General features: G+C 37.7%; 10 protein-coding genes, 2 long non-coding RNA genes and 1 pseudogene across 60 annotated transcripts; 5 read left to right on the top strand and 8 right to left on the bottom strand.

Moving 5' to 3' along the window:
• Positions 1 to 15,329: 15,329 nt before the first annotated feature.
• Positions 15,330 to 60,000, bottom strand: ECD (ecdysoneless cell cycle regulator). 9 transcript variants are annotated; one of them, XR_015724824.1, is made up of 18 exons: positions 59,393 to 59,564; positions 57,712 to 57,929; positions 54,441 to 54,558; positions 51,383 to 51,470; positions 51,088 to 51,266; positions 49,393 to 49,585; positions 48,702 to 48,830; positions 46,475 to 46,603; positions 45,844 to 45,929; positions 38,597 to 38,703; positions 38,279 to 38,462; positions 36,636 to 36,703; positions 34,749 to 34,963; positions 32,833 to 33,043; positions 28,661 to 30,313; positions 20,490 to 20,683; positions 19,027 to 19,103; positions 15,330 to 17,493 (listed from the first exon to the last, which is right to left on the bottom strand). XR_015724824.1 is itself a non-coding variant. In XM_087863041.1 (15 exons), exons 2-15 carry the CDS (start codon positions 57,914 to 57,916, stop codon positions 28,185 to 28,187), a joined length of 1,968 nt encoding a protein of 655 aa, XP_087719167.1. In that variant the 5' UTR covers positions 57,917 to 57,929; positions 59,393 to 59,564; the 3' UTR covers positions 28,170 to 28,184. The 9 variants fall into 9 exon arrangements, 3 of the variants coding, with proteins under 3 accessions (XP_087719167.1, XP_045639463.2, XP_045639464.1); XR_015724825.1 differs by lacking the exon at positions 15,330 to 17,493 and having other exon boundaries at positions 18,098 to 19,103; positions 28,661 to 28,790; positions 30,079 to 30,313; XR_015724826.1 differs by lacking the exon at positions 19,027 to 19,103.
• On the top strand, positions 15,904 to 36,773 carry NUDT13 (nudix hydrolase 13). 5 transcript variants are annotated; one of them, XM_045783514.2, is made up of 10 exons: positions 15,911 to 16,036; positions 20,156 to 20,262; positions 21,646 to 21,737; positions 24,842 to 24,981; positions 26,211 to 26,345; positions 27,165 to 27,271; positions 28,047 to 28,172; positions 28,336 to 28,447; positions 29,165 to 29,319; positions 30,248 to 36,773. In XM_045783514.2, coding segments are annotated over exons 1-10 (1,170 nt in total). In that variant the 5' UTR covers positions 15,911 to 16,035; the 3' UTR covers positions 30,443 to 36,773. The 5 variants fall into 5 exon arrangements, with proteins under 5 accessions (XP_045639471.1, XP_045639470.1, XP_045639473.1 ...); XM_045783515.2 differs by lacking the exon at positions 20,156 to 20,262 and having other exon boundaries at positions 15,904 to 16,036; positions 30,248 to 31,354; XM_045783517.2 differs by lacking the exons at positions 20,156 to 20,262; positions 21,646 to 21,737 and adding an exon at positions 25,293 to 25,462 and having other exon boundaries at positions 15,917 to 16,036; positions 30,248 to 31,354.
• Positions 59,674 to 135,700, top strand: FAM149B1 (family with sequence similarity 149 member B1). 7 transcript variants are annotated; one of them, XM_087863038.1, is made up of 15 exons: positions 59,679 to 59,889; positions 63,816 to 63,920; positions 64,992 to 65,121; positions 84,321 to 84,463; positions 85,267 to 85,383; positions 93,594 to 93,761; positions 98,328 to 98,515; positions 101,782 to 101,937; positions 121,903 to 122,027; positions 124,290 to 124,396; positions 126,813 to 127,037; positions 128,968 to 129,088; positions 129,336 to 129,461; positions 132,037 to 132,115; positions 133,800 to 135,700. In XM_087863038.1, the coding sequence occupies exons 1-15, from the start codon at positions 59,843 to 59,845 to the stop codon at positions 133,871 to 133,873; spliced, it is 1,911 nt and encodes a 636-aa protein (XP_087719164.1). In that variant the 5' UTR covers positions 59,679 to 59,842; the 3' UTR covers positions 133,874 to 135,700. The 7 variants fall into 7 exon arrangements, 6 of the variants coding, with proteins under 6 accessions (XP_087719165.1, XP_087719163.1, XP_087719164.1 ...); XR_015724823.1 differs by lacking the exon at positions 133,800 to 135,700 and adding an exon at positions 131,235 to 131,320 and having other exon boundaries at positions 59,680 to 59,889; positions 132,037 to 132,085; XM_087863039.1 differs by lacking the exon at positions 133,800 to 135,700 and having other exon boundaries at positions 59,674 to 59,889; positions 63,785 to 63,920; positions 64,992 to 65,119; positions 132,037 to 133,721.
• Positions 132,036 to 142,353, bottom strand: DNAJC9 (DnaJ heat shock protein family (Hsp40) member C9). Its single transcript, XM_045783520.2, has 5 exons — positions 140,049 to 142,353; positions 139,736 to 139,876; positions 138,924 to 139,178; positions 136,700 to 136,786; positions 132,036 to 136,334 (listed from the first exon to the last, which is right to left on the bottom strand). Exons 1-5 carry the CDS (start codon positions 140,226 to 140,228, stop codon positions 136,218 to 136,220), a joined length of 780 nt encoding a protein of 259 aa, XP_045639476.2. The 5' UTR covers positions 140,229 to 142,353; the 3' UTR covers positions 132,036 to 136,217.
• A 155-nt stretch (positions 142,354 to 142,508) lies between these two features.
• MRPS16 (mitochondrial ribosomal protein S16) lies at positions 142,509 to 144,132 on the bottom strand. Its single transcript, XM_045783521.2, has 3 exons — positions 143,926 to 144,132; positions 143,232 to 143,492; positions 142,509 to 142,749 (listed from the first exon to the last, which is right to left on the bottom strand). Exons 1-3 carry the CDS (start codon positions 143,936 to 143,938, stop codon positions 142,616 to 142,618), a joined length of 408 nt encoding a protein of 135 aa, XP_045639477.2. The 5' UTR covers positions 143,939 to 144,132; the 3' UTR covers positions 142,509 to 142,615.
• Positions 144,133 to 145,251: 1,119 nt separating this feature from the next.
• Positions 145,252 to 244,322, bottom strand: CFAP70 (cilia and flagella associated protein 70). The gene is made up of 27 exons (XM_045783586.2): positions 244,235 to 244,322; positions 243,072 to 243,258; positions 227,015 to 227,113; positions 226,766 to 226,845; positions 220,775 to 220,954; positions 218,038 to 218,220; positions 215,533 to 215,627; positions 211,959 to 212,058; positions 210,222 to 210,356; positions 205,988 to 206,158; positions 205,723 to 205,803; positions 203,864 to 203,955; positions 196,601 to 196,661; positions 196,078 to 196,272; positions 194,454 to 194,585; positions 189,118 to 189,243; positions 176,366 to 176,499; positions 176,133 to 176,248; positions 175,708 to 175,935; positions 172,551 to 172,709; positions 171,879 to 172,000; positions 170,243 to 170,395; positions 169,559 to 169,720; positions 167,435 to 167,524; positions 162,896 to 162,997; positions 147,583 to 147,630; positions 145,252 to 145,587 (listed from the first exon to the last, which is right to left on the bottom strand). Exons 1-27 carry the CDS (start codon positions 244,295 to 244,297, stop codon positions 145,507 to 145,509), a joined length of 3,375 nt encoding a protein of 1,124 aa, XP_045639542.1. The 5' UTR covers positions 244,298 to 244,322; the 3' UTR covers positions 145,252 to 145,506.
• Positions 244,323 to 252,616: 8,294 nt separating this feature from the next.
• Positions 252,617 to 277,449, bottom strand: ANXA7 (annexin A7). 3 transcript variants are annotated; one of them, XM_045783195.2, is made up of 14 exons: positions 277,310 to 277,449; positions 271,428 to 271,482; positions 269,453 to 269,654; positions 268,578 to 268,688; positions 267,933 to 267,997; positions 267,454 to 267,519; positions 263,245 to 263,347; positions 262,932 to 263,026; positions 259,321 to 259,434; positions 258,705 to 258,875; positions 256,430 to 256,600; positions 256,275 to 256,350; positions 254,854 to 254,966; positions 252,617 to 253,075 (listed from the first exon to the last, which is right to left on the bottom strand). In XM_045783195.2, exons 2-14 carry the CDS (start codon positions 271,479 to 271,481, stop codon positions 252,953 to 252,955), a joined length of 1,464 nt encoding a protein of 487 aa, XP_045639151.1. In that variant the 5' UTR covers position 271,482; positions 277,310 to 277,449; the 3' UTR covers positions 252,617 to 252,952. The 3 variants fall into 3 exon arrangements, with proteins under 3 accessions (XP_045639151.1, XP_045639152.1, XP_045639153.1); XM_045783196.2 differs by having other exon boundaries at positions 277,315 to 277,413; XM_045783197.2 differs by lacking the exon at positions 267,454 to 267,519.
• On the top strand, positions 276,319 to 324,039 carry LOC148109806 (uncharacterized). The gene is made up of 3 exons (XR_015724820.1): positions 276,319 to 277,261; positions 280,720 to 280,830; positions 323,762 to 324,039. It is a non-coding gene; the product is annotated as an uncharacterized LOC148109806 (long non-coding RNA).
• On the bottom strand, positions 281,245 to 292,550 carry MSS51 (MSS51 mitochondrial translational activator). Of its 5 annotated transcripts, none has more exons than XM_045783202.2 (7): positions 290,507 to 290,632; positions 290,223 to 290,348; positions 284,949 to 285,104; positions 283,788 to 283,912; positions 283,022 to 283,588; positions 282,602 to 282,695; positions 281,247 to 282,243 (listed from the first exon to the last, which is right to left on the bottom strand). In XM_045783202.2, exons 2-7 carry the CDS (start codon positions 290,252 to 290,254, stop codon positions 282,024 to 282,026), a joined length of 1,194 nt encoding a protein of 397 aa, XP_045639158.1. In that variant the 5' UTR covers positions 290,255 to 290,348; positions 290,507 to 290,632; the 3' UTR covers positions 281,247 to 282,023. The 5 variants fall into 5 exon arrangements, with proteins under 5 accessions (XP_087719161.1, XP_045639158.1, XP_045639157.1 ...); XM_087863034.1 differs by adding an exon at positions 285,385 to 285,628 and having other exon boundaries at positions 281,249 to 282,243; positions 290,223 to 290,631; XM_045783198.2 differs by lacking the exon at positions 290,223 to 290,348 and adding an exon at positions 285,385 to 285,628 and having other exon boundaries at positions 281,250 to 282,243.
• PPP3CB (protein phosphatase 3 catalytic subunit beta) lies at positions 293,147 to 343,426 on the bottom strand. Of its 12 annotated transcripts, none has more exons than XM_045783185.2 (15): positions 343,288 to 343,425; positions 329,554 to 329,754; positions 328,746 to 328,870; positions 325,502 to 325,613; positions 323,047 to 323,192; positions 322,639 to 322,778; positions 322,457 to 322,534; positions 322,255 to 322,349; positions 319,162 to 319,287; positions 308,448 to 308,525; positions 303,936 to 303,962; positions 301,785 to 301,869; positions 300,951 to 301,048; positions 296,193 to 296,222; positions 293,147 to 294,753 (listed from the first exon to the last, which is right to left on the bottom strand). In XM_045783185.2, exons 1-15 carry the CDS (start codon positions 343,370 to 343,372, stop codon positions 294,575 to 294,577), a joined length of 1,605 nt encoding a protein of 534 aa, XP_045639141.1. In that variant the 5' UTR covers positions 343,373 to 343,425; the 3' UTR covers positions 293,147 to 294,574. The 12 variants fall into 12 exon arrangements, with proteins under 12 accessions (XP_045639141.1, XP_045639150.1, XP_045639139.1 ...); XM_045783194.2 differs by lacking the exon at positions 343,288 to 343,425 and adding an exon at positions 343,044 to 343,201; XM_045783183.2 differs by lacking the exon at positions 343,288 to 343,425 and adding an exon at positions 333,972 to 334,331 and having other exon boundaries at positions 301,785 to 301,866.
• Positions 343,427 to 345,244: 1,818 nt separating this feature from the next.
• Positions 345,245 to 479,411, bottom strand: USP54 (ubiquitin specific peptidase 54). 13 transcript variants are annotated; one of them, XM_045783169.2, is made up of 23 exons: positions 479,057 to 479,411; positions 404,186 to 404,760; positions 400,389 to 400,481; positions 382,276 to 382,410; positions 380,591 to 380,704; positions 380,379 to 380,461; positions 379,844 to 379,949; positions 379,585 to 379,731; positions 378,015 to 378,164; positions 376,248 to 376,416; positions 374,715 to 374,885; positions 371,383 to 371,514; positions 370,847 to 371,227; positions 370,384 to 370,615; positions 368,578 to 368,711; positions 366,364 to 366,531; positions 363,758 to 363,877; positions 362,641 to 362,836; positions 359,249 to 360,645; positions 352,529 to 352,647; positions 352,070 to 352,210; positions 348,354 to 348,540; positions 345,245 to 346,573 (listed from the first exon to the last, which is right to left on the bottom strand). In XM_045783169.2, exons 2-23 carry the CDS (start codon positions 404,330 to 404,332, stop codon positions 346,014 to 346,016), a joined length of 5,082 nt encoding a protein of 1,693 aa, XP_045639125.2. In that variant the 5' UTR covers positions 404,333 to 404,760; positions 479,057 to 479,411; the 3' UTR covers positions 345,245 to 346,013. The 13 variants fall into 13 exon arrangements, with proteins under 13 accessions (XP_045639125.2, XP_045639123.2, XP_045639126.2 ...); XM_045783167.2 differs by lacking the exon at positions 479,057 to 479,411 and adding an exon at positions 478,703 to 478,943; XM_045783170.2 differs by lacking the exon at positions 479,057 to 479,411 and adding an exon at positions 425,075 to 428,545.
• Positions 363,868 to 388,657, top strand: LOC123782832 (uncharacterized). Of its 2 annotated transcripts, none has more exons than XR_015724822.1 (6): positions 363,868 to 364,875; positions 365,224 to 365,327; positions 368,356 to 368,508; positions 369,215 to 369,412; positions 369,668 to 369,793; positions 384,615 to 388,657. It is a non-coding gene; the product is annotated as an uncharacterized LOC123782832 (long non-coding RNA). The 2 variants fall into 2 exon arrangements; XR_015724821.1 differs by having other exon boundaries at positions 384,612 to 388,657.
• Positions 437,019 to 437,307, top strand: LOC123783083 (small ribosomal subunit protein eS27-like pseudogene; annotated as a pseudogene).
• Positions 479,412 to 483,412: the final 4,001 nt, after the last annotated feature.

The following is a 483,412-nucleotide window of genomic DNA, read 5'->3' as shown; positions in this document are numbered from 1 at the left end:
CATGACATTATCAGCAATGAGTTGTGAAACTGAAAGAAATGTCTAACTCGTCCCTATCAGTATCATTCGGTTGCCCAAAAAGGACATTTCATGTCAAATTTATATATGACTACTCAACCTGATTATCCCTGCTTGGTTAGAATGAAAATGAGAGATACCTTAGCAGAAAAAGAATGACACGACTCCCCTTTGAAAGACCAAACATTAGAACAGAACTGTTGTATCCTCCAACTGTTCTATAAACCTCCAATCTCTTCTTGCATCTGAAAAAGTTGAATGGGTTCATCAGTTAATAAATATTTCTTAAACAAAATATTAAAAGTCCCATATTTATAGGAAAAGATTATTATATAACTATGGTAACAACTAATGAACAGAAGTAATTTTTAAACTTAATTTAACAGATCAATGGTGGTAACTCAACCTTGTGAACAAGCCTCTAAAAAACCAGCCTGTCAGTGACAGCTTCCCACTTTTTAAAGTTAGCCAAACAGCAACAGCCTTACTCTTGTGAACACATCTCTGAAAATCAGCCAATTGTAAAGTCTCTGCATGAGAATAATTATGCTTTCATAACTGATGTCAACCCAACCCCCTCCCATCTTTGAAAGTCAGTCAATCCCTGAACTCCACCTTTCACAAAAGTAAGGAGGGCACATATTGCATGGTGCACTGGTGTTATATGCAACTAACGAATCATCGAACTTTACATCAGAAACCAGGGATGTACTGTATGGTGACTAACATAATATAATAAAAAAACATTAAAAAAAATAAAATATAAAAATAAAAGGTATGTTAAATAACAACAACAAAAAAAAGGTCAGCAGAGAGACTAGACCAAACAGGTATAGTGCTTCTATACATAGAAAATAATAAATCAGCTTTTTATTTCACATTTTGTATGATGGTTTCTTCCAAGAAAGGGGGAAGCCGAAATAGAAAATGTAGACTTATTGAAGGCAGTTTTAATCAAATTGTATTCACACATATGAAACGATTAGAAATCATTTGAGAGAGTAGATAAGTACTGAACTGTGAGGATTATAAAATACTACATACTTCAGTTGAGAGAAGAAATAATAAAGTTGAATTTGATAAAATAGGTAATAGTGGATAAGTTTTTCAGCAGGGGATTAAGATAATGGAAGCAATGTTTTAGAATTTTATGCTATGTGAACTAGAAGAGAAAGTGGAGTCTAGATTAGTAGTCCAAGATTCATTGAATAAATATTTATGGAACGCCTACCAACAGTGTCCAAGACATTGCCTGCTGGGCTGTGGAAGATCAAACTTTAATTAGACAGTCTCTTAAAGAGTTTATAATCTTATTGGATAGAGTGATGCATGATTCCTGCTGTCATATAACTTGGAGTCCTTTGAAGGAAACCAAAAATACAATAAATAAATATTAATTAAAATAAAAGAAAAAAAGCTGCAATGGAAAAGAATAACAGTAGGGACTTACTAATTTAAATAGATAACACAGGAAAAGTGTCGCTGAAGAAGTGACATATAAACTGAGACTGGAGTTGGCCAAATGAAGTGTGTGAACAAGAGCATTCTAAAGAGAGAGAATAGCACATGTGAGGAGCATGTGACAGGAAAAGCTTGATCCATTTGAGAAGCTAAAAGAAACAGTGTATTTGTAGTTCCATAAGCAAGGAAGAAACCAGGATGATCAGTATGCAGAGGCTGGATTATGCAGGGCCTGTTTGGTACTGTAACAAGTGCAATGGGAAGGCATTGAAGTATTTGAAATGAGGCAATATCATGTTATTTACCAGCCACAAAAGAAAATGCAGTGTTAGAATATGAGTTTTGCACGTCACTGGGCATGGGAATGAGCCTTGGGACTAGGAGCGATAGGGACTTTCTGTTTAATCATGAGTAGGAACATAAAAGTCAAGAGATGAATGCAGCTGAAACTGGTAACCATTCCAGTTACTAACATCCTATCACTGTGGCATCAAGGAAAGTGGCTGCAATGGGGTAGCCAGACCATCTATGTCATGTGAGCTCAATAGGGATGCTGTGGCAAGCAGAATAATGGCTCCTCAAAGATGTTCACATCCTACTCCCTTGTACCTGTGAGTATGTTACTTTACCTGGCAAAAGAACTTTGCAGATATAATTAAGGACCTTTAGATGGAGAGATTAGTCTGGGTTATCCAGGTGGGCCCAATTTAATTAAATGATTCTTTACAGCTGAAAACCTTTCCCAGCTGTGATCAGGGAAAGAGCTGTGAGGATGGAAGCAAAGTGAGATATTTGCTACACTGCTGATTTAAAGATGGAAAAAGGGGACTGGGAACCAAGGAATGTGGGAGGCCTCTAGAACCTGGAAAAGGCAAAGAAATGGATTCTTCCCTAGAACAATTCAGAAAGGGACACAGCCCTGCCGATACCTTTGATTTTAACCCAATGAGACCCATGGCAAACTTCTGACTTACAGAACTGTAAGATAATAAATTTGTATTGTTTGAGCCATCAGGTTGGTGATAACTTATCATAGAAGCAATAAAAAACTAATACACTCATCACTTATATGATTATGACTGAAACAATATTTGAAGGCAATGACATTTCCCAATAATCTGAGTAAATTTTCTAACGTTCTGTCCTAGAAGTGAATGTAGTAATTAGGACTGACCCCTTACAAAGGATACACATTCTTGAAATCATGAGAATTCACTGAGGAAGAGGACTCTAGAGAGGAAGAAAGAACTCTCAGTAAGCAGGACCGAAGCATTAAGACCTTTAATTTAAATAGCAAAAGGCATATGACCTCATATTGTACCCTCAAGCTGGTAAAGCAGAACATATTAGTTACACACAAAAAAGTGCCGTGGCCTCCAGTTTGGAAAGCAGGCCAGAATGACAGTGTCAATAACCAAATAAAGAAGTTGGGAGGGGCGCGTGGGTGGCACAGCGGTTAAGCGCCTGCCTTCGGATCCCGGCGTTCTGGGATCGAGCCCCACATCAGGCTCCTCCGCTATGAGCCTGCTTCTTCCTCTCCCACTCCCCCTGCTGGCTAACTCTGTCAAGTAAATAAATAAAATCTTAAAAAAAAAAAAAAAAAGAAGTTGGGAAAGTGAGCAGAATTTGCAGAGCATTTGAATAGTTTGATTTTGAATCTTATTAGATTTGAAATGACAGAGGTCATCACCAGTTCCAAAGTTACTCTGCCAGTGAATAGTCAGTTTGTCAATATTAAGCAGATTCTCATATCACAATGAAACCTTGTATACAAACTAAACTTCTATCTACTTGCAGCTTTAATTTAAAATTAATCCGTGGTTTCTTTAGATTTAATTCTGCTAAACTTGAGTCAGCCGCACATTAACTGCACATGTCTTTGCTGGTTGGCAAGGCAAGGCTACCTCCCCATGGTATTTATTAGTACTGTTCACCAAATATTTCTAGGACTTTTCCCAGACAGGATGGTCTGCTCTTCTCCACCTTCTCTTTTTAAGATTTTTTAAAATTTATTCATTTGAGAGAGAAAAAACAAGCAAGGGGAGAGGCAGGGGGAGAAGCAGACTCCCCTCCAAGCTGGGAGCCCAACGCCAGGCTTGACATGGGGCTTGATCCCAGGATCTATAGATCATGACCTGAGCCGAAGGCAGACTCTCAACCATCTGAGCCACCCAGGCACCCCTCTTCTCCACCTTCTTTAAAGTTAGTTTTAACCAACTAATTTGCTTTGGCCTTTGGAAGTGACACGTTTGAAAGTCAAAATGTGTTTCATCACAGTCCCTTCTAAGTATTGCAGTTACCATGGAAGCCCATATCAAGATGAAGCCTTTATCAGTCCAGATCTCTGGGTTCCTACGAGGAACAAAGATTCAAACTCTGCACTGCCTTCACAATCTCTGCTGGGTATGTAGCTTGAGTGAAAAGCAAACTTCTATCATGTTAACTCACTAAAACTTAAGAGTGATCTATAACTTCAGCATTACCTAGTCTATCTTAACCTATGTACTGTCTATACAAAGTCAAACTTTTCCTTTATAAAACTTATTACCAGAATTGTATTTATTGATTATGTTTGTACCTGAAATGGACACTGTGTGCTGCCTACCTAGAATTCATCCCCCACTTTGCCAACCTTATTAAGACTTTCCAAACTGCCCAGCATTTCAGTGTAGGTGTGACTTCTACTTCTGCCTGGGATGTAAAAAAAGTGCAAAGAATTTTGCTCCCACAATGACAAAAAAAGCCAGATAATCTGCAAAATCATACATTTTCTTGAGTACACCAGACAGCTGAGGTTGCAAGGCAACCAAGTAACTTGAGTTCCAAGGAGAAACGGGCCACACAGTTTAGACTTTGGCAGAGTAAGAGATAACTCAACAAAAAGTTTAATGAATTGCTAAAGGTCATGTGTAGGCTAGTATGTCAGTTTGGAGCCTCAGACACAAAGGGAAATTGCACTTGCAAGTTTTTCCCACAAGCTCAGTGGAACTCAGATGAATGATTAGGGGCAGGGCAGGAGATCATAGAGAACCCCAAATATTGCAGACATAAAGGAGGTAATTGGCAGCTGCTAGGAATTGGGCATAAAACCTCCCAGACCCTTATTCCTCAGACTCTTCTATCCTAGGAAGCAAAAGCCATAAGCCACTGGATAAGGGGTAGCAAACACATTGGCCCCCAGGGCACAGAAAAAGATCCCTTGTGGATAGGGGAAGCATAGAAGGAAAGCCCTTTATCTTTCCGGGGGGGGTGGGGAGGCAGGAAATTCGCTTAGACCCTCGATCTTACACTGATCACAAGCTGAGATGCACTATTGCTGAGGGAGGAGCAGGAAACTCTTGCCCAAGACCAAGCGTAGATAAAAGGCTGAGTTGGCTTCCACAGAGAGGAGACTGAAGAAGTCCCACCTCCCAAGGCCCAGGCAAACAGAACCTCCCTAAGACTGAGACTGGACTAGGACACAGAAAATCTCTATCACAAACACTGAGTGTGGAGAGAGAGACCCCCTCTGTGCCATAAGAACACGGGGGCAATTGAAAGTGCAGGGGCACAGCAGGAACACTGAGAGAAACTCTCTGGCACAGCAGCCCCCATGCTAAAAGGAAACAGCATCTTCCTGATAAATGAATTTGTACAAAGCCCCAGCCCAGCTCCACTCCTAACTAGATTGATCCAACCCCCAACGTTAACAACCTGACAGAAGAAGAGGTGTGTTCATTGTCAGGTGTGGACACTGCTTACCAGAAAATAGTACTGTTCTACACATAATGTCCAGCATTCATTAGAAAACCATGAGACACACAAAAATCCCATTGTCAAGAGACAACGTAGCCAACAGAAATGGACTCAGAGATGAGCCCGATGTTGGAACTATCAGATAAGGACTTCAAACTAACTGGTGAAAAAAAGTGGACAAAATGCATGAACAGACTGGGAATTTCAGTAGATAGATGAAAATTATAAGAAAGAGTCAAAGGCAAGTACTGGGGGAAAATCCCATTATTCAGAGATGAATAATTCTTTGAATGGACTTATCAGTGTACTCAACACAGCTGAGAAAAGAAGAACAAGTTATCCAAACCAATACAGGTTTCACCATTTATCGAAAGTACAGAATTTCTATGAACCTTCCCTAAGTTGAAACAGCAAAAAGTGAAGAAGCAATAGCCATTAACTTATGTGGAAAATTTTTTTTAGCATTTCCAGACCCCAAAAATAACCTCTCTAAGGCTTTTCTGATACCCTAGGACACATCTTGCTAACAGATGCACAAAATAAATCAAGATAAAGCACAGATGCTCACAGACACAGTGCAAAGGTATGGTAGCTTGGTGCTGAGATGATGAGTGTAGTTCTTGGGGAATGAGCTTGGCAGTGCCACTCTCTCTGCCTGGGGTGCATACTGCCCCTATAATAGCTCACTGCAAAACTAACACTGAACACTATTTTTGCTTTTTCTCTTTTTTGGTAATCCTCTTCTGATTTCTTTCAGTTAGCAAAAAGAGGTACTGATGTAGGTCTTTCATAAAAGCAAAGTGGTGTTATGCAAACTTTTGATAAGCATGGGATGCCAGTAACCAAAGAGGAAAAAAAAGTGAAAAACAAATAGAACAACAATAAAATAAGCTGTGGGACAGTATCAAAAATCCTACATATGTGTGGTCGGAGTTCCAGGAAGGGAAGAGAAAGGAAATGGGCCTTTAGAAATATCTGCAGAGATAATGAGAAAGTACATTCCAAAAATAATAAAATCAAATCCATATCCAAGAAATTTATCTGCTCCAAAATCAGGGGAGGCCCCTCATTCTGATAAGCCTGATTCACATCAGTAAAGTGACAATTTGTCTTGCCACAGCAGTTAGGGATGGTCACTTAACCCAGGTCACAAACAATTCATGATGTTTCTTTGACCCCAGGAATTGTTTGGTTAGGGGTTCAGAAAGTGGGGATTGTAGTCTAAATTGATCCAAATAGAGTGAAGACCAATATTCTTGTTTCATGGCTGAGGGTAGACATACTCTCTAGAGAGTAAAAAAAAGGAAATAGCCCTAAGATCTTGTGGCAGCCCTTTGTCTACCATGATAAAAGACAACTTGAGGACAAGCCAATACATGAAATAGGTCAGAGCTGAGAGAGACTGAGTAAAACCTTAATCAAATAGTATGTGAGGCCCAAACTACAGTTGGATGTTTTAGCTATGCAAGTTCATATATAAATTCACTTATTGTTTAAGCAAATTAAATTTGAATTTTCTCAAATCTCATTTGCAAGTAACCAAACACATCTTAACTGATGTAGTACCCTAGCACTAGTATTAAGAGTTGTTTTAGAGAAGGCTCCAATTCAGCTCTCAGCTGTTTTCTTGTTTTGAACCAAATTTCTAATTCCCACAGGAGGTGTACTTGTTTTCCAAAAGGAAAACAATCGTGTCAGGAGACTACTACATTTTACCAAACAACTTTTGCCTTCACTCTATTTGGATCAATTTATGTAATAAGAGCCTATTTTAGTTATTCACTCATTCATTCATTCATTCATTCATTCAATAAATATTTATTGAGCACTTACAATATTCCAGGCATTATATCTAGCATTGGAAATAACATTTGTGAATAAGATACATTTATTTATTAATTTTGGTTGTGAAAAATTTATGAATAGCATGACAACTGTATCAGACTCCAGTTACTCCTTTATCATTTTCTGATATCCTTCCTTAGCAATGTATCACTCTTTGAATATAAATAACTTGAGTCCTAAGTATGACATTTTCAAGTGCTATAGCTTGTAGGGGAATGTCCAACAGCTATTCTGTCAAGCATAGGAAATGTTTACAAATTTTAAAAAATATTTTTATTGAAAACAATTAAGTTACATTTCAGAAGAATGCTTTGTTCATAAACAAACAGCATCTGACTTAGCTGTTTGAAAGATTTGCAGAGCTTGGCTACTCCATGCATTCTTCCACCCAAATGAACTTGTCAAGAGCTCAAACAAACCAGGCGAGAATGCCAGAAATCTCAACTTTTTTTGGTGAAGCAAGATTCAGAGTTTAGGACCTGGAATGCATTCAGTCACGGAATCACAGGATTTGGTAGGGAGAAAAGCTTTGATCTAGAAGGAGCACTGGTAGAATCAGTAAGTGCAGGTTTTAGTCCATCATTAACAGTATAGAAGGGTGCCCTAAGCGAATTGTTTTAACTTTTATGCTTCATCCACCAAATGGCCATAATAATATTTCCTCCATCAACCACATAAAAACATTATGAGAATCAACTGAAATAGTTGTTTTGAAAATTCTTGGAAAAGCATGAAGTACTATATTAATAGGAGTAATCATCATCAGATGCATATAGTATTGAATGTGTGAGGTTTTGTTTTGTTGTTATTTAATCATAAAGCCAAATTTTGTGAGTTTTAGATCTGTTTCAATGACTTTCATAAAATAATGAAATGAGTGATTAGTTCTAATCTTAATGGGTTCAAGGGGGTAAAGAGAAAGATGCTTATTTATAGCATCTGTAATTGTCTATGGTTAATGTTAGTTCTTAAGTCAATCCTAAAGTTAAAGAACACTGTTTAATATCCCATACCAGTTTAAGGAATACTTTTAATAGAGCTACTGTGTTAGATTGGTTGCACCAATAGTCATAATTCTTCCCTGCTTCCTGTATTCACCCTTATGTCTTAAAAAAAAAATGTACCTTGCCCAAAATGAGGTCTGGTTTCTGCCCTTGGTTTCTGAGAGGTAATCTCATACCTGATAGGAGTGTCTTTGTTTACCTGGGGGTCTTAGAGCACACTGGGTAATATAACAATGTGATTTAGGGTGGGGATTGGATATATCCAATAGCTTTAGAATAGGGATTGTCCACACCAAAAAGCCCAACAATGTGATTTACAGTGGGAGCTTTGGATGATGGAGCCCCAGTAGAAACTCCAATGCTCAAGTGAGTTTCCCTGGTCGGCAGCATCCTGTATGTGTTGTCACTCACTGATACTGGGAAAGTAATGCATCCTGAGTGTGTGGGAGAGAACAATGGGAACTCCACTTTTGGTACTCCCCCAGATCCTACCTTATGTGCTTCTCCCCTTGGCTGATTTTAATCTGTATCCTTTCCCTCTAATAAGCCATAACCATGAGTGTAATAGCTTTCGGTCAGTTCTGTGAGTCCTATCAAAACTGAGGATGGTTTGGGAACCCTCAAAACTTGTAGTTGGTGTCATGGTGACTTGCATTTCCAAGTGTGCTTTTACCATCTGCCATTAAAATCAAAAGAATGTGTCCATGCTAGACCCAACATACCCCCATTGTCCTAGCCAAGACCATTTTAGAATATCTAACAGTGTACCACCCCTAGGCATATAAATGAGCCTAACCAAGATCAGCAGAATCACCTAGACAACCACTCCAGGTGTGTGGGTAATAAACACTTGTTGTAAGCTTCTATGATTTTGTGATTGTTTGTTATGAAGCATTATTGTTACAATAGATAACCGATAACAGCTATCTCCCAAGCTTCCATTGTAATGTAGGAATAAAGAGAGTATGGATCATGCAAATCAGGAGGAAATTTCTAAATTCTTTTCATACAACATCGAAAACATAATGATCATGTATCTGAATAATACTTATGTTATAAAATATTAGAGATTTAGGGATATCTCCAACTGAGGTTTAAAGAAGTAAAATAATCACCAGATTAAGTAATGAAAAATTACATTTGCTTTGGGAATATAACAACACACAATATATACTTTTTCTAATACTCAGAACCTCTTTAGATATTGGGGTAAAGGTGTAACTGTACAAAACACTAGAGAAGTGAAAGTTATTTAACTATGGTCATAACTCATTATTGAAAGCCTTTTGCCAGATCTTTTAACTGATAATGAAACTGATGATTTTTTATTAACTTCAGCCAATTTTTTGATGAAACTGCTACTGACTACAGTGAAATGGTTCACAATCATTTGAAAAAGGGGATTGGGGAGCAAAAGCAAAGGGAGTAAGAGTTCAATTAACAGGAAATAGAAACCCAGTCAGTCTAGCGACTGCCTTATGCTAACAAAATCATGTATTCAAATTAATTTTTAACTTGGTATACCATAACTGTTCTGTTTTATCTTGTCTTCCAGCTGAGTATGGTCTTGGTTCCATTCACTGCTATGTGTTAAGCATCATTCCATATTTGAGAAGATAGAGAAGGAAACCTATTGTACTTTGCTCCTGAAGAGTAGCGTAAGGCCCTCCCAGTGTTTATGGCACCACTGGCTATGCAGATAGGGATCTTTGAAAGTGGCTTATCATTTAAGGGACCTTCATGTAAACCCCTTCCCACCTGTTTGCTTAGATCTTTTTCTTGCCCCACATGTAATGAGACACTATCCAACCATAAGTCTGCCAGCAGAATGAAGTTATAATTTCTCTCCAAGTTTGTTCAGGTATACCCTACATCCTATGTCCATTCCCATAAGTGGCCAAAGACTGAGTAAATGAGCTGTTGTCTCACATGCTTGCGTGCTAACTCACTCTCTCTCTCTCACACACACGTCATATGCACATATACATGTATAATTAATATTTGATGGCAGAGGCAGTATGTTATTCACCTTCGTAACCTCAGTTCTAGCATGATGCCTGTTATATGACAGGTTTTCAATAAATGTCTGTTCGGGGATGCCTGGGTGGCTCAGCTGATGAAGCATCTGCCTTCAGCTCAGGTCATAATCCCAGGGTCCTAGAATGGAGCCCTGCATTGGGCTCCTTGCTCAGCAGGGAGCCTGCATCCCCTTCTGCTGCCTCTCCCCCTGCTCGTGCTCATGCTCTCTCTCTGACAAATAAATAAATAAAATCTTTTAAAATAAATAAACATCTGTTCAATGAATTAATAAACGCATATCTTTAAATACCTTGTTATTTTCAGAGTGCCTAGGCGGCGAGTTGGTTAAGCATGTAACTCGGTTTTGGCTCAGGTCATGATCTTGGGGTCATGGGATTGAGCCCTGCGTGGCGTTCCACGCTCAGCTCTGAGTCTGCTTGAGATTTTCTCTCTTCTTCTCCCTTTGCCCCTCCCCCTGCTCATGTGCAAGTGTTTGAGCTCTCTCTCTCAAATAAATAAATAAATCTTTTGGGACGCCTAGGTGGCTCAGTCGTTTGAGCGTCTTCCTTCAGCTCAGGTCATGATCCTGGGGTCCTGCGATTGAGTCCCGAGTCAGGCTCCTTGCTCAGAGGGGAGCCTGCTTCTCCCTCTGCCTGCTGCTCCCCCTGCTTATGCACTCTTTCCTTTTCTGACAAATAAATAAATAAAATCTTTAAAAAAAAATAAATCTTTTTAAAAAATAAATAAATACATTGTTACTTTCACCACCAAAAACTAGACTGGGATTCAACCACTTGAGGCTCAATTTTTGCTCTTAAAACAGTAGTCAATTTATTACATGGTTAAACATTGCCATTGGTTTAAACTTAAGCATGTCTGAGGAAAGATAATTTTTACGTTATCATGACCTAAAAACATTATGAGAATTATAGTTGATATCATATTTGTTGTATTTACTAACCATGCATTGTGATTGTTTAATACAATTAATGATTTGATTGAATATTTTAATAGCTTTATTGAGCTATAATTCAAATAACATATAACTTACCCACTTAAAGTGTGCAATTCCATTGAGTGATCTGTAGTTCTTAGGGTCACAGAACTGTGCAGCCATCACCACAATCAATTTTACATTTTCATCACTCAAGACAAAATCCCAAACCTCTGTTCCCACAGCACTCACTCCTCATTCTCCTTTTCTAATGTTTCTAACCCTCTGTTTTTTCATCCATAAAGTGCAAATAATAATACATATCTCATAGGATATGAAGATTAATGATATTATATGAAACACTTTGCATGGTACCTGGACCATAGTAAATGCCTAGTTAATCTTCTCTATTTGTCTTAGTCCCTTTGGTCTGCTATAACAAAATTCCACAGACTGGCTAGCTTATAAACAACAGAAATTTATTTCTTACAATTCTGGAGCCTGGAAGTCCAAGATCGGGGTGTCAGCATGGTCGGGTTCTGGTGAAGGCCCTCCTCCAGGCTGCAGACTGCTGACTTCTCTCCAAATCCTTACATGGTCAAAACAGCAAGGGAGTACTCCTGGGCCTCTTTTGTAAGGGCATTAATCTCATTCATGAGAGCTCCACCCTTGTGACCTAATCACCTCCCAAAGGCCTCACCTCCTAGTAGTATCACCTTGGGTATTATTATTTCAACATATGAATTTTGAGGGAACATAAAGACTCAGACCATAGAATTATTTTTATTATATAGCACTTAACACTTAATTGCTCAAAAATATAGTTATTTTGATTTTTTAAAAAATTATTAGAGGTCTAACTTTCCCTAAGCACGTTTCCCCATCTCTTAGGAATTTATTGACTTTATAATCTTGTATGTCTTGAATTTTCTGTGCCTTCCTTGAGGACAATGAATCAATCTGATAAAATGCTTGCGTTCATGTGTTAATGGAAAGGTCCAAAAGAAATGGCTGGTCAATCAGAGTTACTATTCTTCCTTCCCATGTAACCGAGTTACATATTAATAATAACATTCAGGATTTAATAACCGGTATCCCCTGTAGTCTAACACACAGAGTAATTCCTTACAATGTAAGTCAAATCATCTCATTCTCCTGCTCAAATTCTTCTGTAACATCCCATCCATCTCAGAGTAAAAACCAAAAGGATTACAATGAATGGCTCTATAAGAATTATAAGATTTGTGAATTGTAAGATATCTGATCTGATACTTGGCTACTCTTCGACCTCATCTCTGACCATCATGCTTTGTCCTCGGCTTTCCTCAGACCTGCCTGTTATACTTCCTCACCAGGACCTTTGTATCTGCTGATTTTCTCCTATCTACAAATCTCTTCTCATAGATTTCCATTTGGTTTCCTTCCTCTATTCTTTCACTGTCTTTGCTCAAATATCACCTTTACAATGAGGCTACAATCCTCCCTCCTCTTACCTTGCTTTATTTTTCTCCTCAGCACTTATAATCAGATACATTGTATATTTACTTGTTTGCTTGTTTTTTCCTTTGGGATGTAAGTTGCATGAAGACGAAAATTTTCATGTTTTTTTCCCTACTGTACCTGGTGTCTATTAATAGACCCAGGTACATTTGGTACTCACTAAATACACGTTGAATGAAGGGCCTTCAAAACTGTCCTCTCCTATAAGCAAGCAACTTTATAGTAAGAAAAGAGCAGAACCAACCCCATCAAAAAGGAGAATTACAGACCGATATCCCTGATGAATATGGAGCCAAAATTCTCAACAAGATCCTAGCTAATAGGATCCAACAGTACATTAAAAGGATTATCCATCACGACCAGTGGGATTCATCCCTGAGATGCAAGCGTGGTTCAACATTTGCAAATCAATCAGTGTGATAGAACACATTAATAAGAGAAGAGACAAGAATCATATGGTCCTCTCAATTGATGCAGAAAAGCATTTGACAAAATACAGCATCCTTTCCCGATTAAAACCCTTCCGAGTGTAGGGATAAAGGGTACATTCCTCAATTTCATAAAAACCATCCATGAAAAGCCCACAGAGAATATCATTCTCAATGGGGAAAAGCTGAAAGCCTTTCCCTTAAGATCAGGAACACGACAAGGATGCCCACTCTTGCCATTATTGTTCAACATAGGACTAGAAGTCTTTGCAACAGCAATCAGACAACAAAAAGAAATAAAATGTATTCAAATTGGCAAAGAAGTCAAACCATCTCTCTTCGCAGATGATATGATACTTTATGTGGAAAACCCAAAACACTCCATCCCGAATTATTAGAACTCATACAGCAATTCAGTAATGTGGCAGGATACAAAATCAACGCACAGAAATCAGTTGCATTTCTATACACTAACAATGAGACTGAAGAAAGAGAAATTAGGGAATCAATTCCATTTACAATAGCACCAAAAACTGTAAGATATCTCAGAATAAACCTAATCAAAGAGGTAAATGATCTATACTCTAGAAACTACAGAACACTGATGAAAGACATTGAAGAAGACACAAAAAGATGGAAAAACATTCCATGCTTATGGATCGGATGAATAAACATAATTTAAATGTCTATGCTACCCAGAGCAATCTATACTTCCAAAGCCATCCCAATCAAAATACCAATGCCATTTTCCAAAGTGCTGGAACAAACAATCCTAAAGTTCGTGTGGAACCAGAAAAGACCCCAAATCGCCAAGGAAATGTTGAAAAGGAAAAACAAAGCTGGGGGCATCACGTTGCCTGACTTCAAGCTACACTACAAAGCTGTGATCATCAAGACAGCATGGTACTGGCACAAAAACAGATACATAGACCAATGGCACAGAATATAGACTCAGAAATGGACCCTCAACTCTATGGTCGACTAATCTTCGACAAAGCAGGAAAAAACATCCAGTGGAAAAAAGACAGTCTTTTCAATAAATGGTGCTGGGAAAATTGGACAGCTATATACAGAAGAATGAAACTCGACTATTCTCTCACAGCACAAAGATAAACTCTAAATGGATGAAAGACCTCAATGTGAGACAGGAATCCATCAAAATCATAGAGTGAGAAAATAGGCAGTAACCTCTTTGACATCGGCCACAGCAACCTCTTTCATGACATGTCTCCAAAGGCAAGGGGAACTAAAGCAAAAATGAACTTTTGGGACTTCACCAAGATAAAAAGCTTCTGCACAGCAAAGGAAACATTCAACAAAACAAAGAGGCAACCCATGGAATGGGAGAAGATATTTGCAATGACACTTCAGATAGAGGGCTAGTATCTAAGATCTATAAAGAACTTCTCAAACTCAACACCCAAAAACCAAATAATCAAATAAAAAAATGGGCAGAAGATATGAACAGACACTTTTCCAATGAAGACATACAAATGGCTAACAGACACATGAAAAAATGTTCAACATCATTAGCCATCAGGGAAATTCAAATCAAAACCACATTGAGATACCACCTTACGCCAGTTAGAATGGCAAAAATTGACAAGGCAAGAAACAACAAATGTTGGAGAGGATGTGGAGAAAGGGGAACCCTCTTACACTGTTGGTGGGAATGCAAGTTGGTACAGCCACTTTGGAAAACAGTGTGAAGTTTCCTCAAAAAGTTAAAAATAGAGCTACCCTATGACCCAGAAATTGCACTACTGGGTATTTACCCCAAAGATACAGATACAGTGAAAAGAAGGGCCATATGCACCCCAATGTTCATAGCAGCAATGTCCACAATAGCCAAACTGTGGAAAGAGCCAAGATGCCCTTCAACAGATGAATGGATAAAGAAGATGTGGTCCATATAGACAAAAGAATATTACTCAGTCATCAGAAAGGATGATTATACAACATTTGCATCAACCTGGATGGAACTGGAGGAGATTATACTAAGTGAAATAAGTCAAGCAGAGAAAGACAATTATCATATGGTCTCACTTACCTGTGGAACATAAGGAATAGCAGGGAGATCATTAGAAGGAAGGCAAAAATGAAGTGGGGAATAACAGAGGGGCAGATGAACCATGAGAGTCTGTGGACTCTGGGAAACAAACTGAGGGTTTTAGAGAGGAGGGGGGTGGGGGGATGGCCTAGCCCAGTGAAGGGCATTAAGGAGGGCACCTATTGCATGGAGCGCGGGGTGTTAAACACAAACAATGAATCGTGGAACACTACATTAAAAGCTAATGATGACTATGGTGACTAACATATCATCATCATCATCATCATCATCATAAAAAGGAATAGCAGAAAATAAAGACATTCACAAAAGAAAAGAAAAAAAAAAAAGCAGAACCAAAGTAGTTTTGCTGGGAAACTACTTTCAGTCCCATGGAATCCTGCCCTGGTTGATCCAGGGATGCATTCTAACATAAGCTCACACACATTTAGGCACAGCCAGGTCCTTTTAAATTGGCAGAATTTCACGAAATGTTAGAACTAGTTCTAAAATGGGCAGACAGAGACAGAAAGTTTGAAAGTTACCTGAGTTCCTGCCCCAACACTTCTTTCCTCTCCCACAAAATATGCCTTCTGTGTACTACGATGGGTTTAATAACTATCTTTTTGTTATTCAAAAGTGAATCTACTGCTTCTCCAAAGACAAGGTCGGTAGTTTTCTGGTGATGGATTCAGAAGCTCTTAGATTATGCTTTTGACACTCACGGTTAACTTTGCTGTTGGAGGAGATAGCAGCGCGCCTCTGGATTAAACTACAACTCCCAGAGTGCATCTCTAGGTGAGTTCTGGGAAGTGCGGCAAAAGCATGATTACAATCATGGTTAACTTTGGAGGACTTAAGCGCAAGCATGAATACAGAACTACATTTCCCACAATGAATCTCTAGGGGATTGTGGGAAGTGTGGCAGAGACAGCAATGGTCCCTCTTCAGAAGGGAAGCCCTACTTCCCAGTAACGTTTGGAGTTCCCTGGTTTCTGCTGATTCTTGAGGCCAAGGAAGGCACCCTCCCCCAACAGAATTCAGAGTGAGTACAGCGGAGCAGAAAACTGCTGAGGTTCTAAGCGCAGGAGGGATTTTATGGGAAGGCATAATCAAAACTTGAAAAAAACTCTCGGTCACAGCATTTTGTGATTTTCACTTAGTATTTTCCTTCTTTCAGAAACCAGGGAATGGCCAGAGTTTTGCATAATAACTTATGGAATTATCCTTTTAACTAAAGCTAATATTTTTCTGGTACTTTCTTGGAGAGTCATTTAAAAATGGAATTTGCTTACTTTTTGCATTGTGCCTGCATTATTTTTTAATTAAGCGAGGTAACATTTTTTTAGAAAGCAAACCATGAAGCTTCTTAGTGAGACCTTGAAATCTGTATCCCATGGCTCCTCAGTTTTGCGTATTTCCTCATTCCATTGAGGTCCACAGTAATGAATAGACAGACTGAGAAGGGCTCTCTCAAGCACTACCAAACTTCTTGGTAGAAATAACCGCAGAGATTCGAGATGGGCCTTTTCTTCATGCTGTAGTACTTCCAAAGTAATCTTTCTTCTGTTAAGATGAACAGGATGAGAAATGTGGGAATTATTTATTACAGGGGCTTAAGAGATATTGTTAATCTTAACAGCCTTGCCTCCTCATCGAATAGTTTTTGGTAAAAATAATATTATCTTTCATCTCTATCAGTGTTTGTACTTTTCAAAGATATAAATTGTAAATGAATGTTGAAAAATGCTTTCCCATGTATTTCTCATCAAAACATGAATTTTGGAGCGAGATACCCATGGCTATCTGAAACTGCCTCTGTCTAAACTGTGATTTCAGATTAGTTAAAGCTTTATCTTCCTCACTTGTAAAATGGGATAAATTCATTCATTCATCTATCTATATTGTGTTTTACATTGTGATAGAGACAGTGCTAGGTGCTATAGATAGGGGAAGATACAGTCCCAACCCTTAAGGATATTACAGTCTAACAGATCTGAGAATCAGGTATGTGAAAACCTGACATGGTTGTAATACACTTTAGATCCATTTTCTCTCCTTCCTTCCCCTGTGAGAAGTGAGACAGAAACCAAGCTCCGACGAGTTAGGTGACGGCTCCAGATCACAAATTCCGTCAGTGGGAGAGCCCAGAATAAAAGTCCGGAGTCACTTCAGTGCTTCGTTCCCTGTTCCTTCCTCGGTTTGGAGATACACAGAGACACCATAAACAAAACAGAAGGCAGGTCTAAGCTTGTCATCTAACGTAAAATAACGGTGCTAGTATTTTCTTCCAAAATTTATTTCGTGAATAGTGAACTTTTATCCCCAGCATGCCGTTTCAGGAATAAAATACCATAGGAGTTGCCAATTCAAACAAAAACAATTCTGTTTGTAATGTGGATTTGAGTATCATGGCAGGTTTACCAGTTGTTTTCCAACACGTTTGCTGAAGGTGAGCCCTTGAGCCAATACACTTTGAATAAGACATTGCACTGAAGACCCCTAAAAGAGTAAAAAATCACAAACCATTTAGAAAACAGTAACAAATTTTCCCTGCATTAGATTTCTAAATAGTATGGAGTTATAAGAAATTATAGTTTCTTTTTTTTCAAAGATTTTATTTACTTATTTGACAGAGAGAGACAGCCAGCGAGAGAGGGAACACAAGCAGGGGGAGTGGGAGAAGAAGAAGCAGGCTCCCAGCAGAGCAGGGAGCCCGATGCAGGGCTCTATCCCAGGACCCTGGGATCACGCCCTGAGCCAAAGGCAGACGCTTAACGACTGAACCACCCAGGCGCCCCAAGAAATTATATTTTCATTCTAAAAGTAATTTCACCTATCTTCCTCATTGTTAAAAGAGTCTTTTTTTTTCCATAGTGACGTACACAAAGAAAAGCAACACATACAGCAGTTGGTTCCTATAATGTGTTTCTATGATCATATTATGGAAAATGCTGGAAATGTACTATAATATTCTAAAATCTAGGATGGTCAAAACCACGGTAAATAAATGAGCACAGGACATCAAATAGTTTGCAGAAGGGGAACTAGAAATATTAAGTCTCAAAACACTTTCTGTAGTTACCAAAGAAATATAAAATGAAAGTTCTTCTTTTTTTTTTTTTTTAAACCAAACACTACTGAATAAGTGTGGCAATGTGTAGAAAGAGCCATATGATTTTAAACTAAATTTTGTCCCAGTAATTCTACTTTGGGAAACTTAAAGAAAATATCAGCACACAGGTACTTAGTGGTATCTTATTTCTGGTAATTTAAAATCAGAGCAACCTAAATGTCTAAAATCAGGGGAATGTTTAGCAAAATAAGGATGAGTCTACCTGAATGTAGTATTTTGCAGCTAAAAAAATTATATAGCTTATACAAAAACATAGAAGACTGCTTGTGATGTGTTTTATGAAAGCAAGTTGACAAAAATGTGTCCTCTGATTACAACTATAGAGAAGTTGTATATGTGTACAAAGATTAGAAAATACATATTTATGTAACCATATTATGGCTGCCCTCACCATTCTCTTTTCGAGATGTCCTGTAACATAGTTATGTTAATTTTATAATTTAATCTATTTAAAAGAGAAAAATACAGTTAAAACTGATTTTTAAGGAAATCATTTTCTCTTCTTTGACTTTTCAATAATTTCTACACTGTTTTTATATAAGATATGTATAAAAAATATAAAAGGGACCATTTAGAAAAGGAATTAGACTTAATCTTTATCTACTAGGTTTATGACTGTACCAATAAAGGTACAATTCTCAGTTGAAATAAATCTCTTTTCCTCTTGATTGTTAATATTTTTTCAAAGTTACATTAAGAACTTGACTATGTTTTTTACAAGCTCTGTGACCACCATCCCATGAGTCAGTAGACCATGATAATCCACAACTGGCTAAGATTAATTTAGTAACAGAAACTAGGCAAAACATCAGGCAGCCAAGTACAGTGGGCCACACAGATTAGTTGGTAGGTACAGCTCAACCAAACAGCTCTTGGCTCTCAGGATTCAAGGAACTCACCAAAATAATTCCTTTTGGCTCCCTGGGAAAGTAGTGAGGTACTCCTGTTAATGATTTGGTATGTGTACTTCCAGTCACTTTAAAAATACAAATAAATACATATTTAATTTATGTTTACTGATATGTATATGTCCTTTTGTTTTCCTTTTCTTTCTTTCTTTCCTTTTCTTTCTTTCTTTTTTTCTTTTTTTTTTAAGAGAGGGAGAGAAGCCAGGGCAGGCAGAGACAGAGGGAGAGGGGGAGAGAGAATCTTAAGCAGACTCCACGCCCAGTACAGAGACCACTGCGGGGCTCGATGCCACAACCCTGAGGTCATGACCTGAGCCAAAATCAAGAGTTGGATGCTTAATCAGCTAAGCCACCAGGCACCCCATGTCCTTTCCTTTATAAATTAATTAGCTTAACTGACTGAGCCACCCAGGTGCCCCTCTTCTATTCATTTTTAAGAGCTGTATATTATTCCCCTTTATCATACTTTCCAGTTAACATTCCAATACATATCCTTTCCTTCTTAGGATAAATTCCTAGAAGTAGAGTTGCTAGGTGAAAGGGATGTTTATTGTAACATTTTGATAGATATTCCCAAATTGCCCCCTCAAAATATTGTACCAATTTACATTCTCAGAGTTTGTACATGAGACATATACATATGACTTATCCATATAGAAGAAATGTAAATACATTTCTTCCAGTATATCACACATCTTTGGGTTATTAAACTAGGAATTATGCTTTTAATACTCTCCTAGAATGCTCTGTAGCCCACATATCACATGTTGCCTTCTGGAAAAGCTATGTTTGTTTTCTCTCTCCTGCTAGATTCCCTTGACGGTAGGTTTTTCATCCAGTACATTTCTGTGTTCCTTAAAGGACCTTGCATAAAGTCAGTTTTCAATAAACACTTTTTGTTGAATGTCGTTTGCTAAATATATTTTACCCTTGGCTAGGACATAGATTGTAGCCAAAACTGTCCAAGGATTAGTCATCAGTGATTCATAATTATGCAACCAAGAAGTAAGCCTAAACTTTAGATGTTCCTCAGTGATTTGTTTAGTGTCAAAGCTTGCTTCCTTTGGGCACAGTTAAAAGGGTGGTTGGTTATTTAACTGTACTCATTTTCTCGTTTCAGTGGAACTTCTTGACTTTTATTGCCAATGTGAAAATGTACTTTTCATGGGGAACAAAATACTTATTGATATACAATTTAAAAGGAATCACCTTCTGCAGAATGGATTCGTAAGATACAGAACTTTTTTTCTCTCACAATGAGATACACAAAATAGAAAATATCTTAGATTCATGGAGATTTGCACAGGTGCCTTTTGAAATATTTTCTTAATGGCCATGATTTTTATATTTTTCTTATCTATAGAATTCCTCTTAATTTGTTCTCAGAAGGATGTTGGCTTTCATATATTCTGAGAAACTTAGCTCCTTTACTCTGGAGACATTCCTAGTCTTACCTGGTCTTAGAGTAATGCTAGCTGCTGTAACAAACTTCAAAAGTTCAGTTGCTTAATATTGTGGAAGTTTATTTCTCACTCATAAATCCTCCAACGTGGTGGGGGGGTCCTTTGGTTGGCAGGTGGCTTTTGTCCATGTTGTGATTCAAGGATCCAGGCTTTTCCATCTAATGACTCTGCCATTCCAGAGTCTTCTAAGCAGAAGGAGGAAAGAGGACGAAGTCATACCCACTTCTTTTTTTTTAATTTAATTTTAATTTTTTTAAAAAGATTTTATTTATTTATTTGACAGAGATAGAGACAGCCAGCGAGAGAGGGAACACAAGCAGGGGTAGTGGGAGAGGAAGAAGCAGGCTCATAGCAGAGGAGCCTGATGTGGGGCTCGATCCCATAACTCCGGGATCATGCCCTGAGCCGAAGGCAGACACTTAACCACTGTGCCACCCAGGCGCCCCTCTTTTTTTTTTTATTATTTTAAAATTTTTATTTAAAGATTTATTTATTTATTTTAGAGAGAGAGTGTGTGCACACGTGTGCGAATGGGGGGAAGGGCAGAGAGAGAGAGGGAGAGGGAGAATCTCAAGCAGACTCCAAGCCAATGGCAGAGCCCGGTGAGGGGCTTGATCCCACCACCCTGAGATCAGGACCTGAGATGAAACCAAGAGTTGGATGCTGAACCAACTGAGTGACCCAGGCACCCCCTAAGCATACCCATTTCTTAGCTGCTTCTGCCTAGAAGAGATATACATCACTTCCACTCACATTCCATTGTTAAGACCTACTTTTGACCCCGCTTAGATATAAGAGAGGAGAGAAATGTAAACTGTGGCTTAGGAGCTACCTTCTAGCAACAAGTCTACAATACGGAAGGAAGAACATATTTTTTGTGGATAGTAGAGTCTCACAATAACCTATTAGGTAGGCGGAACAGGTTTCAATTTTGTAGATTAGAAAAGAGGTACTGAAAAGTTGAAATCCCACAGCTAGTTAGTAGCACAAATGCAATTTAGAAGCCAGCTCATCTAACTCCTATTTAGTTTCTTTCCTTAATATTAAAAAGTAGTCCTATCCTGGCTTAAAGTATAACCCTCTTGGTGATTCATTACTTTAAATTGTATACTATAACTTTTTCTTTTTAACTCCTCTTTTCTCTAAGGACCTGACAATGTCCCTGTATTGTGGAATTGCTTGCAGGAGAAAATCTTTTTGGTGCTTTAGGCTGCTGTCAACTTATGTCACTAAGACCCGGTGAGTTGTGACCAAACTGAGCTCTGATTATTCTCTTTTGGGCTATTAAATTATAAAATATAAACATCTCAAAATCCTATATTGAGGATTAAGGATACATGATTAAGATCTACATATAAGGATAATCATTGCAAATTATTTATAATTGGAAAAATTCTAAATAAACTAAATTTCCAATAATACCTAAAATATCTGACATACTTAAATATTAAGTTCTATTAAGATAAGAACTTTGTCCTTCCCACTCTGGTAACCCTCATGCATAAAACAATACCCGGGGCATAATAGGCACTGAAGGATTGCTGAATGGATGAATGAACAAGAAGAGAGAAATTAATTAAATGACACCCCTATGACAGAATTAAAAACTATACTGAATAATAATAATTCATGAAGTTTCCTGAAAACAAGGTAGATAATTCTAATTCCCTCACCCCCTCAGAAAGAACTAAACTACCAGTTAAATGTAGAACAGAAAAAAACCAAAACAAACAAAAAACTAACCTACACCAGTACAGGAGGATGGTAAAGGACTTCTTTGTCATGGCCTGGGCAAATTTGAAATCTGTGAATTTGAAATCACTACCCTGTTCTCATAGTTTTGGGGTTTAAATTTGCACCATCTGTATTATGGTCCCCAAACCCCAACCTAAGAAAAGAATGTAAGTAGTAGTCGTAGACTTATGAGACCCCTGGGCACTTTGCAGAAGCAAAGGTAAAACCCCTCTGAAGAGATACACTCACAACCAGGGGCTTCCTACATGAAAAGCTCTGCCAAACATGAGTGCCCAGTCCAGAATTTAAAGGCACACAAGCATACAATATTACATGAACAAAAGAAAACTGAAGTAGTTATATTATTGTAGGTTATTTGAAGTTCTCAGGCTGAGACTCTGAGAATAATAAATGAATTATTGAGCAATTATTGAATGGTCTAAAAATGACCATGTTAAAATGATTTTAAAACAAGTAAAAAAATCATGAGAGAATGAAATTCTACCAATAAAGAACATAACATTAAAAGAATGTTAAAGTGGGGCGCCTGGGTGGCACAGCGGTTAAGCGTCTGCCTTTGGCTCAGGGCGTGATCCCAGGGTCCTGGGATCGAGCCCCACATCAGGCTTCTCCGCTGGGAGCCTGCTTCTTCCTCTCCCACTCCCCCTGTCTGTGTTCCCTCTCTCGCTGGCTGTCTCTCTCTCTGTCAAATAAATAAATAAAAATCTTAAAAAAAAAAAAAAAAGAATGTTAAAGAGGGCGCCTGGATGGCTCAGTTGGTTAAGCGACTGCCTCGGCTCAGGTCATGATCCTGAGTCCCAGGATCAAGTCCCACATTGGGCTCCCTGCTCAGCAGGGGGTCTGCTTCTCCCTCTGACCCTTCCTCCCTCATGCTTTCTCTCTCTCAAATAAACAAAATCTTAAAAAAAAAATTTAAAAAAAAATGTTAAAGAAAAAAAAGGATACAAATTAAAGGATACAAATTCTGAATAAACCTATCTATGTAGTTACACAATAGTTCGAAGAATTCCCAGGTATAAACAGTTATCATCTTTGAATGGTGAGATTCTTGATGATTTCCCTTTTTTGAACAAATTGCTAACTGTATTTTCTGATTTTTATGGGATGACTTTTTATTTTTATAAACAGGAAAATAACAGTTTATGTCTAATAATCTTAGTGTTGTTTCCATGCTATTATAACTAAAGGGGGAAAATGAATTTTTTAAATTAGTGTTCCTGAACAAGAAGGAAAATGTAAAGAACTTTTTGGATCTCAGTTCCAGTTCCTGTGAGGCCCCGGATTTAAGACCTTAACCTGGGTGTTTTTGTAGGTGTTTTGCTTTTTAGGGTCATTAGGGCAAAGCACAGGTTGTACCACTCTTACTGTCCTTTTAGGAAGGCAGCGGTGTTTGTTCTATCATTTATATTTGGTAACTTCTGAGTGGCACATGTCTCTCCTTTGATATGCATTAAGTTTTTGCCCCAGGAAGCGGCAGTGACTTACAGTAAGTTTAAAAATACCATGAGTATTAAAATCTCAGGTTTCTTTGGTCTTGTGTTTATAAAGAGTTCATTGTAACCCCTTTTATCATATAGTCAAAAATAGGTTCTTAAAGATGCCACTGGGGCACATTTATCATTTTGCTTTGTAGTTTCATGTTGCGCTAACTCTGTTAGTGTTACAAAAGCTCCCAGATCCTACAGGAAATATCCATAAATTGTGTTGCCTACTTCAGTGACAAAATCTGCTACAAATCCGAGTCTGTTTGGGGCTTTTAATGAGCAAAAATGGTTATCCCTAAGGCTCCAGAAGGAGAATCTACATTCAGTACCCCCTGAATCATGTGGACCCTGATCTGATTTCCAAAACTCTTGAGGGGATGAACTTAGGTAATCTTTACGAAGGTGCTAGAAAAATCTAGATCTGGATCCAGTACTATTTCTTTTAGAGAAACTAATGATAGGAAGTTGTCTTTTCCACATTTGTATTTTGGCTATTGAAGATATTACACTTATTAAGTAAGTATAGATCAAGTATAGGCTATGCTTTCCCATCAGTGGTCTCTTTGGTAGAGATAAGGAGCTAATGGTGTCCACGTGGGGGACTAGGTGTTGGAAGCATGAATGCATTGAAGATAACATCTGCTCTTTATCATCCCTAGATTGAAAAAGAGTTACTTAAGGTATGGTGTTTGCTCTTTGTCTACAATAATAAAGCCTGCTTCCATCCCTAGGTATTCTGTGGTTGATGTTTTATCACTGTACTTGTTTTCCTTTCACTCCACTGCATGTAAATTCTTGCTTCACAACGTAATATTGGCAAAGTACCTTGAAGTTCAATTCAGTAAATATTTATTACCCTTGAAGTTCAATTCAATAAATATTTATTGAATTGAGCCATTCAATATGCTAATTACTGGAGATATAGAACTAAGGCTGACCCTGCCCTTAAGGAGATCATAGTCTTTCAGGGGAAAGAGCAATTTAGGATATAAATAAAAGGAAATAACTGTGATAAGAGAGGGATGCAAGGACCAAATTCTGACAGATGAATGCTATACAAGTAACTGAGTATGGTTTTAATAATGCTTCGTTTCCAATATACAGGTATTTATTTGAACTGAAGGAAGATGATGATGCGTGTAAAAAAGCTCAGCAGACAGGAGCATTTTATCTCTTTCACAGCCTGGCTCCTTTGCTTCAGAAATCGGGACACCAATACCAGGCCCCCCGGCATAGCCTACTAGGTAAGCCCAAAGAGGACCAGTAGAGTAGACCAGCCTGTGGCATTTAAGCAGAATTTCATCCATATCAAATCCCTGAGAAGGATCCTTCAATTTCAGAGTCCTGATTTTTCAAACTATTTCTACCAATTAATTATTTAGTGTATAAACCTGAATTGCCCAAATATTAGTGATGGTATGAACCACTGTTGCCTTAAACTAGGGGTCAGTGAAACTGCTGTCCAAATTGGAACCCACCGCTTATTTTGTAAATATTGGAACACAGCCACGCTCAATTCACTTACGTATTGTCTGTGGCTGTTTTCGCACTACAGTGGCAGAGCAGAGTGGTTGTGACAGAGAGCCACATGGCTCACAAAGCCGAAAATATTTTGCCAAACCCTGCTTAAACCAGTGATTTCCAGCCTCTGTGGAATTGTACACTGTTCTACTATTAAAGGTTTGCATCATGACTTCATTTCTTCTAGAAGGGTCAAAATTAAAAGTGAGTTAAAATTAATTTGTTTTGGGAACTCTTTTAGGGTATGTAAATAGAGATATCTAAACCCGTGGGATTTGGCATTCAAAGTACTAACTTTCAGTTTCATAGGGTGTCACTATACAATGACTTACTTCTAAATACAAAGCCAGTGAATTTCCTCCATGGGTCAGATATTGAGTACTTGGATAGATCATTTCCAGCAGTGCAGAACAATATCAGGATGCCATCAGAAGGCAATGTTATGTTGTATTATGAACAAATAAATGTCCTTCACGCACAGGACAGATTTTCTCCCTATACAGCACTTGTATTATACAGACTGGGATCTTGGATGAATAGTCTACCCTACCCCACACACGCAACATAATCTGGAGACTAAATTATATGTAACTGATTTGGCTCTAGCATTTTAAGCATGACACTTTTTTTTTCAGCGCCATAATATATTAACTACCATGTATGTTTTGAACTAGGGGATATGCTCCTTTCATGATACAATCTTAGAATACAGTGGTACACAGCAAGAATTCCTTCTTTAGTCTGAACACTTCAGATTGCTGATGGGAAGATGGAGGCCAAGAGACGCTAAGTGATTAGACCAAGATTACATAGCTAATTAGCTGCAGGGCAGTGGCTAGAAGCAGGTATACCTCCTTCAAGCTGAAGTAGATGATTTTCTAGAAGGTTAATATGGCTGTAGTGATTTAATGAAAACCTTTGTTTTCTTCCCTTCTCCTTTTCTGTTTCTTAGAGTTGGAAAGGCTCCTGGCAAAGTTTGGACAGGACACACAAAGAATAGAAGACTCTGTGCTGATTGGATGCTCTGAACAGCATGAAGCATGGTTTGCTCTGGATCTAGTTCTAAATAGCTCCTCTTCCATAAATGGTATAGAATATTATTTCTAATGGGTACTTCCCAGTAGTGCTCAGACTTTGGGATTTCATGTAATCATAAACTTTCAAAGAAAATTTTGTGAATACCAAAGGTTATCAACCTTGTATTTTTTTTTTAAGTTAGGACATTTAAAAAAATACTACCCATCTACTGTCATCATCGTTTAAAAGAAGATACAGAACATTTTAATATTTTCTAAGCGAGGTGTTAGGTACACAGATGTTTATTGTTTTATTCTCTGTACCTTTTATATTTCCTAAATATTTCATAAATGTTTTAAAATTCATGACATCATGCTTATCTCAAATGAATAAACATGTTACCATGTGGTAGCTCAGGGTCTTCAGACCTGCATTTGGGAACCAGTTTGGTGTAAGGCTCATGGTTCCTAATAGGCTTTCCTTCTCTCTTTCCAGGTCTAGTTGTAAATGTAATGATGCTGGAATACAGTGCAGATAGGAGCTTAGAGGTCCCATTTTACCTCTTTTCCAGGGATAGTGTGTGGCTAGTGCAAATATTCTTATTACTCTGAAAAGGATCTTGAGAAATACTATGCTCTGATGTTTCTCATATTTGCCTAAATATAAGAAATCACCAGTGGTTGTTAAAAAATAAAGATTTCTGGGCCCCACTCACCTGCTAGTCAGAATTTCCAGGTAGGGGCTTGAGAGCCTGTATATTTTTTATTTTCCCCAGCTGAGTATTATCAGGCAAGTTTGGGAAACACTGCTCTAACAGGCATACTTGAGAGGGGGCCCCAAGGCAAAGTTTGGTGTTTGTTTCATTTTATCTTCTGCTCTCATTTTCTAGCTTCCTTACAGAAATCAGAAATGGAGACAGAGCTCAAGGGCTCTTTCACTAAGCTGCGGAAGGCTCTCTTTCAGCTGAATACAAAGGATGCCTCCTTGCTGACCACGGTAGATTCTGACCTCTTAGTTCTGCAGGAAACGTAGTAAAGCAGTCTTTATGGGAGAATGCATGCATGCATGCACAAGGCTAGAATGGCACTGCATTTCCTCTGGAGCAGTTGGATCAGTCCTTCCTACAAACCTTGGCAGGAAATGTGCTTAGGGAGATTGCTTATTCTTCTTTCTTTTGCCCTTATTTTTGGCAGGACTGTTTTCTCCTAAGGACGTGCGGATCTATCAGCCTCATGATATTTTTAATGACCCAGAGCATAACATACATCATTATGTTACTTCTATGAGAAATTACTTTGTATTGCTTTAATGACTTATCCTCACAGCTTTAGACTTCACTTGTTAAAGTGCTTTTGTTTGTTCATTTAACTTAAAAAGACATCTCTAAAAATTTTTATTTGCAAAAGAATTCCACCTTTATTGGGGAGGAGTACCTGTTGGGGTGTTACACTACGCTGGAAATATCTTATTTTTAAGTGGGGTCATAAGTACCTGAGGCATTCATTAGAATAGTTTATATATTATATGTATCTTAAATGAATCATAATACATATGAAATATTCTTTCTCTTATTCATATTTCAGATGCTAGAGGAGTATGTCCAGATAATTTCCTTACTTTAAAGTTCAAACAGTTAATAACCATTTAAAGTAGGTGAGCTGGAAAGGGATTGGCATTTCCCTTTGAGTTGCTCTAAATACTAGGCCCAGCACTATTATAGATGAGCTCCACATTCTCTCCAAATGAAATCAGCCTATCTTTGTACTTCTAGGCTCAGGCCCTTCTCCGTTGGCATGATGCTCATCAGTTCTGTAGCAGAAGTGGGCAGCCCACCAAGAAGAATATGGCTGGCAGCAAGCGTGTGTGCCCTTCCAATAAGATCATCTATTATCCACAGGTAAGCACTCCTTTAAAAGGACAGTAATCCAAGAAGACTGTGCGCTAGCCTGTCCTGGGGATAGAAGCCTATACAGTTAAAAGGCTTTCCTTAGTTATCCATTCCTTCATCCCATTAACAGGCCCCAAACCCTAATGTCTAATTTTCCATCCCCTTTTCCTAGATGGCTCCTGTGGTGATCACTCTGGTGTCAGATGGGACTCGATGCCTGCTTGCCCGTCAGAGTTCCTTTCCCAAGGGAATGTATTCTGCCTTGGCAGGTTTTTGTGATATAGGTAAGAAGTTTAGGGCATGTACAGATGACTAGGGGACACAAAAGCTTAACAACAGTAGGTATTTCTTTGTCTTACTGCTGTTGTACTTGGAGTCTCAAGCACACTGTTCCCTGACAAATCAAGAAAACTGCCTTCTAGAATTATAATTTTCCAATATTAGGCAAGTTTTCAAATATATCGCACACCTGAAAGAATTATACAGTTAATACTCACCCATACACTTACCACCTAGATCCTACAATTGTTTTCTTCATTTACTTTATCACATATCTATCCATTCTATCCATCCATCAATCCATTTTATTCTTTGATGCATAGTTTGCAGACATTAGTACACTTCTCCCTAAATATTTCAGTGTGCATTGTATTAATTAGAATTCAATAGATATTTACAGGTTATTTTTTTCTCAGTCTACTGGGGTGAAATTTGCAAAAGGTAAAACATGGCATTAGAATTTTATTAAAGTTGAGGTCAACAGTAGCCTAGTTGTCACTCTCATTTTGCACTCTCAGTAACTAAGTAACTGGTATAAGTATTGTAGTTCAGCACCCAACTCCAGACTTGAGTCCTGCTGTTATAGACACTCAGGGATTTAGGGCTCTCCCAAGAATACTTCATTGAAACTTTGGAGCCAGTTTTGTGCTCCTTTCACAAATAGGCATCTGTATCACCCTTCCTGCTGCAGGGCTGTCCTGAATTAATCTGAGTGCTTATAGGTGAAAGTATGGAAGAGGCTGTCCGGAGAGAAGTTGCAGAAGAGGTGGGCTTGGAGGTGGAAACACTGCAGTACTCTGCATCCCAGCACTGGCCCTTTCCTAACAGCTCACTCATGATTGCTTGTCATGCAACTGTGAAACCAGGGCAGACAGAGGTAAGTTCTGATGCTTCCCTTATGCTGTGATATTTCATTTGCTTCACCCACGTTGGTCAGTAGGCACCTGTCTAGTCCAGCACTGTCTACATTATACAAAGATGTGTAATGTAGGATTTGTTCCCTTAACGAATTTGCAATTTTTAAAGGAAACAATCTCCATGAAAATTCAGAGCGCCCACAAAACTACCATTCTCCTTTGTATGTATCTCAGTCATGTGACAATTTATTTTTCAGCGGGACTTAACAGAGCGTCTTGAAAAGAGTAGGCACACAATAAATATATCAAATTAAATGACTGATTTCAGGATTGGTCTTATCGCGCAAGTCTGTTAGGATGCTGGGGACCGATTATATAAAATCATAGGAACTTCCGGTTGAAAGGGATTTAGACGTTGTCTTATCCAACCTCATCTTGCTTTTGTGTAGCATCCGTGATAGATGGCATTGTGGTCCCTACCTGCCAAAGTCTATTGTGTTTTGGTTTGCATAGAATTAATCATTTCTCATCTGTCTCAGCTTCCTATGGATGCAATGTGCATTGCAAAGATACTATGCCTTTGATAATCATTAATTATCCCTTATCTTTTAGAGAAGAATAACTTTCTTTTCTTTTTAAATTGAAAGTTAATCAAGAATTATTTATATATTACACCTTACTGTTAACCACTCTTTAGTATTTCAGTATTTGTGCTTCCAGGATTTTTAAAAATGCACTTTTTTCTTTTACACTATTTAAAATATATATTTAACTCTCACCTTTTAATTATGCCTCTTTTGCTTCTGCGCAGTATCTAAAACTGATTATCTCCCAGCCTGTAGATCCCAGGTATTGCTCAGTTCTGGGAACATCTTCTCACCTTTGGCCAGAGTATTCTAAATTTTGTAGCTCCTAACCTTACATTCTGTTTTTCTTTATGTCTTTTAGATCCAGGTGAACTTGAAAGAACTAGAGGCAGCTGGCTGGTTCAGTCATGATGAGGTGGCCACAGCCCTGAGGAAAAACAATCCATATACTCAGCAACAGAATGGGACATTCTGGTTGCCCCCCAAGTTAGCCATTGCCCACCAACTGATTAAGGAGTGGGTGGAAAAGCCGTCCTGCTCTCCCCTGCCCGCTTAGCTGAGCTTGAGCCACCTAGATCCCCTCTCAGTATCCTGGAAGGGCATAAGAGTGATCAGTTGATAAAGGGGAGGTGACCAAAGGCATCTCCAGGCCAATTTCGTACTAAGGCAGAGTGGGAGGTGACTCTACAGCAGGATGCCTCTAATAGCAGTGTTAAGGAAGTTCCTATTCATAGGCGATCGAAATGCCAAACTGATAATGATCATTGTCAAAATCAGAGGGAATTTTGAAGCATTAGTTTGGACATAGGCCCCCGTACACCCATTTTCACTGAGGTCTTGGAAGCAAACATCTTTTGGCATGTATCTTGTTAATGCAAAGTTTACACTAACTGCCAGAATGTGCCTGGTATAATTTTAATTTTATCTTAGTATTGAAGATATGTAGCAAATCTCAACCCACTCCTGAGTTACTTTTCATCCTCACGGAATTAAGAAAAGTTGCACAGTGTAACATTAAAAAATTCGTGTACAGGTAGTTATTTTGTACATGGTATTTAAATAAAAGTCATATTTCTTTAAGTCATCTGAAGGGATGAAGAAAGTGGGAGCCAAGGTCTTCCTCAGGGTATCTGTAATCAATCAGAGGCAGTGATGTTCTGCTGAGGTAACTGCATCCCAGCAGGGCTTAAGACAACTAAGTCCTTTGTCGTTACTTGCTCAGCTTGTGACCCAAGGAAAAGATGATCACTTTGCCATCTCTGATTTCCTAAATATAAAATGGTCACTGCCATTTGCATACTGTTAAGTGTTGTAACTTCAGCTGAGGGATTAGTGAGGGTGAACCGTTTCTTGTTTTATGGGATAAACTAAATTTAGGATTGCTCATCATTCATATATGTCATTCTATACCTTCCTTGTCATAGGGGAGAATTTATCTGGAGGAAATAAACTAAATTTCCATACCTTTGTTCAGAAGTATTTTTCTGTCTTATGAAGTGAGGAAATTGTACAAAGAATCTGGGGCAGGGGGTAGAGAGGAAGAAAAGGAATCTATTTTTATGATAAACATTTAAGTCCAGGTTCCAAGTGTGGAACAACTGAAGCGACGTGCAGAAGAAATATTGTTAGAAGTCTATTTAAAAAGAGGAATGGCTGGGAAAGAGTTGTATCTTCGGATGATTTCAGGCACTAATTTGTGATAAAAGACACAAATGCCAGAGATCCTAAGATTATTCACACGTTAGTCTACAGGACTAAGCAAAAGAGATTCTAGAACTAGGCAAGATGAAGTGCTGAATTTGCCTTTGATCCCAAAAGGTCACTGCTTTTGCCATTACCGGCATATCATCAGTGCTTTGGGGAAATCAAAGTGCCTTCATCAGGAAATGTTGAGGGATAGTATGTGATGGGACTTGATTGTCCTGTTAGGTTGGCAGCTTGCCCTGGCCTGAACTGAACCCAGCACGTAGAAGGGAAAAGCACTCTCGAAAGAGAGGTCCTGAGATTTCTTCATATCTTGCAGTTAGAAGAAAACAGTTCAGGGTCCATGTGTATTACCATCTCCCAATCTTTTCTATCTCTCTGTGGGTGTGTTTGTGAGCACATGTGTACACATCCCCAATCTGAAAATACTGATAGAAAGGGGAGTGTGCAGGATTCCTGGTTATGAGTTTCTCAAACTTACCATGGAGTAACTGTTTGCTTTTGGATTAATGTGTTGTTTTGTAAAAGAAAAGATGAGAGAGGCTAATAGAGGAGCTGTGACATTGAACTTTGTTTCCTGGCAGTGAGTGGGAAGAGGGCTTTGCTTCTTAGAACTCCAAGGACATCTGAAAGCTGAGGCAAAAGAGGGCAGGGTTGAGGTACTGAAAATAACAGATAATAAAAGGAACTTTGGTACAGGGCCTACCTAGCTGGACAATATTCATGTGGGAATGAGTGATGAAGGTGCTAAGGATAAAAAGAGCCCACTCGGTCCATGAAGCAGAAGGGCAAAAACAGGTAAAACATTAAAACAAATGTATTTGTCACCAGAGTGAGCCTGGCTAAAGGTCAATTCTGGTAAATGGAATAAAAAAGCAACTCATTCATTTCTCATTTTTGCCTATCACCCTCCTTTTTCTTCCTTTAATCCTCAATAAAGATAAACTTTATGTTCTAAACATGGGAGTGTGTAAATCTCCTCTCAGGGGCTGCCCAGGGGCTTGATTTTTCTCTCTTCTGCTGACTTCAAAACCCTGTATGTACCTCAGCTGAGATCACCAAGACTTATGCAGAATGGACATTTGGGGCTCACAGAGGAGAAGTTAGCCTGTGAAACTTGTACTGAAGAAACATTTTTACTAAATGAGTCATTTAAACTAGACAAGAGCACAGTGAGACTCAATATTTATTTAAGAAGAAAAAGAGAGGCTAGGTGTGCTGGCTAATCTTGCGTCGGCTTACTTGTGGGTCTGTGATCAGTGTTATCAGGCAGCTGTACTCCCATGCTTTGTAAAAGGTTAGACGCAGGTCCTGCCAGTCCAGCTTGGGAACTATAGGATTCCAGTATATTTGAAACCAGGTTCAGGTCTACATCCACTGGTGTCATAACGGATCCTCCTGCACCAGAATCTTCCTCATCTGAACTAATATTGGTAGTCTGGGATAGAGGTTCCTTATTGGAGAGAAAAAATCATGGGATAATAGGCCATTAGGTTAGACGGTAGTTACAATAAAAACTAATACCAATGTAAAACTCTATTCTAAATTAAAAAGGAAATTTCTTATCCTTAATGATAAAAAATAAAAAGTCTAATAAACTTCACAATTTAACACACGTATTAGAATTTGGTTCCGAAGATTTTAACACACTTCTTTCTAGGAAAAGTTTCCTATAAATTGGGTTTCTTCCCTATTTTGAAACAGCCCAAGGGAGATAACCAAGATTAAGGCGATATATTTATAGCTTGCCTAAGAGTTTTAAAAGAGATATACAAATATGAACATTATAAAAAAAAAGAGAATCTAATTTTTTCTCTAAGTAAAAAAATTTCCTTTTTTTCCCCCCAATGAAAAAACAAAGTAAAAACCCGAGGCTCTGTGGAGTCCAACTACAAAGATTCCGAACTATTACTTGAACCTCTCTGGTTTCACAGGTTGAGGAAAGGATTTGAAAGACTATAGCTTGACTTATAGGCCTTAGTATCTTTGCCATTTAAAGTACAGTCCATGAGTCAGCAGCATGCTGATCCCGGCACTGCTTGCGAGCCTGTTAGACATGTAAGATCTCAGGCTTCACCCTAGACCAACTTAACCACAATCTACATTTTATTTTCTATGTATTTTTTTTTAACTTCACTTTTTTTTTTTTTAAAGATTTTATTTATTTGAGAGACAGAGCAGCAGGGGAGGGGGAAAGGGAGAAGCAGACTCCCTGCTGAGCAGGGAGCGCGATGCGGGGCTTGATTCGGGGCCCGATTCAGGGCCCAGGGATCACGGACCGAGCCGAAGGCAGATGCTTAATGGACTGAACCACCCAGGCGCCCCTTTACTTCACTTTTACTTAGATCTTTAGATGGCTCATATACATATTAATATTTTAGAAACACTGCTTTAGATAAATTTAACATATGGTTTCTTGGTTTCTATTAGGTTTGGGCAATACTGGAAATGATTATAGTTTAAATGTGGTTTAGATGATCAAAGCAAGGTGAATAATACTCATTAAGGGCCTTATTATGGATTTCACTGTTGTCTCACTTAGTTCTCGTATTAATTCTACAACATAAGGATTACTGGTTAATGGATATATATTCATAGTGGATGGCTGAGCTGGATTTCAAACCCTAATCCCCAAGACTTCAGGGTCCACTCTCTTTCACAATGTCTCTTAGGTCCAGGTTAGACACTGCTGGTATAAAAACTAGGATAAAAAAATAAGTGGAAGATGAATTCTTAATTTGGTTTTAAATTAAGAAAACACAGAACAAACACTATTAAGACTTGAAAATTATTTGGATATTTAAGATCTTTCTGTTTTTAAAGTCCGTGTAAGCTGTTAGTAGTAGAATGTAACCACAAACTAGTCTGACCACATCGCGTGACTTTTTATTTTAAATCCTAAGGGATGGCGTAGAATAAGTAACATAATTCACCTTATATTTAGGAGAACAAAGCTAATTATCCTTTATCCTATTAGTTACGGAAACATTAGCAATCTTACATTATTTCAAATAAAAAAAATCAAATTCATCACCAGAAAGGATAACAAATCAAAACGAGAAAAAAAAAAAAAGAAAAACAAAGATAAAATATAGTTTTAGCTCTCCTTCATAGTATTAGGATATCCAGATGGGGGAAAAGGTTAAGCACACACGTACCATTTGCTTCTGGGTGGTGAAACTTTTGCCAATGCTGGTATGTGCCAATTCCTGGTCCATCTGGGCCATGTATGACTTGAGATTATGAAGAGTTCCTTTTACAGATGCCTCTTCCCCAGACTCCTGTGTTTTAAGATCCAAGTCATCATCACTGTCTAAATATTCAAAGTCTTCCTCGTCCAGATCATCGGAGTCTGATTCATGAGGACTTGGCCCTACACAGACCCCAACAGAGAAAAAGCCACATGGTAATTTTTTCTTGAGTGATTATACCTCTCAAAAGAGTTAAATATTACCTGCAGAAAAGGACCAATATACAGGGGTAAATTACTTCATAAGAATCCCTTCCGGAAAATGGTACTGCGGGCAGATATTTGCAGAAAAGTACACAGGTCAAGCTGAAAAATGTAGCTTTTTTTTTTATTATGAATTTGATCACTAAAATTTTTTTTAAAGATTTTATGTATTTATTTGACGGAGAGAGAGAGACAGCCAGCGAGAGAGGGAACATAGACAGGGGGAGTGGGAGAGGAAGAAGCAGGCTCCCAGCGGAGGAGCCCGATGTGGGGCTCAATCCCAGAATGATGGGATCATGCCCTGAGCCAAAGGCAGACGCTTAACAACTGAGCCACCCAGGCGCCCCATGATTACTAAAATTTTTTACTTAAAAAATTTAAAAGCTACAGTATACATGAATATATTTTGATATAAATATTCAAGCCATAAGAAGTTATTATTGTCTCACATCTCACTCTCTTCCCAGAGTTAAGCATCTTTTAACAGTTTGGTGGGTACCTAAGCCTTTATGCAGTTCTGTACATATGTATAAAAACATAAGCGTTTTTTTTTAAAGATTTTATTTATTTATTTGAGAGAGAAAGAGAGCAAGTGAGAATACAAGCTTGGGGGGAGGAGTGGCAGAGGGAGAGGCAGACTCCCCACGGAGCAGGGAGCCCGACGTGGGGCTTGATCCCAAGACCCTGGACCATGACCTGAGCTGAAGGCAGACACTTAACTGACTGAACTACCCAGTCACCCCAAGGGTGTTTTTTAAATATATAAATACATATTGAACCATGGTTTGCTCTTCCACTTATTTATATGTCTTGGAAGTCCTTCTTTGTGAAAAACATATAGATGGACCTCATTCTTTCTTAAGATTGCACAATATTTCATAATATGGTTGTACTATAATTTATTTAACCATTTCCTTCTCCATGGACATTTAGGACATTCCAATTTTTTGCTACTACAATGCTGTAATCACCATCTTGGCACATATGTGTCTTTTTCGAAGAGAAGATTCCTGGAAATGAAATTATAAGTCAAAGGTTATGAACTTTCTAGAGTACCAAACCACCCTGTGAAAGACAACTTACATTTCCACGCTCATGGTTTGACAGTACCCATTTCTTCAACCCATGAGAAAACTGGGTATTGTCAATCTTTTAAGTCTTTGCCAATACAGTAGGCAAAAAAATAAAGTTCTTATTTTGTATTGTGTATTTACTTACTAGAAACAGTTAAGTATTTTCAAATATTTGTCTATATTTCTTCTTCAAGGCATTGCCTGTTTATATCCTTTGTTGATTTTTTAAATTGGGCTATTTGTCTTTTTATTACTAGTGTTAAGTACAGTAAGTCTAAAAAAGAAAAAACAGTATAACATGGAAGCCAAGGTAAAACTGTATCTAGCCATACAGCACTCACTCATTCAACAAATATTCAATGAGCAGTGACTATCTTAGGCACTGAGCTAAGAAGCAATTCAAAATCATTAAGAGAAAGCAAATACTTTGACTTCCAAGAGACCCAATGCTCTAGTACTCTAGCAATAGCCTTGCTACTTAGTTTCAAAATGAAAATAAACATCATACTGTAACTTACCTAAAATCTTGTCAAAATAATTAAGAAAAGAATCTGCATCAAAAGTGATTGGAGCTTCAGAAGGTTCTCTGTAAGATTAAAGGAAAAAGACCATTTATCTTGAACACAACTCTCTGGAACTTTTTTTTTTTTTTTAAAGCAGTGCCATTCTTAGGAATACTACTAGGGATATGATCTCAAAAGAAGTGCTATAGCAAGAAAAACTGTAGTTTAAATGGTCTTGCAGGGCAAAAGAAATGGGAAAGACTGATGAAATAAAAGTAAAGGGCACCTGGGTGGCTCAGTTGGTTAAGCGTCTGCCTTCAGCTCAGGCCATGATCCCACCATCCTGGGATCAGGTCCCGAGTCTGGCTCCCTGCTCAGCAGGGAGTCTGCTTCTCCCACTCCTCTCCCCCACCTCTTGTGCTCACGATCTCTCCCTCTCTCTCTCTCTCTTTTTTAAAAGATTTTATTTATTATTTATTTGACAGAGAGAGAGACAGCCAGCGAGAGAGGAAACACAAGCAAGGGGAGTGGGAGAGGGAGAAGCAGACTTCCTGCTGAGCAGGGAGCCCAATGTGGGGCTTGATACCAGGACTCTGGGATCATGACCTGAGCCGAAGGCAGATGCTTAATGGCTGAGCCACCCAGGCGCCCCTCCTTCTCTCTCGCGCGCGCAAAAATAAATAAAATCTTAAAAAAAAAAATAAAAGTAAAAATTTCACTTTGTTTATGCACATTTAACTTAGGCTGATTTAGGGAACTACCCACCCTGCACCTCCCATAAGACAGTGTGTGTGTGTGTGTGTGTATATATATATATATATATATACACATACAGCATTAGCAGAAGAAATCACGTCTCTGAGTTAATTTTTAAAAAGTCTATTTCTTTAGGAACTAAACTTTCAAAAGTAAGAACATATTTTCTCTTATCTCTGCTTTTTTTTTTTTTTTTTAAAGCTGGCTCCGCGCTCAGTGTGGAGCACAACATGGGGCTTAAACTCACAATCCTGAGATCAAGACCTAAGCTGAGATAAAGAGTCAGACGCTTAACTGACTGAGCCACCCAGATGCCCCCTCCATCTCTGCTTTCCTAAAAGAATACTGAACATAAATTTTAATCTTCTCATGAGGCTCAAGAGCATCAACACAAATAAAGATGTATTTGCTGTACAGGTGACAATTCCATCTACCTTATTTTCCTATTACTTGCCAAATGTAACTTCCCATTTCTTCTGTTATTATTTCTTCCTCTGACGAACTCTTTTATCCCCCTCTTTTGAATGTGAAGCATCCAATTGGCTTGTGGGGTGGGAGACTGACTGGAAGTGTGGGTTTGCTGAGAGCTAGATATTAAGAGTCCATAAGGTTCTGAGTAAAAGTTTAAAGAGTAAAATACACGATTTCCTTCCATAGCTCTGGGATGGACACTTTTAGATCTGCTGAGTAGTCTCTCTGACTTACTTTAAAAATCACAAAGAATCAGGCTATTAGAAATATAACTCCAGGTAAGTCTTCATGGTACTAGACACCAAAAGAGGGAAACACAGCAGTACAAATCATTTACTGAAAAGAAAAACAAGAGTGGAAATGGCAATGACTAGAAGACTTCAATACCTGCATTCTAGCTACTTAGATATTTATACTCTAACACAAATTACCGAGGCAGCTCTGCTCCTTTGTGGGTTGAGACTTTGGAAATGAAAGCTTTCATGCTTTCTGAGACTTGACTTAAGTCATAGTTCTGTTCCTCCTTCTTGGAAATGGGCTCTGCTTCTTTTTTGCCAGCAGCTTCCTGCAGTAGCTGGTCCAGCTGATCTGGTGAGAGATCTAACCACTGGTCGTCTGAAAAGAAGAAAACATGATACCACCATATCACACTGAACATGGCAGGTACTCTCAGAGAAGGGCCCTGTGAGACTCAATGGCATATTTTCATTTTTCCTAACTCTTCTGCTCTATCCTGGTCCATCACTTACCATCTTCTGGGGGAAGATCAGCTTCTTCCTTCTTAAGCTCTTCTATATCAAATGGTAAGGTCTGTAATAAGGTTAAGATTTCTTCACCTGGGCTCATAGCAAGAGAGCTATAAAAAAATAAAAGACATGGGGATTTTTTCATAAGACAGCTCAGAATAATAATCACAAAAAATAGTATTTTAAAGCTGGGAGGAATAATCTAATTTGTTTTTAAACAACTGTTTTAGGCTATAGACCCCTTTTTCTCAAATAAAATTTTACCAGGAACTCTAAAATATAAAAGAGCTTGAAGAGAAACTGATTTGTACAGCAAAGGAAACCATCAACAAACTGAAAAGGCAACCTACTGAATGGGAGAAAATATTTGCAAAAATCATATATCTGATAAAGAGTTAATATCCAAAATATATAAAGAACTAATAAAACTCGATAGTAAAAAAACAATCTGATTTATTTTTTTAATTTAAATTCAATTAGCCAACATATACTACATCATTAGTTTCTGATGTAGTGTTCAATGATTCATCAGTTAAAAACAATCTGATTTAAAAATGGGCAAAGGACCTGAATAACATTTCTCCAAAGATGTACAAATGGCCAACAGGTACATGAAAAGGTGCTCGACATCACTCTTCATCAGGAAAATGCAGATCAAAATCACCATGAGATACCACCTCACACCAGTCAGAATGGCTATTACCAAAAAGACAAGAGAGTTGCTAAGGATGTGGAGAAAAGGGAACCCTTGTGCACTGTTACTGGGGATGTAAATTGGTGCAACCACTATGAAAAACAGTATGGAGATTCCTCAAAAAATTAAAAACAGAACTACCGTATAATCCATCAACTCTACTTCTGGGTATATATGTAAAGGAAATGAAAACAGGACAATTCCCTTCACTGCAGCATTACTCACAATAGCTAACACATGGGAACCACCTAAGTATCCACCAATGGATGACTAGATAAAGGAGATGTGCTATATTAATACAATTATATCACAAATATATTACAAATTTTATTACAATTATATTACAAATATATGTAATAAATATATACAAAACATTATTCAGAGAAATATATATGAGAAAGAAGGAAATACTGTTATTTGTGAAATGGACTGAACTTGAGGGCATAATGCTAATGGAATAAACCAGACAGAGAATGACAAACACCGCATGGTATCACACATATGTGGAATCTCAAAAATAAATAAATAAAGCTCATAGAAACACAGAGTAGAAAAGTAGTTGCCAGGGACTAGGGAGTGAGGGAAATAAGGAGAGGTTGGTAAAAGGATACAAAATTTCTCTATACCCTCTAAGGATCTAATGGAAAACATGGTGACTATAAGACTGTATCATATAACTGAAATCTGCTGAGAGAGTAGATCTTAAATGTTCTTCTCACTGTCCCACCAAAAAGATAAATATGTGAGGTGACGGAACTGTCAATTAATTAGATCCCTTCACATGTACCGATATCAAATCACCATAATGTACACTTTAAATATCTTACGATTTTGTTCCTCAATTACTTCTCAATAAAGCTGAAAAAGAAAAACTGCTTTGACTGAAATGGAGTTTGGAAGCTCAGAGATGTGTCCATGTCACCTCTGCCTGTGGTTCTGCGGCAGGATGCATGGAACACTATGAAGCTGCTGACTTAGTACGACTCTTTCAACTTATATATAGCATATATATGAGGAAAAGAAAACCCAGAGGAAAGTATGAACTAAAATTAATCTTGTATGTATGATATGCTAGGCTAGCACTTTAAATACATTTTCTTATTTATTCCTCTAATTACTATTATGAGGTAATAATCCTGTTTTATAGATGAGAAAACCAGAGCTCAGTGAAGTTCTGTAACTTTTGCAAGGTCACTGAGTTAGAGCAAAGTCTTGAAATCAAGTCCTCTGATACTATCTTATGATCTTCCTACAATAAACTGATGAGGAAAAATGCACAGAGATATTATCTGTACAATGAACATGTTATTTTATGGTGGCAATGTGACCTGTTTACATAAACGGATGGAACCCTGTCTCACGTATTTAGAATGGAGCAAATCAAGTTATAGAATGGACTTACATTCATGTAAATAAAGATTTGCATACCTTGCTAAATCATGTAGGTAACAGGAAATTGTCTCTATTACATATTATGCAAATATTACTAGGAGAGAAAAAGAAATACACAAGTAATCATAATAAATTACGCAATATAAAACCATATTTATTGATTTGAGAGAGAGAAAGAGAAAGAGTGTGTGAACAGGGGGAGGGGCAGAGGGAAAGAGAGAGAGAGAATCTCAAGCAGACTAGCTGATGTGCGCAGGGCTCAATCTCGACCCTGAAATCATGACCTGAGCCAAAATCAAGAATTGGAACAAATGCTATGAAGAGTCACAGGAGAAGGTAATTAATTACATTAACTACAGAAAAGTTAAAAAGAAATGATAAAGACAATGGAAGTAGTTGAGTTAGGCCTTATAGAATGGGGTGGGGGGCCTGGGTGGCTCAGTTGGTTAAGTGTCCAACTCTTGATTTCAGCTGAGGTCATGATCTCAGGGTTGCGAGGTTGAGCCCTGCACTTAGTGGGGAGTCTGCTCAAGATTCTCTCTCTCCCTCTCCTCAGTCCCTCCCTCTGCTCTCACATGCTCTCTTTAGAAAATAAATAAATCTTTAAAAAAATGGGGAAGATGTTTTCTTAAGATTTTATTTAAGAGAAAGAGAGAGAAAGAGAGAGTGCATGAGTGGGGGGAAGGGCAGAGGGAGAGGGAGAAGCAGCCTCCCACTGAGAAGGGAGCCCAACGTGAGGCTCGATCCCAGGACCCTGGGATCATGACCTGAGTCCAAGGCTGACACTTAACCAACTGAGCCACCCAGGCACCCAGAATGGAAAGATTCTGACAAGTACGATAGGGTAGAGGAACTTATGGCAAAGGGGAAAATGAGCATTTGTATAAAGGCAAAGAAGTGAGAAACATGTTCACAAAGCAAACGGTGTTCAGTTTGGCAAAAGCGTGGAAGATGAAGCTGAACAGATGGACTGGGATGAGAGCACCGTGAGCCTGAAGTGGCTAAGTTTGGACTCAATGAAATAAGCTGTGGGTGATCACTGATGGCTTCTTTTTTATTTTTAATTTTTGTTTTAAGAAATTTAAATAATATAGACAAGTCCAAAAGATACAGCATTAAAAAAAAGATGATATAACAAATGTCCATATCCTACCACCTAGAATTATAATATTGTTATACTTACTTCCAGTCTAAAGATATGATTGATTACCCTTAACATAAAAAATTAAACAAGTAATATACACATGTACTTTAAAAATTTATAGTTAAAGCTAGTATTTTTCCTTTGATGACCAACACTATCAGTTTCAATCTCTTTCGTTATTACCCAGAGGTGACTGCTGTCACAAATAATCCTTCTGGTCCATTGAGAGTGTGTGCGCCCACACGCACATATATTTGTTGCACTTGCTGTTTGTTCTCTTTCCCTGGAATTTTATTCCCCCCAAATACCTGTATGCCTCATTCCCTCACTTCATTTAGGTCTCTTCTCAAAAACAGAACCTCCTCAGAAAGGCCTCCTTGACCAACCTATTTAGAAAGCAGCCGAGGGGCGCCTGGCTGGCTCAGTTGGGTGAGCCACCGACTCTTGGTCTCAGCTCAGATCGTGATCTCAGGATCATGACACAGGAGCCCTATGTCAGGCTCCATGCTCAGCACAGAGTATGCCTGGGATTCTCTCTCTCCTTTGCCCCATCCCCCTACTCATGCAATCAATCAACCAATCAATCAATCAATAAAATCTTTAGAAAAGCAGCCTGTACCTCTCTCTCCTCATATACTGTTTTCTCTTCAAAGCACTTACCACCATCTAATATCATATAGTGGTTATATTGTCTTTCTCCTACAGTAGCATGTAAGCTCCATAAGGACAGGGAGACTTTAGTTCTTTTGTTTTATCCCCAGTACCTGGAATTGGGCTTGGCACACAGGAGATACTCAATAAGTATTTGTTGAACTAATGAATATTTAGGTATCTATAAATGATACATGGCATTTTGTGTACTAAACATTTTTATATGTATAGCATCCACACTCTACATATTTACAACTTGCCTTTTTCACTCCACATCATTTTCAAAATCTATTTATTTAGATGAGTGGTTTTCAACTGGGGATAATTATGCCCCCAGAGGATATCTGGCAATGTCTGGTGATATTTTTGGTTGTCAAAACTGGGGGTGGGGTGGAGAGCTATTGGCATTTACTGGGTAGAGGCCAGGGATGGTGCTAAACATCCTATAATACACAGAGCAGTCCTCCACAACAGAGAATTATCTGGTCCAAAATGTCAACAGTGCCGAGGCTTAGAAATCCTGGATTAGACTTACGTACATTTAGCTGATCTCTGGTTAACTAATAGATAGTAGTCCATCATACGAATACACTGCAATTCATTTATCTACTATTGGTGGACACTTACACTGTTCAATTTTTCACTATTACAATCCTTAATAATTTTTGGGAGAGGAATTAAACATGATTGAAGATATATTTCAGGCAGATTCTCCTGGCTCTAATGGTTGCATTGGAGTTGCTAGCCATTGGGAAACAAGTTTAGGTACTGCCATAGCTTAAGAAATAAGTAAGAAAAAAAAAAGAAACAAGTAATTAGAGTAGGTAGGCAGTAAAAAAGAAAAAAGCAAGACACAAGATAATAATAAAAAGGATCAAGACTGGATCCAAGGAAAGCCAGGAAGTCTAGGTGATAAGGAGGATGGTGGTACTCTTAAAAAAGAGAGTGGGAAATGGCCTGTAATATTAATCCAGGTATTAAACAAAACAAAACAAAACACTGGAAATGCAAGAACAGGTCTGGAGGGAGATGTGAGTTTGGTTTTAAACTGCTTAGAAGTTACCCTGGTTTGGGGAATGGGAGTCTCTTTTGCAACACTATTTAAAATGTTGGACATGCAGGGGCGCCTAGGTGGCTCAGCTGGTTAAGCATATGCCTTCAGCTCAGGTCATGATCCCGGGGTCCTGGAATCAAGCCCTGCCTCAGACTCCCTGCTCAGAGGGAAGCCTGCTTCTCCCTCTCCCTCTGCTTATGCTTTCTCTCTTTCTCTAATAAATAAAATCTTAAGAAAACAAATAAATAAATAAAATAAAATGTTGGACATGTAAGCTACTTATAATTCTTTCTCCAGTAGTAAAAATGTGGTAAGTTATGGCACATCCATTTGCTGAAATGTTATGCAGCTCTTTAAAATTACGCTTATAAAGACTTTTTAACGTCATGGGAAAAAGTAAGATTATAATGAGTAAAAATTATGGACAGGATACAAAATTTTTTAGTAGTATGAAAATGTTTTAAAAATAACTAGATGGATATAGGGGGGAAAATCCTGGAAGGCAGTAGATGAAAATGATAACAGTAGTTGACTCTGGTATACATTTTTTCCTTATTACATCTTTCTGTATTTGCTATGAGTGAATGTCATTTTATAACAACAATGAACTTATTCTAAGATTTTTGAGAGAGAGAGAGCGAGAGCGAGTGAACGAAAGAGAATGAGCTCAGGGTGGGGGGGGGAGGAGAGGGAGAAGCAGGCTCCCCACCAAGCAGGAAGCCCAACATGGGGCTTGATCCCCGGACCCTGAAATCATGACCTGAGCCAAAGGCACTTACCTGACTCTCTTTCCTAAGTTTTTTGAAATGATACCCTAAGAAGGAATCCTCTTACCACCAATTATTGCCATAAAACTGATGGGAGGGGGCGCCTGGGTGGCACAGCGGTTAAGCATCTGCCTTTGGCTCAGGGCGTGATCCCGGCATTATGGGATCGAGCCCCACATCAGGCTCCTCTGCTGTGAGCCTGCTTCTTCCTCTGCCACTCCCCCTGCTTGTGTTCCCTTTCTCTCGCTGGCTGTCTCTATCTCTGTCGAAACTGATGGGAGTAGGACAAAGGCACACACAGACACCTCTGAGAGTAAGGACTGCTGTAAAGTCATTATTACCTCACAGACAACCGACGTTAGAGTTCTCTCAGCATCAACTTCGCTTCACCAGTCCTCAAAGAACAGTCTATTACACAAATAAGTGATGTTTGCTATGTAAGCAAAATGACTGGAGTTCAAAACCAGTACATTTTATTTGAAAAAAGAAAAAGTTCAACAACAAAATGAAAAACACACACAACTTGGGACCTTTTAACCATAATATATACAAAGCTATTCTTCCATGTTATTTAACAGCTTTGAGTATCTCAAATTCAATTTTGCAAACATAAATTGAATTTTTTCCAACACTCAAAATCTGATCTTTGATTCCTGAGCTCAGTAAGACTGAGGCTTTCTGCTAGAACTCTATTTTTTCCTTGGTGCTGCACTGACTAGGAAGTGACCTCAGGGGACAACTCAGACAATGTGGACCACACATATTGTGATCTTCTTTTAAGGGTCCTATTTCCTTCGATTTTTGTCTTATTTTGTTGTTCTACTGTGTCTTCAAATAATTATTTCTTATATTCTGTCCAGAGGTTATAATTACAATTGGCAGGGGGTTAGTTGGATATGTTACTCCACCATTACAAAACCACTGTTTTATTAAATTTTAAAGGGGTGCCATTTCCTTCCAACTTTGTGCCCATTTCTTTCTTCCCCCAGGAAACGTATGGCAGGTCAGAATGAGATTTGATTTGAAAGATGAATATCTGCTTTACCCTGTGTTTCAGGTCCGCCTAAAAGTAGCTAGACACAGCCAAGGGTTCCTACAGGAATTAAGCACATGCTCAGTTTCAGACCGCCTGAGTTCAAATCCTTTTATCTGTCACTTATTAGCTGTGTGACCTTTGGCAAACTACTTAATCTCTCTTGGCCTCAGCTTCTCTGCTGTAAATAGGGAATAATAATCATCATAACAGGATTGTAAGAGAGATTTAACAAATGCAAGTGGCCTACACTTTATAATTACCAATAAAACTTAGCCATTAGAAGAAGAAGATGATGATGATGATGATGATGATGATGACAAGTGCCAGATCCAGTGATCTTCTGTAGCAAAACCTCTTCTCCCCCACTTCAGCCCCTTCAGTATTCATGATCCTTGCCATTAACTCTTTAAATATGGCAACTCCAACTTCTGCAACTATCTCAAGAGTGAGGAACTCCTTAACCTCTGGCAGGTTACCACTTTGCTGCCATGGTTAGGTAGTGATAAACTCACCTTTCTGGTCGGTTTACTGAGAGTTGGAAGTAGTTCTTTGCCATTTCTAGCCTTGCCTGGTACTGAGCAGAATCTTCTATCAGTCCCTTAAAAAAAAAAAAGGCCTATCAGAACATTATTTACATGGTATCATTAAAATAACATTAGCAAATATGCAATGTTATGGCACGTATAGGAATATTAACTTCCCCACACCTTCAACAGCACTAAATATCACACAGATCCTTTTTCATATATGTGAAAAAGTATTACTGTGTTCATATGTATATCCTTACTACTTGTAAGAGTGAATATTTTAAGAAAAATTTGTTAGTTGTCTTTTTGTAATTTTTTCAATCCATGTCTTTGTTCATTTTTCTATTTGGTGTCTTCGTGTTTACCTTATGATTTGCCCAAGTTGTTCTTCTGATACAAATGATAACTTTCAGCATTCTATATAAATGTTAGTAATTTTTCTAAAATACTAGGAACAGTTCATAGTTACCCTCTCATTAACACTGAACTAGAATGGTCCCTTTTAACTCTAGCTTCTATAATAATGTTACACATTAAATATGGACCATAGGACTCTAATTCACTAGCTTGATTTTCCCTGGATTGTACAATTTTACAAACGCATTGCAAGTCCTACCTTAAAGTAATCATTCTTTTTCAGACTTTCAAGAAAGCCAGCCCAGAGGGGGGAGGTAGTCATGAAGGATTTCTTGGAGTCAGAAAAATGTGGGCTGCATTTGGAGCATAAGATCTCAAATCCGTGAGCCTAGATGGAATACACAGAATTTTCATTATTAAGTTACTTTCTTTCCACTTAGCCACACTTAAGACCTAGGTGACTGGACATAAGGGCATATGGACATTTTTAACACTTTGAATTTTATTTTTAAAATGTATTATTATTATTATTATTATTATTATTATTTTAAAGATTTTATTTGTCAGAGAGAGAGAGAGAGAGAGCACAAGCAGGAGGAGCAGGAGAGGGAGAAGCAGGCTCCCCTCAGAACAAGGAGCCCAACGTGGGACTCGATCCCAGGCCCCTTGGATCATGACCTGAGCCGAAGGCGGACGCTTAACCTACTGAGTTACCCAGGAGTTCCAACACTTTGAATTTTATGAAAAATCTGACTATTTCCAAGTTTTTCAATTTCTATAGATTACTAAAAATTATAAAGGGAAAGCGAATAATACAAAGATCCTTGTTCTCTTCAAAGAGATTTCTTTTCTTGCTGATTACAAAACCAGAAATTTAAAACTTATTTCTTGTTTGCTTTAAAAAAAAGCTTGTAAAAAGTTTCTTGTCTGACAGAAATTATAAATGAATTCAGCATGGTCTTAGACATAGGGAAGGGAGGGAATCACTTCATTTTAAGTGTCCTATGACTAAAAAATATAATGAATGAGCATGGCAAAGTAAGTCAGACAGGGAACTTTCCTGATCACTCTAGAGAAAACTACCATTACCAATTTCTTGCATATCCTTTCAGAAGTAATGTATGCACTCAAGCAAATGTGTGGTCTGTGTCTGTATACCCTACTGCATCCCTTTGGTCATTAAATGGCAATATATACACTGTACAAAACCTTGCTTTTTCACTAAGTTATATGCCTTGCAGATCATTTGATATGATCATACACATTTATCCATTTCACTGCATAGGCAGGCCATAATTTATCTAACTATTCCCCTACTAATAGGCATTTAGGTAGTTTCCAATCTTTTGCTACTACAGATAATGCTGTCATGAGTATCCTCATACATCTTTGTGCACATATAAAATATATGGAAGATAAATATCTAGAAGTGAGAATGCTGAGCAGAAGGGTTTGTGCATTTATGTATTGATGGATATTGACAAATTGTTGTAAGAGATTGAATTAACTTACATTCCCATGGATGATGTTTTAGAGTATCTCTCTCTATATATATTTTTACTAATCCAATATATATTATCAATCTTTTTGATATTTGCCAAATGGTAGAAAACATTATTTTATAGCTTTAAGTTGCATTACTTTTATTCTGAGCAAGGGCCAACATTTTTCTTATGTTTAAATTAAAAATCATTTGTATTTCCTTTCCTGGGGATTGTCTGTTCATAGCTTCTGAACATTTTTTATTAATTAGTATTATTTTTCATATTGACTTGTAGGAACTCTGTATATATTAAAGAAATTAGCTCTTTTCAATTTAAATTGCAAATATAATACTGTCTTCAGGTTTACTGTCTTTTGACTTAAGTTATGGGGTTTTTCTTTCCCATACAGAAATGCTTAATTTTTTTTTAGGGGGTGGAGCAGAGGGAGAGGGAAAGAGAGAATCTCATGTGGTGTGATCTCACATGATCTCACATGATCTCAGACCTGAGACCTGAGACCTGAGACCTCAGGTCTGAGATCATGACCTGAGCTAAAATTAAGAGTTGGATGCTTAACTGACTGAGCCACCCAGGTGCACCAGAAATGCTTAATCTTTAATAATCAAATTTATCAGTCTTTTTTTTTAATAGCTTCTGGTTTCAAGTTCTGCTTAGAAAGACCTTTCCTACTCAAATTATCAAAAATTCTCCTGTGTTTTCTTTCAGATTTTATGGTTTCAATGTTTCCTTTTAAATATTTGGTCCACCTGGAATTTATTTTGGGATAGGTGTGAGGGAATCAACCTTAACTTCTTAGATGCCTTCACAGTTGTTCTATTATCATTAACTGAATAACCCATTTTTCCTTCTTGTTTGAGATGCCACATTTTACTACATTCTCACATAAGTAAGGTCTATTTCTAGACTTTCTATGCTGTACCATTATTCTATTAAGAGCCCTTTTACCTAAAGGAAGGAATATAAAATTTTATGGTTCATTACCAACTTCATGCCCAATTCATGGGCTCGATATTGGGGATGAGATGGAGGAGGCATCTTGTATCCACTCCGCCGGTCTGGCACAAACCTTTGTTGTGCCAACTGTGCATACAGACATTTGGTGAAAGTCACCTGGACATTGGAACACAAAATACATGAGTCTTCCTGAAAGTAAAAATTTGACTATCATTTCACAGTTTATAATTCCATTTATGAGCTTCGTATTCATATGAAATGCCAAGAAGATCCAACCTATTCACTACCAACATTTTTTTAGTAACAGCTTTATTGAGATATAATTCACATACCACAAAATTGACCTCACTGTCTACTTTTTAGTTATCACTAATGGAATTCTTCTCATTAGTTACATTATACTGCAATTTGGGTGGGTAGAAGATAAAGAATAATTCTTAAGTCTCTGGAAGAAATGAAATGTTTTACTCTTAAGAAGAAAATATAATAGGAAAAATATGGTCAGAAAATATCTAAGAAACATTTTGATATAAAATAGGAAGTGAAGTCTCTTGAAATCTTCCTCCACGGATGGGAGAAAAGAAAATTAAGAAAAAAAAGTACATTAGCTTGCCATGACGAAACAGAATATTTCCAGTTTTTTTCTAGTGCACAATTACAATGATGTTCAACTTTCTTTCCAGTGACAGAAACTAAATGACCAAGAGAGCTATCTTACCGATGTCATTATTCGTGTTTCAGGCAAGAAAGTCTTGAAAACACGACAGGCTCTCAGGTCAATGGGGTCCCGTAGGTAAAATGCCTGGACTCCTGCAGCCACCAATCTGGGCCGCTGCTTTAACACTGCTACGATGCCAGCTGGAAGGAAGCAGTGCGCACGATGAAGGGAGGCTTGGATTTTTTCTGGGTATCTGTGACAGGTAACATAATTATTTTTATTTTATGATAAACAAACATCTAGAATTCTTCTACTATTTACTTCCTCTTATATTGTCTCGGTTCATTAAGAGTAAGCTGTAGAATGACAAGGAAGGTGAAGATAAAGCTACCATACGCACTAAAAACTGCAGAAGAGAGGGAAAGAGTAAAAGTAGGAAAAAATAGAAAATAAAGAAAAGGAATTAAGGTAGTTCAGTAGGGGCGCCTGGGTGGCTCAGTGGGTTAAGCATCTGCTTTTGGCTCAGGTCATGATCCCAGGGCCCTGGGATTGAGCCCCACATCAGGCTCCCTATCAGCAGGGAGTCTGCTTCTCCCTCTCCCATTGCCCCTCCTCCCTCCCCCACTCATGCTCTGTCTGAAATAAATAAATTTTTTTTTAAAAAAGGTAGTTCAATAAAGACAAAACAAGAACCCTACATTCTTTGGAACAAGGATAGAATCAGAGTCTATTCTTATAAAACAATGGTACAAAGTATATTGAACAAAGTTAAAAGAGATTTTATATTGTTAAAACTTGAATGGTGCTGGGGCACCTGGGTGGCTCAGTTGTTAAGAGGCTGCCTTTGGCCCAGGGCATGATCCCAGAGTCCTGGGATCGAGCCCTGCATCGGGCTCCCTGCTCCACTGGGAGCTTGCTTCGTCCTCTCTCACTCCCCCTGCTTGTGTTCCCTCTCTTGCTGGCTGTGTCTCTGTCTGTCAAATAAATAAATAAATAAATAAATAAATAAATCTTTAAAACAAACAAACAAACAAATAAAAAAAAAACAAAACAAAACTTGAATTGTGCTAAACACCGAAAAGGTACTCAAATTTGAAAGGCCGAACTACTATGTTACTAGGTGAAGGCTGTCTCTTCTGAATAGAGCCTAAAGTGATCCATAAAGGTCAAAGAATTCCATCCAGAGCCCTAGAACCACAGAGTACACTGTGGTCCCTTAGGTTTCCATTCCTATTGGTCTCAAAATTTTTATCAATGGATATAGATAATACTTAGCTACAGTACCTAAGTAAATAAATGAAAAAATATTGGGAGTGGAATATTAACACCTATGAATGGGAATTAAAAGATGTATCTATTCCTTAATTTTAAAACATGTAAGTTTATTTATTTATTTATTAAAAAATATTTTATTTATTTACTTATTTGATAGAGAGAGAGAGAGCGCGCGCACGCAAGCAGGGAGAGGGAGAGGGCAAGGAAGAAGCAGGCTCCCCGCTGAGCAGGGAGCCCGATGTGGGGCTCCACCCCAGGACCCTGAGATCATGACCTGAGCTGGAGGCAGATGCTTTATCGACTGAGGCACCCAGGTGCCCCAAAACATGTAAGTTTCATTTGTTAGCCAATTTCATGGAGGAGGAAGACAGAATGAAAATGAGCATTAATCTAGGTGAAAGAAATTCTTCATGCAATGAAAGACTTGAACTGCACTAAATCAAAAGGCTCCTTCACTAGCAATGAAAATTTTTTTCTTACCCTCTGATGCGCCTGTTCACAGCAGCTCGTATAGATTCTGAAGCCAAAATTTCTTCTGGGTGTGTTGAGATTATATTCAATGCTTGTGGGATTGTTGGGGGTGTGGTGGGTAACCAGGACACTGCTCCAGGTTTCCTTGGTGCAGGAATAATGCACAATTCTCCATGGTGGAAAAACACCTACAAAACGATACATTTTAATTTTCATTCTGGGCACTGACAAACTCTAGGTACATATGAAAAATGTTACAACATGATTTCATCTCTGTAAATTTTCCAAATTTGGGTATATTTACCCTATTGGCACTATTATCAGGATCCAACCATTTAGGGAGAAAGTCAGCAGCTTCTATTAACAAGAATTCACCATCATTGTCTTCAATCCTAATGCAAAAGAAATTCCAATTATGCATTTAAAAAGCATATATATGCTATTAATTAAAACACATTTATTCTAATATTTTTTCTTTCATTCTAGCAAATATCTGAGAATACGCTATGTGTAGATTATTATAATAAAGCAAATAATACTTAAGACACCATGAAGTACTGAAGGAGATTCTAAAACCGAAGGAGGATTTGGAAGAGATGATAAGGAGAAAAAGTAAGTACATAAATAAATAACACCAGACAAAAATATGAAAAATATACAATAGGGTGTCAAAAGAAGAAAAAAATCACCTAGAGCCAAGATTAGGAAAGCACTTATGGAAGTCACTTAAACCTTGAGAGAGAATTTTATTTTGCCTCATTTCTATCACTTTCTTTAAATTTAAATTTTTTTAAAGAATTTAATTTTTTTAAAGATTTGTTTATTTATTTTAGAGAGAGAGCACGAGCAAGCATGTGAGCAGGGAGAGGGGCAGAAGGAGAGAAAATCCTGAAGCAGGCTCCCTGCTGAGCACAGAGCCTGACACAGGGCTCAATCCCAGAACCCTGAGATCACGACCTGAGCCAAAATCAAGAGCTGGCTGCTTAACTAACTGAGCCACTCAGCTGCCTCTAAATTTAAATTTTTGAATAGGTAAGACAGTCACATGATTAAACTTTTAAAAAAATACATAAAAAGTTATACAATGAAAAAGTTTCCTTCCTACTTTTGTCCCTATATGCCCCCTTCCTACCCTCCAACCATTGTTATTTCTTGTTTATCCTTCTAGTGGTTGCTTATGCATAATCTAGCTAATAGGAATAAAAATTCTTATTTTCTCCTCTCGTCACACAAAAGGTAGCACATTTTAGACACTGTTCTAGATTTTTTTCACTTTTAATGTGTGGATATAAGGAGAAAAGGAGAGATGTTCTTGGGAGAGGGATTAGCATAAGCAAAAACATGGAGGTGGCTATTTAAGGTGAATATTTGGAGAATGACAATTAGCAAAAAACAAGACTAGAAAAGCACAGCTATGGGGCACCTCGGTGGCACAGTCGGTTGAGCATCTGACTCTTGGTTTTGGCTCAGGTAGTGATCGCAGGGTCGTGAGACTGAGCCCTGAGTCGGGCTCAGCACTAAGCACACAGTTTGCTTGAGATTCTGTCTCTCTCCTCCTCTGCCCCTCCTGCTTGTGCTCTCACTCTCTAAAATAAATAAATAAATCTTTTTTAAAAAGCAGTTATATCATTTTGTGAAGAGCTTTAAATGTTAGCAGAGTTGGGGCATCTGCCTTCAACTCAGGTCATGATCTCAGGGGTCTGGGATCGAGCCCCACATCAGGCTCCTTGCTCAGTGGAGAGTCGGCTTCTCCCTTTCTCTCACCCTCTGCTTCTCTCCCTGCTTGTGCTCTCTCTCAAACAAATAAAATCTTTAAAAATTTTTAAAAAAATGTTACCAGAGTCAATGAGAATGAGCTTAGTTTTATACACAAAAGGAATGAAAGGTTTCAAGGCAGGTAGAAAAATGGTTAGAGCTCTTCCTTAGGAAGATTAATCTGGCGGAGACAGAGAGGAAGTTCTTTTTCTAATTTTTTTTAAAAAACTGTAAGACAGTAGATGCCTACTATTTAAAGAGCTTTATAGGCATGGTGTAGGTATGAGCCATCATTAAATAAAGATCAGAATCTGGGGCTCCTTGGTGGCTTAGTCAGTTGGGCGGCTGCCTTCAGCTCAGGTCATGATCCTGGAGTCCCAGGATCGAGCCCCATGTCAGGTTCCCTGCTCGGTGGGGAGTCTGCTTCTCCCTCTCCCTCTGCTCCTCCCCCCCGCTCACTATCGCTCTGTGTGTGTGTCTCCCTCTCAAGTAAATAAATAAGATCTTTAAAAAAAAGAAAAATAAAGATTAGAATCCATACACAAAAGGCATTGCCCTCTCCCTATTATCCTTGTAAAGATAGAAATGAATATCTTTGTGTTTGTTCACTTAAAATTCTATCATTTATTAAGAAATTATTGCTAATTACTTTTAGGTATGGTAACAGTAATGTTTAAAGTAAGTTATCTCTTACATTTACATGTTAAATTATTTAAAGATCAAATGGCATATTGTTGGTGATCTGTTTTAAAAAAATCTTGCTATGTAATGGGGGAGTATGGGAAAGGTATAGATAAAGTAAGAATGTCCATGAATTGATCATTGTTGAAGCTGGGGGAGAAGTACATATGGGTTCATTCTCTCTACTTTCATGTTTGAAATTTTGATTTCATAGTAAGTTTTCGGAGTTGTTTTCTTTTTGTTCTGCTGGGGAAAAGGTTGGGGGGATAGATTAGAATTTGGGGGCTGACAGGAAAATTAGAATAACACGTGCAAATGGGTGAAACGCCCTCTGCTGACAAAACTTGGTAATTACAGAGAACAATCAGTTCCTATTTTAAAGAGCTTTAGAATGCACCGTTACCTACTTTCCTTTCAATACAATTGTTCCCTGATTTTTCTTTAAATTTTTCTGTACATGAGTTCTCAAAAAAAAAATATATATATATATATAGAGAGAGAGCGCTAAAGTATAACAGAGGAAGACATAGTAAAGAAATCTGTAAAATATGTATATGTACATACAAATGGATTTTTTTTCCCCTAAGATTTTTTTAAACAGTAGTACACCCTTTGGTATTGTTTGGATTTTGTTTACCATCTGTATTTAGTCTTTCATAATGAGAATTACTAAAAAACAAAACAAAACAAAAACTAGAATAGACAGGTTTTGTTTAAAAATTTTGGAAGTTAAGCTCTCCAACGTACTTTAATTTTTCCTCAAGAAAAGGAAGTCACGAGAGAAAAGGAAGAAAACACAGTCACTTTCAAAATCTATGTCTCAAATTTGTACAGTCTCCACCAGACTGAAAAAAATTTACTAAAAGGATAAAAATGTAGTCAGTCTCAACAAGAGAATTCCTTTAGATTATTAAAATAACTAATACCTTGCTACTAATTCTGGAAATTCCTTTGTAATTTGCTTTACTACATAAACAATAAACCATTCATCCTCAATGTTATCCCCAAACTTTGTCATGCCAAACATATGAGCAGGAACATCTCCTAAAAACAAGAGAAAAGCAATCATATAACCAAATAAATTTGTCAGTGCACATAAAAATACAAGTAATCATTCAAATAAACAAACATTCATTGACTGACCATGCTGTAGGTACTATATGGGGAGCTGGGGTTGCAAGAAGCCTACTTGTGGGGGCGCCTGGGTGGCACAGCGGTTAAGCGTCTGCCTTCGGCTCAGGGCGTGATCCCGGCGTTCTGGGATCGAGCCCCACATCAGGCTCTTCCGCTATGAGCCTGCTTCTCCCTCTCCCACTCCCCCTGCTTGTGTTCTCTCTCGCTGGCTGTCTCTATCTCTGTTGAATAAATACATAAAAATCTAAAAAAAAAAAAAAAAAAAAGAAGCCTACTTATGAGGACCCAAGGGTCTAGACAACAGGAGATGGACCAGCATGCCATCTCAAAACAAAATGATGAACAGACATATGCACTGAAGGGGATGTGAGTATAAAGAATGTGATATCTGAGCTATGCTCATTTGGAGGAATGACAGGAGAAAGAGAATAGCATGTGCAAAGGCATATAAGCATGGCAGACACTACAGTGTTTCAGGAATACCAGGAAGCTAGATTTAGATGGAGCAGAAATTTTTTCAAAGAAGTGCAGTATTCTTTTTTTTTTTTAATATTTCTATTTATTTATTTGACACAGAGAGAGAAATAGCGAGAGAGAGCACAAGCAGGGGGAGGTGCAGGCAGACGGAGAGAGAGAAGCAGACTCCCCGCTGAGCAGGGAGCCCGACTCGGGACTCTATCCAGGACCCTGGGATCATGACCTGAGCTGAAAGCAGACACTTAACTGACTGAGCCATCCAGGCACCCAAACAAGTGCAGTATTCAAAAATATGTAGAACTTAATACATTCATTTTTTTTTACCTTAATAACACTCTTAAACAGCTCAATGGGTCAAAGAAGAAATCACAAAGGAAATCAGAAAACACCTTGACACAAATGAAAACAGACATGTAAAAGCAGTGCTAAGAAGTTTATAGTTATAAAAGATCTCAGATAAACAACCTAACTTTACACCTGAAGGAAACAGAACAAGAAAAGCTAACCCAAAGCTAGCAGAAGGAAGGAAATAATGAAGATTAGAACAGAGATTAATGAAACAGAGAATAGAAAAATAGAAAAAAATAAAGTGATTTGGTTTTTGAAACACTACAAAATTGACAAAATCTCAGATTAGTAAGAAAAAAAGAGACGCAAGTAACTAAAATCAGAAATGAAAGTGGAGCTATTACAACCTATACTACAGAAATAAAAAGGACTATAAGAGAACACTACGAACAACTGTACACCAACCAACTGGATAACTTGGAAGAAATGAGTACATTCTTAGAAACACACAACCTATCAAGACTGGATCACAAAGAAATAGAGAATCTGAACAGACAGGTTACTAGTAAAGGACACTGAGTCAGTAATCAAAAACTTCCCAGAAAAGAAAAGCTCACTAGAGAATTTTACCAACATTTAAAGAAGAATTAACATCAATCCTCTTCAAACTCTTAAAAACAACTGAAGAGGAGGGAACACTCCCAAACGCATTTTATGAGGCCAGCATTACCCTCATACTAAAGCCAGACCAAGACAATACAGGAAGACTATGACCAATATCCCTGGAACACTGATGCAGATATCCTCAACAAAATACTAGCAAACTGAATTCAACACATTGAATTTATTCCTGGAATGCAATGTAATGCATATGAAAATCAATCAATGTAATCTACCAATATTAACAGACAAAAGGTCAAACAAGCACATTGTGAAGTGTCTCAAGGGCTGCCATGGCAAAAAAAAAGGTAGGAAGAACAGCCCAACCAACTCTTCTTCCCACCCCAGATCTCTCAAATTCCTTCAACTAGAGAAGCTCCAATTAGACTACTTTTATCTACCTTATATATTAAACTTCAATTTGAACTCTATCCAGAAGCAATGGGCAACTGGTGAAGGATGTTAGGCCAAAGACTGACATGATCAAATTTGTGTTTGACAAAGGTAACTGGCAACAGTGTGAGGAACTGGAGATACTGGAACCAGAGAGGTTAGTTAGGTGGCTGCTGTGGTCTTCCAGATGAAGAGATAAAGAGGGTCTAGATTGTAGACAAACAAATGTAGAGAAGGGGTCGTATTTTAGGAGTAACCACACAGGATCTAGTGCCTGACTGAACATGGTCAAGTGAGGAGCTGAGTATAATTTTGAATTATTAACAAGCTGAACAACTAGGTGGATAACAACGCCATTAAGCAAGACAAGAAAACATTGGGTAAAAATGATTTTCTAGGAAAAAGATAAGGAGTTGGTTTTGGATGTGCTGTGCTAATGTGAGGTGTTCTTGCCAATAAATATCACATGTGTTTCAGTGAATAGGGGTTCGATAAAATTAACACCAGGGAACATATTTGGCAACTGCTAGCCAAAAGATAACAGATAAACACTACATTGAGACCTAGACTGACGGTATCAAAAGATGCCAGACTCCTGATCTGAAATAAGACCCTGCATGAATAAGAGCCGTGGTCACCTATTTGTGCCTCATTTTACTAAAGCTACATGAAATGATAAGAAAAAGTGCCACATTTGGTCCGAGGTCAGATCTCAAGCACCAACAACACAGAGAAGCAGTGAAGCAACCTCAAAATGCTTCTGAGTAGCAAACAATGGCCGTAAGCCCAATTATTTCTCTTTATACGCCAGGCAAAGCCACATAGTTTCACAACTATGTCAAACAAGGCAGCCTACTAAACACATGACTGAGAATGAGGAATATAGAGTAACCACTAAAGGAAGCTACAGTTAAGGAAGCCAGATGCCTGAACCTGTTTACTATAGGTACCGAGATACATTATAGCACAGAAAAGTGAAGTTCCAAGAACACCCACAGTTTAATACTGTTGAGTATATATTAGTTCTCAAGGTAATTACTATTAGAAAGCTTTCATCAAATGAATTAAAAAAATTTTTTTTGGTAAGTCTAAGGACCTAACCAAATATAGGCAAGCATCACTAATCAAAAAAGCTCAGGTTATAAAACTCCTCACAACACTGAATGATCTATGGACTACTACAGATCACTGTTGTCAGAATTAGAAGTCACACATATCACATCAAAGTAAGTAAAAGAGCCTTACCTTTTCCAGGTTTATATTTGAGATTGAAAGGCTGATTCTGCCAGATATAGGGGACCAGCAGAGGTGCAAACTGAGTCATTATCCTCTCAATATACTTTTGAAGAATCTCTTTGTGTTTTTCTGGGTCCCTCGGTTCATCTGGTATCAGGAATAGGTGATACTCCACAGTGTCTTCCACTGTAGCAAGCTTCATATTTTCCTCCATTCTTCTCTGAAAGCTACATTTGAACATAAAGCACACAGAATAATGTGTAAGTAAAATCCAATTCTCTGAACTATTCGACATGATTCCACTGTTTTCCAAAATTCAGTTATCCACATGCTATCATTTAACTTTTTGCCTTGATCAAGTATGAATAATAACACCTATTTAATATTCTTTCAATGATGTTTTTATAATTGAAATTATGTTTTTCATACTTGAAATTATATTAAAGGAACTTTTGATATAATACAGTAAGTGAAAATTGAGTATCACATTCTCAAATTAACTAATAGTATGCAAGAATAAAATAAAAAACGTTTGGAAAAAAATAAATTTAAAAAAAGTTTGCCCTCATACTAGCACTAGCGTATGTAACACACTTTGAGAAGCACTGTAATAACATCTTGTTTAAATACTATCAAAAATCCCAGTTCTGCCACTAATTAGTTCTGTCACTTTGAGCACCTCAATTTCTCTTTCTGGGGCTTTTTCCTTAACTGTAGAATGAGAATGTTACTCCTTCACTTCTAAATTTCTCCCCCAAATTGTTATTATTTAAAAGCTCTTTAGGGCAATCTTCCTCACTCTGTAGAATTTAAATCTCCTTTTATGAAGATTGAACAGCATATGAGGAATTCAAAACCACAAAACATTCATGTCCTATCATCTCACACCAAAATAATTTGCCCTTGGTTCTTGATCCTACAGTTGTCCTAAAACTGACCCTTTTTCAGGTCTCAGGGGGGATAGCTCCGGTATGTTAAGAGCAGGTAGATATCTCTATTTTCTTTTCTTTCTTTCTTTTTTTTTTTTGTTAAAGATTTTACTTATTTATTTGACAGAGAGAGAGACAGCCAGCGAGAGAGGGAACACAAGCAGGGGGAGCGGGAGAGGAAGAAGCAGGCTCATAGCGGAGGAGCCTGATGTGGGGCTCGATTCCATAACGCTGGGATCACGCCCTGAGCAGAAGGCAGACGCTTAACCGCTGTGCCACCCAGGCGCCCCAGATATCTCTATTTTCTAAGGGTTTTCCTTACAAACTGAAGTACGAGCTTACTATTGCTGCCAGATGAGGCTTGGTCAAGAGAGGCACTGCACTGGATAGTCCACTGTAAGGCACAATTCGATTTTTATTCTTAACTCGGTTTTCTCACGGGCTAATAAAACGAGGTCGAGAGGAACTTGCATCTTCTACCCAGTGTGTCCAAATCATTATTTGGCTTCTCAACCCAGAAGGGCAGATAATTCCGTCCAACCACCTCATAATGCCAAGCACACATTTTTATGAAAAATTTAGTGTTAGAACTGGAAGGGACTTTGAGATCCCTCAGGCGAACTCCTTTCTGTACAAGTAAGAAAACTGGCACACAGAAAGAGAAGGGACCACGCAGCAGAGGGCTGAGCTGGAGTCTAGCTCTCTTTACCCACACTAAGCTTCCTCCCTCCATTCAACAAAAGGAAACCAATTCCGCTTACGATTCTCGGGCCTCCCCCACGCGTCTCCCGCAGCGGTACCTCTCCTCGACCGCCCCTCCCACCGCGTGAGCCGGTCGGGAGCTGCCAGTAGCAGCCAAAGCCTGGCCCAAGGTCAGTCCAGATGCCTCCCGGGCACCTGAAGCCAGCGGAAGCTCTGAAAGACCCGCTAGGCCCCGGAACCCCCGGTGGCGTCACTACTGCGCGCCCGCGGGAGCATTACGCCGGTGCCCCTGTGTTTTCGTCACTTCCGCCCCCGCCAGGAAACAAGGAGGGCGGAGGATGGAGGTGTGGGGACTCAGGGAGTGGTGGCAGTCCGGAGTCTAGGCGACGGGGCGTGACGGGGCCGGAAGGTGGCGGGAGGGGGCCGGGCCGGAGCCGGCGGGAGGGCCAGGCCCGGAGGCCCCCACCCTGGCGTGCCCGCCCCCTCCGCGGCACAGGAGGAAGAGGAGGATGATCTCCAGATACACGCGGAAGGCGGTGCCACAGAGCCTGGAGCTGTGAGTGGACTGCTTAGACATCCTAGTCCGGGCCGGGGGAGGCTGAGGCGGGCCGCGAGCGCTCTGGACCCTTCCCAACCAGGGCTTCTCACCTTTCCGTTTCCAGGGCGGGGGAAGGAAAATGTTCTTCGGAATTCTCTCCTCCCAGACTTGTCAGAAGCTGCCCGGTCTGCCTCCATCTCCAGCTAAGGGCATGTTACTTGTGCTGCCCTAGGCCTTGGCCTTCCTGGGCTGCTCTTTCTGAACGGAGGGACTGGGTCTCCTATGGCATTTGTAGTTTCCTCAGTGCTTCATACCTGTCAATGGCCATTGACAAATCGGGAAGTTACTAATAGCTAACTGAGTGCTGCAGAAAAGTTGAATATACCTAGTGCCAGGCACCGTACAAAGCCGATTACGTGCATTAGCTCACTTAATCCTGTCCGCAAGGATACAGAATAGGGAATATTATTTGCACATTCTACAAATAAAGGTCTCAGATTTAAGAATGTAGCATGCCAAAGGTTATACAGGCAGAAAGTGGTGGAGCACACAAACCTGGTGTCAGTCTGACCCTGAAGCGTTGGTCATAATCATTACACATACTGCTTCCCCATCTCTGCGTTAAACATCAGAATCCTTAAGGATAGGTTTTGCTCTAGAGAGCAAATATTTAAGCTTAACAACCCACCTCCCACCCCTGGTGAAGTGTTGTAATTTAGCAAGTAATGATAATGTACATTTGTTAATGCTTTATACTTTCAAAAAGACTTTCACATCTTGATCCTTGCAACAGCTCTGTAAGATGGGTATGATTATCTTTCAGTTTTTCAGAACATGAACTATGGGAAAGTTTACACATCCTAAGATTATATAAACAATAGGTTTTGAGCTTGGGCTTTTTATCCTCAAATCCCAGCTTTTTTCCTCCATAGAGCTATGTAATTTTAGCAACCATACATTTAAAAATTAAATACTAACTATACATGGTAATAACAAGCATGGAATCTTCAGTCAGTCTGGGTTTCTGGCTAGGTTCTTTTCTAGTTGTGTGACTTTTCAGCAGATTACTAAATATTCGAGTATTCATTTCTTTAATATAGGACTAAGACTTTCTCTAAAAGCCTATCTGAAGTGATGGCACAGGGCTTGACACATAGTAGAGCCTCAGTAATTGGTAATTTCTTGTCCTTTCCCACCTTTACTTGGTACAGTAGCCATACAAAGAAAATCTGTGATCTCTCCTTGCTTTCAGAAGCTTATTATCTACTAAGTAACAGGATATCTACACAGTAGCAATTCAGATAATAAGCTTTTTAGGAAGTAGAAAGAAGAAAGTAATTTTCCAATAAAGGGAACAGGACTTAGCTAAAAGTCTGCTTTTATAATTAATTCTGACCATTCTGAGAGTAAAAAAATAAATCATTTGTGGAAAAATTGTTGGTAGGCATTTTATGGGTGAGAATTACTCCAGTACAGTTACGTTACTTGTTCTGTATTGTTGATTGGATTGAACTCTCTAACGGCAACTCTCTCCAAAGACGGTTCTCTAGAGGAGTCAGGATGATATGAATAATGAAGATAATGAGGATTATATGTATCTAAATGACAGTAAAATAAAAACGATTTTTACTTTAGGTGTTAGAATGATAATTTGCTTTGAAGAAGTAACTCTAGCTTTCTCCCTAAAAGTTCCAAATTACAGATATTGAAAAGAGTTTTTTAAAAAAGTCATATTCAACATACAGCTTAACACTTAAAAAGTTATAAATTTCAAACATACATGTATAGTGAATAATATAATGAACCACCTATCACCCACATTCGACAATTATCAAGAATTTGATATATTTGCTTCATCTATCTTCTTTATCTTTTTTCAGCCTCTCTGTCCATCATCTGTAAATCAGAAAGCAAAACCCCAGACAATTATCATTTCACCCCTGTATACCTCAGTCTGCATCTCTAAAAATTATAGGTATTTTCTTCTTTTTTTTTTTTTTAGATTTTATTTATTTATTTGAGAGAGAGAGAGAGAGAGAGAGCAAGCATGAGCAGGGGGAGGGGCAGAAGGAGAGGAAGAAGCGACTTTCCAGTGAGCAGGGAGCCTGATGTGGGGCTTGATGCAGGGCTAGATCCCAGGACCCCAGGATGACAACCTGAGCCAAAGGCAGACAGACGCCCAACTGACTGAGCCACCCAGGCGCCCCTAGGTTATTTTCTTACGTAAAAATAATGCTATGATCAAATTTAACATTTCTCTGGTATTATCATTTCATAGTCAGATTTCTTTGACAGATTAAAAAATGTCTTATGTTTCTGTTTTGTAGCTGGAATCTACATTTCTGTTCACTACCACTGTCTCAAAGACAAGCTTTTTGTTGTAGGATTGTTGAATGAGAGAAGTACAAATAGCTCTGCCACAAATCCATCCCCATCATTTGAGAAATAATTTCAAGTACAAGCTCTGCTAACTGGGCCCTTAACTTTATCTTTATATACAAAAATGTTAATATTTTTGTATCTCAAATTATTCATTTGCTCTGAGAAGCCTCAGAGCCAGACTACTTGGATTTGAATCCTGGCTCCATCACTTTGTTGACATATGACCTTAAGCAGGTTACTTAGTCTCTCTGTGCTTCACCCTCCTTGCCAATGAAGTAAGAGTATTAGAGATTTATAATATACATTTGCAAATTAAAGACCCTAAAGAGAACTTTTATAAAGAAACCTATGTACTTTGTTTAGCTTATCATGTTTCCTAAACTAATTTATTGCAGAATTCTGTGTTGGAGGAAAGTCTACTATAGATGATTAAGACTGGAACATATAATTGATCCCTTAGTTTAATGTACATGTTGAACTCTCTAGAGCAGCTCTGTCCAATAGAAATAAATATACAGCCACATGTGGAATTTTAAATTTTCAGGTAGTCATGTTAAAAAATAGTAGTAACAGATGAAATTAGTGTTTTGACTTTTTATTTTGAAATAATTATAAACTCACTGTTACAAAAATCATACATAGAATACCATGAACTCTTCACCCATCTTCCCCCAATGATGACAATTTATGTAACTAGTATAATGTCAAAGCCAGGAAACCAACATTGGTACACGTTTTATTAGAAACCATGAGACTGGGGCTCCATGGTTTCTCAGTCAGTTAAGTTTCAGCTCAGATCATAATCTCAGGGTCCTGGGATCAAGCCCCACATCGAGCTCCATCTTGGGCTCCGTGCTCAGTGCAGACCCTGCTTGTCCCTCTCCCTCTGCTCCTCCCCATGCTCTCTCTCTTTCCCTCTCATAAATAAATCTTTTTTTAAAAATCTTAAAAAAAAAAAAAAACTGTGAGACTATTCCAGAGTGGCTGTACCTTTTTACATTTCTGTCAGCAGTGTATGAGACATCTGGTTTCTACACATCGTCGCTTGCATTTGGTGTTATTACTGTATTTTGTGTTAGCTGTTCTAAAAGGTGTGTGGTTATAACTTACTATAATTTAAATTTGCAGTGAGACTAACTTTAAGAATATATTTTTTAACCCAGCATATCCAAAATACTACCATTTTAACAGGTAATCAAGATAAAATTATTGGTGATCTATTGCACATTCTTGTACTTAGACTCAAAATCCCATGTTTTATACTTAAAACACATCTCATTTCTAACCATGTTTTTTAAAGTTTTTATTTAAATTCCAGTTAAAATACAGTGTAATATTAGTTTCAGGTGTACAGTATAGTGATTCAACACTTCCATACATCACCTGGTGCTCATCACACCGACTAACCACATTTTAACTGCTAGTTGCTAAGGGCTACCATACAGGAGGACAGTGCAGTCCCAGAGCAGCAGAAAGTAGGTAACTAACCTGTAGTCAAGTTATTGAAAAGTATATATTTTTTTCTTTACAGGAAATATAACTTTTTAAAAAATCTTTCACAGGAAAGGAATAACAAAACATGCTATTAATCATCATCCTCTTCCAGAGCAGCTGGATGAAATTTCTTCTACCAATGACAGCCATGAAAAAGACACAAGTTCCCAAAGGTAATAAGACAAAGTGTACTCGTTTGCTTATTACACTTAATACACTTAATAATGGCAAAAGTGGTTTTTGGCTTAGGCTTGATATCTAGTCTTGTACTAATGAAACAAAACAAAACTTTTGTCACATTTTCAGTACTATTCAGTTTTCATTCTGGAACAGCTAATGGAAACATCATACTTATAACCCCTGAAAAATAGTATTATGACATAGTTAAAAGCCAAGACTCAGAAGGAGTTTAACATCTGATTTTTAATCCTGGTTCTGACACTTACTAGCTGAGTAACAGTGGGCAAGTTACTTACCAGATAATAGTATCTCTTAAAGGATGTTGTAAATATAAATGAGGTAAAGTACGTAAAACTTGGCACAATGATTGGCATATGGTAAATGAGTAAGTGTTAGCTGTGGTTATCATTTTAAGAAACAGCGTACTGTAATTTCAAAGAGGGTTCTGAGAAGCAGTGTGGTATCATAGAAAATTTATAGTCATAAAACCTAATTTCAAAACCTAGAACTCAATCTCAGATTGTCTTTAAAATGGCATTAATTGGGGTGCTTGACCTGCTCAGTTGGAAGAGCACGCAACTCTTGATTTTGGGGTCATGAGTTTGAGACCCACATTGGGTGAAGAGATTACTTAAATAAATATAACTTAAAATTTTTTTAAATGGGGTTAATTGAGTTCTACATCATCAGGTTGTTGTGAGGATAAAATGGAATTATATCTATAAAAGTGCTTGGTAAACTGTAAAAGTGCCATACAAGTTCAGACATTACTATTCATATTTCTGAAATGACTTTAGTTTTCACGGGTAGATGTTGTAAATGGAATGTTATAGTATTTGTTGTAAACTATGGCTTGAATTATTTAGAATCACTGTCATCAATTTTGTAGGAATTAGGACTTTTCCATGATGCTTAAGTGTTAAGTTCTTCATTTATTTTTGCTTCTGTAGATATATTTGTATGCATGCTTGTCGCCTAGTAAATTGCTGAGTAGTTACTGCTACAGAAACTTGAAGTATAAGAATTTTTCTGTTTTCTCTCTTCCTTCCAAATTGTGCATTTAGTGAGTCTGACATCACACAAGAATCACCTTTTACATCAGCTGACACTGGGCATTCAAGATCTGCTTTTCCAAGCTATACAGGCACAGGGATCTCTACAGAAGGCAGCTCGGACTTCTCCTGGGGCTATGGTGTGAGTTGTATGTTACTGGTCTGATGGAGTGCTTGGGAGACTATTCTGGGAGTTAGGATTTGTCAGTTTTGTCAGTACATTTCAGTCCTTTACTCTATGAAGATTGGTTCTTTACGTTTTAATACTTATCAGATTTTACCCTCTTTCAGTATTTGCTTTGTTTTATGGATACAGTAGTTGATCCTTACAAATGCTTAGTGTTTGACTTAACAGTTGCAGGTTAGTATGGATCTGGGTCCTGGGTCTACTTTTGCTTTGTGTAGTCCACTAATGTGTCTCTCTACCACTAATGTTACTTGTTGTTTAAGTTGTTCTTGGAACTTGATTATTAAGCCACTATAGACTGGGAAAATGATTGTGATATATGATTAAATGAAAAAAAGCAGATTAAAAATAGTATGTATGGATAGTGTGGTTCTATTTTAAATTTACATGTATTTTTGCTTATGTACATATTAGAAAAAAGGACTAAAGATATCTACCCAAAATGCTATTTAGTCATTATTTATTAGGTGTTGAGATGAGATTGACATACTTATTTATTTATTTACGGCTATCTCCCATTATAGAATATTATTTTTAAAAGATCAAAACCTTAAAAGAAAATTTTAAAGTCACATTTTATGCATGTTTATTGCCTTGATGCAATAGGTATTTTTATTTCTGTCTTCTTTCACTCTGTATTTAATTTGACCTAGCTGTAATCATGGTGTACATACAATGTTATGCTCTGTTTTTTCACTTAATATTATTTTGTAAGGACTTTTCCACAGTACTGACTTTATTATACCATATTGTTGTCAGCAACTTGTTTTCTTTACAGAAGTATGCCAGTTGTTATAATTTATGATTATCACCATGAATTATTTTCCAGTAATTTGAATTTGGTTGTATATACACTTTCCTTACTTAGTTGTATATGTGCATCCTATTTTGTGGTCTGCTTTTCCATTCACCATTATTCCATATAAATATTTCTTTTACTACTTCCATACCTGTCAATTTGAATAGTTATATATAGTTACATAATATTCCTAATATCATAATTGAGCTTTCCTTTACTATCTGATGCTTGAGTTTTCAGTTTTCTTCATTCATTCAATAGGTATTTATTGAGTACATCTGTTGTTAGACATTGTACTGAGGAATATGGGGTGAGTGAGACTCACACAATTGAATAGTCTAATGAGGGCGAGTGACAAGAGTAAATAAAATACAAAAGATGAGAAGTGCTCTAAGGAAGATGACAGGGTACTGAAACAGGACATAGGGGGGATTTACTTTAGATAGGATTATCAGATTGGGTAGATGTGAGACTTACAGATTAAAGAGTTAACCATGTGAAGAGTGAGGAAAGGACTTTCCTGACAGTTAACCAGCAGCATGTGCAAAAGCCCTAAGGATGAAAAGAACTTCATGTTTCCAAGGGAAAGTGTTTGGTGTGTTCATGGAACTGAAAAAAGGTCAGTGTGGTTGCGCGATGGTATCAGGCAGAGAAAGCATAAATGAAATCAGAGAAGCAGGCAGGACTAGATGATATAAGGCCATAGTAAAGAATATAAATTTTATCCTAAGGGAATTAATTAATTTGATGGTTTATTGTGAGGTTTTTAGTGTACTAACTATATATTTCCATTAGTTGTCTCTATATTGCAGTTAGTACTTCTTTGTAAGTTATGAATGTCATACAAATGCTTCCCTTTCCTTTGCTTTCCTTTTGTTCTTTACCGTGTAGCAGATTTTTTTTAACGATCAAATATTACCATTTCACTTTTGACTTTCCGTTCTACTACTACTACTTCTTTCTACTACCTTCATTTCTATACTAGTCAGGATTTTATCTTTAGAAAGATGGACTATATTCTTAATTAGCATTTATAGAATTTTGTGTTTATCTTTTTAACTCACCCGACTTTTTAAATAATATATGGTGTGAGGTATGAATTAAGTTTTTATGCTGTGGAACCTATGTTGTTTGAACCATTTTTCTATATTTGATTTAAAATCATATAGTTTTCATTGTATTTTAAAAATATTTAGGACAAACCTACCAGTATTCATTAAACAAATTATTTAGTATTTGTGTCCCCTTTACATCTTAAGCTGAATTTTATTTTCACTTGTATCAAATTTTATAAAATATTCATCAGGGATTTAATTGGTCTAGCATTATAACTTTATATTAAATTAGGGAAGGTGTAGAGAGAATTAAAATTCATTGAGTATTTAGTAGATACCAGTGCCAAATACTTTATATACACCAATCATTTCTCATCTTTACATAGTATTCTAGCTAGAAATATAGTCCTTTTATTTAGATCTTCCTTTACTTCTGTCATTTGATTATTTACTTTGAGTAAAATCTCTTATTGTAAGTTACAACTGATACTAAAATTGAAGATAGTATTTAATTATACATTTTATTTACTTTGGAACTGTCTTGGTGTTTTTCTTCCTTTCAGTTTAATTAATGGCATACTACTTTGCTAAGTATATTTATTATTTAAAATCATTCTGGAGTTTATATTCTAGGTTTATTTCTTTTAAAATATTCTAAAATTTAAAAAATATTCTAAAATTTAAAGTTAATATAATGATGTGAAGGAAGACCTTCCTTTTCTATCCTGTATCTGTTCTATCTATATCTATTCTTTAAAATTTTATAGCCAACAGTCATAAAAGTAGCTAGCCCAATTCTGTTCTATTTTAGTTTTATATGCTTTGGGTTGATATTTTTTTAGTAATCGAGTAAGGTTTATTCTAGGAATACAAAGATGGGTCAGTACCTGCAAATGTAGTATATTTAAAGTCAATGAATTAAATGAAAAAAATATGGTCAAATCAATAGATGCTGAAAAAGTATTTGATATATTTCAAAAGCCATTCCTTATAAAAAGTCTCAATAAGATAGGAGGAAACCCTTGAGATTTGATGACTGCTTGCCAATTGAATAGGAAATATCAGTTTAAATGTCAAAACACTAAAGTTATTTCAATTAAAATAAGGAACCAGACAAGAATTCTTTATTAACAAATGTAGTTGATTCCTTTGCTAACTTTGTACATTTTAATTTTTATTTTCACATAAAGATTCTCATATACACTATTTAGTGCCAGTTGTATTTCCACTTAACAGTATATTTTGAAGAATATCTATTATTATAAGAAATTTATTTGTTCTTTAATAGCTGCATACTCATTGCTATTACCAAGAAAATGCTGCATTTATAACACTGTACATATATTATTTTACATAAATGTGAATATATCTGAGGATAAACTTTTAGAGGTGGAATTTCTGGTCAAAAGATACACACTTTTGTAATTTTGAAAGTTGTTGCCAACTTGGTCTCTGTAGAAGTTATTCCAATCTCCAGTCTCACCAGGAACATATATGGACGGGCCTATTTTCCTATACTCTTTACCGAAACAGTGAATTATCAAACTTTTTAATCTTTGCCAGACTTTTAGATTTTAAAAAAAGGTATCTGATGCTATTGGGTTGGTTAGAAAAAAAAAATTGCACAACTTACATATAGTGTGTGTGTGTGTGTGTGTGTGTGTGTGTGAGAGAGAGAGAGAGAGAGAAATGGTACCCAGATAAGATAGGCAATCAGGGGTGCCTGGGTGGCACAGCGGTTAAGCGTCTGCCTTCGGCTCAGGGCGTGATCCCGGCGTTATGGGATCAAGCCCCACATCAGGCTCCTCCGCTATGAGCCTGCTTCTTCCTCTCCCACTCCCCCTGCTTGTGTTCCCTCTCTCGCTGGCTGTCTGTCAAATAAATAAATAAAATCTTTAAGAAAAAAAAAAAAAGATATAGGCAATCAACACGCTACAAGGCTCCTACATGCCTTCTCTCAACCCCAAAGATAAAACTTCTTTTTTGACCTTTCTCACTAGTTTTTTTAATTTTTGCCCTTCATTTAAATGAAATCATACAATATGTATTCTTTGTATCTGGCTTCTTATGCTCAGCATTATGTTTGGAGAGTTCATACATGATGTTGTTGCCCATATTTGTAGTCTGTGACTTACCTGTTTATATTTCATATCCATTTATTTTTATTTTTTTATTTTCATATTAATTAATAGTTCTTTATCTTTTAGATTAGGAGTCGTTGTACTTTTTTGATAAAGTAGAAATATTTTAGACTTTGCAGGTCCCATCAGGACCCTCAACGTTCACTGTAGTCTAGAGAAGGCAGCCATAGATAGTGGGTAAATAAATGGGTGTGACTGTTCCAATGAAACTTTATTTACAAAACAGAATGTGGGCCAGATTTGGCCCACTAGTCATAACTTGCTGACCCCTGTTCTAGATGTTTATAACAGAGACTGTCAGATACCTACTTTATATCCACTCTCCCTATAGAATTTCAGGTATTTGTACCAGTTGAAAATTTATTTCTCAGCCTCTGTTACAGGTAGTGGTAGCTAATGAATTGTACACAAAAGTCAGGAGATGGAGCTTTCTGGAATGCCTTTTTTCCCCATTTTACCCCTTTTCTCCTAATTCCTGCCTGGAACATGGAACTATATGGCTAAAGGTACAGCAGACATCTTGGACGATGAAGTGTCACTGAGAATGGAAACGATAGAAGAAACTGAGTCCTTGATGTCCATGGAGCCACTATATCAGCTTTTTAATGCCTATCCCTAGACTAATTTTTTTATGAGAAAAATGAACTTTTACTTTGTATAAGCCACTGTTATTGCTTTTGTTAGTAGTAGCAATTGTACACTCATCCTTTGTTAAATATATTACAAATATCTTTTCCCAGTATGTGGCTTTTATAACTCTCACAATTTTCACATTTAAGTCTATAATCCACCTGGAATTGTTTTTTGTGTATGATATACAGCAGGAACATAATTTTTCCATATGGATAATGAATTTTTTTAGCACCATTTACTAACTAGTTCAGGATTTCTGACCAGGGGCATTTTTGGCATTTTGGGTGTGGCTATTGTACAGAAATGTCTCATGCCTAGCAGGATGTTTAATATTTATGATCCCTTCATATTAAATACCTGGAGCACCCCCTAGTCACTGTGATCACTAAAAATGCACATATAACTTTTTCAACTCTTCCATGAAGGTGGTATCATTTCCCAGAGAATCGTTGCATCCTCCCCACTGCTCTGCTATGCTGCCTCTATTATAGATTAATTTTTTAAAATATGAAAGTGTCTGTTCGGTCCTAAACTCATACAGCTGGTTTTAATTAAACCGTAACTTTATAATAATCCAAAATATCTGGTAGGGAACTCTTACTGCATTGTTCGTAATTGTCATGGCCAATCCTTGTCAGTATGTTAGAGTCAGATTGTCAAATTGCATAGGTCAATTTGGGGACGACTGCCATCTTAATGATACTGAGTTCTCCTTCTCATGAATTTGATATATAAATCTTTTCATTTTTAAAAATTTATTATCTATTTATTTATTTAAGTAATCTCTACATTCAACATTGGGCTTGAACTCACAACCCTGAGATCAAGAGTCACATGCTCTTCTGACTGAGCCAGCTGGGCTCCTCATAAATATTTTAATTTAATATCAATTTCTTTAATATCTTTTAATAAATTGTTTAAATTTTGTCCATAAATGTCCATTTGTTGAAAATTTATTCCTAGGTACCTTATATGGTACAATATTAAAAATTACATTTTTAATCTATTTATTGCTGTTATATAGGTGTACAGTACCTATTTTTTAAGGGAAATGAGTTCTGGGATAATATTGGCCTCTGGCAAAAATTTATATTCTTTGTCATGTTTTTAAAACTTCTAATATTTTACTTATATGTTAATAGATTTCTCATCTATTTAGTACTAGGTTAAATTTTCACTGGTTTTTTTTTTTTTACTGTGATAGTCACATAATATAGAATTCACTCTTTTAAAGTGAACACTGAAGTGGTTTTTAGTATATTCACAAAGTTGTGCAACCATCACTACTGACTAATTTCGGGACATTTTTATCACCCCCAAGAGAAGTCCCATACACATTAGCTGTCACTCCTCAACCCTCTAGTCCCTCAGCTCCCTGGGAACCACCAATCTGCTTTCTGCCTGTGTGGATTTGCCTATTCTGACGTTTCATATAAATGAATCATACAATATGTGACCTTTTGTGTCTGGCTTATTTCACCTCACATATTTTCAAGATTTAGCTGTGTTTTAGCACGTGTCAGTACTTCTTTTTTATTGATGAATATAATTCCAAAACTACCAAAATTTTGTTCATCTTTTCATCAGTTGATGGACATTTGGGTTGTTTTGTTTTTTGGCTGTTATGAATAATGCTGTTATGAATATTTGTGTACAAATTCTTCTGTAGACATATGTTTTGAATATTCTTAGGTATATAACTAGGAGTGGAATTGCTGGATCATATGAAAACTATTTTAATTTTTTGAAGAATACATTTATCATTGACCTTTATTGCTATGATTATGTTTTTTAAGGTTTCTAGTTACTATATAGATAATGTTGGTATTTTCCTTGTATTACACAAACATTTCATGCAGGTATCACATGTATGTCAGAGTAGGTAATTCCTTTGAAATCCATTATTTTGTTTTTAAGGTTGTGTCTTAATGAATGAAATCCAAGTTTTGAGATCAGAGTTGCAAATGCTACATAGGGTTATTTTCTTAAAAACTTGAAACAACCTCAAATTTACAGGAAAGTTACAAGTACAGTACAAAGAAGTATTTTTCATGAATAATTTGAGAGTAAGTTACTGACATGATACCTCCTCGTACCAAATATTTTTATGTATTTCCTTCAAACAAGGATACTACATGATTACATTACCTTGATGCACTACAAGGACACATGCTTACATGTGTAAGCTTCAAATTCTGGAAACTAACAGTGAAACGTGGCTACCATCTAATCTCTAGACCCCATTAAAATTTCACTAGTTGTACCAATAATATCCTTTATAGCAAAAGTTCACTTAACATTTTATGTCTCTTTAGTCTCCATCTGGAATAGTTCCTCAATTTGTGATATCACAGATATGAGCTTGTTTTTCTCATTGCATTCTGTCTGGTGGCACATGGTTCCATTTGTCCCATTATTGATAATGTTCACTTTGATCACTTAATTAAGGTGTGGTATCTTACACCTTAATTTTTTTTTCTGTTGTTTCAAAGTATGTTGTGGAGGGGTTCTGAGTGGCTTGGTCGGTTGAGCGTCTGCCTTTGGCTCCAGGACATGATCCCAGTCAGGTTCCCGGCTTAGCGGGGAGTCTGCTTCTTCCTCTCCCTTTGCCCCTCCCCCTGCTCGTGCTCTCCCTCTCTCTCTCAAATAAATAAAAAAAGCTTTAAAAAAAAAAAGTATTTTGTGGAGAGGTAACTTTGAAATTATGTAGCTACTATCCTATTCATCAGACTTTCGATTTTGGAATTTACTTACATCAGTGTAGACTCATGGATTCCTATTTTATTCAGTGAGTTGTAATATATCATTATCATTATTTGTTTTGAAGTTCACACTGTTCCAGCTTTTAGCCAGTAGAATTCCCTTCATACTGGCTTCTGTGCCATTTTGACATGTTCTCATCTTTCTTTGAGCGCTTACTTTCTGGCACAAGATACTCCAGGCTTATTTTGTACCTTCTTTGGCCCAACACTGGAATCAGCCACTTCTCTAAGGAGCCCTGGTTCCTTTTAGTGCCATATTTAGAAACAAATATTTGGGTGCTAAGTGTGCCCATTGCTTTTCATTTGTCCCTGAAGACCCTCTCAGTGGACCGAACTAGGGAATATATGTATTCCTTCTATTCCATTCTGACATGACATAGTTCATTCTAGTTTTTTCCTTTTTCATATTTGTAACTTCCTTCTTTGACAATAAGAAACCTGGGTTCCATTATCTTTATTATATTTACTTATTTGATAAATCCCCCTAAATGTAACCAGTTTCCTACCAATGCCACTGCCTCCTAACCTCTGCAAATATCCTTCTCACTTCATAAATGTTTCAACACCCTATACTGGGTCACTACCCCCTGCACCCTTTCACCCATTGGATATTCTTTTCACCCTGCTCAGAGCCAGACACGCAGTGTAGTTCTGACTTCCATACTGGCACCTTCTTCACCCTGCTTGGGCTGTCATCCTGTGTGAGGCTGCCTACTCCTCACATAGTAGCCTTCTTCTCTCTATTCTGGTACCAACATTACAAGCTGGCTGCCTTCCCATATGGACATCCTCTTCATCTAACTTGTGCTCCAACAACCTGCTCCCCAACCTGAAAACACCTACTGTGGCGCTGTATTTTCAAACATCATGCCAGTATATATCCCATTTTACGTGCTCTTCTTACAAGATATTGATACTCCTCCATTGAGAGTTTTTTTCCTCTTGAACCTGAATGGACTCTTTGCCTCAGTCAGTAGCATGCAGTGAATGTGATGCTACATGATTTTCTAGGTTAGAAGGTAACACAGCTTCTGCCTGCCTCTCTTTCTCTCTCTCTGGATACTTGACCTTGGAATCCAGCCACCTTGTTGTGAGGAAGTTCAGACCCGACCACATGGAAAAACCCATGTGGAGATGAATTGAAGCTCCCAGCTGAAAGTCAGCATCAACTACGAGATATTTGAGTGAATGGGCATTCAAATGAATTCAGGTCCAAGCCTTCAAGTTTTTCAACTGATATCTCAGAAGATGCAGAGAAGAGATAAGCTTTTCCTGCTACTCTATAAAAATTCCTGACCTATGTAAACCTGGGGAGATAATACATGATTGTTGCTATTTTAAGTCATTAAGTTTTAGAGTAATTTGTTATACTGCCAAAGTAACTAGAACACCCCTCTTGCACTGCTCAGGGTCAGGAAAACTGCTTAGATGTTTTCTTCACTCCTCTTGGTTTCCTACTATACAACAGGCCATCTTCCTACACAGACACCCTTATTACTGTGCTTGGGTTCCAGTTTCATATACCAGGGTGCCCTCCCAGGTTGATGCTTTTCTTATTCTGTTCTGGCTTTGAAATCCCGTGTTGGGTGTCTCTTGAGGCACTGGATAACAGGAAGCACATATCTACAGTCCCTGAGAGAAAGGAAACCCATAAGGTGAGAGCCCCTGTTTACCGTGGTTCCTGAGTGGGGATAATTGTCTATGGATTTGTAAGCCAGAGTCCAAACAAGGCATGGTGATTAAATTGTGCTGAGGAACAGAGATCAGAGTTCATGGAAGATGAAGCAGCTGGAATATGCAGGGCAGGGGGATATAAAGAGCACCAGAAATTGTAAATAAGTGGGGAAATATAAAAGTCTGTATTTTTGTGTGTGTGATTTCTTATTTATGCAAGATGGAATTTATATGTGTAGAAGTTAAAGATTAGGCAAAGACAGCTGAAAGGATGGGTGACTGTAAATGAAATTATACTATTTTAAGGTTATTACATTTATGAAGTGTCAAGTATCAAGAGAGAAATGGGAAGTATGAAGAAAGAGGTATGAAGTGGTAAAATATTGACTCTAACTAGACTTTTTTGATAGGTTATGAATGCATATTATTAGTTCTAGAGCAAGCATTAAAATTATAAGAAGAATAAGCTAAGATGCCAATTGGGGAAATAAAATGCAATACTAACAGATACTTGATTTGTTAATCAAATAAGTCAGGAAAGGAACAAGAGAGGACCAAAAAATAGAAGGGACAGATGGAAAAGAAACAGCAAGATGGTAGATTTCAACTCAACCATGTCAACAATTAAAACAAATGTAAATGGATTAAACACTCCAATTAAAAGCAGAGATTGTCAGAATGGATAAAAAAGCAAGACTCAACTGTATATGTAGAAATGCACTATAAATATATAGGCACAAATAGGTTGAAATTTAAAAGATAGAGAAAGATATATCATGAACACAGTAGGCTGTGTAATATAATGTTAATATGAGACAAAGTAAACTTGAAAACACGGAGTTCGTCCTAAGAAAGAATATTTCCTAGTGATAAGAGGCAATTTGTCTTAGATCGGGCTGCCGTAACAAGATACCACAGACTATGTGCTTAAACACCAGACACTTACTTTCTCACAGTTTTGGAGGCTAGAAATCCAAAAGCAAGGTGCCATCCAGACTGGTTTGTGGTGAGTCCTCTCCTCCTAGAATCTGTATCCTCACATGGCCTTTCTTCTAGGTATGTGTACAGATGGAGAGATCTCTGGTATCTCTTCCTCTTCTTACAAGAACATCAGTCCTATCAGATTAGGGCCTCACCCTTATGACCTCATTTTTTTTTCTTCAAATTTTTATTTAAATTCCAGTTAGTTAACATACAGTGTACTATTAGTTTCAGGTGTGGAATTTAATGATTCAGCACTTACATACAGCACCCCATGCTGATCACAGCAAGTGCACTCCTTAATCACCATCACCTATTTAACCCACCTTCCCTCTGGTAACCATCAGTTTGTTCTCTACAGTTAAGAGCTTATGACCTCATTTAACCTTAATTTCCTCTTAAAAAGTTCTGTTTCTAAATACAGCCACATTGTGGGTTAGGCTTCAGTGTAGGAATTCACATAGGAATTCATCGTAGGAGGACACAATTCAGTCTATAACACAGTTTACCAGGAAGACATAACAATTCTAAATAAGTACACATCTAACACAGTTTCAATATGGATGAAGAAAACGGATGGAGGGATCAGTGAATTCACAATTATTGTTAAAGATTCTAGTGACTAATAGAACAATTAGAAAATCAGGAAAAATATAAAAGATCTGATGCTACACCCAACAAATACAGAGTAAATATTCTTCTGAAGCACACATGTAATGTTCACAAGGACAGACTATATGGTGGACTATAAAATGTCTCGATATTGTTCAAAAGACTAAATCTCACAGAGTATATTCTTTGATCACAACAGAATTAAATTAGAAATCAGTAACAATAAGATACCTAGAAAAAACTCAAATATTTGGAAATTAACATGCTTCCAAATATCAAATTACAAGGAAAATTAGAGGGTATTTTGAACTGCATGATAACAAAAACACAAAATGTCAAAATATGTAGATGCTGCTGATGTCGTTTTTACAAGGAAGTTTGTAGCTTTAAACACCTATTTTAGGAAAGAATACAGCTTTGAATAAGTTTTTATCTTAAGATGCTGGGAAAGATTAAACCCAAAGAATAATGAAAGAAATAATGAACAGCAAAAATCACTGAAATAGAAAACAGATAAATAAAAGAGAAAATGAACAAATCCAAGAGTTGATCCTTTGAAAAGATTAATAATTGATAAGCCCTCTGGTGATACTGGTCAAGAAAAGCAAGGAAACACAAATTATAAATACCATGAATGAAAGAGGAAAGATCAGCTCAAATCCTACAGACATTAAAAGAATATTAATAGTAGGAACAATTTTATGCCACTAAATTCTGCAGCTTAGATAAAATGGACAAATTCTTTAAAAAATCTGAATAGTTGTAAAATTCATAAAGAAACTGAATCAAACAACTTTCTTAGACAAAGCTTTAGGCCTAGGTGGTTTCAGTACTGAATCTATCATGCATTTTTTGTGGAAGAAACAAGTCACACAAACTTTTCCCCAAAAATAGGAGCACTTTTAATTCATGTTATGAGGCCAGCATAACACTGAGGCCTAAAACCTGACAAAAACATATAAGAAAATTATGAGGTGGGACTTCTAGTATGGCAGAATGAATAGCCTGACAAGTTCTCTTCCCCCAAAGCAGCAATAAAACTGGATAAAATGGTCAAAGCAACTATTTCAGGACCCTGAAATTAATCAAAGTTACTTAAAACAGCAAAGCAGTTATTCATGAAAATCAGTAGAACCATATGTTAAGAACAATGAGAGCCTGTTCTACAAAGGGACAAGCTATGATAACTAGCAGCTTAACCACCAGAGAGGAGTGGAACTTGGACAAACTCTATACCCAATGCCATCATCAATAACAGTAGCAAACTCAGTGGCATACAGACGAGGTAAAATAGTGGCTCAGATAGTCTGTGGATTTATTCAAGGCTAGGCAAAAAAATGAATTGGCAGACTATCCAGAAATTTATCAAGGAGATCTGGGAAATAAGATAGTCATAGTGCTGGGACACCTGGGTGGTTCAGTCAGGTAAGCGTCTGCCTTTGGCTGAGGTCATGATCCCAGGGTTCTGGGATCAAGTTCTGCATCAGGCTCCTTGCTCGTCGGGGAGCCTGCTTCTCCCTCTGCCTGCAGCAGCCCTCTCTTTCTCTCTGACAAATAAATTAATTAAATCTTAAAAAAAAAAAAGATAGTCATAGCGCTCTAATAAACTCTCCACATATCCAAGCAGCACGCAAATATAGAGGAGATCATGAAAGGGCACAGAAATTAAAAGCCAAGGCAGACAAAATAAACAGAATACTACTAGAAACAAAAAGACAATTCATAATGTTAAAAAGGCCAATTCATTAGGGGGGAAAAAAGCAATTACAAATATATACATATCTAAGAATCAAGCCTTAAAGTACATGAAGTAAAATTTGGCAATTACAGCAAGAGATTTCAATACCCTACTCCCAATACTTGACAGAACTACTAGACAGAAAATCAGCAAGCTAACTGAAGACTGAAACAACACTATTAACCAACTTGACTTAACAGTCTATCCAAAGACAACATAGTATATATTCTGTATATATAAAACAAGTCTTATAACTCTATGAGGACTAAAACTATACTAGGTATGTTCCCCAACCACACTGGAATTAAGTTAAAAAAATCTACACCTAGAGGGGCACCTGGGTGGCTCAGTCATTAAGCGTCTGCCTTGGGCATTCTGGGATCAAGCCCCGCATCAGGCTCCTCTGCTGGGAGTCCGCTTCTTCCTCTCCCACTCCCCCTGCTTGTGTTCCCTCTCTCGCTGGCTTCCTCTCTCTGTGTCAAATAAATAAATAAAATCTTAAAAAAAAAAAATCAACACCGAGAAATTTGGGATATCCCCAATTAAGCAGTTCTCTTTTAATTAACTGATGGGTTGAAGAAATCTACAAGGGAAATTATAAAATATTTTTAATTGAATGAAAAGGGAAAAACAATATAAATCTGTAGGATGTAGCTCAAGTGGTGCTTAGAAGAAAATTAATAGCTTTAAATCCTATGGGGGAAAGAAATCAAGCTCACAGATGCAAAGAACAGATTGATGTTGGCCAGAGATGGGAGTTGGGGAATGGGCAAAATGGGTGAAGGGAGTCAATATTTAAAAGCTTCTAGTTATAAAATAAATCAATAATGGGAATGTAATGTATAGCATGGTGACTACAGTTAATAATACTGTATTGCATATTTGAAAGTTGCTTAAAAGTTCAAGAAAAAAAATTCTGTAACTATGTATGGTGACATTTTAACTAGATTTATTGTGATCATTTCACAATATATCATTTCACAATATATACAAACATTGACTCATGTTGTACCCCTGAAACTAATATAATGTATAATAAAATTTTAAAAATAGAAAAAAATGTCTACAGAAAAAAGGAGGGTCAATAACATGAGCTTCTACTTTTAGAAACTAAAAAAGTAAATAAAAAGCAAGCAAAAGGAAGGAAACAATACAGATTAGAGTAGAAATTAACAAAATACAAAACAAAAAACAGAGAAAATCAATAAAGTCAAAAGTTGGTTCTTTGAAGAAATTCAACAAAATTGACAAGTCTTTAGGTAGTCTGAGCAAGAAAAAAGACACAAATTAACAAGATTAGAAGTGAATGAGGGGGACATAATTATTGACTCTTCAAAAATGAAAAGGACTAAGGGAATGTAATAAGGAACTACATGCCAAGAAATTAGATAATTCTGACAAATTTCTAGAAAGACACAATTGCCAAACTGACTCAAAAAGAAATAAAAAATCCATACAGATCTATAATAATTAAATAAATTAGTAATTAAAAATCTTCCTACAAAGAAAAACTCAGGCATAAATGGCTTTCTTGGCAAATTCTACCAAGTATTTAAAAGAATAAATAATGACTATCTTTCATAAACTTGTTCAGAAAATAGGGGAAGGAATACTTCCCAACTCATCCCATGAAGCCAGTATTACCTTGCTACCAAAGCCAGACAAAGACATCACAAGAAAAGAATTCTGTGTGCAAAAAATTCGATAGAATCCATAAAACAAACAAAACTATTAGAACTAATAGAGTTCAACAAGGCCACAAGATAAAAGGTCAATATAAAAAACCAATTGTATTTCTACAATTGATTTACATATTTAAAGAAGAAACATTACCAGTCTTTCAGAAAAATGGGAACAGTTCCTAATTCATTCTATGAGGCCATTATTAGCCTGAAACCCAACTCAAAGACATCACAAGAAAACTACAAATTAATATCCTTCTTAAAATCAGACACAAAAACTTTAAATTATTAGCAAACCAAATCTAGCAACATAAAGGGATTATTTACCCTGACCAAGTGGGATTTATTCCAGGAATTCACAGCTCGTTAAACATGAGAAAATTAATTTAATACATCGTAGTAATGAAGGACAAAAAATGACATCATCTCAGTAGCATTTGACAAAATCCAACATCCATTCATGATACTCAAAAAACTAGAAATAAAAAGGAACTTCACCAACCTGACAAAGGACATCTAAAAAAACTTAGAGCTAACATTGTATGTAATGAGGAAAGACTGAATATTTTCCTCTTAAGATCAGGAACAAGGTAAGGATATCTACATACTACTTTTTAAATTTAATTTAATTTATTTTTATTTTTGTTCCAGTAGAGTTAACATACAGTGTTATATTAGTTTCAAGTGTACAATATAGTGATTCAGCAATTCTATACATTACTCAGTGCTCATCATAACTGTACTCTTAATCTGCTTCACCTATTTCACCCTTGCTCCCACCCACTTTCCCTCTGATAACCATCAATTTGTTCTCCATAGTTAAGGGTCTGTTTCTTGATTTGTTCTTTTTCTTTCTTTGTTTTGTTTCTTAAATTCCACATATGAGTGAAATCATATGGTATTTGTCTTTCTCTTATTTCACTTAGTATTCTATTCTCTAGATCCATCCACGGATCCATCCATTCTTGCAAATGGCAAGATTTTGTTCCTTTTCATGGCTGAGTAATATTCGCGCGTGTGGACACGCACTTAAGATATATATATACCATATCTTCTTTATCCATTCATCTATAGATGGACACATGGGTTGCTTCCATATCTTGGCTATTGTAAATAATGCTGCAGTAAACATAGGAGTGCATATATCTTTTTGAATTAGTGTTTTCCTATTCTTTGGGTAAATATCCAGTTCCAGTTGTCACTTTTATTCAGCATTGTACTGGAGGTTCTAGTCACTGCAATAAGCTAATATAAGAAAATGAAAGGCATCCACATTGGAAAGGACTAAATAAAACTATCTTCATTTGCAGATGACATGATGTAGAAAATTCTGAAGAGTTCACACCCTTTCTGCCCCCACAAAATCTGCCAGAACAAAGAAATAACTTTAGGAAGATCACAGTATATCAGATCAATTTACAAAAATCAGTTATAAATGTGGCATGTTTACATAATAGAATATTATCCAGCCATAAAAAGAAAAGAAGTCCTAATACATGCTATACTATGGATGAACCTTCGAAACAGGCTCAGTGAAAGAAGCCAGACACAAAAGGCTATATATTATATGATTCCATGTATATAAATGTCCAGAAGAGCAAATCCAGAGACAAAAAGTAGGTTAGTTGTGGCCAGAGACTGGGTAGAAAGAGAAATGGAGACAGGGTTTCTTTTCAAGGTGATGAAATTTTCTGGGATTAGATACTGGTGATGGCTGCACAATTGTGAATATACTACAAACCACTGGAAATAATACCCCAAACCGCTAACTTGCACACCTTAAAAAGATGAATTTCATGGGATATGAATTGTGTCTAAATTTAAAAATCTTTCTATACATTAGTACATGAACAACTCTGAAAATGAAAATAAAAAATAAATTTAATTCACAATAGAACAAAAGGGATAAACTTAACAAAAGAAGCACAAACTTGTACAAAAGAGGAAAGTTAGAAGACTTACACTATCATATTTCAAAACTTAATAAAATGATGCTATAATCAAAACAGTGTGGTATTAACATAAGGATAGGCATAATGATCAATGGAACAGAACTGATAACCCAGAAATAAACACTTACATTTAGAGTCAATTGATTTTTGATAAAGATGCCAAGGTAATTCAACGGGGAAAGTATTTTTCCCCATAAATAATTGCTGAGACAATTGGATATCCATATGCAAAAAGATGAAATTAGATTCTTAACTTACATCATATAGAAAATTTACTCAAAATTATAAATTTAAATGTAAGAGCAAAAACTGTCAATTTTTTAGAAAAAAATATGAGAAAGCCTGCAAGACAACAGTACACAGATATGACACACCAAAGCACAAACTTGAAAAAGGACTGGTAAGAGTGTTTCCTGAGAAGTCCCAAGTGTTTACCTCTCCTACTTCAAAGATACCTGATACTAAGTCTGAAATTAGGTCAAAATAAAAAGTTAAACAAAAAAAAAGATATGGTACTGATTGGTTACCTAGTATAAAGACCACTGAGATCTTCTCAGTTAAGGAGATCTTATTTGATGAATGCTCACTATTATTACTAGCATCATCCTTTCTATCATCCAGCATAGAGGCTCAGATTCATCTTCGTTAACCATCTCTCTTATCAAATCAGTCATCAAATTCTGTGGATTCTATCCTCACACAACATGGCTCATATCTTTGTTCTCCCTTTTCCCCCTATTTTAAAAAATTGAGATATAACTGATATGACTTTATATTAGTTTTAGATGTACAGTATAATGATTTGATATAAGTATATATTATAAAATGATCAAAGTTCTTGCTTTGTTTCAGTGGAGGACAGAAATGCTAAAAAAATTAGACTTTGTTAGAAAAATAAAGGAGTATGGATGCTAAAATTTTAAGTATAACTACTAACAAATATAAACATAATGAATAACTTCCAAATTAATAGGGGGAATAAAGAAAACTAACAGAAGGAAAAGAGAATAAAAAACACAAGAAAAAGAAGGATAAATACAAACACAAAACAAATGGTAGAAATAAATCCAAATATTGCACATTATAATAAGTAAAAGTAGATCAAGTTTACCTATTAATAAAAGACAGAGACTCTGAAATTGGATTTTAAAATTCCAGCTACATGCTATTTAAATAAACATGTCAAAGACAGAATGACACGCAAATGTTGAAAATAAAGGAATGGGAAAAGTTGTAACAAGCAAATACCAACAAGAAGAAGAACAGTATTTAAGTAAATAAATATTTAATAGAAAAAAATAACAAATTAGTAAAGAAACAGGCTCTTAACTATTGAGAATAAACATGGTTACCAAAGGGGAGATGGCTGGGGGATGGGTGAAAGAGTAATGGAGATCAAGGACTACACTTGTCATGATGAGCACAGGGTGATGTATGGAATTGTTGAATCACTGTATTGTATGCCTGAAACTAATATAGCACTGTTGATGACTATACTGGAGTTAAATATTTCTTAAAAAATGCATGCAACGCAAAAAAAAAAAAAAAAGATATCTTGCTAGGAGATTGTGCTTAGTCACTTCTTTCTCAACATTATCCCATTCTCATCTCTAATAAGAACTTTGACCCTCCTTAAAAAAAAAAATAAGAAATTTCACTGAGACTAGTAAAGTCCCATTGTACCCCCCCCCCAGGAGCTTGAAAACGGTAAGAAATTTTTAAGAATATTATTTGTGTTGAGTCTTGTGAAAATAAATAAAAGAAATATCATTAAACATTAAATAAACACTACCACCCTCCATAAGAAGCCATAACTCACATTCCCCAACAGGAAGAAGCTTACTTTATATACCCTAACAGAAGGAAGGAAGGAAGAACTTCTTCCTACCCAGCAACAGCCCAGCCACTACCCTCAGCCAATGAGAAGCCATAACAGCCCCTTCTAGCTTCCTCCTTTCACCAGAAAAGCAAGCCCCTCTCCTCTTTTCTAGCCTTGCCTGTGGTTTGCCATCAGTTAGCTTGTCCCCAGTTCCACTTCTCTGCTATTCCCAAATAAGCTCATTTTGCTTGTAAAATAGCTCACTTTTGTTTTTTTTTTTTTAAGGTCAACAGTCTTTAAAGTTAACCTTCATATGTATTTAGCAAACCTTTTCTAATTGGGTAGAAGCTGATTTTCATTCTTGGAGTGAAAATACAGATTTCTTATCTTATACTTTTTAAAAAGGTTTAACTTTTCTTCCACCAGAATATAAAAAGGTGCATAAATACAGGTGAAGTAGAGGGTAAGCAGAGAATCAGGTAACATGATCAGATTTACATTTTATAGCCGTCTGTCCGTATGGCTGCTGCTAAAGAATCACAGAGGGCGGGGACAACCGAAACTGTCAACTGAAAAACACAGACTACAAAGCAATACATACACACTTGGCCCTTGAACAGTACAGGTTTGAACAGTGTGGGTCCACTTTCATGTGGATTTTTTCAATACAGTACAGTACAGTAAATGTATTTTCTCTTATGATTTTCTTAACCTTTTCTTTAGCTTACTTTATTATAAGAATACAGTTTGTAATACATATATAAAATATGGGATATTGGTAAAGCTTCCAATCACTGGTAGACTATTAGCAGTTAGGTTTTTGGAGACTCGAATGTTATATATGGATTTTTGACTGTGCGTGTGGGGGGGAGGTGGTGGTCAGCACCCCTAAGCCCCATGTTGTTCAAGAGTCAAATGTATAGGACTATCTATCTTCAGCTCTAAAAAAATACTGGAACCAAGCAACTATACTAAAATTAGCAGTCATTATATTTGGTAGAATTATTGGTAATTTCAATTTTTTCTTCATACTTTTCTGGATCTTTCAAAATGATTACAATAAACATAGTATTTTTATGATGAAGAAAATGTTACTTTAAAAAAGTAGACATTTCTATAAATTTTCTTTAAATAGGAATAGAAAGGAATCTGAATATTTTAAGATACAAAAATTCACTAACTATTCTTTCATGGAAATTCAACAGTATTTCAAATGGATTAAGTACTGAAAACAAAATTTGATTGCTTTCAACCTTTATGATTTTAAAAGCTCACCTAAATATTCTGGTGTGTTATTTTCTTCTAGGAACTTGATCAAAATGCCACTGAAAAAGTCCAGGCAATGTTCACAGCCATTGACGAGCTCCTGTATGAGCAGAAGTTGAGTGTGCATACTAAGAGTCTACAAGAAGAGTGCCAACAATGGACATGTAGCTTTCCTCACCTCAGGTATTGAAGCCCTACAGTTGGCCTGTATTCATGGCTAACACTAAAACCTGAAAAGTAGATATCCAAAAAAGCTTCTGTTCTAAAATCTTTATGGGCTTGGTTTTAATGAATGTAAATAAGGCCATCTGGTGTACAGACTCAGTTGAGAGGAAATTCAAGTTGAAGGAAGTCTCTTGGAGTTTTCATAACTACCACTACGTTGTCCTAATTGAGTAAAATAATTTCTATACCAGTAGCTGAGATCTGTGTATTATGGCTGTCCAAACAGCTCTTCTTTTGAGCAAGAGGGTCAGAAAATGTGTTTGTTTACACTGTTTACAAGAAAATTCTTATGTATACCTGAAAACAGACATAAGCTGTTAGGAAACTTTTCTCAGAAACCCCATTACTGTACTTATGACTTAAAATTTATACTTAAAACTTATAAAGCCTCATGTTCTTAAGAATATAATTCATAGTTTTCACTAATTTGGACTGGCTTTCATCCATTTTGGCAGATTTTATGAAGATTATTGTAGAGGATGGAGGGAAAATTACAAATGTTTGCTCAGTTTCCTTGGATTTTTTCAACAGTGGGAGGCTATAGCTTTATCTTTTCCATCTCCATTCTTTGGAAGAGAGCTATACCTCTAATAAGACTCTGGATTCATATTTTCTCTCAAGAATTATTCTTAATCAGTTTCAGACTAAGTATGTACTGGACTTTTATGTAGAGCCAGAGGATTTGCTCCAAAAATATCTACATTTTGTATGAATGACAGGTGAGGATGCTTAATTGTCTCTTTATGTTGTTCATTTTGAAGGATTCTGGGTAGGCAGATAATCACTCCAAGTGAAGGTTATGGGCTGTATCCTAGATCCCCTTCCATTGTTTCAGCTTCACATGAGGCAACACTTTCTCAAGAAAGAGATTCTACTATGTAAGTATTTCTAATATGTAAGTATTTATGTATTCAAATGTGCAAGTGTTATATTCTGCCAGTTATACTAGGGGATTAAAAAACTTTTTACTTGTTGGTATTTAATAAAGCACAGAAAATTCTGTTAAGATTGACTATAGTTTTTGTGCATATAAGAATTTTATTATATAATTTTTTTTGTCTGAAAAGACAGACATTCCCTAGGGTTTAAGGATATTTTTGTTATTTAGATCCACCTCTAGGTCTGTATTTATATATATCTGTAAATACGGGCACTTCCTTCTTGAAATAAAGTGTAGATAGACTGGGTTAAAAAAATTTAGGGGTCTGAGAAACACACTTTAAAATTTTTTTGAGGGACGCCCAGGTGGCTCTGTTGGTTAAGCGTCTGCCTTCAGCTCAGGTCATGATACCAGAGTCCTGGAATTGAGTCCTGCATCAGGCTCCTTGCTCTGCAGGGAGCCTGCTTCTCCCTCTGCCTGCTGCTCCCTCTGCTTGTGCTCATGCTCTCTCTCTCTCTCTGACAAATAAATAAATAAAATCTTTTTTAAAAAAGATTTTTTGAAAAAATTTTGAAAAAGTGTTTTTTCTTAAACATGTAATATTAATTACAACTTAATTTCTTTACAGAAATTAAACTATTAGTTTATTAGCTTAAATTGTGTGATTAGTATATTATTCAGAATAGCTAATTCTTTTGAATACCTCAGACTCTTTAAACAACAGCAAAATAAACCTAAATAGGATTATTCCGTTTTCTTACACCATACACAAAAATAAATTCAAAACAGATTAAAGGGGGCACCTGGTTGGCTCATCAGTTGAGCATCTGCCTTTGCCTCTGGTCCATATCCCGGAGTCCTGGGATCAAGCCCCAGGTTGGGTCCTTGCTCAGTGGGGGTCTGCTTCCCCTTTCTCCCTCTGCCATTCCCCCCACTTGTCTACACTCTGTCTCTCAAATAAATAAATAAAATCTTTTTAAAAAATAGATTAAAGACCTAAATGTGAGATCTGAAACCATAAAAATCCTAGAAGAGAACCCAGGCAATAACCTCTTTGACCTCGGCTGTAGCAACTTCTTTCTAGATATATCTCCTGAGGCAAGGGAAACAAAAGCAAAAATAAACCATTGGGACTTCATCACAAAAAAATCTTCTGCACAGCGAACAATCAACAAAACTAAAAGGCAACCTATGGAATGGGAGAAGATATTTGCAAATGGCATATCTGATAAAGGGTTAGTATCCAAAATATATAATTTATAAAACTCAACACCCCCAAAATTAATAATCCAATTTAAAAATGGGCAGAAGACATGAACACAAATTTTTCCAAAGAAGACATACAAATGGCCAACAGACACCTGAAAAGATGCTCAACATTACTGGTCATCAGGGAAATACAAATCAAAACTACAATGAACTATTCCCTCACAACTATCAGAATGGGTAAAATCAACAATACAAGAAACAATGGGTGTTGACAAGCAATATGAAGAAAGGGAACCCTCTTTTTTTAAAGATTTTATTTATTTGAGAGAGAAAGATAGAGCAAGCATGACTGGGGGGGGAGGTGCAAAGGGAGAGGGAGAAGCAGGCTCCCCACTGAGCAGGAACCCTGACAAGGGGCTCCATCCCAGGACCCTGGGATCACGATCTGAGCCGAAGGCAGATGCTTAACCAAATGAGCCCCCCAGGCGCCCTAAGGGAAACCCTCCTGCACTATTGGTGGGAATGCAAACTAGAGCAGCCACCCTGGAAAACAGTATGCAGGTTCCTTAAAAAGTTAAAAATAGAACTATCCTGTGATCCAGCAATCATACTACGAGATATTTACCCAAAGAATACAAAAATACTAATTCAAAGGGGTACATGCACCCCGATGTTTATAGCGGCATTATCTTCAATAGCCAAATTATGGAAACAGCCCAAGTGCCCATCAACTAATGAACGGATAAGGAAGATGTGGTGTATATATACACAATGGAATATTACTCAGCCATAAAAAAGAATGAAATCTTGCCATGGATGGATCTAGAGAGTATAATATTGAGTGAACTAAGAGAAAGACGAATACCATATGATTTTACTCATATGTGGAATTTAAGAAACAAAACAAAACAAAGAGAAACAGTCTCTTAACTATAAAGAACAAACTGATGGTTACCAAAGTGGAGTTATGTAAGGGGGTGAAATAGGTGATGGGGATTAAGGAGTGAATTTGTGATGAGCACTGGGAGATGTATGCAAGTGTTGAATCACTATACTGTACACCTGAAACTAATATCACACTGTATATTAACTAACTGGAATTTAAATAAAACATTTTTTAAAAACCTAAATAGGATTATTTTAAAACCTATGTTTACCCTTAAATCTATTGTAAAATATCATAGTTTTAATTCTTTTGTTGTTGTTGTTATTCCTAATTTTGTCCCCAAGACTGTAGTTTTACTTATTTGAATCACCTGCTAAGAGTTTTAGTAGAAGTAGTTTTGATGCCTTTTTGGACTTGTAGTAATTTCAAAAGACCACAAAGTAAAACATTACTGCATTAGACCAGTTTATGGTTATAGGACCTGGGTTATCAACTAAATTAGAGAATGGGATTTGTTTACTTTTCTCAAAGGATTTAAATTCAAGTTTCTTGTCACTAGGCTGAGCTTTCTTTTTAAATTTAAACCTCATGTATTACATCAATAAGCCTTTTTAAGTTTACTCTCTTTATATAACTTCCAGATTTTTACAAACTAATGTCTTCCACAGAAATGATGTATTCTTTAATTCTCACTGACCAGAATTACATAACTCATGTCATGTCATTACTATATTTACCTGATGTTAGTATAAAATTTATATATGCCTTATTGTTTTATAAGCAGTAGGTCCATTTAGACACTCATCTCCAAGGAAATAAGTAATCAAGCCTGAGCAATTAGCCCCTCTTTTTTTAGGATATCTGACTAAATCACTCTGCAACATTGCAAACTTCCTTTCTACTTGCTACCCCACTGCTGATTAGCCCTTCTTATTTTTGGATTTGCTCTTCTGGACTATTTGCTTACAGTTTTTAATTATTACTTTCATTTATGATACAGATAAACACCTATCTGTACTTCATACACAGACATATACCTAGATGAAACAAATTACCCAGCTTTGTTAACATACCACTTCTTATGGAAAGCAATAACAAACATAATCCATCATATTTACTTTCATGTAACCACTACTTTGTCCATACTTGTTATTTTCTTGAGTACCATTATGAACTCAGAGCATTTAAAAACATTTATATATTTTAATTAATCATAATTATTATTGATGCTCAAATTGTTACAACTTGGCCATCAAGCTAGTTCCTTTGTTTTTGTCTTGACTGTATCCTTGTGTTGTGGTTACAGTAGGATGTTCCAGGCCCATCTTTAATTTTTTTCTTCAAGACATAGAATCAGCTGAAATTTAAGGAGAACTACTTCTGTTGAGAGGCTAATAGTATTTGAGAACAAAATTTGGGTAGTGAAGGTCTGTAATTTGGTGCTGTCGCTATTTTACCACTTTTTGCTGTAGAAACTATGGAGGTATGATTTTTTTCAGTTTAACAAATAATCTGCCATAAAATGAGGCTTATAAATGAGACTTTCTACAAAAATAATATTTCAAATTATATCCATTCTTGCCACCCAACATTATATCAGATTTTCCTTTTAAAATTAAGGGTTGATCCTTTCTGTCTCCCACTTAAAAATCTTCAATAGCTTCCCACTGAATTTAAGATAAAAATGTAAAATTATATCATAAGCTGACTTAAGCCTACATCTCTATCATTGTCTTCTGTCATTCTCTCTCTCATTCATTAAACCTCCCACAGTGGCTTTCTTTAATGTCAGATGTACTAAATGTACTAAACAAGGTGTTTGGTCCAGTTTCTATTCTTGAGTTCTTGGGCCAGAGAAAAGTGGTACAATAAAAAAGACAAAAGTACAGTATTTTCTTCTTTGTATTTCTTAACACCTAGCACGAGTGATTACAACATGGTTAGCATTCAACGTTGTTTTTTTTTTTTTTTTACTAAATTAAAGCATAATGTACTTATATGATACCAAGTGATATGAACATGAATTTATGTATACATTGATATTATTATTGCAAAACAATGTTAGTGTCTAGGTCAAAATGGAATTCCAGGAGCATAACAGAAGACGGTGGCAGCATAAGGAGAAAACATAGGCAAAAAAGGACCATGAGAATATGAGTTTAAGGACATTTTCACTTGAAAAAAATTATGCACTTTACTGTTTCAAGTTAGCATAAGGAGCTGTCTACCTTTAGTTTAAATACATACCTCAGCAAAAATTAGCTAACTATAATACCTACTAAGATATTAAAGTGTATGACTATATGCAGAATTATAATCCTTGAAAACCACTAAAAGAATAGAGAACACAGAATAGAAAAACCTTTGTGTAAATGGCCAAATGACTTTCAACAACTGTGTCAAGACTACACAATGGGGAAAGGACACTCTTCACCAAATGGTGCTGGGAAAACTAGGTACCCAGATGCAAAAGAATGAATTTGGAACCTTACCTTGCACCATATATAGAAATTAACCATAAGCAGATTAAAGACCTAAATACAAGACCTAAGACTATACAACTCCTAGGATAAAACATAGGGGAAAAGCTTCAGGACAGTGGACGTGGCAATGATTTATTGGATATGACACTAAAAGCATAGGCAACAAAAGCAAAAATAAACAAATGGGACTATATCAAACTTAAAAATTTCTAAGCATCAAAAGAAACAGTCGATACACTGAAAAGGCAGCCTGTAGAATGGAGGAGAATATTTGCAAATCACATATCTGATAAGGGGTTAACATCCAGGATATAAGAGAACTTCTGCAACCCAACAACAACAAAATAACCCAATTAAGAAATGAACAAAGGGGCGCCTGGGTGGCTCAGTCATTAAGCGTCTGCCTTCAGCTCAGGGCATGATCCCAGGGTCCTGGATCGAGCCCCACATCGGGCTCCTCCGATGGGAGCCTGCTTCTTCCTCTCCCACTCCCCCTGCCTGTGTTCCCTCTCTCTCTGTCTCTCTCTCTCTTTCTCTGTCAAATAAATAAATAAAATCTTAAAAAAAAAATGAACAAAGGACTAGAATACACAATTCTCCAAAGAAGATACATACATGGTCAACAAGCGTATGAAAAGATGCTCAGCATCACTAATCATAAGAAAAACGCAAATCAGAACCACAATAAGATCAACTCACACCCATCAGCATGGCCACCATCAATAGAACAGAAAATAAGAAGTATTGGCAAGGATGCAGAGAAATTGGAACCTTTGTGCACTTTTAGTAGAAATGTAAAATGATGCGGCCACTGTGAAAAACAGTATGGAGGTTGCTTAAAATATTAAAAATAGAGTTATCATATGATCCAGCAATCCCACTCCCAGCTATATGTATCCAAAAAAACAACAACAACAAAATGAAAGCAAGATCTGAAAAAGGTATTTGCACAACCATGTTCACTGCAGCATTATTCACAATAGACAAGATATCCGGAAACAACCCAAATGTCTATCAACAGATGAATGGCTAAAGAAAATGTGATAGTATTTGCAATAAAATGTTACATAGCTGTAAAAGGAAGGAAATCCTGTTACATGCTACAATATGGATGAATCTCAAAGACATTGTGCTAAGTGAAATAAGCCAATCACAAAAGGAAAAATACAGTATGATTCCACTCACATCACATATCTAGAGTAGTCAAAATCATAGATAGTAGAAAGGTGATTGCCAGGAGGGGGAGGGGATTAGTATTTAATAGGTATTAGTGTCAGATTTTCAAGATAAAAAAAGTTCTTGAAATCTGCTACTCAATAATAATGTGAATATACTTTACACTACTGAAATGTACAGTTTAAAATGGTTATGATGGAAAATTTAATTTACAAAAATCATTAAGGTGGTATGGTATGGCTGCTGTTTGTCCTAAGCCTACCTCCCTTGTATGACACATTATAAATTAAAGCCTTTGTTTTCATTTTCTTTGATTTCTTTTTTACAACTCTCTTAAATGCAAGGGCCAGTTAAGCTCATTACAAATCAGTTTTTTTTTTAAGGTATAAAGAGTTTTCCGAAGCTCTCCAAAGCCATGGAGGTATTTCAGTTCTACTGGCAAGTTCATCCAGTCTTATTTCCTTTCTGGTATACTAAGTTATGTTTTCTTCCTTTTGGCATCATGAAATCACATCTTCACGTAAATTTCCTCTAGTTCAGTCCTTTCTAGAGGTCTACTGGATAATAAGGTTGGTCTGAAATGGAGCTGATAGTGGCTAATTGTACTTTCCAGATCCTGGTCAGTTAAGGAGCTCTTGGCCACTTGTTCCTCTCAACCACTTTTGAGGGTCTTGCAGTGATTACCTCCATGAAGACTTCCACCTAGATGGACTGGCTCCAAATTAAACTCTTTGTTTAAAAACCTAGCAAAGTCATTTTATCCTCCATGCATGTGGGAGAAGAATAAAGTGCCATGACCTTTTTCCTCTCACAAGAAAACGACTCAAATTAAATATTACTACCAGAGCAATACATGATTAGGCAAAATACGTACAATCCCACATTGGATGTAGAGATTGCTTAAAAAATAAAACCTTTTTAAATTCTTTTTTTTTCCATTAAAAAATACCTAAGGTACAAAAAAGTGTGAAGAATAACACAAAATATACAATAAATCTAATATTTGGTTAAACAGAGCCATTTTAAAAAACTATTGCTCAGGTTTGACTGGCTTTCTCCAAAGTAAGTCCTACCCTTAAGGAATATGCATTTTGACTATGATGGAGTTACTGAAATAAGCATATAACCTCCTGAGGTAACTGAAAGTTGTAATTCTTAATAAATATTCTTAATTTTTTCATTAACTTTTTATTGTGGGGGAGTTGAATATAAAATATTAGTTTCAGGCGTACAACATAGTGATTTGACAATTACATACATTACAAAATGCTTACCATGGTAAGTGTAGTTACTATCTGCCACCAAAGCTATCACAATATTATTGACTATATTCCCTATGCCATGCTTATCAACCTCATGACTTATTTATTGCATAATTGTCAGTCTGTACCTCTTAATACCTTTTACCTATTTTGGCCAATCCCATTCCCTTGAGCAACCATGAGTTTGTCCTCTGTATTTATGTCTGTTTCTGTTCTGTTTGTTCATTTGTCTTGGTTTTTAGATTCCACATTTAAGTGAAATCATATGGTATCTGTCTTTTCCTGCCTGACTTATTTCATTTAGCATTATACCCTCTAGATCCATCCATGTTGTAGCAAGTGGCAAGTTTCAGTCTTTTTGTGGCTGAGTAATATTCTATTGTGTATGTATACCACATCTGCTTTATCCATTCATCTATCTGTGGATACTTAGGTTGCTTCCATATCTTGGCTATTGTAAATAATACTACAGTAAACATAGGAGTGCATATATCTTTTCAAATTAATGTTTTCATTTTCCTCTGGTAAATACTCAGTGGTAGAATTACTGGGTCATGTAATATTTCTAATTTCTTGAGGAACCTCTGTACTGTTTTCCATAGTGGTTGCACCAATTTATATTCCCACCAAGAGTGCACAAGGATTCCCTTTTCTCCACCTCCTTGCCAACACTAGTTTTTGGTTTTTTTTTTAATTTTATTTATTTATCAGAGAGAGAGAGAGAACACAGGCAGGGGGAGCAGCAGGCAGAGGGAGAAGCAGGCTCCCCACTGAGCAAGAAGCCCAATGCGGGGCTTGATCCCAGGACCCTGGGATCGTGACCTGAGCGGAAGGTAGACGCTTAACCGACTGAGCCACACAGGCGTCCCAACACTAGTTGTTTCTTGTCTTTTTGATACTAGCCGTTCTGACTGGTTATTCTTAGATTTTTTTTAAACTTACCTTATAGCCCTAGCTGTTGCATCTGAAAAGATAGCAAGCAGTATTTAATACTGCATAATACATCTAGGCAGAGTAGGTTTATGGTTAGCGTTTTTTCTTTCTGTTTTGAGAAATACTAGGTATTAAGGCTTAGAGTAGTTCAGGAAGGTGTCAGCAGGACAATGGATTTTGAGCTGAAACTTGTATGACTGAGTTGCTCTAAGAACTGCTGATGTTATACATAATTAATATTTGCTTTTTCCTCTCACAGATTTGGTATTAGGGGAAAGAAGTTACATTTTTCATCTTCTTATGCTCATAAAGCATCTTCCATTGCCAAATCTGCTAGCTTGTATTCTATGGACAGAGAAGAAGAAGACTGTGTAATCTTCTCTGAAGGAATAATAGAGGAATACTTAGCATTCGACCACACTGATATGTGAGTATTATGTCTTTTAAGCTTTTTACTCCCCTCCTATTTTTTTTATTTTTTTTTTAAAGATTTTATTTATTTATTTGACAGAGAGATAGGCAGCCAGCGAGAGAAGGAACACAAGCAGGGGGAGTGGGAGACGAAGAAGCAGGCTCCCAGCAGAGGAGCCTGATGTGGGGCTCGATCCCAGGACTCTGGGATCACGCCCTGGGCTGAAGGCAGATGCTTAACAACTGAGCCACCCAGGCGCCCCGATGTTTGTTAATATCTATTTTTTCTAAAGTATACTGCCAATATTACCTATAATTAGATTTATGTCACTTGGTTATTTATTTCCTATTACTTCTCAGGTATCTTGAGTTCACGTGCTTAGTTGATACAAATTCCTATTGCTTCCACATACCAGACTTCCTTACGTATTTTTTTCTGGCACCTGTCATTTGCCTCTTCCTGAGATTAAACATCTTAAATTGAGTTAATTTTTTTCTTCACGTAATTTGATATTACCTTTTGTAAATCATCACCAGTTAACTCATAAAAACTCTGAAACTCTTCAAAAGAACCTAGTTCTAGAGGTGTGAACTTTGTTTACATAAATCCTGTTTGAAAGGTATATACAGTTTATATAAAACCTTATACTTAGCACAGACTTTACAACTAATAATGCTTGTTTATATCCTTTCTTATTGTATTCTGACAATAGTTCTGTGACATAGATATTATTTATAGGATAGATGAGAATCAGAGTGGCTAAATGATTTGTCTGAGGTAAAGCTAAAACCTAAAACCTTATTTATCTTATACTAAATCCAGTGCTCTCTTCATTATTCTATGCTTCCTTTCTGAAATAGTAACTAACCTCTTAAGCTATTCCTCTAAGCCTTCAAAAGTTCCAGAATTGATAGTCATAGCAACACATATGGAAGTGAGAATTTCATTTTAGGCAATGAGGCCTAGTTAGGTCTAGTTAATATTGTGTCACATGATTCTGGAGTTCCTACCATGTTTCCTACTGAGCCGTGCTTACTCACGTGCTCAGTGTAAACAGTCCTAGGGTCAGCTAAACATAACCCAGATTTCTATACATAACACCACTGAGTTAGCTCATTGTTGCAAGAGAATCCTAAGTATGTACTTCTGGTTTTCTAGAGACTGTCCCCTTCCTCTTCGCTTCATCTGGCCTAGGTCAAATTATCTCTAATGTCTCTTCCTTTTCCTCAAATCAAAGGTCTTCTCCCTTGGTTTAACTTATAAAAAATAAAGTTGATTTAACTAATTTAAAATGTGATTTAAATGCATCATAGGTATCCTAAAGGCATTTCTTTCCCTTTTCCTGATAAATACAAGTTAATTTTCAGGTGACAAAGGAAGATCTTTTTTTAAAGATTTTATTTATTTTAGAGAGAGAGAAAGAGTGGTGAGGGGCAGAGGGAGAGAATCTCAAGCAGACTCTGTGCTGAGCTTAGAACCCAATGCAGGACTCAATCCCACAACCCTGAAATCATGACCTGAGCCAAAACGAGGAGTCAGATGCTTAGCCAATTGAGCCATCCAGGCACCCCAACATAGGAAGATTTTTAGAAAGGCAGCCTTCCCTTTAGAATTACCACTGAGATATTGATTTAAAAATGACAGAGTAGTTGAACCTTTAGAATGTTTCTAATGGGGGCGCCTGGGTGGCGCAGTGGTTAAGCGTCTGCCTTCGGCTCAGGGCGTGATCCCAGAGTCCTGCGATCGAGCCCCACGTCAGGCTCTTCCACTGGAAGCCTGCTTCTTCCTCTCCCACTTCTCCTGCTTGTGTTCCCTCTCTCGCTGGCTGTCTCTGTCAAATAAAGAAATAAAATATTAAAAAAAAAAAAAAAAAAAAGAATGTTTCTAATGGAAAAGATCAAGGGCCCAGAAATAAACCAAAACACCTGTACGAAATCAGGATATATGGTAATGTCAGCAAATGATTTTGATGCAACATGGAAAAACCATCTAAAAAAATAAGGTTCCTAACTTATCTTTACATAAAATAAATTGCACACATATAAAAAATTTAAATGTGACAAATGAAATCATATAAATTTAGAAGAAAATAAAATATGAAAGATTGTTTTTTAAAAAAATAATTTGGGAATAGGGAAGGCCTTTCTAACTAACCATAGCTCAAAATCTATAAGTCATTTAAGAAATTCTTAAAAACTACATAAAATAAAATTTCTACATAAAAGCCTCATAAATTCAAAAGACAAATGACAAACTGGCAAAATACTTGCAGTTTATACATACACAAAGACTTAATTTCCTTAATATGTGCACCAACAAGAAAAATAACAAGGACAAAACAGGCAAAGAACATGAATGGTTCACATAAAAAGAAAATGGATTTTATTTTTTTTAAGATTTTATCTGAGAGAGAGAGAGCGTGCAAGCAGGGGTAGGAGCAGAGGGAGAGGGACAAGCAGACTCTGCACTGAGGATGGAGTCCTACATGGGGTTCAATTCAACAATCCTGAGATCATGACCTGATCTGAAACCAGGAGTTGGACACTCAACTGACTGAGCCACCCAGGCACCCCAAGAAAATGGATTTTATTATTATTATTTTAAAGATTTTATTTATTTATTTGAGAGAGAAAAAAAAAAGTGTGTGCGAGACAGCACGAGTGGGGAGGAGGGGCAGAGGGAGAGGCAGGCTCCTCACTGAGCAGAGAGCCTGATGAGGAGCTCAATCCCAGGACCCTGGGATCATGACCTGAGCTGAAGGCAGACGCTTTATTGACTGAGCCATCCAAGCACCCCAAGAAAATGGATTTTAAATAAAGGAAATAAAATTCAATCTCATTCACGGTTAGTGATGCAGATTAAAACTATAATGAGATACTATTTTATCTGTCAGACTGGCAGAGAAAAAGATAAAGAAGTTTGATAATTCCTTGAATGGGAAAAAAAGGCATATTTTTTCAACACTGGAGATTTTTCCTCTTTAGAGGAAAGTGGGCAATATCTTTCCAATTGGAATGCATGCACCCTTTTACTCAATAATTGTTTATAGGAATGTATCCTACAGATATAATGCCCATGTAGCCAACGAACTACGTATAAGGATATTAAATGTAGTACTGACTATAAGAACAAAAGGTTGGTTGATCAGTAACTGGCCAGTTAGATATGCTATGGTATATCCAATGGAATATTCTGCAGCTGTTTTTTAAGAGGCATATTGATCTGTATTAAAACGGATCAAGGACCAGTTGCATTGTTAAGTAAAAGACCAAGGTGCAGCATGTGTATAATCTAACTATTTCTATGGACCAAAGTGTAATGTTGGCTTCTGGGAATGGTGACTGGGGGACAGAGATATAAACTTACTTTTCACTACATACATACATTTCCTTCTGTGTAATTTGAATTTTTTCATCATATGAAAGTGTTGTCTCCTATAATAAGAAACATAAATTTAAATACAATTAACACTAATCAGCCTTCTCTCCCACTTAATGCCCAGCCAACTCTTCCTGGGGGAAAGGAGAAGAGGAGAAAGTCTTTAGTTGCCCTGTATAAATATCTTAGCATCCTTCTTTCCTGCTTACAGCTTCCCATTTAATTCTTGAGACCTCTGCTACCCTAGGGATAATTTTCATTGTAGAGGCCTTAAAATATTTCTTCGTAGCCCGAGTGTTCTAGAATTTGCTTTGTCTTAATTTATAATCATAGTAAGTACATCTGTCAGCTAGAGGTGTTTTTTTTAAGATTTTATTTATTTATTCGACAGAGATAGAGACAGCCAGTGAGAGAGGGAACACAAGCAGGGGGAGTGGGAGAGGAAGAAGCAGGCTCTCAGAGGAGGAGCCTGATGTGGGGCTCGATCCCATAATGCCGGGATCACGCCCTGAGCCGAAGGCAGACGCTTAACCGCTGTGGCACCCAGGCACCCCTGTCAGCTAGAGTTTTGCCCCCAAAATACTGGGGCTGTTTGTACTCCCTGACGGAGAAGAGAAGACTTGGCTAACTCAGGGTTTCTGGCCTACAGATAGATACATAGTCTCCAGAAGAGCCTCAGAGTAGCTTCTTGTGCTGTTGGGCTCCCTTCCTTTTCCTTTCCAGCCAATTACCAAACGTTTAGTTGGATTAGTAAAAGTATACTATTTTCTAATGAATCATTGCCTCAAGTAATTATGTGGCACAGTTATATGTCCATCCTTAGCTGTTACATTAATATTAACCTAAATGGTATCCAATTACAACAGAAAGATTATTTCTGTATGCTTGTCATAGCTTAGTGCTCAATTGACAATGTTCATCTGTTTAAAGCTAAAAACTTTTAATGAGTCTCAGTCTTCTTTTTCTTGTTTTTTTTTTTTTTTTGGTAGAGTAGTGGGGTGAGGTGGAAATAAACAGGGAAATTCAGTCTCCTCTGTTGAGAACTCCCTTAGGTCACAAGGCAACTCAACGCATCTGCTAACATACAGATGCTGGGCCAGGGGTGGGGAAGGGCACACAAATCACACTCTTTAAGAAGCACAAAGGACAGTGGTGAACACTCAGTAAAGAATAACCATGAAGTCTTATTTGCTTCTGTTACAGGGAAGAGGGGTTTCAAGGAAAGAAATTACAAGCAGCTCCAGAGAAACAGAAATTAGGGTACCCTCCCATTGCTCCATTTTACTGCATGAAAGAGGATGTCCTTGCTTACGTGTTTGACGACGTGTGGAGCAAGGTTCTGAGCTGTATGGAGCAGCTGACACGTAGTCATTGGGAGGGATTGGCTTCTGGTAAGGATCTTTGTGAAAACAATATAAAAAAATAATTGTTTATGATTTCCAAAGCCTAACTAACTAGTTTATCAGATTATATGCTTCATTAATATAAAAGATTCTTATTTGTATTTCCCACAGACACTAACAATATTGAGAAAATACTTGAGAATGAGTAGATGAGTAACAAGGCCCATTCTATGATGACTAGACTGTATTTTCTTTGAATATAATTATTTGTGAGAAAAAAACATGTGCAAGTGGCAAATACATTTTAAAAACTGCTTCAGTTAAGAATAATTGGTACACAATAAACCATTCATATTTAAAGTGTACAATTTGGTAAATTCACCTATGTATACAAACATGAAACCACAAAACAGTCAATATAATGAACATATCCATCACTCCCAAAAGTTCATGACTTTTGTAATCCTTCCCTTCTGCCTTTGCCTGATCCACCATCTCCAAGTGACAACAAATGTGCTTTCTGTCACTATAATTTAGTTTTTATTTTGTAGAGTTTCATATAAATGGAATCATGGTATTTACTTTTTGTCAGCTTCCTTCATTCAGCATGATCGTTTTGAGATTCTTCCATGTAATTGTGTGTCAGCAATTTATTCCTAACAACTATTCCATTGTTTCATAATCTGTTTATCCATTTACCTGTTCAAGGACATTTGGATTGTCTTCAGTTTGGGACTATTATGTATAAAGCTGGTCTGCAAGTTACTGTATTAAGAGTTTTTTGAACATACATTTCCTTTTCTCTTAGGTAAATTTCTAGGAGTGGAATGGTCTGATTATATGGTTAAATGTATATTTAGCTTTCTAAGAATTGTTTTGGTTTCCTGTGTTACACAAAAAAATTTATCGTAAACTTAGCAGTTTCAAACAACACACATTTATTATCTCACAGATTTGTGGGTCAGAAGTCCCAAGAATGGCTTAGCTAGTCCTCTACTTAGGATCTTACAAAGTTGCAATCAAGGTAATTGGCCACGGCTAGGTTCTCATGTAGAGGCTCAACTAGGAAAGGATCTACTTCCCCTTTTGTGTGTTCTTAGAAGCATCTAGTTTCTTGCAGCTGTAGGAGTCACAGCAGCTTTCCTCTTCAAAGCCGGCAAGAAAGACTGAGAGCTAGTCAGCTAGCAAAATAGAAGCTTATATAACATAATACATTCATGGGAGTGACATCTCATCACTTTTACCATCATCTGTTGGTCAAGTCACACTCAAAGGGAGCAGATTCCACAAAGGTGTGAACACCGAGAGGTAAGAATCACAGACAGGCCACTTTAGAGTTTATCCATTACAATCCTTCCACTGGCCCCCAATGATTCATGCGTTCCCGCATGCAAAATATATTCAATTCCCAAGGCTTCCAAGAAACTCATCTTATTATAGCATTGGCTCTGAAGTCCAAAATATTATCATTTAAATCAGGCCCTGATATGAACAAAGTTCCTGATGTAATACATTAAGTAAAGCTACTGGGACACAATTCCTTTCCATCTATGGACCTGTGAAATTAAAGGCAATATACACAGGTATATAAACATCTAACTATATAATCCAGCCATTCCACTCTTAGAGAAAACTTACCTTACCCCAGCATACCCAACATATAATAGTGGGCCAGGGAAAGGATCACAGACATTCCAGATAAGGGGTATACTTCAGAAATGGAAGGTAAAAAAAGGTTCATAACAATTCTGAGGTCCAGTTGGGAAAATACTGGGAGTTCCAATCCTAGAAATAATCCTCTCAGCTCTGTTCCAATCTCTGGGCTGTTGGCTTTTGTTCTTGTTTGTTTGTTTTTAAGATTTTATTTATTTGAGAGAGAGAGAGAGTGAGAGAGAGCACGACAGCAGGGTGAGGGGAGGAGAAGCAGGCTCCCTGCCAAGCAGGGAGCCCGACGCGTGACTTGATCCCGGGACTCCAGGATCATGACCCAAGCCGAAGGCAGATGTTTAACTGACTAAGCCACCCAGTTGCCCTGGGCTCTTGGTTTTACCCTCTGAGTCATCCTTCCTTTTTCGTAAAATGTAGTGCATGTGTGCAGCTAAGTAGTTTTATCAGACTGCCTCCTGCCAATAGAATTTTGAGAGTCTGATAGCCTTCTTTCATTAAACTCTTTTGCCATCTAGGGATAAAGAATTTTCAAAATCATCAAGTATTGATTTATTTATATTTAATAATTTTTCCTTCACTTTCTCTTCCTCATCTCGTGTTTTATTCTAAGTAGCAAGAAAAAAAATCAGGCCTCACCTTCAACACTTTGGAAATCTCCTCAGCTACATAACCAGAATCATCACTTAAAAGTCCTGCCATCCACTTGACCACAGAAGACCATTTCACTAAGCTTTCTTCCACTAAATAAGAAGCACCTCCTTTCTTCCAGTTTCTAATAACATGTTCCCTATTTCCTTCTAAACCCTCTCCTACAGCATCCTTCAAATCCAGATTTCTACTAAGTCTGTTCGAGGCAATTTTTGCTTTCTCTATCATACTTCTCAAAATTCTTCTAGACTCTATCAATGAATCATCAAAAATGAAATTAAGGAAACAATTCATTTATAATAGCATCAAAAAGAACAAAATACTTAGGATAAAACTTAACCAAGGGTAAGATTTTACACTGAAAACTACAAAACATTATTGTAAGAAAATAGAGAAGACCTAAAGAATTGGAAAGTCATCCTGTGTTTATGGATTGGAAGACTTACTATTGTTAAGACGGCAATATTTCCCAAATAGATTTACAGGTTGAGTGAATGTGCAAAGTAATACTAAAAAAGAACAAAATATGAGACTTCACACTTCCTGATTTTAAAACTTGATACAGAGCTACATTAACTAAAACGGTATGGTACTGGCATAAGAAGTGATATACAGATCAACAGAATAGGATCAAGAGTCCAGAAATAAACCCACACATCTGTGGCCAATTGATTTTCAACAAGGGTGCCAAGACTATTGAATGGGAGAAGAATAGTCTCTTCAACAAATGTTTAAACAACTGGATAGCCACATGGAAAAGAATGAATTTGGAACCTTATTTCACAACACATATAAAATATCAACTCAAAATGGATCACAAACATACGTTTAAGAACTGAAACTATAGAACTCTTAGAAGAAAACATAGGAGTAAATCTTAATGAGCTTGGATTTGGCAGTGGATTCTTAATGACACCAAGACCATAAATAACAACAGAAAAATTGATACACTGGATTTTTTTTTTTTTTTTTAAAGATTTTATTTATTTATTTGACAGAGATAGAGACAGCCAGTGAGAGAGGGAACACAAGCAGGAGGAGTGGGAGAGGAAGAAGCAGGCTCACAGAAGAAGAGCCTGATGCGGGACTCGATCCCGTAACGCCAGGATCACGCCCTGAGCCGAAGGCAGACGCTCAACCGCTGTGCCACCCAGGTGCCCCCGATACACTGGATTTTATCAAAATAAAAAAAAATATGTATCAAAGGGTGTTATCAAAAAAGTGAAGACAACCTACAGAATGGGAGAATATAAGTGTGAATCATACGCCTGATAAGAATCTAGCATTCACAATATATAAAGTACAATTCAACAACAAAAGGACAAACAGCCCAATTTAAAAATGGGCAAACAACTTGAATAGATATTTCTCCAAAGATTACGCACGGCCAATAAGCATATGAAAAGATGTTCAACATCATATTCTTTTGGGAAATATAAGCCAAAACCAAAATCACAATGAAATACCACTTCATACCCATTAGGATGTCTATGTTAAAAAAAAAATGACAATAACAAGTACTGGTAAGGGTGTGGAGAAATTGGAAACCTCATACATTGCTGGTGGGAAGGTAAAGTGGTGCAGCCACTGTATAAATGGTTTGGTAGTTCCTCAAAAAGTTAAACATAAAATTACCCTATGACCCAGCAATTCCATTCAAAGGTTTATAACCAAGAGAACTGAAACCATATCCACACAAAAGCCTGTGCATGAATGTTCACAACAGCATTATTTGGAATGGTCAAAAAGTAGAATCGGGGGTGCCTGGCTGGCTCAGTTGGTGGAGCATGTGACCCCTGATCTCAGTGTTGTGAGTTCGAGCCCCATATTGGGCATAGAGATTACTTAAAAATAAAATATTTGTCACATATACAATGGAATATTACTCAGCTATCAAAAAAAATGATTTCTCAACATTTGCTGCAACATGGACGGCACTGGAGGAGATAATGCTAAGTGAAATAAGTCAAGCAGAGAAAGACAATTATCATATAGTTTCTCTCATCTATGGAACATAAGAACTAGGAAGATCAGTAGGAGAAGAAAGGCATAAAGAAAGGGGGGGTAATCAGAAGGGGGAATGAAGCATGAGAGACTATGGACTCTGAGAAACAAACTGAGGGCTTCAGAGGGGAGAGGGGTGGGGGAATGGGATAGGCTGGTGATGGGTAGTAAGGAGGGCACGTATTGCATGGTGCCCTGGGTGTTATACACAACTAATGAATCATCGAACTGTACATCAAAAACGAGGGATGTACTGTATGGTGACTAACATAATATAATAAAAAAATATTATTATAAAAAAATAAAAAATAAAAAAGTAGAAACCCAAATGTCCATCAGCTTGAATGGAGAAACAAAATTCGGTATATCCAACTGTTATGGACAGAATCATGTCCTCAGAATTTATATGTTGAAGCCATAAACTCCAAGGTGACTGGAAATGGGACTTTTAGGGAGGTAATTAAGGTTAAATGAAGTCATAAGGGTGGGGCCCTAATCGTATAGAGTTGGTATCCTTATAAGAAGAGGAAGACACATCAGAGCTCCCTTTCTGTGCATGCACAGAAAAGAGGTCATGCAAGGACAAAGCGGCCTACAAGCCAGATAGCACCTTGATCTTGGACTTCTAGACTCCAGAACTGTAAGAAAATAAATTTCTGATATTTAAGCCATCCAGTCTGTGGTATTTTGTTATAGCAGGCTAAGTAATATACGATGCAATGTAATATTATTTGTTCATAAAATAAAGTAATCCTGCATGTTTCAGCATGGATGAACCTTGAAAATATTATGCTAAGTGAAAGAAGCCAGACACATACAGCCATATATTGTATGATTTCATTTGGATGAAATGTCCACATCCATAGAGAAAGAAGGTAGTTAGTGGTTGCCAAGGGATAGAGGAAGAAGGGAATTGAGAGGTACGTGGTATTTCTTTGGAGTCATAGATATTTTCCGAAATTAGATAGTGGTGCTGGTTGCACAACATTGTGAATATACTAAAAACCAATTAACTATATACTGTAAAATGGTTAAAAATGGTGAATTTTATGTTATCTCATTAAAAACATTTTTTAAAACTTTCATCCTGTATGTAAATGTCTGTTAATGGTTAATTCTTTTTTTATAGATATGAAAAAAATTTTAATTCAATGTATTTATTTATTCTAAAAACAAAAACAAAAAACCAAAAAATGTTCACCCATTTCTCCAATTCCCCACTCCCTGCCTCTAGCAACCACTTATCTTTTATCTATGAGCTTTATTTTATTTGTTATTAGATTTCATCTACAAGAAAGATCATATGGTATTTTTCTTTCTCTGATTTACTTCACTTAGCATAATGCCCTCAAGGTCACAAATGGAATGATTTCATTCTCTTTTATGACTGAAGAATATTCCATTGTATATATACACCACGATTTTTTTTTAACCATTCATCTACTGATGGACACTAAGGTTGTTTCCATATCTTGGGTGTTGTAAATGAATTCTGCAGTGAACATGGACATATATCTTTTCAAGTTAGTGTTTTTATTTTCTTCAGATAAATACTCCGAGGTGGAATTGTTGGATCATGTGGTAGCTCTATTTTAAATTTTTAAAAACACTTTATTTTTTTTAAAGATTTTATTTATTTAAGAGCAAGCGAGAGAGAGAGAGAGAAAGCACAAGCAGAGGGAGGGTGAGGGGCAGAGGAAGAAGCAGGCTCCCCACTAGCCCAGTGTGGGGCTCAATCCCAGGACCCTGGGATCATGACCCGAGCTGAAGGCAGATGCTTAACCAACTGAGCCACCCAGGTGCCCCTATTTTTAATTTTTTAAAAGACTATTTATTTATTTATTTATTTATTTATTTATTTATTTATTTATTTATTTATTTATTAGAGAGAGCAAGTGAGCACTGAGCTGGGAGGAGAGGAAGAAGCAGGTTCCCCTCGAGCAAGGAGCCCAACACAGGGCTCGATCCCAGGACCCTGGGATCATGACCTGAGCCAAAGGCGAACACTTAACCAACTAAGCCATCCAGGAGCCCCTATATTTTTAATTTTTTGAAGAACATCCATACTTTTTCCCATAGTGGCTACACCAATTTACATTCCCGTGAACAGTGCACAAGGATTCCCTTTCTCCACCTCCTTGCCAACCCTTGTTATTCCTAGACTTTTTGATAATAGCCATTCTGACTGGTATGAGGTGATACCTCATTGTGATTTTGATTCGCATTTCTCTTATGATTAATGAGGTAGAGCATCTTTTGGTGTACTTGTTGGCTATCTGTATTTCCTCTTTGGGAAAATGTCTATTCAGATCTTCTGCCCATTTTTAAATTGGATTTTTTTGGCTATGTATATATTTTCATATATTTTGGATATTAGCCCCTTATCAGATAGATGATTTTTGCAAATATTTTCTCCCATGCAATAGGTTGCTTTTTCATTTTGTTGATTTTTCTTTTTGCTATGCAGAAGCTTTTTAGTTTGATGTTTTATTTTGCTTTCCTTGGTTTTGCTTTTGGCATCAGATTCAAAAAATCATGGCCAAGACCTATGTCAAGAAGTTTACCTCATTTTTTTTTTCTAGGAGTTTTGTGGTTTCAGGTCTTATGTTCAAGTGTTTAATCTATTTTAAATTGGCTTTTGTGTATGGTGTAAGATACTGGTCCAATTTTCCAAAAACTATTTACTGAAGAGACTGTCCTTTCCCCCTTGTGTGTATGTTGTGAATTAATTGAACATACATGCATGGATTTATTTCTAAGTTCTCCATTCTGTTCTGTTGATCCATGTGTCTATTTTCATGCCAATACCATACTGTTTTAGTTGCTATAGCTATGTATATGCTATATGCTGTAGCTATGTTTGAAATATGGGAGCAAGACGTCTCCAGCTTTGTTCTTTCTCAAGATTGTTTGTCTATTTAGGGTCTTTTATGGTTTCGTGCAAATTTTAGGATTGTTTGTCCCATTTCTGTGAAAAAAGCCATTGGAAATTTGGTAGGAATCACATTGAATCTGTATTTGGGGGGGATAGTATGGACATTTTAACAGTATTTATTCTTCTAATCTATGAGCAGAGAGTATCTTTCCATTTATTTGTGTCTTCTTCAGTTTCTTTCATTAATGTCATTATACAGGTCTCACTATACAGGTCTTTTACCTCCTTGGTTAAATTTATTCCTAGTTATTTTATTCTTTTTGATGCAATTATAAGTGGGATTTTTTTAAATTTCTTTTTTCTTAATTTCTCCTTCTGATAGTCCATTATTAGTGTATAAAAATGCAACAGATTCTTGTGTATTGATTTTGTATCCTACAACTTTACCAAATTCATTTATTAGTTCTAACAGTTTTCGATAGAATCTTTGGGCTTCTATATATGTCATCTGCAAATAGAGTTTTCTTTCTTCTTTCCCAATTTGGATGCCTTTTGTTTCTTTTTCTTGCCTAACTGCTTTGGGTAGGACTTCCAATACTATGTCGAATACAAGTGGTGAAAGTGAACATCCTTGTCTTGTTTCTGATCTTAGAGGAAGCTTTCAGCTTTTCACTGTTGAGCATGATGTTCTCTGTGGGCTTGTCATATATATACTTCATTATGTTGAGGTACATTCTCTCTATGTCCACTTTTGTTGAAAGTGTTGAATTTTGTCAAATGCTTTTTCTGCATCTGGAGATTATCATATGATAGTCTTCATTTTGTTAAGGTAGTGTATCACACTGACTGCTTGATGGATGTTGAACCATCCTTGAATTCCTGGATTAATACCACTTAATCATGATGTATCATCCTTTTTAAATTTTTTTGATGTATTATCCTTTTAATGTATTGTTGAATTTGGTGTGCTAATGTTTCGTTGAGGATTTTTGCATCTATGTTCATCAGGGATATTGGCCTGTACTTTTCTTGTGGCATCTTTGGTTTTGGTTACTAGGGTAATGCTGGCCTCATTAAAAAAAAAAAAAAGAGTTTAGAAGAGTTCTTTCCTCTTCATTTTTTTGGAAGAGTATGGATTGGTATTAATCCTTCTTTGAATATTTGTTATAATTGAGCAGTGAAGCCACCTGGTCCCGAATTTTTGTTTGTTGGAAAGTTTTCTTTTCTTTTTTTTTTAAAACTCATTCAGTCTCCTTCACTAGTAACTGGTGTGTTCAGATTTTCTGTTTAATCATGATTCAGTCTTGGTAGGTTGCATGTTTTTTGAAATTTATCCATTCTACTAGGTTATCCAACTTGTTGGCATATTCATAATATTCTCTTATAATTGTTTGTATTTCTGTGGTGTTGGTTGTTATTTCTTCTCTCATTTGTGATTTTATTTGGGTCCTTTCTCTTTTCTTCTTGATACATCTAGGTAGAGGTTTAACTATTTTATTAATTTTTTCAAAGAACGACCTCCTGGTTTTATTGATCTGTTGTACTGGGTTTTTTGTTTTGTTTTGTTTTTTAGTTTCTATGTCACTTATCTCTGCTCTAATGTTTATTATTTAGTAGCATATTATCTAACCTCCATGTATTTGTGGTCTTTCCAAAGTCTTTCTTGTGTTTGACTTGTTACATAATGTTGTGGTCAGAAAAGGTGCATGGTATGATTTCAATCTTCTTGTATTTGTTGAAGCCTGTTTTGTAGCCTAGTAGATCACATTTCTATTCTGGAGAATGTTCCATGTGCACTTTTAAAAAATGTGTATTCTGCTGTTTAAGAAGGGAATGTTTTGAATATATCTGTTAAGTCCATCTGTTCCAGTGTGTCATTCAAAGCCGTTGTTTCCTTCTTGATTTTCTGTTTAGATGATCTGTCCATTGACATAAGTTAAAGTCCCCTACTATTGTTGTATTATTGATTAGTTCCTTTATGTTTGTAATTGTTTTATGTATTTAGGTGCTCTGATGTTGGATGCATAAATATTTACAATTTTTAGATCTTGTTGTATTGTCCCCTTTATTACATAGTGCTCTTGTCTCTTGTTACAGTTTTTGTTTTAAAGTCTAGTTTGTCCAATATAAATATTGCTACTCCAGCTGTCTTTTGAAACCCATTTACATGATAAATGTTTTTCTATCCCCTCACTTTCAATCTGCATTTGTCTTTATGGTCTAAAATTAGTATCTTGTAGGTAGTATATGAATGGGTCTTGCTTTTTATCCAATGACATCCTGTGTCTTTTGATTGGAGTGTTTAGTCCGTTTACATTCAAGGTAATTAATAGTTATGTATTTATTGACATTTTGTTACTTGTTTTGTGATCATTTCTGGAACTTTTCTCTGATCTTTTCTTGTCTTTCTCTCTTTCATGTTTTGCTGATTTTCCTTAGTGATATACTTGGATTTTTTTCTCTTTATTCTTTGCAAGTTTATTAGTGGCTTTTGATATATGGTTACCATCAGTTTTGTATATAACCTTTTCTGCATAACAGTCTATATTAAGCTGATGATCATTTAGGTTTGAACCCTTTCTTTTTCTCCTCTCCTCCTCACATTTTAGATATATGTTATTATATTTTATATCCTTTTTGTGAGTTTCTTGACTGATTTTACAGAACTATTCATGTTTACTGCTTTTGTTTTTCCTGCCTTTATACTGTCACTTTTGGTCTCTCCTTTCTACTCACAGAGTCCCCTTTAATATTTCTTGCGGGGCAGTTTGGTCACAAACTCCTTCAGTTATTGTTTGGGAAACTTTATCTCTCCTCTATTCTGAATGATAGCCTTGCTGGATAGAGTATTCTTGGCTGCAGATTTTTTTCCATTCAGCTTTCTGAATATATCATGCCATTTACTTCTGGCTTGCCAAGTTTCTGTTGAAATATCTGCTAGCCTTATGGGTTTTCCCTTGTAAGTTAATGATTTCTTTTGTTTTGCTGCTTTTAAGATTTTTTTGTCACTATATTTTGCTATAATTTAAATACAATATGTCTTGGTATGGGTGTGCTTTTGATGATTTTGATGATAGTTCTCTGTGCCTCCTAAATCAGGATGCCTGTTTCTTTCCCCAGATTAGGGAATTTTTCAGCTATTATTTCTTCAAATGAATTTTCTGCCCCCTTTTCTTTGTCTTTTTCTTCTGGGACTCCTATAATACAAACATTATTACATTTGATAGAGTTCCTGAGTTCCCTAAGTCTATTCTCATTATGCATAACTCTTTCTCTCTTTTGTTTAACTTCATTGCTTTCTATTATTTTGTCCCCTAGGTGATTAATTTGTTCCTCTGCTTCTTCCAGCCTGCTGTTCATTGCATCAAGTGTGTTTCTGATCTTGCTTATTGCACTATTCATCTCTGTATGATTTTTTACCTCTTATCTCTATGGTAAGAGTTTCACTAATGTCTTCCATTCTTTTCTCAAGTCCAGTGAGTATCCTTATGATTGTGGCTTTAAATTCTCCATCAGACATGTTACTTATCTCTGGCCATGACCTTATCTTGTTCTTTCATTTGGGATAAATTCCTGTCTTCTCATTTTGTCTAAGTCTCTGCCTGCTTCTGTGTGTCAGAAAAGCCAATTATGTCTCCTGTTTCTGAAAATAATGGCCTTATGAAGAAGAGGTCATGTAGTGCCCAGAGCCTGGTGCTTCAGGGAGTTGGAGAGAAAGCAGGCAAAGACTGTGTGCTGCATATGCTGTACTATTGTGTTCTGGCTCCTCTATCCTTCCAGCCAGTCATCTGCAGAGGCTCTCCTTTCCTGCTGTGGGCAGTGTTTTGTCCCTGGCCTGAATGTGGTGAGTTTTAATTAGGTATGGCCTGGTCTGCTTGTGAAGTGAGACCTGTCACTACTTCCACTGGAACTGATGCCCTGCAAAACTCTCTGGTTGGGAGATGTGGTGTGGGGAGGGATTTGTCTGGTCTTCTGGGGGAGGGGCCTGCTACACTGGGATGAGGTCAGCATGACTGAGAACAGCAGCTCCATTGGAGCACAGGGGTACAGGGCTTAGTGTAAGCAATTAGGTAGCTACTGTCTGCACTGTGCTGCTTCCTGGAGGTGGCTCTGTGTTGGGGGGGGCAGTAGGGGAGAAAATGGCACTGGCCAGCTCCTTTATTCTCAGAGATGTGTCTCTGTGAATACTGCCTCAGGGACACACTCCAAAAAGAGCAAATAATCTCCCTACTCTCTGCCCTATGTTTTCTTCAGATTGCTATTTCCACTGTATGCCCCCAGATTCTTTGCCTGCCTTCTCTCCAAGAGCAGCACATCCCTCTGGGCTCTATCCCAGCCAAGCCTGCTGAACTCTAAAATTCCAAGCCTTAAACCCCACTGGTTGCAAGAACTCATGAAATTCAGCCTCTCTCATTTTCCAAGCCAGTGGCTATGGGAAAATGTTCTCCTTGTTCATTACCCTGTGTGCTACTCTCTCTCTCACCCTTCTCCACATCCATGGCTCCCTCCCATCTGCAGCAGCTGTGATCCGTTTCTCCCCCAAGTCACATCTCCCCACTTCCTACCTTCTTTGATGTGACCATTAGTCTTCATGTCAGTTTCTGGGATATTTAGGATGATCTGATGGTTATCCAGTTGTATTCAAGGGACAAGGTGAGCCTGGGGTGCTCCTACTCCATCACCATCTTCCTATCTCTACAGGAAGATTTCTTGACTAATTTTAGGACATGTGCCAAAGAAGCAGAGATGTGTGTCAGCTTTCTCTGGGAACAGAAGTACTTTCGGGCACTATTATTCTTTTCCTTACCCAGCATAGATGGCCAGACACCTGTGGGAGACAGTTCTGACACCTCCATCTATCTTGTTGGTACTACTTCTGCCCCAGAATTGCCCTGCAGGCTCACCCCACCCAAACTGACCAACCTGGCAGTCACCTCCAAAAGCAGCTCCTACCCCACCACACCTGGTAGTCAGCCCTGGCCAGGAACAGCTCACCTACAAAACAATGCCTGCCCCAGGGTGTGAGGAAGCTAATCCCACACACTAGCATGCTGACAGTAGCTGCTGATGGGTCTCTCAGCTAGCCACTCCAGGAGCAAGCTCTGCCCAACACTGCACCTGCAGCAGTCACAGTGGGTCATTGCACAGCGGGGCTGAGGGTTAGTCCTGCTCACCATTGAGCCTACAACGACTGCAATCAGGCCTCTCAGTGAGCTGCTCAAGAGGCAAACACTGCCCACCAGTGTGCCCACAGTAGCCTTGACTCAAGCACAACAGGAGGGTGCAGGCAGCCCACACAAGGGACAACCCTGCAGCACCTGGTTCTGATGACCAGGGTGGATTGCACTACAGAGCACCACAGGATGCCTTCTACATAAGATAACTACTTTCAAAACCAGGCCTACTTAATACATAGAGAAAAACACAGCATCAGAAAAAATCAGGAGACCAAGGAATGGGTTCTAAATGAAGTAACAAGACAAAACAACAGAGAAAGAGCTAAATGAAATGGAGAGAAAGCAATCTACCTGATAAAGAATTCAAAGATACTCACTGGACTTGAGAGAAGAGTGGGGGATAGAAAGGGATAGAAAATAAAAAAACAAAAAAACAAAAAAAAAGGACCAGTCAGACCAAAAAATACCGTAACTGAAGTGAAAAATACACCGGGGTTGGGGGTGCCTGGGTGGCTCAGTTGGTTAAACACCTGACTCTTGATTTCGGCTCAGGTCATGATGTCAGGGTTCTGGGATTGAGCCCCACAAGAGCTCTGTGCTGGACATGGAATCTGCTTAAGATCCTCTCTCTCTCTCCCTCCTCTCCCTCCCTCTGGAAAAAGAAAAAAAAAAAAAAACTAGAGGGAATCAACAGCAGATTAGAGAATGTAGAAAAATGGTTCAGGGATCTGGAAGACAGGGTGATGGAAAGCAACCAAATTGAGACAGCAAATAGAAAACGAATTTTAAAAGAGGATAGGTTAAGGCACCTCAGTGATAACACTAAGTGTAATAACATTCACATTGTAGGAGTCCTAGAGAAGAGAGAAAATTTATTTGAAGAAATGATAGCTGAAAACTTCCCTAACCTTGAGAAGGAAACAGACATTCAGGCCCAGGAATCGCAGAGAACCTCAAACATGATGGACCCAAGAAAGTCCAACCGAGACATATAATAATTAAAATGACAAAAGTTAAAGACACAGAGTCTTTTTTTTTTTTAAGATTTTTATTTATTTATTTGACAGAGAGAGAGACAGCCAGTGAGAGAGGGAACACAAGCAGGGGGAGTGGGAGAGGAAGAAGCAGGCTCCCAGCAGAGCAGGGAGCCCGATGCGGGGCTCGATCCCAGGACCTTGGGATCACACTCTGAGCCAAAGGCAGACACTTAATGACTGAGCCACCCAGGCGCCCCATAAAGACAGAGAGTCTTAAAAGCAGCAAGAGAAAAGGAAACCGTTACATACAAGGAAAACCTCATAAGGCTATCAGCTGATTTTTCAGCAGAAATTTTGCAAGCCAGAAAAATGTGGCATAATATATTCAAAGTGCTGAAATGAAAAACCTACAACCAAGAATACATTACCCAGTAAAGTTATCATTCAGCATTGAAAGAGAGATAAAGAATTTCCCAAACAAAAGTTAAAGGAGTTATCACTACTAAACTGGCCTTACAAAGAATGTTAAAGGACCTTTAAGTAGAAACAAAAAGGCCATAACTAGAAGTAAGAAAATTTTGAAAGGAAAAAAAAAATTACTGTTAAAAGCAAATATACAGTAATGGTAGTAATCAATCACTTATAAAGCTACTATGAAGGTTAAACACAAAAGTAGTAACATGTATTATATCTACAAAAATTAGTCAAGATATACAAAATAAAAAGATGTAAAATATATAAAACATGGAGTAAAAATCAAGTGCTTTTAGAATGTGTTCAAACTTAAGCAACCATCAACTTAATATAGACTACTGTATATACATAGGGTGTTATATATGAACCTCATAGTAACCACATTGCAAACCTTTGATGGATCCACACACAAAAAAGAGAGAGGAATCCAAAAATAACAATAGTGGAATTCATCGAACCACAATGGAAGAGACCAATAAAAGAAAAGAACAGGGAATAATGCAAAAATAACCAGAAAACAGTTAACAAAATGACAGTAATACATACCTATCAATAATTACTTTAAATGCAAATGGGTTAAATGCTCCAATCAAAAGAAATTGGGTGAGTGAAGAAACAAACAAGACCTAATCTTTATGCTGCCTAAAAGAAACTCACTTTAGATATAAGGACACACAGAGAGTAAAGTGAAGGGTTGGGGAAAAAATTGCTTTCAAATGGAAACCGAAAGAAAGCTGGACTAGTAATACTTAGACAAAATAAACTTTAAAATAGAGACTGTAATAAGAGACAAAGAGAAGCATTACATAATAAAGGGATCAATCCAACAAAAGAATATAACAATTGTAAATATCTATGCATCCAATATAGAAGCACCTAAATATATAAAGCAAATATTAACAAACATAAAGGAACAAATCGACAGTAATACAATTATAGCAGGGACTTTAATGCCCCATGTACATTATGGATAGACCATTCAGACAGCAGATCAATAAGGAAACTGGCTTTGAATGATACATTATACAAGATGGAGTTAACAGATATATACAGAACCTTCCATCCCAAAAATGGCAGAATACACAAAGAACAAGTACAAATGGAACATTTTCCAAGATGGATCACATGTTAGGCCACAAAACAAGTCTCTATAAATTTAATATTTAAATCAGATCAGGGGCACCTGGGTGGTTAAGTCAGTTAAGCATCTGACTCTTGATTTTGGCTCAGCTTATGATCTGAGTCCTAGGATCAAACCCCACATCAGCTCCCCCCACCGCGGGTGTCTGCTTATCTCCCTCTGCCCTGCCCACACCTCATGCTCACTCCCTCCCTCTCTCACTCTCGAAAATAAACAAATAAATATTTAAATCATATCAAGTATCTTTTCCACCCACAATGGTATGAAATGAGAAATCAATTACAAGAAAAATACTAGAAGAAATACAAACACATGGAGGATAACAACATACTACCAAACAATGAAAAAAAAAATCAAAGAGGAAATCAAAAAATACCTGGAGACAAATGAAAATGGAAACAGGACAGTTCAAAATCTTTGGGACACAGCAAGGGCAGTTCTAAGAAGGAAGGTTACAGCAATACAGGGCTACCCCAAAAACCAAGAAAAGTCTTATTCTAAATTTACACATAAAGGAACTAGAAATAGTATAACAAAGCCCAGACTTAGCAGAAGGAAGGAAATAATAAAGATCAGCGTGGAAATAAATGAAATAGAGACTTAAAAAAATCATTAGAAAAGATCACTGAAACTAAGAGCTGTTTCTTTGAAAAAGTAAAATTGATACACCTTTAGCCAGACTTATCAAGAAAAAAAAAGGACTCAAAATCAGAAATGAAAGAGAACTTACAAACTACATCAGAGAAATATAAGGCTTATAAGAGACTGCTATCAAAAATTATATACCAATAAATTGGACAATTTACAAGAAATGGGTAAATTTCTGGATACACACAATTCTCTAAGACTGAGTGAGGAAGAAATAGAAAATCTAAACAGATCAATTACTAGTAACAAAATTTTGAATTGGTAATCAAAAAACTCCCAAGATGGGGTGCCTCAGTGACTCGTCGGTTAAGCATCCGATTCTTGATTTCAGCTCAGGTAATGACCTCAGGATTCTGAGATCCAGCCCCACATAGGGCTCCATGCTCAGTGGGGAGTCTGCTCCAGATTCTCTCTCTCCCTCCCCCTGCCCCTCCCCCCACTTGTGCTCTCTCTCTAAAATAAATAAATCTTAAAAAAAAAAAAACAACAATAAAGAGCATATCTCTAAAACAAAACAAAAAACTCGCAAGAAAAGTCCAGGACATGATGCTTCACAGGTGAATTTTAGCTAACATGTAAAGACAAGTTAAAACCTATCCCTATGAGGACGCCTAAGTGGCTCAGTCAGTTGAGCACCTGACTCTTGATTTTGGCTTAGGTCATGATCTCAAGGTCATGGGCTCAAACCCCACATCAAGCTCTACACTGGGCATGGAGCCCGCTTGGGATTCTCTCTCTCCCTCTTCCTCCCCCCTTCCCCGCTGCTCACTCACTCTCTCTTGTTAAAAAAAAACCAAAAACAAAAAACCCAAACCAAAACAAAACAAAAAAAACCCACAAAAAAAAAAAAAAAAAACTATCCCCCCTCAAACTACCCTGAGAAATAGAAGAGGAAGGAATCCTTCCGAGTTCATTCTATGAGATCAGGATTATCCTGATACCAAAACAAGACAATGACAGTACCCAAAAAATAAGATTACAGACTAATATCCCTGATGAACATAGATGCAAAAGTCTTCAGCATATATTAGCAAAAAGAACTTAAAATTACACTGAAAGAGGGGTGCCTGGGTGGCTCAGTTGGGTAAGCATCCAACTCTTGATTTAAGCTCAGGTCATGATCTCAAGGTCGTGAGATTGAGCCCTATGTTGGGCTCCATGCTCAGCAGGGAATCTGCTTGAGATTCTCTCCCTCTCTCTCTGCCCCTCCCCCAGCTTGTATTATCTCTCTCTCTCTCTCAAATAAATAAATAAATCTTTAAGAAAATACACTAAAAGAATCATTCACCAAGATCAAGTGGGATTTATTTCAATGATGCAAGAATGGTTCAACATCCACAAATCAATGTGGATTCTGACAAAACAAAGGATAAAAATCACATGATCATCTCAATAGATACAGAAAAAGCATTTGACAAAATCCAACATCCAGTCATAATAAAAGCTGTCAACAAAGTGGGCAGAGTAGAAACATACCTCAACAAAATAAAGACCATATACGTCAAATTCACAGCTAACATCATACTCAATGGTGAAAATATGAAAGCTTTCCCTCTAAGATCGGAAACAAGACAAGGATGTCCACTCTCACTGCTTTATTTAACATAGTACTGGAAGTCCTAGCCACAGCAATCAGACAAGGGTAAAAAAGGTATCCAAATTGGAAAGGAAGAAGGAAAACTGTTGTATCTGCAGATGACATACTACAAAAAAACCCAAAATTCGGAAACCTAAAGACTCCAGCAAAAGCCTGTTAGAATAAATGAATTTAGTAAAGTTGCAAGATACAAAATCAATATACAGAAACCTGTTACATTTCTATACACTAATAACAAAACAGCAGAATGAGAAATTAGGAAAACATTTCCATTTACATAAAAAAATAACAGGAATAAATTTAGTGATGGAGCTTATATTCTGAAAAGTATGATATTATGAAGGAAATTGAAGATGACTCACATAAATGGAAAGGTATACCATGCTCATGGATCGGAAGAATTAATTTTGTTAAAACATCCAATTATGCAAAGTAATCTTCAAATTCAGTGCAATCCCTATAAAAAAACTAGTAGCATTATTCATAGAACTAGAATGAAAATTTCTAAAATTTGCATGGAACCACAGAAAGCCCTGAATATCCCATATAATCCTGAGAAAGAAGAACAGGGTTGGAGGTGTCACAATCTCAGAATTCAAACTATACTATAAAGCTGCAGTAATCAAAACAGCATAGTACTGTCACAAAAACAGACACACAGATCGATGAAACAGAATTAAGAACCCAGAAATAAGACCATGTTTATATGGCCAATTAATTTACGACAAAGGAGACAAGAATGTACAATGTGGAAAAGACAGTCTCTTCAATAAATGGTGTTGGAAAAACTGGACAGCTATATGTGAAAGATTGAAACAGACCACTTATGGCATACACAAAAATAAACTCAAAATGGATTAAAGACTTAAGTATAAGACTGAAATCATAAAACTCCTAAAAAGAAAATATAGGCAGTAAACTCATAGACATCAGCCTTAGCAATATTTTTGGATATGTCTCCCCAAGAAGGAAAACAAAAGCAAAAATAAACAACTGGGACTCTATCAAACTAAGAAGCTTTTGCATGCACAGTGAAGGAAATGATAAAAAGGAGGAAAACAAAGGCAAAAATAAAAAACTGAAACTATATCAAACTAAGAAGCTTTTGCAGTAAAGGAAGTCATTTAAAAAAAATGAAAAGGCAACCGACTGAATGGGAGAAGGTATTAGTAAATGATATTCAGTAAGAGATTAGTATCTGAAATATATAAAGAACTCACATAACTCGACACCAAATGATGTTAAAAATGGGCAGAGGACCTGAATAAACATTTTCCCAAAGAAGACATACTAATGGCTAATAGACACATGAAAAGATGCTCAACATCACTAATCATCAGGAAAATGCAAATCAAAATCACAATGAGACCTCACACCAGTCAGATGGCTAATATCAAAAAGACAAGAACTGGGGTATTTGTCTGGCTCAGTCAGTAGAGCATGTGACTCTTGATCTTAGGGTCATGAGTTCAAGCCCCATGTTGGCCATAGAGCTTACTTAAAATAATAATTAAAAAAAAGACAAGAAATAAGATGTGTTGACAAGGATGTGGAAAAAAGGGAACCCTTATGCACTGTTGGTGAGAATGTAAATTGATGTAGTCACTATGGAAAAGAGTATGGAGTTTCCTCAAAAAATTAAAAATTGAGGGGCGCCTGGGTGGTGCAGTCATTAAGCGTCTGCCTTCGGCTCAGGGCGTGATCCCGGCGTTCTGGGATCGAGCCCCACATCAGGCTCCTCAGCTAGAAGCCTGCTTCTTCCTCTCCCACTCCCCCTGCTTGTGTTCTCTCTCGCTGGCTCTCTCTCTGTGTCAAATAAATAAATAAAATCTTTTTCAAAAAATTAAAAATTGAGTACCATATGATCCAGTCATTTTACTTCTGGAGATTTTAGTGAAAGGAAGCAAATACCTAATTTGAAAAGATATAAGAACCCCTATGTTTATTGAAGCATTATTTATTTACAACAGCCAAGACATGGAAGCAGCCTAAGTGTCCACTGATAGATGAATGGGTAAAGATGTGGTATATATGCACAATGGAGTACTACTCAGCCATAAAACATGAAATTTTGCCATTCCCAACAACACGGATGGTCCTAAGAAGTATTATGCTCAGTGAAATAAGATAGAAAAATACAAATACCATGATTTCACTTATACATGTAATCTAAAAAACAAAGGAACAAATATGAAAAACAGAAACAGACTCATACAGAACAAACTAGTTGTTGCCAGAAGGGAGTGTGGGGGGTGATAGGTGAAACAGGTGAAGGGGAATAAGAGGTACAAACTGCCAGTTATAAAATAAGTAAGTCACTTGGGTGAAAAGTATAGCATAGGGAATATAGTCAATATCATAACTCTGTATGGTCAGAGATGGTAGCTACAGTTATCGTGGCAAGCATTTTGAAATGTACATAGTTGTCAAATCATTGTGCAGTACACCTGAAACTAATGTTAAACAGGTTTCAATTTAAAAAAATGAATTCACATGTATGACCAGAACCCAGACCAAGAACAGAATATTACCAACACTTCATAAGCCCCTCTCATGCTTTCTCTCAGTCACTTCCTAAACTCCTACACCCCCAAGAGTAACCCTATCCTAACTTATAACAATGGATTCCTATAGTATATACCATTTTGCATCTGTCTTTTTAAACTCAACATTGTTAGATTCAACTGTTTTGCTTGGAATAATAGTTTCATTGTTATATCATATTCTATTGTATGACTATATCACATTTTACTGTTGATGGCTATTTGAGTAGTTTGCAGTTATGTTTGCCAGCATATGGTGTTGTCAGGAATGTTCTTGTACATGTCTTCTGGTGAACATATGTACTATATACATAAAAGTAGCACTGTTGGGTCATAAGATATGGTATTCCAACGTCAGTGGGGACTGTCAAAAAATTTCCAAGGTGGTTGCATCCATTTACGCTCTCCAGTATTGTATGAGAGTTCCAGTTGCTCCACATGTTTGCTACATTTGATACTGTCTACGTGGGTTCTTTTTTAAGCCACTCTGTTGTATGCACTTCAAGTTCTCTTTTAAAGCTGAAATTGGAGGGGTGCCTGGGTGGCTCAGTCTGTTAAGTGTCCAATTCTTGGTTTCCGCTTAGGTCATGATCTCAGGATTGTGGGATTGAGTCCCACGTGGAGCTCTGTGCTCAGTGGGGAGTCTGCTTGGGATTCTTTCTCTCCCTCTCCCTCTCCCTCCCCACCCCCCCCTCTCTCAAATAAATAAATCTTTAAAATAAATAAAGCTGGAATTGGAAAACAGAACTAACACCCTTTAAAAACTAACTGGTTTAGGGGCACCTGGGTGGCTCAGTTGGTTAAGTGGCTGCCTCCAGCTCAGTTCATGATCCCAGGGTCCTGGGATCGAGCTCCACATCAGGCTCCCTGCTCAGTGGGGAGTCTGCTTCTCCCCTTCCCTCTACCTGCCACTCCCCTGCCTGTGCTCTCTCTGTCAAATAAGTATATAAAATCTTTAAAAAAAAAAACTAACTGGTTTATATTATATGAGCTTAAACTTTTGGAAATAACAGATAAATGATAAAGTCCACGGTTATATCCAAACTACAGTAATAATAAACACTGGTGATAAAGGAACTCTTTCAATTTTCAGTATCAAGTCTGACATATCAGAGAAAACTTTCATTTCAACTTTCATAATTTACCAATGTTGGGCTGTAAATTAATAATATCCTTTTAGTTTATTTTTCTGTGCATCCATAAATTTAGGTTATTTCATTGTATTATTTGATTTTTAAAGTCTAAAAAAAAAAGATCTTGAAATGCAGCTGGAGGATCTCTAAGTGGTTTAGTGGACTGATTGTTTAGTCAGTTGACCCCCAAAAGAGGAGTCACCAAACTTTGTGTATAAAAGAGCCAGGTTGTACTGTTTCAGTCTTTGCCAGCCATCCAGTCCGTTGCAATTACTCATCTCTGCCCTTGAAAGCGGCCACAACAATATGCAAATGAGTGAATGTGATTACATACACACCTATGTGCTCAGTATATATGTTCACTAAAACATACTTTAAAATGTCCATAATAGCACCACATGCTGGAAAATATAAACTTGCAACTACCCAAATGTCCCTCAACAGTACAGTGTGATACATTCATACAAGAGAGTATTACACAGCAATGAAAATTTTAAAAGTACTGTTGCAACTTTATTTACAAAAACTAGCAATGGTAATGGGCATGAGATTTCCCTTTGGGTGATGAAAAAGTTATGGAACTAGTGGTGATGACTGCACATTATGCATGTACTTAATGCCACTGAATTGTACACTTTAAAATGGTTAAAATGGTAAATTTTATGTTACGCATGTTTTACTGCAATAAGATAAACAGGTAATGGATCATATTTGGCCCATGCATGGGCCATAGTTAGCCACCCCTGCTCTAAAATGTATCCCCGTGAGAAGTCATGTGCTCTAATGGTTAAAAGTAGTTTGTTACTAGACAACCTGGATTTGAGCTCTGGCTCTGACACTAACTTTATACCCTATGCAAGTTTCTTAAACTCACCGTGATTCAGGTTTTTTTTTACATCTATAAAACAATATAATACTAATATAGGGTTGTGTAAGGAATAAATGAGTTACATTAAATTAAAGCATAAACAGTGGTTCCTGGAATATGTAACAGTGTAATAAATGTTAGGTGTTATCATTACTTTTTAAAAATAACATCTTGAAGTATGAAGAGAGAACTCTTGGATTTTTGGCTCTGGTGTGGACCAGTTGGTTAGTCGCTCTCAGAGCCAAACTGCGGGCACTGGTACAAAGTTATCCCTACTACTAAAGCAACTTTTTCTACCCCTACATGAGAAACAAAACCACACTACACAGGAGCATGTGACAACTTGTGGTATTTTAAGGTTTGTGAACAGTAACCCAAAACTATATAAAACACTAAGAAAATATAAACATTTTTGTAACTTACTTTTATGGTCTTTAAACTTTTAATCAGGCCAGTTTTAAAATCCAAATTATGAAAGAATATTTTAAAATAAAAATTGATAATGATATAATTAATTAAAATAATTATTTTTACTATTAACCCTAATTTGCTAATGGAAAAACAAGCTTCAGTGGACATTTTTGTCAAGAAAAGATATACTTTCTCTGAATGAAAGCACAGTATACTGTAAACCAAGTGATGATAACGGAAGTGATTTAGAAATCATGAAGACCCAGAGTGCATAATAATTCTACTCAAAAACATGATTCCTCATCTTAAGTTGAGCTTTGGAACCATAATTGATGGTAAGAAGTGCTAAAATCCCTAAATCCAGTGTTTTGCCATTATGATCAATGATGCTATAAGCGATCTTAAGCGTTTCTCTCAGTGCACATGTGCAAAATCTCCTCCGGGGTATATACCAAGGAACAGAGTTGCTGGGTCATAGGGAATACACATCTTCAATTACTACATCACACCAAATTATCCAACGTGATTGTGCCAGTTCTATATGCCCACTCACAGTTCCTGTATTGATAGTCTTACCAGTATACTGATCAATGTTTGTCAATGTCTAAAAGGATGTTTCACTGTGATTTTGTCTGTTTTAAAAATTAAGATATAATTTACATACAGTAAAATTAACTTTTTAGAGTACAGTTCATATTTTTCATCTCCTTTCCTCTGCACTGAATTCAGAATTATTTCTTCACATCTTTTTCTTCCAGTTCACTGTCTCCAGCAGTAGCTAATATATTAATTTTGTTCTTAATTTTAGCAGTTTTAGGTTCTCCTTTGTAGTTTTTTTTTTTTCCTTTCCAAATCTGCTTGGCTATTTAAATTTTAATTCATTAAAATTAACTAAAATTTAAAAATCTGTTGCTCAGTAACACTAGCCAGACTTTAAGGGCTCCAGAGCCACGTGTGGCTGGAAGCCATTATATTAGTGCACGTCTAAAACATTTCCACCAACTCCAAGTGTTCTATGGATAGCTACGCTCTAGAGATCATTTTTCCTTCTGCCAGGTACCAATAGGCACCATCAGCCTGGGAAACCACTTTAAACTAACTTCTTAAGGGTTTTTGTTGTTGTTTTTAAACATGCAGATGGTATGAAACGGGGCTGCAAAAATGAGTGAAGCCTAGCTTGAGATTAGAAATTCTTGGGGAAGATTTTTTTTCACTGTTTTGCTGTGGGTCTGAAGATATCCGTGGATAATAGATTCTATTCCTTTGCTCAGATGATGAGAGTAATGTTGCAATCACCAGACCAGCTTCAGAAAGCCCCTGTGTGCTGAGTGAACCACAACCTTTGGTCTTACCTCGAGTGCCACAGTCGAAGGTGCCGTCCATCACCTCAAATCCAGTAAGCCCCACACAGGAATGTACTGAAGAACCTAGGACTGTTCTTGCCAGAAGAAGCTTGTTCAGAGTTATTTGCCTTAATTTTATTATTTATGACTCAATTTTTTTCAGTAAAGTTATGTGTTTATCATCATAATCCAGTGACTCTCTGCATTGATAAATCTAAGTTTAAAAAATTAATAGTGGGACACCTGGGTGCCTCAGTCAGTTAAGTGTCCCTCTCTTGATTTCAGCTCAGGTCATGATCTCAGGGCTGTGACATCAAGTTCCATGGCAGGTTCTGCACTGGCCGTGGAGCCTGCTTAAGATTCTCTGTGCACCTCCCCCCGCCCGACCCCTCTCCTTCCTCCAGCTTTCCCTTGCATGTACACACATGTGCTCTAAAAGAAATTTTAAAAAAATTAATAGCAAACTAGGGTTGATAATTTTCAATCAGGTCTTTTTTTTTTTTTAAACAGATGGCTTTTTTTTTTTTTTAAGATTTTATTTTTTTATCAGAGAGAGCACAAGCAGGGGGAGCAACAGGCAGAGGAAGAAGCAGGCTCACCGCTAAGCAAGGAGCCCGACGCGGGACTTGATCCCAGGACACCTGGGATCATGACCCCAGCTGAAGGCATATACTTAACTGACTGAGCCACTGAGGTGTCCCTCTTTTTTTCTTAATTTACCTATTTGAGAGAGGGAGAGCACAAGCAGGAGCAGAGGGAGAGGGAGAAGCAGGCTCCTCACTGAGCAGGGAGCCTGATGCAGGACTCCATCTCAGGACCCTGGGGTCATGACCTGAGCCGAAGGCAGACGCTTAACAGCTGAGCCACCCAGGCGCCCCTCAGTCAGCTCTTTTTCAAAGTCATCCATAAGTTATGCAATGTAGAATCAGCTATGTGGTCAGCCTCAGTCTATTCGGGGAAGAATAAAGGCTATGACAGAAAGGGGGACCAAAGGCTAGGACAGAAGGGGGGACCAATCTCAAATGTTCTGTGGCCTTAACATCCTATCCTTTCAATTTCTCCATTTGACTCCCTTTTCTTTTATCTCAGCCTACCTGGTTTTTATTTTTGATATTTGAATCTGTTGACTTTTGCCTTTGGGGTGTTTAGTACTGGTTAATAACTGAGGTGTAAAAGGCAAACCAAAGTAAGGAAGAAGTGGGCCCCATGAAGTCTGTGGACAAGCACAAACATGGCCATCTCTTGCAGAAGGCTGATGAGCCTGGTCTCATCTCTGTGTAATGATTTATCTAGTCCCGGTTTCTACATGATAGTTTCCCGGTGTTCCTTGTGGCAAAACAAACAAACAAACAGGGGGGGTAGGGGAATTCTAATTCTTGAGCCACGCTCATCAACCCTGGGTTTTACTACCAGACCTAGCATTTGCTTTGGTGGTGCGCTGGCCTGATATTGTGCTACTGGATTTACAAATGGGTCATTTAAAAATAAAATCGGCAAGGCCCATCCCTGTCTTATCACACTGGATGATTAACCAGGTGAACTAATGTTCCTTTGGTGGTAACAAAATGCTTCTAACATGCTGAAGTGGTATGACTATGGGTTAGGTAGCCTAAGTTATGAATAATTAACTTAAATGTTTCTGGCTGTTAATGACCAAAGGAAAGAGAGGCATTAATTCAAATATTCCTGAGAGAAAGTGGGAGGAAAATGCATGCTAGGCATAGGAGATGACCAGAAAGGGCACTGAACTGATGACTGACAGAGAAAATCAACAGCACTCCAAGATGGCAATGTCAGTCCACGGAAGATTAAATCCTGCTAACACTAGAACTCTTGCTAATCGTCTTCAGAATTAAGTTATGACTGATAGCTGACTGCTCCAAGGGTAGTGAAAGAGAAAGGATTAGTTTGTGCAGAGTGTAAGAGATTCTGTCAGAGTTTACTCTTATTTTTTTCTATATTTATTCCATATTTTTTCTTCTTAGGTTTTCTTTTCTAATGTTATGTAAATAATGATAGTAATGAAGTTCTTGCTCCCCTATCAGAGTGGCTGTTAACTACTTTCATGTCAGTTGATCAGGTTTCCCCTACCTGCTGTCATTTAGAAGTGAAGAGAAAGGGAGTCTGACTTGTCATCTTGACAGTGGACTTCAGGCCCCAGTTGGGCTACTGGCCAAAGACATTATAAAAGTTAAGGCATAGGAGAAAAATGTACAGATGATCTAATCTGAGAATATTAACTTTTGGCAAAGTTGGGAAACCCAGCAAGTGTCTTCACCAACCAGTAACAAGTAATATTTTCTTTTGACATACAGATGAATCTCTGTCAAGCAGCAAGTGGTCATCAGCCAAATGTGAATGGTCTCTTGGTTCATGGGATGCCTCTACAGCCAAGAAATCTCTCCCTAATGGACAAGCTACTGTAAGAAGTGTAAAATTTTAATAGACTCTAGAATTTACATAGATCACTAAGAAATGAAAACTAAATCAGTCAATCATCATGCATATATTGAGTACCTACCAATCAACCAGAGAGACATCTGGGGAGTAAAAACATCTAAGGGAAATGGTTTCCACCCTCAAGGAGCTGATAATGTAACTGGAAAGAGAAGACACACACGGGTAAAAAGAGACTTAACCATATAGGGCATTTTTGTGACTGAATGTCAAGTGTGTGGCACCCAGAATGAATGCATGACAGTCCCAAAGAAGAGAGGCATTTGGGTGGGTAACTATAGTATGAGTTTTTCCTTCAAAGATGGGAGTTCGGATAAGGAGAGAAGAGGAACAAGACTATATTCTAGGTGGGAGGAATGGTGTGGGGAAAGGTCTGGAGACAAAAAATACAAACTATTTAGAAGGGAAAGCAGGCCAATTTTGCTATAGTAAGAAAAGGAATAGGTCAGAATTTTAATGCTTCTGACCAAAAATCACCGACAATCTTCCAGAATTAAAACAGATCATGGTGTGATTAGTGGGGAGGACTATGAAATTAATTAAGGTTGGGACCAGAGTGGACAGTTTTGAATACCATGTTTTTGAGATCCATTCACGTTGTTGCTTTTGTGACCTTTTCTTTTATTGCCAAGTAATATTCTATAGTAAGAATATACCACAATTTGTTTTCTATTCTCCTGTTAAAATGAACATTTGGGGTGTTTCCAGGTTGCGGCTCTTATGCATAAAGGCACCATAAACATTCTTGCATGGGTCTTTTTTGTGGACCTTTTTTTCTTGGGTCAATATGTAGAAGGTGTCATAGGATAGATAAGTGTATGTTTGACTTTACAAGAAACTGCCATACAGTCTTCCAAAGTAATTATGCCATTTTACACTCCCACCAGTGTATGAATTCCACTTGGGGAGCATATGCATTTAAGTCAGGAATCTGAAAGATTTTACAGAACACAGACTGGATTGGAGCAGGAGGAACTGAAGGTAGAGAGTCTAATACAGGAGTTCAAGCATGAGCGGCTAAAAGTCTATGCTCAAGTTGTCGCAAAGGATAAAGCAATGGGATATTTTAGGAGATACTGTAGAAGAGATCAGTTCTATAAAAATAGAGGAAGCAAAGTCAACTCTGAGATTTCAGCAGCAAGTGGTCATCACTTGCTGAGATTTCAAAGCTCAAAGGAAGCTTGTTGTGGGGTAAAGATAAATTTGGTTTGGGGCAGTGTTGCTTTTACAATGCCAAGCCAACTCACTAGAAACATGGGAAAAGGTCAGATTTGGAGGTTGATCTAGAAGTTACCATGCTAAAGGTGATAACCGAATCTAGGATTATGAATGAGTCGTCCAGAAGACAAAATAAAGATAAGCATAGAGCAGCTAAGGCCTGAAGCTTCTGTCACAAAAAGCAGTTAGGGTAAAGAAAAGACTTGTAAGGGAGTGGTTACAGAGGCAGGAAGACCAGCACAAACCCTGTAATGCTCAAGGTTTAGCTCCATTTCTTGGTGGCTACTTTCCCTTCAAAGTCCTCCAAACAATGAAGTATATTTTGCACTACAGGACACCAAAGTGGCCTCAAAGTTTGAGGAACTTGCTGAAAGCCAAAAGAGCATGTGGCAGAGCTTAATTCTTTCACTTCTCTTCCATTTCCTTGTCCAAATACTGGCTCTCAGGTGTCTTACAATCCAAATATCTCATCTGCTAAAAAACAAAAACAAAAACCTGAATCTGTAGGGCAGTTTAAGCTACTTAGCTGTGGGCCTGGTACTCTACTTACCAGCGCACTTACAGGAAATGGTTGGAGTTCAGCTGCTCACACAGATAAGGATCTACTGTAGTCCCAGTGCCCTGGGCAGCACGAGGCTCTGGACCCTTTGCCTGCTTCCAGCTTTCCAAGGAACCCAAACCCCTACCCCTGCAGGCTCCAATGAGCTCAGCATTTTAATCTTCGAGTGGGAGCCTCACTGGTGCCACGCTGCTCCTAAGCAGTCATTACTTGTCTTTCAACTAAGTCTTTCCTTCAGCACAAAGAATGCTTCCAATATGGTAGCGATCTCAGTCCCTGAGGTGAACTTTTGGGAAGCACTCGAGAGCAGGTAATCTTCAGGTCAGCCTTCACTGTAACTGAAGAAGTAACTGTCATGGCAGGTGAATAATGGATTTGCTTTCCCAAATCTCCATTCTAGTAAATTACCTGTATGACTAAAGTGATGTCCTTCTTTTAAGAACACGTTCTCATGCCTGAGCTAGATTATGTGACTTGTATAAACTAGGTTACTTACTTTTGCTTTCTTCACCCTTGAATATATTTTATAGTCTAAGCCTTTGAGTCCTGTTTCCCTATATAGAGCAATGTTGATTTCACTGTGGTTTTCTGATTTGGTCACTAGAGATCTTGATGACAAGTTACTTATGAGACCTGGATCCAGTACCATCCTTTCAACTCGAAATTGGCCAAATCGAGTCCTGGAGCTTAGTACATCAGCTCTGTCATACACAGTGCAGTCTGCCAGGAGACGCAATCCCCCACCACGTACCCTTCATCCTATCAGCACAAGCCATTCACGCGCTGGAACGCCAAGACCTGTGGAAGAAATCCTCAGAGGAGCCCGAATGTAGGTTTCAAAAGCAGCATTTTTGGAAACTGGTAAAACTAATGAAGAAGAATTTTATATAGAGAATGAATTAAAATGTAAGGTTGAAATATATGCCTAGAAACTAATCATTATGTATTCTCATGATGGACTACACCCTGGTTTAAATCCAACAGAGAAAGAAATGTGGTTAAATCTGAATAAAATTCAGATACTGGATCTTTCTGTTAATTTAGCCAAAGATTTTTACTTCTACAATAAAATGTTGGCTAGAATACTTCAGTGACACTTATTGAAGGAATAAGATACATGTATCTTATCAAACATTTTCCTTAGTGAGTACATGCTCTGTGAAATTCATCCCAAAATAAGTTAACTCTCCTTTAATATTTTTCTGTACCACTGAGATCTTATTCCATTGACAATGATAATATTTTAACCTCAGATAAGTACTTGTCTTAATATACCAGGAAAAATATCCCTTAGCACTTCTTAGGAAATAACACTAACCATATTCTCTTTCCTTTTCCCATCTTTAATTCACTCTGACCTTTGTCAGGCAAAAAATACTTAGAAGCCTACTTTTTAAAATAAAATTCTTTCACTAGTTGTTGATTCACAAAATATCTTAGGATGTTTGATTCTAAGACTATGATCAAGGGTGTGAGATAGTATGGCTGTTTTGAATTGAATGTTTTGAATTCAGCTTCTAAATTAAGCACGTCACTATACTTCTCTCCCAACATGTTATTTCTTGACTTTGATTTTTCAATTTATTTTAATTTATCCCAATAGAGTCACTAAAAGAGCTGTCCATAATGCCCAAAAATCTTTGTCAGGACACCAGAGTTCTTTCTTCTCACCTATTCACTATTTTATTATGTTGATGTTGGTATTGATATAGTTATAGATTCACTTATTTGAGGATGAGTATTCTTGAAGTATAATTAATCTCTCACACCTTCTGATAGTTTCTTCAAAGTGGAAACAAGTTACCTTGTTTCTTCTGGGACATGGAAGTATCACTGATTGTCAGTATCACTGTCTTGAGTATGAGTAATGCTACAAACTGCTAGAAATGCCATGGAAGGAAAGTTGAGGAACTTTACCTGGGAATTATAATTACAGTAGTCCCCCCTCATCCACAGGGGATACGTTCCAAGACCCCCAGGGGATGCCTGAAACTACAGACAGTACCAAACCTTGTATATGCCATGTGTTTTTCTTATGCATACATACATACCTATGATACAGTTTAACCTTAAATTAGGTATGGTAAGAGATTAACAATAACTAATAAAGTAGAACACTTATACTAGAACAAGATTTCTGTGAATGTGGTCTCTCTCATATCTTACACTCACCTTTCTTGTGACGATGTGAGATGATAAAATGCCTACGTGCTGAGATGAAGTGAGGTTAATGACGGAGGCATTGTGATGCAGCATTAGGCTACTAGTGACCTTCTGACAATACATCAGAATGAGGATCATCTACTTCTGGACCCAAGTGACCATGGGTAACTGAAATCATGGAACACAAAACAATGGATAAGGAAGGACTACGGTTATTAGTGAAAAGCACAACCAAAAGGCCCAGAACTGCAGAGAATTCCATCAGATGTGAAATTACAAATCCATTAAAAGGTTAACACCAAAACAGTATAACACTAGATAGGGAAAACTGCTTTGGTCCAGCTCTCTGTGAGACAAAGGGTCAAATTCTGCTGTGTTCCCAGGATAAAGTTTCAACAAAAATCAGAAAATACTATGAACCTCCCAACTCTGATTTTCCAAAATCCTTTCACTGAGATTGCTTTACTTAGGAAGCTTAAAGCATTCTATGCATGACATTAAACTCATCTCCCTCATTTATTTGATTCTAATCAGTTTGCTTGTATTGTTATAATTTTATGCTTTCATATCTTGGTGTTTGCTGGTGGGATTTGCAGCCCAGTAGCCGCTGACTCGCTCTCTCCTTCACCAATGCCCCTGAGTCGAAACAATCTGCTGCCCCCTATCGGCACAGCTGAAGTGGAAAACTTGAGCACTGTGGGGCCACAAAGGCCAACGGTACGTCTTTCTCCTATTGCCTTTCCATGTGCTTATAAAACCTCATGGACAGTAATTCTGCAGGATCCATGTTCTGGAATTAATTTATATTTTGTCAAAAGTACAGACTGAATCCTAATCTTATGACAATGGAATTGGAGCTGCTTGGCCTGCAGTTACCGTATGCCTACTTGGGTTGATATAGGACATGCATAGCTCTCGCTACAAATTGTTTTAATGGTTTCTGTAATTTTTGCCTTCCCTGCAGAAAACCCACGGCGACTCCAGTCGAGCTCGAAGTGCGGTGGTGGATGAGCCTAACCATCAGCAGCCCCAGGAGAGGCTCCTTTTACCTGACTTTTTCTCCAGGCCCAACACAACTCAATCATTTTTGGTAGTGACATACTTCCTCTATGGTCTTGACAGTTGGGGAAAGAAAAAAACTAGTTTGGCAGACTTAAGATTTCACATAGTGCCTTAATCAACTCCAAGAATAAAAGCAGAGGCTCTTAACAATAAAAATAGTGTTGTAAGTACATTTTACTGAAATTCTAACTGGTCTCTGACACTCAAATAGAATAAAAAAGGTAATAAGGTAAAATGTAGAATAAGGTAAAATGCCTTATACATAAGTCACAAATTTTAAACAATTTAAATTGTTAAATATTAACTTATTAAATATTTCTGAGAATAAGCAAAAAAATGTTAAAATTCCAGTACATCAAATCAGCATAACTCATTCTCTAACCCTGCTCTTACAGAGTGACACCAAAAGTGGTATCAGATTATGATGTGGAAGGATGGATGGCAAGTCAGGACATTCATTTTTTTTAAATTGGTGTTTGAGATGCTCACATCACCTTACCATTTAATGTGCACTTACTGGCCCTTTTACTTTTAAGCAAGTAATAGAAAAAGCTTAGTTGGGAGGTTGGAGGTCATGCACTGACCTTACCCAATTGTAGGCCAGCCACTCAGCCCCACCTCATCTGCTTTGGAGCAAGAGGGTTTGAAGAGCCTGGGGAACTGGAGCCACACTCGGTGCCCAGGAGTCAGGGGCCTCAAATCCTGTACCACTTTTCGGGATGGTGATATTTGAAGCCCACTTATTCCAACTTATAACCCTTGAATTGTATGCGCCTAAAGCCCTGTACAATCCTCCACTGAAGGAGTGGGGAGAACAAATTAACGGGACAGTGTATCAGTTTCCTAGTGCTACCATAACAAATCACCACAGACTGGGTGGCTTAAAACAACAGAAATTTATTCTATCAGTTCCAGAGCCTAGAAGTCCAAAATCGAGATGTCAGCAGAACCATGTTCCCCCTCGAGGCTCCAGGGAAGAATGTTTTCTTATCTCTTCTTGGCTTCTGGTGGTTGCCAGCAATCCTTGGTACTCCTTGGTTTGCAGCCACATCACTCCAATTTCTGCCTCTGCCTTCACACAGCCTTCTTCCCTGTGTGTCTCTGTGTCCAAATTTCCCTCTTAGAAAGATACCAATCACTGAATTTATGGCTGACCCTAATCTAATATGACCTCATCTTATCTTGATTACATCTGCAAAGACTCTATTTCCAAATAAAGTCACATTCACAGGTTCTAGGTAGACATAAATTTTGGCGGGGGTAGGGGATGGGGGATGGGGGACACTATTCAACTGAATAGACCTCAAGATGCTTTATTTAGGGGGAGACTCACCAAAACAGGAGCTAAAGGGAAATGTGAGCATTTCTGATTCATACTCAATGTGAATCCTAGAAAGTATGAAAACCTCTATTAATTTTCTCAAAATTTGATTCAGAGCATTTGTTAAGCAGTGTTTGATGATTATAATCTATGGCTAGATTCTCTATAAAACATTTAATTTTTGATTGCTTTAGCAATTAAACTAAACAGATGAAGACATTTCAGTTTCTTTTTTCTTATGCTTGTAACAATAAAAGTAAGAATTTCATACCTTAGCTATTCCTCTCCCAATGTGCTGTCATGCAAAGGGAGCTGAGCTGGTAGCTCAATGTAACTAAGTGCACTAGATCTGAGTCCCTGGCTTGGCACTTGCAGACTAGCACTCCGCTCCTTGGTGTTCTCATCTAGAAGAGGGGTCAGCAAACTACTGTTATGGGCCATTCGGCTTACCACAAAAATTGCCTGTTTCTGTACATAAAGTTTTATTAGAGCTACCAAACTCGTCCGTTGATGTACCGTCTCCGACTGCTTTCCCACTACAACAGCAGAGCTGAGGAGCCGCAGCGGTACGTACCACAAAGCCTACAATATTTACTTTCCGGCCCTCTAAAGAAAAGAAGTTTGGTGACTCCAATTAAAAAAAGAAAATGGGGCTTCACCAGAAAAAAATTCCTGAAATCTCTTGATTGCAGTGCTCTGACAGGGAACGGGATGTTTTTTATTCCAGAAGTACCAGCAGGATGGCATTGACAGCTTTTTTTGATATTTGCATTTCAATATTTTAGCCCTGTCTTAAAATCTTTAAATTCCTTATAATTTTGAAATGTTTCATATTGAGAGTCACATCTCAAGTGTGGAGGTAAAGTCATGGGTATTTCAATGTTGCTGAAAAGGCTCCATTCTGTTGTTTTAAACAATCAGCAGACAGTCTAAATTAGATAAAATTGCCTTGGCAGCCAATTATAAATGCTTAGAAATATAAAACCATATGGATTATTTATAAATGCTAAGATTTTCTTAAAGGCATATTAATAAAATTTTAGAACTTAAGAAAAGAACTTAAAAATTTTTTGTAAGTTAACAAATGGCTTTTTGGGCCTCTAGCTTGGAATTTTTTACTTGAAATACAAGAGTGTACTCAGCCAACGTGTCCCTCAGATTGTCAGACAATGCCATTTGCATGGTTGTCTGATTTCAAGGTTTTCCCTTGTCAACCCACTAACATATTATCCTTTGGGAGAAGTCACATCATAAGTAGTGTGTCATCTTTTCTCTTTTGCAGCCAGATACACAGTATCATCATTCGTGTGCTGTTGAGTATCCTCATCAGGCCCGACCTGGTAGGGGATCTGCAGTGACAGGTGGGACCATGGCTCTTATTTTACTACAATGTGACTATGTTAAGACCCTGCCTTTGTTTCTATGTTTATTTTCCCTTCCTCCAGGTTTTAATAGATTTTGTTTCTCTACATCTTTGTAAATCACTTCAAGTTCCTTTTGGAAATGGGATAATAATAAAGACAGAGGAGAACTCTATTGCTCAGAGCCAAGTTCACCACTCTGGCAAAGTAAACCACTTTTTTTTTCAATCTAAAAAGTTTAAGCTAAATAAGTCATGTTTATAATATTCAAACAATGCATGGATTTTATTATGTAGACAAAATCCATACTGTTATAGGATAAACTGCTGTGGTCAGTTAACCTGCTACGCCAAGGTAAAAAAAAAGAAATTCAAGGGGCACCTGGGTGGCTCAGTTGGTTAAGCATCTGCCTTTGGCTCAGGTCATGATGCTGGGGTCCTGGGATAGAGCCCCACGTTGGGCTCCCAGCACAGTGGGGAGTCTGCGTCTCCCTCTCTCTCTGCCTGCCAGGCCCCCTGCTTGTACTCTCTCTGTCAAATAAATAAATAAAATCTTAGGGGGGAAAAAAAAGAAATTCAAAAATGTCAGGACATGCTGAGTCTGAGTCCATTCCATTAATTTTTGATTTCTAAGTCATATTCTATAGATTGTATTTTCACAGGAGGGGAGAAAATTTAAGGGCATCTTAATTCTTTCTATAATGATATATTTACCACCAATAGGGTCATTCTCATTATGGTGTAGGTGAAATTCGGAAGTGTTAGGCAGTCGAAATGTTTCCTGTTAATAAGATTAATCAACAAGTTACATTAAAAAGTAATCTGCCTCAAACCATCTTTGTCTTCCAAGTGAATTCTCTTGTTCATTTCCTATTAGCATAGTTTGGTAGTCTCTACGGATTCTTTCTTGGATAAGTCCTCACAGAGAAGCAATGCCACCTCTGAGCTAGAGTTACTATATTCAGCCTACTGATAGTCTTAACATTTAGCTAAGTCAAACAGACATACTAGTCCTTTTTAATTAGTAGCCTCTTCTCTAATGTTTCTTTTTTTTTTTTAAGATTTTATTTATTTATTTGAGAGAGAGAGAACACAAGCAGGGGGATGGGCAGAGGGAGAAGCAGACTCCCCACTGAGCAGAGAGCCCAATTTAGGGATCGATCCCAGGACCCTGGGATCATGACCTGGGCTGAAGGCAGACACTTAACCAACTGAGCCCTACCCAGGCACCCAGTGGCCTTTTCTCTAAAACCAGATTTCATATCTTAATGCAGTTTGTCTGGTTTTACATGATAAAATAATACAAATGTGGTTTTTATGGCATTGATAAACATATACTTTACTACTTAGTCCCAGTCTCCAAATTTAAGTCCAACTGATAATTGGAGCTAAAAAGCCCTTGAGGGGCGCCTGGGTGGCACAGCGGTTGAGCGTCTGCCTTCGGCTCAGGGCGTGATCCCGGCGTTATGGGATCGCGCCCCACATCAGGCTCCTCCGCTATGAGCCTGCTTCTTCCTCTCCCACTCCCCCTGCTTGTGTTCCCTCTCTCGCTGGCTGTCTCTATCTGTGTTAAATAAATAAATAAAATCTTAAAAAAAAAAAAAAAAGCCCTTGATATGAACTTGAGATTACCAAATCTAGAATGTCTACTAATGTTACTCTATGATGTCACCTTTGTCTGACAGGTCCTCAGTTACTTGGGTCTACAAAATCTCAAAACAGAGGCGGTCCAGTCTCTAGAACCAGGCAGGGACCATAGGGCAAATGAGAAGAACCTGCTTCAGGCTGCAGGGAACACGTGAGAAATATTCATGAATCAGTGTTAAGTCATCTTGTGACACAAAGCTTGTATACAAGAGACAACACCATCTTCATGAAGCATTAATCTGGTATAACTGACAGAGAAAAAAAGAGGATCCACCAAAGATTACACGGGTACTGTTTCCCTCTCCAGTTCCTGTCTTCTTTCAGCATAAGTTAACCTATTCCACTGGACTTAAAATTTGTACCCAGAGATGTAACAAATGAATAGTTATCCCCAAATCTCATGTTGTCTGTTAACAATGATCAGCTCAATTATTCTAGGATTCTGAGACTATACATACACAAAAAGCAGCAAATAATTGTCTGATAACAGTATCACCGGCTTTGAAATACTTCCGCTTGTATGAATTTCTGGAGAGTTGTACTCATTTTTAAAGGCAGTTTTAGGAGACAGAGCTGTCAAAAATCTGAGTTACTCATCAAACAGATGTCATTCCTAAAGCTTTCTCTTTAGATGTCCAATCTTACAGGCAAAGAGCTATGGAAGGGCTAAGTAACTAAAGACATAAACGTGGAGCACTGGTATAAAGTAGCTTATGTAGTAAGTCATGTCAACCTCACAAAGCCTGCTTCCTGTCAGATTATGCTTCTTTGCTTCTTAAAGGACCTTAGTGGTCATATATATATTTTTTTTCACTATTAAACTCACCAGATTTTCTCCTTAAACTCTAAGTAAACTGTAAGAATTTATAGAATCTATTAGTGAGCCAACAATACCTTAACATTTCAGAAACTCTGGTAATTAGTTTAGTATAAACATATCCTAAGAGCAGAAGTACAGAACTTCAGCATTCTTCTGATTTCACCATGGACCTTTTTTGGAGTACACTCACAAACGCAGCAGTGGTTTTAACTATGGCTTAAATTTATTTTATTTGAATTTCATCGAACTTTTATTTTGATGATCATACCAGTTTTAGATCTTATTGTAAATCTTCAGAGTAGATAAATTCAAATGATCATAAATAGGGTAATTTTTTTTATTTATCAAAGTGTTCTAATACTATCATATGAAGACAGATGCTGCAAACCACCTGCATTAAATTATATTTTAACACAATTAAAGAGTATTTTTTAACCTGTTTGTAACCACAAACTAAAAATGTGTCATGTGCTTACCTCAGATAAATTATCATACATAAAACTCAGTAACAGAAGGGTTGTTATATATTCAATACCATATGCATAAAAGTCTATAACTCAGAGACTTTATCAGTTGCCAAAAATGTCCATATATTCCAATGAGTACATACCAATTTGACTAAATATAAGTAAACATCTCTATACTATTCTCACAAATCAATACCATGAGTGCATGATAACAAACCACTGGATCAAGATGGCCTGCCTTTCAAAGTTAAGAGAATCAGAAGGAGCCCCGAAGAAGTCATTTAGCCCAACTCCCTCACCCTTTTATAGATGAGGAAACAAGTTCAAACAAGATCTGCAACCTGCCTAAGGACAGACATGCAACAGTTACAGGCAGGACAACTTCTCTTTATGCTGCTTAAATCCGGCTACCTACTACAAAGCTGACCCGGTTTACTTTTCTTCTCTTTTCTCTGAACCCCATTTATAGTGTTTCTAGATCATAGTTTAAATGATCACTGAGATCATTTAAAGGCCCCAGAACTTAATCATTTTTAACTTGTTTATTTCATCATGTGTAAGTCTTACAAAGATGCTTGAAGTAACCTCAACATCTGTTTCTCCTATACTTCAAGCAAAGAGTACAAAACCCGGCTGAGTAAAACAAAAAGCAGAGAGGATCTATTCAAGAATATTAAACCCGAAAACAAACTGGCAAATATCTGAAAGACAGAAGTCCAGCAAGTGTTCTGAGAGCATTCTAGCTAGGTAGAGTTACTCTTATTAATAAACACACACATCACTCTGAACACTCTGCGGCTGTGTGCACACTCCTGCGTGGCAAACGACAACTGCTGAAGTCAATATGGGACAGACCCACATTCTAGATAAGAATTCCTTGTACAGAAGATCCACAGAGGCAAGCGCTGCCAGGAAGTACCCCACTCTCCCCCATTCCCTCAAAAATCGCCAAATTCCTTCATGCAGGGCCTCAAAGAACGTCAGGGGATTTCTAGCATTACTAAAATTGGCTGAGAAATTCTGCTTGGTTTACAGAGTTGATTTGAATAATTTAGGCTGGAAAGACACCATTCTTAAGGGCAGGGTCCACTTTTGTCTTCAAATCTTAACTGTACCTTGCCTACAATGGCACCAATTAACACCTAAGGTCTTTTGAAGAGAAAATTCCATTATTTCTTTTCTTTCTTGAGAGGCGTTTTTTTCCCTCCTCGTTTAGGTTTGCAGTATTTTGCTTCCATTTGAGCCAGAAAACTGTCCACTTCTTTTTGCCGATCCTTTTGTCTGCTCTGTTTAAGAAGTTAAAACACAAGCTTTCAAAACACAAGGCTATCCAGAGACAAAAATACTCAGTGGTTGCCAGAGGCTGGTAGAAGGGAGAACAGGGAATGACTGCTAATGAGCAAGGGGTTGTTTTTTTTCCCTGAGGTGACGAAAATGTTCTGGAATTAGTGCTGTTCTACAACTTGATGAATATGCTAAAAGCCACTGAATTATGTACTTTAAAAGGATGAAAACATGGTACGTGACTTATGTCTTAAAAGAAGAAAACAAAACACCCACAACACTATACACTACCAAGAAAGTATTAGCAGTAGGAATCAGAACATGAAAGAAGTAGTGACAACCTTCAAAGACAATCTGCTAAGCTTACCTGAATGATCGCTTTCAAGTTATCTACCCCTTCGTCAAGGCCCAACTCCTTCCTGCTTATTTCTGCTTCTTTAGCCTCTTCCTGAGCCTAAAACAGAAACTCACGTTAGACTCCATGGCAACGTAGCACGTACTAAAAATACACCCTCTTTCCCCAAAGCAAATCTATGGTAAGAACCTTTCAATTTGAGGATTATATAGATAAAAAAGGACACAATTACACAAATATGTCATTCATTAAAGACAACACTGCAGAGAGCATGCAGTAGATCCTCTGATTCCAATAAGCATATCTGAGTTTTCCCCATTTTTACTAGCTAGGGGTAGCAAGTAGTTTAGTATTCATAAACCACATGGTGATAAGAATGAAAACAAAATGCTAGGAGAGCTAGGAAAGGTCATTTAACCAAGGATGCCTTCAAAAATGTTGCCAGGATACAATTATCTCAAATTCCGCTCCTCTGGAAATTCACTTTTTAAGAGAATAACCCTGGTTTAAAATTCCCAAGTAATAAACACTAACAAATTCAGTTTTAACCTTTCTTTACCTAATCTCAAAGCAACCGTCTTCTGCCAAATTTTGATTCCAAAATACCACAAGAATACCTTGGGAAAGGTTTAATGAGTTTGTTCTTTCTTTCAGGGCAACAACACTATAATAGGTCCCAAACCCCAGTATATTTTCTAAATAGCAATGAACACTATTAAAGCTAGGAATGCTGATACATTAGGATTTTGTTATTCCAATAAAAAGAGTTTCCATTGTCTACTTTCAGTCCTTGTATTCAATTTCTTTCTTTTAATACTGTATACCCACTCCCCAGGTTTGCTGGAGTCTCTCTAAAAACCTATGCCATCCACCTGCCCCCAACTCTAGGAAAGTTTCCCAAGCTAAAATCCTATTACTGGATATAGCTGTGCTCAGTTTCACTGGAGAAAATGATTACCAACTGCCAGAGCAGGCCTAAACAGATGTAGCCTATGAGCCAAGATGATGACTTTTTTGTTTAAAGTAGGCTCCATGCCCAACGTGCGGCTTGAACTCACAACCCTGAGATTAGGAGTCACATGCTCTACCAACTGAGTCAGCCATGCACCCCCAAAATTATAATCTTTTTTTTTTAATTTATTTGACGGAGAGAGAGACAGCCAGCGAGAGAGGGAACACAAGCAGGGGGAGTGGGAGAGGAAGAACAGGCTCCCAGCGGAGAAGTCTGACGTGGGACTCAATTCCAGAATGCCGGGATCACGCCCTAAGCCAAAGGCAGACGCTTAACGAGTAAGCCACCCAGGCGCCCCCCAAAATTATAATCTTGATACACATTCCACTTCGCTATACACACACGGCCCCCAGCTTTCCCCTGTAGGTATCTTGTAGCAAAACTGCAGACCTACCTCCACCTTCAATTGAGCCATACAAAATAAAGCACCCATCTCAGGTACCCACCAGAGATCTAAAATCTTACAGTGCTCTCCACTGAGCTCCCACAAGGAAAGCCAAGTTGAGGCAATGGTTACTTCAGTACCAGTCTGATCTTCCCCAAAAGACGAGAGAGACAGATGCTTGCTGTGACTCCACTCCCTCCTAGAACTTCAGCTGTCTGTCCTTAAGCTCCTTTTCCCTGCCATCATCCCTACCCTCACCAACTCAACAGTTTAGTAAGATACAGAAGCCACAATTCTTGATTTTTTCACAAGTGTTCCTCTCCGGGTGTGTTTGGGAAGACACTTTAATCAAAATAAACTAAATCATTTGTTTAGAAATGTATATTATGGGTCCAATTCAAGAATCAATCTGGGCAAGAACAAAAGAAAATCTGTATTAACAAGACAATAGTAAAAAAAAAAAATTTTTAGTCACCCTCTCCCCACCTCTTAACCCAGTGAGCACCACGGTCCACTCTATATATCTGGACTCCATTACTTTATTTCTTGAGGAAAGCCTTGACAAAGCTACAAGTACTGGCCCACATAAAAAATATTTCAGTGTTATTTTAAGATGATATTAAATAATCCACCTAGCAAAATCCTCTTGAGCACAACATATGAAGAAAAAAAAGTTTCTCCTGATGAGCAGGTATGCTCATTTTATTAGAAAAGAAATGAGTTAACCCTTACTCTCATCTCAGTAATCTTATACATATTTCTATTATTGTAAATACCCTCACATTCTTTTTGGAAGCAATCAAGATATAAATAATAATAAACAGCATTCAAAATCTTACCCTCCTTTTCCTTGCATTCATCTTTTGCTTCGATTCTTTGACAAAGGCATTATAGGACGGGATCTCTCCAGCATCAATGGCTTGCTGAATAATGTTCCTTATCCTGGGTTCTTCTGTGTACTGCACACACAGTACAGACTCCATGATCTGATCCATGTCACCCTTGAAATCCAAATAGGCCTGTTTAATATCCGCCAGCTCTTCTTCAGAACCTTTGTATGTCTTTTCAAAAGCCTGAATGTCTTCTAGAGATATCTGAACAAATAAGAGACATATGCTTTAACTCTGAGAATTTTAAATAAAAAGTATATTAGTAAAGCTAGATTTAGGTGTTGAAATGTTTCTTTCCAATTACAATAGTTGCTTAAGTTGAAATTGTTGCAAGGAAACACACTTTCTATGCCAAAGCTTTTCCAGAGTTTGCCCCATTCCAACCTTCACAACTACTAAACTACAGACCAGGAACATTTAAGTTTCCAGAAGAACTCAAGACTTACACGTGGATATGTAAAATGAAGCATTATCTTATAAAATATTAAACCACCCTTTTCACTACCATTGCTCTACATCAACAGGGAATTAAAGACCCATTTCAGTAAAAGTATGTGTGTATGTTTAACGGTTAAACAGAGTCATTCTTCTTCAAAGATATGTTATCTCCCGAGGAATACTTGCACGTATGTGTATTTTAAGATGAAACAGAAATTCCCCAATCCTACACAACACAAAATGCAATACCTTACAGCCATTCAATAAATGTTTGTTGAATGAATGACGGGAAGAATCACACAGAAATTTCCAGAGTCCTCTACCTTTTTAAAAAGTAACCTCCAATACGTCTCCCAGTCCCGATCTTGGTTGAGTACATCAGAATCTTCGTCCACTGTTCCCTGCTCATCGTACAATGCTCTCTGCTCTTTGTCGCTCAAAACAGAATAAACTTTCCCGAGGATCTGCGGGTTAAGAGCATCCAGAAGTCACCCCTGCATCCCTCACTGAAACCGCGCTGCGAGAAATAAAGATTAGAAAACACCAGGCCAGGTTGGGCGGACTCCGCCTGCGCGGGCCGGGCGGCCAGAACATGGACAGAAACCCAGGTGGCCAGTGGAGCTGGGGCTCGCGTACCTGGAAGCGGCGGGTGGCGTCCTCTTTGTCGTCCTCGCCGACCCGGTCCGGGTGCACCCGCAGGGACACCTTGTGGTAGCCGCGTCGGACCTCATCATCCGAGGCCTCGCGCCGCACGCCCAACACTCGGTAAAGGTCGGCGGTACCGAACACCTCCTCGCACAGCTCCAGCAACCCCATAGCCGGCAGGAATAGGGAGCGAGCGGCAAACTCCGCAAAAACTGCCCGTCCCAGCGACACCAGCTAGAGCTCAAGGCTGCCCCCTTTTCCCGCGCAAAAAAAGCCCCGGGCGACTGCGTCACAAGAAGCGCCAAATGGGCGTCGCACTTTACGGCGGCTGCAAAACGAGGGCGTGGCCAGAACTTCAGCGGAGACTGCAGCCGCCGCGGGAACTCCTTCAGTGTGCTGAGCGCAGCGCTGTGCCACGCCACCCACCCCTCGCTCAAGAAATCTGGCGCTTATCTTCTCACCAGTGTCCCAGTGCAGAAGTTCATTCAATTTATGGCACGTCCGTATTACGTCGAAACTATATATTGCTGTTTTGTTTGCCTTTTTTTTTTTTAAGTAAAAAACAGCATAACATCGGCATTTGGCGATTTGACATGGTTCAACACCGTTAAATAGATTCGTTCTTTTTCAGTGATCCTGACAAGAGTACACAAAACTTAAGATCCGATAACTTTGCAACCTACAGCTTGGGACTGCTAGGTAAGCACCTTTCCTCATTTCTGCAAGAAAAAAGTGTAAACCAAAAGCACAAAATACTGGTCTTTTAAAAACTGTTAACATTTATTACAGAATCATACCCATTCACCTTCCAGTTCCTAATCACCTTCCGCTTTGGTTAAGGTACCATGACCAAACCCTCACCTGAGTAAAAATAAAGCTGCTGAAGTAAAGGCTTTTTTTTTTTTTTTTTTTAATGCAGAGCTGTGTTTGAGCATGTTGGATTTGAGGTGATAGGGTGATAGCAACATAAGCTAATGCAATCAACTAAGAGATGGTAAGAAACTGTGTCAGGAGATCCAAAGCAAGGCTAGAGCTAGGGAAAACCGGAAATCAGGGACAGGATGCGCTCACAGGGGAAGTATGCCTACACAGACCACAGAGGAAGGATAGACCAGGGCACAAAGTGAATACTTGAATTGGCAGAAACTCAATAGCTCAAAATACCTTACCTTAACCCATTTCCCAGCAGTTCCCTTTACTGGTCAATACTTTTCATAATCATTCTTCTTTGCTCTACCAATTAAAGCTTATCCAAAGACCTTAAACTCTCCAGAGTATATTATTATCTTTAACTTCCAGAGTTCCCATGGTTTTCATAGCATTTTTCTTTCCCAGATCCATGATCAAATCCAGGTAGTCAGTTCTTCTCAGCCTGCCCTGCCTTCAAAGTCCCCTCAAAGCAAGGGAGGCCCACCAGTGACAACCCTGGGAGAGACCTGACCCCCTAAGAAGGCTGGTAATTGTTCTCAATATATAAAACCCAGAAAATAAAATAAGTTGGTACATTGATAAGGCTTTAGTATCTCCTCTATAAACTCTTATATCCTAGTCTTATGCCAGAATTTGGAATTGTATTACCCAGAGTGTGCACTAAAATCCTCTGATCCATGCTTGTGATTGACCTGCAGTTCTGGTGAGGCAGATGTGACATTTTGGGCTTGGGGCACAGCCAGTCATTTATATTACCAAACTCATGACACCTAAACCACATTCTATCACTGGCTTTTTAAGTGGACTTTTGCAAAGCCTCATCTTTGCTCATCTCACACTCACCCTGCCACACACAATATAATACGTTGGAAAGGGCTCTCCAGGTATGCATATTGGGGTCTGAATCTTAGCTCTGCCCAAATGAAAATAGATGGCGTTGGGCAAGTTTCCATATCTGAATCTCAGCCTCCCATCAATAAAATAGAGACAATCCTACCCACCCTTCATGATACCCAATAATCCTCACAAATAACCTTACTTGTAAAGGGGAAGAACGTATGTAGGTACTTTTCAGTATTACCTTTCTTCCAGTTTCTCATTCTTAAAAAGTATGTTATTATAGGCTAAAAGCTCATAAAAAAAATCTACCTTTGTAAATTTGAGATTATGTGTCAAACAAGAGAAAGTAACTCTACAATTACCTAAATAAATAAATAAATAAGCAAAACAAAGTAACTGTGTTCTTGAGCTAGTGGGATGACCATAAATGATTAAGGAAGGAATTGTGTGGATGGACCACGGATGGGCTTGCTGGGGCTTTCAAACAGGGAAGTCTTAGAAGGCAGAAGACTGTAAAATTGTCTGAGAGATCCAGGGCCCAACCCAAAAGTCCAACACACCCCAGAGCCACTGTCTTTTCCAGATGAAGGCTGAAAAAGCTAATTAGTACCTAGACCCAGCTCTATGTCAGAAAGAACAAATATCTCCAGTCCAGCTCAGGTTAGGCCAGAAGAGCATGGGTGACTCAGAAACTCCATTTATTGACCTCCAAATCTAATAAAACTAAGAGCTCTGCACAAGTGTTTATGAGGACTTTGACCTTTTCCCCAATGCTCTGCTCACTGAAGTCAGCTCGTTTTTGTTTCTGTAGCCTCTGTATCTGTTTTCTGAGATGCTAAGAGAACTTCACGTGCCCGTTTCCTTCGCAGCCTCTCAGCATTTGTGATCATCATGGGATGCAGAGGGAAAAAGCCAGAAAGACCTAAAAGCAACAGGATTTTCATTCATTATAATACAGCATAAGCCAATGTTTCCCTGGGAACTTAGCCTCACAGAGTTAAGGCCTAACGGAGACCTAACCTACAGCACGGATTTAAAACATGCTCCTCCTCTCTTGCCCAACTGTCTTATCTCTTCCCCCAACTCCCTCCCTTCCATTTACTACAAGGAGACAATGGATGTTACTTCCTAAAGCTAATGTCCTTATTTGAAAAAAGATAAATGGACAGAGAGTCATTCAAGACACACTTCCTATTTTCAGTACAAAATCCCATTCACCCAAGAAATCTCATAAAAGAGTCCACAAAAGGGGTCTCCAATCAAAATGACAATTAGATCACAACTTCAGCTTTCACTCTAGCCCTGAGCAGCCTGAGGTAATGAAAATCACTCTTAACTCTTATCGTCCTGAAACTGACCTCAACTTACAATCCCCTCAGTGAAGTAAGGCTAGAGCTGAGTTACCCAGAAGCTTCTCCACAGGCTTAGAGAGGTGGGCCCCGCAGCCCATCCAGTGCCGGATCCGGTCTAGGTTGAGAGCAACAATCTTCTCTCCGTGACTGTTGGGCAGGGGATCATAGGAGCCCAGCTGCTCCACGAAACGGCCGTCCCTGGGACGCTTGTTGTGAGCAGCCACAATGCGGTAGAAAGGCCGGTTGGTACAGCCACTCAGGGCAAGGCGGATGGTTAAATGTCCTCCACGGTAGACTCTGCACAGGACAGTGGCTGCGGAGAAGTAAGTTAACACACAAGAAGCGAGTACATAAAATGGACAAAACGAGGTAGATAAAACAAGCCCCTTCTTTAACTGAAACATCCTTCTATCCAACCAACTACTGTCAACCCGCGTTAGATAGTGTATTCTTCGTGAAACTCCTCTCATGCACTTCAGCCAGAAAGGACTACCTCCTCGACCCGCGCAACACCAGCCTGCCACGTAAGAGCTCTGTGACCACGACGGAGCCTCAGCGGCCTCATCTATAAACTGAATGCCATTTATCTCATACATTTTGAGGAAGGATTAAGCGAGCAAAACCTGAGACGGACAAACGTAAGGCAGTGCGGCTGTTTCGGGTTCGGGCTGCCTCCAGCTCGCCTAGGAGGGCTGCTTCATCGGGTCCCAGACGCCCCCCAGCCCCCGTCCCGGAAGGTCACTCACTGAGCTGGACCATGCTGAGGCCGGCGTGCGCCAAGGCACCTGCCGCGCCTCCAAGGGCACTGCCGCCCGCCACCGATCAGCTCTACGGCCTCGGGCGGGGCGAGGGACGAACGCAGAGAAGTCCACAGTGCGACACCACTGACCTCACCACTTCGCTACCCAAGCCCTAGCGCCCCTGCGCAAGAAGCGAGGACTCCGCTCGCCCCGCCCCTTCCGCTTTCCTGCCCCTACACTTCCCATAATGCAACGCCTTGAACCCTAACGTACTTTAAACCGCCTCGAGAAAGGCGCGCTGCAATTTGCTTGTATCTTGGGTGGTAGTGCGAGTAGAGTTATGTGGGTGCTCTTGACCTGCGCTGGACTGTGGGTTCCTCTAGGAGTGAGGAATATTGGGAGAATCCCTGGGAGCGGCCCGAAGTGCTAAAGTGTTCTACAGATCCATCCTTCCCGCGAACGTATTTTGAGCGCCTGTTTAGAGCCAAAGCGCGGTGCGGAGAACGCCTGGCTGAAAGGGCGCTGTCCTGCCCCCGGGAAGCTCGCAGTGGCGTGGAGAGATAGGCTGAGTTTACACCGGAGTTAGTAAAGGTGGTCCGTACACAGTACTGGCGGAGCAGAGGACAAGGCGAACCTGAAACTTCCTTGGTGCCTCAGGCTTGGAGGGCAGGAAGACTTCATAAATTTAAGAAGTAGAGTTAGAACCAAGGCTATACACGGACTATAAATGAGGGTAGGGTTTATTTTATTCTTCTGTGTTTATTAATATACCTCCCACCTCCCCTCATGTTCTCCCACATCCCTCCTATTCTCTGCACCTTCTTTAAAAAATTAAGGAAGAGGAGTCTTTTTCCTGGTTTTGCTATGCAGTGATCCAGGAGGACAGGAGTGAAGTACGGTTCCTTTGTCATCTTTAGCCCTAGAATACTGGCCTCAGTCGAGAAGAGTTTTGCATCTATTATAATAAGTTAATGGACTCGGAGTCCCTGTGATTTAGATCCATGAAGATACCCGTGGTTAGAGGTAGTCAGTACCTCCACCTTCAGCAAAGACTGCTCTGTTCAGCTATGTTCCCCATTGGATCCAAAGGGTCTGGCTACAACTAATGTGTTTGTTCTAACACAGTGACCCAGCATAGCAGTCTTCCTTTAGGTCCACCTTAGAAATTGATGCCTTAATTCTCTAGTTCCAGGAAGTGAACCTAGCCAGAGACCTTAGCAGTTGCCTTCCAGGAATGACCTGATAAGCTTTTACCAGAAATCCTAATAATGAACCTGCTTTACTTTAATTATGTAAATAAATAATTCTATTCTTACGTATATCTTAGTAGACCTTAATTAACTCCAGAACCACACTGATCAGTTTTGAATCTTTTTCACTTTTTATTGTCATCCAGTTTACTGTCAACCTGTAAAATATCCAGTAATAGCCATCCAGTAAAATAGCCAATGGAAATAAAAGAATGGGTTTCTGTTTATGGTGTTTTCCATCCCCAGACCTCATATGGTGAAATGCCCGGGGCTTAATCTCTCTGGGAAGGAAAGGAGCTCAGAGTCCCACATAGAATATTCTTCAGCTGGAAGGATGTCAGAAAGATGGATTTCCAAAGCCAAGCGTCTCCTGTACCATGTGGATCTCTGCAAGCAGAGTCTTATCTTTTAGTTTAAGCTGCATAAGAAGAAGGAAGGGGAGGATACATATCATACCTGATATACCTATGTGGAGACCCCTCATTTACTGAGCCACAGTTAAAGAATATAGTTCCTTGGCATGAAATTGGGCTCTTCCTATATTCCCTATTTCATGGCAACTCCATTAAAAGACCTCAGAACGTTGTGCTGATTACATGGACATATTCACTTTATGAAACTTCAAGTAGTATGAACATTTACAATTTGTGTATTTTTTTGTTAAACAACATTAATAAAGTATTTTTAAAAGAATTCACATTATCACCCAGTCTATCTTGACTACAATATTCCAATTTGGCAAGTTACAGGAATCAAAGACACACAAAACAAAAATAATAGATCTGAATTTATTTTTAGCCTCTAGATGTGTAGTAGAGATATCTAGTTGCCTACTGAATACCCACTCTCCTTTCTTTCAACAAAATCTTCATTTCTTTTCAGGGCAGGAATGCAGCCAGCTAAAAAGCTTGATTTCCTTCTTCCCTTAGAGCTAGGGGTAGTCTTATGACCAGTTGTGGCCAGTCCAATGTAAGCTAAAGTCATAGCTGCTGCTGCTTTTTTTTTTTTTTGAAAGTAGATACTTTTCTCTGGAGATGATTTTCTTTACCATCAAATACTATGTACATGTGAATTAAACATCTTTATTTTTTATGAGTATACTTGACACACCATGTTTTGGGTGTACACCATGTTTTGGGTGTACAACATAGTGGTTTTAAGTCTATACGTTATGCTGTGCTCACAAGTATAGCTACCATCCGTCACCACACAACACTATTACAATAACATTGACCATATTCCCTATGCTATATCTTTTATTCCCATAAAGTCATTGCTTCTTAAAGGGAGGTAAATAGCTAGCGTATCCTCTTTGTTCTTCCTCCCTTTTGTTCTTTATTGTGCCTGAAACATGGATATGGTGACTTGAGCTACAATGGCTGTCTTGCAACTATGAAGGATAGGAACTGCATGCTATGATTAGTGGAGCAGAAAGACAGAGTTTGGGTCTCTGGTGACATTGTGGAACTCTGGTACCAGCCCTGGGCTTTTCATTAGATGAGAAAAATAAAACTAATTTGTTTAAGCCACTAATTTGAACTGTAATTCATAATAGAATAGACTAGGGGTTGGCAGATTACTGCTTATGAGCCAAATCTAGCTTGCTGTTTTTGTTAAGTAAAGTTTTATTTGAAACACAACCATGCTCATTTGTTTATGTATTGTCTATGGCTCCTTTTGCACTCAAGGGCAGAGGGTAGTAGACACAATAGAGACAGTTTGGCCCACAAATCCTAAAATATTATTTTGCCCTTTACACAAAGTTTGCTGACCAATACCTTCAGTCTGTACATGAGGAAAATGAGGCTCAAAGAAAACATAGTAGATTTAGTGGCAAAACTATGACCATAATTCAGGTCTTCTGACTCCTAGGCCATCTGTCTTTCCATTAAACGAAATCTCTAAAGAGGTAGTACCAACCCCCCCCCCCCCGCCAACACTTGTGCTCTCTCTCTAGCTCTGCTCTCTCTCTCTCTCAAAATCTTTTTTAAAAAGGTGGGGGGTGCCTGGGTGGTTCGGTTGGTTGGACGTCTGCCTTTGTCTCCAGTCGTGATCCGGGGTTCCTGGGATCGAGCCCTACATGGGGCTCTCTGCTTAGCGGGGAGCCTGCTTCTCCTCCTCCCTCTGCCCCACCCCAGCTTGTACTCTCTCTGTCTCTCTCTCTCTCTCTCAAATAAATAAAATCTTAAAAAAAAAAAAAAGAGGTAGAAAAAAAATCCCTCATAGTAATATGTGGGTTATTCCAAACCCAGCAGCCCTATGATAATGGCAAAGATGATAAGAAAAGCCTCTAAAAAAAATGCACATCATGAAATGATAGAATGCCGTAAAGTCCTGAATTAAGCCAGCATCTTCTTCCCAGTTTCCCAACCTGAGTACAGTACAGAAAACAGCAGAGGCATCTGCATCATACCTTCGTCGTGTACTTATAGGCCTGCTCTGCTTCCAGTTGCCGTCCAGCCTGAAAAAAGAGCAGCAGCTGGTTATAATGATATATCATAAACATTATGGCGGGAAATCAGGTTGCCACGAACATTTCTACCAAAAGAGAGGACTCCATACCTTCTTAATTAAGAACCTCTGAATTCAAAAGGGAAGCAGGAAAATGAAAGGTGATAAGGAAAAGCAGATATTCATATATATATATATCATGTATATATATAGCTCCCATATATCTCAGATATATCTCATATATATAATACACACACACACACACACACACATACATATACTCTTTGTTTCAAAAAGCTTAAGGAAGGGCGCCTGGGCTCAGTCGGTTAAGCATCCGACTCTTGAACTTAGGTCTTGATCTCCGGGTCCTGAGTTTAAGCCCTGCATTGGGTTCCATGTTGGGCATGGAGTCTACATTAAAAAAATAATAATAATAAAAATTTAAAAATGAAAAAAAAAAGCTTAAAGATAACTTGGTTTCTCATTTTCCCCCCCTGAAATCTCAGGATTGAAGCCATTCTGTTAATAATAGCTAAAACGTATATAATGTTTACTCTGTGATTTACATTTACATTTAATTGTTTACATTGTTTTAAGTGCTTTACATACTTTCATTCCTAATCCTCAAAACAACTCAAGGAGAAAACCTGTTATTTATAATTCTATGTTTACAGATGGAAATACCTAGGCACAGAGAGGATAAATAACTTCCCAGGGTTATGAAGATAATAACTGGAGGAGTCAGCTTTTAAAACAATGCATCCTGCTCCAGAGTCCAAGTTTTTAACTACTACACTTTATCCTGTCTCTATGTATTAGAAAAAGCAGATACTGGAATTACCCGTGCAGATCTGGATATGGGATGAGAACACTAACTATTCCTCCCAGTTATTCTTTGCAGGAAGCATTCATCTAGGAGCTAAATGAGAATAATATGAATTCACTATTAGACTTAACAATTTGTGCATAACAAATTAGAGTATGCAATGTCACTTGGGAAATACATAAATAGGAACTACATCCATAATACAGAATATTAAATAAATATGAAAACTGCAGAATGTTCTGGCGAGAAGGAAACTTAGTGAATATCTAGTCCAATTTTCTGATCAGTGCTAGTTCATGGTAAATTTTTACTAGTTCACAAATGTTTCATTATTTAAAAGACTTTCCTATAATATGTACATTTCAAAGATTTCCCCACCTGAGGTTCACAGAATTTCAGTTCATTTTCTAGCACGTTTTCCTTTCCTGTCAGTATTATCTTTGTTTCACTTCTGCTGTAGGGAGGAAGAGGTCCAAATGATGCGAGGATCCAGAACAGTCAAAACAATTTTGAAAAGAGTGACAATTTCTTTTTTTGCTATTATGGAAAATGCTGCAGTAAACATTCTTATACATGTCCTCTGGTATTTTTCTTAGGAATGTATCTAGATATAAAATGGCTAAGTTGTAGATATGAATTTGGGTAAATAATACCATATTGCACTTCAAAGTAGTTGTACCAATTTATATCCATTAGCAATTATGAGAATCCTTATCAATGTTAATATCAGACTAATTTTTGCCAATCTGATGGGTGTGCATTTCTGTCACATTGTCATTTTCTTAAAAGATTTTATTTATTTGAGAGCACACCAGCAGAGGGGGAGTCAGGGGGAGAGGGAGAAACCGGCCCCCTGTTCACTGGATCCTAGGGTCCTGTGACCTCAGCTGAAGGCAGACACTTAACCAACTGAGCACCCAGGTGCCCTGTCACATTGTCATTTTAAATTGCATTTTCATGATTACAAGTAAGGCAAAACTTCTTTTCATACATCTATTAACTTTTACAATTTCTACTTCAGCAAATTGTATATTCCTATCTTGTGACCATTTTTCTTTCTTTTTTTAAAATTATTTTGACGGTGGAGCAGAGGGAGCGGGAGAGAGAGAATCCCAAGCAGGTTTCACACCCAGCGTAGAGCCCAAAGAGGAGCTCAGTCTCATGATCCTGAGATCATGACCTGAGCCAAAATCGAGACCCCAACGCTTGACTGACTGAGCCACCCTGGCAACTCTGTGACCATTTTTCAATCAGATTGTTTGTAAGGTTTTTTCCTCATTGTAGGACATATTTATATAATAGCTATATTATATAATTACATAAACTGTAATTGTTAGTTATAAATGTTGCAAATATTTATAATAAAGTCCTTAAGCTTTTATTGTCTTTTGTTATGTATGAGTTTCCAATTTTAAAGTTGTTAATCTATTGATTATTTTATTTTTGGCTAGTGCTTTTACAGTCATAAGAAAGCTTGCACACTCTGAGGTTATAGAGGTATTCTCTATATTTTCTTCTAAACAGTCTAAGGTTTTAGGATTTAGGCCTTTAAACCAGCTGGATGTGTGTGTGTGTGTGTGTGTGTGTGTGTGTGTTTGGTGTGATGTATGGAACTAAGTTTTTCCATATGGATAGCCAGTTGCTCCACCAGTATTTATTGAATAGTCCGTTTGTTCCTCATTTGGGGGGAATATATAGTCTTTAAAAATAGCTTTATTGAGGTATAATTTACATACCATGAAAGTCACTAATTTTAAGTTTCAGTTGTGCAACCATCACCACAATCCAGTTTTAGAAGATTTCTACCACTCTCAAAAAGTTCCTTCATTCCTGTTTGCAGTCAATCCCCATTCCCATTCTTGGCCGTAAGGAACTAGGGATCTATTTCTATCTCAATAGTTTCCCTAAATTCATATAAATTGAATAAAATAATATATAATCTATTGTGCCTTGCTTCTTTCATTTGGCATATGTTTTTTTTTTAAAGATTTTATTTATTTATTTGACAGAGAGAGCAGGAGAGCACAAGCAGGGGGAGCGGCAGAGGGAGAGGGAGAAGCAGGTTCTCCACTGAGCAGGGAGCCCGATGTGGGGTCGATCCAGGACCCTGGGATCATGACCTGAGCCGAAGGCAGTTGCTTAACCAACTCTGCCACCCAGGCACCCCTGGCATAATGTTTTTGAAGTTCATTCATATTGTTACATAAATCATAATTTCAGTTATTTCTTGAGTAGACTCCACGCCCAACATGGGGCTTAAACTCACAACCCTGAGATCAAGAGTCACATGCGCTACTGTCTGAGCCAGCCACGCACCCCCAAAAATCCATTTTTATTGCTAAATAGTATTTCATTGTGTACATATACAACATTTTGTTTATCAATTCACTGATGGACATTAGGAATGTTTCCAGTCTTTAACTATTATTAAATGCTGCAATGAAATAGAGAAACTTTTGTGTGGACATATGTTCACTTTTCTTGACTAGATATGGAGAAGTGGAATCACTGGGATATATGGAAAGTGTATGTTTAACTTTTAAGAATCTGCCAAACTTTTCTAAAGTGGCTGCTCAGCAACCCCACCAGCAATGTATGAGGGTCCCAGTCTCTCCATATCTTTGTCAATATTTGGTATTGTCAGTCTTTTTTATGTAAGCCATTCTAGTTATTATGTAGTGTGGTGTTAATTTGCATTATCATAATGAATTATCTTTTAATTTTTTCAACATAATTTCAGGTTAAAGAAAAGTTACATGTACAGTTCTCTGTACACATACACACTCATACAAGTATATATTTTAACTTTTCTGGAACCATTTGAGAGTAAATTGCAGAATGATGCACTTTAGACTTCATTATGTGTTTTCAAGTACAGTCTCTTACACAACCACAGTATAATTATCAAAATCGGCAGATTACTAAAATACAATACTACTATCTAATCTATATACCTCATTCTGATTTCTCCAAAGGTCCCCAAAATGTCTTTTTTAAAAAAAAGATTTATTTACTTTAGAGAGAGAGCACACGAGCAGGGAGCAGAGGGAGGGGGAGAGAGAATCCCAAGCAGACTCTGAGCTGAGCATGGAGCCTGACACAGGGCTTGATCCCACGACCCTGAGATTATGACCTGAGCCCAAACCGAGTTAGATGTTTAACCAACTGTGCCATCCAGGAGCGCCCCCCAAAATGTCTTTTATAGCAAAATAAAATCTAGCATCATGCCTTGCATTCAAAATTCATCTTCAGCCTTTCTTTTAATCTGGAACAGTTCTTGAGCCTCTGTTTCATGACATTAGCATTTCTGAAGAGTATACAGGACAGTAATTGTAAAATATTCCTCAATTTCTGTTTGTCTGATGTTTCTTCATGATTATATCAGGTTCTGAACTTTTGGCAGGAATGCCACAAAAATGAAGTTGTGTTGCATCCTATCAGGAGGCACATGTTGTTTATCCCAATACTGGTGATGGTAACTTTGATCATTTGTTTAGATTGTTATCTGCCAGATTTTTCTGTTATAACCTTACTATGTTTCCCTTTGCAATTAATAAATATCTCACGGAGAAATACTATGACTATGTAAATATCTTCTTAATCCATAAACATTAATCCATAATTTCAGCATTCATTGATGACTATTTCCTGAATTTATTATTATTATGGTGGTTTCCAAATTATGATTTTCTAATTCCCTAATTCCTTACTCATTTAATAGTCGGCCTTCCACTATAAGCCTTCTTGTCTACCATTCATTTATTTGTTCAATTATATTACTGTGGGCTGATAGATTGTCATTTATAATCCTTTACTAGGGCCATTGAGGGACTCCCCTTTATGCTAGTTCTTTTGTCTTTTCTTTTTTCCCTGTGTGTTTTTGATATGTCTCGATCTTTCTTTGAGCACTTTTTACTTTGATCCAGAAAGATATTCTAGTTTCATCTTGTACTTTCCCTATCCCAGTTCTAGAATCAGCCATTTCCAAGAAGCCTATGATTCCTTTAATTTTTTTAAACTGGGCAAATGTCCTAGTTCCTTCTAATGGACTCCAATTTTTAGATATTCAAGACCTGAGCCCTAGGTATACCCAAGCACCCCCCACTATCTATCTATAAAATCTATCAAATCATGAGCTTATATCAATATGTTCAATTCTAATCCTCCACTACAAGGTCATTCTATCTTCCTGGTTTCCCTATTGTAACTCTTCTGACAATGAGAAACTTGGCTCCCATTACCCACAGTATAATCTTATTTGGAAAATCATAGAATACTTAGTAATTTCAGAACTGCTAACTCATGACTCCACAAAAAAGCAGCTTACTAACTGGAATCCAATATTTGTATAGAGGTTTTTTTCTCTTGAGTCTGAGAATATATATTTCAAATAATTTTTCAGAAGTATATTGAATTAGTTCTCTTTTTCCTATCTTCAGGGTTATTATGTTATTCATGGGAAGTAGTTTTGTTTTGTTCTTGTTGTTATGATATTATACAATCTCCCCATTTCTTATTGAATTTATTTCTTTAAAAAAATGAAACATTAACATGGTTCCAAAAGTCAGTTCTGTACAAAGGGGTACAGAGGGCCACCCCCTCACTCTCTCCCTTCCTTCTACCCTATGTCGGTCTATGACCTATAGAACCCACTCTCATTAATCTCTGGTTTTTCCTTCCTGTTTTTTTTTCTTCCTGTTTTTTTTTCTGCAAATGAGCCACTCTTGTATGATTTCTTCTTTTTCCTTCCTTTTTATACGAAAGGTGGTATACTATGAAAATCTTGCACTTTAGGTTATTTATTTATTTATTTATATTTTACCAAACAATATATCCTGGAAATCACTCCTCATCAGTTCATAGAGATTTTCTCCATTATTTCTTTCAGCAGCATAGTACTCTATTATGTGGCTATACCATAGTTTATTCAAATATTCTCCTATGTACGTTGTTTCCAATATTTTGCAATTGCAATAATACTGTAATTAATATCTTGTGCATGTGTAGTTTTTAGTTGTTGGAGGAACAGTTTCAGGGTCCTAGGAAACCCCAATAATTTTTGAGTAATCAAAATCTAATCAAAATGTACGTTTCCATATATATATGTGGGTCTACTTCTGTCTAGCAATTATGTTCCACTTATGTATTCCTACACTAGTACCACTGAGTTTTAATTATTAGACTTAATTACAAGACTTGATAATTGGTAGAAAAACCTTCACTCCTTATTACCCTGTCCATATTGTCATTGCTACTTTTTAGCCTTTATTGGGCAAGTGAATTTTAGGGTTACTTGATCAAGTTGCTAAAAAAACTGTTTTTATTTTTATTGGAATTGCATTTAAATTAGATATTTGGGAAATTTTTTCAACTTTATGTTATTGAAACTTCCTGTCCATGAACATAGAATCTCTATTCAATGTTCTTTTATACACTTCAATAAAGTTTTACACTTTTATCCATACAGATCCTAAATAGGATTTTTTAAGTTAGACTTTCAAACTGGTCGTTCCTGATGATATTTGATTTTGTTGATGTTGATTTTTTATATTAATCTTTTATCCAGCAACCTTGCAAATCCACTTCTGTGTTAATCTTCATTGAATAGATAATACATATACATCATTAAAAAATCAAAAGGATATAATAAGATATACATTAAGAGGTCTCGCTTCTATCCTTTCTGTATCCACTCTGTTCCCCAACTTTTTCCCCCAACAGTAACCACCATTCTTTGTTTTCTTGTCTACTCTTTCAGTAGTGAAACTTGTTATTACATCTTTCAGCTTGTAGAATCCTTTTCCTCCAATTTCTTTTGCGTGTATATGTGTGTTATTGCCACAGGGTTACCTCAGAGACATTGTAGGTTTTGTTCCAGACCAGTACAATAAAGTGAGTCAAATGAATTTCTTGGTTCCCCAGTACATATACAAGTTGTGTTTACTGTATCGTACTCTATTAAGTGAGCAATAATAGATCACATTTTAAAAAACAATGTACGGGGGCGCCTGGGTGGCTCAGTTGTTAACCATCTGCCTTCAGCCCAGGGTGTGATCCCAGGGTGCTGGGATCGAGCCCCACATCGGGCTCCCTGCTCCGCTGGGAGCCTGCTTCTTCCTCTCCCACTCCCCCTGCTTGTGTTCCCTCTCTTGCTGGCTGTCTGTCAAACAAATAAATAAAATCTTTAAAATAAATAAATAAATAAATAAACAAACAAACAATGTATGCACCTTAATTTAAAAACACTTTATTGCTAAAAAATGTTAACCATCATCTGAGAGCTTTCAATGAGTTGTAATCTTTTTGCTGGTGGAGGGTCTTGCCTTAATGTTGATGGCTGCTAGCAGTTCAAGGTGAGGGTTGGTAAAGTTTGGGGTGGCTGTGGCAATTTCTTAAAATAAGATAGTGATGAAGTTTACCACATCAATTGACTCTTCCTTTCATGAATGATTTCTCTGTAGTATGCAATGCTGCTTGACAGCATTTTACCCACAGTATAACTTCTTTCAAAATTGGGATCAATCCTCTCAAACCCTGCCACTGCTTTATCAACTAAATTTATATAATATTCTAAATCCTCTGTTGTTATTTCAACTACTTTCACAGCATCTTTACCAGGAGTAGATTTCGTCTCAAGAAACCACTTCCTTTGCTCATTCATAAGAAGCAACTCCTCATCTGTGAATTTTTCATGAGATTACAGCAATTCAGTCACATCTTCAGGCTCCACTTCTAATTTTAGTTATTTCCACCAAATCTGCATTTTCTTTTTCCGGTGAAGACTTGAACTCCTCAAAATCATCCATGAGGACTGTGGTCAACTTCCAAACTTCTGCAAATGTTGATATTTTGATCTCTTCATCTGAATCACTAATGTTCTTAATGAAATCGAGAATGGTGAATCCTGGATTCCAGAAGGTTTTCAGTTTACTTCACCCAGGTCCATCAGAGGAACCACTATGTATGGCAGCTATAGCTTTAAAAAAATGAATTTCTTAAATAATAAGGCTTGAAATTCAAAGTGACTCCTTGATCTATTGGCTGCAGAATGGATGTTGTGTTAGCAGGGATAAAAAATAATCTCGTATATCTCCATTAGAGTTCTTGGGTGACCAGGTACATTGTCAATGAGCAGTAATATTTTGAAAGGAATTTTTTTTTTTCTGAGCAATAGGTCTCAACAGCGTGCTTAAAATATTCAGTAAATTGTGTTGTAAACAGATGTCATCCAGACTTCGTTGTTCCATTTGTAGAGCACAGGCAGAGTAGATATTGCATAATTTTTAAGGGCCCTGGATTTTTCAGAATGGTAAATGAACACTGGCTTCAACTTAAAATCACCAGTCACAATTATCCCCTAACAAAAAAGCCAGCCTGTCCTTTGAAGCTTTGAGGCCAGGCATTGACCTCTCTCTAGGTATGAAAGTCATAGATGGCATCTTCTTCCAATATACAGCTTTTTCATCTACACTGAAAATCTGTTCTTTAATGTAGTCACTTCCATGAATTATCTTAGCTAGTTTCCACATCAGCACTTGCTGCTTCATCTTGCACTTTTATGTTATGGAGATGGCTTCTTTCCTTAAACCTCGTGAACCAAGCTCTGGTAGCCTCAAACTTTTTTTTCTGCAGCTTCCTCCCTTCTCTCAATGTTCATAGAACTGAAGAGAGTTAGGGTCTTGATGTGGAATAGGCTTTGGCTTAAGAGAATATTGTGACTGGCTTGATCTATCCACTAAAACTTTCTCTATGTCAGATAAAAAGGCTGTTTTGCTTTCTTATCATTCATGTGTTCACAGGAGCAGCACTTTCAAAAAATTATCTGAGAGAGAGCATGAGCAGGGTGTAGGGGCAGAGGGAGAAAGAGAAGTAGACTCCATACTGAACAGGGAGCCCGAATCAAGTCTTGATCCCAGGATACTAGGATCATGACCTGAGCTGAAGGTAGACGCTTAATCAACTGAACCACCCGGGTGCCAAGGAGAAGCACTTTTAACTTCCTTCAAAAACTCTTCTGTTGCATTCATCACTTGGCTAGCTGGCACAAGAGGCCTAGCTTTTGGGCTCTCTCAGCTTTTGACATACCTTCCTCACTATCCTTAATACTTTCTAGCTTTTGATTTAAAGTGAGAGCGCACAACTCTTCCTTTCACTTGAACACTTAGAGGCTACTTTAGGGTTATCAATTGGCCTAATTTCAATACTGTTGTTTTTCATAGAATAAGGAGGCCCAAGGAAAGAGAGAGACATGGGAAACAGCCAGTCAGTAGGGCAGTCAGAACACAACAATATTTATCAAATAAGTTCACATCGTATATGTACACAGTTTGATAGTAACATCAAAGTTCATTGATCACAGGTCACCATAACAAATATAATAACGAAAAAGTTTGAAATATTTTGAGAATTATTAAAATGTGACACACAAAGACACGAACTGAGCAAATGCTGTTGGAAAAATGGTGCTGATAGACAGACTTGCTTATCACAGTGTTGTCATAAACCTTCCTACCTTTAAAAAAACAGAATGTCTATAAAGTACAATAAAATGAGGTATGTTGTAGTATTGAATAGACATGATGATAGTAGGGATCTTTGTCTTATTCCTGACTTTAAAATAAATGTTTCTAGACTTAGGAGTCCAAGATGGTAGAGGAGTAGGAGACCTTAATTTCAGCTGGTCCCAGGAATTCAGCCATCTGGAAGAAACAGATGCATTCCCAGAGACATATAAACTACCAAAACTGAAACAGGAAGAAATAGAAAACCTGAACAGACCCATAACCAGCAAGGAAATTGAAGCAGTAATCAAAAACCTCCCAACAAACAAGAGACCAGGGCCTGATGGCTTCCCAGGGGAATTCTATCAAACATTTAAAGAAGAATAAATACCTATTCTTCTGAAACTGTTCCAAAAAATAGAAAAGGAAGAAAAACTTCCAAAGTCTTTCCATGAGGCCAGCATTACCTCGATTCCAAAACCAGACAAAGACCCCACAAAAGAGGAGAATTATAGACCAATATGCCTGATGAATATGGATGCAAAAATTCTCACCAAAAGAGTAGCCGAAAGGATCCAACAGTACATTAAAAGAATTATTCACCGGGGCGCCTGGGTGGCACAGCGGTTAAGCGTCTGCCTTCGGCTCAGGGCGTGATCCCGGCGATCTGGGATCGAGCCCCACATCAGGCTCTTCTGCTATGAGCCTGCTTCTTCCTCTCCCACTCCCCCTGCTTGTGTTCCCTCTCTCGCTGGCTGTCTCTATCTCTGTCGAATAAATAAATAAAATCTTTAAAAAAAAAAAAGAATTATTCACCATGACCAAGTGGGATTTATTCTTGGGCTGCAACTGTGGTTCAATACCCGCAAATTAATCAATGCGATACATTACATAAATAAAAGAAAGGACAAGAACCATATGATCCTCTCAACAGATGCAGAAAAAAGCATCTGACAAAGTACAGCATTCTTTCTTGATTAAAACTCTTCACAGTATAGGGACAGAAGGAACTTACCTCAATATCATAAAAGCCCTATATGAAAAGCTCACAGCAAATATCATTCTTAATGGGGAAAAACAGAGCTTTTCCCCTAAGGTCAGGGACAGCAGGGATGTCCACTATCACCACTGCTGTTCAACATAGTACTAGAAGTCCTAGCCTCAGCAATCAGACAACAGAAAAAAATAAACGGCATCCAAATCAGCAAAGAAGTCAAACTCTCACTCTTTGAAGATGACATGATACTCTATGTGGAAAACCCAAGACTCCACCCCAAAATTGCTAGAACTCATACAGGAACTCAGCAAAGTGGCAGGATATAAAACCAATACACAGAAATCAGTTACATTTCTATACACTAACAATGAGATAGAAGGAAGAGAAATTAAGGGATCAATCCCATTTACAATTGCACCCAAAACCATAAGATACCTAGGAATAAACCTAATCAAAGAAGCAAAGGATCTGTACTCAGAAAACTACAGAACACTCACAAAAGAAATTGAGGCATACACAAAGAAATGGAAAAACATTCCATGCTCATGGATTGGAAGAACAAATATTGTGAAAATGTTTATGCTACCTAGAACAATCTACACATTCAATGCAATCCCCATCAAAATACCATCAACTTTCTTCACATAGCTGGAACAAATAATCCTAAAATTTGTATGGAACCAGAAAACAGAAGGGGGAATGAACCATGAGAGACTATGGACTCTGGGAAACAAACTGAGGGTTTCAGAGGGGAGGGGGGTGGGGGATTGGGCTAGGCCGGTGATGGGTATTAAGGAGGGCACGTATTGCATGGAGCACTGGGTGTTATACACAAATAATGAATCATGGAACACTACATCAAAACTAATGATGTACTGTATGGTGACTAACATAACATAATAAAAAAATTTTTTTAAAAAGCAGTTTATGATTTTGTTAATTCTATTTTGTCCTCATTTTAAGTTTCATTTACTTCTACTCTTTATTTTTTTTCTTTTCTTTTTTATTGAGATATAATTGACATATTACATTAGTTTCAGGTATATACTTCTTATTTTCTTGATTATTCCTTCTTTGGTCTTCACTAATTTCTTGATTTAAATGTTTAATTCATTGACTTTTCAACTTTCTTTTCTAATAAATGTATTTAAGGCTATATTTTAAGCTCTCCATATTGCTTTAATTATATCCCATAATTCCAAAATATAGTGATTTTGTTTTGTTTTTTCATTCCCATTTTAATTATCTACTGAAATGTAAAAGTCACCCTAAAACTTAATGGCTTAAACACAATATATTATTTCTCACAATTCTATGGGCAATCTGGGTCTTTCTTCTGCTGGTTTTTCCTGAAATCACTCATGCAGCTCTAGTCTTCTGAGAATTTGGCTAAGGCTCAAAGGTCCAAGGTGGCCTCACTCAAATAGAGAGGTTAGCTATTGGTTGGGATGCTTCGGTTCTTCTCCAGGTAGACTTTGAGCCTCCTATAGACTAAACTGGGCTTTTTCACAGCTGATGGTCCCAGCCCTTTAAGAGAACAAGAACAGTAGTTGTAGGGCCTCTACAGGCCTAGACTCAGAACTCATGCAATATCACTTCTATCATATCCCACTGGTCAAAGAAAGTCACAAGTGCAGCTCAGATTCCAAAGGGTGGAGAAATAAGGAGAATCCACCTCTTGATGGGAGGACTGGCAACACCACATTGCAAAGGGTGTGGACATAATTAAAAAGCATAATTAAATGGGGGCCATTATTATGAAAATCCACCAGGATGTATGTTGATGATTTCTCAATAAAACTGGGGGAAAAATCGGGGCACCTGGGTGGCTCAGTTGGAAGCATCTGACTTCGGCTCAGGTCATGATCCCAGAGTCCTGGGATCTAGCCCTGCATCTGGCTCTGCCTGTCTGGCTCTACACTCAGCAGGAAGTCGGCTTATCTCTCTACCTGCCCTCCCTCTGCTCCTCCCCCCACCTTGTGCGCACTCTCTTTCTTTCTCTCTCTCTCTCAAATAAACAAATAAAATCTTAAAAAAAAAACCTGGGGAAAAAATCTACTGGGAGGCCTGTATTAGTTTTATACTGCTGTGTAACTAATTACCACAAACTTAGTGGCTTAAAACAATACATATTTATCATCTCAGTTTCCATAGGTCAGAGTCTGGTATGATTCACAAGGCCAATTATCAAGGTGTCTGCAGAGCTGGGTTCTTATCTGGAATCTACTTCCAAGCACATACAGGTTACTGGCAGAATTCAATCCTTGTACTTGTGGGATAGAGGTCCCAATTTCCTTGCTGGCTGTGAGCAGGGAGTGCTTTTAGCTTCTAGAGTCCACCCACATTCCTTGATATGTGGCCCCTCTCCATCTTCAAGCCAGCAATTGTGTGTTGAATCTTTCTTGTGCTTTGAATTTTTCTGACTTTCCCATTTGCCCCCAGCCAGAAAAAAAACTCTGCTTTTTAAGATTTACCTGACTGGTACAGGCCCACCTAGATAATCTCTGTATTTTAAGGTCAACTGACTTGCAACTTTCATTACATCTGCAAAATCCCTTGACAGCAGTACCTATATTTGTATTTGATGGAATAATATTGGTGGAAGGGGGAGGGTCATCTTTAGAATTCTACCTACCACAAGAAATTGTCATATGATTTTCTCTTTGACATATGAATTAATTATAAGTATGAATTCAAGTTTATAAATGTATGTACGTCATCTGCCCTATCTTTTTTAAAAATTTTATTTATTTGAGAGAGAGAGAGAGCATGTGCGCGACCACAAGCAGGCAGAGGGGTAGAGGGAGAGGGAGAAACAGACTCACTGCTGAGCCAGGAGCCAGATGTGGGGCTCAATCCCAGAACCCTGGGATCATGCCCTGAGCCGAAGGCAGATGCTTAACCGACTGAGCCACCCAGGTGCCCCAATCTGGCCTATCTTTTCATTGTTTACTTATAATTTCACTGCAGTGTATCTATACGCATTTGTAGAATCTCTCTTTGTAGTTTAGCGTATGGTCAACTTTTATGAACACCTCATTTGCACTTGCAAAGAATACAGATTCTCTAATTGTTAAGTGTAGAGTTCTATATTGGTGTTTGAGCTCAATCTTGTTAGTTGTTTTTATTCAAATCCTACATAGCCTTAATTTTTTTCCTACTTAATCTAGCAGTTTCTATGGGAAGTGTATTAAAATCTTCCATTTGGGCGCCTGGGTGGCTCAGTCGTTAAGCGTCTGCCTTCAGCTCAGGGTGTGATCCCGGCATTCTGGGATCAAGCCCCACATCAGGCTCCTCCACTGGGAGCCTGCTTCTTCCTCTCCCACTCCCCCTGCTTGTGTTCCCTCTCTTGCTGGCTGTCTCTCTCTCTGTCAAATAAATAAATAAAATCTTTAAAAAAAAAAAAATCTTCCATTTGACTCTTCTAGTTAAAGATGAAGAAATCGAGGTCCAGCCAGTTGAAGTGACTTGCCCAGGATCCCATAGCTAGTTGTGGCAGAGTTGGGGTGAAAACTCAGATATCTCTCAAGAAATTTATTCCAAAGATAAAATGCAATAATTTTTATTTTGTTCATTTCTCTTCTAATCACAATACTCCCTGTCAGTTTGATGTTATATTGGCCATTGGAAAACTGAGAGCCACTCTCATTATTCCCCATTTGATCTTAAGCTGCTGGGCAAGTTATTTCGCCAAGTTATTTAAGTATGGGAGAGTTACTTTCCATCGGTAGAGCAGCTATCACAAACTCCCACAATACACCCTATCCAATCTCCCATATATGTCAAGGATAAGCACCCTCAGCCAGCAGTTTAACAGGAAGGAGTGTTTCAGGAAGGCTAGTAGAGCAAAAAACCAGACAATTATAAAGAAGATGCTTTGTAACAATCAGGCCCGTTTTTCAAATGATGGGCTCTCTGGGAAAAATCGCTCTAGTCTATCAGAGATTTTTGTTGAATAATCCATTTATGTTTGTTGGTCATCTATTTATGTACCTTTGTAATCCCCCTTTATTTATTTCTTAAAAGATTTATTTATTTATTTTAGAAAGAGAGGGAGCTAGTGGGGGATGGGGAGAGAGAGAGAGTATCTCGAGGAGACTCCCCACTGAGTGAGGAGCCCAACACAGGGCTAGATCTCAGGACCCTGAGATCATGACCTGAGCCAAAACCAAAAGTCAGATGCTTAACTGACTGAGCCACTGAAGCGCTCCAAGTCCACCTTTGTTTTTATCAGTGGATTCTTATATAACTTTTCTAGGTCATAAATGACTAATAAAGGGGGAAATCAGAAGTATATGTAGGAATTTTTTGTAGCTCCAGAGCATAATTTGAATGAGTATACAAGGAATGCATACCAGTGTCCCAGGCTTGAGAGCTCAGGCAGGCCAAGAGGCCTGGAGGAGGGCAGCAGGCAAACACCTCACCGCCTCCTAGTATTATCTGCCATTTCACTGCACCATCAATCACTGCCCTTGCATGACTCCCCATTTATCTTTCCTAACTCCAACCCTAGGCCAGACTCTGATTACCACATCCTTCCTCTTGAGGAAGGGGATGCTCGGGATTGGGCTTGGTTAGCATACCCTGCCTGGGGCCTGCAGAGCCGCTTAAAAGTGCCACAGGGAACCCCACATAACCCAGAACCCTGGCTGGCAATCAGCCCTGGCCTACCTTGCTCTTGCTCACCTGTGACCAATAAGTCCAAATGGCTTGGTCTCATTTTTAGAATCTCCTTTTCAGACAAACACATGTGAGTATATGATTTTTAAGCACAGTCCAAGTAGCAGCTTCTCAGACTGGGCCTCTCCTTCCTCATCAGTATAATGACCAAATCTGAAGCTCATTAAACCTCAACTATCATGCATTAATGGCCATCTACCTATTTCTTGCCTTACTTACTTCCTCACCTCTTTGCCCCGAAAGGGCACTGTGTAAGGTAATAAACACTCACTTTCAAGCTGACCAGAGCCAGATATGCCCATACTTCAGCATTGTAGTTGTTCAACGCATTGGCTTCAGAGAGCGCATCCTCAGCCTCTGTGAGCTCCTCCAGCTTGATAGAAAAAGAAAAGTGTGAGTTAAGTCAAAGCAGTTTTCCCTTAAGCCAGATGGAGTCGGTTTAGCTGAAAACATTATGTCCAAATAACATGGGTAATGTGACCTATACAAACAGTTTAGCTCAAAACTTTTTCTTCAAACAACATTTTATGTGTTAGCCCAATATATGAACCTGTTAAAAGAAGAATTGCTCAGATTAAAAAGCCAAGTAGAAAAATCTGGAGTCCTGCCTGTTAGGCTTTCAACTTACACCCCTCTCTTCCTCCTTCCCTCTATAGCAGTTCCATCAGGGCAACCATGAGCCATGGAACTTCGGATTCCAGGACTGGAAAACCAGAAGTATTCGCTACCGTGCGTGCATCGCTCAGTGATTTCCCCATACACAGTAGGCTGTCAGATACATTTGTTGTTTTTTCCTTTACATTGTGCATCCCTTTCTTAAGGTTAAAGTCCTATTAGCCTGTCAAAATACTAATATTAGTTATTAATAGCACAATCTTAAGCAATCAATACAATATTCAGGCTCTAGAATTCTAGCTCCCCGAGCTCTGGACATATGGATATCATTGTTGCTTCCTAAAAGTGAGTTTGCTTTGGAAAATCTTCCAAAAGATCACCAAAGGAAGAAATAAGGCACTCCTCTCCCCAGTATAGTAGCTCTTCATTTTTTCTGTTTGAAAAGAAAATTATGGGTTTCTAGGCCTGAAACAAAATGAAGAATGGCCTTTCAGCAATGCCATACTTTGGTCCACACTTTAAATGTCTCTAAACTATTGATTCAATATTCAATCAATGTGCTGATTCATTATTTAACCAATATCATTCAATCAATATTACTCAATCAATTATACTTGCTAAGGATTTCTTCTTTTTTTTTTTTTTAAGATTTTATTTATTTATTCGACAGAGACAGAGACAGCCAGCGAGAGAGGGAGCACAAGCAGGGGGACTGGGAGAGGAAGGAGCAGGCTCATAGTGGAAGAGCCTGATGTGGGGCTTGATCCCATAACGCCGGGATCACGCCCTGAGCCGAAGGCAGACGCTTAACCGCTGTGCCACCCAGGCGCCCCCTAAGGATTTCTTTTGTGACAGGTAGTACGTTAGGTACTTTGGATAAAAAGATAAAATACAACCTCCCAAAGAGTTCACTAACAGATATGTAAACAAATAAAACAAAATGAAAACCCAAACACATAAATAGTTCCAATACAGAATATACATTTCTATAATAAAAGCATATATAGATCTAGAGGAGGGACATAGGAAAATGGGAATAATTGTACCCTGGAATTAAAGGATAGCCTCCGAGAGGAATATTACTAAAGTGAATCCTGAAGGACAAATAGGAGTTTATTAGCTATACAAGGTGAAGAAAGGCATTCCTGGTAAAATGAATATCATATGAAGGCATGGAGGCATAAGAGAGTGTAGTGTGGTCAGGAAACTCTTAAGTATGCATGTGGGGCTGGAGAAAAGAGAGAGAGATTAGGGAAAATAAAGTGATAAAACAAAGAATTAGGCACCGGATCATATATATTTATTCAAAGGAATGTGAATTTTATTCTGAAACAAGGGGTAGCCATTAAAGAGTTTAAGTAGGGGAGTAACACATTATTTGCATATTTTAAAGACCACTTGGATAACAATGTGGGAGATGGATTGTGGTGGGACAGGAAATGGTGCTAGCAGATAAAGAAAGGATGAGGTTTGAATTGGAGCTATAAAAATAGGGATGGAGAGGAGACAATAGACTCAAGAGACATTTAGGAGACAAAATCAATAGGATATTTGATGCCTAATTAAAAGTAGCAGGAGAAATAGACTAGGGCACCTTTGAAGTTTTTGGCTTGGTTGATTAGCTTCATCACAGTCCCATTCACCAAGACAGGGACTACAGGAGAAGGTGTAGGCTTAAGGAATGTGAGAATCCTTCAGGGTTAAGTTAGGTTATATCTCAGTTATGCACATTTTAAGGGGTCTAGGGAACCAAGAAAATGGAGCTGTCCATTATACTGTTTGATATAAGGGTCAGAACTTGAAGTGTTATGCATTAAAGGTTTAGAATTCATTAGGGCACAAGTGGTATTTAAGGCCACTGGGGTCGATGTATTTTTTTCTTAGGGTGAATAAATACAGTGACAGAAGAGGGCTGACTATAGGACCTGGGTGGCCCAACAATTATGGTGGGTAAAAGAGTAGGAGCCAGCAAAAAAGGCTGAGAAAGAGGTACCAGAGAAGAAGGCATAGAAGGATGTGAATGAAGTATTGTGAAAGTCAAGGGAGGAGAGGGCTTCAGGAAGAAAGTAGTCAACAGGGTTAAGCGCCAGAAATTCATCTAAGTGTCTCTGGCATTTAGCGATTAGGATGTTAAGGGAACTTCTGTCAGAAGTGTCAGTGATGTGGTAAGGGTAAAGTGGTAAAGTAGTAAGCCTGATTGCAATGAAGTGAAAGGTAAATGGGACCAGGGATAGGAACAGATAATTCATAAGTAAAGAGATATGTGTATCACATATTTCAACCTCATTACTGATAAAAATGCAAATTAAGATACCTATCAAGTTGTCAAATGATAATGCCCATTTTTGATAAGATAACAGTGAAATGTGCTCTCATACCTCCTGGCAGAGTGTAAATCAGTATACACCCTTTCTAGAAGGCAAATTGACACTATAATTTAAAGACTTTTAAATTTTTCTCCATTCTTTAAGGAGGTATCCTAAGGAAATAAAAAGAATTAGGCACAGAGATTTATGTCCAAGAATTTTATCTCAGCTTCATCTATAATAGTATAATTGTAGAAACTAACAACATGCCCAATAATGAGTGATTGGTCAAATAAATTATGATATATCCACATATAGGTATAGTATGACTAAAACATTGATGGGAAACAGGGATTACTAGGACATCTTAGTGGTAGGGCTTAACTAAAGGTTTTGTTTTGTTTTAGTTTCTATCTCAATGAAAATATTGTTTATACTACTCAAAACAAATAGAAGCATGACTTATGTTGAATAGTCTGTATAGCTAGTATCTTGTACTTTTTTTTTTTTAAAGATTTTATTTATTCGACAGAGAGAGACAGCCAGCAAGAGAGGGAACACAAGCAGGGGGAGTGGGAGAGGAAGAAGCAGGCTCCCAGCAGAGCAGGGAGCCCAATGTGGGGCTTGATCCCAGGACCCTGGGATCATGACCTGAGCCGAAGGCAGACACTTAATGACTGAGACACCCAGGTGCCCCTAGTATCTTGTACTTTTGACGGTGCTGTCAGTTTTCTAACAGCTATAAATGTTTTATATTCTTTCTGGGAACACAGAAGCACATAGTTTATATATAAATGACCATATGTCCCAATTGGCCTGGAACAGTCCCTGTGTCCCAGTGTAATTATTAATAGCACCCTTTCCATTCTCTGAAGTGTCCTGGTTAGTATGAAATATTACACGGTCACTTCATTTACACATCCAAACCAGGGAACACAATGAAGTCAGCAGAAATCATGTTTTAGATTATTTGGTGATGCAAGAAGATATCAATGCTATACTGCTTAAGTAGAAAAAAGATTAAAAAGCAGTAAACATATTATTTACAGTTTTATACATTAAATTTGCTTTCATATATGTATGAAAAAGACTGGAGGAAAATGCATTCACATGTTAACAGTGATTATCACTGAGTGGTTGGACTATGGATCCTTTTATATCTTCTATATTCCAAATTTTCTATGATGAACATATATCACCTTTACGGTTAAAAAAAAACAGCAATAAGGAAAAGGAAGGAGACAGGGAATACAGGAAACTCATTCGGTTGTTACCACTGTTGTTTAATAAGAAGCGGGAAAGAATGGGGAAAGAACTGATTGAGAAGGAAAGGTTAAAAATGTAAATTAAAAAAAAAGACAAAATTAAGAGACTAAGGTATTAGGAGAAAATGAGAGGGTTAGCATCAAGAATACATTGAAGAAATTGGACACGAACAACACATTGCATGCCTCTTTCAAAGACTGGAAGAAAGGAGGAAAGTGTGGCTAGGGAGTTTTTAGGGGTGGGGAGCAAAAGATCTCCTAGAAGCTATAGCAGCTCCTCCTGAAAATGGAAGGGCCACAGAGCTCAACAGGTATCAATCAATTTCTTTAATTGAGTAGATTCTTCATTTATCATATCACTTTTTCCTTACAGATAACATAAAATTATGTGCTTCTGTACCAAATAACATGAAGTTTTTTATTGTATAGCTTCCTGGTTCACGTTTTTGAGAGGTTTTTAAAGAATGTTTTATTTTTCTAGTACAGATTGACTATTTAGTTTACTGAACACCTTTGAAAAGTAACTTTTCCCACCATCATTATAAACTCCCAGGATGCTTGGAAGACCAAGGAATCAAGGTCAGCTGTATTCACAGGCCTAGTCTCAAGCCTTTATCCTCTTACCCGATAACAGGCTATTCCCAGTCCTAGCCAGGTAAGGCATGAAGGCGATCTCTTACAGGCTTGCAGGTAGGTTGTCTTTGCCTTTTCGTACTGTAGAAAGAAAGCACCACTAAGCAATTGTTCTTCTGGAAGTTTCAAATGCTATATTGCTAGGATAGTCATGGGGTTCTGTAGTTGTACTCAAGACCAATCTAAGTTAAATGAGCCCCCTTTTTTTTTTAAGACGTAAGTTTTTTTTAGAGCAGTTTTAGGTTCACAGCAAAATTGAAAGGAAAGTACAGCAATTTCCCATATACCCCTTGCTGCCACACATGCATAGCCTCTCCTATTATTGACATCCCCCATCAGAGTGGTACCTCTGTTACAACTGATGAAACTACATTGATACATCATCATCACCTGAAGTCCATGGTCACATTTGGTATTACACATTCTATAGGTTTGGACAAATGTATAATGACATGTATCCATTATTAGAGTATTTTCACTGCCCTAAAAATCCTCTGTGCTCCATCTGTTCATCACTTCTCTTCCCCAACCTCTTGAAACCACTGATCTCTTTACTGTCTCCATAGTTATGCCTTTCCCAGAATGTCATACAGTTGGAATCATACAGTATGTAGCCTTCTCGGATTGGCTACTTTCACTTAGCAATATGTATTTAAGCTTCCTTTATGTTTCTTCATGGTTTGCTAGTTTATCTCTTTTTAGTGCTGAGCAATACAGGAAACGTTTAGAAAAACTCAAAAAACAAACTTCCAAAAGAATTAGACCACTTCTTATCTTGTATCTCCACTATGAGAGATGTAACTATAGGTAAGCCTCAACAAATAGCCTAAGAATTGCTTGCCTAGTGAAATTGCTTGCCGAGTGACTACTTAAGTCAGAAGCTTGGTTCAGATGCAGCTTGCAATGATGTCAGAAAGAAAACTTATTTTCTTCACTGTAGTGGATAGTGATTTTTCTCTCTTAAGCCTATACGGGCCTTCATACTTAAATTATAAGGCATTGCAACTTCTTGTTGCTGCTGTTGTTTCATTTTAGAAAGATTTTATTTATTTATTTGTCAGAGAAAGAGAGAGAGAAGGCACAAGCAGGGGGAGTGACAGGCAGAGGGAGGGGGAGTGGCAGGCAGAGGGAGAGGGAGAAGCAGGCTCCCCGCTGAGCAAGGAGTCTGATGTGGGACTCGATCCCAGGACGCTGGGATCATGACCTGAGCCAAAGGCAGACACTTAACTGACTGAGCCACCCAGGCATCCCTTTATTTTAAATAGAAAGATAATTGGGTGTTCTGGGGGTAGAAATGGAATGAAGTCAAAACAAAAGCATGAAGTCAAAAGGCAGAATGTTGATAATTGTTAATATGGGATGATGGGTCTATGTTGGTTCATTTCTACTATTCTGTCTACTTTGCATGTATTTGGGGTTTCTTGTTTTTGTTTTTTGTTTTTTAAGTAGGCTCCACACCCAGCATGGAGCCCAGTGCAGGGGTTGAACTCACAACCCTGAGATCAAGACCTGAGCTGAGATGGAGAATTAGATGCTTAACCGACTGAGCCACCCAGGTGCCCCATACTTTGTATGTATTTGAAATTTTCCATAACAGAAATTTTCTTTTAGAAAATTTTTAGAAGGTCTTGGGGTGATTCCTAAAATTTGGAGAGTAATTGCTAAAGAGTCAGGTTAGAGTTCCCTGTGGAACAGGGTTAGCCTCAACTGAATTAAATATAAACCTTTATGTTGAGGACGAAGTTTGAAGAAGTTCTTTTGACATTTTCCATTAGTTAAGTCAAGCTAAGAATGTTTCTACTACTGCTAATAAAAGAAAGTTAGTTTAAACGTTAACTACTCAGTAACATTTATTGAGTTCTACATAACTTTTTAGTATCGTAATGGTTAAAACCACAGACTCCAATATTAGACTGCCTGGGTTTGAATCCTGCTTCTATTAATTACTAGTTTATCTAATGTTGGTCGAATCACTTTACCTTTGGATATTAAAATACCAAAATCATAATACTGTGTTGCGTCCACACAGATGGATGCTAATGTTTGAACTATAGTCAGGTCCCAGACCATGACCTGATTTATTTACATGGTTACTCTCCATCCTCTGTCCCTCACCTCTTTCTCTTCCAGATAGATGTGCCCCAGTCGCAGGAAGATGAAGTGCATCTCAGAAGCATCCACTACAAAACTAACGGTTCGCTCATAGCATGCCTTGGCCTCAGCATGATTCCCACTTAGAAAATAGAGATGGCCCTTCACGCCCCAGACATTAGGGTTCTGAGAAAGTAAAGAACAAGTAGCACTTGGGATGAAGTGGTATTTAAAAGTACATTAATGATTTTTGTTTAACATTTAAAATTAGGCTAAGTCCTTTTTCTTTTTCTAATAGCACTCAGTTAGAAAGAGGGCCATTCAGTTGCACGTGGGAGGTATTTTTCTAGGTCTGCTCCCTCATTTCTTTCTTGCATTTTTCAAAACTATTTTGTCTTTGAGGCAAATATTAAGAAAAACATTCAGATATAACCAAGAGAATGTTCACAATGAGAAAACAGAAGTCCAGAGAACTTGAAATAGATCAATTATCTCCTAAAGAGCTATCCTTATCCTTTTCTCTGCCCTTTGCAAAACTCATAACTGCTTGAGAAAAACAAATGGAAGGAAATAGATGAGTTTATTGAAGGTTGATGACCTCTGCCTCTGTAACCAGAAATCTACCTGTGATATGGCATCACCACCTTTAAGAAAGCCTGCTTGCCCCTCGTCCAAACTTACTCAAGAGGTTCTAGCAAAGGTTATTACCAGGTAGTCCATCTGGGCTGCATGTTGAAGGTATTCCTCTGCCTTGGGGAAGTCCTTCTTGAGAAGGTGTGTCTGGGCCAGCACCAAGTAATACTCGCAGCTGGGGCCTCCTTGAGGGCATAACAGCTCATGAGCAAGCACTCTGTGCACATACTGTGAGGAAAAACCGGATTATAAGAAATATATAAGTAGCTGCATTGTGTCAGTTCCATAGCTCTTGCAGGTGAATATTATGTCCCCGATAATAACGAATAAGAAACATATTTAGAATGAAATGATTATCCACTTCAAAAGGTGCATTATAAAGATTCGGCACATCATTGTTCCATTACCAGCTATTCACCTAGTCACCAAATGTAGACATTTCCAAGTGAAAAATCTGCAGTACTGCGCCGTTCTGGTCTGTCTTGTCAGCATACTAGATGAGTTTTTGCCTATATTTGTTATGCAGCAGACAAAAGCACTTCACCAACCACCCCACTGACACCTGATATAACATTGTCAGGCAGCTGTAATTATTGAGGAAACTTAGTGAGGCAAAACCTCCCTTTCTAAAATTCTAGACTCGGGATCTTAGAAACATAAATTGTCTGTTTCTGACAAACTCTCATCCATGTCCGCCAGTTTTATACTTTGGGCTATTCTTTGCTTTTAATGCTATATAAGGCTTGCAAATTTAACAAAGTCAGATGTACTTGCTAAGCAGGGGGAAGCCCTGCTTTTCTTCTCCCTCCATTCCCATCTTAGCCTATACTATAGAAACTCCCATTAACATTTATACCTTCTTAGAAAAATAGTGGGAGGAAGTTATGGAGCTGTTCCCTCTACCTACATTTCTGGCTCTTTGCATGGGGAGGCAGGGATAGTGACTTATTTAATCTGGGAGACAGAAAGCCTGTTTCTCTATTGGGAAATGTTAATGTGTTCAAAGTTCCTGTTTACTGTGGCCCACTCCCAGCCAGGTCATAATTCTTGCCCTTTTTTGAGCTTGCCCGCCCTGAAGCGGAACATGCACTCTGCAGGATCAGGGCCAACTCTCCTGGTTCCCGGATCTTGCTCCCCCTCCTACTGCTTGCTTCATGGATATATTTCTTGTTTTCCATGTGATAGGTAGACCTCATAGGATACTCTTCTTCTCTGGCAGGAGGGAAAATTCTCCAGTAGTTCTACCTGTGACTGTATGAGCAAGTCAAATCTGAGGCTAGTTGCATCTCCAGCCCAGTTATACAAATAAAAAAATTTAATATTTTTATTCCCCCACATAGCACCATGTATCTGTTTTTTAATTGTTTAGAACCTAGAAAGGAAGAAAGGTATGATTAGGCTCCTGTGAACCCTCAACACTCAATAATATGAATTCTGATAATAAAGTGACATCAAGCTATGTAAGCCTTTAGAGTCCGATTTTGCTCTGCTGGTATTCTGAGGGAGCAGATTTGCAGTGAGGTGTTCTGATGCTCTCTGTAAAGAGTGGTTCATATTTGGATATTCACACCATTAGGCCTACAGTGTGTTCTCAAAAGCATATTTGATTTCTGCATCACACATATTAAAGCTTGGAAAGATACCATTATGGATTGAATAAATAGTTCACTAAAATCTTTCCATCTACTTGCCCTTTTCCAAACATCCTGACCTGAACAGCATTGACTTTCATCAAGAAACGTATGGTCTCCATGAAGATTGTGGCAGGAGTTTGGGAAACACCATGAGGGCTAGGATGCAGAACAGTTGATGAATCTTGACATTTTGATGTTTCTGAAAATATTATGTTAAAATAATAGATAATTAGATGTAAAGGGAAAAAATGTCAGAAGCTCAGACAGTGAGCTACATTACTACAAATGAGCAAGGAGAGTATTCTAATCTAATATATAAGAGAGGTTATAATCTGAAAAGCAGTAGATTCCTTTATAGCAGTGGTCCTCAAAAGTTCTCAAGGTTAGTCTACTGGTGGTTCCAAATGCAAGTTTCAACCAAATGAAATGGTTTTTAAAAGTATTCAGATCTTCCTGAATGTGAAACACAACCTGTAGATATTCTAAAAATGAAGAATCATTGTTAGAAAATTGTAAGTCTGTAGCTAGCCACTTCTCTGAGCTAAATATAAATCCTCGCTTATGGAAAGGGTTGCACTACTAAGTTCGGATTATCAGAGCCTAGCCTCATATGAAGGAACTTAGGCAATATGACAAACTAATCAACTTCAAATAAGTTAAGATCGCCATTTTGGTAATCATAAGAGTTTTCATCCTTGTCTAGTTTGTTTATGCCCTTCTTTCAAGTGGAAATCTTTATTCCTAAGTACCTTTTTTCACTGGTATCTCCTTGAGAAGTATGTTGTCTGGTTTTTGGCTGGCAGTTGGATCCTGAGATTGTGTGGATAACATGTGTTCTCGTGAGTCAGACTGTAGTTTGGAGGATTCTTCAAGAAAGTCATCTAGAATAGATGATGGAGCTCCTGGTCCTAAATAGATTAAACTTTAATGAAGAAAAAAAAAACTTCCTACATTGGATATTAAAAGGTTATTATAGGAGATAAAATATAATTATTTTCAAAGCATAAGAAACATATTTCCTAAATATTGCATGGACAGACTTGTTTTGTAGACTTTTTATATATTTTTTAAAGATTTTATTTTTAAGTAATCTCTACACCCAATATGGGGCTCAAACTTATGACTCTGAGATCAAGAGTCACATGCTCCAGTGACTGAGCCAGCCAGGTGCCCCAGACTTTTTATATTTCTGAATAATTTAAAGAGTACAAGCTAAACTGGTATAATAATTAAGAAAAAATTCTTTGAAAACTAGGAATAGAAGGGATTTTCCTTAATTCTATAAAAGTTTTTTGAAAAAGCTTATAGCGTATTTTAATTGACAAATTTTAAATTCATTCCCATTAAGATAGGAAAGAAGACACAGTTGACCACTACAACTAATATATAACATACTATTTGAGATAGTAAGAAAACATGAGTTGTATGAGGATTGGGAGGGAAAAGGTAACCCAATCATTATTGTTATTGGCAGATGATATGATAATCATGTTCTAGAAAAAAACAATAGAACTAATAACCTATTAAAATCCATAAAAGTCAAACAAGATTATCATATATAAATTCAATCTACAAAACAATAGTATACACCAAAACCTAAAATGTCAAAATCAGTAGCACACACTAAAAAATGCCAGCAATAACCAATGAGAATATGTAATTAAAATAAGATATTTTATGGTAGCAATGGTATCTATAAGGTTTTTATGAATTACTTAAACAGAGCCTCATTAGAAAAAGTGTTAAAACTTTGATAAAGGACACAGAAGATGATCTGAGGATATGGAAAGGCCTTCCACAAACTTGGATAGAATGGTTTAATAACATAAAGATGTTAATTATCCCTAAAATAATTTATAAGTTCAGTAGGGTCCAAATAAAAATTTCAACTTATGTACTTGATAAACACTATAAAATCTATATAGATAAATAAAGGTCCATGAATAGGTAAGTCTGGTATGAAAAGGCAAGTAAATGGGAGAACCTGATATACCAGATATTAAGGCATACTACAACACCACAGCAATAAAAAGAATACAATATTGTTTTAAGATCAGACAGTAAAACAGAATAAAAAGCTTAGAGACATATACCTTAAATCAAAACAGAAAAGACAGTTGTTTAATAGATCGTTTTAAGAAAATTAGATTCCTACATGGAGAAAAATAAAACTGGATGCCTACTTAGCATCACTTTCAAGAATGGAATCCAAATAAATTTAAACATAAAACTAATATTATCAAGTTAGAAAAAATGTTACTTGAGGCAAGAAGAACTATTAAAACAAAACTTCAAAGATATAAAACTACAAAGGATATGGGAGAGTTGAACATATAATCAACTAATCCAACCTAACTAAAATTCTACAGAACACTCAACAGCAGCAAAATACACATTCTTTTCAAGTGAATATGGAACATTTATCAAGATAGATCACATGATGGACCACAGAACAAGTCAAAATAAATTTAAAAGGATTCAAATCATACAAAGTGTGAAATTAAATTACAGATAAAAAACAAAGATATCTGGAAAAATCCCCATATATTTAGAAAATTAAAAGCATATAAAATTAAGTCAGGAAACAACAGATGTTGACAAGGATGCAGAGAAAGGGGAACCCTCTACTTGATTCTAGAAGTTCTAGAAAATGTTGGAAATTTTTCTAGAATTCTAAAATTTTAGACATGCGAACTCATTGATGGTGACAGAAAGATGCTTGGTGGTTGCCTGGAGAAGGGAGCCAGAGAAAGAGATTCAAATGGGCACAAGGAGAGTTTGGGAGATTTTGGATATGTTCGTTAACTTGATTGTGGTGACGTTTTCATGGGTGTGTTCATATGTCAAACATATCAAATTGTATGTGTTAAACTTGTGGAGTTTATGAAATGTCAATTATACTTCAAACTGTTAAAAATACATGCACACAAAATAACAATATATAATAACATATGAACAAAATAACATATGCAAGAAACACATAAACAAACACATATTTAACACATTAGAATGACTGATTTCCTAAAATGGTGGAAAGGAAACTGGCAATGAAGAACAGGGAAAAAAGGGAGTGTGTGTGTGAGTGTGTGTGTGTGTGTGTGTGTGTGTGTGTGTATGTTTGTAAATAAATAAATAAGCTTAAGAAACAGAAGAGAGGGGCGCCTGGGTGGCTCAGTCGTTAAGCGTCTGCCTTCGGCTCAGGGCATAGTCCCAGTGTTCTGGGATTGAGCCCCACATCAGGCTCCTCTGCTGGGAGCCTGCTTCTTCCTCTCCCACTCCCCCTGCTTGTGTTCCCTCTCTCGCTGGCTGTCTCTATCTCTCTGTCAAATAAATAAATAAAATCTTTAAAAAAGAAAGAAAGGAAAGAAAGAAAGAAAGAAAGAAAGAAACAAACAAACAAACACAAGAGAAATGGGGCCGCCTGGGTGGTGCAGCCAGTTAAGCATTGGACTGTTGATTTCAGCTGAGGTCATGATTTCAGGGTCCTGAGATCAAGCCCCACATTCAGCTCCGTGCTCACTGTGGAGTCTACTTGAGATTCTCTCTCCTTTTCTCTCTGCCCCTCCTGTTTGTGCTCTCTCTCTAAAATAAATTTAAAAATCTTAGAAAAAGAAAAAGAATCACAAGAGAGGGGTTGAGAGTGTTGGAAAAGAAAGTGAGGGGAAAATGAAAGAAATTTAGTCTGCTACAATGATACCCCTCTTTGGGAACGCAGAAACAGTAAATTCTGAGATTCAAAAACCTGAATAGCAACAATAAAAGCTTCAGACTTTCAATCATATGAATGAGGAATTATTTAGAAGGAGTCCTTTCTGGTATTCCTGAGACAACTCAAAACTCCATCTACTGACTCATTTGACCATTATTTACTACCTACTATGTGCCAGGTCCTATTCATAAGGCTACCTGCTGGGGCTTCCACCTTAATTGCTGTTGCAGAAGAAACATTAGTCATTCCCCAAGGGCCTAAACTGGATTCTTCTACTTTTCGTCCTTCTTCAATGTACTCAACAGTACCAATGCTCCTCTGCTTTGTTACTTGTGCCTGAAGCATTCGTGTCTGAAGTTGTTTGAAGGCTTCATGAAATGCCATTTCCATTCGAATATCATTGTTTTGAATTTCATAGTACAAACCTGAAGAAAGAAAGATGCTGAAATAAATGTGACTGGTTTTCCACATCATAAACTGAAGAACTGCAACATTTCACTTCTACTTGCCATATTTTTACCAAAGTTTAAGAACTATATGATGAACCATTAAAGAATGTAAAGAGAAAGGGAGAAACTTATAATGGAAGAAAACACATTCATATCACAGGACAATACCATACCAAGTAAAGTCCAAGCTACAACATTAGTTGGTTCCAAGCAAGTAGCATCCTCAAAGAAAATTTCTGCCTGCTCATAGTTCTCCATCAGGACAGCCAGGACACCACACAGCAACAAGCTGGGAAGAGACCACCAACACAATTAACAACATGGTCCCATGTCACAGTCATGGAACCAAGGCAATTTCATATAGAAGCTTATCTGCTTCTACTCATTCTTCATCTCCCAAGCATACCTCTGGATATGATTCTGGTTGAGGGAAAGAGCTTTCCGAAAACACTCCTGTGCTTTGATGTTGTCCTCAGTTAGGAGGCAGAAGGCACCATAGTCCAGCCAGTGTTCCAGGTTCTGGGGCTCACGGACCAACCTCTATCACATGAAGCATCAAGAGGACCCAGGTTATTGTAACATTATGTCATATTTCTTATGCACATAACACCATAAATACTATAAGTTGTATGAAAGGAGAAACTGTCATATTTTTATTTATCACTGAATTCTGAACGTCTAGCACAGTCACTTTTCTGGCTCATAGTATGTGGTGAATAATACTCATTGGAATAATTTTAAAATTAAATCTTCAAGTCATTACTTCTTAGTGTCAATGTTATGGTCACCATAAGCTCCTTTAATTACTTGGAAACCTAGATTCATTTTATAGTTCATTTTAAAGATTCACATATAATAATTTCTATCATGGTCTTGAGATGGCAAATATAAGTTTAAGTACAAATATGTAAGAAAAGCATCTCATAATGAGTGAAAACTATAAAACATTGCTGAAAGAAATTAAAGATGACATAAACAAATAGAAACACATCTCATGTCCATGGATTGAAAGACTTAATATTATTAAAATGTCAATACTGCCCAAAACAAGTTACAGATTCAATACAATCTCTATCAAAATCCAGTATTTTTTGCACCAATAGGAAAAAACATCCTAGAATTTACATGGATTCTCAAAGGACCCTGAATAGCCAAAACAATCTTGAAAAAGAACAAACCTGGGGGACTCATACTTTCTAGTTTCAAAACTTAAAAAGTTATAGTAATCTTTGTGGTGCTGGTATCAAGACAAATATATAGAACAATGGAATAGAATAGAGAGCCCAGAAATAAACCCTCACATATATGGTTAAATGATTTTTTACAAAGAGGCCAAGACATTCAATATGTAAGGACAGTCTTCAGCAAATGGTGCCAGGAAAACTGGATATCCACATCTGCGTGTAAAAGAATGAAGTTGGACTCTTACTTAATGCCATATACAAAAAATAACTCAAAATGGATCAAAGCCCTAAATGTAAGACCTAAAACTGTAACATTTTGAGAAGAAAACACAGTGTAGTAGCTTCATGAGTCTGGATATGGCAATGATTTCTTGGATATGATACTAAAGGCACAGTTAAAAGAAAAAATAGACAAATTGGACTTCATCAAATACCTTTAAAAAACGTTTGTACATCAAGAGACACTATCAACAGAGTAAAGAGGTAACTCACAGACTGGGAGAAGATATTTGCAAATCATATACCTGTCTCTGGTAAGAGGTTTATATTCAGAATATGTAAAGAACTACTAAAACTCAACAACAAAAAATTAAACAACCTGACTAAAAAATGGGCAAAGGACTTAAATAGACATTTCTCTGAAGATCTACAAGTGGTCAAAATGCATGGGAAAAGATGCTCAACATTACTAATCATCAGGGAATCAAACTGCAGTGAAATACCACCTCCCACCCATCAGGAGAGCCACTGTCAACAAAGCAGAAAATAACAATTGTTGAGGATGTGTAAACAGTAGGACTGTAAAATGAGGCAGTCACTTTGTAAAATGTATGGTGGTTCCTCAAAATTTAAAAATAGAATTGATACAGAAACCTTCTGTATATATACCCATAAGAATTGAAAGCAGAGTTTCAAAGACAGATTTGTACATCCATGTTCATTGAAGCATTATTCATAACAGTTAGAAAGCACAAGCAACCCAAGTGCCCACTGACAGATGAATGGATAAGCAAAATGTGGTCTATACATATGGTGGAATATTATTCAGCCTTAAAAAGGAAGAAAATGATGACACATGTTACAACATGGATGAACCTTGAGGACATATGCAAAGTGAAATAAGCTAGTCACAAAAGGACATAACATATTTATATGGACTGATGTTTTAAAATTGTTGTAGTCTAACTATTCCTCTATCAATTAATTTAGAATTTGGAACATATTTTCTTATTTAAAAAGTATAAATGTGCAAATATGTTCAAAATCACCAGTCATTAGAAAATTTCAAAATAAAATTACAATGAGATATCCCTTCACACCCATTAGAATGGTTATAATTTTAAAAAGATGTATAATAATAAGAATTAGTGAGAATATGAAAAAAAATGAAACCGTCATTTATTGCTGGTGGGAATGTAAAATAGTATAACCTTTTGGAAAACAGTTTGGCATTTCCTCAAAAAGTTAAGCATAGAATTACCATATAACCCAGCACTTCCACTCCTAAGTATACACACAAGAGAACTAAAAACACAGGTCCCTACAAAACTTAAACACTTTATATATGAATGTTCATAACAGCATTATCCATAATAGGCAAAAAGTAGAAATCAGTCAAATACCCACACCTAATGAACAAATAAACAAAATGTGCTGTATCTACACAATGGAATGTTATTAAGCCATTAAAAGGAATAAAATACTAATACATGCTATGGCATGAACGACTTTTAGAAACATTATGCTAAGTGAAAGAAGGTAGTCACAAAAGACCACATATTGTATGATTCCATTTATACATGTATGTTATACATTTATGCTGTATGTTAACATGCAGTGTTATATTCATTTTAGGTGCACAATATAATAATTCAACAATTCTATACCAGTACTCAGTACTCATCATGATCAAGTGTACTCTCCATCTGCTTTATCTATTTCACCCATCCCCCCACCCACCTCCCTTCTGGCAACCACCAGTTTGTCCTCGTTATTTAAGAGCTTTTTTTCCCCCTTTTCTCCCCTTTGTTCTTCTGTTTTGTTTCCTAAATTCCACGCATGAGTGGAATCATATGGACTTGTCTTTCTCTGTCTGACTTATTTCATTTAGCATTATACCCTCTAGGTCCATCCATATTGTTGCAAATGGCAAGAGCTCATTCTTTTCTATGGCTGAATATATATATACCACATTTTCTTTACTCAGCTACCGGTGTACACTTGGGTTGCTTTATAACTTGGCTATTATAAATAATGTTGCAATAAACATAGAGATGTATATATCTTTTCAGATTAGTGTTTTCATTTTCTTTGTGATATGTATGATTGCATTTATATAAACTGTCTACAACAGGCAAACCTATATATAAAGTAAATTAATGGTTGCCTTGGGCTAGCAGTAAAGAGGAATAAGAAGTGATTGCTAATGGGTACAAGGTTTCTTTTTGGGGTAGTGCAAATGCTCTAAAATTAGATTATAGTATTACTATGAACCTAAAACTGCTCTTTAAAAAGTCTATCAAAAATTAGGGGCACTGGCTGGCTCAGTTGAGGAGCATGTGATTCTTCATCTTGGGGTCATGAGTTCAAGCCCCATGTTGGGTATAGAGACTATTAAAAATTTTTGTAAGGGCGCCTGGGTGGTTCAGTCATTTAAGTGTCTGCCTTAGCTCGGTCATGATCCCAGGGTCCTGGGATTGAGCCCTGACAGGGTCCCCGCTCAGCGGGGAGCCTGCTTCACCCTCTGCCCATCCCCCCCTGCTCATGCTTACGCTCTCTCTCTCTCTCAAATGAACAAATAAAATATTTTAAAAACTTTTTTTTGGTAAAAATTAGATTGAGGTGATGGTTACACAATTCTATAAGTAAACTAAATACCACTGTACACTTTATATTTATTTTTTTATTGACATATAGTTGACATACAATATTGTATTTGTTTCAGATGTACAACATAGTAATTTGACAACTATATGGATCACAAAATCACAAAACTACTCATCAAGTGTAGTTACCATCTGTCACCATACAAAAATTATTATATATTCCCTAGGCTGTACTTCTCATATTTATTTATCTTGTAATTTATTTATTTTATAACTGTAAGCTTGTACCTCTTCATCCCCTTCACCTATTTTGCCCATTCCTCCACCCCCACACAACTCAACACCAAAAAACCAAATAATACAATTGAAAATGGACAGAGAGGGGTGCCTGGGTGGTTCAGTTGGTTAAACATCTGCCTTCTGCTCAGGTCATTATACCGGAGTCCTGAGATCTGCAGAGCAGAGAGCCTGCTTCTCCTTCTCCCTCTGCTCCCCTCCCCCTGCTTGTACTCTCTCTCACTCTTTCTCTCTCTCTCAAATAAATAAAATAAAATATTTAAAATCAATGGACAGAGGACCTGAATAGACATTTTTTGAAAAAAGACATACAGGTGTCCAGCAGACACGTGAATATATGCTCAACATCACTAATTATCAGGGGAAAGTAAATCAAAACCACAATGAGATACCACTTCACACCAGTCAGAATGGCTAGTACCAAAAGATGAGAAATAACAAGTGCTGGTTAGGATGTAGAGAAAAAGGAACCCTTGTCCATTGTTGGTGGGAATGTAAACTGGTGCAGTCGCTATGGAAAACAGTATGGAGTTTCCTCAGAAAATTAAAAATAGAAATACCATACAACCCAGTAATTCCACTTCTGGACATTTACTCAAAGAAAACCAAAACAGTAATTTGAAAAGATATGCACCACCATGTTTATTGAAACATCATTTACAATAGCCAAGATACAGAAGCAACCTAAGTGTCCACTGATAGATGAAGGATATAAAGAAACTGTGGTATACATATGCAATAGAATATTATTCAACCATAAAAAGAATGATATCTTGCCATTTACAACAACATGGATGGACCTGAAGGTAATACACTAAGTGAAATAAGTCAGACAGAAACAGATGAATACCATATGACTCCATTTATATGTGGAAACTAAAAAACAAAACAAATAAACAACAACAACAACAAAACCAACCCAGAAATGGACTTATAAATATAGAAAACTGGTAGTTGCCAGAGGGAGGAGTGGAAGGATGGGCAAAATAGGTGAAGGGGATTAAGACGTACAAACTGCCAGTTTTAAAATAAATAAGTCACAGGATTGAGAAGTATAGCATAGGGAATATAGTCAATAATATTGTAATAACTTGTATGGTGACAGATACTAAGTATGCTTATTGTGGTAAGCATTTCATAATGTATATAATTGTCAAATCACTATGTTGTACACATGAAACTAATACAATATGATATTATATTCAACTAAACTTTAATTAAAATAGAATGTCATAAAATGACATTATAGGGTACATAACCTTTTGACAGTGGCTTCTTTCACTCACTATAATGCCTTTGCGATTCATCCAAGTTGTATTAGTAGCTCATTTCTTCTCTTGCTGAATAGTATTTCATTATATGGATAAACCATAGCTTGTTCATTTATTCACCCTTTAAAGAACATTTGAGTTGTTTCTGGTTTGAGCAATTATGAATAAAGTTGCTATAAGAATTCATGTATATAAGATTATATTTCTTTAAGGTAAATACCCAGGAAGGTCATACGGTAAATGTGTAAGGAACTGCCGAACTATTTTCCAGAGTTCCTTTATCATTCATTTCCTCCAACAAAGTATGAGGGTTCCAGTTGCTTTGTATCCTCACCAGCACCTCATATTGTCATCATTTTTCATTTTAGTTATTCTTTTTTTTTTCCGGAGCTCATATCTGTTTATTATTTTTTATTGTGCTCAAAAACACAGAACATAAAATTTACCATCTTAACTTTTTTTTATTTTTTATTATATTATGTTAGTCACCATACAGTACATCCCCGGTTTCCGATGTAAGGCTCGATGATTCATTAGTTGTGTATAACACCCAGTGCACCATGCAATACGTGCCCTCCTTACTACCCATCACCAGCCTATCCCATTCCCCCATACCCCTCCCCTCTGAGGCCCTCAGTTTGTTTCTCATAGTCCATAGTCTCTCATGTTTCATTCCCCCTTCTGATTACCCCCCCTTTCTTTATCCCTTTCTTCCCCTACCGATCTTCCTAGTTCTTATGTTCCATAGATGAGAGAAATCATATGATAGTTGTCTTTCTCTGCTTGACTTATTTCACTTAGCATTATCTCCTCCAGTGCCGTTCATGTTGTAGCAAATGTTGAGAACTCGTTCTTTCTGATAGCTGAGTAATATTCCATTGTATATATGGACCACAACTTCTTAATCCAGTCATCTGTTGAAGGGCATCTCGGCTCCTTCCACGATTTAGCTATTGTGGACATTGCTGCTATGAACATTGGGGTGCATATGGCCCTTCTCTTCACTACATCTGTATCTTTGGGGTAAACACCCAGTAGTGCAATGGCTGGGTCATAGGGTAGCTCAATTTGTAACTTTTTAAGGGACCTCCACACTGTTTTCCAGAGTAGCTGTACCAACTTGCATTCCCACCAACAATGTAGGAGGGATCCCCTTTCTCCACATCCTCTCCAACAATTGTTTCTTGCCTTGTCTATTTTTGCCATTCTAACTGGCGTAAGGTGGTATCTCAGTGTGGTTTTGATTTGAATTTCCTTGATGGCTAATGATTTTGAACATTTTTTCATGTGTCTGTTAGCCATTTGTATGTCTTCATTGGAAAAGTGTCTGTTCATATCTTCTGCCCATTTTTTGATTTGTTTATTTGTTTCTCGTGTATTGAGTTTGAGAAGTTCTTTGTAGATCTTGGATACCAGTCCTTTATCTGTAGTGTCATTTGCAAATATATTCTCCCATTCCGTGGGCTGCCTCTTAGTTTTTCTGACTGTTTCCTTGGATGTGCAGAAACTTTTAATCTTGATGAAGTCCCATAAATTCATTTTATCTTTTGTTTCTCTTGCCTTTGGGGATGTGTCATGAAAAAGGTTGCTTTGGCCGATGTCGTAGAGGTTGCTGCCTATGTTCTCCTCTAGGATTTTGATAGATTCCTGTCTCACATCGAGGTCTTTCATCCATTTGGAGTTTATTTTTGTGTATGGTGTGAGATAGTGGTCAAGTTTCATTCTTTTGCATGTAGCTGTCCAATTTTCCCAGCACCATTTATTGAAGAGACTGTCTTTTTCCCACCGGATGTTTTTTCCTGCTTTATCAAATATTAGGTGCCCAAAGAGCCGAGGGTCCATTTCTGGGCTCTCTATTCTGTTCCATTGGTCTATGTGTCTGTTTTTGTGCCAGTACCATGCTGTCTTGGTGATCACAGCTTTGTAGTACAGCTCGAAATCCGGCATTGTGATGCCCCCAGCTTTGTTTTTCCTTTTCAACAGTTCCTTGGAGATTCGGGGCCTTTTCTGTTTCCATACAAATTTAAGGACTGTTTGTTCCAGTTCTTTGAAAAATGACCTCGGTATTTTGATCGGGATAGCATTGAAAGTGTAGATTGCTCTGGGTAGCATGGACATTTTAACTATGTTAATTCTTCCGATCCATGAGCATGGAATATCTTTCCATCTCTTTATGTCTTCCTCAATGTCTTTCAAGAGTGATTTATAGTTTCTAGAATATAGGTCCTTTACGTCTCTGGTTAAGTTAATTCCAAGGTAACGTATGGTTTTTGGTGCTATTGTAAATGGGATGGATTCCCTAATTTCTCTTTCTTCGGTCTCATTATTCGTGTATAGAAATGCAACTGATTTCCGAGCACTGATTTTGTATCCCGCCATGTTACTGAATTGCTCTATAACTTCTAATAGTTTGGGAGTGGCTTCTTTTGGGTTTTCCATATAGAGTATCATGTCATCTGCGAAGAGAGACATTTTGACTTCTTCTTTGCCGATTTGAATACCTTTGATCCCTTTTTGTCGTCTGATTGCTGTTGCAAGGACTTCTAGTACTATGTTGAATAATAGTGGCGAGAGTGGGCATCCTTGTCGAGTTCCTGATCTTAAGGGAAAGGCTTCCAGCTTTTCCCCATTGAGAATAATATTTGCAGTAGGCTTTTCATAGATGGCTTTTATGAGATTGAGAAATGTACCTTCTATTCCTACACTCTGAAGGGTTTTAATCAGGAAAGGATGCTTTATTTTGTCAAATGCTTTTTCGGCATAGATTGAGAAGATCATATGGTTCCTGAGTCTTTTCTTGTTGATATGATGTATCACGCTGATTGATTTGCGAATATTGAACCACGCTTGCATCCCAGGTATGAATCCCACTTGATCGTGATGGATAATCCTTTTAATGTACTGTTGGATTCTATTAGCAAGTATCTTGTTGAGGATTTTGGCGTCCATATTCATTAGGGAAATCGGTCTGTAATTCTCCTTTTTGAGGGGGTCTTTGCCTGGTTTGGGGATCAAGGTAATATTGGCCTCATAGAATGAGTTTGGTAGCTTTCCTTCTGTTTCTATTTTTTGAAATAGCTTTAGGAGAATAGGTATTATTTCTTCTTTGAATGCTTGGTAGAATTCCCCAGGAAAACCGTCCGGGCCTGGAGTTTTGTTATTTGGAAGGTTGTTTATCACTGACTCAATTTCTTCATAATTAATTGGCCTGTTTAAGAAATCAATTTCTTCCAGTTTCAATCTTAGTAGTTTATAGGTTTCCAGGAAGGATTCCATCTCTTCCAGATTGCTTAGTTTATTGGCATATAGCTGTTGATAAAAATTTCTAATAATCCTTCCAATTTCAATGGTGTTCATCGTGACCTCTCCTTTTTCATTCATAATTTTAATAATCTGGGTCCTTTCTCTTGTCTTTTGGATAAGTCTTGCCAGTGGTCTGTCAATTTTATTGATTCTCTCAAAGAACCAGCTTCTAGTCCTGTTGATCTGCTCTACTGTACTTCTGGTTTCTGCTTGATTGATTTCAGCTCTAATTTTGGTCAACTGCTTCCTCGTGCGTGGATTAGGCCTGTCCCTCTATTGCTGTTCCAGCTTCTTGAGGTGAGAATATAAAAACTGCATTTTAGATTTTTCTATTCTTTTGAGTGAGGCTTGGATGGCTATGTATTTTTCCCTTAGGACTGCCTTTGCCATATCCCATAGGTTTTAGACTGTTGTATTTTCATTCTCATTGGTCTCCATAAATTGTTTAATTTGATTTTTGATTTCCTGGTTTATCGAGTCATTCCTGAGCAGGATGGTTCTTAGTCTCCAAGTGTTTGAATTTCTTCCAAATTTTTCCTTGTGGTTAAGTTCCAATTTCAGAGCGTTGTGGTCTGAGAATATGCAGGGGATAATTTCAATCTTTTGGTATCGGTTGAGACCTGTTTTGTGTCCCAGAACATGGTCTATTCTTGAGAGTGTTCCATGGGCATTAGAATAGAATGAGTATTCTTTGGTTCTGGGGTGTAGTGTTCTATATATATCTATGAGGTCCAACTTGTCGAGTATGGCATTCAAAGCCTTTGATTCTTTGCTTAGTTTTTGCCAGGGTGTTCTGTCTATTTCTGATAGTGGAGTGTTGAGGTCCCCTACTATTAATGTATTTTTATTTATATGTCTCTTTATTCTGGTTAAGAGTTGGCTTGTGTATCTTGCTGCTCCCCTGTTGGGGGCATATATATTTATAATTGTCATATCCACTTGTTGAATACTTCCTTTAAGAATAATATAGTGCCCTTCTGCGTCTCTAACTATAGTCTGTAGTTTAAAATCCAATTTATCTGATATGAGAATTGCTACCCCAGCTTTCTTTTGAGGTCCATTTGCATGAAAGATGGTACTCCATCCCCTTACTCTCAGTCTGAATGCATCTTTGGGTTCGAAATGAGTCTCTTGTAGACAGCAAATGGATGGGTCATTTCTTTTTATCCAATCTGCAGCCCTGTGGCATTTACGGGAGAATTTAAGCCATTAACATTAAGACTGAGTACTGAGAGATATGATTTTAATGATGCCATGTTGCCAGTAAAGTCTTTGTTTGTATTGGCTGTGACTTTCTGTTCTGTACCACTCTTGGGGCCTTTTTACTTTTATAGAACCCCCCGTAATATCTTCTGTAGGGCTGGTTTCGTGGTTACAAAATTGGTTAGTGACTGGCGATTCTGAAATGTCTTTATTTCTCCATCAATTCTGAATGACAGCCTTGCTGGATAAAGGATCCTTGGCTGCATGTTTTTCTCTGAAAGAGCTTTAAATATGCTCCCCCAACCCTTTCTCTCATTCCAGGTCTGTGTAGACAGGTCTGATGTAATTCTGATGCCTTTGCCTTGGTACGTGAGAAATTTCTTTGCCCTGGCCGCTTTCAATACTGTGTCATTGGATCTAATATTTGCGGATTGCACTATGACGTGACGTGGCGTAGGTTTGTCGTGGTTGAGCTTGGGAGGGGTCCTCTCTGCCTCTTGGACATGAATGTTTATTTCCCTCGCTAGATTAGGGAAGTTTTCAGCTACAATTTGTTCAAATATCTCTTCTAGACCTCTGTTTTTCTCCACCCCCTCGGGGATGCCGATGATTCTAACATTGGATCGTTTCATTGAGTCAGTAATCTCCCGTAACCTACATTCGTGGGCTTGGATTTTTTTAAGAGCAGCTTCTATTTTCGTTTTTTCCTCTATTAACCCATCCTCCAATTCACTAACCCGTTCCTCTGCTTCTGTGACCCTGGCCGTCAGAGCCTCTAGTTTTGCCTGCATTTGGCTCATAGAATTTTTAATTTCTGTCAGATTCGCTCTCATTTCTGTCCTTAGGGATTCTATATTCTCAGTAACCTTTTCGTTAATAGTTTTTTCAATTCTACTCATCATTTTGACCATCGTTACTCTGAATTCCATTTCTGATACTTTGGTTACATCCATATCCATTATTTCTGTGGCAGAGGCCACAGACTCACTGTCTTTTCTTTGCTGGGGGGAGGGGCTTCTCCTTCTTGTCATTCTGATAAGGAGAGGTTGCGGGGCTGTCCAGAGCCCAAATTATTGACTGGGTCCCAGGCCGTGCCCCTTGTTTTATAGGGATCTTAGGGATGTGGGCTTCTTCTTTAAAGATTTTATTTATTTATTTATTTATGTGGCAGCCAACCAGCGAGAGAGGGAACACAGGCAGGGGAGTGGGAGAGGAAGAAGCAGGCTCCCAGCGGAGGAGCCCGATGAGGGACTCCTTTCCGGAACGCCGGGATCACGCCCTGAGCCGAAGACAGGCGCTCAATGACTGCGCCACCCAGGCGCCCGGGTTGTGGGCTTCTTGATTTTTCAGCCTGCCTTCTGTGTTCTGGGGGAGGGGCCTGCCGCGCCGATACTCAGGCAGCCCTGTTTGGGTAGAGTCTCCGTGTCCCCTGCGAGGGGGGATGGGGATGGGCACTCTCTGAGCCGGTATTTCCAGGCTTTTGTTCTCTGGCGGCTTTCCCTGGCGGTCTGCTGTGCCTCTTCTGAGAGTCAGAGCAGCAGCGGCCGAATTTCAGCCTCTGTCACAGAACAGAGGGATTGCGGCCCATTCTCTACTAATGTTCTGGCCACTTTAACTCTGTTTCTGTTGGTGCTGCTCAACCCTGCAGCGTCCCGGGATGTGCGCCCCACACCCGGCGTCCCAGCCCTCACTTCCAGGGCCGGCGTGTCTCCGTCCTTTGTGTTTCTAACGCCACCAGCCGCCCCGCGCGCGCTCCCGGATCTCCCGGTCTCAGTCTGGATCCAGTGAGCGCACCGGGATTCCGGGGTTCCGCGAGATGCCTGGTGGCCGCGCTCCCGGCTCACGGTCTCAGTCTGCTGTTTTGCGGGTGCCGTCCGCGAGCCCCGCCCGCTCTCCCGTGCAAGTGGCTGCCGCTTCCCGGTGCCCGAATGCGGCAGCTCCCTCCCCCTTCTGTTTATCTTCCGATATCTGTGCGCGGTTTCATGGCTCCCCGCTTCGTACCTCAATACTCAGCGCTGGAGATGTTCATTTGTAGAGATCCAGATGCATCTTCCTGCATCTCAGGCTGGTTCTGTGGTTGTTTAGGCTGGTCTGGTACCTATCCAGCTGGACTCAGGGGACCGGCTGAAAAAGGTGTCTCCTACTCCTCTGCCATCTTAACCGGAAGTCTCATTTTAGTTATTCTAATAAATTGCAGTGGCACCTTATTGTGGTTTGAATTTGCATTCCCTAATGGCTAATGATGTTGAACATCTTTTCATGTTCTTATTTATCATATTTATGTCCTCTTTAGTGAAATACCTGTTCAAATTTTTCACCAATTTTTATTTAGTTGTTTTTCTATTGTTGAATTTTGGGAGTTCTTAATATTCTGGATACAAATCTTCTGTCAGATATACGCTTTGCAGATATTTTTTCCTAGTCTCTACCTTTTCTTTTCTTTTTGTTAATAGTATCTTTTACAGATCACACAATTTTAATTTTGATGAAGTTCCATTTATCCTATTTTTCTTTTATGGATCATGCTTTTGTGTCATGTCCAAGAACTCTTTACCTAAACTCCAGGTCATGAAGACTTTCTTCTTTTTTTTCTTCTAAAATTTTTATAGTTTTATGTTTTACATTCAGAACCATGGTTCATTTCAAGTTGATTTTTTTTTAAGTAGGTTCCACACCCAGCCTGGAGCCCAGCATGGGTTGAATTCACAACCCTGAGATCAAGACCTGATCAAGATCAACAGTTGGATGCTCAACCAACTGAGCCACCCAGGTGTCCCTTAAGTTGATTTTTTATATGTTTGAGGTTTAGGTCAAAGTTCATTTTTTGCATATGGATGACCAATGGTTCTAATACCATTTTTTTTGAAAAGACTCTTTTCTCTATTCAATTTCCGTTACACCTCTGTCAAAAATATAATGGTCTTATTTGTGTGGACCTATTTTTAGACTCTTTTATTGATTTATGTGTCTATCCTTTCATCAGTCCTGTTGGGTCTCAAATAATTAAAAACTATTCATTATACCCATATTATACAAATAACAGTAACAACTACTATTGGGAAGACATTTAATTACCTCTTCATAATACACGGCTGCCATTTCAAAGTTCTCATTGACTTCCGCTTCAAATGCAAAGAGTCGAAGCTGTTCATTGCTTGTGTAAATGGTTGAAACAGCGCCTTGGAAATCATCTGGCATGGTCTTGTCAACATCAAGATGTTAAACAAAACAAAGCAATTACAAATAGAAATTCTTATAAGAATAAGCTAAATGTGAGACCCCAGTTATGAGGTTGAAAATGATACTGGGGTTTTACAATATATGTCTAACAAACCATTACGCTGTATGCCTTAAACTTACACAGTGATGTATGTCAATTATGTCTCAATAAAACTGGGGAAAAAGAAAACAAAATTTGAAAAGTTTTCATTGAATCTGAAAATAGGGAGGTTATTAACTTTTACATAGCAATATCAGTGAGCTAATGGAGTGGATTCAAATTATAATGAATTGTGGAGTAAATGAGTGATTAGGGAAGTAGGTGAATATAAATTCAAGAAGTTAGAAGATGAAAGGAAGGAGGGGAAAAGTAGTAGCTAGAAATTATAGAGATTTTCTTTTTAAGCTGGGGATGCCTTTCCCATGTCCAGAGGTTTGGGAAAAGGAGTCAGCAGACAGGGAGAAATTGAAAATAGAAGGAAAGAGAGAATAATTTATGGCAAGCCCAGAGTATATACAAGTGGGAAAGGATCAAAACAGAGAAGGATGTGACGCTTCTTCCTCAGACTGAAAGGAAAGAGATATAATGGATGCAGTGTGGGGTTCAGAAGTTGCAGTGTGGGGTTCATAAGTTGAGGGATTTCTGGCCTAATGATTTCCTAATGATTTCTCAAAAGAGAAATGTCAAGGGTGAAAGAGAAGCTCGGGTGTCTGAATACCAACAACCTAAGCTCACAGAAGTGAGTAAAAATTAATTTGGGCAGAACCGTTTCCCTCAACCCTCAGGGCAGTCAAAATCCCTAAGCCTCCTTTGATCTCAAATAGCTTCCTACATTTTCTCTACTGTACAGGACAAATATTATCATTCTTAGGTGCCACGACATGAAAAAGGTTGGCAAGCACTAGCTAGTCTTCAAACATCAAAACAAACAAACCAGGAGATTAAGGGTAAAGCTTCGAAAGCTGCTTCTGTACTTTTAGTGAGATATATAAGCATGTCCCACAAAGGAAACATTTTAGAAATAGCCAGAAGGTAGGAGAAAACCCAAAAAATATTATACACTATATACCCATCCAGGAAAGCAGGTCTGGAATAATAAGTAATCTCCTGGATCGGAAGCTAGTGCCAAGGAAGACCTCCCAACATTCTTTAATTAGAAGTAAAAATATTATCAGTGACATTAACAAGTAGAATTGCTGAAGGATGTAGAGAGTAAAACTAAATTTGAGTTGGGTCAAAGAGAGCTCCTGATCATGGATTAATGCCTCTGTTCTTTGTTATTTTTAATTTTGATGGTCTTGACCTCCAAATCCCTCCAGCAACACACTTCGTTGTCCAAACCAGAAATACACTACCTCTAACATCCCACTCCCAGAATCTACATAACAAGCCTTCAGTCTTTTTGTCACTTAATTCCCTGAAAACTGGTCTCTGACTTCATTTCCTTCATTTCCAATGTGCCTATCTTTCCCAGTGCGTAAGCCTGGACCTCATGACCATCCACTCATACTACTTTCTCACCAGCACACTCAGGTCCCAGGTATCCTTGTCCTTCTCCTGCACTTGGTCTGAAGACTCCCAAATTAAAACAATCCTACTGACTTCTTCATTCTTAGACAAGAGCTGCTAACAGGTCCTGAGGAAAACTGCATACACAAAGAAATACCTGAGCTGCCACTGATTCTTTGGCATTCAGCCTTAGCTGAAGGCCTTTCATATTCTCCACAACCTATGTAGTTGTCCTTGTTCGACAACATATTCCATAATGCTATGATGCACTATCTAAATTTTCTTCTCTTTCTTCAGGCTTTTTATTCAAACATTATTCCCTTCACTGTTAGTAAAGACATTACTTCACGGAGGAAACGGAAATCATTAGGCCAGAAATCCCTCAACTTATGAACCCCACACTGAAACTTCTGAACCCCACACTGCATCCATTATATCTCTTTCCTTTCAGTCTGAGGAAGAAGCGTCACATCCTTCTCTGTTTTGATCCTTTCCCACTTGTATATACTCTGGGCTTGCCATCAATTATTCTCTCTTTCCTTCTATTTTCAATTTCCCTGTCTGCTGACTCCTTTTCCCAAACCTCTGGACATGGGAAAGGCATCCCCAGCTTAAAAAGAAAATCTCTATAATTTCTAGCTACTACTTTTCCCCTCCTTCCTTTCATCTTCCAACTTCTTGAATTTATATTCACCTGCTTCCCTAATCACTCATTTACTCCACAATTCATTATAATTTGAATCCACTCCATTAGCTCACTGATATTGCTATGTAAAAGTTAATAACCTCCCTATTTTCAGATTCAATGAAAACTTTTCAAATTTTGTTTTCTTTTTCCCCAGTTTTATTGAGACATAATTGACATACATCACTGTGTAAGTTTAAGGCATACAGCATAATGGTTTGATAGACATATATTGTAAAATAATTACCACAATAAGTTTAGTTAGTATCCATCATCTCAAATGGACACAATAAAAATAAAAAGGAAAAAAAAGAAAAAATTTTTTCTTGTGATAAGAACTCTTAGGATTTACTTTTTTAACAACTTTCACATATATCATACAACAGTGTTCTCTTTAGTCATCATGCTGTACATTATATGCCTAGTACTTGTTTATTCTGCAACTCGAAGTTTATACCTTTGACCACTTTGTTCCAATTCCCTCTCCCCATGAACTCCTAGGAATATTTGACGTTGTTGACTACTTTTTCTTCTTAAAAGTCTCTTCCCTTAGCTTCCGTGATACCACTGTCTTCTGGCTCTTTTGCCTCTTTAACAATTCACTTATCTCCTCCATTAGTTCTTTTACTCATTTATCCTTTAAATGCGGGGGTTCGATAGGCTCCACTGACAGCTCACTTCTCTCTCGACTCGTGTTTTTCTCAGCAGCTTCATCTAGGACCATAGTTTAACTAGCATCTACGGGCATATCTTCTCTTATTGTGCTTCACAGATACTGTTTTTCTTGTTTTCTGTTTTTTTACAAATTGAAGGTTTGTGGCAACTCTAATAGCATTTGCTCACTTTGTGTCTCTGTGTCACATTTGTGTAATTGTTACAATAATTCAAGCTTTTTCATTGTTAATTATATTTGTTATGGTGATCTGTGATCTGTGGTTAGGACTCACTGAAAGCTCTGATGATGGTTAGCATTTTTTAGCAATACAGTATTTTTTAACTAAGGTATGTACATTGTTTTTCTAGACATAATGCTATTGCACACATAATAGACTACAGTATGGTGTAAACTTTTATATGCACTGGGAAACCAAAAAATTCATTTGACTCACTTTATTGTGATATTTGCTTTATTGTGGTGGCCTGGAACCAAACTGTCCATATCTCCAAGGTATGCCTGTATATATATACTCATGGCTCCCCAAATCTCATTTCTAGCTCAGATCTCTCTCTTGAGAAGAACCCCACAAGAACCAATGTTCAAAAGTGATTTCAACATACCTGTCTCCTACCAAATTCACTTGTGTTGTATTTCCTGTCCTGGTTAATTGTACTACCAGTTACCTAGTCATTGAGCCTTAAACTTAAGAATCTTTGACCCCTTTATTACTACATAATAACCAATTAACAAAAACCACCAGTTTCACCACATCTAACCCATCTGACATACTGTTATCAGACTGTTTTTCATAAAATGTAGATCTGATCGTATTATTCCACTTATAAAAGAATTAAATTTATTGCTTCCAAATGCTAAAAAGGGAAAAAGTCAAAACTTCTTTGTGTGGTATATAAGGCTTCCATCCACATTCTCAATCCCCCTACCAGGAACTGATCCCTGGCTTCACCTCCTACTTCTATGTCCCTTAACCACTTCAACCTCTACTCCTAAACTATATCAGTTTCTGTATATGCCATACACTTCCAAGCTTCCAAGTTTTTGTGATGGTCCCTATGACTCAAATGCTCTGAAACATCCACCTGGAGAAGTTTTTAGCCTTCAAGCTCAAGCCACAGGTCTTCTGTGAATCCTTTCCTGACAGATCTCAGGGTGAAGTTGATCACTCTTTCTTTAGGCATCCCCTAACCTTGCTCTTACCATGGACACGTCCCTATCACAGCACTTACCTCACCCTACTGCACTTATTTGTATTTCATGCCTCTCTTCTCTACTAGACAGGGATTCCTTGGGGTCATGAGGCAAAAATAATTACTATCTCATGCTCAATTCAAGGCAATTTATCCAAATCATCTGTGTCCAAGGTGGGATTGTTTCCATAATTCTAGGATATCGGACACTCCTCACCTTCCTCTTCCAGAAAGGCTGGACCAGGTGAAAAAAAAAGTGATGGTGACAGAGAAGAAAACAACAGTAAAGGAAAAAGCAAATAGAATAGAAGGCTTGAGGAAGCATGGCTGCTTAGAGACTACCAAGGGCACAAAAAGACTTTGATTTTTGTCATTGTTTTCAAATAAACCACAACTGTATACATTTAAAAATGAGCAAATGAAGACAAGATATAAGCTGTACAAATACAGATAGAAGCAGACAAATGGGAGAAGAGCAGGCTATCAGTCAAATAGAAAAGGTATGTTTGGGGGCACCTGGGTGGCTCAGTGGGTTAAGTGTCCAACTCTCGATTTGGGTTCATGTCATGATCCCAGGTTACGATCTCGAGCCCTGTGTGGGGCTCTGCAATGGGCAGGGAGCCTGCTTGGGAGTCTCTCTCTTTCTCTCCCTCTCTCCCTCTCCTTCTGTCCCTACTCACCCCCTTCTCTAAAAAGAAAAAAGAAAAGGCATGTTTGAAGTGTCACTGTCATTCAGGTATAATATCTGAAAGCTCATAATATTTCTTAGTTTTGATTGCCGATCACAGAGAGCAAACTGAGAATTGCACACATTCACAGAATAAATGAAATGATGATTTTTGTTTTATAATTTAATTAGCTGATTTTATATATTTCTTTTATCCATCACATTTATGACAGTTACGAAAGCTATTATGCCAGGGAGTCGAATTATTCTCCCCTGTTCTCCCCAAAATTAGTTTTATAATTTAGGCAGTTTCTTATTCACCTTTGTCAGAGCCTAGCACAGAGTAGACACCTCATAAGTGTTTGCTGAATGAAGGAGGAAAGGAAGCAAGGAAGGAAGGAATCATTCAGAGACCCTGATGTCCTATGGAGAAAAGGAAGGGCTCTTAGTTCTTAAACACTTACCTGGTTTAAGGCCACATGCATCTGATCCACCAAGAACACATAGAGCTCACTAATAAATGTCTGCAGTTCCTCCTGGCTTTCAAACGATGTCGTCTTCAAATACTTCTCTCTCACAATCTTTACTACAGCATGCTGGAAGAGACACAGATCATCCATTTGATTACAAAGTTCAGCACCATGCTGACAACACAGGCCTCCCTTGAGCTTCTGCTCTAAGGCTCATCAGAACTTCAGAAAGTGATTGATTTCTCCCTTGGTAACTGCTAAAATGTCAGCTCTCTGATGGACTTCTTTTCTTGACGTCATCACTAATATGGTCAATGCAGAACTCATATCATAGGAAGAGAGCCATAAAACTAAACAACACCTAAGCATTAGGTTTATGGATTACATCTCTCATGGTGACCACACGATACAAAAGGAAAAGGCTTGACTTAACAGTCTAGAGGATGGAATTCTTGTTCTAATCCTGCCACTATATAATCTCAAAAATTAAATTTACTACTACATTGTCCTCATTTGTTATATGGATGTTACTTCTGGTCTTATTATCTTACTTCAGAAGATGATTGAGAAGCCAAAGAAATATAACAGGTAGGTGGTGAAGCTTAAAATCTGTACAAATAACATACTGCTATAGCCATGACAGCTTTTCCCCCTTCAGCTAACATTACTGCCAGGTTTTGTACAAAGCACTTTCCATGCATCATATTATTTAATTCTCATAATGATCCCATGTGATAGTATTAGTATTATTCCTCATCGTTACAAAAAATTAAAGTTCAGAGAAGTAAAGTCATTTGACCATCCAGCCAGTAATGGTAGAACCAGGAATCAAACTAAGTTGTGACGATGCCACCTACTAAGAAGAGCTCCTCGCCTCCATGGGCGTCAGTTGTTTTTCACCTTGTTACTTCCATGTGCTTTCTTTGTACCTGTTAAGTGCAGCATGGGACACATAGTAAATGTGCACAGAGAGGCAATCCAGTGGAGCAGTTAAGAATGTGAATTCTGGAGCAAGAAGGCTGCCTGAATTTGAGTCCCATCTTTAACCTTTACTAGTTCTATGACTTTGGGGAAATTACTTAACCAATTAATATTGCATTTCTCCACCTGTAAAGTGAGAGACATCTCCCTCATAGGGTCGTTGTTAGGATTAAATTAGTAAAATATGAAGCATTTAAAGATTTGTCTGGCGTATAGCAAACAATGAATGTTAACCATTATTATGTAGGAAATTATTATTAAGTAAATATTTCTCAAATCTTAGTGATTCTGTGCACTATGGAAAGGTAGGTAATGGGAGACAGAAAATTAGTCATGAAATCAGTACCAGGTTCAGAGTTTCTGCCTGCTACAGCAACATGAAAACTGGCTCAAAATCTGGCCTAGCCTCAAGTAAAGCCTTAATTTCTTAAAAGCTCACACTTGGAATGAATACTGAACCATTCCAAGGCTTTGCACAAGTGGAGCTTCTCATATTCTATCAGATGGAACATAACTCTTAGTACCAATAGCAAGAATGGTGGAAGCATAGCTGAACATGACCAGAGAAAAACTAAGAATTAGGAATGTAGAGAAGATGCTTCGTAACAATCCGTTGAACAACTAAATGAATATTTACCTTGAGTTGCTCTTTGAAAGCGAAGTATTTTCCAGAGCAGTTAAGTTCATAGTTGAGCAGGCACTTCTGCTCCTCCATGGTTTCACTATCCATATCACTCCCCAGTTTGGTCACCTGTTTTCCAAACATCCGATGATACTCATCCAGAATAGCTCTAGAAATATTCTTGATCTGCATGTGGTAGTCACTCACCGCCTTGGAAAATATAAAATATCTGGTAAAGACGCCTCAAAGAGATCAAGATATATAATGGACGTCTGAAACTGGATTGGGTTTTACATTCAATAATGCTTAGGTATAAATTACCTTTTACTTTTCAGCTCAGAGACTACCAGCCAAAGATTAAACACTGTTCACTATTCATTGTATGTCACTGGTCACAAACAGAACCAGGAAGAGAAATATGTGAAGCTACAATTTTTCACCCCTTCTAGAAAATATACTGAAGAGTCCATGCCTTATTTTCAAGTGGGTGTATTCAATACCTTATCACTTATAGTTTCACCTTGGCTTTGGCACTTGCCTTCTGAGCTCCTCCTGATCGACGGGTAAGAGGTGGCCTTGGAGGAATCATTTCCTTGACCCTGTACCAGAAAAAAATGACAAACACAAACACAAACTTTATTATCTGCAGATTTATGTTCTCTTATTCCTATTTCCAAAGGGCCTGTATGGGAGAGATCTAAGTTCTGTTCCCACATCACATTTGAGCACTGCAATTCTCTCATGTAAATGCCTAGATGTGAACCATAGAATAGTATACAGCTATGGACTAGATAGGAAAGAAGCCAGGAAGCAGCTACTCAGAAAGTAGCTAAGTTGTACTTTTGGCTGATTGGAGCCCTGGTTTTACTCTTATGCATTTTTTAAAACTGCTGTTGCACTCAAGAGACTGCTTGACTCGGGAATTCGCAAGAAATGGGTGTTAGGATTTTAGATTCACTCTGTAGAGTCTCTGAAAGAATGAAGTTTTGGAAATCTAAATGGTACAGGCAAGTGAATGCTTTTCTTTCCTCTCCATCTAGGATAAAAAGTGTCCCCTTGGTACACATAACTTATGACTGCATTAAATTACAATAATGATATCAGACATAGTACACATATTTTGTTACTGCCAACCTACTTATGCCAAAACTTCTACCTTTCATTTTCAGGAGACTTTACAAAAACGAGAGGAAATTAAATTCTTAGCTCTTCCTCCTTATAGTTTCAGATTCCTGCTGAAGTATATAATACTGCCTTAAAGTTTACAATCAAATTTACAAATTCAGCTTTTCTCTAATAGGTCCTATGTAATTGTATACCTCTGCTCATTATTTCTAATTTTAGTTATATTTATTTTAATAGGTTATATATCCTCTGATTCAAAACTTATGAGGTATGAAACAATATATACTAAATTGTCTTGTTGTCCTCAACTTTGTTGACAACCTTGTAGTCCAGCCACGCAATTTCCTCTCCAGAGACAATGTTATTTATTCACTCATTCAAAATATATACTGAGTACCCATCCATCAGGCACTTTTTTAAGTGTTGGGGATAAAGCATTAAACAAATTAGACAAAAATTCTTGCCCTGATGGAGCTTATATTCTAGTGGGGAAAGAAAGACAATAATTAAGATAAATATGTTAGTGATATGTGCCATGGAGAAAAATAATGCAGGAAGGCAGACAGACTATGTTGGGGGCTAAGGTGGTGAAGTAGGGAAACACATTTCATCAAGACACTTACTGAGATGGTAACATTTGAGTAAAGACCTCAGGGTAGTGAGGAAGCAAGTTGTGTAGATATCTGGCATAAGGAAAGTACAGGCAAAGGGAACAGAAAGTGTAAAGGCCTGGCTGCAATAGCGTGCCTGGCATGTGTGAAGAACAGCAGGAAGTCAAGTATGGCTGGACAGAAAAAGTGAGAGCAAAGTGCATACACAATATTTAGGCCCTTGTAAGCCATTAAAAGGATTCTGGCCTTTCTACAGTGTGCCAGGGAGTCACTAGTAGCTTCTGAGCAGAGGAGTTAGTTACATGAGTTGACCTCCATTTTAACACAATCAGTATAGAATGCTGTATTAAGAATAAATTGTCCAAATGTCCATCAACTGAAGAATGGGGGAAAAACATGGTATACCCATAGAGTGAAATATTATTCAACAACAAAGAAATGAAGTACTGATACATGCTACGGTATGGATGAACGTTGACAGCATTATGTTAAATGAAAGAAGCCAGTCACAAAGACTACATACTGTATGATTTCATTTATATGAAATGTCCAAAGCTGGAAAATCTATACAGAGAAAAAGTAGATACATGGTTTCCTAGGGCTGGGGGATTCTGGGTGAGTGGTTGGCATGAGGGTTGGGAGGAAATGTAGAGTGACTGCTAAAATGTATGCAGTTTCTTTTAGGGGTAAGAAAAATGTTATAAAGTTGATTGTGATGAAGGCTGTACAACTCTATGAGTATACTAAAACCACTGAATTGTACAGTTTAAATGGGTGAAGTGAATGGTATGTGGACTACATCTCAATAAAGCTTTTACTTTAATAATATCTCAATAAAGCTTGTGAGAATTAAATATATGAATTCAGGAGAGAGGTCCAAGGTTGATATATAAATTTGGAAGCCATCAGCACGTAGATGGTAGTTAGAACCATGAGACTAGATGAAAAAACCAAGGGAATAAATGTAAATTGAAAAGAGGTCCAAGGACTGAGCTCTGAAAGACTCCAACATTGAGAGGCTAGAGAGATAAAGAAGGCCAGAGGAAGAGGAATAAAACCAAGAGAGTATAGTATCTTGAGAGCCTGGTAAAGAAAGTGCTTCAAGGAGGACTGAGTCATTAAACACTAATAACATGTCTCAATGACCTTGAACACAGACTACTGGATTTAATAATGCAGGAGTCACTAATGGCCTTGCTAAGAACTTCATCTGTAAAGAAGTTAACTGGAAGTGAATTACTAGGTTAAAAGACACATGCTTATGTATTTTAATAGCTAGTACGACATTGTCCTCCACAGGAATTTTACCAACTTATACTCTCACTAGTTACAATGAGAGGATCTATTTCTAATGTGCTCATCAACAACCTAATGAGTTATTAAGCTTTTTTGATCTTCTACAATTAAATAAAGGTATTTAAGGGTAGTTTTAAATTTGTATTTCTTTTATTATAAAAGTAATTGAGCTTTACTTCATGTTTAAGAATACATTAAATTTATATATGTTTATACATTGACATAGATTCAGCAATTAGGTACATATATGTCTCAGCCAGGAACCAGAGGCAAACCATCTTTTATGAATATTGGGTCTGATATTCTAACGCTGCCATTCTAATTTGCCTTTGCTCTATAATATTGTCATTTGGGCTAGCTTGGAGGAGATATCTACCTTCTACCTCCCTACAGCCAAAGAAAAACTTACAGGTAATAACCATATCTCATTAAAAAGTCTAAGAATAGGGGCACCTGGGTGGCTCAGGTCCCTATCTCAGGGTGGTGGGATGGAGCCCCGCATCAGGCTCTGGATTCAGCAGGGGGTCTACTGGAGATTCTCTCTCTCTCTCTGCCACTCCCCACTGGGCTTTCTCTCTCTCTTTCTCTCAAATAAATAAATAATTCTTTTAAAAATAAAATAAAAAAATAATACTGTACTGCATATTTGAGGGGCACCTGGCTGGCTCAGTTGGAAGAGCACGTGACTCTTGATCTCAGGGTCATGAGTTCAAGCCCCATGTTGGGTATAGAAATAACTAAAAAAAAAAAAAATACATAAAATTTAAGAAAAACAAAAAAATAATATTGTATTTGCATATTTGAAAGTTGCTAAAAGAGTAGAACTTAAAAGCTCTGTTAACAAGAAAAAAATTATTATGTAACTCTGTATGAGGACAGATATTAACTAGACTTATTGTGGTAATCATTTCACAGTGTATAAAACTATTGAATCATTATGTTGTATACCTGAAACTAATAAATGTTAAATTTCAATTATACTTCAATTAAAAAATTACAAAAAATTGCACCTACATTTGCTATAAAACTTTCATTAAGCATGCTGTTATTTTGTCATTCAGTATTCCCTATGTAAAAGTTCAAATGAGAAATCTGTTTTAGAAATTAATGCCAGGGAGATATCTGATCTCTTTTGGAACTAGCATGGGTCCTCCTTTAGGATTAGAGCTGCATAATTTATAGGACTTCCCTTTTTGTTAAACAACTAAGATTTGATGCTTACTTGTGAAATTTCTATTTAACACTTTCTTCCTCTTTGTTTCCATGGCTTGAGTTTTTAACTTTCTATTTCTGGATTATTAATTTCATTTTATTTTCAAAAGAAGACTTCCAAATGACTAATATGTGAAAACATGTTTAATCTCACTAAAACATTTATAATGTGGATTAAAATTAAAATGAGAAACTTTCTTCCCCTGTCCAAATAGCAAATATAAAAAAAGTATTGTGTTGGTGAATGTATGAAGAAAGATCAGGCTCATACATCACTTGTGGAACTGCAAGTTTTTGGAAGGCAATTTGGGGATATTTATCAAAAGCCTTAAAAATATCTGTAATAAATAATCTCCAAGATAAAAGCTATTGTTTCCTTTCATCCTGCACTGAGCATAGTGTTCCTCGCATCAAAAGGTGAAGTCTAGACATCAGCAAAATGATAGAGTATAAAACTTTAAACTCCCATCCCACCATAGAAACATTGACAATAACAACCAGAAACTGTCATAACCAACTCTGACAGAACTGTGGAAGACAGTCAAAAGTTTACAGCAACCAAATGAATACTGAACCAAGAAAAAGGCAACTATAATACTGGGCAAGATTTGTGACATTTTTACTTGCACTTGCCTCACCCCATTCCCAGCTCATTGGCAATATTGAAAATGGCAACCTGCATTTCCAGTGTGGCACACTGGGCTCTGATTCTGGAGAAGCAGAGCAGACCTTGTTCACAAGTTACTGCATTTGTTCTAATCTATCTGGGGCTACCTGAATGACTGACAGAAGGCACTCAATTCTGTTTCTCTTATCTTGAAATCCACTCACGGTAGAAAACTAGCAGGTGTGCATTACTCAAAAACATTGTAAGGTTATCAAAAACCCATAGCTCTGTGGGACAAAAGATTATGGTTAAGATACAACAAACCACCTAAGGCCTAGAAAGAAAAGCCAGACAGTTTCTTTGGGAAATTAGGGTATTCAAAAGTACTTGTACAGAAGAATTTAGAAAGCCTCACACATGCTCAGGACAGGATACATGTTCAGAAAAGACCTGAGTAGACCCTAAACTTCCACCACTGACTGATCTATAGTCCTAGTGCAAGCAGGAAGTGAAGGCTGAGGCAGAATTATAAACAGCCTAGTTAAATGTTTAAAAAAATGCTCCAGGGGCACCTGGATGGTCAGTCAGTTAAGTGTCCAATTCTGATTTTGGCTCAGGTCATGATCTCAGGGTCATGGGATTGAGCCCTTCCTCAGGCTCTCTGCTCAGCAAGGAGTCTGCTTCTCTCCCTCTCTCTGTGCTCCTCCCCCTGCTCACACATGCTCTCTCTCTCTAAAAATAAATAATCTTAAAAAAAAAAGAATGTTCCAGCATGTAGTCATCCACAAAAACAAAAACAAAAAATTTTTGTTTTATTTGTTTAGTTGTTTGATTATATTAAGATCCTGGCATTCAAGAAACTCTCAATCAAAACACTGGCTGAACACAACCTACAACTTCAACAATTAAGAACAGCAAACACTGGAGGCACCTGGGTGGCTCACTCGTTAAGTGTCTGCCTTTGGCTCAGGTCATGATTCCAGGGTCCTGGGATTGAGCCCTGCATCCGGCTCCTAGCTCAGCGGGAAGCCTGCTTCTCCCTCTCCCACTCCTACTGCTTGTGCTCCCTCTCTCGCTGCCTCTCTCTCTGTCAAATAAATGAACAAACAAAATCTTAAAAAAAAAAAAAAAAAAAAACAGCAAACACTGGGGAAGGGGAAAATCTGATTTCCAAACTTCCCACTTTATAATATCAAACTGTCCAGTTTTCAACAACAAAAAAAATCACCCAATGTATTAAAAAAAACATAAAAATATGGCTCTTTAAAAAAAAAAAATGATGGAAATTGTCCCTGAAGAAGCCCAGACACTGGACCAGCTACAAAAAGATGTGAAATAAAGCAACTTACTTGTGCTAAAAGAGTTAAAGGAAACCACAAACAAAGGATTAAGAGAAATCAGGAAAATAATATATAAACAAAATAAGAATAGAATATCAGTAAAGAGATAGAAATTTTTAAAAGAACCAAATAGAAAGTCTATAGTTGAAAAGTACAATAACTCAAATGAAAAATTTACTAGAGGGTTCAACAGATTTGGTCAGGCAAAAGAAAAAATGAGCAAACTTGAAGATAGGATAATTGAAATTACCTGGTCTGAGGAACAGAAAGAAAAACAAACAACAAAAAAGTAAACAGGGTCGAAAATCTGTGGGACACCATCAACGTACACAATTTGTATGACGAACATACAACTTATGGGAAACCCAGAAGGAGAAGAGAGAAGGAAAGGGGCAGAAAGACATGCATCTATACATCCAAGAAGCATAACAATTTCCAAGCACAATAAACTTGAAGAGATCTATACTAAGACAAATTGTAGTCAAATTGTCAGAAGTCAAAGACAAGAGAAAAACTCAAAAAGCAGTGAGAGGAGTGCCTTGTCACATAAGATAAACAGATAATTTCAATAATGTCAGTAAGACTAACACAAGCCATGGAGGCCAGAAGGTACTAGGGTAACATATTTAAAGTTTTGAAAGAAAAAAATGCCAAACAAAAATTCTACATACAGCAAATTACCCTTCAAGAATGAAGAAAAAATTAACAAAATAAACAAAAACAAAGAGTCTATTAGTAAGATCTAATCTATAAGAAATGCTAAAGGGAGCACTTCAGGCTGAAATGAAAGGACACTAGTCAGTAACTAGAAAGTAACTGAAGAAATAAGGAACACTGGTAAAGGTATATATGAAAGCCAGTATTATTGTACTTTTGGTTTGTTAACTCCTCTTTACTTGTTTTTAGAAGGTAAATGCATAAAATAGTAGTTAGAAATCTTTGCTAATGGGCACAAAATGTCTAAAAATACAATCTGTGACAGGGTCACCTGGGTGGCTCAGTTGGTTGAGCGTTTGACTCTTGATTTTGGCTCAGGTCATGATCTCAGGGTGGTGAAATCAAGCCTCCCATCTGGCTCTACAGGGACGTTACTCCCCATTTTATAGAGATAAAAAGAATAATAAGAGAATACCATGAACAATTGTAAATCAACAAATTGGATAACCTAGAAGAAATGGACAATCTTCTAGAAACACAATCAAAACACTGTGGTACAATATAAAAACCATTTTCAAAAATTACATTTATTTATATGTGACATGGGTGTGTATGTTTATGGTGTGTGTATATAATATAGAAACTTCACTTTAACTCCAGAGGATATTTACCAGTTTTTTAAAGTGGCTATCACTGGGTGAGTAGAAATCTGAGTGTTTTTATATACTTGCTGATCTCAATTTTCTCAAAATCTTCATTTTTTAAATAATAAGTATATACTGCTTATGTAATAAGAAAACAACAGTAACAAAAGAAACTTCATCTGAGAGGAAAAAACAGGAAACTGTCTGCTACTTAGCCTAGGAAAACTGTATTTATGGGGACAATCTGAATTCCTTTTTTTATACCTAAAATGTTTTTGCAAAACGAGTATAAGAACCATTGCTACACACCTTCTGGCTAGTTCCTCTGGCATTCGCTTTGGAACCAAGGCTTTGTCCAGCTGAATTTCCAACACAATGTATGTCCCTGCTTCTACATATTGCTGTAAAGATATATTTCTTTAATTTATTCTTTCAATTAAAAACAGATATTTATGAACAAATTTTAGTAACATAACATTCATAATACAAGTAAGAAAACTCCATATACAACTATATGTATACAGCATGATCTTGACTGTCAAAATATTTTTTTTTAATTTTTTAAAATATTTTTATTTATTTATTTGATAGAGATAGACAGCCAGCGAGAGAGGGAACACAAGCAGGGGGAGTGGGAGAGGAAGAAGCAGGCTCCCAGCAGAGGAGCCCGATGTGGGACTCGATCCCAGAACGCCGGGATCACGCCCTGAGCCGAAGGCAGACGCTTAACGACTGAGCCACCCAGGCGCCCCAAAATATTTTTAATATAGAAAAATAGCTGGAAAGAAAATAGTAATAGTGGTTATCTCTTGTGGAAAAGCATTTTCAATTTTATTCTTGGAAACTTCTATCTCGGCTGAAGCACTATTTAACTTGTTCAATACTTTTCTTGGAACTGTTTTAAATGAATGCTATTCTTTCTGTCTCCAGACTTTCTAAGTCCTGTGGAAATAGTCACATAATGTTCTGATATTCCCACTCACAGCATCCACATCACCACCTACCAACTGCAACCTGATGGACACTTCTACCCAGAATTTTGCCACCATCCTAAATACAACATGTCCCAAATTGAACTTATCATCTCCCTTACATTGACCTCTCTTTTGACTTTTCTCTTAATGATTTTGTCATCCTTCTAGAAGGTGAGGCTTGAAACCTGAGTTACCTTTAGCTTTTCTTCCTTAGCTCCTTCAAACTTCCTAATTCCAGATCTTGCCTTTTCAATTTTCTGACTTTCTTTACTACAACCTCTTCCCTAAATCAAACTGGCACTAACACTCATCTGTACTATAATAAAAACATATAAACTGATATTTGAAGCCCCCACCCATTCTCTCTTTTTCACATCCTTGCAAGAGTTCTGCCCTGAAATACATATAAGGTCTTATTTCCACATGACTTAAAAACCTTTCATGTGAGTCTCCAAGATGAGGCTCAAGAGTCCCTCATCACCTATATAATGAAGCCCAAACTTTTAGCAAGCCTTTCAACAACAAACCTTTCTACAACTCAGTGCAGCCTCTCTCTCCTTTCTTACTTCCTTCTAGAATCTCTCCTTTCTTTTTCATTTCTCTACTCCATACACTAAATTAATTGGTATACTCCAAATTCTGCTACCTTCTTTGTGCCTTGACTCAAGCTATTCCCTGGCCCTGAAATGCCCACCCTCTCATCTTCATCTGGCAAAGTGTTCTCTTTATTTTTCACTACTTAGTGCAGATGCCACCTCTTCCATGTAGCCTTCTGAGAATGCTCCATCCTAGGGGTGATTAATCCGTCTTCTCTGAGCCCTCACAGCCCTTTTATTTGTACCTCTAGTATAGCATTCATCAAAATTCTATATTATGGTTAGTTATGTACCCATCTGTTTCACCCACCAGACTGCTGAGTTTCCTGAACGCAGATGAGTAAATGCTGCAGATCATAAATCTTTGCATCCCTCCTAGTGCATAATATAGTAAATTAATAAAAGACATAAACTTGTAATGTTAGAAAGGACCTTAAATTTAATTTGGTACTACCTGCTCATTTTAGAGAGTCTCAGCAAGACAAAGAAGTTTACCCAAAGTCATAAACTAGTCATGGCAAATATGGGATGGTAACTAAGATAATGAGCATTTTTCACAATATCATACTTAATTTTCCAACTCTTTATGCATAGTTACCTGTCCTTCTGGATTGTGGCTTAGAGAGGGTTCAACTTCCAAAGGAGTATCTGAGCTCTGAGATTTTATACTAGGTGCTTGCTGGAAGAAAATGAACACACCTCAAAAACTGAATTCTTACATGGTCTTCACAATGTTAGGAACAATGATCATTATGTTGCAACAAAATGCAAACTAAACTGATGCAATTTGCCAGATAAGAAATCAGTTCAAGCCTCTGTAATGTAACAAAACTAGCAAAATCATCATCTTCTAAACAACCTACCAAATCCCCAGGCCTAAGCTTTCCTTCCATTTCCTTTTCTTTGACTGTTTTCTCTTCTTTCAGGTTCTTAGAAACAATAGGTTTAGACAATGGAGAATTAATTCCTCCAATTTTATTATTCTGAATCAAATGATGGCCAGTATCCCGGAACAAGCTAAATAAACATTTGGTCTGAAAATAAACAACAACAAAAAATGCAATGAATCACAAGCAAATGAGACAAATTTGAAAGAAACTCACATTATTCTTTCACATCATGTAGTTTTCTAGATAATCTCACCATTGTAGAACCAGAGGGAGATAGGGGAAATGAAAAACTTTACTGATTGCCATACTTGTTGAATAGGTAAAACCATCATAGGAAGTTAGCTGCCTGCCCTATTATTTAAATTATTATGAGGAACCCCTTCAAACGTGCCTGATTTTGGTGTTTCATAACTCTTTCTCCCAGAAAGCTTTTAATCTTTCATAACAATTTCAGATGAACTTTAAGTGGTAGAATTTATTTCTGTATAAGAAATATTATGTAATTACTACTGGCCTATCAACTATAATCAGAAAAATAAGGCAAATTTAGAGTTCAAACTAAAAACTTTGCATGAGAAAATTCAAACTTTAGGTAAATGACTGGAAAAGAATCTCATAACAAATTTTTTTTAATTAAACAACATGGATGAAATCTAAATACAATTTATGCTGAGTGAAAGAAGCCAGACCAAAAAACAAAGAGGGGAAGAGTGATCAGATTTATGAGAGGATCACAGGGTACACAAGAAAACTTTGGGGGGGGGGCAGGTAATGGATATTTACATTATCTCAATGTATCTTGATATACATTATCTTGATTACAGTGATAGTTTCACTGATATACTATAAATATTCACATACATGTCTTTGTGTAAATGCAGGTTTTCAGTTTTCTTGGGTAAGTTCCTAAACATGATTTTCTGGGTTGTATGCTGAGTTAGTGTTTAACATAGATTTTCTGTATAGTTTTTCGACCAAGTATTGAGACCGGAATATTGAAATTTCTAAATGTTACCATCAGATTATCTATTTCGCCTTTCAAATATGTTGGATTTTGCTTCAAGTACTGTGAGGTTCTGTTGTTAGGTATGTATACATTTATAATTTATATATTTATTATATACAATACTTCGTAAATTCTATCTTCCTAATTAATTGACCCTTTAATCATTCTGACATGCCACTCTATGTTGTTAGTAATACTTCCTTGAAGTCTCTTTTGTCTGATATAAATATAGCCACTCAGCTCTGTTACATTTTCCATTTGCATAGTATATCTTTTCCATCCTTTTACTATAATATAAGTGTATCTGAATCTAAGTGTGTCTGTTTTTAGACAGCATATTATTGAATCTTGATTTTTAAAAATCCGGTCTTGTAATCTCTATTCTTTCATTGGGGTGTTTAATGCTACTTACATATAAAGTTATTGTTGAAGTATTTACATGTATGTTTGCCATTTTGCTATTTGTTTTCTATATATTTTGTCTTTTTTGTTCTTCTGCTCTTCCTTTAAGTGCCTTCTTTTATGTTAAATATTTGTGATGCTCTCATTTAATTCCTTTGTTTATATATATATTTATATACACATATGTATTTGTGTATATGTATATGTACACACGATTTTCTTAGCCATCCTAACTAATCACAATCTATATCACATTGATACTAACTTAATTCTGGTATAATGTAGAAACTTTAGTGCACTGTAGTTCCATACTACTGTCCCTCCTTTCTGTTACCATTATCATATATATCAAATCTATACATGTTATAAACCCAACAATATAATTAATGCTTTATATAATGTCTTTCAAAGAAATTAAGAGTAAAAGTAAAAAAATATATTTCTAAAATCTTTTATATTAACTTAAACTTAACCATTTCTAGTGTTCTTCATTTCTTCTGGTGGACTCACGTTAGCAATTGGTGCCATTTCCTTTCAAGCTGAAGAACTTCCTTTAGTGTTTCTTGCAAGACAAGTTTGTTGAGAGAAACTTAGTCACTTGCCTGAAGTCACCCAGCTAGTGAATGGCAGGTCCAGAATTCGAACTAGAGGCTGACTGACATCAAGGCCTATAACCTTTCAATTATGATACACTGTTTCCCTCAGATTCCTAAGAATATCTTCATGTAGTAAAATTTGGATAAAATTCTACTTATTTCCTTAAAATAGATTCTTAGAAGTAGGAATACTATGGAAAAAGATTTAAGTATTCTAAGCTTCTTAATACTGACAAAAAAATTTTTTTTGTAGACAGTTTGTACTAATTTACACTTCTAGGAGTGAATGAGAGTGGTTTTACCACACCTTTGCCACCCATGGGCATTATCGTATTTTAAAGAATTGTCTAATTTTACAGATAAAATGATATTATTATTTTAATTTGCAATGCTTTGATTATAGATAAGGCCAAATGTTTCTTCTTATATTTATTCACCATTGGCATTCTTCTTTTGTGATCTGCTGTTTCATGTACTTTGCCCTTTAAAAAAAAATTGGTGTATTTTTCTTAACCAATTTGATAAAGTGCTTTATATTTTAGGAATAATAGCCATCTTTCAGATATGTATTCAAATATTCCCCCAGTTTTTCAGTTACTTTGTAATTTTGTTTATGATGATTTCGTCTACATATAGAAGCTACTCACTTTTTGGCAATCTAAATCTTTTATATCTTTCATTGCTTTCAAGCCTAGGAAATCTTCCCTAAAATTGTATCTTTTAATTAATAGCCACTTCTACTTTTATATTCACATTTAACTATTTCAATAAACTCATTTGGAATTAATTTTGATCTATGCTATATGTAACATTCTGGCATTCTTTTTTTCCATTTAACTATTTACAAAACATTAACAATTATCTTTTTTAATGGACACATATTATATCATTTTTATTTATAATAATTTACTAAGTCTTTCTCTATTATTAGACATTTAAACCTATTTTTAGTTTTTCTATTAGAGATCCCAAAAAGCTTTTATTAATATGGAGTTTCTGATCCTATTAAATTATTTCCTTAAGATACATCCCTATAAGTATGATTTCTGATTACAGGATACTTATATAGAAAGAATTTACTACTCAATTGTTTTATAAATAGATGATAGGTCTTTATGACTCTATTATTAAAAAATAGCTATCCTAATAATGATACAACAGTAATATGTTTTTGTTATTATTGTTGTATTTTACAAAGACTCACTTTCTCCTAAGAAACAACATGGTAAAACTGACTTTTTGTTTGGAGGTAAAATATATATATATATATATATACACATGTATACACATATATTTATATATATAAAATATATAAATATATGTATATACGTATATACATATATATCCTATATATATATTCCCTATTTAAGTGTAGACATATAGACATAGATGATAGATAGATAGATAGATAGATAGATAGATAGATAGATAGATAGATAAAAAGATAGATAGTTGATTTTAACATTTTAACACCTGAAAATGGAAAGAACCATATTGTAGCTCATTAATCAGCTCATTGATTTAAGTTTCTGCATACTTAACACAATAGACTTCTTTCATTATCCTAAAGATTGTGTATCTGACTTTGTTGAGTAAAACTGAAATATAATAAAGTACATATTTAAAGTATACGATTTGATTAATTTTGACACATGAATACACATGTGAAACCATGGCCACAATCAACATAACCAAAATTTCCCTCATCCCTAATTCTTTCCTCACACTCTTTTAAAATCCATCCTTCGCTCTATTCCTGTTCCCAAGCAAACACTGGTCTGCTTATGTCACTACATACTATTTTCCTAGAATTCTATTTAAATGGAATCATACATTATGTACTCTCTTTTATCTGGCTTCTTTCATTTAGCATAATGCATTTGAGATTCATCCATGTTGCATGTATCAATAGTTCATTCCTTTTTTACCACTAAGTAGTATTTCATTATATTGATATACAACAAAATCTGTTTTTCTGTTCACTTACTGATGGAGATTTAGGTTGTTTCCAGCTTTTGGTTTTTCGTTATCCTAAAGTTTTTAAGGTTCAATGACAGAATGACTGCAAGGTGCTATATTTAACATCCTAGTATACCAACTGGCTCCAAATTTCAATTGCAAAGATGTGTATGCTAAAGATGTAAATAAACACATACATAAAGGATAAATTAGGATAATACCTTCTATACAATTTTTTTCTTACCTTTTCATAGACTGTACTGTCTAGGTAAGGGTAAACATGAAAAGCTCCCCGAATCCTCTTCACACCTGGATACAGCAACGGGACCATATTAACATAAGCCACACCATGAAATGAAAGCTGACTTTCATCATCAGCCTAAAGGAATAAAACCAGAGAGCTGTTAGTGCTATAGAGCAATGTAGCATAAAGTATAGAGCTCTGACTTAGTCATTCAAAGACCTGGCTTTAGGAACTAGCTATGCTACTTAACTATTGGCTTTGGGCCAGTTACATAGATATTTTGGATCTATATTTATATTCAAAATGGGTTTAATAATACTATGATCACTGAAATAATGCATATAAACAGTGTTAACAAATAGTAAAGGCAGTAGTTAGATCAACACATACTCAAATTAATTGATAACATATGTATTCAACCAAAAAGTCCATTTTATCATGTTGTTTCTAAGGAAAAAGTGAAGCTTTGTAAAATAAAAACAACGAAAATGCAAAAGAATCAGAAGCTGTGGCTTTTAGCTTTAGCTTACAGATTTTTATGAATGAAAGGGACCTTACAAATCATCCAGACCAGTGATGACAAATTTAACTTATGCCTAAATTGTAATAAATTGGTGGGTTTGTTTCAGAGTACTGTACTGAGAAAGATTCTGTATCCTTATCTGAGTTCAGAAAGAAAGAATGTTTTGATTAATCAGTAATATCTGCCATGGATGACGAGAATGAATGATAGTCTCCTATCATGTATTTGTCATCTCTAATTTCATCTAAACTCCCATTTCAAAGATGAATTACATGTTAATTAATATAACATAATTTTTAATGGATGTATGGTTTGCCATAGAAAACTTTAATAGAGAAAAAATCAATTTAGTGAAAGAAAACACATTTAATCCCCACAAGATTTAAAGTAGTCTCTTTGATTTCACATATTATAATAGTTAGAAATTAGATTAAAAAGTCCTATGTTCATATAATATTGTGTTGTTAAGGAAAGTTAGCCAATGTACATTATATATTACAAAGAGAGAAACGGTTACTAGCAGTAGTATTTTTATTATGCAAAAAGCTCTATTTTAAAAATCAGTACAATAATTTAGGTACTTGTTAAGTATCTGCTGTATACCACCAATCATGCTAGGTGCTGTGGAGGATACAAAGCAGTTTATGACAGGATTCCTACTCTCAACGAGTTTATGAACAAGCAGAAGACCAGACATGCACAAATAAAACAATAGAGAACATGTTCTAGGCTCACAAAGCCTATCTTTTCACATATGTTTCAGAACAATGTACATCAATGAATTCTATTACTCTAATTAGCAGGCTAAAACATTATAAGTAGGATGTCTAAAAGAAATTCAGGAAGATGCATTAAGTTGAACCATATTGCCAATATTTAACTACTGTGACCGATAAAAATGGCTATTTTGTGTGGTTTTATTGATGGTAAAACTATAATAAAGAGCTAAAGGGAAATAAGATGTCCAGGAATAAAGTTTAAATAATTTTTAGTGGACATTGGGGAGCTGGGGTGACCAGTTATCCTGATTTGCCAGGGACAGGAGATTTTCAGTGCTAACACCAGGAAACTACTTGGCCAATCAGGTTAAGTTGGTCGCTCTAGCGAGCAGCCACATCAGTTCACACACTCCCTTGGTTCAGAATTAGAAGCAGAATAAAAGGTTGGGGCTAACCAGACATTTCTTATATAAATGTTTAAGTGAACAAATTAACCTTATCAAATTTTGCAGCTTTCCCTTTGGGTGCAGTAGCCAGAGGAACTCTTGTGATCTCTACAGGCCAAAATCGACAATCAGCAATTCGCTTCTGAAAACTGCAAATCAAAAATCAGTCCATTAGCATTACATACAAAAATGTGGTTAATGTAATTTAAAGGGAAGTGTTCCTCTCCTTTAAAAAGTAATGGAGGGGCACCTGGGTGGTGCAGTCAGTTAGGCAACTGACTCTTGGTTTTGGCTCAGGCCTGATCTTGGGTTTGTGGGATTGATTCCCGCCTGACTGAGCAGCTTGGGGCTCAGGGCTCAGTGTGACGCCTGCTTGGGAGACTTTCTCATCTCATTCTTCCTTCACCCCTCCCCCCCAGCCCCGCACTCTTTCTCTCCCTCTCTCTCAAAATGAATAAATAACTCTTAAAAAAATAGCAAAATATGCACACATATTTAACATTTTTATTAGGTAGGTGGGTTTTTTAAACCTTCCCAAATCTATAAAATTCCAAAAATAATTCTACTGTACTGCTAGCAAAGGCAAACTTTACATTTTTGAGAGCAATTTGGCAATATGAAGCAAAAGCCTTAAAATGGCCATAATCTTTGACCCAGAAATTGCACTTTTAGTGATTTATTCTAAAGAAATCATCAGACAAGTATTCAAATAGTATAAAATATGTTTATTTCTCCTGTGGAAAAATAAAGTAGGACTTAAACAGTGTCAACTCTGACACGTAAAGCGCTTAGAAGTTGTTGCTCCTGTTCTCAGAACAAAAACAAAAACAAAACAAAACAAAAAAGCTGGTCAGACTGAAAAATCAATGACCTTTCTAAGATCCATCTAAGAATTAAGTTCGTGGGGCAAATCACCACCCTGAAATTTGGAGATAAGGCAAGTATAGAGAATCACAGCTGAGATCAGCTTACAGGTAGGAGAAAGCAACGGAGCCAGCAACTGGAGGGAAACACTTTAATCCAACTGGAGGCTGGATTAGGCAGAGTTATAGACTCCTGGGAGCCCAGTCTTAGGGGATCCCCATAGTTTTTTGGTTTTAAATCAAGGGGCCACATCAAATATTCATGGTGAAGATATGAGAAAAATCCTCTTAGGCAGGAAGAAGGGAAAAGTAACCATTTTGAAATATGCCTGGAGTGTTATCCATAACAAATGCCTACTCTTTAGCGGAAAAGACTTTACCAGAGCCTTATCTGACCCAGGGGAAGGGCAATTAGACAACTCCAGCTCTGCCTAGCCTTCCTGTCTCACATAAGAAGTAAAAAATGCTGTTAAACACTTCCAAAGGTCACAGCCCAGGGAGTCAAACCATTAAAATACTGAGATTTAACCACAGGATTATAAAACACTTCCCGCTTCCCAACACCTTCCCACCATATCAATAGGGTTCCAGTAAAACAACAGTGGATTATAACAGAGAGGCTGCAAAACACAGACTCTACCTAAGAAAAGTTCTTAGGCAAACTGAAACACAATAGGGGAAGAGCAAAAAAGGAAACTGAACCCCCTAGCTCCTACAGATACAGCAAACATTAAACACAGCCCAGCTCCTAGCCAGATTAACAGAAAACTTCACACTAAAACCCCTAATTACCTCACTTATTACCTCATACATAATGTCCAGCTTTCAATAAAAAATTACAAGGAATACTAAAAGGCAAGAAAAAAATACAGAAGAGATACAACATAAGAACTAGATTCAGATATGACACACATTTTGAAATGATCATATAGGGAATTTAAAATAACTATGATAATATGTTAAGAACTCTAATGGAAAAAGCAGACAACCTGTAGATAATGTAATAGGGAGATGGAACCTATAGCAGACAACCTGTAGATAATGTAATAGGGAGATGGAAATGTAAAGAGAAAGATGGAAACCTTAAAGAATAAAAAAGAAGCACTAGAAATTAAAAACACAGCAACAAAAAGGAAGAATTCATTTGATGGACTTAGTGGCTGAGTAAAGGATCAGTGAGTTCAAAGATATGTCAATAAAAACTTCCCAAACTAAAATGGTAAGGAGAAAAAAATGAAAAAATCACCACACAATATTCAAGAACTGTGGAACAATTACAAAAGGTATAACAGGAATAGCAAAAGAAGAAAGAGAAAAAGGAACAAAAGAAATACATGAAGTCATAATGACTGAGAATTTTACTAAATTTATGACAGACCCCAAACCACAGATACAGGAAGATCAGAGAGCATTAAGCATCATAAATACCAAAAAAATCTACACCTAGGCATATCATATTCAAACTGCAGAAAGTCAAAGAGAAAGAGAAAATCTTTAAAGAAGACAGAGGGGGAAAAACTCACCTTACCTATAGAAAAACAAAGATAAGAATTACATTGGATTTCTCTTCAGAAACCATGCAAGTTAAGAAAAGAATGGAATGAAATATTCAAAGTTTTGAAGAAAAAAAAAAACAAACCACCAACCTAGAATTCTGTGTCCAAGGAATTATCTTTCAAAAGTGAAGGAGAAATAAAGACTTTCTCAGTCAAACAAAAATGGAGAGAATTTGTGGCCAGTAGACCTGCCTTGAAAGAAATGCTAAAAGTTTTCAGAGGAAAAGAAAATGATATGGGTTAGAAACTTGAATCTGCATTAAGAAAAGAAGAGAATCAGAGAATAAAATTAAGGTAAAATAAATTTTCAAATTTTTCTTATTTTAAACTGATCAAATAGGTAACGGTTCAAAGTAACAATAGCAACAATGTATCCTCAACAAAATTATCAGCAAGTCAAACCCAATAATGTATATTTATATTATACACAACAGTAATGTGGGGAACCAGAGGTACATAGGAATTTTCTGAAATGGCTGGTCAATTTTTCTGCAATTCTAACGCTGTTTTTAAAAATAGTCTATGAACTGAAAAAGAACACCAGAGTTCCTCATTCAAATATATTGATAATCCTCTATTTCTCATTCTCTCCCTAACCCCCAGGTCACTGTAACAGAGACTGGTAGTTACCCAAACAATATCAAGTGCCCTATTCTTCTTTAGTATCTAACTCCTGATTTAGTCTGAGTAACAATGTGTCTAACAAAAAAGAACTCCCAGCCTCTTGTGCATCTAGAGATGGCTACTGAGATATAAATTGAGGTTGCAGATTCTAGGAAGGTTCTATAAGGGGGGCTAAGACAGCCAACATGTATCCTTTTTTATCCACAAACACTTCCCCCTCTTCCAACTTTCTGCGAGGAATGTGAATGTGAAGGATGGAGCTCCAACACCCATTTTGGACTAGAGACAACCTTGTGGAAGGCACATGTTAAAGAAGGTAGAGCAAAAAGACAGATGGAGTGTGGATACCTGATAGCACTGTGGAGCTACCATACATACCAGCTCTGGACTTGTTTTATATGAAAAGAAATCAGAACCTACCTTGGTTGAGCCACCATCATTAAAAGCCTCTGTTATTAGCAAATATGGTGGAAGAGATTCTCAGATCACCTTAACTCAAATATAGAAAAAATTAACAAAAGTAGCATTTCTTTCCACCTACAGTCTTTGGTGGTTAGCCATATGCCCTTCCTCTTCCTACCTGACCACTGCAGGAGGATCAAGGTAGCAGCGACTTTCCAAGTCCCAAATAATCCTTTTCTTTATGCACTCTGCTTGGTTCCTAAATTCTCTGTCCTGCAAAACAGTAAGAGACTTTTGTTTTCTCCGTGTACCGTGGCTTCGTCCTGCTCAGTCTGTGGGGCATTCTTTTGATGGATTTGATCACAACACTTTTACTACTACTACTACTACTACTACTACTACTACTACTACTACTATAAGTATGACTGCTACTGTAACTTCAATGATCCACATCTTAAATTTTAGGGTACTTTACCATTAATAAAGTACATAATATAAATTATTTATATCCTTACATCAATGCAGTACTAAGTTCCAAATATTCACTCATATAACTTCGATCATCCAGTTCTCAACCCAGGATGCATATTAGAATTATCTGGGAGTTTTTAAAAAAATCACCACCTGGACAGTGATAATAATTTGAAAGTAAATTCTTATGTCATTGATCTCAGTTAGGGCTTGGCCATTGTTATTGTTTTAAAAGCTTTCCAGGTGATTCAAATGAGCAACCAGGGTTGAGAACGAATGATCTAAATGAAAAAATATATATAATGGATTATTATTCAGCCATCAAAAAGAATGAAATCTTGCCATTTGCAATGATGTGGAAGGAACTAAAGTGTACTATGCTAAGTGAAATAAGTCAGTCAGAGAAAGCAAATACCATATGATTTCACTCAAATGTGGAATTTAAGAAACAAAACAAATGAACATAGGGGAAAAGAAAAAAAAAAGAGAGGGGGCAAAACATAAAGGGCTCTTAACTATAGAGAACAAACTGAGGGTTGCTGGAGGGGAGGTGGGCAGGGGATGGGCTAGATGGATGATGGGAATTAAGGAGGGCTCTTGTTGTGATGAGCACTGGGTGTTTTATGGAAGTGATGAAACACTAAATTCTACTCCCGAAACTAATATTGCACTGTATGTTAACTAACTAAAATTTAAATAAAAACTTGAAACAGAAAAAAAATAAATAAACCAAAATGTAATATAAAATCCAAATATGTAAAATAAAATATCTGATCTAAATAAAAATATAAATCAAAGAACAGGATGAATTTTCACTAATCACAATGATGAGAGAAGACACTGCACAATGTTTTTCAAAAATTGCCTGACTTATTTCAACTATTAAAATAGTTAGATACTTAATTCAACCATCTTCATTTTACAAATTATTTTATTGAATGTTTCCACTAATGATTATTAACTCATTCAAGAAACATATGCAACTGTGCTTGCAGCATTTTCCCTGTTCTTGACAAGTATAGGATGTGGAAAGAAAGAGCAAAAGAAGAAATGAAGAAAGAATGAGGGGAGGAAGGAAGGAGGAGAGAGAAAAGGAAGGAAGGAGGAAGGGAGGAATAAAAAGAAAAGAATACTTTCAACAACCTAAATATCCACCAATAGGCGACTGGTTAAGTGAATTTAAGTATGTCCATATACAATGTCATACCATACAGCAAGCGCAAAGAAAGAAAGAATAAGAATAAGAATGTTCTTCAGGTAGCAATGTGGAAAAATCACCAAGATACACTAAAAAGCAAGTTGCAAAACAGTGAGTATGCCACCATTTCAGTAAAACACAAAGAAACAAACAATAGGGAAAGAATACATGTATGTATATATGTGTGTATATAAAGCAAAACTGTCATTTTTCCCTGCTTTCAATATGACTAAGCATTTTAGATACTCAGTTGAAAATAAACAAAGCTTGAAAAATAAAATAAAAATAAACAAATAAATAAACACTTTACACTCTGAGATAAATAAATAGTGTTTTCTTGATGGGTTCTGGTTCTGAAAATAACAAGATTTTGAATACTTCTATAAATCTAGACTTCCTAAAGAAAAACAGTTTATCCCTGACTTTAATGCTGATATCTGTGAGTCAGTCTTTCTGAAATCTTACTCCTTTGCACTCTTTGCAAGGAAACTTCACTCTTCTAACTGTTTTTGTTTGTGAGTCTTCCTTTTTTCCTTTGAGTATATATATTTGCTTTTATATGCATAATCTATGACCATATTACTACCCACTCAAAAATAAATAAATCTGTGGCACTGGGTGGTTCAGGTTGTTAAGTGTCTGCCTTTGGCTCAGGTCATGATCCCAGGGTCCTGGGATCCAGCCCAGAGTAGGGCTCCCTGTTCAGTGGGGAGTCTGCTTGTCCCTCTCCCTCTACCCCTCCACCTGCCCTGCTCATGCTCTCTCTCTCTCAAATAAATAAAATCTTTAACAATTTTTTAAATGAATAAATAATTTAAAATAAAGAGTAAATTTGAATTTAATAAGTTGTTTTGTTTGTTGAACTTAAGAAGTCAGGAGACATTTTCGTCAGCATTAGATAATTGTTTTATTTTAACAAGTAACAAATATATGTAAATTAGAGTGATTTTAAAAATGTTTTAGCATCTGTCGGTGCACTTAGTTTATCACCAAAAAACTGCATAATTCTCTCACCTCAGGGTGGTTGAGTTCTCCTTCTTCTTCCTCATAGGGCCCACCAATGATGAAAGTATCAGGAATGTTATTAGCTCCTGGAGCCAGAATGTTGGCAATTGGCCATTTTTTGGGCCTGGGAACAGGTTCTCTTTCCCCTCCAAGCTTCAGAGTTCCATTCTTGAACAAAATGGGATAGTCTTTCTACAGAATAAATTATCATACATCAGGAAATTTTGTAAAAGACTTCAAAATGAACAAAAAAGATTACTGAAGTATCTTTTCAATGTAATGGTGGGTGTTGTCTAACAGACCCTTCCTTCTGAGATTATCTGATTCTACGGAAGAGCCTTTGCCCTTCGTTATCTTTGTGCTATTTTATAATTATTTAATTTATAAAAAAGTGATTGTCCATAGATATGCAAATAAATTTTGTTCAGTGGAGATGTAATTGATTATTGCCCTATAGCTGATGATGAGTTTAGAATTATTAGCAAATTCATTTTAACATTCCTGATTGCTTATATATGGGTTATTTATTCAGATTATCCTTTGAACACCCCTCGGTTTAAATCCTTTTTGTTATTTTATATCTATATGAGAGTTATGATATACTTTTTAAAAATTACCTTTTTAAAAACAAATCTGACAAAGGATTAACAATATAGGCACTTTTCTACCTATAAATTTATCTAAAATATACTTGCAATAGAATTGATTAAGATATAAATAGGCAAATTATAGAAGGGGAAATTAGATAATCCACCATTTAAATAAAAACATGCTACATATCCTTAATAACAATTGCAATGAACATTAAAACAATGAGATATCATTTTTTTAAAAGATTTTATTTATTTATTTGACAGAGACAGCCAGCGAGAGAGGGAACACAAGCAGGGGGAGTGGGAGAGGAAGAAGCAGGCTCATAGCGGAGGAGCCTGATGTGGGGCTCGATCCCAGAACACTGGGGTCACGCCCTGAGCCAAAGGCAGACGCTTAACAACTGTGCCACCCAGGAGCCCCAAAACAATGAGATATCATTTTAAACGACAGATTGGCAAAATCTGTCTGAAAATAACAAGCGTTGGCAATATTGTGAAGGGAATATATTCTTATACACAGTTGATAGAAATATAAATTGGTATAACTATGGAAAGCAATTTTGCAGTCTCCAGTAAATTTAAAATTGTCATACCCTATAATTCAACAATTCTGGTTCTTTGGGTTAGCTTAAAAAAACTTTTGTGAAGGAGAGACATTTCCGGAATGGCAGAGTAAAGACCTGTGAAAATCTGCTCCTCCATAAAAACAAGAATGCTGGCAAAAACTGTCAAAATAAAGCATGCCAAGACCACTCAATGGAGAAAGGACAATCCTTTCGATAAATGGTACAGAAAACGAATGATCCACATACAAAAAAATCAAGTTGTACCCTTACCTTAAACCAGATACAAAAATTAACTCAAAATGAATCAAAGGCCTAAACATAAGAGCTAAAACTATAAAACTCTTAGAAGAAAACTCAGAGGGTAAACTTCATGGCATTGGATTAAGCAATGATTTCTTGGTTATGACACCAAAGGCACAACAAAAGAAAGAAATAGATAAATTGGACTACATTAAAATGAAAAAATTTTGTGCAGCAAAATATACTAACAACAAAGTAAAAAATGGGAGAAAATATTTGCAAATCACATATCTGATAAGGGATTAATAGCTAGACTATATAAAGTACTCTTAAAACACCAACAAAAAACAACCTGATTCAAAAATGGGCAAAGAACTTAAATAAACATTTCACCAAAGAAAATAGACAAATGGCGATATAAGGATGCAAAAAGATGCTCAACATCATCAGCCATTAGGGAAATGCCAATCTAAAACACAAGGAGATGCCACTTCACACCTATTAGAATGGGTGTTATCATAAAACAAAAAATAATAAATGTGGACAAGGATATGGAGAAATTAGAACCCTTTATACTGCTGGTGGGAATGTAAATGGTGAAGAAGAATTGGAGGGTTCCTACTGAAATGTAGATGGCAATAAAACAGATGGCAGTATTAATGAATTATACCTTTTTAGCAAGCAATTTGGAAATCTCTATCAAGAGCCTCAAAAAATCCAACACAATTATTCCACAGAAATTTTAACTAAGAGGGGCACCTGGGTGGCTCAGTCGATTGAGCTGCTGTCTCTTAATTTTGGTTCAGGTCATGATCTCAGGGTCATGGGATCCAGCAGCGCATGTCAGGCTCTGCAATCAGCAGGGACTCTGCTTGAAATTCACTCTCCATTTCCCCCTGCCCCTCTGCCCTACGCACCTGCACTCTCCCCTCCCACCAAAATAAATAAATCTGAAAAAAAAAAGAAAAATAAAGGAAATTTGGACTAAGAAAATAACCTGAAATTAACATAAAGTTTTATATAATTAAGCACACTGTACAAAATTCACAAAATATATGCATAAAAGTAGTATAGAAACACATTAAAAATAGTCAATTTTGAAATTTTTTACATATTTTCCACCATAAATATGTATTTATTGACAAAAACTATATGAAATGTATACTATTATGTATATGTAAACTATAGATATCTACATATAAAACAGAAGTAAACTTTATTTTTTAAACCTAAAAAAAAAATCTCAGCCATTAATAGAGCTTGCTTAGAATGAAATTTTAGCAGGTGAGGAAGAGATGACTATATGAGTATTTAAATCTATATAACTATCTGGCTGTAGGGCTTTACCTCTCCAACTGATGGAACTTGCAGACCAACCATGTAGTTCTGCATAGGCCCTACTGGAATGAAAGATTCAGGCACAGAGTAGGCAGCCTCCAATGTGACTTTCAGTAGATTGCCTCCTAAGATTTGCGCTGTGGTCAATAAGGGTTCTGCCACAAATACTTTAACTGCAAGACTGCACTGCTGGAAAAAAATAAAATTATGCAGCATAGTGAAAATGCCAGAGGCCTTCCCCCCTTTTTTCATTATCTTATTTGAATCTCATATCACTGTTCAAGGTAAGAAGGTCAAGTTTAATTATTTCTATATAGAGGATTCAAATAACTTCCTCTAGGTCCCATGAGTTAGAACTATAGCCGAGATGAGACTCTTATTCCTAAGCTAGAGGCCTTACCCCTCTATCATACTGAGGTAACATATGCATATGAATACATATAGAAGAGGAATTGGAAAGTTCTATACTGAAACATTAATGGTATTTTCGCATGAGTGACATTGGGTTGCTTTTTTTGCCAGTTTATATACTGTGACTATTTTTGTAATTTAAATGAAGTGCTTTTTAAAAATTAGACTCAACCAAAAAATTGCTAGAACTGATACAGGAATTCAGCAAGCTCACAGGATATAAAATCAATGCACAGAAGTCTTTTGCATTTCTATACACCAATAATGAAGCAGCAGAATGAGAAATCAAGGAATCAATCCCATTTACAATTACACCAAAACTATAAGATACCTAGGAATAAACCTACAAAGAGGTAAAAGACCTGTACTCTGAAAACTATAGAACACTTTTGAAAGAAATTAAGGAAGACACAAAGAAATGGAAAATCATTCCATGCTCATGGATCGGAAGAACACATATTGTTAAAATGCCTATACTACCCAAAGCAGTCTACACATTCAAAGCAATCCCTATCAAAATAACACCAGCATTTTTCACAGAGCTGGAAAAAACAATCCTTAAATTTGTATGGAACCAGAAAAGAACCCAAATAGCCAATTAATGTTGAAAAGGAAAACCAAAGCTGGACACATCACAGTTCTGGACTTCAAGCTGTATTATGAAGTTGTAATCATGAAGACAGTATGGCACTGGCACAAAAACAGACACACAGATCAATGGAACAGAATTGAGAACCCAGAAACGGACCCTCAACTATATGGTCAACTAATCTTTGACAAAGAAGGAAAGAATATACAATGGAAAAAAGACAGTTTTTTCAACAAATGGTGTCAGGAAAATTGGACAGCCACATGCAGAAGAATGAAACTGGACGACTTTCTTATACTATACAAAAACAAAAATTCAAAATGGATGAAAGATCTAAATGTGAGATAGGGATCCATCAAAATCCTACAGGAGAACACAGGCAGCAACCTCGTTGACCTTGGTCACAGCAACTTCTTACTAGACATGTCTTCAGAAGCAAGAAAAACAAAAGCAAAAAATGAACTATCTTCATCAAGATAAAAAGCTTCTGCACAGCAAAGGAAATAATCAACAAAACTAAAAGGCAACCTACGGAATGGGAGAAGACATTTGCAAATGACATATCAGATAAAGGGCTAGTATCCAAAATCCATAAAGATTTTATCAAACTCAAACCCAAAGAACAAATAATCTAATCAAGAAGTGGGCAGAAGACATAAACAGACATTTTTACAAAGAAGACATACAAATGGCTAAAAGACACATGAAAAAATGTTCAACATAACCCGGCATCAGGCAAATACAAATCAAAACCACAATGAGACAGATAACACCTCACACTAGTCAGAATGGCTAAAATTAACAACTCAGGAAACAACAGATGTTGGCGAGGATGCAGAGAAAGAGGAACCCTCTTATACTGTTGGTGGAAATGCAAAATGGTACAGCCACTCTGGAAAACAGTACGGAGGTTCCTCAAAAAGTTAAAAATAGAGCTACCCTATGACCCAGGAATTGCACTTCTAGGTATTTATCCAAAGGATAAAAACATAGTGATTCCAGGGGGCACCTGCAGCCCAATGTTAATAGCAGCAATGTCCAAAATATGGAAAGAGCCCAGATGTCCATCGACTGATGAATGGATAAAGAAGATGTGGTGTATATATATACAATGGAATATTACTTGGTCACCAAAAAGAATGAAATCTTGACATTTGCAGTGATGTGGCTGGAGCTAGTGTATTATGCTAAGTGAAATAAGTCAGAGAAAGACAAACACCATATGATTTCACTCACAGGTGGAATTATAAAAATGACACAGATGAACATAGGGGAAGGGAAGGAAAAATAAAATAAGATGAAAACAGAGAGGGAGGCAAACCATAAGAGACTCTTAACTGTAGGGAACAAACTGAGGGTTGCCGGAGGGGAGGTGGACGGGGGGATGGGGATGGACATTAAGGAGGTCACTTGATGTAATGAACACTGGGTATTATATGCAACTGATGAATCACTAAATTCTACCCCTGAAACTAATAATATACTATATGTTAACCTGAATTTAAATAAAATCGGAAGGAAGGAAGGAAGGAAGGAAGGAAGGAAGGAAGGAAGGAAGGAAGGAAAGAAAGGAAAGAAAGAAAGAAAGAAAGAAAGAAAGAAAGAAAGAAAGAAAGAAAGAAAGAAAGAAAGAAAGAAAGAAAGAAAGAAATTTTAGGGTTTGTTTTTTAATTAAATATTTGAGAATCATATTCTTTAATATATTTCCATTTTTCACAGATGAGAAAGTATTTCTTGGCAGCATGAACAAGCTCAAAAATGAGTTTTTTAGAAGAACTACCAAAGATTTGATTAGTTAGTGATGTATCTGAGTAGGGCTGTCAAGATAGCTTTTTTTTTTTAAATTAGAGAGGAGAAAAATAATTTGTTCATTTTTATTTTCTTAGACATCAACATTAATAAGAATAATTAATATTATTTGTTAAAGAATTACATATTCTACTGGGGCGCCTGGGTGGCTCAGTCAGTTGAGTATCTGACTCTGGGTTTCTGCTCAGATCATGATCTCAGGGTCTTGAGATTGAGCCCCACTTTGGGCTCCACACTCAGCGGGAAGTCTGCTTAAGATTCTCTCTTTCCCTCCCCCTGCTTGCACACATGCATGCTCTCTTTCTTTTTCTCTCTCTAAAATAATATTTAAGGAAAAAAAAGAATTACATATTCTACTAATGAGAAATTTCCAAGTCGTATTTCCAATAGAAGTTCTGATTTGGCACATGTGCTTTTTCTTTTTTACTTTATTTTATTTTTTTCTGGGAAAACCCCAAATCTTTAATTTTTCTCCTTGCCTGGCATGGCCCAGACTTGAGACACTTGAGCTCAGCAAACATGATACAAATATCAACCCCCGGGGCCCTTGAACCATCACGTTAAGTGCGGGCAGGGGAAGACCCTTCTTGATACCCCTCAAAGTGCATTACAGACTGGCCCCCATGCAGCCCTGAAGTTGGCCCATCAGCACCCTGACAAGTCCATGGGCTGATGGGCATGGAGCGTGGGAAATGTGCTTTTTAATAAGAAAATATTTTTTCAGATATATATGTATATACCTATATACACACACACAGATATAGGTATAGATACAGATATATAAGTATATATCTAACATTTTCACATAGGATACAATAGAAAGAAGCTTTAAAACGTGTATTGGTTAGAATGATACAAAGATTAGCATGTCTCCTGTGCAAGGATGACAAATTCATGAAAAATTCCATATAAAAAATAAAATAAAATAAAATAAAATAAAATAAAATAAAATGTGTATTGGTTGCTCATTATATGCCAGGCACTTTACCACAGCACTAGGAATATAAAGATAAAGAAGACATGGCCCCTTTTATTATGGGATTCATATTGTAATTCTATGATTTATGATAAATGCTATAATAGAGACCTGTACAAATACCCTAGTCAAGAAGCACCAAAGAGGAAGTGAATAATTAATTACTGGGGTGGGAAGAGAGATGGTGATGACTAAATTGACTTTTATAAAATGAATAAATAAAAGTTTGCAATTTAGATAAGCAGAGAAAGGAAAGAGAAAATAATTCTGAACAAAAAGAAGAGTTTATGTAAAAGAGGATTGAAACAGCATGGTGTATTTTGTTCACGTGTAGGTAGTTGAGGATTTTAGAATATGAAGTATAAGAAGCGGAGTCTGAGAGATGACAGGTTCCTATTATAAAAGCTGTTCCATGCCTGCTAAGGAATCTGGACCTTAACATGTAAGCAGTTGGGGAAGCCATGAACTACATGGTACTGAACAGGGGATGAGATGTGATCGTATTTACTTATAAGTCACCCGGCAAGCAGTGAGAAAGCGGAACAGGAGGGAGGTAAGGGCAGTTACAAGGCTTCTTGTAATGTTCCAATGAGAGGTTATAAGGAAATAAAGAGTAGGAACAAAGCTAATAAGAGAAGAGTCCACAGGCACTTAGGAGATCTAAAAGGCTGGATTTGCTGAAAGGCAGATTTGGGGATTGGTTGTATTTAGGGTCCAAGGAAGCACTCATACTGGTGACTGTTACATAATGAATAACCTCCCCCTGCAACCAGGAATATGAACACAGACTAAGAAGAAAAGATGGCCAAGGTCAGAACCTTCACACGTAAGACACAGTCAGAGGAAAGAGGTCTGGTGCAGGAACCAGAGAACATACAGTCAGTGAGCAGGAAATGAGAACACCAAAGGAAAGAAGATTTTAAGAAAGAGAGGCATTGAAGAATGTGACACCTCTGATCAACATGTCTCTGAAAAGATAAGTAAAATGTCCCTAAATTTTCTAAATTGTGTAACTCAATCAAGACAGGGAATACTTGAAACCTGTCTTTTCCAAGGACAGGTTTATGTCATTTTATTCTTGAGAATAACCAGTACAGATGCTTAAATATAAAATTAGTGAGAATTCTCAAGTGAATGAAAATTAAGTGTCATATATTTTTTCATTGAATGTGTAAAACAAGTAAACACAGGAATACTATGAGCAAACATCCTAAGGACTAATAATCCATCTGACTAATTTTTCTTCTAAAGATAATATAAGGAAAATCAACAGTTTATAAGCAGGGAGACTGGACCAATGAAGGCAGACTGAGCTCAGATCCATCCCTCTTTCTAGCACAAGTCATATGATATTATAGAAAGATACTAAATTATACCTATACATCCAATAAAAGAATAATGCTATGATATCCCTGGAAAATAAGAAATATTATCAATGGACTACATATTTATAGGAATCTTAGAAAGACATAAAGCAAATTAAATCAGATCTTAAAACAAAAAACCAAACAACCTAGAAGAAATCAATCACAGTCTAAAATAAGAGAGGGAGAGGACCACAGCAGACGCAGGAGTGGATTATGGCAGTCCAAGGTCAGAATCAACAAAGAGGCAGGAAGGGACCCACAGCAATGGCTAATTAGGGAAACTGCATTCAGAATAGTTGGGTCATTTGGACCCTTCTCTCTCTTTTACTTTTGCAAAACAGAAGGCAGCTGTAGTATCTGCTGAAAATAAGTGCACTTGCATCAGAGAGGCAAAAGTAATGCCCCAAGAAGCTACTCATCCCCAGGAAGATGGAAAAACAGCCCAGAAGACAAACCAGACTACCAGAGCCTACCAATTCAGGCTTACTGTGCCAGAAAGTGTGTTAGGTGCATTCACGTATTATTCAATTTAATCCATCAGGACATAGCTCAAGAGGCATTTCCATGGTTAAGCTTTCTCTACATGTACCCCTGGGCAAAGTAAGCAATAACTACTCTGTGCCCACATGCCCCACTCCACTATTAATACACTGATTTTAACCCATGACGTATAGATTATGGACTCTTAAAGTAGAACTCTGATTTATTTATTTTTGTTTCCCAGAACTTAGCACTCTGTGCGCCTGTGAAAAGAATATACCTGATGAACTGGACTCAACTGAATCAAATCTTTATAACAGACTTGGTAGACTGAACAGCTGAAAGTTAAGATTCATAACTCTGATTACCTTAACACCTGACCGAAGAGGTTCTAAAGGCGAGCCTGGCACAGGGTGCAAGGGGACCGTCCTTTCAAACGAACTCTCTCCTGCAAAAAGAAGGCAAATCAAGCCATAGGAAGAAGGGTTAGGCAGAGATAAATGTGCTCATCTTTTTATCAAATCCCTCAAATCCACTGAGGCTTATTTTTGCACTTCTCTGGAGCTAAATTTTATGAGCTTTCCTATATCTGCTTTTGAGCAAATAACACATCTGACCTTCCAGTAAAGGAAGAAGGTCCACCACAGCTTGACCAAGAATTAAGGTCTTCTCATCTTTCTGTTTCTTTTCCTTTGGTAAAACTTCAGTCATAGTTACTAGAAAAATCAAAACAAAGAAAATGAGAACATGTCTGGGTCATCCATCAGATAATTATGGTGCAGCAAAGAAAGAATTGTCAAAGAAATTTAAGAGAAATTAACTTGAAACCTGAGAAGGCACCATTATTAGTGACTTCTGGTGGAAAATACTGAACCACCTCAGTGACCTATTAAACTTTTTACATACATGGTACAGTAAAAAATAGACTTTACATCATAATCATGTACACACATATGTATAAAAGTAACTGATACTTATGATTAAAACAAAGTTCCATATAATATTCATACTTACTGACTGAAAGCCCTTAAGCATTTTGTATTCTATTTCATGTATTAGAAATCACTGGTCATGATCCCCTTCAATCAATTTTAGGAATGAGTAGAAAGTCGCAATCTGCAGTTTGAAAAATACTGTTCTACATCTTACCACTTTGCCTAGCATAGGACTTAGCAAACTTAGAGTGATTTACAGAGCATACACGGTATGTACCAGGTTTTTCACTGCAGCATTACTTGGTGTATGTGCTTATTTGTTGCGAAAAATTTGAAATACACAAAAAAGTAGAGAGATTGGTATACCAAATGAATATCTATATAGCCATCACCTGGATTTAACAATAGTTAACATGCTGTCATATTTACTTCATCTATTCTTGTTTGTGGAAATACTTTCAAGCAAATTACAGACATCATGACATTTTACCCCTAAATATTAAAGTATGCAAATTCAAAATATGGCATTTTCCTACATAATCACAATAACTTTATCAATCTAGCAAGTATATAATAATAAAATTAAGTATAATTACTTAATTTATCTAATGCCCAGTCTACATTTAATATTTAATTATCCCAACATTGATTTTGTAGCTTGTTTGTTCAAACTAGGATCCAAAGACTGACATGTGCTTTCTTTGGATGAGAACATCCGGTTCTCATGTTTTTACATTTCTTTTCACTTAGAACAGTCTTTTCTCCCACATACATTTTTTTTCTATGACACTAATTTGTTGAAGACATCAGGTCAGTTGTTTTATAGGCTGTCTCATTTTTTGGATATGTCGCCCCCTCCCCCACACATGTGTTTAATTTGTTTCTCAGTTCTTGTTTCCTGTAGACTTAGGCTCATCTTCAGTATTTTTGGCAAAGATAATACAATTTGATAACACACATGCCTATGTGGTATGTTATCAAGCTCTATGATCTTTGTTTTCAAAAGTAATTGCAAAATATTCTTTTTTAATGTCTTTTTTTTTATTGTGGTAACATACATATTAAATTTACCATCTTACACAATGGTATTAAACACATTCACATTTTTGGTGCAACCATCACCACCATCCATCTTTGTAACTCTTTTCATCTTCCAAAATTGAAACTCCATATCCATTAAACAATAATTCCCATTCTCCCCTCCCCCTGGCAACAACCAGGATTCTTTCTGTCCCTATGTATTTGATTATGTACCTCATACAGCATTTGTGTTTTTGTGACTGGCTTATTTCAGTTAGTATATTGAACTCAAAGTTCATTTATGTTGTAGCTTATGTCAGGCTTTCTTTCTTTCTTATGGTTGAATAATATTCATTTGTATATATACACCACAGTTTGCTCATCCATTCTGTCAACAGACATGTAGATTCCTTCCACATTTTACCTTTTGTGAATAATGCTGTTATGAACATCAGTGCAAAAATATTTCTTTGAAACCTGCTTTCAATTATTTTGGATATATTCCCATAAGTAAAATTGCTGGATCATATAATTCTATTTTTAATTTTTTGAGGAATGACCAGCTTCCACAGCGACTATACCATTTTCCATTCCTGCCAAAAGTGCATACAGATTCTGATCTGTCCACAACCTTTCCAACAGTTGTTGTTTTCTGTGTTGTTTTTTTTTTATAGAAACCATTCTAATATGTATGAGATAATATCTCATTGTAGTTTTGGTTTGCATTTCTCTAATGATTAGTGATGTTGCACATTTTTTCATGAGCTCATTGGCCGTTTGTGGATGTTTGGAGAAATGTCTATTCAAGTCCTTCGCCAATTTTTGAATCAGGTTGGCTTTTCTTGTTATATTCTAAATACTAATTCTTTATCAGATATATGATTTGCAAATATTTTTCTGCCATTCCGTGAGCTGTTTTTTACTCATAGATAGGTCTTTTGATGCACAAGATATTTAAATTTTCAATAAGTCCAATTTCTCCCTTTTTAAAAAAGATTTTATTTATTTGTTTATTTATTTATTTATTTTAGAAAGAGTGGTGTGAGCAGTGGGGGGGGGGGGAAGGGGTGGGATCTCAAGTAGACTCCATGCCAAGTGCAGAGTGCAACAGGAGGCTTGATCCCTTGACCCCAAGATCAAGACTCCGAAACCAAGAGTTGGCTGCTCAACTGAGCCACCCAGGTGCCCTTAATTTCTCTCTTTTGTTACCTGTGCCTTTAGTATCCTATCCAAGAAATCATTGCCAAAACTAATGTCATGAAGCTTTGTGCTATACATTCTTCTAAGAGTTTTATTGTTTCCAGTCTTGCATTTAGGTCCTTAATCCATCCTGAGTTAATTTTCATATATGGTGTTAGGTAATGATCCAAGTTCATTGTTCTGTATATTGGTATCCAGTTTTCCTAGCACCTATTGTTGAAAAGACTGTCATTTCCTCTTAAATGGTCTTGGCATGCTTGTCAAAAATCATTTGACCATATGTAAGGGTTATTTCTGGGCTCTCTATTCTACTCCATTGTTATATATGTCTCTTTCTGTCAATACCATACTTTTTTGATTACTCTAGTTTTGTAGTAAGTTTTGAAAACAGCAAGTGTGAGATCTCCAACTTTGCTCTTTTTCAGGATCATTTCAGCTCTTTGGGGTCTCTTGTATTCCATATGAATTTTAGGATGGATTTTTCTATTTCTGCAAAAAAAATCATTGGGATTTTGATAGGGATTTCATTGAATCTGTAAATCGCTTTGAGTAGTATTGACATTTTAACAATATTAACTTTTCCAATCCATGAATATGCGATGTGTTTCAATTTATTTGTGTCATCTTTAATTTCTTTCAGCAATGTTTTGTACTTTTCATTGTACAAGTCTTTCATCTTCTTGGGTAAGTTAATTCTTAGGTATTTTATTCCTTTTGATGGAATTGATTTATAACTTACCTTTCATGTTGCTCATGGTTACTATACAGAAATGCAACTGATATTTGTATGCTGAATATATATACTGCCTTTAAAAAAAAGATTCATTCATTCATTCATTCATTCATTCATTCATTCATTCATTTATTCACTAGGAGAGTGGAGGAGAGAGGCCGAGGGAGAGAGAAACCCAAGCAGACTCTGTGCGTGGAGCCTGACATGAGGCTCAATCTCACAACCCTGAGATCACGACCTGAGCCAAAATCAAGAGTCAGATGCTTACCTGACTGAACCACTGAGGCAACCCATATCCTGCTGTTTTACCAAAATCATTTATATAATTTATTCTGGTGTGTGAGTGTGTGTTATCTTTAAGGTTTTCTACATATAATCACATATAAAACTGATCATATAATCTGCAACAGAGATCATTTTACTGCTTCCTTTCCAATTTGGATGTCTTTTTTCTTTTTATTGCCTAACTGCTCCGGTTAGAACTTTTTTTTTTTTTTAAGATTTTATTTATTTATTCAACAGAGAGAGACAGCCAGCGAGAGAGGGAACACAGCAGGGGGAGTGGGAGAGGAAGAAGCAGGCTCATAGCGGAGGAGCCTGACGTGGGGCTCGATCCCATAATGCCGGGATCACGCCCTGAGCCAAAGGCAGACGCTCAACCGCTGTGCCACCCAGGCGCCCCACCGGTTCGAACTTTTAATATTATTTTGAAAAGAAGTGAAGGCAGGAACCCTTGCCTTGTTCCTGATATTAGAGGAAATATTTTCAGTCTTTCACCATTGAGTATAATGTTCATTGAGAAATTTTTATATATGTTTTTTATCATTTTGAGGTAGCTCCCCTCTATTCCTACTTTGCTGAATGTTTTTTTTCATGAAAGGGTGTTGAATTTTGTCAAAAGCTTTTTCTCTATTAAGCGAGATGATCATGTGGGGTTTTTTCCTTCATTCTGTTGATTTGACGTATTACATGGATGGAGTTGTATGTTGAGCCATCCTTGCATTCCAAGAATAAATTCCACTGGTCATGGTGCATAATCCTTTTAATATGCTTCTCAACTTGGTTTGCTAGTACTTTGTTGAGCATTTGTGCATCACTGTTCCTAAGAAACATTGATTTGTAGTTTCCTTATAGTGTCCTTGTCTGGCTTTACTGTCAGGATAATGCTGGCCTTATAGAATTAGTTAGGACATATTTCCTCCTCTTCAATTTTTTTGGGTAAGTTTCAGTAGTACCATATTAGTTCTTTAAGTATTTGGTAAAATTCACCAGTGAAGCCATCAGGCCCAGGACTTTTCTTTGTTGAGAGATTTTTTTTTTTAATGTTTTTTTATTATATTATGTTAGTCACCATACAGTACATCCCTGGTTTTTGATGTAAAGTTCGATGATTCATTAGTTGCATATAACACCCAGTGCACCATGCAATACGTGCCCTCCTTATTACCCATCAGAGATTTTTTTTATCACTGATTTAATCTTCTTATTAGTTATAGTTCTATTAAGATTTTCTCTCTTTGTGCTTTCATCTGGTAGTTTTGTGTCCCTAGGAACTTGTCCATTTCATCTACGTTATCCAATTTGTTGATGAACAATTTTTCATAGTACTCACTTATACTTTATATCTCTGTATAATTGGTAGTAATATCCACACTTAAATTTCTAACTTTAGTTATATGATTCTTCTCTATTTTTTCTTAGTCCATCTAGCTAGAGGTTTGTGAATTTTGTTGATCTTTTTAAAAAACTGACCTTTGAGGGCACCTGGGTGGCTCAGTCAGTTCGGCATCTGACTCTTGATTTCAGTTCGGGTCATGATCTCAGGGTCCTGGGATCCATCCCCATGTCAGACTCCCTGTTCAGTAGGGAGTCTGCTTGGGGATTCTCCCTCTCCCCCTTCCCCCACTCATGTGCACACTCTTTCTCCCTAGAATGAATAAATCTTTTTTAAAAACCTGACTTTTGGTTTCATTGACTTTCTGTGTTTTTTATTCTGTATTTTGCTTACCTCTGCTCTAGTTTTTATTATTCCCTTTCTTCTGCGGGTTTTGGAGTTTTGTTCTTCTTTTTCTTCTTTTGTTCTTCTTTCTTCTTAATACCCAATGGTATTAAGTGGTATAGATTGTTGATTTGAAATGTTCCTTGTTTTTTTAAATTTTATTTATTTATTTTTAATTCCAGTATAATTAACATACACTGTTATATTAGTTTCAGGTGTACAACATAGTGATACAACAATTCTATACATTACTCAGTGCTCATCATGATAAGCACTTTTAATCCCCTTCACCTATTTCACCCATCTTCCCACCCACTTCTCTCTGGTAACCACTAGTTCTTCTCCATAGTTAAGAGTCTGTTGTTTGGTTTGTTTCTTTTTTTTGTTTGTTTCTTAAAATCCATATAAGTGAGATCATATGGTATTTATCTTTCTCTGACTGACTTGTTCCACTTAAAATTATACCCTCTAGATCCATCCATGTTGTTGGAAATGGCAAAATTTCATTCCTTTTAATGGTTGAGTATATTCCTTTGTATCTATATACCACAATTTCTTTATCCATTCCTCTACTGATGGACACTTGGGTTGCTTCCATATTTTAGCTATTGTAAATAATGCTGCAATAAACATTGGGGTGCATATAACTTTTCGGATTAGTGTTTTCATATTCTTTAGGTAAATGTCCAATAGTGGAATTACTGGATCATATAGTAATTCTATTTTTAATTTTTTGAGGGGCCTCCATACTTCTTCCACAGTGGCTGCACCAGTTTTCATTCCCATTAACAGTGCATGAGGGTTTCTTCTTCACATCTTTGCCAACACTGTTATTTCTTGTGATTTTTTAAAAAATTTGAATGGGCTATACTTTCATGTTTCTTTGTATGCTTTATGATTTTTTTTGGACACTGGATATTGAATCTAATAATGGGATAAGTCTGGAAATTATATTCTCCCCTTTCCCAGGGTTTACTGTTTTTTGTTGTTTTTATTTTTATTTGTCATTGTTGTAAGCTGTGTCTGTGCTGAGGATCAGCCTGAGGTGTAAGATTAAGGTCTTTCCAGGTCTTTTCTTAGCCTTTCCCTGGACATGCATGGTCACTTTCTAGTTTTCCCCTTATTTGCAATTGTTTTTAAGTGTCCTAGTTGTTAATGCCTGGTTTCTGAATGGGGAGAAAGAGAAAAAGGTAAGGGGGGAAAGGATGCTGCCCTTTAAATCCCTTGGTAGTTTCAACAGGATAGGAAGGGTCTTACAACAATGGGATGGAGGGAGGTGCAACAACACCTGATGTCCTCTTTGTCTGCACCTCTGTGATCAGAAGCAGCAATCAGCAATTAGAGCACAGATCCACAATATTTGAAGGACAAGGTCCTTTTAGCTTACTCTGGCTCCAGCAAGCTGTGTGCAAGCTACTAGAGGAAAACATACATGGCTCCCTGCCACATACCTAGAGGGGGTACGGAATGAGCAGCTGCTACTGTGTTAAGATCTGAAATTAACCAAAATTAATCACAATTAGCCATCCAAACCTTCCCCTGGAAGTTGCAAGCCTTCAACAGACTCCAGAGTTCCAAAATAGTTATATCAGACAGAACGTGGCAGTGCAAGTGTTGTGTAGGTGGGAGACAGATTCTTGGTGCCTCCTACTCTCCTATCTTCCCAGAATCTTCAACAATATTCTTTTTATAAATTTAAAAATATACTTTATCGGTAGTAAAGCCCCATTTTCTTCCTAACATTGTTTGTCTTCTTGGTTTTGTTTTGGCTCAATCGTGCCAGAAGTGTGTCTATTTTGTTAGTCTTTTAAAGCAGGTTTTGTTTTGCAGCTCTTTTCTAGTGCTTCTTTTCCAATTAATTACTTTTTGCTCTTTTCTTAATTCTTTTTTTTTATATTCTCTGGGGTTCTCTATTATTTTAGTGGCTTCTTGAGCTAAATATCCAACTTGTTTGCTTTTAATCTTTTTTATGTTAAGAGAACCATTTTATTAAAGATAGATCTTAACATATACCATAATTAAACAATTTTGTGTCAATTGGGCATGTATCCATTTTTTAATACACTCAGAGCTTCAAAAACAAAATGGTCAAAGCCCTCTTTCATCTTTTTAGAAGACTTATACACTGTTAACAAACTTCCACTAGCAAAGAGGAAACTTTCTTTTATACAGCTTAACTCTTGACGAATTGGAAAGAAGAGGTTCTCTGCATGAAGTAGCCTCTCTGAAGAAAGTCCAAGGGGGAAGATGACAGACACTATATTGCAGAGGATACTCATGGTCTCCTGAAAGAATTTTTTTTTTTCTGTTTTCATCACTACCTTCACGGTTTCAGTCTAATTTGTGGGCTCTATGCAGAGGAGGAGTGGCTTTTGGTTGACTTGTTAATTTGTGTACTTTCTTTCACTCTTGAGCAGACAGTAATGTTTTATCATTATAACTCCAGTGGTGTTGAGTTTCACTACCAAAGATGCTTTTTTCCCATTTGAAGAATAGAATAAGCCAAATTAAACTTTTTACTTTGAGATAATTTCAGATTCACATACAATTGTGAGAAATAATACAGAAAGCTATCTTGTACCCGTTTTTCCCAATGGTAACATGTCGCATTAACTACAGTAAAATATCACAACCAAGATATTGACATTGATTCTGTCAAGATACAGATCATTTCATCACCACAAGGATTCTGGTTACCTTTTTAATCCACGTTATCCTTTTAAAGCCACCTCCACTATCCTCCTTCTTAACACCAGGCAACTACTAATTTGTTCTCCATTTCTATGCTTTGTCATTTCAAAAATGTAATATAAATATAATTTTACAGTATGTACCTTTTAAGATTGGCCTTCTCATTCAGCATAATTCTCTGGAGATCCAATGAAATTGGTTTGTGTCCCAGTAATTTGTTCATTTTTATCGATGAGTAGCATTTCATAGTATGGCTCTATGTTTGTTTAACCCATGTAGGGATAACGGGGTTGTTTCCAGTTTTTGACTATAAAGCACCTATAAACTACTTACTGGTTTCTGTATGAATATAAATCTTCATTTTTTCTGGGGAAAAGGACAGGAGTGTAATTGCTGGCTTATATATGGTGGTTTGCATGTTTTGTTTTTAAAGAAATTGCATACTGCCTTCTAGACTGACACTTAACATTCCCACCAGAAATTCTGACATTTGACATTTCCAGCAGGAATGTATAAGTGATCCAGGGTCTTTGCAACCTTGTTGGAATTTGGTGTTTTTCACTATTTTTAATTTTAACCATTCTGATATGTGTGTAGTGAAAGTTGTATAGTGATATCTCATTGTGGCTTTGATTTGCATTTCCCTAATGGCTAATGATGTTGAAAACTTTTTCATATGTTTATATGCCCTCTGTATTTCCTCTTTGGTAAACTGTCTCTTCATGTCTTTTGCCTATTTTCTAACTGGATTGTCTGGAGTATTTTTTACTGTTGAATCTTGTGTTCTTTATATATTTTAGATACTATTGCTCTGTCAGACTGTGATTTGCAAATATTTTCTCTCACTCTGTAGCCTGTCTTTTCATCCTCTCAACAGGGTTTTTCACAGAGCAAGAGTTTTTAATTTTTATGAAGTCAATTCATCAGTTTTTTTTTCTTTTATGGCTCATGCTTTTGGTTTTAAGAACTCTTTGCCTAACCTTAAAACCTGAAGATTTTCTCATTTTTTCCTTAATGTTTTGTGGCTTTACATTTCTCATTTAAATCTGTGATCTGTTTTGAGTTAATTTTTGTATGAGACTGAAGTCAAAGTTCATTTTTTTGTGTACAGGTACTCAATTGTTCTAACATCATTTGTTGAAAAGGCTACATCTCCTCCAATGAACTGATTCTGCACTTTTAACAAAAAATCATTAGGTGCCTGGTTGGCTCAGTCTCTGGAGTGTGTGACTCTTGATCTCAGAGTTGTGAGTATGAGCCCCATGTTGGGCGTAGAGATTACTTAAAAACAAAATCTTAAAAAAATCATTAGGCATATTTAGATGGGCCTATTTCTATTTTTTCCATTGATCTATGTGTCTATCCTTCCACCAACACCACACAATTTTGATTAATGTAGTTATATAATAAGTCATGAAATCTAGTATAATGATCCTTCCCATTTTATTCTTTTCCAAAATTGTTGTAGCTTTTCTAGTTTCTTTGCCTTTCTATATACATTTTAGAATAGTCTTGTCCATATCTGAAAAAATCTTTCTGGGATTTTGATAAGAATTACATTCAACCTTTGTATCAGTCTGGGGAGAACTGACGTCTTAACTATGTTGAATCTTCCCGTCCATGAGTACAGTGTGTCTCTCCATCTATAAAGATTTTTTAAAAATTTCATTCAACAAGGTATAGTTTCCAGCATGTAAGTGCTGTATGTTTTGTTAAATTTACACTATTTCATTTTAAAAAGCAATTGTAAACGATGTATTTTTAGTATCAGTGTCCAAGTATTTATCACTAGTTTATGGAACTATAATTGATTTTGTGCATTTACCTTGCAGCCTATGACCTCACTTTTTCTTTCTGGAAGTTTTGCATATTCTTTGAGATTTTCCACATAGACAATCATGTCATCTGCAAATAGGGACAGATTTATTTCTTCCTTTCAGATGTAGATGCCTTTTATTTCCTTTTCTTACTCTAGTGCACTGTCTAGTACTTCCAGCTCTGTGTTTATAAGAGTGGTGAGAGCAGACCTTGATTTGTTCTCAACCTTAGGGGGAAAGCATTCCATCTTTTGCCATTAAGTTTAATGTTAGCCTTTGTCAGTTTGATGAAGATCCCACTCTATATATTTTTCTGAGAGTTTCTATCATGAACTGGTGTTAAATTTTGTTAGATACTTTTGTTGTTTTGACAGTATGACTATATGCTTTTTCTTCTTTAGACTATGAACAACTATGTTCATTCCAGGGATCCAACCAACTTGGGTCCCTGGAATCAATCCCACTTCATAATCATGTATGATTCCTTTTATTTATTGAATTCTATTTGCTAGTATTTTGTTAGGATTTTTGTGTCTATATTCATGACAGATACTGGCCTCAAATTTTCCATTTGTGTACTGTCTTTGTCTTGTTTTGGTATCAGTGTAACACTAGCATCATAAAATGAAGTGTTTCCTCCTCATCTATTTGCTGGAAGATTGTGTAGAATTAGTGTTAGTTATTATTTTTAACTTTTGGTAGAATTCTTCCGTAAAACTCTCTGGTCTTGGAGATTTCAAATTATGAATTTAATTTCCTTGACAGTTACAGGGCAACTGTATTTATTCGTATAGGATGAGCTGTGATTTGTGTTTTTCAAAATACTGGTCCATTTCCTTGTCAAATTTATGTATATAGAGTTGTTCATCTCTTTATTATTCTTTTAATGTCTACTATCTGTGATAATTTGTGGTGTTTTTTCTCTCCTCCCACTCCCCGCTTTTGGCCAGTCTTCCTATAGGTTTGTCAATTTTGATGTTTTCAAATAACCAGCTATGTTACTTGTTTCATCGATTTTTCCCTGTTTTCATTTTATTGCTTTCTGCTTTTACCTTTATCATTTTCTTCTGATTTTGCTCTTCTTTTTCTAAATTCTTGAGGTGACAGCTCAGATTACTGATTTGAGACTTTTCCTCTTTTTTAATGTATGCATTTAGTGCAATAAATTTTCTCAGCAGTTCTTTAGCTATGTCCCACAAACTTTATTACCTTGTATTTTTATTTCCATTCAGTTCACTATATTTTTTTACTTCCCTTGAGGCTTCCTCTTTGACCCATGGATTATTTGGAAGTGTGTCTATTTGTTTTCAACTGTTTAGAGAGTATCCTGTTCTCTGTTACTGATTTCTAGCTTGATACTCTTGCTATCAGAGAACACATTACTTTAATTCATTTAAATGTGTTAGGTTGTTTATGGCCCAGCATATGGTTTTGGTATGTGGTTTGTGGACTTTTGAAAATAATGCATATTCTGTTATTATTGGGTGTTCAATATTGATTAGATATTGTAGGCTGATGGGTATTATTGAGTTTTCCTATATCCCTGTTGATTTTCTATCTAGTTATCCTACAAACTGAGAGATGGGTGTTTATGTCCCCAACTATAATTGTGGATTTGTCTATTCACCCTTTCAATTTAATCAGTTTTTGCTTCACATATTTCACAGCTGTTGTTTGGTGCATGTATATTTAGTATGACTATGTCTTCTTGGTGGGTTGACTCTTTTATCATTACATAATGAACTTCTCTGTCTCTGGTGATTTTCTTTGCCTAGTCTACTTTATCTGATGCTAATACAGTTACTTCCACTTTTTGATGAATGCGTGCATATACATCTTTCTCTATCCTTTTACATTTTACCTGACTATATGGTTATATTTTGAGTTTCTCATAGACAGCATATAGTTAGGTTGTGTTTTTTTAATCCACTCTGCAACGTCTGTCTCTTGATATATTTAATATAATTATTAATATATTAGGGTTTAAGTCTGCTGGGGGTTGTCCTCTCTTTTTTATTTGTTTTCTTTCTTTTCTGCTTTCCTGTGGATTGTATGAACATTCTTTAGAATTCCATTTTCATTTATCTATAGTACTTTTAAGAGTATCTATTTGCATAGGTTTTTTTAGTCATTGCTCTAGGTACTGCATACATTACTCACTACAGCTTATTACAGGTGTCATCAGTTCAGTAGTTGGAGTGAAGTACAGAAACCTTACCACTCTTTATGTCCCTTTGCCTTTCCTGTTTATAACTGCCTAAAATATTTTCTCAATATATCTTTAGAACTGCATCAGACAGTGTTATACCTTGTTTCAAGTGTCAAACACAGTTTAGAAAACTCAAAGAGAAGGAAAGCTTACTTTATTTATCCAAATTTTTGCTTAGCACATTTTTTTCTTCCTTCCCGGTGTTCCTAGGTTTTTTCTTTTATCATTTCTGTTCTGTTTAGAGAACTTCCTTTAGCCATTCTTTCAAGGTAGATCAATTGGTGACTTTGTTTTCTTTAATCTGAGAATGTCTTGATTTCCCCTTCACATCTTTTCTCTGGGTATTAGATGCTGGGTGACAGTTCTTCTATCACTTTGAAAACGCCATTCCCTTTGGGCCTCCATGGTTTCTAATGACAAACTGATGTCATTCTAATTGTTTTCCTTTGCTTTCAGATTTTGTTCCATCTTTAGTTTTCAGAAGTTTAATTATGATGTTTCTTAATATGATTTCTCTGGGTTTATCCTACTGGGGATTTGATCAGGTGTATGTCTCTTGCCAAATTTGGGGAGTTTTCAGGCTTTACTTCTTTGAATACTTTTTCAGTCCCACCCTCTTTCTCCTGTCCTTCTGAGACTCTGATGACATTATTAGATATTTGTCCTAGTCCCACAGGCCTCTGAGACTCTGTTCACATTTTTTTTTAAGTCTACTTCCTCTATATTATTCAGATTGGGTATTTCTGTTGTTCTATCTTCTAATTCACTGATTCTTTCCTCTGTCTCCTCCATTCTGCTGTTGAGCCCATTTGCTAAGCTTTTCATAAGTTATTATATTTTTCTGATCTAAAATTTCAATTAGGTTCTTCTTTATATCTTCTATTTCTAAAAACTATTTCTCTGTTGGGTCTATTTTTTTCATTTTTTCCAGCATGTTTGCAATTGCTCACTGATCCATTATCATGGCTTTTAAAAATCTTTGTCTAATAATTCTAATATATATGTTATCTTGGTGTTAGCATCTAATGATTGCTCTTAAAACTGAACACTATATCAAAAACTAACAATGTTCTATATGTTGGCTAACTGAACATTAAAAAATTAAAAAAATAAAATGCTAATACAGTCAAAAAAATAAAATTCAGTTTGAGATCTTCAGGTTCTTGGTATGACGAGTGATTTTCATGTGCTCTTTGACTTCTTGTATGTTATGAAACTCTGGACCTTAAACCATCTGTTTTAGCTGGATTTTTTATTTACATTGCTAAAAAAGAGGAAGGGGAGGGGCACTGCTCCACTGTCCCCCATTACTGCTGATGAGGGGTGAGAGTTCTGGTTCCTTACTTCTTTCCACTGATACCACGGTGGGTGTAGGCTCATTATGACTAGGTGATGTTAAGTCTCAACACTACTTTAGGCCTCCTCTGACACCACCCCAGTGGATAGCAGAATGGCATCTTGTTACTGCCAGATTGGGGCCAAAATCCAGGCTCCCTAGGTAGTCTTCATTAAAACCAGATGGTGAGAGAGAGGGCCCATGACCAGAGAGCACAGAAGCCGTGGCTTCCTATTTGGTATTCTTGAACACCACCCAGCTAGAGCACCTAATTTCAGCTTTGCAAGAGTACAAGTCTAAGTCCTCCATTCAGCTTGGGTGTGAGTGGGGCCACATTTTTTTTGTTTGTGGTGTTTGGCTAGAGCAGAGCAATTACTAAGTTTTCTGTCTTGCTAGGCTGCCCTTTACCTGGTCTTTGGTTAGAGCAGGTTTCTCCCAAGTGTTTTTTTTTTTTTTTTCCTTCTCTTTTCTCTCTCTCTCTCTCTCTTTTTTTTTTTTTTTTTGGTCTGCACTCATTCATGTTTCCACATTGCTAGCTTCTTCAGTATCAAGTCTGGGATATACAAGGCAAGAAGAAAACCCAAGCAACTCCCCACTATGTCATTCTTTATGTCTCTTTCCTCTTCTTCTCTCCACCTTTCAAACTCCCTTATGTTTGCTTTACACAGAAAGTCTGAGGTTTGCAGTCATATTTAGTGAAAGGAATAGGAGAACGCATATATATTCCAGAGGTTCTGTTTAATTATTTTAAGTAGGCACCATGCCCGGCATAGAGCCCAACATGGAACTTGAACTCACGACCCTGAGATCAAGATCTAAACTGAGATCAAGAGTCGGATGCTTAACCGACTAAGCAACCCAGGCGCCCCCAGAGGTTCTGTTTAAAATCCTTTTTGATTGCTAATGACTGCACTTGAGAGCATAAATGCATCTCTAGGTATTACTTTAGCTATATCCCACAAGTTTGATACTTGCTGTTTTACTGTTGATTGATTCTAAATGCTTTATAGTTTTTCTTATGATTTCTTCTTTGTCCCGTGAATTATACATAAGTGTGTCTTAAAATTTCCAAATGGACCTTTTTTTCTGTTTTTGTTATAGATTTCTAATTTTGTTGACTTGTATTTTGGTCAGAAAACTTAGTCTGTAAGCCACTGATTCTTTGATATATGGCAGGACTTGTTTTATTGCTTAGTATTTAGCCAGTTCCTATTGTATAAATGTTCCTTGTGTGTTTTAAGAAAATAAATATTATTTAATGATTGCCATAACCTTATGATTATTATTTATCAGGAAAGACTTTTTTCATCTATCCAATGGCTAGACACATATGATAGGGGATGGATATTTTTTTCTTATCCATTCTTTTTGAGAGTCTTGGCTTGTTGTAAAGGGGTTGGTCTCAGTCTCAACTCCCATCTACAGCAGCCCAAGTTCTCTGTTTGTCTAAGACCATTAAAACCCAAGCCCCTAGATTTTGGAGTACTGCCCTTCCCCCAACACCAGCACACAGCAATAGCAGCTGTTCAAGAGTTTCAGGTTTCAGTTCCTGCTTTGCTTCTGGAACAAAGGGCTGGCCCTTTCTTTCTCATGGATTCAATGACACGTTTAAAACAATGTTCCAGTTCTGCCTTTCCCATCTAACATGCCACGGAGGAAGGCAATTAGGACACTGACACTCTTACTTGGTGTTGGGAGTGACAGAGAAGCACAAAGCAAAGAAGAAAGAAGTAGAAGGGAGTGACCAGAGAGTGTGGATCAAATGGAGGCCTCCGTGGGTGACTGATTCCCAACTAAGCCAGATCTAGGAATCACTTTTCCGGAGCAGTGCTTCCCAGTTTTTCCCTGTTTTTACATGCAGCTTCCTAGGATCCTTCCCTGGCTATCACGAATTTAGTAGTCTAGGGTGGGACTCTGAAGACTATTTTCTCCCAGAGCCTCAGGTGACTCTTATGGAAAAAAAAGTTTAGAATGCAATGCTCTAGAATACTGTATAATTCCCAGGTCCCACTTCTCTGGGTCTGGGATCTTGGAATCTGTGGTTTTTGGCAGGTGCCACAGGCGATGTGCCACTAAAAAAATAACAAAACAAAAATTAAGAGTATAGGTTGAAACAAAAGCCTTAGACTAGTATATAGGTGTAAGAACAAAGTATGTCAGAGATAATACTATGTACTTAGAAACTGTGAACATGTGGATACAGAAGTCATATATCATATTCAATCATTCATTGAACAAACACTTTTGAGCCCTTTTATGTCTCAGATATTTTTAGGCACTAGAAATTGTGAAATAAATAAGATACAGACCTGAATTTCAAAAAAAGTATACAGAAGTACTGTATGCAGAATTACAGGTTGCCAAGTAAAATACCAGATGCCCAATTAAATTTGAATTTCACGTTAACTAATGAATAATTTTTTAGTATAAGTGTGTCCCAATTTTCTTTTCTAAATCTGGCAACCCTAAATATAGGGATATTTAGGAACAGTTCCCAACCCAGCTTAGGAGATAAGGGCTGCAAAGTTCAGTCAAATGTCAAAAGGGCTTTGATACAAACTGATAAAATTAGCAGGCCATGGAGACTGCTGCCAAAAGCAGGTAGGACTCAAGTTATGTCACGTTATTCCTAGGTGAAAAGGTAAGGTGTGTTCATTTGTCTCCCAGTTACTAAATACCTCAGAATCTCCTTATACTCAACATAATTAATACTTTTAGTACCACAAAGACTTACAGAACACAGGTTTGTGGGCAAGGTCATCTAAAGTAATTCCTCCTTCAGGATTGTATTCAAAACTGCTCGTGAAGTTGTATTTTGCAGTTCCTTCTGGAGACACCGTAACTTTTGCAGAGTCTCCCAGAACCACTTGATTGAATTCTGCACGAATAAAAGTAACTGGAGTATCTCCTTTAAAACCTTTCTGTTGACAGAAAGATACCATTTTATGATTATAATCAAATAGCGAATTTTCCTACACATCTGGCAACTCATTTTGACTTAAACTAAACAGCATTTTCCATGTTTTCTTGAAAAGCTATATCACAAACATAAAAGGGGTAGGCAGAAAGTCATTAAACAAATCTAGTTATAGCTAACTGTAACATAATATTTAAATGCCATTATGTTGGGAGTTTTTAAAAATAACTTTTGTGTTTACATGATTATAAAAGTATATTGTGAAACATTTTAAAAAGTGAGAAAAGCACACAGGAAGACAAATTACCTGTAATCTCACTCTAACATGCAAGCACTATTAATATTTTAGAATATATTTTCTAGTGCTTTCCTGTGAATATATATATGTATATATGTGTGTGTAAATTATATATATATACACATACATCTTTTATATATACCTTTTAAAACAAAGTAGAGATCATTCATTACATCCTGTTTTGGAATGAGCTATTTGACTTCATAATAGTGAATGAATATTTTGCCATTTCATTATTCTTGTAATTTTTAAGTTACCTCATATTGTAGTTTTATTATTTAAATTCACCAAATGAAATTAATCGCAAAAGAAACTCTAGAAGAATTCAGATCTTTTTCAAAAGAAAAGACCTGCTGTCTAAGAAAACAAAAGTCACTTCTTGTTTCACCTGTTAAATGTAGTATTCGAATTGCCAGGTATTTCACACACGTAGTGATGTGACCTGCTGATTACATAGTCTAACAAAAAGGAAACTGAGAAAGAAATGCCATTGCAATGTTAAGACCAGCAGGTCTGGTGTTATAGGAGGGTGCAAAAGCACTCCTCCCACTGGTGTTCCCAATACTTCTTCACGCAACCTGCGGATAGATGTTTGTCAGGGAAACCTGAACTCAGAGGCCAATACACTTTCAAGAAGAATGAATAAACTAAGAACTTCTCTAATTTCCAAAAATAACTTTACCAAGTCATATCCATCTGTCACAGTGATCTGCACAGGTCTGCCTGTTGATGACACCTGCTCCATATCGGCACTTGGGCAGTCTTCTTTGGTCTCTGTAAACATAATGAATCAACATGTCCCCTCAAGTACCATAGCTGCAGAAGTACCCACATTACATGATAACCAATACTAGGGGAGAACTTAGGAAAATGCCATAGCTAATCCAGCATTGTTTTGTGCCCTTTCCAACCTTTGCTGCCGGATAGTGCTTTATAGAGCTGGTCACAAGAAGGATTCCATCAGTTAGTGCCAACATGGTCTTTATGCAAGCACAAATCATCCCAAGACAAAGGGGGGAGGAATGCCATCTCCCTTACTTCCCAACCACCCTCATCTTTCATAGTATTCTTTGATAGACTTATTTTTTTAATGTACAAAGCTCCCCTCAAAGGTTACTTAATCTCTCACTTTTAGAAAAATATACTTTGAAAACAGAAAAGAAACAGCCACATAGAATAATGGTTAGTCCACCAGCAAAAGTTCTGACATATGTCTTATTTAGTCAGAGGTATTTTCTAATTATTTTACAACATTAAGGACACAATTTCAAAAACAAATTGGATATGTTTAAGAGAGATTTTCTGCCTCAATTCAAAGTTGAACTTAAGGCAATTCAAACATTTACTCAGGACATACTATGCTACCTGTATCTAGGACTGGTGGTACAAACAAGAAGGCAATACTTTGCTGTCCCCAGGCTTTACAATTATTCTGCCTCTTCTCAGCTACTCCCTCATTTTCAGTCATCTAAACATCTCAGAGCACTTGTTCAACACCATGTCTCCAGGCTCATTCTGGGCCTAAGTAACCCTGACAAATTTTCTTATCAAATTCACATTAGATATGACCTTTTACATTACTCTCCTTCTTTCCTTTTCAATAGTACCACATGAATTAGGCCTTAACTAGCCTGACCCTGGACAAAAGTCTAATTTCTCTGAGTCTCAGTTTCACCTTCTGTAAAAAAAGATAATATAACTTCTGATGTTTCCCATTTGTTGCAAATATCCACTAAAACAGTAAAACTGCTTAGCCTATGAAGTAGGGCACAAACGGTATTATTAATGTGCACTGCTTTTCCTGAATGCTCAATTACTCCCTTCAAGACAAGTAATCTCTCACTCATATTTATGATGCCTGGGTGCCCGACAAGATGTCTTGTCTTAGCGGCATATTTATTGTATAACGAATGCAAGAAATCTGGCTAGTTACTTATGGTCAGGGCAGTGCGGCGGGAGGGCGGGGCTCCTCTTGCCCCCAAGAGGCATCCATTTCTTGTCGTATTGCTCATAAGAAAATGCAAGGGAGGGGCACCTGGCTGGCTTAGCTGGCAGAGCATGACTCTTGCTCTCCGAGTTGTGAGTTCGAGACCCATACTGAGCGCAGAGATTACTTAAAAACAATCTTTAAAACAAAAGAAAATGCAAGGGAACAGACACATCAGACACAGGTCTGATGAAGGATATGATGGTCGGGGTGTCGTCTGGGGACAGAGGCGCAGTGTGGACCTCCTGCGGGGTATCCGGAACAAGGCGGGAAGGGGGGGTCTAAGCCCGGCTTCAGGTGGGAGGCCTGGGGTTGGGAGGAACGTCCGCGCCTAGCGGGGTCGCTGGCGTTTAGTTCCGTACCAGAGTGCCCTGTGTTGGGATGTGGCCTTGCGTTTAAGCCCGGCTGCAGCTGAAGAGAAGAGACTGAGGGAACGGGGTGTGGTCACAGCGCCACGGTGGAGAGGCCGGGAGCAGAGGGTTTTCCGAGGAGAGATTCTGACATCTTACCTCAGGCGGCCGCAAATGTGTTATTTGCAACTATAGCAACTAATTACCTCTCGCGAGAATTTAGTTCTGGGAATCACCACAAGTTTATCCCAAGACCCGCGATAAACTTTTCGGGGAGGGAAACAGGAGTTCGGGAGGCTGCTGCGCCTGCGCTCTGGGAACAGTGCGCGTGAGCGGCGGCGTCCCTGTCCCGGGTCCCTTTGTCCACAGGTGCAACTTCGCCTTGGCATAAGCCTAAAGTTTTACTACTTTCGATTTTGTTTTCTCGACCCTTTTAATATCCCCACATAAATAGGAGAAAAACCAAGAGGAATTTTACTTAAAGATAAAAGCCTTTATTACAGGGTTTTGAAAACAGGTCATTTAAATCTTTCTTCAAGAAAAATGCAGATAACAGTATTTTAAAAGTGACCCTCTATGCTAAACGAAATGAGTCAAAGATAAATACCATATGATTTCAGAGCAAACCGTAAAACAGACTCTCAACTGTAGAAGAACACACTGAAGGTTGCTGGAGGGGCGGCGGAGAGAACATGGGTTACATGGGTGATGAGTATTAAGAAGTACACATGTTGTGATGAGCGCTGCATGTTCCATGCAAGTGATGAATCACTAAATCCTACACCTGAAACTAACCTTACACTGTATGTTAACTGGAATTTAAATAAAAACTTGGAAAAAAAAATAAGTGAGCCTGTCACTGTTGGTGAAACTGCAAAACAGTCCTACTTCTAATGCAATAAACAGACTTGAAGTATATGATATGAATCCAAAAAAAATTTTTTTAAGATTTTATTTATTTGACGGAGAGAGACAGCCAGCGAGAGAGGGAACACAAGTAGGGGGAGTGAGAGAGGAAGAAGCAGGCTCCCAGCGGAAGAGCCTGACATGGGGCTCGATCCCAGAACTCCGGGATCACGCCCTGAGCCGAAGGCAGATGCTTAACAACTGAGCCACCCAGGCGCCCCATGCATCCAAAATTTTAACACATTTCAAACTCAACATTAGAGTTCTGGAATAGTAAAATACAACAGCAAAAACATGAAAACAACCCAAGTGTCCATCAACGGAAGAGTGAATAAACTGATTTATATGATATCCACGTATATATTCACAAAATAGCATATTACAAAGCAGTCTAAATGAATTAATTACAGCTACACATGGATAAATCTTAGCAATATACATACTTTCAAATGTTGCAATGTTAAGAGCCAGCTTGAAGGAGCTCCCACTGGCCAAATCAGAGGCAATTTGGGCATCAAAATAAACAATGATAATGGATTACAATCCATTGAGTAAAATAGGAATCTACAAGTTCACATTGATATAGACAAATGGAGAGAAAGGAAAACTCTAACAGTAGAATGCCAATGCAATAACACGGAGGAAATGATGGCAATAGAGGATTACCATTTGGCACCCACTATAGAGGTGGATGATTCAGGCAGAAGTCTTCAGTGAATGCCAAGGTTGGTGGGAGGCGGTTTGATGAGAAGAGGATATTGGCATGGTTTTGGAACACTAATCAATTACAAAGGAGGAATGGTGAAATGAAGAAACAAGATGATGTGATTAAGGTTAACCACCAGGGTTGGGAGGAGTCTATATCACATGCCTCCTGCTCAGACTCACTGGGAAAAGCAAAGCATCATTTTGTGGTATTCCTGCCATCAGAGGGACTCAGGTTGTAGGCCACCCTATTGAAAGTAAATGCTGTACTCTTTAAAACTTGTCAGAGACATAAAAGATGGGGAACTACTCCAAATTAAAGGACTATTAGACATGAAGATACATGACAACTAAATGCAAAATGTATTCCTGTATAGTATTTTGGACTGGAAAAAAAGAGAGACATTGTTGGGACAGTGGACAAAATTTGAATGGCCTCAATGGATTGGATGGTAGTGTACCAAAACAGATTTTCTGATATGAAAGGTTGTTTGCTTTTATGTAGGAGACTGTCTCTGTTTAGGGGAAAATACACAACGGAGTGTTTAGGAGTCATGGAGCATCATGCCTGCAGTTTGCTCTGTCAACCCTCAAAATGTCCAGAAAAAGACTAATAATAAAGAATATATGCATATGTGCACAGTGTGCAATAAAGCAATAAAATGTTAACTATATGGGAATCTGTGTGAAAGGGACATTGAAATGCTTTGCACTGTTTTGGCAACTTTTCTGTACATTTACAATTATTTCAATAGCTATACACACACACACACACACACACACACACACACGCACGCACACACCACTCTCCATAGAAACGTCTGAGAATACAGAATTACCAGAGACAAATTTTAAAAATAAATTTTATTTCTGCTATAAACATATTAAAATTATAAACATTAAGATCTTTTAAAGGTTTCAGTGTTATAAAAAAAAAATAGACCTGTGGAACTATTGAGTAAGGCATTTCTCTCAGGATTTTTTCCCAGGTGAGGGCTGTGAGTGAGTATGCACTGAGACTGCCATCCTACCTTGTGCACGAAATGCTTTTTTATGTAATAAGTGAGGGTTAGGGACAAGTCTTTCCTAGGGAACTAGATCACTCATGATGCTTAGCTACCAAAGGATATGTACAGGTGTCACTTAAACATAATTAATCGCTGTCAATAGACAATGACAGTATAGAGTGCCTGAGGGCAAACCTTTGTGTTCTAGTTCTATTATTCTCCTGGAATGCTTAGCAGTGGCCCCTCTGATGTATCTATAGTCCTTACGAGGAAAGGCATTCAAATGTTTTTTTTGATTTAAAACCTCAACTTCCTAAGAAAACATGGAAAAGACCCTCTTTAGTGCTACAGAAAATACAACAGTACTGAGAATCAGAATTAAATCATCTACATATACAAACGAATTTGGGGGCAAAAAAAAGCTATAATATCTAACAAAATTCAAACTTTTTAGTTTGGGTTTCAAAGACCTCCACTAAATGACTCACTATCCCAACAAACTCCTTTCTCATTACTCCAAAAGACGCATTTCTAATTAGCTCATCTGTTATTTCCAGTTTATTCCCGATAGCACCCGATAATATAATCAAATGTATTGCTCACCCTCAAACTGATTGAGAGTCAAGGCAATCACTATCAACATCCCAGATGGATTTTTTTTTTTTTTTTTTGCAGAAGCTTACAAGCTGATTCTAAAATTCGTATGGAAATGCAAGAGAGCCGGAATAGCAAACACAATCTTGAAAAAGAACATAGCTGGAGGACTCACACTTCCCAATTTCTAGCTTATTACAAAGCTACAGTTATCAATTAAGTACAGCTTAAACAAGGCATAAGAATAAATGTATCGACAAATGGAATGGAATTGAGGGTTCAGAAATAAAATTTTGTCTTTATAGTCAGTAATTTCTGGCAAGAGTGCCATGACGATTCAATTGGGGAAATATAGTCTTTTCAACAAATGATGGTAGGACAACCATATATCCAAATGTAAAAGAAAGAAGTTGGACACCTACCTCACCATGTATAAAAATGAACTATAAATGTCAAAGACCTAAATACAAGAGCTACCACCATAAAAATATTAGAAGACAACATATGGGTAAATCATGTTAAGCCTTCATTAGACAAAGGTTTCTTAGACATGACACTGGAAGCACAAGTAACCATAGAAAAATTGGACTTCATCAGAAATTTAAACTTTTGTGCATCAAAGGACACCATCAAGAAAGTAAAAAAGGGGCACCTGGCTGCCTCAGTTGGTAGAGCATGCAACTCTCGATCTTGGGGTTGTGAATTTGAACTCCGTGTTGGGTGTAGAGATACTTTAAAAAAGTTAAAAAAAAAAAAAAAGTAAAAAGGCAATCCATAGAATGGGAGAAAATATTTGTAAATCTATATTGAGTGGATACACAATTTTTTGTGTATTGTTTTTCTATCTTAAAAAACTTTTTTTTTTTTTAAGATTTTATTTATTTATTCGACAGAGAGAGAGACAGCCAGAGAGAGAGGGAACACAAGCAGGGGAGTGGGAGAGGATGAAGCACGCTCATAGCGGAGGAGCCTGATGTGGGGCTCGATCCCATAACGCCGGGATCACGCCCTGAGCCAAAGGCAGACGCTTAACCACTGTGCCACCCAGGCGCCCCTTAAAAAACTTTTCTGACTGGGACTGGGAAGTGACTACTTCCTCCCAGGTAAACCCATTCATTGAGATAGCAAAGGTCCCTGCAAGGAGTATACCTTTGATATGCAAACTAACCAATCCAGAGCCACACCTCCTGTATCAGACCCTCACCCCAGGAGGCAATATTCCTCTGCCTTAATTATCCCAGGGACAGGTATGAGGACATTAGAGACCACTCATGTAGCCCAAATACTACCAAAATTACTCAAACTAGCCAATAGTGAACTATTTACCCTGTCTGCTTTGCCCTTCCAGAAACCCCAATAAAGGTCATGGCCTAAGCATTCCCCTTGGCCTCCTGACCACCCTGGTGTCTTGCCCATGTGGCCCTGTGTGTGCAGTGCCTCTTGTCTCTAGGATGTTTAAGTATAAAAAATTGTTTCCTGAGCCTCTCCTGTGTCTCCTCTTGTGGCTGCATCTAAACTGACCATTTCATAAAAGAATAGAGAACAAAATCATATAAGGGTCTACTATACAAAATATATAAATAACCCTTACGATTCAACAATAAAGTGACAATCCAATTTTAAAATGGACAAAGCATTGGAAGACATTTTTCCAAAGAAGATAATGCAAATGGCCAATAAGCACAAGAAAATAGTCATTAGTCATTAGGAAAATGCACATCAAAGCCACAATGAGGTCACTTCACATCCACTAGGATGGCTATAATCAAAGAGATAATGATAGTGTTGAGTTGGGATGAAGAGAAATTGGAAGCTGGGTCCACTGGTAGTAGGATTGTAAAATGATGCAGCTGTTTTGGAAAACAGTTTGGCAGATCCTCAAAAAGTTAAACATAAAGATACTGTGTGAACCAGCAATTCCACTCCTAGTTCTGAAGCCAAGAGAACTGAAAACACATGTCCACACAAAAACTTGTACATGAATGTTCACAACAGCATTATTCATAATATTCAAAAGGTGAAAACAACCCAAATGTCCATCAATTGATGCATGGACAAAAAAAATGTACGTCCTTATGGTGGATTATTCAGCCATAAAACAGAATGAAGCATTGACTCACACTACAATACAGATGAACCTTAAAAACAGTATGCTAACTGAAAGAAGCCAGACACAGGGGCCACATATTGAATGATTCCATTCATATGAACAGCCCAAAATAGGCAAATCCACAGAAAGTAGATTAGTGATTGCCAGGGGCTGGACAGGAGGAGGGGGAATGAGGAGTGGCTAAAGTTTCTTTTTGGATGATGAAAATGTTCAAAATTAATTATGGTGATGATTGCACAAATTTGTGAATATGCTAAAAACCACTGAAGTGTACACTTTAAAAAGGTGAATGGTATAGGAATTATATCTCAATTTTCAAAAAGTTTAAAAATATATTGCTCATTTTCAAAAAGTTTAAAAATATATTGCTTATATCTTTTCTACCCTTAATACCTTACCCCCACTTCTCATATTTACCAAATTCCATCACTGTTACTTTCTCAACATCTACATCTGAACTTTTTCAATGAAACTATTTCAAAGTAATTAACATCCACCTTAACTCATTATCCTTCCACCCATGTATCTTGCCTTCACTACAGAGAGAGGTTGTATCTCTCTTAGAGTAAGGTTCTATCTTATACCACCTTACATTCCCCTTGGTATTTACACAAAACCAATGTTCACTGAACTGTAATTGATATTTACTGTTCTTCTCAATTCTTTGTACAATCATTCACCAAATCTGTATTAAATTTCTGCTTCTTGCTGGGGAGCGTCACACAAAGAACAAAGAGGGTTCTCATCCTCAGCAGAATTTATCATCTAACATTTACAATTTTTTTATCCTAATTTTTGTTTCGAACCCCCAGTATATTAATGAATCTCCTTCCTTTTTATTTCTCCTGACTACCTATTATAATGCTCAATATACTCAATAAGTAATTGCTCAGCAGTGGGGATAAACCAATGGGTTTTGTAATCATCCTGCTTTACCACTAACTGAGCTCCTGAACTACTTCTCCAAAAGAGTTAGGATCCAATTTTCCCAGAGATACTATAATCTTCATTCACTAATTGAGCACCTCCTGTATGTCAAGCTTCACTTTCTTGAATCATGATTAAATTGCAACTAATTTTTAAAGACTTTCATAAATTTTTTTCTTTTTTAAAAAAACCGAGGGCCAATAAAGATCTTTAGGAAGTTTTAGTAGACATAAAAGTAGGCTATATTTTATTCATATAAACATATAATCCCTTTTTTAAAAGTTGCTACACGCAATACTCATCCTTTTCCTATGTGGAAAGTTGAGTGTTTATAAATATAGAATACCAATTTATGTAAAATAAGATGGAAATCATTCTTCTAGTTCAAAAGAGCTGAATCTTTAAAAAAGTAATACAGTTTTGACATACTACCAACTATAATTGTCCAATAGACCTACTAGGGCTTTGGAAGGCAGAGTTTCGCAACTTTTTCTTTTATTCAGCTTTATTATGCAGAATTAGAAATTGCTGTGATTTTTATTCAATTTGGGATCCCGATTAGAATAAGAACAGTGACAATTATGCCTTACAAAACATTGCATTATTACTCCATCATTGTGATATTGCTTCACATTGATTAAATATAGAGAAAAAAATAACATTGGAATTAAGGCAATAACCACATGTGCAAACCAAGCACAATACCCTGACACAGTCCTTAGTAAAAAAGCTCTTCTGGTTAGATGATGGTTGATATTGCTGCATGCAGGTCAATCACTGAAAGACAGGCTTCATTTCTTTAAAAAAATCCCTCCTACTGGCCCACGATGGCCAGAAGCAGCTTTCGGTAATCTCCACTTGTGTCACTTGCAATCATTGTGCCCAGGGTCTTCTGATACATCTGACTGAACATCTGTTTTATTTGTACAAGATCAATCTGCATGCAAGAGATGATATTTTTGATGTTAGAAAGCAGCTGTTAAAAGAAAACTGCTATTTATTAGGATTATTCTTTAATAATGAAAAGAAGCTAATTATAATCAAAGCGGGGGGGGGGACACCAAGTGACCAATATTCGATAGCTATCATTCATACCACTGCTAGCATCACCCAGTGAAGGGAGGATTCACTGTTCTATAAAAATACTGAATAAGGGTGGTACCAGTTTCATCTATTATCCTCAAAATATTGGTCATTTAAAAACCATTAAAAAAATAAAACCACTTGATAAGATGGTTACTCTCAAAAACACAGAAAACAACAAGTGTTGGCAAGGGTATGGAGAAATTGGAACCCTTGTACAGTGCTGGTAGGAATGTGACAGTGCAGCTGCTGTAGAAAAAGGTTTGGTGATTCTTCAAAAAAATAAAACAGAACTACCCCACGATACAGCAGTTCCACTTCCAGGTCTATACACAAAAGTCAAAGCAAGGACTCAAGCAAATATTTGTACACCTGTGTTTACAATAGCCAAAAGGTGGAAGCAACCCTAGTGTCCACTGACAGATGAATAAACAGAAGAAATAATACAATGGAATATTATTCAGCCTTAAAAAGAAATTCTGACACATGCTACAACATGGATGAATCTTGAAAATGTTATGCTAAGTGAAAGAAGTCAGTCGCAAATGGGTAAATACTGTATGATTCCACTTATACAAGGTACCTAGAGTAGTCAAATTCATAGGAAGAGAAAGCAAAATGGCTGCAGGGGCTGGGGAGAAAGGAGAATGGTGAATTATTATATAAGGAGTATGAATTTTCAGTTTTACAAGGTGAAAAAGTTGTGGTGGTAATGGCTGTACAACAATGTGAATGTACTTAATTTAAGCCACTGGAATGCATACTTAAAATGGTTAAAATGTTAAGTTTGGTGTTGTGTATATTTTATTACGATTTAAAGGAGAGATCATGCTTAGAAAATTTAGGCCTAAGTACAAATACACAAAGTTTTTTAAAAACACCACATGATGGTTGTTTTTTTCAAAATGATTTACCTTCTCTACTGTAATTTAGTGGCATGTTTTCTTTCAAGTAAGAAATAAGTCCAGTAAATATACAAAGCCAAAGAAAGGAAAGCATTTAAGGTATATTTGAGGTATATTTAGGTAAAGAGAAAAAGATAAATTTTTAAAAATTATTTTATAATTAGAAGGCATGCTAAATTTCAAGAATTTTTATATCCAATAGGTTTAATCTTTCATACCATTTTTTACATTAGCAAAATAGAAACAGAAAGATAACATTTTCCAACTTGACATAAATCAGTATTCTCCACAGACTAAGTAGGAAAATCTCTTGGCACTGGCTACACTGGGACAGTGGTCTGTTTCACTAACCCAATCCTCTCTCAGGGCATGAGGAGAGTGAACACTGTGCTTTATACAGGCTCCACCAGCGGTGACAAAGGGAGCTCTTTCTTAATGTCATTCCTAATCACCAGCTGAGGAACTTTTAGGAAATCAACATTCAAAATCAAGTAAGATCAGGGGCATCTGGGTGGCGCAGTTGGTTAAGTGTCTGACTTTTAATTTCGACTCAGGTCATGATCTCAGGGTCCTGGGATAGAATCCTGCATGGGCTCACACTCAGCAGGGGGAATCTGCTCGAAGACGCTCTCCCTCTATCCCTCCCCCCTTGCATTCTCTCTCTTTCTCTCAAATAAAGAAGCCTTTAAAAAAAAAAATCAAGTAAGATCAGACAAGAAAGCCTCACCTCACTTCGAGTGACCACAATCCTAACCAGGGTGGAGTCATCTGTGCCAGCACCTTTCATAGAATAGTAGAGCCTCTCAGCAAAGAAGGCAGGGCGGTTCAGGGCACATTGCACTGCAAGTTAGAGATACTTTACACGTGATGCCTTGACAAAGGTTTCCATGCCCCAGCTTCATTTATCACTTCTAGCCTGCCTTTGATCCTCATAATCCCCTCAGAAATCTTGATTTTTCTCAACATTCATCTATCTTTCTAGCTGCATCAGGCAGGCTACCTTTAATTCTAGAAGATTCCCTCTAGCCAATAAATCCCATTTTTTCTCCATAGATGCAATAGCTTAGATCCTTTACTTTTTTCCCCTTCAAGTAAGAAAATCTGTGACAACTGTGCCCTGGTAATATCTTACTTAAAAGAAATAATGACTGAAATCTGAATTCTAGACACCAAATATATCATTTGGCTGACAGAAGGGTAGGAGATACATTCTAGTATAAAAAACAGACTTGAGCCAAAATTTGAGAATAATAAGCCTGACATTTTCTCTTAGGAAAATTAACTTAGCGAAGTCTCTTCCTGCAGATGGTAGAGATACACTAACTTTACATCATTTCTTTAGCTACAATTACTACAGTAATATCTGTAGGACACCCAATTGCTAATACCAATGTGTTCCTAATACTCTCTTTAGTCATATATTCTCCATGAGAATTAAATTTCCATTTCACTGGACATCTCAAAGAACACCGGAAACTTTTTTTTTTTCCCCAAAAGGGAAAAGGGTCTCATTAGACTGAATATTTGAAAGGTGTTTTTTGAGGGGGCTCAGTCAATGGAGCGTGTGACTCTTGACCTCGGGGTTGTAAGTTCAAAACCCATGTTGGGTAGAGAGATTATAAATAAATAAACTTAAAAAAAAAAAGGTGTTTTTGGGGTGCCTGGGTGGCTCAGTTAAGCATCTGCTTTCAGCTCAGGTCATGATCTCAGGGTCCTGGGATTGAGCCATGCATCAGGCTTCCTGCTCAGCAGGGAGTCTGCATCTCTCTCTCTCTCTCTCCCTCACTCCCCCAGCTCATGCTCTCTCAAATAAATAAAATCATTTAAAAAAAAAAAAAACCAAGCGTTTTTTGGGAGCTCAAGCTTAGGGCTTTCCCATTCATTTCAATGGAAATGCTACATCTACTGTAATTCTTGCTTAATACTCATGAAGGGCATGCAGAATAAAGACCAAATAATTTCAAACAACCCTTTTTGATCACACCACCACCATTCATAGGGAACTGTATATAAAAACGTAGGATTCGCTCGGCCTCTGCCTAAGCAGATTCCCAGGAGGCTATATTAATTATCATCACTTAATGGAAACAACTATTCAAAGCCTCTTCATCTACAAACAAAACAAAGCAAAACATAAAAGTATCTTACAGATGGTCTTTAAACCACTTTCAACATTTCCAGAAAATTCACGGGCAACACTACTTAGCAAATCTCGATTAGCCACCTGCAAACAAAAAGTATAGGGGTTAAAATATTTGCACAACTTAAAACTGAAGCCAAATCGTCAAAAGAAAAGCTCATACCCTGGAATAAGCCTCCACTGTAGCTTTCAGCTGAGGAAAGCTTCTTGTGGCAAGAATCATGTTAAAGCAAGATTCATCTGTCCCTAGTCTCCCCTCACCAGCTTGATAGAGACGTTGAGCATCTTCCTGAGCCAACTGGTGGTTAACATTCTGGTTCTCATCACGATTTCCCTGCAAAAGAGGAAGGCAGGAACTGCAAAATGTGATACAAATACTAAAAAAAATTTTTTTTAACAATCTAGTCACTTTTGGACTTAAAGGGACAATTTATTGAAGATCAATGCATAAAGTTTGACATGAATATCTTCATTTCCAAAGAAGCTATACTAGTGTAACTAGTACTTTATTATACTGCCAACTTTGGACTTAATATTTGATCATGGTTTAATGAGGTTAAAATGGGAGGTTTTCAGGGCATTGAGGACAAAGTTAAGCCAGAAAAGTTGCCATTAAAAAATTTATGTATGTATATTTATATTTATACAACTCACCCCCTCCCCCAAAAAAGGAAAAGAAAAACATCTCTACTAGGAGATATAAACTACTACTCAAGTGAAGAAATTATAATTCTCCTTAGCTGGGATTTAAGATCAATATGCGTTATACTGAGTTCCACTTTGTATTCATTCATGCAGCTAAAAGGAATAGAGCACTTGTTTTGTGTAAGGCTCTATTAGTCAGGGTTCTCCAGAGAAAGTGAACTGACAGGATGTGCTAGGTGGTAGGGACACAGGAAAGACAAGGTCCCTGCACTCAAAGGATTTAAGTCAAGGGAGGCAATATACAAAATGGAGGCTTCGTGAACCTCCTTTCCTTCAGCCAGGTGTAATCTTACATCATGTAAGTTTTATTTTGAATGTATACATACAAATGACACACGAGCTTCTTAGAAGAAGCTATAAATAACTCAAGTTCTGCTAGATTGCACCAATTTGTATACCAAACTCTTCCCTGGGAAGAAGGAGAAAGCCAGAGAGGAAGCTCCCTAAATAAAGCTTAGATGGGCATTTGGTTTCTCTCAAAAATAGAAACACAAACCCAAAATAAGGAAAGGCTGTCCTCTTGAGTCTCCGTGTCTGTCTGAGGGACAAAATGGAGAGGTGTTCCTTGAAGGGGAGATGCTGTATTCTGAAGACCACTGGGCACAAGAAATATCCAGAAACACATTCCAAATCTGAGGCTAAAGATAGCACATGAAAAGATGTTCAGGAAAAACTCCCCAGATGACTGCCTTTGGACTCAAACACACAACACCAGTCTCATTTTTCTGGGAAGCCATTCCTCTGCTCACTCCCTGAAAGAGGTCCCTTTACTTTGTAAATAGCTAGGCCTTGAGTTCTGCATAAAAAGACTCAGCATCTCATATAAAGTCATAATAATCATTCTTTAGTGTTAAATCTCTGTTCCTGCTTTTGTCTTCTTTTTGTTGTTGTTTTGATTTATTTAAATTTTTTATTATGTTATGTTAGTCACCATACAGTACATCCTGTTGTTGTTTTTAAATGCTAATCTACTCCCCTACTCTGTTATTCCATCGTAGGTAAATTCAATTTCTTTCCACCCATTTGCTTTCTTTTCTCATGTCCACATCCACTCACTCTGGTGCACTGTTTTCTGCAACTATCTCCCTTTGCTCTACTCTCACATCCCTGTGGACTATCCAGCCTTGTGTACTAGCAGGAAAGCCGTAACTCCTGATACTGCATGAGTGTTCTGGTCTTCTGCATCATCTCTTTCAAATAAACCCTCATCATCTCATTCTGTGTGTTCAGTATCATTCCAAATACTCTATTTGGAGAACTTTCTGTCACTTCTCCAGCACATTTGGGAAATCAGAATAAGGAAGGTACTAATCACAACATTTCTGTGAAGTCTGAGAAATGTTTCTGCATTTCTGGCTCTCCTCACACAGTTTTTACCCTATAGGAGTTCCATGGCAGTTCCACATATTTTCAGTTAATGGTCCAATTTAACTGACAGTACAATGCTAAGCTTAAAGTACAAGATTCATCCCCAGCCTAAAATATAGAACCTCAAGTTGATTTCTGATTCCATATAACTTTAAAGAGGTTAATTTCCAATTCCCTACAAAAGCCAGATTTGCAGAAATAAATCTCAATTGTGACTACAAAGAAATTTGTACAATGGATTCTGTGTTACTCCTCTTAAAGGTGGCAAGATCCCAAGAAGGCTAAATACTAATAGGAATAAAGAATGCTCCCTGGTCATAGAACGTGAAGAATGTTCCATCAGCATATATTTATGCTATACTCACCTGGCACATGGATACAAGTAAACGTTCAAAATGTCCTGATGTATCTGACCTAATATCCTTTTCAAGGTCTCGTCCAAATTCTGATTGATAACATCTGACAATTTCTCGGATTTCCTGATTTGTTCTTGTGCACAAAATTTCAATTAATACACGTTCCTGAGTTCCTGCTCCCTATGTGAAATGAAGAAAGGGAGAGTTATACAAAAGAAAAACAAGGGGCGCCTGGGTGGCACAGCGGTTAAGCATCTGCCTTCAGCTCAGGGCGTGATCCCGGCATTATGGGATCGAGCCCCACATCAGGCTCCTCTGCTCTGAGCCTGCTTCTTCCTCTCCCACTCCCCCTGCTTGTGTTCCCTCTCTCGCTGGCTGTCTCTATCTCTGTTGAATAAATAAATAAAATCTTAAAAAAAACAAAAACAAAAACAAAAACCACTGGAAGTAATTAAATCTTACTATTCCATCAAATACTTCTTTGGCCTCTGGATATGAAAAGGTCTATATATTCAAATAACAATGTATTGATTTAAGCTGTCACTGTAAATTCAAAACTGCCATAATTTGTGGGGTTTTACATTTGAAATAAGATAAGATATATGAAGTAAATGGCATACGATACCTTCATTGCATTCCGTAAACTCCAGGCATCATAGTATGTAGGTGGCATGAATAGGGCAAGGATCAGTTCTTCCATATTTCCACTTAACTCTGATTTAAGGTCTTTGATTAAATCCTGTTTAATTACAATACAAACTAAGTATGCATGCTCTCCAAATTTTGTTGCTTAAATTTTTTTAAGAAAAATATGGAAAAATGGAATTAAGTTGCTTTATGAAAACCTAAATTTCAAACTTGAATAGTATATACTAGAAACAAGTAAATTTATACATTTAAAATTTGTTTCACTCAAGCAAATTTTTTTTAATTTAAAAATCCATTAAGTAACATTGTGTGTTATTAGTTTCAGAGGTAGAGTTTAGTGATTCTTCAGGTGCATCTAACACCCAGTGCTCATTACATCAAGTGCCCTTCTTAATGCCCATCACCCAGTTACCCCATCCCCCTGCCCGACTCCTTCAGCAACCCTCAGTTTGTTTCCTATAGTTAAGAGTCTCTTACGGTTTGTCTCTCTCTCTGATTTCACCTTATTTTTCCTTCCCTTCTGCTCATCTATGTTGTTTTTTAAATTCCACATGTGAGTCAAATCATATATTTGTCTTTCTCTGACTGACTTACTTCGTTTAGCATAATACAACCTAGTTCCATCCATGTCGCTGCAAATGGCAAGCTGCAATCATTCTTTTTGATGGCCGAGTAATAGTCCATGGTGTATTTCCATATTTTGGCTATTATGGACATTGCTGCTATAAACATTAGGGGGCACATGCACCCCCTGGAATCCCTATGTTTGGATATCACTATATCCTCTGGATAAACATCTAGTAGTGCAATTGCCGGGTCATAGGGTAGCTGTATTTTTAACTTTTTGAGGAACTTCCATACTGTTTTCCAGAGTGGCTGTACCAGTTTGCATTCCCACCAACAGTGCAAGAGGGTTCCCCTTTCTCTGCATCCTCGCCAACATTACAAGCAGATATATTTATTTCTTTTTGAAGATTTATTTATTTGAGAGAGAGAGAGAGAATGCACATTGAGTGGGGAGAGGGGCAGAAGGAGAGGAAAGAGAATCCTCAGCAGACTTCCCTGCTGAGCAAGAAGCCTGACACAGGGCTTAATTCCTGGACCCTGAGACCATGACCTGAGCCAAAGTCAAGAGTCAGCCATTTAACTGACTGAGCCATCCAGGCGCCCCTCAAGCAGATGTATTTTATTCACTCTACCAATAAACAATAATAAATTCCTACTCTAGTTTCACCACTGTACCAGGTACAGAGACAAATACATGAAATAAAGAATAATTAAGATTAACAAAATGATAAACAGATATTTGCTTTGCATAAAAACTGTCCTTGTTCTGTACAGAAGTAGGACTCATCATCGTGTTCTTATTTGGAAAGATACACATCTAAAAAGAGATAATAGAAGGCAGCCTGTAATCCAGCATCAGAAGAGTAAATGGCACATAAATAACCAGCAGAAAAAGTTGAAACAGGGGAAGTTAAACTGGGCTAGAGAACTCAGAGAAAGCTTCTAGTCTAGATCCTGAAGGGTATGTAAACATTAGCAGGCAAAGAGGAAGCAGAAAGAGATTTCAGGCAAGAAGGAGGAACACAAATGAGAAACAGAAACATGGCTCCCAGTCTTGGCTACGCAGTAAAATTTTCGGTGGAATTTTTCTTAACACACACACACACACACACACACACACACACACACACACACACCCCACAACGACGTAGAGGACAAATACTCAGAGATTCTGCATGTGTTTTTAAATCTGAAAGGAGATTATGATGCTCAGCTAAGGTTGAGAATCACCAGTATGAGGCAAGAATGAGCAAAGCTTGTTTAATGAAGCGGTAAGATAACCAACTTTGTTGGAGGGGAATGTTCTCATAGATTAGTGAGACAAGAGCTGTAATGATATGCTTGTGTTATTACCTTGAACACCAAGCTAAAGAATGTGGATTTGATTCTGCATGCTGGAAGGAGCCACTGGAAGCTTTCAGGCAAGAAAATGGCACTGAAATGACAACCACAGGCAGTATGGACTGTGACCATAAAGAGACTTTAGAGAAGAACATTTACCTATCAGAACACTCAGGTAAGAATAAAGGCTTGGATTTCAGGGGTGGATTTGAGATAGAAGACGTATTTTAAAGGAACCCTTTTACATATTAGATCAATGAGATATTGTCAGTAACTGGATGCTAGGACAAAGCAGTGCCTAACATATAGTAGGCACTGAGTAAGTACTCACAGCCTGATTGATAAAGAAGAATGTGGAATCAAGGACAACTCCACAACAAATGCTATTTGTATTAACTAATAGGAAGCCTAGAGAAAAGGTGGCTGGGAGTAAGAAAACACAGGCTGTGAATTTAGTTTTAATTCTAAACTGATACAGAAGAAATTCAAGACAGCATAGCACAGGCTAATATGAACTAAAGAGATTCAAACCAAGGAAAATACTTGTTAGAGAAATGAATCTGATGTTGAACCCTAAGGAAATCTAGAGTTGGTGTCGCTTCATCAGCTTTAAGACTAAAGAAGTGGACCTGGGCCAGGCAGAGAGAGTAAGGCAGAGTAGAATAAGTGAAGTGGGACAAACCAGTGAACCTCTACTCTCATTCTGAGAAAAGTAAATTGGATCCAGAGAATGTTAGGAAATTTTAGGATTCCTATCTAAATGGAAAAACAATGCTATCCAGGTCTCCCCTTGATATCTAAGAAGCAACAGCGCTTTTTAGCCACAGAATCTTGCTGGATTTTGTCACTGATCATCCATTCAGGAAATACTTATTAAGTGGCTATTTGTTATTATTCCTGTACTTGGAGCTGAAGATGCCCAGATGAACAGGACATGGTTTCCCTGAGGGGAGCTCATCATTGCAGGGAATAGGCAATGAGATCAGTTATGGCAGAGGTTTTACAAAATGAGACTGGACCACAGTGAAAGAAGGAGCAAAATTCTGCCCTGAGAATGAGAGAAACCTCACAGAGTAGCTGATTCAAGCTAAATCCTGAAGAAGCTGCTTGCCATGAAGAAAAAAAAAAAAAGAGGAAAAGGTGTTCTAGGCCAAGAGAACAACGTATACCAAGCATAGAGGTATGAAAGACCATGACGTGTGCAGGGATGGCAAGAAGTTCCACGCATCATAATATAGGATATATTTAGAGGGAGGGAGGGGAGTGGAAGAGGAAGCCAAACGCCAAGAATAAGCAGGGGTTGTATAATAAGTCCTTGAATCCCACTGTAAAGAGAAGACTGAGAACCAAACTATTTCTCTATTATACTGTTTATCTATTTTATATATAAATTTATTATCAATTATGCTATTGTGGCCATAATCGGTTTTCTACTGAGCATCTCTCACATATCAGACAACATATGAGGTATGAGTAGGACTATGAGATCAAGGACTACTCCAGCATTAGAAAGGCTTTTAAGAGAAAGAGTGAACACACCGGTCCTGAGGTCTCTGAAACCTAGTTGTCTCTACTTTGCACCACCAACACTAATAAAAAGACAGTATCCAACCTGACATAAATGTAGAGTCTACAGGCCACTGTTTGTGGCCAGAAAAGAAAAAAAAAATATATATATACCTTGCCATACATGGTCTTAAAAGCTGCTTTAATTTTTTGCCTCTGATCATTGGAACGGCTGGCCACAACGTCCACAATTGCCTGCTCGTCTGTCCCTGGAAGAACCATACATGTTTAAGTAAGGATGAATTAATTCTGTACTGGGTATTCTTTGAGGACATCTCTTAGATGCTTACAAGGTGCTTGGTGCCAGATTAAATTGAGTTATGTGCACCGGTGGACACACAAACTTGATTTATAATGTAAAGTTTATTTTTACTTTAGATTCAATCACTTGAAATTGTAAATAAGATTAAAAACCTGTTTTCCTTACCAAAACCCTTCATTGCTTTCCGAAGAATTTCTGCATCTCTCATGGCATCAAAGTTGGCAGCTGGTTGGATTGTTCCTTGAGCTCCCTGAGTCACTGTGGCAGGCTGAAACAAGAGGCATAAAATCCAACTCAGTTATTGTGCTAATCGTTACATAATATAAAAATACATCAGGGGCGCCTAGGTGGCTCAGTCAGTTAAGTGCCTGCCTTTAGCTCAGGTAATGATCCCAGAGTCCCAGGATCGAGCCCCACATCAGGCTCCCTGCTCTGTGGGAAGTCTGCTTCTCCCTCTACCTCTTGCCCTGCTGTCTCTCTTGCTTTCTCTAAAATAAATAAAATTTAAAAATAAATAAAATAAAAATACGTCAAATCATCATGTTGTACCCCCAAAACTAATACGATGTTACATGTCACTTATATCTCAATAAAACTGGGGAAAAAAGAAACATGAAAAAATATTCAACTTCTTTAGTAAAAGAAATGTAAATTTTTTAAAAAGTCAGGATTCTCTGCTGACAAGAAGACAACTTAAGATTTCTCCAGTCATCACTCTTAGGCAAGGAGGCCATGTTTAAGTTTTAGGACAAAGGATATAAGAATTTTATTATGAAGGCTCATTTTGGAACAGGCAAGAAAGACCAATCCTCTTCCTGCCAAAAGACAGCTAAATGCCAAACTTTCAGGAGATAAAGTCAGGCCTGTGAAACTTGTCACAATCTTCCTATGTCTTGATTTCCGTCTTAGTAGAACAGAAGGAAAGAAAAAAAAGATTGGTTCCTAGATAGTGTGAGATGAGTAGCAGTGCTTGATTTAAAGACAATAATATAATAAGGGTTTTAGTTAGGTAGACCTTGAGCTGCCCAATGAGGTTTCAAACAAGCAATATAATATCATTTTTTTAAAAGATTTATTTGAGAGAGAAAGAGCACATAAGCAAGGGGGAGGGACAGAGGGAGAAGCAGGCTCACTGCGGAGCAGGGAGCCCAATGCGGGGCTCCATCCCAGGACCCTGGGATCATGACCCGAGCCGAAGGCAGACGCTTAACCAACTGAGCAAGCCAGGAGCCCCCTATGTACAATTTTTCTAATTTTTTTAAAGTCTGAAATTATTTCAAAATTTAAAAAATTTAAAAATACACAGCTAGAAAACAATTCAATAGTCTTCTTAAATTATTCAAATCAGGGCTTAAGAGAGATGGGATGAATGAAGTGAAATGATAATCTACCACAGTTTCTTAAAACTAAATTTTAATAATATATTTTATTTAACCCCTTATCTTTAAAATATCATTTAAAGATGCATTCAACATGATTGCAAAATATAAAATGACAATAGCTTTTTAGGCAACTGAAACTGCATTTAAAGTTATACTCTTTTTTTTTTTTTTTTAAAGATTTTATTTATTTATTTGACAGAGACAGAGACAGCCAGCGAGAGAGGGAACACAAGCAGGGGGAGTGGGAGAGGAAGAAGCAGGCTTATAGTGGAGGAGCCTGATGTGGGGCTCGATCCCAGAACGCCAGGATCACGCCCTGAGACAAAGGCAGACACTTAACCGCTGTGCCACCCAGGCGCCCCTGAAGTTATACTCTTGAATACAGCAATATGCCAGCAACTGCAGGAGCAAAGTAAATGGGAAGAAAGGGAACAGACCATATTTTAGCAAACATTTTGGGGTCAATAACTTCTCCCACTTACCTATATTCTCACACCAACATTTTCTTCTAACAACCATCCTGCACTATGAAATTATTTATTTGTTTGACAGAGAGAAAGACAGCCAGCGAGAGAGGGAACACAAGCAGGGGGAATGGGAGAGGAAGAAGCAGGCTCCCAGCAGAGCAGGGAGCCCAATACGGGGCTTGATCCCATGACCCTGGCATCACGCCCGGAGCCAAAGGCAGACACTTAACAACTGAGCCACCCAGGCGCCCCAGCACTATGAAGTTTCTAAGCCAGGAATATAAGCAGGGAACTAACAAACATTTGTATAGTAGTTTTAAGAAAAAACTAAAACCATTCTCAGCTGCAAATAGTCAAGTATAAATTTTTTTTTTCAACATAAGCCTTTACATGATGAGCCTTATGGTATCAAGAAACTGAGAAAGTTTCCTTTGCTGTAAGCACCTTCACTAAAATCCTAAGTAGGGCAAAAAGCCTTGTTTATAATACACTGGACTAGGCAGTAAGAAACTAAGCCTCAACATGTTCTATTTGATGATTCTCATTTTCTGTTATCCTCTTCTTTCTTAAAAAACAAAAACCGGGGTGCCTGGGTGATGCAGTCAGTTAAGCATCTGACTCTTGGTTTTGTCTCAGGTGGTCATCTCAGGGTTGTGAGACTGAGCACGGAGTCCACTTGAATTTCTCCCTCCCTTTCCCGCTGCCCCTATCCCTCACTGCGGGGGCTCGCTCTCTAATAAACGGGGTGCCTGGGTTGCGTGGTCGGTTAAGTGTCCAACTCTTGGTTTGACTCAGGTCGTGATCTTGGGGTCATGAGATCAAGCCCCAGGTCAGGCTCCCCGCTCAGCAGGGAATCTGCTTAAGACTCTCTTTCCCACTCCCCACTACATGTACGTGTGTGTGTGCGCGCGCGTGTGCTCTCTAAAATAAATAAATCTTAAAAAAAAAATAAGTCTTTAAAAAAATTTCCATTTTTCATCTGTAGGAAAAAATGGATTTGTTTTCTTCTATGTTGAAAGTCTACATTTGAAGTGAATCTTCATCAAAAATACTATCCTCCAGCCATTATACTGAATTAAAGGAAATCAGGGTCTATGTTCTAGAGGTCAAAACTCAAACCAGGGAAAATTTCTCAGCACAACAAAGCCCACACTATCTGCCACCAAAAGTTCCACCCGTTGACACTTATTTGATGCCAACCTTCCTGCTGAGAAACCAAAATTGGATCAGTCAGGAAAGGTCACCTGGCCCAAATAATTAAGACAGAAATTTTCATCTTCCTAAACACACACACATACCCTCTACCAGAGGGCTTCCAGTGACAGGGAGCTCTCTCTTCACAAGGTAGCCTGTTCCACTTCCATGTAAAAGATTTTCCAAAATCTACCACTCTGTAAACTTCCACCTACTGGTTTTAGACCTATCTTAGAGTAGTAACTGTTACACATGAGTTGCATGTGTATGTGTGGCTCATTTTCAGTGGTTTTTTGTTGTTGTTTTTTTTAAAGATTTATTTATTAATTTGACAGAGATAGAGACAGCCAGCGAGAGAGGGAACACAAGCAGGGGGAGTGGGAGAAGACGAAGCAGGCTCCCAGCGGAGCAGGGAGCCCGATGCGGGGCTCGATGCCAGGACTCGGGGATCACGCCCTGAGCCGAAGGCAGACGCTTAATGACTAAGCCACCCAGGCGCCCCATTTTCAGTGTTTTATGTTTGAAAATATTTTATATTCAGTCATAAAATGCTTCTAAAATATGTGCATGCTTAAGCTAAAATAAAATAAAAATTATTAAAATAGTCACAGATTTATAATATGATTAACAATCAACTTCAACAATAAAAAAAAGGATTGAAAGCAATTCTCTACGTGTTTTGGAGGAGTATCATTTATAGTATCAGCAAAGCAGCATTGAGTAACAGGGAGACCACTGGTCTGGGAGTCAGAAGAGCTAGATCTAGTCTTATCTTTGTCTTTCACTAGCAGTGTGGCCCTGGACAAGTTTCTTAATCTCTCTGGAGCTCAAATTCCTCAAATCAAAAAAGTAAGCCAGAAAACAGCCAGAGTGTTTCTCTTCCAACACTGTACTCCCTCTCCCATCCCAGCTCTAAAACAGCTTGGAAATGATAGATCTTTATGAATAAACAGTATGGAAATAAATAAGAAAATCAAGATAAAGATAAGCATGAAAATATACTGCTTGTGTTCCTGGTAACTTGCATAGGATATAAAAGAATTAACAAGGCAATTAAAAATAAAACAATATTAAAATAAAGGGCTATACAGAGATGGGGCAAAGATTTGCTATATGGGAGACCTTCCAGGGCTATTGAGAAATCAATTCAACAAACATTAATTTGCTATCACGGTTAAAGCCTTGTCAAGCACTACAGGGACATAAAGATAAAACAGATACAGTTGAGCCCTCAAGGAAGTTGTGAGAGACAAACACACGAGAAATCAGAAAGTAATGAAGGCACATATAGGGGACCTAGCAACTAGTAAACATTAGAAAACCTTACTCACTTCACTGTTATAATCCAAGGAAACAGGAGAGAAAACAGGATAGGAAGGAAAGGAGTCTGTACTGATCTGAAAAAAGAGTAGAATGTTATAAAGGTAAAAACAGAAAACAAATCCACACTTTCTCAAACACTGCCAGAAATACCAATTACTCAGTCACCCAAGTTCATAGTTTTAACTGTCAGTGAGGGAAGAAAAAGAAAACCAATGCCAAGAACCCAACTGAATCTCTATGAAACAGTTATGAGTATCATCACCTGTGAGAAGGGATCTATGCTTGTCTTATTATCAGGACACACTTAAAAGCAGATGGACCAAAGAGAGCATCAAGTCTACCAGAAGCAAAGATTAGAATCTTAAGTGACTGTCACAGACCATCTCCTCTGTTTCATGGAAATGTCTAATATCAGCAAAGGAGTGGTGCCCTACTTTGGCATTATCCAATTAAACTGGATGAAATATAAAAACAGGAGCAGAAATACCTGACTTGGATAAGGAGCTTGTCCTCCAGGATACTGAGAAGGCATCTGTCCTCCAGGAAAGCCACCTACACATTAAAAAAATATAGTAAACAGGTCTTATAAGATTTAATTTTTCAAAACAGCAGTGACTATTATGAATATGGAAACATATGAGAACATTCACACCATGTTATTCACTAGGATAAACTTTTTAATATTATAATTCACTGAAATGAAAACCAACTCTGGTCATAAGAACCTTTTAAAATATTTCATGTTCTACACAATTTAAGAAATAATACCTTTTTTCCCTTTAAACCCTCAAACAAAATTCTGATTCCATCTGGAAAGGATCTCAGGACATAGTTCTGAGGGTTCAGGAGTGGTATAGGAGTGAGCAGAGAAGCTCCTAAAGGTTTTGCTTTTTTGGCTTTGGAACAGATTTTTTTGTAATTGAAAAAGTGGGTCCTTACTTCCATCTTACTGATTAAACTTTTCCATCAAATTAGCCCATTTCATGAAACCCTGTATTTAAAATTATTCATACAAGTACTTAGAATGAAGTTTAACTGAAGGCTATCCCAAACATAAACTAAGTTTTCTCAATGCCAACTGAAAAATTTTAAATAGCACACTATTGTTTTTCTCTGGATAGTTGGTACCTACCAGGTAATGGGATCTGTGCTGGGCCACCACCATAAGACTGTGAGGGGGGCTGTGGATAGCCAGAAAAGCCTGCTCCCCCCGGTGGGGCTCCAAACCCTTGACCTGGAGGAACTAGAAATAAAAGAATAAATATAGTGACAGTTCTTATGATTGAAGAGTAAACTTTAGGAAAATATCTACTAAGAACAGTGGAAAAAATAGGCTATTAATACTATAACAGCAGTCTCTTTTGGTCTACATTCAACTTATCAATTTCTTCTCCATTACAAAATTTTTACTTCATTTGCCTGCCTAACTGACTTAGAATACAAAAGTGCTAAGCTTTTTTACCTTTGAACAAAGCCGTCTTAAAGATCACAATCATGCTAACTGAAATATCTTAATTAGTTCTTAAGATCACAATTAATCAACAGGACGCCTGGGTGGCTCAGTCAGTTAAGCGTCTGCCTTCAGCTCAGGTCATGATGCCACGGTCCTGGGATTGAGTCCTCCATCGGGCTCCTTGCTCAGCAGGGAGTCTGCTTTTCCCTCTGCCTGCCACTCCCCCTGCTTGTTCTCTCTCTCTCTCTCTCTCTCTCTCTCTCAGACAAATAAATAAATAAAATCTTAAAAAAAAAAAAAACCGAACTGTTATATATTGGTCCTTTATTACCATGAGATTTATTCTTTTTCACAACAGAATTCCCTGCTTTTATGCTCCCTAAGAACCTTTATCCTTCTATCTTGCCAGACAGGTTCTTACTGTCTTTGGTAGAGAGCAGGCTAAGAGCATCTCTGACCTCATACAAAACAAGCAAGAATGAAGAGGATTTAAAAAAAGGAAAAAGTGGTACGGCAATCCCAAATCATCACTAATGCCACAACCCATTACTCACCTCCTGGATAGGATGGAGCGGCCCCTGCTGGTGAAGCACCAGGATAGCCTCCTGGGACTGGGTAACCTCCAGGGGCAGGGTAGCCTCCAGCTCCTGGGTAGCCGCTTGGGGCTGGTGGGTAGGCACCTCCTCCCACTGGAGGAAAGCCGCTAGGATAAGGATATTGACCCGGAGGGGGAAAAGATGACTCCTGACCTGCAGGCTGAAAAACGAGAAAATTTTTCAAATTAATGTGATCACATAGAAATATGACCCACCTAAAAAAAGAAACAGATAACTGTTAAGGTCTAGATTTTCTCTTACATATTAAAAATCCCATTAAAAGTCTTGGTATCTTATACTAGTTTACCAGTATACTAGTTTGTCAGAACACTTGCTTGTCAGAACTCAGTTAAATTTAATTCTACCTGTGATGGGCAAGAGGGATCTGTTTCTCTATTTGGGAGTAAGAACTAGACTCTTTACAAACCTCAAGGCTTCAAGAAAAACTAACAAAGCTCATTAGTTCCTTTGTTTTTCTAGCACCTGGAAATATGAGAAAGATACAGCTCTCTACCCTAAAGAGAAGAATTCATAGCTCTCTTGCAACACACCTGAACCTGCTGAATAAGAAAAAAAAAAGAAAAAAGTGACCTGAGTCATACATGGGGTGTGACATTTTGGAGCCTAGTTCAGACTAGACAATGTCTAAGAGTGGCAGAGATTGTTACATGCTCACTAAACTTTCTCCTCTGGCCATAAAGCTAGACTACCTTTCCCAGGCCCCCTAGCAGTTAAGTAGAACCATATGACTGAGTACTGGTGAATGAATAAAGATAGAAGTGATGTACACCACTTCCAGCCTGGCCCCTAAAAACCTCCTGTGCAATCTTCTATACTCTCTCGTCCTCTTTTCCTTCATCTGCCAGGTGGAAGCAGAGCATCCAGTGGAGGACTCCAAGGCACTACAGGATGGTAGAGCCAACATGGAAAGAGCCTGGGAACCTGAAAGACTACAAGGAATAAAGCCTCCTTGATTCCTCCCACCCTTCCACCTTCCCGCCACTGACTTCTAGGAACTAAAGTGAGCAAGAAATGAGTCTGTATTGTGTAAAGTCACTTAGATGTTAGGGCTGTCTGTTTCAGAAATTAGCCCACACTGACAAAATGGTAGCCAGAGTCCAGTTCAGTATATAGGGGCCTGGGAACATATTCATAATTCTCAACACTCCTATGATAAATTCAGGAGAGCTATATATTCATTTTACATAGGGATACACATTATCATTAACCTGCATAGGCCTCTCTTTGTATTCTCCCAGAGTTAGAAAGACTTACACATTCATGAGTATAAAATTGAAATGGGTAATTCTTAAATGTCTCAGCTATGAGTTTAGTCCTCATAGTCCAGACATCAAAAAGGCAGAACCTAGTAGCACATTAATAAAATGAAATAAAAAAATTAATAAAATGAACTTCAAATACTAAAAGTCTCAGAACTATAAATCCAGGGACCTTTAATCCACTGCAACTTGTTATCTCAAAGTCAAGCCCTTCTTAATTATTTTAAACCTTCTAACACAAAGTTTAAAAACCAGTGAACTCATGGGATAGATTTAGCTTACATCCATGTTTTATTGGCTCATATAACACTTAACATTAAAAAAAATTAATCTCCCAATTTAAAGAAATGGGGCAATTTCACATCAAATCCACATTTCTGGCTTTACTTGAAGAAATGTATCAGCAACACTGAGTCTGCCTCCCAGCATGGCTATATCGGGCTACAGTTGAGTAGCTGCTGGCTTTCCATACGTGAGGCAAGTGCCCTCTCATTCCTCCATAATACCTGCCTTAACGCACTTATTCTACCTCTGGGCAACTGAGTTTATGACCCCTCCTCTGGCATACCTGTAAGATCTGTCATGGGCTAGCCCTATACAATGCCTGTTCCAAGTATACAAACTGTTTTACTCTTATAAGTGGCAATACTTACAGGATATCCAGGGAAAGGTGGGTAGCCTGTTGGGGGATAGCCTGGGTATGACATTCTGTAACAATAAAAAAAGTCCTTGTAATTTTTTATAAGGGTTAAGTCCTTTGAAGATATATATTGTCATAGGGTTTTATACAAAATATATCTTCTTTCAAAAGAGTCTGTCAGGCATTCAACAGTTGGATATTAGAGGTTTACAAGAAAAGTTTATAAAATGCTTCTTCATTTCACCATTCACACCAACGGAGTCAGTATAGCATAGTAAATGTTCCAACTTCATTCTCCTCATACCATACAATTTGTCATATCTGAATACTACCAGTACTATTTGTGGAATACTACCAGTACTATTATTTATGGAGTATTTATGGAGTATCTTTTAAGCCAATTAATTTTTCACTTAAATTTATTTTATGTCTACTTTATATCACTTCTCTAAATGGAAAACTTATGATAGTTTCTTGAGAAGGTAATATTAAAATGAACATGTAAATATTAAAATAAAGGCTTTTCAGGTGCCACAGATATCCCCTGATTTGGTGATGTAACATTATGGGAAACAATGGTTAAGAGTTAACATTCTGTAGTCACACATACATTTTTATAAACTTCTGATTAAGTTTCAAACTTAATCAAAAGTAAAGTTAATAGTATAAGAAACCCCACAGACTCAACACTCAGCTGCAGTAATTACTAATTCATGTCTTTTTTTTTTTTTTTATTCCAGTACTCTCATTTATTCCCTACCACACTGGATTATTCTGAAGTAAATCCCAGACATTCTAGCATTTTAACCTATACATACAGGTATACATACCTGCAAACCTAACTTTTTTTAATTAACAAGGCTGTTTTTAAAATAAAACCATATCATCAATGTGTCAGTGTTCCAATTTCTATGGTCTTTTAAGGATTTCCATTTTTATTTTGCACTTATTTATTATGGAAAATTCAAAGATTTTATTTTTATTTTTTATTTTTTAAAGATTTTATTTATTTATTTGACAGAGAGAGACAGGCAGTGAGAGAGGGAACACAAGCCAAGGGAGTGGGAGAGGAAGAAGCAGGCTCCTAGCGGAGGAGCCTGATGTGGGGCTCAATCCCAGAACGCCAGGATCACGCCCTGAGCCAAAGGCAGATGCTTAACGACTGCACCACACAGGTGCCCTGGAAAATTCTCAGATTTTAGAACAGTGTTAGATTGAACTACATGGCATTACTGAAATTCATTTGTTTTAACATGCAAATTTCTTGTGGTTCAACCTGATATAATGAATGTTCATATAACCTTCATGTTCAGTTTCAACAATTATCAAGTTACAGTTACTTCTATTTCATTTGTACCCTTCCCTAGATTATTATTTTTCAAAGATTTGAGAAAGAGAGCATGGGGGGTGGGGGTAAAGGGAGAGGGACAAGTGGATTCCCCACTGAGGGCAGAGCCCACCGTGGGTCTTGATCCCAGGACTCTGAGATCATGACCTGAGCCAAAGTCAGCCACTTAAACGACTGAGCCACCCAGGAGCCCCTTCCCTAGATCATTTTAAAACAAATACCCAGACATCATATCCCTTTACTCATAAATATGTCAATATAATATCTGTAAAAAGAGGGCTCTTTTCAGCCATAGTTATTTATCAACATTGTACCTTAATTTAATTTCCTAATATCAAATATCCAGTCAGTGTTCAAATTTTCCCAAATGTCTCAAAATAATTTTTACAGTTTGGTTGTTCAAATCAGTATACAAATAAGGTCCATATAGTCTAGTCAGTTGGCATGTCTCTTAAATCTCTTTTAAAAGCCTCACCCCTATTTTTTTCCATGCAGCTTATTTGTTGAAGGAACCAGTTTGTCCTAAAATCTCCCTCTATTTGAATTCTGCCAATTGAATCTCCATGATAATCTTTAACAGTTATATACTATAAATTTGTAGTCAGTTCTAGAAGCTTGATCAGATTACTTTTTTGGCACAAACACTCAAAAATATTGTTTCTATCAGGAAACACATAAATGATCAGCCGTCTCTTTTTGTGGCTGATAATCAATGCCTAGATCTAATTCTATCATTTTTTCTTCATTTATTATCTGGAATCTTTGAGAAATCTTTTTCAACTATATGGTTTTCCTGAAGTACAATCTATATTGAGGGGTGCCTGGGTAGTTAATTTGATTAAATATCTGACTCTTGATTTCAGCTCAGGTCATGATCTCAGGGTTGTGAGACTGAGCCCTGCATTGAGCTCTGCTTTGGGCATGGAGCCTGCTTAAGATTCTTTCTCTCCCTCTCTTAAAAAAAAAAAAGAATAATCAATTCAAAGTTATTTTCTTCAAAAGGAGCTCATTTCTATTTGGAAATGCAAACAATAACTGAATATCTGATAAGAAATTATTACATCTTTAGGTGTCACATTGGTAGTATGATTTTTGTGAAGCATCTGATCTTTTAGATACACACTAAATATATATAAAATGTTATAATGTCCGGGAATCACTTCAAAATAATATGAAAGGGTTGGGCAGGAGTACAGATGAAACTAGATCATCATGAGTTGATTATTTATGCTGGGTGACAAGTACACGGGTATTAAATACACTCTTCTGTCCACTCTTGCATGTTTAAATTTTTCCATAATAAAGTTTTTGTTTTTTTTTTGTTTTTTTTTTTTTTAAAGACAGAGCATACAAACCATAAGAGACTCTTAATCATAGGAAGGAAACAAACTAAGGATTGCTAGAGGGGAGGAGGGTGGGAGCATAGGGTAACTGGGTGATGGACATTAAGGAGGGCATGGGACAGAATGTACACTGGATGTTATGTAAGACTAATGAATCACTGAACTCTACCTCTGAAACTACTGATCTATGTTAATTAATTGAATTTAAATTAATGAATAAAAGACAGCTCATGTAAAACAAATGCAGCCAGTGTGAACCAAAACCCATAAACATATACATATATATGTATATGTGTAAATGCCTCTTGCATTTGAAGAAAACGTTACTAACCTAAAACAAATGCAAATAAACAGGCAAAAAACATTCAAAATGATACCCTTTCATAGCATTACCATATCTAAAAAACTATTGGTGATCAGATATAATCTACCTGGCAAATATATCTATATAAAGTCAAATAATCATATTTAGCACCTACCATAAAACACTGTACTAAGATTGGAAAGTAACTGGATTATCAAAGGTTTAAACTGTTTTAAAAGGTGATGGATACATTGGCAGGGAAGTTGAACATCAGCATGTGCGAGGCAAAGGTGGGATATATCATTTTAAGATGGGCAATCATCAAAAGAACGAGGAGTATATTAAGATAGAAGCCAGCTAGGAGGCCTTCAATATTGGTGTAGAATTAAATACTCATCCCTCCCCACCAGATCACTCTTAATATCCCATACCTAACCAAGAAACAGACTCTTAACTAGAGAACAAAGTGATGGTTACTGTGGCGGGGGGGGGGGGGGTGTTAAACAGGTGATGGATATTGAGGATGGCACTTGTGATGAGCACAGGGTGTTGTGATGAATCACTAAATTCTACACCTGAAACTAATATTGTAATGTATGTTGACTGGTCGGGATTTGAACAAAAACTTTGGGGGAAAAAAATCCCGTATCTGTTACTAGTACCACTCATTACCTATTGTTAAGTACAGTAAATAACCCAATGTTTCCCTTTTTCCTTTTTATAATGCCTCTCCTACTCCTCCTGTAATTTCTATTCTCATGGCTGTATCCTTAGACCAGGTTTCCATCACTTAACGCCTATTTTACTAAAATTACTTTTCTATTTATGTCCTTGCATATACTCTCACACTTACAATTTTCCTGAAATGTTCCTCTTTCAGCATACCACTCTTCAGGTCAAAACTCCTCAAAGACTGCTGCTGGAGTATCAAATGGAAATTTATAGGCCTGACATTCAGGTCTCCTTAGTACTGGCTCCAATTTATCTATTCACTTTATCTTTTACCAATAGCTAACCTCCAATGTGAAATCTCTACCACTTGAACCATTCCCAGCATGCCTTTACTTCAGCCACTGTTATTAACTGACTTGGCCCTCACACCTGGGCTCACTCACCTTCCCTGACTTACCAAGCTCAAATCTTCTCTCTCCCTTCTTTGAACAACATATTAGATAAAACAGTACTTCAACTGTAATGTGTATGTGAATCACTTGGGGATCTTGCTAAAAATGCAAACTCTGCTTCAGTAGTTCTGAGATGTGGCATGAGATTCTTCATGTCTACCTAGGCTTCCAGGTGATGCTGATGTTGCTAGTCTGAATATTTTTTTTTAACTCATATGAGCCATCTCTAACTCATATTAAGTGGGGGGAAAAAAAGGCAAGGTGAAAACTGTATAAACTGCCAACTATAAGCGTAGAAAATACATTTATCTGCTTCTATGTGTAAGAGACTATCTCTGAAAGTATTCTCAAAAAGGTAGAAACTAGTAGCTGCCTCCACAGAGGCCTCCACAGAGGCCACAGAGGCGTAATGAGAAGGAAACAATTTTCAAAGTACTTTTGGCCCTTTTAGAGTTGCGCATGTATCATCTATTCAGAAGGTAGATTTAAAAATCTTTTACAAAAAACTAAAATCCCAGGGTGACTCAACAAATTACTCATTCTGCCCAAGGAATAAAACTATACTGGTAAACAAGAGCTTTTATTTCGTTTTTAACATTCTCCATCAGCAACTACTTTTAAAAGACTAGAAATCATTCTTGCTTCTCCAAACCATCTCCACCCAGTGAGTCAGCTACTAAAAGGGGTGGGTCTCACTACAGGAGTCTCAAGATGGCAGGAAGCCCAGGAACACAAGAGGCAGCTGTTGCATATTTATGAAACAAATAGGAAACAGGAAAGGCAAATGAAGATGGCCAACAGGAGCTACTACAATTTTCCAAAACTTGCCTCTTGGTGGGGAAGTACGATTTAAATCAGTCGGCAAGAGCCAGCCATGACTTCTGGGACAGGGTAGGCAGCCATCACCAGTGAGTACTGAAAAGCAGCTTAAATTTGGAGTGGCCAAAATTCTCTCTTCTACCTGCCATCTAGTGCTTGAAACTCCTTCCCTGCCCAAGAGGTAATTCATTATGCTCTAATTAGGACAGACTATCAGATCAGCTCCCTATTAGATAGAAGATACTAGGGAGTTTAAAGGCAGTTGGCACTTTTTCATTTCTGTCACTTTTATGGTGGACATCAGCCACCTCCAGCTGTATAGGTAGTGTTCGCTCAGGACGGACGGCCTGATACCAGCACACATCTGCTGCTGTTCAGGGAACAGGAATCAAATCTGGAATGTTATTTCCTAGTTTCCAAGAACTATAAACTTGAGGCAATGTACAATTTTAGGCTTAGGCATTCTGTTCCTGGCTTAGTGAAGCACGGGACAAATTTCCCAAAATTTGCTGTGTCACCGGAAAACCTAGTCACCAGCCAGACGGCTTTCGTTGCTCCTTGCTGGTTTCCCTATTCAGCCTTCCTTGAGGTCACTTTAGCAGGGCCATCCTCTGGCCTCAGTCCCCACACCTGTGGTCCACCTGCCTGCGCGCGGGGTGTCACTGCTCCCTCGGATCTCCGGACAGCGGAGTGGCACACAGGCCGGCCGCCTCGCCTATCCTACCCCCAACGCAATGCGCCTCCGCCCGAAAAGCCCCCCCGCCGGGGACCCAGGGTCCTGAGACACACACGCCGAGACGCCCGCCGCCCCGGAGGCCCACAGGCACCTCTACCGAACCCGTACAGCGGGGACACACGCGGGGCCCAACCATCTCCTGGACCGCGCACCTCAGAGCGAGCGTGAGCGAGGTGACCCGGGGAAGGGGGGCAGAAAGGGGAGGGGGCGCCGTTTCTCACCTGACCTCGGGGAGCAGCGTCACAGCCCAACCCTGGTCGCCAGCAAGATGGAGCCGGGGGAGGACCCGGGGAGGCGGAGCGCCGGGGGCCGCCGCCCGAGCCCGTTAGGATCTTTGTGGCAGCTGGGAACGCCCCTGCAGCTGGAGGCGGGGGGGCGGCGCCCGGCTCGGCCCTGCTCTTGCTTTCGCTTAGTCCGCACCGCGCAGCTCCGCCTGCGGGAAGAGACGCTCCTTTTGGGTGGACCAGCCGGTTTTATCACTTTTCTCCGTCCCAAAGCCCATCTCCAGTGCCGCTGGGGCTCTCTCAAGTCACAGCGGTAGGAAGCCCGGAGCCCTTTCCGTGACGGGCGGTTGAGAAGGGCCGCTCACCTGGAAGGCCAGGTGCAGCCTCTCCGCCTCTGATATACCTAACTTCCTCCCTGAGATAAAGACCGTATCTTTTGTTAGATCCCTATGAAATGAATTTATACTTATTGGGATCCTAGATAGTCAGAACTCGAGATACATTATAATCAAAACCACTCCAGACGGGACGTTGGGTGAGTCTAGGCTCCCCTCACACTAGAGCCCTAACATCTGACACAAACACTAGCATTAAATATCTGAAGTAATTTCAGGGGCTTAGACCAGTATCTTAAACTCATTAAGAAAGCTTATTTCAGAGCAAAAACCAGTTAACCTTTTACAGTGGTTCTCAAAGTGTGGTCCCCATACAAGTAGCAGCAATATCACCTGGAAACATGTTAGAAATGCAAATTTGGGGCTCCACTTTAAATTTACTCTGGGGTGGAGCCCAGCAATTTGTTTAACAAGCCCTCCAGGTGGTTCACACTTGAGTTTGTGAACCATCAACTTATTACTACACATACTTTTCTACTCAAAAGCTTCCTCGAGGGTGGGCCAGGAGTTCGGATTTTATTCTGGTTCCAGTGGGAAGCTAATTGGACAAGTTGAGTCAAGGCAATGACATAGCCCAATTTAATCTCTAGAAAAATTATTCCCCCAAATGAATGGCCCGCAAAACCCAAACCAACAGTTGATCTGATGATCAAATAAGCAGAGATTTATATCCAATACTGGAGGAAAAAATGGCTCTGATAGACCTACTGAGATAAGCATGTCAGAATTCAATTTAGTACTATCCTAAGGGATTATCAATAGTTTTTTTTAAATGCAAATTTTTTTCATTTGCTATGTTAAATAGATTGTCCTTGCTTATGTCAGTCTTCCATTAAATTGGAAACACTTTAAGGTCAGAAGCCATCTTAGATTGCTCAGCAGTTAGCATGAAGGTAGGCATTTAGGATTTTACGTACTCTCAACACCACTTTACTAAGTTGGAAACTTTTGTGTCACTTGTTACTGTGTGGCTTCTGTCTCCTGATTTGATTCTGATAGATACATCACACTTCACCCATTGCAATCAGTAACCAAACCCTATAGATTTTACTTTCATGCTTTACCCATAAAATGTCACTATTTATTTGTTAGAAATTACCCTTTCCTTTCCATGCCTCCTACTATTACCTTAGCTGGCACCTGCATTATCTTGTCTGAACCATGACACATCCAATTTGTTTTTCCATCATTAAATCAATACTTACACAGTATTGCTAGCTCAATGTTTATGTTGCTGTGTAAAATCAAAGTGGTATGGATTTAACAATAGGTACCACTTATTAAGTATGAACCATGTGCTAGGCATTGCATTTAGTACTTAGCAAATATTCTCCGTTTTTACATTCTCTAAGATTCCCCCCCCCCGGGGTGGGGGGAGGGGCAGAAAGAGAAGGGAGAGAGAAATCTCAAGCAGACTCTGACCAGCATGGAGCCCAACGTGGGGCTCAATCCCACAACCCTGAGAGATCATGACCTGAGCCAAAATCAAAACTTGGACACTTAACCAACTGAGCCACCCAGGCACCCCTACATTCTCTAAGATTTAAAAAAAAAAAATTTGGTAATAGCTCTATGAAGATATAATGTAAAGTGTACAATTCAATGATTTTTCATATATTCACAGAGCTGTACCACCACCACAATCAATTTTAGAACATTTACATCACCTCCAAAATAAAACCCATACCCTTAAGCCATTACTTCAATACCCTCATCCCCCTCATCCATATGCTGCCACTAATCTACTTGTCTTCATAGATTTGCCTATTCTAGACATTTCATATAAATGTACTCATACACTATGTGGTGTTTGTGACTTCCTTCACTTAACATGAACATCAATGAACATGTTTTCAAGGTTCATCCATGTTGTAGCATGAATCAGTACTTCATTCCTTTCTAAGGCCAAGTATTTCATTACCTGGATATACTACATTTTATTTATCCATTCATAAGTTGATGGACATTTGGGTTTTTATCTTTTGGCTATTGTGAATAATGATGCTATGACCATTTGTGTACACGGTTTCATGTCTCATGGGACATACCAAGGAGCAGAACTGCTGGATCAAATGATAACTCAATGTTTAACTTCTTGAGGAACTGCCAGACTGTATTCCAAAATAGCTGCACCATTTTATATCCCCACCAAGAGTGTATGAGAGTTACAACTGCTCTACGTCACCAACACTTGTTATCTTCTGTCTAATTACCATCATCTTAGTGGATGAAGTGCTATTTCATTATGGTTTTGACTTTTATTTCTTGATGACTAAAGATGTTAAGCATCTTTTCATGTGCTTATTGATCATTTGTATATCTTCTTTGGGGAAATATCTATTCAGATAATTTGCCCATTTTATAATTGGGTTTTTTGTTCCTTTATTGTTGAGTTTTAACAGTTCTTTAATATATATTCTGGATATAAGTCCATTATCAGATATGTGATTTATGAATATTTTCTTACATTCTTTTAACTTTCTTGATGGTGTCCCTTTCAGTAGTTTTAATTTTGATAAAGTCTAATTTACCTATTTTTATTTTGGCTGCTTATAGGTTTGGTGTCATATTTAAGAAACCATTGCCCAACATAACTTCATGAAGATTTAACCCTATGTTTTCTTCTAAGAGTTGGATAGTTTTAGTGATTTAGGTCTTTGATCCATTTTGAGTTAATTTTTGTATGTTGTGTGCATGTATGTGTGTGTTGGGGGGGCCCAACTTCATTCTTTTGCATGTGTTATCTTGTTCCAGCACTATCTGTTAAAAAGTCTGTTCTTTTCCCATTGAATTGTTTTATTACTCTTGTCAAAAATCAATTGAGCATAAATGTTAAGAACTTAATTCTTGCTTCTCAATTTAATGTCACTGATCTATAGGTCTATCCTAGGCCAGAACCACACTGTCTTGATTACTATTGCTTTGTAGTAAATTTTGCAATTGGAATGTGTGAGTCCTCCAATTTTGTGAACATTTTCACTTAACTCTTTTTTTTTTTTTTTTTTTTTTTAGGTAGGCTCCACGCCCAGTGTAGAATCCAACATGGGACTCAATCCCACAACCCTGAAATCATGACCTGAGCCAAAATCAAGAGTCGGATGCTTAACCAACTGAGCCACCCAGGTAACCCAGAACACATGAATTCTTACATTACCCCTATCAGGGTGGGCAATAAGAATGTATATGTGTGTGTTAGGGTTAGGGGTGGGAGGCTGAGGTCATGGCAAAGTTGTAGGAATGAATACTTAAGGAATATCCTAATCTTGAGAATGTGATAAGAGAAGGATGGCATGAGATAGGATGTGGCAGAGTGGCAGGCCCAAACGGACAGCTAGTGTTAATCACTCCTTTGGCAAGAGAGAAACCTCCAATCTTGAGGTGTTGTGACTAGACAGTAGTACTTGCCAGTGAATAGGAAATAGGATAAAACAAGTGACTTAAGAAGCTCCAAACTGAGTTTATAATGGTATAAACTAGGTAATAACAAATAACTCCAGTATATTCAACTGAAATCCAATATACCCTGGGATATTTATTTATAATTTTTTAAAGATTTATTTATTTTAGAGAGAGCACATAAGCAGCAGGGGCAGAGGGAGAGAGAATATCAAGCAGATTCACCCTGAGCACGGAGCCCGAGGCAGGGATCAATCCCATGACCCTGAGATCATGACCAGTGCAGAAACCAAGAGTCAGAAGCTCAACAACGACTGTACACCCAGGTGCCCCTACCCTGGGCTATTTAAATACAACACAAGGCAAAAAGCTGCTCTAGGGTTAGAAGTCCCCAAGAGAAAAGAAGAAAATAAGATATTTATCTAGAAAAAGCCAGGAAATAGAACAATATGCCAGTCCTCACAACCTCTCCCATGTTCCCGACCATTTCTCTGATTTGCCCATTCTTGTACATCGAAATCATACACCTTGCCATTTTTCAACCCAAATTGCTGGATAAGAAAATCTTTTCCAGAAAAATAAGGTGCCATTCTTTTCCTTGACAGCATCTGATTCAAGTCAAAAGGTACAACTTTCTCACAAAGGAAAATGTTAAGAATTCTAGGTTCTGGAAAAACTGATACCAGGGCCTCTTGCCATGCATTAAATCTAGAATCCTGTCTCTGGAAGCTACTTGTGGCTAATCTCTTAGAAAAGTGTCACATCATATAAGAACTCCCATTTAGCTTAGAATCTTTATCTGGACAAATGGCCGAGGTTTAGGATATAGTGGATTTCAAAGTTGGCAACAACCTGACATCAGCAGAGTAATTTCATTACAACCTCCCGATTTTCTAGAAGTCCAGATCTGGCTCAGCTATTTAAACCCCACCATCTACTTTCTCTTCCAGTTGCCTCCTATCCAGCTGGCAGGAACTTCCAAGAAACATGATATAGTAGGCACTGCAGTATACTGGTTGCTTGTTGGGGTTAGAATAGACCTGTTCAGGTTTGAGGGACGCAAAAGGGTTAGCTCCATAGGCAGTGATGTGTGTATCCAGGTCCTCCAGAATCTGCAAAGAAGCTGCCAACTCCTGATGGCTATAGGAGACAGATTAAAAAAAAAAAAAAAAGAAAAGAAAAGAAAAAGAAATGCTCTGCTAATTATGAGAGACATAGGAGAGAATTTCCTCAGAACTTGATACTTCTGAACTCATTAATCCCCAAAATTACCTTAGATAGGCAAGTGTATCCCTCCCTCCCAAATGTCTCACTAAGTACCTGATTAACTAACAGGACTTGGTTCCAAGGGGATTAGAAAGCCAAGTGTGGAAAGGAAAAAAATCCTCACCAGAAAACAGAAGATGAGCGATGAGCAAGGGGGAGAGAAATGAGCTCATCTTACAGACAGAGGTATGAGTGAGTCAGGGAGGTATCACAAATAGGAAGAGGTTGAAACCTGTAAACAGTGATCAATGTAGGGATCTCATAATCACGAAGTAGCAGGAGGGTGGGCAGCCAAGCCTCCATCAAGTCTGGGGAAGCATGGAAACCTATGGGGGTAAAAAAAAAACAACAGAAATGGATATAGAGAGGGGAAAGGCTGAGGTAGACCCTAAGCAAGATACTTTTCTGATTGTGCCCACCACTCCCCTCACCTTGCTCACCTCCAATGCTCATTTACCACCATCATCCACCCCAGGTTCTGCAATGGAAAATTCTGAACCCAGGTATAGCACATATGGCTAATGATCAGCCAAGACTGTCATCATTTTATGTTTAACCTGACCAAATGAATGGGGTTCCAAATAGAGGAGATACAAGTCAGAATGGAAAATTCCCAGAAAAGCCACCCAGTATTCCCTTGAATGACTCTTACCTGGATGGAATGCCGCCACCAAATCTGGATGGGCTGTCTGTCCAGTCTCTACCTGCTCCTCCCAGAAGTCATGATAGAGGCCCCTATGGCCACTAAGCTGAACTGTGCCAGGTTCCAGGGGGGAAGTTGAGGTGCTCTGTGTAAAGCCAGCAGATACATCTATACCCACCATGATCACACGGAGGCCTAGGTGTCCAGGAAACATGTAGCCAAGCTCATCATAGTCTCCAGGGCGAGTGAGGAATGTCTCCACATGGGAAGCACCAACCACATGCACTGTGCTTCCCCCAGTCTTCCTAACATCTATCCCCAAGGCCCGAAGCCCAAGGCCCAGTGTCAAGGGCCGTGATAGGGCATCTGTCAGCAGCCGCTTCAAAGAGTCCTGCAGGACATCTGGGTCTGGCCTTGGCCGTCCTATGTTGGCCCACAGGGTGGTCATGGCATGACTACCTAGCACAACATCCAGTGTAGCATCTAGCTGTAAACGCCGCATGGAAAACCAGGTATCCCAGCCCTGTACAACTTCAGCCAGGCATGGCCAAGGTCCTGAAGGCAGGACAAAAGCACCTGCAGAAAAGAAGGGATAAGAGTGACCTAACCCTTTCCTGGCTCCAATATTCCTTCCAAATTTACTCTTCCAACTTGTGACCAGGAGTGCCCCACTCAGTTTCTCATGTTTTCCTCGTAACAACATGCTTTCATATCTTTCTCCAAGTGTAACCAACTATGACCACTGTGGCAGAGTTCTCCAACACCACCACTTCACCTGTGACTAGAAGCCATTCCATGAGACGGTCCACAGCTACCAGACGCAGCTCTTGACAAACTTTTCTGTGCTCTGGCCAGTCTGACCTCTGGCACTCTGGACCACAGTAATAGACATTTCTGCACCTGAAAGATGAGCCCCAGAAATAGATGTTCCTATACCTCAAAGGTGATTGGGGGCTATCTAGGGAAGGGAATTGATACTTCCTGCATCAAGGAAGAAAGATCACTGGGTAGGGAAGGTAGGAAGAGGAATGAGAGCTGATGCACCAAATTTGGAGATTACATGTGGCAGGGGAGGCAATGAGAGGCTAGGAATGTAATTATTCTCTTGGGTCAGAGTAACACCTCAGTCTGTAACTGGAACAACTCACTTTTTACATCCCTTACAGAAAAAATAAATAAATAACAGGAGTTTGCAGCTAACTTCTTATCACAGGTATGGCTCAACCCCAACCTCCCCAGAATAGATATGATCTTACCCCTTGAATACTCAAGAGGAAGGAGGTGGAGAAGATTATACAGTAGTCCCCCCTTCTCCACTGGGAATATGTTCCAAGACTCCCAGTGGATGCCTGAACTCATGGATGGTACCAAACCCTTTATATACTACGTTTTTTCCTGCACATACATACCTGTGATAAAGTTTACAAATTAGGCACAGTAAAAGATTAATGACAATAACATAGACAGTTATGATATACTGTAATGTTATATGAACGTGATCTTTCTCTCAAAGTATCTTATTGTACTGTACTCACCCTTCTTCTTATGATGACGTGAGATGATAAAATGCCTACATGATAAGATGAAGTGAGGTGAATGACATAGGTGCTGTGACACAACATTATGCTACTATTAACTTTTTGACAAGAGTCAGAGGAGGATCATCTGCTTCCAGACTGTGGTTGACCACGCATAACTGAAACCATAGAACGTGAAACTGCACATAAGGGGGACTACTGTACCATAGTCTGACCTCCCCATAATACCCAAAATAAGCAGGAGCCCAATCCTTTTCTAATCCTCTGTGGCCTGGATCACACAAAATGAGGAGTGGGCCTGAAGTTATTCTGAGAACTCTTAGACCTTTCCTCCTGCAATGAAGTCTTAGAATATGATCATTTCAGGATGACTCTCTTGTAAGTCACCAACTAGTCACCTCTTGCAACGCCGTAGGGCCTTGGAGTCTGAAAGGCCACTAGGAAGAGCTCTACAGTAAGCACAGAACCGGAATGTGTCCTCCATCTTCTGGAACATTTCTTGAGGGCATCGAAATCCAAAGCCTGATGCAGAATCACCCCCATCTAGCACCAACCTGCAGAAATGGCATGGAGAAGAAGTGGCAATAGGAAAAAGAGTATCTCCAGAATCATTCATGACCTATACCTTGCCTCCTATATATTTCCATCTACTCCCACTACTTCTCACATGAGCAAAGTATATTTCTTGTATAGTAATAAAACTTACAAAAGTCAGGATGAGAAACTCCCTCATTGTAAATACCCCATAATCCCCAAGTTATACTCCCTTCTTGCTTTCTGAAATCACTTCTACCAGAGATAATATATTACTCTTCCACAGAGCTAGTCACTCACTTGTATTCTTCATAGCTTTTCATGTTTAGCTTTTGAAGAATTAGCTGGGATAGGCCAGGAACATTATTCTCCAAGGAAAAGAAGCCAAGTGCATCAATGCTAGGGTCAGGTTTTGAGAGGGTCAGAGGCACAGGGGTCACAACTGTGGGTGGGGTCACAACTATGGGAGTCACCGATGAGGGGGGTTTCTTGTGCCTTCGTTGCCGGGATCTTGGAGCCATGGCTGTCCACTGATACCTGGGGACTATATGAAGAACAGATACGGAATGAAATTTTGCAAGCTAGACAAGTATAATGTGTTTTTATATGTTTGACCTTTCGATTCTCATTCCAGTCTCTCAGACTTAGGTATCAGTAAGATTTATTCAGGATCTACTGATTATTGATCACCATAGGCAGTTATAAAAAACAGGAGGGAAATAATTGTATATCAACATAATTATACATATATGTATTACGTATGAAGTTCTATATGAAATGTAAATATGTATGTAAGTTAATGCATAGAAAAATGTCTGGCAGGACTCATATAAAACCAATAACAATGATTAGCTCTGAGGAAGGATGGGGCGCCTGGGTGGCTCAGTCATTAAGCGTCTGCCTTCGGCTCAGGGCGTGATCCTGGCGTTCTGGGATCGAGCCCCACATCAGGCTCCTCCGCTGGAAGCCTGCTTCTTCCTCTCCCACTCCCCCTGCTTGTGTTCCCTCTCTCGCTGGCTGTCTCTATCTCTGTCAAATAAATAAATAAAAATCTTAAAAAAAAAAAAGTAAAAAAACTCTGAGGAAGGAAAGAAGTAATGGGATAGGAACTGGGTTAATCAAAAGGAACTGCAGACTTATCTGTAATGTTTGACTCCTGAATACTAAGAATATATTAATCTATTACTAATGCATTTAAAAAATCAACTTAAAATAAGGGAGGAAAAAGCAACAGAAATTTTGGTTGTCCAAAACTACCAACTAATTGATAAATCAGTCGATCTCACCTAGTTAGGGAAATAAAACACTCATTTTAGAAGACCTATCATCACATTTTTAAGCAGTCAACCCAGAAATAGAAATTAAATACAATACAAAATCAGCACCGCAATATTAAGATTTATGTAGTCAAAGCAAGTTACATAAATTATGAGGAAAATTTCCTAAAGAGGTGAGCTTTGAAGTAGAACTAATCCCGTGCCCACACACTACCTAGGAGGAACTCTGATATTCTCCTTCCCTGCCTTGTCTTCTCCCATTCCTTCCATGAGGAATGAGTAAACAAAAGGAACTATATTAGGAAAAATAAAAACATCCATTCATTCAATAAATATTTGTTGCTAAACATATTCATTCATAAAATATTATAATGGAAACAAATGTGAAAAATATACTTAATATCTAAATGCCTTATAGAGGGATCAAATGTAAATTATAATATAAGGCAGTATATAAATCCTATAAGTGAAACTAAAGCACTTACGAGAGATCAGAAGGAAAGAATCTCTTCAGTTGGTTAGCTGTAGGAAGACTATATAAAGCATGTCACATTCAGAGTAGACCCATTACAGATGGTAATACTTTGAATACATGGAGACAGAAAAAAGGAATTCTAAGCACAGAGAAGAGCAGGAGCATAGAAATATAGATGGGAATACTCTAGGAATTAATGACATAGAATGGTTTGAGTCTGATTATTAAGTATGACCTAAATGTAAGAAATAAAACTATAAAGTCTTAGAACACATATGGAAAAGTGTCGTAATATGGATTTGGCAATTTCTCAGATATGGCACCATAAAAAGAAATGAAGTACTGATAATATGCTACAATGTGGGCGAACCTCAAAAACATTATGCTAACTGAAAGAAGCCAGACACAAAAGATCATACATTATATGATTTCACTTATAAGAAATATTGAGAAAAGGTAAATTCAGAGACAGAAAGCAGATTCACGGTTGCCAGGGGCTGGGTGGAAGAGGTATGGGGAGTAACTGCTAAATGGTTATGGGTTTTTCTTTTGGGATGGTGAAAATGTTTTGGAACTAGATAGAGGTGGTGGTTGCATAACAATGTAAATGTGCATACCATGCTTTTTTTTTTAAATAATTTTTTATTATGTCATGTTAGTCACCACACAGTATATCCTTAGTTTTTGATGTAATGTTCCATGATTCATTGTTTGCATATAACACCCGGTGCTCCATGCAATATGTGCCCTCCTTAATACCCATCACCGGCCTATCCCAATCCCCCACCTCCCTCCCCTCTGAAACCCTCAGTTTGTTTCCCCAGAGTCCATAGTCTCTCATGGTTCCTTCCCCTTGTGTTTACCCCCCCCTTCATTCTTCCCTTCCTTCTCCTACTGATCTTCCTATTTCTTATGTTCCATAAATGAGTGAAACCATATGATAATTGTCTTTCTCTGCTTGACTTATTTCACTTAGCATGCTCACTTTAAAAGGATTATGTTATGTGAATTTCATCTCAATTAAAAAATTAAAAAAGGCATCCGTAGAGACTGAGAAGCTAAACAATTATTTTTTTTTTGAAGATTTTATTTATTTGTCAGAGAAAGAAAGAGAGAGAGGGAGAGAGCACATGCATAAGCAGGGGAAGTGGCAGGCAGAGGGAGAAGCCGGCTTCCCGCTGAGCAAGGAGCCCAATGCAGGACTCAGTCCCAGGATCCAGAGATCATGACCCTAGGGGGATGGCAGACGCTTAACCAACTGAGCCACCCACGCATCCCAGAGAAGCTAAAAAATGATTAACCCTCAGATTAACTGCCTCCAGGAACAGGGAAATGGCAGAGGATAAAAATGCTAACAGTGGTTGGTTTTATGGTAAATAAGGTAACTATTAAAGTTCAAACCAGGGATCATGTTTTGTTACAAAAATAGTCTGACATTTAATCCTTCTGAACCAGATTTGTTAGGGGAAAAAAACTCCAAAAATCATTATTCAGCTGAGGTGTAGCTGGCACAACAAACAAAGACCTCCCAGAATCATCCAGCTAAAATCTATTATCTGTACACCTGAAACTAATATTACACTGTATGTTAACTAACTGGAATTAAAAAAAACTTAAGAAAATCTATTATTTTACAATATGGCTCTTGCAAACTACTGTCCTTAGCTAATGAGGGAACTATTTTGTATTTTCCTTTGTAGTTTCTCATCCTTTCATTGCACCCCTGTAATCTCTCCCCTCATCCCACAGATAAATGGTGTTTTCAGAGTCCACAGAACAGATAGCTAAGCTCATCTGCATATCATATCTTCCACATTCTCACTAATAGACCTGAGGGTGATAGAGTATTTTAAGATTTAAGGGTCAATGTCCCTTAACTAAAGGATGCCTTTACATCTGAGTACCTGAAGAAAATAGACCTGAGGGTGATAGAGTATTTTAAGATTTAAGGGTCATGTCCCTTAACTAAAGGATGCCTTCACACCTGAGTAACCCATTTCCAACAACTGACCTGACTCTTCCCTCCACTTTTTAAAAAAATATACTTTGTTTCATTTCACTTATCTATCCTATCTACCTATCTATTTTTAAGAGAGTGTGCCTTTGAGAGCAGCAGGGGAGGGGAAAGGGAGAGGGAGAGAATTTTAAGCAGACCCCACGCTGAGTGCAGACTCCTACTTGAGGCTCAATTTCATAACCCTAAAATCATGACCTGAGCTGAAATCGAGTCGGATGCTCAACTGACTAAGACACCCAGGCACCCCTTCCTTCCATTTTTAATCACTACACATTCTCATCCAATTTCCAGAATCACTGCAACTTGAGAAGCATTCCTCTGCTCTATCTACCCAGCCTCTTCGGGCAAGAGAACACCTTCTTGAACCTTGAAAGAATGGATTCATCTTTCTTTAAAAGTATAGAGAAAACTGATTTGAGGCAAGTCAAGAGTCTCAGATCCCAGGAGTAATAAATATATATTCCTGATGTTCCACTAAAAGCCTTTGTGCTGCAATGGAAGCCAATTAAGACCAGAAATGTACTGCCTAATTCATCTGCCTTTCCAAAGAGGTCTTTCTGCAAAGGAAGATTAACTCTTGGCTCTCTGGGGGTTGGTTGAACTGGCTGGGAAGTGAAGGGATCAGTTTGGGGAGGAGTAGTGGTAATGAAATCCCTGATCGTTTCCTGTGTCTAAAAGCAGGCTCATGATACTAATGAACTAAATTTCTGGGAGAAAGGTAAGAAGCGTTTGTATCTACATGAGGCTAATGTCTGGCTTTGTGTACCCTAGGCCCACACCCAGCTTCCCTGGTTCTAACTTTCATGCAATGAGCCCCAGGATCCTCCAAGTTTGAGGAGAGGGACAGGACTGACAGAAACTAAGGCAAAAAACAGAGGGGATAAGAAAGAAGTTGGAAAGAATTTTCCAGAGATCAGTCTTCCTCACCTAGCAGGGAATCACTTTATTTTTTTAATTTTTATTTATTTATTTTGGAGAGAAAGAGTGAGTGAGAGAGATAGAGAGAGCAGGAGCAGGGGGAGGTGGAGGGAGAGGGAGAAGCAGGCTCCCCACTGAGCAGGGAGCCTGATGTGGGGCTCAATCCCAGGACCTGAGCTGAAGGCAGATGCCACCCAGACCCCCCCAGCAGGGAATCACTTTAACTTTTTTCTAGCCATCCCCAATGACTTGGGCTCTAATTTATTCCCAGCATGTAAAAGAGAGAACACCAACACCAAGGACTAAAGAGAAGAAGAGACATGGACTGCATAGTCTAGAAAAACTCTTATCTTCATTTCCAAATTCCCTCTAATATTAGCCTATTTCCAGACCAGGTCTCCCATCTTTCTCCTTCATCACCAAAAGCCTCAAGTTTCATCAAACCAGTTACCTTCTCACTATCTCCAGACCAGGAAGGCCCATTAATTTTCTCTAATTCACCAGCAAACACAAAATATCTTTGGGGAGGTAGGGCAAGGGGGGAATGATGCTAGTCATTGGGGATCCTCAAAAGGAGCTGGGAAAGAGAAAGAGAAAAGTAGGACTACGTTAGGAATATTGCTATTATTAAGCACATTCAGCTGCTTAATCAGTGATTAACACTCCCTGGGGTGATAAATGTTTTACTCAACTATAAACTAAGCAAGCAGATGGTTTGATGGAAAAGTAACTTACCCTGCTAAGCCCTCGGCTTCCTTCCTTCTCTCTTTCTTCCAAGTGAAGTGAATGCTTGATCTCGTCATATCTAGCTTGTGGCTGACTTGCAGCTGTCCCTTCATATCACTTTCCTTTGCAAACTGCTGAAATGCTGAGTCTCTGTGATTAGGTGTGTCCTGCCAACCAGACAGACAACGCTGAATTCTCCCTAATGAGGTATGGAGGGACCTGGCCCCCTGCCCATGGACTTCTCTCTTTCTGACCTTCCTTCTCTGCCAAGAAGGCTCAGAACTCTGTCAACACTCCCAAACTTACCAAAGGCCAGGCAGGCTAAGATGAAACCTATTGCTTCCTGAGCCTCTCTCACTAAGGCAGCATTTCTACTCTCAGTCCACAGAGTCAGAGGGAAAAAAAAAAAAAAAATCCTGGGATTATAGTTCAGAAGTCATTATTTGGTTGGAAAGGCAGGCACGAGCTCAGATCAAGAGAACTCCTGGAGTTCTGGATGTCAGTCTAGACCCAGGATGAGTTAACCCAAGCCCAAAGTCCCTTTTAGCATAACAAACACTGTTCAAACACAATTCAAACATAATCCCCAAGAAAGAATACAAATGGTCATTTAATGGTATAGAAGGAAATCAATTGTAGGGGAAACAAAATTAATTTGTAAAATTCACTTTCTCTGAAAGGAGAGCAAGGTAATTTCTGAGTGAATGTCATCAGGCACACTCCACTTATTTATTTCAAAAGAGGAATAAATAGAGAAATAAAGTAAGCAAAACCAAAATATTATTGGCTAAAAACACACTCTATTTCTAGGAACAGAAAATATAAAAGTATCAATTCAAACATCTTAGTCCTTCCTATAATGAATGCTGATCCAAGGAATTTAATTACACATTCCTAGCTCCTTTTCACTTATCAAGCTCCAGAGTCTACCAGAAATTATCAGGGCAGTGGTCCTAGATGACTGACTGCAAGACCTGACTTTCTGCTTACATCTGGCCCTAGCTATGTCACTTACCTGCCTCTGTGAACATCATCAAACTAGGGAACAGAACAACTTGCAGTCAATTTGAGGTCCTGGAATGTGGCAAATCAAAAATCTTATGAACAGATGCAGAGAATGGATTCTAAAGGAACCCCAAACTGTAGAAAGCAACTACACACAGGGAAGGTGAAAGTTGTGTTAAGGATGCAACAAAACATTACATATTATTCAGAATAGCTGTGGAGAAAAGAAAATCAGCAGCAATAGACAAAAATCCTGAGTAAAACAGAATTAATTTTAAGCAAAGGTTTCAGACCTATTTCAGATTTAACTAGCAGAACTTTTAAAGGGTATGAGTTCTGTTAATAATGGCTGAACTGCAGAAGGCACAAGAAGTCAGATGGACTTTTCTAACTCAGCAGTGTCATCTTTGAATATAAAGTGATATAATATATAGGAAAAATTGATATTGCCTATTTATATTTTACCATCACAACTACTAGCTCTGGTAGACATTTAAATTACAATTTAGAAAGATCTGAACTCTTCACAGTTTGCTTTCATCATAAGTTACCTTTTTAAAAAAGCCTTAAAAATGCTTCTATGGTTCATTGTGAAACCTTAAAAAATACTTCTATGGTTCATAGTTATGAAGAAAGACTAAAAAGAGGTTCTTATTCAACAGTTAGGAAGTGGTCTGTGAGGCACTGGGTGATTTTTCTACCACTCTTAATGTATAATACTTTTCTGCATTCTGTTCCTTTCTCTTACTTTCTTCTTTTTATTCTTTACCATCAACCCATAATTCTTCTAGTTTGCTAATGATGTTTCATGTTTACCCAAGATTCCCACAAACACTATCTAAACCCAGTGATGGACCTAAGGGCTACGGAAGTTCCTGGTACACGATATGCTAGTTATGCTCTTAATTTAGAGATGCATAGTTTTCATAAAACAGTAACATCCAGAAGAACATCTAAAGGTATGCAGTGCATAGTAACTTTAAGGGTAGCTCATGGACTCCTATGTATGCAAGCTGATAATACAGCAACTAAAAGCTATAATAACAATTTAAGTTCTATTTGCTACCTGGAATAAGGCAAGTGTATACAGTTCAATTTAAATTAAAGCTTTGTAATGTGTATCATTATAATTATTGTTGAAAACTGTAATTAAAGTTACTATATGGTTATATTATAAAATGCTGAGCAATATTCGAATTTCCCTCAATTTGCAAAATTTCATACTTGATTATGGCAAAGAAAGGAATATGATGGCAAGAAAATACAGTATCATGAATATCCTTTTTCTTATTGTTAAAACACCCAATAAATTCCCAATACTACTATAACAGAATTCTATGCAATAACATTTTCTTTCAATTAAAAATTAAGTGAAATAGTGATTTTAAATATAAATTTAGGAGGCCTATAACAGCACCCAAAGTACTCTAGTTTTCAGTTACTAATGCTCATTTAAGACAAATGTAACCAAAGTTAAAAAAAAAAAAGCAAAATTTATGAAGGCAAGAATTTAATTTATCAAATTACCATGAATTATCCACAAGATAATCTCTGAAGGTTATATCCCAGTTCTATTAACAGGATTTTCTGATTTGCCTGAGGTCAAATCAGACTACATTTTCCAAATAAAACCCAACACAGAGATAGGAGCAGCGGCCCATGCATGGAATTTATTGTGTGCTACTGTTTATAAAATACTCGAATAGTCCTGCACATGCATAATATTTCCAACTTAGACAGGAGACCGTACAGGGTGCACTTTCTGGCAAACAAAACAATAGATGGTTCCGCTGCCTGGAGCTCTGAGTTGTATTCCAGGGCATGAGGGAAGCAGGCCACCAAAGTAAAGGGAAATACCAAACTACAGTGGCAATCAATACAGGTCAATAATTGTGAAAAATTAGCACATGGTTCCATTTAGTTTAACCAAGCAGTTCTGTAACTATCAAAAGAAAAGGTTCAACATGCAATCTTGACTTTTATGCTTCCACTAACATCTGAATGATTGAACAGAACCATTGCTTCTATGCTGCACTGCTTAATCAAAAACACTTCCAGAACATTTTAAAATTTCCTTTGCATCAAAAACATAAAAATGATAGAAAGCCAGCAGCAAATCACCCTGGTGGCTATTTAAGCAACTTGAGTACTCACAATAAACTAAAATTTCTCATAACATCTAGGTAACCTATACATGTCGTACCTGTACATCATAGGTCTATATATTAAATATTTGCAAAATGAAAACATGCATACACAAAATACGTCAAGTTTTACAGACATGATTTGAATTAAAATTTACTTTGACAATGTACAAACTTCTTTTAAAGTACCTTAAATGAGTAATTCTGTAATTCTTCATAATTTTGAAATTTAGAGGTTTTCTTAAATCTCTGGGGTGTAAATTTCAAAAGATCTGGGCAAAAAAGATTCTAAATTAGTTTTTGGATTTGTGTTCAAGTAAGAGTCTGCCTAGAAATAGGTTATGCATTCATAATTGAAAAATACCAAGACTATATATTACAGAATTAGCCACATTTAAGAACTATAGACCTGAGGTCAGCATTTTGTATAAATGCCAACTGGGTTTCTCAGCATTTTGCCCATAATTCAAAATACAGCTTAGTAACCTCAGAAATGTATTTTAAGACCATGCTAATTCATCCTTTAAAGACATTTCATGGGGGGAAAAAAGTCTTAGGATTGCATTTGAAGTCATGGTTAAAAAACAAAATCTAATTCTACTGAGGGGAAAAAGAAATCTCATTTGTAAACTTAAATGTGTGAACCACAAGCATAAATGGAGGTGTAGTTGCCCTCCACTGGAAATTGCCCCAAGCCCCTTGCTCACTGCTCTCCACCTTGGCAGCGATGACCCAATCTTATCAGATATCACAACATGTCCCAGGGCCCTCAAGCCTCCATCCAGGAAGGGGGCTGGGGTCTCAAAAGCACAATGGTTTCTCCAGAGGGACTGTGACATTTACAGTCAGCTTGGCCGACCCCTCCAGATCCTGGGGGTGATCTGTCCATTTGGGGCCCGAGATGTGAGAGTCCCTGGGAAGCCGTGGGTCACTGGGCACTATGGTTGCCAGTCCCGTGGTTCTCAGTGGCATGTGCGGTGTTCAGAGAATTGAAACCATCTTGCTGTACAGCATCTTTCCGGGGTGGCATTCTCTCATTGATCCTATCCAAACCCTTTGCCTCTTCAAAACTGCAGATTCTATGTGGTGGAGAGAATCCTCGTATTGCTTAACAAAATGCAAATTTGATAAGTCAGTAATAGAAAAACATTTCTGAGATTTCAAAAACATAATTAATGATTTTCAAGAAGAAAGAAATTAGCTGTATGTAGCAACATTTAAATCTTACTTTAACTGAATCCTATCCCCATTCCAGACTTCCCCTTAAAATGTGAAATGTTTAAACCTAAATATAAACACAATAGCTTCATAGATGACAAGTGTTAGCATAGCCTTTAAAAAAGAACACACAAAAATAACCCTTCCCTGACCCCAAAATTAACCTACAGGCAACGGTCTCAGGGTCTCTGTCTGACTTCTACTATACCAATTATCTCCTACCTCAGACCCTAAAATCACCAGTGACTATCACAGTAAGGCAGCAACAAGAGTAGGGTCAAGTGAGGAGGCTAAACAAGGTTAACCTCGACATACAAATCTGTACCAAGAGCGTGGGAGGAGAAAGAGGCAAAGAATGTTAAAATTTAGCAGATCAGAACTATCTTGGAGGTCAAGGTATCATCACCCCATCACCACCAGAATGAAACGAAAAAGGTGGGAAATGCCTCCTGGAGTTAAATCTGTATTTGGCTGATAGAAAAAAGTATTCAGTTTCATATTTTAGGAAATGTCTTCCTTAATTCAATGGCCATTCACTGAATGTTCTTTGGAAACCCAAATCAAAATAAATGGCAATCCTCCTCCAATTGTTATAATTTCTCATTCACTTCATCTGGAATGATGCTTTTTCTACTATTAAACTGTGCATACAAAAGATTTCCGTACCACTGGTTATAATCTGGTTGCTTTAATATGTGCAATCCCTAGGACTCAGAGTCTGTGCATGTGAACCAAATAAACGGTTGGGGCGGCAAAGCATTTAGCAATGTGTAATATCAAGCCAACATAAGATATATATGAATATAATATCAGCAAACGCTAGGCCAACAGCAAAAAAATAAATAAATAAAATAAGAATCATAGTGACAGCTCCTGCACTCGCAGGTGAATTACTGAAAACGAGTAAAAACCAACTCAAACCTATACCTAGAGGGGGTTTCACTTAGGGAAAAAATGATATGAATAGCATAGAATCATGCAAAATGTAGAATAGATCTTTCTTTGCAACTTCAAATGCTATAATATACAGCATAACATGCTGCTCTCTAAAGAATTCAGAAACGGTAAATGCTGGTTGTACACAATACTAGAAAAGGGAAAAACCATATTGTCACTATGGAAATTAGTCCTTGTAATTAAAAAAAAAAGAAAGAAAGAAAGAAAGAAAAGAAAAAAAAAAGAGGAATGTGACTATTAAACTTGATGAGTCAGTGAGTCTGATTCATCTTGGGCTGTGCAAACTAGGAGTAAAACACACCCACAGGACATTCTCTGATGCCCACCCACACACCACAGATCTCTGCCCAGCGCAAGGACTCTGATCGTACCTTTTTCAGCCTCAATAGCCTCAACTGTGGCTGTACAGAAGTGAGCAGAGGCATGCAAAATGAATGAGAGAGATGAGAAGGGTCATATTGTACAGCAGAAAAGGCAATGATCACGTAAAATATCACAGTATCCCATACTACATCATTATTTACAATTTAACATAAATAGTATCCATATTAGAGAGCCCCTTCCAATCCCCCAATTCCTGACACAGCACAGTTTACACACAGCACTATGACAACATCGCTCAGAGCACAGAACACATGGACCTAATATAAACACAGACACCTTAGCACCCATGCAAATGCACTCCAGTATTAATTACCTATTGTGAATTCAGTATTTTGATGGCCTTAGAATTTTTCAACATGTTTATTATATCACATCCATCACAATCACAAGGAAATTCTCTATGGCGAAATTATGATGGCAGAATTGTAGCAGAAGAACAAACAGAAGATTCTTCCCCCGCCCCCACCATCTAGCCGAAACAATACTCATTATCAGTTGTTCCATAAGATATAAAATAGAAGGGGTAATACTTTTATTGTTGCTTCTAATTCATAACGCATAGCAAAAGCTGCAGAAGTCAGTATGGCTACAATGAAACTTAAGGGCAGTAAACTTGGTGAATTACTCCAAGTTAAAACAGTTCTGTAGCTCTGTTGTTTGTGGATAACCTAAAAGGACTCCTCTTGTCAACTAGGAACTTCTTTTCTATTCTAACATTGGTGTCTCAAGTATCTAAAGATACTAACATCTACGGCCTTTAAAAAAAAGCTAGTTATGTTCAGTTTATCACGAACTCAAATCTGCCTCAGGTACTAATAGCATGCATTCTCAAATGAAGAGAGAAAGGCCAACGTACATCTTTTCAAGCCCATCTACCAACTAGAGAGGAATCAAGATAGAAATGAGGTCTTACAGGCAATAAATCCTAATTACTCTATGATACGGACATATACATAGGTCTTAAAGTTGAGAAATGCATTCTTAGTATAGCTTGTCTCTGGCCCATTTAAAAAATCACAACATTATTCAGTCATACGTTTTGTAGTCAAACATTCTTTTGGCTCATTTCTGGGTTCAAACTGTATAAAGCACTCACATTGAAGACAAGGATCAAAGACTACAGAGGACAATATTGCCTGACAATACTGCAAATTCTCCACTTTACCCAAAGTGCACACACTCAGAATATTTATAACAATAATGCCCCATCCTTTCTATTTTGCTTCTTCTACAAGGCCAATCAGATTTAGAAATAATAAATTTTGTCCAAAGCAGTTATTAATGTGAAAGAAAACTGATTAATCTAAGGAATTAAAGTAGACTAAATTAGAAATTTGTTTATCTTAACCAGATAGTAAAGTGAGTTGGGGACCCAAAAGAAGTAGGATGAACACTGAATAAAAAAAATTAATTCTCCTTAACTGTTAAGCTATATTACAAATCCAAGCAGACATACTTATTGTAAACCCACTGTACAAATCACCATTTAAAAAAAATCTAGCTCTGTACACCTGGAATATACTCTTTGTATCTTCCCAGACAGAAAACTGGGATAAATGACCCACCTCTACTTGATCAGCCCTACAACTTCTATTCTTCAAAATATGGACTATTTTCTTTATAATTTAGACATTGAATGAAAAAAAAATAAATGCCTATCAGAATATGTTTTAAAGAGCTTATGGTAACAGAAGTGATTTTATATGAAATATTTCATAACTTATATATGGTAATAAATTAAAAATAAAACCTGATATCACTGTAAGAATTAGTATCTAAGTGAATCAGTTTAAAAGTCTATTAATAAATTTTTCAAATTATGAAATGTAACAACATACTTCTGAAACCATCCTATGGGTTTTAATTTTATATGTAAAAGCATGTTCTAGGTCAAATTATATTCTCTGCTCTTTCTAGAAGCTTCTAAATGCTCCTCATCCTTTTCAGTATACAAAATACATATCACACTCAAAATTGCATTCCGTGTCAAGCTTGAATGTTTAGAACTGAAAAAAAGGTCATTTGAAGCTTAAACATTAAACTGGAAAGAGATTTGATAATTATAAAGTTCTGTCTGAAAAGGCACTGTTTTTCCTCTACTTGTTTTCAGTTTTATAGGGCATCCCGACATGGCCTTAGTAAGTTTGTGTATAGTGCTGTCACAAACTGTGTTCCTCAATAACTACACAGGATAAATAATGAAGAAGAATTTGGCATTACTAAAAGAAATGGCCACATATTTTCCCATATATGTCCTGGTGAAGGTAGCATTATAGGGCTAGCTCCCAAACAAATTTCCATGAAGAAAATGCACATAAAATATATCAATTCCTACTCCAAAAGGGTTGTGTTTGTGAAAACACTCAAGAAATATAAATTAACTTTAAGGTTTTTGAGAAGGCAATCGGATTTATTTTCTGACAAAAGGACTAAGGTACTAGAATTTTAAAACCTTCTTTTTGCAATACTTAACTCTTAGTTACTCACATCAGGGAACATGTCTACTAAAGTAAAATATTAGAAAAAAAAATTAAATCACACAGATGCAGCTTCTGTATGAGTTTTGTTATGGGCTATCAAAATAGGTTTATCTTATTATGCTAGGAAAATTGCTCCACACTATCAAGAGCCATCACCGGCACAACTAGGGAGCTATCTAGTTTCCCAAATGAGACCCCTTGAACTCAGCACTGTCTCTATGCTGGGAATACAGTCCCTTCAGTAAAGCTATCTTTCAAACCTTCACTGCAGTTGGGGGTGAGTTCTAAGTTGGAAGACTGAGCTTCAGGCGGCATGCAAATTAAGAATGAGTAGAAATGCTGAGCTGCCAACAAAGCATGTAATTAGCAGGTACTAATTGTGAAATCTGAAAGAAAGGTTTGCTGTAGATACAATGTAAAAGTAATAATATATCCAAGGATAATGGAGATGTGACTGTAGTGGAGATTTATTAAAGTATGAGGCCTTTCAGTTTTCCTTTTCTTTTATGAACAAAAAAGAGAAAGGGTATAACATTTTTCAAACTACTAAAGTTCATCCTTTTCTATTAACACTTACTTTTGCTAGTTTTATTGAATGTTTAAGATCTTTGTTTTAGCAAAATTCTTTTTAGCTCATTTTGCTAATGTTGATAATAAGAAAAATGGGGAGCAAGGAATATAAAGAAAATCAAAGCAGTTTTTCTTTTAATAAAAAAAAAGGACACTTCATTTAGAGTGAAAATTTGAAACTATCATTTTAAAACATAGCTCTTCTTCTCACATATACCAGTGGTGGTAGCAGACAACACACTAACATATAAAATAGAACATGTACAGGCTACAAGTAGAAATTATTTGTCTACAGGAAAAATTTGCTTATTTATTTAGGCATTTATTATGAGACTAAGTGAAATGAGACTGTGAAAAGTCAATCTACTTTAAATTTATTCAAAAATTTAAATTATTTATTTTTTGCTTTAAAAAACTCACTAATTACAACACCAGGAAGAAAGTTAGCCATGACTAAGGAAAACATCAGATCTGTTGCTGCTGTTTAACAGAGCAGTGACCCTTGGAGGGCTGTCAAAAGTGGCTACAATAAAACATATAAATTAAAGCTATTCCATATCACATTTTTTGCTTTCCAGCCACAAGGGAAAGAAATCTAGACTTTGAGTTATTGTGTATACTCTAAAACATTCACATCATTCTCTTCTATTTAATCTGTAATGGGCTTTCAAAAAGTTAACCCAGTATTTACACAAATATTTACGCCAAAAAAGTAAGGTTTTTTTAATATAAAATATTCAATGAGCCAGATTACAGGAATGCTTTACGTATAATTCTTTTTATTTTCATGCAAAATAAAGGCACACTTAATAACACCCTTTCAATTTTGACTTACAGGATTTAAATTCAACCCCTTATAACAATGACTTAATATCTAATGTTACATTCATGTTCAGAATGCACAAAGTACAGCAACAAATGCAGCAAACCTCAAAACAAGGTGCTACAAAGTTGCTTCTACATCAAAAGACAGACAAGCGTCTGATAGAGTAATTTAATTTAACATACTTTTACAGACATACAGCTAACCTAAAGAAAGACAGACAGATTTAGGAAAGCAGCTACATCTGCAGAGGAAGAAAACAGCATGTTACAGACAGTCAATTATACATAGAACATTTGACAAACACCACAGAAAACAAACTTTGGCATCATTTACCAGAGTACAAAACCTTGCACAAATCTTTTGGCAAGTGAAGTGCATAAGTAATGTTTTGGGGCCCAAGCAGATTGTTAATTCTAAAATTAAGTATCTGAAAATATAAGCATAGTCTAATACAATTACATAAATTAAAAAAATAAAAAATAAGAAACTTGGAATTACATTTCCATTTTAGTAATATGGATATCCTTGAGTCACATTCTGAAACTGGGACTTTTAAAAGAAAAGGGTGCATTAGACAAAAAAATAAATATTTAAGACATTATGATATGAGCTGCTCCCATATCATTTCATTGAAAGCTGAGACTGACCATTATTTTCGATTGAAAGGACTACCCATTCTATGAATTTTCTGCCTTGGTCAGGTTATTAACCAGATACTACCTATCATATAGTATTCTGCCTGTGTCAGCTGCTGAGACAGGAACTAAAAAGCAGAAGGAATTCCCTGCATGCATTATGTGTATTGTTAGCAAAAGAGTGAGGTGTGCCCCAGTCCATCTGAGGCACAGCAAGTTGCATAACATCATTACCACTTTGCAGGGTCTGCCGTCCTCCAGCCAACACTCCACTAGGCAACATCCCTGTGGGAGTCAGGCCCTTGAGTGTCAGCACGCTTTCACTCTCCTCCCTATAGCAAAGAGATATAACAAACATGAGAGACTTCCAACAAGTACTTAGTTTAAAGGAGGAGATGGGGCCCAGAGGTAGGCCATGTATATAATTTATAACATTTCTCAATTCCAAGATAAGACATTCTTCCATATTTTGAAAATGTTTCAGATCAGAGGGTATGCCTTACAACTGAGGCATATATTTTTTCCTGAAAAGCTTTATTAAATATATGATGAGATTTATCATCAATGAGAATCATACAATTGAGAAAATATGGTATTTTCTATGCTGTAAAGTTCAAATGTCTGATATAACCAGTTTTGCAAACAAATTTTTAAGGACTGACCCATTTACATGCAACTTTAAACCTAGTCTTCCTGAATTAACCCTAAGAAGAGATAATCTGTGACTCCAACAAAAGGAACTTCCTATATGGATGAGCAAGTTCATCAGGAATACTCTAAAAGGTACCCTTTCCTTCTTATCCTGCTCTAATTTTCAAGATGTAGAACTAGTACTTTCATCACAGAAGGGTAACACATATTCAAAGTGAGCAGTAATAATCGCAAGGGTCAAAAACCCTAGTTTCAAAGGGACTTGTATTCCCTTCTTCAATATGTAAATGTACAACTAACTTCTTTATAGGAAGAATGCTACTAAATTGCTTTTAGGTGTCAAACAGGACACTGCTTACAGCAAAGTACAATAAAAGAATTTCTGTAAAGCAAATAATCAGGAAAATATATCATTACCTGAGAACAGAGAAGACCCGTGCCATCTTGCCAATTGCTCGAATTTTGTTTCTTATGATTTCTTTCCGGGCTGCAGCTGAACCTACTTTCAATGGAATAAATAGAAAAAAAGACTCAAGTTTAGGGCATCCACACTTGTACCATTCTATTAACCTATACCACGCTCATCTTAACCAACACCAAACCCTCTGCCACCAGCTCACATGGAGGAGACTAGGTGAACTCATGCCAGAAAGCCTCTCATTCCTTCAAGGTTTAGCTCAGCACTGGTCTAATACTGGGATCTGATACAGATACAAATGAAAAGTAATCCATAAACATTATGACTCACACTACTGCTAATCATTAAAACAGCAATGGGAAAGAAACTAGAACCCAACTTATACATAAACCAGAGGACAAAAAAAAAAAATGCTAACAATCCTATAGTTTTTGTTTAATTCTCATGAGGGCCTATGCATGCAGACTAACAGACAAGAATTGGTAATAACTCTGTATAGGCTTCTGTTTTACTATTATAAAAGCCTCTGACATGCAGGCTGGAAATATCCTATCTTACTATCACAGAGTAAGTTCCTTCTTCTAAGTGGGTTTGAAAACAATGGTATGAAATAACTACTTTGCAGACGACGCTGAACTGAGGACCATACCAGCATATCGACAATAATGCATATCTTAACCTCATGGACTAAATGTCCTCAAGGTCATGCAAATATATACAAGCTCTTACATCCCTAGGTGAGTATGACACAAGGACAGTGAACAATGAGAAAAGATTCCCTAAAAAACACAGCTAAAGGATCACTCATGTTTCCTCTCTAAAGGGTTAGCTGTACTATCACTGATACAGAAGAGAATATATCAAAATAACTTGATCTTCAGCTGAAGAAAAACTCGAAAGTTGTATCTTCCTTCCCTTGGCCGCCAGAAAGAACAACAACAATCTCAGTCCTGTTATCTCATATATAGCAACTAGAATCACTCTGGACTCAAGAGTGTGGCTCCTTAGAGCTGTGCTTCAGCATGATGAAAACACATATAGAAGCACCACAGTTGAGGAGAAAGTTAAGGAAAGGCTAAAGAGACTAGACTAAAAGGGGCCGTGGATATACAGAGGTCTGAAACCGCAAGTCTTCTGGGCTAGAGCAGCATCTCATTTAAAATTCAAGCAGCCCACAAATACCATATAATTAAAACTAAGATAATGACTGGACCTTACTGCATGGAAACAGAAAAGAAATCCAATTTCAAAGATGAAAACAAAAGACATACTTTAGAGAAAATAGGCTCCATGGCCACGTTTATGATGCTCTAAAGGGTACGATTATGAGCACTGAAGCTACAGCTTTTGCCAAGTTCAAAAGTGCGTAGGTACTATGGTACTACACAGCTATTTTTAAGATGCCAAAAAAATTACTAAAAGTCTCAGAATCATAGAACATTAGAATATGGAGAGACATTAGGAATATTGCAAAGTTTAATCTCCTCATTTTAGAGACAAAGAAACTAAGTTTATTAACTGTTTTGTCCAAGGACATAAGGTCTGATTTCTTTGAATGAATTAACATAAACATTGTTTTAAAACTGACAGAATTTTAAAGCTAGACTGGGGGAGAGGAGTATGGGGATGGGAGAGGATGGCTGCAATGAGGTACATTCATGTTTTCAGCCTTAATTTATAAATCTGTAAAACTGAATAATATGTAAACTATACTGATTTCCAATTTTAAAAAAATCAATGGAATATAAAAACACTATACAAATCAGGATTTTAAATCAGTCTACAAACACATCATGCATAATATTAAAGTAAATGTCCACAGTAAAATTACTCTGGGGAATAAGACAGACAATCAAACACCCCTAATCATGCAGGGAAAAGTACAAAACATTACAAATAAGCAAAAGAATGAAATTTTAAAACAAGAGGAATGAAAAAGAGGGAAAAATATTTCCATGCACAGAAAGACAGATATCTTGGAATATGACTTCTAAAAACATCAAATTCTCAGATAGCACTTACACTAAATTTGCACAAGGCCCAAAAGGACTCTGCATGAATAGCACTCAATAAATGTGCTAACTTACATGGACATGAGGATAACTTATGAAGTCATATTTCAAAACAATGTTACTCTGTCTGGTCTGTACCTTTTTTATTGCCATATATGAGCCGTTCTTCAGATGGAGAGTCCAGAAAAAAGGAAGTGAATGATGGAGAAAAGGTGGTTGAGACAAATAAAAAGATAGAGATTTAACTTGGCAGTGGTATTGAAGAATGAATGTAGAAAGAAAGGGAGAAAAATGAAGGCCCTCATATTTGAATTTGAAAAATGTAGTACTGTAGGATCTGGTGAATAAAAGAGGGATGCCACTGGGTAGAACTCTAAAGGAAAGATTTTTTAAAAGATATGTGTTCAGAAGAAATTATGGACAGAATGACTATAATATTTGATGAAAGTAGACAAATTAGGGACAGAAAAAAAACACGTGAAAACACATAAGACTGATAAAAGACTGTGCAAACAACAATCGCACATTTATATTGATACCCCTGAGGAAATGTGTCACCCATGGGAGTATGTTAAGTGAAGGGTAATGACACAAATGATATACAAGCTCATGTGGTTCTTTAAGGACACCAAGATCTGCAAAATCTATAGTATATATAGAGAAATGTAGGTAACTTTATAAACTACCTCAGTGGACAATCTTACCCACTTCGAATAACGGAAAGGCTAAGCCTCCCACACTCCATAATAACAAGAACACATAATTTCTTGAATCTGAATTGTAGAACTTTTGCACATACTCAGGATCAACAGTATGTGCTTTCTGTTCCCAATCCAATCTGGGAGCTTGAGGGACATCTTTTGCAGAAATAGCAACAGATTGTTTCAAAGCAAGTAACAGCTCTAAGAGTAGGCAGCAGAAATGTTTCATTTGAGCTTTCCGTATCTTCCATTCTAATGCAGAGATACATGATTCCATTACAGGAAATGCAAAGTTTTTGTTTAGTAAAACTGTTACACATGTGGATTATGTATTTCCTTTACCAAACTCAAGACAAAAGATAAATATCTGAAAGAAATAGTATGCATTCTAAATATCACAGAATCAGTGTTCAGAAATTCTGTTTAATGATTAAATAATACCTCCAAAAGGAATGCTATGTGCACTTATACATGCAATGTTTATGCAAATTTTTGCCTTTAAAAATAAATCCACATATATATTAAACAATGAAGAATACCAAAGATCATCACTTAAGAAGAGAGTCTTATTCCTTATCACAGCCTTAAATATGCAAAAACTATTCTTTCCTTCCTGCCACTGGGATATCTCCATTCCTGCTCTCTCCCTTTCCCCGCAGAGAAGCTAAACTCTTATTTTGCCTCCACAGCAATCCCCATGCCACCAAGTTTTCTTCCTAAGTCAGCTTTCTCCCCATGCCCAGCTCATCGGATGGTTCCACTGCTGAATAGGAAAAGGGGAAGGAGAGGACGAAAGGCATACTATCATGGTGAAAGGAAAGGAGAAAAGATGTACAGAGTTAAGGGAAAGAAGTATGGGAATGTGACTAAGGAAGGGAAATAAACCAGTTCCAGCAGCTCTTTTCCCTATCCCATCTTAGTATCTATCCTAATCTCCTCCCATTTCCTCCATTCTTCAGTGGTCTCCCCCAAACAATTCTCATTCCTCCATACAAACTCCCAGATTCATATTCTTAAAATTTTCTTGGAGTCTCTACTCCTAACACTTGGTATGGAAGGGTGAAGAAATGAGGAGTAATTACACCTGCTATGCTGGCAGTGAAAGGAGATCTATTTCTAGTATTCAAAGCTGGAACTCAGTGTATTTTCACATATAAAACTGTCATAAATGACAACTTACCAATTTTTAAAATTATTTCCTTTCTATCCTTCAATCCATGGATGAGAAGATCCTGGGAAGTTAAGTAACTTCCCCAAGATTACACAGCTAGCATAATGATAACGCAAAGATACCTAGACCACTGATCCTTTTCACTAAACTACACCACCTCTTTAATGATAGAACTTAATTCTCTGGAGTGCAAGAATGATATAACAAGTGGATAAATAAACATAATTTATCGTGGAGAGGAAAATGTTGATTAGATACATAAAATCTCATTTGGAATATAATAAATTTTACACATATTCCTGGTTGAATCCCCAAAATGATTCAGTGTCTCTCCTCATATAAGTCATAAGTACTAAACCAACTGTAATAGACTTAACAAGGAAAATTTTTTTTATAAGAGAACTAAAGCATTACCTATCACCAATCCTATTTAAAATACTATTTTAAAAAAACACTATGAATATTGATACAAATTTGTTAAAAAGAAAAAGAAATAAAGGTAAAATGTAGAAAAATAACAATATCAGCCTTATGCAAATGACATTTTTAAAAGTTAAGGAAAACAAAATAAAAATTATCATAGGAAATAATTCTGCTGATCCAAGTTGTCATAAGATAAACCCACAAATATATAATATATACCTTATACACAGAAAATATGTTAAGAGATACCAGTTGTAATAATATAAGGATATAAAATACTACAGTATTAATTTACGTTGATAATAACAGATTTTTTCAGAGGAAAAACTATGTGATTTTAAATGGAATAACTGTACATTAAATATATTAAATGCAGTAATTATTGTAAATTAACTAATTATATAGAGCAAGAGATCCTGATCTTAGTTTAGAAAACTAAGTATTAAAACTTCCTAGATGCAGATATGGATTTAATGAGATACCAATTAAAACTGCTACTTGATATTTCACAGAATTTGACATACAATAGAAAACGTTATCTGAAGAAATTAGTGAACTATGAACCAAAATTATTTCAGTCATTATATCAATACCTGTAAGATTATGAAATAGATACTATTATCTTCATTTTGAAGATAAAAAAACTGAGACTCAGAGAAACTAAGTAATTTGCCTGAGGTCATACAGCCACTATAAGAAACTAGAATCTGAACCCAGACCTAGTTTAACAAGAGAAAAGGGAAAAGGTGGCAGAATAGGGAAAAAATATTTAATTGTAACTACTTAAAAATTTTATGTAAAAGACAAATATAATGAAATATGGTAGAGTTAAAACTTCTACACAAACAAAAGGAGAATTAAAATAAAAAATAAATATTACTCATTAAAGCCTATTATCCAAACCAAAAACAAACGGATATCATTTATTTCGGTTAACAAAACTATGAGCCAGAGTAAAAGCACATCTCTGCTTGCCACCAACAGATGGCAACAGCAGACACTTGTACATGGCCACTTTGTACTTTTAACAAATGGGTTTACAACAGTGTTTAAGAATTAAACCTGTTTGTAAGCAGAGAAATTGCTAAGTAGTTTTTACTCGGACTGTACTTAAAAAGCAGTCAAATGAGATATACAGTTTATACACTTTAAAAAATAGACAGTAATTTTTTTAAATAAAAAATCATTAGAAAATCAAAGAAATGTAAATTAAACCAAGCGTAATTCACTAATTTGTAGCCAACAAGCAAAATAAGTAAAAATGACCAAAACCCAATGAGGTGGGCCTGTGGAGAAAGAGGTCAATGGATTCATCGCTAAAAGTACTTCACATTGGTCCAATTCTTCTGCGAAGTAATCTGGCAGTTCATAGCTAAAATAACGAAGCTAAAACATATATTTAACTCTGTAATTCTCTTCAAGAAATTTATCCCAAGGAAAAAACTATTGTACAAACATATGTATTGCATGCTCTTCATGATAAGGATAACTGAAAGCAACCCAAATGCCAAACAACATGAGAGTAACTATGAAAATACTGGTATATTAATATACTTAGAAATACATAGCTATTAAGTTGTACCAATATACAGACCATGTTTAATATATGGAAACAATTATATACTGATTACAACTATGAAAAGAATGCTGCAACGAAGTTCTCAGTTTTAAGTTGTTTACATTTTTGTTTCTCAGTGACTTAAATTTTTAAAAATATTTAAATTTAAAAAGTTTTAATAAAAACTTCAAGACATAAAAATAAAAGGAGTTTTGTTTTTATGGTATTAAATTACACTATAAATGCACATCAGTACATAGGCTGGTTGGCTTACATAAGAACAAACAGCCATATCTAACCTTGTTTCTACGGAAAAGATGCTTCTGAAAACCAAACTAAAACAGTAAGGGGTCTCTTAGAACACAACCACTTATAAGTTGGGAACAGCATACTTTAGTTTTTGGGAAAAAACAGTGACAACAACATTGGGGGTTCAAGTATGTTTCTGATGCACCTAGAAGGCTGTACCAATGAAACAAAAAGCATTTTTATCCTCCCTTTAAGCAGTGTCCATATTCATGAAGAACCACATTCTTTAGTATTTTCAATTTTCCTTTCCATCTGTTCTTCCAAATTTCCCTTTTCCCAAAATCCATCTTCCCCATACCAATAGAAAAAAAGCAAAATTGCTAAAAAATATCTTAAAATAAGCAGATTCTGAAAAAGTGTCTTGACCCTTATCAAATGGCATAGCCATTTGAGAACAATGACTACATTTTGCGAAAGAATATGTATTGAAGCTGGGCAATTAAAAGATACCATTTCACAATAAAAAATAGTAAAATGAATAATCATACCATCAAACTGGTCTTCACCTTCAGTCATCAGTTCATCATCAGAGCAAATACTCAGAACATTTACCAACATTTCTGTCACTATTCAAAAATGAAAAAAGAAAAAAGAACATTTACATGTTAGCGGACCAAATTCAACTGTCTATATGTATACACACCAATTGTTCATATAACGGTCAAATGATTTTTAACCCACGAAGATATACATTCTGATAGCAAGAATGAAGAAACTAAAAAATACCAAGGTTTGGGGCCCCTGGGTGACTCAAGTCGGTTAAGCGTCCAACTCTGTTTCGGCTCAGGTCATGACCTCAGGTCTTGAGACTGAGCCTTGAGTTGGGCTCCGAGCACAGCATGGAGTCCACTTGGGATTCTTTCTCTCTTCCTCTCCCTCCCTCTCTGCCCTTCCCTCTGTTTGCACATGCTCTCTCTCTCTCAAATAAATAAAATCTTAAAAAACAAACAAACACAAGGTTTTCAAAATGAAAGAAATTCAGTGGATTACAAGTCTGAGAGAAATTCTGTAAAGAATAAGTTTTCAGGTCTCTCAGGGAAAAAAAAAAAAAAAGTCCCCCAGAGATGAATAACATCTAAATGTATATATTTAAATTCTTCATTTATGGATACTGTGTTTCCTTAGACAGTAAGAAAAAACTCACAGCACAATTTCACTGTTTCAAAAAAGTCCCAGAATTTTTTTTTTAAGAGAGAGAGCGTGAGTGGGGAGGGAGAGAGGGAGAAGGAGAGAGAGAATCCTAAGCAGGCTCCACTCTTGGCGCGGAGCCGATATGGGGCTCAGATCTCACAACCCTGGGATCATGACCTAGCTGAAATCAAGAGTCAGATGCTTAACTAACTGAGCCACCCAGAAGCCCCCAGGATTCAATTTTTAAAAAACTGACTCTAGCAGGTCCCCTAAAACTTAATTCTTAAGATTACGAATGACTAACAACCTGAACCCATGGTTCTTCCTTAGGCTTACTCCTTTACCATTCTACGTATTTCTCCCTTCTCTTTTCCCTTAGATTGCAGGGTTCTATTCTTTTGGTTTTCCTACATTTCAGACTATTTCCCCCCTAAATTTAGATATTCTCAAGGCTCTCTCTGCACAATCTCTTGGTGGTTTCATATGCTCAATCTCTTGGTGATTCCATCTATAACTATACCGTTTCAAGTATCACCTTCGTGAAGATGATTCCAAGGTCTCTATCATCAGTCTTGACCTCTCCTTCAGTCTCTGATTTCCCTGATGGTTTTACTGCCAACCATCTTAAACTATTTTATATTGTCTATTTCTCCTATTAGAATGAAAGCTTCATAAATGCAGGGTGAAGTTTTGTTTACTATTATACCTCAGAGTCTAGTACAGCGATCGGTACACAACAGGCATCCAATAAATATTTGACAAATGAGTAATTTTAAAAAGAAAGGTATAAGCAAGTTTCAATTAATAAATAAAAATCTCTATTAAATATCAGTCCCTGGATGTCCTAATGATACCTAGAAATGAACACATCCAAAACAAAATTCAATACTGCTCCTATTATTCCTCCTATAAATATATTAATAGCACACCACATGCCAGGCACTGTGCTAAAGCTCGGGGAATCAGATATAAAAGGTCCAGTCTCTACCCTCTGGAAGTCTACCAACTACTAAAGGAGATATATATAAATATATATATATGCACATACATACCGCAGTAAAGTGACGAGCCCTATGCTGTAAATATGCAGAGTTATACAAAAGACCTGCAGGGGAAAGAAAGGCTTCTGGTAGAGGAATCATGCAATAGGAGTTTGTCAGGTGGAAAGGGCAGATAAGGCATTCTAGTCATAAGTTAGAAAAAGTATGAAGTAGTCATTTTAGATCAATGGAACAGAACTAAGAGTCCAGAAATAAAAACCTCACATTTAAGGTCAATTGATTTTTGACAAGGAACCAAAATAATTCAGTGTGGGAAAGAACAGTCTTTTCAACAAATGGTGCTGGGACAACTGAATATTCACATGCAAAAGAATAAAGCTGGACCCCCACTATACACAATATACAAAAATTAACTCAAAATGGATCAAAACGCAGAGCACCTTGGTGACTCAGTCAGTTAAGTGTCTGACTCTTGATTTCAGATTAGCTCAGGTCAGGATCTCAGGGTTGTGAAATTGAGCCCTGTATCAGGCTCTGCACTGGGTGTGGAGCCTGCTTGGGATTCTCTCTCTCCCTCTCATCTGCCCCTCGCTCCCCCCCCCCCGCCCCCGTCTCTCTCTTCCTCAAAAACTAAAACAAACAAACGAAAACGATCACAGTCCTAAATATAAAAGCTAAAACTATAAAAGTCTTAGAAGATATCACAGATGAAAATCATTAGTTTGGATTAGACAACAGTTTCTTAAACATGACCCCCAAAACACAAGCAACAACAAAAAAATAAACAGGAATTCATCAAAATTTAAAACTCTTGTGCTTCAAAGGACACCATCAAGAAAGTGAAAAGACAACTCAAAGAACAGGAGAAAATATTTACAAATGATATATCTCATAAAGAACTGACATCTAGAATATACAAGGAACTCTTACAACACAGTGATAAAAAGAAAACCACTTTAAAAATGAACACAAGATTTAAATGAACGTTTCTTCAAAGAAGATAAGCAAATGGCCAATATACTTCAAGGCTATGCCAATCAAACAGTATGGTACTGGCACAAAAAAGACATAGAGACCAATGAAACAGCACAGAAAGCCCAGAAATAAACCCATGCTTATACTGTCAATTAATCTATAACAAAGGAGACAAGAATACATAATAGAGAAGACTGTCTCTTCAATAAATGATGTTGGGAAAACTGGATAGCTACACGCAAAAAAAAAAAAAAAGAAAAGAAACTGGACCTCTTTCTTAAACCATACACAAAAATAAACTCAAAATGGATTAAAGACCTAAAAGTAAGACCTGAAACCATAAAACTCAACGAAAACAGGCAGCAAACTCTTAGAGATTGGCCTTAGCAATATTTTTCTGGTTCTCTCCTCAGGCAACAGAAACAAAAGCAAAAATAAACAGTTGTGACTGTATCAAACTAAAAAGCTTTTGCACAGTGAAGGAAACCATCAACAAAATGAAAAGGCAACCTACTGAATGGGAGAAGGTATTTGTAAATGATATATCCAATGAGGGGTTAATATCCAAAATATATAAAGAACTCGTACAACTCAACACCAGAAAACCCAAACATTCCCATTAAAAAATGGGCAGAGGACTTGAATAAATATTTTTTCAAAGAAGACATACAGATGGCCAATAGACACATGAAAAGATGTTCAACATCACTAACCATCAGGGAAATGCAAATCGAAACCACAATGAGATATTACCTCACACTAGTCAGAAAGGCTTGTATCAAAAAGATAAGAAACAAGTATTGGCGAAAATGTAGAGAAAAGGAAACTCTCATGCACTATTGGTAGGAATGCAAACTATTACAGCCACTATGGAAAACAGTATGGAGGTTCCTCAAAAAAATAAAACAAATACCATATGATCCAGTAATTCTACTTCTGAGGACTTGCCTGAAGAAAACAAAAACACTAATGCAAAAATATATATGCACTCCTATGTTTATTGCAGCATTATTTAAAATAGCCAAGTTATGGAAACAACCTAAGTGTCTTCTGATAGATGAATGGATAAAGAAAATGTGTTATGTATACACAGTGAAATATTACTCAGCCATAAAAAAAAAATGAAATCTTGCCATTTGCAACAACATGGATGGATGTAGGGGATATTATGCTAACTGAAATAAGTCAGACAGAAAAAGACGAATGCTATGTTATTTCACTTATGCATAGAATCTAAAAAACAAAGCAAACAAAAAACAGAAATAGACTCATAAATACAAAGAACAAACTCATGCCTGACAGAGAGGGGATGGGGAATAGGCAAAATAGGTGAAAAGGATTAAGAGGTACAAACTGCCAGTTATAAAAGAAAATACATAACAGGGATGAAAAGTACAGCATAGGGAATATAATCAAGAATAAGCATTTAATAGTGTTCATAATTGTCAAATCACTATGTTGCACACCTGAAACTAGTATATTATTGTATGTCAACTATACTTCAATTAAAAAAAATTTTTCTAATGAACATGGGATTTAAATAAACATCTCTTCAAAGAAGATAAGCAAATGGCCAATAAGCACATAAAAATATACTCAACAGCATTATTCATTAGGGAAATGCAAATCAAAACCATAATGAGATACAACTTCATATCCAATATGATGGTTATAATAAAAAAAATACACAATAACAATGTTGGCAAGAATATGAAAAAAGAATATGAACCATTATACACTGCTGGTGGGACTATACAGCTGCTCTGAAGAACAGTTTGGCAGATTCTCAAAAGGTTAAACATAGAGTTACCATGTGACTCCCAATTCTATACCTAAGGAAAAAAACACATATGTTCATACAAAAACTTGTACATGAATATTTATTTTAGCATTATTCATAATAGTTAAAAAGTGGAAACAATCAAATGTCTTGCTGCTAATAAATGGATAAACAAAATGTGGTAAACAATATCACTCATCATTAGGGAAATGCAAATCAAATCCACAATGAGATGCAACCTACTGAATGGGAGAAGATATTGCAAATGACATATCTGATAAAGGGCTAGTATCCAAAATACATAAAGAACTTATACAATTCAACACCGAAAATACCCCCAAATAATCCAATTAAAAAATGGGCAGAAGACATAAACAAACATTTCTCCAAAGAAGACATCCAGATGGCCAACAGACACATGAAAAGATGCTCAACATCACTCATGATCAGGGAAATGCAAATCAAAACTACAGAAGATACTACCTCATAACGGTCAGAAGAGCTAAAATCAAAACACAAGAAACAACACGTGTTGGTGAGGATGCAGAGAAAAAGGAACCCTCTTGTACTGTCGGTGGGAATGCAAATTGGTGCGGCCACTGTGGAAGACAGTATGGAGGTTCCTCAAAAAGTTAAAAATAGAACTACCTTACTCTACTGAGTATTTACCACCAAAATGCAAAAACACTAATACAAAGGGATACATGCAACCCATGTTTATAGCAACATTATTTACAACAGCCAAATTATGGAAGCAGCCCAAGTGTCCCCCGACAGATGAATGTATAAATAAGTATAAACACACACACACAAATATGTACAATGGATATTATTCAGTTATAAAAAAGAATGACATTTTGCCATTTGCAACAACATGGATGGATCTAGAGACTCTAATGCTAAGCGAAATAAGCCAATCAGAGAAAGACAAATATCATATGATCACGCCCTTATGTGGCGTTTAAGAAACAAAACAAATGAACAAAGGAAAAAAAGAGAGAGAAAAACCAAAACACAGACTCTTAACTATCGAAAATAAACTAATGGTTACCAGACAGAAGGTAGCTGGGGGGATGGGTAAAATAGGTGAAGGCGATTAAGAGTACACTTATCTTGATGAGCACTGAATACTATATGGAATTGTTGAATCACCAAATTGTGCATCTGAAACTAATGTAACACTGTATATTAACTACATTGGAATTAAACTTTTCTTTACCCTCCCCACCCAAAATAATTTTTTTTTAAAAAGTGGTATATCCATACAATAGATTACTATTTGGTCACAAAAAGGAATGAAGTACTAATTCATGTCACAACATGGATAAACCTTGAAAACATTATAGAAAGATGTTAGTCACAAAAGATCACAAATTATATGACTTCATTTACATGAAATGTCCAGATTAGGCAAATCTGTGGAGGTAGAAAATGGATTAATGGTTACCCAGGGCCAGCAAGGAGAGAAAGGAGGAAATGGGGAGTGACTCTTAACGGACACAGTGTTTCTTGGGGAGGATGATGAAAATGTTTCAAAAATGACAAATCACACAACTCCACGAATATACTAAAAACCACTGAACTGTAGGAGTTAAATAGGTTAACTATATGGGATGTAAATTATATCTCAGTAAAACTGTTATGAAAAAAGACAAAATACGAAGGCATGAAACTTAATTGAGCATAACATATTCAGGAATCGGTTACGCTGTGTTATAGCTAGAACACAGAGACTAAGACAAGAAGAAAAGAAATGAGGCTGAAGAGAAACCAGGGAAGGTCCAAAGACCTTGTGCGACAGGTTAAGGTTTATCTTCAAAGCTATCAGAAGTCATTTGTGAATAATAAATAGTAGCTTTTAAGCATATAGTACTTTTCATCCTCTGAAGGAAAGGCAAGAGAGTAATAGCATAGTAGTAGCCAAGGAAAGATAACAAATAGGGAAAATGTTATTTATCTTTAAAATAAAGATCAGATGGACTTGAACAATTTATAAAAGAACTTAATAGAGTTTGAAGATACAGAAGATCTACAGATGAAGCAAGTTTCCTGAAAAAGTAGAAGCACAATGGAATCCAACAAGTTAGAGGACTAGCCCTGGATAGAAGGGTCACCTCTTCAACAAGACAAGAATTCAAGATGAGTGCAGTTTATAAAGCAGGGGAATAATAAATAGAGAAAGTTCCCACTAGTGGTATATGTTTCCTCTGAGAGTGAGGGAAGTGGCTACAAAAAGAATGTTTAAGAGAAAAAAATTGAATTGAGAATATATCCTAAGAGAAAAGGAAGAAGACTAGTGACACAAAGAATTTTTGGGTACTATGAGAGCCCAGCCAATGCCAGCAATCAAAGGGTGGTACTACTTCATAAGGCTGTATAAATATCTCTAGCAATGCTCTACACCCTGGCTATGAGAATGGAGAAAATGAATGGTTGCATTTACTGGGGCTAAGATTTGTAAGATAAACGAAATAGAAAAAAAAAGTGAGAAAGGAGTTTGAAGGTGAGTTAGGACGAGAGGCGAGGAGGGATCTAAGAAGAAAATGACATGGTCAAAGGCCAAGCAATCCCAATGAAGATCAAGGGCAGCTACAACTGGAGTGAGGGGTTGCTAAAATAACAGGTTTTCATCAGAGAGTGTTAATGGCAATATCATCACCAGACTAAAAATACCCAAGTCATCTTCAACCATTCCCTCCCCTGCAACATGCAATCTTGTTAAGTCTTACAGATTTTACCTCTTTAGTTCTCCCCTGCTCTCTATTTCTAATGCTACCAGGGCTTCATTATATTTCCACTTGATTATGGATGGAGCTTCATAACAGGTCTCCCAGTTTCTACTCTTTCTTCCAGTCCATTTCACCAATTTTTCTAAATTACTATCATGGTCATATTCTGTTTCAGTTGCTTCCCACCATTTATCAAAGTTCCAAATTCTTTGTGTGGTGATCAAGATCCTTATGATCTATCCCTAACTTAACTTTTCATTCTTTTTCTACTACTGTCCTTCATACATCTTAACTGTAAATCAATCTGAACTCCTCAACATTTGTTAGTGGTCTTACGCTCCCTTGCTTTCTGACTCAGGCTTAGTAAGTTCTCTTACCTCGAATTCTCTTGCCCATATCTACCAGCACAATTCCAATTCCACCATTCTTCAAGACTTGGTTCAAATGCTACTTTGATCCCTCCGACAAATATAATCTACCCCTCCTCTCAATTCTTATAAAACTGTTTCTCTAGGAGCTCTTACCTAATATTACATTTTGTTATCATTATTTTTGTATCTTAAGTCTTCTATTAATCTGCAAAGACCTATATCTTACTTGTGTTTTTGTATCTTTAGTAACTTGAATAAAATAGGTTTTCCAAAAAAAATCTACTAAATGAATAAATCTTACATGTATGACCTTCTATGGAAGATCACACTATTTTGGACCCTCTAGAACAGAGTTCTTAAATTGGGGCCAGTAAAGCTGAGGGGAGTTACCAAATCACTTCAGATCTACAAGCATCCTGAAAATGTTATGTTTATGTACAAATGTACATATACTTGTACATGAATTTTTCTGGGGCAAAAGTCCATAACTTTCATCAGATTCTCAAAAGAGTATGTGTTAAGAAATTAATAAAAGTTTTTGTGTAGTTACTTTAACAATAAGAAAGAGTCCTTACCTTTTAGAGATTCATTCTAAAATATTTATAGCTACAAAAGAAATAGCTGAAATATGACCTAAAATAATTAAAATGTGGGGTGGGGAGTAGTGGATGGAGATATAAATGACACAACATTGGCCATGATTTGATAATTGTTGAAGCTGAGTAATTGGTACACAGCAATTTATCATATTATTCACTCTGCCTTTCTATATGTTGGAAATTTTCCAACATAGGATTTTTTTAAGAAATAAAAAGCCCCAGGGGGGCCTGGGTAGCACAGTCGTTAAGCGTCTGTCTTCTGCTCAGGGCGTGATCCCTGCGTTCTGGGATCAAGCCCCGCATCAGGCTCCTCCAGTGGGAGCCTGCTTCTTCCTCTCCCACTCCCCCTGCTTGTGTTCCCTCTCTCACTGGCTGTCTCTCTGTCAAATAAATAAAATCTTTAAAAAAATAAATAAATAAATAAAAAGCCCCAGGTGCTCCTGGGTGACTCAGTCAGTTAAGTTAAGCATCCAGCTCTTCATTTCAGCTCAGGTCATGATCTCAGGGTTATGAGATCCAGCCCCACAACAGGCTCCACACTCAGCAGTCTGCTTGAGGATTCTCTCCCTCTGCCCCTCCCCGAACTCATGCACGTGCACCCTCGTGCATGCACACTTTCTCTCAAATAAGTAAATCTTAAAAAAAAAAAAATGCAAAGCCCCTAAAAGGTTAAAACCACAGATTTCATCTAACTTTAGGATTAAATCAGCCTGAGAGGAAGCCTCGGGCTTAGGGTAGTTGCTTCTCAGAGACTATCAGAGTCAAACTGGCTTTTTCAAAGTAGAACAAATGAGATGTTACTTGCAGCTATTCACAACAAAAGGAAATTTTCATTATAATCAAGTAGTTAAGCTATCTAAACAGCTAACAGGTATTAAAATGGAAAAATATGCAGAGTTTGAAAAAAATCTTACTGTGCTCAACATTGGTTAGGATTCTATTTGCGTATAATGTTCAAATATGAGCTTCACATTTTTAGAAAGACATGAATAATTTGGAGACAATCCATAGAAAAAAAACAAAACTGGTCAAAAGGTTTGAATACTTCCTCATCTTATAAGATGATTTAGAGTGGCAAACAAAAGAACAATAGATTACTTGGTAGCAGACTTCAAATGCAGGAACAGATAGAAACCTACTGATTCTCCATCTTCACTTATGAAAGATCCACAGAAACTAGATTAAATTTTCTCATCTCTCAAAAGGAGTCAGACTACATGATTATTAAGTTCACTATTAGTTCTAAAATTCTATGGTGTCCTGATTTTTGATAGATGCATTAGTTGAGAAAAGCCATTATCTCTATTTCTTTCCTTGTTTAAACACTCATAGCACAGATATTTAGACTAGTAATAATGAAATATTTCCTTATTGTGGAGGCATTAGTGAATCAAATTAGAAACTATGAAATGTCCGTTTTCCTCCTTATCCTCCCCTTTCTTTCCACCCCCCACCCCACTTATATTACATTAAAACAGTTGAGTTGCAGTCTAGCCTGAAGGCAGGAGAATGAGCAAGATGAATTCTTAAATTCCCTTTAGCCCAATGATGCTATGATTGAACTATTTCTCATATACCAAAGATAGAAGGTTATAAGTGTAATGCATCCCTTGCACCTAAGCCCTTTACTGGCCCCCTTCTCGAATGCTACAGTGGGTAATTCTATCTCCATATTAACTTAATGTTGACCTACTGAGTAAATGATGAAGGCCAAAGTCAATCTTAAAAAATCTGTTTAACGTACACAATTTAAGTATTAACTCTGTATTTTAAAACCCAAAATTGCATTGACAGAAATAACATATCCCAAACAGAAAGGAACATTTTGTAACATAGAAGAGGTGGGAAAAAATTGAGAGGGATATAGAACAAGATGTTTTACAATCATGTCTGTATTCTCATACTCTTATTTTCCACATACGGAAACTGAGGCATTGCCTTGTGGAAAAATTAACACTAAAATGGAAAAGAATGTGATGAAGTAAGGAAATCCTAAGAATTCTATACAACTAGGAAAAAACACCAAAATTTCTTAAATAGCATTTATGTTCTCTTAAAAAGCCTATTAAGTATATACTAATATTATTATTATTGGAAATTATCAGAAAGCATTACCACTAAATTTGTATACATATTTTTTATAAAGGAGAAGAAATATTAGGTTTGAACCTGAACTTCTCTTTATCATTTTTCTCAGAGTATAGAACCGCTGTGACTAACACTGCCCAAAACTAGGGCTATTAAATTCTCCCATAAATTACTCTGACATCACCCAAAAGTGGTGTTAAAATGTGCAAAAGTGTCCATCCCAAACCAAAGCTATCCCTCCATTCCTTCATAGAAGATTTAAGCTAAAGAAAAACAGAGAGAAAACCCAACAGCTGAAGACAACATCAGGCTATTTATAAGTCTTCTCCCAGTCCCCCAGACACCCTCACACGGGGGCTATAAACAGCTAACCAAAATATCTTTGAGGCTCTCATATCCACACCCACTGACACAAGTAGAGCTGAACCCACAGTGAAACTAGACTTCAGTTTCCTTTGGCAAGTATTTGCCTCCAATAGTAAACTGGAGTAAATGTGACAGTAATAAAACATTAAAAAAAAATCATACCTTTTTCTCCAACAAATGGTAAAGACCATGTGAAGACATCCATAAAATTGGGCAACCAGTAAGGATGTGGAGAACAGTTAAACTGTCGAATATTCATCACATTATTTTCATACTTTAATACAGCAGCTGTAAGATAAGTTTGAATGTGAATGTAACAATTTGTCTTTAGCTCCAAAACTCTAAAACACATAAAAGCAAAAAAATACTGTTTTAAAGGGGTGGGGAATCAAGGTGTGAGTTGAATGAGGACTAGTAGAGGGAGATAGGAACTAATTTTTAGTAATAACACATTTTTGTTTTTAACAGACTTTTATGTAGAGCATAGTCAGATCTATAATTATTATTGAAATTTCTAGATTTCTAGAATGTTTGTTTTACTTTATAATTCAATGAGGAACATGCACTTTTACTATATCCAAAATTGTGAAAACTCAATTTTTAGAGGAAACACAGAATGGCAATGAGCAATTTTCTAGGTTTAAAAGTTCATACAAATTGGAGGAATTTAAGAAGATCTTTTTAGTTACAGACAACCTGAAAAGGATAGCTGATGGTAATGAAGCAAAAAACAAAAACAAACTCAGAAAAAAAGCAGTTCTTTACGACTGTATGAATGTATTTATTTCATTTAATATGGGAAATCAAGTGAAACTACTAAAAAGAAATATTTTATTTCATTTAGAAAAAAATTCCATTAAAATACTTGAAAATACTATAACCAAATAACCCAAAGGTAACATACTCATCTCAATTTCAGGTATCTTTCTAATGTTTCAATATGTTAAAAAAAATAATATCTTAAATTAACTACATAGATTTCAGTCACTGGTTATATTATTTTATGGAATACTGGGTTCAATGGGCTAGATTTCAATCTAAGCTCCAGCACATACTAGCTTTGCAATGCTTGGTAAATTATTTAACTAATCTGTTTCTCATTTATAAAATAGGACTAATATGTCCATCCTGACTACCTCAGAAGTTTGTTTTATGATCAGAGAATATATTTCACATGAAAGTATATAAAAAGTATAAAATGCTCTGTAGATATTACAATAATTATGTGGCTACTTTTTTCCCATTTTAATGAAAAGCACAAAAATGCAGACATAGAATTTCAAGATTTGAGATTCTGGCTAATACAAAATCACAAGTAATATGCTTGTTTCCCTTATGAAATAAAAGTATTTTAAATTTAGCCTCAGAAATTAAGGAATGATACCAAGTTTTCACCTTTAGAACGAGAGAGAGAAAGAATCTAGAAAATTGCCTTACAGATGAAATGAAACATTACAAACATAACCATACCATGTAAGCACTCAAATCACTAACACTATGTACAGACTAATAATTACTAAGAGACATTTGATTTTGACAAGACAGATTCAATGGTTTGAGTTTCTCTTCTGAACACTCAGAAAAGTGATCCCTTAACCCCCTAAATCAAACTATCAGAGGACAACCAATAAGATAATAATCAACTGAGCACTGAACAGTAGGTCCTGTAATCCTGACAAGGGGAGGTCACAGGTGAGGTATTAGACCACTGGTAGAAAGTTAAATGTAGCACTCCATTGTGTTCTTAAGAATGGAGTCAAAACTGGTGATGGGTAGTAAGGAGGGCACATATTGCATGGTGCACTGGGTGTTATACGCAACTAATGAATCATCGAACTTTACATCAGAAACCAGGGATGTACTGTATGGTGACTAACATAATATAATAAAAAAAACATTAAAATAAAAAATAAATGAAAGTGTAAACTGAAAAAAAAAAAAAGAATGGAATCAAAACTTAGATACATTCTCCTCAAAAATGAAGCCACATACCATTAGGTAACCTCTCTAGAAGTTCTGAAATTTATAAACCAAACTATAATTTAAAAGAATATTTTAGCACTGGCATAATCCTTAAATGCTGCACTGATACTAGCTTCTGAAGACGAGCAACTCAGTCAAGGTAAGGTTTTTTTGGTAATTAATACAATATTAAGTTTCTGTAACATATTCTGTATCAAAGTTATATGGCATGTTACCATTTGATTTTAGGCAAACGTTTTAATCTTTTAACCATCAACTGCAATAAAAAAAAAAAAAAAACTCTTCTGTTCCTCTTTTGAACTCCATGACCCATATTTAGCAATGACCTCATTATCTCTCTAATACTTTTAAAAGTCTTTAACCTTCTGTTCTTTCCTCCTGGCACATATGCTCCAGTGACCCTGGAAACTATGGCATAGTCAACTGAATTCCAGACATGTCAAGACAGAATAGGAGATGGCTTCTTAATTTCCTCTTCTGAAATTGTGCACTACATAAACATACCCAAGCTCATCTTCAATTTCCTCGGCACACACTTAACTAGATTAAGATCCTTTGGCATTATCTGTCAATAAGTTATGTTCAAAGTTAAATGAAACCAAATTATTATAAACAGATCAAATCTGGACAGAAGGAAAGGGAATAGAAACTGGTGGAACAGGAGGTGAAGAAAAAAGATGTAAGAAAAAGGAAGAAAGAACAGTAAAAAGAAAAGAAAGGGAGGAATATATCCCTGAAAGGAGGTCAGAATAAACTGATCAAAGAAGGTTCAACTATTAATCTTCAGGGGGCAATGATAAGACTGTTGAGGTAAAAGCAGGGAATAAGAAAGGGAAAGAGAACCTAGATCAGTGAACACAGAACAAGGAACATGATAAACTAAATTAACTATACAGTGCAAATACACGAAATGGTCAAGCAGCGGCAGCAGCTTTATGCAAACAAGAAAACATTCTCTTGATTTTAAGGGGAAAGATTTAAGAAAGGGGAGTTTGAGAAAATCATGTTTGGTTTCTTGACTAAATTCAGAACATTTTTTTATAAGATAGCTTCTATGAGTGCCAAGTCATAGAATGGTTACATATGATTTAAGTTTCACATTTTGGATTTTTATTTCTTATTCTCTCCCCTCCCTTATATCTTACACTTTTTTATAATGAGATTTGGATAGTTACAGTTTCAAACAATGCCTCTTTTCTATTATTTTCAAAAAAAAATAAGTCAATTAAAATGCTAAGTTGTTTAACAATTTTTTTATCAACAACATCTTACCTTTATTATTGTAGACATCTAAGTAATTAGGTGCCGAAAAAATTGTTATTAATGAAGGGAACCCTGTAGTTTGACTTTTTCTGTACATTCTATAGCTGTAAAACAAATAGCTTAATATGCATCGTAAAGCATCAATCATGGAGTTACTAAGTTTGATTTGTACATAAGGTGTTAATTTGGGTCAGGGAAACAGAATTCTTACCCTGCATCTTGAGCTTCATGAGCTCTAATAATCGATAACAAATTATTGTTTTGCAAAAATTCACACACTGCTGGATAGCTGTGGGGGGAAAAAAGTAAATTAAGTAAAATAATGGTTTTCTATATGAAACATATGCTATTTTAACAACTAAAATGTGTTTAATCTTGGATATTTTTCCTTACTTATAAAAATAAGAACATCCTCGAACTGTATTGTGACTAAAATGTTCCTGTGATTTTTCATTTCCAAAATCTTCAGAAGGATCGGACCATAGCAAGTCACACATTGGTCCAAATGCAGGTGGCTCTTTGAATCTATCTAACTGTGAAAGAAAGAAAAGAAAGAAACAAAGAACAGAAATAACTTGTCAAAAAGTGAGAATAGAATGGACACAGGAAAGTGGTACCAACTTCGAATACTGTCCATACTACATTGTTCTGAATGGTTAGAAGATATTTACTTAAAATATCAGTATATTAATTTTTACCATTACCTAATCTTGGCAGTGAAGAGAAGTCTGAAGCTTCTACTCTCTACCCAACGAAGTACTATAAATAGGAATCGACCTTGGAACTACAATATATACTCACTCTCCTAATATCATCCAGTGTGTGTATTTCTGGTGAAAGTCCACCATGAACACAAAGAAATTGTTGATTTAAAAGTGCAGCAAGAGGCAGACTATCAAAAGCTTCCATACAAGCTTCATAGACTCTTTCTGAATATTTAATTTTACCTAGAAAAAGAAAAAGTAATTGATAATCACATTACTAGCTGATCATTTTGAAGATAGATACATACGTACATAAATTGACTACTGAAACCAAGCCAAGAAAACTATAGACACAGAAACAGCCAAGTGGTAGCCAGGGGTTGACAGTGGGTATTGGGGTGATTATAAAAAGGCAGCAAGAAGGAATTTATGAGATGATGAAACTTTGGTGGTGGGCAGTTCTGGTGGTGGTGGGCAGTTCTATGCATTTGTCAAAACTCAGAACTAAACACTACAAAGAGTGAATTTTATTGTATACAATTTTTTTTTAAAAAGGCAAGCATCTTGCCCTATGAGAATCAATAAAATAGACAGTATCATTGGTCTTATGGAGACAAAATATTTGCATCTCTAAATTTACTTTGGATATGCAGATCATCATAAAATATTACTTAAAATAAATAAATCAAATCTCTAAAAAAGAGCTCAACCCTTTACCTTTATAGGCCAAGTAAGCCTAAATTAGAACTATACTTAAAGCTTAGTTTTAATACTTTATTTTATTCTAAGAGTCAGTGACTTTGTTGTTACAGGCAAGACGACTACATCATCACAGCAAAACTCAAGGTCCACCCAATTAAAAAAAAGAAAAGAAGATATCTCATTCATGGGGCGCCTGGGTGGCTCAGTCGTTAAGCATCTGCCTTCGGCTCAGGGCGTGATCCCAGCGTTCTGGGATTGAGCCCCACATCAGGCTCCTCCGCTGGAAGCCTGCTTCTTCCTCTCCCACTCCCCCTGTTTGTGTTCCCTCTCTCGCTGGCTATCTCTATCTCTGTCAAATGAATAAAAAATCTTACAAAAAAAAAAAGAAGATATCTCATTCATATACTGGAAGAACAGAGGGGTTCCTGTAGTCTACAACAAATGCTTAAAATGGACAGTGAAGCATGAAGCCAAAATAACACAAGAAAGACAAAACTCCACCAAATCCAACTGTCATTTACTTTTAAGTAGATTATCATACACATCCCTGTGCTCCTTTATATCTTTAAAATTCCTGGCTATTTTAAGTTTTTGCTGCAATTTTGGTGGGTGGTTTATTAATTATCTAAAGAAAAAAAAAAGAGCTTAGTTCCTTTCCCCCTTTTTAATATTGTAACATTCAAATATGAGAAAATCTGGGACGCCTGGGTGGCTCAGTTCATTAAGCGTCTGCCTTTGACTCAGGTCACCCTGGGATCCAGTCCCACATGGTGGGGGGGGAAGGTCCCTGCTCACAGGGTGTCTGCTTCTCCCTCTCCTTCTGCCCCTCCCGGTGTTCTTTCTCACTCTCTCTCTCAAATAAATAAATAAAATCTTTAAAAAAAAAAACCCACAAATATGAGAAAATCTATGTCTAGCAACAAGATGTTCTAAACTGGTAGTCTGCTAACAGATCTGTTTTCCAGCACTGTGGTTTAATAAGAATTTTAAATTGATTGCTTTTAGGTCAAGTATGTACTTTCCAGGTCTCATCTTTTATTCACTTATTATTTTATTTTTTACTATTTTATTATTCTTATTATATTGTTCATAACCTATTCATTTAGGTTACCCACCTGATCCTTGAGATTATATGACTTTGCGCCCTCTGCCATTACTCACCACTATATTTTTCTCCTTTTACTGGAAGTCTCTAGTAATACGATCTTTACTGGATCATGTTTGAGTCTCCATAATTCCAAAATTATTTCTATTTTTAGAACTTAACTCTAAGACTTAATATAGTCGTGAATATTAACTCAATAAGCACACAGTTAAGAGGTGTGAAAAAAGGTCAAATACTGCTCTATATAATATTGTTGCTTCTGGTTATTAGATTGCCATTGCCACAACAATTTAAGAGAGAAATGGGGTAAACACTGTAGGTTAAGAATTTCAATTCATTAATAGCATGTTTGAAACAATCTGCAATGATGACAGGATGAATAATTTAAGAATCTTCATGGGAGAGCTTCAATATTGGGGGAAAAAAAATCTCCAATGCAAAAACAATTTTTTTCCTTTTGGTTTTTATTCTTCCTATTACAAAAAAAATCACTTAAACATTAAAGCTATATAAAAAACTCAAAATCATTTCTAAATATATCTATAAAATCAAACAATAGGAAACACTGAAATGAAAACATCTGGATAAAACATCATTAAACGAGAACTCTCTGACAATAATCCTCAAAGCTTTATATGTTTGGACCCAAAATCCGTTCTTGTATGTTACACTGTAAAGTCTTACTACCCGTATCACTCCACAAGAATACTGAGGAAATGAAAATATTTCTCATGACAGTACTCACATTCCTGCTTAAAGGTAAAATATTCAGTAAGGTGTCTGCATTCATGATTGCCTCTCAGAAGAAATAATGTGCTTGGGTACAGAATCTTCAGGACCCATAAATATAAGACACACTGCAAAAGAAAACATTTTGACTGAATTTATCTTTTATTTTTATTTAACTAAGTTGTTTCATATTTGCTCCTTTTCCTCTAACCCTATTGTCCTTACAATCTCTATTATTCTTTACTACCTTTTTCTCTTTGTCCTTTACTAAAATATAAGCTCCATGAAATCAGGGACTTTGTCATCTTATTGACTTCTCATTCTCCACTCCTAGAAAAGTACCTAGCAAACAGCAGAAAAGTAATAAATATTTGTTGAATGAATGAGTTAATCTATTTAATTACTTTAGATTTACAGATTGTTTGCTATAACGATAATTAGCAGATTGGTGTCCTTCTTAGGTATATCAATAAATAATAATGTCAAAAATAATAGCATCAACCATTTATTGAGTACTTACAATGATCAAGTGCCATGTATTTAATACTCCTCGTTTATTCCTCAAACAACCCTATGAAGTATGTAATATTATCTCTATTTTACAAACAAGGAAACTGAAGCAAAGAGTTCAAGTAACTTGTCTGAAATCACAAAACTTTTAAGTAATGGAGACAAGATTCTGATCCTCTGATCTTAAGCATTATGCCATGCTGCCTCATGAAGGCAACAGCCATGTTTTATGTTTATTTTGTTGGTTATGTTTGTTGCCTTACATGAGGTAGATGTTTATTTCCTAAACTGATTCAAAGAAAGTATAATTTTTTAAATAAGAATATTAAAGCAAACAGTGTAGCAGATGCTTTTCTCTAAATAGATTTATATTATTTTTTTAAGACTTATTTTTAAGCAATCTCTACATCCAACGTGGGGCTCAAACTCACAACCCCAAGATAAAGAGTCATATGCTCTACCGACTAAGCCAGCCAGGCACCCCTCTAAATAGATTTAACATAAGAAACTCACATTTTACTTATTTGGTTAAAAAAAAGGAAATCAGGGGCACCTGGGTGGCTCAGTCGGTTAAGTGCCCAACTCTTGATTTCAGCTCAGGTCATGATCTCAGAGTCATCGACTCGACGAACCCCAAGTTGGGCTCCATGCCTGGCATGGAGTCTGCTTGGGATTCTCTATCTCCCTCTGCCTCTGCCCCTCCCCCTACTCATGCTTATACTCTCTCTCTCTCTCTCAATTAAGAAATAAAATCTTTAAAAAAAAAAAAAAGAAAGGTACTTCAATATGGAAATTAGCTTGGTTTATAGAATTATATACAAAAAGAAAACACTTTATTTTTAACAAGGAGTATTAAAATGTGTAACTATTAACACCTTCATTTTATTCACAAGGAAAAAAAGAAATTAAGCCAGGGAAATACTTAATAAATTCTACCTCTCTTTTTTGCTTATTTTGATTCTTTATTATTTTCCTTTTGTAACAATAAAATCTATTGAGTCAGCCACAAAACACCCTAATACAAGGACATACATACCAATATGCTTAGTTACCAATAAGCTTCCTAAAATCGTTCATTTTATTGTTTTTGTCAAAGTCCCCTATCTTTTTTTTAAGAAGGTCCATTTTCTGGTTTCCCTGAAGCTCTGAGGAAAGTTTGAGGTGAATGATGATGAAACTATGAAAAAAGGAAGAACTCAGAGGTAACAAAATTCCTTAGGGAATTTGAGTGGCCAGAGCCCTGAACTCCTTTCCTCACTACAAATCCTAGCATACCTGAGAAAGGAGGTTAAAAAATACTGGAGAAAGGGATATAAACAACAGGAACCAGCATGGAAATTCACCAGGTAAAGATTCAATTATCTACTCGGAAAGGTGGTTAAGAGTACAGGCTTAGGAGGCACCTAGATGGCTCAGTCAGTTAAGTGACTGACTTCTGATTTCAGCTCAGGTCATGATCTCAGGTCATGAGATGGAGCCCCGTATCAGGTTCCATGTTCAGTGCAGAGTCTGCTGGAGATCCTCTCTCTCCCTCTCCCTCTGCCCTCTCCCCTGCTTGCTCTCTAAAAACAAAAATAAATAAAATATTTTAAAAAATAAAAAGAGTACAGGCTTAGAATAAGACTGGCTGCACTGCTTACTAACAATGTGTCCTTGGGGAAGCTATTTAACTTCTCCAAGCCTCAGTTTCCTCATCTATAAAATGGATAAAATAACAGTACTTACCTCATAATGTTGTGAGGATTTAATTAATCAATGTGTGTTAAGTGCTTAGGATATGCTTGGAACATAGTAAATACTCAACACAAGTATCTATTAGTAGAGCTTTTATTCAGCAATTTTACTTCCAAGAATCTGCCCCACAGAAATAATTTAGCAAGCATGCAAAGATGTATAAATAACCTGACTCACTGAAGCATCATTTGTAATGGCAAAAAATTAGGAATACCTTAAGTATTTAACAATAATTAACTGTGGTTTGTTTATTCAACAGAATACAATGTGGCTACTAAAAATACTATAAATTTATATATACTGACCTGGAAAGACATCACAGTATACAGATATATAAAAAAAAAGCAAGTTACAGAACATTATAATATGGCCACATTTTCATTAAAAAAAAAAAAGAGAAATGCATATATTAGAAAATACAAATAGTTCTATATTTGCCTTATTTTATTTATATAATTAGAGAAATAAGAGGAGCAAAAAGAACTATGTGCTGTTAAGTAATGATGAACAGGTCATTTTAATGCCTCTTAAGTTTTTTAAAAGAAATGAATACTTCCACAACACACAAAAGACTTGGTTCTTAATAGCTATAGAAGCTGGAACAGAAGCACTAGGGTTTAAGCAATAAAAGCATTATTGTATGTTTTATTTAATCAGAGAAAATTCAATTAATCTTTTTTCACATGGGGTAATGCCTTTAGGGGCAAGAGAGATAAATAGCACTAGCTCCTTAGGGCCACTAGATAACAGGACAATAAAGAACCCTCAGTTTACATTTAATTCCCACTGGGAAAAATGGCAATTATAATTGCATAAACAGAGTAATACAAAGAAAATAGAATAGTTTGAAAGGCAGAAGAGAATAAGTAGCAGTTTTAGCTAAAAACTTCAGAATAGCAGAGGTATTAAAAAGAACCCAATATAGGTACTTTAAGGAACTTATTTTACTAGGAATTAATGGAAATCATCTATGGTAACACTTACAAGCAAATCAAATGATAGTATATGATTATTACCTCTATACTAAAATAACCTCTGTCCACATAATCACCAAGAAAAAGGTATCGTGTATTAGCAGGTGATCCTCCTACTTCAAAAAGTTTCATCAGATCAAAAAATTGGCCATGGATGTCACCACACACTGAAACAAGAAGATTATTAGATATGAAAAAAAACCTCTGAAATAACAAATTTTACTTAAATTCTAATTTCTTTTACATAAGAAATAATGTAAATTCTATCAAGAAAGGTCTCAGCAGGAAGTCAGAATCTATGAAGAGTCCTAATAGGGATAATGTGTACCCAAGTGTTCATGTGCTCAAGATCTAGAACAAGATATAACAAAAATAATGAAATTTGTAGTCAGTGACAAAATTTTCACCTAAATTTATAAAGCTCCTCTTTAGGAAGCCAAGCATAGGTCTCAGGATTACAAAAATTATAATAGTGGCAGTAAAATCTCCATCCTAATGCAATACTTTCTATTGACTGCTATGTTGACGCTGAGGTATTTGCCTCTAATAATTGAAAGCAAAGTAAATAAGAATTTGTTGAATCAAATTGAATTATGGCCAACACAACTGATGAAACCTTCACAAAAGCATACTAGACCAACTTCTGCACTCAGGTTACTAAAGATCATGTTTATTCACTGAAAACAAGCAAAAACCAAAAAAATTACAAAAAATAACTTCAAAATTCATGATAATGTCTTTGTAATATTATTTTAGTATACCACAGATTGGAGAGTAAACGGTCTTATATCCAAGCAACTAAATAATGGTATAATCAAAAAAATAATATCCAAAACATAAACAAGTGTACCTGTAATTGGAGCCTCTACTTCTATCATGGTTTTCTCTCTCCGAAGGATGGCAGCACCCTCATTGATAATTCTAAGTGCAATTTCTTCATCTACCCGACCTTCTTTTACTAAGTGGTTCTTCAGAACATCAACCCTGGGTATCCCATCCATATCAAATACTTCTTCAGATGTCAAGCGATGTGTCGGGGGGAAAGGTACAGCTGCAATTTTTTTTTAATTAATAAAAAATAAATCACTATTAATACATAACAACTAACCAATGAATCTAGGTAAATAAGAGTAAAACCTGAAAAGTTGGAGTTTTTATTTCTTCTTTATTTATTGGATAGAGGTGTTAATATTTTTAAAGGGTTTTTTAAAAAGTAATCAAATTATACTTTTATTAATCTATATATAATAACATGTTCTTTGTTGAGAATTATTAGAGAAATGAACTGCCTCAAAAATTAAAAGCTCTTTCAGGGTAACTAAAGTTTTCTCTAAGCCATTACATTTTTTGGCAGAACTCACAAATCATATTATACACTCTTTACCTTAATGAAGTACAATAAATGTAAACTTACTACCACATAAGCCTGAATAGAAAGAAGTCCCAAATATAAGGTGAACTACCATGTTTCTAAGAAAGTTAAAAGTGATGTTTTCTGGCCAACTTAAAAAGAAACTTTTAGAGATATAGATAAAACAGTCAAATACTTATACAATTTAAATTAATTTAGATGCACATATACATTTAAAACATTAATAAATCATGAAAATTTTGAAATACTGCTTTTTCTCCTACCTCCATGTTTCACAAAACACTTTCATTCAAAATCTTTATGCACATCTTTGACATCAGTGTATTCCTTATCTTTGGAGTCATTTTTGAGTCATCTAACACTCTTTTCAAAGGCAAATCATCTTCACTTCCATTTAAGTTATTTCATATAGCACTTTTTGAATATACATAAAATGCTATCACTGCAAATTTATCCGAAGTCATACTTCCCATATATATTAATTACCAACTGTACTCTTTAAAACTGATATTTGTTATATGGAATGGAAAACTATAAGGTCTATTTTCAATAGTATCTAGCAAAATTTGGGGTCACATACCTAGGAAAAATTACTATATACCTGTTAAACTTATCAGATTCCTTTTTCGCAGACCAACAAGTGACTTCATTATACATTGAAATCAGTTAGAAGTAGTTTTAGGCTCTTTACCAAATAGCACTTTGTTTTTCAAAATAAAGAAAGCAATAGAGAAATTTAGAGTAAGAGTCTATATATAGACTCAAATTAAGGCAGCCCTCTCTTTTCAGAAATAAAAATTGTTTTAGAAAAAACTCACTTTATATTTGGACATACAGTATATAGTATTTTCTTGATGTTTCAGAATCATCATTGTAATGATCAATTATTATATAGAAGACTGGAAATGTATAGGACCAACTGCTTCTTCACATTTCAACTTAAACAAAAAAACTAAATAGAGGAGCCTGGGTTAGAATTATATCAATGACCTGAGAAACAATCATAAATAACCATGTTCCATTTTACCAGGAAAACAAATCAGGAAGAACTCAATACTTTAGAAGTGAGACAAGAACTAAGGCAGAAGGCTGTCAACCGATTCTAAAAGGCTTTGAAATTGCCAGTCCCTCTTGCTTTCTTCGACACTTAGTAAAATAAAATTTGAACTTCCTTATTTTGTCTTCATTAGAACATATTAATTCCCACTACTTTTCACTACATTTAGAACAAAGCATTAAAATACATTTTGTTCCCCCAAATATAGTATGTCCAGATTCTAATAAAAAAAAACCCTCTGTTAAAGTATGCTTTTCTCTAGCCAAAGATTAAACAAACCAAATTTGCCCCTATCAGTAAACCAACTGTTTAAAAACTACAGATTTTAATAACAGATTATTAAATAAATCACAAGTTACTTTGGACATCATAAAAATGAAAAGTTTAAATACCTCTTAAGTACAAATTTTTGCGATTAAGATGGAATCATATTTTTCTCATCGGGTCAAGAGAATTTTTTTATCACTCTATTCAGGAAAACAGATACTGTTTAAGATCCTGCATTCAAGATTATGTACGCTTTCTAATAATCAACAACATAATTCTACCACTGGCTGAATTCTATGCAAAATACAAAACTTCCTAAAAACCCAACTGGGAGACCACTTCCCATCCTCTCAACTCAACCAGTCACCAGTGTTACTTCATTCTTTCATGTACATTGTGAATGATCCACTGCAATTCACACTGAGGTATTGCCCTCTTTAACAAATAGCCAGGTCTTTATTCCTCTGAAAAAAAGCATACATTGCCTTCATGCTCATGGGTAAGTCATCTATAGACCTATGCTTTTCCACTTCTTTTCAACTCAAGGCATGCTTTTTTTTTTTTTTTTAAGATTTTATTTATCCATTTGAGAGAGACGACACAAGTGGGGGGCACAGGGCAGAGGGAGAGAGAGAAGCAGACTGCCCGCTGAGCAGGGAGCCCTGAGATCGTGATCTTAGGCGAAAGCAGATGCTCAACATTCAACCCATTCAACCGACTGAGCCACCCAGGTACCCCAAGGCATGCTTTTACATTTCAAGACCAGCTGGGATACATTTTAAGGAATGTATACAGGTGGAAGGGTGAAGAAATGCCACCATAAATTAAAGTAGATGAAAACTACAGAAGATCAGTGTTGTTCTAACAACACAACACTGAAAGTAGAAAATGAAGTTTCTAAAGAGTACCTTTTAGTATGTCAGTACATAAGAAAAGGCATGCAGAAAGATATAAGAGGAAAAAAGCATGTCCTCTTTGGAGGCAGGATAAAGGAGCTATGGCAGGTGATCTAACCAGGCAAAAGAAAGCCAACCAAATAGGATTTAGCCTAATGGGGGTCAATTATTGACCCTGCTGGCCAAGAGAGTTAAAAATGTTTTTTTCATCAAAAATTAATATTCTCCGCTACTACTTTGCTTTGCAATTCCTAAGGCACTTCAAAGCATTCCCATCTATTTTCAGGCTTTTAAATGGTTTTTCTTTTTATTTCTTTTTTTTTTTTTTTAAGATTTTATTTATTTGACAGAGAGAGAGAGCCAGCGAGAGAGGGAACACAAGCAAGGGGAGCCCAATGCGGGTTCGATCCCAGGACACTGGGATCATGACCTGAGCTGAAGGCAGACACTTAATGACTGAGCCACCCAGGCACCCCTCTTTTTACTTCTAATTCATCTTCGGTCACTGATTCTTGCTTTTCTAGGATTTTCTTCCTGTATATTTTTTTCTCATTTTCATTTTTTAAAAGATTTCATTTATTTTTGCACGTGTGCACCCACGAGGGTGGGGAGAGAACTCTCGTGTGTGCGCGCGCATGCACACACAAGAGGGGGTGGGCAGAGGGAGAAGTAGATTCCCCTCTGAGTAGGGAGTCCAATGCAAAATTTGATCCCATGACCTTGGGATCATCACCTGAGTGGAAGGTAGACACTTAACCGACAGAGCCCACCCAGGCGCCCTCTCCTTATTTACTTTCAGATATTTTTCCTACTCCTCTATATTTGTGATAGGGAAAAACAGAACATAAATATATGTAAATGTAATGTAAATGGTCAATAACTGAAGTGGCTAAAAAGGAGGATTAGCTGGAATAAGCTAAAGAGCTACAAAATAATCTCAAATCACTAAGTTTCCAACACTAGAAAACTTGATTTGGTAGTATTCATTTTGACCGAACTGTTCTGTTGGAAAATTTCCTTTAACCCAAATTTCGGAAAGAAGCACATATCTGTATGGTAATCAATAACATTCACAAGTTAATGTAAAGTGGCTAAAAAAAAAAAAAAAAAAGTCTAAACTTTAAAGCAGGTCTTAATTTAGGCAGCTGGAAAAATAAACCAGGGATACATATTGATCAGGGATGGGGAAGGGCCCAGATACTACTTTTTCTACTACTGGGTAAGGAATCCTAGAAATTAACTAAACTTGTTCCCCAACTCCAAGCAAAGGCTACAAATTACTAGCCCCATGAGGCCATCAACACCTAATGGAGTGCCTGCAGCCTATGCCAACTGAACAACTTAGGTGGGCCTCTCATCATTACCATTATTGGCAACTATCCAAATAAAGTCCCTCCTGTCATCTATATTTCTGAATTTATCTCTGTATTTCTTTTACACCATGCTATCGCTGGCAGTTCTCCTCCCTCTCAATCCTTTTCATTTTGAATTCCCATTATATATTTTTTAACTCACCCCTCTCCCCCTGTACACACACACACACCCTCTTCAGATCTTCATGTAATGTTATCATTTCTCTAGCTTAAAGAAATCTTAGTTACCCTGAAGGACAGCTCTTTTCAAACACTTTTTTCAAAACGGATGCTGCCCATTTTTCTACACTCCACTACTCTTACCAGAGAGGGCTTTGGTCTTAGTGCAGCTCCACATTACCACTTCCAATTTCATCACTCCAACGAAGAAAAAAAATATCTTCTCCTTGAGGTTCATGCCTTCCAGCTAACTTATCCTTGTCCCTGCCATCTACTAAATTTCTAGTCATCTCTCACATGCAACTCCGGTTCCTGGCTTGCAAGCCTTCTCCACTCAATTCCATCATCGATGTCCATGTGGGATGATCTACGTAAAACTTAGGAACTGAGATGTTCTTCAGTTCCTCAGCCTTGGCTGTAATTATTGCTCTGCCTCTGAAATTCTGAACTCCAATCTCTCACTCCATGATTAAAACCTCCTATCCTTCCAGTTCTGCTCCCATTACTCCATCTGTTCTTCAATTTATCAAGAGACTGGAGGGATGCCTGAGTGGCTCAGTCTGTTAAGCAACTCGTGATTTCAGCTCAGATTATGATCTCGGGGTCCTGAGACTGAGCACCATGTCAAGTTCAGAGCTCAGCACAGAGTCTGCTTATCCCTCTCCCTCTGCTCCTACTCCCACTCACTCTCTCTTTCTCTCTCTCTCTCTAAAATAAATAGATAAATAAAAATCTTTAAAAAAAAAAGAAACAAAGAAAGAAAGAAACAAAGAAAAAGAAACTGGCAGCCCCTCCTTATCATCCTCCCTTCTGGATACCCTTGCTTCTTACAATTTTAAAGGTATTCCATCATCCACCCACTTTTTAAAAAAACATCCTAAATTGTTTTGCCCTTTTGTCCTATTCTACCTATAAGGGAAAATTGCAATTCTTGGATTAGTTGGCTTCTAAACTTGGGTGCTTAGTATAAAGTCATCAAAATGGCCCAGTGCTACTACAAATTCAGTGTCTTCAACTTAGTCATGTGCATTTCTCACCAATCCTATTAAACATTCTCTCTCCCATGCTCCTCAGTGATTTCAAATGGTCCCCTCTTTCCTGAACCCTTCACTCAACTTTATCTCTTACTCAGTTATCAACTTTGGGTCCAATTTCAGAAAAAATCGAGGCCTTCAGACCAAACTTCACTTTCTTGCTCCTCTCCATCCACATCTACACCACTATGCATCTTTAAATTTCTCCCCATCTCAGAGAAGAGGTACTCCTTCTGTACTTTACTAAACACTGTTTGGGTCCTGCATCCCACTCCCCCAACCTCTTAACTTCAATCACCCTCCCCACCCCTCCCATGGTCCTATTGTTTCCTCTGACTCTCCACTGGGTCTTTCCTTTGAGCATATAAAGGAGCATAAAAACATCTTTAAGATCTTAAAAATCCAAACAAGTAACTCTCCCTTATTCCTCATCCGTTTCTGCTATATATATTCTTTTTGACAACTAAGCTTCTAGAAAGGGTATTCAAATCTACAATCTTCATTTTCTGACTTTTTGTCTATTTTCCTCAATCCATATTTATCTGGCTTCTGCTCTATTCTTCCATCAATAACTCTCTCCTCTCTTGAGTTCTTGAAATCACTCACCTGGTTTTTCTTGTACTTCTCCGGTCACAACTGATTGCTCTATTCCATGGACTTCTAGTCTTTTTCTTGATCCTTAAATGTCAGTGTGTCCTTGCCCCTCCTATCACACTGCTCTGAACTAGTGATCGCATTCATAACCAGAGTTTCAACTAAAATCTACATTTTGAGGACCCTCAAATAGATTGCTCAGTCCAGATCCCTCCCCTAAACTCGATTCCTTGTAAACTACCAAGTATCTGTACTTGGATGTTCCATACATATCTCAAACTTAGTATGTCCAGAATTTAGGGTATGATTTTTCCCCCTAAACCATTACCAATAGTTACCCATCTAGGAATTATCCTAGAATTCCCTTTATTCCTCACCCTACATGGCCAATAAGTCCTAAATAATTCTCTGATCTGTTTCTGTTCCCTTGGTCCTGAGACACTAAGTAAAGACTTTTTTTTTTCTAGAATTACACAATCTTTTCAATTTTGCCTACTATAACACTCAGTATATTCTTTCTAAAATTCAAATCTCAAAATTCTCTTGTTTCACGACTGGCTTTATCATACAAAATCCCAATTCTTTATCTTCACATGGCATGCAAGATCCCTTGTGATGTGAACCTTGCTTACATTTCCAACCCTCATCTTTTGTCACTACCTCACATTCCAAATACTTTCTACACTCCAGATACTTTATTTTCATTTTAAAATTATAACACTTTTTAAAAATCTCTGTGCTTTTTCATGCCCTATTGTTCGGGGGTACACTTTTCCCATCTTTTACCTAATTTCTTGTCCTTAAACCTCATTTCAGTGTTCCAATTCTTGTTCCCATGTTCCCAGACTAAGTTAATGGTGTCCCTTCCTTTGCAGTCCTATATCATAGCATATAATCCACACCTATATCATGGCACTTATTAATTGCACTGTAAATATACCTCCCCCATGTGCTTATGAACTCTTTGAAGGGAGGAAGCTATGTTTTTCATCACTACATACCTAATGATTAGAACATTGCTAACAATCAATGTTTACTGAATTAATGATATATAGTTTCTAAAATACTTGTATATCTTGACACTAATTTATATAGCAATGACAATATATTTATACTGCTTTAGTTGCAGTTTACAAAGTATGTAATTTCACATACACAAACCTGTAAGATTCTCAGAGGCATCCTGGCAGTTTGGTAGGGCAGATTTTATCCCCATTTCACAAATGGGGTAAGAGGTTCAGAGAACTTAAATGGCTTTCTCAAGGTGTTTCAACTAGTAAGAGGTAGAACCATGGTTGAAATTCAGGTCTTCAGAATGCTACTCCAATACAAACTGTCTTACACCAACAAAACGACAATGCTCTTCTGGCTCAAAGAGTCATCAAAAGTTTCCTCATCATGAAAATGGGTATTACCCACTCTGATGCCAGAATTAGAAGCATGCATTGGCCACATGCTGTAAAAAAAGATTCAATAAATCCTACGCTACACTCTTCAAAATTTCAAGGTATCCCTTGGGTTCCTTTTAATCTGTGGTGGTTATTTGAATATAGTACCTTTCCTTCAAAATTGGTTCCCCTTCCTGTCTTATTTTTGACATGGTTATCACCACTCCATCACTGGAACTTGAAATTTTTGTGTCATTGTTCTCTTCCAAGACTCCAAGTCCTACTGATTCTTCAAGTTCTCTTCATTTTCTTACAACTCCATTGCTGCAATGCTAATTCAAGTTCTTATTATTTTGTGTACTAAAAAAATCTAACTCAGCTCTACTTTCCCTCCTCCTTGATTGTACAAAACACTGCTAGATTAACCTGCTCAAAAATTTGGGGTAATTTCTTAAGAACTAAAGAATAAAGGGGGGGGAAGCCTCAAACTTATTTCCAGGATCCTTCCCTATTTGACCATTCCCAGCCTTTTACATGTCATTCCAATCTTTGCCTCTAACTACAATTGCTCAATTTAATCAATCCCTAGAGCAAAATTAGTCTAATTGTTTCCTTAAAAAGTTTTGCTCTTCTACCTGTTCCCACACCCAATCACTGATCCAATATATCTATTTTTTTTTTAAATTTATTTGAGAGAGAAAAAGAGAGAGCGTGTGCACATGCACAAGCAGGGGGAGCAGCAGAGGAAGAGGGAAAAGCAGGTCCCCGGCTGAGCAGACAGCCTGACGCGGGGCTTGATCCCAGGACTCCAGGATCATGACCCGAGCCGAAGGCAGACGCCTAACTGACTGAGCCACCCAGAAGCCCCAATATATCTACTTTTAAAATTATTCAGAATTTGCATCATATCTGGTTTCTCTCTTTCCCTTAACGCATGCCTTGGTCATTCTGCACTTGGACTTCTTTGGTCCTAAGATGCTGAATAAGGACTTTTCCCCCCTAGAATTACTACAATCTTTTCAATTCTGCCCACTCTACAACACTTAGAATTCTCTTTCTAAAAATTCAATAATTAATCTCTGACACCCTGATTTAAGCCTCTCCCCTCCTAATATTTTGTTCTATACAATACCACGTTACCTTTCAAAAACCAAGATACTGGATCACTCTTCTATTTTAAAACCTTCAATAATAATGATGATAGCTACCATTTAAGAGATAATAGACCCTAGGAAATAAAGAAAATGTATCGAATGCAAAGGAAAGTCACTGTGCATATAAAATGAACATATACACAATACAGACAATGCCCTCTAAGTGATAAAGGTGGATTCTTATATCCAGACTAACAGATTCAATAATTTCAAGAAACAATCAAGTACCAGACCATGCTCTAAGGTACATACTTTACATGGACTATCTCCACTAATCCTTCAAAAACCCCATAATAATACTTTACTAATTCTATTTTACAGATGAGAACATTGAAGCTTGGTGATATTAAGTATCTTGTCTCCAGTGAAAAGGTTATTAAGGTAACCTAGGATTCAAACCCAGGCAATTGGGCTCCAAAGCCACTTAATCATCCAGAGGCTATACTGCTTATTAGCTTAAGTTTCAGCTCCTCAACTTAGTGTACAAGAGATGGTTTCCAACATCATCTCCTGCCACTCATAGCCAAGCACTTACACACTTCTGTCACACATTTTCAAGCTTTTATTTATTTTTTTCCCTAAACTCCATGCCTTTCTGCTGCTGTTTCCTCTACTCCAGTCCTACCTTCTATCTGGAAAAATTCTACTCATCTTTCAAGGTCCACCTCAAAACATAATCCTCTCATTGATGCTTTTTTTCCAAATAAGAGTCAACTCCTACTTTAGAGCTCCAGTAGCACTTTGTACATACCTTGTTATATATTATTTATTTGCAATAATGTCTCCCCCACTAGACTGCCAGCTCTCCAAGAGAATCTTACTTATATCTAATCCAATTCTGTATCCTCAATGCCTATTATGCTTTGGTACAAAGCAGGTACTCAATAAATGTTGCACAAATAAATGGTCCCAATCCTCTGCCTATTTAAATCCTACCCTTCCTTCAAGGCCTTCTTCCTTGTATAAACACTTGTTAGACCATTCCAAGTCCAGAGTCATCACAACCTCCTTTGAACTCAAACAAGTCACTGGCTCAGTCACTTATCTGGCAATTATTAATGGCACCCATCCTTATGACATATATAAATAACTTTTCATAAGTATTATTTCTCCAAGGACCAAGACTGTTCTTCATTTTTTTTATACTTCTGTTGTCTCTCTACAGTTTATAGCATACAGCAGGCATTTAATATTTGCTATTTGATTACTCTGATGTTCCAAAATAAATTTTACATAACATACAAGGATGCCCAATTATCTTCAGCTAATTTTATCTGTGTATAAATAAACATTATGATAAAATGAAGTCATATGATTGGTACTAAAGTACACCTCATTTAATAAATCAAGATTCTTTTCATCAAACTTTTCCTTACAATTCTTGCTAATTCATTCAATAACTCTGGAACCTAAAGCTTTTGCCTTACTACTGAGCAGCTATATTTCCTCCTTGGCATTTTCCTTCTAAGATGACTTGTTACCACAGTGTTCTCTCTCCTTCCCTTCCTCCCTCCCTTCATCTTTCTGTCTCTGTCTCTCTCATACACACACACTCACAGACACTATTTTCTCTGTTCCTTTGCTTTCTCTAGGACACATGGTACTGAAGATTTATTTTAGAATGTTTAACAGTTTAATGGGGGTGGAAGGAAAAAGAAAAATCATTTTCAAGAGTTATCTTTTTAGATAGGTAAGTCCACAAAATACATTTAGTAAACAAAAATTAAAATTCAAGTTGCTTTAAAATATGATGAAATAGAACTAGCAAGAAACACTGAAGTAGCCATGTGACCCAAAGACCTATGTGGGTCATCTAACAATCTGTAATGAAAATAAGCAATCCTAATAAAGCTACGTACTAGAAAAGACTTGAGCCAAATGACCTCAGACTTATAAGCAGGGCAGCTGGCAACAGAACCAAAATGAATCACGAAGCTGCCTATCAGGAATATATCAGCTTAACACACACATACACAGACACAGGAATATATCAGCTTAAGACACACATACACAGACACACACTTCAGCATTTTAGTTCAATCTGAAAGTCTGATAATTTAAGAGATAAGGTTAATATAACCTAGGAAATAAAGAAAATATATTGAATGCGAAGGAAAGTCACAATGTGCATACTAAAATGAACATATATACAATACAGACAACACCCTCTAAGTGGTAAAGGTGGATTCTTATATCAAGACTAAGAGATTCAATCATCTCAAGAGACAGTCGAGTTTTACAAATCTGGGACCTCATCTATATAGCAAAAAGTACATTTTTAAAATATCTGGAAATAAAAGGTAGGGTAGTGTCTGGATAAATTTGGGGAGGAGAGCAATATACATAAATTCAGGGTTTTATGCTTTAATTACCCATACCAATTTTGCTAATGTGGCAGTAAGGCACTCATGCAGATACAATTAGCCGTTTTTCCTAGTTTGTTTCCATTTTCTTATTTCCAACTTATCTTAGCTGAAGAAGAGAAAAATGCTTAACAGAAAATAGTTAAGAGGGCATACTATCTCACCTAAACCACTGGGTTACAGCAACTTTCAAAGACAATTTGACCTGAGTCAGCAGCAGCTGGAGTACGCTCAGAAATGAAATTGCTGGGGAGCCTGGGTGGCTCTGCTTTCCACTCAGGTCATGATCCTGGAGTCCTGGGATCAAGCCCAGCATCGGGTTCCACGCCCAGTGAGGAGTCTGCTCAACCCTCTCCTTCTGTCCCTAACTGCACCTCCCCTGCCCCCACCATGCTCTCTTGCTCCCTAATAAAATCTTTAAAAAAAAAAAAAATGAAATTGCTTTAACTAGCCACAAAACCTAATTGTCCATAATCAGCGATATGGAATCACCATTAGTAATTTAAATAATTTCAGTGAAAAGCTAATTAAAATAATACATGAATCACCTACAGTATTCCAAGATCTCAAACTTCATATGAAGTGAACTTTAGGCACATGATATTAAACACAGAAAGATCTATAGTCCTTTCAAAACCGTCATGACCATAAATATAGGCTTCCTGACTAGAAGTGTAAGAGTATAAAATTCGGAAACAATAAGGAAAAGTTCAGGGAGTAAATGATTTCCTGTACTCAATGCCAACAATGGTTTCCATGATATTACTACTATGAAATGATACAGATGCAAAACTAGCACATACTAAACTTATAAGAAATCTGGATTTTAACAAGTTGAACTTAAGTCGAACTAGCACTGTGGTCATATATGTTCTGACAAGGGTGTTCTCTATCATCAAATATAACATCATGGTACAATTACTGAACGAAGGCAGGCAAGAAGCCTGAAGATATAATCCAAAAGTGGATTTCTGTATGAAAGGTGAATTTCCCAGTAATTTCTGAGGAAGCCAGAGCAGAGACTCCATGAACAGTGCAAACCATTCTGTTGCCACCATCTCTAAACATGCGATCCATATCAGGCATTCCAGTTGCTAACAAATTCCATAAAGAAATAAAAGTTGTCTTGGTAAGAATATACTACTAGGCACATGAGATCTTTTACTTACGAGCTCTATTTAACTAGAATTTTCTATACCAACAAGCTCTTTTCCTATTTACCTAAATCAAATGACTTTTATTCCATATCAGTAACTTGCAAATGAGACCATCTTGGATTCACAACTCACCCCCAAGGAATACGCCTTATGTTTGGAATCTTATTTTTACTGTATTAAAGCAGTACAGTACAGGAAAACATTATCACATATATGACAAAAACAAGAAGATTCACAAGCATAAGGATAGCACAAATGCTCGGGAATGCGACTGGTTATCCTATCTAACTAACAGTAGGGTGAAAAGTACCCAGGGGAATGAACATACAACACAGATGCATAGTCAGAAAATGAAGAGGCAGCCCATGTCTCTGTTCCCAACCCCCACAGAACTCCAGGATTTCATGTTAGGACCACCAATCTGAACTACCTTTTTTTTTTTTCCCCTTCTCTTTTTATAAAGATTTCTCAGGACAAGGATTCCATAACTCTTTATTCAGCTCATTCCAATGCCTGGCCTAACTGGATATACTACTAACTTTTAAAAATTGTCTACACAAGCCCGGATACAAATCAGTGTTATTATTAAAGGAGGCTCAAATTGATAAATTAAAATAAAAAAACACAAAGGAAAAAGGTTTTCTTGTTTTTAAATATTTTAATGGAAACATATCTAGTCAAATTTCAAAAACTGGACTAACAGTGTTTAAACATTGTGCCAGTATATTTGAGAAGCTGAATGAAAATAAATAAGTAAAAGAAGTATCTAGCTTTCAAAAATAAACGTAATACAACAAAGAAAACTTTATCCTAAAATGATGTCAATTTATTGACCAAGCTACACAGTAAAGAAAAATCATTTCAGATTGTTTTTCACCTCCACGGCGGTGTTTGAAGTTGATGGGCTCTCCCAGAGAGCATGGAAATCTTAAGCAACAGTCAATTTAACCTCAATATCTCTATTTTAAATTAATCTGCTGATCTGTTGTCGGTAAACATACATAAATTCTGCCTCAGCCGAGAAATATTTAATTTTCTCTTCTATGGGTGTTTTTCTGCAAGGTGAGGGGTAACCCCTTCTGGCCTTTGACCAAACAGTGTTGACCGGTTTGCGAAGTAAATGCTTTTTCCTCTTTTATGCTGCCTTTTCTCCATCTATTCTGCACTTAAAGCCGGGGCCCCCAAATCCTGCCTCGTCTCTTCACCCTTGTCCAATCCCACATGGTTCCCCCAGTTTCCGCGTGGAGTGACACCTGAGGGCCAAGCGCGAACCCCTGCGGCTGGCGCTAACTCGGCGCGAATCGGGCTGACGGCTGTCACTGGGGAGCAAGCGTGGGCCAAAACCGAGGTGATTTCTGACTGCTTATCGCCCGGCCCCGCGTGGCTGAAAGTCTCCAAGCCCCTCGGTCCGCCCAGGCAAGCCAGGCATGCAGCTGTCGCGGGGCAGGAAGCTAATCGCGGCCTCTGGGCCGCTTTGACAGGCCCAGGAGAAAAAGAAGAGGGGTCACTGCGGCTAGGAGACTCACCCCTATGGCTAGGAGACCTCAAGAGCGAAACCCCCGCCTCGGGCCTGAAGGCATGCGAGAGACCGCGGAGTCGCCGCTACCGACTCAGCCCAGCCCAGCAGGGGCCCGCCCAGGGGCCACTCCCCAAGGGAGGCAGCCAGTCACTCGCCCGCCCTTCCGGGCCCGCTCCGGAGGGGACGGTCTCTCGCCCGCCCTCACACACAGCTCCTCAGGCCAGGCCCCCAGGGCTTCGTCCACCTCTCACCTTTGACGACGCGGTCAGCCCCGGGAGGGGGCGGCGGGGGCGGGGGTGGGGGCGGTGCAGCCCGGGCCGGCTCCGGGGCGGCCATGCTGGGCCCGGGGCTCGGCTAGGCGCTGGGCCGGGCGGGGTTGGGGGCGGGGGCGGCGGCTACCAGAGCCAAGCGGCGGCGCCGCCGGGGAACATGGCGGACCCTCTTTCCCTACAGAGGGGCTAAGACCGGCATGCACTGCGCTTTGCGGGGGCGGGGGCGGGGCAGACTCTAGGGACCTGGGCAAAATTACTGAGGCCGAGAGAGAAACAGGACGAGGCCAAGGGATCAGGTTAAAATTCTGGGCAGGCAGAAACAATAGAGAGTGAAGAGGGAGGGCTATCTATTGCTGGTAGCTGCAGTGAATGAGTGCTAAGAAACATGACGCTGGTTCTCATGGAGCTCCTAGTACGATGGGGAGACTTAAACCTCGGAATCTACTAACAGAGAAAAAAATGTATAACAATTTGGCTACCAAATCTGGGTACTTGGGTTGGTAACGGACAGGAAAACAGACGGGGCATTGTAAGTTCTAGAGACGTGACTGTTCAAAATGGAGTTTGAGAAGCTGGCCCTTATGTTTAGAGCCTGGAACTGTCGAGAGTCTGAAGGTACAGGGTTAAAATATAGTTAGAGCAGAATAGCCTCCAAGGGTTAAGAATCAAAGCAGGTAAGGGGAAAGGAAGGGATGACACCAAGAGATGTTCAGTCTACAGAATTCACCTGAGAAGGACACAGTCTCCCTCTCGATCCATTCAGAAAATAGAGATTTGGAAGGCAGAGATACAGAGAATTGGAAATTAGTTTTTCATAAGAAATACTTCATATGGTACTTCTGTGCACATACACAATCTGAGCCCAGGTAACTTATGGAAACTTTATAGGGATGGACCTTCATGGGAAAGGGGTTAGTGGAACAAGAACTGATTGACTGTTCAGTCAATAATTATTAGGTGTGTATATGACAGTAAGAGATGTACTGAATCGTGTGTGTCCACTAAGATCTATGTCTTGATGACATAGGATCCAAATGGGGTGAGAAATTCCTGCCCGTCCTCCTGCTGAATACCAAAAGTGCTCAGAATCTGTTCATAATGGATGATGTTAATTAGGTAAGCAGTGGTCCAAAGGTCTCAAAGAACACCTTTCTACCTCTTCTTTCTGTCAATCTCAATGATTTGAGACCTGAGGTAAAAGAGCAGGAAAGTGTCCAAAGGGTATTCTTTGAAAAGGGAGCCCACAAAATATCTTTTAGAGGGAGAATTTATGAATGAGGCAGAGGTGAAAATGGATCTTTCTGAGCAATAATTGTTCCACTTCACTGTCAATAACCACCTGCTTCAAAGATTTGAGGACCACCAGAGGAAGTGCAGAAATTCCACAAGGAAGGCAAGGGGAGGGGCAGCCATGGGAAGAGAACAAGGAAGGGATAGAAGGCACATCACAAACTTATAGAAGGAGAGCACCCAGAGTACATAGATCAGGAGTGAGTTTCTAAGAGGGTCTGAATCCCAAGAAAATCACCCTAAGGAGGAAAAAAGAAAGCTTGTAATATACTGAGTGCCTCCTAGCAGGAAAGGAATAAATAATACTAGCAGCAATAATAACAAGGAAAGTCACTCCACTTTAGGGGCCCATTGATTCCTACCTTCAGTATATATCCTTCAACTATCCTTAAACTATTTAGCTCCTCACCTTCACTCAAAAGCCACACACACACATACACACACACACATGCTCACACTCATATATATATATATATATATATATATATATATATATATATATATATATATATGTTTGTGCCATGGCTCTTTGGGAGCCCCAGGCCACTGGGAATTGGTATTTTTTGCTTATCCAGGCCTTTCCCCCAACCCTTAAAAGAGCAAGAGCATACAAAAGGCATTAAATAGACAACCAAATGACAAGGAATTAAATACAACTATCTTAAAGATTTATTAATGAAAAATACTTTACAAAAACAGTATGTTTGGCCCTAAAATAGTTTAGCTGACTCTGAGGGTTTACAACAGTGACTGAGCAAGTGGCAGTAATGGCTCTGCTGCTGAGGACAGGAAGGTGTATTAGTGTGCCTGACTCCATCTGTTCAGAAGGACAAGTGTTATGTTGGCAGCTCTGCATTCTAGGCCTAAGGTTTGGGGGCACAGGGAAGGCTGACAGTCCATAATACCTGGGCAGGTAGGCTGCCCTGAATGATATGGTCAGGACCATGACCACACAGCTACATGCCCCTCCAAGGATAGGGTATAGGGAAGGCAGAAGTTCAGGTAATAAGAATAGGTGGGTAAAACAGAGAACAGAAGTTGGCAGTATAGGAGGGAACAGAGGATGAAGGCTCAGGTGCAGGTGGGGGCATAAAGGATCCAGGAATAAAATGGTGACCTTAAGATCCTAAGGAATGGCTAATGTCCAGAGTAATATGGATTCATCTTTAAAGTGGCTCAAATAAAGCCCTAAATGGCAGTTGCTTCCTTTTGCTAGGTGAATGGAAATGGGAATTTCAAATATTCCTCTCAAGGAGCCAGGTCTTGTTAGGGATTCCAGTTACCCCTAGGAGAAACTGCCAACTCTATGTTGAGATGAGACTAGCACAACCCTGGTAGGGATGCAGGGTGCTAACTCCTCCACAGTACAGTTTAACAGAGAAAGCTGTGGCTCCAGGAAAGGAAAGGGGTGACTCTTACCACCTATTGTGCTGCAGGGCCCTTGTCCTTATCTGCTCTCTCCCAGGAGCATCTGCTAGAACAAAGAGAAACTCCTCTCCCCCTGTCCTCCTGTGCCCAGATTGTGGAGTATAACTGGTTTGCCTCCAGTCATCATCTGGGGGCATATCTACTCTTCGAGGACCAGGGGCTCGAGACCCAGGAACAGGACCCACATTCCAAGCTGACCTCAGGGGTACATGAAGACTGCTTGATGGTGGAGACACAGGGTACACAATGGGAGGGTGGGAGGAAGAATGGAAAAGATCCCCCCAGGACTGAGCATGAGAAACCTGAAGGCCCTGGCGCCTTTCTGGGAGTGTGGCAGTGTGTGTCAGCTGAGGCTTGCACGCTGGAGTACTCGGGAATCTGGCCCCAATATGCTGGTTGGTCTCTGACCATGGCCCCCAAGAGGCATCTGTTCTGGAACGATGGGGGAGACTCTGGTAGTTCAGAGTTCTTCCTGGGTACTTGACCCCCTGGCAAGTTTCACTCCTGTCACACATAGCCAGAAACTGCTGGACACTTCTTGAAGTTCCTGGGAAGAGAAAAAGAAGCCCAAAGATTAAGCATCTTCAGTAAACCATTCTCCTTCCCAAAGGACCGTTCTTGACTGTTCCTCTCAACTCCCCATAGCCATAAGAGCATACACGTAAGGGAAAGAAGAAGCCTAGCTTTGCTTTTAATCTCATTTTTAAAAATTCTTAATATACATCAAAATCAAGTCTCTTACCTCCAACCTGGGCAAATGTTGCCATACTTCTACCTCACTCTACTTCCTTCACCCCCTACCCATGGATGGCTCCCTAATATTACAAATATATACTCTCACTGTAACAACTCTACTCCTAGAGCCACCACTCCAAAACATCACTCTGCTTTTCTTAATATGGTACTTTCACTCCAGTTAATCTGTTTCTGCTTACATTCTTGCTCAGTCCCTGAGATCTCTGTTTTTGTTCACACTACTCCTACCACATACACAGTGTGGAATGCCTTTTCTATACATTAATTCCCCTTTACTTAAGAAACAAAATATATAATTTTAAAAAGTCACTTCTATTTTTTTTTTTTTTAAGAAGGCTCCACGCCCAGCATGGAGCCAATGCAGGGCTTGAACTCATGACCCTGCGATCAAGACCTGAGCTGAAATCAAGAGTTGGACGCCCAACTGCCTGAGCCACCCAGGCGTCCTGAAAAAAAAAAAAATCTAAAAAATACTTTCCATTCTTTATTTTATAACCCATCAACATCTGCAGTATACTCTTGTATGTATGTATATTCTGATTATTGCAGTTCTGAGCTCTTTAAGAACAGAGAGCTGCCTTCTTTCTCCCCTATGTTCACTATAGCATTTAGTGCAGAATAGGCTACACTAAACGTTGCCTGATACAACAGATGCCCCTAACAACAGCAAGAGAGGGGTGGCTACCTGGCTGCTCCATTGAGTAATAGGAAGTTATCTACCCAGAAGCCCTGCTTATCTAAACCTCCCTAAAATGTGAACACATCAGTAATACTACTCTTACCATCTGTTCTAAAACCACAACCACACCCTGCCCCAGGGCATTTGCATGTGTAAGCCAGGATTTCTCAACCTTAACACTACCAATCCTTTGAGCTGATACTATTTTTGGAGGGGTGGGGGGGGGGGGGTCATGGAGGTAAACTGCCCTGTGCCTTGTAGGACGTTTAGCAGCATCCCTGGCTTCCACTCACTAGATGCCAGTAGTACCTTCCCTTTCCCAATGAGAATCCGGGCTTTAAGTAGACTCAGCCTCTTCATGAGGAAGAAAAGTAGCAAATCTTACTATGGAGGGTGAAAGAAAGCCAGAAGGATGCTATCCACCTTCCCCAAGATTGTCTGGGTTGTATACATGGCACAGGTATTCCATACACAGGGTCTCTCCAGGTCTCCCATTCACTCCTTGTCCTTCTAGACAATGCCACAGCTGAGACTCAGGATAGCAGAAGAGGAACTAGCTAATAGATACGATACTTTCTGTTCTGGGAGGATCCTAAAGACTGGGTATTAACTCCCCTTGGTCGCTTAAAAGCTTATCTTATCGTGATAGATGTGTTCATTCTCTTGGGTAGTTAGACTAAGGATTTAGAACAGACAACCATGTTAACCAAGTAATGATTCAATCACAATTCATCTTGACCAATGTTTGATCTTAAAGTGGTAATTCATATCCCATTACTACCTACTTTGGGACTCCACCCCCCCCCATAGGTGTACTGATTTGATCTTTCTAGGTTGTCTCTGGAAAAGTACCACATTATGGCACATGATAATTAGATTTGGGGAGAGTTACCTGGGGGTCTATGGGGATCCCCTGCCATGCTGGGCATCAAGACATCTGGGGACAGGAACTGTGGTTGGGGTGGGTACAGTTGGGGACCAAGGAGAAACACAGGAGGGTCATGGATGACAGGGAGGGAAGAGGAGCTGGAACAACGGTGCCCGGTTTCCAAAAGCTTTTTCCTCGCATTTGATGAATCCTTATAGTGAGACAAGACAAAAAAACATAAAGATGAGGATTAACACACAGCTGGATATGGCTAGGTAAACACAGTGAGGCAAAAAGGGAGAGATGGAGGGATAATATGCCTAGTTCTGTACAGGGACCCAATTTACTCCGTTACTCTTTCCATCAGCCCCTCTAGGAACATCCAGACTACTACGAACTGGAAACATGGAACGGCAGATCTTCTTCCTTTAACCTGTCTCTCTCATAGCCCTCATCTTCCCAACCCTACCATCTAGGTCTCTGGCAAACTCTTTAATGCTAACAGTAGAATCAGTTCGAGACAGGAATTTAAAAACAGAAAAATAAGAAAGAAAAAAAATCGGAAAGCCCAAGAAACTGAAAAAGAAAATTCTGTACACTCTCTAAATACTGGGAACTAAAAATGTATCTCTTTCAATGTACAATCAAGAACTCTACTACTCTACCTTCTCTCCTGTCACTGCTACACTCCAGTCTCCTCTCTTGCCAGTCAAGTTTGTAACCACTGATGCTTGTGCCCTGTTCTGTACTCCACTCGTCATTCACTTTTGTGGCAAAGTCTCAGAAATATCCCCTTTAACACCTAAAACACTAAGATGTACAAAATCAAACCAACATCCTTCCAAATTCCACCTGTTGGTACCACATTTTCCTAAGTCATCTAAATTCAATGATGACTTGCCCTTGACAATGCCCTTACTTTTGCACTTCTCATCCATGATTCCATTAGTTGCCTTTGTCAAGAAATATCATTTCTACCTACAGGTTTCATATTTAAGCTCAAGTGGACCACTGCAACAGCCTCCAATCTGATCTTCCTATCTCCAGGCCTGCTAGTTCCTTATTGTGGCCTGCAAGTTGCTATGTGATAGCAATCCTGATCTTTCTCACTTTTTTTTTCTTTCCAAGATTTTATTCATTTATTTTGACAGAGAGACAGCCAGCGAGAGAGGGAACACAGCAGGGGAGTGGGAGAGGAAGAAGCAGGCTCCCAGCGGAGGAGCCCGGTGTCGGACTCGATCCCAGAATGCCGGGATCACGCCCTGAGCCAAAGGCAGACGCTTAACGACTGCGCCACCCAGGCGCCCTGATCTTTCTCACTTTATCTCTACCATTCCTGTGCCTTTTTCACTATAACTTTCTTCATGTTCCTCAAACACACCAAGCTCATTCCAACTCAGGGGGCCTTTTCACTTACTGTTTCTGTTAACTGGAATAGTCTTCCCATGGCTCACACCATCATATTACTGAGGTCTCTCATCAAATATTATTTTCTTAGAGCTGATTTCCCTCACTACTCTATCAAAAATAGCCCTGAAAATAACCACTATTACCTCTTTACTCCTTCTCCCCTGCTTTGTTCTATTCTTCTCAATTATACATTGTCTGGGGTTTACTTGTTTATTGTCTTTCTCTCCTGATAGAATACATTTCTTTTTACTCCGGTATTCCTAATACTGTCAACAGAACCCAATACTGTCCTCTCAACAGGAACTGGAACATTATAGGCACCAAATAAATAATAAATACAATAATCTATATACCAGTATATCTTATTTCCTAACTAAGTTGTAAGTTATTCAAGGGCAGAATTTGTGTTATTTCATCAGTGTATGCTCATAGCATCTACCACAGCAGGGTGTACATAACAGGCATTTACCGTACAGCCCAAGAACCAGGTGCCAATCCTCTCAGTATGTGACACAGCCAACTATTCTTTTCTTCCGCACAGAAGAAAGTGACGCCACGTTTTCCTGGCTTCCCTTTTATCTCTCTGGTCCTCACTCCTTTAAGCGTTCTTCAGATGAACCATTTAAATATGATACTCATCAGGGATATGTCCTGGCTGCTCTCCTCTTTTCACAATATTCTTTTCCTCTTTTCAGTGGCTATGATTCTTGAATCTTGACTTCAAGTAAAAAAGTGTCACATCCAAAGGCCTACCAGGTATCTCAAACATAATATATCCAAAATTATACATATCTCTTCCCTCAAATACATCATTATCAACCCATAATTCATGGGGTGATTCTCCTTGATTCTCCCCTCCCCATATCCAATCAGTCACCAAGTCCCAATGATTTTTACTTCCTCTTTGGCTCTCCAACATGTCCACTTCTCTCTATCCTCCCAAACTCCATACTGTGGTTCATGATATGACTCTTGTTTATATTCTTTCCAGTCTCATTTGTCAACACTGTCCTTCCCTCACCGGAATCTAATCCTGCCATACCAAATGAGCTGCTTTTGATTCAGTGAATATCTGCTTCAAGTTCCTTTACCTGCTATATTTGTTTTAGTTCCTTCAGGAAGCCTTCCCTGATCCCTCAAATCTGGTTTAGATGTCCCTTCTATTATGCTTCCATAGCATTAAATCCTATCATATTATAATTCTTTATCTGTCTCCGCAGATAGACTGTGAAGGCCATGACAGCAGGGACTACATCTAACTCACGATTGTATCCCCAGCACCTGGCACAATACCTAGAACATAAGCCCAATAAGCATTTGTTTAAAAGGATGAATCAGTGAATAAATGAATGATATAGAAGTCAGGAGAAAGGAAGCCAACTCCCTAGAAAAATAACAATTTTCCATTAAATTCACTAACAGTACATGAGAACAAATGCTAGGCAGAAACAACCACCTTTCCCAAAAAGAATGGCAAGCTGTTTAGAGTTGTTTAGGAAACTCTGAACAATAAATTGGAAAAAATGACTGTTGCTTGGGAGGGAAACTGGATCTGAAAGACTAGTAGGACAGAGAATTAGTTTTCACTGTATATCCTTTATACCTTTTAATTTTTATATCATGTATTTAAAACTGGTTTGTAATTTTGATTGAACTGACCTGGTGAACAAGCTTTAACACACTGGAGCTTTGCATCCTGACCTCCATTGTAATCAAAACTCAACTTGCCTTTGGCAAGTGTGTGAAATTCTCAAAAGGATAATTTATAAACCCAGCCACTAAAAATATTTGAGTTATTGATCTCTGCTGACTTTGGTGTCCCTGTCCCTTTCACTACATAGATTCCATATGAAAAGCCTCAGGAGGAAGATTTTAAATCATTTTCCTTTTCTTACTAATGCACACGCTTCATTTTAGCATGAAAGCATACTGGACCCCATTCAGTCTTATACTGGAGTGGGGAGGAAAAGGCAAAAACAATACCCCATCCCATGTCTTCCCTCCTTCCTTTGATTAGTGCAATGGGTTTTGACCCAATCAGCAGCCATTACTTCTGACACTCAAGGCTACCAGGCTATTAGGACTCTTCTCACTCTAGGGAACCCTATAATATACCTTCCAGAACTGCTACAGGGAAGGGACATTCCTCTGGGCTCCAACAAAATGTGTGTCAATAAAGTAATGACTATGTGTCATCATGTTTGCTGAGTGCACATGACTTTCCCCCAAATTACAACTTTTAGTTTCCCCTGCCCCTCCACCTACACTGTTTTTTCACCTTAGCAAAAGAAAGAGGGTGCTCTGAATAGATAGACCCTGATTCTACTTACAAAACTGTGGGAAGAGACTGGAGCCTCGTCCCTCTCTGAGATAACGGTGCCACTGAGACTGCGTGAGATGCGGTGAAAGTTCTCTGCACCATACTGATCATCCTCCCCATATTCCCTCCTGGGGCCTCGGCAAGGTGCAGCCTTCAAACACATAGACACACACAGGCAGACACGAAACACCAGACCTATGGTTTTCCCACAGACCCTGTCCCCAGGGGTATGAGAGAAAATAGGTAAGACCTCACTACGAAAGACCTGAATTAAATGTATTTGAAAGGTAGTGGCCATGTGGCAATCTCCTCTCACTTAAAAGAAGTCCAATCATAGAACTTGTTCTCTTCCAACAGCCCCACATCACCATGCTCCTGCCTTACCACCAACCCTACCACTCATATCTTTCCACACTTCCTTTCCCAACACACCACCCCATGTCAGCACTGTAGGACCTGAGGCTGCTACCTGAGAAGCAGGCACTGTGCTGGCTTCATGGAGACTGTGCTCCATTTCTGCTGTTGGGGTCTTTGAGAGACCAAGGCCAGGGGCTGAGTGCAACCTCCTCCCCACACCATCTGCAGAGCCTGAGGAGGAAAACATAAATACAAGTTGAAGCCATCTCTTCTCCTGCAGCCTAACTTCAGCCTGACAGCAAACAAACAAACAAACAAACAAACCTCAGGAGTTCTTTTCATGAAATAACAAATATGTATCCCTGAACTGAATGGAGATGTGCTCCTGCAATGTAGAAAGAGGAGTTTCAGAAATGGATAGTTTCCCATAGGCCAACAAGGGTCTCAGAACACAGGCTTTGAAGAACTTGTACAAAAGGGGCTCTGCAGAAAGACAGCTGAATATCCCCATTTTGCCTCATTTCAATTTTTTAAACACAATCAGCTTTGCTTCTGAAGGTTGGATTTGTGCCCAAGACTTAAAATATATACAGAGGAAACTGTCCAACATAGTTGTTCTCTAGAGTGTTTGTGATGACCAAAGGAACATTCTCTTCAGTCTACTTAGGAATTGAAATGAATATAGTAATCATCTATCAAACCTCCTCATTTTATGTAACGGGAAAATGAGTTCCAGGGTCTGAAAGGTAGTAAATAGATTAATCAGAATTAAAATTCAAATCTCTTGATTTCACTTCCTATTACTATGAGCAGGAACTCTTCAACAACATTTTATATGTGTAAAGCTCTTTTATTTCCCCATTAGCTTCTCTCGATCACTGACTGCTTAAATCCTAAACAATCACTAATGCTTATCTCTTCCTCAAAATCTTGCTAGATTATTAAGAACTGCTCCAAACTAGATATGTGACTCCCAAGAGGCTCGCCCCAATACAACTAATTAAGCCTTCCATTCGGAAAATGCACATGCCCTTGATCTACATTTAATGTACATGTCTATCACCAATTCATGTCTTGATCTGATATTCTGATCCTAATACATGTATCTGGCTAAAGGAGGATATTCCTGATACCAAGCAAAGATATTATTTTTAGTATTTCCTGGTACAGAGGTTCTAATACCACCTCAGATTCATCTAGGAACTTTAAAAATACAGATTCCTCTCTCTCTCCACAGCCCTGCTGAATCAGAATCTTTGTGGTGAGCCTGGGAATATTTCTTTTTAAAAGGCTTCCCCGAGGGGCACCTGGCTGGCTCAGTCAGTGGAGCATGTGACTGTTGATCTCCGGGTTAAGATTTGGGCGTAGAGATTATTTAAAAATAAAATCTAAAAAATAAATAAAACAAAAGGCTTCCCTGAAAAGTATAGGAGAATATCCCCAAACATTGTTGAAGGAAATTTGAAACGTTATAGTCTTCCTAAAAAAAAAAGCTGTTTAGAAATATCCATTAAAATTGAAAATATGATTTACCCTTTTATCCAACAATTCTACTCCTAGGAATAAGAAGCAAAAATACCAGTTTACTAAGGCTTAGTTGTAGTGGCCAAAAAACTAGAAATAAAGTAATGCCCACCTATAGCAGAATGGCTAAATACACGAAGGTATCTCCAATATCAAATATGCCCAGTCACTCGCTAAAAAGAATGAATTGAGTTAAACTAGATGACTTGGAGGGATTTTCATGAAGGATTGTTAAGTTAAAAGGAAAAAAAAAATCTGTAATACTATCCTGAAGCAAAAAACCCCACTGTATGTGTAGATCTACATAGGATTATATGAACAGAAAAATACAGAAATATGCACATTAGATTATTACCTGAAAGGTGGAGGATAAAAGGTAGGAATTTATGTAAGAGGAGTAGAGATAAACAAGAAAATGTCTACAATAAAAACAACACATGTGCTGTCATCCCATTTATATAAGATTATTTCTCTGTGTTTTTTAAAAAGCCACTCCTTGGGTGACTATGATGGGCAGCCAGATTTAAGAATTACAGCCATATTGGTTAGAATGTGGTGTTCTTCTAATAAAGTCTGATTGCTAGACAAGGAGGTGGCCACTGGAACCTCCTGAAGGGAATAGACTGATTCTTTTAAAGATATTTCACCAGAGGTAAAGCTGGGAACCTTTAAGGAGTACTGTTGAGGAGATATATGGATTTGATAGAAGGTACAGTTAAGATGATGTCTACTCATGTAGACATCAGTACAAGATTCATCAGTAACAAGAAGAAAGACTACCAGACATCATGCACTTCCTGATACAAGAAATACAAAATAGGGGCACCTGGGTGGCTCAGTGGGTTAAATGTCTAACTCTTGATTTCAGCTCAGGTCATGCTCTCAGGGTCCTGAGATCAAGCCCTCATGTCAGGCTCCCTACTCAGCAGGGAGTCTGCTTGAGATTCTGTCCCCCTCTCCCTCTGCTGCTGCCCCCTGTTCATGCACGTATGCACTCTCTCTCTCTAATAAATAAATAAATCTTAAAAAAAAAAAGAAAAAGAAATACAAAGTACTACCTCTAAAATAGTCTTATTAAAAACAAAAAAACTGAGGGTTGCCTGGATGGCTCAGTTGCAGGAGCGCACAACTCTTGATCTTGGGGTAATGAGTTCAAGCCCCACATTGAGTGTAGAGATTACTTAAATAAATAAAAATTTTTAAAAAATTGAACCTGACTTTAATCAAGCCTCTAGCCCTAACTACCAGATTACAAAAAAACAAAATAAAATAAAACAAACAAACAAAAAAAAAAAACGGTAGAAGAACATGTTTTAAAAAAGAAAAAACTACTAGAATATAATTAGTAAAATCTAGAATGTGGATTTTTCAGATGACCAAATTTTTTCCATAAATAAGTGCTAAGGGGACAAAAAGACAGGAATTTTATAGGCTAAAAAAAGCCTTGAGACAAATCAACAAAATGCAAAGTGTAGATCTTGTTTGACTCCTAATTTGAAATAAACCAACTGTGAAAAGACATTTATGGGACAATTGAAAAAATGTGAATACTGGCTAGTTACTGTATTATATTAAAAATTATCGTTAATTTTCTAGGTATAATAATATTATAGTTTTGCCTTTTAAAAAAAGAATCTTTATTTCTTAGAGATACATTCCAAACTATTTATGGATGAAATAATATAATGTCTGGAATTTGCTTTAAAATAATCCAGTAGAGGGGTACCTGGCTGGCTCAGTAAGTGGAGTGTGCAACTCTTGATCTTGGGGTCATGAGTTTCAGCCCCACACTGGGTGTAGAGATTACTTAAGGAAATAAATAAATAAATAAAATAAAACATTTATAAATAAATAAATACATAAATAAATAGTAAAATAATTCAGTAGGGAGGGGAAAGGGGGGGCTATAGGTAAATCAGAATTGGCCATATGTTGATAACTGGTCAAGATAATCACTGTGGAAGCTAGTGATAAGTACTAGCTTACTGGAGGGCTATTGTAACATTTACTCATCACTCTTAAATATAATTGAAATTTTCTATAACAAAAAGTTATTTTTAAGATGGTATCTGCCTGACTCCAAAATTCTATGAAATTTAGAAATATAGGTCAAGGGCAATATTTATGTAACTTTTTAGAAACCATAATGTCAAAATTAATCTGGTCACAAAACACCATATACTGTACGATTCCATTATATCATATGTCCAAAACAGGCAAATCTATAGACAGGAAATAGATTACAGGTTGCCTGGGGCTGGAGGAGCGAGGGATAGGGGGAAACAGGGAGTGACTACTAATGGGTACTGAGTTTCTTTTTGGGGTGATGAAAACACTTTAAAGATTTTATTTATTTATTTGAGAGAGAGAGAGCCTGTGCGGGGCGGGAGGGAGAGTAGAGAGGGAGAGGGAGAGGGAAAGAGAATCTCAAGCAGACTTCACGCTGAGCACAGAGCACAACATGGGGCTTGATCTCACGACCCTGAGATCATGACCTGAGCCAAAATCAAGAGTTGGACACTTAACCAACTGACACTCCCAAGCACCCCACAGGGTGATTAAAACACTTTAAAACTCACTGTGGTGATGGATGGACAATTCTGTGAATATACTTAAAAAACACAGAATTATACATATTAAGTAGGTGAATTGTATGGTATGTAAATTATTTATTAATAAAGCTTTTTCTTTTTTAAGTAATAAGTCAGAGAAAAACAAATACTACATGACTTCACTTATATGTGGAATCTAAAAAAAGACAAATTCACTGAAACAGAATGGTAGTTGGCAGCAGCTGGAGGGTGGAGGAAATGGGGAGGTGAGGTCAAAGGATATAATCTTCCAGTTATAAGATGAATAAATCCTGGGGATCTAATGTATAGGATTGTGAATGTAGTTAATAATGTTGTATTATTTACCTGAAAGTTGCTAAGACAGTAGATCTTAAAAGTTCTCGCAAAAAAACTACAATTTATCCATGGTGATGGTTGTGTTAACTAACCTTACTGTGGTAATTTCACAATATCTATGTGTCAAACCTTAACCTTATACAATGTTATTTGTCAATTATATCAATAAAGCTGGGGGGAGAAAGTACCTTGGTACTTAAAAAATGCTTTACAATAAGATAAAGAGGGACTCCACTAAAGATATATTCTATCATATACATACATATCTAATTGGCATTTCCCTTCATTACCTACTTCCTGATTTATTCCACCTGATCACTTCTTTAGGTCAAAATAAAGGCTAGTTTGGTTTGACAAGGACTTTGAGGACTCATCAGATGGATTTTTTAAAATTAATTTTTGTTCACTATTAAGCAAAAAAATAATGTTTAGTAGGTACTCTTTTCAAATTGTTTTCAGAAGTATAATCTTCCTGAAGGCCAATTTACCAGTACATATCAAGAGACTTTTAGAAGTATACAAACCTTCGGCTAGTTATTATCCTTCTAAAAATTTATTCTGAGAAGCTCATCAGAATTGTGGCCAAACACTTACATATAAAGGTATTCATCATCTATTTATCTAAAAATTGTAAGTATATAAAGTATAGTAAAATAGTTGAATATATTACGGTACATTCATATGCAGCATATTGCCAGTCCTTAAAAGAAAGGGAAAATGCTCATGGCTATAATGTAAAAATATCATGAGAATAAACTACATACATATATTGTAACGATTTGCTTGTAAAATCAAAACAAAATAAATATATAGTATATATGCATAAAAAAACAAAGCCAGAAATAAACTCATGAAATTAGGAATGGGCTTATCAATGATTTTTGTTACTTTATATATTTTCAAAAGTATCTACAATGAGGGGAGCCTGGGTAGTGCAGTTGTTAAGCGTCTGCCTTCAGCTCAGGGCGTGATCCCAGCGTTCTGGGATCAAGTCCCACATCGGGCTCCTCTGCTGGGAGCCTGCTTCTTCCTCTCCCACTCCCTTGCTGTGTTCCCTCTCTCGCTGGCTGTCTCTCTGTCACATAAATAAATAAAATCTTTAAAAAAAAAAAAAGTATCTACAATGAAAAATTTCCTATTTTGGGTAATGTAAGAGTTTTTATGTTTGTTGCTTTTTGGGGAGGGGTAATATAATGCTTGACATTCAGTTAGTTTAATTTTCATTGCAATATATTCTTTTATATGCGTTTATTATTATTCTGAAAATACTTGACATTTGCATATTCTTTCTCCCTCACACAGGAAGCTAATTGAGGTAGATGCGAGCCTTTCCTCATTCTTTAGAATCTTCCCATACTGCCCCATCCCATGTAAAAAACATACCTTAATATCAAATCTTATATTTATGTGATCTCCCCCCACCAACAGCTTCTAGGAACAGCTTCTAGGTACTCAATAAATACTTGTATGGCAGTATTTAAACATCAGTTGGCAGCATGCAAGGAACCTGTACTGTTATGGAAACTGTCATACTGAACTAAAGATAAAATTCTCTGAGTTCAATTTTACAGAATCATATATATCATTTTAAGAGTTTGAAGGCATCTTTAAAAAAAAATCATTGAACCCACTCTCTAATTTTACATGTAAAAACTTAGCCATGGGATATTAAGTGACTTGTCCAGATTTATGCTGACAGTTAATGATTTAACCAGGACAATAGTTAGGTTTGGAGTTCTCAAGTACATCAATCTAAGTTATAAATATTCTTTATGTTTTCAGTTTCCAGAACTAAGTCTGTGAAGTACGTTTAAGGCATAGACATCATTCTTCACACAATATAATCTAAGGGGTAGTCAGTGAACAGGAATCCTACGGGCATACAATCTTGAAAATTCTACACCTGGTACTTCCTGAGGGGTCAAGGAAGCTCGTGATATTTCTGGTTCAGTATGATCTGGAAATGCCACATTGGGAGATATGGCTCCATGTGGACACTCTTGTTGCAAGTTGGATCTGGAAGCTGGATCTTGGATTAGTTCAGCTCCTAAACCATAGAAGGATGACTTTTCTTCTCAGCCTCCCCTACTTCATGCTAAGTCCCTCTCAAAAACCTATGAACCACTCCTTAGCACTGCATACTGCAGAAGCCCTGGGCATATACTCATTGATCTCTTCCTTTAGAAGGAGGAAACTAGACCCTGCTGATTCTACTCTAGCCAGAAAAAGGTCTAGCTCTTGTGTCCTAAAGTCTTTATGAATAAAGTCAGAAGATCTGCTACCACCTCCTAAGCTGGGGATGTTATCTGGACAGAGTACAAACCCTCTTCTAATCTTGTCCTCTCACTTTCAGCTTTTATATGTCCCCCTACTCCCCCTGCCCATGGTTGCATTCTTACCTGTTTGGTTAAATGAGTGCCAGGCCACATTTTGCTGCCCCCATCCAGAACAGCCAGCTTGAGAAGCCTGAAGACTGGCTTGGTAGAGAGACTCCAATTCTGAGGTCTCCTGCTCTGTGTCTTGGTTCCAATGTGGATGCAAAAGGATGTGGTTTTTTTCTGGATAGGCTACACAGGTATGGGAATCATGGGGGGAGGACTTCATTCCTGGCCCAGGGACCCCATGTTTAAGTTGAGAATCACAGAGCCTTGTGACATTCACCCAGGAGTCCAAAGGCAAGGAAGTCCCCAAGTCGACACTGCTGCCTAGTTCCTTAGGCCTAGCATCTCTCACTTGAGATGGCTTTCCTTGGTTCATGCTTGGTTCTGCCAACCTGGGCTGTCTTCCCCTAGAAGTTTCACTATTAGGCAGCCCAGAGTTCAAGGCAAGAGAAGGATAATCAGCAGGTTCTTCCCAGGAAGGTAGTCTGTCCCTACCATCCAAGGAGGATTGTTGTTTTGCCCAAGGCCAGTGGCCTTTCACTTGACCCTGTAGGAAGGGAGGCTTAGAGTCAGAAGGGGAAGAGTTCTTCCTTAGACTATTTGTCAAACTTCTATCCTGGGAACCTGTGCCATCCCTTGTGGAGGCACCTTGCATCCTCTGGAACTGCTCTGCTAGTGAGCGGACAAGCCCCTTTGTGCTGGGAAACTCTGGCCTATAGGGATCCTCACTGCCTGCATCCACTTTTGAAGTCAACAAAGTTTTGAGGCTTTTGGCTTGGAGGCATTGGTTAGTTTTCTGCACAGTATCAGGAGAGTGAAGCATAGGTGAGGAAGCAGCAGGCATTACGGGGTGGCAGGCCCTGTACAGGGGAAGGCTGGGCTGAACTGATGAACTTGAAGGACCACAGCCAAGGCTGTGTACATCTCCTCTCTCAGAAGTATCTGTTCCAGTTGAGTGTGACCAAGGCATCACCTGGGATGAGACAGCAGGATCCCTCTTTTCTTGGAATCGCTGTTCTTGATCAATGCCTCTTCCTTCTTGTGCGGGGAACCTGGTACAGCTGCTGTTGTCACCCCTGTAGCCTTGCAGCTTACCCTCTGGTACATCCAATGGTTCCCAACCATAATGAGCATTCTTCTCAGTCCTCCCTGGGGTTTTAGGTAAGGCCTGCCTGTGGAGTGCAGAGGGGTCAATGCTGTCCTCCTCAACTGAAGTCAGAAGGTTTGAGGCAGACCTACTAGGGGAATTGTGCTGTGGGGCAGACAGGGCAGATGACTCTGGGAATAGTGATAAGTGTGACTCATGGCAGGAAGCAGGTGAGTGGATGAAAGAACTGGCCCCAAACTCTGTATTCGTGCGGGGCTCCAGTTGAGCCTCCTGGCTTAACAATACTTGGAGCGGGATAGGCTGTTCACTGAAATAAATGGAGAGAGCCAGTCATAAGCTGCCTTAAATGACAAAATCACTTACAAAAAGACCTGTTCATTTGGTTCCCATTTCTAGCAATCCACAAAGGGAATGGTAAAAATAAACAGAAAGACAAGCACAAGTAGAGTCGACAGTTCAGAGGTTCACAAGAGAAGGCAGGCACATGGTCAGCTCACACCCAAGCAATAGGTAATATTAATCCTCTTTATCCAATGCCCTCACCAAAGCTGCACACAGTAATATTAAGTGAAGTCCTTGTCAATATTCTTCACTGCCTCTGAAGTCCCATTCCAATCATATTCTTCTAGCAAATTAAAAAACAAAAATTGCTAATCCCACATGCAGATGACATGGAAGGTGAGCAAAGCCTAGAAATCACTCATACCTGGGGGTCCTGAGAGGCAGACCAGCCAAAAGAACCAAAAGGCACATTTACAGAGTATAGGATAATTTGGGTTCATGGGATTACACAGAATTCAACCACTTCAAGTGTGTTTTCATAATCTGGATTTGGTTGTATTATTCACGGAGATATTTTCTCAAAGTAATGCACTATGACTCTCTTGAGATTTGGGAGTAAGACTAGAAATTAACTGCATTTACTAGGTTTCTTACTAATTGTTTTGTATTTCTGACCTAAAAAACTCAGTGTTAGAAGCACTTAAACAAAAGCCTCAATTACATACATCAAGTGGTGTAAGTTTTCTACAAAGAGTTTAGCTGCCTAAATTGCTTATATTCAAAACATATCTCTCATCAGATTCTCAGATCAGCATTCAACTACTAGAGTATACTGTAGGAGAAAAGAAGAAAAAGGAAGATCCCAGCTATTAGCATTAAATTTGAATGATAATATTCTATCATCTTTCGTGGGGAGAGCCACCCAGTCACACTTACGACATTATGGAGAATATATCATTATACTTATGGAGAAGACCTAATGGAATGAAACAGACCTGGATTTGAAGTCCACGCCTCTACTACTTACTAGCTGAGCAATCTTGGGTATCTTATGTATTTTATACCCCTGAGCTTGAGTTTCCTTATTTATAAAATATCACTAAGTAACAGTCCCTATCTCCTAAGGTTACCGTGAGAAAGTGTTTAGCTTAGCGCCTGTACAATAAGTGGGGGTGCCTGGGTGGCTCAGTCGGTTGAGCGTCCGACTCTTGGTTTCAGCTTGGGTCACAATCTTGGGGTCATGGGATCAAGCCCTGCATTGGGCTCTGCATTCAGTGTGGAGTGTCCTTGAGATTCTCTCTTTCCCTCTCCCTCTGCCCTCCCTCGCTCTCACTTGCTCTCTCTCTAAAAATAAATAAGTAAAATCTTTTTTTTTTAATGTTCAATAAACTTTAGCTATTTTATAATATTTATATTCTGAGAACTACTCAGGCTTATTAAATGGCCAAAATGAATTTTAACTTAAATCTATGTATTTTAAATAGAACCAAATTCAAGAGCTAAAGTGTGAAAACTACATCAGTGGCCCCAGGGACTTTTTTCCTATTGCTGCCCATAGCAAAGCAAAACAAAGGGAATCTTTGTGTCTCCTCTCTATGGTTCAATCAGAGCAAAGACGGCTTTCTCTGCTTCCACCAGAGACAGGAAGCACTGAAATCCCCAAAACAAACCATATGGTTCTATTGCAATAGAGCTCAGATTGCCATGTCTGAGAACACAATATGTACAAATTTAATAATCATGTTATTACACAAGTCCAGGGACAAATTCACCCACAGGAAATATGGACAAATGGTCTATTTATTATGCCATACTTTCTGTATCTTTCTAGGAACTATTAAGAAAAGGACCAGCAGTGGGATGAGCTTTCCGCCTTATGTCTGACCCGAGAAGAAAATCTTTCCAGAGGACTCTTCTCTGTCCTCTGTAGTCACCAAGACAAGGAGAACTCTGACTATGGAGCACCCATGGTCACTTCCTCCCCTAGTGTCCATAAACTACAGTGGATCCCAGGCACTACCTTGTTGGCTGAGGGAGGGCCGCCCCCTGTGAGGGGAAGCAGGCTGAGGGCTGCGACGGCGGCGGCGATGATTGCTGCTGCTGCATGCGTTCCTGCAGGCTCCGTGCTTTTCGAATACTGATTTGCAACTTCTTATCGACTAGGGCTCTGCTGTGAGTGCTAGAGCTGGCACCATGCAGGGCAAGTCTTAGTTTAGCTAAAATGCAAAAGAAAATATAGCAGAAACAGAACACAAAATACAAACAAAAATAAAAATAAAATTGAACCAAAAATGAGCAAAGATATGCAGTAAAACTCAAAATATGCAGCAGGAATGCAAGGCGTGGACCATGCACATACTGTCCAGGGTACAGAGCTGGCTCTGGCTCTAAGGAACATTCATGGAAGCCATGGAGGCCAAACAGGTTAATTCGAATTTAAAAAAACAAACAAAAAGCTAAAACTAAAATGAGTCAGGAAGAGAAACTGGTGCTTCCGTCTTAGAGACTGCCACTCTCGTCCTTTGCAACTGACCTGTCCGACTCTGGTCTCCACATTTTGCTCCCAACTTCCCCTTCCCGACAGCCAACAGCAGAAATAAGATCCAAATCTGCATCTGTCTTTACAGAACACAGCTTCTTGTGGGTCACATTTAAGAACCAGATACAAATTCTAAGCTTTAGTCCTTCACTGTAACTTTATGGTGCAGCATACCAGGAAAGCAGGAGAGAAACGAATCAAATATGCGGTGCAAAGTCACAGGCCTGGGAAGTCGAAGTCAATATACTCATTTCTTCTTGCCATAAGCTCCACCTAGCTAGTCAGTTTCTAGAGAAAGAGCAGACTAACCTCAAATCTGAGGTCTGACTTCATCTTGGGATAAGAAGGTAGGCATGGCTGGATAGTTCATCTGTGGACTCCGGCTGAGGTTATTCCAGTAAATATCCATAGGCCACAGCAATAGTACGTGGCACCCTTAGAAATCTGAAGGGCAAAGATAGCCTAAAGGACCTCAGTTTGGGAGAGTGACAGTGAGGAGACTTAAAGGTGTTTTCATCCCATCTGAGTGATGACTCTAACGATACCTATCACGAAGTTAGTTAAAATTGCCGTAGCTGTAGCAGTTAGAGTTACTTACAGATAGCTTCGTTACAGAAAGCCAAAGCTGTAGCACAGTCTCCCTTCTGTTCCAGATGCAGCGACTCTTCAAACACTGAATCTGCCTCTTGCAAGGACCTCTCAAAGCCGTCACTCCTCCCTGAAAGGGCCAGCACTTTTCATTTTCATTACAGTTCGTTCCAACTTTTTCTATGTAGTGATGTTTCCCCTCAGTGCACATAGCTCCTTGCTGCTGAGCCTTTGATCTACCCTTATTCTAACTCTCCACGGCTATGAAGAATTCTCTGAAACAAGTAGGACATCCGTTTTTGCCTTAGCCAAGACATTGCCAAGGCCATGAAAGAGGAGTATGTCATTATCCACCACATATTCCAATTCCAAGAGCTCTTAAGGGGACTCTCAAGAAAAGAATAAAGTATTCTCTACAGCAGAAGGGTGGATTCTTATGCCTGAAACTGATCTGTTTTTCCACAATGCAACAAGATACATCTTGCCAACGAGTGTCAAAATGTCCCAGACCTCCATGGAGACCTCTACTGCTGTGTTAAGGCAAAAGTGGCTTCACAACTCTGTGGAAAGTCATCTGTAAAACTTCTTTCCTACATCAATTCACAGTCCTCTCTGTGCCACCCTCAACTGGAAAATTAGTACACCTCTTGGGTACAGTTGCTCTACAGTTCCTAACCTCAATATATCTACCAGGGCAGTTGAAATGCCCTTGTTGCTTATTTGCAAGGACACACTTTTCATCAGCAGTGCTAGGTATTTTCTTTCATCATATCCTTGCTCGCCAAACCGACTGCAACAGTCACTTTCCCATACTGTGAGCATGAAATATTCCTTCCTCCTCTGAAAGCAAATGTGTACCAAAGCAGGCGCAGAAGAGTTCAAATACAGTGCCAGATGAAAAAGCAAGAAAGTACTGTAAGGGCAACTTTTGTAAAAGAACACTCAAGTTTATGTACCCCTTGGCTTTTACTCACTCATAACCATAAATTGGTAATAAGCCGTATTGTAAATTCACCCACGATTGGGATTAATGATGAGTTTCCACAAGCTCACAAGGAAAAATATCGAAATGTCAGAGTCATTTCTCTCATAATGGCCCCATCCTCCACTTACCTCCAGCTGGACATGGTAAGAAAGGCTCTTCCAAACCCCTAACATTCACTCCTTAATTCACCGTGGCTTTTAGAGAGCAATGGGTAGGCAGTGGAAGTAGTTAAGTTGGTACTGAAAAACCTGGCATTCAGGCCCACCAAGAGATATGGGTACCCCACCCTCCAGGCCTAAAGTTTTCTCATAATATTTGACATCAACTAAATCTATACAATCTTTACCATCAGAGATAGTAGTGAGAGCCATTTAAAAAAAGTTCTCTACAGATGTATAGGCAGACTATAGTTGATCATCACTATACAAGATTTTTTTTTTTTTTAATTCTAATCTTCTAGAATCTTAGTATTCCATTCCTTGCTCTTCCAGGAGATTGCGAATCAAAGTGTATGGAGAATTCACAATGAAATGTGGCCAGAAGGATTCTCTCTCAACTTTCATGTATTACCCAATTAATAGAGGAAGGAAAAAAGGTAAGGAAAGGAGATGACAAGACTCCTCCTTCAGAAACAATATAAACCTGAGACCCAAATGTGACATAGCTTGAGGATGAAAAGGAAAAGAAGACTATCCAAATGTAGGGACAACTAAGGAACTAGGAAATTAAAACTAATTTGGAAACAGATACAGTGCCTTGGGAAATATAAAGAAACAATTGCCTCAAATCAAAGGATAGTAAAATTTGAGGAGAAAAATGGTCCCAAAATAGGCCCCAAATTAGCCCACTAAGCTTCTCTAAGTGTTGACAAAAAGTGGGAAGTGGTCAGCAAGAAAGCAACCACCCAAAACAGCACTGACTCCTATTCTTTGCACTTCTGTAGCATAATTTGTTACATCTGGGGATTCTGAATAATAAGAACAATAAATTCATTTCATAGAAAGAAAAACAGAGATATAAGTTTCAGGAGTCTATTTACAGTATATACCTCAGTCTTTTTAAACTCCTATTTTGAAGACTAGTCTCTCCTGGTACAAAATGACATCGTAAAGCAGCTGAAGGAAAAAAGTAACTAGTTTGGGGCAGTTGGGGAAGCCTTGTAAAGTCCATGAAAATTGTATCAGATTGGGAAATGAATCATCAGAGGATCAAAGGCAATCAAGCTTTGTGTTCTTAGAACCTGTTTGATAGACCTACTTCCTTGAAGCTCTAGGTGGGCAATTTCAAGGGTATATTTCTGCCCAGCAAGTAGAATTTCCCTCATCAGTGTGGCTCATTCACTGCCCTGTTCCGCTGTTTCTGAATTGTGACTAGTTTTATTTACACCTTCTACAGATGTTCATGGGAAATATTTTTCATGAACAATATCCTGTCTCTAAACTATAGACTTTCAATAGATGAGCCCAAAATCAGTGCCTGTCACCTCCTGCTTTCACTAGTTCTCACTAAAATGTGTGAATTATGATGAAATACAACTTAGCTAAACAGAAGACAGGAATTTACAAGCCTGAATATTTGTTTTCTCTCTCTCTCTGTCCCCATCAGCTACAACCTATGCTCACAACAATTACCCTGATTCTGCAGTTCATCCAAGTCCATGAAGCGGCTGGGATGAGGATTAAATCCTTTAGCTGCCTCTAATTCCTTCTCCCGTTTCCTTCGAAGTTCCTGTTCCTGGGCCCTCCTGGCCACTTCCTCCTGCAGTTCATCCAGTTCGCTTTTGGAAGATATCTCCCCACCTGAAAACAAGCAAGGGAGAAGAGAAATTGTCACATTACCATAACTAAGACTAGGCACCTGCTGTATTTATGGCCACTGCACTGCCTTTCCTTTGGAACTCTTGATTCAATTTGGAGTTCATGTTTTGGACAGTGCTTTCCACATCAGATTCACGGTGAAATCTGGGCTATGAATCATAATGATGATGGTAAACTATTTATTGAGCAGCTTTATTACAACAATAACAATGTGAAAACTAACATTTGTTGAGCATTTACTATGTGATGGGCACAGTTTTAAGCACTTTTATTTCATTTAATTCTTTTTATTTCATTTAATTCTCATGCAACCTATGAAGTAGATACTATTATTACCCACATTTTAGGAATGAAGAAACAGAGATACAAAGAGAATAAATAAATAACTTGCCTAAGGTGACAAAGATGGTAAATGGTAGAGCTGAACTGAAGTCAAACAGGTTAAATTCAAAATCCATGCTCTTAACCATTAGACAGCATTCTCAGCTAACTCATTGGGAATCTTCAAGCAAGTCAATTTCTCAGCCTTAACTTCCAACATCTCTTTAAAGAGTTTGTAAAATAACCAGTAAAAAAAGTTTGTAGGGGCGCCTGGGTGGTTCAGTTAAGCGTTGGACTCTTGGTTTCAGCTCATATCATGATCTCAGGGTTGAGAGACTGAGCCCAGTGGCAGGCTCTGCACTCAGCGGGGAATCTGCTTGACAGTCCTTCCTGTCTCCCTCTGCCTCTCCCCTCACCTGCTTGCTCTCTCTAAAAATAAATAAATCTTTTAAAAAAAGTTTGTAAAATATCCAATAAAAATTCAATTTTATAAATGTTCATAGGTGGAACCAAACAGACCTAAAAGAATGTCTGTGATATAAGTGAAAAATCAAGTGACAGAATAATATGCATAGTATGGCTTCATTTTATTTTTTTAAAACGATTTTACTTATTTGTCAGAGAGAGAGAGAGAGCATTGAGAGAGCGGCAGGCAGAGGGAGAAGCAGGGTCTCTGCTGAGCAGGGAGCCTGATGTGAGACTCAACCCCAGACCCTGGGATCATGACCTGAACCAAAACCAAGAGTCAGATGCTTAACTGACTGAGCCACTCAGGTGTTCATTTTTTTTTTTAAATGGTGGTAATAAACTTATCTATACACTTGTATAGGCATGGAAAAAAAATGTAGAAAAATATATATATCCTGATGATAATACTAGTTCCTTCAATTTGAAGAGGGAAAGGTGAGGTTACTAAATTGTTGGACTTATTTTTACTTCAGTAATTTTTTAAATGAATGATCAAAATTACCAGACAAAATTTTTTGTTCTGTGCCAGACTAAAATGATAGGATCAAGGGGCCCCTGGGTGGTACAGTCAATTAAGCATCTGACTCTTGGTTTCAGCTCAAGCTGTGATATCAGGGTCATGAGATGGAGCTCGGCGCTCAGTGTGGAGTCCGCTTAAGACTCTCTCTCTCCCTCTGCCCCTCCCCCTGCTTGTGTGCTCTTTCAAAAAAAAAAAAAAAAAAGGAGGAGAGAGTCTGAGGACAAAAAGCACACTCAAGAAGGGAAAAGAAAACAGGGATACTGGACAGGATATAGAGGCAGGGATAAGGATAGGTTTGACTTACTTATTCCCCAGTTATGCCCATAGCCTTTGTGTCTCCCTTTGGCATCTCAACCCATACAACTAAACAATAAGAAATCCATTCTCATGAGGCTTCTTCCATACCAAGGAAAAAACCCCAAGAACTTATTCTTCTGAGGATTGCCGGTGCTACTAACACTGTTCACCATATTTCTGTTCCTTCTTATTCCCACAAGGGCTCTCCCCAAGTTGGAAAGAACCATCAGGCAAGCCATGATGAAGAACAAAAAATAGATAAGTCCAAAGATGGAATGGCTCAAATGCCTCCATATTTAAATACTGATGGAAAACTTAAAGTACAACTGTCCTCTAATTTCGAATGTGCTCAGGTAAGGCTATTTTCCAAATAGAATTGGCAGTCAAATCCAGTCCTCCAAAGCCAGTGTCTTTCTGCTTACCTGAGAGAGGCTGATTCTTTGTCCAGCTACTCCTGGATGCTATGGAGTCTGCATCCAGTATGCTACTACTGTGAGACTTTGGGATGTGACGCCAGGAAGGTGCCAACCCAGCTGATCTCTTAGTACTTGGATCCCTTCAAAAGACAAACCAGAGTTTACTGAAAACATCAGAAGGGTGATAACTTGCAGCATTCCTAAGACTAAATTCCCTCAAAAAACAATAAAACAGGGGCTCCTAGGTGGCTCAGTCGGTTAAGCAACTGCCTTTAGCTCAGGTCATGATCTCAGGGTCCTGGGTTCGAGTCTCATATCAGGCTCTTTGCTCAGCAGGGAGCCTGCTTCTCCCTCTGCCTGCTGCTCCCCCTGCTTGTGCTTGCTCTCTCTCTCTCTGACAAATAAAATCTTCAAATAAATAAAATCTTTAAAAAAAAATCAAAATAATATATAGTTAAAGTATCTGCTAAACTACTTCTGAAAATAGTTCCCCCATCTTATCTTACCTTATTCACATTTTGTGCATCTAGCACAGTATTGGCACAAAATTTATTTAATGAATTAATAAACATAAGCTCTCATATGATTGCCTTCCTCTTTCTTATGCCTTTATAGCCATCTTCTCATGTGTAAACCTCAACAGGTGATTGGACAATTCTGGATCCCATGTCAAGGGATAAGCAGTGGGAAAAAATGAGGATGTGATCATCACCCTTGTAAAAGATATAATCACTCTTTGCAAAGCAGCAACTCTGTTAAGAAACTTGCCTCTGTGGAAACTCAGTAGAAACAACATATGAAGATCTGAAATTTATAAACCAAACTGGGCCCTAAGAACAAGGTACAATGAGCACTATTAAATCATCACTGTTATCTTTTGGAATTATGAATATCATTGACTTATAAAACACAGAATCCCTGTAACCCTTAAAAAAACTATCCTAAATGAAAGAATAAATAACAACTGTATTTTCTCTCTGATCATAGAACTATGTTTTGATTCATGAATTCTTCCATTACAAGTTATTTACTAAATAATTATTTTACGTATAATACAGCTCTCTTGTTTCTCAAATACCTTTGCTCCTTCTTCCAGGAGAGGGTGCTGTTGTCATAGAAAGTCGACAGAGCACCCGCATGTTTATTGCAACATTATTTTCAACAACCAAGATATGGAAGCAACCTAAGTGTCCATTAAGAGATGAATGGAAAAGAAGATAAGGTATGTTAACACATATATTACGAAGCCATAAAAAAGAATGGAATTTTGCCACTTACGACAACATAGATGGACCCAGAGGGTACTGTTATGCTAAGTGAAATAAATCAGGGAAAGAGAAATACTGTATGATTTCACTTATATGTGGAACCTAAAAAAACGAAACAAATGAGCAAACAAATAAAAAACAGAAACAGAATCACAAATATAAAAAACAAACTGGTGGTTGCCAGAGGAAAGAAGGTTGGGGGAAGAGTGAAATAACTGAGGGAGATTAAGAGGTACAAACTTCCAGTTATAAAATAAATAAGTCACAGGGATAAAAAGTACAGCACAAAGAATATAGTCAATAATATGGTAATAATATTCTATGGTGACAGATGGTAACTACATGTATTGCAGTGAACATAGTGTAATATACAGAATTGTCCAATCACTAAGTTGTACACCTAAAACTAATATAACATGTTATCAACTTCATTTCAATTTTTTAAAAAAGAAAGAAAAAAAGCTGATAATCTTGAGTTGAAAAGCCTCCTGGTGGCTCACATTGCTGCAAGGGACAATGCCACTATTCAGAGGCCAAACAATACCTGCAGACACTGGAGCTCTCAGGCAGGGCTGCATCCAGGCTGACAGGGCTGCTGCTGTTCCTCTCACTGCTTTCATAGCCAGATTCCATTCGCTGTATTAGGCGAGGGTGCTGTTCTAAAAGGTGAGAGCCTGGTCGTGCTGGGCCCCAGGGCTTGTACTGGGGGCTTGGTCCACCAGTTTTAATGTCGTAAGCAGGTGGCTTGCTTAGCTCATCTGGTGTAAATTCTTTAGCTATCCCGATCAAAGGACAAGTATAGGAAAGGAGGTAGATTTAGCATCTGCCTCAAATTAAGACATAACCAACCCCTCCCTCCAGCTCCTCCTTCACTGAACTCCTAGCTCCAAAAAGCTCAACATCAGCATAAAAAAGTACCTTGCTGAGTTTACCAGAAAATCCAGGTTTTTTAAATACATAAGTCAACTTTATTCAAAAGCCCAACTCTTCCCTAATTATCTCCTCACCTGAATCCTCAGAAAAGGGACTAAGCTGGGTATAGCCACAGTGCTTCCTTTTGTCCTTACTAAAGATGCTGTCAATATTCAGAGACTCCCGTTTGGGTCTCCATGTTGGACGATACTTGCTAGAAGAACTGGATTTTGACTCACTGCTGGTACTCTCTACTTCCCAGTCACGAGAGTGTAAAGACAGGTTTCTAGGAGGCTTTTTGTCTGTCTGGTCTCCTCCCTTCCCCACACAGGGAGATCCTAGGTTGCTCTGAGAAGCCAGGGATGGTCTGTTGTGAATCATATTGCTGACTGTCTCTTTAAAATCCCTTAGTCTATTGGTGCTGCTGGATGGTTTAGAGGCATTCCTAGGAGCCTGTTTCTCTTTCAGTGTTTCTCCTAAAAACACAAAGAATTAAACAAATATAAATGTTTAAAATGATCATAGATACCCAGACCCCAAAGTGTGAAAGCAGAAAGGAAAAGCCAGAGTGGAGTATGACACAAGTTTGCCAGAGTGAATGAAGAAAGACAAACAGTGCAGAGTGGCTTGCCTTCACTGTGGTACCCTGAGGCCTGTGGCTCATCGCCTTTCCTCCTAACCCGGCCAGAGCTCTTCTTGCGTTCTATCAGTGACCCTTTCTTGGATGTGAGTTTCTGATTACATTCACTATCAGTCAGGTGTCCTGAAAGAACAAGGAAATGGGAGTAAGCTGGTATCTGAAACTGACCTTCATCCTCTTGAGAACATAGTCTCCCTTTGGGATTCACAGCAGTGCCACAAATTTAGTATACCCATGAATCAGAAGCTGTAGGGGCCAAGACTATCTGATTTAAGTGTAGCAGGAATCTCTCAATAAATAAATGCAGAGAAGCTCAAGTACTTAATGGGAGCTTGCAAATTTACAGTGTTTCCTGAGCAATTACCAGTCTTGATCTTGCTTGTAATCTTTCCCGGTGACCCAGAAGGACACACTACTTGGTAATTTTTAAAAGGTGACAGTTTTAAAGATTGTATAAAAATGTCACGTATCAACATATTTTGACTCTCATAAATAAAAGACAGAGCTTTCCTTTCATTTAGCAACACATACCAAGTAAAGCCTAATTTTTACTACATCTGGTATTGGCCCAGGTGCCCCAGCCTTTGCCCACAAGAGCTCCAATTGTGGGTGGCTTTAAGATTCAGTTCTAAATCTTCCTTAAATGTAAATCATGTAAAAGGACATTTGAACTTTGAATAATTCTCATTCCCATCCCCCAATGAGTGCTTTACCAAACTTGACTTCACCCAGAGATTACACTTCATAATTCCTCAGTACTGATCGCTGAGAAGCCCAGGAGATATGGGCTCTTTTACATAACTTGCCCTGCTTCAAGCCCACAGGATGTAAATGTATGATTGGATAACAGCAAAGGTCAGATTCTAAAAGATATCATCATCTAACCTGCGGGAAGCCAACAGTGAATTAAACAACTGAATTAGAGAACAGGTTTAGAGAAAATCCTCTAGGTTCTCAAATGCACCCAGAGCTAATTCGTTTTCGTATGTTAGTATAAGAAAATTTTTGTACGTATTCAGGTATCAGCAGTGTACTGATATGGCTACCTGTTTTCAAGAAATTACCAATGTAATATTTTATTGCTTTTATCTGATACTTTGCTACCTCTGGGCCCAAAAGAAAGATTTAGGAAAGGAGGAAATCACTTGGAGCAACTAAGTCTGCAAATGTTAAACCAATGAGAATATGCTCCCCTACCCCCAGCCATTCACAAACCTTTAACATAAACCTGACTCTGCTGGAAAATATGCCTTCTTTATCCTGTTATTTGGCTTCTCCCTGATTCAGTTTCAGAAATACAGTCTTTAAAAAAATCATACTTTGCAGTAGTCACCTCTGCAGTAGTCATCGAAAGAAATCCAACATGAATCTAACCAAACCTCTAGATCCAACTGCCAATTTACAAGAAATACAGAGAACAGAGAAACATGCTAGAGTTTACCATAGTTTACCAAACTTCAGAATGTGGGCAATCTATAGGACAAACTACACCTAGTTGTTCAACAATCAGCTGCAAGGAAAAATAGAGAAACCTACAGTTCAAAAGAAACGTAAAAGACTTATCAATCTGTCCCAATGTGTAGAACTCACTTGGATTCAGAATCAAGCACACAAACCATTAAAAGATGATGAAATTTACAAGATATTTGTGTATTTGAAACTTATTGGTTATTTAGTGGTTTTTAGGAATTATTAATATTTTTAAGTGTGATAATAATATGTTTTAAAATGATTTCTTATTTTAGAGATACATACTACAAATATTTATGGAAAAGGTGAAATAATATGGGGAATTTGCTTCAAAATAATCCAGGAGTAGGGGGAGTAGGTAGAGGTATAGATAAAACTAGATTGGCCATGAGTTATACTTACTGATATTAAGCGGTGAGTCCATGAAGGAGCAGTATACTATTCTGTATACTTCTGAAAATGTTTAAAATTCCCTATTTTTTAAAAAAAGGTATTAATCAAAGAATATAAAAGTACTAATTCAAAGGGATACATGCACCCCCATGTTTATACCAGCATTATCTATAATAGCCAAATTATGGAAACAGCCCAAGTGTCCATCAACTGATGAATGGATAAAGAAGATATGGTATATCATATCTGTGTGTGTGTGTATGATTTTGTGTGTGTGTGTGTGTGTGTGTGTGTGTGTATACATACATACATACCATATCTTCTTTATCCATTGGCTATTATGGAATATTACTCAGCCATAAAAAAAGAATGAAATCTGGCCACTTGCAACAACATGGATGGAGCTGGAGAGTATTATGCTAAATGAAATAAGTCAATCAGAGAAAGAAAAATACCATATAATTTCACTCATATGTGGAATTTAAGAAACAAAACAAATGAGCAAAGGGGGGAAAAAAGAAAGAGGCAAACCAAGAAACAGATTCTTAACTGAAGAGAACAAACTGATGGTTACCAGAGGGGAGGTGGGTGGGAAGACGGGTGAAATAGGTGATGGGGATTAAGGAGTGCCACTCGTTGTGATGGTGTTGTATGACAAGTGTTGAATCACTACATTATACACCTGAAACTAATATTATACTGTATGCTAACAATTAGAATTAAAATAAAAACTTTAAAAAAAAAGTCAAGCACAGAGTAGGAACCACCAATCTAAAGCCATGAGCTCACTAATTCCCAAGTCTCTAAGAGTATGGGCACTGTTCTATGCATTAGGTGATAAACTTTTCATCTCAGCAGTGAGTCACTCACTGTTCTTCCTTTCATGTACTGAATTGATTTCTTCCACTGACAACAGGTACATTCTTCTACAGATTAACAGAACAGTTCAAGAATATTCTCTACATGGAACTCACAATAACAAACAGACTAGCTTTCTTTCTTTTGCTTTTCTGTCCTTCAGGAAGCCCAGCAAGGTGATAAGCAAGTGTCCCATGCCTATAAATATGCCCCTTCTCTCAAAGCCCTCCACTTGGGATAAAGCCTGGCATGAAAACATAATGAGGTGCAAGACCACAAAGTTTACTGGAACACTATGAGAAGGACAGGGATCAAGAATATAGCAGGAACAAAAAACAGATTTTGGAATAAGCAATCACATCAATAATCACATTATAATCATCCTTATTGATATGCTGGTATTGATAGAAATATCTGTAATGGAATATCATCGTTCATTCGGAGTTGTGTTGCTTCTTTTCATCCCACCCAATTACCCGAGTTCTGTGCCTTTTTCCCTTTGCATGACAAACATTTCTGACTTGCCCCAGTTTCTTTTTCCTGGGAGAATCTCTATGTAGGAACTGAATCAGGCAAGCAGGGTCCACTGTATAACTCCCTACCTGTGTCCCGACTGCTCTGAGACGTGGAATCATTCTCCACATTATAGATGACTGTCCCCTGAGAATCAGAAGAGAAGTGACTGACCACAGACTCATGGTGGGAGTGTTTGTAGGGATAGCTCTCCGTTGAGGAATCTGTTCGAGTGTCACTTGAGATGGAGGGCTCCCTCCCTGAGGGAAGGAGGAGACACATATGCAAAAGTAAGGAAAGAGAGGATAGTGACAGAGAGAAGGCAAAGAGTTGGTTGTCAACAAAGGTCCATAACGCAAGAACTTCCTAGATGGAAGGGTGAGAAGGATATACCAGAGCCGTTCTTCCCAACACCCAACTTCCAGATAACCCAGACACACAAACAATTCCTCCCACTCCTGCCCCTACCTTGCGGAAGCCCTCACTTTGCCTGCCACTGTGAAAAACTGTGGGGCTTTTAGAAAACCTATGGGGAAAAGTGGAAGAAAGGAAAAAGTTGTGAAAAGTAAGATCTATTTAGATGGAGAGTCCCAGGCCGACCTGGCATACATAACCAGTTGCTTCCCATCCCATAATTTTTCTCCTATACTGCCAGAAATGTCACTTTAAAAAATTTAATTGACATTGTAAGCATTTTTAATATATCTGAGAAATTATGGGGCTGTTATTTATACTTTAGAGTAAAGTAGTTCAATCAGACTACTTTTCTCTGAACAACTTGCTGAGATAAGCACAAAAGTGGAAATGGGTGTTTGACTGAAGGGAGAAAAAGTAGAGCAGGTCTGGGTAGGTACATTGTTGGGAAGAACACCAGGTACCAAGCAGGAGAGAGGCACAAAAGGGAGGGAAAAAAATTCCAAGGACAAGTGTCTTCTCTTTCAAAATTATACTCTGGGACAGTCCTAGATCTAAAAGAAGAAATGAATATTTCTTTTTCTTCCTTTTCAGAAATCAAGCCAAAACCATTAGGATTATATTTCTAATATATTATAAGCCTCTATGAGCTAACCTCAGACTTTAGCCATCAAGCTGCAAATCGTTTCTACAGGAAAACATGATTTAAGTTGCAAACGATTGAATTAGAAGTGAAAAACTGATTCATAGGCTGAGGAATATTGCTATTACACTTGGCATTTTAAAACAAAAGTCTCTCTTCCCAAACAAAATGACTAGTTTTGTAGTAACTCTTATAATTTTTCTTGGTCTTAACACTTCGGTGAAGTCACTGTTAAACTGATAGTAAGAATTAGTCATCTTACCATTATTAGAAGGTTAAACACCGAGTCTCCCTGAAACTTATTACTTCAGGCCAAATCAACCTAATTGCCTTCTCACTTGTGAATCAGGGGCAGGGGACTTAGGCAATACATTCTTGAAGGCCGAAGGAAACAAAGTCTGGCACACCTTGGGCTTCAGCACGAATTGGCACTTCTTTCCATCTCAAATGGATTTTCTTTCTACAGGCTAGGCTATGTGCTAGGCTCATGATTATATATGAGTCCTAACTGTCCAGTGATCACATTGGAAAGGAGAAGAAAGAGGTAAAGAGCCAGACTGCTCACCTGAATCTTCACTATCATAGCATGTCCTGCTGTATGACTGGAACTCAACTTGGGGAGGCAGGTCCTGGGTGGACACTGGCGTACCCTGGGGGTCTGCATAAAGCAGTAGCAAAGGCTGATAATGCCCCTTGATGCATTTGGTCACCACATCCTTCCATTTGGGCCCAATCTGAACCAGAAACAATCAGAAGAACATGACAGTTATACTTCATATCCACAATTCAAAACATATCTTCCTACTCTGTTTTTCTAAAGAAAGTAAGAAAGATAAAAAGACAAAAATTGGGTAAAGAGACCACAAAGAGACCTTAGACCTAAATTTCATAAATTTTTGGTTAAATCTCTTTTTTTTTTTTTTTTTTTGCTAAACCCTTTTAGAAAGCAGTAAAACCCTGTAAGAGGTAGGAATGATGAATAAAATTACTTTTATTTCTGTGAAACATCAATTCAGTTGTGAAATATAAATGAAAGTTCTCAAAGGTGAATATGCTATGTGAGGGGACTTCAGCTGCCTTGGTGATCAATTTCTTTTCACAGATTAAAGCCCTTGTTGGAAATTTGCAATTCTATCATTCTATAAATTATATAATTTTTGCCTAAATATTAAAATCGCTTTTATGAAGCTGAAGAGCAGGCAGAAACTCTCTCACAGACTGCCTTAGAATAAATGACATTCCATTTCAGAGTTCACACATGGCAGGACATAAAATGTCAAACTGCTTAGAATAGACAGCTGAACCTCGGCCTTAGCTTTGAGCTGGATTCAGCACTGCCAAAGCAGTGGAAAAGAGTGACAGAAGAGCCATGGAAACAACAATCCAATCAAATCCCTAAACTCACCCTCTCTTAAACGTGAACCAGTCACATTCTAAGATGGTGTGCTCTTGAGAGAGTTGAACAACTAGCATAGTGCTTATTTCATAATAGATGTTCAGTAAATTTATAACTATTACTTTAATTAAAACAAATATCCTTTTTACATACAAATCTTATTTAATATCTTATAAGGCAAGTATTATTTTTCAAATAAAAATGCTAAAGCTCAAAGAATTCATATAAATTGCCCTAAACTACAACAGCAAAAAAAGAGATAGACAATCAGGAAATTTGACAGACTTTACTATTTGTAGAAGACACTGCTTACCGTCCATGGACTGGTGTAAATTATAGTCAGGAATCTTCTAGCTGCTAACCTTATCTCAAAAGCTTCCTAACTCATGCAGATCACCTTAACTACTGCAGTCACAGACTCTGTGATTTAGATAGTAACAAGTTTCCAGCTTTAAATATCCTCATAGCCCCCATTTTTTTCCCCTACACTATCCCCAAAACATGTTAAGGCACTTCAGGGAGGTAGCAATCAGAGAATAATCAATAGCAGCTCTGGGATAAAGGATTACCCACTGATAATTTCAGTTTGAAATTCTGAACTTCATGCTAACCTTCTAACCTAATTTGAAGCATTAAACTGTTCTCACTCAAATCAACCAATTAATACGTTAAAACAAAAAAAACCACTTTGTCAACTAGTAAACACAGAACTGTGCTGACTGCATGGTGAGAAGATTCAGAGAAAATAACAGGGAATATATCGATCCTATCTTTAAGGAACTTACCATCTAATTGGAGAAGTTAAGACTGACACTCTCATAAATTCAATAGATAGGTAAACAGACATCAAAATTATGAAGACAAGTAGACAAGTAATTATCCTTAGTTTTTTGTTGCAGTCACCAAACACTTTAAGAAGGGCTTGAATATTCCTACCTCCTTGACATGAGCATCATCAAAATACATCCATTTGCGGATCTTTGTTTGGAAAAAAAATGTAGAATAATGTTTGCCATAGTAACAGATCATTCCTACTAAGTACAGTTCAGACTGCTTGGCCCGGTCATCTGTCACTCTGAAAAACAGCTGTGGGGAAAAAAGAGAATGGAGAAACAGTCACATACTCAACCCTCTCACATCATCTCTCAGCAGACTCCATCATTTCTTGTTAAGGTACTGACTTGTTTCTCCACTCTTCAGTCTAAAAATTTCCCTAGTTCGTATTAATCATCAGAATGAACCTAAAAAGACAAAATGTAGGGAAAAGCAAGACAGATAGAAGCCAGTAAACTGGTAAGGTGGTGCTGTTTCTTCATACTTTCAATAATATTTTATTGCTTGTGCTTATCATAAGAAGAGCCAAGAAATTTGAAAAACACAAAGCAAAACAAAAACAAAACACTCAAGTTTCAAAAGTTACTTATCAGCTGGTGCCATAAACATAAATTTCCTTCTGAGACCCGAACTAAGGGGTAAAAATGCCCTTAGGAGGAGCAATACCACCATCCTGGTTATCAGCATTGTAATTTGTAGATGTCTAGCACTGCCATAGGTTCTAAGAACATACCAAAAAAACTTGACAAAGCGGATATTTGACTTGAGAAACTTATTTGAATGAGAAAATCATCATAAAAATAAAATAAAACTAGAACAATACATAAGACGTAGACTACAGAAATTTAGAAAAGTGAGATTTAATTGTGCATACCCTACTCATGTCAGAGATTCCTTGGGAAGGAGACCTAAAATAAGATCCCAGATAGTTCATTTATTCTCAGTTGTGGCTTAGTGACATTAAAGAATGACAAGGAATCTCCTTAGTCACGGGACTGTTATGAGAAAGAAACCAGTAGAAAGGAAACCACAGAATTTCTGGCTCTTCTCTTGAACTGAAGGAAAACCCTGGCTATACCTATAGTAGGGCATGGAGCTGATAAAGGTTAAGGACCCCAGGCTTGAAATCTTTTCCCCTATTTCTCTGAATAGATGCACAGAAAACCACTAAACCACTAAATTCTCTTCCAAGCTACTTCACTGCCTTCTCAACAGACATTGGGTTCCTCACTGTAAATTTTGTATTGTAAAACTCAGGTCACCAACTTCTACCCCTTCACTTCCCATAGCAGCTCTAGTCAGGACTGCTCACTTCTTTGACCTGTGGTTGAATATACCTCCCTACCCTACACCAGTACAAACAAATAATGAGTAGGGCACACAATAACTCTATAAATGGCTTGATTTTTATCAGTAGCTAAGCTCTGCCCATCCTGTCTTTCAAGGCGAATATCATCCCATTTTTTTCTAAAAAGCCTTTGCCACCTACCCAAAGGAGGTATGTGAGCAGGTAATGCATGCACGTGTATGTGTACACATATAACAGGTATATTTGTCCAAAACTCTATAATATTTGTCACCTAGGATATACTTTTGTGTTTAGTGTTCATTGCCCTTAAGCAATACTAAGACACAAGAACTCTAAGTCAGAGATAAAGGTAGTAATACTTACATCACCCAGCTTAAGGCAGGTACCCAGGCTGTGAATGACATCTTCTGCCAAGTCTGAGTGGTCTGAGTCCCATACTAGCCCAATTGTGATAATCTGTGGAGCATTCATCAACACACGGCGAATCCGAATCCTTTCTCCACAGTTGCTCTGAAATACATATATAAGACAAGTTTGAGATGTTTCCTACTGGCTCTGCCTCAATTCCACTAACCCTAGGGCTCTTCTCCCCACTCTGAACCCTACCCCTGACTTAACTCACCGGACAATTCCGCAGATCCCCCATGGTGCTGGCATTTTGCAGCAGCTCACCAAACATGCTTGGTGAGGGTTTTTCTCGTCTTTCCAGCATACAAATAGCCTGATTGCTAAGATAGGGAATGGAAGGGAATGATGGTAGGAGTTACTCAGACTTAAAACTAAATCAAATAGATTATTCATACAAACTCCTAAATCACATGTTTGATTTTCTTCCTCTGCCCACTATACCAAAGCCCCTTGTCCTGACCAGCCAGCTTCAGTGTCCCAAACATAATGAGTGCCCCTGCCTGTCCCCAAATCCAAAGCTCATAGAGTCCCCATTTCACCTCCCACCTTGCTGACCAGAACTGAACCTAACAAAAGGAAATGGTTGGGAGAGGAGGAGGAACAACAAAGGTTACTTTAAAGTTGTTCTGAGTTCCTACAATATAGCATAGTCTTAACAATAAAAACGTAAGCTATTTGGATGCCTTCAGTGAAAACTCAATCCTTAAGGAGTACCTAAGGGCACAAACAGAGAACCCTTTAAGACTCACCAAAGGGAAGTAGTGGAGATGTAATGCACCATCTGGATGAAAGGCAGCGGATCAGAAGTGGCGCCACAGCTAGTACACACACACTGGGCCCAGGTAAAAAAGCAAAACCAAGCAGCCACAGTCACTGATTGTTTTGGCACCCATCTAATACCCCGCATCCCAGCATAAAGTGTTCTTGAAGAAGAAGTGATGTAGATAGAAATAAGGTTCACCTGTTCAAACAATGTCATTGCAAATTTCTGGTGGGAGATGCAGTGTTGGGCAGTACATATATCCTCTTTGGTTTCATCAGCAATGTGGAAGTGAATTCTCATCAGAAGGTTTTCCTAAGAGGGAAAGAACAAAAGCAGTATATCAGTGATACTTAATAGAAAAACGCACAAATTGGTAGGCAGTTTACTCAGAGAAATAGTAATCCGCTTGGAAGGTAAGAATACCTCTGCTTTTTTGAAAACTGTTTAATTGGAAATAATTATAAATTCACAGGAAACTTCAAAAAAAATTGTGTAGGAGGTCCATGTACCCTTCACCCACTTTCCTCCAATGGTAACATCTTGCATAACTATAGTACAATAACCAAACCAAGAAATGGACATCAATACAGTCTACAGAGTTTATTTAGATTTCACCAGTTTTACATACACTTATTTGTGTGTGTAACTCTCCGCAATTTTCTCACATGTATAGAGTCATATAACAACCACTGCAATCAAGATATAAAACTGTTCCATCACAAGGTTCCCTCACATTATTCCTTTATAGCCTTACCCACCCAATTCCAACCTTGATACCTAGCAACGACTAATCTATTCTCTTATCTCTATAAACTTGTTATTTCAGGAATATTATATAAATGGGAGCATATGGTATGCATATAACCTTTTGATACTGTGTTTTTTGGTCAGCATAATTCCCTTTAGATCCCTTCAAGCTGATGTGTAAATTAGTAATTCCTTTTTATTACTGCATAGTATTCCATGGCATGGAAGTACCAAAGTTTCACTATTTACCATTAAAGGAATTTGGGTCGTTTCCAATTTGGGGCTACTACAAATAAAGATTCTATGAATATTCATGTACAGGTTTTTGTGAAAACTTAAGTCTTCATTTCTCTGGGGTATATGTCCAGTAATGCAACTGCTGAACCATATGATAATTTGCAAGTTTAGTTTTTTAAACAACTGCCAAACTGTTTTCCAGAGTGGCTATACCATTTTACATTCCTATCAGCAATATAGAAGTGATCCAGTTTCTCTGATTTTGGTGACATTTTACCCTGTAATGGAATATAGATCACTCTCAGATTTTTTTAATGGATGCACACAGAGAGTCTTTTGAAGGTTGATGGGTAGAACCCAGAGTTCAGAAGAGTCTTCTACTAAATGTCACTGGGAGCAATGTAGCTACCTAAACAGCACATTACACTTGTGTTAGGGACTCAGTTACTCTCTGTTTAATTATCACTAGTAACGCAGGAGTTCACAAAGTACGGTGGTCCCCAGACCAGCAGCATCAGGGTTAGCATCACCTGGAAACTTGTTAAAGCTAGATATTCTTGGGCCCTAATCCAGACATACTGAATAAGAAACTCAAGGGAGTGGGACACAGCAATTTGTATTTTAATGAGCCCTGTCTCCTTTGAAGGTGAGAGCCACTGTTTTATGCAATGGCAAGCACAAAACTACTCTAAGCCCGAAGGAAAGAAAAAGAATAAACCCATTATGCAATTCCTACTTCATTAGCAGAGACACCCTAGAGCTCTGAAAACCTAGGGAAATTCCTAGTTCTAACTGTAGATACTAGGGCAGAGTAAATACTACAGTAAAGTACCCAGTCCCTGATGGAGACCATCAACAGTCTCACCCCAAATCAAAGAGGGCCAGAGGCCAACACTTACAAAGCACTCCGCAGCATCATCCATAATTCCCAGCTGGAAACGCTGTTCATCCTGGAAAGTCTTTGCCAGAGCACTGCGGAGAGTGTCAGATGGAAGCACTTTTTCGCTACTACACTGAAACTGGTTAAAGATTCCCTGTAGGGAAGAGGTTAGACAGGGGAAAAAAGCACGGTGTTGTTATTAAGCTTCTACACATCCCAGTCTGTCAAGCTAGCATCTCCATGCTTTTGACAATGGAACCAAATATACTTCCCATGAGTTGATATGCTTGTAGTTGGTAACAAAAAAGCAAAAAATCAACAGTCAGAATAAAGGGCATGATCTGTGCTAGTAAAGATCCTTGCTCTTTCATCTGACCGTGATACCATTAAGAACACATTAGGAGAGACCACTGTCATGAGTTAATTAATACAGGGTTACCTCATTTCCTCTGATCCAGAGGTAGAAGATCCACAGTAAATAAGGACAAATTATATATAAATGGTTTGGTAAATAATTCTCTGGGGCTTAGCCTATGAAACTTGGCCCCCTTCTCTTAATTTAGAATTACTCAAAGGATAAAGAATAATATAACAAAGACCTACTTGTCTAATACCCAGAAATAAACATTCCATCATGCTTATTTCAAATCTACAGATGAAGTTCCATTTAAGACCACCCACTCTTTACCAGCCATTCACTATCATGAGTTTGTTGCACAATCTTCTGTTTTTTAATACTTCTATACACCTGGGTATTTGTGTATGTGTGTGTGTGTGTGTGTGTGCGTACGTGCGTGCGTGTGTATATATATATATATATCCTTAAATAACACATAGTATACTTTTACATATATTTTTGTTTATATACAAAGTATCACACTAACTTTTACTTTTTTAAATTCAGCATTATTTTTGAGATCTGTCCATAATTTATACACGTGTAACACACACACATACATACACACACACACGGTTCATCCTTTTTCCCTGCTGTGTTGTATCTTATCAGGTGCCTATACGACATCTATTTATACATTTCTTTATTGACGGACATTTTGGCAGCCTCCATTTTTTTTCCATTATAAAGAAGCTATTTCAGCTTTTACTTCCACCAGTAAGTGAATATAAATAAATTTCCCCATATCCTTGTCAGCAATTAATAAATACACTCAGACTGGTTAATTTGAGTCTTTCTAACTACATTTAGTTTTTCTGGGTCTTTTGTGAATATGACTTTTGGCAAATATCTTCTCTAGTCTTCTAGTGTCTCTTATGTGGAGAAGTTTTATAATTTCGTTGTAATTAAATGTATCTATCTTCTCCATCTTTACCTGATCTGAAACAATGATGAATGTGATGTCCAGAGAATGGAAACAAAAGGTGGCAACAAGTGGCACCTGGCTTGATGAATTCTTCTCAAGTGGTATTGACTTTCCCCACAAAAACTAGAATATGGTCCTTTGACATCACGTGGCCCAGATCCTCACTAAACCACCCAGATAAACAATAAATTCAACGATGAGTTACATATCAACACACCAAAGAATGTCACTCACTTGAAATTCTTGTTAGTAATTTCCTCATTAAAAAAAAAAAAAAGAACAACCATGGTTATTTTTCAAACTTACTAATGAGACTAGAAATGAGACAATTTAATAAACTTACTTATGTGATCTAAGAATAGGAGGCTCACCAACCTAGAATGGTCAATTCTTGGTCCTCATCTTACTTGGTCCTCATAAGCAGCTCAGTCACTCACTCTTCAGATTTTTATCCAAATATTACCCTCACTATATAGTACTTCCTGATCATTTTATTTATTTGTTTTCCTGATCATTTTATTTATTTGTTTGTTTTAAAGATTTTATTTGTCAAAAAGAGAGAGTCTGCACAAGCAGGGGGAGCGGCAGGCACAGGGAGAACAATGAGCAAGGAGCCCGATGCGGACTCGATCCCAGGACTCTGGGATCATGACCTGAGCCAAAGGCAGACGTTTAACAGACTGAGCCACCCAGGCGTCCCCTGATCACTCTATTTAAAATTGCAAGCTCTACCCCCTCTTCCCCAAACCTCCTAACCTCACCTGTTTTATTTTTCTCTGTGGCACTTATTATCATCTGTAATACCATGTATTTTACTTATTTACTGTTTGACTACACTCTCTAGAATTTACGTGTGAGGACAGAAAATTTTTGCCCTTTAATTCCCTGCTATATTACTCCCAACACCTAGAAGGGTACTGGCATATAGAGGGCAACTGATAACTAATTCTGGATGAGTAAATGAATGAATGAATGATGTGATATAGGTAAATCTTATTAAGATATTACATTCCCTCTTTTTTTTTTTTTTAAGTAGGCTCCATGCCCAGTGGGGAACCCAACACAGGGCCTGAACCCACGACCCAGAGATCAAGACCTGAGCTGAGATCAAGAATCAGACGTTTAACCAACTGAGCCACCCAGGTATCCCTTCTTTTTTTTAAAGAAGATAAAGAATCACCTAGGAATGTTGAAAATTTTTCTTAAGGTAATATAACTGGTTAAAGCAAAATAGGGTTAAATCTCATTCTGCTAATTTCAAGCTAGAACTGTTTTTTCCTCATTCTACTCTCTTACTAGCACTGTTCCTCCTCATACACACTGAACATCTATCCCAAAGCAGCTCAAGAGCAATCTGCTACATAACTTGCTATTATTTCCCTACAAAGGACTTCATATGATGTGGAGGAAACAGTACTAATAATACATATTTAGTATTATTTTATAAGCTAGGAGCTGGGGAAATCTATTATAAGTTATTTTGGATTAATCTAGACATTTTTCACAAATATATTTAAGAGCACGTAAAGAAGGCAAGGCAGGACCTTCCATAATTTGTTACTGGAAATAGAAGAATGTCTACCAGTGACCCTTAAACTAGACCAAAAGGAACGGTCTAGGTCCACAGTTAAACATTCTCAGAGAGCAATTGGTATCTATACCAAGTGACCTATAGGATTCTGAAACAGAGGAACACAGAAACAAAGGAAAAGGTGGCCAAAGAAGCAGTGACTGCTTCTACAAATAATAGTGGTTTGACCACTGGCAACAATAAGTGACCACAATCACATCCTAAATTGCCGTTCTTCTCAACTGTTAATGCTAAGATCTTACTGCTAACAAAGGCTCTATTTCTAGAGCATGGGATGGATGAGGTTTGGTCCTTTGTCCAGAGTCCAAAACAGGTTTCAAAACAAACCAATGGGAAATTAGTTCCAGGATAGTTCTATACAAATGTGATATTTGCAAAATACAGCTCCTTTAGTCTTTCTCAACTGAGTTCCCTGAAAAATCAAGCCCTAATATTCTAAGACATCAACAATTCCTAATGACTAACTTCTCTCCTATGTATAGCAGTAGTTATGTTATTATCCAGAGAGAATTAAAATAGTCGCTCAAGTCATGTTCTGTGTTCTGTGGTTCAGATGACCCTGCTTGAGAAAGGACAGAACTCCACTGAAAGATGGTACAGAATAATAGTTAAGAGCATGGACTCTGGAACCAAACTATCTGGGTTCAAAATCCCAGTCCTGTTATTTGCCATCTCTGTGACCCTAGAAAAATTACTTAACTTCTCTAGGCTTCAGTTTCCTCTTTTAAAAGAAGACTAGTAATAGTATTTACCTCCTAGGGTTATTTATGGATTAAATAAATTATCTATATCTCTATCTATACCTTAAGACTAATGCCTGGCTGTAGAAGTGCTATCCAAGTAATGTTGTTGTTGTTATGATTATTGTCATTATATTTTAGGTTACTAAGGATCCTGTCTGCCGCTGACCTTGGGTCAGAAATGCATCTACTTTGAGCTACCTCCTCAGTCTCTGAAATCTGGATAGGAAGGACCAAACTTTTCTCTTTCTGTTGCTCTCATTCGAGAGAGGCAGATTTCTCATGACTATATAAGAAAGGTTTCAGCACAGAAAGGGAAAGACCTAAAGTCAGAGCTCTGCTTACATGCACAGTGGATATGCAATAACAGATCTGACTTGTGTTCGGTGTCATCAATGTCTCCAAACTATACTTTTTCTCATCTCTTAATTATAGGCAACTTTCTCCATACACAATGAATATCTAAATGTATTCAGAATGCCTGCATCTTCTTTATTTTATTGTAACTATTATTATCAGTCTTGCTCTGCTATTGTTAGGAAAAAGCAAGTGTATCAGGGATGAAGAAGCCTGAGCTGTCCCAGCATGCATCTGTGGAGCTGCAGCTCTGGAAGAAGCTGTAGCACAAAGCCCCTCTGTTAGGGCAGCACACTAACCCCTGTGTGTCCCTCTCACATGAGCACAAGGGCTGGAACGGGCCTCCTCCTGTTCCCTTTTTCACCCTCCTCCCACCTTTCCCAGAGGGAGATCCTGTTCACACCAAAGAAAGCCAAGAACATTTAGTTCAGCAATAAGAACAGGTGGTAGCACCAATAAGGAACAAAAACTGGTATTCTTCCAATTGCTGAGTTCTGTGGCAGGGAGTGAGAAAGGGCAGGAGAACCAAAACCCAGGAGTCATTTTTCCCTATGGGGTCCCTGATGGTTTCATTTCAATAAACAGAGAAAACCCACCTTTGAGGTTTCTCTCTGCTCTTCTTCACATAGTGAAACCAAAGAGGTCTTCCTTTTCATTCTCAGGGAAAGGCAAATTACTTTTTGTCTGTTAACTATTTTCTTGGATACAGTGCAAAAGCAATAAGACTTTAATGACTAAAAGCAGGTGCTTCCCCACCCATTTCTCTTGGATCATGGAGCAAACAATTCTACCCACATGAGCACATAGTTATTTGGATTAGTAAAAACCATGTAAATAAGATAAAAGTGCCATAAAGACAGAAAGTCTTTGCGCTCTGGCATCTACAAATGCAGCTGTTGCTTAAGTTTTTTTCCCCCCTAAAACACAGACTTTTGTTTTTGGGCAGGGAACAGCTGTTTATCTCTCAGGACTTCCTAGACTTGCATCTAAAAGAAGTCATGAGTAGAGAAGATGGGGGTCAAGGAGAAGGGCCATCACTAAATCTGATGCTTTATGGACCCTAGGTTTTTCGAAAGTTAGTAGTCTAACTAATCCCTGAAGAGTGTCCAACAATAACTTTTGCAAAGGCACGACACACTTTATGCACTGCTACTAACTCAGTTCTTAGGTTTTCTCTTCTTGATCTGGGCTTCCCAAATCTCTCATCATTTTGGCTCTCATAATCACTCCTTTTCTCCACACCTCCTGGAAATCAGAGACTTAAATAACTTGTAAACCTGAATGTGGCCAATCAAGCCTGTTTGTAAACACAATCCTCTGAAAGAAAGATAACGGAGCTACTACTCCTTGAGGACTACTGGAAAAGAGAACTCTCACTAGTTTTATGTGTCCAAAGAATCGCAAACATTCTCTTTCAAGAGGGGAAAAACATATAAATGTTTGCCATTTTGGCACCCAAAACAATAACATTAGATTTTTAACATTTTATTGCAGAAAATTTCAAACATACTAGAGTAGACAAAATACCACAACAAACTCCCATGTACCTATTATCTATCTTCAACAATTATCAGCCTGTGGCCAATCTCATTTCATATATACAACCCACTCACTTATCCCATTCCCAGATCATTTTGAAGCAAATGCCAGACATTACTCATCTGTAAATACTTCAGGATATGCCTCTATAAAATAAGAACTCTTTTTGTTTAAAACATACCCATAATATAATTAACACACTTAGAAAAAGGTAATAATAATTCCTTAATCATCAAATATCCAGTCAGTTTAATAGAAACTGTTGCTCCAACATCGAAGAAGGCAGAACAGCTGGCTAGTTTCTCCGTTGGGATTCCTTAACCTTATGTCTAAAAATACCTACCTTTTCTGGACTTCACGATTAGAAAATTACCCGCATATCCTACCTCAGTCCTTTTAAGTAAATTCAGTTATCAATACCATATCTCCCCATTGAGTTTTAGGGTTTTATTTGTACTCTTTGAGTTCATAACCTAATACTTTGTGGACTTGCAGTGGTGAAGTTAAAGACCATCATAAGCTACCTATCACACTCATTCCTGCTATCAGGGCAAAAGAGACAGACACCCACATACACACAAAGACAGAGACACAGAAAGAAACACCAAGACTTCAAGACACTGAACAGAGAGCCACAGAATAGAGACAGGCCAAATTCACCAGAGAATTGCTTTTAGTGGGAAATCATAAACTAATGGTGAGATTTTACAAAATATAATAGTCAATTTGCTAATTTTTGTCAAGATAAAAAATATAGGACCTTAGAGATTACCAACAGTATTTAAATCAAATTTTGAGAATCAATACCATAACCACTTACCCCAAAGGGGAAATGAAAAGGGGGACCCTTCTGGACATGCACAAAGATTTTGAGATTGTATAAGTTTCAGGTTCTGCCATAAACTCTGAAAAGGAAAGAATCATAATACTATATTTGTCCTTGCAGCCATACCCCTCTATTTGAATATCATGTAAAATTCTAAGCTCCAAATTTTAAAAAGGATAAAAGACTCAACTTTATACTATCCAAGTTAAGCCAACGGTTAAATTAGTTGAGAATACTTCAGTACAGCCTAATAGGACTTTAAGACTAAGAAAGGTTAACCGAAAGATGACACACATATGCTCATACACCTAGATAAGCAAAACAAAGAAGTTCAACTCAAGTAGATAATATTTGCATTAGACAAAGGGATATACCTTCTTCACGTGAGGGCTGCTTATCACTAGCCAAAATTTCCAGGGAACATATTAGAAATCTAATTTCCCTGTTTGAATAGTCCAGCATAACAGATTTACTCTTCTCTGATATTAACCATGACTATAGGACAATGAAGAATCTTCTATTCCAATAATCTACCAAAAAAAGGACTGGACTGATGATAATGAACAATGAGTAATTTCCTATACCACTTTATTCCCTGTGCTTATGCTTCAATACCCAATAGAGGAACAGCTACATGATACACACTTAAAATATACTCAAGTATTTATTCTCCGAACTCTCAAATCTCCCCCCAGTTAACAGGTGGGCTATGAACAGAACACAGATTTTCCTACCCCTTTCAAACGGTCTTACTGCTTACAGACTTGCGTTACACAACACCTTATACACAAAAACCTATTTACTCCCCACCTACCCTTACCATCACCACCATTCCCTGGCTTTGATGCCTTGTACTAGCATTCTTAAAAGAAAAATCATTAATTAAGAAGATTTGTTGAATTTAATCAATCAATGAAGCATTCTTCTTTGCCTATAACAAAAAACACTCTGTCCTACATCTTGGCACACTGCAAAGCCTCTAGTACAATCCCTGGAAGGAGAACAAAATCTTTGTGGCATACTAAGTACAGAGGACGGATTTCCTCCCCTGGACAGAGATAAATAAATAAGCCAATACCAAAGTAAAACCATACCCTGGGGGCTGGGGGTAAAAGGGTAGATTCAATATGAATAATAAATAAGAGCTCTGGGCTATAGGCATTACAACAGTTCAGGTCAGGAAATATCTTTTAGTAACACTAGATGGGAATAAATTTGTAGATTCAGAAGGAACAGGGTAATTAACACACAAATCGCTCTTATTTGCTAAATCAGTGTTGAAAGGCATTGTGGTTCAAAGTAGGAAGAAAGACACACTAACACAAATTCTTTTTAATGAAAGCCATCATTAATAACTTGCATGCAAGATTTCAAGGCTGAAATTACTTTAGGAACTTTGTATCAGATAACAAAGAAAAAAAAACAGTACATTTTACAGAACCAAAAGAAATGGATTATCCTAAATATTGTGTATAAACCACCAAAAAGCAATTATAAGCTCTGAATACAACATATACTATGGTACCTGGTGAAGGTCACAAGGCACAAAAATACTGATAAACATTCAGAAAGCAGAAGAAAAAGCAAAAATATTATACAAAAGGTGTTCATATAAGACCAAAAGTAAAGGCATTTTAAGTGTTGGTGCAAGGAAAAGTAAAAAGTGGAGAAAAAGCAGGGATATATATCTTCTAGCCAGACTCAGAAGGGCAAATCATTAGACTAAGGGAACATCCAAACATTAGACTAAGGGAAAGTTGGCTAGCTTCTGATTCATCTAGGAACATGTCTGTGTCTGTTTTTGTTCTTAATATTGGGTTCTAGAGCTAAACGATTATGTACCACCATAAAGAATTCTGACTTTATAGAATTGGCAAGTTCTTATAGAGTACTTCAAATTCAAGAGTTTTGGAGTTCCCGGGGCACCTGGGTGGCTCAGTCGTTAAGTGTCTGCCTTCGGCTCAGGGCGTGATCCTGGCGTTCTGGGATCAAGCCCCACATTAGTCCACTGGGAGCCTGCTTCTTCCTCTCCCACTCCCCCTGCTTGTGTTCCCTCTCTCACTGTCTGTCTCTGTCAAATAAATAAATAAAATCTTTAAAAAAAAAAAAAAGAATTTTGGAGTTCCCTATTTTGAAAAAAATCTATGATATAAGAATTTTACATTCCAAACTTAGCACTAAAGAATGCAAATAGGACACGAAGTAACCAGCAAAAAGGAATTCTTATTTGCTTCAGCAAAGATTCCTCTAATTTTGAAATAAGAGGCAGAGAAAAAAAAATGGGATTTAAATATATAGAATTACACCCACACTGGGACACCACAAAGTTAACATGTAACTTAATTGTAGGATACCAGATAACTGCTTTGCTTGACAGAATCCCAGGCTTTTGACTCTTCAGCAGATTTTCCCACCATCAACTCCCCAGGACCCCCACCACACATATACATCTCACCCTTCCCTAACTAAATGAGGCATAAAGTCCCAGATTAAGTAGACCTACTAAAAAAAAGTATAAAACCAAAAGCCACAATGAAAATCAGAAGTAGAACAAGAGTGAGAAAGAACATAAAAGACAAAAAGAAAAAAGAGAAGAAAAAGGCAAGTACTCAAAACTTTATAACTAAAACCCAAGAACTACTTAAATACATGAACCCAGAAAAGTTAAGTGTTTATATTATGGTGCAAGCACTATAAGGAATACCAACAGGGAGGAAATGCTGAGCTACCTTCCCCAAAACTCATTCAGCCATGCTAAATACGGTTAAGTAAAATAATCATGGGTCTAGATAGAGGTCAGATTTTTTAAATTTCATTAAGAAGATACATTTCTTGGGGGGAAAAGAGAAGATATGTTTCTGAATTGGAGTTCTGAAAGGACTGGATGTGGTTTGGTTTAAAAGGGATGTGTTGTTTTGCTTATTGTTGTTATGTTTTGGGTGCCAAGGGATCCAGGCAAAGTGAATAATATCTGCAATGTCTAAGAGGTAGGCATAGAGAGTGTACCATCTGCTATCATAGTTGAAATGGAGAGTGCCTGAGTAAGGAAAGGAAAGGAAAAGAAAGTATGAAATTAGTTTTTTAAATGCCTATAATCATACATTTTTAAGCGATTTAAGAGATAATAGAGAGTCCCTTCGAGGTTACCCAAGAAGGGAGTAATTTCAAAATAGCACTCCAGCATATTCTTAGGTTAGAACAAATGAAAGAGGATGATACTAGAGATGGAGAGGCAACTCAGGGATCTGAAAAAAAAGTATTCTTTTTACTGTAAAGTGGACGGAAAGACTTAATACTAGAAATACATTGACCAGAGGGGAGGCATAAAGAGAAATGACAATTTCTGTGATGCAAGTCAGGCAATTTCCAGCTTTCCTCTTTACACTTTAGTGTGCTTTCTAAAATGACTGTGGTATGTTTATTTTGTTGTTGTTGTTAAGATTTTATTTTAAGTGATCTCTATACCCGCCGTGGGGCTTGAACTTACAACCCTGAGATCAAGAGTTGCGTGTTCTACTGACTGAGCCAGCCAGGCACCCCTGTACTACATTTAATAAAAATCATCATTTAAATTAAAAACAAGCATGATGTTAAATACTTAGCCAAAGAATAATAAAGAAATGCCCATGAGTTCACCACCCAATTTAAGAAATGGAAAAATTAGGGACTCCTGGGTGGCTCAGTCAGTTAAGCATCTGTCTTCGGCTCAGGTCATGATCCCAAGGTCCCGGAATCAAGTCCCGCATCGGGCTCCCTGCTCAGCAGAGAGCCTGCTTCTCCCTTTCTCTCTGCTGCTCCCCCTGCTTGTGCTCTCTCTCTCTCACAAATAAATAAATAAAATCTTTTTAAAAAAATTTTTTAAAGAAATGAAAAGAATTAACAATGAGTGTGAAACTCCCCAATTGACTATAATCTCCTCCCCCTCCACCTTCTAGAGATAACCAATGTCCTGAATTTTATGAATTTTCTCTATAGTTTTATCACATATATGTATCCCTGAACAACATGTTGTTTAGTTTTGCCCATTTTTACTTTGTATATAAATGGAATCATAGTTTATATAGTGTTCTGTGACTTGCTTTTTTCAGTCAGTATAATGTTTTTGTGATTAATCCAAGCTGATATACAGAGCTAAAGGCTATTCATTTTCATTGCTATATAATATCACTTTAGGAACAAACCATAATTTTTAAATACATTCTACTATAGTTGGAATGGGTTGTTTCCATTTTTCTACAATCACAAAAAAAATACTACTTTGAACATTCTCAAATATGTCTTCTGATATGTATATACAAGGAAGTTCTCTACAACATATATCTAGGAGTGGAATTACTGAGTTACAGGGTATACGCTACTTCAATTTTACCTGAAAAATGTAATATCAAATTATTTCCCTAACGAGTGGTATCAATTTATATTCCAACCAGCAATTGTATGTAAGTTCTTATTATTCCACCTTTCAGGTAACAATCTTAACTGATTTTTAAATTTCTACTAATCTGAAGACAGTATTGGTTTAGTTTACATTTCTTAGATTGCTTAGGAGGATAAGAATCTTTCATCTCCTTAAAGGTCTTTCGGGTTTCCTGTTCTTAGAAATGCCTGTTTATATCTTTTGCCCATTTTCCCACTGACTCAATTTTCTTTTACATACTCATTATAGAAGTTCTTCTCTGGAGTTCTATGCTGAATACCAACACTTTGTTGGTTATATAATATATTGCAGATATTTCCTACCTGTGTGTGGCCTTGTGTCTTTACCCTCTTCTGGAGTCTTCTGATGAACAGAAGTTTTTGAATTTTCTGTAGTAAAATGTTATCAATGTTTCTAACTTTGTGTTTTTCATGTCTTATTTAATAAGTCCTGTCTATCCCTGAGTTCATGATATTCTATTTAGAAGATATTTTCTTCTAAAACTTTAAAAAAGTTTTCTTTCATGTTTTAGTCCTTAACTCAGCTGAAATTCATGCTTTTGATAATTATATGAGGTAGGGTTTTAATTTCCTTTTTCTTTCTATATGGATCACCAACTATCTAATCACCATTTACTGAAAAGTCCACTTTCTCCTTTGATTCACAGGGCAAGTAGCAAGTTTCTCTATGTCTATTTCTGAACTCTTGACTTTGATCCATAGATTTATTAGTCATAATGTGTTGATACCACATTGTCTTAATTACTATAGTTTTATAAGCCTTGATATCTGATAAAGTATGGTAGTCATTAGTACTTTTGCCAAGTATTTCTGGTTCTTCCCTCTCCCAAGGATTTTGATAGGATCACACTACCTGGCCCACTTGGGATTCACTGGAGCCATATGATTTTAGTTCTGGTCAGTGAGCTCTGAGCAGAAGTGACCTGCAGAGCATTCAATTGTCTGTGCTAAACCCTCCAGAATTCTTTTCCACTCTGACTTGGCCACTAGTAATAGTCAGCTTGGTTGTAGCTTTGGCACCTGAGTTTCTGAGTGACTACAATCAGTAGGGTTTTCCTACTAACCTGAAGTGGACAAGTAATGGGAATGCAAAATAAATCTTTTGTATATTTATCACTGAGATTTTAGATTGTTCTGACTGATACACAGGCAAGTCACACATTTTGTTATTATTCTTCAAGAATGTTCTGTCTATCCTTCCCTATTTATCATAAGAATTTCAGAATTGAATTTTTTCAACTTCCAGGATAAACCTGCTGGCCAGAATACACATTAGTATCATCACATTGGAAAACATATGGAAATACTGGAAAACAGTTCCACTCCTGGGCATATATGCAAAAAAAAAAAAAATCTGTATACATATGTAGATACATACAAGAATGGTCTTGGCAATACTGTTCATAAAAAAATAAAAAATGGAAATAATCCAAATGACTACCAGCAATAGAATAAACAAACTGGTTTATTTACACAATGAAATACCATATAATAATGAAGATGAACAAAGTCAACGTGCCCTAAACATGCTGCACTAAAGAAGACACACACACACACACACACACACACACACTTTCAAACAAATTTATATAAAATGATTCCATTTACAGGGCACCTGAGTGGCACAGTCAGTTAAGCGACTAACTCTTGGTTTCAGCTCAGGTCATGATCTCAGAGTCCTGAGATGGAGCCCTGAGTTGGGCTCCGTGCTCAGTGCAGAGTATGCTTAAGACTCTCTTTCCCCATCAAAAAGGAGAATTACAGACCGATTTCCCTGATGAAAATGGACGCCAAAATTCTCAACAAGATCCTAGCTAATAGGATCCAACAGTACATTAAAAGGATTATCCATCATGACCAAGTAGGATTCATCCCTGGGATGCAAGGTTGGTTCAACATTCGCAAATCAATCAGTGTGATAGATCATATCAACAAGAAAAGAGTCAAGAACCATATGATCCTCTCAATTGATGCAGAAAAGGCATTTGACAAAATACAGCATCCTTTCCTGATTAAAACCCTACAGAGTGTAGGGATAGAGGGTACATTCCTCAATTTCATAAAAACCATCTATGAAAAGCCTACAGCGAATATCATTCTCAATGGGGAAAAGCTGAAAGCCTTTCCCTTAAGATCAGGAACACAACAAGGATGCCCACTCTTGCCATTATTATTCAACATAGTACTAGAAGTTCTTGCAACAGCAGTCAGACAACAAAAAGGGATAAAAGGTATCCAAATTGGAAGTCAAACCATCTCTCTTCGCAGATGACATGATACTCTATATAGAAAACCCAAAAGACTCCACCCCCAAATTACTAGAACTTATAGAGCAATTCAGTACTGTGGCGGGATGCAAAATCAATGCTCAGAAATCAGTTGCATTTCTATACACGAAAAATGAGACTAAAGAAAGAGAAATTAGGGAATCCATTCCATTTACAATAGCACCAAAAATCATACGTTATCTCGGAATTAACTTAACCAGAGAGGTAAAGGATCTATATTCTAGAAACTACAAATCACTCCTGAAAGACAGTGAAGAAGACACAAAAAGATGGAAAAATATTCCATGCTCATGGATCGGAAGAATAAACATAGTTAAAATGTCTATGCTACCCAGAGCAATCTACACTTTCAATGCCATAACAATCAAAATACCAATGACATTTTTCAAAGAGCTAGAACAAACAGCCCTTAAATTTGTGTGGAACCAGAAAAGGCCCCAAATCGCCAAGGAATTCTTGAAAAGGAAAAACAAAGCTGGGAGCATCACGTTGCCAGATTTCAAGCTATACTACAAAGCTGTGATCACCAAGACAGCATAGTACTGGCACAAAAACAGACACATAGACCAATGGAACAGAATAGAGAACCCAGAAATGGACCCTCGGCTCTTTGGGCAACTAATCTTTGACAAAGCCGGAAAAAACATCCAGTGGAAATATGACAGTCTCTTCAATAAATGGTGCTGGGAAAATTGGACAGCTATATGCAAAAGAATGAAACTTGACCACTCTCTCACACCATACACAAAGATAAACTCCAAATGGTTGAAAGACCTCAATATGAGACAGGAATCCATCAAAATCATAGAGGAGAACATAGGCTACAACCTCTTTGACATTGGCCACAGCAACTTTTTTCATGACACATCTCCAAAGGCAAGGGAAACAAAAGAAAAAATGAACTTGTGGGACTTCATCAAGATAAAAAGCTTCTGCACAGCCAAGGAAACAGTCAAGAAAAACTAAGAGGCAGCCCACAGAATGGGAGAAGATATTTGCAAATGACACTACAGATAAAAGACTAGTATCCAAGATCTACAAAGAACTTCTCAAACTCAATACACGAGAAACAAATTAACAAATCAAAAAATGGACAGAAGATATGAACTTTTCCAATGAAGACATACAAATGGCTAACAGACGCATGAAAAAATGTTCAAAATCATTAGCCATCAAGGAAATTCAAATCAAAACCACCTTGAGATACCACCTTACACCAGTTAGAATGGCAAAAATGGACAAGGCAGGAAACAACAATTGTTGGAGAGGATGTGGAGAAAGGGGATCCCTCCTACACTGTTGGTGGGAATGCAAGTTGGTACAGCCACTTTGGAAAACAGTGTGGAGGTCCCTTAAAAAGTTAAAAATTGAGCTACCCTATGACCCAGCCATTGCACTACTGGGGTATTTACCCCAAAGATACAGATGTAGTGAAGAGAAGGGCTATATGCACCCCAATGTTCATAGCAGCATTGTCCACAATAGCTAAATTGTGGAAGGAGCCAAGATGCCCTTCAACAGATGACTGGATTAAGAAGATGTGGTCCATATATACAATGCAATATTATCAGCCATCAGAAAGAACGATTACACAACATTTACAGCAACATGGATGGGACTGGAGGAGATAATGCTAAGTGAAATAAGTCAAGCAGAGAAAGACAATTATCATATGGTTTCACTCATTTATGGAACATAAGAAATAGGAAGATCGGTAGGAGAAGGAAGGGAAGAATGAAGGGGGGGTAAACAGAAGGGGCAATGAACCATGAGAGACTGTGGACTCTGGGAAACAAACTGAGGGCTTCAGAGGGGATGGGGGGTAGGGGATTGGGATAGGTCGATGATGGGTATTAAGGAGGGCACATATTGCATGGTGCACTGGGTGTTATATGCAAATAATGAATCATGGAACATTGCATCAACAACTGGGGATGTACTGTATGGTGACTAATATAACAAAATAAAAATTATAAAAAAAAAAAAAAAAGACTCTCTTTCCCTCCGCCCCTCCCCTTTGTTCCTCCTCCCTCCCTGCGCTGTTGCACTCCCTCTATCTCTCTAAAATAAATAAATAAATCTTCTAAAAATGATTCCATTTACAATGAAATAAATTTTTTAAAAACAGGTAATTTTTAAATTAGATTATTTAAGACTGGATATATAGGTAGCAAAACTATCAGATAAAACAAGGAAGTGACTACCACAAACATTAGAAAAGTGGCCACTCCTGGGAGAAAGAAGGGAGGGTGAATGTCTATGGTACAGGCAGTACTCTATTTTCACCTAAAGAGTTGTTACAAGGATGTTCACTTTGTGATTATTCATGATCCTGGATCTCTGTGGGGATTTTATATAAAAGTCATATCTTTTTTGTTAGATTTATTCATATCTACCTTATCTACTTTGTTACTATTATAAAAACTCTTTTTAACTTGCATTTTCTCTTAGTTGCTAGTATATAGAAATACAATCGAATGTTATACCTTGATCTTACAGGCAACAACCTGCTAAATTCTCTTATTGATTCTACCGATATATCAGTATACACTTTGAGATTTTTTTTAATAGCCAATCATATCATCTGCAAATAATGATAATTTTACTTCTTTCTTTCTAATCTTTATCTGTCCTCTTGTCTTATTATCCTGACTAGAATCTAGTTCAGTGATGAATCATATTATTTCATATTCTATAACAAGTTTTAGGGGCACCTGGGTGGCTCAGTTGGTTAAGCATCCGACTCTTGATTTTGGCTCAGGTCATGATCTCAGGGTTGTGAGATCAAGCCTTGCATCAGGCTCCCTGCTGGGCATGGAGACTGCTTAAGATTCTCTCCCTTCCTCTCCCTCTGCCCCACCCTCCCATCTCTCTCTCTCTCTCTCTCTTAAAAAAAAAAAAACTTAAAGTAGGGAACAAAAAAGAGACATTCCAGGTGCTGATGGTCCATCTGAGATTTACTCTTCCCAACACTCAACATCCCTTCTCTTCTCTCAGAAAATGAAGTCCTTCTGGATGAAGGAATATGGCTATTCTAACAATTTAAATTTCTCAACTATTAGGACCACATTCAGCCCATCCATACAGTCAAATTGATCCAATGTAAGTCTATTTATAATCTTCAAATGAGGTGTACAATAATTAAAGGAATGCAAAATAGAGCTTAATTACTTAACATTTACATAGCACTGAGGGACTGAAAAACACTTTAGAGAAAAACATCAAATTTTTAATATACTCCCAATATAACAAAAGAAGCAGTGAAGGAAAATAAACCTAATTGATAGCTCAGACAATGATGTGATGAGGAAAGTACTAGAACGCCCACAATTACAAAGATCCAAAATAGAGCCTTTGATTCCCCAAGCCCATTTACCTATCTGCCATAAGCAACTGCTTCTCTGAAAGAGTCCCAAGGTACTTCCTCAGCCCTCATAAGTTGAAAAACATCTTCCTTTCTGTACTTGGGTATCTCAGAAGGTGTCTCATGAAGTCTCATGGTTGGTTTTCTTCACTTATTTGGCTTCTATAATGATACTAATTTATGTCACATTAACAATTTGTGCTTCTGGAAATTAAAACATAACAAGACTGGTAGAGCCACTTCATCAGAGTCCCACCTGGGTCAATGAAGAGGACGGCAGAGTTCTGACTAATCAAAGCCATGTCAGGGGGTCATATAAGTTCTATCATCCCTTCCTGGTACAGATGAGAGTTTCTAGTTTTAGGAGATTCCTCTACCAGGGATTTCTTCAGGATTCAAATTTCTCTAGCAAGTATCTTACTTTGGTTTTTTGTTTTAATGCCATGAATCAGACTTCCCTTGGATTTGCTGGCCAGAGGACCACTATATTTCTTGTTTACCTAAAATTAGATACTTAATGTTAATGTGCCCTTCAGAAAATCAAGCCAAATACTCTTGTGGTTGGGCTTCTGTCCGAATGGGAATAGTCAGAAATGTTACAACTTGTAAAAGATTTGGTTTTATTAAAATTCATATTCAAACTCCCAATTAATCAATAACATATATTTTGCTAAAAGTTCCAATGCTTCCAAGGGGGAAAGAAAAAAGATGTTTGTGATTCAAGCGATAAAATGTTCAGAAGACTCAGTCATCTCTTTCTAAAGATATCTGCCCATTATGGACTTAAAACTCCGAAGTGATGCTGCTCAAAAAACTGTTTAAAATCATTTGTTGCAAATAGCCAAAAAAACTGGGAAATTCTCCTGGATTTTTTGTTATAGTTCTTACCCCAAGATGTAAAAACAACTAAATTAAACATATAATGACCACACCCAAGCATCCCTCTCACAAGTCAAGAACTCAGACTTCTTGAGACTGAAAAATGACACTGGATGCTTATCAGAACTCATGCAGACTCATCCAGCCATAAATAATCCATTGTACAAACAAACCAAGAAAACACAGAGAAGCTCCATGTTGGACAAGCAGATGAAGTAATGGAGAATGGGACCTCTTATACAACCTAGTTCTTCCTCTATTGCAGCATACTCTAAATGAATCCTCGGGTTTCATTTTATTCAGAAATGAAAAACTTGGGAGTCAGACAATAGGGTCGAAAATGAGTATAATGAATCTATTAAATGTGGCAATAAGAAACATTAGGGAATGTAAAAATGTTAGTACTGGCTTTTCTCAATAGGAAGAGTTTGTTGCTAAATTTAGCTTTAACAGACAATAATTCCACTAAAAATACTTAGTTGTTTATTCTTTCAAAATAAAAATTTAGAATTAGCTCTTCAGGTAAATACTCAAAATTTAAGCACATTTGAATAATATCCTATCACATTAAATAGAGCTGTATGGGCAAAAAGGTTCAGAAAAACAGACTACCTAAGCCAAGTAACAATTCTTTGAAGCAAGCAAAACTAATCATATTAATCTTTTGCACTAAGCCACAGGCAGATAATTTAGAAATTCTTTAGCATCACCCTGATTAGCCAAACTACCTCAATATTGATCATTTGGCAGCCTAATGGTAGTGAGAAGAAACAGATTTGAAGAACTTACCTTGAGAGCGCAAAAGATGCAGGAATCGCCCATGCACTTGTGAGTTGTAAGCTGCCTAAAGCTACGTCGGAAGATGTCCAAGTGCCATAAAACCTGGCAAAAAAAGGGGGAAATTCTTCATTACTCTATAAAAAGCATCCATTTCATCTTAGATTCAAGAATTCAAGCAAAAATAGGTAATGACTACAGAATATATCTTCATTCCCAAGAGAAAAGCTCATTCTAGTATACTAAAACAAATGTCAAAAAGGGTGAGAGACGAATAACTATATTCTAAAATATAGATTAATTTGAAAATGAAGGAAGGTTACACAGAGAAAATAAGGTATAACATACATCAAATGTGATCCTGAGGCATTAATGTATGGGTTAAAAGCTGTAGAATAAGGGCTTATTTTAATGATCCACACAAGAAAAGATTTTTTTTTTGGAACAAACTTTTTTTATGAAGTAAAGTAGATACACGTTACAATAGTTTCAGGCATATAACATAGGGATTCCACAAGTCTATATGTTATGCTGTGTTTATCATCACAAGTGTAGCTGCCATCTGTCACATTCATCACTATTACAATACCACTGACTATATATACCCTATGCTGTGCCTTTTATTCCCATGACTTTTTTTTTAACGGTTTTATTACTCTTTTAAGTAATCTCTACACCCAACCTGGAGCTTAAACTCACAACCCTGAGATCAAGAGTTACATGCTCTACCAACTGAGCCAGCCAAGTGCCCCTCCCCATCACTTATTCATTCCATAACTGGAAGCCTATATCTCCCACTCCCCTTCACCATTTTGCCCACCCATCTCCCTCCCCTCTCACAACCATCAGTTTTTTTCCATATTTATAGGTCTGATTCTGCTTTTTGTTTATCATTTGTTTTGCTTTTTAGATTCAACATATAAGTGAAATCACATGGTACTGAAAACTTATTTAGAAGCTTGAATTGTAATGTGGAATTTTGTCTTTGTTAGATTTCTCAATTACTGGACCTTTCTGAGAGATGTGTGACCTTCTTTATGTCAACAAAATTAAAAAATGGTGATATCAACAGTGATAAATCATGTTCAGAGTATGTAACCTAGATATGATGTGATAAGAAGGACACTTTACTTTTATGGTCTTCCTCTCAAAAGCCCATAACCCCAGTCTAATCATGAGAAAAACGGCAAACAAATTCCAATAGTGGGACATCCCACAAAATACTTGACTAGTACTACTCCTCCAAATTGTTAAGATCATCAAAAACAAGGAAATTTTGAGAAACTGTCAGAGCCAAAAAAAAAAAGCCTAAGGAGACAGGACAAGTATATGTAACTGTGGTATCCTGGATGGGATCATGGAACAGAAAAAGATACTAGGCAACAACTGAGGAAATCCAAATACACTATGAACTTTAGTTTAAAAATAAATGGTGTAATATATAGCATAATGCCTTAGGAAGCTCCTCCTGCTTAGAAAACATTTAAATGGCATCATATATGAAAAGGCACTGTACTTCTGGAGCTTCTTCTTACTTATGTGTCTTCAAAGTATATATTTCAAAAGTTCTTTGAAATACACTATACTCCCAAATAAGTAACACCTTTTTATAATAAACATAATGGTTTCAATACATCTGTGGCCAACATAGCATTCACATCATAAGTTAGAATATTACTTCATAGAAACAATTATTTTCAACATTGTAACATAATTACAAAAGGCACTCCAAAACCATCAATGACTCAGTCTTTAAGTATGGATTTAGGTGCGTGTGTGTGTGTGTGTGTTTGTGTGTGTAGTATGTGTTCCATATGGCACTGGAAATCAGAACAGAAAGTCATAAATACTATTGTTTCAATACAGATAGAACATACAGGAAAAAACAGAATTATAAAAACAGGGCTCTGGCCAGGAAGGAGGTAAACACACACACACCTATATCAACACCTTTTTTTTTTTTTTGGTCTCCTTCTAAATTACAAAAGTATTATTAGTTTATGCAGTGTCACTCAAAAAACTCATATGCAGCATCTGGGGAAATAAAACCTAACAAGCCCCACCCAACTGCATGAATTTGTGGTAGTAAGAGGGAATATAGTTAAACTCTTTCTCTAGGCTAAACAGCATAGGATTTTTTAATGCTTTCAAATAAAAATTTGAAAACTGAGAGTATAAAACTTTTTTTTTAAGTAATCCAATGTGGGGCCTGAACTCACAACCCTGAGACCAAGAATCACATGCTCCACTGACTGAGCTAGCTAGGCGCCCTGAGTATGAAACTTTATTACATAAATAAGCTTGGCAAGATTCTCATATTATAAATGACGAAATTGAATACTATTACTGTTACCTATATAAGGTCACAAGGCAAGTCTATAAATGCACTAAAACTAATTTATAAGTCCAGTGCTTAAAAAAAATTTTTTTTATTTATTTATTTTAGAGAGAGAGAACAAGAGAGAGCAGGGGGGAGGGGCAGAGGGAGAAGTAGTGAAAGTCCCAAGCCGACTCCACACTAAGCACGGAGCTCAACTTGGGGCTTGATCTCATGACCCTGAGATCACAAGCTGAGCTGAAACCAAGGGTCAGTCGCTCAACCAACTGAGCCACCCAGGCACCTTTTTTGTTTTTTTAAGATTTATTTATTTATTTTAGAGAAAGTGTCCAGTGTTTTGTTTTGTTTTGTTTTGTTTTTTAATGTTTTTTTTATTATATTATGTTAGTCACCATACAGTTCATCTCTGGTTTCTGATGTAAAGTTCGATGATTCATTAGTTGTGTATAACATCCAGTGCACCATGCAATACGTGCCCTCCTTACTACCCATCACCAGTCTATCCCATTCCCCCACCCCCCTCCCCTCTGAAGCCCTCAGTTTGTTTCTCAGTGTTTTTTATATCAAATACATTGTCTTGTCTTTTCTTCTCTCATAGCAACTTCTTTTCTCTTTACACCTGAAGCAATAACACTAGTATTTTACCCAAGCATAATTATCTTGAGTGGCAAATTTCATTTACTTTTATTCTGAGGAGGAGAAAAGAGGAGAAAGTAATTACTTGAAAGTTAGGCCAAAAGGGATGAACTTAATATTCTATGGGCATGACAAGGCAAAGCAGGCAGGCAGACAAGAAGCTTTGGGATTCTAAAATCACTAGTGTGGCAACCAACACCAAAAGGGAAAATCTAGAGTAGATAATCACACCACTTTCCACTACCTTTGTTCAAGCATATCTGACCAGACACCAATCATGAACCACTACAGGAGAGCTCAGAGGAAGGAGATGAAGAAATGCACAAAGACTGGACTCCATTCTACTAAGAGCCTGAATGCTAAGAGCCTTCTACTGAAGACGAGAGTAATATAACTGAAAGTCTTTGACTTGTGGGAAGAACTTTGTTTTCTTTTCTTTTTTTTTTTTTTTTAAGAACTTTGTTTTCTTTACTAGAGAAAAGCAAGTAGGGTGATACATTTTGGTCTCAAAAAGAAAAACAGGAAGCAAAAAGAAAGTCAATAAACAAGTATTAAGATCATCTTAGTCCATGGACTTTCCCCTTCAGGCAGCTAAGTAGTAGTAGTTACAGTTATTATTTCTAGTATCATTATTAATCCCTTTTTCCTACGAATGAGGTAATTGAGACTCAAAGAGGTAAGTGACTTGCCTAAGATCACACAGATAAATTTTAAAATGATCTCAGGCTGCTGACCTCAAACAGAGACCATCAAGGAATATATTTAAAAGTTACTGGAAACACAGCCTCAGCAACTAAAAGTCAAGGTTCACCAGAAAGAAAGAAATTGCCCTTACCTGCAGGGCACTGTTGAGGAAGCAGCTGTTTTGTCCTGGCTCATTGCTGAGGCCTTTGCTGGGAGCTATGGAGGTTGAGCTTCGAGGTGCAAACATCCCTTGGACACTACCACGGCCCCCTGAAAAATAGTTTCTTTTCCAAGACATTATTATTCACATTTAGCTTGAAAACTCAGAAAAGACTTTGTATCTTTTTGGGAGAGAGTTTCTGTCTGTTGAAGTCCTGACTTGTAAAAAAGTATCCAGAATTCAATGAATTTATATTGAAATATTTTGAGTTTACAACCTTCCAAACACCATCTATGTAGCTTAAGGAACTCAGATATCTTCTTAGATCCACATGACAGAGCCGTCCCTGACTTGTTCCAAACAATGCCCAAAATTTAGCATGGCATAGTACTAACACGAACAGAGAAATCCTTAGATATTGTGTCCTTCTATTTTTCTTGAATTGCCTCCATAAAATAGTGGTGAAGTGGCTGTAGTCCTCAACTCCAACAGAATCCAGGATCACGGTAGGATATATTCCTTAGACTTGTTGATGATGCTTCTTGTAGACTGAAGATTTTTTCCAACTGGAATGAGAGGCAGACAGATAAGCAAGAATCCAATGCAACCCTCCTCACCTTCTCTATTCCTTGTCCCATCATCGTCTGAAGTAAACAGTCAAGTTCTGAGCAACTGACACAGAATCCACAAAGGTAAGAAATTTGAATTATATGGGGGTTTTATTCTTATTGCTGTTGCTCTTTTTTTAATATGCCCCAAAGATTTTCTATCATTCTATCCAGAATTTCAGAAAGTCTCTTCTCTTCTTTCCTCTGTGACTAGAATAGCCAGCTCTGCCAGAGAGCTTTAACAAAAAGAAAAAAAAAAAAAAACAACTAAAAGCTTGCGTCACTTAATGACTCTACTGGCTTTGTGCTGTTCTGCCAAGATCAACGTTGCCTCACCTCTCACTATAAACTTGAAACCTTGGCAAACAATGACCAAAAAAAAAAAAAAAAAAACACCCAAAAAACCAACAACACCAACAAAAAACCCCCCAAAACCTTAACAACAACAAAAAGGAGAAACACTAAAGCCAAAGAGGGGGGAGAAAAAAAAGGTGTGAGCAGATTTACTTTCATAGGAAACGTCTCTGAAATTTTCTAGAAGTTGATCAGGACAAAAACCAAAACCAAATACAAACTTTCCAAAATCAGACTAACAAAAATATTACCAGGTAAACATATAACAAATTAAGAATTGGAACAGTTTCTGTTAGATGTTGTGAATAAAGAAAATTTTAAAGGTGTTTACATGTTCATGGCTATGAAAGCCTGTTTAAAGCTGGCAAGGCCAAGTTATCAGTCTGAACTCTGTTCTGAGGAAAGATGTCCCATCTCCAGGAAACACTCAAGGCAAGTAAGCCCTATGTCCATAACATCAAATACAAAAGAACTAAATCTTCTCCTACCCTGTTTGTTTGTATATTTTATTTTTTCCAGAGGATCAGAGAGATAATTTGGGTTACAAATAACTTAATCCTCAGATTAAATCTGAGGCACTCACAATCAGAGGCCATCCCTTGACCAACATTAGTTTTCAACTAATTAAAATGCCAGTGAGGCAACAGAGGAGAAATACCAAAGCAAACACCTCTACTGGAAGGAAATACTTCTATCTCCAGCTTTAAGCTTTCCTATAATGCTGCCATGTCCATATAAGGAAAAAATTAATAATGGTAAGTGTTGAATTTGGTTTCCAACAGTTCCCCAAGCTTCTCCCTTCCTTACTTCCCATCATCATATGAACCACCTAAAAAAGCAAAAATGTTAAGCATCTTAATCATTCTCTAAGAGATCACCTAGCACTACCCAGTATATCCAGTGGAAAAACTGAGGCACAGGAACATTAAATGGTTGCACAAGACCGTTCTTTCCCTTCTCTAAATTCCCAGACTATTTATAATCTACGTGTCACAATTAAAGTATTTGACTATACACTGTAGTGTCCTATTATCCTCTATTTGTTTTTATTACTCTTTTGTTTTATATGGTATCAGTCATATATCCCGAATGTCTGTATGAAATGAAATACTAACTAGTGTCAGACAAATACTAAACACTACATTTATATTCTTTATTCTTTACAATCGCCCTATTATGAGGTGTTAATAGTTCCATTTTACAGAAGAGCAGAGTGAGACTTAAAGATATTAACTTGCCCAAATCAACTAGTAAGTGAAAGAACTAGAATTTTTTAACTATTATAAATCTGTGACTTAATTATGTATTTTATTAAACTATTCCAAAAGCTCCTATCACAGTGCTGGTCATAAGGAGAACACAATAAATACTCCCTGATGATTAGCATGGCACCAGAAAGGATCCCGTATCTCCCACACAGATGAAAAGACCCTCAACTCTCTATACACACCCTTATACACACTCCACTCAGAGCTACTAAGCAACTTCAACCAGCCATGCAGCATTCCTTCAGCTCAACTGCTGTAAAGAAATGACAAGTACCAAGCCTCCACTTTGCTCACAGCCAAAAGGACTTGGCAGACAGGTGGGGTTTCCAGTATCCACATTAGGAGCTTACTGAAACTCAGCCTGCCCTACGATACACACCCCTGAGTTCAGGGAGCAGAGAGAAAAAAAAAAAGCAGTCACAGAAAAAAAAAGATACTCAGGCTCTAAATGGCAGCATTATGCAGGGTAAGGCAAATAAGCTCTCACACTTGCTCTAGGTGTGTCAGAAACTAGAGGTGAGAGCCAGAAAGAACAAGGCCAAGAGAGGCAGTAACAAATGATCCAAAGTATTTCACTTAAATTGTAGGTCCAGCACCAAACAATATATTCCTTCTACTGTACCATCTACTACAGATATATGAGAAAGTCAATTACGAGTTTTACCTACATCAATCTAACAACCTATTTTTAAAAAGAAAAGAACTTCTTAAGCAATATTCAAGTATTTAGAGGTAAAAGAGCAAACTGTCTACAACTTACTCTGAAATGGTTCAGAAGGAAAAAAAATATATATATATATATATGGGTGTGTATATTTGTAAATATGGAGAGAAAGGGAAAATGGTACAGCAAATATAGCAATAATGTCGATAACAGGTAAAGGTGGCTGAAGGGGATATGGGAATTCTTTGTACCATTTCTTGTAACTTCACTGTAAGTTTTAAATCATTTTTTTAAGTTGAAAGAGAACTGATACCTGCAAAAAAAAAAAGAGAATTTAAAATTATGTAGAAATTACTTTGTAATGTATGTAATATTCATGATTCAATGCAAAAATGACCAAAATCATTAAGCTGGTAGATAATAACCATGCCAGATGATATGAGCAAACCCAAACTAAAATTTAAAAAAAAGAAAAAGGAGAAAAAGAGAAAAAAAAGAGAAAGATAAATACAAAAAAGTATAGATATGAGGGTAAAATAAAATGGAATAAAGCTTTAATGCTATTTCTATGAAAAGGAGAGTTCAAAATACAGTATAATGTCTAGCTGTTCTAAGAGTAAGTGATGTTGAGGGGCGCCTGGGTGGCACAGCGGTTAGGCGTCTGCCTTCGGCTCAGGGCGTGATCCTGGCGATCCGGGATCGAGCCCCACATCAGGCTCCTCCGCTATGAGCCTGCTTCTTCCTCTCCCACTTCCCCTGCTTGTGTTCCCTCTCTCGCTGGCTGTCTCTCTCTCTGTCGAATAAATAAATAAAATCTTTAAAAAAAAAAAAAAAGAGTAAGTGATGTTGAGTAATTATAATATACAAATGGGACCAGGACTAGACTTGGAGTTAGAAGACATGGGTTCGGTTTCCACATTTTCACTACTTTGTATAATCCTAACTACTTAAGTGTCCTGAGCTTTGTTTTCGAGGTCTGTAAAACGATGGCACAAAACCTATTTTATACACTGGTTGAGATTTAGTAATAGGCATGCCAAAGTACTAGCAAGTTTTCAAAACAAAGGATGAATAATGAGTTCCACTGAATGAGTAAACTGCAATGCCTAAAAGTATTAAAGTAAATTTTGGTTTGGGGACCTCAGGATACTAGAAAGTCATAAGTCACCAGGAATAAGTCTTCTATTTGTAGAAAAGAACAATAGGCCTCATATAGGACAAGTGACATGTCAGAACAATTTACGTGCTTGGGAAACATTTGAATTTTAAAATTATTATTTTTAAGAGTTATTTTTAAAATACAAAGTTTAACTTTCTATTTGTAAAAAGTCAAATAGTTGAGCCTATTACAAGGAACAGGGTAACATTTTAGAAGGTCTACAAAGAATGACCATGTCCAATTGATCAATGATTCAAATGGAAAAACCATGATGAGTACTCAGTTTCTTTCTTTTTTTTTTTTTTTTTTTATTTATTTGACAGACAGAGACAGTGAGAGAGGGAACACAAGCAAGGGGACTGGGAGAGGGAGAAGCAGGCTTCCCGCCAATCAGGGAGCCCAATGCAGGGCTCAATCCCAGGACCCCGGGATCATGACCTGAGCCAAAGGCAGATACTTAACGGCTGAGCCATCCAGGTGCCCAGTATCTCAGTTTCTAATGAAGCAACAGTAGCCCCATTACAAGTGATTAATGTCAAAAGTAACGAGAATATCAGCAAGTCAAACTGCACTACACTGAGATATCCAAACAGTTAACCAGGAAAGTTGCTCACATATCTAGTTTCTATTATTCTATATAGCTATTTACTTATAATTTATTCAAGAAATTATATTGCTGGGGCATCTGGGTGGCTCGGTTGGTTAGGCCGTCAGTCTTTGGCTAGGGTCATGATTCCCAGGTCCTGGGACCAAGCCCCGCGATGGGCTCCCTGCTCAGCGGGAAGCCTGCTTCTCCCTCTCCTCCCTGCTCGAGCTCTCTCTCACTATCTCAATCTGTCCTCTCTCACATAAATAATAAATAAAATCTTAAAAAAAAAAAAAAACTATATTGCCCTGATAAATCAACAGGCAATTACCTCAATTCTATATGTCAATAATTCCCAACTACATCTATATTATCTTGTTATTATAAGAATTAAAATTAGTTAATTTATGCAAAGTGCTAATTCAATGTCTAGCATACACTAATTACTGTATAAATGATTGCTATTATTACCATTACCTTTCAAACATTTCTTCTTCAGGAGTTTTTTCCCTTTAAAGACATCCACACACAGATATCCCGTATTCTTTAAAAACAAAAACAGCAACAACAAAGACCACCCTGAATTTATTAACTCCTATGCCTACTGTCCTAAATTTTTTTGGACCTTTCACTATTAAATGTCTCTATAATTAATAATTTACAACTGCTACCTCTTTATGCTCACCATCAATCTCTTCAGGACATGGTATTGATCCTTTACTCCACCACCACCACAATTCTACTTGATGAAATATCACCATCTAAAGAAATCTCCTAATTGCAAAACCTACTGGGTTTTCCACAGGCCTCATTCTTCTTAATTTTTCTCAGCACCTAACATGGGCTGACTGGATGCTACATGATCCTGGATTCATTGGATGCATTAATAAGAAAAAGAATAAACAAAATGCATTAATAAGAAATTAAATTAATGCATTAATAAGAGAAAGAATAAATAAAATGAAATGACAGGGGCGCCTGGGTGGCTCAGCGGGTTAAGTGTCTGCCTTCGGCTCAGGTCATGATCCCGGGGTCCTGGGATTGAGCACTGCACTGGGCTCCCTGCTCAGTGGGGAGCCTGCTTCTCCCTCTCCCCCTGCCCCTCCTGCTGCTTGTGCACAAGCATGCTCTCGCTCTCTCTCAAAAAAAAATAAAATCTTAAAAAATATAAAATGAAATGACAAACCAGAACACTGGTTCTCCTACTATGCTGGTAGTTCATTTCTTCCTCTCCTTGTTGCTTTCTTAAAAGAGCGCATTCCTCAAAGTTTAAACCAGAACTTCTTGCTCATCTCTATAGTTCAAACCACGGTATTCTCATCCCCTGCTTTCAGAACTTCAACCACACTTCTGATCTGACAAATCTCATGAACTCTAAAACGAAATTACCAAATATTTGCACATTGTCCCACTTTCATAAATTCAACATGTCCAAATGTGAAATCACCTCCTCCCCCCTCCAAAAAAAAAAATAGTGCCTCCTCTGATTCTTTCATTTTTTTTTTTTTAAACTAATGGCATTTCCAATTACCCAGGCTCAAAGCCTCTGTAGTCTCGGACTCCTTCTTATCCATCCCCCCCTTCCCTATTCCATGTCACAAAGTCTTATCAATTATCCCTTCAAAATCTCTTATATTGATCCTTCTTTTTCACTTCCACTGTCATCACCTAGTTTATATCACAATTACTTCCCATTTAGATTATTACATAGAAGAAGTCTTGCTAGCCTACAGTCACTTGCCATTCCAATTCATTATATAATTACTTTTGAAAATTAGTATTTCTCAGGGCACCTGGGGAGCTCAGTCGGTTAAGCGTCTCCCTTCAGCTCAGGTCATGATCTCAGGGTCCTGGGATAGAGCCCTGCGTTGTCGGGCTCCCTGCTCAGTGAGAGTCGGCTTCTCCCTCTCCCTCTGCCCTTCCCCCTGCTTGCGCACCTTCTCTCTCTCTCTCTCAAATAAAATCTTCAAAAAAAAAAAAAAATACAGAGGGCCACCTGGGTAGCTCAGTCTGTTAAGCATCTGTCTTCAGCTCAGGTCATGATCCGAGCATCCTGGAATCGAGCCCACTGTCAGGCTCTCTGCTTAAGAGGGAGTCTGCTTCTCCCTCTACCCCTTCTCCTCCCCCAGCTCGTGCTCTCTCGCACACGCTCTGTGCTCTCTGAAATAAATAAAATCTTTTTTTAAAAATTTTTAAATAAAAAAATAAAAAGAAACACAGATCTTGCTTAGGTGTTATGTCTATTAGATGATAATTAAAAACCACCACCACCTGATAATGGCAACTATGCTTTATGTACAAATGTATTCGAATTTAAATTAAAACTGATTCATAGCCTATTACCTAGTACTCCTCTCTGACTTCGCCCCAACAGCAACAACCAAAGGACTCACAGCATTCTGCAAAGAACGGTCCTAGACTTACAACAAATTTAGAGATAGCAGGCTACTTGGCAGCTATTTATTCACAAACTCTACAGAAAATGTATCATCATTTTTACCCACATTTATGAATTTCCAGCCAAGTGCTAAAACTATGGAGTAATCAGTCAAAGGTGGAAGGAGGAGAAAAAGCATATAAGAATTTTATTATTGTGTTGCTCTCAACTCTGAAAAAGTTATAGTGACCTATATTTTACTACTGCTGAATAGACTCTGAGGAGCCAAATAAGCTTGTTCCTAAATTTTTACAGTTTTACTAAGGTATAATTGAAAATAAAATTGTAATGTAGTATATAATGAAGTGTACAACGTGATGATTTGCTATATGTATATACTGTCAAAGAACTCCCATAATCAAGTTAATTAACACTTACCAGAAAGAGAATAGAAAAGATAAATAAAATGAAGAGTTGGATTTTTGAAAAGATAAACAAAATTGACAAATCTTTAGCTAGACTAAGAAAGAAAGAAGACCAATAAAATCAGAAATGAAAGAAATGTTACAATAACACAGAAATACTAAGAATCATAAGAAACTACTGTGAAGGGGCACCTGGCTGGCTCAGTGAAGCACGTGACTCCTAATCTCAAGATTGTAAGTTAGAGGGTGCCTGGGTGGCTCAGTCGTTAAGTGTCTGCCTTTGGCTCAGGTCATAATCTCAGGGTCCTAGGATCGAATCCTGTATGGGGCTCCCTGCTCAACAGGAAGCCTGCTTCTCCCTTGCTCTCTGCCCCTCTCTGCCCCTCCACCCCACTCATGCTGTCTCTCACTATCTCTCTCTCTCTCTCAAACAAATAAATAAAATCTTAAAAAAAAAAAAAAGATTGTAAGTTTGAGCCCCACGTTGGGTGTAGAAATAATTTAAAAATAAAATCTTAAAAAAAAAAAGAAACTAGGGATGTATTGTATGGTGTCTAACATAATATAATAAAAAATTATTATAAAAAAAAGAAAAAGAGAAAAGCAAACAAACTACTGTGAAGACTCTGACTACAGAGAACAAACTAGGGGGGAGGTGGAGGAGGGTGGGTGCATCAAACAGGTGATGGGGATTAAGGAGTGCACCTGCTGTGATGAGCACAAGTCTCAACCAGTACCAAAAGATTGATATCATTCCCTGCATATTTTTGGACCACAATGCTTTGAAACTCGAACTCAATCACAAGAGGGAAGTTGGAAAGAACTCAAATACATGGAGGTTAAAGAGCATCCTACTAAAGAATGAAGGTCAACAAGGAAATTAAAGAAGAATTTTAAAAAATTCATGGAAACAAATGAAAATGAAAACACAACTGTTCAAAATCTCTGGCATACAACCTGAGAGGGAAGTATATAGCAATACGAGCCTTTCTCAAGAAATAAGAAAGGTCTCAAAAACACAACCTAACCCTACACCTAAAGGACCTGGAGAAAGAACAGCAAATAAAGCCTAAACCCAGGAGGAGAAGAGAAATAATAAAGATCAGAGCAGAGATCAATGAAATAGAAACCAAAAGAACAGTAGAACAGATCAACGAAACTGGGGGATGGTTCTTTGAAAGAATTAGTAAGATTGATGAACCCCTGGCTAGACTTAACAAAAAGAAAAGAGAAAGGACCCAAATAAATAAAATCATGAATGAAAGAGGAGAGATCACAACCAACACCAAAGAAATACAAACAATTACAAGAACATATTATGAACAACTATATGCCAACAAGTTAGACAATCTGGAAGAAATGGATGCATTCCTAAAGATGTATAAACTACCAAAACTGAACCAGGAAGAAATAGAAAACCTGAATAGACCCATCACCAGCAAGGAAATGGAAGCACTAATCAAAAATCTCCCAACAAACAAGAGCCCAGGGCCAGATGGCTTCCCAGGGGAATTATACCAAACATTTAAAGAGGAATTAATACCTATTCTTCTGAAATGGTTCCAAAAAATAGAAATGGAAGGAAAACTTCCAAACTCATTTATGAGGCCAGCATTACCTGGATCCCAAAATCAAAAAAAGACCCCACCAAAAAGGAGAATTACAGACCAATATCCCTGATGAACATGGATGCAAAAATTCTCACCAAAATACAAGCCAATAGGATCCAACAGTACATTAAAAGGATTATTCACCACGACCAAATGGGATTTATTCCTGGGCTGCAAGGTTGGTTCAACATCCACAAATCAGTCAATGTGATATACAACATTAATAAAAGAAAGGACAACAAAAATATGATCCTCTCAATAGAGCAGAAAAAGCATTTGACAAAGTACAGCATCCTTTCTTGATTAAAACTCTCCACAGTGTAGGGTTAGAGGGTACATACCTCAGTATCATAAAAGCTATCTATGAAAAACCCACAGCAAGTATCATTCTCAATGGGGAGAAACTGAGAGCTTTTCCCCTAAGGTCAGGAACACAGCAGGGATGTCCACCATCATCACTGCTGTTCAACATAGTACTAGAAGTCCTAGCCTCAACAATCAGACAACAGAAAGAAATAAAAGACATCCAAATTGGCAAAGAAGAAGTCAAACTCCCACTCTTTGCAGACGACCAAAAACCCAAAAGACTCCACCCCAAAACTGCTAGAACTCATACAGGAATTCAGTAAGTGGCAGGATATAAAATCAATACACAGAAATCAGTTGCATTTCTACACATCAACGAGACAGAAGAAAGAGAAATTAAGGAATCGATCCCATTTATAACTGCACCAAAAACCACAAGATAACTAGGAATAAATCTAACCAAAGAGGCAAAGGACCTATGCTCAGAAAATTATAGAATACTCATGAAAGAAATTGAGGCATACACAAAGAAATGGAAAAACGTTCCATGCTCATGGATTGGAATATTGTGAAAATGTATATGCTACCTAGGGCAATCTACAGATTCAATGCAATCCCTATCAAAATACCATCAACTTTTTTTTCACAAAAACGGAACAAATAATCCTAAAACTTGTATGGAACCAGAAAGACCCTGAATAGCCAGAGGAATGCTGAAAAAGAAAACCGAAGCTGGTGGCATCACAATTCCGGACTTCAAGCTCTATTACAAAGCTGTAATCATCAAGACAGTATGGTACTGGCACAAAAACAGACATATAACAATGGAACAGAATAGAGAACTCAGAAATGGACTCTCAACTCTATAGTCAACGAATCTTTGACAAAGCAGGAAAATAATACCCAATGGAAAAAAGACAGTCTCTTCAACAAATGGTGTGGGAAAAAATGGACAGCCACATGCAGAAGAATGAAACTCGACCATTTCCTTACACCATACACAAAAATAGACTCAAAATGGATGAAAGACCTAAAGTGAGACAGGAATCCATCAAAATCCTTGAGGAGAACACAGGCAGCAACCTCTTCCAATTCTGCCGCAGCAACTTCTTCCTAGGCACATCGCCAAAGGCAAGGGAAGCAAGGGCAAAAATGAACTATTGGGACTTCATCAAGATAAAAAGCTTTTGCACAGCAAAGGAAACAGTCAACAAAACCAAAAGACAACCAACAGAATGGGAGAAGATATTTGCAAATGACATATCAGATAAAGAGCTAGTATTCAAAATCTATGAAGAACTTAACAAACGCAACACTCAAGGAAAAAATAATCCAATCAAAAAATGAGCAGAAGACATGAACAGACATTTCTGCAAAGATGACATCCAAATGGCCAACAGACACAGGAAAAAGTGCTCAACATCACTTGGCATCAGGGAAATACAAACCAAAACCACAATGAGGGGCGCCTGGGTAACACAGTGGTTAAGCATCTGCCTTCGGCTCAGGGCGTGATCCCAGCGTTCTCGGTTGGAGCCCCACATCAGGCTCCTCCACTAAGAGCCTGCTTCTTCCTCTCCCACTCCCCCTGCTTGTGTTCCCTCTCTCGCTGGCTGTCTCTCTCTGTCAAATAAATAAATAAAATCTTTAAAAAAAAAAAAAACACAATGAGATATCACTTCACACCAGTCAGAATGGCTAAAATTAACAAGTCAGGAAACCACAGATGTTGGCGAGGATGCAGAGAAAGGGGTACCCTCCTACACTGTTGGTGGGAGTGTAAGCTGGTGCAGCCACTCTGGAAAACAGTATGGAGGTTCCTCAAAAAGTTGAAAATAGAGCTACCCTAGGACCCAGCAATTGCACTACTGGGTATTTACCCCAAAGATACAAATGTAGTGATCCAAAGGGGCACCTGCACCCTAATGTTTATAGCGGCAATGTCCACAATAGCCAAACTATGGAAAGAGCCCAGATGTCCATCGACAGATGAATGGATAAGAAGATATGGGGTGTGTATGTGTGTGTGTACACACACACATACACATAGATGTGGTATATATATGTACACACACACACACACACACACACACACAACGGAATATTATGCAGCCATCAAAAAATCTTGCCATTTGCAACGACGTGGATGGAACTAGAGGGTATTATGCTAAGCGAAATAAGTCAATCAGAGAAAGACAATTATCATATGATCTCACTTATAGGTGGAATTTGAGAAACAAGGCAGAGGATCATACGGTAAGAGAGGATAAAATGAAACAAGACGAAACCAGAGAGGGAGGCAAACCATAAGAGACTCAATCTCAGGAAACAAACTGATGCTTGCTGGAGTGAAGAGGGGTGGGAGGGATGGGGTGGCTGATTGATAGACATTGGGGAGGGTATGTGTTGTGGGGAGCGCTGTGTATTGTGTAAGACTGATGAATCACAGACCTGTACCCCTGAAACAAATAATACATTATATGTTAAAAATTAAAAAAAAAAAAAATTCATCCTCTGGGGTACTTGGGTCGCTCAGTTGGCTACGCATCTGAGTCTTGATTTTGGCTCAGGGTCATGGGATTGAGCCCCACATTGGGCTCTGGGCTTAGCACAGAGTCTGCTTGTCCCTCTCCCTCCGTTCCCCCCACCCCTCTTCATTCTCTAATAAATCTTTAAAAAAGAAACAAACAAACAGGCAAACAAAGTACTGTGAAGATTCTTAACTATAGAGAACAACCTGAGGGTTACTAGAGGCCGGGGGGGGGGGGTGGATGCATCAAACAGGAGATAGGGATTAAGGACTACACTTGCTGTGATGTGCACTGGGTATGTAAGTGATGAGTCACTAAATTCTACACCTGAAACCAATATTACACTATGTTAACTAACTGGAATTTAAATAAAAATTTGGAAGAAAAAAAATCAAGTTATTTTTAAATTAAAAAAAAAAAAGAAAGAAAAGAAACTACTGTGAAAAAATATATGCCAACAAATTGGATAACCTAGAAGACCTGGATAAATTCCCAGAAATATACAACCTACCAAGACTGAATCATGAAGAAATAGAATATCTAAACATAAATACTTGTATTTATTTAAACTTTAATTTTCTTTATACTTATTTAATCATCATTACTACATAGCTCCTGGGACTCACTAGATCAAAACAGCCTGCTTTACTTTGTTGTCTCTAATATCAGGTAAATTTCTAGGAAGCTAGAAGCCAAAATTGGAAAAGAAGCATGTCACCTTACCACCAGCTATTTCCTTGTGTAGTAGAGATACTAAATTGTATGTCCTACATTGTTCCCAATCTGAACACACGAGCTTCCTATGGGCAGGCTAAAAATTTTTCCATGTGTGAGATGATGGAAAACTGGATCCTAACCTTTTTGCAGACCCCCACAATTAGAGGCAGATTTACAAAGAAACTAATGAAGATTAAGCTTCAGAGTCCCTCTCTTACACAGGCTCTCAAGGTCCAATATCTAATTTTCACTTTTAAGAAATGTTTTCCTTCAACAGGACCCCCTGAATTTTATGAGCTTCAGGGCCCATAGAATCTGAATCATATTACAGAAACTAGGTTTCTAAAGTATATGTTACTCGAGAAATACATAATTCAAAAAGCTACTTTAAATTCAGTAATATTAATAAATTTATATTAATCAAAGCAACATGTAATATGTTTTTCATTGTATAAAGTTTGTTAGCACTAAATAGCTAAATTATACTGTTGATGCACATTTGGATTTTGCATTCTTGAGCCCACTGTAATAATTCCACTGAGAATGCACAGCTGATAGAATAAAAATGACAGGGCTAAATTTAAAAGATCATAGCTCAAGACTGCCAGCATTAGAAGTAATGCTCTAGAAGCTGATTAAATTTAGAAAAACATTTTATTCCCTGTATTAATGAAATACAAAGAACAATTACTTCACAAGAGTATACCCAGTACCTCAAAATGTGCTACCATTTTTCTCAGACCAAAGTAATAAACCAGGCTATAGCCGAAGCCACTCTAATTATCCCCTACTGTATTCTTCACCAACAAAGTCAGCTTTTCTTAGCCTCTGTTTCTAAAAACCCCAGTCATTCAAATGTTTGCTGAAATGAAACTGGCTTATGCATAAAGAGAGATGAGGCCTGGAGGAACACTGGGACAGGAAGAGCCTTTCACCCTAAGAGACAGGGAGGTAAATGAGGTTCAGAGATCTACAGGTTACTAGCATTGGAGCCCTCATAATGAATGTGACACGAATGTGACTGAGATCAATGAAGACTAGAAAGGATTTGTTGTTGCAGAGCCTGGGGGCCCTTTGATGAAACCAGATATAAGGTGTAGGAAGCTTAGAAGGGGATAGGTCCCTTAAGGGAATTTATTTCATAATAAATAAAGTTCAATGAGGTCTCTAAGTAAACATTACGAATTTCATGTGTAGAGAACATGACATTTATGCAAATGATAGTAGCAAAGTATCCCCACCAAGATATTAATTATTAACTACAAAGGAAAAGGTAGTAACTTTACTGTGGAGCAACCTGGCAGAAAATACCTTAACCAAGTGATCAAGGTCAACATCACCAGCAATCATACATACTAACATCATGAATCCCATGGTAATAATACACTGAGGACACAACATTATTTGTAGTATTCTTGCCTAAACCACATGATCTCAGTCCAATCATGAGAAAACATCAGAAAAATCCAAACTGAGGAATATTTGACAAAATAACTGATCAATACTCTCCAAAAATGTCAAGGTTATAAAAGACAAAGAGAGACAGAAATTTTTACAGAATGCAGGACACTAAGGAAGAAAAACACCTAAAATGCAATGTGAGAACCTAGATAGGATCCTGGAACAGAAAAGAACACGGATGGACAAACCTGTGAAATTTGAAATAGGTCTTCAGTTATTGGCAGTATTATACCAATATTAACTTCCTGGTTCTCATCATTATACTTATTGTAAGTACAATGGTTATATAAGATGATAACATTAGAGGCACCTTGGGTGGCTCAGTAGGTTAAGCATCTGCCTTCAGCTCAGGTCATGATCCCTGGGTCCTGGGATTGAGCCCCACATCAGGCTCCCTGCTGAGCAGGGAGTCAGCTTCTCCCTCTCCTTCTCCCTCTGTTTGTCCTCTCACTCCCCCTGTTTGTCAATAAATAAACAAAAAATTTTAATTAAAAAAACAACATTAAGAGGAAGCTGGCTGAGGGATATATGAAAATTCCCTTCTCTGAATTATTTTTGCAACTTTTCTATAAGTCCAAAATTGGTTCAAAATAAAAAAAAAAAAAACCTTTAATCATGCAAATAATTCACCGAAGGAGATGGAACCTTGGGCCCAATGGGGAATAGGGGCATTTGGAAGATTAATATATGTATGTATAAACGTAGGTGGACTAAGACAGATTTATAGGAAAAGAGGAGACATTGACATAGTTTGTGATCCAGTGAAGCTTACATGTGAAATCTCTGGGTTCATTATGTTTAACATCACAGTATAGCAGTTAATGGGTTGTTTTATTAGTTCAGAAACCTGTTTCTCGGAGCTTGATTTATCTAGAATGAACTATTAGAAAATTTTATAAATCCAAGTAAATGTAAAAAAATAGAGGTCTTATTAGGGTGATGGAATAATGGATTTTTTTACCCTTTTCTCTATTTTCTAAATTATCCATAATTCATGTATATATTATCTATAATTCATAATTTTCTTACATAAAGTAAAATCAAAAGTGGAATTTAAACTCATTTTCCCTAAAGATACAATGAAAGGACTCTGGACCAGACGTAACCAATCACTGAAGACACCTAATATGAAAGCTGTTTAATAATTGATAACTATTTCTAGGGCCCCTAGGTAGCTCAGTCAGTTAAGTGTCTGCCTTTGGCTCAGGTCATGGTTCCGGGGTCCTGGGATCGAGCTGGCGTTGGGCTTCTTACTCAGCAGGGAGCCTGCTTCTCCTCTCCCTCTGCCTGCCACTCCCCCTGCTTGTGCTATCTCTCTCTGTCAAATAAAAATAAAATCTTAAAAAATAAATAATTGTTTACTATTTCTTATTTAGAAATGGGGGGCTAGGGGTGCCTGAATGGCTCAGTCAGTTAAGCAGTCGACTCTTGGTTTCAGCTCAGGTCATGATCTCAGGGTCCTGTTGAGCTTCACATTGGGCTTCAAGCTTCGCAGGGAGTCTGCTTGAGGATTCTCTCTCTCCCTCTTTCTCTGCCCCTCCCCCCACTTGCGATCTCTCTCTCTCTCTCTTTCTCTCTCTCTCTCAAATACATAAATCTTAAAAAAAAAAGAAAAAAGAAATGGAGGCTAGATTTGGATATCTATTTCCTTTCATTCTATTCTCATTGCAGCTGCTGCCAAGGTTCAGATCCTCACCACCTCTGGACCCAGGCATCATATTACTGATTCACTGCCAAGCCTCCAATCCTACATACAACTACCACAGGACTCCTAAAATATCACATTACTTCCCTTTTCAAAAATCGTCAAGGCTCCCAGAAGGGGCATTCTTTTCACTAGAGAAAAACAGTATTTTTCTAATTCACAAAGGGGAAAATTAATGGATGGGTTTTTTACAAGTTTCTCTCCCTGAACTTTTTCTTGTCTTCTTATTCTACTACTAACAGGGCAAAATCATGAACAAATAGCAAACTTAAGGAATAAAAAACAAAGCAGTCAACTGGACCTACTTTGACAGCGTTTTTTCCTTATTGACTCATGCTTGTGATTGTGATTTTTATACTGTGTATTTTTATATTCACATATTCTGCCAGTAAAAAATTAACTTTTATTTATAGATTGAATTCAATATGTCTGGTGCCTGCACAAAGTTTGAAATTAGATCTTACCATCATTTTCAGCCACAACTTCTATTCACTCATTCATTGATCAGACATTTCACTGAGCACCTATTATGTGCCCCTCACTCATCCTCCACTCCAGGTAAACTGGACTCTTTCCTGGATAATGATACGCTCTGTACTCTACTTCCTCAGCGCCTCCACCAGCAGTGCCTTTTCTTCTTGTTAAAAATCATAAGTATACTTCAAGTAAAAGCTGCATCAAAAGCCTTCCCAGGGGGTGCCTGGGTGGCTCAGTCGGTTATACCTCTGCCTTAGGCTCAGGTGCTGGGATTGAGCCCCATATCCGGCTCCCTGCTCGGCGGGGAGTCTGCTCTCTCTCCATCTGCCTCTCCCCCTGCTCATGCTCTCTCTCTCAAATAAATAAATAAAATCTTTAAAAAAAAAACAAAAAAAGCCTTCCCAGATTCTCTCCCTTTCCCACCTTTCCATTTTCACTCATTTCATCCTCTTCTGTGCTCTCAGCACATGGGGAGCATTACCATCCTCCCTTACGTTAGTTATTTGTGTTCATGGACTACAACATATATTCCTTAAGGGCATCTTTTTACATAGAGGTTGAATATAATAGGCACTGAATCATTGAAAGTTTAATTGAAAGAGAAAACTTTTTGTTTGAAGGGATAAGTACCTAGAACAACTAATTCCAACACCCTGATAAATTCTGACTTTCCTTAAGTAAAAGAGCCCCCAAATGTCCACAGCTAGCTTGAGATATTGCAGATTTTTTCTGATGGAGACTATATCAATTGAATCAATATTTGCTTCTGAATCAAGCTTGAAAATAAAGAGAGATAATCATCTACAACCATAAAAAAAGCTAAGCTATTTGTTGATTTATGGGCTGGTTATCTCAAACTCCCCAGTGAATACAGTTACTCAACTCAAACAATTTCCTGAGGGTTGGACTTTGGCAGCTTCAAATTATTACATCATGTACAACAAGAAGAACTGTATGCTGATGAAAAATAGAAAGCCTTATTTTTCCTTTTATAAGAACTTAGAAAACTCTCATTTACAACAAATTTTCCAAAACCAGTTAGGAAGAAAATAAAAGAACGAGAAGATATGTTTCACTTTTTTATAACGGACAAACTAAGAAATAACAGTTGCAGGCTACTTATTAGTCCATCCTTATAAGGATCCAGAGCTATATAGAAAATTTACTGACTTCTGAGGGAGGCAGCATGATAGTAAAAAGAACATAGTGGTTAAAAGTGCAGCCTCTACAGGGCCAACTACATTGCATCGCCTCAGGAAACACCACACTCACAATGGTGATCCAAGGGGTACCATTCCCAGGGAACACAATGTGAATTATACTACTTAGGGATCCAGAGTTAGCAAGGTAGAACAAGTCGGGAGTCTACCATCTAACAACTAACAACATCATGACCAAGTTATTGAATCAGTTATTGAAGTCTCAGGTACCTCATCAGTAAAATGGGATTACTAAATAACATCTAAGTCATGGGATTGTTATGAAGATAATGTATACACGTATAATTAGCCCAGTACCTGGTATCAGTGAGACATAAATGCTTTGATGATGATGATAAAGAATAAGATGAATCTACATTCCAAACCTGCTCCATCACTTTCAGATCATTTACTACCTACAGTAAATGTGATCTGTTGAGAGTATTCAACAAAATTATATATGCAAAATACTTAGGGACAGTACAAAATAGGAGCTCTGATTACGATGGCTGGAGGGGGTGCCTGGCTGGCTCAGTTGGTAAAGCATGCAACTCTTGGCTCCACATTGGGCACAGAGTTTACTTTAAAAAAAAGTAAATCATCATAATTGGCCAACCCCTATACCTCTCTTCTTCCTTTTTCCTTTCTGTCTTACACACACACACACACACACATAAACTTAAAAATTAGAAAAGTAAAAAAAAATTAGAAAAAGTAAAAATTCTATGACATTGAACTGTGATTGATAGCACAAACCCAAAACCATATCAAAATGAGGGCGAATGTAATCTAAAAATAGTGCATTCTCAATACTATTTACCTAGACTACTGTAATAACTTCCAAACTATTTTTACCTTTCTTATCTTGTCTACAAAACACTACCAAAAGCAAACTCTGATCAATCACTGTTTAGCTTAGAAAACTTCAGTGACAAAATACAGTCAAAACTCCTTGGCCTTAAATGGCCTTCTATAATCTTAATCCATGTACAGTTTCCAACCTCATCTACCACTAATCCCCTTAAAACACACAAAAAAAGATGTGTTCTGTGAATATGCCCAGCATTTTGCTCAATAAGGAATATTACTCCCTTTCCCACTCCCATCTTCCCAGTCCCACCTAATACAAGTAATCCTTTCCACTCAGCAAACCGGTTTGAAAAAGCCATTCTGCTGGCAACTTACAGTAATAGAGACTAATGATAGTCACACCCTATTAGGAAGGAACAGTCATTTATATTAAATCATTTCCCAAAGAATTGTCTAAATACAGCTCCTTACCAAGTGGGACCTATTCCCTCCCTCCCAGGAACTTCATTAATCAGTACCTAACCAGTATATCTGTACTTTATTAGAATACAATATAGAAAGTTACACCGCCTTACACTCAACAGATGCTCAACACTTGTTAAATAAAAGAATAAATGAAGAACTAAGCTTTGTGAAACATATTTTTCAGTTTAGAGATTAACTCAGTTATAAGTATGAAAAATCATCTCTATCTCTTTCCTGAATCTACTCTCTAAATCATATCATACCTAAACCACACGTTCTGTTTCCAAAAGGTCTGTGGAACAAAGGTACTCTACTTTATGGCCAGAAGGACTAACACAATGTTCTTTCTCAAACACACGGCTAATAGCACCAAACTAGTAGCAGCAGGGGTTAAAGGAAAGAGAATCCATAACAATTAAATTAGGCCCCAGAATGATAACTATATTAGGCAAAATAATAACTATGAGTTGCTTGAAGTTGCCCTATATTATCCTCTGGCTCAATAACTTAGAGCTAGAGTTTTTTTCCCTTAATTTTTTAAGATCCTAAGGTTTCTTCATTTAAGTGCTTGATTGCAACTCTGCACTATTTATGAATCATTATAAATACACCACTACCCAAATTCTTTCAGCACAAACAATAATGAAAGCATGATGGCTCTATCAACAAGAGGAAGCCACTGACTGCACCGGCTTGACTCATTACTGCTGGGAGAACACTGGTACTGAATGGCACAAGCAACTCCAGTGTGAGAGACCAGGCACATGACTGGGAAGGTGACAGTAGATACCAAGAAAAGAAGGGCATCTATAAAGAACCCCAACTCTATAGGGGCAGGAAGTGGAGGAATGGGCAGGGATCCACTGAAATCTACTCTAAAAGCTTTCACAATACTCAAACAAAAACATGCTACCAGACTCCAGGTTTTGAGCCAGTTCAAATCCTAGCTCTAAACACTCAAAACTGAGAGACCTTCATCAAGATATTTAGCTATAAAATTATAATAGCAGTCACCACTTAATGAATACAAACTCTGAGCTAGGCACCATACACATGGTATGTCCTTTAATTCCCACAAATCTGCCAAATAGGGATTATTTTCATTTTTCAGAAAATAAAAAGCCATGTTCCTTCTACCCATGCGTAACTGCTTCCCAGAGGGATAATTACCTATGTGCCAGGGCTGTACTGGGAATTAGAAGTAAATGCAAAGTACTTAGCATAGGATCTAGCACCTGCCACATCACAGAAACTCAGGAAATCATTATTGTACAAGTGCAACTATCACTTGAATAAATGACTCAACTGAACAGCAATAACATCCCACGGACAAGTTTTCCCTCATACTGTCTACCATAAAAACGACTTTAATTAGTAATACTTCTGGAGAACGAAAGGTGTGCGTACATACAGCTTCCTAGCTGAGGATCAAAACATACAATCCAAAAAAAAAAAAAAAAACAAAATCCATTATCAAGGTGATATTTGACTCAATCTGAACACTAAATATTAAATATTTTACTTTCAAAAGGATTATAGATCTCATACCACAAGGGAGCAGGAGCTAATGAACAAATCTAACTTTCCCAAAAAATAATTCCCAGAAGCATGTGTTATCCTGAAATACTCAGCAAACCATTTCCCAGAATTAAGAACATATTGCTAAAATCTTGGTGAATTTTGCCAAAAACATTCTGCTGAGAGGAAAAAAGAATCATTCTGATTCTAGAAGCAAATGCTACTTTCCAGCTTAGCCACAAAATAGATCTTCTCTTCATTAGTACTTTTATCACTATGTTAATACTAAAAATAAATATAAAAATATCACAAATATACTTCCATTTGAAGGAAATTTAAAATATTAAACCCATAACATTTGCTTTAATCTTAATGAGCTCAAGAAAATCTATGAGAATGTTTTTTTAAACCAATAATAAAAATCAAATTTCCAAAGCCTTAATAATTGAAACAGACAGGAGAGAAGAGCAAAAACAACAGTCGTATGACAGAAGCCCTCCTCAAAGTTAAGAGAGTCCTACAACCTCAATTTCAAAGTTTAAACCTTTGCTATTAAAAGCAACACTTCACAAAGACTGACTAGACACAAAGACGAAATAACTCCATCCACTTGCAGTTTTGCCACAAGGACAATACTTACCAGACAGCACTGTTCAAACTCCAGCAATCCCAAGGGCATTTGTGGTGCAAGGGATACAGCAATGAGGAGGGCCAAGGAAAGAGCTGGAGTTGCGGGGAGGGAAGGGTACAGGAGGGAGGAGACAACTGCAGCTAGCAACAATGGGAAACTGTGAATCTAAACCACAAAGGCTTCCTGCAGAACAGGATAACAGGGAAAGGGCAATTCTTTTTTACCACCTACCAGGAACACAGAACTGACAATTCATGATAAAGTTAAAAAGATGGGGCCTCCAATTAAATGTAAACAAAGTAAATTTAAGAAAGTAACCAAAAGTAACTTGAAAGGACATATCACAAACTTCATCGAGGCTTAAGAAAAACAATTAGGAGGCTGTTTTCTCTAGGGGCATTCCTGATGACAAAGGTCAGCAATGTAACAATAAGGTTTGCAGAGTAGCAGCTGCTTCCAAACAGAGGGCCAGCCCTAAAAAAAACAGTCCTTTACACTACGCTCAAAAGGAGCACTAGAAGACACATTCATAGTATTTTAGAGAATAACCAAAACAATGTCATTGTTTGAATCTTTAATTCATAATTCCAAGACTGTCTGGACTTAAATTATATCACTTTAATAGGCAAAACACCTCCTTAAACACGACACACTCTTAAAGGAAGTTATTGCGTGAACTGAGCTTTTGAATTCAAGAATCAATTCTAAAATGCTTGGGATCTCAAAGGTTCCCAAAACCAAAGGCAAGGACAGTGAAAGATCTCCACCCCTCTCTCAGGGAAGAAGCCAAGTTATATCACCAAGAACAAACAGCAGACAGAGTCCTGACTCCAAACATGTGATCAGTCAGCCCAGAACTTATATTTGCAGGCAGGGCACAAAGGCCCCAGAGGACCAACACACACCCTTCTACGTATTACACCCAGTTATAAAACAACTTTATTGAAAGGAGTTGTTTTATAAGCATACTGATTTTAAAACCTCATCAGCAGAAACCCTGCCAAATATGAAGTTCTGTTGTATTTCTATAGGTTACGAGAGAAAATATGAGCTGACTTTTAAAAAGATTTAATTAAGATTTATTGGTAAAATTAAACAGATTCAAGCAATGCCCAAAACTAATTAAGCTCTTACATTTTAACAATATACTAAATACTAAACTAAAGCACTCCTTTCACAACAGTAAGAGTGCCCAAATTAAAAAAAAAAAAAAAAGATACTACTGCTTTTCTTTTGCTAACCATTAGCATTCTAACTTAGGTCTCCTAGTGGTAGGTGGGGGTGGAGATGTCATTCTAAAGTGTGAAATATAGGATTTCTACGGATCAGTGCTAACTGCAAAAAAAAGAATGTATACAAATATCAAGGTCAAGCTCTCTAATCAAGTCATTCAGTGATGGTTATACATTTGTTGTAGGGCTAATCAAATAAAACTAGAGTAAATGGGGAAGAGTTACAGATCTTCAACACTGGTTACAATGTAACTACATAAAATGACTTTTCATATATTAGCCAGGCAGGGGAGGTGATCCACAGGAAAATCTCACCCTAACAGACTGTAATCTCTTTTGAAGCCCCTCAGAAAATACTTCACATAAAACTCTTCTATATAATCATATTCCACCCTGTATAAGTTATTTCTTGGGCCAGTAGGGCTTGAACTCACAATTGTGAGATTGAGACCTGAGCTGTGATCAAGAGTTGGACACTTGAGACACCTGGGTGGTTCAGTCAGTTAAGTGTCTGCCTCCAGCTCAGGTCATGATCCCAGGGTCCTGGGATGAAGTCCCACATCGGGTTCCTTGCTCATCGGGGAGCCTGCTTCTCCCTCTGCCTGCTGTTCCCGCTGCTTGTGCTCTTTCCCTCTCTCTCTCTCTTTCTCTGACAAATAAATAAATAAAATCTTTTTAAAAATTAAAAAAAAAAAAAGAGTTGGACACTTGACCAACTGAGCCACCCAGATGCCCCTATTTTTTGACATTTCCTACTTCCTTTTCAAGACTACACAAGAGATTCTGTCTCACACAGAGATAACCACTGGGCCTCTCCACCTAAAATAAATTCAGTAACTACAGGTGTCTGCTAGATAAGTGCCAAACTGCCTGTAGGAGAGTTTTTGTGAATTGCTAGGTCAAGAGGAAGAATGATATATATGGTTTCAGAAGTCATGTTTAAATGTCCTGGGATCCTAAAGCTGGATGACTGGTTACAACAGTACTTTTTTAAATTGTACTTTGACAAAACTTGTCATATTGTTCAAGTACTATGCAAGAACCATTACATATAATAGCCTTCCTTTGACCATAAGAGACAAAGACCTCAGAAAAAAATATATAAATATCATTAGCAGGGAGAAACTACCTCTAAGACTTGAATAAATCAAGAGAAATGGGGAGTAGGTGCAGGTTTAATGGAAGAACACAGCCTAAAAAGTCCCTACTCGGTCTGATACCACAACCTTTCCTAATCGGTCTCCACTAGCAAGCGACGTAGGGTACAGCAAAATGTTCAATTTAATGAAAGAACATTCTGCTTCTCTTAAAGTCATAAAAGAGAAACAGAATTTCTCTAAGAAAAACCAAGGTGACTCCCTCCTGGAGTAACCCCAAAGCAAAACCATTTTTGTTGGTTTTTATTTCTGAGATGCTAGTGATAATGCTGATGTTGGCAGTAAAGGCAAGAGCCGAGTGGCTCCAGAGTAGGAGCCAAATTGGAAAATAAAAGCCTCTTGATTCTCGTATCCAGAGGGTAGTGAGGAAGTCTGTGCACTTTTAAATAAACTATGGAGGATTGAGGTGGGGAGGAGCAGGGTAAGAGACTGCTTTATATCAAGCGGAAGTCCATGGAAACAGTAGCATTTGATCCCTAGGTTATATGCTCACAGGAAAAGAAAAAAAAAAAAAAAGAGCTTAATTCAGAGCTGTAAAACTGGAGTTTGGGAAGAATGAAACTAAGATATGGACTTGATCTTAGTTAACAAGGAACCCCCCAAAAATATTCTAGCTTTTTGACTCTATATTCTAAGGGAGAATATACTGGAAAGTCCATGGAAAACAAGAAAAACTATACAGCTAATTTGTACCTAGTTTTTATTCTGAGATTTATTCACAGTGTTGATAAGTAGTGTGTATACCTTAAATATCCGATTATTTCACTTAAATACATATTCCTGAGAAGAGTTATATTGCAAAGAAGGGAAAAAGGAAAAAAACCTGATCCTAAGGGCACATTTTGGAGAAACTTTGGCTGTTAAGCACAGGCCTATGCAGTAAAACTATCCAAGAAAATGTCTGTGTATTTCTCATACAAATGGACTCAAAAAAAGAGGAAAGGGGCACCGGGGTGGCTCAGTAGGTTAAGCATCATTCTTTTAATTTCAGCTGGGGTCATGATCTCAGGGTTGTGGGCTCAAGCCAGTGCTGGTGTGGAGTCTGCTTGGGATTCTCGCTCTTCCTCTCCCTCAGCCCCTCCCCACCCCTGCTCATGCACATGCTCGCTTTCTCTCAAAAAAAAAAAAAAAAAAAAAGAGGAAAGTCAGTCAGAGACCATTTATTTGGGTTTCTTGTATTACAATATCATCATCATTTAACATCATATATTAAATTACATCTTGCATCCTAAAAATTACTTCAAACAGCATTATCATTATGAATATTAGCCACATATCTCTAGAACAGGGCTTAAATTTTCTTAAATTAGACTGAAAGCTCCTAGAAAGCAATAAGAATGTGAACTATCTCTCAAGTACACTGCAAGATCACCTAAATCTAGTTTCACATAAAGTAAAAAATAAATAAATCTGTCATTCTCTTTTATTATTTGTTTTTAGACAGAGGGGAGAAAGAGAGTAAGGGGGGGGGAGAGAGAGAGAGAGAGAGACAGGAAGGGGGAGGGGCAGAGGGAGAGGGAGAATGAGAATCTTAATTCCACTATTGGGTATTTACCCAAAGAAAACAAAAAGACTAATTTGAAAAGATATATGTACCCTTATGTTTATTGCAGCATTTTTTACAATAGCCAGTATATGGAAGCAACCTGTGTCTGCCAGTAGATGAATGGATAAGGAAAATGTGGTATGTGTGCACACACACACACACACACACACACACACAATGGAATATTACACAGCCATAAAAATGGATGAGATTGTGCCATTTGAGACAAAATGGATGGACCTAGATGGTATTATGCTAAATGAAATAAGTCAGACTGAAAAAGACAGATACCATATGATTCCACTCATAAATGGAATCTAAAAAAAAAGAAAAAAGAAAAAACAAACAAAAGCAGAATCAGACCTATAAATACAGAGACCAAACTGATGGTTGCTGGGAGTGGGGGCAAAATGGGTGAAGGGAAGAGGGAGGCTTCTAGTTACGGAATAAATAAGTCAATAAAAGCACAGCATAAGGAATACAGTTAATGATATTGTAATAACAATGTAATGGGACAGGAGCTACACTTGTGGTGAAAACTTGTTAAATCACTAAGTTGTACACTTGAAACTAACATAACATTGTGTGTCAAACTATACTCAAATAAAAGGACAAGGAAAAAAAGAACCAAATTGAGTCTACAATTGCAGTAAGCTGGCAGCAGAGTAATTTATACTTTTGGCAATATTGTTTTCTGAATTATTTTTGGTCCTCTCTACCAGTAGTGAAAGCCTCTGAGATTTTTATCATACTGCAGCAAACTTCAACTGACTTTGGGTAGAGTTACTGATAATGTGTTAACATGTACATGCTAAATTTTTCCCTATGCTCAACTGAACATTAAATATCAAACGGTTGTGCCAGACAATTCAATGGGGAAAGAATAGTCTCGTTAACAAATGGCATTGAGGCAACTGGATATCCATATGTAAGAGGATGAAGTTGGACTCCTGTCACACACATGTAAAAATTAACTCACAATGGGCTCAAATATCCAAATGAATGAGTAAAACTATAAAACTTTTAGAAGAAAATATAAGCATATATCTTCATGACCATGAGTTAGGCAAAGTCTTCTTAGATATGACATAAGCAGCAAAAGAAAAAATAGATAAATTTGACTTCATCAAAATTAATAAGACAACCCAAAGAATGGGAATAAATATTTGCAAATTATATATAAGGGACTTGTGTCTAGACTATATAAAGAATTCTTACAACAGAATAATAAAAACAATCCAAATTATAAATGGACATCTTTTAAAACCCCAATTACAAAAGGATCTGAATAGGTACGACTCCAAAGAAGATTTGAAAAACTGCTCAACAACAGAGTACAGAAAGAGGCAGGAGTGACTTTACACTGGAGAAACCTGACAACCAGTGCCTTAGCTAGGTGATCAAGCTCAGTATCAACAATGATAAATCATATCAATAAAACACACCCTTGATATGATGAGAATGACACTGTATCTCTGTTATCTTCTACTCAAAAACCTTAACCCCAGTCCAATTATGAGAAAATTATGAGACAAATTCCAACAGAGGGGCATCTTACAAAATACTTGACCAGTACTCCCCAAAACTATCAAGATCATCAAAGATCATCAAAGTATGCAAAACCATTATAGCTAAGAGAAGCCAGCAAGAACTGACAAGTAATGTAATGTGGAATTTTTTTAAAAGATTTATTTATTTACTTTAGAGACAGAGCAGGAGCAGGACGGGCAGAGGGAGACAGAATCCCAAGCAGACTCCATTCCAAGTGTGGAGCCCGATGAAAGGCTCCATCTCATGACACTGAGATCACAACCTGAGCCAAAACCAAGAGTCTGATGCTTAATCGAATGTACCACCCAGGCGCCCCTGAAATGTGGAATTTTATATAGGAAGATGGAATAGAAAAAAGATATTAGGTAAAAACTGAAGGCATTTGAATAAACTATGGACTTCAGTTAAAAACAACATATCAATATCATTTCATTAATTGTAACAAATGTACTATCCTAATGTAAAAAATTAATAATAGGAGAAACTGTGGGGGGGGGAACCATATGGGAACTCTTTCTACACTCTGCTCAATTTTTCTATAAATCTAAAACTGCTCTAAAAAGTAAACTATTTTTAGTAATGATAATTAATAATTTTAAATATACTTAAAAGTATTTTTAAAATAATTTTTAATAATAGTAAGTTTTTAAACACAAGTTAAATAACAACAAAATCGAAATCAAAATCACAAGGCACCTGGGTGACTCAGTCGGTTAAGTGTCTGACTCTTGGTTTCGGCTCCGGTTATGATCAGGGTGGTGAGATCGAGTCCTGCGATGGGCTCTGTGCACAGTGGGGAGTCTACTTGAGATTCTCTCCCTCTTCTTCTGGCCCTTCCCTGACTCACATTCTTGCTCTCTCTCACTCTCTCTCTCTCTCTCAAATAAATAAATGTTTTTAAAAAAATCAAAGTCACAATGAGATACCTCTTCACACTCACTAGGATGACTATAATCAAAAAGATAATGAGTGCTGGCAATAATATGAAGAAATCTAAAACCTCCTACACTTACAGTGGAAATGTAAAATGGTAGAGCCACCTTAGAAAACAGTCCGGCAGATCCTCAAAAGATTAAACATAGAATTACAATATGACCCAGCAATTCTACCCCTAGCCATATACCCAAGAGAAAATAAAACGCATTTCTTCAAAAACTTAAACATGAGTGTGCATAGCAGCATTGTTCTTAATAGCCAAAAAAGTGGAAACAATCCAAATTTATACCAACTTACGAACAGATAAATAAATTGTGGTATATTCATACAATGGAATAGTATTAAACCATTAGAATGAAGTACTAATATATGCTATAATATGTATGAACCTCAAAAGCATGCTAAGTAAAGTAGCCAATCACAAAAGACCACCTATCGCATGATTCTAATTATATGAAATGTCCAGAATAGGCATAGCATTTCTTTTGAGGGTAATAAAAATATTCTAAAATTGATTGTGGTAATGGTTGTTCAACTCAGTGAATATATTAAAAACTACTGAATAGTACACTTTTAGTGGGTGACTTGTCTGGTATGTGAATTACATCTCAATAAAGCTGTTTTTCAAGAAATCACAGTTTCTCTTTTTAAAAACAAGGACACTCTTTATTTCATGTCTGTGGTTTACATTAGGTCCCAATAAACAACAGCAGCTGCCACCTGGTAAACTAGATGGCTTCAAACGCTTGGCAAACAACTTCTGTGTGTATGAGATTTTGAACGGTTGTTTTTAAAGAATACATAAGCAAAGAAAATCAGTCTGTCAGTACATTTTTACACTCTGACATTGTCATTTAATTCAGGACAGAATGAAATCACCATTTCCCTAAATCAAGAAACCAACAATAATACTATTGCTTACACTTATGTCCAAAGTAGATGGAGACAGATAATTCACTCTGACAAAAATAAGGCTGAAAATGCCATCAAAAAGGCACAACAGCAAAAGTCAGAGTGCATGTCTTGTGTTTACATGGAAAGACAGAACAGATGAACAAAGCAGGCTGAAGTGATATTCACTGGGCATACTCTTTGCTAAACAATTACAAACATTCCCCCACATGTCTGTAGAAATCCTTCCTGTGGCTTCTTGGGCATATTTCCCTAGAGTACTCCCTCAGAAGCTGACTTAAAACCATCTGTTTGAGGGGCACCTGGGTGGCTCAGGCAGTTAAGCGTCTGCCTTCAGCTCAGGTCATGATCCCAAGGTCCTGGGATAGAGCCCTGTATTGGGCTCTCTCTGCTCAGTAGGGAGTCTGCTTCTCCTTTGACCTCTGTTTGCTGCTCCCCGTGCTTGTGCTATCTCCCTACCTCTCTGTCAAATAAATAAATAAAATCTTAGAAAAAACAAAACAAAACATCTGTTTGATAAACAATCTGACTGCATCCAGGGTTCACAAAAAAACAGAGAGCTAAGAACCTTTGGTGGGTGAAAAGAGGACAGAAGAAAAAAAGTGGGCAGGTATTTACCTTCATTGAAGGGACATAAATACCACTCCTGAGATGGTGATCTGAACTAGGAATAAGGAAAAGGGGAGATGTGACAGCACAGTATTAATGATTTAGGAAAGGAAACTGGACCTTTGTGACAATTTATTTCCTTTTCTTAGACAAGCAAAGAATTTAAATGTACAGTTCACAGAAAGAAAAAATTGGTGACCACTAAAGATAAGAAAAATTTCCTATCCATTTATAATTAAAGAAGTGCAAAAGAAAGATACATATCGTTTTTCAGATCTCGGATTGCCAAATATTTAAAAGTTGGATAAAATCAGTGTAGGTGAGGGTACAGAGAAGGATAAATTCTCATTTACTCTTGGTAGTGTTAAAATAAATTTGGCAGTATTTCTCAAATTTTAAATACTTATATCTTTGTTTCAGCGATTCAACTTCTAGAAATTTACCCTGCAACGGCACTGGAGGAGATAATGCTAAGTGAAATAAGTCAAGCAGAGAAAGACAACTATCATATGATTTCTCTCATCTATGGAACATAAGAACTAGGATGATTGGTAGGGGAAGAAAGGGATAAAGAAGGGGGGTAATCAGAAGGGGAAATGAAACATGAGAGACTGTGGACTATGAGAAACAAACTGAGGGCCTCAGAGGGGAGGGGGGTGGGGGAATGGGATAGGCTGGTGATGGGTAGTAAGGAGGGCACGTATTGCATGGTGCACTGGGTGTTATACACAACTAATGAATCATCGAGCCTTACATCGGAAACCAGGGATGTACTGTATGGTGACTAACATAATATAATAAAAAAATCATTAAAAAATAAATAAATAAATAAAATAAATCCACATGTTCAAAAAAAAAAAAGAAAGAAATTTACCCTGCAGTTGCAAAGATAAATGTAAATGGACATTTACAGTTACACTACTTATAATAAATAAAAACTATCTGTCAATGAGGGACTGGTTAGGGGCGCCTGGGTGGCTCAGTCATTAAGCGTCTGCCTTTGGCTTGGGTCGTGATGCCAGGGTCTTAGGATCGAGCCCCGCGTTGGGCTCCCTGCTCAGTGGGAAGCCTGCTTCTCCCCCTCCCACTACCCCTGCTTGTGTTCCCTCTCTTGCTGTCTCTCTGTCAAATAAATAAATAAAATCTTCAAAAAAAAAATAGGGGACTGGTTAAATTATGGTAAGTCTCATTTGGGAATATTTACAGAGGAAATAATATACGTAGGACTAGTTCAAAATAACCATGGGATTTACTTCAAAATAATCACATGTTGACTAGGGGGAGTAACAAGGGAGTATAGATAAAACACAACTGACCATGTATTTAATAATTTTCATGAGGCTGGTGATGGGTACATGTGGTTCATTATACTCTTCTCCTTATTTTTGTACATGCTTAAAATTAGCCATAATAAAAATATACAAAACTATGAAACAACATCATTGAAGAGGACAGTGGATAAAGGTACTGACCTACATAACTTTGGAAATTACTGGAGTCTGTTAGACTAAAAGCACAGGGAACTGCACATTAGTATTGTACTCTAGCTAATAAAGCTGTTTCCCACTGGTGTTCAGATTAACAATTCTGAAACCACTATACATATTTACTGAACCTGAACAATTAGGTAACTGAATGGTGGATGGTAGAAGTGTTCTCACTTTTGGAATGGAAGATTACAGATAAGCAGGAAGAAAAGGTTAAAATGATCCATGTGGTAATGGATTAGAGTTAGAATATGAATGTGTGTTTAGCTTAATAAAAATATAGATGGTTACATCTAGAAATAGTTATAGATATGTATATATGCATATACACATATATGTACTTATTCTGTCGGCTGAGAATGCTTAGAATCAATGACACCCTAGTTGTAACAAGCACACCTAGAGACAAGATCTTAGTTTCTAACACCACTCTCCAACAAAAGAAACCCAGGTTTCTTGGAGAAATGGCTGATTCCAGGACTGGGACAGGAAATACACAAGATGAGCCTGAGCATCTTATAATGTCAGAAACTAAGGAAATGCTAAAAACAAAACAAAAATCCTAAATTGACAGAGGTATCTCAAAGGGACACAGGAGACAAACCGAATGAGCTTCTAAAAGCCAAATCTGATTATAACCTGAAGTACAAAATAAGTATCTTTGAGTCCATACTGATAATAAGGAAATGATTAAATAAACAAATGGAAAAGAACAAACTTCCTTTGCAGGAGAATTCCAAATAATTTATACAGATACTCCACCTGCAAGGATGGGGACCATAAATCCCACTCCTTAAGTGCGTGGAGACCTCCCTCCAAAAACTGCAGCATGGAGGGGCACCTGGGTGGCTCAGTCAGTTAAGCACCTGACTCCTGATTCAGCTCAGGTCATGATCTCAGGGTCCTGAGATCAAGCGTCACGTCAGGCTTTGCACTGGGAGTGGAGCCAGCTTAAGATTCTCTCTCTCCCTCTCTCTCTTAAAAAAAAAAAAAAAAAAAAAGTACAGCACGGAAAAAGGGAAGGGGGAGACTAACTTTAGCGGAGAAACTTGACAACCTCAGCCAGGTGATTATGGTCATTATCAACAATGACAAATCATGTCGATAATATATACCCTTGATACGATGTAATAAGAAGAGCACTGTATCTCTGTGATCTTCCACCCGTGAAAATTAATAAAGGGAAACCTCACTAAAATGGACTCTGGATGCTAGAAGGGGAGGCTGGAAGGGGGATCTGTACCACTCTATATCAATTACAGGAGGAACTGTCAATTACAAATTCAACAGAAGAATCATCACTGGAAAAAAATAATCAACTACAGCTCCCAACAGATGGAAATGTATATTACATCTCGTATAAAAAATCTGCTAACTGCAACTCAGGCAATGAAAATTCACCCTACACTCTTGCTTTCCTCCAATGGACTTTTGTTCAAAACAACCCCTCCCAACTTCCTCTTTCTCCATAAAATAATGTTCCTCTCCTTTGTTTGCGAGATTTGCCTATGGCTTTGCCATATAGCTTGCACAGCCTGAATTGCAATTCTCTGTTATTCCCAAATGAACATATTTTTGCTGGTAAAATAAACTGTTTGCTGGTAAGACTGTTTTACTTTTAACATTAATACACTCAAAAACCCACAACCCCAGTCTAATTATGAGAACAACATCAGACAAACTCCAAAAGAGAAGCATCCTAAAAATACTTGACTAGTACTCCTCAAAACCATCAAGGTCATCAAAAACAAGGAAGTCTGTGACAGCCACGAAGAGCCTAAGGAGACATGACTACTAAATTAACATGGTGCTCTGGATGGGACCCTGGGACAAAGAAAAGACATTACATAAAAGCTGAGGAAATCTGAAATGGTTAATAATGATGTATCAATATCGATTCATTAACTGCAATAAATACTCTAAAATGTTAAAAATAATGAAAACTGGATGAGGAACTATATAGAGAACTCTGTACTATCATCTCAATTTTTCGGTAATCTAAAACTGCTCTAAACAACAAAATCTGTTTTAAAGCTTATGAAAAAAGGACAGAAACTTAATAAAAATCAGTAGTGCATTTTTAAAAATCTCATGCAAATGAAAAATTATGTAACAGGGGCACCTGGGTGGCTCAGACAGTTAAGCGTCTACCTTTGGCTTAGGTCATGATCTCAGAGTCCTGGGATTGAGCCCCACAATCGGGCTCCCTGCTCAGTGGGGAGTCTGCTTCTCCCTCTGCCCCTTATCCCACTAGTACTCTCTCTCAAATAAATAAATAAATAAATAAATAAATAAATAAATAAATAAATAAATAAATAAATATTTTAAAAAGAAATTTTTAAAAAAAATAAAAATTATGTTAACAGAGAAAAAAGTAAATCTCATGCAAATAATTTCTAGTGTATTTACTACTCCTAAAAGAATACATCCCAGTGAAATGCTGTCTCATAGAAACTAGCCTAGATAAAGATTATAAAGACATTAGAATTTTTTTTTTTTTTTTTTTTTTGCTTTCCAGTGGCGACAACCTCCTCATGAGAGGACCTCCTCCACCCATCCCCAGAGTAGGAAAAAAGTAAGCACAAGAAGTGCCTGATGCAGAGCCCCAACTCCTACTTCATGGATGTGAAGTATCCAGGATGCTACAAAATCAGTACCATCGTTAGCCACGCACAAACAGTAGTTTCGTGTGTTGGCTTCTCCACTGCCCTTCCCCAGTGTACAGGAGGAAAAGCAAGGCTTACAGAAGGATGCTCCTTCAGATGCAAGCAGAACTAAAAGCACCCTGATGGAATTAAGGTCTTAATACTATTTGGAAGCAATGACCAAGTTTGTGACTGTCACTGAATATACATTATTTAGTATCTACAACGTATAGCACTGGGCCACATGATTTAAAAGTTAAATTCTATGCTAAATGCACCAATAATTTTTTTCTGTTTTTGTTTTTTCTGGATATTCCCTTGACACTAGTCACTAAGTAGTATTCCAGCAGTTCCGTTCAAGGAAAGAGCAGTATGAATCTTAGCAAAAATAAGTAATCATTTTTCACTTCAGACTATTTAACTGTCTTTTCCTATAGGCGGAGCTCTTCAGTAAGAATGTATATCAATAATAATTGCCTACATTTGCATAGTATTTATAGTTTGCAAAGCATGTATGCCCACTTTCACAGGTCTACATCACTCCACTCCAGGAAGGCCTCCAGGCTGGATTCACACTCTTGGTAAGCACCCCATAGCATTGCATTAATCTCTAACTTAACCACCATACATTCATTGTTCAGTGATCTGAAGAATGTTGTGTCTTGCCCCAAAAGCTGTAAGCTTCTTAAGGTTAGGTATCATGCTGTATTAATCTTTGAGTACCCGGGGCTTAATGTTGTACCTGGAATATTTTAGATGTTTAATTAATATTTGATGAATGAATTTAAAAACTCTGGGTGAATTACATAAACTTACTTCTCAGCAGGGTTCTGGTTATACTAAACTTTTAAAATAATGATACTGGCTTTGTGGGTGTTACTATTTTAAACTGTCATTATTTAAAACAATAAATATATTAAAATAAATTTTTAAAAAAAGAATTAAAAGCACCCTGAATCAAGATGAGTGGAAAACTATCCCAATAAACACATTTTGGGATATAGATAGAGATAGAGATATTTTTTTTTAATCTAACACAAACACTGATTTAGGGAATATTATTACATTTTTATTAAGTACTCTGTATCTATGCACAGACAGGACAAATTAGAGGACATTAGAACTTACTCATCCTTGAAATCGAAAGAAGACAACATAAAGAGTCTGTGAGATTCAGCATGATAATACTTACATTATATGATAATGTAGTCCCTATAAATTGTGTAAGTAGAAATTTGGTATATTTTAAATGCATTAGAAAAGGTTACTCTTTAGAAGGGCCATATGCACCCCAATGTTCATAGCAGCATTGTCCACAATAGCTAAATTGTGGAAGGAGCCGAGATGCCCTTCAACAGATGACTGGATTAAGATGTGGTCCATATATACAATGGAATATTACTCAGCCATCAAAAAAAACGATTTCTCAACATTTGCAGCAACATGGACGGGACTGGAGGAGATAATGCTAAGTGAAATAAGTCAAGCAGAGAAAGACAATTATCATATGGTTTCACTCATTTATGGAACAAAAGAAGTAGGAAGATCGGTAAGAGACGAAAGGGAAGAAGAAAGGGGGGGCGTAAACAGAAGGGGGAATGAACCAAGAGAGACTACAGACTCTGAGAAACAAACTGAGGGCTTCAGAGGGGAGGGGGGTGGGGGAATGGGATAGGCTGGTGATGGGTATTAAGGAGGGCACACATTGCATGGTGCACTGGGTGTTACATGCAAGTAATGAATCATGGAACTTTACATCAAAAACTAGGGATATACTGTATGGTGACTAACATAATAAAAAATTATTATTAAAAAAAGAAAAAAAAGGTTACTCTTTAAATACTGGTGTGTGTGTGTATGTGTGTGTGTGTGTGTGTGTGTGTGCCTATTTAACTTTATTTTTAATTTTTTATTATGTTATGTCTGTATGTTTGGGGTAAATACCCAGTAGTGCAATTGCTGGGTCACAGGGTAGCTCTATTTTTAACTTTTTGAGGGACCTCCACAGTGTTTTCCAAAGTGGCTGTACTAACTTGCATTCCCACCAACAGTGTAAGAGGGATCGCCTTTCTCCACATCCTCTCCAACATTTGTTGTTTCCTGCCTTGTCCATTTTTGCCATTCTAACTGGCATAAGGTGGTATTTCAATGTAGTTTTGATTTGAAGTTCTCTGATGGCTAATGATTTTGAATATTTTTTCATGTGTCTGTTACCCATTTGTATGTCTTCATTGGAAAAGTGTCTGTTCATATCTTCTTTTTTTTGTGTGTGTGTGGTTTTATTTATTTATTTTTTTTTTTTTTAATGATTTTTTATTGTATTATGTTAGTCACCATACAGTACATCCCCGGTTTCCGATGTAAGGCTCGATGATTCATTAGTTGTGTATAACACCCAGTGCACCATGCAATACGTGCCCTCCTTACTACCCATCACCGGTCTATCCCATTCCCCCACCCCCCTCCCCTCTGAAGTCCTCAGTTTGTTTCTCATAGTCCATAGTCTCTCATGTTTCATTCCCCCTTCTGATTACCCCCCCTTTCTTTATCCCTTTCTTCCCCTACTGATCATCCTAGTTCTTATGTTCCATAGATGAGAGAAATCATATGATAGTTGTCTTTCTCTGCTTGACTTATTTCACTTAGCATTATCTCCTCCAGTGCTGTACATGTTGTAGCAAATGTTGAGAACTCGTTCTTTCTGATAGCTGAGTAATATTCCATTGTATATATGGACCACAACTTCTTAATCCAGTCATCTGTAGAAGGGCATCTCGGCTTCTTCCACGATTTAGCTATTGTGGACATTGCTGCTATGAACATTGGGGTGCATATGGCCCTTCTCTTCACTACGTCTGTATCTTTGGGGTAAATACCCAGTAGTGCAATGGCTGGATCATAGGGTAGCTCAATTTTTAACTTTTTAAGGGACCTCCACACTGTTTTCCAGAGTGGCTGTACCAACTTGCATTCCCACCAACAATGTAGGAGGGATCCCCTTTCTCCACATCCTCTCCAACAATTGTTGTTTCTTGCCTTGTCTATTTTTGCCATTCTAACTGGCGTAAGGTGGTATCTCAGTGTGGTTTTGATTTGAATTTCCTTGATGGCTAATGATTTTGAACATTTTTTCATGTGTCTGTTAGCCATTTGTATGTCTTCATTGGAAAAGTGTCTGTTCATATCTTCTGCCCATTTTTTGATTTGTTTATTTGTTTCTCGTGTATTGAGTTTGAGAAGTTCTTTGTAGATCTTGGATACCAGTCCTTTATCTGTAGTGTCATTTGCAAATATATTCTCCCATTCCGTGGGCTGCCTCTTAGTTTTTCTGACTGTTTCCTTGGCTGTGCAGAAACTTTTAATCTTGATGAAGTCCCATAAATTCATTTTATCTTTTGTTTCTCTTGCCTTTGGGGATGTGTCATGAAAAAGGTTGCTTTGGCCGATGTCGTAGAGGTTGTTGCCTATGTTCTCCTCTAGAATTTTGATAGATTCCTGTCTCACATTGAGGTCTTTCATCCATTTGGAGTTTATTTTTGTGTATGGTGTGAGATAGTGGTCAATTTTCATTCTTTTGCATGTAGCTGTCCAATTTTCCCAGCACCATTTATTGAAGAGACTGTCTTTTTCCCACCGGATGTTTTTTCCTGCTTTATCAAATATTAGTTGCCCAAAGAGCCGAGGGTCCATTTCTGGGCTCTCTATTCTGTTCCATTGGTCTATGTGTCTGTTTTTGTGCCAGTACCATGCTGTCTTTGTGATCACAGCTTTGTAGTACGGCTCGAAATCCGGCATTGTGATGCCCCCAGCTTTGTTTTTCCTTTTCAACAGTTCCTTTGAGATTCGGGGCCTTTTCTGTTTCCACACAAATTTAAGGGCTGTTTGTTCTAGCTCTTTGAAAAATGTCATTGGTATTTTGATCATTATGGCATTGAAAGTGTAGATTGCTCTGGGTAGCATAGACATTTTAACTATGTTTATTCTTCCAATCCATGAGCATGGAATGTTTTTCCATCTTTTTGTGTCTTCTTCAATGTCCTTCAACAGTGACCTCTAGTTTCTAGAATATAGATCCTTTACCTCTCTGGTTAAGTTAATTCCGAGATAACGTATGATTTTTGGTGCTATTGTAAATGGAATCGATTCTCTAATTTCTCTTTCTTCAGTCTCATTGTTTGTGTATAGAAATGCAACTGATTTCTGAGCATTGATTTTGTAACCCGCCACATTATTGAATTGTTCTATAAGTTCTAGTAATTTGGGGGTGGACTCTTTTGGGTTTTCCATATAAAGTATCATGTCATCTCCAAAGAGAGACAGTTTGACTTCTTCCTTGCCAAGTTGAATACCTTTTATTCCTTTTTGTTGTCTGATTGCTGTTGCAAGGACTTCTAGTACTATGTTGAATAATAATGGTGAGAGTAGGCATCCTTATACTTTTCCTGATCTTAAGGGAAAGGCTTTCAGCTTTTCCCCATTGAGAATGATATTCACTGTAGGCTTTTCATAAATGGTTTTTATAAAATTGAGCAACAAACCCTCTATCCCTTCACTCTGAAGGGTTTTAATCAGGAAAGGATGTTGTATTTTGTCAAATGCTTTTTCTGCATCACTTGAGAGGATCATACGGTTCCTGACTCTTTTCTTGTTGATGTGATCTATCACACTGATCGATTTGCGAATGTTGAACCACGCTTGCATCCTAGGGATGAATCCCACTTGGTCGTGATGGATAATCCTTTTAATGTACTGTTGGATCCTATTAGCTAGGATCTTGTTGAGAATTTTGGTGTCCATATTCTTCAAGGATATCGGTCTGTAATTCTCCTTTTTGATGGGATATTTGCCTGGTTTGGGGATCAAGGTAATACTGGCCTCATAGAATGAGTTTGGTAGTTTTCCTTCTGTTTCTATTTTTTGAAACAGCTTCAGGATAGGTATTATTTCTTCTTTGAATGTTTGGTAGAATTCCCTGGGGAATCCGTCAGGCCCTGGACTCGTTTTGGGGGAGGTTTGTTTTTGTTTTTTTTTTAAGATTTTATTTATTTGTTTGAGAGACACAGCCAGCGAGAGAGGGAACACAAGCAGGGCGAGTGGGAGAGGAAGAAGCAGGCTCCCAGCTGAGAAGCCTGATGTGGGGCTCGATCCCAGAACGCTGGGATCATGCCCTGAGCCGAAGGCAGATGCTTAACAACTGTGCCACCCAAGCGCCCCTTGGGGGAGGTTTTTGATCACTGCTTCAATCTCTTCATAATTAATCGGTCTGTTTAAATGATCAATTTCTTCCTGTTTCAGACTTGGTAGTTTATAAGTTTCCAGGAAGGCATCCATTTCTTCCAGGTTGTTTAATTTATTGGCATATAGTTGTTGATAATAGTTCCTATTTCTTTGGTGTTGGTTGTGATCTCTCCCCTTTCATTCATAATATTATTAATTTGGGTCCTTTCTCTATTCTTCTGAATAAGTCTGGGCAGTGGCTTATCGATCTTATTTATCCTTTCAAAGAACCAACTTCTACTCTACTGTGCTCCTGGTTTCTAATTAATTGATCTCTGCTCTAATCTTGATCAACTGCCTTCTCATGCATGGGTTAGGCCTATTCTTTTGTTCCAGCTCCAGCTTCTTGAGGTGAGAATATAAAAACTGCATTTTAGATTTTTCTATTTTTCTGAGTGAGGCTTGGATGGCTATGTATTTCTCCTTAAGACTGCCTTTGCAGTGTCCCATAGGTTTTGGACCGTTGTGTTTTAGTTCTCATTGGTTTCCATAGATTGCTTAAGCTCATCTTTAATTCCCTGGTTTACCCCATCATTCTTAAGCAGGATGGTTCTTCGTTTCCAAGTGTTTGAGTTTCTTCCAAATTTTTCCTTGTGATTGAGTACCAGTTTCAAACCATTGTGGTCTAAGAATATGCGGGGAATAATCTCAGTCTTTTGCTATCGGTTGAGACCTGTACTGTGACCCAGTATATGGTCTATTCTGGAGAAAGTTCCATGTGCATTTGAAAAGAATGAGTATTCTGTTGTTCTAGGGTGTAGTGTTCTGTATATATCTATGAGGTCCATCTGGTCCAGTATGTCATTCAAAGGTCTTGTTTCTTGTTGATTTTCTGCTTAAGTGATCTGTCTATTGCTGAGAGCAGAGTGTTGAGGTCCCTTACTATTAACGTATTATTATCTATATGTCTCCTTATTCTGGTTAAGAGTTGGCTTGTGTATGTAGCTCCTCCCCTGTTGGGGGCATAGATATTTTTAATTGCCATATCCACTTACTGGATACATCCTTTAAGAATAATATAGTGTCCTTCTGTATCTCTAACTACAGTCTTTAGTTTAAAATCTAATCTGTCTGATATGAGAATTGTTACCCCGGCTTTCTTTTGAGGTCCACTGGCATGAAAAATGGTTCTCCATCCCTTCACTTTCAGTCTGGATGTATCTTTAGGTCCAAAATGAGTCTCTTGTAGACAGCATATGGATGGGTCATGTCTTTTTATCCAATCTGCAACCTTGTGGCATTATGGGAGCATTTAGGCCATTCACATTGAGAGTGATTATTGAGAGATATGATTTTAATGATGTCATGTTGCCTGTGAAATCTTTGTTTCTGTAGATTGTAAATGTCTGTTCTGTATCACTCTTGGGGTCTTTTTAATTTTATAGAACCCCCCCTTAATATTTCCTGTAGGGCTGGCTTGGTGGTCACATACTCTTTCAGTTTCTGCCAGTCTTGGAAGGTCCTTGTCTCTCCATCAATTCTGAATGACAGCCTTGCTGGATAAGGGACCCTTGGCTGCATGTTCTTCTCACTTAGTGTTCTGAATATGTCTTCCCCCTGGCCACTTTCAAGATTGTATCCTTGGATCTAATATTTGCAAATTGCACTATTATGTGACATGGTGTTAGTCTGTTCTCATTGACCTTGGGAGGGGTCCTCTCTGCCTCTAGAACACGAATGCTTGTTTCCTTTGCCAGATTAGGGAAGTTCTCAGCTACAATTTGTTCAAATATCTCTTCTAGATCTCTCTCTTTTTCCACCCCCTTGGGGATGCCGATGATTCTGATATTGGAACATTTCATTGAGTCAGTAATCTCCCGTAATCTACATTCTCGAGATTGGATTTTTTTTGAGCCATGTTTCTGTTTTTTTCCCTCTTTTCTACCATCCCATCTTCCAATTCACTAATTCGTTCTTCTACCTCATTTACCCTGGCCGTCAGAGCATCCCGTTTAGACTGCATTTGATTCATAGCATTTATAATTTCTGCCAGATTCACTCTCATTTCTGCCCTTAGAGATTCTATACTCATTAATATTTTTGTTAATATTTTTTTCAAGCCTGCACATCATCTTGATGATTGTTACTCTGAACTCCATTTCTGACAATTTGGTTATATCCATATCCATTAGTTCTGTGGCAGAGGCCACAGTCTCTGTTTCTTTTCTTTGTTGGGGATTCCTCCTCCTTGTCATTCTGATGAGGAGAGCTTGCGGGGATATACAGAGCCCAAATTACTGACCAGGACCCAGGCAATGTGCACTTGTTTTATAGGGACCTTAGGGACATAGGCTTCTTGATTTTTCAGCCTGCCTTCTGGGGGAGGGGCCTGCCGTGCTGATACTCAGGCAACCCTGGTGGGGTAGAGTTGCCCTGTCCCCTGTGGGAGGGGATGGGGATGGGCACAATGTGAACCGGTATTTCTGGGCTTTTGTTCTTTGGCAGCTTTCCCTGGCAGTTTTCTGTGACTCTTCTGAGAGTCAGAGCCGCAGTGGCCATATCTTAGTCTCTGTCTCAGAACAGAAGGATTGCAGTCTGCTCTCCACTGCGCTCTCCTGGCCACTTTAACTCTGTTTCTGTCAGTGCTGCTAAAAACCCTGCAGCGTCCCGGGTTGTGTGCCCCACAGCCACTCTCCCAGTCCTCGCTCCCAGGGCCCACACGTCTCTGTCTTTTGTGCTTCTAACACCACCAGCCGCCCCCGATTCCCGCGCGCACTCCCCAGCTCCCTGTTTCAGTGTGGTTCATGCGTGCTCCAGAGCTCCGGTTTTCAGTCTGGTCACGCGCGCATTCCCGGGCTCACACTCTCAGTCAGCTTTCTCACGGGTGCTGGTCTGAGAGTCCAGCCTGCTCCCCAGTGCAGGTGGCTATTGCTTCCCGGCCCCCGAGCGTGGCTGTTCCCTCCCCCTTCCGTTTATCTTCCGGTATCTGTGTGCGCATTCACGGCTCCCCGCTTCATACCTCAATACCCAGCACTGGAAATGTTTGTTTGTAGAGATCCAGATGTATCTACCTATGTCTCAGGCTGATTTCGTGGGTGTTCAGGATAATCTGGTCAATTCAGGGGACTAGCTGAGAAAAGGTCCCCTTCTCCTACACCATCTTTTTTCTCACCTAAATACTGTTGATATATATATAATAAATAGTTATTTCTTTCGCAAATACATAAAAAAGGCATAAAAATATTAAAGGAGAGCAAATGGTGATGAATGGAATAAGAAGGAATGAAGTGAGACTACGGATTCTATTTGATCTTTAAAACTCTAATAAGAGAATTCTACACTGAACTTCTCATCTCATGAACTATATCTTAAATATTTTAAATCATTAAATATTTACTGAGCCTATTTACTACTGTAAGCCAGATATAGTGCTAATATTAGAGATAAAATATGACTAAAATCAGGGGAACTTCAAAGTGTTCACAAATGAGGGGAAAAAGAAAAACTGTAAAAGAGTTGTGAACAAAGGCCCTTGAAAAGTCTATAAAGGCTTTCCAGAGGAAGTAATAACTGAATTGGGTTTTAACACTATTGTATAATAAAGAATTTGACTGGTCTTTGTGCCTGGTTCCTGGGAGGTAAGCCTCTAAACCTTTGGAATTTCCCAAATGATAGAGGAGTGCCTGTGTTATTCAAGGTGGGCTCTTCCAGCCACACTGGGTTTATGCTAACCAAGTGACTGACACTGGGCCCCTAGTTTCAAGATGGGGGCTGCCCATGCTAGGAAGACCAACCATGTGTTAAAGGATTGGTGCACTGAACCACATGATATTAGCCTGACCTCTGGGGAATACAAAGAGGATGAAGACAGAGTTCAATCATATGGCTAATGATTCAATCACTCCTGTCTAAATAATGAAACCCCAGGAAAAAGTCTGAACACAGAGTTGGTGAGCTTCTCTGGTTGGTAATACAGATCAATGTGCTGGGAGGATGACACATCCTGAGGACACAACACAGAAGCTTTGCTTTTGGGAACCTCCCATACCTTGCCCTATGCATCTCTCCCTTTTGCTGGTTCAAATTTGTAACCTTTTGCTATAATAAAACTGTAATTGTAAGTATAGCACTTTCCTGAGTTCTATGAGGTGTTCTAGCAAATTATCAAAACTGAGGGGCTCAGAACTCCTGAATTTGGTCAGAAATACAGATGGCCTGGAGACTCCTGAACTTGTGGTTGGCATCTCAAATGCAGAAAGTCTTGTGAGGGACAATGGCCTTAACTTGTGCAAATTGAGCTAATTCTCGTTAATGATAAAACTGCATTGCTCCCCTGAAGCAAATAATACATTATATGTTAATAATAAAAAAAACTACATTGCAAATACCTTACAAGAATTAGTTTAAAATATGGATTTACAAAATTATTCATCACAAAATACAGTGCATATAAATATGTTGGAATGTTACAGAATTATCTATCATAGCCACTAACTCGGGGAATATACGGGTTAAGCCCTAGAGTGGCCAAATGCTCCATCCTGAGGAATCCCAAGTAGTCTGGACAAATTGAAAGCACAGCTCCTGGATGGGTTTCCCAACACTGTTGCTGAACAAACTTGGATAAACTCATCCTAAAAGAAGTCAGTAACTCAAGAGATGAGGATCTGGAAAAGAGAAAGGGGAGATTTACTTCAAGTGCTGGCAGCGGGTGGAGGCAGCAGCCTCAAGTCTTACCAACTGACTTCTCTGTCAGCAAGATGGACACCTAGAGTTTTACAGGGAGAGGTTTAGGGAGGTAGCATGAGAGAGCAGGCAGGGAGCACATGATCATGGGTGGGGGTCTGTATGTGTTCATCGGTGATCATGGGCAGGGAATGGGATGTGGTGGGGTGTGGAATTCCAGGCATTCAGGGCTTTTCTGGTCTGGTGGTTGGAATGTTCTGGTCATTGCAAACATCTCTGTCAATGCATTAAGAAAGTGCCATAAGAAATAAGCACAATGGGTTTTAGTTAGAACATGAGTTAAGTGGTCTCGTCTATTCTGGTTTTAACTGTCAGGGTCTATAGTTGAGCAAGAGGGCTTACTGACAAGAGCATGACTCAATCATGAAAAAATTATGTTGTAGATGAATATTAACTGACATGAACACATAAACATCATACCCTTTATCTCCAGATCCATTCTCCTCTCCTGAGGTCCAGACTTATACATTCAACTTCCTACTGAACATTACCACTTGGTTGTCTACTAGGTATCTCAAACCTAACATGTCCAAAAGAAAAAACTTGGGGCGCCTGGGTGGCTCAGTCATTAAGCGTCTGCCTTCTGCTCAGGTCATGACCCCAGGGGCCTGGGATAGAGCCCCGCATCAGGCTCCCTGCTCAGCAGGAAGCCTGCTTCTCCCTCTCTCTCTGCCCTGCTTGTGTTCCCTCTCTCGCTCTCTCTCTCTGTCAAATAAATAAATAAAATCTTAAAAAAAAAGAAAAGAAAAAAGAAAAAAAACTTAACTTTCACCAAATACACCCGTGAGCTCCTCTACACTCTTCCCTATCTTAGTAAATAGTACTACCATTCACTCACTTGCTCTGGCCAAAGTTGGAGCCATGCTTGACTTCCTTCTTTCCCTAATGTCCCACCAATCCATCAGCAAATCTTACGGGTGCTACTATCAAAACATATCCCTTCTTACCATCTCTACTATTACCATCCTAGACAAAGCCACCTATATCTACTGCCTAGAATAATACTACAATAGCCTTCTATCTGGTCTCCTTGCTTCCATTACAGTCAGTCACTACACACAGCAACCAGAATAATCTTTAAAAAATTAATGTCATTATGTATATAAAACACTTCAATGTCTTCCCAAAACATTCTGAATAAAATCTAGATTCCTTATCTTAAATCCCTCATGATCTAGCTTCTACTTCTCTTAATAATTTCATCTTTACTGCTCTTTGCCCTTCATTTTTCAAAGATTCCAAGCAACTTCCCATCTCAAGTCTTCCTCACTTGCTAATCTGTCTCCACTGAATGTCTATTCCCTAGCTCTTTGAACAGTCTGAACTTTCATTTCATTCAGGTCTCTACTTAAATGTTACCTTCCTCAGAGGGACTTCCCTTCATCTAAAATTACCATCTGTTTCAACTACACGTCAATGAAAAAATAATTTTTTTAAACCAAAATTACCACTTGCCACCCTATCTCCTTGCCCTGATTTACTTTGTTGTTGCTGTATTTAACACTACCAGATACTACTATCTACCTTCTCTATTAGAATGTAAGCTCCCTAAGGCAGAAACTTTGTCAATTTTGTTTACTATAGAATCTCCAGAGTCTAGAACACTATGTGGATACACAGTGGGCAAGACATAAATACTTGTTGAATGAATGATTATGATGTTAGGTGAAAGGAGCAAATTGTAACAGTACTTTCAAAATTATTTCATTCTTACAAAATTAAACAAAATGGAACCCAAAAATCTATATTTGCAGCACTTCTTTGGTCAATCATGGACATGTGAATGTGCAGAATGGTAAAAATTTTGAGTTGCCTGACGTGCACATTCCTAACTAATGTCAAACTAGGCAATGCTTGGCCTTCTTGTTGCAGTTTCATACTATAAAAAAGTCCCTTTTTGTGGTATGGTTAGTGTCACATTTTTCATATTTTTGTGCTCTTGGCTGATGATTTCACTGTTTAAAATGACCCTGAAGTATAGAGCTAAAATGCTATCCAGTGTTTCTAAGTGCAAGAAGGCTGTGATGTGCCTTCTGGAGAAAATACATGTTATATACATTCATTTAGGCATAAATTACAGGGCTATTTGCTGTGAGTTCAATGTAAATGAATTAATACAAATAAGGTGTCTTTAATGGCACCTGGGTGGCTCAGTCGGTTAAGGTCTGCTTTCAGCTCAGGTCATTATCCCAGAGTCCTGGGATCAAGTACCACATCGGGCTCCCTGCTCAGCGGGAAGCCTGCTTCTCCCTCTGCCCCTCCCCCTACTCGTGGGCACTCTCTCTGTCTCTCAAAAATAAATAAATAAAATATTTTTTTAAAAGAGACTCTTCAAAAACAATAAAAGTAAAAAAATAAATAAGGTGGCTTTAAACAACACACAAAAAACGAGGTTAGGTATTAATCAGTTAATGAAAATGTAACCAGAGGCACATAGGAACCTAATCCTGTATTTCCTCTAGGAGCAACAAGTCAGTATTCATTAATTCAATGTTCACAGTGATGTTATAGAACACACTACCACCAATACCAAGTGTGTGTTTGTGTGTGTGTGTGTGCATGTGTATTAAATTACAAGGTCAGAGAGATTATATGCCATTATACCATGATGTTAATATAGTTAATACAATCTTTGAACAGGAATATTATAAGGTGTTTATTTCTTATTTTTTTCTTATTTGTATTTTCTATTTTTTTTACAATAAAAATATTTTTTGCTGGAAGAAAAAAATGGAGTCACTTCTAACATTCTGAAATAGAATTATATTAGTAAACATTCTAGGGTAGCCAAAGGAATATAAAATAAAAACAGAATATGAACACTGATTTTTTTTCAGTAATTAAAAGTGTAAATTTATAGCTCTCCTCTTAATTTCTTAACCTGGGTTTTCTAAATTGAACCTCATATGTGCAAATACACATATATACATATACACTTCTCCCTGATCAGTAACCAACAGACAATTCAAATACTAACAGTTTAAAACTCATTCATTTATAATTATAGAATCTTAGAGTAGAATCTTTAGAGAGCATATACTTAGGTTTCTAATGTAATGCAAGAACCCTTTTTATAATCTTTTTTTATAAGGGGTCACTCAGCCTCTGCCAGAATATGTTCAAGAACAGAGAGCACATTATCCCATAAGGGAGCAAATTTTATTTATTTTTTTTAAGATTTATTTATTTATTTATTTATTTATTTATTTATTTATTTGAGAGAGCACCCAAGTACACACAAGTGGGGGGAGGAGCTGAGGGACAGAAGCTTCAAGAAGACTTCCTCCTGACTGGGGAGCCCCACATGGGGCTTGATCTCACAACCCATGAGATCATGACCTGAGCTGAAACTAAGAGTCCGATGCTCAACCAACTGAGCCCCAGGCACCCCAAGGCAGCAGATTTTAATTTACACCCACCATCCTTAGTTCAATCTCTGATCCAAAAGCAAGCAGATCTACTGTCTCCTCTTTATATAAGCCTTCCAAATATGTAAGACAAAACTCATATGTTCCCTTAATCATTTCAGGCTAAATATTCTAGTATGACTATGACTCAGTGTGGTACACAACTTTATTCATGCCCTTGGGTAATCCCCACTCTATGAATACAGGCTGGACCTGGTGATTTATTTCCAATAAACAGAATACGGCAAAGGTGATGGAATGTCATTTCCAAAATTAGGTTACAGACTCTGGCTTCCGTCTTCCTCACTGTCATGGAAGCCAGTTGTGGTGTTTTAAACTGCTCTATGGTGGGTCCCACAAGGCAAGGAACTGAAAAAGGCCTCCAATCTACAAGCCAGCAAAGAACTAAGGCCCTCAATCAACCCATGAGGAACTGAATCCTGCCAATGACCACATGAGAGAACTTGGAAGCAGATCCCCCCCTTATTGAAACATCAGAGGAAACCAAAACTCTAGCTAACGACCTGATTGCAACCTGTGAGAGACACACTTTGATTCCTTTTTTTTTTTTTTTGTAATGAAAACTTAAGAACTTTATTTTTTTTTTCACGTTCAAAGAAGTGGACCTTTTTCAATTAATTAACATATAGTGTATTATTAGCTTCAGAGGTAGAGGTCACTGATTCATCAATTGCATATAACACCTGGTGCTCATTATATCATGTGCCCACCTTAATGTCCAACACCCAGTTACCCTAGGATCTTCTCCCTCTCAGCACCAAACCACTTGTAGTCAGACTCCAAGCTCCCCCAGCAAGAAACTGGAGGACTTCCATCTGGGAAAATAGACCAGCCCAAAGGAATACCTATAAATACATACAGCTGATGGTATTCAAATGGGGATGGGGGCGGGAAGCTTGAAGGAGACAGACAACCCAGGGAATATAAGAAAACTTAAAAATCTAAAAAGTATTTCTCAGAGAGGCAAGATTTTGCATCTCTAAACCAAGAAATAATACTAAGTTCAATGAAAGATTTGAAAGATAAATTTAAGGAAATCTCCAGAAAGTAAAATATAAAGACAGAGAAATAGAAAAGATAATAGATTAAAAAACAGAGAATCAATTCAGGCTTTCCAGGAAAAGAGAAGAGGAAAGTACCGAAAAAGTACAAAAAATATCCCAGATTTTAAGATCTTAAGTTTTCAATTTTAAAGGAATCTCAAAGTCCCTAGCATAATGAATTTAAAAATCCAAACTATGGGGGCGCCTGGGTGGCACAGCGGTTAAGCGTCTGCCTTCGGCTCAGGGCATGATCCTGGCGTTATGGGATCGAGCCCCACATCAGGCTCTTCAGCTATGAGCCTGCTTCTTCCTCTCCCGCTCCCCCTGCTTGTGTTCCCTCTCTCGCTGGCTGTCTCTATCTCTGTCAAATAAAATAAATAAAATCTTTAAAAAAAAAAAAATTAAATAAATAAATAAATAAATAAATAAATAAAATAAAAATCCAAACTATGGCACAAATAATTCTAAACTGTAGAACACCAGGACTAAAGAGAAAATTCTGTAAGTATTTAGAAAGAAGGGAAAGAAAAGGTATCATGCAAAGGAATGAAATCAGAATGGCATCAGGTTGCACAACAATGTAAATGTACTTAAGGCCTCAGAACTACACACTTAAAAATGGTTAAAATGGTAAGCTTTATGTTATGTATATTTAACCAAAAAATGTGTTTTTTAAAAAAAGAATGATGGAGCGGGGTGCATGGGTGGCTCAGTCGGTTAAGTATCCGACTCTTGATCTCAGCTCTGATCTTGATCTCAGAATCATGAGTTCAGCCCCACATACTGGGCATGGAGCCTACTTAAAAAAAAAAAAAAAAAAAGAGAATGATGGAGCACTTTAGTGGTCAGATCCCAATTCCTTGATAAGAATTAATGCATATAGGGGTGCCTGGGTGGCTCAGTCGTTAAGGGTCTACCTTTAGCTCAGGTCATGATCCCAGGGTCCTGGGATTGAGCCCTGCATAGGGCTCCCTGCTCAGCAGGGAGTCTGCTTCTCCCTCTCCCTGTGCTCACTCACTCTCCCTCTCTCACTCAAATAAATGAATAAATAAATCTTTCATAAAAAAGAATGCATATAAAAACACTACATTTTCTGTAGAATTCTGAAGTAAATGTATGCATTGCAAATGCCCAGTCTGTTTTACTAGAAATTACAAATTTTTATTTATTTCTTTAAAAAACTACCATTTGTTTTTGTAAAAATAAAATAAAAAGAATATTAGACTTTTCATAGGCAACACAGGAATAGCAATACCTTTAAAATAATGAGAAAATGACTTCCAACAGACAATTCTATTCCTAAATAGAGTATTATTTAATATCGAGGGTAGAATAAAAACATCTTCATATATGCAAGATTTCAAAAAATTTAATTCCTATAAATGTTAACTCTCAGAGAGCTTCTGGAGAACCAAGAAAGAAAATGACATGTAATTCAGGAAACAGAATTCCCAGGATGACAGTGAAAGGAAATCCCAGGGTGAGAGCTATAGAGCAGACCTACCTACTAACCAACCCATGCTAGAGCAGAATATAGAAGAATATACACAGTAGATCTCTAAGTTAAAAAAATTTGATAAATTATCTATTGGATTTGAATGAATGGAGCAGAGTTTTATGGTCCTGGCTGAGAATCTGGGAATGACTTAGTAATCTGAATTTTAAAAACTGAGCAAATAAAAAAAGCAAGGCAATTAGTTATGCTTAAGGAAATTTTAAAGTTGTATAAAAAAATAATTGTAATCATTGTACATTATATAGCTCAGGTTCAATATTTGTATAAAATAAAAAATAATGATTTAATCCCCCCAAGTTACATAACCATATTGAGAATATAAGGGAAAAGACATACACGCATTTAAAAGAACCAAAGGCTCATCTTCTAGGGCACTGTATATCGGTTTAATATTTTTTAAAAGCAAGTGTTATGACTATGCTATTAGAAATATTTAAGATCCGAGCACCTGAGTGGCTCAGTTGGTTAAGTGTCTGCCTTCGGCTCAGGTCATGATCTCAGGGTCCTAGGATCTAGCTCTGTGTCGGGCTCCCTGTTCAGTGGAGAGTCTGCTTCTCCTTCTCCCTCTGCCTCTGCCCCCCCACTTGTATGCAATCTCTCTCTTTCTCTCAAATAAATAAATAAAAGCTTTAAAAAAAAAAGAAAGATTTAAGATATAGGACTATGGTTTCCTCTAGGGATGGGATAACTGCCATTTTTCCTTCTAAGCATATAACACTATTTGAATTTTTGAAAATACGGACATGTATTACCTTGATAATAATAGGATAAGAGTTCCCTGTAGGAAGGAGGAGGAAAGGAGTTTTGGCTTTATCTCAATTTTTTTATTTCTAAAAGAACAGCTAAGAATGGTTAATTTTGGATGGTGGGATTATAGGTGTTTTATTATATTTGCAATTTTAGAACTTATCAACACTACCTTCCACAAGTCCCAAAAGTTTCCTATATAAATGGCTTTCACACCATTTACGGTTCTGCCTGCCTTCCTTGGAATGCTCTCAACTTTGTCAGTGTCCATTTAAACAAACATACAAAACGTATATCCAACCTAGTACAAAAATATATTAGAATCAATACTTTTGTGACCTAGATAAACTTCTGATAATATAGCCGAAGGTTTTTTTGAGCAGCGCATTGCATCACCAGTTCATGCTACATTTGTGATTAACCAAAATGTCCAGATATTTTTCACACTACTACACCCAGCTCTTCCTTATCCGGTTCTTGTACATTTGAGGTTCTGAATTTAAACTTAGGGATTATCTCTGTGTTAAATTTAATTTCAGTGTGGGCCTACAATTTCATTCTATGGACATAATTTTTAAGGCTTTATTCATCATCTGTCATATTAACTACTCCTACAGCTTTGCAATACTTACATAATTAACATGGATTTTTTTTTAAAAAACTTTTACTCTATCCATGGTCCAAAGATAATCCACCAGAGACTTTCCTGGTGAAGCCAAGAACCTAAGTGGTTCCAGTTATTCAATCTTCTACACATTCACTTAACCTACCAACCAAACCATATTTTACTACATATCAGTCACAAATGCATCATGAAAAACTGTGAAACTGTGGGATTATGGCAATAACTAGAACAATTCCTTGACCTACTACCTCATATTTCTAAATAGAAGTAACAGAATTCAAGAATAGAAATAGAAGTAATTTTTGATAAATCACCCCATACCAACTCCTTTTGTTTAATACCTCATATCATGTTTAATCATTTATAATGTTTCCAGGATTTAACATCCATTTTACAGTTTTCCGATTACTTTCCTTTTTTTGTATATCAGAACATTTGTCTCTCTTTAGTTTTTATGATTTCTCAAAGATTAACAACAGTGGCTCTGAGATCATCAGTCAGTTAATTCAGCACCGTAAAATTCAATTGGGCCTTAAGATTTAAATTCATTTTAAAATGTTCACTCTTAACATCCTGGGCTACAATTTCTGGTTTACAATTTGTTTTAAAAGATTTTATTTATTTGAGAGAGAGAGCATGAGACAGGGCAGGGCTGGGGTTGCAGGGGGGAGACAGAGGGAGAGGAAGAAGCAGGATCCTCTGGTTTACAATTTGCTTTATATTTTCTAGTTTGAAACCTATCATCCTTTCTACTAATAATAATCTATATAGAACTTATTTTTTTAAAGAACTTTACAATTTCTCAAAATCCTATAAATAGGTTAGATAGAAATTAATATACCATTATCCCGTTTTATGCATAAAGAAACTGAAACACAGAGAAATTAAAATTATTTGCCCAAGGTCACAGAGCTACAGTGAACCAAAATCTTCTATCCTAGTCCAAAACTCTTTTCATTAAGGCTATACGGATTTCTAATACAAAACTACTTAAGATTGCACATAAAATTTCTTGCCTAAGGGACTCCTGGGTGGCTCAGTCGGTTAAGCAGCTGCTTTTGGCTCAGGTCATGATCCCAGGATCCTGGGATGGAGCCCCACATCAAGCTCCCTGCTCAGCTGGGAGCCTGCTTCACCCTCTCTCTCTGCCCCTCCCCCTGTTTGTGTGCGCTCACTCCCTCTCTCGAATAAATAAAATGTTTTTAAAAAATTCTCTTGCTTAAAAACTGATTTTTTGATCAGTGGTTGAGAGGGGTTAAAGAAAGGGTGTGCAAAGGAAGTGGGTGTAGCTATAAAAGGGCAACATGATAGATACTGTGGTGATGAAAATATTTTTTACCTTCACTGTATCAATGGCAATATCCTGGCTGTGATATTGTACTACAGTTTTGCCAAGTGTTACCATTCAGGGAAACTGTGTAAAGAGTATATCAGATATCTGGTAACTCTAAATGAATCTAGAATTATCTCAAATAAAATGTCTAATAAAAAATAATAATGGATATTTCTTTTTTTAAACCAATTTCATTTTTTAAAGATCTTATTTATTTATTTATTTATTTATTTATTTATTTATTTATTTATTTAGAGAGTACACATGCATATGGGGGGGGGCAGACAGGAGAAGGGGGAGAGGGAGAGAGAGAATCTCAAGCAGACTCCCTGCTGAGCAGGGAGCCCTACACCATGCTCAATCCACAACCCTGAGACCATGGCCTAAGTCGAAACCAAGAGTCAGATGCACAACCAACTGAGCCACCCAGATGTCCCTAAACCAATTTCATTTTAAAGAGCCTTACTTAAAGCAAATAGTTTAGGTAAATTAAAACAAAATGGAACAGAATCATGCATAGGGCTCTGAAAACCAGCACAGTGGACTTCAAAAGTAGAACTGGTCCCATCAACTGAAGTTCAAAAAAGCCATAAAGAAAAAATTCCGTCCCTGGAAATTAAAAAGGAGACTCCAGAACTCTCATTTCCTAAAGTAGCAAAATCAAACAAGACAATATGAAAAACAAATTATTAAGTCACCTCAAAAAGAATCATTAAAGTTAGAACCACCAAAGCTTTCCTCAACCCACCACTTTACTGCAATCCTCAACTTAGAGAAAGATTGAATGTCCATGTGTGTCACCTTCAACCTGATATTCACAGCCACGTTTCAAAAGAGTCCCAAAATTGCTTCTATTTTTTTGCTACTCACAAACTGCCTGAAGCTTCAACCATTTCCTGCTTCTCCCAGCTGCAGGACTTGCAATTAGGAAAACATTCACTCAGCGTCTAGAGCAGGTCTGGTTAGAAGGATGAGCTCATCTCTTCAGATGTGCACCTGATCCTCAGGAAGCTGCTCCTCCTCCAGCAAACAGGTCTTTGTATGTTTAAAGTGACACCCACAAATAAAAAGGGGGGGGGGAGTAAATAAATAAATAAAGTGACACCCGCAACCTGTGCAACCAGTTGTCCAGAGCTAGAGCAAGTCCTTCCCTGCACATGCCTGGTGCCATGGAATCATTTCCTGCTGTAGCCACTTCACACAACCACAAAGTTCAGGCAGCAATGGTAGCAGCAGCGGTAGCTGCTGCTCGTATTATGGCCTCACTAGAGAAGGATTACATTTTCAGCTACAGTGGCAGTCAGGGTCAGGTCCTTCACTGTTGCTCTGTGAACATTGAGCTGTTTGTTTCAACAGGTCCTTACCCAGAGTCAAACCTTACCAGAATCACCCCTTTTTCCAGAATTTACAACTCATTTTCCTGTACCAGGAATTGTAATGCTTCTACATCTCTTACTGTTTGTTCTGTCCACAAGTCTCAATTAACCAAGGCAGCTAAAGGTACTATATGCAGTTAGAACTAAATCCTGAAAACTCAAGTTTGCTACTCAGTTTCAGTACTTCTAAGAACACATTTACTCTGCCACAGCTGCCTGTTTGTTGGTAAAGATAAAGGTACTCCAAAAGATACGTAGACATTTCAAAATAATTTATTGGTACTAAATATCTTTGATCAGAAGTACCTGGGTACCAAGTAGTCATTCAACAAATATTTCTGTGTACCTTTACGTACAACCATCTCTGATAGGGAGCTGAACTGGACTTTCAACTTAAAAAAAAAAAAAATCTAAAAACTATCCCTTCCCATCTTAGCCTTTCACAGGACCTCTACAGTATTTTTACTTCTGCCATGATAAGTTTCTAATACACTAACAGGCTAAGGAGTATAAACAAGTCGGAGAAATATCAAATTCATGAGTGGTTACCTTTGAGAGATGACAAGGGACTTGCAATCAAGAAGGGGAAACTTTTGTGCTATAAAAGCCCAGGTGAGGGGCACCTGGGTGGATCAGGTGGTTAAGCATCTGCCTTCAGCTCGGGTCATGATCTCAGTGTCCTGGGATCGAGCCCCGTGTCTGGCTCCCTGCTTACTGGAGAGCCTGCTTTTCCCTCTTCCTCTGATGCTCCCCCAGCTTGTGCTCTTTTGCTCTCTCACTCTCGCTCTCTCTCACTCCATCTCAAGTAAATTAAAAAAAAAAAAAAAAAAGCCCAGGTGAAAGAATAAAAAAAACAAGCTACAGACTAGAAGAAAATATTTGCAAACCACATATTCAACAAAGGACTAGTACCTAAGCTATATAAAGATCTCTCAAAACTCAACAGTAAAATATCAAACAAGCCAATTAGAAAATGGGCACAAGATATTAAGAGACTTTTCAACAAAGAGGATATACAAATGGCAAATAAGCACATGAAAAGATGTTCAACATTCTTAGCCATTAGGGAAATGCAAATCAAAACCACAATGCAGTATCACAGCACATGTATCAGAATGGCTAAAATAAAAGGTAGTGACACCACCAAATGCTGGTGAAGTTGCAAAGAATCTGGTTCACTGATACATTGCTGAAGGAAATGTAAAATTAGTGCTAGTCTGGAAAATAGTTTGGTGATTTCTTTAAAAACTAAACATGAAACTACCATACAACCCAGCAATTACACTCCTGGACTTGTGTCCCAGAGAAATGAAAATGTATATTCATATAAAACTTTACACAAATATTTGTAGCAGCTTTATTTGTTTTTGTTGTTGTTGTTTTCATAGCAGCTTTATTTGTAATAGCCCAAAACTAGAATCAGCCCAGATGTCCTTAAACATGTGAATGTTTAAACAAACGATGGTACTTGTATCCGTATCATGGAATAGTACCGTGGAAGAAAAAGGGACAAAATATTGATACATGCAACAACTTGAGTGAATCTCCCGGAAATTATGCTGAGTGAAAAAAAGGCAACCCCAAAAGGTTACATATTGTATGATTTCATTTACATGACATTTTTGAAGTGAGAGAATTTTAGAAAGGGAAAACAGATTAGTGGTTGCCCCAGAATGGGGCTGGGGTTGCCTATGGAGCAACACTAGGGATCCTTGTGGTTTTAAAGCTGTTCAGTATGTTGATTATAGTGATGGATACATGAACCTACGCATGTAAAAAAATTATACAGAATACACACAAATAGACACACACACAATGAATAAAAAAGTAAAGCTACAGAAATCTGAATTAGATCAGTGGTATGTATCAGTATCAATACTCTGGTTGCAGTATTATACTGTACTTTTGCAAAACGTTACTGTTTGGGGAAACCGGGCAAACTGTATAGAGATCTCTCTGTATTATTCCTTGCAACTGCAAGTCAATCTACAATTATCTCAATAAAAATTTCAATTAAAAAAATTAGTGAGTAGGGGCACTTGGGTGGCTCAATTGATAGAGCATGCGACTCTTGATCTCAGGGTCATCCATTCCAGCCCATGTTGGGTGTAGAAATTACTTTTTTAAAAAATTAAACCTAAACAAACAATGTGGGTGTAAGTAACTTGCCTATGATTACACAGAAACTGAGCTGACATTCAAACTTGACACTTAGCCCTGCATCTTTACCCAAGAAAACAGTAACAAATAACTTTAGGTAAATTACTTCCAAAAAAACCAAACAAAGGAAGCAATTACTAACACTAGGAAAATAATATTTATGTAAGATAGGAAATGTATTACCTTATGGCTTAGCTGTGAAATCTATAAAGTCATAATGGAAACAACAAATACTGATGCACTAGTTTTCTATTACTGTGGTAAAAACAACACAAACCTTTTAACTTAAACTTCTGTAGGTTAGAAATCCAAAATGCTTTCACTGGGCTAAAATCATAGTCGTGCTAAGGCTGTGCTCCCTTCTGGAGGTACAGGGGAGAATCTTTTTTCCTTGCCTTTTCTAGCTTTTACAGGATACTTGCATGCCTCTGCTCATGGTTCTCTCTCCTCCATCTTCAAACCAGCAACAGAGATTGAGTCCTTCTCATATAACATCTCTTCTCCCTCCCTCATCTACTTTTTAACAATCCTTTTAATTACATTGAACCCATCTCCATAATCCAAGGTAATATCCCTATTTTAAAAGCAGCTGATGAGCAACCTTAATTTCATATGCAACCTTAATTCTCTTTTGCCATGTAAGGGAACATACAGGTCCTGATTATTAGAATGAGATGGGGGGATGTAATTATTCTGCTTACCACAACTGATTTAATCAAAAACTGTATTATACCTACATTGGGAGAGAAAATGTGTTTGGGGGGGTGCAGGGTAGGGGTAGGTATAATAGAAAATAGCAGTTTAGCAGTTCAAGCATATCATTTAGAAATATATATGAAGGGGGGCGCCTGTGCGGCTCAGTCAGTTAAGCGTCTGCCTTCAGCTCAGATCATAATCCCAGGGTCCTGGGATCAAGTCCCACATCCGGCTCCCTGCTCAGCGGGGAGTCTGCTTCTCCCTCTGCCCCTCTCCCTGATTGTGCTCAATCCCTCGCTTTCTCATACTCTCTCTAATAATTAAAAAAAAAAAAAAAAGGAAGGGGCGCCTGGGTGGCACAGCGGTTAAGCGTCTGCCTTCAGCTCTGGGCGTGATCCCGGCGTTATGGGATCGAGCCCCGCATCAGGCTCCTCTGCTATGAGCCTGCTTCTTCCTCTCCCACTCCCCCTGCTTGTGTTCCCTCTCTTACTGGCTGTCTCTATCTCTGTCGAATAAATAAATAAAATCTTTAAAAAAAAAAAAAAGAAAGAAAGAAGGAAATATATATGAAGGTAAATAACAACAACAACAAAAAGGCCAACATTTAAAGCACTGAAGAACAAGAATCAGGGGTAGGTAGGTAAGGAGCAAGAATCAGGGGTATGTAAGGAAGAGTAGGACAGAAGAAAGACATTTTTCCTTATGAGCCTTAAAGCACTATTTCACTTTAAATAATGTACATGCATTACTATGTCTTGATTTTTTTAATAGCTTCCAGTTTGCATGGCTTTATCTCAGAGGTTGGCACAGATGAACCGGTTGCATAATATTGGTAGTACCCTTGGGCATTTGGAGGAAATTGTAGGAAAAAGAACAATTTGAACCAATAACTATGGAATTTGTCCTGACTAGGGACACTTACATCTTTCAGCACTCTGAGCAAGAAACCTAGCTATAAAATTCCTAATTTCCTGGAAAATATCTGTGACCTAGAGAGGAAGAAGACTGCTTCTTGGGAACTAGTGTCCGAACAACATTAGTGCCACAGGCTCAAAGAGTGGTCTACCTTCATCAATGCCACCAGAAGAGATTTTGTTCAGTCTACCAGTTCTGGGTAAAAAATGGCATGGGCAACAGGGCGCCTGGGTGGCACAGTGGTTAAGCGTCTGCCTTCAGCTCAGGGCGTGATCCTAGCGTTATGGGATCGAGCCCCACATCAGGCTCCTCTGCTATGAGCCTGCTTCTTCCTCTCCCACTCCCCCTGCTTGTGTTCCCTCTCTTGCTGGCTGTCTCTATCTCTGTCAAATAAATAAATAAAATATTAAAAAAAAATGGCATGGGCAAAGTCAGGATGACAGGAAAGACATTGACTTGTTTAGGGAATAGAAAGTAGCTTAGACTGGCTGAAAGGATAAGATAGTGGGAATCTAACTAGAAATAAAGTGAGAATCCCAGGTCAGTCTTTGATAATCAATGGAAGACCACTGAATGCTGTTGAACAGGAAAGTGACAAAGAGCAAAGTATACCCTTTTACTCGGTTTTCAAAAGTGGTTGGTATTCAGTGAAGCTCAAGGAAAGTATTTTCAGAGGCAATTCACATCTAGGACTATGGCGTGACACTTGAGGCTCCCAGTGAAAAATTTAAGGAGGCACTCATTCTCCGTGTTAACCAAGTGACCATGAACTTGCACAACCCTGAGTGCCTCCTTAAATTTTCCACTTGCACAACCCTTAATATCCTTATTTTGTGGGCTAAGGACCTCATTTGCCTCACACTTAAAAGCCAAAAAGCAGGTGGAGTTAAGATGGCGGAGGAGTAGGAGACACCGTTTTCAGCCGGTCCCCTGAGTCCAGCTGGATAGGTACCAGACCAGCCTAAACAACCACGGAACCAGCCTGAGACGCAGGAGGACGCACCTGGATCTCTACAAATGAACATCTCCAGCACTGAGTATTGAGGTACGAAGCGGGGAGCCATGAAACTGTGCACAGATATCGGAAGATAAACGGAAGGGGGAGGGAGCCGCCGCGTTCGGGCGCCGGGAAGCCACTTGCACGGGAGAGCAGGCGGGGCTCACGGTCGGCACCCGCAAAACAGCAGACTGAGACCGTGAGCCGGGTGCGCGCGCCACCAGGCATCTCGCGGAACCCCGGAATCCTGGTGCGCTCACTGGATCCAGACTGAGACCGGGAGATCCCGGAGCGCGCGCGGGGCGGCTGGCGGCTGGCGGCTGGCGGCATTAGAAACACAAAGGACAGAGACGCGCCGGCCCTGGAAGTGAGGGCTGGGACGCCGGGTGTGGGGCGCACATCCCGGGACGCTGCAGGGTTGAGCAGCACCAACAGAAACAGAGTTAAAGTGGCCAGAACATTAGTAGAGAATGGGCCGCAATCCTTCTGTTCCGTGACAGAGGCTGAAATTTGGCCGCTGCTGCTCTGACTCTCAGAAGAGGCACAGCAAACCGCCAGGGAAAGCCGCCAGAGAACAAAAGCCTGGAAATACCGGCTCAGGGAGTGCCCATCCCCATCCCCCCTCACAGGGGACGCGGAGACTCTACCCAAACAGGGCTGCCTGAGTATCGGCGCGGCAGGCCCCTCCCCCAGAAGGCAGGCTGTAAAATCAAGAAGCCGACAACCCGAGGCGCCGGGGTGGCGCAGTCATTGAGCGCCTGCCTTCGGCTTAGGGCGTGATCCCAGCGTTCAGTTCCGGAAAGGAGTCCCTCATCGGGCTCCTCCGCTGGGAGCCTGCTTCTTCCTCTCCCACTCCCCTGCTTCTGTTCCCTCTCTCGCTGGTTGGCTGCCACATAAATAAATAAATAAAATCTTTAAAGAAGAAGCCCACATCCCTAAGATCACTATAAAACAAGGGGCACGGCCTGGGACCCAGTCAATAATTTGGGCTCTGGAAACCCAGCAACCTCTCTTCATCAGAATGACAAGAAGGAGAAGCCCCCCCCAGCAAAGAAAAGACAGTGAGACTGTGGCCTCTGCCACAGAAATAATGGATATGGATATAACCAAATTATCAGAAATGGAATTCAGAGTAACGATGGTCAAAATGATGAGTAGAATTGAAAAAAGTATAAACGAAAAGGTTACTGAGAATATAGAATCCCTAAGGACAGAAATGAGAGCGAATCTGACAGAAATTAAAAATTCTATGAGCCAAATGCAGGCAAAACTAGAGGCTCTGACGGCCAGGGTCGCAGAAGCAGAGGAAAGGGTTAGTGAATTGGAGGATGGGTTAATAGAGGAAAAAATGAAAATAGAAGATGGTCTTAAAAAAATCCATGCCCACGAATGTAGGTTACGGGAGATTACTGACTCAATGAAACGATCCAATGTTAGAATCATCGGCATCCCCGAGGGGGTGGAGAAAAACAGAGGTCTAGAAGAGATATTTGAACAAATTGTAGCTGAAAACTTCCCTAATCTAGCAAGGGAAACAAACATTCGTGTCCAAGAGGCAGAGAGGACCCCTCCCAAGCTCAACCACGACAAACCTACGCCACGTCACGTCATAGTGCAATTTGCAAATATTAAATCCAAGGATACAGTATTGAATGCGGCCAGGGCAAAGAAATTTCTCACGTACCAAGGCAAAAGCATCAGAATTACGTCTGACCTGTCTACACAGACCTGGAATGAGAGAAAGGGTTGGGGGAGCATATTTAAAGCTCTTTCAGAGAAAAACATGCAGCCAAGGATCCTTTATCCAGCAAGGCTGTCATTCAGAATTGATGGAGAAATAAAGACATTTCAGAATCGCCAGTCACTAACCAATTTTGTAACTACGAAACCAGCCCTACAGGAGATATTACGGGGGGTTCTATAAAAGTAAAAAGGCCCCAAGAGTGATACAGAACAGAAAGTCACAGCCAATACAAAAAAAGACTTTACTGGCAACATGGCAACATTAAAATCATATCTATCAGTAATCAGTCTTAATGTAAATGGTTTGAACCATCCCATAAAACGCCACAGGGTTGCAGATTGGATAAAAAGAAATGACCCATCCATTTGCTGTCTACAAGAGACTCATTTCAAACCCAAAGATGCATTCAGACTGAGAGTAAGGGGATGGAGTACCATCTTTCACGCAAATGGTCCTCAAAAGAAAGCTGGGGTAGCAATTCTCATATCAGATAAATTGGATTTTAAACTACAGACTATAGTTAGAGACGCAGAAGGGCACTATATTATTCTTAAGGGAAGTATTCAACAAGTGGATATGACAATTATAAATATATATGCCCCCAACAGGGGAGCAGCAAGATACACAAGCCAACTCTTATCCAGAATAAAGAGACATATAAATGAAAATACATTAATAGTAGGGGACCTCAACACTCCACTATCAGAAATAGACAGAACACCCTGGCAAAAACTAAGCAAAGAATCAAAGGCTTTGAATGCCATACTCGACGAGTTGGACCTCATAGATATATATAGAACACTACACCCCAGAACCAAAGAATACTCATTCTATTCTAATGCCCATGGAACATTCTCAAGAATAGACCATGTTCTGGGACACAAAACAGGTCTCAACCGATACCAAAAGATTGAAATTATCCCCTGCATATTCTCAGACCACAACGCTCTGAAATTGGAATTCAACCACAAGGAAAAATTTGGAAGAAACTCAAACACTTGGAGACTAAGAGCCATACTGCTCAGGAATGACTCTATAAACCAGGAAATCAAAAATCAAATTAAACAATTTATGGAGACCAATGAGAATGAAAATACAACAGTCCAAAACCTATGGGATACTGCAAAGGCAGTCCTAAGGGGGAAATACATAGCCATCCAAGCCTCACTCAAAAGAATAGAAAAATCTAAAATGCAGTTTTTATATTCTCACCTCAAGAAGCTGGAACAGCAACAGAGGGACAGGCCTAATCCACGCACGAGGAAGCAGTTGACCAAAATTAGAGCTGAAATCAATCAAGCAGAAACCAGAAGTACAGTAGAGCAGATCAACAGGACTAGAAGCTGGTTCTTTGAGAGAATCAATAAAATTGACAGACCACTGGCAAGACTTATCCAAAAGAAAAGAGAAAGGACCCAGATTATTAAAATTATGAATGAAAAAGGAGAGGTCACGACGAGCACCATTGAAATTGGAAGGATTATTAGAAATTTTTATCAACAGCTATATGCCAATAAACTAAGCAATCTGGAAGAGATGGAATCCTTCCTGGAAACCTATAAACTACCAAGATTGAAACCGGAAGAAATTGATTCCTTAAACAGGCCAATTAATTATGAAGAAATTGAGTCAGTGATAAACAACCTTCCAAATAACAAAACTCCAGGCCCGGACGGTTTTCCTGGGGAATTCTACCAAACATTCAAAGAAGAAATAATACCTATTCTCCTAAAGCTATTTCAAAAAATAGAAACAGAAGGAAAGCTACCAAACTCATTCTATGAGGCCAATATTACCTTGATCCCCAAACCAGGCAAAGACCCCCTCAAAAAGGAGAATTACAGACCGATTTCCCTAATGAATATGGACGCCAAAATCCTCAACAAGATACTTGCTAATAGAATCCAACAGTACATTAAAAGGATTATCCATCACGATCAAGTGGGATTCATACCTGGGATGCAAGCGTGGTTCAATATTCGCAAATCAATCAGCGTGATACATCATATCAACAAGAAAAGACTCAGGAACCATATGATCCTCTCAATCGATGCCAAAAAAGCATTTGACAAAATACAGCATCCTTTCCTGATTAAAACCCTTCAGAGTGTAGGAATAGAAGGTACATTTCTCAATCTCATAAAAGCCATCTATGAAAAGCCTACTGCAAATATTATTCTCAATGGAGAAAAACTGGAAGCCTTTCCCTTAAGATCAGGAACTCGACAAGGATGCCCACTCTCGCCACTATTATTCAACATAGTACTAGAAGTCCTTGCAACAGCAATCAGACGACAAAAAGGGATCAAAGGTATTCAAATTGGCAAAGAAGAAGTCAAAATGTCTCTCTTTGCAGATGACATGATACTCTATATGGAAAACCCAAAAGAAGCCACTCCCAAATTATTAGAAGTTATAGAGCAATTCAGTAACGTGGCAGGATACAAAATAAATGCTCAGAAATCAGTTGCATTTCTATACACGAATAACGAGACCGAAGAAAGAGAAATTAGGGAATCCATCCCATTTACAATAGCACCAAAAACCATACGTTACCTTGGAATTAACTTAACCAGAGACGTAAAGGACCTATATTCTAGAAACTATAAATCACTCTTGAAAGACATTGAGGAAGACATAAAAAGATGGAAAGATATTCCATGCTCATGGATCGGAAGAATTAACATAGTTAAAATGTCCATGCTACCCAGAGCAATCTACACTTTCAATGCTATCCCGATCAAAATACCAAGGACATTTTTCAAAGAACTGGAACAAACAGTCCTTAAATTTGTATGGAACCAGAAAAGGCCCCGAATCTCCAAGGAACTGTTGAAAAGGAAAAACAAAGCTGGGGGCATCACAATGCCGGATTTCGAGCCGTACTACAAAGCTGTGATCACAAAGACAGCATGGTACTGGCACAAAAACAGACACATAGACCAATGGAACAGAATAGAGAGCCCAGAAATGGACCCTCGGCTCTTTGGGCAACTAATATTTGATAAAGCAGGAAAAAACATCCGGTGGGAAAAAGACAGTCTCTTCAATAAATGGTGCTGGGAAAATTGGACAGCTACATGCAAAAGAATGAAACTTGACCACTGTCTCACACCATACACAAAAATAAACTCCAAATGGATGAAAGACCTCAATGTGAGACAGGAATCCATCAAAATTCTAGAGGAGAACATAGGCAGCAACCTCTACGACATCGGCCAAAGCAACCCTTTTCATGACACATCCCCAAAGGCAAGAGAAACAAAAGATAAAATGAATTTATGGGACTTCATCAAGATTAAAAGTTTCTGCACAGCCAAGGAAACAGTCAGAAAAACTAAGAGGCAGCCCACGGAATGGGAGAATATATTTGCAAATGACACTACAGATAAAGGACTGGTATCCAAGATCTACAAAGAACTTCTCAAACTCAATACACGAGAAACAAATAAACAAATCAAAAAATGGGCAGAAGATATGAACAGACACTTTTCCAATGAAGACATACAAATGGCTAACAGACACATGAAAAAATGTTCAAAATCATTAGCCATCAAGGAAATTCAAATCAAAACTACACTGAGATACCACCTTACGCCAGTTAGAATGGCAAAAATTGACAAGGCAAGAAACAACAATTGTTGGAGAGGATGTGGAGAAAGGGGATCCCTCCTACATTGTTGGTGGGAATGCAAGTTGGTACAGCCACTCTGGAAAACAGTGTGGAGGTCCCTTAAAAAGTTAAAAATTGAGCTACCCTATGATCCAGCCATTGCACTACTGGGTATTTACCCCAAAGATACAGACGTAGTGAAGAGAAGGGCCATATGCACCCCAATGTTCATAGCAGCAATGTCCACAATAGCTAAATCGTGGAAGAAGCCGAGATGCCCTTCAACAGATGACTGGATTAAGAAGTTGTGGTCCATATATACAATGGAATATTACTCAGCTATCAGAAAGAACGAGTTCTCAACATTTGCTACAACATGTACAGCACTGGAGGAGATAATGCTAAGTGAAATAAGTCAAGCAGAGAAAGACAACTATCATATGATTTCTCTCATCTATGGAACATAAGAACTAGGATGATCAGTAGGGGAAGAAAGGGATAAAGAAAGGGGGGGTAATCAGAAGGGGGAATGAAACATGAGAGACTATGGACTATGAGAAACAAACTGAGGACTTCAGAGGGGAGGGGGGTGGGGGAATGGGATAGACCGGTGATGGGTAGTAAGGAGGGCACGTATTGCATGGTGCACTGGGTGTTATACACAACTAATGAATCATCGAGCCTTACATCGGAAACCGGGGATGTACTGTATGGTGACTAACATAATACAATAAAAAATCATTAAAAAAAAAAAAAAAAAGCCAAAAAGCAGAAACAACCCAAAAGTCTATCAGCTAATGAACAAATAAATAAAATGTGTTATATACAGACAATAGAATAAGGAATATTTTTCAGGCATAAAAAGGAATAAAATACTGATACATGCCACAACATGGATGAACCTTGAAAATACGCTGAGTTGAAGGAGCTAGTCACAGAAAACACCACATTATGATATTTTATGATTTCATTTGTAGGTAATGTTCAGAATGGGTAAATCTATAGAGATAGAAGTAAATTAGTAGTTGCCAAGGGCTAGAGTTGTGGGTAGAAATGGAGAGTGATTGCTAGTGGGTATATGGCTTCTTTTTGGGATGACAAAAATGTAATGAAATTGGGGCGCTTAGGTGGCTCAGTCAGCTAAGCTTCCGCTTTCAGCTCAGGTCATGATCCTAGGGTCCTGGGATCAATCCCGCATAGAGCTCCCTGCTTAGCAGGGAGCCTGCTTCTCCCTTTCCCTCTGCCTCTCCCCCTGCTTATGCTCTCTCTCTGTCAAATAAATAAATAAAATGTTTTTTAAAAAATGTAATGAAATCGATCTCAGTGACAGCTGTACAACTCTACAAACACACTAAAAACTTTTAAAGTGTGCATATTAAAATGTGAATTACACAGTATGTGAATTATATCTCAATAAAACTGCTATTTTAAAAATAGGTATTTAGTAACTATTGAAAAAGAAATAAAAAAGATGAAATCACCATGAAATAAGAACTTCAAATTGATTTTTTAAAGGGAGTTATTTCTTTTCATAAGTTTTTAGAGTAGGCATAGGAAAGACAACTGTAAATCAGACTTCTATACTCTGCCCAGTTAACATTATGGCCAGAATTGTATTCATACAGATTTACTCAAAATAATTTGCAATGTGAAAATTTGTGGTTTAAACATTGGTCAAAACATGAATAGTGTAGGGGCGCCTGGGTGGCTCAGTTGTTAAGCGTCTGCCTTCGGCCCAGGGCGTCATCCCGGCGTTCTGGGATGGAGCCCCACATCAGGCTCCACCGCTGGGGAGCCTGCTTCTTCCTCTACCACTTCCCCTGCTTGTGTTCCCTCTCTCGCTGGCTGTCTCTCTCTCTCTCTCTGTCAAATAAATAAATAAAATCTTTAAAAAAAAATTTAAAAAAAAAACATGAATAGTGTAAATGTGTATTTTCAATATCCCCAGTAAATACTCTAAAACTCAGAGGTGTCTAAAACTTACCTTTTAATTACAACGTTTCCTACTACAATTTTGTAAAATAACTAGAAGTTTCCTTAGAACTGGCAGGCCCCAAGACTAAAATGATACTGCCTCTCTCTCTCGGGTTCCCCAACATCGAAGGAACACATGATGGGAATTCCCAATTCTCACAAACACCTTTCTGGTCTTCAATGACCACGAGTAAAGATAAATAAAGGCTGAAAGAAATGGCACCATACAGCTATGACTGGGGTCAACATTCAGGACACGATACACCACCAAAGGAAGTGGATCTGCACAGAGAAACAACGGCTGAGTCCAGGTCAGAAATGAGATAATGGCACAAAATAAGGAGAAAGTTCTGTTTCTATAGATAATGGATTTTTCTACAAACCTGGCTATGAAACTACTGTATTGTCTAAAAGATATCTATTCAGAAATTTCTTCTCAGGAGAAAGAAAAATTTTTTCTTCTAGGAATTTCAAATAAGTCATTGAATGCCTGCTGGCTTTATATTAAAAATCTACCTTTCATCTCACAGAAAAAAATGAACCTATACACAGGGTCAAAATAAGACTAACAGGGGATGCCTGAGTGGCTCAGTCGGTTGAGCATCTGCCTTTGGCTTGGGTCATGATCCCAGGACCTCATGATCCCAGGGTCCTGGGATCGAGCCCCACATCAGGCTCCCTGATTGGTGGGAAGCCTGCTTATCCCTCTCCCACTCCCCCTGCTTGTGTTCCCTCTCTCTGTCAAATAAATAAATCTTAAAAAAAAAAAAAAAGACCAACAAAAATATATTCCACAAGAGTCCACTATAGTCTTAGCCTCAGCTTCTGTTTTCATTTTAAAACTCAAATGCTATCTGAAAAAATGTGCTTTTGTAGAAACATTGTAGAACATGTTTCTTGCTTTCAACATGGTACAGGAAGGTACCACTAAGAGAAAGTATTTAAGGAGCACCTGGCTGGCTCAGTCAGTAGAGCATCTGACTATTGATCTCAGGGTCAGGAGCTCAAGCCCACACTGGGGATGGAGACTACTTTTTTAAAAAAAAGTGCTTAAATATTGAAACATGGATTTCAGAAAAGTTCATTCATTGCACACTAACAACAGGACTATTGGCTTTTTTCTCAAAAGCCACTTGTCTATAAAGAACATTTATATAGCCAAACTGAAAAAATAAGAAAAACTCTGAAAGAGCAACAGAAGACTAAAAACGTTTTTGTATATACTACAATCATACAAATATTTATGTATGTGTCTGATATAAATGAGAATGAGAGAGAGAGAGAGAGAGAGAGAGTTCACATATTTACTATACAGCACTGTCCCCAAAACAAAAAATTTGGATAGCCGTTTCTACAGATGTACTCCCTAGGAGAAAAAGACTGAAAAGTGAACCTCAAAGTGAATTCTATTTTCCCACTAGTTCTCATTAAACATAAAAAAGGTGTCCATATTTTTCATATCAATAAACCAACTTAAATTTTTAGTGAAGATATGATCAGGCTGGTGACGGGCTCAACATTAACCTGGACATTAGAATCCATTTTCAGTATTTCTTCTGGGAGCAATACTGTTTTTCTAGCAGCTAAATATTCCTTTTAGCACTTCTTATTATTTTCCCAACCCCATATCCATATACCATTCCTACTCAATCAATACTCAGCAATTTCTTTTATGTCTGGAAAATTCCTCAACACTCACAGCTCCCAGAATGTTATCCTTGTCAGCCTCTGCCTTCCCTTACCGTTTAGTTGATGCCTTTCACTTGAAAGCACATCCAAACCCAAACAGGACATGGAATTTATCAGCAGCTATCAGCAATGGAAAGGGTCTGGAATGGGGTGGGGAATTACATGTGTGACCAGCAGTTCATGGATTTTCTCTACCTTCTATATTTGGCCATTTTGACACAATCTTCAGGGCAGACATCTTGGTATTCTCTTCAGTGCTGTCAATGGCACTTTATGTACTGATGGACATGTTCCATATCTGCACTATCCAATATAGTAGCCACATGTGGATATATGGCTAGTACTACTGAGGAAATGAATTCTTACCCTTATTTAATTTTAATAGCCACATGTGGCTAATGGCCTCCATATTGAACAGCAAAGCTAATTTCTGCAGAAACTCAAGCTATTGCTCTGGATGCCAACCCCTTGGCTACTGACCAAATATCCAACCAGGATCTTGCCAGCCCTCTGTCCTAGAAGATGTTCCCTGTATGCCCCAGCTTGTTGAGAGGGTCCTACAGTGAATAAATGAATCATCTGGAACCACAAAGTGACTACCTGCCTAATTTTCTATAGTTCCTATCATCTCAACCCTGCTGCTTTGTCACAACTACTAAATTGGATTCTCTTGAACTTCAAGTTAGTACTATCCTTTAGATATTACCAATTAGATCATTGCTTCTCAGACTTTAAGGTGTATATGAATCACCTGGGGATCTTGTTAAAACATGGATTCTAATTCTATGTTTCTAACAGGTTTCTAAGTGGTCCTAACTCTAGGTTCTAGGTTCTCCTAACCCCTAATCTGAATGGATCCATACAACTGACAGTTCAGCAGCAAACATGAATTCAGACCTCTAGGTTATAGCATGTCTTCTCTTTCATCGAATATTTGCACCATGTAATGGAGCTGTATGGCAGTACGAATTTTTTAACCCAAGCTCTATGTCCAACATGGGGCTTGAATTCATGACCCCAAGATCAAGAGTCATATGCTTTACCAACTGAGCCAGCCAGGCACCCCTGGTAATATCAATTTTGAGCAGTACATGATGTTATTTGATATGGTATGCTACGGGTCTGAAAATTAATAATAATTACTATTTTTGAGCACCTTATTCTACAGAGGAGGCTATGGCTTAATGACCTAAATATCACAATGCTAATAACTGACAACTGGAATGGGAGCCAAGGTTTGTTAAATTCCAGTGCCTTTCTACTATGCCAACTTCTCTCAATGCTAATCTCAAGAATGTTCACATGTCAAGGTTTCTCTTCAGAAGAGAGCTATGAGGGGATGTTGCTCCTAAAGAATTATTTTTCCCCAAGCATAACAATAATAAAAAAAAAGCAGTTTCTTCTAATTGTATGATTAAATATCAGATATAGATATTATTTATATATTTATATATTCTACTATGGATTTTCAACCTGGTTAATTTTATTCAGCTATCTTCTCCCCAACTTTAAATTCAACTCCATTAACTCAGATAGCACACCACAATACATAAGATAAAGAGTTTCTGAATTTTACAAATACCATTTGTACCCAGAAGTGGGCTTTTTTTCCCCATTATTTTAATTCATAGTTTTAGTCACCAGACTTGGTTTAAAGAATTCTAACCCTCTCAGAATGTTCCTAGTGTAAAGATAACTTCAAAACATTGCAGGGGTGCCTGGGTGGCACAGTGGTTAAGCGTCTGCCTTCGGCTCAGGGCGTGATCCCAGAGTCCTGGGATCGAGCCCCACATCAGGCTCCTCCGCTATGAGCCTGCTTCTTCCTCTCCCCCTCCCCCTGCTTGTGTTCCCTCTCTCGCTGGCTGTCTCTATTTCTGTCGAATAAATAAATAACATCTTTAAAAAAAAAAATTGCAATATCCCATTCTAGTGTTTTACCTACTGATGGTCAAGAGGTTTCCCATAAAAACAAACAGCAAACTAAAACAAAAAACAAAACAAAACAAAAAAACACTGCAAGCTATATGATAAAGGATTAATACTTTTCTGATAAAGAGCTTTAAAACATGTCAAAATAAAAAAAAAATTGCATATGCCAAAATGAAAACCGGCAAAGACATCAGCTGGAATATATGACTCTCTTGAAAATCCAAAAGAATCAAATGAAAAATGATTATAGTTAGTAAAAGGATTTTGTAAGGAAATCCAATTCAAGATCAACATAGTAGAATCAATAGTTTTACTATACGTCAGCAATAACCAATATTTTAAATCTCATAAGGTAAAAGATCCCAATTGCCACAACAACTTTAAATAACTATAAAATACCTAAAAATTAGACATGTACAATATCAATATGAAGAAAACTATAAACTTTTCTGAAAGATTTTTTTTAACTTGAATAAAGAGAATATCCTGTTTCTAAATGGGAAGTCTCAACATTGTAAAGATATAAATTGTCCTATAAAGTAAATAATCTATTTCAATTAATCCCAATTACAATCCCAACAGAATTTTTGTTTGTAATGAAATCTGAAAGGCTAATTCTGAAAGAAAAAGTCTCTTCATACATATATTCTAAGACTGAGAGGGGACGCGTCCTTCAAACATACTGTAAATCAGATAATTAAAACTGGGTGGTACTGGGGTGCCTGGCTGGCTCAGTCATTGGAGCATGCAACTCTATCTGATCTCAGAGTTGTGGGTTCAAGCCCTACATTCATTGGGTGTAGAGATTATTTTTAAAAAATCTTAAAAGAAGATGGGACTATATGAATATAAAAAGTTTAGTACATCAATAGACTGTAGATAATGCAACACATTAGAGAAAATATGTGCTATTTATATATAAAAATACAGATTTGCATCCACATACATATAAAGAGTTCTTGTTAATCAACAGGTAAAAGAAAAAGCTTCAAACAAGCCAAAGAATAGAATAAGAAATTTCACAGAAGGAAATATAATAGCCAATAAAGAAATTAAAAGATGCTCAAACTCACAAGTAATCTGAAAACTGCAAATTAAAACAAAAATTTTCTGCCCACCATATTGGTAAAAATGTACAAGATTGATAATACCAAGTGTTGGCAAGTAGGTAAGGATATAGGTGCTTTCATAAACTGCTGGTGGAATGCATAATAGTACACAGACTATTTGAAGGGCAGATTGGCAATATCTTTGAAAATATATATATATTTCAAGCAACAATTCTAGACATTACTCTAGAGGTATTCTAGAACATTTACACAAGACACAAGAATAAGAGACGTTCGGGGTGGGGCACCTGGGTGGCACAGCGGTTAAGCATCTGCCTTCGGCTCAGGGCGTGATCCCGGCATTATGGGATCGAGCCCCACATCAGGCTCCTCTGCTATGAGCCTGCTTCTTCCTCTCCCACTCCCCCTGCTTGTGTTCCCTCTCTCGCTGGCTGTCTCTATCTCTGTCGAATGAATAAATAAAATCTTTAAAAAAAAAAAAAAAGAGAGATGTTCGGGGTGCCTGGGTGGCACAGCGGTTAAGCGTCTCAGGGCATGATCCCGGTGTTATGGGATCGAGCCCCACATCAGGCTCTTCCGCTATGAGCCTGCTTCTTCCTCTCCCACTCCCCCTGCTTGTGTTCCCTCTCTCGCTGGCTGTCTCTATCTCTGTCGAATAAATAAATAAAATCTTAAAAAAAAAAAAAGAATAAGGGATGTTCATTTTAGTTAATAAATGCAAAAATCCTGGATAACTTAAATGTCCATCAATAAAAGAATGATTAAATAAATTACAGGAATTCAAATGAAATATAATCAGTGTGTATTGACAGGATGAGATCTCACAGGCACACAGCTAAGTTAAAAAAAAAAAAGAGCTGCAGAAAAAATGTATTATTATTCATAAAAAGCTATAGATAAATTATAAATGGCATAGAAAAATCACTGGAAGAAAATCCACCAAATAGAATATTCTGGAAGGAGATTCTTCGCTTCTTAGCCTCTACATAAATTTTTTTAATGTATTATCTTTTCTCTTTAAGTATACAATTTAAATATTTATAAAAATTGGGGCATCTGCTGGCTTAGTTGGTAACAGCATAAAACTCGATCTTGGGGTTGTAGGTTTGAGTCCCACGTTGGGTGTAGAGATTACTTAACAAAATTTTTTTTTAAGTGTTTTGGGGTACCTGGCTGACTCACTCAGTAGAGCAGGCACCTTTGATCTTGGGGTTGTAAATTCAAGCCCAACGTTGGGTGCAGAGATTAGTTAAAAATAAAATCTTTAAAAAAAATGTTCTTAAGTGTTTTAAAGAAGACATAAATGGTGAAGTCAAGAAAGAAAAATAAATATGGAAAAATGTTCAACTTCACAGGCAATCAAAGAAATGGAAATTTAAAATTAGATATCACTTTTCACCTATCATGTAAACTGTTTTTACTTTGTTCAATGTCTATTATTGCTGATACAAGTGCTGAGAAATTAATACTTTTTCCCACTCTCATCCAGGGAGGAGTATAAATGAATAGAACCTTTCCAGAGGGTATGTGTGTCAAAGTAGAAGAAAAGGTCTTCAGGCTCTCCTATGGAGATTGAGAGTTAAAGAATACTTTTAGACCATTATCCACTTTACATATCGTCAACTACTCTTTCAGTTTTCAGTCTTTCTGGGATAGAAGTTCCATGCTCTGCCCTCAAGGTTCTTCCTCTCATCTCACTCTCTTACTCTAAACTTTTCTTAGAAAAATGTCTCAATGCCTCAAAAATAAGTCACATGAAAAACATGCACTCGGCTCACTCAGTTAAAAGATATTAGAAAACATGGAGTCTCATTCATAGCCACATGCTATTTCAGCCTATAGATGAAGGACTGCTGCATTTATTCTAAATAAAAGTAGGAAGTATAAGTACAGTATAAGGGAAACAGTAATCAGTTTATACTCCATCTATCAATAGCCTCCTGACAACACTGGTTTCCCGAAATTAGCTGAGAGTTTCTATAATCCATGTATAGCAATTATTAAATATAATTTGGCAATGTGGTACAGTAAAAGAAACACTTAATTGGAAATCAGGACACCTGGGACACTGCAGCTGTGTGACTTTGGCAAGTCATTGAAAAGTTCCTCTAGGCTTTAGTTTCCTTAATATGAAAGGAAATGGATTGGACTCATCCACCTCTAAGCATTAAACCTAGACCTAAGTATCAACAATGATGGTATCTATCATTCTCACTTAGATTTCTAAAGAAACCAGGGACTAAGATATAAAATTTGAATTTCAACCAGGAAATCAGATTTTGAACTTTAGAATATAGATTTTTAGAAGTCTGAATGCAAATATATAAATATATGTGATATGTATATACATTTTTTTGATACAAAAAACTCAGCAATATAAAAAAATGTTTGACTAAATCTCTTAAAGTCTGTTGCAATAACATTTGTCCTACACTGCATTTGAATATAGATAACCATTTCTATTATTAAAATTATCACTTTCTAGAAGACTGCAAATGTTAACAATTGCTTGTTACAACTATTTTCCCAAGCATAGCTCCCTATACAATTATATACAACATGAATATGGCAATTTACTCAATTCTCTGTACAACAATACAAATCTCATATTTAGTGTCATGTTAATATTCAAATTAGTTCCCATATATAGTACAAATATGTGAGGGAGAAAGACATGAACAAAGACAAAGAGATTGAATTCTGGTCTTCTAGCCAATTCCACCCTCAATCTCTGGCCCCCCCATCCCAAAGTACCCTCCTTGCAAAAGAAAAGAATCTTGCTCAGGTTTTTCCAATCACATATATTTCCAACTCCAATCCCTAATCTGCCATTTACTAGCTCTATGATCTTTAGCAACTTCCTTAATTTTTTAAGCTTCCATTTTCTTGTCTAAAATTGAAGTACTAGTACCAGCTGAAGAGCAGAGTGTTATAAAGATAAAATGAGATAATGTGCCTGGCACATTAATAATCACTCAACAAATGTTAGTTATTATGCTTATTATTGACTTAAGAACATACAGTGGTATTTATTTTAAAAGAGTATAAAAGAAGACTTAAATTATGAAGTGACCTGTGAATTTTCTCAAGCTTTCATTATAACTTTTCTCTTCTGAGAAACATAATACATGTTCTACTTATGCAGCACAGTTTAGAATTTGCTTAATGTTTGTAATTTTTTAAATTATTTCTTCCCTTTTAGTCTTGTCAACTAGGTAAACTCTTGAGGGCCAGAACCTTGTTTCATAAGCTTGGTTTCATTTATTATGCTTATTACATTGTAATTATTTCTTTCTCTGTAACTCTCCCTTCCTAGATTCTGAGCATTGCAAAGCAGAGAGCAAAGCTTACTTGTATTTGTATCCTGAAGGCTTAGTAATCACACAAAATAGGTCTCAATAAATGTTTGCTGAATGGGTAAATGAATGAATGAATCTCCTCCCCTCCCCAATGCCTAACACAGTACTCTATACATAATAGGAACTCAGTAAAGTTCCGTAATTGATTCATGCCGAAATTTTTTGGAACCAACCACATAAAGCTGTATCTTGCCCCAGAAAAACACTTCTACTTTAACGTTTATCTCCTAATATTACAAATTAAAAGTTTTAGTCTAACACATATCAAATAAATAGGTTCAGTGACTAACCACATCAAGACTAGTACCAGAAGGATTTAACTGCCATTATTCTAATTAATGAATTTGTGAACCTCAACATGGAAAAACCCAGTTACATAATCAAGAGAGGTTATCCCCTGCAAATTTATACCTACAAAAGATAGTGAGAAAAATTATCAGAAAGTTTGTATCTGTAGACTGAAATGGGTAAATTATTTTTATGCCTGAATTAAAGCCATTGTGTCCCCTTGAAATAAGAGTTCAGGAGCAAAGTGGTCCAAACCCGTCTCCCAAAAAACAATCTCAAGACTCAGAAACTAAATATTTTGCCCTCTCCTTGATTTTAACTCCCGAGAGATTCCTTTTATTCCCAGATCAGCAGATACTCAAACTTGTTCCGTTTCCTTTAAAAACAAAAACAAAAAAACAAAAAACAAAAAACTTCATTTCTTAAAAGGCAAATAACCTGATGCACACATTGGGAATACTAAGTTTTATATTCAACTTAACTAAAACTATCCCTAGTGTTCAGCTTGCTGCTGTTGCAACAGAAACACTTTCCTTAGTTTTTAAATTACATTCGGGGAAGGCTTAAGTGTCGTACTGCACATTCTTCTACTCTATCAGCTAAACTGGTTTTACACTGCATATGTAATTTCATAAGTACACCGTAAAGGAATTCTATACTTGAATGAATCTGGGAAGAAACGTGATCTCAGCACACACACCCCTTTTTCCAACTCAATACGCTCCAGAGGAAGCACATCTTAGTTTTTTTCCTCAAGAATTTCTCTCCCGCCCCCACCCCACACTTTACAGCAGCAATCATTCATTATTCCACTCACAGTCTCTCCGCAGAAAGAACCTTACCAACTAATACTAGTTCACCAGGACCCTACTTCCACATCTCATAGCCCGTGGGGAATTTCTTTGGAAGGGGCGGGAGGTGGTGGAGGTCCCGGACGCCACCATTCCCGCCTCGCCATTTAGGACCCAGGTCCTGGCGCGCAGTCCTAGACCAGCGTCCGGCGGACCCCCAGAAGCTGCGAAGGGTCCGACACCGGCCCTCCATCCCCCCAGTGCAAGACAAACCGGGCCCAACCTCCGTGCTCCCGTTCAACATACCCTCTTCTTCGCGATACCCCATTTCTTCCCACTTATTCCTCGATGTAGTCAGGTCCCTTTATCCAGTTCTGAGTCCGCGTAACCCTCTTCCTGCCAATGCACACACCCTCCACGCTCCGGCCCCTGCCCCTTGAACCCTACTACACCCGGGTCCCTCCCACTGGACCTCACGGCAGCTCTAGCCCTCCCTGAGTGTCCTAGTGCAAACCAGCGTCAGGTCCCCGTACCCACTGGACCTAGGTTCTCCCTCACACGTCACACATGGGCCCACTCCTCCCTACCTACCCCCCAACCAGAGATACCCCCTGTACCCCGTTACCTCCGACCCCGCCCCCCTGAGGGTGTCGCACTCACAGCTCCTGCCGCCGCATCCTTAACCGCCGCGGCTGCTATAGCTACAGGGAGCCAAGGCAACCAGCTCTCGCGACACTTTCCTCAGCTAACGGCGAGAACAGCCGAGAAGAGCTTCTCGCAAGAAAGTAAACGAGTCAGGCTCGAGAAGGCTAAGTATATCTCGCGATAGTAGTGTGTAAAATGGCGGCCGGCAAGCGTTTTAGGGGTGGCTTGGAAAGGTCTAGTGGTGGGAAGGAAGACTCTGGAGCGAAAGAGTCGGAAAACTATTGCCGGGAGGACGGGCTGAGCTGGGAGAAGTTAGTATGGCGAGCCCTACACTGGACTAACTTTAGGGATGTGGCCTCCAAGTTCCTCGAAGAGTAGTGTCGCCTTTAGTTGAAGTCCCTTTTTCTTGGCATTTTCCTTAGGCATTCGGAGTGGTTAGAGATGGAGCGAGCAAGCCAGAAATTGACCTTACCATCCTCTCAAAACCTTCAAGAAGTTTTCATCCATTCTCACGCTAGTTTGCAAATGGTATTTGGTTTCACAGAAATATTTGTTTATTCACGGATTCCCCACCCCTATCAGTTCGCCAGACCAAAATAGGAAATAAAAGGTTTAAAAAAAAATCGAACATAAGCACAGGTGTTTGGCCTTGGATGCGGGAAGTGGACTGCATTGGTATATGTTTTGAACTTTGCGCTTGCTGCTTGCAGCTCTGTGGACACATCCTTAATTCCTGACTTTTAGTTGTAGGGCTTTCTCTCTGCTCTCGGACAACTGTAAATGCAGACTGAATAGCATCTGGATCAGAAGATGGATTTAAAGAACGTTGGTGAGGCTGGTCCGAAGGTAGTGAATTATTTCAGTTGATTTTTCACAGTTCCGTGTTCTACTCTTTCCCCATCCTCACTACTGCACTTGACTTAAAAACAAAACAAGAAGAAACGTTGGTGAACAAGGAAGAGTGAAACAGGAACAAGTAAGAATAGAATAAGTGGGAAATTCACATTCTTCCCTCAAAGCCCCTGAATAGTTCTCATAGTCTAGACCAATACTGTCCAATAGAAATATATTGTGAGTTGCATTATGCAACTTAAAATTTCTAGTGGCGACATTTTCAAAAAGTAAGAAATATGAAATTAATTTTAGTAATTTAACCTAGCATTCAAAATATTTCAACATGTAATCAATATTTTAAATTTTAAATTTTTTTAAAAATATTTAAAATTATTGAGATATTTTAGTTTTTTCATATTAAGTCTTCAAAATCTAGGGTTTATATTTACAGAGCATCTCAATTTGAACTAGACACATTTCAAGAGCTCAATAACTACATGTGACTAGTGATTAGTACTGGAAAGGAAAGCTCTAGACCACGGACTAGAGAATACCCTACCTGGGTAACTTTATGGGGATGGTATTATGGGCATTGTGTTTTATGTAGAAGAAATTCTTGAAGTGCTAACTCAAATGATTGCAGAAGATAGGCAAGGAACAATAAAAGATGGACCTACTGTAAAACAATAGGTAGTAGTGGGGACTAAGACTCATTGGAGAGTACAAGCTCCTATCTAAAGGGTAGCTCCCTTGAGCTCCTGAGTTTTGAAACACAATGATGACAAAGATAAAAATAAAATAAAGTGATGACAAATAAAATATCTGTGAGCAGTATAAACAGCTAGATCTGCTGCCAATATGTGGCCTCTGTGAACTGTGGTATTCAAATGTATGAAACATTTTTGAAGAAAAGATTTTTTAACAGAATAGTGTCCAGGCAAAGACATAGCAAAGCTTGAGGATTCCACTGGCTGGATCCTGTGCACGTGTGCACTTTAATACATTAAACCACCATTGAGGGGGAATGAGGTAATTGGGTGATGGGCATTAATGGGGACACTTGAAGTAATGAGTCATTAAATTCTACCTCTGAAACTAATAATACAGTATGTGTTAATTAAATTGAATTTAAATAAAAAATTTTTTAAAGGAAAGAAAAAGAAAACCACCATTGCAACCTCTGATAATAATCTGACTTACAAGTAGAATTCTCAGGGCGCCTGGGTGGCTCAGTCAGTTAAGCGTCTGCCTTCGGCTCAGGTCATGATCCTGGGGTCCTGGGATCCAGCCCCACGTCGGGCCCCCTGCTTAGCAGGGAGTCTGCTTCTCCCTCTCCCTCTGCCTGCTGCTCCCCCGCTTGTACTCTCTCTCTCTCTCTGTCAAATAAATAAATAAATAAATAAATAAATAAATAAATAATTGTAAAAAAAAATAAAACAAGTAGACTTCTCTACTGAGAAGGTAATTTCACAACAAACCTGAGCTCCCTGTAAATTAATAAGCTTGTGTCATAATTTTTTTGTTATATTTAAGATTTCAGACATTCTGAGCTTGGAAAAATTAAGTTTCTAGGTTCCCAGAGCTGTTAACTAGCAGACCTTGGACTTTTTTTTTTACCCCAATTTTAAGGATAGGCATTTAATAGTTATTTTATGGTTGACTGTGAAATCTCTATGTTACGTGAAAGTTGTTATGTGTCTTTGTACAGCTGCTGCCTGACATAATACCTGGTATACAATAGGCACTCAATAAACATTTGTTAAAGGAATATAGTCCTGGGAGTGAGGACAAAAAAAAAAAGGGAATATAGTCATTAACTTTGGGGAAAGGATCACAAATTTTTAAACGTGAGAATCTGATGAAAACTATGAACCATTATCCAGATCCTGTTGATGCCCTACCCGTATTCCCTCAGCCCACTGCACGGCTTACTACAGCTTTGGTAGACAGTACAAGTCCATAGCTTCCTACCTCAGACACATGAGTATTTCTTTGCTTGGAAGAACCAGCAGAGTTAACATTCCCAGTAGCAATATGCAACCAATGAAAGATGGAATTTTGTGGCTAAATACTACAGTTCCTCACCCTCTCAGTGGGGCAATTCTGAGGTCTATTCTAAAGGAGTGTTTCCGAAAATTTACTGACACATATGAATTGCCTGGAGAGATCAAAGACACAGATTCTTCAGTTTGCATTTTAACCAATCTTGCAGGAAATAATAATGCTGCCAGTCCATGGACCACACTTTGAATAGCATTTTTTTCAGACAGTACCAAATGGGATTCAACTCCAGTTGCCCAAAGCACCTTTACTGGCTTTCTTCTCACTCCCTTATACTGTTTGGATTTCTGGGATCACCATCCAACTTTCTGGGATTACTTACATCCGAATCTTTGTCTCAGGGTCTATTTGGGGAGAAATCCAACCTATGGCAACACTGTCCTTAGAAAAATACACACTGAAGGATCTCTAGAAAAAAGGGGGGAATATTACTCAGCCATCAAAAAGGATGAAATCTTGCCATTTGCAACAACATGGATAGAACTATAGGTATTATGCTAAGTAAAATAAATCAGAGAAAGACAAATATATGATTTCACGTACGTAGAATTTAAGAAACAAAACATGAACAGAGGGGAAGGGAAGGAAAAACAAAGTAACATAAAAACAGAGAGGGAGGCAAATCATAAGAGACTCTTGGCTATAGGGAACAAACTGAGGGTTGCAGAAGAGGAGGTGAGTGAGGGGATAGGATACTGGGTGATGGGCATTAAGGAGGGCACTTGAGTATCAATGAGCACTGGGTGTTATATGCAACTGATGAATCACTAAATTCTACCTCTGAAACTAATAATACACTGTATGTTAACTAAATTGAATTTTAAAAATAATAATAAATTTTTTAATTTAAAATTTGCACGTGCAGGGTGCCTGGTTGACTCAGTCAGTTAAGCATCCAACTCTTGGTTTTGGCTCGAGTCATGGTCTCAGGGTCAAGAGATGGAGCCCCACATTGGGCTCCATGCTTAGCAGAGAGTCTGCTTGAGAGTCTCTCTCTCCCTCTGCTCTTCCCCTCACTTGCACTTTCTCTCTCTCTCTCTCTCAAATAAGTAAATCTTTTTAAAAACTGAAATAAGATTTGTGTGTACTACATTAAAATGTATATAGTATAAGCATTGTAACATTTAGTGCAAATACTTCATACATTTTTGTAAATAATAAACAGCAGGGACAGTAACTTAAAAAAAGGAGGGGGACACCTGGCTGGCTCAGTCAGTGGAGTGTTATGACTCTTGATCTCCGGGTTGTGAGTTCGAGCCCCACGTTGGGTGTAGCGATTACTTAAATATAAAATCTTAAAAAGAAAAAGAAAAAATACACACAGAAATAGAGTTTTGTGTACAAGTTTAGAGGAAGTATGAACCCCTGAAATTTGTTTAGGTTGTAAAGGGAAATGATCAGGGTAAATGTCATGTGACCCAAAGTCCATGAAAACTGGATCCATCTATGCAGAGTCTAGCAACTTAATAAAATCAT

Source organism: Ursus americanus, chromosome 6 (assembly GCF_024610735.1).
Source record: "Ursus americanus isolate L20-20 chromosome 6, mUrsAme1.1.p, whole genome shotgun sequence".
In the NCBI taxonomy this organism is placed as follows: Eukaryota; Metazoa; Chordata; class Mammalia; order Carnivora; family Ursidae; genus Ursus; species Ursus americanus.
This window is presented reverse-complemented; position numbering and strand designations above follow the sequence as displayed.

Coding starts and splice junctions, on each gene's coding strand:
- ANXA7 (XM_045783195.2), bottom strand. CDS start 271,481: ATGTCATACCCAGGCTATCCCCCAACAGGCTACCCACCTTTCCCTGGA. Junction 267,998..268,577: donor AGCACAGATCCCATTACCTG/GTAGGTACCAAC, acceptor TTTAATGTGTAG/GTGGCTTTCCTGGAGGACAG. Junction 254,967..256,274: donor AAGTGGTTTAAAGACCATCT/GTAAGATACTTT, acceptor TCTAACTTGCAG/TGCAATGTGCCCTGAACCGC.
- PPP3CB (XM_045783182.2), bottom strand. CDS start 334,065: ATGAACCTCAAGGAGAAGATATTTTTTTTCTTCGTTGGAGTGATGAAA. Junction 323,193..325,501: donor TTTTACCTTTAAGCAGGAAT/GTGAGTACTGTC, acceptor TTCTTTTTCTAG/GTAAAATTAAATATTCAGAA. Junction 294,754..296,192: donor GGCTATTGAGGCTGAAAAAG/GTACGATCAGAG, acceptor CATTTTGTTAAG/CAATACGAGGATTCTCTCCA.
- ECD (XM_087863041.1), bottom strand. CDS start 57,916: ATGGAGGAAAATATGAAGCTTGCTACAGTGGAAGACACTGTGGAGTAT. Junction 51,471..54,440: donor TTTCCAGAATTAGTAGCAAG/GTATTAGTTATT, acceptor CTTTTGCATTAG/GATTGAAGACAATGATGGTG. Junction 28,241..32,832: donor CACTGATCACAGACCCACAA/GTAAGCCGACGC, acceptor TTAACTGTATAG/GCTTCTATCCCCAGGACAGG.
- CFAP70 (XM_045783586.2), bottom strand. CDS start 244,297: ATGGAGCAGGTGTCATCAACAGGCAGACCTGTGCAGATCACTGTGACA. Junction 205,804..205,987: donor AGCTTAGGCCTGGGGATTTG/GTAGGTTGTTTA, acceptor ATTTTCTTCCAG/CAAGCACCTAGTATAAAATC. Junction 170,396..171,878: donor TGAAAGTCAATGCTGTTCAG/GTCAGGATGTTT, acceptor TTTTCCTCACAG/TATGTGCACAGAGTGCTTGC.
- USP54 (XM_045783169.2), bottom strand. CDS start 404,332: ATGTCTTGGAAAAGAAACTATTTTTCAGGGGGCCGTGGTAGTGTCCAA. Junction 400,482..404,185: donor TCCTCAACAGTGCCCTGCAG/GTAAGGGCAATT, acceptor TTTTTTTGCCAG/GTTTTATGGCACTTGGACAT. Junction 371,228..371,382: donor CTCAGGGTACCACAGTGAAG/GCAAGCCACTCT, acceptor TTGTGTTTTTAG/GAGAAACACTGAAAGAGAAA.
- MRPS16 (XM_045783521.2), bottom strand. Junction 142,750..143,231: donor GCCTGTGGAGAAGCTTCTGG/GTAACTCAGCTC, acceptor TGTTGCTTTTAG/GTCTTTCTGGCTTTTTCCCT.
- DNAJC9 (XM_045783520.2), bottom strand. CDS start 140,228: ATGGGGTTGCTGGAGCTGTGCGAGGAGGTGTTCGGTACCGCCGACCTT. Junction 139,877..140,048: donor ACGCCACCCGCCGCTTCCAG/GTACGCGAGCCC, acceptor CTTAACCCGCAG/ATCCTCGGGAAAGTTTATTC. Junction 136,335..136,699: donor ACTTGAAAGCGATCATTCAG/GTAAGCTTAGCA, acceptor CTTCTTAAACAG/AGCAGACAAAAGGATCGGCA.
- FAM149B1 (XM_087863037.1), top strand. CDS start 59,843: ATGATCTCCAGATACACGCGGAAGGCGGTGCCACAGAGCCTGGAGCT. Junction 85,384..93,593: donor CAAGAAAGAGATTCTACTAT/GTAAGTATTTCT, acceptor TTCCTCTCACAG/ATTTGGTATTAGGGGAAAGA. Junction 127,038..128,967: donor ATCCTCAGAGGAGCCCGAAT/GTAGGTTTCAAA, acceptor TGGGATTTGCAG/CCCAGTAGCCGCTGACTCGC.
- NUDT13 (XM_045783514.2), top strand. Junction 21,738..24,841: donor ACTTATGTCACTAAGACCCG/GTGAGTTGTGAC, acceptor TCCAATATACAG/GTATTTATTTGAACTGAAGG. Junction 27,272..28,046: donor ATGCCTCCTTGCTGACCACG/GTAGATTCTGAC, acceptor TTGTACTTCTAG/GCTCAGGCCCTTCTCCGTTG.
- MSS51 (XM_045783198.2), bottom strand. CDS start 285,605: ATGGCTCCAAGATCCCGGCAACGAAGGCACAAGAAACCCCCCTCATCG. Junction 283,589..283,787: donor GGAATGGCTTCTAGTCACAG/GTGAAGTGGTGG, acceptor TCTTTTCTGCAG/GTGCTTTTGTCCTGCCTTCA. Junction 282,244..282,601: donor ACATTGATCACTGTTTACAG/GTTTCAACCTCT, acceptor TGTCTCCTATAG/CCATCAGGAGTTGGCAGCTT.